Genomic DNA, 570,659 nt, shown 5'->3' with positions numbered 1-570,659 from the left:
GTGGCCCTCCAGGCTCCTCTGTCCATGGGATTCTCCAGGCAAGAATACTGGAGTGGGCTGCCATTTTCTTCTTCAGGGGATCTTGCCGACCCAGGAATCGAGTCCATGCCTCTGGTGTCTCCTGCACTGGCAGGCGGATTCTTTATCACGGTGCCATCCGGGAGGCCTGCTTTGTAACTAACCAGTCCAAACGACAACAGTCCTCTATTTCGCTTGTGAATGCGCAATGTGGTCAGGGCTCTGTAGAGACACCTCATCCTGCTCCACGCATCACCGACTGGCTCAGCGGGGACCCTCCTCCAGGACGGCTTATCCACGTGGCCGGCAAAGCTGCTTGGGGGTGCCTCTTGCCTGAGTCTCTCCACAGCATGGCGTAGGTCTCCTCACAGTGCAGTGGTGAGGTTTGAAGAGTAGGTGTCCCAAGAGACAGGAAGTGAAAGCTGTCAATTTATTAAGTCTTGGACCTGGCACTATCACAGTGCCACTTCTGTATATTCTGTTAGCCAAGCCCTCCTAGAGTCCAGATTCGAGGGGGAGTAACACAGAATCCAAGCATATGCGAGTCTCAGGATGTTCTAAAAACAACCCCGCCACAGTCTGTCCTCGGGCCACAAATCATGTATATGTATTCCAAGTACAAACTATACCCAGCACCTCCTAATACACCTGAAAAGTCTCCTCTCATTACGGTGTTGGGTTCAGGCTCCTGTCATTTAATCAGGTCGAGGTGTCAGTGAGGCTCCTTGAGTACCGACCTGAGCTACAGCTCCTTCTTGATCAGAAGTGCTGTCAGCTAAAGAGACAAGACATCTACTTCCTCATACAACACTGAGACAGGGCATCAGACCATCAGAGCTCAGCAGAGGCCAGGCTGCTGGGTCAGAATCTAGGGGGGACCTTTCTGTAGCAGCCTGGTGCCGAGCACAGGCGTGATCACAGGCAACCTGGGTTCAAATCCAGACTCTACTTCTGATCTGATGGTCAGTATTGAACGTGTTATCCATTGCTCGGAGGCGTCATTCCCTCTTCCCTCTTCTTCAAGATGGGAAGAATAATCTCTACTTCATAGAGAATTTCTGAGATTTAAATGAGGTCCAGAAAAAGTCCAGCGAAGGTCCTAACATATATTAGGCCTTCAGTAAAGGAGAGTTGAATTTGAAACTGGAGATATGCAAATAAACTGGGCATCATGATATTTATTTCACAGAGTGAATGCAGGACTCAAAGTATATAAAAGGGAAGTTGAGAGCTGTAACATTTTATGAAAGGAAAATGTGTGTGTGTTTCCTTTGTTAAACCCCCACTGGCTGCTCCCTAGTCAAATCCCCAACATCAGCAGGGTGCGGTCCCCTCTATCCTGGGGCTGGTGACAGTTTGATCTCTAGGCAGAGGGGACAGAAGGGAGCTGCTACTTGGATGTTAGCTAAAAGTCATTCGACTTTTTTCTTTTGTGCTTGCCTCTGCCCTGAAGTTACCAGATTTCATTCACATGGGATCACACTTGAATCTTATAATCCAGTTCTTTTTTTTTTTTTTTTTTTTGGTGCTAAGGGAGATTTCTGGAGCAAATGAGCCCCAGTCTAGACTGGGGCACAAGGTCAGAGTAGCAAGATGGGTGCATGGTCTCTGCTTCTGATAAATAATCCTGGAACAGCTGAATATGGATTTAGAAGCCTGATGATCAAGGTTCAAATCCTGGCACTGCCTCTTCTTGACTGTGTGCTGTGGGCAAGTCTCTTTATCCTCAGGATGTCTAGCTTTCTTATCTGACAAATGGGGAAATAATCACTCTAGCTGACAGGGTTGTGTGAGAAGGTGCGTGGGGAGGGGGCAATGCATGTAATGGGCTCACTTCAGTGCCTGGTATGGAGGCAATGCTGACAGATGTTGCTTTATTATTATTATTAGAACATGGGCTAATAATATCCATCTAATCAACTGGCAGGAGTATTAAATAAATTACATGCAAAACACCTCCACGGAGCCAGGCAAGTAGAAAGTGCCCAGGAAATGGTAGTTGCCATTGCTGCTGCCGTTAATAATTTTAATTTTTAGCAATAACAGTGTTGATCACACTTGACTAAATTCCTAATATTCCTTGAAAGTTTCTATAAGCTTGGAGACAAGGTTTAAATTATGTATACACTGAAATATCTTTTGAAAGATTTCTCCTGCAAAAGCCAGGTATAGAAGGCATATATTGGCACAAAGTGAGAAAATAAAATACAAACAGAAAGGGAACATACTGAGGCAGTGTTGAGAATTTCACTGATGGCCCAGGTGACAGAGGGCACAGTGAGATTTCCGTGTTGAAAGTGACACTGTATTTTTGAGGCAGAGTGAAGTACCAGGTGGAGCAGATTTATTGCATAATTACAACGAGGGGTATAAACCGGATACAATTTTACTTCTTTTCCAGTCATGGCCTTCCGCTAAGCTCCCTTGAAATCGGCTTTCTCATATTTTGTTTGTAAATCTAGTTTTTTGGTTGCTCTCTGGAATCAGGGTAGACTGAACCCAGTATTTTAACTTCCTTGTCCCAGGGAAGTTAAGAACAACTTCCTTGTTCTATTCCTTGGTTCCTACTCAGCAAGTCTTGTGTTCATAAAGCTGGAGGAGCCCTTGCATTTTCTTAAATTCCTACACTCCAAGGCACTTCTCTCAAGAACTTTCTTTACTCCCCTTCATTTCAGGGTGGTTCTGAGTGGAGACATCAAGTTCAGAAGCTCAGCTGACAGTAGACTAGGGAATAACATAGTACATGGGTTAGCTATTGTCACATAGAGCTGCATAACAAGCCATGCCCAAACTCAGTGGCTTAAACCACATTCCTTCCTCACAGATCTCACTATGGCCAGTTAAGCAGCTCTGCTTGAGGTGCGGCAGCTAGATTGAATCCGGATCTAACTGAGCAACTCTTCTTTCAAGCTGAAGGTCTGCACGCTTTTTGAGTTTTTCTGTTTCGTGTGTCTTTTTCCTCTGGGACTAGAGGGCTACCCAGAGCACATTCTTCTTATGGTGATAGCAGAGGCTTAAAAGGCATCTCTAATTATCACACCAGGATATGTTGTTGTTGTTTAGTTAGTTAAGTCATGTCCAACACTTTTGTGAGCCCATGGATCGTAACCCACTTGGCTCCTCCATCCATGGGGTTCTCCAGGCAAGAATACTAGAATGAGTTGCCATTTCCTACTGCAGGAGATCTTCCTAACCCAGGGATCAAACCCATGTCTCTTGCATTGCAGATGGATTCTTTACCAGGGAAGCTCATGCCTGCACACAACTATGTCCAAAAGCAGGAAGAGAAACGAGGATTCTCCTTGCATAACTTTTTCATCAGGGTGGAATGCCTTCCTCAACAGATTTCTCTGTACAGCTCATCTGCCAGAACTGGGCTCCCTGTCCATCTCCAAATGAATCTCTGGAAAAGGGAAAAGATACCACAATGGCCTTAGACAGATGTTTGTTCAGTGAATGGGTTCTTAGAGAAAGAAGTAATCCTCATTTAGGGTATGACATCACTTTTAGGAATAAGCAAAATGCTCCCCAAATTAGGGGATGTATGCAAAAAGACATGAGTAGGGGAAAAGATGAAATAAGTATTCAATTTCGTGTTTTCTTGCTGATGCAGGTCCTCAAACACAGTCACGTTGTTTCAGTAGCGCAGTGACTACTATGCTCAGACTAAGAGGGATACACTAGAGGGTCCCTAGCGTGGGGGCTCTTATTTCACTGCCATTGTATAGTTGCTAAGTCGTGTCAGACTCTTTTGCAACCCCAAGGACTGTAGCCCACCAGGCTCCTCTGTCCCTCCAATTTTCCAGGCAAGAATATTGGAGCAGATTGCCATTTTCTACTCCAGGGCATCTTCCCCACACAGGGATTGAACCTGCATCTCTTGCATCTCCTGCATTGGCAGGCAGATTCTTTACCACTGAGCCATCTGGGAAGTCTTCTTATTTCATAGTCAATAAAATAAAGACAACTGCAGTGACTAAGTCACTTAGAGTAATTAGATATTAATACTAAACAGCTATTACCCACGCTGAAATAGTGTAAACAAAGTGTCAGGCCCATTTCTAACCACTTTACACACATAAATTCATTATTATGTGCTGCTTGTGAAGATTGATGGGACCAATAGGTCTCTATGAACCAAATGTCCTGATATTCACACCCTGTGTGGTCTCCTCCCGCAGTGATCCTGGGTTTAGTAATTCAACTTGCTTTGCCAATTGGACATTAGCAAGCATGCTATAAGCAGAGCATTCTCTCTTGGAAGTCAGTTGCTCTGCTGGAAAGAAACCTCGGCTAGACTACTGCATGATGAGAGGACTTGTAGAGAAAAATCCAGAAGCCAGAGAGGCCACTACGGGTATTCCAGCTCTAGGTGAGCTCTCAGCTGAATGCAGTCCCATCAGTGACCTTCCACAGAATCCCATGAAATAATAAGTCAATGTTGTTTCCAGCCATTGAACTGTGGGATAGTTTGTTATACAACAATAGAAATGGAAAAATTGGAGGAAAAAAAGGTGTATAAATTCCTTAGACAATTTCTGTGAAGCACTTTCTATATGTGATCAGCCAGAAAAACTAAAGGGGTGACTATGAGCCTCATGGGGTTCATTCATTTGTTCAACAAATGTTTACTGAGTGTCTGCTCTATCCCAGGCAGTGTTCTGGGTATGGGGGCATCGTGATGAACACAGTCACTGCCTGCCTGACGCTTATAGTTTATGACATAGGTACATCCTCCTAGATTCCCTGGGAAAAGATTAGTAGTTCTCTACCAAACACAACCTTTGTTTTCTTCATAACCTACTATGGATTTCCCAGGTGGCACTAGTGGTAAAGAACCTGACTGCCAATGCAGGAGACACAGAGGTGCGTCTGGGTCAGGAAGATCCCTGTAGGAAGGCATGGCAACCCATTCCAGTATTCTTGCCTGGAGAATTCAATGGACAGAAGAACCTGGTGGGCTACAGTCCATAGGGTCACAAAGAATTGGACATGATTGAAGTGACTTACCGCACACTATATATCTGTCTCACATCTAAATCTGACTTTCATCTGCTTGGAATTCCAAAGACAGTGAGTGGAGATAGACTTTAATGTCAGACTGACTAATGTGGTCTCAAATCCTATCTCCCTCTCTGGTCTGTTTCTCCATCTTTGGACTGGGCATAAGAATTCTCATCTAAAGCTGTCATAAAGATCCCAAGAAGAACACAATTATTCAGTAAACACATTATTCAGTAAATGTTACTACTCTTCTTCTTGTAGATTGAAAACCTACATCCATTTGCTGGGCAATTTCAGTCAGAGGGCAGTTCATGGGGCATCAGGTTTGCTCTCCTCCTGTTTTCTAGGATTCTGATGCTGATGAGGATGTTGAACCTCACACTCCCACATGCTCTATGCCTACATTGACTCCCCCATCCTTTGCACAGGAAAGCTGAGCCTGTGATCCTCAATGCTGGCCCCTCGCCCACAAAGCTTTACCAAAGGCTCTCATGTCCATTACCTCAATTACCCTTTTCAGCAGGCCTGCGAGGCAGGTGTTCTCAGACTCATTTTACAGTTGAGATACCCGAGGCTCAGGGAACTGAAGTGACTTTTGCAAGGTTACAAAGAAAATTAGTGGCTGAGCTTGCCTTGAAAGCCAGGTGCCGCAGCTCCTGCCTGAGGCTCTTTCGAATGTCTTTGCACTGTCTCCCTGCCCCCTCACACACCCCTGCCCCACGCTGTGTCACAGAGATCTTTGAGAAGCGAAACCCACAGCATCTCAAGAAGGAGAGGCACACGTGATCATTTTCTTGCAACCTCGTACGTAGGAGGCATTAACATTCACCCAGGAGCTGCTGAAATCTGCTCAACTGGAACGGAGGCTGGCGAGAAGGGGACTGACCAAATTTGTTTACAGTGGGTTAATCCGGCTTCAGCAACCGTGCCGCACGCCTGGCTATACGAGTGGGGAGAGTCTAATTACAGACTGACAGCCCCGAGTGTCTCCCAGGAAGACAGGTCCAGAATAAAAGTATTAAGAGAGACTTGACGGGTTTGGAAATAGATAGAGATTTGTTTCCTAGTCCTGTAGTCTAAGGGGAAGGTCTCAGATCAGCATCGCAGAAGCCTAAGATTTCAGACCAGAGGAGGTTGTAGAGAAGAGCCAGCCCTCAGGTGTGGATACTGAGGTGAAGGTCCCAAGGTCATGCAATGTCACTTTGCAGAGGTCAGTATGTGCATTCTGAGGCCTGACTCCCAGGCTTCTGAGTTCCAAGTATCCTCTCTTGCCACCCGCAAGCATTTCCTCTTGTGTGTCAGGTAAGTGGGGTTCCACTCCCCCACCCCAGGGGTCTGTCTCTAAGCTGGTTCCTCTGCCTCGGTTTCAGCACAAGTCCCCAGAGTGCAAAGGACTGTGATCATGGGGCTCTGCTGCATCAATTTATGCAGTAGCCCCTCCATGCACTGAGGGGTAAAATCTACATCTAAGTCTTGGCAAAACAAAGGAGCCCTTTGATGCGGTCTTTACCTGTGTGTCTGCCTGTCCCACCAGGTAGCTGTTGGTCCCCAAACGGGTCATGGCCCTTTGCATCTTCAGGATTTTCTCATGCTGTTTCTTCCATCTGGAATGCCATTCGTCCCCCCTCTGTCTAAAGAAACTTCTCCCTGCCACCCGCCCCCACTGCCTTCTTCAAAGCCCGAACCACATATGAGCAGCTGTTCATGATGCTCCCAGCTTGGCCCCTGCAGCTCCCCACGGCACAGTGAATCTGGGCAGGGCGCTGTGATGGCAGGGACTGTGCTCCCTTCACCCACACCTGAGTGTTTAGTGCCCGCCATAGTTCTGAGTGCCAGCCTCTGACAGAATGAAGGTAATGGGCTGATTGGTGATAACCCGCAACTACTTGGTGGTACAACAAGGAACAAAACATGCCTGAGCAGTCCTCCCAGAGCTTGTGGTCTGACCGATCAAACCCCTGGGTTACTGTTGGCTGGAGTTTTAAAGGTGCTACTGTCTTTAAGAAGCCTCATTTAAGCAGTAAATACCTATGGCCTGATAACAGAGATGCCTAACATAGAGAAAAATGACACCCACATAGGTCCACTCTATCAGTTTCTCGGTGACCCTCACTGCATCACTGAGTCCTCAGATGACATGTGAACACCTGCTGCTCAGGTGAGGGCAGGCCCCCACCTGAGTGTCACAGGAGGGTGTTTCTGCAGCAGAGGGTCATGACAGAGAAGGCAGGAAGCAAGAGGATTGCAAAGAAAAACAGGCTCCATCTGATTTTGCCTGGAAATACCTGTTAATTTAGGTCAAGTCAACAAATATTTATGAGGTGGTGGTGGTGATGGTTTACTTGCTAAGTCGTGTCTGACTCCTGCGACCCCATGAACTGTAGCCCGTCAGGCTCCTCTGTTCATGGGATTTTCCAGGCAAGAATACTGGAGTGGGCTGCCATTTCCTTCTCCAGGGATTTATGAGGTACTGTGTGCATATATGTGCCACAGATGAACTTACACGTATATTGGTCAGCTGTCTCCTTTTCTGTGATGCCTTCACTCATAGCAAGATGTTATCAAACCCATTACACAGGAGGGACAGTTAAGGCATAGGGGCAAAACATCTTGTCCAAATCTGCAGAGTTGGTTCATGATGGTGCTGGGCTTCAATCTGGGTGTATTGGACTTGAAAACTGCAGTCTTCCTACTGGGCTGCATGCTATGGAGCACCTACTCTGTGCCAGAGCTGGGGACACAAAGGTGATTGAATCTTGGCCTCTGCCCTCAAGAAGACCCCAGTGTCCTGGGGGGTGTGGAAAGAAACCAGCTCTCTCAGGGTCATGCTGGCAGGGAACAGAGGATGGAAGGCTATGGGGAAGGAAATTTCATCTCAGACATAGTTTAGAATTGCCTATATATGGTGAGGTTCCAAAAGCCGGACTGACTTCTGGTGGGCTTTATTATTGTTCTTAATACCTGTGCATACACTGTGGTCCCTTATTGTCTACTGTCTACTCATGGGGGACAGGAAATGAGTCTGGCTGTAGAAAGGCTAGCTGCATTCCTGAACTCTCACAAATCTGGTTCATGGAGACCGTGGGTCAGCATGGCCTTGCCTTCCTAGAGTCGCAGAATCATAAGTCCACTGTCTTTCAGAGAAGGGGATGAGGCCAGGGTGTGGTGGGAGGAGGGGAGAAGGATGCCGCACAGCGTGCTGTGAGGGAAGGTATCACACAGGAGACAATTAACTGATGCTGCAAAATGTACTCTGCTTATTGCAGCCAAAGTCCAAGAGGAACTTCCCAAAGGACCACCCTGATTTGGCCACAGCTGCTTAAGTGCTCTGTGCCTTCTTTGAGGAAAGGTCTTTAATTTCTATGCCAATGAGCCAGGCACTGACTCCCTCCCATCCTAACCCTTAAATGCAAAGGCAAAGCTTCACCAGGAAGTGAGAGCATGGGAGCAGTAGGCATGCATCAGCCCTCCCACTGTAAAGCCTCTGAGACCAATTACTCAAACCAGCCCCACTTCATTTCCAGCCGAAAACCCTCCACTGAAATCTGTTGGCTGCAACCCCAGGCTGATGAAGTAATCAGAAGGAAAAACAGATATCAGAGACACACAGTCTTACAAAGGATTGAGAAAGGAGGAGGGGAAAGGCAATGCAGTGGACATGGACTGTAGACTGTGTGCAGAGCTTGTGCCAGGTTTTGGAATATTTTGGTGGTTTCTGCATGGGGTAGGAGGTCATCACCCAGACCTGACACACATAAACACACACCCCCTCACCTACACCCCCATAGACACCCAGGAGAAAGATGCCAGACAAACTAATACAATTGTTTTGGCACCTGTGTGGCCTGCCAACCGGTAAACTGCTTGGAGAAGCTTCATTAGCTTCTAATCATCGTGGGATTGGCCTTATCCCACCTGAAGTTGCTGCTTTGAATTGTTCCCCAAGTTTTCAACATTTGAGATGCTGGAATGGTCCTGGAAACCGGACAGTGATGGGGAAACTCTGCCACTTGGTCACCTAGGCCCCAGAGCTGAAATCACTCTATCCACTTCTGCCGGTAGCAGTCTCCCTCCAGAAGGCTCAAAGTCAGCCTGAGACAGGAGAGAAAGGGGCAGTGTACAACCCGTAGAGAATGACAGAGACAGTGGACAAAAACTAGTTAGAATCAACAACGTCAAAGATGGTGGCAGATTTGACTTCCAGTGGACCTGGAGCCTCATTGCATGCTCATTGTAGTATATTAGCATATTCTAGATGACACAGCCACCAGTGCCGTGACAGTTCCGAGACTGACCATTTGTTGTTGTTCAGTCACTCAGTCAATTCTGACTCTTTGTGACCCCATGACTGCAGCACACATGGCTTCCCTGTCCTTCACTATCTCCCGGAATTTGTTCAAGCTCATGTCCACTGTGTCAGTGATGCCATCCAAACATCTTGGCCTCTGTCGTCCCCTTCTCCTCCTGCCTTCAATCTCTCCCAGCATCAGGGTCTTTTCCAATGAGTCAATTCTTTGCATCAGGTGGCCAAAGTACTGAAGCTTCAGCTTCAGCATCAGTCCTCCCAATGAATATTCAGGATTGATTTCCATTAGGATTGACTGGTTTTATCTCCTTGCATCCAAGGGACTCTCCAGTCTTCTCCAACACCACAGTTCAAAAGCATCAATTCTTTGGCACTCAGCTTTCTTTATGGTCCAACTCTCACATCCATACATGACAACTGGAAAAACCATACCTTTAGCTACAGGGAACTTGTCAGCAATGTCTCTGCTTTTTTATTATGCTGCCTAGGTTCGTCATTGTTTTTCTTCCAAGAAGCAAGCATCTTTTAATTTCATGGGTGCAGTCACCATCTGCAGCGATTTTGGAGCCCAAGAAAATAAAGTCTGTCACGGCTTCCAGTCACTGCATTCCAGTCCATCTATTTGCCATGAAGTGATGGGACTGGATGCCATGATCTTCATTTTTTGAATGTTGAGTTTTAAGCCAGGTTTTTCACTCTCCTCTTTCACTTTCATCAAGAGGCTCTTTAGTTCCTCTTTGCTTTCTGCCCTAAGAGTGTTGTCATCTGCATATCTGAGGTCATTGATATCTTTCCCAGCAATCTTGATTCCAGCTTGTATTTCATCCAGCCCGGCCTTTTGCATGATATACTCTGCATATAAGTTAAATAGGTAGTGTGACAATATACAGCCTTGATGTACTCCTTTCCCAATTTGGAACCAGTTCCTTTTTCCATGTCCGGTTCTAACTGTTGCTTCTTGACCTACATACAGGCTTCTTAGGAGGCAGGTCAGGTGGTCTGGTATTCCCATCTCTTGAAGAATTTTCCACAGTTTGTTGTGATCCACACAGTCAAATGCTTTAGCATAGTCAATGAAGCAGAAGTAGGAGTTTTTCTGAAATTCTCTCCCTTTTCCTATATTCCAACAGATGTTGGCAGTTTGATCTCTGGTTCCTCTGCCTTTTCTAAATTCAGCTTGAACATCTGGAATTCAGCTCACATCTCAGTTCACATACTGTTGAAGACTACCTTGGAGGATTTTGAGATTATTTTGTTAGCGTGTGAAATGAGTGCAATTGTGCAGTAGTTGGAACATTCTTTGGCATTTCCTTTCTTTGGGATTGAAATAAAAACTGACCTTTTCCGGTCCTGGGGCCACTGCTGAGTTTTCCAAATTTGCTGGCATATTGAGTGCAGCACTTTCATAGCATCATCTTTTAGGATTTGAAGTATCTTAGCTGGAGGGCTTCCCTGATAGTTCAGTTGGTAAAGAATCCACCAGCAATGCAGGAGACTCCAGTTCAATTCCTGCTTTGGGAAGACCCACTGGAGGAGGGATAGGCTACCCACTCCAGTATTCTTGGGATTTACTCATGGCTCAGCTGGTAAAGAATCCACCTGCAAGGTGGGAGACCTGGGTTTGATCCCTGGGTTGGGAAGATCCCTTGGAGAAGGGAAAGGCTATGCACTCCAGTATTCTGGCCTAGAGAATTCCATGGACAGTATAGGCCATGGGTTCACAAAGAGTCAGACAAGTCTGAGTCACTTTCACTTTCAGCTGGAATTCCATCACCTCCACTAGCTTTGTTTGTAGTAATGCTTCCTAAGGCCCACTTGACTTTGCACTCCAAGATTGGTTCTAGGTGAGAGATCACACCATCGTGGTCATCTGGGTCATTAAGATCTTTTTTGCATAGTTCTTCTATGTATTCTTGCCACCTCTTCTTAATATCTTCTGCTTCTGTTAGGTCCATACCATTTCTTTCCTTTATTGTTCCCATCTTTGCATAAAATGTTCCCTTGGTATCTCTAATTGTCTTGAAGAGATCTCTAGTCAGTCCCATTCTATTGTTTTCCTCTATTTCTTTGCACTGTTCACTTAGGAAGGCTTTCTTATCTCTCCTTGCTATTCTTTGGAACTCTGCATTCAGATGGGTATATCTTTCCTTTTATCCTTTGTCTTTTGCTTCTCTTCTTTTCACAGCTATTTGTAAGACCTCAGACAACCATTTTGCTGTTTTGCATTTCTTTTTTCTTGGGTATGGTTTTGATCACCACCTCCTGTACAATGTTATGAACTTCTGTCCATAGTTCTTCAGGCACTCTGTCTATCAGATCTAATCTCGAATCTATTTGTCACTTCCACTGTACAATTGTAAGGGATTTGATTTAGCTCATACATGAATGGTCTAGAGGTTTTCCCTACTTTCTTCCATCTAAGTCTGAATTTTGCAATAAGGAGCTTATGATTTGAGCCACAGTCAGCTCCTGGTCTTGTTTTTTGCTGACCGTATAGAGCTTCTCCATCTTTAGCTGCAAATAATATAATCAGTCTGATTTCCATACTGACCACCTGTTGATGTCCATATGTAAAGTTGTCTCTTGTGTTGTTGGAAGAGGATGTTTGCTATGACCAGTTTGTTCTCTTGGCAAAACTCTTAGACTTTGTCTTGCTTCAATTTGTACTCCAAAGCCAAACTTGCCTGTTATTCCAGGTATCTCTTGACTTCCTACTTTTGCATTCCAGTCCCCTATAATGAAAAGGATATCTTTTTTTTGGTGTTAGTTCTAGAAGGTCTGTAGGTCTTCATAGAACTGTTCAACTTCAGTTTCTTCGGCTTTAGGTTTGGGGCATATACTTGGATTATTGTGATATTAAATTGTTTGCCTTGGAAACGAACAGAGATCATTCTATTGTTTTTGAGATTGCATGCAAGTACTGCATTTCGGACCCTTTTATTGACTATGTGGGCTACTCCATTTCTTCTAATGGATTCTTGCCCACTGTAGTAGATATAATGGTCATCTGAATTAAATTCACCCATTCTGGTCCATTTAGTTCACTGATTCCTAAAATGTAGATATTCACTCTTGCCATCTCCTGTTTGACCACTTCCAATTTACCTTGATTTGTGGACCTAACATTCCAGGTTCCTATACAATATTGTTCTTTACAGCATCAGGTTTTACTTCCATCATCAGTTGCATCCACAACTGGGTGTTGTTTCCACTTTGGTTCAGACTCTTCATTCCCTCTGGAGCTAACTCTCCACTCTTCTCTAGTAGCATGTTGGGCAACTACCAGCCTGGGGAGTTCATCTTTCCATGTTATATATTTCTGCCTTTTCATACTGTTCATGGGGTTTTCAAGGCAAGAATACTGAAGTGATTTGCCATTCCCTACTCCAGTGAACCACGTTTTGTCAGAACTCTCCACCATGACCCGTCCATCTTCAGAGGCCCTACGTGGCATGACTCATAGTTTCACCGAGTTAGACAAGCCTGTGATCCAGGTGATCAGTGTGGTTAGTTTTCTGTGATTATGGTTTTCTTTCTGTCTGCCTTCTGATGGATGAGGACAAGAGCTTTGTGGAAGCTTCCTGATGGGAGGAACAGGCTGTGGGGAAAACTAGGTCTTGCTCTGGTGGGCAAGGCCGTGTTTAGTAAATCTTTAATCCAATTTTCTGCTGATGAGTGGGGCTGTGTTCCCTCCCTGTAGTTTGGTTTGAGGCCAAACTATGGTAGGGGTAATGGTGGTAATGGCGACCTCCTTCAAAAGGACTTATACCAGAGGCTCACAGGACTGTTGTAGTCAGTGCCTCAACCCAACACGAGACCACCGTTGACCACGCCTCCTCAGGAGACTCCTGGACACTCACAGGCAAGTCTGGCTCAGTCTCTTGTGGGGTCACTGCTCCTTTCTCCAGGGTCCTGGTGTGCAAAAGGTTTGTTTGTGCCCTCCAAGAGTCTGTTTCCTCAGCGCAGTGGAACTTCTGTAATCAAATCCCTCTGGCCTTCAATGCCAAATTCCCTGGGGGTTCTCAGTGCCTTGCCAGATCCCCAGGTTGAGAAGTCTGTTGTGGGCCCGAGAACTTCTTTGGTATAACTGTTCTCCAGTTTGTGGATCATCTGCTCAGTGGTTCTATGATGGGGCTAAGGGTAACCTCCTCCAAGAGGACTTATGTGCCATGCCACGCCTCCCAGGTCTGCTGCAGTCAGAGCCCCTGTCCCCATGGCAGGCCACTGCTGACCCGTGCCTCTGCAGGAGACACTCAAAGACTCAAAGGCAGGTCTGGCTCAGTCTCTTGTGGGGGTCTCTGCTCCTTTTCCTTGGTTCCGGTGTGCACGAGGTTTCATTTGTGCCCTCTGAGCATCTCTGGCAGGTAAGAGATTTGATATTAAACATGATTGTGCCCCTCCTACCGTCTTCTTGGGGCTTCTCCTTTGCCTTAAAAGGTCAAAAAGTGGATGGCCCAACTTTTGGAAATCACTGCCCCTTCCTGAAAATAGTTTGAAAAATGGCTCCCATTCATTAACCTATAAAATTACCCAGACGATAAAAATTAACTTCCCAATATTTCGGGCCACTATCACTTTCCAAGATGACTCTAAGCCCTTGGGTTGCTCTTGCCTTCTGAGACAGACCTCATTCTGCCTATGGAATGTGTATCTCAGTAAACTGGCTTTCAGTTTCCCATGACCCATTCTTGAATTATTTCCTGCGAGAAGTTAAAAACCCTCATTGGCAGCCCATCCCAGGGACTCACCGAAGAGCTGAGACATGACCACTCTCTCATGCTCCATTTTCCTGCAACAAGCCCAGGATACCGGGAGACATGAACCTCCCACACTTAGTTCATTCTCCTTCATCACTCTCTTTTCCAGGCCTCACCTTTCTTCCACGTCCCCTCTTCCTTGGTTCTTAAATGAAAGCTTCCACACTATGAAAGAGACAAACCGGTATTGGGAAGAAGGAGCAAAAAGAAGGGGAAGGATTGTTTTAATAAACAAGTTACTAATGTTCAGAATTCCCAGTTGAGGATATTTTCTAATTGCCTCTACAATTCCTCAATCCTATTCTGATAGTTATTATTTTACCCATCTTACAGACAAAGAAACTGAGGTTAGGAAACAATTACGGGTTAATGTTGTCTTCTGACCTACAGCTGCACTCTTTGCATTCTAGCAAATTGCCTCTATCTGCATTCACTTTGCAGGATTTTGACGTGTCTGCACTGAGCACCCTGCAGGCCCAGCACCGGGGAATGGGCCTAGGGCTTCTGCAGCTTTTCAAAGAGCACAGGCCTGGCTGTTACCCTGCAGTGAAAGTCTAGGCTGACACAGGACATCTTCCATTCTGAGGCCATAACTCACAAGCTGATTTAGATAGTGGAGAGTGCTTCCCCGAGACAAGCTATGTGTTTTCAAAATGAACTGCCATCTTGCTGTCTACTCTGCGTGATGCTTTATAACTATCTATCTCTGATAACAGAATGCTACAATTAAGGTGAAATCCGCATATGCAAAGTTAACAATTTTTTGGCATTTCCCATTCATCTTAGAAGATTTTGGCTGAAAACAGATGTGTACCCTGCCCCCATTCCAACACACGCACACACACACACACACACACACGCACACACACACACACACACGCACTCATACACTTAGTCACCGAGGCAGGGAATGATCCCATCTGATTTAGCTTCTCTCTTGATACTATCCTGTGAGCCTCTCTCCATTCACTTTATTTTGCTCTTTTGCTTTTGAAAATGGTATTCATTCTCTGAGCTAAGGCATAATAAACAGAGAACTGGACTTGGAGCTAGAAGACCCAGGTGTTAGCCCTGAGACATTGCTTTAGTCATTATGTGACCAGACCAAAAACTATCTGAGTTTTTACAGCTGGACAAATAAACCCATGACTCTGAGACTCACCAGCAGTGCAACTGCAGACAAAGTACTTAACTACTCTGAAATTCAATGTCCTCATTTGCAAAACAACACTGTTATTAGTGGTCTTGCAAGATCATGTAAAGATTAAATACATTAAAGGAGATTTATAAAACACACAAAAAGTGGTACTCTGTATCTCTTACTTCTGTTTTCTACCTTAATCACTATATTGTTGACTCTCAGGATTCTCTTCAGAGTAATGACATTTATATATAACATTATATTAAGGATTAAATGAGAAAATATACCTGAAACTACCATGCAATTATAAAGTATTTTTAGTCCTTTGGTCAATCACTCAATATTTCTCAGGAAGGATTCAGTGGTCAATGATAAGGGTGACAACAAAGGAGAATCAGACAGAATTACCCTCGAGAAAACGTCATTCTCAAGATATACAGCACTCTGTTGGAAGAACATAACATATGGGAAAAATGAAAAGTGCTGGTGATGTATTGTAAGGTTCAAAGATAACAAGGAGACGCCTTCCAGATGGGGCCATCAGCCAAGGCTCTATGATGGACCTGCTGTTTGAGAAAATACTTGGCCGAAGAGTAGCAGATAATGGACAAAAGTTGTCCAGGCCCAGCATGAGCAAGATCATGGCAGTGAGAAAGTGTGGGAAAGGTGAGGGGAACCTAGACCATACTGTGCAGGATAATTAGAGGGTTGCGGCTGATAAGGTTGCAAAGATGGATTGGGCTTTTATGGAGGAATTTGGACTTCTAAGCTCACGGAAAATGGAGGGTCCACAGAAGGTCTTTGAGCAGGAGAGTGATGTTTTCAGATCGAGCTTTCCTGAAGGTGAATCCAGCTGTAATGCATATGGAGGGTTGAAGTGATGTGAAACAGAGGCGCCCTAGGAGTCTGTTAGACAAGTTCAGGAGAGAGCCGAGGCCCTGAAATGGATCAAAGGGAAAGTGAAGGAGAGAAGCTTGGAGGGAAAATATTATAGGATTTAAGGGAGCAAGTTGGAGGTGTGGAAGGTGAGAGAGGTTACCTGAAGTTAAGGAGGAGTCCTGAGTGCCACTGAAGTCCTGGTTGAGGGGACTTGCACAGAAAAATGCCAAGAAGGAACTGAACTAATAAAAAAGGCAACATTACCTGCATGCAAAAAGAAGAAGAAACTTAATTCACCAGGACTCCAGGGGTCAGGGAAGGGCAGACCAGCCTTTTGGTGGTGTTTCCCAACCTTGGCGCTACTGACATCTGGGGCTAGAAAATTCCGTGTTGGGGGACCTGCCCTCTTCACTGTAGGATGTTTAGCACACACTCGATGCCAGCAACACAACCTCCAAAGTTGACCCCAAAAACGTCCCTGGAAATTTCCAAATATCCCCCGAGAGGCAAAGCCGTTCCCACTGAGACCCCTGCTGTAGGGACAAGTCTGCTCCTCATGAGAATCGCTGCAGAACTGCGGAAGGAAAATCTGAGCCGCACGCCCCAGGGGGTCGATGACCTGGTTCGGACCCTGGAGGGAAGACGGAGGCACCTAGGGAGTTGGTGGAAAGAAGTGGGTTCCAGGTGAGCCTCCCAGAGCTGCCCCTAGGGTGTCCAGATGTAACACCTCCCATCACATCCAGATGTCAGTAAAAGCATTATGAGGTATTAGTCATGGCTACATTACTTGAGGAAAAAGTAAAAGAACAAAGTTTTCCAAATAGGTCAGAAGCATTGTAAAATTGCTGCCAAGAGGACTCAGGAGTCAAAACAAAAACAGGGAGGAAGAGAGACACAGAAATCAGAGACGGGGCAGGAAGGAGGGGGGGGTGCAGTTTCCAGGGCCTGGAATAATTGGTATTCACCTCTGTCAAACTGCACCTTAATCTCTGAAGAAATAGAGATAATAACAACTGAGGACCTTGTTTAAATCTCCACAATTACAAATTGTGCAAATTTCTTAGGCAAGCAAGTTATTCAGTACATTTTTTAAAAATAATTTTGAGATGAATAATGTGAGTACTGGCAAATCCTGCTAATGATAGAATCTAATGATTGCTGAGGATATCAAGACAGTTGTCTATTCCTGAGCAGCTTAACTTCTCTGGATCTTCATTTCTTCAACTGCAAAATGAAATGAATCATTTCCATCTCATAAACTTGGTGTGATGATTAAGTAAAATAAGACAAATGAAATGCCTGACACACATTCAATTATTATCTTTGTATCTATCCATCTCTATGCAATTGATTTATGACTATGTCTGGATGAGTAAGAGAAGGTATGTAGACATGGCGTCATCAGTCCAGTGTACGGTTGTTGTTACAATTCTAGAGGATGCTTCTGGAGATGTCCATTTAAGGCATCTGGTTCCCTGAAGACACAAATATGCTAGAAATATTGTATGACATCTCTTATATGTAGACTCTAAAAAAGGAATGATCCAAATGAACTTATTTACAAAACAGAAACAGACTCACAGACTTAGAGAATAAATTTATGGTTGCCAAGGGGGAAGAATAGGGAGAAGGGAGAATTAGAGAGTTTGAGATGAATATGTACACATTGCTATATGTAAAATGGATAACCAACAAGGACCTACTGTATAGCAAGGGGAACTCTGCTCAATGTTATGTGGCAGCCTGTATGGGAGGGGAGTTTGGGGAAGAGTGGATACATGTGTATATACGGCTGAATCCCTTCGCTGTCTACCTGAAACTATCACAACATTGTTAACTGGCTATACTCCAATATAAAAAAAGGTGGGGGGGGTAAAAAATAAAAACAAGATGGTAATGATACCCAATGTCTGGATGAGAGGTGGAAAGCCCATTCAATTATCCACATTTCTCAGACCCCAGATGTTTGGCAATACATTGGAGAACTTCCCCATGTAACCGGTAGCATTTCCTGTATTTTGCTGGCTGTTTCCAGCTGAGTTGAAATGCCAGTGTTAGCCTTATTTCAGTCTTACAAAACAAATTGATCTGACCTCAGAAATTCCAGGAGCTACTCAAAAAGATCATGAATTCTGGAGCTATATCTTGGTTTGGTTTTTGCCTCATTCTGAAAATAAGATCCCTCTGCTCAGTTGATACTGGTTATTATAAATATCCTCCTTTCCTCAACCATATGTATATTGTTTTTCCAAAGATCTGAAGGGCAGTGGCCTTTGGTGTCTAGGATTTTAGGGCATTTGGCTAATCATTAGCTAGATCCCAGACTGTAGATGTCTTTTGTTCCAACTCCCTGAGTAGTTCTATTCCTCTCTAGGTAATACAGGTTGGTAGCTCCTGGATAAGATGTTTGCTGCTGCTTTTTTCCTCTTATTTGTGATGACTTATCAGCCTGGGGTAACCATACAGGAGAAGGTGAACTGGTGAGTTGGCCGAGAGTTTCTGCAAAATTTGCAGTTTAAAGGGTCACCTAGCCGGGAAATAAGCTGCTGTCAGCTTTGCAACAGGCTGTTATAGGATGGAACGTGACTTTTTTCCATGCTGTTACTAATTCAGTGAAGGACTCCAGGTCAGTAAAAAGCATTCAGTTGGTGTCATATAGGCCTGTGTGCAAATCAAATCCAAGACTTAGGAGCTGGGTCATCTGGACTAAATCACCTAATCTCTTTGCACTTGTTTCTCGATTGGTCAAATGAACATGATAATACCTCTTCTGTAAGAGCCTTGCCAAGTTGCTTCAGTCATGTCCGAGTCTTTGCGACCCCACCAGACTCTACTGTCCATGGAATTCTCCAGGCAAGAATACTGGTGTGGGTTGCCATTTTCTTCTGCAGGGGGTCTTTCCAACCCAGGGATCGAACCTGAATCTCTTATGTTTCCTGCATTGTCAGGTCGGTTCTACCACTAGTGCCACCTGGGTAGCCTTAATGAACATGAAATAAGATCCTGGATATAAAATATATTCAACTTAATAAATGATAATTCTCTTGAATGATATTGGACAATTTAACCTCTGCTTGTCCATTTGTGAATTATAAGAATACACATCTCATAGTGTTTGGGGGAGGATAAAATTAGATAAAGTATATAAAATTATCTTGGGAAACACAAGAGACTATAAAGATACTGAGTCATTTCATTCCAGAAAGTCAACCTTTTGCTATGGAGTAATGAATGGAAGAGATATTTATCTATGTATGCTGCATTTTATGCATTCCTTTTTCTTGAATATCCCAAACTTGCTTCATGTGTTGTTTTTTTCTTTTTAATCTTAACATCAAGTATTTTGTAATGCTTAAATAGCCTCTTATTTTGCCTGTGGGATAGTTTTAAAGGAGTCCTTGTCTCCTAAACATTGAAAATTTCAGGTAGAGCTATTTTATTAAAATTCTTGTTGGATGATTCAATTTTGAATCATTATTGCTTTTAAATGCTAAGCCAGAGATTTCCTTTAACTAACAACAGTTCAGAAGGGGGAAAGGCATTTTTACAAGCAGTTAATTTGCAACTTGTGTTTCAAGCAAATACCATTTCGAAAAATCAGAAAATTCATCTCTAATAATTAGAAGATAAAGGCCAGAGAACTGTGGTAAAGGAAATCTCTGCTGAGATACCCTTAATTATAAAAGCTTATCATTATAATCCTTTTTGAAAATGAACAAAGAGTCTTGATGTTTGATGAACTTATCAAATAAGACAGACCAGTGAAGAGGCAAATTTGAAGTCAAGGCAAAAGAGAACCGATTAAATATGTTGCAAAGTGCTGAAGTAGGAAATCACAAGTTCTTGTGTCAAATGCCAGAGTGTCTGACCCTGGCTTTGCAAATGCAAAACTGCATGGTGAAATAACTTGACTGGGTTCAAATTCTGGCACCAGCATGTACTATTTGTGTGATCTGAGGCAAGTTATTTAAGTTTTCTGAGCTGTAAAGTGGGAGCAAGTAAGAGGAACAATTAAGTGCATAAAAGTACTTAAATCGACATTTGGTACTTAATAAGCATTCAATGACAGCTGTTACCAGTGGTGCTATGTCACTGTTATTGTCATTTTTCTCGGTATTTTTCTTCTCTCCAATGGTTGATAAAAATGAGAATAAATTTGTAATGTGCCAATTAGTATGCATCTTTTGGATTAGTCTGTGATTTCAAACTTTAAGAAAATTTAACAATGGCAAAATAAATAACTATTTTTCTCAAATAAAATCTTATATAAACACTAACATTGAAAACAGATGGTATATGTTTACATTTTTAATGGCATACATTCACTTTTATAAGCTCATATTTACCATTATTATAAACTATACTGCCCGTGTGTTATTACACCATTACTATAAATTCTTAGAAAAATGGAATTGTTTGAGAAAAAATATTTTAAGATAATGTTGATGAAAAGACATTATAATATTCAGCTCAAAAATCATGACTCTCTTTTATGTGTTTTATACAAAAAATACACTTCAGCATGTGTGCTGCTTTAAAAAGTTAAAAGATTTTTTCCATCCTTTTAATTTATTGAGATTTGTTTTACAACAAAGAATATGCTCTTAGTGAATATTTCACGCGTACTTCAAAGTGTGCCCTTATCTATTGTTGGGTGCAGTTTTAAGTCATTAAGTTGGTTGTTAAAGCTGCTCAAGTTTCACCTCCTTGTCTAACAATTGCTGAGGGAAAGATGCTGCAATCCTCAACTGTATTTTGCATTTATTTGTTTCTCCTTTTAGTTCTATCAGGGTTTGCTTCATATATTTTGAAGCTCTCTTATTATCTATCTATAAACAGGTTTATACATGATTTGCCCCTTTATCATTACAAAAGGCTTTCATATCCCTGGGTTGTGCATGGTGACTTTTTCCCCCAATATTTTGTTTTAACTTATCTGACTCTTTATGTTTTGCCGTATGACTCATGCAGATAACATATAGGTGGGTCTTACTTTATTATCTAGTCTAACAATCTCTGTCTTTTAATCATAGTATTTATACCACTTATGTAAGATGTAATTACTGATACTCATGGGTTTGGGTTTACCAACTTTCTGTTTGTTTTCTACTTGTACCATCTGCTCTTTGTTTCTGTTTTTCTCCTTTTTTGTCATCTTTTGGGTTTATTTATTTTTTCTAATTCCAAATCACTCATTAGCAATTCTATTTTATTTATTTATTTTGGCTGCTACTCTAAGCTTTGCAACATTCATCATTAACTTAAAACAGCTTACCTTCAAATAATATCATATCACTTCTGATATCATTATTATTTTTCCTGAATAACTTCTTTTGACCTTTCTTATGGTCAGAATGAATTTTGGTGAGAGAATGATCCATTTTTATTAGTCAGAAGAGCTCTTTATTTTGCCTTTATGTTGAAGGATATCTTTGATGAATATGAAATTCTACATGAAAAGTTTCCTCTTTCTCTTCCACATTACTTTGAAGATACCATTCCATTATCTTTGGCCTGTATAGTCTTTGAGGAAAAGTCTACTTTGTTATTCTTTGTGTGTCAAACTGTTTTAAAAAATGGACTCAAATATTTCATCATTGATTTCCAGCAGTTTATGATGTGCCTTGGTGTGATTCTGTGGATTTATAGTTCTCATCAAATTTGGGGGGAAATTTGCCTTTATTAATTCAAATATGTTTTCTGCCCCATACCCTCTCCTCTCCTTCTGACTGTAGATATAGTCAACTACTTCATACTATCTTACAGGTCCCTGAGGCTCTCTTCTTTTTTTAAAAATTGTTTTTGGCAGTATTTTTTTCTCTGTTTCATTTTGGAAATACTATCATATCTTCAAGTTTACTGATTCTTTCTTCTGCAATATTTAATCTTTTTTTTAGCCCATCCAATGAACCTTTCATTTTGGTTATTATAATTTTTCAGCTTTAAAAGTTTCATTTGGTACCTTTTTGACATCTTTCACTTCTCATAATGTTTATGATTCCCTTTAATATACTTAAAATAACTCTCTTAAAATTGTTGTTTGCGACTTCCATCACTTTTATTTCATGGGTCTTTAGAATTAGGAAGGACTTTGACATCAAATTGAATCCACTTATGTTATAGATAAGGAAACTGAGTCCCAGAAAGAGAAGTGGAATATTAAATAAGAACCAGACTGTTTTCTCTAGGCGTTTTATGAGTATAGACAAATCCAATCCTTATTATTTTCCTCTGAGATTGTTGTAATTATTATCCCCAGCAGTTGACAGCCAGAGAGGAAACAAAGCAATTTCATATGTAAGTCACACAGCTTCCTAGTGGCACAGTCAGACCTTCTAATTCCTAGATTGGTATTATTACACCATTATTGTTACCCTTACCCATCAGAAAAAAAAAAAAGTCTTTTCAAAACTGAGCACCCATTTTGACAAGCACTATTTACAACACCTAGGACATGGAAGCAATCTAAATGTCCATCGACAGAGGAATGGCTAAAGAAGATGTGGTACATATATACAATGGAACATTATTCAGACATAAAAAGAATGAAATAATGCCATTTGCAGCAACACGGATGGACCTAGAGATTGTTATAGTGAGTGAAATAAATCAGACAGAAATATAAACATCATATTATACCACTTACCTAGATGGGTGAGATGGGGTGTGGGTGGGAGGCGGATCCAAGAGGGAGGGAATATATATACATATAGCTGATTCACTTTGTTGTATAGCAGAAACTGATACAATATAGTAAAGCAACAATACCCAAATTTAAAACAAATAGCACAAATGAACTTGTTTACAAAACAGAAATAGAGTCATAGATGTAAGAAAACAAACTTAGAGTTATCAGAGGGGATAAGTGGGGGAGGATAAATTGAAAGATTGGGATTGACATATACTTACTACTATATATACAATAGATAACTAATATGGATCTGTAGTATAGCACAAGGAAACCTACTCAATATACTATAATAACCTATTGAGAAAGGAATCTAAAAAAGAGTGGATATATGTATGTGTATAACTGACTTAATTTGCTATACACCAGAAACTAACACAATATTATAAACCAAGTATACTCCAATAAATTTTTTAAAAAGTAATATAAATATTTAATTTGGAATTAAGATACCCAAAGGCTTTTATACCATTTCCAATCCAACATTTCCACCGATGAAGAATGAACTTAAGTCCCTTGGGGCGGGGGGTTAAAGAAATACAAGTGAAGATCTCAAACATACAGAATAACAACAAGGGTCTGTTTATTTCTCTAAACAGATGAAATAGGCAGTGGAGCCTAATGAAATTTAAATCACTCTCCTCTTTTTTATTTTATTTCATGGGCATCAGAGTGTTTACCAAAGTATCCTGGGCCAGGGCCATGTGAATATTTTCTGCAGTTGTCCAGATGACTGGAAATCAATATGTATTCAGGCTACATGAAATTTCAGCTAATATAAACAACTGCAGTAGTCGATGTGACTCAAAATGAGTCTCATTACTATGGACACTTTTTTTCCTTCGAGGTAACTAATCCCTAGCTGTACTTCAAGCAGCATTGGGTGTGGGCTTTGATGTGCAATCAACCTGGTTTTAAATCCTGGCTTCACCTCTTAGTGGCTATGGAACTTGGGTAAGTTGCTTAAACTCTTCAAGGCTAACTTTCTCATCTATAGAGATAATACATATTTCATGAGTGCTTGTCAAGAGTTAAAAGAGTTCACATAAAGCACTGATCATAGAAGCTGGCACATGGCAAGCTTTTAGAAAATTACTTTTATTACTTTATTTCCCTTTTGTCAGCAATCCTTCACAGTAAAAATTGAAATGTTTTCTAAAAATCTTCCAATACATATTGGAATATATGTTGGAATGTTTTCCAATATGGAATTTTTTCTAGTATATATTGGAATGTTTTCTAAATATGTATAGTTGAGTGTGGAATTCTATGTGTACCTGAAACACAGTAGATACTTTTTTAAATTCATTCATTCATTTTCATTCAAAGGAGTCAAAAAAAGTCTTGGTTTGAATTCTTGCTTCACCACTTACTATCAATATATTATAACTTTAAGCACATTATTTCATCTTCCCCTGAATCTGTTTTACTTATCTATAAAATAGATATAATATTCCACAGGAGTCTGATAAAATTTAAACTATATAAGATTGAATGAGATGATATATTCATACAAAAGTTTTTATTGAATTCCCACTGTATGCCAGGTACTGTGCTCAGCACTAGGGGACCACAGTGATCAACAGAGTCATGATCTCCTGCCTTGCAGAATTTGCAGTATAGCGGTGGACATAAAGTGTGGGAGGTTCTACATATGTGGGATTATGTTAGCAGAGGGTAGGTGGGCTTTTCTGGTGGCTCAGCAGTAAAGAATCCACCTGCTCTGCAAGAGTGACAGGAGACCCAGGTTCGATCCTTGGGTTGGGAAGATCCCCTGGAAGAGGGCATGAAAACGCACTTCAGTATTCTTGCCTGGAGAATCCCCATGGACAGAGGAGGTTGGTGGGCTACAGTCCACAGGGTTGCAAAGAGTCAGACATGACTGATGAGACTTAATATGCATGGTGGGGCACAGAAAACCATCTGGAGGAAATGAGACCTAACTGAACTCAGACAGTCTGGGCAGATGGATGGGGTGTGATTACTCCATGTGGAAGAAAGAGTATTATGCATATATTGCAGGAGAGCCTGGAAAAGGGTCAGAACTAGAAGTTCTGTGGAATTCTATGTGTACCTGGGACACAGTAGATACTGCTCATTCATTCATTCATTTCTTTTCATTCATTCATTTAATACATATTCCAGGTATGCTTATGGGCTTTCCAGGTGGCTCAGTGGTAAAGAATCTGCCCACAATGAGGGAGATCTGGGTTCCATCCCTGGATTGGGAAGATCCCCTAGAGAAGGAAATGGCAACCCTCTCCAGTATTCTTGCCTGAAAAATCCCATGGACAGAGGAGCCTCGTGGGCTACCGTCCTTGGGGTCGCAAGAGTCCAACATGACTTAGTGACTAAACAAACAAAAAAAGAGGTATGGTACATAGCAAACAAAACAGATAATGTCCTTACTCTCATGGAATTTACAGTGTAGCAATGGAATCAGTCAATAAACATGTAAACTGAACATTTCAGTAAAAATTGTGGTAAATACTATGAAGGAAACAAAAAGGGTCCTTGAATAGAGGATATCAGAGCAAAAGATTGTTGCTGAGCTGTGAAAGACGCTGGGATTCTTGACCTCCAGAGGACAGGCATTCAATCCAGGGCCACTGACAAATCTTGATCGCTCAGAGCTTTTGTGTAATAAATTTTTATTAAAGTATAAAAGAGATAGAGAAACCCTCTGACATAGACATCAGAAGGGGGCAAAAAGAGTGCCCCCCTGCTAGCCTTTAGCAGTATATTATATACCTATTAGCAAGCTGTGAATTAGAGAAAGGAGATGTCTCAAAATTCGGAGTGGCACCAGACCCCTCACCCACAACATGCATTTTGAGATAACATTGGCACAAGGTGAGTCATCCCAGGCCATAAAATGATTGCCATGAATCTTGAAGAAAGGCAGGTTTCCAAGCAAATGTATGGTTTCATTAACTTAGATTAAGAGAACTATTGTATGAGTAAACCATACTGGTTTGTCAAGTGGGTTCTGAGTCTTAGGCGGAACCAACTTAAAGACAAGAATCTAGCGTAAATACACTCATCTAGAGCCAGACATCCTGGAATGTGAAGTCAGGTGGGCCTTAGAAAGCATCACTACGAACAAAGCTAGTGGAGGTGATGGAATTTCAGTTGAGCTATTTCAAATCCTAAAGGATGATGCTGTGAAAGTAATGCACACAATGTGCCAGCAAATTTGGAAAACTCAGCAGTGGCCACAGGACTGGAAAAGGTCCATTTTCATTCCAATTCCAAAGAAAGGCAATCTCAAAGAATGTTCACACTACCGCACAATTGCACTCATCTCACACGCTAGTAAAGTAATGCTCAAAAGTCTCCAAGCCAGGCTTCAGCAATATGTGAACCATGAACTTCCAGATATTCAAGCTGGTTTTAGAAAAGGCAGAGGAACCAGAGATCAAATTGCCAACATTCTCTGGATCATCGAAAAAGCAAGAGAGTTCCAGAAAAATGTATATTTCTGCTTTATTGACTATGCCAAAGCCTTTGACTGTGTGGATCACAATAAACTGTGGAAAATTCTGAAAGAGATCGGAATACCAGACCATCTGACCTGCCTCTTGAGAAACCTATATGCAGGTCAGGAAGCAACAGTTAGAACTGGACATGGAACAACAGACTGGTTCCAAATAGGAAAAGGAGTACGTCAAGGCTGCATATTGTCACCCTGCTTATTTAACTTATATGCAGAGTACATCATGAGAAATGCTGGGCTAAATGAAGCACAAGCTGGAATCAAGATTGCTGGGAGAAATATCAATAATCTCAGATATGCAGATGACACCACCCTTATGGCAGAAAGTGAAGAGGAAATAAAAAGCCTCTTGATGAAAATGAAAGAGGAGAGTGAAAAAATTGGCTTAAAGCTCAACGTTCAGAAAACTAAGATCATGGCATCTGGTCCCATCACTTCCTGGGAAATAGATGGGGAAACAGTGGAAACAGTGTCAGACTTTATTTTTTTGGGCTCCAAAATCACTGCAGATAGTGATTGCAGCCATGAAATTAAAAGACGCATACTCCTTGGAAGGAAAGTTATGACCAACCTAGATAGCATATTAAAAAGCAGAGACATTACTTTGCCAACAAAGGTCTTTCTAGTCAAGGCTATGGTTTTTCCAGTGGTCATGTATGGATGTGAGAGTTGGACTGTGAAGAAAGCTGAGCGCCGAAGAATTGATGCTTTTGAACTGTGGTGTTGGAGAAGACTCTTGAGAGTCCCTTGGACTATAAGGAGATCCACCCAGTCAATCCTAAAGGAGATCAGTCCTGGGTGTTCATTGGAAGCACTGATGCTGAAGCTGAAACTCCAATACCTTGGCCACCTCATGCGAAGAGTTGACTCACTGGAAAAGACCCTGATGCTAGGAGGGATTGGGGGCAGGAGGAGAAGGGGATGACAGAGAATGAGATGGCTGGACGGCATCACCGACTCGATGGACATGAGTTTGAGTAAACTCCGGGAGTTTGTGATGGACAGGGAGGCCTGGCGTGCTACAATTCATGGGGTTGCAAAAAGTCGGACTCGACTGAGCGACTGAACTGAACTGAACTGAACTGAGGGTAAATACATAGTTCATCAACATAGCTTAAGAAAAACATTTCCATAAGAAAAACACATTGGTTAGCTCAATGTTTGAGAAAAGTTAAGTTCAGGTAGAACCAGGTAGGTGTTATGGCAACATAGAATTTTAAAAGAGACCTTTTAAAATTTGTATAGAGAAGGGGGAAAAAAATCTAACACTTGTAGCTTGTTTCCTCCTGCCACTTGAGAGAGAGATAAAACAGTGTCTAACACTTGCAGCCTATTTCCTCTGTTTGGAGACCCCTGGCCTTCCTGCCGGTTACCTTCTATAGAGCAATCTAAAAATAAGCAAGTGGGGGGTTCTCTGTGGAGGTGGTTAAGGTTTAAGCTGAAGGATGAAGGATGGTGAGGAGGGAGAAACCATGTGAAGAGCAAGGAGAGTGGAGAAGTTAGTACATGCTAGGAACCCCGGGGGAAATGGCTTGTCAGGTTCAAGGACCTGCAGAATGGGAACAGTATGAGATCAGGGGATTGTGTCCTGAGAAGATGTCAGAAAGGTAGACAGGGGCCGGATCACAGAGGTCCTTTGGCACCTTCATGAGGAATTTGGATTTTAGTCTATGTGTAGTGAAAAACAAACAAAAATCACATGGAGTGTATTCTATAAGGTGGGTATTATCTGATTTCCCATTTAAAAATGTGTCTGTGCAGAGCAAAGATTGGAGGAAACTGAGTGGACCATCTCAGATTATAGGAGGCCAAGCAATGATCTGGGTGAGAGATAATGGTGTCTAAAATTAGGACGAGGCAGTCTAGGTAGGCAGAGGGGAAGATATTTGAGATACATCTTGAAAACAAAACCAACAGAAATTTCCAAAGGACTGGATATGGGTGTGAGGGGATGGAAGGAATTAAAGACCAGTGCTCTAGGTACCTGGCTTGAGCAACCGTGTGTTAGGGTGGTTCCAATTACTGATGTGGGTAAAACTGAGAAAGAAACAGGTTAAAAGAAGAAAATTAAGAGTTTAAACTTGGAGCCATTAAGTTCACTATGCCTGAGAGGCACTAGTGGAGATATAAAATGGGACAATTGGGTAAACAAGACAAGATTTCCAAGCTTGAAGATCTCAATCTAGAGGCATTACCACAGATGTATGAGAAGCCCAGGAAATGGATCCCACTTTCTCAAAAATGAGAAAAGCAAAAAGGCAAGACTGTACCCTGAAGGAGTCTAGTGTTCAGAGACATCAAAGAGAACTGGGAGCAAGGAAGTTTGGTGCTGGAGAAGTCCAAGAGAAGAAATATTTCAAGAAGGAAATGCTGGTTAACACAGGGCAATTAAGACCAAGCCAGAAAGCTTTCCACTGGATTTAGCAACATGGAGGTCACTGGAGACTCAGCACTTTGAAAGTCAAATTTTCAATACTTGTTTCATGAGGTAAATTTCCATGTAACTGAATGGGAGTGTCTCAAGGTTGTATAATTAGTGATAATCAGCCCTGAATATAAGCAGAGCCAATTTATTAGGATGACCCACTGGAACTAATCGGTGTTGGGCTTTCTGATCTTCTCACCTGGGATGGGTAGCTAATTAATTATTCTGTGATCTACATTGCTGAGATGGCCACATTCAATTTCAGGTTTCAGGCCTTTTGCCCAATATGTCACCCTATCTAAAAAGGCAGGCAGGGAGCATATCACTAGTCTCTGGCACTCCACAGAGTGGGCATTCAATATGTTTTTGATGAAGATGAAGAGGTTTGATGAGCATGTCTGGGGTTGAGACGGTTATAGAGAAGAAACTAGCATGTATGTCAGGCTGATGCTTAGGGCTTTGCATATGTAATCTGATTCCCATATGCAAAACAGTCTCACAAGTTTTTACGATCTCTGATTTTCAGCTTTAAATAGCAGAATCTGGATTATATACATCTTTGGTATACTCTAAACCCCTTTCTGTTACATCAGTGTTTCTTCAACTGTGCTGTATGGTCTTATTACATGGAAAAAAAAAAATTGCCCTATGGTCAAAAATTGGGTAACTGCTGGATTAAGTAAATTAAAATGCAGAACTTCTCAGAGCCTTTAAAGTACTACTGGACATTTAAATCTCCAAGAGCAGTATGTTGTATGCAATTTATCCAAATCTATCTGACCAGGTAACTTTGCTTCTTTTCCTTTTCCACCTCTCGTGCATAATTCAGGAAGCGGTACTCCACAGAGCACCCTGTGCAGAGTGGAAGGAACCCTGCACAGACCACTGTATTTCCTTGTGCTGATTCTACAGGTGAAAAACTTAAAAGCCTCTGTGGGTTCTGCTCAGCGTGGCACAGCAAGGTAGATGCCAACCAAAGACTAGAATCAAAGACTCCATTTTCAGTAGCTTGGAGATGCTTTCAAACTATTTGCCAAGATTTACTAGGCCACAGATTTATTAAATGTTCCTTAAGTAATTGAAAAATTGATACAGCTCTTTTGGAAAGCCATTTGGCCATATGTGTCATAAACTTTAAAACCATTTGTATCCTTCAATTTAGCCATCCTATTCTACAGGATGTATCTTCAGTAAATAACTTAGAATACAGAAAAACTGGGTGCTCAATACTCTAATTGTTTAATGTTAGTGGAATGGAACAATGTGCAGTCATCATAAAAATTTATGTTTCTCTTATAATATTAAATGGAAAGATCAACATATAAAAATGTAGTAGTATGACCTCAACTATTTTATGGAAATAAAGAAGGAAAGGAAACAGAATTAATGGTGGTGGAAAGTTGGACAATTTCTTTCTTTTATAATCTTTTCTATGTTATCTTAAGGAGAATGCATGACTTTCAAAATCTATAAAAAATAAACTACATTAAAAAATTCATTGGCATGATAAGAGAAAACGCCAGTCATATTGATATTGGCTAAAAGGTTGGAGCCCTGTAACGACTTAATGAATGGTCCTTGTATACCTTTTGTAGCCTTGCTTCAGTGATAGCATGACTGTGTGTGCCTCTGTCTAGACATCATGTCACAAAGCTTTTAAAACTACAGCAACATAGCACTGCTCTGTCTAAGCTTTTGCTTCCATCCATTAATACTGTTTCCTTCCATTTTGACATCATAATGCAGTCTCTGTGGGCTTACAATGACATTATCTTGACAATTCTACAGTGAGACGCAGAACTAATGCTGTAGTTATTTTCTGCTCCCAAACCTCTGCCCTTGTAACTACTCTCCCATCTTTTGGTGATTAGAACCCTTGCTTTTCTCCATGTTTCTATGCTTCAAACTTTTAATGTTAGGACAATCTATCAGAAAAATAACATATGGACCAAACCTTGAGCCATCTGAATGTCTAGACACCAGGATTATTTAATTAGATTCTAACTGGAAATTAGGTTCAAATAAATTTCTAAACAATGTCCTTCTATTTTCCATAAACTGGTTTCATTCTTTCCATCCCCTTTAATTCTCCTTCCTTCCCTCCCTCCCTCCCTTCTCCTCTCCCTCCCTCCCCTTCTCTCTTTCTCCCTTTCTTCATTTCTTTACTTTCCTAAATATTTACTGAGCAACTTCCCTGGGTCTGGCACCATGATAAGTGCTGGGAGTTCAGTAGCAAACACGTGAACAGTACAAGTACCCGCATTCATACAGTTTATGATCTGGTGGAGATGGCAGAAACTATACAAATATTATAAGTGTGCTAAGTTTTGAGACAAAAATGTGCAGAGATTGACCAAATCATGTGAAGAGAGATATCTCATCAGTCAGAGTATTGAGGAATGTTTTCCTAAGGAACTGATGTTTATGATGAGGCTGAAGATACCTAGGAATTAACCAGCAGAAAGATACTTGGATTCTTTCAAGACTGGGTTTCATGGGTAGGTGTGATCAATGGAACAGTGAGGTCCAGGAATTTAGGACATAATTACAATTTTAAAATGATGGATCATGAAATCAAAACTGATTGTGAAGGGAAATGAAACTAGGGGAGGTCTTATTGCTAGAGAGAAAGCTTAGGAGTCAATGGAGGCCCCAATGAGGTCCAAGAAAAGTTCATGGGAATCCTTGAGTATACAGAGATAGAAGGAAAAGAGCCTGTGGAGTGCCAGATAACTTCACAGGTGACCCATGAATTAGTTATTTGGAAGGGAATCTGTCTCAGAGAGCAAAAGTCCAGGATGAAATCATGGAAGATAATGGAACAAAGAGTCACTCAAGAGGAAGAGAAGGAACAACTGAGAGCAGAGAGCATTGAGTGGTTCATTCATAGTGATGCTGAGGTCTCCCAGGGTTATGAGAGGAACCCGAATAGAGAGGAAGATGATAGGCTGAACACTAAAGTTTTCTTTGAAGGGATGATAGAGCTGGTGTTCTATACTAACATCATTTTATAAATCGGAGTTTCTCAAAGTGTGGTCTGTAGACTGTAGGCAGTCCCCAAGATCTTATGAGGGCAGTATCTGGGAATTCAAAACAATTTCACAATAATACTAAGGCATTATTTTCTCTTTTCACTGTGTTCATGTTTGCCCTGATGGTGTAAAATTAATGTTGACTAAAGCTACTATGGCCTTGACACAAGTCAAGGCGGTGAGGTCAAACTTATAGGAAAGAAGTTTTTCACTTAGAAAATTTCTTAAAACAGTTAAAATTGTTAATTTTATTAAAACTCAATCTTTGAAAACTTGTTATTTAACTATTATTTGTGGCCAAATGGAAAGGATGCATATAGAACTTCTACTGTACTTGAGTATGACGATTGTCTTGAGAAAAAGCAACTGTTTGAGTTAAGTCAATGTTGATGTCTTTTTCCTGGAACATTGTTTTTACTTGACAAAATCACTGCTAGACAAACTACTGTTATTAGGCTAAGATAATTGGGAGACATCGTCTCAAAAGTGAGCAGAGGGCCTATTACTTCCAGGAAAACAGATAGCATTATTTGTTACCAATGACAAAATTTGGGCTTTCAAATGAAAATTAAAACTTGGGAAAACATGTTCACTACTATGAGCTTCAGATCACTGTTAATATTAATAAATTTGACTTTTAAATATTTTATATTGAAATATGTGAATATTCTTAAGATACATACACTCGGGGAGCCATTATTTTCTCAATTTCCAAGGTTTACTGTTATAAAAATTATGTATGGATGTTGTTGTTGTTTACTTGCTAAGTCATCTCTGACTCTTTTGAGACTCAACGGACTGTAGCCCACCCGGCTCCCCTGTTCATGGGATTTCCCAGGCAAGAATACTGGAGTGGGTTGCCATTTCCTTCTTCAGGGGATCTTCCCCACCCAGGGACTGAACACGTATTTCCTGCACTGGCAGGTGAACTCTTTACCACTGAACCACCAGGGAAGCTTCTGACATAGATATCAGAAGCATACACAGACCAATGAGTTTTAATGTAACAGAGAATTTAAAAATTCACCAATAGGCTTTCAGATTATAACTACAACTAACATCTAAGAAATTACTGCTTTTAAAGTGTTGGTGTAACATCAAAGAACATCCACAATTATCTGAGAAGACTATTAAAACACTCCTCAACTACATTACTTTTTCAACTACATAACTGTATGATGCTGGAGTTTCTTCATAGATTTCAATTAAAGCAACATATTCAATGAAGAAGCAGAGGTGAGAGCCTAGCTGCTTCCTATAAACCAGACATCAAAGGGATTTGCAAAAACATAAAACATAACACTTTTCAATAATTATTTTTCTTGGAAATGGATTTTTAAGTAAACATACATGGTAACATGTAATAATTTCACAGTGATTTTTAAATGGGAAAATAAACACTTCAAAATGTCTCAGTTTTTATTTTATTTTATTTTTCAGTTTTGATTTTTAATTCTGTGACTATCAGTAGATCTAGTCTCCTTAAATAAAAGCATTTCAGAGTCCTCATAGTATGTTAGTGTATAAAGTATTCCTAGGATCAAAGTTTGAGAACCAATGATAAATGTGAACACTACTTTCCTGAGGATCCTAGGGCTTCTTGTCTTGGGTTGCAGCCTAGGGGGCATCATTCATTACAAGGACCAGCTCATGGCATAATCAGACTGAGTTTTTAAGCACTACAGCATCATCCTTGCATACGGTAGAGGCACAATATATTTTTAGTCTTTATTTCTTAAAACTCTGATTGAATGAAGGGAAAACATGCACAGATATTTTTTTTTATTTGCTTAAAATTTACATCTCAAAATTGATGCATGGAAATGAAAAGAGTTCTGGGGATGGAAGTTGGTGATGGTTGTACAACAATATGAATGTACTCAATGCCACTGAACTATACACTTAAAAATGATTATGGTAAAGTATAAGTTTTATGTTATGTACATTTTACCACAATAAAATATTGGGATAAAAAGAGCAATAGGCCATATATCTTTTGTTTTAAAAACAGCATATGAAATTTTTAAGAAGGATGATAGAATTAATCAAGTATTGGAAATACTCCTGCATCCCATGGTTCCAAGTAAGAAAAACTGTGCCTTTATGAATGTTCCTCTCATTTTCTTGCTCTATCCCCACTCTTACTTCCGGATAATTTGAAGGTTAAGGGAATATATATTGTGATATTGTTTCATGTTCTATGGCTACAAGTACCCAGATGCCCAAATCAATGGGCAACCTGTACAAATTAAAATAAAATTAAGCATCTGTTCAGCCATAAAAAAGGGGAAAATCCTGCCATTTGTGACAACATAAATGAACCTGGAGTACATTATGCTAAGTGAAATAAGCCAGGCAGAAAAAAGGCAATACTGCATGATCTCAGGTATATGTGGGAATCTAAAGAAAAGTCTAACTCATAGAATCAGAGATAGAATAGAGGGGCTTGGGGCAAGAACAACATGGGCAGAGATTTGGTCACAGGATATAAACTTTCTGTCGTAATGATAGCTTATGGTGAACGATGTCAGATTCATGATCTCCAAAGAAGATTTAGCTTTGGGATCAGGGACCAGGCTTGATCACTCAAGAGCTTTTGTGTAGCTGCGTTTTATTAAAGTGAAAAAGGAACAGCAAAAGCTTCTGACATAGATATCAGAAGGGGGAAGAAAGTGCCCCCCTCACTAGTCTAAGCAAGGGAGTTATATACTTTTTAATTAGTTATTACAGTAAATCAAAAGAAAGTCTCAAGGTTGTAAAGATCTTACTAGACCCACTCTCACAGTTTACATCTTAAGATGAGAGGATTAGCCAGAAGCTTTTCAGGAAGGAGAAACTATCCTCAAGCAGGATACACATTGTTGTTATATAATCCTTAGTAGAGTTTAAACTGAGTTGTTTGTTATGTAATCATCAGAAAAAAACTCTGTGACTAAGACTAAGAAATGTAGAGAGGAAAAAAAAAGATGTTTGTCCTTTCCTCCTCCTTGAGAATTTCAGACCCCTATCTCCACTTCGAGAGCCCCAGACCACTTTCTCCTGCTCAGGGACCCCAGACTTCTTATCAGCCTGCCTAGGAATTGACTCTCTCAATAGGATGAGAAGTTCCGGGATTCTAGTGTGCAGCATGGTGACGAGAGTGAGTAATAGCATAGTGTACACTTGGAATTTGCCAAGAGAATAAGTCTGAAATGTCTTAGCACACAACAGAAGGAAGAAAGGTCATTATGGGAGATGAGGTGTGTGTTTCCCTTCATTGTGATAATCATGTCACAATATATATGCATACCAAACTATCACGTCAGTCATCTTAAATACACCATACAATTTTTTCTTATCAATTATGCCTCAATAAAGCTGGGGGAAAATTCAGCATCTGTTTTCATATTATTAAGATGCCATCATATTAAAACAGCTTTTCACATTTATAATTACAGAAATTAAAATGATCATGATAAAAAGTTAAAAACTGAATCGAGGTCTTTTGTCTCTAGGAGAGTCAGTCGGGCTGTTGAGAGTTTCACCCCCACAGCTGTTTCCTGCCAGTTGGACAGCTGGGCAGAGTGGACAGACTGCTTTCCATGCCAGGACAAAAAGGTGAGACAGTAATGCCCAATTCTGGAGCATTTAGCATTTGGATTGTGCAGTTTGCATTCAAATGGGGGTAAGCAGTTGGCACTGTAAATCTAGAAGTCTGGGGAGAAAATGGGTCTAGAAATAGGTATTCAGAAGCCATACACACATGACGGTGAAACATATTTCTGCTTCTTCTGATTTTGTTTGTAAGGCATTTGGATGAGGCTTCACAGACATGCATGTTATGGCTTAGAAGGAAAAAAGTAGCCTTCCAGACATGGGCACACTGATCCCCACTGGCCTCTCTGGGTCCTGGCCAACCTACTGCCCTCCAGTGAGAGTCATCTGGAGGGACCAATGACTTGAGAACAAAATGCCAAGCTGTCCATGACCTAGGGAAAACTGAGATAAACCAAAGCATGCCACACAGGGTGTTTCTGAGGATTTCACGTTCGTGCACTGAAAAAGGCTGACATGCCCAATGAACAGATGTATATCTATCTTGCCCACATAAGTGGTTTTAATTGGTCCAAAATGATTGCTAAACTCAGTAGCATAAGGGGAATGTTGGGAGCACTCTGCTCAGGCAGGGAGAAGTATTACAGCTCTGTCTTCGTTCAGAATCACTGGCCTATCATGATAATAAGAAGACTAACTTCTATTCTGTTTTCTTAGTATTTTAAAATCTCTGCAGATAACACACACCTTCACTGGGTGCAGCCCCTTACATGCTACACCACTGCCTGAGCCTTGCCTACTAGCCTATTGCTGTCAAGCCTGTGTTTCAGCTTTGACTGAACAGCTTAGATTCTGGTTTGCACCTTATTTGCTGTGTTACTTTGGACATATCTTTTACCTTCTCTGTGCCTCTGACTCCTAATCTATAAGTGAAAGTAGGAACAGTATGTACATCACAGAGTTTTTGAGAACATTAAATGAATAATGCATACAAAAGCGCTTTTCATGGCATCCGGCACACAGTAAAAGTGAAAGTCGCTCAGTTGTGTCTGATGCTTTGTGACCCTAAGGATTAAACAGTCCATGGAATTCTCCAGGCCAGAATACTGGAGTGGGTAGCCGTTCTCTTCTCCAGAGGATCTCCCAACCCAGGGATCAACCCCAGGTCTCCCACATTGCAGAAGGGTTCTTTACTGGCTGAGTCACCAGGGCAAAGAGTAAGTGTTCACTAAATGTGAGCGGTTTCACTTCCTTTCTGTGCCCTCCTCTCTACCCCTCCTCCTTCTGCCTTGAATCAAGCCCTCCTTTTTTCTCATCTGACCTCTCACAGAGTCTGCTGATGATTCCCCTGCCTACAACCCCCTCCTCAGTGAGACAGGAAAGTGCTCTGGGAAGACTTGATGACACTGGTGGAAACACCATTTGGACCTAGTTTGTTCAATTCTGAAGGCTTAAATTTATGATCTTGCCTCTCCCACCTCTGGGATATGCCAAAGAATTCTAGGCATTTCAGTTTAAAAATATCTGGCCCCCAATTCTTATTCTGCTTTGACGTTCTGGATTAATATTCTGAATCTGCTGTGATAAATGCCACAAACTGGGTGGCTTAGAACAACAGAAATGTATTCTCTCACAGTTCTGGAGGCCAGAAGCCTGCAGTCGAGGGGTCAGTAGAGTCAGTCTCTCTCTGGAAGCTCCAGAGGAGAAGTTGTTCTTTGCTTCTTCCAGTTTCTGGGGGCTGCTCGCTCCAATCTCTGCTTCTCTGTCTGCATCACTCCCTTCCCTCTGTGCGTTTCCCTCACGTGTATAAGTGATACCCCCGCTCTGCCTTCCTCTTACAAGGACACTGTGATGGCATTCACAATAATCCAGAGTAATTTCTCCGAATTAATGATGTCTGCAAAGATCCTTTTCCCAAATAAGGTAACATTTACAACTTTCAAGGATTAGGACTTGATTTCTTTGCATGGCCATTATTCAACCTATTATACATTGAAATAACATCCTAAAGCTACATTTTTCTCTTGTGTTACAGTTTAGATAGCAGATAGCACAAGTGAATGACTTATAGTTTACATCAGCATTGATTACTTTCTTAGGGATTCAAAAAGTTGTGTCTTTAAGGTAATTCTTAAAATGATTCTGTTAACTATTTAATTGAAAGGCCATCTGAGTTTCTTTTTATTAAGATGTTTCTTCCTCTCAAAATCTCCCAAAGATGTGCATTTCTGAAAAGAAACATTGTCTACTAGGTAGAAAAGAAAATCATGTCTTAATGATACCAACCATGGGCAATGGCACGGAGAAGTCCCTGGGGGAGTATCCTTATCAACCTGTCTGCAATACAATGTCTTCATTATTTGATAACAACCTAGAAACTAGGGAGTGGGTGGGAATGAACCTGATGCCTGCACCATCATTCCAAGTATAGAAACCACAGGAAGGATGTTAATGACAATAATAGTGGCCATTTATTAAATAATTTCTGTAGACCAAGGACTGTCCTAATGCTTTAAATAAATCATCTTCTTATTTGACTTTGGCAGCCAGTAGTGGGTGATAAGACAGATAGACACCGTCCTCCCCTTTGCTTAGGTTGCCCATTAAGAATGCAGCAGAGCCTCAATTTAAAGTCTGGCCAGTCTGATTTCAAAATGCCCATGAATCTGAACTGTATGCCTCTCCTAGAGCTATATGGAGAGTAGTGAGTGATATTAGTGGTATATTATATATACCACTATATATATTATATATAATATATATGGTATATATCATATATATAATATATGGTACATATATTAGTGATATTACCTAATCCAATACCTTCTCAGTCATAATCATTCCAGAGTAGTCCAGCAGCTACAAGGATGATGACAAAATTGATAGCTCTTATTACTGGGCACACACCAGAATGGAACAGAGAGCGGATGTCTTTACCTGTGTGATCACTGATTTTTAGAACACTCTCAGATCTCTCTCATCTTACAGATGAGAACACCGAGGATCAGAGGAATTAAGGACTTTATCCAGTGACATCCACTGGATGTACCTCCACATACACTGTGAGTTGCAGAACTGGAATTCTAACCCAGTTTAAGATGGGATCATTAATAGAATGTAACCTCCTAGACTTGTGAGAATTAAGTGAGACAAATAATGTAGAGGGATTTCCCTGGTGGTCCAGTGGCTAAGATTCCACACTCCCAGTGCATGGGGCCCAGGTTTGAATTCCTGGTCCGGGAATGAGAGGGCTTCCCAGGTGGTGCTAGAACTTGCCTGCCAATGTAGGAAACATAAGAGATGTAGGTTCAACCCTTGGGTGAAGAAGATCCCCTGGAGGAGGCATGGCAACCCACTTCAGTATTCTTGCCTGGAGAATCCTATGGACAGAGGAGACTGGTGGGCTATAATCCACAGGGCCACAAAGAGTCGGTCATGACTGAAGTGACTTAGCCCTCACGCATGCACACAGGGAACTAGATCCCACATGCCACAAACTGAGAGCTTGCATGCCTCAACTAAAGATCTCATATGCTGCAACTGAGACCAGGAACAGGCAAACAAATAAATAGTAATATTTTTAAAAAGAATGTATAGTGTTTAGTCAATAGTAAGCACTTAATAACTGGTAGCCACCATCATCACCATCAATACATTAGTAACTGCAGGTCTCATAACTGATGAATGTTTTTTGAGGGCAAGAAAGAGAAGAAAACTGGATCTATATTGGTATGACAAGCTCTCTTGTATTTACTGTGTTGTGGAACAAGAATGTGGGTAGACACTGAAAATATCTTCATATTCCCACACTGACCATTAATTATACTCTCTTCCCACCAAGTTTACAAATCTGCCATCGCTGTTATTAACTGACAGGCATGAAAGGCAGATGGACTGGTTGGAGCCTCACTTCTTTTTGCTACAACTCCCTCTTTGCTAAGGAGCAGTCATGTAGGCAGAAGTGAGCAAGGTGAAAGAGAGGGGAAGTCACATTGCTTTGCACTCATCCCTGGAAGCATCTGGAAAAGGCTGCATTGATAATGATAATGATGTAGAAACCATTTCTGCTTATTAAGCACCAATGATATGCCAGGCACAAGGCTACATGGTTTCAGACCTATCGCTTAGCTCTCACAAAACCCTTTTGAGCTAAGGTATCATCACAAGCACTTTACATATTAGACAACAGATGCTCAGAAAAGATAAGTGACTTGCTCATGGGCAGTTGGTAAGTGAATCTGGGGTTTTAACCCAAGTAGGTCTGCTGCTGCTGCTGCTGCTAAGTCGCATCAGTTGTGTCCCACTCTGTGTGGCTCCATAGACGGCAGCCCACCAGACTCCTCTGTCTAATTTGGGGCTAATTTCATGACTATGCTCTTCCAACTATAGGACACAGGTGGAGGAATCATTAGGGATTATGATTAGTGAAGTAAACTAGGTCAACCACCTCATCTTACAGATTTGGAAACTGACGCAGAAAGTTCCAGGCACTGATACTGTACACAGTGAGTAAGAGATAGATTCAGGTCAGGAACTCAATTCTGTTGTTTTTCAAGTCATTGCCTTCCTATTTACTTACTTACAATCTTGAAGGCAGGGCCTGTGGGCTGAGCCAGTGCCTTCCTATTTACTTACTTACAGTCTTAAAGGCAGGGCCTGTGGGCTGAGCCAGTATAAGAGGCAGCAGAAAATACGGTGCTGACTGACACTCTGTATGAAGCTTTCTATACCCCCATGTTCTGTGTTGTTATATTTTTTACCTCGTCAACTAGACTCTGAGCTTCTCAAAGACAGGGATGGAACTTCAATTTCTTGGAATATCTTACTGTTCAGCCTCCTCCTTATACACTTGTACCTCACACTGCACACCCTATAGAAAACAGTAACATAAAAACATCGAGCCCAAGATTGGTATGCATTTTATTCTTTCTGTCCTTCCTTCAGTAAGTACTTATTCATCTGAAGTCAAAGCTGGACACAGAGGCTCAGATGGTGTCTTCAGAGCTCTCTTTGTCTCTTAACGCCTTGCATGGGCTCTTTCTACCTCGTAGGCAACATGATCACTTGATACCCAGCAACTTTAGCTAAAAAGGAACTGTCTTTTCCAAAAGTTCTGAAAGAAAATTCCCAGAGAGGACTATGATTGCCATAAGGCTGAGTCATGAACCAATCACTGTGACTTGCAGATATGGGGCCCTGGTTTCCCTGCCTCATTCATATCCACACAACCCTATAACTAAGGGGGTGACATCACCCCTACCTGAATCATATGAGGTATGTCACAAGAAAAGGGGAGATGCCATGACCAGAAGAAATTTTACAAAGGAGAAGCAATAAACATCTTCTAAAAGTGCCTCCTATGCAATCCATCATAGATCAAATGCCAAGTACATGAAGCCAAATAAGACACGGTCCTCCCTTTGGTAGCCCTAACCCCATATGAAAATTGTTCCTAAAATAAGGAGATAGATAAAGAAGTAGACAATAACAACCTTATATGACAAGCACTAGGAGAGAGGGTTCATAGGGAACTGAGAATATATTATTGAGTTATAGAAGTTTTTTCCCAAGAAGGTAAACCATGAGTCTTGAAAGATAAATAGGTACTAACTGGCTTCAGAAAGGGAAGATGGAGGTCCTTCCTGGCAAGGAGGAAGACCCTAGAAATACCTAGTCCAAACTTCTCATTTGATGTTTGGAGGCCCTAATTCAATATTCCAGCTGATGACAACCTCTGGTTGAACATCACCATTTATGATTACTCATCCCCTCAAAAGACAGCTTTGCAGGGAGCTCTCAATCATTAAGACAGTCATTCCTTATGTTGAGCTGAGACCTGCCTGCACCAATCTTGGTTGATTGATAAGACAATGAATGTGTCTGCTTCCAAATCTGATTTAGTACAGATACCGGAGCCTCTTGCAGCCAAACAAGTTTGGGGGAACCATCTGCAGTGGGAATGTCTGGGACCAAGCCAGCTGTCGCAGTCCCACAGCTTGTCTGAGTCAAGCACAGTGTGGACAGGATTTCCAGTGTAAGGAGACAGGTGAGTAGCATCTCAGCAGGATAACAGCTGTGCCTGTCAAACTTAATGTACAAAACAGTTCTCCAGGAGCTTGTTAGAATGCAGAACTCCAGAGCCCCGGAAGTTATCATTCTGAAAGTTTCGGATGGGACCTAGGAACCTGAATTTGAAGTAAAGCCAGCAATCCAAGTAATCTTGATGCAAGTTTTTGGGAACATACGTTGATTTTAAAAAGGTACAATTCACACATCCATCCATTCATTGAATAAATATTAATTGAGTGCATATGATGACCAGGTAATGTGCTACTTGCTGGTGATGCAGAGATAAAAAAAAATTCATGCGCTTGATCTTCAGTACTCCTAGACTCTTTGGGAGACAGATCAATAAGGCATCAATGACAATATCCTATGATAGCCAGTGTAATGGGTGTATGTATAGGTTGTACAGATTCTCTGGCAGGGGGTGCCTAAATCTGCTTTGGAGAGTCAGGGCAGGATTCAACACGGTACTTGAACTGAGACTTAGAAAATGAACAAGTGTGCTAAGAGACAAAATGTGCAAAATGCACGGGTTTAGAGACTTGCAATCAGCCCAAAATAAGTGCTTTGGGAAGAGAGGCAGGGGATGGGCCAGGTTTCTAACTGGGGACCAGATGGTGGCATTTGGAGACAGAGGAATGGAGAGGCTCTGGAGGGTGCAGAGCATTTTAGATCCCTGGGGCTGTGATGTGGAGACTGAATAGAGAGGAGGAGCCTGGGGCAGGGTCTGAGCTGAGGGCCTGCAGGTGGGAGCACCAAGGCTGGGAGGAGGGTGGAGGCAGTGAGGATGAAAGGAGGATGGGACAGCACTGAGGACTGAAGGGCTGTTTCAGAGATGGAACAGATCCAGTGGTCATATACGGATGTGAGAGTTGGACTATAAGGAAAGCTGAGCGCCAGAGAATTGATGCTTTTAAATTATGGTGTTGGAGAAGACTCTTGAGAGTCCCTTCGACTTCAAGGAGATCCAGCCAGTCTATCCTAAAGGAAATCAGTCCTGAATATTCATTGGAAGGACTGATGTTGAAGCTGAAACTGTAATACTTTGGCCATCTGATGCAAGCAGCTGACTCGTTTGAAAAGACCCTGATGTTGGGAAAAATTGAGGGCAGGAGGAGAAGGGGATGACAGAGGATGAGATGGTTGGATGGCATCACTGACATGAGTTTGAGTAAACTCCGGGAGTTGGTGATGGACAAGGAGGCCTGGCATGCTGCAGTCCATGGGGTCAGAAAGAGTCAGACATGACTGAGCTCTTCCCTGACTTATTTTGGGCTGATTGCAAGTCTCTAAACCCGTGTGTTTTGCACATTTTGTCTCTTAGCACACTTGTTCATTTTCTAAGTCTCAGTTCAAGTACCGTGTTGAATCCTGCCCTGACTCTCCAAAGCAGATTTAGGCACCTCCTGCCAGACATGACTGAACTGAACTGAACTGAACTGATACAGGTCATGAGGGAGGGGGAGTAGTCCTGGAGGTCTAGAAGCATCCACTACCTCTCCTTGCTCAGGTCGCTGCCTGAAACGCCACCTGGTGTGTAATGGAGACAAGGACTGCCTGGATGGCTCTGACGAGGATGACTGTGAAGATGTCAGGATCTCGGAAAATGACTGCAGCCAGTATGACCCAATTCCAGGATCAGAGAGGGCGGCCTTGGGGTGAGTCACTGCCTGCTGGCTCTGTGAGTCCCGGGCATGATCTCTCATCAATCATGAGTATTGGTTTCAGGGAAACAAGAGGGTCTTTGGAAGGAATTCCTCTAGAGTGCATCCTGAGAGGCCACCATCCCTCCAGTGTTTTAGTTCATTCAGGCTGCTCTAACAAGATACCACACACTGGGTGGCCTATAAACAACAGAAACTTATTTCTCAGACTTCTGCAGCCGGAAGTCTGAGACCAGGGTGTCAGCCTGGTCAGGTGATGGTGTTCCTTCAGTTAGCAGTCTTCTTGCTGTGTCCTCCCATGGTGGAAGGGATCAGGGTGCCCTGTGGGTTTCCTCTGTGAGAGCAGTGGCTCCGTTCATGAGGGGTCCACCCTGATGACCAAAGCACCTCCCAACGGTCTCCCTCTACATACCACCACATGGGGGTTAGACTTTTAGCATATGAATTGGGGGGGGCACAGAATTCAGTTCATAACAGGTGATTTGCTCAGTCCTGCTTACATGACATAGCTCCTGTTTTCCCCTCTCTGTCTCTATCCATATATCCTTATTTCACCCTTTCCCACTCTGCTGCTCATTCCTCTTGCCACAGTTCTGTTTCCAAGGCCCTTTTATGAAGCTGTCTCTTCTACGAAGGCTTCCAATATTCCCCCAAATAACTCTCCTCTGACTAAGTGCACTTTTCAGCAGCCCTATTCATACCCTGCTTTGCACTGCAGTTGCTGATACAACCAAGGCTGACATAGGGACAACACAGCAAAGGAAATGGACTTTAAGGTGAGACACAGTGGAGCTTGCACCTCCACTCTGTGACTGCTGACTTACACCTCTCAGGACACATTTTTTTTTTTTTTTAATCTGTTGAGATCCAATCAGCCTTGATTCTAACTTTACTTCATTGTATACCTTAGGTTTAGGTTCAAACCCACACATACAACACTCACTTTTCTTCTGAGATTTCATAGTTAGTTCCATCTTTCTGGAATATCCTTCCCTATATTCCTATCTGGTTACCTTTTTACCTAATGTTATGCACTGAATTGCATCCCCCTAAAATTCATGTGTGGAAGCCCTAACACATATGTGATTGTATTTAGAGATAGGGCCTTTACAGAGGTAATTAAGGTCAAATGAGGTCATAAGGGTGGGGCCCTAATCTAATGGGACTGGTATACTTATATGAGGAGGAAGAGACACCAGAGAGCTCTCTTTCACTACATGCACAGAGAAGGTGCCATGTGAGGACATGGCAAGAAAGTGGCTATCTGCAACCCAGGAAGAGAGGCCTTATCAGAAGCCAACCCTGATGGTACCTTTCTCCTAGACTTCCCTCTTCCAGAACTGAGAGAACATAAATTTGTCAAAATTCTTGGAGTCACCCAGACTTGGGTATTGTATCGGGTGTATTTTGCTATGACAGCCCAGTTAAGACACCCAGACCTCATCTCCAGCTGGTCTTTTTGACACCCCCTCTCCTCCTCTCAATGTTGTTTAGGCTGGCTTAGTCCCCTCCCACTGCTCCTAGCATCCCTGTGTGTCCTCCTCTCCCAGCACGTAGCCAACAGGACAGAGACATCTGTTTCCCAGGCTGAGGGATCCCTCATCATCTCTGCTTCTCCAGCACCCAGCACAGGCATGAGCTTGTTGTGACACATGGTGTTGCTAGTCTTTGCTTTGGGCCATGTCCCCTAACTTGAACATAAACTCTTTGAGGGCAGAGGCTGCTCTGATTCATGTTTTTCATCTCCTCAGCCTCTATATCAGAGCTTTTCCTAGAACAGTCTGTCATTGAGTATTGACTGCAGTGAAACAAATCAATAGGAGCAGCTGGATCTTTACAGATGAGGAAACAGAGAGAGGTAGTAATCATCTCACAGCAGCTGGGCCATGTGGCAGCCCACTCCCAGTCACGTGTGGGTTCCGTGACATGCAGTGCTCATTCACTGTGCTTTAATTACCTTCAGATCACAGCCCGCCTACCAGTTAGGGCAGAATCCTGTCAGTGCATGTGGACACATACACATGAAAAGATGATCAAGTATTTGTTTCTTCCAGACCACTAATATTAGTTTTCTGGGACTGCCATAACAAAGTGCCAAACACTAGGTGGCTTAAGCAATAGAGAATTTATTTTCTCAGGAGGCTAGAAACCTGAGATGAAGGTAGGATTGCTTTTTCTGAGGCCTCTCTCCTTGGCTGCTGAATGGGTGTCTTCTCCCTGTGTCCTCACAGGGTCTTCTCTCTGTCCATCCTGTGTCCTAACTTCCTCTTCTTGTAAGGACACCAGTCATACTGGATTAGGGCCTTCCCTAATAAGCTCATTCTACCTCAATTGCCATTTTAAGGATCCTATCACCAAAATACTGTAAAATGCTGAGATTTTGGGAGTCAGGACTTCAACATATGAATATTGGGAGGGCATATTTCAGGTTCTACCACCAAAATCTTGATTTTAAAAGTGACTATGGGATGAAAAGGGTATTAGCATGAAATACTGAGGTGTTGACTTGGGAAATGATTGCCTTCTTATTGACAAAAAGATCTCAGACCATGACCCTGATCTCATGTGATTCAATCAGAAGAATTTCAAATATGTTAATATTTGTTGGGTTGAGTACTTTGCTCACACTGAACACTGAAACCAGCGGAAAGGGGCCACCTCCACTCCCAACAGCTGACATTATAGCGGTTTTTCCATTCATTTATAAGCTCTCAGAGGCCCTTCCTGATATTTTATTTTTTTCTTATTTAGGCACTTCCCAGTTTTTAATTTTTATTTATTGTTACAAAAGTAATAACTATTTGAGGTTAAAAACTGAGCTTTTTCCTTCACCATCCTTAACCTTGTCCCACCCACTTACCCTCTCTCTCTTCCTTCCCTGGAGCTGACCCCTGTTAAAAGTTGGGACTTCCCAGTCATGTAAAAATGCACTGCCAACGTACACTGTATGGAAATAATTCAATTAAATGTATTGTGCATTATAGACATAAGTATATTTTATATAAATATTATTAGACTATACATACTGCCCACAACTTGTTTTCACTCAATATTTTGAAGATTTCCCACCATATCATCTACTGTCTTTTTCTAAGCAACAATGTAGTGTTCCATAACAAGGGTCAGCAAACCGTGGCCTAGGTGCAAAATTCTGTTTTTAAATAAAGTTTTATTGAAACACAGCTTTTGCCCTATAGTGGAAGAGGTGAGTAGTTGCAGCAGAAATCTACACAACCTGCAAAGCCTAAATTATTTACTATATGGACCTTTGTAAAAAATTAAAAAAAAAAAACAATTTCCCAATTTTTCTATAGTGTAAGTGTATGATAATTAAATTACCTCCTATGGAACTGAAAGATAATTAGATTATTTCCCCCTTTTTCCTTTCATAAACAGTGCTACAATGAACATTCTCATATATATAATTTTGTACACATGTGTGAATATTTCTCCAGAACAAATTTCTAAAAAGTGGAATTTCTCTCTTTTTATTTTCACTAGGGCTTCTGCAATCAGATTTTCCAACTATACATAGGTTTTACTTATGGTTAAAGATGGCAGTACAATCTTAGAGCTTATGGTTCTCTTGAGTTTTTCTTTGGTCCATTAGAGAGCCTGTATTTATCAGCTATAGGTAGCAACATGTTCCATAGGTGGAAAGATAGAAATTGCAGGGTAAAGAGTAAGAACCTAGATTGTAATGTCCAAAAAATCTAGGGAAAAATTCCCAGTACTGACTATAGGCAAGTTACTTAATTTTTCTGAGCTTCAATTTTCACATGTGCAAAATTGTCATGTGGTTGAAAGCTAATGTACGCTAAATATCTGGTAAAATGTGTATTCAATTCATAACAGCTATTATTACATCACTTCCACTAATAGGAAGAAAGAGATGGAGAAAGGAAGAGAAGAAGGAAGTTCACGTATATTGAACTTCTACTATATGCCAAGAGCTCTATAATTATCCATTTATTCTTTAGAAGCAGGTTTTATTCATAATTCTTCCCCTGCTAATTTGCCTTTGTGCCTTTCACAAAGGAAATAAACATGACATATGCTATGCCAGAGGCAATCACCGAATGCCGTGGGAACACAGAGGAGGGACAATTGTCTGTCCAAGATAATCAAAGAAGGTGATACAGAGGAGGCAATGTTCGAGTTGGGTCTTAAAGGCTGAACAGAAGTTTGAGATGCAAAGAAAAGCAATCATTTTATTGTCTACAATATAAGAGGCTTAGATTGTAAGGTCTTCGAACTCTTAGTCAACTTTCATGCTTTTGTTCAGTTAACTTTCTCTTTTTAAGAAATTAAAGCTGTCTTTCACCTGTTTCACATTATTTTTACCTAAATATGGTTAAACCATCCATGACGTAAAACAGAGGACTTAGGCAGATAGACGTGAGGTATTGGGCCAGGGGAAAAGAAGTATTTCTATCAAGTGTACTTCTTTTACCCTAATGCTCTCATTTAGACGTCACCAAATGAGATTTTTACTATTTTGCTCTTCAAATGAGGAAAATGATCTTCAGGAAGTTTGTGGAAACTTTCTACAAAGTCATACAGCTAGTAAATGACAGAGCTGGAAATTAAGCAGGTGTCTCCCTGACTTCTGGAGAAGGAGATGGCAACCCACTCCAGCATTCTTGCCTAGAGAATCCCATGGACAGAGGAGCCTGGGGGGCAATACAGTCCATGGCGTCACAAAGAGTCAGACATGACTTAGTGACTCAACTCCCTAAATTCACACTGTGTTTCTCCATGCTGCCTAGAAGGCTACAGCCTTTCTAAGGATTAGATCATCAGCTTACCACTATGAACTATATCAATATTTCAAAGTTAGTTTTTAGCAGCAGAACTTCTTCTGAAATAATACTAACAAAAACCAACAACAGCAACATTTTCTTAATATTTCACATGAGTACCATTATGATTCCTTTACTTGTTTTAACTCATGTTTAACTCTGCGAGGGCAGTAGTATTAGCTGTTTTTTTTTGTTTTTTTTTTTAGAAATGACTAAACTGAAACACAGAGAGATTAAATGATCTGCCCAAGGTCAATCACACAGCTTGATGTGGCAGAGACAGGAAACAGATCTGGACTGTCTAGTTCCTGGGCTCAGAATTTTGATAATCATGCATATTCTTCTTCAGTTTACTCAACAAATATTTAGGAGTGCCTCCTGTGTGGGAGCCCTGTCGAAGATGCTGAATGATGTTGTCTGGCTGGTCTGGTTTAAGGGAAGGTGGGAGGCTCACACCCAGCCCACTCAGTTTCCCACTGTTTCCCAAAATGGGCCTTAAGGTACTCCACGGAAACCTAGTGCCTCACATAACCCAGTGTGAGAAACACCACTCAGCCTACCAGCCACATCAACCTGCAGAGCATATTTTGTGTTATTCTTTGCTTTTCCAGTGCTCTCTCCTAGAAGCTGCTTTCTTTTTCAATTTAGGTATAATATCCTGACCCAGGAAGAAACTCAGAATGTGTATGATGCCAGGTACTACGGGGGCCAGTGTGAGACTGTCTACAATGGGGAATGGAGGGAGCTTCGGTATGATCCCACCTGTGAGCGTCTCTACTATGGAGATGATGAGAAGTACTTCCGGAGACCCTATAATTTCCTGAAATATCACTTTGAAGTAAGTCTGAATGGGGTGCTCACAGGCCACTGTGGCAGGAAGGCATGGAGGGGAAGTCTACTGGTGAAGATAGGATGACTCGCTTTGGAAGATTTTACTTCCTATAGGGCTTGCTGGTGGCTGAAGCTCCCAATGCGCCTGCTCCCACACATGCTCAGGGCTGAAGAGTCAAGGTAAGGGCCAGGGAGCCTCTGTAAACGGGACTGTACTGAAAATGGGACCACCTCCGCTAGATCTTGGTTCTGGTCCTAAAGCAGTGAAATAGACTGGGGCCCTCTATTCTGGGCTGCTAGTCAGAAGCCCTATTTCCAGGTTTTGACACTATTAGAACAGATGTATATCAGACATTCAGCAACTCACTGTCCCTCCCCAGGCTCAGGTTCCTAAGATGTCAATTGGGGGCAAGATAGGAGGTGGCTGGGGTTCCTGAGACCTGCGCCCCTGCTTCCCCAAGGGCAGGTCCTCACAGATGACCTTCATCTCTTGGCTTTCTGGACATCATTTTGTTGGAAGAAAGGGTTCTGCTATTGAAAAGTGCTTGCAAACTGCTAAGGTTCCCTAAGATTCTCCACATCTTTAAAATTCTGCAGTCTTCTGGTCACCATGGATCTCACAGTCAGCTCCAGGGCCTGCTCCTGACCATTCATTTCTCTACCCCTCAACCCTGTGGGTGAGCCATCTACACAGCACATCTCACTGGAGGCTTACCAAGTTTCAGCTCTTATGCTTTCACACAAATTCTCCCACTGAATCTTCATTACAAGACAATGGAACAGATATTACCATTGGCCCATTTTAGATATTAAAAATCCCAGAGACTTAGAGGGATAAATGTCAGGCCCAACAGGTAGCAGAGACAAGATTTAAATCCAGATCTATCTGAACTAAGCCTGGCTATACAGCATTTAGAAGGGAGGCTAGATGATGCAAATTCTCTCTGTATCATATACATTCTATCTACAGAGAGAGATGATAGGATGCCAGGACCCTGAACAACTATCTAGTCACATCCCTCATCCCCCCAAGTTTCTCAAAAGAAAAATATTGACAGAGGATAAGGCTAGGCTTATGGATTCTGTTTTAAGAAGTCAATTCTCACTGTCCACAATAGCTAAGATGTAGAAGCAAATGTCCATCCACAGAGGAATGGATGAGGAAGATGTGGTACATATATACAATAGAATATTACTTGGCCATAAAAAAGGATGACAATGCCATTTGCAATAACATGGTTGGACCTAGACATTATCACCCTAAATAAGCCAGGCAAAGATAAACATTATACAATCAATCACTTGTATGTGGAATCTAAAGTATTAATACAAATCAACTTAAGCACAAAATAATAATAGACTCACATACATATAAAAAAAACTTAGGGCTACCAAAGGGGAAAGGGGAAGGGGAGAGATAAATCAGGAATATGGGAGTAATGGATGCAAACTACTACATATAAAATAAACAATGAGGATTTACGGCATAGCACAGAGAACTATATTCAATGTCCTGTAATAAACTATAACAGAAATGAATCTGAAGCTACTTACCTGAAACTAACACAATGCTGTAAATCAACTGTAGTTAAGTTTAAAAAAAAAAGAAACTGGCTCTCTCCAGCCCACTTCCACCTCTGCCATCAGGTCTAAGTAAGCCAAGCTGGAAGACATAGGCAATGCCGTTTTCCTAACCGGAGGACGGTCTAGGGCCTATGTGTCAGACAAAATAGACTAGGCTATGCTGTGGCAACAAAAGATTCTTCAATCTCAGTGCTTTAAAGCAGTAATGCCCTTCTTCTGCTATTCATTCATCCTAAGGTGGAAAGGAAACTCATCATCACGAACACTCAGGACCCAAATTAATGGCGCCTCCATCTCAACACATGCTCTTACGATTACAGAGTGAACCACCCATGGGCTCCTAACCCTCACTTCCTTAGCTCAAACAAAGCACATGACCACACCTCAGGTCAAGCTGGCTGAGAAATGCAGTCCTGGAATGAAATAACCAAACACTTCTGGGTGGTCCCTAAACATACCTCTGCTTAGAACTGTCACCACCTGCCTGCCTTTGCCGTTTGTCCATGCTTAGATATGGCTTTCCGTATTTCCCCACTACAGAGGCAAGCAGGAAGGAAGGGTATCTATTTTCCTATCTTCTACAAAGGAAGGACAAGCCCTCTGGAAAGAAATAAATGCACAGAACATTACAACATTTTATCAGAATCATGTGTGTACATTTAAGTAAATATTTTACTAGTACCATTAATTACGAAGCACTGCTGAATTTTCTGCATTTTAGTATCAATTTGGAATAGTCTTTTAAAGGAGTATTTATAATAATCTGAAACACTGGTTATTTTACAGAGAAAATATTTAAATATTACCTATGAACTGGATTATAACTTTATGTGTACAAAGCTAACATTTATGTGTTTCCTTTCAGGCCCTGGCAGATACTAAAATCTCTTCAGAGATATATAATGATGCAAATGATCTTCTTACTAAAGTAAAAAATGACAATTCTGCATCATTTGGACTGACCATTGGTGTGAGCCTTACAGGCAGCCCAGTCATGGTGACTGCAGGTGTATCCGCGTCACAAAATGCTTCCTTCTTAGAAAAGTTAAGCAAGTATAATGAGAAGGTATTAAAACATAATGCCCATGTTGCACAGTATTACATAATCTATGCCGAACACATACTACCTTAACAGCATTAAAAAGTACAGTAGTAATTGAACCTTCATTTGCTTGTGTAATTGGAAATGTCTGATCAGTGGTAACCATGTTCGTTTTCTTATTACACTTTCACATACAGAATCATCACAAAGGGAGTAACATTGCATGATAAGACTAGTACTCTTATCACTTCCCCATCCTTTTTCATGGTTACCTGGAGCATACAGGGAAATACTTAGAAACGTAATGTCTTAAAGAGAAACAGCCAAGCCCTCTAAACTAGACTTGGAAGAATTCTACAGCAATCCTGGCTTTTCCAAACAGATTGGATGGCTGGCCTGCTCAATGAATCTTTCTTCATCATTTCTTCATCAACCATTTACTACTAATTGGCTATTATCCTGTCTATTATCAGGCAATGCTTCCTTGAGGAAGTCAGGGAGTCTGCCTTAACTGATATCTAAAGACTAGTACCAGTTGTCTGGATGAAGTGAGGCAGAAGCTAACAGAAGGCTGTTCTCAGCCTGGGGAATGAGCATGTGCAAAGGCCTGGAGATAAGAGACTGCCTCACACAGATGTGGACTGAAAGGACTTCCACTGTCTGAAGTCCAGGTGTGAAGGGAAAACAGGGAGTGATAAGGATGGAGAGGTAATCAGGAGCCAGAACAATATTGATTGATCAGAAATTTACCTGAAAGCCTCAAAACATTGATACCAGAACTTGGGATTTACAGAGGGCTCAAAACATTATTTTACATGATGCTGCTGCTGCTAAGTCGCTTCAGTCGTGTCCGACTCTGTGCGACCCCACAGACAGCAGCCCACCAGGCTCCACCGTCCCTGGGATTCTCCAGGGAAGAACGCTGGAGTGGCTTGCCATTTCCTTCTCCAATGCATGAAAGTGAAAAGTGAAAGTGAAGTCGCTCAGTCGTGTCCGACTCTTCGCGACCCCATGGACTGCAGCCTACCAGGCTCCTCCGTCCATGGGATTTTCCAGGCAAGAGTACTGGAGTGGGTTGCCATTGCCTTCTCCGATTTTATATAATGAAAATATAATTATAAAAATTAACTTTGTTAACGTATATAAATTGCATTTTGGAGCTTTGTCACAATAAGCTATTGATCTGAAGGGAAGTATTGTTCTGAGATATGACTCTCACAGAGTCGTGTGGACTCTTCAAAAACCAGGTAGTTTCCTTCAACTTTCACTATCACTTTGGAACAAGGTTTACATTCTCTGCAAGGAAAGCTCATGCATAACCCACTTCCTTTTAAACCAATCCAACCTCACCCTGGTCCTCTTTTTTTTTTTTTTTTTTTTTATTATGATATCAGGATCCTGCATTTCTTGATTATTGAATGGTATAAGATTACCACTAAAATATAAGCTTTATGAGGGCAGGGACTATCTCATTCAAGATCATGTTCCCTGCACTTAGCATAAAGCATGTGATGATAGGCACTGATAGGTATTTGTTCAACAAATTAAATGATATTAGCATTTCACAATGTCATCGAAATATTCCTAAGCATAATTTTTAATGGATGCCTAATACTTATGTTGGAAGTTGCATAATGCAATGCTTTAATTAGAGAAAGATGTGGAGGTAAGAGTTGGTTGAGGGCAGGATAGAGGCAAGGAACACAATGAAACACACCATAATAATGAACTCAGTGAGGGATGAAGAACTTGATCTGGATGGCATAGTGGGAACAGAGATGAAGGTACAGGAGAAGCCAGGTACACACTGGTGTCTAATATATGCTTGCAAAATGTAATAATACTCCATTATGTATATTTATATACATACATATGTAAATATATCTATACATTTACATATAATTCCCATAGTTATATGTAGGTGTATATATATATATATTACATATATATAATATAGGTATACCACAGGTACTAAATGCTGACCTTTTACGTGATCTCATGTGGTAAAATATATACTCTTTTTGTTCTTTTCCCTCATTTAATGGTGGTCATTGTTGTTGGCAGAAATACATCTTTATGAGAATTTTCACAAAGGTGCGGACTGCTCATTTTAAGATGAGGAGGGAAAACATCATGCTGGATGAAAGTATGCTGCAGTCACTAATGGAGCTTCCAGAGCGATACCATTATGGCATGTATGCCAAGTTCATCAATGACTATGGCACCCATTACATAACGTCTGGATCGATGGGTGGTGTTTATGAGTATATCCTGGTGCTTAACAGAGAAAAAATGGCAACAGCTGGTAAGTAGAATGGGTGTGCGATGCACATAGTGTTCAATGTGTACGCCAGACATGGTGAGCAGTTTTCTAGTCACTGACTCTCAGCCATGCATGATCTCATTTAGTCTCCATGACAACCCTCTAAGGTAGCATTAGTATTATTATTTATAGGAACTTGAGGTTCAACAGGGTGAAGTGGCTTGCTCGGAAGCACCACAAATAGAATTTGAATGCAGACTTGTCTGGCTGTCCAAAATCGTGCATCTTCTATGGCACCATAGTTATTTCTTTATCAAAGGGTCTCTGGGGTCTTCCTATTTAAAATGTTAAAACATTTTAAATGTAGATTCTTGGTGGGTAGAATGGCCATCCAAGCAGTCAGTGATGGCAGAAACCTATAGTCATCCCAGACCCTCCTTCCCCTCCACCCCTGTAGATCTCTAAGACCCTTCAGTTCTCTCTCCTGAGCAGCTCTCCTCCATCCTTTCTTATACATCCCCTCCTGCAATGGGAGGCTGGGTTTACATCTTTCACTTATTACTGCAGCAACTCCTAAATGGTCTGCAAAGGAAGACTCACCTCTTCCAATCCATTCTCAACACTGCTACCAGAAGGATCTTTCTGCCTCACAGATCTTAGGATGTCACCTCCTTGCCTAAGATCCTGCGTTTCTAATACTAAAGCTCTAAAATCTTTAGCAAGACATCAACAATCTCCATGGTCTCACTCCAAACTGCTAGAATAGTGGTTCTAAAATGTGTGGGCTCCCACCAACAGTATAAGCATCACCTGGGAATGTGTTAAAACGCAAATTCTCAGGTTCTCATCCCAAACCTGCTAAATGGGAAACTCTGGGAGTGGGTCCAGCAGTGTGTGTTTCGACAATCACCCTCCAGGTTATTTTGATACCTAGTATAGTTTGAGAACCAGTGAATGAGTAGAAGGGTGAAAGGTGTATTCATTTTTCAAGCCCAAGTTCAACCTCCAAGTTTCAAGAAGTTTCTCTGACTGCACCAGTTCAGGCTGGTCACTTTCTTCCTTCAATACATTCATATAAATTCCACAGTTTAGTCTTTAAAGCAATTTTCCAAATGTTAATTATTTCTCTTCTCATCTAGACAGCAAGATCCTTAAAAGCAAGCATCGTGTCTGACACTTTCCCACCTCTTTAGCGCTCAACACAGGGCTTAGTACACAGTGAGCAAGCAAAGCAAGACATTGAGTTTGAAGAGGGTGTTAACTTAGATTCCTGACTAGGGCCATTCATAAACTCATCCATCTACCTGTGTATCCACTCTTTTATAATTCAAATTTCTATTCAGTATCTTCTATGTGTTTGTGCTAGGGATACAAAGGCAAGCAAATCTAAATACAGTCCCTACCTTCCTGCAGCATAACTTAACAAACTGCAGGTTGAAACCCAATAGTAGGTCCTGAAATCATTGTATAGATCACAAACATTTTGAACAACATGGAAGAGAAAATATCATAATGGATTGTAGGCAGTGAGGATAAGTTATTGCTTCAAGAAACTTCTTTTGGTTAAAGACATGTATATGTACAGAGTCATGACAAATGAAATAGTTCAGGATAGATCAGTATAAAAAAAGAGTTTGAAAAACTTAATGCAAGTGGATCTTTTTAAGAGTCACTCAAAACCATGAGGAAGGACAAAGAGCTAACATTTATTGAGTACTAACTAAGTTCCAGGGCTGTTGTATATATTCTTATTTAATATTCTTGACAAGATTTGGAGGTTGGTGTTACTCTAGTTTTAGCCCCAGAAATGCTGAGGCTCCTTAGGGAAGTTAATTACTTCCCTATGTTTGGCCCAGGGCTGCAGGAAACTGGCGTCAGACCCCTGGACCTGTCTCTTTTCACCATGTGTTTCTGGTACAGCCTTTCATTTGGGCTCTGTCTTTGGTACTGGATTACTAATTAATTGCCTGGGGTATCTCAAGCCCCCTCTGCTTTAAAATCTGTGAGGCAGAAATGGGATTCCAATGTGGTTAATATTCAAAAGGAGCCCACCAACGAATTGTCCCAGGGATAATTACCTCAGCTCTGTTTATAGAAAACCATATGTCGATAATAGCACAATTTGCTATTTGTGAAGAGCTGATTTTCTATAAATCCGGAAAGTTAGTGTTGCTTTTCTATAAATATGGAAATGTGCTAATCATCACCTCATCTGCTGGAGCCCGCTAATAAATCAGAATGTCATTTACATATTAACCTACAAAGAATAAAAACATCTACCTTCTTTCCCTTTGACAAACAGAATCACGCATACTCACTCCATGTTTGATGTTTGTCTAATTTTCTCTTTGTCTCTTTCTCATCCTCTCTCTCACTCTTTCCCTCACTCTCTTCTTTTTCAGTGTCTTTTTTCTCTCTGGGTGTCTTTGATCTATATGACTTTAATAATACTTATATTCTATTAAGTGCTTGTTTCTAAGAAACACTGTGTGGTATACATCACCTCCCTCAAAGAGCTGAGCTTGGAATGGAGTGATTTAAATGAACACGGGCTGGTTTGCTTTGGGGGGGACTCATCCGTCCTTGGGTTTGCCTCAGATCCTCTATGGGTTCATCCCAGAGGATGCACAAGGCTGTTTTCTTCTAATGTGTCATTTAGATTAAATGCTTCTCCCCTAAAGACAGTATGAAACCGTGCATCAAAAATCAAGGGATGTCTTGGATGTTGGGGAGGTGACGTTAGACTTCAGTGGGACCCCAGACTTTCCTCAAGGGCTGCTGCTGACAGCTTTCTACCTTCTACAGGGATCAGTATGGCTTTGGGCTGGAATTTCTGGATTTAGATTTTTTTTTTCTCCTTCATCCCTTCTTTGGAGCTCCTATTATTTGTCTTTATATAAAAATATGACCAGGAGAATAGTACATTCACCATCTGGCCTCTCTGGAGTCTGGCCCCATTACCGAGCTGATAATTTACCTAGGGCAGGTCAAGTATTTCAGTGACACTGTTCTGTTTATGTATGTTTCCTGACTCCTTTTGTGTGCATGCTGTCAGCCTCCAAAATGCTTCCCTGTCTTGCCAACCTGACAGATTTCAACTTATTCTTTGGAATCTTGTACAGGTATCCCCACCTCTGTGAAACCTGCCCTGACGTCCCTCTGCCCATTCTTTCATAGTTTTGTTCATACAGATATCCATTCATCAATGATGTTTGTATTATGTGCCAGGTAAACAAAATAGATATCGTTCCTGTTCTTGCAAAGCTTACAATCAAGTGGAAGAAACTAAATAAACACCTTAAAATCCAGATGTCATTCTTGGTTCCTCCTTTACTTTCTGCCCCTCATCAGTGAGATCTGTCACCTTTTATTTCTAAAGCATACATGGCACCTGACCACATCTCTATTACCATCTAACTGGTCCAAATCACTCTGATCTCTTATCTGGCCACTGCTAGAGTATGATAGCTTTTGTTTTGTCTTTCTTTACTTTTCTCCTCTTTCCTTTTACTTTTTCTTTCATTTCTTTCTATTCTTGTTGTTATCACTGTTGTTCTGCAAACACTCTAACATAGCAAGTTTATTTTAGCCTACAGCCTCGGTACTAGCAGTTCTCTCCGTCTGGGCTACCCTTCCCTCTGATGTTTGCATAGCTGTATTCTAACCATTCAAATCTCATCTTAAAAGCCCCCCTTTCCAAAAGGCCTTTTATGACCATGTAGCAAGTCCCTCTTTGGTATAGCATCCTATTTTAATTCTCAGGCCATCACTATATATTCAGTAATTACCATGTTCACATGCTTATTTGTTTATTGTCAACCTCTTCTTCCTAGTATGCATGTTCCATGAGAGCAGGGACTTCACATGTTTTGTTTGCTATTATATATTCATTTCCTATAACAGTGTTTGGCCTTAATAGCTTCTGTTGAGTGAGCTAATGAATAGATACATGAAGTGAAGTGAAATGAAAGTCACTCAGTAGTGTCCGACTTTTTGAGACCCCATGGACTATACAGTCCATGGAATTCTCCAGGCCAGAATCCTGGAGTGGGTAGCCTTTCCCTTCTCCAGGGGATCTTCCCAACTCAGGGATCAAACCCAGGTCTTCCTCATTGCAGGTGGATTCCTTACCAGCTGAGCCAATTGCAAATTGTGATATGAGCTATGTAGAAAATGAACAGGTTGTAGAAATAGAGACTAACTGTGGAAGGAGAGGGAGAAGACAGTCAGTTTAGGATTATCTGGGAAAGTCTCTTGAGGAAATAGAATAAGGTCCAAAAAGATACTCAGAAGGAGACTCCCAAGACAAGAGGGAAGGTGCCCTGGGCAGAGTGGACAGCCTGGAGTGTTTGAGAACTGAAATAAGAATGTGTGGCTGAAGCCTGCAGATAAGGCGGGGGATGGAGGGAGCTGAGGTTGGAAGTAGCTGCAGATGGTCTTGCTGGTCGTGGTAAGAAGTATAGGCCGGGTCTGCAGTGAAAAGGAAATCCCTAAAAGGTTACCCAGCAGTGCTGTGGTCTGATTTCTGTGTCAGTAGGTCATTCCACTGTCTGGAGAGCACAGATTAGAGGGGGTGAGAGCAGACTCAGGGAGCATGGTGAGAAGACTCTTGTTGGTATCCAGGTAAGGAATCAAGAATGGAGATGAAAGAATACGATCGATTCGAGACGTATTTTGAAACAGAGTTTAGGTAATTTGCAGATGACCTGGGTGTGAATTGTGAAGTGTAAACACTCCTTCTATGTTATATTTCAACCCCCTCCCCCCCCACACACACACACATTAGGGCGAGAAGAACATGATGAGTGTTCCTGGGAGGGCCACCTTCCTAGGAGAGGTACCTCTAGGCATTTGGGAATATGGCAGGGATGCTCGAGCCAAGAAAATAATCCAGAATATATATGTATGTATATATAAATTCATACACTATACTAATTGTAATTATCTATATGTGTCTTTTCTACTAGACAATGAACTGGACTTTCCCTTTATGGCCAATGTAGGTAGGTCTTGCACGTGCGTGCTCAGTTGTGTCCGACTCTTTGTGACCCTATGGACTGTAGCTGCCAGGCTCCTCTGTTCATGGAATTTTTCAGGCAAGAATACTGGAGTGGGTTGCCATTTCCTTCTCCAAGGTATCTTCCCAGCCCAGGAATTGAACCCTTGTCTCCTATATCTCCTGCATTGCAGGTGGATTCTTTACCTCTTGAGGCATTCAGGCTTCCTTGACACATTTGGCTTAGCTTCTGTGACCTTTGTCTCTCAAATGCCACATGAAACAGATTTTCTTATAAGTTAAGGAATCTAAGTAAGTCAGATAGGATACCTTCATCTGGAATGATGTGAGGGAAACTACACATGGAATAGAAAGCAAACTAATAGCCCTTAAAACTCTAAAGTTTCAAGATTCTATTGCTCTTGCTTAGACACTCAGTTGTGTCCAACTCTTCTGCGGCACCGTGGACAGCAGTCCACCAAGCTTCTCTGTTTATGGGATTTTTCAGGCAAGATTACTGGAGTGAGTTGCCATTTCCTCTTCCAGGGAATCTTCCTGACCCAGGGATTGAATCTATGTCTCTGAGTCTCCTGCATTACAGGTGGATTCTTCACTGTTGAGCCACCAGGGAAGTCTCTTGATTCTGAAATTTGGAATATTGACAAGGTCTGCAAAGATCTTAAAGAGAACAACTTCTGTTGATGCTCCGGTTGTGAAGGAAGCCAATAGCATTTTATGGCCCCGTGAAAGCCATCAGGCAATGTGGTATCTTTTTACAAAGATATCTTTGCTTTTGGTTCTTCCATTTAAAAACTAAACTTTGTATCTCTGAGTTTCAGTTTTCCCACAACTAATGTAAGTATAATAAACTACTTTTAAAAACCATTACAAGAATTAATGAAGATATTTCTAAAAAGCATCATGATAAAGAAAATACTGTGTGAGCAGTGATTATTATTATAGATTACAGTTTTAGGTGGGGAGACTAAGTAGCAGAATCATTTGATCAAGGTCTGTGGAATGAAGAAATACGCTGGCAGATGGTACTGAGGGATCTAAACTTGGGAGTCAGACACATCTGGGTGGAGATCTTGGTTCTACCATTTAGTATTGCATGACCTCCGTCAGGGAACTTAATTTCTCTGAACCTCAGTTGCTTTCAAGACCCAAATAGGAATGATAATAAAGGCTTGTTTGAAAATAATTCCAAGTATCAATATATTTTGGATGGTAAGTGTTTAAAGAGATTTGTTTTCCCTTGAATGCAGGATGTTAGTATAGCTTAGTGTTTGAAAATATAAGTTCTGTCACGTTACTAACTGTGTGATTACCGGCAGATTACTTAATCATTTTAAGTATTAATTTCTTCATCCCTTAAGCTGGAGGTATTAATGGCATTTAACTCATATTAATTGTGAGGAATCAGAAAAGTTATCCACAGAAAATATTTAGAGTAATGCTAATGATAATGAGTATTCATTAAGCATCAATTGCTGAAAAAGATTCTAATTTAGATTCTTTATGTTCATATCTCATCTCTACCACTGACTGACCATGTGACCCTCAGGCAAATGCCTCCCTCCTCCTGCCTGGTTCCTGTTCCCCTAAATGAGACAATGACAGAAGACACTTCATAGGACTGTTATGAATATGAAATGAAACAGTCTATGTGATCAGGGCTTCCCTCATAGCTCAGTCGGTAAAGAATCTGCCTGCAATGCAGGAGACCTGGATTTGATTCCTGGGTCAGGAAGATCCCCTGGAGAAGGAAATGGCAACCCACTCCAGTATTCTTGCCTGGAGAATCCCATGGACAGAGGAGCCTGGCTGGCTACAGTCCATGGGGTTGCAAGAGATGGACACAACTTAGTGACTAAGAGAGAGAAAGAGGTGTGATCAGGTGGCCCAGGGCCTGACATATAGTAAGAGCTTAAAAATGGCACTTATGGCTGCACTATGTTGGTGTAGTAACACTATGATGGAAATGGGTGAATTTAATTCAGATGACTGTTATATCTACTACCGTGGCAAGAATCCCTTAGAAGAAATGGAGTAGCCCTCATAGTCAAAAGAGCTTGAAATGCAGTGGTTGGGTGCAATCTCAAAAAATGATAGAATGAACTTGGTTTGTTTTCAAGACAAACCATTCAACATCACAGTGATTCAAGTCTATGCTCCAACCACTAAAGCTGAAGAAGAAGAAGTTAAATGGTTCTATGAAGACCTATAAGACTTTATAGAACTAACAGGAAAAAGAAGAAGAAGTCCTTTTCATCATAGGGGACTGAAATGCAAAAGTAGGAAGTCAAGAGATACCTGGAGAAACAGGCAAGTTTGGCCTTGGAGTACAAAATGAAGCAGGGCAAAGGCTAACAGAGTTTGCCAAGAGAATGCACTGATCATAGCAAACATCCTCTTCCAGCAACACAAGAGAAGACTCTACACGTGGACATCACCAGATGATCAATACCGAGATCAAACTGATTATATTCTTTGCAGCTGAAGATGTAGAAGCTTTTTTACAGTCAGCAAAAACAAACCCAGGAGCTGACTGTGGCTCAGATCATGAGCTCCCTATTGCAAAATTCAGACTTAAATTGATGAAAGTAAGGAAAACCACTAGGCCATTCAGGAATGACCTAAAACAAATCACTTATGATTACACAGTGGAAGTGACAAATAGATTTAAGGGATTAAATCTGATAGACAAAATTGCCTGAAGAACCATGGACAGAGGTTTGTAACATTGTACAGGCGGCGGTGACCAAAACCATCCCCAAGAAAAAGAAATGCAATAATGCAAAATGGTGTCTGAGGAGGCCTTACAAATAGCTGAGTAAAGAAGAGAAGTGAAAGGCAAAGGAGAAAGGGAAAGATACACCCATCTGAATGCAGAGTTCCAAAGAGTAGAAAGGAGAGATAAGAAAGCCTTAAGTGAACAATGCAAAGAAATAGAAGAAAACAATAGAACGGGACAGACTAGAAATGTCTTCAAGAAAACTGGAGATACCAAGGGAATATTTCATGAAAAGATAGACACAATGAAAGATAGAAATGGTATGAACTTAAAAGAAGTAGAAGATATTAAGAAGAGGTGGCAAGAATACACAGAAGAACTCTACAAAAAAGGTCTTAATGACCTGGATAACCACAACGGTGTGATCACTCATCTAGAGCCAGACATCCTGGAATGTGAAATCAAGTGTGTCTTAGAAAGCAATACTACTGACAAAGCTAATGGAGATGATGGAATTCCAGCCTGTTATTTCAAATCCTGAAAGATGATGCTGTCAAAGTGCTGCAGTCAATCTGCCAGCACATTTGGAAAACTCAGCATTGCCCACAAGACTGGAAAAGGTCAGTTTTCATTCCAATCCCAAAGAAAGGCAATGCCAAAGAATGTTCAAACTACCACACAATTGTGCTCATGTCACATGCTAGCAAGATAATGCTCAAAATCCTTCAAGCTAGTACTTGAACTGAGAACTTCCAGATGTACAAGTTGGATTTAGAAAAGGCAGAAGAACCAGAGATCAAAATGCCAATATCTGTTGGATCATAGGAAAAGCAAGGGAATTCCAGAAAAACATCTAATTCTGCTTTACTGACTATGCTAAAGCCTTTGACTGTGTGTACCACAACAAACTGTGGAAAATTTTTAAAGAGATGGGAATACCAGATCACTGTACCTGACTCCTGAGAAATCTGTATGCAGGTCAAAAAGCAACAGTTAGAACCAGAAATGGAGCAACAGACTGGTTCCAAATTGGGAAAAGAGTATGTCAAGGCTGTATATTGTCCCCTTGCTTATTTAACTTATATGCAGAGCACATCATGAGAAATGCCAGGCTGGAGGAAGCACAAACCGGAATCAAGATGATTGTGGGGAGAAATATCAATGACCTCAGATATGCAGATGACACCACCCTTATGGCAGAAAATGAAGAGGAACTACAGAGCCTCTGGATGAAGGTGAAAGAGGAGAGTGAAAAAGCTGGCTTAAAACTCAACATTCAAAAAACTTTGATCATGTCATCCAGTTCCATCACTTCATGGCAAATTGAATGGGAAACAATGAAAATAGTGACAGACTTTATTTTCTTGCACTACAAAATCACTGAAGATGGTGACTGCAGCCATGAAATTAAAAGACTCTTGCTCCTTGGCAGAAAGGCTATGACAAACCTAGACAGCATATTACAAAGCAGAGACATCACTTTGTCAACAAAGGTCTGTCTAGTCAAAGTTGTGGTTTTTCCAGTAGTCATGTATGGATGCGAGAGCTGGACAATAAAAAAGGCTGAGCACCAAAGAATCGATGCTTTTGAACTGTGGTGCTGGAGAAGACTCTTGAGAGTCCCTTGGACAGCAAGGAGATCAAACCAGTCGATCCTAAAGGAAATCAACCTTGAATATTCATTGGAAGGACTGATACTGAAACTCCAATACTTTGGCCACTTGATGCAAAGAGCCAACTCATTGGAAAAGATCCTGATGCTGGGAAAGATTGAGGGCAGGAGAAGGGGATGACAGAGGATGAGATAGTTGGATGGCATCACTGAATCAATGGACATGAGTTTGGGCAAACTCAAGGAAATAGTGAAGGTCAGGGAAGCCTGGCATGCTGCAGTCCATGGAGTCACAAAGAGTTAGGCATAACTGAGCAACTGAACAACAATGTTGGTGTTACTATTACCACATTCATTACTCCCAGCTTTCCAGTTGTTAATTCTACAATGTTAACTATCCTCACATCTTTAATGTGGGGAAAATAAGGCAACCTATCTCATAGGTCTCTGCAATTGGTCAGCTTTGAAACATTGCTCAAATGGAAGAAACATCATTATGCCCGGCCTGCAGTGGCCAACACTTCTGCTATAAGACTTGGAGTCTTAGCATTCATGCCTCCATCCCTTACCTGGCCATTGTTTAAAATCAAGGTCATTCATTTCTGTCCCTAGAGCTTCATCCCATTTTGGAGGGACTGCTCCTCCCATTGATCAAGGTCACTTTGAATTCTTATCACTATCTTTCAAAGCCTTAACAAGCTCAATCAGTGCCTGTGTTCCACCATGCCTCCCTTTGATGGATGCCAGATAACAGTGACCCTGGAAATGACCCTTTCAGTGAAAATGCAGTACATTCAGCCCATCACTGATCATCACTCTCCAGCTATGGTCCTTGGGCCAACTGCTCTACTACCTAACACACTGGGTAGAAAAAGTCATAGGGACATGACAAAAATCTCACTAAAGTTGATGTCAATCACAGTTTTACATTCTTTTCCTTTATCTTCTTTCCTTCTCTTCATTTATTCAATAGCTTTTCATTCAACAAACATATATTAAACACACAAAATACAGTTAGCACTATCTAGACACCAACTTGGATCCTATTATCTCATATAGCAGGTAACAGGGTTTCTCTGTTATTATCATGTGATTATAGTCAGGGATGATTTATTATAGGGACAACCAGATTGGTTACCACCTATAGTGAATTAACAATTTATTTTTGTATTCACTGTACTTAGAAATAACTGTAATATTTGGTTCTAACAATATATATTTAAAATATTTGATTCTAATTAATATATTAACTCCTAAGGTTGGTAAAATACAGTCATTCACATCTGGTACTGAAGATGATCTTCATAATCGCTTATAAGGAATTTATTAATATTTTTCTCCCCAATTTTATACCTAAGAGAAAGCTTAGGTATAAAGAGCCCAAGTAATTGGCTCAACATGATTCAGTTAGTATTGAATTAAGGTCTTCTGATGTAGAGTTTATATCTTGTCCAGTATTAATCTCCCATCAGCCCCTCCCCATTTCTTCACACTCTGTCGTTCATTCTGATACTATATTCCACGGGCTTAGACTCTAGCAGCAGTGGTAAAATGGCTAACACACTGAGCATTTCATCACATGGCAGACACTGAATTAGGCATTTAAATGCACTAACTCATTTTATCCTCAGGAAAGACCTGGGAAGAGCATACTATAACACTCAAGTTACAAATGAAGAACTGAAGCTCAGCAATGTTAAATATCTTGTGCAAGGTCAAGTTTGCCTTGTTATTACAGGTGGAGTACAAGTTCAATGTAAGAACTGTGATATTAACAAACATTCTATAATGCCTCAGAGATGTTTTACCTAAGGTTTTTCAAACTATAGGCTACAGCCCACTAGCAGATTGTAAGAGAAATTTAGTGAGCCATGACTAGCATTTAATAAAATGAAACAGAACACAGTAGGAAGGAAAGCCTCAGAGAGCATCACAGTAAGTATGGTTAAGAGCTGCAGCTTATTTTAGCTGGCTGTGAGTGGGCTGGATCATGATATAAACTGCATTGCTTACTTTTGGGGGTAGTCACACTGTCTTAACCCAGTGTGCTCCGCTGACTGTAGCCATGCATCTAATCACTTTAAATAAAGGAAAAATCATCACTAGCCATAACAAAGGCACTAGGAAGTATATTAGTTAGTGTTCTCCAATACATACTTTACTTATATAAGTAAAGAGAGTTCTTATAAAATATTGGCCCACACAACGATAGAGCCTGACAAGTCCCAAGATCCATATTTGGCAAGCTGTGGACTTAGGGGAGTTGATGATTTAGTTCCAGTTTGAGTTCAAAGGCCTAGGAATCAGGGGAGCTGATGGTGTAGTCTCAATTTGAAGGTTGGAGGCTTGAGACCCAGAAGGAGCTGATGTTTTAATTTGAGTCCAAAGGCAAGAAAAAAGCCAATTTTCCAGTTCAAGGCAATTAGGCAGGAAGAATCCTCCCTTTAAAAAAGAGTTTACTTAATTATAATTGGAGGATAATTACTTTACAATAATGTGTTGGTTTCTGCCATACATCAACATGAGTCAGCCATAAGTATACATATGTCCCGCTTGAACTTCCCTCCCACCTTCCACCCCATCCCACTCCTCTAGGTTGTCACAGAGCACGAGATTAGAGCTTCTTGCATCATAGAGCAAATTCCCACTGGCAATCTATTTTAAATATGGTAATGCATATGATTCAATGCTACTCTCTCAATTTGTCCCACCCCTCCTTCCCTGACTGTATCCACAAGTCTGTTCCTTATGATTGTGTCTCCTTTATTGCCCTACAAATAGGTTCATCAATGCCCTCTTTCTAGATCCCATATGTATGTATTAATATACAATATTTGTTTTCTGACTTACTTCACTCTGTATAACAGGCTCTAGGTTCATGTACCTCATGAGAACTGACTCAAATGTATTCCTTTTTATAGATGAGTAATAGTCCATTGTATATATGTACCACAACTTCTTTATCCATTCATCTGTCGATGGACATCTAGGTTGCTTCCATTTCCTAGCTATTGTAAATAGTGCTGTGATGACCACTGGGATACATCTGTCTTTTTCAATTATGGTTTCCTCAGGGTATACGCCCAGTAAGTAATGAGATTGTTGGCTCGTAAGGTAGTTTTACTCCTAGTTTTTTTTTTTTTTAAAGGAATCCATACTGTTTTCCATAGTAGCTGTATCAGTTTACACTTCCAAAAACAGTAAAAGAAGGTTCCCTTTTCTCCACACCCCCTCCAGCATTTATTGTTTGTAGATTTTTTTGTTGATGCCCATTCTGATCCTTGTGAGGTAATACCTCACTGCAGTTTTGATCTGCATTTATCTAATAATGAGCGATGTTAAGCATCTTTTCATGTGTTTATTAGCCATCTGTATGTCTTCTTTGGAAAAATGCCTATGTAGGTCTTCTGCCCACTTTTTGACTGGGTTGTTCCTTTCTCTGGTATTGAGCTTCATGAGCTGCTTGTATATTTTGGAGATTAATCCTTTGTCAGTTGTTTCATCTACTATTATTTTCTCCCATTCTGAGGGTTGTCTTTTCACCTAGTTTATAGTTTTCTTCCCTGTGCAAAAGCTTTTAAGTTTAATTAGGTCCCATTTGTTTACTTTTGCTTTTATTTCCATTACTTTAGGAGATGGGTCATAGAGGATCTTGCTGTGATTTATGCCAAGGAATGTTAGGCAGGAAGAATCCTCTCTTTTTGTCTATTCAGGACTTCCAATTGAATGAGGCCCACCCACTTTAGGGAGAGCAATCTGCTTTACTCAAGCTACTGATTTAAATGTTGATCTCATCCCAAAACACCCTCACAGAAACACCCAGAATAACGTTTGACCAAATATCTGGACACCCTGGCCCAGTCAAATTGATCCATGCAATTAACCATCACAGGAAGGTAGTCAAAGGGGAAATCTAGAGGCAGATGTTAGTATTAACTGCTGAGACAGGTGTGTGAAGTCTCATGTAATCAAACAGCTCATCCAAATGAAAATGAAAAAACAGGTAATCACTGAGTTCTAACTCTGTGGCAGGCAGCATACTGAGTGCTTACATGCATTTCATCCCATTTAAACTTCCTGGCAATGCTTTCAGCTGTATTTTATGGCTGTAGCCATTTTACAAATGATGAAAACAAGGTACTGAAAGATAAATGACACATCCAAGGTGACACCACCGATTAGAAGCAAAGTAAGCTTAGAAATGAGGATTTCTAATTCCTGGTTCAGTGCTTCTGTGATATCTCTGGATATTTATTTTGCTTATCTTCTTTTTTTAAAACTATTAAACTGCTTGCGACAACTTTGAAAGTGGTTAAGTGAGGTTTTAAAAATACCCAAGGGAGTATCATCGGCTTCCCAGGTGGCACTAGTGGTAAAGAACCAGCCTGCCAATGCAGGAGATGTAAGAAACACGGGTTCTATCCTTGAGTTGGGAAGATCCCCTGGAGGAGGGCATGGCAACCTACTCCAGGATTTTTGCCTGGAGAATCCCATGGACAGAGGAGCCTGGTGGGCTCCAGTCCACGGGGTCACAGAAGAGTTGAACACAACTGAAGCCACTTAGCATGCATGCACACAAAGTTGTATTGTACTCGATATTCACTCCTAAGGGCAGTATTAGGTCAGTTTGAATCTTGACTGGGAATTCTAACAGAGAATTGTTAACAGTTAAACTGACCAGCTACTAATAGGTCTGTTCTGAAGCTTAGGTACGTTTACAGAGCTAGGAACAAGCATGGTGCGCTGGCACCCACGGCATGCAAAGAAGTGAACCTTAAAGACCTGTAGGCCAGTGGCAGGGAGTTTTAATAGCAAATGCTCCTGGGACTGTTGAGTCGAGGACTGTGACACCAGATAAGGGCTCAGCCAGCAAGTACTGTGGTCCAATCAGTGATGTCTGTCAGGGTTAGAGGCTGACCCATGGTAGAGCTTCAGTCTTTCTGGCTGGGGTAATTCAGTATCCAATCCCACCAATCCTGGACATCCTCCAGAGCTTTCCTTACACTCTGGAGAGTCAGGGGTGGATTCCTAAAGGGTCTGAGCAGGGACTGAGAACCTCTGAGCTATGTATTTTCTGTTCCTTTACTAGAATGGGACAAAGGCAGCCCAGATGGTTAAGCTGTATATGAGGAATAATTGGGGAAGATGGACGTGTAATCTAAGTTTCTCAAATTTTTCATACATTCCATCACATTTATATATTATTGCTATTTTTTTGCTTATAATTCCCTTTCAGGGAGGTTCTGAGCAGAGCATTTTTCCCTTCTTAAGAGGCAGGAAACAATCTCCAAGGAAAACTCTTCTCATAATCCAATCTCCATCCATTCAGCAATCTGTCTACTCATCTAGTAAATATTCAGAGAGAACCCATGATTTCCAGAGATATGGGGTAAAACACATAGATCTCCACCCTGGAGAAATATGTAGTCAGTCGGGGGGCTAAGAGTAATACACTATGATAAGTGCTTGAATAGAAATAAGTTCAGTAGAAGTACAAAGGAGGGAGCAACCCACCCTTTCTTCCCCTCCCATCTTCTAGACTCCAGAGACACTCAAACCTGATCTTCTGAAGTTAGTTGGAGTAGGAGCATGCCTGGTGGAGCATGTAGCTGGATCTTTCTTTTTTTTGTTTGTTTATTTTTATTAGTTGGAGGCTAATTACTTTACAGTATTGTAGTGGGTTTTGCCATACATTGACATGAATCAGCCATGGATTTACATGTGTTCCGCATCCTGATCCCCCCTCCCACCTCCCTCCCCATCCCATACGCTAGCTGGATCTTTCTAAGAGGAGAGAGCTGCATGGGAGTGGCTGAAGCAGCAAGGGGTAAGAATGAGCAACAGGAGACAAGTGACTCACCCCAAGGCCAGACTCTTTGTGGAGAGCTTGCCCCTGAGGCCAGTGCAAACAGGAGAACAATACAGTGTTTAGGTTATTGCAGGAGGAGTGATGATGTATCAGTAACCTGGAAATGTAGTCAATGTTGGCCTCCAGGGAGCCAGAGAGGATGACAAGTTACAGAATAGCAAGCTGCTGGAGCCATGCAAAGGTGAACATTGAGACAGGAGGGTCCCTGCCCTGGACAAGGGAGCATGCACTCAGCCCTCCAGCCCACAGCTCACTCTGGATCTATGTTGTACTGAGCTACTTGCTGGTCCCTTGACTTAATCACACTTTCTCCTTGGTGCTGTTCTTTCCACCTGGGACTCTGTTTCCCTCCCCTCCTTCAGTCTTCATCGCCTGGCTAATGCTTACTCACCCTTAGTCTCTGCTCACACAGGATTTTCCAGGTAGTCCTTCCATCTCCCAGCACTGGGTTGGGAGCCTGTCTTAGGTACTTCAATGCACCCAGGACATAGCTCTATGTATATCACACTATTACAATCACCTGCTTTCATAGTGCATCTTGTGAATGATGTGTCCCTGGAATTTTGCCCAGAGGCTGAGGCTGATTCACATTAGAGACTCAGTGTCTTTCTAGCAGGGCTGGTTCAGAATCGAAAGGCATAGATGCTGGGCACCCTCTGGAGCTTCTCTTATACTCTGAAGAGTCAGAGGTGAATCCCTACAGAGACCAAGTGGGATTGAACAGTGAGGATGGTGAGCTAGGCAGGAACCTGATCACAAAGGCTCTTGTACTTATGGCTAAGTAATCTGGGTTGGCCCAAAAGGTCTTTCACTGTGTTTGCTAACCAAGCAATCATCCTGAACAGAGAGGCACTAGATTCTAACAAGCTCCAGGCTTTATCCTCAGTTACCATGACAACCAGGCTTCACAGTGATGGATGGTATTGATTGACTGACAGACTCTTGGTGTCTTGGCTCTGTCCCCACCCCTCTAAAGTCATTTACATACACATGGAATTGAGATCCTTAGCACCATCTTCCTGAATTTATCCTGATTTTGACTTTCCACCTCTATCACTGAAACCAGTCTCAGACCAAAAGGAAGGTGATGATGATGTCAAAATTACACCCAGGGCCACCCTCAGCTCTCTCTCCCCCAAATGATGTGGCAAGGAGAAAATGGGCTTTGGACACAGACCTTGGTTCAATCCCTGATCTACTATTTACTTATTGTATCATTTTGGGCAAGTGGCTGAAACCATCTAAGCCTTGAATTGCTCATCTCTAAAATGGGAAAAACTGTACCTGCTGTGGAATGATCTGTGCATATTAAACGAGATAACAAAAAATAAATAAATAAATAAATAAAATGAGATAACGCCTGGAAAATTTTTGCCCAGCCCATAATGTGGATGTTCCATCTTCTTCATTCATTCCATCTCAGTTTATAGTACAGCTAACACCACAGAGAAGTTGATTAAGAGTTCATAAACTCTTCAGCCTCCCTTAGTCTGATTTTTCCAGTTCAGAATCAGGAACCAACAGCACAGCCTGTGTATGGTGTGGCATTTCTGGCAGCAGCAATAATAGTAATTCTTGACCATTTTGGCTACTTTCAAGCCAGGAACTATCTGAAGCATTGTACGTGGCATGGATTAACTCATTTAACCCTTAGAGCAACCCTGTGAGACAGACAGTGTTCTAATCTCCATGCTATAGATAACTATGACATGGAGAGGTTCAGATAGTCAGTGTGCATGGACATTTCCAGCTCGATCAGTCTCCACTTCAGTGCCTGGTCCTCAGCTATCCTCCAGCCTCTTGTCATAACCACAGTCATCTAGTGGGTCAGAGTTTCTGAGGGTAGCCTCTTATCAGGCAGGGGAGTATAAGAGATCGCAGCCCCCAGATTAGCCATTGGAAGCACGGATTCCTTTTCTGAGCTGCTTTGAGGAATGAGGGGGTCATGGAATGAAAGTCTTGGTGAGGCCACTGCTACTCATGCCCCATGATGAATGTTTCCTGCAGAGTAAGATGGCCTTGATGAGATGATGGAGCGGGCCCCGAGTTTGGGTATAGCACACCTTGCATCAAACCCTGATTCTTGGGCTTGTTAGTTGGGATACAAGTCATAAACTTGTATCCATAGTTTAATGGATAAACAGAAGCGCAGAAGGGGCAAGTAAGTTAGCCAACACTTCCCAGCTCACCCAGCCACACACTAAACAATCATCTTTTCCAAGGCAAGTTACCTAACAACCACAGCAAAAAATAACAAAATTTGTTGAACACTTAATTGTACCAGACACTGCTTTTAGAGACTCACGTAAAGAATCCATTTTCATCTCCATTTTCAAATGGACAACATGAGGCACAGAGAGGTTCAGTCATTCACCCAAAGCCACACTCCCAGTGATAGGTAGAACTCTGCTTCCTGAGTTCACACGCGTAACCCCACAGTTACTGCCTTTTCCAACCCTAGTTTGCCTGTAAAAAGAGCAAAGCCTCCTGGTCCCATAAGATTGTTTTGAGGCTCTGATAAGATAATGCTGATGAAAGAGCTTTATAAAATACCAACTCAATCAAACAGGAGATATTACAAAAGATGCAATTTGTATCATCAACCAAAAGAAGATCAGTGACTCTCAAAGAAACATTTTAGAGGTATTGTCTAGATAGGTTGGAATTAGCGCAGGCCTGGGCACTTCTGGGGCCTGTCACATGCTAAGTCTTGAAAACCCAAGAGATGACATTGTAAGTTTGCAGAATAATTGGAAAAACAGATCAAGGAATTGACAATTACCATAGTGTGCTAAATACTATGCTATAGGGAGGCATGGGGATACCATGACGGATACATAGGGATGCTGTGAGGACATAGACACAGGGCCTTTGGGAGTAAGGGAAAGCGTCCTCGAGCTGAGTGGGAGGAACTCAGTGAAGGAAGTAAGGGGACTTTTACAGGGAACAGCACACGCCAGGGCATAGTTACTGGTACTCTTATTCTCAGGTAGTTGGGAAGAAGCATGCATTTTAATGGATACACAGAAGCGCAGAAGGGGCAAGCAAGTTAGCCAACACTTCCTGGCTCACCCAGCCACACACTAAACAATCATCTTTTCCAATGTTACGGCATGAAATAGACTATACGATTCTTCCTTTCCTTTCTGAGGCTGTCTTTGGGTGCAACCAATGTAGCAAAGCAACACAGCACGTAAATCACAGCCACCTGAGTGGCATTTGTTTGTTGCATAGAAATAAATAATGCATCACACCTGCTGTTTTCCACCCGATGCTTTTCATCTTAGGAATGACAGAGACTTGCTGCTTCTGGCACCTCAGAAGTCAGGCTGCCTGGTTCTGCCTCGGGGCCGTGTGGATGCAGCATCTCCACCGACGTGTGAGGAGAGCTCTCACACCTGCACACGGCCCAGACCAGGTGGAAAACGAGGAGCAGGCATGGGGGCTGGAGATGCGTCTCCCGGGCTCCTGGCCTCCCTGGGGGGCACAGCAGCTCCTCTGGGGACCAGATGGGAGTGTGGAGGACCCCATCGGTCTCCCAGGACTTCCTGGACTGATCTGCATCTCCCTTTCTTCCACTCTTGAGTTTAGACCATCTTGGCCTCTCTGAGCCAAATCTTGCTGCTGGGGTCCCCAGGCCTCCTCGTGCCCACCCTGTGCTCTCAACGTCCTCCTCACAATTTGGTTAATCCCTACTCATCCTTTCACACTTGCCTCTGGTACCCTTCCTTTTATACCTATGCATGTGTTGCCTTCTTTCAAAGTCCTCACCACACAGTACAAGAACTGTCAGCTTACCTGTCCATGTCTCTACATCTGGCTATAAGCGTCCTGCGAGCAAACACTCCCCTTAACCTTCTTTATTTCCCAGATGCCTGGCACAATAAGAAATTATTAAGGACATATCGAAGTTATCCCAAGTGTTCCTCAAGTGTTCTGGTATGTTCTTAAAGTTTCAGAATCTTGGCTTTAGAGGAGCTCTTAAAAGACCACTCGTCTATACTTCAAACCCTTCTACTCACAAGCACACAGCCAGCTTCTGCTTCAGACCCTCCAGATGTGGGGAGCTCACTGCCTCACAAAGCAACGATCTCCTTGGCCTCTGAGCACTGCAGCGATATATGTTGAGTCTCAACCTCTCTCTCTGTAGCATCTGCCCTTTTGGTCCTAGTTCTTGCCCTTTAGCCCCACCAACAAGCCATTAATTCCTTTTCCTTAAGACAACCCTCTGGGAAGTTGAGTCTAGTCCTCTGAGAGAGAAATCTCTCCTTCTTTGTTCCGATAAACATCCCACATCACCTTAACCATTCCCAAAAGGATCTGGCTTTGAATTTCTTCTTACCCAATCATTCCCCATCTTCTTCTTTTTTTTTTTATCTTATTGTGGTAAGAACACTTAACATGATATTTACTCTTGTAACAAATGCTTTAGCATACAATACAGAATTCTTCACTCCAAGGACAGGGTAGTACAACAGGAACTCCAGAACTTATTCATCTAGGATAACTGAGAGTTTCTGCCTCATCACCCCCTCCCCCTGTCTCCCGCAAACACAATTCTGTGCTCTGCTTCTGTGAGTTTGACCACTTTACGTACTTCACATTAAGTAGAATCACGCAGTCCTGGTCTTTCTGTGACCAGCTTCTTAGCAGTAACAACCTCAGGGTTCAGCCCTGTTGTTGCATACAGCAGGACTTCCTTTTTTTCAAAGGCTGCGTGGTGTCCAGTGAATGTCTCATTTTCTTATTTCTTTTGAAAAGTATGGCTCCCAGAACTTGGCTCCAGGTTCTGGGTTTCTCTAACCTGTGCAGAAGGAGTGAGGATATCCCTGTCTTTCCTGTATTGATTACAATTTTCATTTGGCGTCACTGCCCTGCTGAGCTGGAAGTCATCTAAAACGCTTGGGCCTTTTCCCTGGTTCTCCTGCTAAGCTGATTCTATCCCCTACTGTGCTCATGCACTTGGTATTTTATCTCCAGGACAGGATCATGTAACTTTCCAATCTGAATCTCATTTCTCGTGCTTGGTCTGTCTGCTCATCAGCCTTTTGAGGGCTTTTTGGATCCTGGTTCATTCTCTAGTTTCTTCCGCCTGGGTAGATAAAATGAGCCTAGCTGCTAGGTCCTTATTTAAGGCATTAACTAGGACAGGGTGGATGCCAGCTCACTGTGACAGATCACCGGAGGTTCTCTGTAAGACAAGGGTACTTAATATCCAATCCCAGATGCACTGCATAGGTTTCATCCGAGATACTTGTTTAAAATATCATTTGCTGATTACTCTGAAATACAGAATCCGAATCGAGAGAAGTGGGGGCCTGGAACCTGTTTTTAATAAGCACTCCAGAAGATCACACTATGTAGCCAGGTTCAGCAAACATCAACGCCAATTCACTGAGTTCAAAAGCCTAAAGCAAATGCCAGTTTGATCTGGTCCAGAGCTGACATCTGAGGAGTCAGGCTGCTGAGATGGGGTGGAGCCCTGGCAGAGCACTGCCTGGTCCTATAGTCTGTCCACACATGCCATGCGCCCATCTGGGCGAGCGTTACTCGATCGCGCTGGACATGTTTCTGCTCTTCCCCTCACCCCCCTCCTCTGCTCTTTGCATCTGTCACTCTGGCTTTGTGTCTTAGCTTCTATACCAACTTCAAGTCCTGGATTTTGGCATCACATTTGACCTCCCCCGGCCCCTACCCCAGCTTACTGGTCTTGGTTTTCCACGGGTGCTCTGTAGACAGCTCTGACTTGGCAGTCCCCATGACTTCTGGCAAGAGACTCCTCTTCTGGTCCTGGTGTATCGAAATGAGCAACTCTCAGATCCAAGTGAGTCTTCACTGACTATATGGCCCACACCTGCTAGCTTCTCAAGGCCAGGACCTTACTTGTTCAGATTGGCATCATATTTATATCAGTTTTATCCTCACAGTGTCTACCTTGTCCAACATACAGTATGCCTGGGATGGTAATAGTAGATGCTTACTAAAATTTTCAGAAGAATTTATTCTGATGAAATAACTGGAATTAGTGAAAGGACCACTAATTCTTCTAAGCACGACAGACGTGTTTGAATCTTAGTTCCACTGTTCTTTTTAACTATATGGTCTTAGGAAAGACAATTAATTTTTATGAACCAAGCATGTCACAGCTAAACGTGAGATGTGTCAGGTAGATGACTAAGGATACTTTTAGTCCTCATGCTGCGTGGTTCTTAAGTCACAGACCTCCCCTTGCTGGCTGGTACCCTCCTTCAGGGTCCTCAGGAGGCAATTCTTTGCAATCAAGCCTCACTGTAGAATTCACTTCTCCCAACAGCGCCTGGCAAGCTTTCGGCAGGCCCTTCATGAGCATAATCACTCCACAGGCATCCTCCAGCCCCCACTAATCAGCCCGTCCTGTCACTTTAATTCGGCAGCACTCCACCACTCACCTAAGTAATCACTCTGGCTTCTGCCCATGAATTCCTTTCATCCACTTTTGTTTATCACTGTTGAAGCAATTTTTAATCAAAACAATTAAATATGCTAAATCTTCCTCAATTAGTAGTGCATTAAAAATTAAAAGTACTTGAACGGAAATGGCAGAAGAAGCCATTTGCTTGGTGCTGAGTGCTAATGCTTAAAGGATCACTTCTCCCAGAAACTCTCAGCTCAGAGTTATTCAGAAACCACTGTGCAGAGGATCAGAGGGCCCCAGCCAAGAGGGGCCTGGGGATGAGCAAGTCTAACTCCTTCTCTCCATAAATGGGAAACTGAGACCCCGGGAGACTGGGGACCTTTTCTAAGTTCATACAGGGTGTCAGGGACTGGGATGTGTTTTGTTTCACCTTTTTAAAAAAATAAAATTTGTATATATTTAAAGTATACAGTATGATGATTTTATATATGTATATATATATATAATGACATGATTATTACAGTCAAGCTAATTAACGTATATTCTCCTCGCTAGTCAGGTGTGTGTGTGATAAGAGTACTTGCAATCTACTCCCTTTGCAAATTTCCAGTTTTCAATACAGTATTATCAGCTAGAGTCGCCAGGCTGTATATTAGCTCTCTAGGTTTATTTCTCCAACACAACTGCAACCTTGTGCAGCATCTCCCCTTTTCCCAACCACCTCCTTGGCCTGGGAAACCACCATTCTACTCTCTGCTTCTATATATGTGACTTTTGCAGAGTTCATGTATAAGCACGATCGTAAAGTTTTTTTTCTTTTTGTGTACGACTCATTTCATTTAGTATAATGTCCTCCAGTTTCATCCACATTGTCCCAAATGGCAGGATTTCTTTGCATTTTAAGGTAGGATCTCTTTATATGGGATATATCTATAGGGTGTGTGTATACACACACATATATATGGGCTATATAGAGTGTATACATATGTATATATTTTTTAATATATAATAATTACATATAGTATATAATTATATACACTATTTAATATATATAATTATGTATCATACATTATTTATATGTAAGTATATAACTTATAATTTATAGAATTGTAATTATTATATATATGTTGTAATTATTATAACTATTTGATCATTATTAATTATATAATATGTATATAATTATTCTATATATAGTAATTTCTTTGTCCATTCATCTAAGTGACTGGGATTTCAATTCATGATTCCTGACTTCTAAGATTCTTTCCATCAGAAGCTGTTACCAAACAACTCTTGGCATTCATTTTCATTCATCAATCATTTATCCTAAGAGTATTTACTGAGATCCTCCTCCATAGCAGACCGACAGAGTGGTAAATAAGATGTCAGTGCTTGACCTCATAGAGTTTAGTTTCATGGGAATGCCAGCAAGTAAACTTGCTGCCCAAAACTCCCTTGAAAATATTGAATCTAATTTTAGCTTAACTGAATTACAACCTAAATGATTTTTCCTTTGTGGTTGTCAGGATAATACACTGACTGGTTGTAATTATTTATAGTTTCAGTGAAAAGCAATGATGTGCTGAAAATACAAACTCCAGTTCACAGCCTTCAGAAGACTTTAGCTACAGAGGAAGTTGAACTCTGTAGCAATGGTCAATATTTTGCTCCAGTCTGCTCTTCTAGCCTTACCTTGCCAGTTGACCAAGGGTTGGAAACCCCCATCTGTTCACCTACAGGCTGTGGGATTTGGGGCAAAATGACATCATTCCTTTGAGAATTATGTTCTTCATTTGCAAAATGCAGATTCCTCAGCAGCTCCTCAGATATAGATGGAGACAGCTAATGTGGGCCTCATGGTTCTCATGGGGTCAGAAGTCAGGCAGCCTCCCCATGGAGATCTATCAAACTTCTGACAACACCTAGCCTCTCTGAGGTGCAAATAGGACCTGGGCAAAAAGAATTGGGACACCAATGATCATTCAGGCCCAAACAAGGCACATGGCTATCTCTGAAGAAAGGGGGAAGTGTTCTGAATCAAAAGTGCTTCACAGAAGAAATAGTAGTTGAATTGGAGCTTGTGTGGACTTCAGAATGACAGTGAAAAAGGAGAGAGGAAGGGGCAACATATGCAAGATTGGTGCCAATCATGGGCCAGGCACTGCACCAGGTGCAGGGGTAAAGGAGATGGATCAGACAGAATCACCATCTCCAGGAGGCCCCGTGGAGCATGTGCAAAGGAAAAAGAAAAGTGCTTTTGACCAACTAGCGTGTGCAATCCATATTCCTTCTTATTTCAAGAATATCTGCATTGGGACCATAGAGAAGAAAACCCTGAAACTGAGTTAAAGAACAGGGATTTCAACCCAGATCTCTTAGACTCTAAAATAGAAGCTAGTTTTTACTGCTGTGAGCTGGTGAGCTATGAACTACTATTATGAGCTGGTTGTACATATTCAGTGTCTTTCATGTCTCAGCATTCTGTGTTTCTCTGCTTCCTGCTGCAGGTGTTACCCGCAGTGAAATCGAGAGGTGCTTTGGAGTCTCTTTGGGCACTGAGTATGAGCATACAGAGGGGGCACAAATTGGAGGACGTTTATCAGTAGCACCCTGTGAAAAATCTGGAGATGGCAAACTAAGCAAGTATTAATAATGGGCTTCCCCCAAAAGAAGCCAGAGTCACCCTTGCACACATAATCGGGGCATATATGTTCTCCTTCCCAATTGATTCCATTTCAGTCGATGGTCACACTGTGTATCTGCTGAATATCCCAAACCAATGACCTGTAGTGACCCTATTTTGAATCCCAACATGGGCTGAGATCATCTTAGAAATGCCTGACTTCCTATTTATACAACCTCCTAGATTTCAAGCACCAGACAAAGATCTGAGTAAGAGCTGGGAGGAAAGGCATGTGCAGACAGGATCTGGAAAGTTAACGGTTGAGATCAAGTCTCATCAGGTACAGCTCAGAGGAAGGACACAAGTTTGCTGAGAGAGGAAAAATGTGGTCACCAAGTCCAAGTTCAAAGAATAAGTATTAGAGAAAAATTGTGCAAGAATATTTTATAACATCTGCACAGGTCACTATACATGCTCATGTATTCATTCATTCATTCAACATGTATTGAGTCATTTTTTCCAGGTGGAAGATACACGAGATGCAAGGATGCTGAAATAGTTTATAATAGATGGATGAGTAGATGAGGTTCAAGTTACTTCCACTGCACTGGGCTACTCAAGTCTCAGGGTCTTAAGTTAAATGTTTCTCTCAGTTGTCTTTCCCTCCTCCCTCCATTTACCTAGCAAGATTTATCCATTCGTCTAGGTAACTGACTTTTTTACCTGACCACCTCCCCACTCCTACTGTAGATCTGACCACATCTTTCTCTGAACCCCTTCTGAGAAATCAGTTATAGCACCTATAATATTTGGTTGAAGCTATTTGGCATATAGCAAGCACCAAGCCAACATCTGACATGTAAACAAATACATGAATGAATCGATCATTATCCATTTTTCCATCTTCTCCCTCCTCCATGTTGGGTTGAGCTATCTTCCCAGGGCCTGCTCTAATCCAAAGGATGAGTCAATTTCCAAGTGTTGGTGCTTCTTTTCTGCCTTGTCCTGCTAGTTAACTGAGCAAGGTAGAAGACTGGGAGACGGCTCTAGGGAGAGCACTTAAACTCTGTTCCAAATCTCATTTAGTGCAGCTTGCCAACTGGTCCTTTGGCATCTAAGGAAATGGGCTAACGTGACTATTCTCTCGATGGTAGCTGACAACGAGAAGGCCATGGGGGTGGAAGAACTCATTTCTCGGGTGCGCGGTGGCAGCTCTGGCTGGGGAGGTGGCTTGACGCAAGACAGCAGCATCATTACGTATCGTTCCTGGGGAAGGTCATTAAAGTATAATCCTGCTGTTATTGATTTTGAGGTAAGTCTTTTCGCAGTTGAAGAAACTCTAGGTCCACAAGGAATGAAAGTGAAGCAGACCAGATCATTTTATATTTCTTATTATGAGTCCATCAAAAAACAAGATTAAATGTAACGGCACGCTGAACTGGTGGCCTTACCCAAGCCTGACTACAGGGATGCGTGACTCTATGTGCAAGCCACAGGAGAGCTGGGGTCACAAGCTTACTATCTGGTTATGGTCTAGTGATATACTAGTAGTCCTAGAATTTCTTCAGGAGCAGGCCACCTTATAAAATAAAGCACTATTCACATTTATACATAAAAGACTTTAAAAATCACATCTGCTAAGTCGGAGGTTGGCAAACTTTTTTCTGTAAAGAGCAGATAGTAAATACTTTAGGTTTCTAGGCTATATACAGTCTCTTTCATACAAGTTCTTATTTTTCTCCAATCTTGTAAAAATGTTAAAGTCATTCTTAGCTCAAAGGCCATACAAAAACAAGCTGTGAGCTTAGTGTGATTTCAAGCTATAGACTGCTGCCCCTGCTCTAAATGATCTAATCACAATGACCTCTGGCACAGATAGGATTCCCCCCATTGAAAAGATTAGGAAGCTGAGGTTCCAAGTCATCAAGGGAATCATTTAGGGTCACAGAGCCCATACGTGGAAGTACCTGGATCCAAGACCTTTGGATTTTATGTCCAGTTCTCTCTTCCCTCTATTCTAGCACCTTCCATAAAGCCATGGTTCTCAGCCACTAGGGTCAATTTTTCTCCCCCAGGAGACATTGGGCAATATCTGAAGACATTTTTGATTGTAACAACTGAGAAGATGCTATTGGCATCTAGGGGCCAGAAGCCAGGGAGGCTGCTAAACTCCCCCCCAATGCACAGGGCAGCCCCCACAGCAAGGACACAGCTGGCTGCTGGTGCTAACAGTGCCAAAATTGAGAAAGCTTGCCTTAAATCTCCAACCCCACAAAGGAAGTAAAGTTGTATTCAAACTGTAAAGCAAGTGAATTGTTCTACCAGTATCATCACACTATTCAATTCATATGCGAGAAAACCCAATACTGTCTTTTGGGAGAGAGAACTTGAGTTTAGGGTGAAGAAGATGTAGGCCATTAGAAAATGAGAGTTGCATTTTGGGTTTTTAAGTAAAATATTATTGCTTTCTTGCCCATTTTTCCTGACCTTTGCTCATTTTCTATATATAGTTAAAAATTCCAAGTGTGGACACATTCCTTCTCTTTATAATATATACAGACAGTTAAACCTAAAAATCTATTACAACAACCTCTTTTCTATGAAGAAAGAGGTCAGATGGATTAACCTTGATTTCTTCTCCAATAAGTAAGGGACCATTTTCACGCACCTGTAATTCACCTAGGGCCTGAAAATTGCTATCATCAAGCCATTAGTGATTTGGGCAAAACTGTAAAATTGATATCAGGAGTAACATATCAACTTTCATGGGCAAGAGGTAATCTCTTTGTTTGCTTTGAGCAAAACTTCCAAGGGGAAGACTGACGTGCATGATTTGGAGAAGACCCAATACTGTCTTTTGGGAGAGAGAGCTTGGGTTTGGAATGAAAAAGATGTAGTTTGGCTCACGGATCAGCCACCTTTTTGATGTGTGTGTGTGACCTTGGATGAGTTACTTCATTTTCGGAGGCTCAGGGTTCTGCTCTGTAACATGGGGATAGTAAAATGTTACATCTCAAGGTTAGGGAGAGAGACGTCAGTATTTAGTGAAGTCAGATGAGGAGGCAGGTTTGTGGAGGTTAAGGAAGCTGGCCAAATCTCAGAACTAGAAAATAGCACAGCCCAACTGGAGCCAAGACTGACTGATTCTAATGCTCAGGATCTCTTCACAACCCATGATGACCCCTAGAAGATTGGATTCGATGCATGAGGCTGTTGGCAGGTCATAGAGCAGGGGACTGATGCAACTAAAACTGTGCTTGAAAATGAAAATGCTCAGAGACAGACAGACAGATAGACAATCAGACTACAGACATGGAGGGGAGGCCAGTTAGAGAGTTATTTGGAACTTGATGCTCAGAGTGGAAACAGTCTTACTCAATTGCATATTCACAGAGCTTAGCAGTGTCTATTTAGGGCAGGTGCTTAGATTGAGTGAACACAGGAATCATGCCATGTGATGATGTTGTTACAGTATGCATTATTATATGCTAAATGTTATTTTATAGTGTGTTGATATCATACTACTTTCCTTCTCTGAATTTTTTTTTTCATTTGTAAATTGGGAACGAGACTGTTGCCAACAGCTTTCAAGCTCTAACATTTTAAGAATCATTTCCCCATCCTTCTTCCCTCTTTAAGTCCCACCAGCCCTTCCATACCCTCTTCTTGAGGATTCAGTGAATAGAAAGGAGAGATGGGGGTCTGAGTCCTGGGCTCCCCTGGAAGGTCAAGGGAAGCTGCCCAATGGTCCTGGATTTCTCTGGAACTAAGAGTCATATTTATCCAGGGCAGTCCATTTTGCACCAATTTCCTAACAGTGGGGCCAATTCCCTGCACTTCCAGTAATGGTCTTCTGCCCTTGGCTGGGGGCCCAGCCAGTACCAACATGATCAGCCTGGTGACCTCAGCCACAGCCCCTGGTCACAGGACAAGGTTTGTTTGCCACAGGTCTTTCTGTACACATTTCCAGGAACCCACTCAAAACATGGCTAGTGCCCTTACTGACCTCTGATTCTTGAGAAGTAAGTTTGCTCCACTGGGGTTCAGTCCCATCTCAGAATGGCTCTGTGACCTTGGCAAATCCTTCCTCTCTCAGCTCCTCAGGTTCCTCTCCTGTAAAATGAGAGACCTGGGAAAGAGTTTTCATTTTATGCTTATGTGTTTAAAAAATAGTGTTATAAGCATATTGAAGATAACCATATATACATGCAATTTAAAAAAAAATTTTTTTTACTATCATCACATCTAACTAATAAAAATGGTGCTTTATTTTATACTGTTCTCCCTCTTTGCAATGGTATCTCAGATTCATTATTTCCTTAGATCCTCATGTGAATTTTAAGGAGGTTATTATTCCCATTTTATAGATAATGGGGCTCAGGCTTAGGAGGGGCAGTTCCGGGCCACACGGCTGAGAAGTGAGCAGCATTCATTTAGCTGTGACTCTGTGGCAGTCCTTCCCTGTCTTTCAGCTTTAATCCTCTTAATAAACCAGGAGTGTAGGACTACTGCTCTCATTCTACAGATGAGGAAGGAAGGCTCCATGTGTAACGGGACAGAGATCACACAGCTAGAAGTGGCAGAGCTGAGGTTTGAAGCCAGATTTTCTAGCCCCAGATTCAATGCTTTCTGCTCTATCTACTACTTTCCAAGCAGGGGTTGACCACCCTTTCCCCACTAGGGGATATCTAGCAATGTCAGACGGAGAAGGCAATGGCAACCCACTCCAGTACTCTTGCCTGGAGAATCCCATGGACGGGGGAGCCTGGTAGGCTACAGTCCATGGGGTCGCTAAGAGTCGGACATGACTGAGGGACTTTACTTTCACTTTTCACTTTCATGCACTGGAGAAGGAAATGGCAACCTACTCCAGTATTCTTGCCTGGAGAATCCCAGGGACAGGGGAGCCTGGTGGGCTGCCGTCTATGGGGTAGCACAGAGTTGGACATGACTGACGTGACTTAGAAGCAGCGGCAATGTCAGAAAACAGTTTTGGTTCTCGTGGCTAGAAGATGCTATTGACATCTGGTGGGTAGAAGCCAGCAATGCTGCATACAATGCACAGGCCGGGCTGTCCCTGCCAATAAAGAATTATTCAGCTGGAAATGCAACAGTGCTGAGGCTGAGAAACCCTGGACTACATTCCTGTCTAGAATGGGCTGCTGCAAATATAAAACAACCCCAGCATACACACAGGCAAACCTCACACTCACACCATTAGGGGTTGTGCTCAGCAGTGGCAACACAACTGCCTATCAAGAACTTATTAATCCCTGCACTGAAGGCTGACAATAAAACACACACACAGACATGTAAGTCTTTTATACTCTTCCTGACTCCTAAGAATGCTGGAGGGGGCGTATGAGTTGGCACAGATAGCTTTTGGGTTCTTGTCTTCCTCTGGGATCTGGAGACCACAGGTTTCAAAGTTATGTAGCTCCATGTTCAGCATTGTCCATGGTGTGTGGTCCTGAGCTGGTCACCCAAACGCTCTCAGACTCTGCTTCTTCATCCGTGGCCTGGGAAACCTAATACCCGCTTTACAGAGCAGCTGCTTGGATCTAATGCAGCAGGATAATCTGGCTCTGTGCCTGGCATGCAGCAGGCCTTCCCGAGGCTTGATGACCAGTTCTTGGGCTCTGGGAAGCTGTACAGAGCCCAGGGCGCAGCCCTCTGGTCTTTCTGTGCCCACAGATGAGGCCGATCCACGAGATCCTGCGGCACACGAACCTGGGGTCCCTGGAGACGAAGCGCCAGAACCTGCGGCGGGCCCTGGACCAGTACCTGATGGAGTTCAACGCCTGCCGCTGTGGGCCCTGCTTCAACAACGGGGAGCCCATCCTCGAGGGGACCAGCTGCAAGTGTCAGTGCCCTGTGGGTCGCCAGGGCCTTGCCTGTGAGCAAGTGCAGTCAGAGGGTAAGGCCATGTATCCTCACTCAGCTTCTAGCTTACTCCAGCTCAGAGGGTTCTTGGGGCTCCCAGCCTCTCTGCCCTGTGCCCTCTTGCCCACTGCTCTAGGAACCCACATTCTGAGCTCTGTGACTGACCCCCTGCATTTACCAGTTCTTATGCTCTCTCCCTGCCGTCAGGACCCTCTCTCAGATGAGAACAGTTTTAGACCGAGGCGTATATGGACAACAGAACTCATTTCTGGAGGGATGTATTCATTTCCGAAGGCTGCCATAACAGAGTATCAAAAACTGAGTGGCTTATAGCAATGGAAATTTATTGTTTCAGACTTTTAGAAGTTAGAAATCCCATTCTGGGTATACTGGCCAGGCTGCTTTCTTCTGGAGGCTCCTTGGGGGAATGTGTTCTTTCTCCTAGCCTCAGACGCTTGTCAGCAACACTAAGCATTCTTGGCTTGTAGCTACACCCTTCCAGTCTGCCTCTGTCTTCACAAAGTGTCCTCCATTTTACATCTCTGTTTTCTTATAGAAACACTAGTCATTGGACTAGGACCTACCCTAATCCAACATGACATCATATTAACTTGATTTTATCTTCAAAGACCCTATATCCAAATACGGTAACATTTGCAGGTTGAACATCAATTTATCTTTTGAGGGACATTATTCAATCCACTACAAGGGATAAATAGGTTCTCATGACTAAAAACAAGCGTGGGGCAAGTAATATAATGCTTAAGGTTTCAAAGTTAAACATATTAAGCTGCAATACAAAGCAACTGCATCAGAAAAGAAGTTTTTCAAATGAGGGTCGAAGTCCCTTAAAGATGAAGTCTAGAGACCTGAGTGTGAATCTCAGCTATTTCACTAACTTAGTGATATGCTGATAATAATTTCTTCTTTCTGGGACCCATCTTTCTCATCTATGTTTCCATTTGAGCTCCAAGAAGCTCTATGCATGTTTTAATCCCTAAGCTTCCAATTTTTCCATGTATACTTGGTACACAGAATGATGGCAAAAATACGGGCTACCAGATCAATGTATAAATCAGTCTCATTTGACAACTGCAATGATGAAAACATAAAGAAAAATAATTCTGGGAGGGTCTAAGTTTATCTGTAAAACAAACTATTGAAGCACAGGGTAGATGGGATAAGGAGCCTGGTTTTAGAGTGAGATGATGGTGGATAACAATTTTATCACTGGGAGAGTTGTTCTAAATGGGAGGCAAGATAACACAGCTGTGGTGTCAAATAGGCCTTCACATCCCAGTGGTGCTAATTTTCATGCTGGGTAGGCATCCCCTGTAATGTGGGGATGATGTTGGTACCTGCATCACAGGTTGTGCTGAGGATTAAACTAGCTAATCTGTGTAGCAAGCTCAGTTCTAGTAAGAAAAAAGAAGAGAGAACTCTACTGGTAGAAGATCTGTCCTGAGTTGGAGTTGTATCTAAATCCCTCCTTTGTGGGCTAAAGGGAATATTAATGGGGTCCCAACAACCTGCCTGATATCCTGTAGGAAGAATTCCAAGAAGGGTAAGCCAAGATGTGAGTCAATTCCAGAGTCCTTATGAGGACTTATGGAATTATGGAAGTCCTTATGGAAGATGCAGAGAACAAAACCCAAGCAGAACAATTACATGGGCCAAGCCTGGTACAGTTTCCTCATGGGAACTGAAAGAAAAGAAACCTCCTGTTAGGTGTGTAAGTTGGGAGATACATGGAAAATTGTGCAGGGTTGATACTGCCCAACTCCAAGGCCCAGGGATTTCTTAACTTTTCAAGCAGTTTGGACTGCGTTTCAACCCCCATTTGCCTCATTGGCCAGGCAACTTTCCAGAGGAACCAAAGGTCAGTGAACAGAAAGAATAACAAATTCTGCACCAGGCACTATCGCAACACTTCATGTGCCTGAACTCCTTTATCCCTCCAAGAAGGGTATGTTGTCGTTCTTCAGTCCCTAAATTCTGTCTGAATCTTTGCAACTCCAGGGACTGCAGCACGCCAGGCTTCCCTGTCCATCACTATCTCCTGGAGTTTGCTCAAATTCATATCCATTGAGTCAGTTTTGCTTTATCACCCCAGTTCACAGATGAGGACACAGGGACAGAAGGAAGATGAAATAACTTGTTGGTCATCTGTTTGGGGAGAGTCAGAGCCAGCGTTTGGACCCACATGATCTGATGTTAGGACCCAAGCTCTTAATTGTTACATTCTATTAATTGACATTCTAAGACAAGTGTCCCCAACCTTCGGGCTGCACACCTGTAGATGGCATTAGGTTAGAAATAAAAGTGCACAATAAGCGCAATGTGCTCAAATCATCCTGAAACCATCTCCCTTGCCCCCCGGTCTATGAAAAAACTATCTTCTGTGAAACTGGTCCCTGGTGCCCAAAAGGCTGGGCACTACTGTCCTAAGAATCAGGACATGTGGGGAATGAGGGCAGAGAGTCTGAGATGAGTGCACTGACCATCACCTTGGGGAGTGGACAGGGAGGATGTGGTCTAAGTGCTGGTTATAAGGTGACCGGGTCTAACAGAACAAATGTCGGCTCTATCTGGATAATTAGAGTCAGAGCATGTCAAGGGCCCCTAGAGCCGGGACTTGTTTGGATTCCTGTCCACACAGCATAGTGCAAAGGGAACAGGGGGTGTGGACTACCCAGAGATGCCTCACCAATGATCCAGCGCTGGGCTTGGTGGTGACCACGCTGAGTCACATGAACCATGGTGGGCACTGGAGAAGGGGGACATGATAACAATGACCTAGGGGATGGCAGGGCACAGAGCGCTGAGTCCTCCTCACAGCCCTGTTTTTCCTGCAAGATTACATCCAGTCAGTTGCATTCAGCTCATGGGGGTTCCATTAACCTTATTCTAAGCAGGGTATGGACCTCGGGTGGCCGTGAGGCTATCAGACTGAACTTTCAGCCAGAGAGAGATCAATCTGGCAAGGAAATCTAAGGCTGGGGAATCAGCCACCATGGAGACCCACTGATGGAGGGCCTGAGGGATTTTCCCAGCAAATCTTTGCCTATAGGGACCAAGCTGCAGGGGTGGGAGGAATAGAGAACCCTGCTGTGGCTACCCCACCAGGGAGTATAATTACAGAGCTGGAAGGGACTTGAAGATAATCTAACCCAATGATATTCACATTGGGATCTGACGAAGCCTGGGGTCTCCTAGGGGCTGCCCCAGGGGAGCAGGGCAAACCTAATAGACACCCCAGCTTCAAATAGGACAGCTTCACTTTCATCTGACTTCCATGTCAGGTCCCATCCAAGGTATCATTTAAGAAAGAAAAAAAACATAGTAATGAAAAAAGTTATGATGGAAAAACCCCACTGGATGAATCCATCCTTTTCCTTTACAGAGTTGAAAACTCAGGCTAAGAGAGGAGATGGGCTGGTCCAGAGGCATACAGGCAGTGGAAGGCAGCAGTCCCAGGCTGGAGGATTGTGTAAGCTGGGTTTCCAGAGACAGTGCATGTTCAGCACACGGGTTCTGATGCTCTGTGCAGAGAATCTATCAACCACTGGGGTTCCATTGTCAGGGACCAAGGGGGTTGGTTTTTGAACCCTCATTTAAAAGCCCAGTAATCCTTTCCCTAGGGATGTCTGGCTGGCCTTTGTCTGTGAAGCCCCAGCTGGGACGAGCTCCCTCTCTGCACACACTTCACTGGCTTGGAGTCATTCTTCCAGAGGCACACGCCTCCATGCCTCTCTCTGCTATCCATCTTCCATGGAACCACAGGTTCCAATTTCATGAGATGGGCTCCCAGTGGCCTCTTCTCACTCCACCCAGAGTTTCAAATTAAGTGCGAGGCAGCAAGCACAGAGGTCTTGGTTGGCTATACCCAGGCATTTCCCCAAGGAGAGCTTATAGACCACTCTAGGACCGTGGGATGGGCTTCACTCTTCACCATCCGAGCTGCTGCTGGTATTCTAACCTTGTTCCCTGGGAAATCATCCATGCAGGAGCCAAGACGGATGGTCGTTGGAGCTGCTGGAGCTCCTGGTCGGCTTGCAGATCGGGCACCCAGGAAAGGAGGAGAGAGTGTAACAATCCTGCACCCCAGAATGGAGGTGCCTCGTGTCCAGGCCACAGGGTGCAGACCCAGGCATGCTGAGTGCCTCTGGGCACAAGCTGGAGTGAGGACAGGGGATGAAACTGCTTGCGCTGACCAATGGATACAGACCTCACTCAGCTGACAGAAGATACCCATCAGCATGGACTTTTTCTTTGTCCTGGACGAGACTGTGCCGTCAACAACCAACTGTTCTATCACCCACATAACTCAGTCAAAACTGGGTGTTAAGAGTTAATTAGAGGGTTAGCTGCTCATGGCACTTTGGATCATCCAAAAAGAGAAGAAAAGGAACTATCTCCATCCATGTCTTAGAGGAACTTTTAGGATGGTGGAGGGACAAGGCAGGCAGATACTTTTGAAACCATCAATTACCAATAAAACAAAGTACCATGAGAATGATCTCAGTTCTTTGATAACGTTTGTTCATTTGTAGAACCATTATCAGTTTGCAAGATAAGAAGACATACTGAAACAAAGAGAAAAATTAAAGACTGACTCAAGTTCCTTCAATTTTCCTTCACTGGGACTCAACATATTCTAGTATTCCTTCAATTAATCTTTCGTGTTTGCTTGAGTTCTTACCACAAATATCACCTTTCTCCCACTTTATTTTCTCACAGCACGCTAGTCTTTTCCTTCATTGCCTTTTTTCACAATTAGTAATTATAAATTGGATCCCACATTTCCTGTGACTATTTATGACCTCTCTCCCCATGGATGGTAATCTTGAACGCAGGGATCAGCTTTGTCTCATTCAGCACTGTGTCCCCAGAGGTCAGGGCTGCGCCTTGAATTGGAGGGAATTAACGAGCATCTGTGGGTGAAGTGAGGGACTGAACTAAAGTCACTTCAAAAATGTGGCCTCTCCTCCACTCCCAGAGTGGAGTGTGAAATCCATGCATCTGCCAGGCACCTCGGGCTTCCCTTTGGATTCCGCTGGTAAAGAATCCACCTGCAATGCAGGAGACCTGGGTTTGATCCCTGGGTTGGGAAGATCCCCCAGAGAAGGGAACGGCTACCCACTCCAGTATTCTGGCCTGGAGAATTCCATGGACCGTATAGTCCATGGGGTCGCAGAGTCAGACGTGACTGAGTGACTTTCACTGTGCTGTGACCTTGCCCGCCTGTGGAAGAGCCAGTCACATCAGCCTGCCTCACTGTCCCCACAGTATTCCAGTCAGTCCTCAAAGAGAGAACATGGGTGTTACACTGACTTTTCTGTTGACCCAAAGATTGTGAGCTCCTTCAAGGTAAAACCTGCCCTCTCAGTTGGTACAAAAACCGTGTATTGACTGATATATATATATATATATATATATAATCTCCCTATCCTTCCGGAATCCTCAATCATGCATGCTGTCACTTCAGTCATGTCCAATGTTTTGCGACCCTATGGACTGTAGACTGGCAGGCAGGTTCTGTTACCAGTTGGGGAGCCCTCTCAACCATTCATATATATACAAAAAAAAAAAATCAGAAGTTACGGTCACAGGAAGTTAACTGCTGAAATAATGCCAAAATATAGGGCACAAAAAATAAGTGCCAAAGGAGACCAGGTAAAAGAGAGATTTACCTTTCCTTGTGTATATTAAATATATGGGATGGGCCTTGACCTAGACCTTGAGGGATTTTTGAACTAGGTAGAGAGGGAGAAGAACTTTAAGATAGAAATATAGCATGTGAGAAAGTTTGAACCCGAGAGAGTATATTAGGGGTATGTGTGGGTGCGTATGTGTTGGAATGGGTAGTGTGAAATAAGTTATATAAAATACTTGGCACAATGCCAGTCATATGTGAAATTATTAGCATCACTCTTACTATTATGAACTAAAGGTTATAGTTTAGAAGTTTATTTCTGTATTCTAGACTGATCTGAAAGGGAAAAAAAAGACCCTCATATTGTTTTTCATCCTGTCATTAACTTACTTCCTACTTTTTAAATTTAATTTATCATAATAAGTAATTTCCATTTATTATTTATTGGGGGCTTCCCAGGTGGCGCTAGTGGTAAAGAACCTGCCTGCCAAAGCAGGAGACATATGAGACATGGCTTTGATCCCTGTGACAAGTAGATCCCCCAGAGAAGGAAATGGCAACCAGTATTCTAGCCTGGGAAATCCCACAGACAGAGGAACCTGGCGGGCTATAGTGCATGGGGTCGCAAGAGAGTCAGACACAACTCTGCGGCTAAACAATGACAACAAATATATATATAAAATATGCATGTATGTATATGTATATATATATCTGAATCACTTTGCTATACACTTTAAAGTAACACAATGTTGTAAATCAACTATACTTCAATTAAAAATAAATCAATGAAAGCTTCCCAGGCAATTCCAACACAGTCAAGGCTGAGCATTCCTGAGAGTGGAGGAGTCACTACATGTTTGTGAAACGTGTGACAAAAGGTTTACCTGTGTACTTTATCTAGTCTTAATGAAGACCTCTTAGGTGTGTTTTACGAGTCCCATTTTACAGATAATGAAACTGAGTCTCAGTGAGGCTGCACCTGGCAGGTCACAGAGCCGCCAGGCTGGTGAGGGTGTGCATGCAGTCCATCAGGCATGCGTTCCCCCACCTTTGCTCTGGGCTCTCCGCCAGTGGAGAGATGTGGTGTGTGGGGTGCAGGGGCAGGGGAGAAACAGAGGCCAGGGAGCTCATTAAGAAGTATAGTCCTTTAGACACAAGACGAGAACATTGGGATTAAACAATTGCCTGCTCACCTGTAAGCCAAAACGACCAGCTGAGCAATGTGATCTTCCTGTCGTCTGAACCACGGGAGCAAGGCCAGGGCCTGCCCTGCCCCTCTGAGGATGCTGAATCCCCAGAGCTTCAGAAATGAAAATACAGCAGCAGCAGCAGCCACCCTTTACCAGCTCAGCATCTCTCCCTCTCCAAGAATGTCTGGCTCTCATCACGCAAAAGGCATAAAACCCGTCAAATGTATTCTCCCTCAGGTCTTTTCAGAAGATCTATAATCTACAGTTTTATAGGTAGTGGATGTAAAAACACGGTTTAAAGATATAATCTTCAGCTTGACAAGGTGTCTTTTGAAAAGTAAATTAATGACAGAATGAAAAGCAATAAGGAGAGGCTTTTTTCTTTTTTTCTGCTTTGAGATAGAGGAAGATCTAAAGAGTGCAGCACTCAATGAATCTCTTCTGAACTAGATGCCTTTAGGGTGAAGAAAATGGACAGAGAGAAAGGGGAGGCTTCAAAAACCATGGTGCAGAAATGAGAGACAGCAGAGGAAGCCGCCGGGTGCCATTTGAGGAAGGGCAAGTGATACAGCTTGGCAGAAAGAGGCTTATCCTCTGTGAAGAAAATCAGGGCAGCTACCCCCTTGCTTGGGGTAAGGGCGAGCACTCTGGGGACCCCTGTACCAGGCCCTAGGCTGGATGCTGGGGAACAGAAGTGAATCAGACACAGTCCAGCACTGGAAGAACATCTGGTCTGACGGAGGAGGCCTGTGAACGGGGCCTCAGGCCCCAAATCATCAGGAAGCCCAACCTGGGGAGCGGTAAGACAGCTTGAATAGGACAGAAGACGATGGCCAGCAAAGGCTAAGAAATGTGTGGGAGTTGACTCAGATGGTAAAGAATCTGCTTGCAATGAAGGAGACCCAGGTTTGATCCCTGAGGCAGGAAGATGCCCTGGAGATGGGAATGGCTACCCACTCCAGTATTCTTGCCTGGAGAATTCCATGGACAGAGAAGCTTGGTGAGCTACAGTCCATGGGGTCGCAGAGAGTTGGACACGATTGAGCGACTAACACTAGAAAAGCAAAGAAAGATGAAGAAGGGGTTGGACATCGCAGGAGAAATAGTGTGTGCAGAGCTGAGAGGTGGCCAATTTCACAGGGGGGTGGAAAATAGTTACTGCTCAGCTCCTGGGGGTGGTCACTGGTCCTCCTCAGGCTGGGGAGAGCAGAGTTTGACATTTTGGTTTGGTCATGGGGCCTTTCCTGAGGGCAGCAGCGTGTGGTCCTGGAGAGATTTCCACAGAGGGCCACTTTCCAGTCACGACCCTCCCCTCCTTGAGAGGTCCTGGAGCTTCAACACTCCACAGACATCATATTAAAGCATAAGAATCTAAAGCTGGATTCACAAGGTTTTCTCTGGTCTGACCACAGACCACTCCATCTTCTCTCCCTTTGCAGACTTTGTGAGCCAATAGACCAAAAATCTGTCATCCCTAAGAGGACAGCAGAGCCCTGAATGCTGAGCCCTCACCACTCTCTGATGTCATTTCTTTCCACTCACTCCACAGTCCTGCTGTTCCAGTCATGGGAGCCTTTTTGCTGTTCCTCATATGTGTCCAGCTCTCTCAGACCTCAGGACCTTTGCACCTGCTTTCTCCTGCACCTGAAATGCTCATTCCCTGAAGGAGTTCATCCAAGACTCACTCTCTTGTTTCACTCACCTCTCTGCTCAAACAATTCCCCTCCAAACACCTTACCCTCTTTTTTCTTGTATGGTACTCATCACTACCTGAGATTATAGATATTTTTCTTGGTGTTCCTCCCCCCATTAATATGAAAGCTTTTTCATGGCTGGATCCCCAGTATCTAGAATAGTATTTCTCCTTAGGAGACGACTCCTTAGGAGGGGACTAAATAAATATTTGTTGTCTGAATGAACTACTGAAATGGCCAAAAAGTTTGTTCAGGTTTCTCCGTAAGAGCTGATGGAAAATGCTGAACAAACTTTTTGGCCAACCTAATATTTCCAATTTAATCCCCTATATAGGCTTTGTGTCCCCTCCAGGTTTTTGTACATACTGCCTGAGAAGCACTGCTGCTTACTGGCCCCCACCTTCTCCCAGCTCTTAACCAGCACTCTGCCGGGTAAGACTTAGCTGTCTGTTTACCCAGAAAGCCAACCCTGACCTCTTCTGCTCCCCTACACTTCATCAGACCCTACTCCCTCACATAGCTCTGGAGTTCAGAACTTTCCATACCCTATCACTGTAGCCAAGTTACCCAGTGACACCTTGCAGGGCAGATGGGGACTGAGATTTACTTTTGAAGCCCCAGTACCTAGCGTAGCTCTTGAACACCTAGGAGCTTCCCAGTAAAAACTGGGATGCTGTTCTCTCTCTGGTCCCTCCGTGCTAGAAGCAGAGGCTCTATAACAGCCTCTGCACATAGCATGTAGGAACTGGTGAGAGACAGCCCCGTGGAAGACGTTTTCATAGGACTCTCAGGTCCTACAACCTTCCTGGCACATCAGAGGGGAGCCCACACCATACATTTAAGAGAGACCCCCACCTTTTCCATCTTCAAACCATCAAACTGAATTAAAAATTGTGCATTTGTAGCTTAGGGACTCCCCCCTCCTCTGGGAGAAATAAAGGAAAATATGTTTCCCTCCTATATTAACAGCTTAAAATGTGAGATAAATCCTCCCATCCTGTTTTTCACAAATGGACTTTGCTGTCCAATGGCATGATACATGTCTGACGGATCTATTTATCCATTCTATTTCTTTAGAGATAGCAGCTAAGAAGTTTTATCTATTATTTGTCTCTCTCCCCCCACCATTCCCATTTTCCTAACCAAGCATGTGGAGCAGGCAGTTGATGGATGGATGGTGTTTGGGATAAAAGGGACCAGAATCAGATAGTTTTCAGGATCTGAGCAAACTGGCTTATTAACAAGGAGGCCCCTTTGGCGGGAGTTGGTGGAGGAAGGAGGACTGGGTACCAGACAATGGCCAGTGATGGATGAAGGAGCTCCTGGGGTTACAAGGTGTAGACACAAGATAACTGCGGGGCGCAGCCTCCAATAATGGGAGTGTCCAGGCTCCAATGCAGCCTCCTGCACAGAGGTGAATGTCAGACCAGCCACTTGCTTTCCTTTGACAGTCCTCCAAGAATTCCCTGCTGTAAAGGCAAGTCCCATTTCCTCTCCTCTTCCTTTCTGTAAAATGCAATCTCCATGCTCAACCAGGGAGAGCCGCTAGGCAGAGTGCAAACGGGCAGATGTCAGGCAGGGTTGGTTTCACAACCCAGCAGGGGAAGGCAGTTGAGCATCGCTGTGGCCCCAGAGTCTTCTATTAATAAGTGACTCTGCTTCTCTAGTGGGGGAATACCAGACGAGGGGCCTCTCTATCTCTTCTTTGAAAGCGGGCAGGCGGGTAGGCACCCACCCTACAGTGAAACTGGACCTGCTCCTGTTGCAGCAGCAAGCTGGGGAGCCCTGTGGCAGCCACCCATGGACTGAGGCAGTTGCACCACTTTCAAGCTGTGTGGTCTTGGGCAAATCACTCAGACTCTCCGAGGCTCTGTCTCATCACCTGTCAAAGGCAGATAATAAATCCTTCCTCTTGCAGGCATTGAGAGGATTAAGCTGGATTAGGTATGTGAAAGTTCTTTGTAACTGGTAATGCCCTCTGCAAATATTAGTTATTATGCTGTTACATTTTCCCTTAATAACCCAGAGCTTGGGATATAAAAGCCTTCCATGTCCTTTATTAAGATATCTCCTAGGAGCTAAGCTATTTTATGTCTTTCTTGTTCTTGTGTGTTACAGTGGGTTTAGTACCGAAATATACTAAACCAGTTTAAAGCAGTCTGAAATGACTTTTTAAAAAAAAAACCAAACACACAAACCATAGTTCTTGCTGATATTTTTGAAAATCCCCAGAAGCAGTGATGTCAAGGATACTATGGAGTGCTGACGGTCCCAGGTACTCTCCTGAGTATGGTTAATTCACATCCTCCTGAACCCCAGGAGGACATTGCTGTGACTATCTCCATCATCTAGACGAGCAAACGAGGCACAGAGGGGCCCGGAACTTGTGTAAGGCCACAGAGCTAGGAAATCACAGAGCCAGGCAAGGATACAAAACCCGCAGCGTGGCACCAGGGCGCTCACGTCTCAGCACAGCCTCACTCCGTCTCTGTTCGCCTGCTTCCAGCTCTGCCCCTTGGTTGCGGTGCTCCCCCCACCCCCCGCCAAGGACTCACAGCACACTCACCCTTGAGTTTCTGAATCCCTCATCCCTCCGTATTGGAATTAACATTCCAGAAAGACAACTCAAAGAGAAAGACACCAAAGAGAAACATCTGATTTCATGACAGCACCCAGTAAACAGGTTCTCATAGGTGTAAAGTGTACCATCCGGCGTGCTGCCGTTAGGGTTTCGGTGGTCATACCAGGTTTAATACTAACCCACAAAGGAGAAAACGAGGTGAACACAGGATGTTGGAAGATTTTTTCCCTAAGTTTTTCTTTATTCATCTCCTACCTCTGCTGTACCCTGGGCAGGCTTTTTGACTCTCGTGAGTTTTGGTTCCTTCCTCAACATATCCACGTGCTTCTCAGGTTTACCTCACCACTGATGACAGTTTTCAGCTCTCTTCTTCTGTCAAGTTTCCCTGGAGGTTTCTGGTGGTCCCCAGTATGTGTCCCGAAGTCCCCGAACAAGGATTGCACTTTCAGCCCTCCTGACATCAACAATGTTTCGGCCTCTTTTGTTTTCCTCTCCCTCTGTAGTGCTGTCCACCCAGCTGACTGAATGCTGTCAGCGCTGTATCGTTGCCACTATCTCGAGGTTGCTGTACCCCAAATTTTATGATGCCCCCATCAGGTACCACTGATCAAGAGTCTGTCTGGCCTGGGATGGTTCTGCCCTTGGCCCCACTCACCTTCCTTTTCATTAATTCATGCAACAATGACTTATTGTTGCCTGTTGTGCCAGGCCCTGTACTGGGTACTTGGGACACGTGAGTGCAATAGATAGACACTATCTCTGCTTCAGGGACATGATATTTCAGAAAGAATAGGAGACAGCAAACAAACTATAATACAGTTTCTGCAGAGCCTGGAAACACTGGCAAACAGACATCTGACAGGACATTGTCAACCTGTAACACAAAATATGTCCAACAAGATGCTAATTACAAAGGTCCCCAGGGAAACCTGGCCAAGTGTCCCGAGGGCTTTCCGCTCCAGCCCCGCTCTTTCCAGTGGGATTTTTGTATAAGTGCTCGGGAGCAGACCAGAGCTCTCTCCTTTAAAACAAAGATGCCATTTTCCTCTGGATTCTCTGCCAGCAGAGGCTCTTCTCCTGGCCTCAGCAACTATGTTGATTTTCATAGTCAGCCCGTCCATGGCAAGGATCATGTTTCCCTTTGAAGCTTCCCCTACATGTCACCTGCTGACTGCATTAATATCTACCCCATCAAATTCAAATAAAGATTAAATGAGATGATGCAGGTTAAAAGATTTCATAAACAGAGACGTGCTCTATAATTGGCAGCTATTATTATTACTACTATTGTGAAAATAATTATAACACTTATTATTCCCACAGAAGTTATATTATTACCCCAAGGTCACAGAGGAAGTGTAGACACAGAACTCCCTGTCTTGACATCAAGCACATGGCCAAGCCCCCAGCATTTCAGAGATTCATACTCTGAGATGCAAAACCCTCCCACCCCCAGGTATCCTGGGCTGTGATCAAGCATCCAGGACCACTGCCAGGCTACACACTGCCTGGCCTCGGGCCCCACAGATGCTGCAGCTCCTTCACGGGGATGCTGGTGTGAGCTATAGTTGCCAAGGTTTTCCAAAAGCACAGTCTGCATTTATTTTGTTTAATTCTTACATTCTGTTTCAGCCTCCTCCTAAATGCATTTGTTTGCAAAAAGAGCCACGAGGGGAAGTTCAGCCCACAAATAAGAATATAATTATTACACAGTTTAGCTGTGCCTGGGCGTCACCCGGGTATTCACCGGTGCTCGACAATTCAATTGTCTCTCCTTCAAGACTGTATTTAATAGGATAAACAATTTCTGCTAAATGCAATAAATGTGAACCTGCGCTGTCATCTCCATAATCAACTCAAATTTCCCATTAGAAGCGGTGGCTGTGATTGAGATTCAGAATTTAATTTGGCAGTGCTGCCTTCCACGTGCCTGTATCAGCTTCATGGGAGCCTGCCATCAACCCAAGACAGAACCTCTCTTCCCCGTCTCTGGGGAATCTTAAAAGAAGATAGATTATAACACAAGAAAATTATACAGCCTTGGTGTAATGAAAGAGATAAAACATTATTGGATTAGCCTGTTGAAATAACAGCAGACGGCAAAGCAATAATATTAAGCCAAACAAGGGCCTGGACCCGTGAGTTCAATTGCAGGGGCCACGAGGATGCAGAAGGCAGACAGGATGGACATGCTTGCTGCAGCAAGCCCTGAGCACTGAAGGATCGGTTCCTTCTACATTGTTCTATACTGACTCAATTCCAGAGAGCCAGGCAGCACGATGGGTGGGTCAAGTTGCGGACCTGTGCAATGGTGTCATGGACGTGTTATGGTCTTGGGTTCAAATACCTAGCCCAGCGGCAAACTTACAGCAGATCATGTGGCTGAAAACAAATCGATTGAAAATACACAGGATGAACCAATTCACCTTCAATCAACTGTTTTTCCTTCCCCCACCCATTTGATTTCAACAAATTCACACGATGTTATGCAATCCAACAGGAAGTTCCTGAGAGCAAAGAAAATATTAACGGATGTTCTAATGAGACGGAATGAAAGAGAACAACAAAGCTTAAATGATCACTTGACTCTGTCTAAAAAATAAAAATATTTTGGTGCTTAGTAACCTAAAGATCAACTGTATGCTTATTCTCATCTGTAAGGACTTCCCTCCCCAAATGAGATTTTCACAAAAGCATGAGTGAGCAGAGGACAGCATACAGAGGCACAGAAGGTTTACATTGCCCATCACTCCACCAGCTTGAACATCTCCTGATGTGTTTCCTCTTCCAACCACCACAGCCTCTCTTTTTTTCTTTCTTTTTAAACTCTGATTCAGTGATGAATTTCCTCTGTTCTTGCCTCTTTTTCAGCATCTTCTTTGGGTACTCACTCATGTCACAACAACTTAGCTCTGCCCCAGAACAAACTTCACGTGCTCGGCATCAAAAGGAGCTGAGGAACCTGGATCCATGCTCTTTGGGATGCAGCGGGTGGGGATTTGTCAATCACTCACACACACACACACAGAGCACCTTCTTCTACATTGTATTTCATAAAAATTCTTTGTTAATCCAATGTCCAATATGGAAAGGAGGGGAACATCACTGTTAAGAGTTTAAAGCTCCGAAGCCTGAGGGCCCAGGTTTGCAGTCCAGCTCCCCCACTTCCTAACTGTATAAGCCGGGACAGGTAAGTAACTGAACTCTTCTAAGCTGGTATTTCTGCTGTTTAATAGGGCTAATAGAATATCCACCTTATAAGGTGATCTTGAGGATGGAATGAATGAATGAATGCATTGAGCACCATGGCTGACACATACTAATCATTCAATAAACCTAAACTGCCAACTGACATGATGAATGAGACAGTATGTCCTCAGGATAGGAACAGTTTAATATCTATTCAAGGATCCATATTGCGAACCTACTCTTTGCAGGTCACTGGTGGATAGTGGGACTTTCACATGGACAACTTCCAACACAATCCCCAGCTGGTAGTAAGTGTGAGTAAAATAAAACTGCTGAGATGAGCAAAGTGAAGATTACCAGGATGGTTAAGCCCTTCAGGAGACCCTAATTACTGTTTAACTTACTATTTGTTCAAACCAATGTGCACTTGACAAATAATATATTTATTTTAAACATTCTGAATGGCACAGCCCTCCACCCTTGGGCCAGCTCCAGATGGGAGCAGGCGTGGGGCTGAGCTGGCTTGATTTCTAAGGGCTCAGCACTTATGCTGTGTGCAGACCACAGGAGCATCACCTGCTAAATTCTTTCCCTTCCTTAACAGTTAAGTGTTTCTGAAGCAGGGCCCAAGCAGGGGTTGCCCCCATTTCCAGGAGGTGGATTGGTGCACTGCCTTTGTCTTGTTTTATGTCCTCCAGAACACGGAGACCAGTTTGACCAGCAATTCCACTTCCCATCGATGGGGACATCTATAAGAAAGAAGGTCAATGAATGTTAATTAGCCTTTATTATACCCTAATGCCCATGGCAACCCACTCCAGTGTTTTTGCCTGGAGAATCCCAGGGACGGGGGAGCCTGGTGGGCTGCCGTCTATGGGGTCGCACAGAGTCGGACACGACTGAAGCGACTTAGCAGCAGCAGCAGCAGCAGCAGCAGCGCCCTACAGGAAGGGTAAGGTGTATAAACCCTAGGGCACTGGGAATCTGAATCTCTGATCTCCCCACTCCAGTCCACTGTCCTTCTTTCAGGCTACTGACTCACTATGCTCCCTTTAACCACAGGGCCTTTGCACATGCTGTTCTCCTGGTCCCAAATACCCTTCTCTCCTCTGTTCCTCTGGTCAATCCTATTCATCCTTCAGATCTCAGTTTAAGTGTTATTTCTGCAGGGAAACCTTTCCTGATTCCTAATTCCCCATCAATATTTCATATGTTAAGCTCTCCAAGCATTTTGTAGCACTTACAGTTGAAACAAACAATTCAAATGATGTTGGTCTTTCTTTCTAAAGCACAATCTCCATGGTGAGAGGAATTATATCTGATTTTCCCACCACTGAATGAATTCCAGCACCTAAACTGGCACATAGGAATCCCTGAGTCCATATTAGTGGAATAAATGGTTTCTAGCTTAGACAATTCCAACGTATACAATGCTAGATAGTTAACATCTTCTCAACGTATCAAATGGGAGCTCTGTTATCCACAGTGGTCGTTGTGTGCTTTAAAAGAAGTGATAACACTGCTCACCCCTCCCTGACCCTTGCCTTTCCCTTTAGGATTTCTGGTTGTTGATGAGACTGGAAAATAGTCAATTACATTCACCATGATGGATATGCACATGGCTGAGCCTCTAACTTGCAGTGCCATTCTGGGTATATTATTTAACACCTCTGGGCTTCACCATTGGTAACATGAGATACCAGGAGAAGGAGATTTCCAAGGTCTCCTCCAACCAGTGGAAACCCTGTGATCTTTGTCATTACACTCTTACTGGACAGATCACTGTCAGGGGTCTGGTTGAGATGCAGCAGGAGAGGGGCTGAAGAAACCCCTGAACCCTTTACTGGGGAGCAGGGCAGAGCAGGCACCACAAGCAAAGGCAACAGAGACAGACTCGACCTGATACTGGGTCCCTATATCTACTACGTGACCAGGGGCAAGTTAGTTAGGCACCTACTGAACCTCAGATTTTTCATCTGTAAAATGGGGGTATCGGCAGTATCTACTTCATGAGGTTATTGAGAGGATGAAAGGATTTCATATACATTAGATAAAGATTAACTATATATTTTGCTCTAAAACAAATATTTATTTTGCTCTTTCGATGGGTTAGGCATCCTTCCAAGTACTTTTTATGTCTCAAGAGAGACTCAAGACAACTCTTTGAGGTAGTTAACACATTATTGACCCGGGATTTTTGCAGAAACTAACACATGTGGCATTAATATTGCATATGTGTACATGCATGCATGCTCAGTCGTTCAGTCATGTCCGACCTGATGGACTGGAGCCGCCCAGGCTCCTCTGTCCAAGGGATTATCCAGGCAAGAATACTGGAGTAGGTTGCCATTTCCTCCTTCAGGGGAGCTTCCTGACCCAGGGATCAAACCCATGTCTCTTGTGTCTCCTGCACTGCAGGCAGATTCTTTACCACTGAGCCATCAGGGAAGCATTAATACTGTGTTGACCAAATTATGGTCAAATTATGGTTCAGATTGTTCCATAAGATCTTATAGAAAAATGTGAAAGAACTTTGTGGTCAACCCAATACATCTCTGGTCAATGATGTGCTAATATCATCATCTCCATTTTAAAAAGGAGGAAATTAAGGCCCAAAGAGTTCAAGTAATTTGCTATTAAATGATAAGATGGAATTTGAATCCATGCTGAGTCAAAGCCCTCACCAAATTATCTGCTACCAAATGGTGTGTGTGTGTGTGTGTATGCTTAGTTGCTCTGTCATATTTGACTCTTAGCGACCCTGTGGACTAGGCAAGAATACTGGAGTGCGTTGCCATTTCCTCTTCCAGGAGATCTTCCTAGTGGAGTATTTAATACATGTTTGGTGTTTTTATTGGATATGCCATATGCCATTTCCTTTTTTAATGGTATCACCAAAAATCCACAGAAAGGAAAAGAAAGGGGCGGGGGTGGGGGATAGGCGAAAAGAATTCTTAGATAATAAACTGGCTAAAGAATCTAACTCGAGGAGATCATTATGGTAATCTAGTCTTTCAGTTGTTAATTCAACAGCAGTAACTGTTTGTGGGAACCTGAGGACTCAGAGATATAAACTGGACATGATCCCTACTCACAGACAGGGGAGGGAGACACAACCCAAAATAGAATGTGCTAAGAGCTATAATAAACACATGTTCAAAGTTTTATGGGATCCCACAGTAGAAATTAACTAATTCTACATGGGTTCGAATAATTTTTACAGAAGAAAGGGCATCTGTGTTGGATTTTGAGGGTTGAATAGGAGTTCACTAAATAAGAAAAAAAAAAAAAAGATAAACATTCCAGAATGATTTAAAGAGATGACTTGCAGCTGCCATGCATTAGCAGTCCTGTAACATGGAGTACTCTCAGTTGTGAAAATATAAAATCAGGAGTCAATATGGATCTCAAGGGCTTCCCTGGGGGTCAGTGATTCAGAATCCACCTGCCAGTGCAGGGAACATGGGTTCAAGCCTTGGTTGGTCCAATAAGATCCCACATGCAGCAAGGCAAGTAAGCCCAGGCGCCACAACTGCTGAGCCTGAGTTCTAGAGCCCAAGTGCCCAACTACATAGCCTGGATGTTGCAACTACTGAAGCCCGCTATTTGCTAGAGCCCATGCTCCACAATAAAAGAAGACATCACAACGAGAAGCCCGCACACTGCCATGAGGAACAAGCCCAGCTCCTTGCAACTAGAGAAAGCTTGCACTCACATCAGTGAAGACCTAGCGCAGCCAAAACAACAAACAAATAAAGTTTTAAAAATACAAAGATGGATTTCGAGTTTCAAAGTGTCCAGTTCCCTAGCCCATGCCCTGACTTTGCTCTTACTCTTTGGAATTATTCTCTGGACTTCCCTAGACTTCCCTTTCCCAACCCATTCTCACAGACTCCTTACTTTTCCGATGCGTGACCTCACAGGCCGAGCCTTGGAATCCAGAAGGACAGATGCACTCACAGTGTGTTCCTGAGAAGACAATGCAGAGAAAACATGAAATCACCATGTGAAACAAAGAGCTCCTGGAGTTCAACCCTTCCTCCACTTCACAGCTTTTCCATGAGGTTAACATAGGACAAACGTTTAACTGAATGGTTTGAAATAAGAAGGTTCAGTGCCAAGAATACCCACTCCTTTCTTAAAGGTCCTTTGCTCATGAAAGGGTTTTTATTCCACCACAGAAAATGATGTACAGCTACTGAGAAAAATTACCCATTAGCTGACCTTTGACCTAGACTTATGGATTTTGGGGGTCAGAAGATACATTACTGAGGTGATTGGGGCCAGTGGTCATTGGTGCTCAATTTCACATCAAGTAATTGCCTAGTCTTTGCTTGAACACCTCTAGTGATGGGGAACTCACTACTCTTGGACGTCTCATGCTACCTTGGGCTTCCCTTGTGGCTCAGCTGGTAAAGAATCCGCCTGCAATGTGGGAGACCTGGGTTCAATCCCTGGGTTGGGAAGATCCCCTGGAGAAGGGAAAGGCTACCCACTCCAGTATTCTGGCCTAGAGAATTCCATGGACTGTATAGTCCATGGGTTCACAAAGAGTCGGACATGACTGAGCGACTTTCACTTTCTTTCACTTTTCACTTTCATGCTACTTTTGGCTGGTTCTGACACTTTAGAAATTATTCTTTATGTTAATCTGTCACATGTCACCCTGGAGCTTCTCTCACATCAACCACATGAATTCTCTTTACAGGACTGTCCTTTACAGGCCAGGCCCTTCCAGCCTCTGGCTTCCTTTTCTCCCTTACCTCCAAAGTAGAGCCTCCATGGAATCCCAGTCTCTAGGTCCACATTACACACAAGGCAAGGGGGATTTCAGCAACCCTAGATCAAAATCTGGAGCAGGTGAATGGATCCTACGTCCTGCTGAGCTGACCCTCACTTACAGGTCCTGTTCCTGAAGGAGAACTCCCCATCCTCGGGCTGTCATGTATGCTTACTTTGCTTGTCTCCATCCCCTCTGAGAAGCCAGACACACATTCATCTGTCTCAGCTGAGCAGGTGGGATCTTTCTCCCCGAGGACAGATCTCCTCTCGTGTCCCCTCTGTTGAGCTCACTCTATCCACATGAGTTCTGCTGGCTAGCTCCCCGGGCTGGAATCTGCTGTACCCAGGTGCTCTTGGCACCCTGTTTCAGCATTATGCTGGACTGGACCCCTCCTCAGCCCATCAAAACAAGAGCAGAAGACCCCAGGTCCCAGCTCTGCCCACGTTTGCTCTGCCCACTGCAGTGACCCCGGACATGACCCTCAAGTTAGCAATGAAGTTCTTGTGGCCCATCCACGCTGCCACCTCCCCATCCTCCAATTGTCTCACCACGCGTTGGCCAGGATATGCAGGAGGGGTTTCCCCTGCTTGGCCCAGGGAGGGCCTTTTGTCTGACCAGGACAGAGTCCCAGAGTCCCTCCCCACTCCCTGTTACAGGCCATAGCATCTCAGCCCATCCCTGCCTTCAGTTTAATGCTTTCTCTTGTGGCTAGAACCTAGGTATCCTGACAGCCCAAGCAGCTTCTTCTAGCTGCCTGCATTCTGACTTCCTGGTCCTAACACTGGTACATTTCAACCCAACCTATGGGTTAAGTCTAACTCTCCTGCTAGTTTAAAAGCTCAGCAAAATCATGGATTCTGTCTGCCAGTGAATTCAGCTGTGGAACTGCTGCCCAACTCTCACTGTACACTGAATTATCTGGTAGGCTTTTTAAAAGGCCAATCCCAGTGATTTGCTTTAACTGTTTTGGGCTGAGGCCCAGGGCTTTGTGTTTGTGAAAAGCTCCCTGGGTGATTCTCACGTGCACCTTGACAGGAGCATCGTGCACCTTGCCATCAGTCCCACCTGAGTACAGGCGCCTCCTTAGTCCAACTTCTTGTGCTCCAAGAAGGTGGGGACTTTAGCAATGGTGGGTCACACCCCAGCCACAAATTAGAACTACCAGAAGAGGAGAGGGTTTAACCATCCTGATGAGGGTCTCTTCCCTAGAGTTTTATGTGATGATCACATTTGGGGCCCTAGCGTCAGTAGTTCTAAAGATCCCCAGTGGTTCTAATGCCCAACCAGGGTGGAGAGACTCAGCTTTTAAAAGGCTCCAAATGGTCAGGGGCTCATATTTTTTTCCTCTGAGACAAAGAAGGGAGCTTTATGACAGTCCCTGGGGCTTGAGGCAGAGGACTGAGAAATAACCTAGAAATTACCCTGGAGATCCACATCAAACCTTGACCTAGAAACACACCTCTGGAGGGTGTGTGGATCTGATGTGATCTGGCCCCAGAACCAGCCCATCCAGATGGTAGCTTCCACAAACGACACTGGAAACGGTACCTTTCAGGACAGGGACTCCGTTCCCCTGGCAGGGGGCACACTGGCAGGAGCTCACTTCCTTCTGGAACTCCTCCAAGGCCTTCTTCATGTTCTGCTTCACTGTGCTGGAATAGGCGAAGTCCGAGGCTGTCACCAGTTCGTACAGAGGCATTACCTGGGAAAGGAGCAAAGGCGCTGATTTCAACAGAATACATTGGTCATATAGTAACAAAAGCCCAAAGTAAGGCTCCATAGGAATGGGCAGGTTTGGTGCATGCAGATCACAGTGGATTCATATGGAACTGGATGGACGGTACAGCACGTAGATGGACACCCCATCCTTTATCTTTCCCATCCCACCCAATAGCCACAAACAAGCCTGTTCAAGTTCAGGTCAACAAACACTTGCTGAATACCTTCCAAGTGCCAGGCATGAAGCATAGTAAGGAATAAGATAAAATCCCCACTTCATTCCCCCAGAACTCAGAATCTAGAGATACAGTCGTACTAATGGATACTTACAGAACAGCGGTTACAGGCAAAAGTGGTAACTCGTCATGGGTAGAGAGGAAAATGAAGTTACTCACTCGTGTCCGGCTCTTTGCAACCCCATGGACTGTAGACTGCCAGACTCCTCAGTCCATGGGGTTTTCCAGGCAAGGATACTGGAGTGGGTTGCCATTTCCTTCTCCAATTGCAGGACAGCAACCAGGGTAGAGAGGAGCAGCTGGTTAATCTCTCTTTGGTGGGAGAGGGGAGGCAATTTGCAAGCCGCTCTTTGGAAGTATTATAGGAGCCCTGTTTCAGCAATACCCCCCACCACAAACCTGTGAAAATCCTTCATGTCATGCAAAAGTCACCATTAGGGAAACTTCCCCCGAGCTCTGAAGCTTCCAGAACACCTTCCTACTATGAAATGCTCAGCATACTGTCTACACTACTCATCCAATGCAAATTCTACCTCCTTTCTCCCTCGTGGTCAATGTTTGGGGCTGAAGTCCCTTTTTTTTTTTTTTTTATTTTTTAAAATATGGAACGCTTCACGAATTCGCGTGTCATCCTTGCGCAGGGGCCATGCTAATCTTCTCTGTATCGTTCCAATTTTAGTATATGTGCTGCCGAAGCGAGCACTGAAGGCCCTTTTCCTTCGTCTCTAATTAGATTGTAAGCTCCTGAAGATCAGACCTATATACTGCTCAGCTGTGTCTCCAAGGTCCAGCCCCAAGCTTAGTGAGAGCAGCTAATAAGAATGGGTAGAAGGATGAAAAGGGAAGGGGAGGCCTCGTTAGGGTAACAGCAGCTGGCGTGGAGGCCACGGTGTGGCAAGCAGAGAGAAAGATGCTCTCAGTGGGCATGGCAGTGTCTGAGAGCAGGAGACCACAGATGGATGTGGGGGTGTTTGCGGCCTTGGCAGACAGAGGCAAAGTCCAAAGAGGTAGCTAAACATGTTCAGAGTCTCTTGGCTCAGAGTTTCAGCTCCAGGGTCAGGTTCCTCACCAGATTTTGCTTGTGATCCTGCCCTAATCTGGTCCTGGAGAGTTTGGGGTCTGTCTAAACACAGGCAATCATGCCTAATAGAAGCCTCCAGTGGGAAGAAAATTGCTTCCATTTCTTAATGTATCTGATGCTGACCTTCACTCCAGTGGGCAAAGCAAGGCCCCTTGGTGGTCCCATTGTCTCACCGTTTTGTGGTCAATGAATTGATCCAGAGGCTGTTTGCAGAATGGTCTAGCTTCTGGCCACACATGGTGGGTAGGCGGGGGTACATAGGGGGTTGCCGTACACCCACAATGAGCTCCTCCAACAGCCTGCTCTCCCTGCCAGAGCACCTCGAAAGGCTGCTTTTAACCTGCTTTTGACCTACCAGGCATTTTCCTACTAGTTCTGAGATCTGCTTCAGGAGATAAAGTCAGTGGCACTTCCACATATACTGTGTGCCAGGGCCTGTGCTATGATCCTCCTTCACCTTGGCTCGGGAGCAATTACCAGCGCATTTCACGTGAGGTTAAGTTGAAGAACGCATTGAATAGCACTGCCAGGATTCTAATCCCAAATCTGTGCTTCTCCTACTAGCTCATGAAAATTGGTGATAAAAATGGTGATTATTCTCCTTTCCAACCTCTATTCCAGGGTTCTCCAGGACAGTTTGCCTTGGAACTTGGCAGCAATTCCTCAAGATTCCCTCCACAGTTTCCTTTTTAACTTCATGTGGCTCACTTGTCTTTTTTTTGGTTTGCTGGTTCCTTTTTCCCGTCTTTTTCTCTTTTGTCCTCTCCTTCTTTCCTCCCTTCCTCCCTCTTTCTTCTACATTTCTCCCCCAGACACCCAATCCTAACTGCTCACATTGATCGCTGGGTCCTCAGCACACCTGCACTTGTGAAAACTGTTGATTATGTTGGTGGTTGTTCAGTCGCTAAGTTGTGTCTGACTCTTTGCAACCCCCTGAAGTGCAGCATGACAGGCAGGCGCGGTCTATAAAACTCCATGCAGTTCCCCATAATGGACCCTGGTGATTGGCATTCTTGATTATTGTCATAGCTAGCATTCATTAGCTGCCGAACTAAAAATATACCTTATCCATCCTAACCTTCACAACAATCTTAGGAGTCAGGTAGACCTCTGTATCCCCAGTTTACATAGACTTCTGTATCCCCATTTTATAGATGGCAAAGTGGAGGCACAGAAAACTTAAATTTACCAGAGTAACACTCAGTAAGCAGCAGAAGATATGAATTGCTACCATTGTGGTTTGTGCCCTTTCAGAATATATTTTTGGAAGGGTAGATGGACAGATACTTATACCAAATTGATGGCATAAGAAAAGCACATGTTTACATTCCACTTTTTTCACTTAATATCATATTATGAACATTTTCCTATGCTATTCAACAATCCTTGATAAAATGATTTTCATGACTACAAGGTATCCTATTGTACTGGTGAACTACGATGTATTCAACTATACCCTGTTATTGAATCTTGAGGTTGTTTCCACTTTTCTTTTTCCCTTTTGCTATTACAAATATGGTTGTCCTCCCTTATTAGTCAGGATACATTCCAAGACCTTTGATGATTGCCCAAAACCATGAAGAGTACCAAACTCAACACATACTGTTGTTTCCTATACCCATATACTATGATTAATTTATTAATTAAGCATGATAAGAGATTAGCAATGGGAACTAATAATAAAATAGAATAATTATAACAATACACCGTAATAAAAGATGTGAATGTGCTCTCTCTGTCTCTCAAAATATCTGATTATACTGTACTTACCCTTCTTCTACTTGTGATGACATGAGATCATAAAGCCCTAACATGATCAGATGAAATGAGTACATGACAGAGGAGGCATTATGACATAGCATCAGGCTACTGTTGATGTGTCATCAGAAAGTTCATCTGCTTCAGGTGGTCCTGGATTACTGAACCATGATCATGTCAGGGGTTGGATGTCAGGAGCAGATGGTGTTGATGGCTGGGGATCCCAGGTGGGGGTGCAGTGGGACAGTGCAAGATTTCATCACACTAGTCAGAATGGCTTGCAATTAAAAACTTTAAAATTGTTTCTTTCTAGAGTTTTCCATTTAATATTTTCAGACCACAGTTGATGATGAGTAACTGAACCTCAGAAAGCAAAACTTCAGATAAAGTGAGATTACAGCAGCATAAAATGAGGCGGGTCTTTATAGATAACATCTTTATCAACTTTTAAAATGATTTCTATAGTCGATTTTTGCATTTAGGGTTATTGGATCAAACACTGTAAACATTTTTAATGTCTTGGATATATACAGTTAAATTCTTTTCCTAAAGGGTCGTACCATTTTATAGTCCTATTTCATAATATGAAAGTTTCCATCTCATTGCTACTAGTAAGGTTGAGTATTAAAGATTTTTAATCATCATTAATCTGATAGGCAAAAGATACTTTGTAGTGTTACTTTTTCATTTTTATTTCTGAGAAGTTAAAATTTTGCTTATTTATCATCTGAATTCTTCTGAGAGTTTTCTATTTCTTTGAGATATTTTTCTTATAAATAGTATCATTCCTTACACATGAAAGATTTCACGTGTGGCAAATTATTTTGTTGTGTTACCTTCCACTTAATAATATTTGTGGGTTTCCTTATTTGAAATTCAGAATTTATTATTTCAAGTGAGATCTGACAGTCTAAGTCCAAAATATCTTACTGATTCATGCTACCACGGCATCTACATTTTAAACCTTCTGTTGATCAGAGTAACTTGCTTTTAGAGAATCTTTGAATAAGTTGCTTCAGTAAAGTGTAATGGTCATAATCACTGTTTACCAAACGTATCAGCTTCTTTTCCTTCTGGGCACTTGGCAGGATTGCTTTTCCCTGAACCATCCTTAAAGGAAGGTTTGCAACGTGACTTTTTCTGAGCTGTGAGAGGTAAGCAGAGGGAGCATCCCTTCCAGGTTGAAGCTCTGGCAGCAGAGTGTGCTGAATTTTCCCATTCCTTTACCATTGCTGTGATGATATTGGGAGCACATGACAAGATAAAACCTCCACTGCCCAGATCCCAGAGTGATATTCAGAAAAGCCCCTTTACCAGTACACTTCGGACATGACATGTGACTGAGCAATAAACTTTTGCTGGATTAAGTTGTTGAAAGTTGAGGCTGTTTCACGGTGGCATAACCAAGGCTCTCCTGACGCCTCACTGAACCAGTCACCACTGTATTTTCCCTTCTACTCTTGGTCATGCCACGTTCTGTACCACGGACTCTCCGTAGCCTGAACCCTAGACCACAACCTAGCCACACCGACCACAGTGGATATGCACACGGATGACAGACTTTGTGACTAAGGTTGCCAATCAAATATAGAATTCTGAGTTAAAACTGAATTTCAGATCAGTAACAAATGAAATTTTAGTATGAAGTGAAAAAGTGGTAGTCACTGAGTCATGTCTGACTCTTTGTCATGGACTGTAGCCCGCCAAGATCCTCTGTCCATGGGATTTCCCAAGCAAGAATACTGGAGTGGGTTGCCATTTCCTTCTCCAGGGGATCTTCCCAACTCAGGGATCAAACCCAGGTCTCCCGCATTGCAGGTAGATTCTTTACCATTTGAGCCACCAAATATGTCCCATGAAATATTTGAAAGATGCTTATCCTAAGAAAAATATTCCTTATTGGTCTGAAGTTCAGAATTAATTGGACATCCTCTAATGCCAGGCTCCTCGGAATGTCTTGGGGAATTTTTTCATCCCTTAAAGACCATTCGTTGGGACACAAGCTTTCTCCTTCATGGCTGTCACTCCACAATCTTTAGGCATTTAGCACTATGAAGAATTCTAAGATCAGTATGACTTCTGTTTTTGTAGGATCTATTTGTTCCTCAAAGTAAAAAATTTCACCATGCTGTGTTTCAGTATTGTTTTATCTTCAGTACTTTTGCCTGCTTTTCAATGAGCTGTTCATTTTGCATTATCAGCTCAGGGAAGTTTCCCTTATTATGTGCTTGATTAATGCATCTTCACATTTAATCCTGTATCTTTCTCAGGAAGAATGCTCTGGGTTTTAGATTTCCACTTCTGTACACTCTGTCCATCATATTTCTTTTATATCATTGTTTTAATCTCTTTGTCTTTTGCTTCTGCATTATAGGAACATTTTTACAGCACCTTCCACATCACTGACTCAATTTTCTGCAGTGTCAATTCTGTTCTTTATAGTTTCCAATGTAGGTTTTGAGTCTACTATTGTGCTTTTGGCTTCCTATGTTCAGCCATTTCCCTTTTCATCTGATTAGTGTCTAAACATCTCGGCTTCTATTTTTTAGTTCATAAATTCTTTATTTTCTTATAATCACAAAGCAAATATATTGTAAAATTTACTTCTATGCTTAGATGTATGCTTGTCTATTTTATCTTGGATATAATTTCAATCTTTTGTGTTCAAAATTGTCCTTATATATGTCCAATGATTTCTCTACCTCTTCTTTGAACAAAGCGCCATCTCTCTATATCTAACGTTCACCAGTAAACAATGGGAACGGGCTCTTCTCTGGTCTTCTTTCCTGCCTGCCAGGCTCCTATAGGAACTGTGTTTTCAGATATTGATCTTTAAGACTGGTCTATGTACTTGAGCCTTGGCCAATACTCTTGTGTCTAGGAATTCCTTATCGAGTGGCCTCTGCTCTCTTGGAAAGCAACTGCTGCTCCAACTATCTGGTAAGCCGCTTCTGCAGAGAATTATTTTGAGATAATATGAAGTCATACACAGTTTTTTCTTGCCAGAAAGAATCTATGACTACAACAGATGTTTCCAACTCAAGTTAGGGATATTTAGGAGAAATGCATAAAAGACGTCAACAATTTCACCTCTGCCACTACTGGAAACATCTCTGATTTTCTAATCTCTCCCCTTTCAGTCTCCACCACCCTTCACAGCACTACACTGATGGTAGATACGATACTTTCCAGGGCATCACATATATGCTGGGAAGCCTCTGTGCCGTTGGTAAAGTGCCACATCTCTCAGGATGGTGGCAGGTCTGAGATGCTTAGAATGCTAACACGTGCTCTCTCTCTTTCTCACAAACACACACCACACACATCCCATTATCATATCCCATGCTGCTGGATACTTGACATTCCCAATGCCCATGATGGTACTTCCAACCTAAATGGGTAGGTAACCAGAGCAATCCATTAATTCTAAGTTTAAAACAAAACTCAGGTAAGATATCAGTAAAAAGTAAAGACCAAAAAAAAAAAAAAAAGTAAAGACCAGGGGTCTATTCTTCCATGAACTCTCTTCTGTCCCATGCTTGTTTGTGATACCAACCAATGTCACCATGTCATCAGCCCATCCCAGATTTCTCTAGAGTCTCCAGCAAGCCGTGGCTCACTTTCCTTTCTCGATGCTTGCCAGCAACTAAGCCCTAAGTGTCACTACTGAATAAGTGGCAGAGGAAAGGATTTGAATGGCAGCCTTCTTGTTCTGCAGCAACCATGCAATTGACATATAAATAAAGACACTGGAAAATTGCCAAGTTGGGGAACTGCACAGCCTCTCATCAGAGCTCCAGCCCCTTAACTCCTCTCCTTGGCTGCAAGAGTAAATCTCCGGAGGGTGGACGCCAGACCATCAATAATTGTACAGACAATGGCAAGAAGAGGGCAGTGTAAGATGTGACATGGACACCGTGCTGAAGTACCCACAGGCAAGGACCAACCCCGCTGACGTGTCTGACAGCGCTGCTCTAGCAAACGTCTTTTTAGTTTAAGGTTGTAAAACTGCCATTGTGTGGGTGACAGGTGGTTGGGATCATTATTTTCTATTTACAAAACCCGCAGGAAAATCTGGACGGGAGGGAAGAGGTCAACTTTTCAGGTCTGGACTCTTGAGCAGTCACAGACGGATGAAACCTCTGTGACCTTGATTTTTTATCAGCCATAAAATGGAGATAAGCATACTAAATTTGCAGGCTCATGAGAATTAGATGAAATAACATTCCCAAAGTCCTTGGCAGAGTATCATGAACATGGTAGGAGCCCAAAACGTGTTAGTGATCACCATTATGTATTATGCTGTCCTGTAAGACAATGATGCACACATGTATCTTACTCTTCAGCATAGACTGCGTTTTTCATCCTTGCACCCTCCTCTGTTTTCCTCCAGTGCCTTAGTTCCCATCACATCGCAGGAACTTAGCAACGACTTGCTGGTTGCAGGAATGAATGTTTAAATGAACAAAGACCTAAATGAGGGATTCCCCAATAAATTGCAAACAATATTGATTTAAGAAGCCTGGAAGTAGAAGCCAATGGTTAACTTACTTGGGAGACTTGGGAGCCCAAGTGAGAGGCAGTGAGGGGTCTCTAGCTGGTGTTGAGCAGTGTATCACAATCAGTTCACTCTGGATACATTTTCTACTATAAGGTATCTATCTCAAGGTGAGGGTTTGTGTCTTATTGAGCTCTGTATTCTATACCCTGGCTCAGGGAACCCCTTCAGAAGCTGTTTTCTGAATAGAGGAAAGGATGGTAGGGTGGGTGTGCGTACCTTCACTTTGATGATGTCCGGATTGTATTGCACTGCATCTCCCCATTCCTGCATCAGGTCCGCTGTTGGCAGCTCTCGATATGCCAGGGCTGTGACATACTCACTCGCTCCTCCTCGTACAAGGACCACCAAGTCTTCCACCATGCTGTCCTTCTTGTTTCTGTCTGGAATGGATACAGAGCCCTGGCATGTCAGGGGATCCATTTTCACACCTTGAAATTTGCTGCAACCCACCTGACAACCTGGTAACTAGAATGTTCAGGGAGGTTGCCCTGGAGATGTAAGTGGGACAATACGCATCCCTGCCAGCAAGGGAGTCACAGTGTAAGCACAAATGGGCAGTGCACTCGATCGTATATGACACAAGCTGGAGACAGGACAAGAAAGGGACATTTATTTTTAGCATCTGTAAGTGATAGTCGCTAAGTGAGTCTATGGAAAATAGCTGCTAGATACATACATACATACATAGGGACAGATGCTATATAGGTAAATAGACAAAGATTATTCATCACTTATGTATCATTCACTAATTTAATGTTGTACATGTATTAACTCACCTAATCTTCAGTGTGAAATAGGAAGTATATAATCCTTCCTTTGCAGATACGAAATCTTAGGCACTAGAGGGAAAGAATTTACTCACAGTACCATGCCCAACTTTTGAGCTATACCACTTCTTTGTCTCATATGACAAAACTGGGAAAATCTATAAGGTGTAAGCATGAATGTAATAGATACACACCAAATAATGTCTACTGTTTTTTTTTTTCAATGTCTACTCATTATTTTGACTTCTCAAGCAGTTTCCCAGAAAGCCCTCAATTATATCAGTAAGTCATTCCTATTCTAATCTTTCTTGTGCCTGATGCCAAAGAAACTGGTATAAAGTGACTATTCCACTCTGAGCTTGCAGCACTTGAGCATCATACAAAAGGAGTCTTGTATACTACTGGTCAGACTGTAAATTGATACAGCCATTTCAGAAAAATCTCAGTATTACCTAGTGTAGAATAAGTGCATATTCTACAACCCAACAATTTCACTCCTGGGTACATTCCCCATAGAATCCCTTGCACATGTGTGTCAGAAGAGTGTGTAAGAATGTTCACAGCGGCTCTGAATATGATGGCTTGGCACAGGAAATAATCCAAATTTAACAACAGAATGAACAAAGTGATATATTCATACAATAAAATACTATGCAACTATAGTTTTACACAAAAACATGATATCAAAGAAAAAATAAAAAAAAACCCAGAACTGGAAGATTACATTTCATCCATATAAAGTTCAAAAACAAGCAACTCTAAGTCATTGTTTTTATTTAGTTGCTAAATCCTGTCCAACTCTTTTGCAACCCCATGGATTATAGCCTACCAGGCTCCTCTGCCCGGGATTTCCTAGGCAAGAACTCAGGAGTGGGTTGCCATTTCCTTCTTCAGGGGATCTTCCCAACCCAGGGATTGAACTCACATCTCCTGCATTGGCAAGCGAATTCTTTACCACTGAGTTACCAGGGAAGCCCAACTCTAAATTATAGATGTTAGCAATACATGTAGGTGGTAAAACTATCATGAAAGGAAGGACATGTTTAACAGAGACTTCAGGATGGTGTTATCTCCAAAGGGAGGGAGGAGTTGTAACTGACAAGAGTCCTGGGGTACTAGGTAATGCTCTATTCAGTAACTTGGATGGGGGGTTGCTTTACAAGTTTTCTTTGAAAAGCAGGTATGTTTCCCTACGTAGGATGCATGTTCCAACCCAGCCCCACCAAAATAAACAAACAGTATCCACTGCACATCAGTCCCAAGAAACTCTTCTAGACCAGCAGTTCATTTTGTTGTTGTTTTATTTTATTCTGCTTTGGCTGTGGACCTCTTCATTCACATATGATCATAGAAATAGGGACAAGCTTAGTCTGTAGAGCAGATGAAGGAGAGTAACTCAGGGTGCAGAAGAGTTCAGAACTAGAGCCCTGCTGATCAGCCTCCCTCTCCTACTCTACTTTCAGTGTTGATTCCCAGCTCCCCTATGTGGCCGCCAAGATCTCTGCTCCCAGATTGGCTCTAGCATTCACTCCTAGTCTCACCTGCCATGTGGACTCTGCTCCATGACTCGTGGCTTTGCCTGATTTTCTAGTTTCCATCTTGCCCATTGCTTCAGGTGAGGACTAGCTGCCTCAACTGTATCCCCCACTGCCTCCATCTGGCTCCTACCTCTCCAGCCTAGAGCATCCTACCTCTAGCCAGGCCCACTTCTGGCCCTCAGAGCAAATTTTCATTGTTAGATTATTTTTTTTTTCTTGCCTAAAGGCAACCTTGATACCTTATTCCTCAAGTTGCCATTCAAATGATTCCTGTTCCAGGAAGCCAGACTGAGTTTGGTGCTTATCACTGCCCTGTCCTTGATTTTTTAATTCTTTGCCTATTCATGTGAATATCATGAAGATAGGAAGACCATCTAATTCATTTCTGCATACCAATACATAGTAGGAGCTAGGTAGATTTTTATTGAACGAATTACTATTTTAATTGAAATGCCTTGGAATATTCAATCTTTAGCTTAAAGAGTGACAGGTCTGGGCTGCTGGAGAAGGAAGAATGATAAGCAGAGAAGTCACATGCCCTTGCCACTCACCTTTTATCTCATTGAGAATGTCACTGCACTTGGCAACTGACACACCCAGCCTCAAATAGACTTCTTTTATGGCGGCTCCGATTTTAAAATCATGTTTAGCACAGGTCTGGACATCCTTAAGAGAGTAATCTGAAGGAAGCAAGAAAAGAGGCTCATGACCTAAAATAGCAACTTGTCCTGGGCCTTTTCCTGCAGTTGATCCCTGATGCCAAACCCTTCCTGGAGGCTCACAGGGACTAAGGTGTAAATTAACGGGTGGCCAGACTAGGGACAAGAAACGCAGCAGGCAGCTCCTGGCACCAGGGCAAAGACCCCATTCGAGATCAGCATCAACTTCCCCTTTCAGCCTCTACAAATACTCAGAGGGTTTTTTGCTGCTCTCCAAAGACAGGACGAGCTCGGAGTCACTTTCTAAGAATATGGCTTCTTATCAAGTCTCTAGGCACTGATGCAGTGAATAGAGGCTGCTGTGAGCTGTCCTCCCTTCTCTAATCTTTGATGTAGTACAAACAGTTACTTGATCAGTTGAGATAATGTTTCTGAAATGTCTGGTATAGTCCCTGGCAAAGAGAAGAACCAATTTCCCTTATTTCATCTTCATTTCTGGACTATTTTCCATCCATTCCTCTCCAGTTCTCCCCAAGGCATCTTCCCAACCTGGGCTTGCCGAAGTCTTCCATATGACATATGAACACCTTTCTAGAGCATTTGAGGTCAGGGAAGGGAGAGGAGAAAGCTTTAACACCTGGGATTACTATAAACATGGGTGTGGATCAGTTTTCCCCAAAGCATGTTCCTTGAAACATGAATCCCATGATGATATCTCTTATATATCTTTTAAGAGCAAGAATGACAAGAAACCAGGCTTCTGCAGTCAAGTCAGTGTGATAAATATGGTATCAAAAGTGATGGAGAGGTCACTTGATTTCAGTATGCCTGTGAAACTCTCAAAGTGGGATCTATTATGTTTCCACAACTTGATCATAGAACCTTTCTGTAGAAAGCAATCAGAGGAATTATGACAAGTACTTTTGAAACCTCTGGTACAGAGGACAGTACCCTTAATCTTGGCAAGACTGAGGGAGGCCACACCGACCTTAATTTACCTTATATGCCTTCTGTCCTCTCGCAAGTTCACTGGACCTATAACCGAAACCTGGCTCTGCCATTGTAACCTGGGTGGCCTGGGGCAGGTCACTTAACCTGACAAATGCCATACTGCAGGAAACAGTACAGGATTGGGAGGAAGAAATCATAGTTTAGATTTGAAATTGATTACAACTAGAAAGACCCGTAATATCTGTATGGAGAATGGATTGTGGAAGGAAAATGGGAGTTGAATATTAGTTTGGAAGCTCAGATAATCTAAGACATTGCTGCTGAAAGTGTGGTTTAGGAACCAGCAGCACTGGTATCACCTCAAAGCTGATTGAATGGTGGAGTCATTCTGAGATGCGAATGACTACAGAAGAAACATGTGAAAGTTCTCCTTGGGGGCACGTTAAGCTTCTGATAGTCAGTAGACATTCAAATGGAGATCTCAAAGAGGCATTTCTACATGAGCTCTTCAGTACACAGAAGAGATCCAGGACAGACATATACATCTGCATGTATAAAGCATTTAGAGCCAGGAGATTAGATGTTATTGTCTAGAGGGAGTTATGTAGAAAACAGGACTGTCCAGAGAGAGGGCTGGCAGAGGAGGACCACCATCAACACATCAACAAAGGTTGAGGAATCTGCAAATGAAACTGTGAAAGGAAAACCAGGGAGGGAGAAGGAAAATGGGAGCATAACTTATAACCCCTCCCCCAACAAGGAATAGAAGCCTCTCTCCCTGTTAATTCGTAGTTTCATGTGCCCCATCAGTAAAGACATGGTCCTCGGGAGTCGTACCTCCTCTCTCCATCGCCTCTTTGTTCATGATGAGTGTGTATTCATAAATGCCCCCAAGCACAGCCTCTGTGATGTAGTGGGTTCCAAAATCACGGTAGAGATCTCTGTACTCCCCGTAGCTGTATTCCAAGGGCAGCTGCTTGACTCGCTGAAGGAATTCGTGATGCAGCATGAGGTTTCTGGGTTTCAGCTTGTAATGCGCTACTTCAAGGTCAGAGCGCGCATGCAGGAATTTGCTTTTCTAAATGAAAGACCAACAAGGGAAAAGCAGACCTTTAAAGTTAGGAATCTGGAATGAGAAGATGAACTTTGCAAATATCATCCGATGTTCTGGCCAGGGGTCATCACTCATGATTCCTTTAGGAGACCTGAGGGAAGATGGCCCCTTTGACAAGCCTTCATTTTCCAGAAATATTCTGATGTCCTTTTTGGCTTGGAAGAGCTTGCTCTTTGCTCATTTCCTTACAGTGGCAGATAAGAAAGGAGAAGGAAGGGAAGCAGCAGCAGACAGGGCAGGCAGCAGCAGGTGCCTGTGCACCATTCTAAGGGGAGACGGGGTGTGCTGACCGGCAAAGGCAACTTCTTGGATGATGCTTCTTTTTTTAAAGAAAAGAAGAAGTGTTAGTTGCTCAGTGGTGTCCAACTCATTGAAACCCCATGGACTGTATATAGCCTGCCAGGCTCCTCTGTCCATGGAATTCTCCAGGCACAATTCTGGAGTCAATAGCTATTCCATTTTCCGGGGGAGAAGAGGATCTTCCGGACCCAGGGATTGAACCCAAGTCTCCTGCATTGCAGGCAGATTCTTTACCATCTGAGCCACCAGGTAAGCCTCTTTTAAAGAGAAAAAATGTTTATTCAGGGAGCTATACACTGCACAGCCGAGTGTGGGCCATCTTGGAAGGCAAGAGAAGCCATGCGAAAAACACACTCCACAGACAAAGGATGGACCATCTCAGAAGGTGAGAGGGGGCAGTTGATGCTTTTTAAACTCTGAAGAAAAGGTACTCAAGAAAGAGTAAAAGCGATGCTTTAGGAAGGCTGGACGCTGCAGTGCATGCCAAGGGTCAGCAGACCACAGCCTGCACACAGGATCTCGTATTTGGATTTGCAATCCAGTTTCATTGCAATGCAGTCATGCCCACATATCTCTTCATTGTTCATCACTGCTGTCACCCTACGATGGCAGAGCTCTGTGGTTGCTACAGAGACCCTGCAGCCTTGCGAAGCCTGAAATATTTACTCTTTGGCCATTTACAGAACAAGTTTGGTGACCCCTGGTGTGTGGAAGAGACTGAAAGATGGAGATGCTAGATGAAGGGCAAACATCCAGGGATGTTAATGTAACCCGAGGTGAGGCATTCCTACACTGCGGTGAAGGCTGGGGAAAAGGTGAATAATTAGGAAATGCACCTTCCTCCTGCATCTTAAAACTCTCAGCCAGCTTGACCTGTCAGCTCTATAAGTCATGCCACCTCTGCTCCCTGCCCTGCTCCCCCATCCTAGTCTTCCTCATCTTTCCAACTTTGCAGTCGCTAGATGCTCTGTTCATGGTCTTTCTAAATATTTTAGGTTTCCTCTTCTGCTTGGGTTATGACAAAAGCTTTCCCACTGATCTCCTTTCTCCCTTTAGCTGCCCTCAGTGCTCCAATCAGAGTTGATGTCCTAAAAACTGTTAATACCATTAAATGCCACTCTGGGTTTAAAACAAAATCCAGCATTGGCCTCTACATTGCCCAAGAATAAAATCAACTCCATTACTCTGAATGTAAGAATGTCATGCTCTGTCCCCCAATAGCCTCCTGGCTTCAACTTTTACAACCATGACATCCACCCTCCACCATACTGTACTTTTCTCTACCACCTACATCGAACCTCAATATCCATCTAACATCTTACTCTTCCCCACATCTGTCATTCTCTCATAATATAATTTTGCACATGTTCCTTCTGCCAGACATGCTTTTCCCTCCCTTTTCTGCCTGGCACACACCTTCTCATATTTAAAATTTCTGCTTAGCTGTGCTTTCTATGTGATGGCACTCTTGAATTTCCCTGACACTCCACCTCCCAGGACTGCACTGATGTTGCTTATATTTTCTTTATAGAATAAACCATGCTGTATTGGGCTTTCCCAGTGGCTCAACAGTAAAGAATCCACCTGCAACACGGGAGCCACAGGAGACATGGTTTCAAACCCTGGGTTGGGAAGATCCCCTGAAGGAGGGCATGGCAACCCACTCCAGTATTCTTGCCTGGAGAACATCATGGACAGAGGAGCCTAGTGGGCAAAGAGTCAGACACAACTGAAGTGACTTAGCACATACACATGCATGCTATATTACAACTGATGTCAAAATCAGGACTGTTATCTGCATACATGTTTGCTGCTCCTACTAGACAGTGAACTTGAAGGCAAGAATTGTGTTATACTTGTCTCTAGGTTCCAGGTATCTAGTTCAGTACCTAGCATGAGGTAACATTATGTAACTGGCTATTTAAATCAGGGAGCTGGGAGGGAAGGGGCGAGGGATGGAAAGAGAAAAGGAGACAAGGATGGTACCCCTCTCTTTCCCTCCTAACAAGACAAGTTCCTTTTTAATCAGTCCTGTCCTTCACCACTATATTTTAGTCTTGAGCACTTACCAAGTGCCATCCTGAACCTAAAGATGAAAGAAACAGCCTCTGTGCCTGAGGAGCTCACAGCTGAGAAGATGAAGAAAAGCAAGCAGAGACGATTGCAGTCTAATTCATGTTTATGGCTCATTTTCTACTGGTTGGTAATTTGGCAGAAGAACTTAAGCCCCTCACCATTCCTTTTTTCTCACATAAATCACTGTAGACTTTTAATTTCCTCCATGTTCCTCTCAGATTAGTTTTCTACTACATCACGCCCATGCAGCAAACTCTCAGTGACCAGGGAATAAATACACCTGGTCCGTTCTGGAATCCAAGGTTTTCCAAGCCCTCCTGTCACCTTACATCCCATTCCAACTGCTCCCCTTCCACTAAGTCATGGGCTTTGACCTTCACCATATGGGCAATAGGGAACAGGTGATACAATCAGGTTAGTATCAGAAAAGCATTTTTCTGGCAGCATATATATTTGAAGGAGCAAACTGAAAGACAGGAGTCTTATTAGGAGGGCTGAAACCAGAAGTGAAAGGGCCTAGGCTAGCAAAGATGTAATCAGAGTTTGATTAAGAAATATTGGATAGCCATAACTCAGTCAGTAAAGAATCCACCCACAAGGCAGAAGACCTGGGTTCGATTCCTGGGTCCGAATGATCCCCTGGAGAAGGAAACGGCAACCCACCTCAGTATTCTTGCCTGGAAAATCCTATGGACAGAGGAGCCTGGTGGGCTACAGTCCATGGGGTTACAAGAGTCTCTGACATGACTTAGCGACTAACCATCACCACCAAGACATGGAAACAACTTAATGTCCATCAACAGATAAATGGACAGAGAAGATGGGGTACATACATACAATGGAATGCTACTCAGCCATAAAGAGAACAAAATAATGCCATTTGCAACAACATGGATGAACCTAGAGACTATCATACTAAGTGAAGTAAGTCAAACAGAGAAAGACAAATAACCATATAATACCACTTATATGTGAAATTGAATATATATATGTATATATATATATACCTGAACCACTTTTTTATAGAGCAGAAATTAATACAACATTGTAAATCAACTAGACTTCAATTAAAAAAAAAAAAAAAGAAATATTGATGAGTGAAAGATCTGGTGGCCAACACAGATGGGCTTCCCAGGTGGCGCTAGTGGTAAAGAACCTGCCGGTCAATGCAGGAGACATAGAGACATGTGTTCAATCCCTGGATCGGAAAGATCTCCTGGAGGAGGTCATGGCAACCCATTCTTGCCTGGAGAATCCCACAGACAGAGAAGCCTGGCGGGCTACGGTCCATAGGGTTGCAAAGAGTCAGATACCACCAAAGTGACTTAGCATAAGCCACAAGCCATATGTGGGAATAAAGAGAAAAGAAAACCAAATATGACTCAGATATTCTTAGCCTGGAAGGGCAGAAGGAAAAGAATGCTATTTAACACAGAGAGCTTGGGAGGAGGAACTTGCTTTGGAGTGTCCACAAGGTATCTGGATAATGATACCCAGAAGAGTGGGTGAAGCAGGTCTGAGCTTCCCAGAAAGGGCAGAAGTGGTGGTGGAGGCTCATGCTTGCCCTGATAGAGGAGCAGGGTGAGTAGAAAAGGACACTTGGGGTGGGTGGCTATAGAGGAAGAGGAAAGGATGACCAAAAATTAAATAGAGAACAAGTGGGGCTGTTAGAAACCAGGAAGAAAACTAACTGATAAGGAGCAGAAAGCAACCAAGAGAAACAGGAATGTGACTCCATCAACAACTCCAAGAAGTTGGAGATGAGGTCTTGGATAACATTCCAGAGGGGAATTTCAGCTGAAGGTTTAGAACAGAAGTCAAGTTGCCGGGAGTTGAAAAGTCTTCAGAAATAATTTAGTTTTGGCAAAATTATGCTCCTTAGTTTAATAAAAACCAAGTGAAAAGCTTATTAGTAAATAAGAGTACAAAAAGAAATAAGAAAATGAGAGTACAGAGAGAACTATATTCGATATCCTATGATAAACCACAATGGAAAAGAAGGTATATATATGTATAACTGAATCACTTTGCTGCAACAGAAATTAGCACATTGTGAATCAACTATACTTCAATAAAAATATTAAAACTGAAAAAATAACACAATACTGTAAATCAACTATACTCCAATAAAATTAAAACAATTTAAAAATAAACAAAAACAACGCCATACTAAAAAAGTAGAGTAAATAATTATAGAAGGCCACCACTGGCTGGTCTTTCTGAAAAGTAAAGTTAATGTAAGACCAAGGTATTTTTTGTGAAGCTTTTCAATGTAACAAATATAATTGGTTGTCAGGACTAATAGCAATACAGTATACAGACATCCGTGGATATGAAAATTCAAAAGAATACATAGGAGTGGAAAAGCAAACAAAGGGTACCTACCGTGTGAGAGAATCGTTTGATCCTGCTAATAAAATGTTGGCCAATATTACTTGTGCTGCTATAGCCAAGTTCAAATATTCCACTAAGTTTCAAACCCAAGCTGAAACTAGACATGCTAATTGCCGTCCCTGTGACGTTACGTTCGAAATCTGAGTACGATTCATATTCTGTCAGCGTAAATTCATATTTGCCTTGGGTCTGAAGGAAGAAGAAAACAAATGTTCCATATGTCATTTGACTCACATCAGTTCAATTCAAATCAACAGACACACACTGTACTCTCACTATGTTTCAGGTACTAGACTAAGTACACTGGATGCAAAAATCTCAGAGGCCCCCATATCTCCACCCCCAGAGCTCTTGATCCAGCAGGAGAAACAGATGTGCCCAGCATGGTGAGCTGACACTCAGAGGTGGGTGCTTGATTTGGGTTTCAATGGGCAGAAATGTAGGAGAACACTCTAGGCTGTGGACTTGGGTTCAGGCAGAAACGTGAGAGGGCAGGGTGGGGCCAGAAACTGCAGGGGTTGAAAATGCGAGTATGGCTGTATCAGAAGATTAAGAGTGAGGAGAAGACAGGGGGTCCGTGAGAGAGGGGGCTGGCATCCAGATATTGGGGCTTTGGGATGACTTGCTGAAATGTGGACTTAGTCCAAAGATGAGAGGAAGAAAGCCAACAGAGGAAATTGGCTGAGCACCAGGAAATCCATGACAGAACAGAAGAGCGGCTGGGTTGGAAGGGATGGATCTGGGGTCAGAGAGACAAACCGGTGCAGAGGAGGAGCTCAGTGACAGCTCACGAGGGGCTGGTGAAAGGTCTTGGGATGGGGTATGGGGGTGGGAAGACGCAGGGACAGAACAGCAGAAAGCCTTTGCGAACTTAGAGGAGCTGTTTGCTCGAAAATTGGTGCTCATGGTGCTGTGCAGAGGGAAATATCTAGGGCACTGCCTCGGTGGCCCCCAAGTAACCAGCCCCAAATTGTCTTCACTCCATCCCACTGGCTTCTGGATGCTTGCAGTCCCCCATAACACTTCAGTTTCTGAGGAAGAAAAGCAGATGTGATTCCGAACGTGGCCTGGAGTGAGAGGCCTGAGGTGGGGTGCACCATTTTCTCACTGTGTAACCCTGGACATTGGGCTTAACCCCACTGTGCCTCAGTTTCTTCCTGTATAAAATGGAGACAGTAACAGTTCCTGCCAGTGGGGCTTGTTCTGAGGGTTGAGTTTATGTGGGTAAAACACTGTACAATGCCTGCCACAGTGCTCCAAAAACAGCTACAGAGAGAGGAGACTCCGAGATACATATCCTGCCTGGGTTACCAGGAGGAGAAGAAATGTCTGCTCTGAGATTCTCCTTTGAAAGTGGAGGCCATGTATGGCAAAACCACTACAATATTGTAAAGTAATTAGCCTCCAATTAAAATAAATAAATTTATATTAAAAAAATAGAGATACAAAAAAAAAAAGAAAGTGGAGGCCAGAGGGATGGTGCTGGTCAACACGGGCGAGGGTGTATTTGTCCCAAGACTCATTTTGTAATTTTTAGCCAATAACTGTGTGGGGGTGTGGAGGGGACCAGGAAGGAAGAGAAAGGAGAGGTAGCAGCTTAACATTCAGGACTATACCATTTTATTTTATCTTGTTTTTAAATTTTTATTTATTTATTTATGTATTTATTTGGCTGTACCAGCTCTTAGTTGCAGCTTATGGGGTCTAGTTCCCTGACCAGGGATTGAACCCAGGCCTCCTACATTGGAAATGCAGTCTTAGGCATTGGACCACTAGGGAAATCCTAGGACTGCACAATTTTAGACATGAAAACAACCAACCTGGTTGTCCAGTCCAGTCCTCTCATTTTACAGATGAGGAAACAGGTCCAAAACAGAGCAAGAATTTAGCCTAAAGTACAATGGGGTCTGGGGTACAGCCAGGCCTGGCACCCAGATCTTCCCCATCTGTCTTATGTGTGCATTATGCAGTGACATAGTCTACTCTGAACCCCACTCCCTGTGAGATTGCTTTTAAGTCTCTGTGTTAATAACACAGGCTTATCTTGGTAGAACATTTTTTTGGGGGGGTGGTTCTTTTTTTTTCTTTTTCATTTACTTTTATTAGTTGGAGGCTAATTACTTTACAATATTGTAGTGGTTTTTGCCATCAAGAAAAAAGTCAAATAAATAAACCTAACTCTACACCTAAAGCAACTAGAGAAGGAAGAAATGAAGAACCCCAGGGTTAGTAGAAGGAAAAAAAAAACTTAAAAATTAGGGCAGAAATAAATGCAAAAGAAACAAAAGAGACCATTACAGAAATCAATGAAGCTAAAAGCTGGTTTTTTGAAAAGGTAAATAAAATTGACAAACCGTTAGCCAGACTCATCAAGAAACAAAGGGAGAGGAGCCAAATCAACAAAATTAGAAATGAAAATGGAGAGATCACAACAGGTAGACTATTTTATAACTTACAGAAATGCTTAGAACAATGCCTGGTTCTAATAGGCAAGGACTTGATAATAACAGAAGTTGATTCCTATTGTCTGGCTGTCTCTGGATGCTAGAATTCTTGCATGTCTGCCGTGATGTCTCTATCATCACCAGGCATCTGGGGTATCTGTATCTTTGCCACTCAACTGACGACATTCATTCAAATCACTGACTGACCAGTGATTCCAGTCACAAGCTTAAGTTGCTTGGGTCACTTCCTACCCCACTGATAGAATTCTTCGGGGCTTCCCTCGTGGTTCAGACGGTAACGGATCCACCTGCAATGCAGGGGACCCAGGTTCGATCCCTGGGTCAGAAGTTCCCCTGAAGAAGGGCATGGCAACCCACTCCAGTATTCTTGCCTGGAGAATTCCATGGACAGAGGAGTCTGGTAGGGCACAACTGAGCGACTAACACACGCGCACGCACACACACACACAGACACACACGTCTGCATGAACTCTGGAAGTCTAGCTAGCAAGTCCCAGCTGTGATACCAATGTTTATATATGAAAGTCTATGAAATCTTTCAAAGGCAAAATAAAGGACCTACAGTGTCTGTATTTGCTTTTGATCCAAACGTGAAACTGAAGCTACCAGTTATAAATAAGAAAGCAAAAATAGCTTTTTTTCATTAAAAAAAAAAAGAGTTAACACTTCCTGAGACTCACAATTAAACCAGGTATTGTGTGTGTGCCAAGCATTTATACTCACTTATCCCCTCTGTGCAGGTAGAACCTTTAAAATCCCAATTTGAAGATAGGAAAATGGAGGCTCAGAGTATATAAGATGATATAGATGGTAAGTTGCAAAGACATCTATGAGACTCTAAATCCTAAGCTGTGCTTGTCTCTTTATGGCAGTTTTTGCTATTGTCATTGGTATAATTATGCTACTACATATCTGCACTGCCTCTCCTATACATAGCAGATGGGCCTCACCACTGTGTCTGGAGGAAACAACCACCCATTTTACATACAAAGAACTGAAGCTCAGAGAGAAAATGTGATGCATTTGAGCTGGCCCAGCAGGGGGCTGCTGACCAGTCCGGACCCATGCTTCTGGCTCCTCTGCCAGGGTCCCTGCCACGGCCCTGAGGTGGCTTCCTGACTGGCACATACCTTTGGAGTGAAGTTTTCCACGTTGTATGGCTTCCGAAACCTTGTGTTGAGTATGTAATGGGGGGAACACACACCGGCGTAATACCTGTGATCTAGAACCGGGCCCTCCAAATTGTTTGTGAACAAATTAATCCTGCAGGGAAGAGGTGGAAAAGGGGGTGAGGTGAGGATATAATCCCAACTGGTGAACCTACTCAAGGACACCCAAATTCCTGGGCACAGCACACGTGGCCCTCAACATCTGTTGAGGCTTTATCCCCTGCCACTCCCAGCCACAACCACAAAGCCAGTCCCTCACGACCTGGAGGGGTTCTCCCTCCAGTCCGTCTTGCTCCTTCTCTTCTTGGCAAGGGCTATTCCCTCTGCCTAAATACCCTTCCAGCCACTCATCACTTGCTTAAGTTGCTCAGTTGTGTCTGACTCTTTGTGGCCCCATGAACTGTAGACCACCAGCCTCCTCTGACCATGGGATTTATTGGGCAAGAATACTGGATTGGGTTGCCATGCCCTCCTCCAGGAGATCTTCCTGACCCAGGGATCGAACCTGAGTCTCCCTGCATTGGTAGGAGGATTCTTTACTGCTGAGCCACCAGGGAAACCATATTCCCTGCTTTATCTCTTACTTATCTTTCTAGACTAAGTTCTTTTGTTGCCTGTGGTGGGAAGCCTTTGCTGACACTTGTACTAAGCTGCATTAGAGGCCCTTATTAGATCCCATGCTCACCCCATTCGGGCATTTATTGTTCTGCACCTTCTGTAGTTACCTTACAAGAATGGTCTACGTGGGAGGTGAGAACACAGACTCTAGAGCCAATGCGCTGGCATTCACAAGTTATGTAACCTCAGGCATACCAGTTAGCCTCTGTACCTAGGTCTGCCTATCTATAAAATGAGAACAAAGAAAATCCCATCTCTTGGAGTGCCTGTGAGGATTACATGTATCCATATTTACTAAGTGCTTAGAACATGGCTTGGTCTGCGATAAAGGCTTATTATTATTTACGTGTCTGTCAGCCCCCCAAGATTCTGTGCTCCTTAGAGATGGTGGTTTTCCTTTTAATTTCTGTATACCTCCCATCACAAGACACTAAATTAATTCCAATTTACTGAGTTTCTAACTGGAAACAGGCACAGTCACGGATGGCTCAGGACATCACCTTATGTAGTGTGCCCAAAGCCCTGGGTAGTAGATGTCATTATGTCCATTTAGAAAGGATGAAAATCTCATCTCTACCTCAACCGTTGTTATTTCTCACCACCTCCTAAGGCAAGCCTCCATTTCCTGACCTGCTTTTACTGTGACTGACAGCTCTGTTTCTTTTGTTAAAAGGAGATCTGTCTCCTTTCAGTTTCTGCCTATTGGTCTGCTCTGCTCCTACCAGAATCATTTCAGGCTGTCTTTCCTCTGATAGGGTTTCATGTAGCATAATAATGCATATTCATTTATTTTCTTTAATACCATAATAATCAATTACACATGTTGGTTCAATGAATCCATAGGTATTATTACTATACCCATTTAACAGATGAAGAAAGTAAGACATAGAGAGGGTAACTGACCTGCCCAGCAGCTGGTGGGGCCAGGACTCAAAGTCTGAGCATCCCAGTCTAGTCAAGAGCAGAGTCTGCTTTCTTCCCACCACATATTGTGCCTCTCATGTGTTAGCTTATTACCATGGCATTAGCTTATTTATCCCTCACAGACCTGAAAAGAAGGCATGACTGACTTCTGTCTACAAATGACAAAACTAAAGCCCCAGAGCCATCCTTCTGCCCCTCTTGCAGGCTCCAGTTGGCTTCTGCTGCTGGCTCTGTATGTCCACTCTGTCACCCCCTTTGACCTGTGACCCGCCCAGGAGCTCTGACTTCCCAGACCTCAGCTTCCTCATCAAGGAGATGGGGCTTATCATCACTAGTGTCTCAGGTGGTCCTGGGAGGAGGTCCTCCCCACATGAGGAGTCTGTGTCTCTAACAGCATCCTTTCAGGATGGAGACCTGATGTGTGGTTAGGAAGAAGGAGAATGCCGTCCAGGGCCTCTCTGCTTCCCACACTGCGTCGCATACACTGATTTGTGAGGGGAGGCCCTGACTTTTCCCCTGGAGTCTGAGAGGCTGCATGGTGCGGCAGGAAAGGAGGCTGAGTGCCAGGCCAGTCAGCCCCTCGTGATCCCTCACCTCCCCAGAGGATTTAACCAGACTAGCCGCACACACACTGCCTGCAGAGCCATGCTGGAAATGCACTCCTGCCCTGGCCAGTCACGTAGTGGCCTCTGCTCTGGGCCAGCCTCTCTGCTGAGGCCTCGGAATAGAGAAGCAGATAAACCTCCCTGGCAGTTGTCAACAGCCTTCAAATGTAATGCTTAGAAAGTGCCTGACACGGTCACAGAGCAGGCATCAGATAACCCTTCCCCCAGCCCTCGTGTGGAGCCGCCACGGCCCCCCACATGGCTCTCTCCTCAGTGCTCCCTCCCTGCAGTCACATCTGGTCCATCTGGCCGTGGCACGTGCTCCCAGAGCACCCGGGTCTGTCGTCAGGAAGCAGCTGCGAGCATCCACTAACACACCAACCTTTTTCAGAAAGGCACAGAGGAGCCGCTCTGTCTGCCGTTCCCTCCCTCTCTCTTCTCCAGATCACAATTACTTGTATCTTCTTCCCGCTCCACAACAGAGAGAAGGTAACTTACCCACTGGCCAGGTTGCCAATGGCCCAGTATTGCTCCATTTCCTGCTGACATTTTTTATAAATCTTTCTACAGTTTGCCTCATCCGACTGGTCTCCACAGTCATTGTCCCCGTTGCAAAGAAGTCTTCGGTTTATGCACCTCCCTGGGAAGGAGAAATGAGGTTACCCACAGGTCGAGGCCAGGAAGGAGGGTTCACATGGCTTGAGACCCACCATGACCCAGATTCTTGGCTGCTCTGTTTGCATTGGTGTTCATGTATCGGGGGTGAGTGGTCAATGGAATTCACCGTTTATTCCCTGCCAGAAGCCAGTGTTGTGTTTCTGAATGTTCTCGAGGGCAGATTTGCTAGGCAGACAGGAAGGAAGGCTGGACTCCTCTGCTTGGGACTGGAGAGAGGAGGTCAGTTCGGAGAGTCCTGCAGTAGTACCAGTTGTGGCACCTTCCATGTGTTACCCGACTCCCTGTCTCAATATCCTCATCTGTAAAGTAGAGACACCATCATATCTACCCCCAAAGGTCGCTGGGGATTCAAACAAATAAATGAAACAGTGCTGACTCAGGGTAAGAGCTGGATATATGTTGTTATTACTATTATTAGTGCTTTGATGGTCTAAATGCACACTGCTGGTAAATACTGGCAGGAGGATTGGAACCTATAGCTTCCTTATCACTAACTCACCCCATTAAATGGCACTGCCTTCAACATCAGAGCCACTCAGACTAGTAGATATTAAAAATATTTAGACTGTATATTTAAAGTTATTTGAGGCACCTCCACTTCCTTGAAACTCTTTTCCCCATTGACTTGACTTTGTTTCTTATATGCATATCTTTTGGGAGTAAAGTCCATAAAACAGGTGGCCATTTTCACTTAAGCATGTCTGTTCATTTTAAACCAATGTTCTTTGGGTATTAAAGGCAGAAGACTAACAATCTGGTCTTCAAATGTTTGTTACAAGGCATTTAAACTAAAGCTGGCCTGAATAACCATTATTGGCTTTGGTCAGAATCATGGAACACCAGTCATAATGAGTCCATGGACACACGTAAACATCTTTCAGATTTACTGTATGGAGCTCTGCGTTTGCAATAATGCCTAGAAATTGCTCTAAGAATCCCTAGTTCTTTCTGAAAAGATACTAAAGCACAGTTCACAAAGTTGTGGCAAATGTAGAGAGTTGCAACTTGCACCTAGGTAATCTGGGTCAAAATACTCTCATTTTTGCTGGAGTCTTCAAGAAAAAGAGTCAGGTTTCCCTGAATTAGTTAAAGGAATTAACTGGAAAAAAAAAAGTGAAGTCACTCAGTCATATGCAACTCTTTGTGACCCCATGGACTGTAGCCTACCAGGCTCCTCCATCTATGGGATTTTCCAGGCAAGAGTACTGGAGTGGGTTGCCATTTCCTTCTCCAGGGGATCTTCCTGACCCAGGGATCGAACCTGGGTCTCCCGCGTTGTAGGCAGACACTTTACCATCTGAGCCACCAGGGAATGTAATTTGAGTTTCCAAATTCCTAATTGTATCTCCTCCACTTACCTCCTAAGTGATTGTGGGTGAGTAACTTCTCCAAGTCTCAATTTCTCAATTAGTAAAATGGGGGTAATATTAACACCTACATGGTAGGTTTTTTTTTTTTTTTTATGAAATAATATGTGTAAAAAGAGGTCAAGGAGGACAAAGAGGCCTCCTGGCCTGACACATGACTTTGATATTGAGCACTAGACAATAGCCAGTGCTCCCATCATCACATGCCATCGCCTCACTTGATACCCATCCCCTCCCACTCCTGTGTCCCTTTATACCTGTCTGCGCACATACAAAGCCTTCACATCGCACTTGACTTCTGCATGGTCTGTTGGAAACACAGTCTTCAACTTCCTTGTCGGAGAAGTTGCATGGTTCCCCATAGAACTGAGAGGGCCGGATCAAGTAGGCATGTCTGTACTATAGTAGAGAGGAGCAAGGTGAGACAAAGCCAGAGCCTTGGGGACATGGGGAGCGGAGTGTACACTTGAGGATCTATATTGCCACTGGCTGTTTGTCTATTTCAAATAGCCTGGGAACTCTCTGAGGGCAGGGACCTTATCTTCAGTCTCTGTACCACAGTGATCAATACAGGTTTGTTGAATGTGGGGAAAGCATGGACTTTCGAATCAAAGGCAGTAAGTGAATTGATGGAGCCAGTTCAGTCTTTCAGCTTGATTAATCCAATGGGTTGATTAAAGTATTATCATTTACTAAGTAGCTTAAAATGCAGAAGTATTCACTTTGGAGCCACTGACTCTGTTACTTTCTAGTTATGTGATACTGCGTAAGTTACTTAAGCACTGTGATCTCAACTTACTAATCTGTAAAACAGGGATAATTATGTGCAGCTATGTAGTTTCAATTATATATGAAATCTCATTATGTTGTCTGGTACAGAGTGGGCGTTCAATTTCTTCTGCTTACTTTTCTTTTGAATTATTAATAATTTTAGCAGTAAATATTTCTCTGTCTCTACTTTCCTGTTTGCTTATTCCAGAAATATTGACTGGATTTCCAAAATAGTGATTCAGCTACACAATGCTGAAAAAACATAGGTGCTTTATATGCTTGTTTGTATTTGATCATAGTTATGGCCTCTGGCCTGTCCTCACGGAGGTCACAGCTGGTGTGGTGGTCATGATGATAAACACAAGGCATGACAACACATTGAGAGAGGTGCCACGGCAGGGACAGAACAGAGTGCTCCGTAAACACAGAGGGGAGTCCTCAGTGCAGACTTAGGAGATGGTGAAGCGACATCTAAGCTGGGCCCCAAAGGCTGAGCAGACACGTCAGGCAAACATGGAATGCTGGCATGAGGAGGGGAGAGAAGGGCAATCCGGATGGAGGGAATTGCTGTGCCAAACCTGAGAGGCTAGAGAGTATGTGCCTTATTCCAGAAAACAAGAAATCCATCATGGCTGGAGAGAAGAGTTAAAGAGGGAGAGTGATAAGAGATGGAGGGACACGGAGCCAGGAGCAACTAAGGCAGACCCTTCTGGGCCTTAATAGGTTGGATTTAGTACTTCTTCACAGTAAAATGAGAAACCACTGCAGGGGAAGGAAATTATCAGATTTGGGTGACTGCCCAATGCTAGCTGCAGTCAAGATTTTGGTGCTACCCGAGGGGGCAGACCTGACAGCAGTCCCTCTGAACACTGACGCGTTAACCAGCCACAGTTATTATGTGCATGGTATCTGGAAATCTAGAAAAGAAATATAGACAACCATCCACCTCTGCTCCTTTGCATTTCTAAAATGTCTTTCTTCCTAGAAGGCAGAAGCTGGCAGGACAGGGATAAGGTCTGCAAGGAAGATACTAGAAGACTAGCACCAGGCACCAGAGACAAAATGGGTTTGAGGGCTGTGGAGATGATACAGGAAAGACATCTCTCAATCCCTGTTGAAAGAAATGATGATGAACTCCCAGCCACTGACCCTGCAGACATGATGTCCAACTGAGGGAACATGCATAGCAAAGTCTGAGTGCAGAGCTCTGACTGGATGAGTGGATGGATGAATGGCTCACATTGGGTCTTCCTGGTTTATGGTGCAGAGGAAGCAATTATCCAAATAATTGGATCAATGTTAATCACGTCAGCAATAAAGCCTACTTTGGGAACTGAATGTATCTGCTTGGCTCTCAACATTGATCCAATTAAGTGTGTAATTGTCCTGGGCCTATTCCACAGCCTCTTTAGGGTCTTAGCTCATGGCTGCTTTGGTTTCCCAAGGAGCTGGGGGAAGTGAGAACCGTTCTCTATTCTCTGACAAATGTGCTGTTCTTAGACCTGGATCCTGCATCATCCTTCCTGTGACAAGAAAGCTCGAAGAACAAATACTGCAGAGACTGTGTGTTTTGACTGGTTGAACTGGCTAGACAAGAAGCCAATGGCCCAAGTTCAAGATCTGTCTTTACTACTAAGTGAACCCAAGAATTCACTTACCTGCTCTGGGTCTCTGTTGATCTATCTGCCTAACAGAAAGGGTAACAATTATTCTCCCTTATAGAGATTTCAGAAAATGTAACGAGATCAAACACATATTTATGGAGCAGCTCAAACATGTTAAACATTGGCCTATACACCAAAGACACAGAATTGAATAAGTTTTTAAGCGCTTGCAGTTTAATGGAAAGGCAAATAATAAAAGAAAAGTAAATGATGAGTGCTAGGACACAGCAGGAATAAGGAGCTGTTGCAGTTCATAAAGGAGTGTCTGGCTAAAGGCAAGGGGTGCTGAGAACTCAAGGAAGGCTTCTCAAAAGAGGCGGCCCCAGAGCAAAGTTTCAAATCATGAGTAGATGTTAGTCAGTGAAGGAAGTGGGAAGGACATTTCAGCCTGAGAACAGAGTGTGAAATGGTCAAAAAAATACATGTTCTATGTGCTGGTGTGGGGGATGTTCTGTGAAGATGTGGCCCAGGTCTATCTAAGGTGTGGGGGGCCTTGAAGACCCTGAGTCTGGACTTGATCCTAAAGGCCATACATAGACTTTGGATGTTCAAGCTGGGGAAAGACTAGCCAGACTTTCATTTTCAATGGCTCCCCTGGGTGCCCCATGAAAGATGGATTGAAAGAATAAGGCTGGAGACAGGAAGTCTAATTAGGAAGCTGCTAATGGGAGAAAGGACAGATATGCTTCAAAACAAGCCTGAAGGATCAAAGGCAGGATCTGACTGCTCCTTGGAAGCTCAGAGGAATAAAATTCATTCATTAAATCAGCCAACATTTATCAAACTCCTACTATGATCCAGCTACTGTCAGTAGTGCATTAACTGATCTTGCTGAGGGGTAGGGCTCCTGGAAGCTTAGAGGTCTCCCAAGATCTGGGTACCTACCCTTTTCTTCTGACAGGGATCACACGTGGTCCAGAAGGACCAGCTGGACAGCTCACAATCAATAGGCAATGGCGTGACATCCACACTCCGCGTCTGTCTAGTCTTGGCAAGGCTCTCATTGATTGCGTTTGACCCAAGAGAGGGTGGCCTTTCACCTCTAAAGGTCATCACAGAGAAGAGAGTCCAGTATCAGAAGGTAATTAAGTCTACATTCCACTGCCTATCCATCCATTCAATAAATATATATTTGCTCATTTATTTATTTATGCGAGGCTGGCTTCCCTGGTGGCTCAGATGGTAAAAAATCTGCCTGCAATGCGGGAGACCTGGGTTCAATCCCTGGGTTGGGAAGATCCCCTGGAGGAGGGCATGGCAACCTATTCCAATATTCTTGCCTGGAGAACTCCATGGACAGAGGAGCCTGGCGCAGTCCACGGGGTCACAAAGAGTCATACACGACTGAGCGACTAAGCACAGAACATTAGTTTATCAGTCAAGTATCAGTTAACTCATTCAGCAATATTTATGGAACCCTCGGTTATTGCCTCAGATTACAGCTAGCTACAGTCAAAAGAATACTGAACTCTGATCAGAAGATCGTCCATCAACAGCTGGGTGATCTTGGTCTGGTTTTTCGGCCCCTGAGCACTTCACTTTTCTCACCTATATAATGTGAGAACATACCTCATAAGGCTATTTGAAGGATTAAATGAGAAAGTATATGTGAAAGCACGTTATAAGGTCTAAAGTGCTTGAGATATGCAGGGCTTACAACGGCAGCTAGATGGATGACCTCAAGCAGTACCCTCCCCATCTCGGAGCCTCTGTTTTATCCCCTGGAAAATGAGACGTTTGGACTAGGTGGTCTTTAAGTCACCCTTTCATGTTGTGAGTCTATGAAACTTTTTCGGAGAACAAATCATATTCAGGATACTGTGCGCAAGAGGACACAGAAATACAACACACAGCTTCTGCTCTGGAACTCACAGTTTGTCTCAGGATAAGAGAAGACAAACATGTCTCCTTCCTTAGCTCTTCCGGACTTTACCAAGGAGGCAGGGTTTTTAAGCATGCAGGATGGATGGTCTGAGTTGAGCTTTAGGACATCACTGTGGCTGCAGTGTGGAGGTTAGATGGAGGTGGGGAAAGCCCAGAGGCAGGAAAAGCAGGTAGGAGGCTCAAGCAATGGTACCAGTGAGTGATGTGAGCCTGAACCACTCCAGCATCCAGGGGATAGAGAGTGGGGGAGACAGACACATGAGATGTTTTTCAGGGGGAATGGACAGAGTGATGGGTAACAGGATGCGGTGTGGATTAGAGAGAGAAAGGGGCTTAGGATGATGCTGCTTTCTAGTTTGGATGTGTGGTTATGTGGGTGGGGAAATCAGGAGCAAAGGAATTTGTTGAGAAAGATGGAGTTAGGGCATGTTGAGTTCCAGGTGCCTGTGGAGTCACTCAATAAATAGTTCCTATGTAGATCTGGAACTCAGGAGAGAGATTTGTACTAGAGATACAGATCTGATCAGGAAAAGCCATGGGAGAGGATAGAAATATTCCTGAGAGACACCAGCCAAGAATAAGCCCTGGAGAGACTAGTGTCTGCCAGGCTAGAGTGAAGATGGTACATAGAGGTGAGCGGGGGATGGGAGAGGAAGGAGGTGCTACACTGCAGAACAGTCAAACAACAGGAAACCTGAAATCTGTCTAGAAAATTAGGTAACACTTTTTGTTGAGTCCCTAGGGGCACTCATGGGACATTGAGTAAAAGAGGCAAAGAAAGGGCATGTTCTTTCATCTGTTTGTGCCCCCAGTTTCCCCATGTGTAATATGATGGGTATATTATAATATCTATTTTTCTTCCATCTGAAAAAATGTATAGCAGTGTAAAATTCTTTGTAATTTGTGTTTCTTTTCAAGGCAAAAACAGAGAAAAGAAAAAGAATTAAGATTTGTTGAGCATCCAGGACCTGTCAGGTCCTGCATGAGATGTTTCACCCTTGCCATCTCATCTAATCCTGACAGCAATGCTAGAAGGCAGCAACCTCCTAGACAGATGGGGGAAATGGTCAAGAGCCACACGGTGGTCACGCTGGGGTCCAGGCTGAGCTCTGCTCGCCTCTAGTTTCTGTGCTGCGTTCATTTCCCTCTGCTACCCAGAAAGAACCAGGTCAGCATTCCCTCTACCAGTCCCCCCCGTCTCCAGGCAAGGCCTCTCTCCTCTCCTTGTCCAAGACTCAGTCCTTAGGCAGAGCACCACATAATCTCCACTAGCACATCACTGCAGACAAGGTCATTAACAATATATTCTCACTTGGCAAAAGTCCTAAAAGAGGATAATATTAACTACAGTGAAATCCATCTCCATGACCACCCCAGAGGCCAGCAAAAATCAATTGCCTCGTAAAGTTGAATCTTTAATGAAAGGTCAAAGACTACTGGAAACCACAGGTGGGTTCTTTAAAATGGTTACTTGAGGCGGGATGCTGCATAGCAGTGGCGAGGGTGGGGGTGGGACTTTAGAATGTGCTCGTATCTCCCAATTTGCCCAGGTTTGACAAAACAATATTGTCTGTGATTTGGCTTCACCTTAAGTATGTATTTGACTGCGCTGCAGGGTATCCTCTTCCTGTTTCCACTAAGAAACTGCAACACTGTGTTTTCAGCCACTATCCACCCAATTCAGGCCAAGGTGGAGACTGAGTAGATAAGTAATGTGCATACATGCTATTAAGAGTCACAATCACTTTCCTCTCTGAGATTCGAAAGCCTGTTAATGGGCAAGATGATCACTTACAGAAGGAACTTGGTAAAAGGTAGTTATAACCACCAGATCTCTCATTTTTGCACCCAATTTTCATTACAGAGGTGGCAATATAATGAGGTAATCAGCTGAATAAATAGTCTGTTTGTAAATTACACTGGATAAGATGTGTGTGGTTTATTAGTACTACAAAATGCAAATCTGAAAGCAAGTGTGTGCATGCTAAGTCGCTTCGGTTGTGTCCCACTCTTTGTTACCCTATGGACTGTAGCCCGCCAGGCTCCTCTGTCCATGGGATTCTCCAGGCAAGAATACTGGAGTGGATTGCCATGCCCTCCTCCAGGGGATCTTCCCGACCCAGGGATCAAACCCACATCTCTGAAGTCTCCTGCATTGGTAGCTGGGTTCTTTACCACTGGCACCACTTGGAAGCCCTCTGCAAGCAAGGCTAGCATTCCATTGCATCTTTAATTCCTGGGACTAGCATGGACCCAACAGAAGACAGGGGCAGTCAGGACCTCTGTGTATGGCTATTGTAACACGTGCCTTCACACTATGAATTTACAGAGGTTAATCAGATGGATGTTCTGACCATTGACTTGACTCTGTCATTCCAAATTCTCTGTATGCTTCTAATGTTGAAAAATTAAACATGCCCAGAGAACTACAGAAAACAAATAATAAACACTCAGGTACTCACAACCCAGGATTGGCAATTGTTAACATTTTGGTATACTTCCTTCTTTTTTTTTTTAAATAAAAAATAACCTTATAAATTTGACATCTGTGGTTGACACCAGCTCCAGATCCATTTTCCTCTCATATTCTTCAGAGGATACTACAGTCATCAATTTGGTGTATATCCTTCCCGTCTTTCAAATGTTTACATATACACACGTAGACACAAGAGACAGCCCTGCTTTTGTGAGCTGCACTCATACTAGGCATAGTATTCTATAACTTGCTTGTGTCAGTCAGCATTGTGTTTCTGGGGACTGCCCTGGCGGCCTGGTGGCTAAGGCTCTGTGATCCCAATGCAGGGGGCCCAGGTTCAATCCCCAATTAGGGAACTAGATCCCATATACTATCCCATGACAAAAAGATGCTACATGCCACAGTGAAGACGGAAGATCCCACGTGCCACAACTAAGACCCAGTGCAGCCAAACAAAGAAATTTTAAAAATAAATATTAAAAAAGCACTGCATTTCTGGCCCATATATGTTGATTCATAAAGATATCTTGTTCATTCCTTTTATCTAAATGTTCCATAATAAGACAGGCATTTAACGTTTTCTTCTTGAAGGACATTTATAGTTTTTCATTGTTTTGCAATTGCAAACAATGCAACAGCAAACACCCTTCTACAAGGTGTTTGAATGTATCCCCATGTAAAGTCTGACAAGAATGAACCTGCCTTTCCTCGAGGTGTGTGGAATGCTGAGGACATATTTCACTCAGTTCTTGTTTCCTACTCTTTCTAACAGGAGTCTCTGATCAAAATAGAGATGGATCCATCATGCACGGCAGGATTAGGTCAGCAGTAAATTGCAAGCCATCAGCTTATATAGATGGGGTATGTCAATATATTTTGGCTTTCTGTAGAAATGCCCTGACACAACAACTTTCTTGTCACACACAATTTGTTAGGCAGCTGCATCTCCTTTGCAAATAAAATCCTTCCTCTTGGCTGGAAGGGGCAGCTTCTGGGTGGCAGATTTTCAATTTCTCTTCTCTGTGTCATTTGCTGTTGTAGACATGGAATTTAAAGCCACATCTCAAGGCAACACATGTGTGGTCCAGAGATAGAGAAATGGCCTTGGAGTCCAGCAAGTCAGATCCACAATACAGGTGGAGAAGGGATAATGTATTAGCAAGAGGCAGAAAAATACAGGGGCTCTGGAACCAGAAAAAAAAAAAAAAGATTTGAATCCATATTTTGTTACTTATTAAGTGAGGAATCCTGAAATAGTTACCTTCTCTCTCCAAACCTCAGTTTCCTTCTCTGTAAACTGTAAATGATAGCACTTAGCTCAAAGAGCTTTGAGGATTAGACCTAATACATCTAAATGCCTTACACAGAGCAGCAATAAACAAACATAGGTCTGTCTTATGAAGATGGAATGAGTATTTCATCTGACTTGATTATAAGAGTAACTAAAATTGGTAGCCTTTCTTAGCTAATATGAAGGTCTCAGCATTTTCTGTTGCAGAACTGAAGGCTATTCTTCCATTTCATCTAAGGGATTCAAACATATGTCATGTTCCATGGCTCCATGGGAATCACAGGTCGAGGCCAGTGCACCAAATCTGGATTCAGTTAAGGGTTTGAGACTCATGAGATGTGAATGAATCTCTTCTCCTTTCTGAGGACCCACTTGCTCCTCTACATAGGGTGAATAGGGACCAGCCATCTCATGACATCACTGGAGGGTTCAGCAAGGTTTCCCAGCCTGTCAGCTACACTCATCTTACCCCTTCACTTCCTGCATCTGAGTGAACTTCCTAATATGGAAGCCTGACTGCGTCAATCATCCTTCCATGGCTTCCCACTACTGAGGATGAAGTTCAAGGTCCTTAGCCGGAGTCCTGGTGCCCTCTCTGAGCTCTTTCTAGGACTCCTGCCGACTCCCGACTTGGTCCTATCTTTGGCAACTCCTCACCTTAGCCTGATCCCTGGTAGCTCAAATGGTAGTCTGCCTGCAATACGGAAGACCTGAGTTCAATCCCTGGGTTGGGTTGGGAAGATTCCCTGGAGAAGGGCATGGCAACCCACTCCAGTATTCTGGCCTGGAGAATCCCATAGACAGAGGAGCCTGGTGGGCTAGAGTCCATGAAGTCACAGTCAGACACGACTAACACTCCTACTACACCTTAGCCTTGACATGCAGCTGCAGGAACAAGCCAGGCTCTCCCATCTCCACGCCCTTGTCCAGGCTGCTGCTTCTTCCTGGAATGCTCTTCACCCTCTCCCATTTGGCAAACACCTACTCCTATAGAAATATTCAGCTCAACCGTTCTATCTTCTAGAAGCCTCTCCACACTATCTTCGGTAAAGCCAATCCCTTCTTCTCTTGTTTTCCACTTGCTCCTGTACTATCTCTCGCAACAGTACACACAGTATGTGCTCCCATGTTGGTTTTCTCCATGAGAACATGACCCCTTTGTGTCCTATTCATCTCAGTATCCTCAGAGCCCTGAGAGGTCCCACATAGGGGCCCACATATGGGTAGGGTTGCCATGACCCCTTGAAACCCCCCATTCCAGGTACATTTCCTTGGATCCTGATAGACACATAGTATACACAAGGAAGGCCTTGGCTGCTTCATTCTTCTCAGGACCAGGTTGAGGTTCTTGGTATCATAATAGCTAATAGTCATTGAGTGCCCAATGGGCAGAGAAAACTCATCGCCCTGGTCTTGGGTGGCGCCCAGTAGGGGCTGAGTGCTCAGCAGAGCTGACCCCAGGGGCCATCCAATGGGTACCAGGTGCTCCTCCCACGAGAGGCTGGGCGGGCACAGCATTTGTGGGATGAGTGACAGGGACGACAGTAACCATCCTTTCCTCCCATGGGATGGCTCACAAGGAGCCTGGGACACAAGAGAGCTTCAGCCTATCACTGTAAGGGCAGCTTCTCCTGCACCAGGAGGATCCCCCGTTGATACATCACTGGGGCTTCTTTCACTGGATCCCACCTTGAATTTTCTCTCAGATTAAGTTTGAGCTTTCAACTCAGATAGTTTCTTTAGCCTGTTTTGCACCCAATTAAAAATAACCCTAAAAGATGAAATAAATCAGTTAGCACATAATTGCTGTGAATATCTGGAGTATGTATGTGTGTGTGGGGGGGGCATGGTTTGAGAGCAAAAAATTTAGCTTGATGAACAGGTAGAGTAGGTGACTCTCGTATTAAAATAATTGCTGTAAGTTGGCTTTTTTTCCTCCATACATAATAGACCTTTTGCTTAAAGATGTATGCTGAGGCTTTGTTCAGAATACAAAGCAAGGATCCTATTCTTCTTAGCATGATAAAATACCTTTAAACATGTCAGTTTCCTACGAGAACTTTTGTTGAAGTCGGTGGCTGGGTTCCACAATAATCTGAAGAGTTGTTGATATGGTGTTATCAGATGCATGTAAATTGCTTCAGGAGACGTTCCTGATTCAGTAGGCATGTGAGAAGGAGAGGGTCAGCATGATGCAGCTTTATATTCCCCATGATATTACTGATTAGGAAGTCATTTGGAACGATCGCTTACCTGGAGCTGGGCACACTGAGGGATCCCAGGGCGGCACAGAGAAGAAACAGCTCTGCCGGTGCCCTCCAAGCCCACGTCCTGGAGGTCTTCATTTTCCCTCTGCGACAGGAAGTCTGACTGCAGCTCCCGGTTCCATGAAGAGTCTACCCAGGGAGTTCTGCCGTCAGCTTCTGTTTCCGGAGAGTAAACAGCTGGGCAAAGTAAACAGAAAGCCACCAGTGACCAGAAACACCTAGACTTTGCACAGACAGAAGACTTATCTGGGACTCCAGACACCAATGAGAATGGTGGGAAGCTCTGCCACAGCTTAGATTTTATTCATGTGTAACAGATTCTGGGGTAAACTGCTGAGAGGACAGGCAGTCAGTGGGGCAATAAGGACTCTGTGCTCTCAGTCCAGACTGCCTGGGTTCAAATCCTTTCTCTGTAACTTACCAGCTTTGGGACCTTGGGCAAGTCACTTCATTTCGGTTTCCTCACTTGGAAAGTGGGGAGGATCAAATATGTACATACAAGTCAAGAGCTTAGAACAGGCCCATATTGAGCACTCAGACATGTGAGTTTTTATTATGAAGTAGAATACAGGGTCTGGAGTCAGGCTTTGAATTCTGGTTTGCCCCTTTCTAGCTAAATGATTCTAAGAGGCTACAGAGCTTTAGAGCTTGTCTAGGTTCAAATTCTTGCTGTATCTTTTACCAGCTGTGAGACCCTGGGCAAATGATTAACCTCTCTGGGCCCAAATTTCTTCCTCTACAAAACAGGGATCATAACAGTGCCCACCTCCCAAGACTGTCATGAAAATTAGATAGATCTAAATATTTAAAGCACTTTGAACAGTGCCTGGCACACACTGTGTAATCTGTGAGTGAGCTGATACTTTTTTTCAGTTTCTGCTTCTGTTTCCTCACATGTAAAATTGGGAGGGCTTTGCCTACCCATCCCTAAGAGTTGGGAGGGGCAGATGAGACACTGAATATGAAAATGTCTCACAAACAGGAATTATAAAAATAGCTGTAATAGACTAATTAACCAAATACACATTGTTATTACATAGATAATGTAGGACTTCATTATATTTAGGGATAAAGAGATGGTTGCCCTCACCTTGTTGCAAAGTGATGGATAGTAGAGTATTAGTAACAGATTAAACATTTGTCTCCAGCATTTACTGATAACCCTGAGAGCCACAGTGATAGCAGCACATGAAAAAGTTCAATAAACACCTTTTACTTATCACCTGCACCCTTCACCTATCACCTCTCCCATGTTAAAGGTAAGAGGACTCGATGGTTCAGCACAGCAAAAGCAGATGTCACTCACGTAGGGTAATTCAGACTTGTTTTCTTTGAGCCTGGAAAAGTACTTCCCCTTTGTCTTTTCATTATTCTGAATGGCATTCTGTGCCTTGTCATTTCTATGTCGCTTCACCATTAAACAGGATGAAAACAAAATGTGATTCTCAGGGTCTCCTGTTTTCATTTTTGGCCATTCCACGAGGCATGTAGGATCTTAGTTCCCCAATCAGGGACCAAACCCGTGCCCCTTGCATTGGAAGAACAGAGTCTTATCCACTGGACCACTAGGAATGTGCTCTAAGGGTCTCCTGAAATGGCATAATCCAAGCAAATGTTCACTTTGATACCTGTAGAAATGACTCCTAGAAACGACTGCCTGTGGCCAGATGTGAGGTGTGTGTCTTTACCTTTTCAGGTCCATTGCAGCCAAAGCGTTAGCCCTGACTCCCAACCTGGAGGTGGTACCCACCCTGCCTGTGGCAAGGAGCACAGAAGTATGGTGTGAAAGAGGCATAGTGCAAACTCAAAGGTCATATACAAATGGCCCCAGCTCGCAAATGTACCCCTACCACTGACCTCTCAGAATCAACAAGTTAAAGTCCAAACTTCACTGACTAGGCATTTACGAAACCAGTCTTCAGATCATAGAGAGCTGAAGGAACGTGGCTGACAACCATCCTATCTCTGTTGATCAAGCGCGTGTAGGTGAGGGTCCCAAGAGGGGATAGGCAGCAGGCAACTTGAGGGTGGTCTGGTAGAAAGAACACAGACTGGATTTGACTTCCTTGAACAAGCTACCCAATTTCTCTGAGACTATTTTTTTTCATCTGGAAAATGGGGATGATAATTCCTTAATACTTAGCTCGTAAGGTTGTTTTGAGGCTTAACTATATAAAACATTAAACCCTTGACTTATTTCCTGACACAGGTTGGAAGCACCAGCCTGCTCCCTGTCCTGCCCTGTCTGCTGAAACAGCTAGGCTGGGGTTTGGGAGTGCAAATAAGGAAGAGTGGCAAGGGGATGGATGGAAAGCCACAGAGGGCAAAGGCCCTTCACATTAATTGTGCCCAGAACACAGAACAGAAGCTCTGCTCTCAGACCATCCAGTGTGCATTCCACTTGTCATTATCCCAAGCTCAAGGCACCATCTCATCGCTGTCCCAAAGGATGCAGTGACCTGAACTTTGACACAATTGATTGTGGTAGTTAATCATTTGTAAACAAGCAGAAAATTGCATTTCAAGAAAGATCCATGTCCTTTCTCATGTCTGCCTGCCTTTAAGAGGAGCCACATCTTTACATGATGGGGTTCTTATTCAACCTCCTAAACTTGAAGGACTCATGGAGAAAGCCACACGTTTTAGAGAGAACAGTTACATGAATGAATCAGGTGCTCACTCACCTCTCGATTTTTTATACATGCTGTTCCTTCTGCTCAGAATATGTGCCATGTAGCTAAATATGAGTCATTCCTTATGTTTCATATTAACGTCACTTTCTCAAGGAAGTCTTCCCGATGGACTTTGCTGGGCTTGATTCCAGGCGCCAATGGATCTCCTGGCATTCCAACCTCATAGCGCCCCCTTGTGGCGTTAGGTGCTACCCAGCTTCAGGCTATGGTGATAATTCAGGTATTTTTCATGGATAGTTAGCAATTTAACAGTTTTCCGCATATATCATCTTGTTTGATCTTGACAAAAAAACGAAGTATCATCTTACATGCCTCTGAGATAAGGTTCTTCAATTGGTTCTATAGTTGCTAAGAGATAAATCTATGACTAGATTCAAGTTTTTTTTTTTTTTCTTCCTGATTCCTAACATCTTCTTTTTATAATTCCTAGGCTTTACAAATGTCCTCTTAGGAATTTCCAGGACTGATGAATGTCTAGTACAATTATCACACTTCCCTCTCCATTTTCTGGCCATAGCTCTCTTCTTTGGCCAGGAAAGAGGTTTTTAAAACAATCATGTGCCTTTGGGCTTTTAAATTATATCAAGTAATTCATAGCTCCAGGTCTATGGATCTACTGACAGTGTTGTTTTTCCCCACTTTGATAATTAATTTTCTAGCCTCCAGTTCCACAATCAATGCTACACGTTTTAGGTTTTTGTTACAGCAACATTCCACTCCTGGTACCCATTTTTTTTTGTAGTAGTTAGCTTCTGCTGTATAACAAATACTCCCCAAACTTGCTAGCTTAAAAGAATGGCCATTTATAAGCTCAAAATTCTTTGGGTCATGAAGTAATTCTGGGCTAAGCTGGGTGGTTCTGCTAGTCTTGCCTGGGTTCACTCGTGCAGCCTCAGCCAGTTAAGAGGGTTGGCAGGGGGCAGGTTGCTACAGAATGGCCTTACTCACCGGCCTGAGGATCCATCCTTTCGGTCTATACATGTTGGTTGTTGGCTGATGTGAGGGGATAACTGAGCAGCATGTCTCCAAAAAAGACTAACTAACCAAGGCTTTTTCACAGTGATCTTCATGGTTCCAAAGAGCAGCAGGAAAGCATAGGCTCCAATGCACAAGTGCTTTTAAAGCCTCTGACTGCAGTGTGTGTCTTAAGACATGGCCAAATCCACATTCAAGAGTTGGAGACATAGATAATACCTGTTGATAGGAGGAAAAGCAGAGTCACTTTGCAAAGGGGTATGCACCAGGGCTTAGTGGAGAGAATTTGTGGACATTCTGCAATCCACCTCAAACATGCTACTTTCACGCTGCAGCAGTTAAGAGCCAGCATGCCTTCTCCATTTCTCTCTTCTTCTGTGCTGGTGACTTCAAAGCATGTGCTAAGGTAACAGTGTCTGATGATGGAGGGAGCCTACAGCCCTGACACTGGTTGAACAGAGTGCCTGCTGATCCATTAGGAACTTCCTATTGAGTGAGATTTAAACTTTAATTGTGCTATTTCATTGAGATTTTGTGGTCTATATGTTACTACGGCAACAGCTACCCTACCCTGGCTAATACACTCTTCTGTTACATACAAAATTCAGTGCGTATGTGTGCTTTTCTATAGGAAAAAGTCTATAGCCTTCCTCAGATTCCAGAAGGATATGAGATTCAAAAGAAGTAAAAATAAAATGAAACAAGAAGCAAGAATTCCCTCAAGAGCTAGAACTTCTTCAGCTCACAGAATTATCTGTGGTCTCTTTGAAGGCAGTGCAAAGTAGTCTGAAGTGTTTGGGACATCAGACAGACCTAGATTGGCATTTCATTTCTCTCATTTATTAGTTTATATCCTGAACAAATCCCTTAAGCCCTCTGAGCACCGGTTTCTCTAGTTTCCAGTGTAGGCCTGTTGAAAAAATGTTTCAATAATCATTTACTGAGAGCTACTAGATGCCAGGCACAATCCTAGGTGCCTAGATATACAAATGAATATGTAACAGACCTTCCTGTAAGAGCTGGCACCATGGTGAGAGGGAGAGACACAGTCATATATCAGGGCAGTGCAGTGTGATGAGTGTAGTGATGGGGACACGCAGAATATGGTTTGGATTTAGCTGAGTGTGTGTGTGCATGTGGTCACTGGGAAATGTTTCTCAGAAGTGAGGCTTGAGTTGGCCCCTACGGGGTCAGGAGGAGTTAACAAACCAAACACCAAAGGGAGGGTGTGTGGCAGTTCAGGGAAAGGTCAGAAAAATAAAGATGCAAAGGTAAGAAATTACACAGCATGTGCATGGAACCTAAGACATTCAGTGTTACTAGAGTCTGGAGTTCAGCTTGAGCAGCGGAAAGGAATGAAACTAGAGAGGTAGGTGGGAGTCAGATCCCGTGGGGCTCGATGGGCAGGGCTAATGATATGGATTTTATCCTCAGTGCAAGGGGGAGCTCTTGATGGGTTTCGGGAGGGAAGGAAGGGGGCCGCTTTCTTTGTGAGAGAGATTGCTAGGCTGCGGTGTAGAGAATGGATTAGAGGGAGGCAAATTGGAGCAGTGAGACCAGTTAGCAGACTGTTATAATAGTCCTCTGAAAGATGATGAGGGCCTGAATTAGGGCAGTGGTGGTGCCAAAGGAAAAGAGGGCATAAACATAGTATCCGTCTCCTGTCGTTGAAAAAAGCAAATAACATACTTTGTGAATGGCTTTGTAAACAATGCAGCTGTGCACAAAGGTGGGATTATTATGACCAAGATTATGGTTCTCTGTTAGGAAGGGTGTATTAAGTACCCAGGGCTGAGCGTAGCAGCTGTTTCAAGCAGCCCCCCTCCACACAGCTCATGCTTTCTTCTTGGTCACCTGGACCTGTGGATTAATGTGCCCAGGCTTGTCTATCTTAAGTCAAGTTCCTTGTATTCCAGCTTCACCTTCCAGAATTCTCAAGGAAAAGCTTTATGCCCCTCCTGTTGTTTCAGAGTCCTCATCAGTGTCTGGGAGTCCCTCATCTCCAAGGTTCCACTGTAGATTTTTCCATGAGTCCTGGGGAACCTGATTTAAAACAGCCCTTGGCATCCCGCTGTGATAACTGCATCACCAGTGGTGGTGACTCAAGTTGGGACTCATCCATGGCAGGGGTGTTATCACCACGGTGGTGCAAAATGGGGCCAGACAGAAGTATGAATGGGCTGAGAGGGCAGCAGGCTCTTTGGAGGACTAATTGGCAAAACAATAACCCACAGGAGAAAAGGAAATGTTCTCTATTCTGAAACAGAAGCATGAGAAGGGAAAAAAATAGCCGGTAAAATGAATGAAGAGTCCAATCTTTTCATGAAAAGAGAACAGCCATTCATGGATCCCAGCCCTTTCCTCTGAGGCAGTACACTACATTCCTGGCACCCCCACAATTCTACCTGGGCTTATGACTAAAGTCATGTGGAATAAAGGGAGAAGTGTGAATGCCACTTTACCCTCCCTTGTGCCATTCAACTGTCAACTACAAATTGGCACTTGCCATCTACCTCTGCAAGGATTAAATCAGGTGCTGCTACAGCTGCTGACCTTCAGCACTGAAGAAGCGCTGAAGGAGTCCTGAAGGAGTTCATAACGGAGAGCAGAAATGAGACACTCTGTGCTCTGGAAAAACTGGCAGAATAGACCTTCAGAGAGTTACATATTTTCAGGAGCTGATTTTATGAGCCCAATTCTTGCATTCCCTCATATTTAGAAAAGTACTTAATTCCTTCATGGTCACATCTGCTCCTCAGGACTGGCAGAAAATCTTTTGCAAAAAAAAGAAAAAATGTGCTTGATTGCATGTACTTCCCCTTTACCAAAATCACATATATCCTGAGCCTCCCCACTACCTCTTTGGAGCAGTTTCTCAAGAGCTACCTAGGATGCTGTCTCCCAGGATATAGTTCTCATTTTATCCCAAATAAAACCTAACTCACAACTTTAACATTGTGCTTTTTTTCTTTAAAGTTAATACCACTCTCTCTCTTTTCCTTCAACCGTCTGCCAAATGTGGATACCTGGGGTGACCTTAGAAGTCAGTATTAGAGAGGGTGGAACCTCTGGCAGGCTTGATTCTTGTATGACTGCATGGAGCAGAAACTCTCCCCATTCCCTGCTGAATAGTCTATGCCTGAGCAATAAAGTAACTTCTACTGTGTTGAGCTGCTAAGAGTATATACAATGAAATACTGCTGCTGCTGCTGCTGAGTCTCTTCAGTCATGCCCGACTCTGTGAGACCCCACAGATAGCAGCCCACCAGGCTCCCCTGTCCCTGGGATTCTCCAGGCAAGAACACTGGAGTGGGTGGCCATTTCCTTCTCCAATGCATGAAAGTGAAAAGTGAAAGTGAAGTCGCTCAGTCATGTCTGACTCTTCCCGACCCCATGGACTGCAGCCTACCAGGCTCCTCCGTCCATGGGATTTTCCAGGCAAGAGTACTGGAGTGGGGTGCCATTGCCTTCTCCAACAATGAAATACTACTCAGCCAAAAAAGAACAAAATTTTGCCGTTTGCAACAATATAGATGAACTTGGAGGGCATGATGCTAAGTGAAAGAAGTCAGATGGAGAAAGACAAATACTCTGTGATGTCACTTAACTGTGGAATCTAAAAAGTAAAACAACATAGTGACTATAACAAAAAAGAAGCAGACTCACAGATACAGAGAACAAACTAGTGTTTACCAGTGGAGAGAAGAGGGAAGGGACAAAAGGGGCCAGGGAGTGGGAGGTACAAACTATTGGATGTAATGTAAGTTCAAGGATGTGTTGTACAACACAAAAAAATATAGCCAATATTTTGCAATAACTATGAATAGAGTGTAATCTTAAAATTGTATAAAGATTAAGGAAAAAATTTAATTAAAAACAAAAGAAAAGAAAGTGAAAGTTAAGTCGCTCAGTCGTGTCTGACTCTTTGCAACCTGTGGACTGTAGCTTACCAGGCTCCTCCATCCATACGATTCTCCAGGAAAGAATACTGGAGTGGGTTGCCATTTCCTTCTCTAGGGGATCTTCCCGAACCAGGTATCGAACCTGGGTCTCCTGCATTACAGGCAGATGCTTTACCCTCTGAGCCACCAGGGAAGCCCCAAAACATAAGAATTGCCAATAAAAAGGAAATAAATGTCTATTGTGCTGAGCTGCAGAGATTTCAGGGTTTTCCTGTTATGGCATATTACCTAAACTAATACACTCTCTTTCCCACAGTTCTCATTCTCACCCCCGTGGAATTGGCAAATATCCCTTGGAAAGGAGTCATGGGTTCTAAACAGCCATCTAAGTAGACAATATCTTCGACACAGTGCTGGTGGTGGCAGAAAAGCAGCAAAGGAGGCTCCCTGTCTATGCCAGGGTTTGGTCTGTCCTTTCTGTTGATGGGTATGGGATTCTGTTTCCCTATTATATGTTTATCTCTGCAAAGAAATACAGATATGTGTTTCTCTCTGGATATACACATGCCCTGTTTCTTCTATTGTCGATGGTTGATAAAGGGTAGATACATATTTCTTTCTGGCTGCAAGTAGAGAGGAACAGACATAGGACACTGTACATAAGCAGGACAGTTCAGGAAAACAGGAAGTGCGTCAGGAACAGAGGACCAGCTCTGATGGGGTGGTCAGCACTGTGAAGGCCAGCTAGATGGGAAAGGTCAGTGGTGGGCTCCGAAGGGAGGGCTGGCCAGAATGCTGAGAGGAGGGGCAGCTGTGCAGGCTCTGCTTCCTTCATCTGGGAAGTACTTATCAAACGCAACTGGAAAGATCGGGGAGAGCCCTCCTAGGTACAATTAGATTTGATGCTAGTGATTCCGCGCTGGAAAGGGCATGCTGCTGGCTCCTTGTCATTGACAAGAGCGCTGATCAGAGAGATTCTACAGTATATGTGAGAAGAAGGGGTAAAGAAGAAACATTAGCAGACAGATGGGTCCTGACAGTGATGAAAACTATGCTTTTATTTATTTTTTCTTTTTTTCCCCCATTTATTTTTATTAGTTGGAGGCTAATTACTTTACAATATTGTAGTGGTTTTTGCCATACATTGACATGAATCAGCCATGGATTTACATGTGTTCCCCATCCCGATCCCCCCCTCCTGCCTCCCTCTCCATCCCATCCCTCTGGGTCTTCCCAGGGCACCAGCCCTGAGCACTTGTCTCATGCATCCAACCTGGACTGGTGATCTGTTTCACCCTTGATAGTATACTTGTTTCAATGCTATTCTCTCAGAACATCCTACCCTCGCCTTTTCCCACAGAGTCTAAAAGTCTGTTTTGTACATCTGTGTCTCTTTTTGTTTTGCATATAGTGTTATCGTTACCATCTTTTTAATTTTATATATGGAATTTGAAAACTATGCTTTTAATGTGGTTCTCAAACTGGGGAAAACTTCAAGGAATATCATTAAGTAGCAGTGTTTCTGGGATTCACACATGGGGAAAGTGGATGATTCATAGGTTACCTAGTGGTTCTCAGAATCTATACATAATTGCATGTTTCATATTAGAGCACAGTACATCATATTTTCTATGAAACACTCTTCTGGTTCCCAGAGTCTAAGGATATTTCACTGACCCCATAAAGTCCATTGATGTTATTGGCATAGGTAATGAAATGTCTGGAGTTCAACACAGAGTAACACGCTTTTGTAAATGTTTTTAGATTAAAGTACAGGCAATTATTTAAAAATAAAACATTGAATACTCATTTTCTATTTCAGATTATTTCCGGGAATGCTAGAAATGTGTGAGGAGGGGAAATAGGATTCCGCCTGGCAATATGCCAGGAAACTAATTACCTGGGGGACTTGAAATGACTCAATGGATTATGTAGTTGCATTGATTTTGTGGATTAACTGTGGCAAATGGTGAAATTTAAGCCAGCTTTTCATCTGTTCATTCACTCACTAGTGGATCAAGTTCAAACTTCTTAGCCTGGCAAATGAATATTTCTCAGTCTATGCTTTAGTTCCTCTGAACTTCATACCAGTGTATTTATTCACTCAAATATCTAGATATTTTTGATGTCTACTGTGCAGGGAGCCTTGTGTTAAAGTGGGGGGTGCATCAGTAAATAAAACCCATGTTTCTTGCCCACATGGAGCTCCCAGGTTCCTAGAGGAAATAAACTTGAATAATCATACATATCTATAATGATGACCTGAGTAACTATAAGTAAAATCATATACTTGCCTGATATTATTAGGGTGATGGTTTGGGGAAGGGAAGGAACTCTGGAAAAACTTACCTGCACTTGGAAACCCAAACCGAACAGTATAGTGGTTAAGTGATCAGACTTTGAATTACTGATGCAACTAATGATGTTACATTCTGTCACACAGAGTTTCTGTTATCCAGTGTTGCCATAAAGAATCATCTCAAAGAACCTCCTATACCATTGGTATAGCCACTATGGAGGTCTTCAAAAAACTAAAAACAGAGTTGTCAAAAAGTCCTGTAATCCCACTCATGGGCATATATCTGGAGAAAAGTATAATTTAAAAAGATACATGTACCCCACTGTTCTCTGCAGCACTATTTACAAAAGCCAAGACATAGAAACAAGCCAAATGTCCACTGACAGACGAATGGACAAAGAAAATGTGGTACATATATACAATGGAGTATTACCTACCCGTTAAAAATAATAAAATAATCCCATTTGCAGCGACATGGGTGGACCTAGAAACGATCATACTAAGTGAAATAAGTTAGAGAAAAACAAATACCACATGATATCACTTATATGTGGAATCTAAAATATGACACAAACGAAGTTATCTACAAAATAGAAACAGACCCATAGACACATAGAGCAGACTTCTGATTGCCAAGGGGGAGGGAAGGATTAGGAATTTGGAATTAGCAGATGCAAACTATTATACAGGATGGACAAGGTCCTACTATATAGCACAGGGAGCTATATTCAATATCTTGTGAAAAACTCTAATGGGAAAGAATATGAAAAAGAAGGTACACATACACAAACACACACACACATATAAAAGTATATATATATGTGTATAACTAAATCACTTTACTGTATAGTAGAAATTAACACATTGTAAATCAACTATATTTCAAAAAAAAAAAAAAACATTTTAAAAAAGGATCAGACTTTTGAACTCTGTGGGAGAAGGCGAGGGTGGGATGTTTCGAGAGGAATCGGGTGGAGAGGGAGGTGGGAGCGGGGATTGGGATGGGGAAGACGTGTAAATCCATGGCTGATTCATATCAATGTATGACAAAACCCACTGAAAAAAAAAAAAAAAAGTTCTGGCCACAGCAATCAGAGCAGAAAAAGAAGTAAAAGGAATCCAGATAGGAAAAGAAGAAGTGAAACTCTCGCTGTTTGCAGATGACATGATCCTCTACATAGAAAACCCTAAAGACTCTTCCAGAAAATTACTAGAGCTAATCAATGAATATAGTAAAGTTGCAGGATATAAAATTAACACACAGAAATCCCTTGCATTCCTATATACTAACAATGAAAAAAACAGAAAGAGAAATTAAGGAAAAAATACCATTCACCATTGCAACAAAAAGAATAAAATACTTAGGAGTATATCTACCTAAAGAAACAAAAGACCTATACATAGAAAACTATAAAACACTGATGAAAGAAATCAAAGAGGACACAAACAGATGGAGAAACATACCGTGTTCATGGATTGGAAGAATCAATATTGTCAAAATGGCTATTCTACCCAAAGCAGTCTATAGATTCAATGCAATCCCTATCAAGCTACCAACGGTATTTTTCACAGAACTAGACCAAAGAATTTCACAATTTGTATGGAAATACAAAAAACCTCGAATAGACAAAGTAATCTTGAGAAAGAAGAATGGAACTGGAGGAATCAACCTGCCTGACTTCAGACTCTACTACAAAGCCACAGTCATCAAGACAGTATGGTACTGGCACAAAGACAGAAATATAGATCAATGGAACAGAATAGAAAGCCCAGAGATAAATCCACGAACCTATGGACACCTTATCTTTGACAAAGGAGGCAAGGATATACAATGGAAAAAAGACAACCTCTTTAACAAGTGGTGCTGGGAAAACTGGTCAGCCACTTGTAAAAGAATGAAACTAGAACACTTTCTAACACCATACACAAAAATAAACTCAAAATGGATTAAAGATCTAAATGTAAGACCAGAAACTATAAAACTCCTAGAGGAGAACATAGACAAAACACTCTCCGACATAAATCACAGCAAGATCCTCTATGACCCACCTCCCAGAATATTGGAAATAAAAGCAAAACTAAACAAATGGGACCTAATGAAACTTAAAAGCTTTTGCACTACAAAGGAAACTATAAGTAAGGTGAAAAGACAGCCCTCAGATTGGGAGAAAATAATAGCAAATGAAGAAACAGACAAAGGATTAATCTCAAAAATATACAAGCAACTCCTGCAGCTCAATTCCAGAAAAATAAATGACCCAATCAAAAAATGGGCCAAAGAACTAAACAGACATTTCTCCAAAGAAGACATACAGATGGCTAACAAACACATGAAAAGATGCTCAACATCACTCATTATTAGAGAAATGCAAATCAAAACCACAATGAGGTACCATTACACGCCAGTCAGGATGGCTGCTCTCCAAAAGTCTACAAGCAATAAATGCTGGAGAGGGTGTGGAGAAAAGGGAACCCTCTTACACTGTTGGTGGGAATGCAAACTAGTACAGCCGCTATGGAAAACAGTGTGGAGATTTCTTAAAAAACTGGAAATAGAACTGCCATATGACCCAGCAATCCCACTTCTGGGCATACACACTGAGGAAACCAGATCTGAAAGAGACACGTGCACCCCAATGTTCATCGCAGCACTGTTTATAATAGCCAGGACATGGAAGCAACCTAGATGCCCATCAGCAGATGACTGGATAAGGAAGCTGTGGTACATATACACCATGGAATATTACTCAGCCATTAAAAAGAATTCATTTGAACCAGTCCTAATGAGATGGATGAAGCTGGAGCCCCTTATACAGAGTGAAGTAAGCCAGAAAGATAAAGAACATTACAGCATACTAACACATATATATGGAATTTAGAAAGATGATAATGATAACCCTATATGCAAAACAGAAAAAGAGACACAGAAATACAGAACAGACTTTTGAACTCTGTGGGAGAAGGCGAGGGTGGGATGTTTCGAGAGCAATCGGTGGAGAGGGAGGTGGGAGCGGGGATTGGGATGGCAAAGACGTGTAAATCCATGGCTGATTCATATCAATGTATGACAAAACCCACTGGAAAAAAAAAAAAAAAAAGGATCATCCCCAAACTTGGTGACTTAAAACATCAATTATTTTACTATTACTCACAATTCTGGAGGTCAAGAATTTGAACAGGGGCCAGCAGCAGTGGTCATCTCTGTTCTATATGATGTCTACTGGTTCTGGAACATTCCAGATGGCTTCTCCACTCATATGCCTGTTGACTCGGCTGGGCAGCTTTCCGGGGCCTCTGTTATCAAGGCCTTTTCTTTAGGTGACCACTCCACTTGGGGCTTCTTACATGCCAGTTCAGAGTGCCAAGAAGCTGCCAGACCAAAGCTCTAGTCTGGAGCTGGTGCTACTTTCCTTCTATCTCATTCAATTGGCTACCGTGAGTCACAGGGCCAGCCCTTGTGTAAGGAAGAGACACACAGGGGTGAATATAGGGAGGTGTGGGTCACTGGGAACCATCTTTGGAGACCAGCGACCTCATTCAAGAAGTGGCATCATTTAATAACATTGTTGTTTTTAAATATGTCTTAAGCAGGAGAGCCTCTTACTCCTCCAAAGAGTCTGCAAATACCTTTCTTTAAGCACTGCTTCTAGAAACTACGGCTTACAGAGGGAGGCAGGGGTTTTTGATTAGAGAGCTGGGCATGCCACTGTCCCACCACCATGGGAAAACATCATCTCCAGACTCACAGGTAAAGCAGCAATTCTCTGATCAAGACAAGACTCACACCAACTTTGAGAACTGGCAGGTGTTAAGACCAAGGTCTTCCTTCAAAGGATTTGAAGACTCCTGACACATGGAAATGACACAATGCAGAGACAGAGCACCAGAAAGAGGAGCTGGGACACTCAGAAGAGAATCAACAGACCTGACAAGCAAAACAAAGCAGGAGGCATAGTCCAACCTGGCCTGCGGCTGCACCCTTAGCTGACGAAGACGTCAACGTCAGGACCCCAGTCTAGCATCTCCTTAGCATGTTCTACATTATTTCAGCTTTACTGGGTCATAACAGACATATGACACTAGGCCTGCCTTGCATACACATTAAGAGAACTGGCTTTGCAGTCAGAATGTCTGGTTGTAAATAAAGCCTGCCTCTTGCTGGATGAGTGGACTTGTGTCAAGTTACCAACTTTTTTGTTTAGGTTGGTGAGGGTGTTTAGCACAGTGTCATGTATAGCAGGATTTCAAAAAATTTTAACAATTAATATTATTGCCATTGTCCTGATGGTTAATTGCATAAATTTCAATGTTTACGTCCCTCTGGCAGGATACAAGATTTGGATGGGCTCCTGTATCTGTCTACTGGTGAGAGAATTTTAGCACCCAGAGTGGACAAGACTAGAATGACAGCCCTCTTGGCAGAGGGAACATTCATGTCTCTCTAGTGCAGCCAGTACCCACCGTGCAGCTTGTGCTGGGGAGGAAGGCTGTGGCCTTGGCTCCTACACAGCGCTGACAAACAGCAGAGTCAATGGCAAGGCTGAATCACCTGGGCACCTAAATCATACTGACTCACCAGCTGAGCTATTTCAAGTCCTAAAAGATGATGCTGCCCTCAATATGCCAGCAAATTTGGAAAACTCAGCAGTGGCCACAGGACTGGAAAAGGCCAGTTTTCTTTCCAATCCTGAAGAAAGGCAATGCCAAAGAATGTTCAAACTACCACACAATTGCACTCATCTCACATGTTAGCAAAGTAATGCTAAAAATCCTTCAAGCTGGGGTTCAACAGTATGTGAACTGAGAACTTCCAGATGTACAAGCTGGATTTAGAAAAGGTAGGGGAAGCAGAGATCAAATTGCCAACATCGGTTGGATCATAGAAAAAACTAAAGAATTCCAGAAAAACATTTACTTCTTCTTCATTGACTACACTAAAGCCTTTGACTGTGTGGATCACAACAAACTGTGGGAAATTCTTCAGGAGATGGGAATACCAGACACCTTACTGGCTTCCTGCGAAACCTCTATGCAGGTCAAGAAGCAACAGTTAGAACTGGACATGGAACAACAGACTGGTTTCAAATTGGGAAAGGAGTACATCAAGTCTGTATATTGCCACCCTGCTTATTTGACTTACATGTAGAGTGCATCATGTGAAATGCCTGGATGGATGAAGCACAAGCTGGAATCAAGATTGTCAGAAGTACCAATGACCTCAGATATACAGATGATAGTACCTTTATGGCAGAAAGCTAAGAGGAATTAAAGAGCCTCTTGATAAAGATGAAAGAGGAGAATGAAAAAGCTGACTTAAAACTCAACATTCAAAAAACAAAGATCATGGTTTTCAAGTCCCATCACATCATGGCAAATAGATGGGGGAACAATAGAAACAGTGACAGAGTTTATTTTCTTGGGCTCCAAAATCACTGTGGACGGTGACTGCAGCCATGAAATTAAAAGATGCTGGCTCCTTGGAAGTAGTTCAGTTCAGTTCAGTCACTCAGTTGTGTCCAACTCTTTGCGACTCTATGAACTGCAGCACCTCAGGCTTCCCTGTCCATCACCAACTCCCGAAGCTTGCTCAAACTCATGTCCATCAAGTCAGTGCTGCCATCCAACCATCTCATCCTGAAAAGCTATGACAAACCTAGACACGGTATTAAAAAGCAGAGACATTACTTTCCCTACAAAGGTCTGTATAGTCAAAGCTACATAGTCATGTACGGATGTGAGAGTTGGACAACAAAAAAGGCTGAGTGCCAAAAAATTGATGCCTTTGATTGTGGTGTTGGAGAAGACTCTTGAGAGTCCCTTGGACTGCAAAGAGATCAAACCAGTCAATCCTAAAGGAAATCAGTCCTGAATATTCACTGGAAGGACTGATGCTGAACCTGAAGCTGAAGCTCCAATAAATATTTTGGCCAGCTGATGCGAAGAACTGATTCATGGGAAAAGACCCTGATGCTGGGAAAGGTTGAAGGCAGGAGGAGAAGGGGACAACAGAGGATGCATAGCTGGATGGCATCACTGACTCAATGGATAGGAGTTTGAGCAAACTCCGGGAGATCGTGAATGTAGCACACCAGGGAAGCCTCGTGTGCTGCAGTCCATGGGGTGGCAAAGAGTCAGACACAACAGACACAACTGAACGAAGATGACACCAGCCCAAGAAAGGTTTTTTTTAAAAAAACTGCTTGATGTACAAATGAATTATTTTAGAAGTCTTACGTGAATTTTAATACAATTTTGATTTTTATGCACAATATTACTTCGATAGTTTCTATTTGTCCTGAATGTACTAGTCGAATGACCCTGGACCCATGTTTGAATGACTGCATTTGCCTAGTTGTGTCTCTGCTCTTTCTCAGAGGCTCTCTTGATCCTGGAAACTGACACCGCAGTCTTTGTGCATGAGCCAGACAAGACGGAATCCTCGGTCTCCTGAGAGGGCAATGTGGGCGGCGGATATGCACAGACTCTGTAGCCCTGCTGCAGGGTGCAAATGTGAGTGTCTCAGTCCATTCGGGTTGCTATCACAAAACACCAGAATGGGTAGCTAATAAACAACAGAAGCTTATTTCTCACAGTTCTGGAGGTTGGGAGTCCAAGATCATGGTGCCAGCGATTTGGTGTCTGGTGAGACTCCCTTCTTGGTTCATTAGCTGTTTTCCAACTTGCTGTATCCTTACCTAAGTAGAAGGGATGAGGGAGCTCTATCATACTATCTTAAGGCACCTTAGGGCCAGGTTTTAATCTTAACTTTAGCCAAATCTTAGACTTTTGACCAAAAGCAGACCACAACACTCACCAGAACTCTATCTTCCTCTGACATCTCCAGGCATCCCTTCCTGGGTGGGCAGGAAGAAGAAACCCTCCAAGGAGAACGCACTACTTTGAGTTTTCAGCCTTGGCCCCAATCACACAGGTGTCCAGCAACAGAGTTGGCATCCTCTAAATACTGAATAAGAACCACAGTGCTAATGACCATCATAGGGTAAGGATAATCACAGCAGGTTTTATAAAAATGGGCTTTCATACTGGCCACAGATAAGTGTAATCACATGCTCCCCACGGTGCTGTTTAGGCTATCATTTTTCCCAGGCAGCTCTGACCCAAATGCAGAAACATAAATTTTACAGAATTGTGAGATGGAAAAGGGCCCCTCTTCTTAGTCCACTCACTGCTCCATGTCTCCGAAAGTGAGTCTCCGTTTTCCAGGAGGATGCTAGAGTGAGGGGAGGCAGCAGCCGAGCCTCGGCCAAGGCTGCCTTGCCAGGTTTCTTGTCGATACCTGTTGACATTTCCTTGAGTAATCGTTCCGGGTGCCTCGGGTATATTTCTTCATAACGTCGGATGGATTACGGGGGGCTTTATTGATTTTGTGGTTTCATGTGTGAAAGATCTAATCTTAATCCTCCATTGTTCATTTTCCTTAACCTTTTAATAACATGATAGGGAGGCAACCCATCAGAATGAAAATTGTTTCTGAGTCATGTTGTCATAAATATATGCCATAGACTACTTTATGGGAACAACCAGATTTGGGGGAATAATAATACTGATAAAATTTGTATGGTGTATTGCAGTTTACAAAGCACTTTCCCCTATCAACTCATTTAATCCTGATGGCAATCCTGATAGGTAGCAGTTATTTTATTTATTTTGATTTATTTATTCTATGAGTCTTTCCACAACATGAATTTTTATTATTATTTGCTGTGTCACAGATGAGGAACTCGCATTGCTCAAGGTCACACAATTCTTAAAAATAAGGTTTGGAGTCAGGGTGATCTGAAGTCAAATCCTGAGGCTGCCAAAGTTGTCAACGTGTAACCTTGGATGAGGGCTTTAAACTCTCTATGGTTTCTTTATCAACAAAATGGGAATGCTGAAGCCATTCTGGGATTTTGTCAGGGTTAAAGATGATGTGGACACACCACTTGCATAGTACCTGGAACCAAAGTAAAGTCCAATAAATGTTCTCTATTATAATTTAAATAACATTATTACTTAATAAAGGTAAAGTCTGAGTCAAAGACTGTTAGGTCAAACCTTAGTTCTCCTTTGCTGGAGAGAAATTGGAATCTGGTTTCTCTTGCTCTCCTTCCCTCCTTCTCACCTCTTTTCTTAACTCTTATGGTCCCCAGGGAATGACAATAATCAAAGGCTCTTCAGATGGATCCCTGGAAGTCCCTGGAGAAGAAAGAGCTAGCTCATAGGCACCAACACACTTGAGTCTTTTTCTCTGGAGCAGAATTCACTGGCGAATCCTGAAGTTGCCACATGGGTTGGTCCTGGACCCTGGAGCATCCTGCCAGTACTTGTGTCCTGCATCAAGGAAGGATGAAGGGGCAAGCAGAGGTTCTTAGTGTAGGCTGGAGACGTTATGAGGATCACAGACTTGAGTTAAGAAAGGAGGGATGGGGGCTTTACTTCCAGCCTTGGCATTCAGTAGTTCTGAGGTCTTTTGAAAGTAACCTTCTGTACTCTGACCCCAACTTTCTCATTTTTAAAATGAAAGTGCTTACCTGTCATTTTTTTCCCAGCCTAAATTCTGCTAGAAACCAAAAAAATAATTTAAATTCCACCCCTGTCCCATTTCCAACCTCAGAAATTAGAGAAGGGAAGAAGTAGGCAGGAGAAGGATGCATAAAAGAAAGAAAAAAATGTTCATGTTAGGAAACTTCATCTTGAATGACTTCTAATTTTCCCCTGGAACTCACTTTCCATGGCTTCAGTGCTCCAGAACTGAAATTCATTTTCATACTTTCTATTTCATAGCTTTCTGTATTACCTCTTGGATATTACACAAAAGGTAGGTAAGACAGAAAAAAATGTATCTCTAATGTGGAATGGCATTTTCTCTCTTTTCCCTCATTGCTTTCCCTCTCCTACTTTCTTTTTCTTTCCCTCTTTTCTACAAGAAAATGCATGATATTTTGGGTCAAATCCTGGATCTCCTTTGATAAATTCTAAACGTTGTGACTTCTGCTACTTGGTACCTATCATTTCCTCTGTCTGGATGGGCTTTCCTCTTGGATCCCCATCCTCCATCCTGAGAACTCATGTTCATCTTTTCGAGATCCATCTTAAATGTCACCTCCTTTGCAAAGCCTTCCTTGGCTATCCCAAGGAAAGGAACTACTTCCTCTTTTGGCTCCGTAGCATTATCTCTAGGATACTGTTTGTGACACTTGAGCTGCCTCACTCCCTTGACTCAGAGCCCTTCACTCTATCCTCTGGCTTTGACAGGTGTCTCTACCCATATTCTGCCCCCTGCTCACCTGCTTGGAGACTGGCTCTTCTCATGTTTTATCCTCAGGCTCTCTTTCACAATCTTGAGGCTCTTCTCAATCTGGCTGTTGCGTCCTTGACATAGATTCCCCTCTCTAGTTCCCAGCCCTACAGAATGCCACTGACATCCTCCTCACTATTCCTCAGGTGAGTCCCAGCATCCACAGTGAAATTAACTCGACTCTGGCACCATTACAGAGATACTTCCTTGGCCAACTTTCCTTGTGCCTCTGGCATGCTGGTTTCCTTTCAGTGAAGAACAAATCTGCTAAAGCACATCTTCCTTGAGGTGACAGCTTCCAGTGCTGCCCGTGGCTTGCAAATTATAGAACCACTTGCAAAAATTCAATCCTCACTCCACCAGAACTTCATCAGCACAAAGCATGGGCAGCTTTGAAGAACATTATTTTTTGAGTAAGCCCATGTGGAGCTTGATAAATCCTTCTCCTCATGATCTGTAAACCAGACGTTTCCACTAAGAGAACATGGCATTATTAGTGGCAAACCGCATGCATTAATGTAACAGATGTTACCTAAGCTCCTTCCATCTTTGGTTCAGGTAAATATACAGAAAGCTAGAGAAAGGTATCATAGCCAACCATGATCAGTAGTTTCCTGAAGTCTAGGTGTATCCCAAGCAGAAGTGGGAAGGTAGTTACCCACTCATTGTCCCCAGGAAGCATAGAGCAGTCAAAGAAAGAGGGGTCTGTCCCCATCTAATTCTGGCCACACCATTTATCTGGAGAGCATATTTCCTGACCTGAATTTCAGTTCCTTTTCTTTTTTTTCTAAAATGCAAGTTAAAACACTCATCTCATGGACTGTTGTGAGAAGAAAACCAAAAATATAGATGTTTCATCTCAAATACCATCCTCTATAAAAAAAAAAGGGGGGGGGGTGCTGAGGAGGAGGTGGGGAAAGAAGGGCCTGGTGAAAAGGCGGCGGGGGGCGAAACTTGAAAGTGGAATTCAGTAGTGAGCTGCTAAGGGACAGAATCCTGGACTAGCTGTTTGGGGGTAAGAAGGCAGAAGGGACTGGGGGGGTCACAGGTCAGCCCCGTCTAAGGGAAGTGGACCACTGGGTTTGGGCCAGTTCAGCAATGAGGCAGAGGGAGACTCTAGGAGACTGAGGAGGGACTTAAAGCAGCAGTCCAGTCTGATGAGACAGGAAGTGATCCCACCTCCCAGGGAGAATCAGGGGCTTGGCTCAAGAAAGGGTCAGACCTGTGGCCACTCTGGGGGTACTCCTCTCTCCCACTCTGATGGGGACAGCAAAGTCAACTCCAAACCCCACCTGCTGGTGGTGTTCACCAACTCCCTCCACGGTCAGAACTGGCTCAGTGCTGAGCAGGGTGGGGCTGCCATCAAAGCTTCTGGGGGATTCAGGGAGGAGAGGTAACAACTGCTTAGGGTGCAAATTTACGATGGAATTCCAGAAACCTGCTACATGTTATTTTAATTTTTCCTTGTCTCTTGGAAAGCCTGGGTGGAAATATTAAACTCACCCAGATTTAAGTCTACAGGAATTAAAAACAAGGAGCCATGGAAGTTCTTAAAACAGAGTCAATAGGCAGAGAAATGCTTAGGAATATTTTGCAAACATTGTTTCAGAGGAAAGACAAGGTGACCATCTTATGGGGCTTGTCCTGCAGTAGTAGTGGGATGTAGAAGGGGGTACAGATGGACATGCGTGATCAAGGTGGAACTGTAGGAATTCTTATATAAAGGCAAGGGAAAGAGGTGTGGATGGTGGTGAGTCAGGTAGCACTTCTTTGCTGGCCTCTTCAGGGTACTCTGTCTCTGGAGGAGAAAGGCTGGATGCTTCACCTACCACACTGTGCCTTGCAATGGAGAAGCTCAGAAAGTGAGAAAGGGTGAGGCTGAGAGTCTAACCATGTGGAGTGGCCCAGGTAGAGCCTTGAAAGTAGGAAGATGAGGGTCACAGTAGCTCACTCTATGGTTGAATGTCAAGCCACTTCTCTGCTGGGTCTCTACTTCCAATTGGAATTGTGGGAGTTGGTGTTCACCCCTTCTTCCCAGAGAGGATCATGACGGAGTATATGCTGCACCAGCAGCCACACGGGCCTGCGAGACCAGATCTACGTCCATTCTTCACCCTTTGTGGACCTCACTGTATGCATGTCTAACAGACATGAGCCTAGGGTTTAGGTGTGTCAGGCACTTTATAAATGCCAGCTCATTTATGCCTCATTATTAATACAATGATAATCTCATCTCCATTTTACGATGAGGATATGGTAGCTCAGAGAAGTTAATTCAGCCAACATCACAGAGTTATTGTGTGACAGGGCTGGGCAGCTGGAATTTGAATTGTACAATGAAGATTTGTATACCTTATGGTAAGAATATTGTTCATCAGTATTTAATACACACACATTCATACGTATTGATTTATGCATACCTGAGACATAATATTCCAAACTCATGGTTCCATGAAGAAAAACATGTTCTATGCATAGCATACTACTTACATATTAAAAAACCAAACTCCTATAAGGTTAAACTATGTGTTTCTACAGTAAACATTTGTGAGTGGAAATACTTAGAAGAATCTAGAACAGACAATTGATAACTGGTTTTCTCTGGGAAGAATGGTCTAAGAGTTCATTTTTTATGTAATATTAAAATTATTGTTAATATTAAGAATATATTTATGATTTCTACATAATTAAAACATAAAGAATTTAAATTTAACATTAAGTACAAATGAAAGTAATTAGCCTCCAATTAAAATAGATAATTTTTTAAAAAAGAAATTAAAAAAGCTAAAAAAAAAATTAATGGCAAAATAAGTTGGCAGAGAGAGCAGAGTTAGGAGCAAACTTATGAGAGCTTTATGTCTTATACTTTCACTATATTTTTATTTTTTTAAATACACATTAAAATAAATATGTATTTATATAAAATTTATTTTATTAATAATCTTTATTAAAACAGATAAAAATGCAGGCTGAATAAAACAACACTACTGTAAGTTGTAAATGATAAACAAGGGGTTTCATAGATGGACTTGGATTGTTGTCTTCTGATCATGGCATGATGTTTTGAAGTGAGGGGAGGTGGGGGCATGTTGGTGCTGTGACCCCAGTGAGAAGAAAGGCAGATTGCAGGGCTTGAAAACAGGAATCTGTGCTCTCTCCTTATTCCAACTTACCGATCGCCATGATCTCTAACACATCTTTGGTTCTGGAGTGAAATTTTGTTGTTTGCTGTGTTAGCAGAGTCACTGTCTATGCAAGATATACAACTGGCCAGCCCTCCCCATGCCATTCTCACCTCTTTTGAAGAACGCATGCTGGGCAGGATACTTGGTCTTTCCTATGGTCCCCTTGAACCTGTTTAGAGGATGATAGTGAGTCACTTAAACCTTGGCCAAAGATCAGCTTATTTTTGAGAAGGGGACTGATGGATCTCTATCAGCTGCTTCATTAGCAGGGTTTGAAGCTTACAGTGAGAAATCACTTATGTGTGAAACTGGAAAACAAACCCAAAAAATTCAGCACAAGAAACAAAATGGAAGTTATATGAATCCTACTACCAAAGTTTTTATAAGCTTTTTCTATGAATGTATGTATATTTATACAACCAAAATTGGATCATAATGTGCATATGATTTTATCCTCTGCCATACTGAATTATTAATGAAAAATGGCATGGGGAACGCTGAGACAAAATATAGGTTCTACCACATTATCTTAGTGACTGCATACTCATATGCATAAATATATACTTACTGACGCTAAAGATAAATGAAAAAGACGTGGCCCCTGTCTTCAAGGAGCTTATCACTGATAATAAAGGCATAGCCTCCCATTCTACAGATATAACATTTAGGTAGTCTCACAGTATTAGAAATTTAATTTCTAATATTTCACTGTTGTACATAATGAATGAAGAACATCTTAATATCTATTTGTTCATTTTCATGGGAATTTCCATCTTTTAAATTTGTCTTATACATGGAATTACCATGTTGAAACTTATGCAACTTTTTAAGATTTTGATTTAAAAATTCCTTTGAATCAATCAAAGTGTTTGAGGGTGCCTGTTTCCTCATATCTTCATCAACACAGAAATAATCATTGCTAATCTGATAGGAAAACATTGTCTTGATGAATTTCTTTGATTATAAAATTTTATACAGCCAAAGAAATACTTCTTGGCCCATAATAATATTGGAAACATAAGGTTTGTAGCAATATAAAATTTCAACAAGCACAATGAAGTGAGAAGTTTGTTTTCTCCCTTTTGAGGTCCCCCTCTCTAAGGTTACTCACTGCAGAGTTAGCACAAGCCTCATATTGCCCCATGAAAACAATACTCCTGGCATATAGGAGGCACTCAATAGATACTTACTAAATGAATGAGCAGTTTCATGAATAACATAATAAAAATCTTCTGTTGATACATAAATACCTACATACATGTTTTTATACTATTAATAGAAATGGGAACTTACCAAACCCACTCTTATATATCGTTGACACTATTTCATATAGGCTTATTTAGACTTATTTCATTTTGAAGAAAGGCTGCAAAGTACTGTAATTTAATGTGCTCCCTATTGATAAAATATTTTGCTGTTTTCTACCTCTAGCTATTATTTATGGGCTTTTGGCATTTCTTCTTTGGGTTCTCTTTGTTCATATTCTTTACTTTTCTATAAATATTTTTCTGTAAGCTTTTAGGAGCTTTCTGTGTATTCAGGATAATAAAGTTTTAAAAATAATACTTCCCTAATTTTTCCATGAATTTTTACTGTTGTTTATGGCCTTTTTAAACATAAATTTTCATGAAGTCAAATCTCTACACATTTATATAAATATATATCTTCTGCATTTGGTATTAGACTTATGAGATTGTTTTCTATCCGTATATGAATATTCATTTTTTCTCATATGCTTTGATGGATACATATGATACATTTGATATTTAATTTCTGTGGATTTTAATTAACTATATGATGTGAAGTAAGAATCTTTTTTCTAAGTGTTTATTATCCCATTTTTATTTATTGAATAGTCTTAAACCCCACTACTCTGAATACATTCAACTATCCATTGATTAATTATACACTAATTTCTTGAGATAGTTTCTACAGTTTACGTTGTTTCATAGGTCATTTTATTCTTTGTCATATACCAAAAACTGTAAATGATTTTAGCTTTATGTTTTGAGATCTGATAGACTGTTTATCATCATTACCTTATTTTTTCTTGCATATTCTCACATGATTTTCTCTTCAGATATGCTTTAGAACATTACTGAATATAAATATGTGGTTGAAGATGGAGAACTGAGATTATGATTGAAACTGAACTGTGGCAAATTAAGAACCGACATTTTTATAATCTTGAAACTTCCTCCCTGAATTTGTTGTTTCTCTGTGCCATGTTACAGGGTTTTATAATGAAAAAAATATCTAGCTCTTATGACCTTACATCAGTATTAAATTTACTTTTGCCTATTTTATTCTTGTAATTTTTATGGAATGTATTTTTCCATTAAAAACAGTATTTTAAAGGTTATTTATAATAATATAGAAAACTGATTTTTATATATTTATTTAAAAAATAACCACCTTGATTCATTTATTAGTTCTTACAGCTTCTGGTAGATATTTCCCATTAGAAAATATTATCTGCAAACACTGATAACTTTCCCATTTTAAATGCCTTAAATTCAGAATACTGCTAGGTGATAGAGGTAATGGTTGACAGCCTTGACCTCCACCTCATTTTAGTGGGTACCTTTAAGTCTTACTGCTATGTTCCTATTGGTTTGAGATTGACGTTCTTTATCAAGTGAAGGAAATTCTACCATTTTAGCTTCTAATGTTTTTCTCAAAGAGGATAATGAATTTTACCAGATGCCTTTCTGGCAGACACTAAGATGAGACAGTCTCTCTTGACCTATTAATTGCATTCCAAGAATTAACTTAATTTGGTCACGGTTTACAGCTGTGTTTCATTTGCTACTACTTAGGAATTTCTGATTATACATTAGAAAGATCAGGCTATAATTGGTACTATTTTTGATGTTTTATTATTTTAGCTTTGAAATATGAATTGAGAAACTGGTTTTTCTGTGTTATTCAAGAGCTTAAATAGTGCATCATGTTCTCCCTTCACTTACTCCGGGCACATCATGCTCACTGGATGTGCCGGTTCAGCTGCAGCTTTGGCCTCCACTGCTACTGCTTCACCAGGAACTCCTACTCATTTTTAAAGACACAACTCAACCATCAGAGCTTCTGTATAGCCTCTCCCACCATTCCCACAGAATTAGCTCGTGCCTTTCTTCCAGCACTCTTCCTACTCCACTCACCTAGTAGTCTTTTTTCCCCGACTAGACTCTGAACTTCTTAAAGTGGGAACAGTCATACAGACATCTTAAAAAATAATTCTGAATCTCCACTGCTTATCACAGATCCTTGTCTATAGCGTGTGCTTCATCACTCTTTGTTACATGAATAAATCCATGATATATTTTTGCTTTAAAGTTTGCCAGTGAAAAAGATTTCAGAGAGATATATGTACGCTTCTTTGCTTTTCTCTGACAATAAAATAGAGTTAATAATCATCCATTGCCATTCTGGGATAATAAATGTGAAAGGACAAAGTAAAAGAATTAAATACAAAAATATACAATAGCTATCACTTTCTTTATTGTACTCTAACATGTACTGAGCATGGGTGTGGGCTTCCTTGGTGGCTCAGTGGTAAAGAACCCACCTGCCAATGCAGGAAACGCAGGTTCCATCCCTCGGTCACACAGATTCCCCTGGAGAAGGAAATGGCAACCTGCTTTAGTGTTCTTGCTTGGGAAATCCTTTGGAGAGAGGAGCCTGGCTGGCTACAGTCCATGGGATCGTAAAAGAGTTGGGCAGGACTAAACACCTACAACTTAAGGATTTACTATATCCGCGTATGAAATTTTCAAATTTATGTCTCATAGCAGCCTTACAAGGAAGACATTTCATATCAACATTATGTTCAGTGACCTGAGGTCAAACGACTAGAAAGTTGTGGAGACTTCCTGGTAAGACTGGGTAAGTTCAGGGTGGTACAGCTATAGACTAGCAAGCCTTTCTGAATTCAGAGTCTACCCTCTGTAAACTACATTAACTCACCAGTAAAGGCAGTACGTTCCACTTTTGGGAGAAGAGAGGCAAATGCGAAGCAAAGCATGATCTGGTCAAATACTCAACTTTCCCGGTTCTGCCTAAGGTTAGTACATAATAGCAAGAAAGAAAACTATTGACTACCTACCTGCTTTCCTTTTGCATCACTTCTCTTCTGATGAAAGAGGACTAACCATCAACTATGGGTTCCTTTTAGTTTATGATATGATGTTGCTTTATTTAAAAGAATGAACATGGACTGTGTGGTCACTGACCACCTTTCTTTTACCACCTATGAAGGTTTGAAAGGGCACAGACAGGTAAGAGGAAATAATTTCCCTTTAAGAACTAAGTTCCTAGGTTCTTGAGCTCATGGCAGTGAACTATGGGTAACTAGCTTCTATCATCTGAAACAAGAGAGATTTCAGGGTGCCTCCCCAAGAGGCAGGGTAGAGTTTCTTACAATAGGAAAAAGGACAGCTGAGCATTTTACTGTTGACAAGATGTCAGCCCCGATCACTGCCTGTTCCCTCGTCTACCTTCCCTGCTGGTTCCCTATCCAGGCTGTGGTCCCTGTGTGAGCGACAGAGTGGCAAGAGGTTGTTCTGAAGATTAAGGACCCAAGTCATCAGAGGCTGCCATGTTGCAAGAAGATTTGGACATTTTCCACTTGGCAGTCATTAATATTCTTCAGCAAACGATGAACCTGTTCAAAAAGACTCCCTCTTCAGACCCCTGTATCTTAGATGAGAAAATGAATGCTAGTGTTTTGTTTTGCAATTATATATTCATTAGATTGGGTTAGAGTTATCACTGTTTTTAAAAATAAAACTGAATGTTTCCATTTTAAAAAATATCTACAGTCGTTTTACTGGAGAATCCATTTCTGCACTAAGTCAGCCCAGGTAAGGCTGGGTGTGATTTTTCTAACAGACACCACTTTTAGTGGGATAAAGATAGACTTTAAAAGTATCTTACAGAGGGTGCGTGAGCCATGTGACATCTCAGAAACCCTGCAGACAGAAGCAAACATGGAAGACAGGAAAGAGACTTTGGAGGTCAGACCCTGGGAGCCTCAACAGCCTCTGGGAGAGCTCGCTGGCTGTTAATTAACAGCTGTTTCATAACATCTCTAAGTTTCAGTTTCCTAAGTTGTAAAATGGGGAGCCTGTTTCTTTTCTTCTCAGGGCTTGTGTAAAAATTTGGAAATGATAGCTAGAAAATGAGTGACACATATACAGTAGGAGCAGCCTGAGAGTAGCAGCTATTATTAAGATTTTAACATAAATACTGAGAACTGGCTACTAAATGGCTTGAAAGCCATTTACATGTGTTCATTAAAAAAAAAAAAAAAAGTCTTTCAGGCACTGTTGCTCCAATTCCCTTGCATTTAAACATCTTTTTAAAAGGTTTCAAAGCTTTGAAGGTTGATTTCAATGAAACCTGTTTTTATTCTAGGCATTTCTCCTACTGTCATTCTGAGTAAAACAAAAACCATTTACTGTCAAAACAACAAGGGTTTGTCTCAAGCACAAAATGAAAACAGATATGTCTGCCTGATTTATTTTGGCATCCGCCTAACAGTTAAATAGGACACCTTTTAATTTGTCACTTCTTAAAGATGCATTTAGGTTGGGAAAGTAAATCACCAGTTCTTGGTTTCAGCTAAACTTGAACCAGCTGGGCAGAAAGGTGTATTTTTTTTTTTTTTTTTTAAATCCCTCTGACACATACCCTTTCAAAGTGCTAATTAAAAAAAGAAATTATAAAGTTAGCAACATATTAAAGATACTAAGATCTCATGTTTTTTAAATTTTCAACTGGAGGAACTTAGAAATCTAACTTATTTACCAAAGATCAACTAGAGTTCTGGGAAGAGGCATAGGCGATCAGGCTTTTCAACAAGACTATTTAGAACTATTAAAAAGGGTGAATATCCAGCTTTCTAAAAAAATTAAAATCAACTGTGAGTAAAGAAACTTCTTAACTTTACCATTGGCTAGCTGAAGAAGTTATTTGATCTCTCCAAGTCTCCGTTTCTTTATAAACTGAGGATAATGTCTAATACTTGGAAGATTAACTAAGGCAATGGCCACCTAGCATGGAGTATCTTTGAGGTACCTAATAGCTGTTCAACAAGTATGAGGCACTATTATTCAGAAAGCCTTCTATAACATCTTCTAACAACTCAGTCCATTTCTTACTGTATGAAGGCTGTTCCCTCTATCTGGCCCAAATTTATTTTGCTAGAATCCTTTCTCTCATTTTCTCCAAGTTGGTGGTAACATCTGTTTAATACTTTCTATTTAATGACACCAGACTGAAGGCATATGTTTATACAACCATTAACATAACCAGTCCTAACAGAGGTGTTTTTTGGCATCCCAAAGACCTAATCATAATCTGTAATCTGGCTGATTACTGGATCAACAAACTGATTTAATTACAAGAGAAAATAAAAATGATACACACATATACATATACACATAAATACACACACACTTTTTTCTTTCTTTTCTTCAATACCTAAAATAAGAGTCAAGGTCCAGCTCCAGACTTCTTTTCCTTTCATGTTTTTTTTGGTGTGGATTGTGTGTGGAATGTGAAGGAAGATAAATGCTTCATTCTTTGGGTCTCTTAGAGTAGATGATCTTGAACTATGGGGCAAATTCTTTGACAGTCTAGGTTAAGCTTGGTCTTCTAACCAACAGTTTAGTATGTTTTTTGTTTTATTTTTAAAATTTTTTAGAAGAAAATACAAGTCCATAGAGTAAGTCCTGGGGTCTTTCCCAACTTCTAAAGTCCCACGCTAAGTGTGGTCCGAACACCGTATCTACCCAGGGTGTGCTTTTTCTGACAACAGCCTCCTCATTCCTCACTGTGATTTTCCAAGTGGAGCCAGTACCTGAATTGAACTGAAGACAAACTGACCTAACTCCTCAATGGAGCTTTCTTTTTCTGCTCCTGCACCAGGAAAACAGGCCTTCACCTGGTCCAATGGAAGTTTCGAGAGAAGCAGTTTCTTCTTCCAATTCCTCAACCTGAATAGCCAGTAGAAGCTTATGGAATAAAACCAGGCTAAGGTGTTGTTCTCAAACATGTTTATTTGTAACAGTTTTACATGGTGTGTTACAGAAATTAATGGAAAATTTCTAAAAATTTTGCTGTTCTGTTGAATGCATTGTACATAAAGTTAAAAATAATGTGTCCATATATGTTAACAAACTGTCATCTGAGGTAAAGTTAAAGTAGGTCTAGAAATGTACTGCAAGAGTCATTTTCTCTTTCTCATCTTTATTAAAAAAATATGTGTCAGAACGCAGAAATTGGAATGAACCAAACCCACAGAGTAAACTTTTTTTTTTTTTTTTAAAGAAGGTGCCCGGTACATTACATGATGGGGAATCAGTAGACACAGGGATGAGTACGAATTATCAAAAAAGTCTCGCGGCATGTAAAGAGAGCTATGGGGAATGGGAACAGAATGACAGGTGGTGTTTCCCTGGTTTCAAAATTTAAAGTGACAAATTTCGTGCTAGTGAAGGATGAGGAATTAACAGTTGTACACGTGGATTTTCTATCAGTCTAACTGGAACTGTGCATACTCCCCATGGCCTTTTGGTATCTGCACCTCAGCTCTTACTTGGGAATTTCACTGTTTTCCTGGGATAGGATACGGTGGTTCCGAGTTCCCCAAACAGTGCTTATTAGACAGCAGAATTCAGCCAATGATAACATGGATGGCAGTTTAAAATCTTGACTTTATTTCCCTCACTTTAATGCATTACAGGGGCCATCTTCTTTAAGTTCAGAGCCAGCTACGTTTTCACCCACACTCAATGAATGATGACAAATCCCCTGGGCTGTCACTTTCCGCTATGAAATGAGCTCCAGATGGTGTACCTGAAACAGCCACATCAGCCAGAGTTCACTTTGAATATGTGAGAAGCAACCCGCAGAATCAGTGGAAGGGTGTGATACTGCAAGACAAACTCAAGACAACCATGTTGAGGGAGAAGATAGCACCACTGGTTTAGAATCAGAATCACGGACAACAGAGCAATTTAAGTTACTTCCCCGTGGGAACTGCCTATCTCATCAAATCCCCAGAAAACGCAATTGAACTGGTCTCAGGGCAACTTGCACGGTTATCACACCTTTCCCATTTTCCCCTTCACAAGGAAGGATCAGCTCATCCAAAGTATGCACATTCCTAAAGAAATCATGTCAACCAAAATGTGACAGCTACAGAGGAAGGTAATGGCTCTTTTCAGCTCTCGAGTTCTTCAGACCTTCCATGTTAGGGTGACACATCTATTCTGCAATGGACATTTGCCAATTAACTGGAAAACACTTAGATTCCAGTGACCTGACAGTGTAAAACATGGGCTTCAAACAGTAACAATTACCTTGACTTCTCAATTTTTTCCTTGGTCACCAAGGATACCTTCTTCCAAATCATTTTAGTTTCTGTTGATACAAAGTATCAAAGTACACAGGCCGATGGCAGTCAATCATATCAAGGTAAATTCTACTTTTCAAATTTTAAAACCAAGTAAGGATAATCACCCCCACGCCCAATCCAATTCACCCCATGATTCTTTAAAGGTTTCTTCTTAGTGTTAAACCATTCAATTCAACATACTGTAACTGCATAGGAACATCAGGAAAACACAGTTGACCTGTAGAACAATATTCTCTGTAGGGCAAAAATATATAGATTCTTTATGAAAATCATGTGCTAAACATACGAACCAAACACTGCACTTTTTGTCTCATAAATGTAAAAAAAGGAAGCTTAAATTCTTCTGTTTCACATACAAACAGTCCAGTGATGTCTACAGGGTCAGTGGGAGTGGAGAGGTGGGAGGGAGTTTCAGAATCTGAAGGACAGGCCTTCAGAGCATGAACTGTCTCTTTCTTGTTTTACAGAGAGGGCTGTACTCTCACAGAAAGACTTAGATGAGAGGCTGGAGCCACGTGCTCCCTTCCTGATCACTAGCTGCTGATTGGCTGACCGATCCTGCCAGATGTCCCTGAACTCCAAATTCCTACCAGAGCTCCACAGTAGTCTCCGGAAAGTGAGCCCCACCCATCACGTTTGTCACATTCTGCACTCAATCTGCTACCTTCTCTACAGTGTAATGGCATTATTTAAAAAAAACATTTTCATTAACATTTATATTTACAAAAAAAAACACAAACGGGCAATTTTTTTTTTTCATTAGAACTCCTTAAAGCCATTTCCCTTAAATATTTAAAGAGTTTAATGGTAAGGTTTTTTGTTTTTTTTTTAAGTTATAAAATAAAAATCCCATTTGAATTTTCTGATGTACAAAAAGAGATAGAGATGAACCATCGTGACCACAGAATCAGTTTGTTACTCTGAATATTCATGTCACCACTGTTCCATTAGCAAGTCGATTTTTTAAAATCCCAAACCACATTACCAGGATTGTACCAGAAGTATTTGGCAAATGACTTTTCTTTGAAAATGGCACATGGAGAAGACACTTGTCTGCATAGCATCACAGCAGCAAGATATCGGAAAAATAAAAAAATCTCATTTTATTGAACTTAAAGAGTTTAGAGCTTCTGAGGAAATCAGATGTACTTTTCATCTTTCTCATCAATGGGATTCGATGTCCTTTCCTACTCACTGAGTGAAGGTTAAACTGAAATCTGTCTTTCTTCACCAGGATGCAGAAGAGCTTAAAGGGTTGTTTTGGCAACATTCTTAATCAAAAAGAATCATCAGCCACTTATTTGTCTTGTGATGATTTCAAGTGAATTCATTTCATATGGGGTTTTTTTCTTTTTTCCCAATTGAATTTCTTCATCAATATCTTAAAAAAAAAGTCAAAGCAATACAAAAATTTGTACACTCATTAATTTCAAACATGACTAATAAAGGAAAGGGGAAAAAACGGCAGACCAGGCCTTGTGGAGCGTTGTAATTATACCATCCTATGTGGAAAGGCATACGAATGAGCATCTTGCGGTGACACAGACCTTACATTCGCCTAAATGACGTCAGTGCCAACCCTGATGTACCTCTCTGAGGCCTGTCACTCCAAATTAGATGTCTTTACAGTGGTCAACAGGTTGAGAAATAAAAAGAGAATTCGGGTTTCACAAACTGGGTCATCTTAAACCCATGCTAAGAGAGCCTGGAAAATGTGTTGGGTGCGCACTTGCTTGATTTGTGATTTGATGCTGGGGATGGTTTTTTTATATTTCTGTGTGTTTGTTTTTGTGCTGCCATAGACCTCTGCCAGCGGTTGCCAAAACCTCTTAGTTCCCTCTTCCAAAGGAGTTCCATTGGGCGATCGTGAATTTCTTCGTGGGATGACGAGAGGTGAAAGAATACAAGAGAGCCTGTCGCGATCTGATTTCCATGCCAGTCTTGAAGCACCCGCCACAAGCCCGCATCGACGCTATTTCTTACATCTGTTGATCTGCGCATAGAGAGGCTCCGGCTCCTATGGACAGATGGACAAAGTGAGACCCGCTCTTTTCCCGATAAGGTTTTCTGAGACAGTTTGGGAAGAAGGGTTTGGAATGAGAACAGAAAGATGACAATTTATGATGAATGACCTTGGGTTATTTTGGGATTATTCAGTCATGGTGCATATCATTTTGGCATCCTTTTTTATCCTTAAGAACAACAACTCACCCAGTCATGCCCTTGGTTTTCAAGCTGAGCCTGACTGCCTGTTAGGGAAATCACAGGGCCTACCAGACAGAGCTGGACTAGCTGTGTGATGTGGACAAGATACTTTTACTTTCCAAACCTCAGTTTCCCCAACCATGAAATGGGAATAATACCATTTACCCTACAGGGTTCTTGTGAGGATTAGAGAGAATACATATAAAGCCTCTAGCATAGTGTTTGGCAGGAACATGGTCTTCAGAACATGGTAACAATGACCATACATCAAGTGAACATTTTTCCAAGACAGGTTTATGAACATCCACTTGAGATTGCTGAAATTCTGTCTCAAACCACTCTTTGGTTTCTGCAAGCAGTGATGACTGGGCATGCTTTAGAGCAAGAGAACAGTAATCATGCCATTAGCTCTTAGTTAATAGCTTCTAGGGCTTGTTTCCACCCACTCCCGCTGCAGTTTCAGGTTTGGTCAATCACTTGCCTGCAGCCCTGGGGCTGTCCTGAGATACACACAAGGTTTTCACCAATATATGACACAGCAAAAATCCAATCCAAATGTAGATGGGAAATGGTGTTTGGCCTTGTTGAAGTCACTTCAGACTTCAGTTCATACTGAAATGGCCCAGGCTGCACTGGCAAGCAGATCAGGTCAATATATTGGTCTGAAGCATGCACAGGCCCTTCTGTTAAAGTTGACTTTCATGCGGTCACTCTCAGATATTTTTACCAGAATTAAATGGACAAAAGGACATCTTAATTCCACCATATTTTGTACATTAGCCTGCCTCCTGCTATGTGGGTATAGATCCTTTCCAACTGCTTGTTTTCTTGAACCAACAGATGGAACTGGCATTCTATAGCTCTGCCATGTGTCTGACACCATGCTAGATATTTTCAAGTACATTGTCTTTTGAATGTAGTGATTAAGGCAGTGATTTATTTCTTTTGCAAATGAGAAACCGTGCACAAAGAAGTTAGGTAATTTGACCATGGTCACAAGGCTAGTAAGTCACATGGCACTTGAGCCTTAAAAGTAAGTTCCAGTGCTTTTTCTCATTTATTACAGTAGCTGCCATTAAACAACAACAATAAACCCCATAACAAACAAGCAAAAAGTCTTCCAGCTATGGCGTTGTAGAGTGTTTTGGAATTTATATAAAACACCTTTATGTCTTATGGGGTTGGCCAAAAAGTTCATCTGTAACATCTTATGAGAAACTAGAGAGAACTTTTTGGCCATCCCAGTTATATCTGCCTAACCATCCTGGGAGTGGCTTTTATTCTTTCCCTCTTCATTTTGCAGGTAGAAACTGATAATCAAAGAGGTTGTGTGAACTCAAAGTCACTGTGCTGCCTCTCATAGATTTAATATGTCGTATTGCTTGCTTTTATTGTAAAGTGGGGATGGGCAAGAAGATGGAATGTGAAGCCCAATGAAGAGAGCTTTTGCTTCCCCAGAGTCCCAAGGTTACTTAGTAAGCAGGCTGTAAATAGAATCCAGGACTCCTGAGATCAAGTCCAGCATATTTTCTTCTAGAGCTCATCATCTCTGTATTCTTCCAGGAAGAAGGAGCTTCCTACTCTTTGAGGCACCCAATTGTGTAATAAAACAGTTTGCCAATTGGAAACCTGAATGTTTTCTAACCATGGAAAGGTAAAAATACATATATAGGTATATATTACTTCTGTCTTGGAAAGGTTAAAAAAAAAGTATAATACTTCTGTCTTGGAAAGGTAAACAAAAAGTATAATGCTTCTTCCAAATATCTGATGACATAAAGTAGGAAAGCTTATTCTTCCACACCCGACTTCTGAGTTACCACCTGTGCATTTTGTCTGCCATTTTACATGTAGAATTAGCATAGTAGGTGCTCAATGAAAGTTTGCTGAATGAATGTGAATGTCTAGGATACAGTTTCTACTTTTTTCACCTTTCTGATCCCTTTGTCCTAAACACACACTCCCTTGGCTTTATTCTCTCAGCATCAAATTTTGAGCAAAAGCTACAACAAGATGATGTATTCAGCACCTAATCTATTCTCTGCCAATGTCTTGAAATGTTTCAGATACTTGTGATAAGGCTAAACATGCAAGTTTTCTGTGTGTTTGTATTCTGGGGGTGGGGTGAGTGGAGCAAAGGTAGGTAAAGTAGTGAAGTACCACTAGTGGGAAACATCTCCTTGTGTTATGCTGGGCTACAAGAACGCAGCTTCCTCTTTCCTGGGTAGACTTTCTCAGCTCACTCGGCTTTTTGGACGCCCTAAGAAGTCAGGGTGCCTTGATCTCACCCTACCATTTGCTTTATTCTAATTTTGGAAACTAATTTATTCAACTGAGAATGACACCTAAAAACAGAAGAAGACAGCAGGCTCAGACAGGGTAATTAATGCCACACTGCATTAACTTTCTGCAGCTGAGATAAATATTCACACGTCTCCTGCTTGCCGGAATTTAGCTTCAAATATCCATCACAACAGCGGTAACGACTGCAGTCAACTCTCAATTATCCCCACTAATGAAGGAGAGCACTGGTGTGGAAAACCCCAAGCAGCAGATAATCCCAAAGTCTGACACTCTGATGCATTATACGTTTTGGAAATAGCTTTACCTTCCTTGTTACAGAATCTTAAGACTGTCAAGAGCTAGAGGGGAACTAAGAAATCATTTGATCCAGAAATTTCTGACCTGACTTCTGGCAAGGTCACCATGGGATCTTTAGGCTATTTTTGACATTCCAAAAGGCCGAAATGGAATCACACATTAACGCAGCACATTTTTGATATCTGTTGTTTTCTTTTGTCAGATCTGACCATATCTCTGCCCTGCTTCAAATCCTTCAAAGTCTCCTCATTACCCACAGGGTAAGGTCAAATCTCCTTTACTGGGCACATAAGACCTATTAGTCTCATAGTACATTAGAGCTAATAAATGCCCCTTTCCAGACCATGAATCAAAAGTCACCCTTCTGGTCACATCTATCATGCTTTAAAAAAAAAAATTCTTCATGCTTCTGTCAGAATGATCTTTCTGCAACTGATCATACCAGTTTCCTGACTGAAACAACCCTCCAGGTTCCTTAAGTCCCCAGGGATGATGCAGATAGCCCCTCAGAACGACCTATGAGGCCCTTCCAACGTGGCTCCCTTTCCCAATGGCTTCATCTACTGCCAGTCTTTGAGGCCACACTTCTGCTCTGTTCTTCTGGTCCCCTTGAAAGTCAAAGTGTTAGTTGCTCAGTTGTATCCAACTCTTTGCCACCCCATGCACTGCAGCCTGCCAGGCTCCTCTGTGCATGGAATTTTCCAAGGAAGAATACCGGAGTGGGTTGCCATTCCCTTCTCCAGGGGATCTTCCCGACCCAGGGACCAAACCTGGGTCTCCTGCATTGTTGGCAGATTCTTTACCCATCTGAGCCACCAGGGAAGCCCCTGGTCCCCCTGACATGGTAAGATTCCCCACCCCTGAGACTGCTTAGACAGTTTCTTCCACCTTTGGGAGCTCTCCTTGTCCTGCACTTACAGGTTCATACTTTCAGAGCCAGCCCAAATAGAAGGGCTTCTTGGACTGCGCAGGTGATGCAGACCACTCTGTGCCCTGCAGAGACCCATGTCTACACTGTCATCACATTACCTCCTGGTGCTGTCTACACAGTGAGCACCGCTGTACCTTTCACGTCAATGTCCCATATTCTGAGCACAAGCTTGGAACCTGGCCGGCACACCTACTGTTGTAACATAGAGCATGAGCATGTAAATGAGTGAATGAAAAGTTGCTTCTCTTACTAGGAGTTGGCAAATACTTATGAACTTTAATAAGCTCATTTGTGAATCTGGCATATTAATAACCTTTGTTTCTAGAGGACAACAAAGTAGATAGAAACCATGCAGTAAAGATGAAAACAAATCAACTCTCTAGGCTTTGATATAAGTTGAACACCCTGTGTTCGGGGAGATGCAGTGCAAGAGTACAAGCACACGGATGTGAAATCAGGCAGATCCAGGCCACTAACAGCCTGCAGACCGCTGGGAACACACTTGCACTTGAGCAAGTTTGATTTATTGCTCATTGCAATGAAGGGAACCAGGGGCAAGTCTGGAAAAAGTGATTAGAAAGGGCTTCTTATGGGATTAAGCTTATATTAGATGTTTAGCGGGAGGGTCCAGAAAGTAAGGTTTCTCTCTGGGTTAGGTACTTTCAGGAAGCATGAGGATGATTATCTTAATAATTCTTACCTGGGAGGCAGGAAGCACAGAGTAAGACTAAGGCCAGGAGGGAAAAATGTTTGGTCATTTTTGGAGCTTGGATGATGTTCATGGCAGCCATGGCTACTGAGTGGTCTTGAACGGGCCTTGACCCATCACGGTGCCTTGTCTGATGCTCATGCTCTGTGAAACTGTCTACATGCAACAGAAGACCAAGGGCCCAGCTGTGAGGGCTGGGCTGGCTCCTGGCTGTCATGCTGATGTTCTCTTTCCACTGTCACCTACTCAGTAACCTTACAACTCCGTGCAGGTTACTTAACCCTTCTGGGTGTTGGTTTTCTCATCTGTAAAATGAGGCTAGAAGTCCTCACTGAGGATTGAAGGAGAAAACACACATTGAGCACACAGTCTGGCACAGAGAAATTACTCCCAAAACAGTAAGGTTTCTTCTGTCTGGGTGAGTGGTTCTAGCCTTCCTTTATACAAGGTGGTTTTCAACCTAAAAGTCACCGGTAGGTGGCTTTACAAATTCCATCTCCTTCACTGACACTTCTTCATAGTGTAACTGGGCTGTTAAGAAACCTAAGAATAGCACAGGATCTGTCCTGGGAAACTATGTGGAAAGAATGCACAGTACATTTAAAGGGCTTGGTTGCAGGGCCCTGTGGAGAGCAGAGACTTCCATGTGTCTGCAGATGACTTTAAGTATGAGGTGTGAGCTCACGCCGAAAAACCAAGTAGAATCACAGAATGAAGAGTATTAACAGACTATATATTTACAGAAACCAAATTAGAGTCTATAGAGGGCTTTCCTTGATCACAGCCATGGTCTCGTTTGGGCATCAGAGTCTGTACCCTGGGTATTCCTAGCTCCTTTTACAGGGAAGAAGCAGGGCTCCCTAGAGTCTGGTGACTGGCCCAAGGTCACAGCCAGCACAGGGCAGAACTGGGATATAATCACATTTGTTACATTTTTTGTTTTTTTTTTTTTATTGCAGTAAAATATTTAGAGCAAAGCATTTGCCATTCTGGTCATTTTTAAGCATATAATTAACGGACATTCATCAGTAAATCTCTTTCTTTACCCCAAATAGACTCTGTACCCATTAAGCAGTGGCTTCCTAGTTCCCTTGACCCCTAACTCCTAGTAACTAGTCTCTCATCTACTTTTCCATCTCTGTGAATTTACCTATTTCTTATTTTTAAATCAACTTCACTGAGGTATAATTTGCATGCAATGAAAGGTTCCCATTTTAAGTGTACAGTTTCATAAGCTGTGACAAATACATACACTTATCTGGGCCTCCCCAGAGCCATCAAGCTATAGAGCATTTCCTCACCCTACAAACTTCCCCCAAGTCCTGCTCAGTCAGACCCTCATTCCATTGTGGCCACGCTGATCTGCTTTTGACCACTGTAGATTAGATTTATTTTCTCGAGCGTTTCATGTAAACACACCCAGGTCTTTCCTAAGCCCACCGTCCTCTCCTCTGCCATGTGAGTCCTTCTGTAAAATGTCAAAGAAAGAAGGGCTCTCAGTCTGACAGTTCCTTTCCGGCAGGAAGAAATGAAGGCCTCCAGATGTGAGAGGTGTTTTACCAGATGTCCACGGGAAACAGTGGAGAGCCAGGAGGGCAGCCCAGGGTCTGGACTCCCCTTTTCGTACATATTCCCTCACTCTCCCTACCTCTTCCCAGCCATTTGGCTCAAAGGACAAAGGCACATAGTCTTCAATCCCACATTTTCATGAGCACCTTTGGAAAGCCACCTCAATTGTGCTTATGACTTCACATCCCTTTAAACTGACTGTGTTTGTTTTGGGGAAGCTTGGCCACATTAAGCAAAGGTTGGTCCAAAACAGATGATGAGTGGGGAGAAGACGCGGCATGCTGAGAAAGGTGGTCTTGGACGTGAGATCACGCGCCATGCAATCTGGTTACTGAGCAAGCCCGTTTCTGCCCCATCCTGGGTGCCTGGGGGGTGAGAGCCACGCCGAGCCAAGCCGGGGGTCAGACTGCAGCTGGGAGGTGAGCCAAAGCTTGAGGCCCTCAGCATCGCCCTGCCTAGGCAGCAATTTCAGCCTCAGGATCTTTAAAGCCCCAACACTGGGCCTACCTCAGCAGGGTCTTACATTTCCTGGCTTGGCAAAATGAAAAAGGGGATGGTAACCATGGAGTAAAACCAAGGTGGAAAGAACTCAAAGTTCCATCTAAATCCATGAAAAATGTTTAAAGCCACAAAGACTCCAGCAATCTTCCTAACTACCTGTATGAACTGAAGCAGGCATTTCACCTGGGTTTTTTCATCTCTATAGTGGGGCTTGTAACACCAACATCATGTTACAAGCCCCTCTATAGTGGGGCTTGTAACATGTAATAAGTGAGCTCATATGACATAAAGAATTTTAACAAGTGGGCAGGAGTCTTCCTTTCTTTTTTTATTCAAAGGAAAGGGAAAATGACAAAGCTTTCTGACTACTTTCAGCCTGAAAATCTGGCTTTTAGGATAGGAAAACCTTCAAAACAAAGGATGGATATAAGGGTAATACCTTAGAGACTGAAGTTGCTGCCAAATGCACTCACTTCCAGGGGCCTCACGGTGCCAAAACCCACTTGGTGAACACAGGTGCACAATCTGAGCTCCCAGGAGGTCCACACTCATTCTGATCAGCTCTGCACTTCCCCAATAAGACAAATGATGGGCAGCAGTAATCTGCTTTGCATGTTTACATCACTTTTTTTTAACTTGTCATATAGCAGATGAGGGCATTGCGGTTGTTGATGCCTGTTCTCTGCCAAAAGCATAGGCTCCTGGTGGTCAGGAGAGGGTCCTACATCTCACATGCAGAGTCTCCGGAACCCCTAAAGTAGTCACCACATCTCAGGGACTTCTGGCCTTTCCTTCATTAGGTGGGAGTAAGGACAACCTAGGAGAAGGGTACTAGGATTGGGTCTTCCATGCGCTAGCTGGGTGACACTGGACAAGTTAGAAGTCCTAGAATGTAAAAGCTAGAAGGGCCTGAGGAACTGCTTTTCTGAAGAGAAGACCAAAGGTCAGAAATGAAGCCATCTGCCTCACATCACAAGCAATTAAGTCAAACAGAGGCTGCTAAAACCCAGGTGTCCTGGTCTTGGCTGAGTGCTCTTAAGTTCTCTAATCAGGGTCTAGAGTCAAATCCTAGCCTCCTTACATGTGATTCTTGTGATTTCAATGGGTTATTAACCTCTCTACCTTACCTGCCATATTTGTGAAATAGGAATAATAAAAATACTTAAGAGTGTCTCCTTGAGGATTGACCTAGGTGATGTTTAATGAAAGCACTATAAACACGCTGCTGATTTTTAAAGTTATCTCATTAGTAGTAGTGAGTGCAAGGCTACTTGCATTACCTTCTGCAGGGTGATTCTAGAAACAATGAGCATGAACTAACTCAGCTCAGCAAAGGACAGCCCATCAGCCCATTTTAGTGACTGCCAGTTCTTCTGTAAACAAAGCCTCACTGGAACTCCCTACATCCAGTCCTTATGCGCTGTCTTTTGCTGTTTTCTTGCTACAACAGTAGAACAGATTAGCTGTTACAGAGGCCCGGATGGCCCACAAAGCATACATAGTTCCCAGAGTGTTTGCTGAACTCAGGTCTAAGTGATCAGCGGATTCTAGCTCTGCCCACTACTTTAGAGGCTGAAAATCATGCTGAAATCTCCATCTCTGGGCCTTTGTCCTCCAGAGGCTCAAGTTCAGCAGTCTACCAGCATCTGAACTTAGAAGTTCAAAGGAACCTCAAGAACACCTGGTCCCAAAGGAAACCTGCCTTTTTCTCTGCTTAAGCCTGCTGCTCTGTGTTCCTTGGCATAGTTCCTGGCCCCACCTAGATCCCCAACAGGCAGGCAGGAACCCGGGGAGTCATCCTACTGCACACCCTCTTCGTCCTCTCCTCACTTCCCTTCAGCCTTAACCTCCTCCTGATTCCATCTTTTCATATCCCTGGGCATCAAGCCTACCTCTCTAACCTGGCTAATGCTGCCCTCAGCCAGGCTTTCCCATCTCCTCCTGGACCAGGCTGACTTCAACTAGCTTCAGAGCACCACTATGCTCATGTAAAGAAGTGGTTATTTTCCATTTCTGTGGTTCTCTGTTTTAAGGCTTTTTACCATGTGATTCTATTTAAAAGCAAAATAGTAATAATAATGCCAAATATGTGCTATTTTACTTTCAAAGCTTATAAAGCACTTTCATACTCATGATATCCTCTGATTCTAGGAGAGCCTGAGGAGGGAGCTATTGTCATGATTAATTTTCATTTATGTGTGATGAGTGGGGTTTCAGGGGTTAGCTAAAGTCCTGCCTAAGATCACGTGCTTAGGAACTGTAATTTAGACCCAAGTCCCCTGACTCTGGGTATCTGTTTTCACTCTCTCTCTTTTATTTTTTTTTCCAAATCTCTCTCCCAAAGCATCTAAAGTTCTGCTTTTCTTTCCCTTGAACACTAAAAATCCATCAGGTAATATTTTACATGTCTTGGGTTCCCACTATGAAGATTGGTCTTTAAAAAAAAAATGACAGTGACTTATTATTTATGGCAATATCTATTGTTACTAAGGGAGACAGACCAAACAATTCTCCATTGTTACAGATGCTACTTTGACGTGACAGCTGGGGAAGTCTGATAGGCAGTTTATTTACTTTAGCTATTTAACCAAATAAATGTTTTCATTTTTCTTTCATCTCCTCAAAAGCTAACATTTCGCCCTTAAAATTGCTCCAGCAACACATCAGTGGAGTATAAATTACCTGCCATTCCCACACCAGCCATTATAATATTATTTGGGTTCTTTTTTTGTGCCCTTGTTGACCCAGTCTTTCACAGACACGTGATTCTCCCAGATGGGAGGGTAGGGGAAAACATGAAATAATTGAAGATATTCTCCCTTATTGCTAAAACAGAAATGCTGTTTGAGATTGGCCCCAAAGCGTCCACCTGCGAGGATTAAGGCCGTCTGTTTCCCCTTACGAGGGTGAGATATGGTTTTAACTTATCAACAGACGTCACCCCTACCTACTCAGAATTGTGCGGGCATTTCCAATAAAAAGCAGCTGGTGATAATGGTTGCAACGGTGATAAGAAGGCTGAGACTCCTGCTTTCCAGTTGCATGGAGGCAGAGGGGAAAATAGAGCTATGGACCTAAGTTGCCCTGCATGGTGTATCCCTTATCCAAATGCCTGGAAAGGCGCTAAGAAACTGCAGTCAGTAAATTTACGGTTGGGTGGATGGGTGAATGGAATGGAGACAGAAAGATCAAATGTGGCTTGTGCTATATTGAAGGAGGGGCCCAGAAGCCCCATTTGGACCTCTGTCGTGGGTGTCTGGGGAGATTCCCTTGTAGCTCAGTTGGTAAAGAATCTGCCTGCAATGCAGGAGACCTGGGTTCGATCCCTGGGTTGGGAAGATCCCCTGGAGAAGGAAATGGCAACCCACTCCAGTATTCTTGCCTGGAGAATCCCATGAACAGAGGAACCTAGCAGGCTACAGTCCATGGGGTCGCAAGAGTCGGACACGACTTAGCGACTAAACCACCACCGCCACCACGTGGGTGTCTTATGGGACGTGTCAGCAAGGCTGGCAGCAGCCTCTTGGCATGTGATCCCTGATAGGCCACTGTGAAATTGCCAGACTAAGCTTTCAAAGGGAGAAAACTGCTTCACTGAAGATTATAGCCCAAGCCCGCCTTTGGAGCTGGGAACTACTTATTATGATTTACATGTGAATATAAGATAAGGCTGCTCTGTTTGGAGAAGTGAGTTGGCCCATGAGGCCCTAAAAGGGGTCATTCTGGTTATGGGGCAGGGTGAGCCAGAGAACTAAGAAATAGGGTTTTTCATTTTCTTTTTTCCCCCAAAGCTCTTTTAAGGCATACTGAAAATTAATTACCTGCAAATAGAAAGTACAAAACAAAACCTCCCAGGCAGTGGCCTGGGTCCTTATGGTGGAATTTATTCAACATAAGGACATAAGGGCCAAATGTATAAAATCCAAGGAGTGGTAAGCCATGTTTATTGGGCACATGTGATGATGGTCTGGGGTGGTAGTGTTGCTGATGGCAAGTAACAGCTTGGCTACCTTCTGTGTGTCAGACGCGGTGTTAAGAATTCCAGACATATCACTTAGTCCACACAATAACCTCATGAGGAAGACTATTTTTATCCTTATCTTTCTAAATAAGATAGAGAATTATTATGACATCTCATCAGGGTCACATAGCTCATAAGTGTTAGTACCAGACTCTGAATTCACTCCAGTTCCAGAACCCAGATTTTTAAGCTGAGTACTGAGTGTCTGCTCTACGTGCCATCTCAGTTAAGGTAATGGATACACCAGGCCCTGCCAGCAGATAAGCATACCAAGACTCAACAGCAAGGATGGTTCTTGCCCAAGATTTCCTGCTATTAGGTAGCTGAGCTAGAATTTGAACTCAAGTTCCAAATTCTGAGCTCTTCCCACAAGACGGTGCCACATCCATTCACAACTCGGCCCTGGCCTGGGGTTCTAGACAGAGCATCAAACACAACACAGAACAGGCTGAAGCCCCACAAAACAGCTTGCACAACTATCTAAAGCAGAACAGACTCGTAAAGATGAGGGTGTGAGGCATTGATTTGCAAATGCTGTCCGTCATCTCTGTGCTATAGAAGAAGTTCAATTTTAGGATTAGATGTTGGCTGTTACGCTGATGATTGGCTCTTGTCACCCCTACTTCATCACATTTTTCAAGGCAAGGGTGAGCATGTGAAACAAAACATATGAAAGGGGTAGAAAAACCTGTTGGGGCATCTTCCCAAGGTGTCCACCAATCATCTCCAATTTCTGCCTTTCCTGGAACATCGACTCTGTCTATTATCACAAGCTCCCCAAATAGCTTTGTAAGATTACATTTTTAGATGGGTGTTTGCATGGCACAAAGGTATTCTCGTGTGTTACATATTGTACTGAGGTGAAATGTGGCAGAATGTATGTATGTGAGATTCTCTAATCATAAAATCTATGAACAAAACGCACTTTGAAAACACTCTATGAGCTTTCAATAACCATCAAAATAACTTACACACAAATGGCAACTGATTCCAAGGTAGCCTCAGAATCCATTTATGAACAGTGAAAACAATTTACCATTTTAATGGTTGTGACCATACTGCTCAGGCCTAAAAACAGAGCTCTGCTGGTTAGGGCCTTGCAGTCCTAGGTATTTATGGAAAACTAGAAAAGCACCTGAAAATTGAAGACATTTGTTAAGGAGTGACCTTAGAAATCATGTCTGGGTAACAAGGGGGTACTTCTGTCTCCTGGGAAAGTTGGCTTCATCAGCTCCTCTTTCTTTCCATCAAATCAGATGTATTGAAATTCAAGTGCCTAAACCCACTTCTAGTAAATGTAAGTACACCTCTCTCGAAGTCACTGCTGATGGAGTCTGAAGTGGTTTGGTGGCAAACCTCTGGCTGTCACACAGGTGCAAACAGCAGAGCCTCAGAAGCGAATGCCACACGTCTTTGAATTCCACTTTCACAGGTCTGAATTCCACTTTCACGCCAGAAAGGGTGCAGGGCCCCTTTTGGCCAAACAAAACAGGCTACCATGATCTCACATCTCTATCAATTTTATCTCAAGAACTGCTTGTTTTGTTTCTTAGTCTGCCTTCTCAGTCTGTTTCGTTGGTGATTTTTTTTTTTTCTTTCTTTTTTTAGATCTGTGGAGTGTAGGCAAATTCTGTGACACACGGCTGATGGGAGTCTAAGCATCTGGACCACATCTCACTGAGAAAGAATGTGTCCATCTCAGAATGTTGGTGCTTTCAGACACTGAATCCACATTAAGCAGCTCTGACCATGCCTCACCACCCCCCAACTCAGAACATATCGGTAATAAAATAGTATGACCATTCCCCACTCCTCACCTTTACCCCTACTCCCAATACATGTCAAAGGTCATGCATCCATGAGGATAAACGAGGTGGAAGACAGACACCAGGCAAGGGGAGATGATGCAGACATCAGGGATATGCTCAGGCCAGGAAGATGGTGGGAACATCAAGGATGTGACTTCAGAGGCAATGAGCAAGCAAAAGGGAGAGCGGATGGCTTAAGGGTGGGAGATCAAAAGGACAGATACCTACCCAGACCTGTGCTATCTAGCTACCGGCCTGTGGACTTATATTATCACCACTGGGCTCCCCACTGGGCTCACCAAAGGGATCACTGTTGGATGAGGCCTGTGACCCATCAGGCTAGAACACAAGAAGATAACACTTTTTTTTTCTTTTCAGTAATTTAAAATATAAGACAGCTGGGTACATTTTCATGCACACATATCATCCATTATTTTAAAGAAGGCGGCACTCTGTTGAGAGGATGCCACTTCTGCAAATGTGAGAACTTGCAACAATGTAATGAAAGGATACCAGTTTTCAGCTGCTCATTTGAACATAAAAGAAAATCCCTTTAGTCACCCCTTTAGAACCTAAGAGTCTGAGTCAGCATTCTTTTCTACATAGGCTTCCTCATGTATTGTTCATTTTAGATACAGAAGTTTTACATGGAAAAAAAACAAGAAACAAAACAATTCAGAAATAACAAACCAGTCACTTACAGCTTCTTGCTCTTCACTTTTGCTGGGACTCTCAAAGCCCTCTTCAAAGATGTCATCGGCGGTCGGATCACTGGCATGGGATGCAGATGATTTGGATGGAGAGCTCTGTCTAGGGGCTGGGGTTGGAGCTACATGGAGACCATGCAAAAAGAGAAAACATCCTAAGTGTCCAGGGCAACTCTTTCTACCCCACAGAAACCCCAGGGATCTGGTCATGTTTGAGTCAAATCCCAGGACACCTCTTCCCATCACAAGTCAAATCAGTTGAATAGTTTAATCTCTCTTCTGTATCTATTTATCCTGTCCTCTCACATACTTGGCAGTCAGGAGGAGCTGGTCCACAGGGATGGGTGAGGTAATGGTCCTTAAGGGATGTTCCCTGGACTGGTAGCATCAGTCACATTTGGGGACTTGTTGGTAATACACATTTTTGGACCCTACCCTAGATACATCTGCTGAATCAGAAACTCCATGTTTCCGCAGACTCATGTTGAGACCCGCTGGACTATAGTTTTCTTTCTCTTTCTTAATTTCATACAATTATTTCAATAAGAATAAATAGAGACGAGGCTAGTGCGATGCATTTACTGGATACCTTCCATGTATCAGAGGCCATCAAATTTCATAGGCAATATCTGTGATCCTCAGAAAGCTGTTTTGAGGTAGGGGTTCTCCAATTTTACAGATAAGGACAGTGAAGGTTGCTAAATTGTTCAAGGTCTCAGACTTGGCAAGAGGTGAAAGCAGGCTTTGCATCCTGGCATGTAGTAGGTGTCTGATAAACCTGTGTGAATGAAGAGTGTCTCAGTGATCTGGGGAAATGGACATGGCTGAAGGCAACTTCACAGCTGATGCTTTTTCCCTCAATCCATAAGGATCTGTATTTTCTGTCCTGACCTTCCCACAATTTCCTTGTCTCCTTTATTCCAGAGGTTTATAATAAATATGCCACTGGAAACCACTTTCCTTCCCATAATTTCTAACTTGGCATGGAAAATACTCCTCACTGGCTCAGCCCCAAGGTAGGGGGAGGAGGATAAGACTTGATTTAATAGTTGAACTTCAAAAGGCATTGATAAGGTCTCCCTGCCATTACTTCCCAGAATTTACAAAATCTGGCTGCTCATCAGACAGTGAGTGATTATAAAACTTAGTGAGTTGCTTTTGCAACTCTAATGTCTTTAGAAAGCTGTTATTTACTGCGTGTCAGTAAGCTAGACACAGCGCTGGGCACTTTGCATTCATCACGCCCTCTAATATAAACACTGCAGGTGCTATTGTACCTGCTATCTTTTTCTGATGAAGAAACTGCCACTCAAAGAGATGAAGTGCCTTTCTCAGAGTTAACACAACTATGAAGAAGCAGGAGCCCTGGGAGTTAGCACAAATCTGATATTGCTCAGCCCCACTGTGCTTTTCTATTTCTATCTGAGGATCACTTTTGGTTCTGCTCCACCCAAAACATTTGAAAGGTGATGCTGATGGACAGAGGATATAAAGACAGGCTGTACTCATTTTCTTTAAAACATACGATTTTTCTTTTAATTAAAAAGAAGTAGGTTTAAAGAGATAATCTATGTGAAAAACCTTGATATGCAGCACATGCTTAATATTTATTAGTGAAATTGGATTCCAAAGTGAGTTTGATGTGATTTCTTACTAAAGGCTGGGAATCCTGACCAAGCCGCCAATACTGAGAGGTATACTTACTGGATGTAATCAGTGGGATGCAAAACTGTTTATTTATGCAAGTGTTTAACCTTTAGAAGGTTTTATAGAATACCTCTATACTCTAAAACAGTAGTTCTCAATCTGGGATAGTTTTACTCCCAAAGGGACATCTGGCATTATCAAGAGTCATTTTGCGTCATCACGGCTAGGGGAAGAGGATGTGACTACTGGGCATCCAGTGGGTAGATGCCAAGGATGCTGCTAAACATCTGCAATCCACAGGATGACCACCCACGATGAAGAATTATCTAGCCCCAAATCTCAACAGTGCCAAGGATACAAAGCCTTGCTCTGAAACATAAGAGTTACTAAGTGGCTTTTGTTTTGTTCCTTTTCCTTCATTCTCTACAATCTTCCAAAATACCTCCCATGTGCCAGATACCACAGGAGCATCAAAAAAAGTGCAGCAACAGGAGGATGACTAAGACCTATTCCCTGTCCTCAAAGAACTTACACTTCCCTTTTTTATATGTAGCTGGCACACCAGCCCCTTGAAAGAGAGACATTTGTTTTCAAAAGATGTTTGCTTATTTTTGCATGGCTGTCATTTCTTCAGCGTTTCATTTTTTTAAATTCATGATTCTTCATTGAAACCCTATGAGTTGGAGTAAAGAGATGCCCCCACCATGCAGATGATATGGCCCGAGAAGTAGGCTCTTTATACCCATAGAAGAGGTTCATTTTCAGAACAGCATCCCAGACCTGGCTGAAGTGTCATTATCTAATTGTGCTAACATTTTAGATTCTTTTAACAATTCACGGTATTGGCTAAGCAGTGATCCGTATCATCTGACAGTAATGAAAATGCCAACCTCACTGTGGCGTGAGCCTTTTCCTTCCCCTTATCAACTGTTAAGGCACAGGCTGGACCACCCGGCAGCTTCCCGGGTCACTGTCGAGCTGGGCATCGGCATACCCCAGTGTACCTGGATTGTTTGGCTGCATGGTACTGGTTTGCCAGAGGCTGGCAGTAGAAAAGTGAGTTGGGGGAGAATCCCTGAATGCCACAAACAGGACAAGGCACAAAGCTAAAAAAGCCAGCTCACTTATCCTACCCAAGACATAACGGGGGTTACGAGAAGTCACACACTTGCCCAAAGATACAGCTTGGGGTAGAGAAGGCAGGACTAGAACCTCAGTCCAGGACTCTGCATAAATCCACTTGGTGTGCCATAATGATGATGATAAAAAATACTTCCAACTCTGTGAGGGTTGTGATGTTTTAGTACCTGTACCACTGAATGCTTTTTATGACCCTTAGCCTGAGCTAGTTGAGGAAACTGAGGCACAAAGAAATAAAATGAATTGCTCATTGGCACAAAACTAAGAAGTAATCAAGCTGCTCTCTGGATTCCTAGTTCAGAGTGTTCTGCTACAAGAACTTATTTTTTTTTTTCTCTTTGACTATCCGAAGCTTTGAGCCAAATTCTGGCTGCTACTCTACCTGCTGTAGGAGGCTTTATGACTGCTCTATCTCTGGCCTGCATTTCTCCTGAACTTAATTTTCTAATTTTTTATCCTCGTTCCTAACAATTTTTAAATGCACATACTCCATTCAGTTTTAGTTCAATAAGCCATACCCAAAACTATGTGTCAGAGCTGGGATATACATACATGAATACACGAAGGAGCGAATGAACAAAAACAGAAAACAGGGCGACATGCTAGAAAAATAACAGGCTTGTATTCAATTCTACCCTTTTGTCTATTTTCTTTGTCTTTGAATCTCACTTTCATTATCTGTCAAACAGGTCTAACAAAACTTGCCATAAGCATTGTCAGGAGTATGGAAATAACACATATAAAGCCCACGGAGAAGGTACATACAATTGGCATCTAATAATGGGAGGCTACTGTTAGTAGTAGCAGTGATATAAACAAGAGGCCTGTTGAATGCAGCTGAGGTGGTTTCTCTGACACCAGAAACAAGGCATCAGTTGCTCTCAGGGGTTTATGTCTCCAGAGGACACTCACGTGAGTTGGTGGATGGCGTGGTAGAAGTCACAGGTGTCAAGTTCAACTGGGAGATGTCAAAGTCATCACAGTCGTCCGTATCCTGTGCCACCCCGACTTTGTTGAAGTAACTGGAGAAGGCCTCTGAGGTGCAGGTGAGGGAGGGCTGGTCGGGTTTGCGGGAGGGCACAGGTGGAGGCTGGGCCATCTGGAAATCCTTAAACATTTCTTTTCCCATTTTCTGCCTGGGCTTGTCGGTCTGTGGACTTGACCTGGCGGAGTCACCCGTGGCTGGGACGGTTGCAAGGGGGGTGAGGGGACCTTGGAACATGGCAGCTGGCAAAGGCATAACAGTTTGTGTGGGCATGAAGGCGGCTGGCGGAAACTGCCCGGCCACGGCGGGCCAGGGCTGCTGAGTGGCAGGGAAGAGACCCGGCTGGCCCCATGCGATGGGCTGAGCCCCCGGCATCACCTGAGCGACTGGCGGCTGAGCACCCATGGCAATCTGCTGTTGGACAAGGGGCTGCTGGCCCCAGAAGGATGGGAGGACGGCGCCCATAGCGACATAACCTGCAGACGTGAAAAAGAAGAGTCAGGAGCCCTGGGCAAGAAGCATTCAAGGAGTCAAGGGATTGGCAGAAAGGCATCAAGTGACTACTCAGTGTCAGGCTGTGTGCTAGGATGCAAAGGTGAGTATGACAGAAGTCCCTGCTCTCCTGGAATCTGCCTTCTACAGTTGTGGTAAGGAAAAACTGCTCTAAGGAGATGACTTGTAAGTAGAAACTAGAATGCAGGGAGGGAGCAAGCCAAGCAGGCATTTGGGGGTAATGATAATAATGGCATAGTTCTTAAAGTAGTTATAGTCTTATAATTCTTAAAGGTTTCTGACATCATACAGCTCAGGAACCAGTGTGCTCAGTGGGAAGGGCAGAGTGCTGGAAGCAGGCACATCTCGGTTTGAATCTTGCTTCCCCTTCTTGCTAGACTGAGGGCATCCTCATTGCTTCTGCTAAGAGTCAAGCTCTTTGTTGTAAAATCGGGCTACAACATCTTCCTTCTCCGCATCAAAACCGTGTGCAAGATGATTGAGACCAAGGTTAAAATTCAGACTGCCACTTCTTATCTATGGAATCTGGGGAGAGCTTAAGGTCTCTAAGCCTCTCCTTATCCGTAAAATGGGCAGAAAATACCTTCTGCCTCGTTGGGTTAAAGACTGAGATTATACATTTCAGATATAGAGAACTGTGGCTGACATATAATGAATATTGAGTAAATGTTAACCATTAGTATGATTTGAATCACAGCCTATAAAATTACTTAATACCTTCCTTGATATGTAACAAACATGCAATAAAAGGTAGCTCTATGCATTATTATGTATTATTGTTATGCCAATCTTAGAGATTAAAAAATGCAGCTTAGTAATCTATTTAGGAATACCACATACAGTGGCACAGATGGGTCACTTTAAAACTCTAGGGGGTGTACTCACTTACATTATCATAATTTTTTGCTACAGTGAGATATATTCATCTTAAAAGGAGTACAAGTGATACTCTATACCATAATAACAGAATCAACATAATTTTCACATATTAAGTGCATACAATGTGTTAGGTATAGTATTAGGTGCTTCACATCTTCACAAAATCCCTGCAGGGTCAGTATCGTTATCTCCATTTTAGGTATAAGGTAATTGGTGCTCAGAGAGGAAAAGTAACTCGCACAGGGCCACACAGCGGACATTAAGCTGAAATCAGGGTCTGAACTGAGGTTATTGGCTGTCCCCAAAGCCAGCATTCTCTCCATTGCCCCCTACTACCTCACCCAGATGGCCAAGACTGACTTCTGATCTTAGCACAGTCCATAAAGTTGGTCCAACCGTCAGATGTTTCAGCTTAGTGTGGGCCTGGAGGAGACTCCCATGTCCTTCCAGGGGTTCCCACCCTTCTCAGGGTGCAATCAAGCCCAGGAGACAGACGGCCAGTCTAGGCAGAGTAGAGGATGAAGACTGACCTCTCAAAATAAGCATTTTTAGGGCTGCCACAAGGAATTTGCAGGTACAGAACGGTGAGACCAGGAAAAAAAGAGGGTGGATGTATGGTATCCTAGGCAGCTTCCAAAATGACCTGGGTTGTGTTGATGACTCTGGTGAACCCAGAGAAATGACACATGGGCTGCCTCACCCATGTGCTAGCCTCAGATCTACCTGTCCTTCAACTGATTCATAAGAGATGGAGCCAACTTTCAAAGCCAGTCCATTTCCTTACAAGGTGAGAGGAGGCTCCAGGAGGGGTGGACACAGAAACACAGGCTTCCTGCTAATTAATTGTGTTCAGTACTTTTATGGAATGAGGCAGGAGTGGCAACAAACAAAACAGACAATATCCTTATCAGATCACCTTGGTCTTAGTGCAAGGAAATGAGAACACATACTAACACTCTACTTTTCCTCTCTGAGCACCAATCACCTTATCCCTAAAATGGAGATAATGATACTGACACTGCAGGGATTTTGTGAAACACCTAACACTATACCTAACATGCTGTAAGCACTTAATAAGTGGAAATTATATTGTTTCTGTTATTATGGTATAAAGTATCACTTGTGCTCCTTTTAAAATGATTATATCTCTTGGTAGCAAAAAGTGAAGAGGCATTGCTTGCTTATGTTGTCTATCATAGAATAATACAATGATTAAAGGTAACAACAAAGAATTCTGCAACTTTGTTTTTCTTATTTTCCTATTGACTTTGATGGGGTTCAGTGGTTCTTGGTGGGAGTTCTACTGCCTCCTAGGGGATGATTAGGAAATTCTTGGGGTGTGTTTTGAATGTCAGGAAAACTTGGTGGGGTGGGGGGCAGTACTGACATTTAAGGGTCAAGAGTACTGACACTAGACCTCCTATAATATGGGAGATGACATGCATGATAAAGAATTTGTGATTATTTGGGTGTACTTTGAATCACGTGGGAATTTAAAGTTTCTTTGCACAGTTTTAATGCACTTAATTTTTCAGAAATGCATACACTGGGGAGGATTATATTTTGTTTCTCTGGAACACAGTCAAGAGTTGATCAACAACTTGGAAAATCGTGGTCCCTGTTGATGGCATTGGAGACAGCGTTAACACTCCTATTCTGGTTGGTCTATGCTATTGTTGGTTTTAGGTACACACATCTGACCACTGAATATGTATTCTCGTGTGGTGGTGGTGGTGTAGTCGCCAAGTTGTGTCCAACTCTTGTGACCCCATGGACTGTAGCCTGCCAGCATCCTCTGTCCATGGGAATTCTCTAGGCAAGAATACTAGAGTGGGTTGCCATTTCCTTCTCCAGGAGATCTTCCCAACTCAGGAATCAAAGCCAGGTCTCCTGCATTGCAGGCAGATTCTTTAACAACTGAGCTATGGGGGAAGCCAGTGTGGTGGCACCTGGGGGTTTCCTAGTGGAAATACTTATCTTGTTATTATAAATTTGCTTTTATTTCTTCTTTCTACTACTAATGTAACAACAATGTCAATGACAATGTTAATGTCAATGACAACAATGTTCTATACTAGGACACTATATTGATTTTTGAACACCTGTGTAGGTAGTTTATATTCTTGATGAATTTCATCTCACAATATTAAAGGAGATGTCATAAACCCTCATTATAAAAAGGGGCAATGAGTCTCACATGGTGAAGACTTGCCCATGGATCTTCCTACCATGCCACCCCTGATGCCCATTTTGGTAAATGGATGGAAGGCTTCAGTCTCCAGTCAGACTTTCATGCTTGGCTTCCATCCCACCCTCCTCACTGCCACCATATTCTAAAATGCAAATATGGTTGTCCCTTGAATAATGCTCAGGTTAAGGGGACTGAGACCTGAGCAATGGAAAATCCACGTGTAACTTATAGTTGACCCTCCATGTACCTGGTTCTGCACCCATGGAATCAACCAACCTGGGATCATACATAGTACTCCTGTAGTATTCATTGAAAAATATCCACATATAAGTAGACCTGTGCAATTCAGGCCTTTATTGTTCAAGGGTCAGTGGTACAGTGCTTCATCACATAGAAAATGATGCCCAGAGACCTTAGCTTATCTTTGGGGCTATGGGGCCAGCCTCTTTCCACCTCATCACCCCTATTTCCCATTTGCTCTCTAATTGGCACCCTTCCCTGCAGCAGCTGCAAACAACACAACCTGCTCCCTCATCTCTGCTGGTCTACCTGCATGGAAACCCATCCTTACTTCTTCACGTGACTGTCCCTCCTCTGCTCTTGGGAGACTCAGTTCAGCATCACCTCTGCCCTCTACACTTAGCTGGCCCTCCTCTCATCACGCACAGTTCCTTATGTTCATCTCTATCATGGTGCACATCACAGTAAAAAGTTACTGTGTTGTTACTGCACAATGATTTTATCTTCCCTCATTAGACTAGAGAGCCCCTGTGAGTAGGAACCTTTTCTTTCTTTCTGCCTCCCCCATCTGTGTCTAACACAGTTGTGGGCACACACCCACTGCTCCATAAATGCTTAAGGCTGGAGAAAGGCTCTAGACAGAGGTGACTAAGTCACAGTGGAATAAATACCTGCACCGCATCTTGCTAAGTGTCCAATTCAACTCCAGTAACCATAAGGGCTATGATCTCTGATAAGTCAGTCTACTGTTGGTAGCAGGCTTTTCCCCCCTCTATCTTTTTTTCCCTTTTTGCCACAAGGAACCAACAGATGGGCTGTATACACTTTTCTGAAGAGAGCTGTTAGCATATCTCCCTGGCTTTATGCCATCTGCTTCAGACCAAAGTACAATATTCAAAAGAAAAAAAAAAGACAGCAAAGGTAATTAGGTGTCAGGTTTGGGAACTTGCAGGTCTCACTTGCTTTTCCTGAGGGCGGTCCCAGCAGTGGGGGCTTTCCCCAGACCTGTGAGCTAAGGCTCTCTGGCCACATGGTATCGTGTGTCCCTGATGGGACATCTCGGTGGCAGGGCTGTGCTAGCATTAGACCTGGGAAGCCGCTGCAAAGCTGCCGCTGCAGCCACTTAACAACTTAGTAACTGTTTACTCGCTAACGTTCAACAGCAGAGGGAGGAGGTGCCAATGAGTGTCTGTTTATGCCACGAAGTTCAGATCAATCATAAATCTCTCTCTGCAATGAAAGGAACCACCTGCATTACTGCCTTGCAGTTAGATTTTTAAGTGTTGAAAACTGCAATTTATAACCAGATGCTGCACCTGGGAATACCCTCATTATCTGGGGGGGGAAAAACAGACTAAAAGGTAAGAAAACACTGAAAACTGAAGGATTTCTCTAACATATACAGAACTTGTGTAGTACCTCTCATCTACATTATGTCATTTGATGCATTTATTCAAAAGTAGTCCTCCTGGGTGGCAAACACTGTTTCTGGTGATTCAGTGAAGAACAAGACAGTATTAAAAATAAATAAATAAATAAAATAAATCCTTACCCTAGTGGAGCTCACATTTTTAGTGAAGCTGATGCTTCAACAAGTCTCTGGGGTGGCTGTTATCAATAGCTCTTTAATTGGAACTTCCTGGTGGTCCAGTGGCTAAGACTCTATGCTCTCAATGCAGGGAACCTGGGTTCAATCCCTAATCAGGGAACTAAATCCCAGCTGCCACAACTAAGATCTGGCACTGCCAAATAAATAAATAAATATTGAAAAATATCTCTTCAATCTGCATACCAGGAACTGACAGCTTCCAGAGTGGAAGGTTTGGCGTGGCTACCCAGAGTATGGGTAGAAGAGTCAGGATCCCTGGTGAGTAGGGCAGAGAACTTTTACTGAGTGCTTACTTATGTAAAAACTGCCAGGTACTGTTTTAAATGTTTTACTACATGTGATTAACTCAGGAATAGCTCATGAGGTAGAATCATCATCCCCATTTTACAGATAAGTTCCCTGAGGCTCTGAAGTGATATAGCTGAGTGTCACACAGCTGGTTAGTAGAAGGGTCTGTATTTATAGAGTACACTCTCCAGCCCTTCAGGCCAGCTCTGCCACGTGCTCAGAAGGTCAAAGACCTAAACTTTATTACATGCATTTTTTTTTTTTAAGGGAACATCCCAAGAAGGAAAAGGAAAAAAAAAATAGGTAAAAAAAGATATATTTTCTTCTACTTTAGATGTCAGAGTAAAAATAATACTAGCATTTTCTACACAAAGCATTTACCACATGCCAGCATTTTTCAGAAGCACTTGATTTTATTTCCTCATTTAATTCTCATGATATTGTTGCAAGGTAAGTATTATTTTAAATTCAGTTATAAAAATGAAGAAACTCTGGCTCTGACAGGTTAAGTAATTTGCCCAGGTGTCTAAAGCTTATAGATAAATGGCTGAGCCAGGGCTCAAACTCAGCCTGTTCACTGCACTACACACCCCAGGTCATTTCCCACCTCCCTGTCGCTGGCAGGGCAATTAGGGGCAGCGAGATGGAGATTCAACAGCTGCAGAGATTTTTAAGGCCAGTTAAAGGAAGCAGGCAGACAGTTTAACACCACCTGAAGCCCAGTTTTGTTTCTCGGCAGAGCTTAAGTAGAGTAAGAAAGCAAAAATATGCTAACTGAAATTAATTTTAGACTTATATTGTAAAAACTGAAATCTTGGAGGTAATCTATCATTTTTTTAAGCAGCTAAAGAAACAGAACCTGAATGGGTGGAATGGTTTGTCCACAGTGTGCAACATGGCTGATCAAGTGGTAAGATTGTAAAACAGAGTTCTTTAAAGCCATAACCTGGCCCTGGCTGGGCAGAGGGCCCGGAGCAGTACAGGCAGGTTCTCAGACATTTTAGTCAAGTGTAAGGGCCAGAACTGATTCCAGCCCCTCTTGCTTAGAGAGAAAGGGGGTGGAGGCTGGGAAGGGCCACTGAGAGTACTCTTGACCCTGACACCTTCCTGGCTCATATCACAGGTTTGCATGAGCCCCTCCTTCTGACCATCACCCCCATTCACACCTGCCCTGCTCCACATTTTCTTCTGTTTGTACCACTCATCCACCATTCCTAACAGATTATGTTAAGTTACTCATTTTCACGTTGTTGTCCGTCTCCCCACTTGAAAGCTCTCTGTGGCCAGGGGCCTGTGTCTGTTGCAGTCACTGACACACCTGACACTTTGAATAGACCTGGCCCATAGTGCATACTCAGTGAACATTTATGGCATGAACATGCTTGAAAATGAGTAAATTTGGTGCCTAGAGGTACCATCCTCTGTCCCAGTATATCTTCATGAATTAAATAATGGGGACAAAGCATGGTTATTCTGAATGCAAGGCTGACAGCACAAGAAGATTGCCCATCTCCAACAGAAAACTATTATTCTTACTTAAAATGACAGATTCCATTACACTATTCCCAAGGACATTTTAATACCCAGTTTAGGTAAGGAAAACTATTGCCACTGTTCCATTTTAGGTTTGGGTAAAACAGATTTGATTGGGAAGCTTAGCAATTAAAGACATTTCTAGGCTACCTATAGATTCTCAACTGTAAGTTAGACATATTCGCTACCAACCTCTGCTGCTTCTAGAAGTGATCCTTCAGCTCAGGAGGAATAACTATTTCAGAACAGAGTATGAAATTTTAATCTCACTTTAAGTAACAACAAGGTTTATATCTGGTGGCAAGAATTTGTTTCTAACATTATATAATTAAAAGTAGCTATTTATAGAAAAATGCAAGAAATTGGTATTTTAAAGCATACCAACTCCACCATTTATATAAATAAAGTAGTAAAAGAAAGATAAAGCCACATATTTCAAATATATAGTTAAGGGAAGAAAAAGTCTTTAAGAATCCCTGTATGCAAACAGCATACACCTAATACCACCTATTTCTGACTCAATGGACATGAATTTGAGCAAATTCTGGGAGGCAGTGAAGGACAGGGAAGCCTGGCATGCTGCAGTCCATGGGGTCACAAAGAGTCACACACGACTTAGCGATTGAACAAAACCAACAGCAAAATATCACCTTTGGTCATGTCCAGGTAGAATGGGCTGGCTTCATGGATTGCCTAATGCCATGGAAACAAGATGCCTCAGACCGCACCAATGTGCACCTGCAACACTGCTACTATATGTATTTTTACCCTGTTGTAAAAGAATATTTGGAAAATGGAACAAACACTCTCTAAGTCACTAAGCCCCATTGCAATTCACTGTTCACTGTCAGCAGAACTCCTAGGTGTTCCCCTTTGCATGGGGAACCTCCCCTTCCTTAAGCCTCCATCCCTTCTATCAGTCAGGTCTCAAGAGGTCGGTGAAGCGCAACTGCCCCTTCCCCACCCCTACCTTCCCCGCATCCGGCTGAGCTGGCCAATCAGGATTTGCGCTGATTCACACGGCTGTGTGTGCACTGAGCTCCCCAAAGCTATACCTTTGGAATCTTGACCTTTCAGGTTCAAGATATGACTGGTTTCCAGCCTCCCGCATACCAGAGCTTGGTAAGCATACTACTCCCTGCCCATGGCAGCTTCTCTGTGTCACCTGAAGAGTCACAGGGAGAGAATGGTCATCCCACAGGTGTCTGGCATAACCTGGCAGCTGGCTCAGCCAGCCTTTTCTTTTTCTTGGTGGACGGAGGTGGGAGGAAGGTGGAAGAGGGCTTACCTGAGGGTACAGCAGCAGTGCCAAAAGGTACAGAACCAAACATGTCTGCACTCGCCGGAAGTGTCTGAGATGAAGACGGGATAAAGGCATCACCTGGAGTTGCAGGAGTCTGTCAGACAGAGAGGGGCAGACGGGTGTGAGGCTCCCGGGAGCCTTATTGCTGACCATGATGGGAGGCAGCAGGCCCAGGAGTTAAGCAGGGAGATGCTGCAGAAGCAAGCCCTGGTCCTGGCCACTTTTTGTGAACTGCAGACCATGTGCTGCTATCTATGCAGAGCATAAAGTGAGAAAATCAATACCTATCTCCAGAGCTGCTGAGAGGCTTCAATGAGATAATGCATATAAATCACTTAGTACTATGCTGAGGCATAGAACAGGTGCTCAGCTAACACTGGCCAGCATCACGACTATTTAGCTTGAGCCCATGCCCTCTGGGGGTGTCGTCAGGCCCTCATATTATCCCATAATATCTGGCTTTCGTCTTTTAGAAGTTAATTCAAACTGACATACACTCACTTAGGACCTACTGTGCACCCAGCTCAAGGCTGTCACTGAATACATGGTCAACAAACAGGTATTGACTAAATAAATAAAGATTGGCAAGTGGAACAGAGACCCTTGGGTCCTCATGCCTCCCAGAAGAATCCTGCCTGAACCTTCACTTGCAAAAAGAAGCAAATGTTCTCAAGAAGATGATAAAAATGATGCTAGAGCAGCTGCCAACTCTAGATCCTGGCCCATGCTGGAATTTCAGAAATGTCTGCTCCATGACGTGGTGGGTAAGGTGAGGGCTACTAAGATCAAAACTTGAGTACTTGTTTAAAGGTTCATGCCTTTCCAGAAAACTTTTGCCTAGAGAGTATGCATATTTGATGACATAATATCTTTATTTCTTTCCCCTTGGAATAGATTGGGGCAAGCAATTAATCCTGAAACCATGGCAATTAGACAAGGCCATTTTTAGATTAGCAGCTTGCAGGAGGCATGGCATTGTTCTGAGGATTATTAAATAGCCATTTGGATGGCACTCAGGTTTAGGGCCAGAAACACAGCCATGAGCTGCTGCATCAAGCACGTTAGACCATAATCAATGCCGTTTGCTTTCCTCCAGTGTGACCTTGGGCGAGTCACATGCCCTCTCTGGAACTCAGCGTGCTCATCTGTAAAATGAAGGTGCTAAATAAGGCTAGAAGATCACTCCAGACCTTTCTAGCTCCATGGCCCCACGGTTCAGAGATGCAGCTGCCTTCCCTGGAAGTGGGGAGAGAAAGCCTCACTAGAACCAACCAGCCTCCCTGGAGATAGGAGCTGCTGGCCCCTCCTTCGCGGCTGCTCTGGGTACCAGGTGTTGGAAGCAGGGCAACTGTGTTCAGATTCCCTGGCGGCAGCTGTGGGCAGCAGGCTCTCCTGCCATCTGTCCTCAGTGAGGTTACAGCCTTTTCTCTGGGAGGCGCAGCTTGCCAATGAACCATAGCACCATCCCTGGGTTTGTGCTAAACATGTGCTCCCCAGAGGAGCCGCCCCCTCCCAGCAGCTTCAGCTGGTGCAGCTGTGGCTGACTGCTCTCTGCCCACCTCCTGGGAGTGGGCTGGGCAGGAGCTAGAGGGGCTAGCTTGGCTCTTTGCCATGGCTGCAGGGCTGCCTCTGAATGCCTCCCATTCTCAAAGCACTGGGATTCTGTTTTGCTTCGGCTCCCTGCGAACTCTGCCCCAGTGCAAGCAATGACTGAGATAGCATGGCTGAAACTAGAGCTGGGAATCCAAAGCTTCCTGAGAAGCTCAGAGAAGCCGGCAAGCAAGTGGGAAGGGAGGAGGAAATGAAAAGAGGAAGAAAGGAAGGACAGAAGGGAACAAGGCAGGAGAGAACTGAAAGGTCCGGGGGAGAAGATGCTTCCTTTACTGGGCTGACCACCCGGCTGTGCGGTTCTGGGTAGGAGATGACAAATGTCTCATCTCATCTGCTGTCCCGGGGAGCTTCTCACCCATATTCCCAGGTGGACCTTGTGCTCCTATCAGGCAGGGACCACATCTTGCTCCTGTCTCTTTCCACTTCCCAGCATAACGGCAAGCACCCCAGTGATAGTCTGTAATCGCTGATGCATGATCGCATTTATTTCTCAAAACAGAGCATGCATCATAATTCCTTTTTTAAAAAATAAGCAGAGGAAATTGACATTTAGAATTGCTAGTTAATATGCCCAAATCAGACAGCTGGAAGAGTCCGAGTTGAAATTCACCAGCAGTTTCTTTTACCCAAAACCCAAATATTTGTCACCATGCAACTGGAGAAGGAAAGGAAAGAGATGCAGGGCTCCAAGCACATTGCATACTTACAGGGGGAGAAGTTATATCAGGAGGGGTGGACATGTCCCCAAAAAGTTCTAATTGGGTCACAGCCTGAAAAGACAAAAAGATAATGATGTAACCACAACGGGAGCTGATGCTGCTGGGCAATGCTTTAAAAACAGTATGATTTGAGGACACGCATTTCCCTTTTTCATCATGACTATATAAACAATAAACCCAGTTGGTCATTATGATACTTCTTGATCCCAAAGACAGCATCTCAGATGCAGCCAGAATCAATTATTGTTTCCATGTGTCTGGCTGTTTATCTGGGCTTAGTCAAGCAGATCTGGGCTTAGCCACCTTGAATAAGCAATAATAATACCATTTTACACATATTTACCATCCAATGCCAGCACTGTCCCTCTTCTCCAGGAGACAAAGGCAAGAGGTAATTTTATCATTCGCTTCTCTTTCCTGAGTATGTCCACATGTTACAAAATGCTTTTCCTGCACCGAGTATAGCAAGTCACCACTTCACGGCCACTTCTCAGTAAATTCTCTGATGTCACACTGACCCTGAAAGGTATGAACTGTCACCCCCATTTTTACAGATGAATAAACCGAGTTTCACAGAGGTCACCTCAAGACCACCTAGGCCAGGACTTGAATTTTCTGCATGTAGAGCAGGCAGTCAAATGACAGTCCTTGAAAGAATCCATCTTCAAGATAAAAAAATACAGTTGGAGGAGGAGAAAATGTATCATTTAATACCAGGAAGGGTATCAAAAACAACCCAGTATATACACGATTAATCACTCCGAGGAGCTCCATCACTGTGGATACTGTATCAACTATATTCCCATCCATCATCCCTCAGTGTCTGAGCAAGGCCAGCCAGAGCAGTGGGAGAAGCCCTTTAAGATACACTTAGGAATTAATCAGTATACACTTCCAGCTTCAGAGTCTGCAGGAGGTCTACGGCCGAGAATCAAATAGCTTGACTTAAAGTATATAATCATGTGTTTTGTACAAATTTGCCCACTGCAAAAAAACAAAACAAAAAAACCCAACTTTCTGCTCATCTTCAGATATTTAAGTGATAGTTTCTAATCAGGGGACTGAAAAACACCACTGGGAGAGTCTGTCCTGGCAGACAGGACTCCTGCCCTAGAAATCTGTTTTAACCAGGCAAAGCGGGGTGACCAAGATTCATAAAAAGAAAGGAATATTCTCTGCTACTGACAAACTTGTGAGCTCTAGGCCCAGGAAGAGTCCCATCCCTGGGGTGGCATCTGAGTTCTACCACTGACAATCTCTGCAGCTCCGCAGGGCCACTTTTCTCTCACCTGGACATTAGAGATAGTAATATCTCCTTTGGAGATTTATTGATTATATTACTAGAAGGACTCTGAAGTTTGGGTAAGCCTGGTAAAAAAGACACAAGAGATTCTTTTTTTTTTTTGCTGAAAAGCAAGCACCTTAGCCTGATAAACTCACTTTTAATTCTTCCTCTTCAGGTTTCAGATCAAATAAATGGTTCCTGGCACACAGTAGGGCCCTATACATATGAATTTCTTTCCCAACTACATAATTTTTGGGGGCTCCAAAATCACTGCAGATAGTGACTGCAGCCGTGAAATTAAAAGATGCTTACTCCTTGGGAGAAAAGTTATGACCAACCTAGACAGCATATTCAAAAGCAGAGACATTACTTTGCCAACAAAGGTCCATCTTTCAAGGCTATGGTTTTTCCAGCAGTCACGTATGGATATGAGAGATGGACTATAAAGAAAGCTGAGCGCCGAAGAATTGATGCTTTTGAACTGTGGTGTTGGAGAAGACTCTTGAGAGTCCCTTGGACTGCAAGGAGATCCAACCAGTCCATCCTAAAGGAAATCAGTCCTGAATATTCATTGGAAGGACTGATGTTAAAGCTGAAGCTCCAATACTTTGGCCACCTGATGCGAAAAGCTGACTCATTTGAAAAGACCCTGATGCTGGGAAAGACTGAAGGTGGGAGGAGAAGGGGACGACAGAGGGCAACATGGTTAGATGGCATCACAGACTCAATAGACATGAATTTGAGTAAACTCCGGGAGTTGGTGACGGACAGGGAGGCCTGGCGTGCTGCAGTCCACGGGGTCACAAAGAGTCGGACACGACTGAGTGACTGAACTGAACTGAACTATATAATGTGCTGGTACACACTGGACAACTGTAAGGTGTTAGGCCCTATGCTGGGTGCTAGGAACATAATTAGGAGGAATGTCAATTTTTGGCCTTCAGGGAGCTTACAGTCTAGGGGGGACAATCCACAGATATAATAATAAACGTTTGCTTGTCTTTGAGAAGGCTTATTTAGCATGTGAACAATATTTCATATTATTTGGTGAAACAGTGCCAATCCTTAGGCTCTCTCCCAAACCCACAGAAGGCATAATTCTATTGAATGTGTTCAAAGGAGGTTTCTGGGCTTCTTAGCCCTTGGAGCTCAATGCTTTACAAATGGCCCATGACTGTTTTCAGTGGTAGGAAAATATTAAAATGAAGTTAATAATTAAGTTGCACAATTTACATTTCAAATGTGGTGAACTCATGGCACACTTTTACTAACATCATAAATACAATTTATTGGCTAATTTTCTCCTTAAGCACAATTTTTAAAATAACCTTCATTCTTGAGCTACAGACTCTCCTCTTGCCAGATGATTTCCATTCAAGGATTAAACGAGAAAAAAACATGCAGAGGCATAAAACATAGATTGTTATTTCATTCCATTGGATTTGCTGCTTAAATAGAACCTTGAGTTAATTAAATTTTATAGAAAAAAGGGATTCTTAGGCCATAAAATTAAAAATAATTCTAATAACAGTATATGATTGAGGAGCTCGAATAATATCTATTTTCACAGCCCCCTCTCCCTCTTGTTAACCCTGGTTCTTTCATTTGTAACTTAAGAAGCCATGTTCCATCTGATAATATTGTCGTAATTAATCATTTTAACAGCCTCATGAGAATAGAACTGACCACTTACATTTGTAGAGCACTTTATAGTTTACAACGTGTTTTCCAACACATTACTGTAACACTGGATGCTCCCTGAACCCTGTGAAGTTGGCAGCATAAGAATCTCTCCCACTGTCTCTAGTTTACAGATGAGCTAATAGAGGCCTGAAGGTAAGGTGACTTGCGTCTGATCGGTCAGCTAAAAAAAGCTGGGTTTGCCCCAAAGATGAAGCAGCACCTTGTTTATCCATGTGTCCCTCTACCCAGCCCTACTTAGCCCTCCTTCATGGTGGAAGCCCAGCCCCACAATATTCTCTAACCAGAAGCCAGGGTTCTTACAAGTCCTGCTATAAGCCACATCCCTCTGAAGAAGTCATCTCCAAGGTCAACCCAAGATTCCTCCTTGCCCTCCCGTTCCTGGCCCTTCAGACATCTTCAGGTAAAGATGTGGTTGTTGATGGCAGATTCTGCCCCTTCTCTAGGTCCTGGGCATCCCCCAAGGTAAACAGAGTGACCCTGGAAGCTGCCAAGGCCAGTGAAAAGGATGAGGAGATGCTTGGCTAGTGGAGCTCCTCAGTATCTCGATCAGGCTTGTCCTCTCCCAAGCTACTCTTTGTTATGAGTCAGCTGTGGTTTTCCAATAACCTCTGGAATGCCCTATAGCTGCTGTTTCATAATTAGTCCCTTGGTCCTTCTTTCCACTAAACCTTTGCAAGCAGACCCCTAGACCCCTCCTGCAGAGCAGCTCTGACAGCGCCATTGACGAAGGCAGAGGTGTCCACGACGGACCACCAGTACACATTCACATGGACCCACTCCCTCAGCTTTGGCATCAGGTGCTCCTTCATTTAGGGCAAGCATGCAGTTCCTATTGTGCATCAGCTGCTGTGCCGAAAACAGGGGACACAGGGCTGCATAAGGCATCTTCCTGCACTGAGTCTCCTGAGCTGCCTGTTCTGTGAGAAGACAGACCTATAGACACAGTGAGGACCATGTTCCAGAGGAGCACCAGGGCCCACGAAAGGAGGGGCCGCCTCAGGGCCTTGGCACGTGCTCCTCCTCTGAGCAGAACACTCAAACCTTCCCCCACTGCCTTTCTTACGGATCTTTCCAGACACAGACGAGAGGGCTTTATTTCTTCCTGGGAGGTGTTTTCTGACTCAATTTGTACCCCATCCCACTGCCCCAAACAGCTTATGTGAGACCCTTAGATGGACCATCAGCCGTGGATACTCTGGTGGGTCAGTTGGTAAAGAATCTACCTGCAATGCGAGAGACCTGGGTTCGATCCCTGGGTTGGGAAAATCCCCTGGAGGAGGGCATGGCAACCCACTCCAGTATTCTTGCCTGGAGAATCCCCAAGGACAGAGGAACCTGGCATGTCTCAGTCCATGGGGTCGCAAAGAGTCGGACACGACTGAGCGACTAAGCACACACGCTCAAGGGAAAAATATGGATGCCTGATCCCCACCCCTTGAGGTTCTTAATTAGTTGGTTTGAGGTAGTTTAGTGACTCAAATGGAGAAGGCAATAGCAACCCACTCCAGTACTCTCACCTGGAAAATCCCATGGATGGAGGAGCCTGGTGGGCTGCACAGAGTCGGACATGACTGAAGCGACTTAGCAGCAGCAGCAGGAGCAGTGACTCAAAGTTTAAAAACTTTCTTGATGATTCTAATTGCAGCCCAGGTTGAGAACTCCTGTCCTACAGGCTTCCCAAACACATGTGCTCAGGAGTGACAACATTTGCTGGCCTATGTATTAACCAATCTGAATAAACACTGGCTGCAAACCAGCACCTCTATTTCAGGTGATGTGGACCAAATAGCAGTCTCATCTCCACAGGTGCTGCTGCTGCTAAGTCGCTTCAGTTGTGTCTGACTCTGTGTGACCCCAGAGACAGCAGACCACCAGGCTCCCTGTCCCTGGGATTCTCCAGGCAAGAACACTGGAGTGGGTTGCCATTTCCTTCTTCAGTGCATGAAAGTGAAGAGTGAAAGTGAAGTCACTTAGTCATGTCCGACTCTTCGCGACCCCATGGACTGCAGCCTACCAGGCTCCTCTGTCCATGGGATTTTCCAGGCAAGAGTACTGGAGTGGGGTGCCATTGCCTTCCCCCAGCCTTCCCCCCACCCCCCGCACTGGTTTTCGTCTCCATTGGTGCACTGAGCAGCACCTGCTGAGTGTTTGAATCTCCACTATACTATGTCACACTCCACTACACGAGGCAATCCTACCCCACCCTTCTCTACCAACCCCACCTGCCCTCTCCTATGCTACGTGACACCACACTGTGTTACACTTTGAGCTCCCTGAGGATAGGGGCTGTGTCCTCCTCTCTACTGATCTCTAGCATCTATCAGAATGCCTGGGACACATTAGGAGATTGAAAAATATTTGCTGAATGAAATGAAGGGGTGTCAGTTCCTCTCCAACATACACTGTTTCTCTCTCTCTCTCTCTCTCTCTCTCTCACACACACACACACACACGTACACACATGCTCCTACTTTTTGCCCTCCCCGCAGGGCCCACCAAGAGTCTCTGAACATCAGCAAAGGCTGGCATCAGAGCGGAGCACTGAGGAGAGTGCGGCCGCACAGAACGGGTAAGAATGACCAGAGCAACCCTCACTTCACAAGACCGTGGAGGCCTTACCTTTGTTGCCTCAAAAATCTCATCAAAGTCCATCGGCAGGTTTCTGTTCTGTAACCACAAGGCATGATTTATGAGCATGAAATGAGTGATGGGACAATGACGCGACACCGTTAACCAGGCTGGGCCATTCTCGCGCTTACCGGGGTGGCTGCGGCAAACCGCTCTTCAAAATCCTCAAACGCACGGCCGTTCTGAAAGCGTAAGGGATGATGAATGAGGATGAAGTGAATGACATACAAATGACATGGATTTATGAGTTTAATGATGACATTATCTATGGTTTACACTCTCGTGGTCACAGGAGGCGGGAGCGGTTGCCAATGTGCTGTGAAAACCCTGGAATATGTTCCCAGAATAAACTGATGATAAAACACGCACCTGGCTAGGAAATACAAGTCATAGGGAGTTTGTAAGTTTAAAGTCCATCTTCCTGAAATTACAGACCTGACCTGGCCAGTCTCAATGGTGACAGCAGATAAGAGCATGATGTTTACCCTTGAGATTTTTGTTTTACAAGGAAAAAGTATTATCATGTGCTTTAGCCAAGCTTAACCTTTGCAGCAGCCTGTGAAGAGCTGGTTTTGTAAGTGCCTAGGTACACGCAGCCTTTTCTGCCTGAAATGCTCCTGTCAGCCTGGCAAGCTCAAAGCTCACCCAATTCCTTAAACCTAGCTGAAAGGCCATCTCTTCTGTGAAGCTTTCTTTGGTCCCCTGAGCTGAAATCCATCCTCTGCGAGCAACAGCAGATCACCTGTGCCCATTACACAGTGAACTTCCGGAAGCAGGGACCACGATGCGTTTGTTCCTGTATCCCCAGTAGGTCATAGGGGATCTGTCCCGCGGCAGTGCTCGAAAAAAATACATATGAATGAATATGTGATTTTAAAAAGAGGCAGCAGCTGACCAAATCTAATCATTTTGTTAATTTTTTACTTGGTTGTTTATGACTGCTGAGAGCTTTGCTACACCACTCCATAATACTGCTGCCTCAGCATCCCCTTTGTGTGGCCAAGCGGCCTGCAGGGGCCTTGAATTGACACCAGCTTCTCCAGTGAAGTAGGTCCTGGACAACAGCCCACAGAGTCACGAGTAAATGTCAGTTCCGGATCTGACCATCCTAACAGCTCTTATGGCTAGAGTCTCCCCAGCCTCCCAGGGCCTTGCCTTATGTACCCTTAGATACGATTCCTTACACACTTACCAAAACCCTGCTCTTTTTGGTTTGAAATGACCGATCTGGCCTCAGACCAGGAACGCTAAAGCACTCTACCTGGGGCCCTAACAAAGGCAAGTGCCCCAGACACAGCCTGCCTTGCTCTCGGCCTGCTTCCTGCCTTTACCTCCCCATATGGCCCTTCCTCCAGGACCTGCAGTAATAAACTCCTCTATTTCAACTCGCTGGTGGTCTTCTGTTGAACCCTGGCTTACCATCCAATATTCCGGACCTTTATTTAAAGAATATTAATTGAACAAAGTCACAACATTAATACATATTGTAGGTAATATGCATAGTATCTCCATATGTGCACATTTTTTCTAATGGCCATGTTTTTGGTCTATATGTCCAAACTAATTATGCTTGGGATGAATTCCAAGCAGTGTAACAGTAGTATAAGTCTGATAATATTGACAATAACTTGGAATGATTAAGCTTGAACAGAAATACTTGCATTGTTCCCTAATTTTCAGGAGAGCTTCCTGCTGGCCATGGAGGAGTGGAGGAACCATCAGCCATGACCACTTCCACTCTGTCTGTAGTAAATGTGACTGTACGACAGTCAGCCCCAGTTGCAGGGTGGCAGAGAAGGGCGATGCACATACCCGTGCCCACCACAGCAGAGCCTTCAAGCCAAACACCAGCAAGTTCTGTCATCAACCACCCACTCCCACTAGGCGCTGGCTCACCAGGATTCAACAGTGGCTGAGCGAAGAGGAGGAAGGATCACGTCGGATAATGGCAGAAATAATAATAATAACAATTATTATTATTTGGCCAGAGATGGGGAGACAGTATCATCCTGTAACCTCTGGTGTGGCCTGAAAGGTTAAGGTTATGTTGCTACATCCTTTATAAATTCCCACACTTCTACGGATTTATGGCGTAGCCCCTACCAGCTAGCTCTGGGTCATAACTTTTAATAAAAACATTTTTTAGTGTCCAAAACCTCATTACATCTGTCCAATATAAAAAAGCAAATGGCTTCAGAGCATGATGGATGAATTAAATAAATCTGAAAAACAGCCGGTGGTAGAGTCTCATAAAACCCCCACCACATAATGAAAACATGTGAGGACAGCCAGCACTGGTGTGAGACTGTCACTTTGCCGGTGACAGAAGAGGGGGTCTCTCATGGGGGGGGGGGGCAGGGTGTGAGGAGGCAATTTCCGTAAATCCAGACAGAGACTGGTCCAGATGTGAGAGTAAATGGATCTCTTTGGAGTCACACAGATAACGGACTGAATCCCGACTGTGCCCCATGCTGGCTGTGTGGCCCTGGACCAGTCACAGAGCCTCGGTTTTCTCAGTGGGATGACAGTGATAACATCATCTCAGGGTTAAGGAGAGGATTAACTGAGATGTGTGTGCAGTGCTTTGTTTGCTGTTTGGCACACAGAGATGCTTAATAAATCGTAGCTATTATTAGGATCTTCTCAAGCAATTTCTTTTAGCTCACTTCTGCAATGCACAGGCACACATCTTTTAATATTAAGAAACTATTACTATATGATATTGGGAAAAAGGAGAAGTAAAAATATCTTGTGGAAAGTCCCACTTTAAACACCACCCCCACTTCAGAACACGGACTGGGTCCTGTGTAAAAGGATGCCAAACACTTCCTGCTCTTAGTTCTGAACGTCCAGTCCACTCTTGACCCCATCTTTTTCCTCTTATCTCTCTTATTGACACAGTCTTGCTGGGAGCATCTTCCCATCCATACCCTTTGTACCTGGCATATGTGGTTACCTTCCTGTTTTGCTACTAGCTCAGTCATTTCTTGGACTTCCTTCCTCCTGCCTGGGACAGCCTTGAGGAGTACTCAGGGCACTTCATCCAGCCATCAGAAGACTCTTCCAGCCCCTGCATTCTTCTCTCAGTTGACTCTCATGGGGAGAACCTGGAATCCATTCCCTAGTCTCCCTGTATTCCCCAGGTCCTGCTTTACCCACATTTACTATTAGAGCTTTTGTTCAATTATCTTCAAGTCTCGTTCTCCCCTTGTTAGATATATTCCTCACACTTACTATGATAGCATGCATGCCGTTTTGTATTCTGCTCTCAAAATCTCAAAATGACAATCTAGTTTACTCACAACTTCCATTTCTAGTGAAGGTTTAAAAGAAGAGATTCTCTTCTGTTGTTTCAATACAGTTCTAGGCCAAAGCATCATTAAGACACTGAAATAAAGCTTGCACATGAAGTTTATTTTCCCACAATCTATCTCAAGCAGTGGGACACTACTGTCCCATAACTGAGTAGGGTAACTCTCAAGAAGATCAGATTCATGTTACTCTTGCAGCAAAAGTGAATGGATAAAGAAGTTGTGGTACATACACACAATGGAATATTACTTAGTCATAAAAAGGAATGACATTGAGTCATTTGTAGAGATGTGAATGAACCTACAGACTGCCATACAGAGTAAAGTAAGTCAGAAGGAGAAAAACAAATATTGTATTATTAATGCACATACGTGGAATCTAGAAAAATGGTAGAGATGATCTTACGTGCAAAGCAGCACTAGAGACAGATGCAGAGAACAAATGTATGTACACCAAGGGGGAAAGGGGATGGAGGGAGGAATTGGGAGACTGGGACTGATATATTTATACTACTATATATAAAACAGGTAACTAATGAAAACCTACTGTATAGTACAGGGAACTCTACTCAATGTTCTATGGTAACATAAATGGAAAGGAAATCCATAAATGAGGGGATATACATATACATAGAGTTGGTTCACTTTGTTGTACAATAGAAACTAACGTAAGATTGTAAAGCAACTGTATTCCAATAAAAATTATTTTTTAAAGACGGTCTTACCAATTAAAAAAATCTGAGTGAATGAGATGGGACTTGGGGCGAACACACCAAAAAGAATGACAACTTATTTATAGCTGCCAAATCAGAAATCTGCAGTGGTTCTCACCCCTGGCTGCACAATGTAATCTTCTGGGGGAGATTTTCCACAGCTACACATACCTGAGCCTTGCCAGCTGAGATTTGGATTCTGCTGGTCTGGGGTGAGGTCCTGGCATCAGTAGGTTCTAAAAGCTCCCCAGGCGAGTCTAATAGGAAGCCAGACTTGTGAAGCACTGTGCTGGGGAATGAACTCTCTGTAGGAATAATTAGTGAAAGTCCCACTGGGAAAAATGAAGCCATCTTGATTGATTACATAGTTGATTAATGAATTTCTTCAGCAAACATTCACTGGGTGCTTTCCACACGCTGTGTTCTGACTAGGCGTTAGAGATACAAAGATGACTGATACATGGGCCATGCTCTCTTAAAGTTCAGAGCAGAGCCAGGATATATAATCATTCTAGCGTGGAGGGTGGGACAGGAGTGGGACAGAGAGCTCACAACGCATCAAGATCTCAATTCAGACAGAACCTAAGCCAGCGCTGCAAAAGAATGAATTCAATTATCCATTTAGAAGGCTCAGGAGAAATGGATTAACTTAAGTGATCTGTAAGTGCACCAAGGTGGGTACTATTAATGCACCTAGTGATTCCAAGCATTTGAATTGTGTGCCTTTCCCTGGTGAGTGATTTAACCATGAAGATAACATGCTAATGAAGACTAATTCCCTCTGGGGTATCTAGGAGTTTCTGCTCTCTATCACCTTTAGCCAAGAGTAAACAGTCACTTTCCCACTTCTTGGCAGAGAAAACAGCAGAAACTCTGGCAAACTGACGAACAAAGTAGCAGGTGAAGCTGAGATGGGGAGTAGAAAATGTGATGTTAATAAATGATTTCTCTCATGAGCACCCCTGTCTGACAGAACTTTCTGTGATGATGGAAAGTCCTACACCTATATTTCCAATTTGGTAGCCAGTGGCTGCACATGGCTATTGAGCACTTCAACTATGGTTTGTATGACTAATAAGTTGCACTTTTATTTACTTTTAATTAGCTTCATTGTAAATAGCCACATGTGACCAGTGGCTACTGTATTGGACAGCAAAGCTCTAGATAATAGACATTAAAACAAACAAAAAACTTCAGCTGCCTGATTTAGATGCTTTCTAAATACCAGACATATTCCTTCCTTATATAGTCTCTTCTATTCTTTTAAAGAATATCCTACCTTTGTGTTGATGAGAAAGGTTCTATGGGAGCATTGAATTCTTTGCTATGTCTAGATAGCCATGAATCAAATTCAGTTTGCAAAAACCACAGCCTTCTTCTGGATGTAAGTTTTGTCATTACCTGGGCTAAGCCAGAGCCAAATATTGGTGTTTTTTTTTTTTTTTTTTTTTTTTTAATAGGAGGTTAACAATCCTTTAATGAACTTCAGGTGGAAATCCATGGAGCCTTATCATCATTCCAACAGAAAGGAACTCCCAAAATGTCCCAGCCTACTGAGATCTGGGGCTCAGTGATTTTGTGGGACTCAATGCCTTGATCTAATAGAGGATATGGCTTTGTGGCTCTGTCCCTGTAGTGACTGAGAAGTTGGCTCTACTCAAAGCTGGGCTGTATTTCAGCAGTTAACGGCTCTCCTTCTGCCAATTAACATTTTAGGAGGGCCCCAAGGTTGTCTAGACAGCTAGAGGGTGGAGGGAAACACTTAGATCTAATAATGAGTTACATCTTCCCTTGAAGTGCACCCCAAGTGTAATATGTCTGCTAATCCCTGGGACAATGAAATATTTATATCCAACTTTCTAAAAATGAAGTTGGTTTAAGACAGCCCCCATTTCTTTCCATTTTTTAATTGTGGTAAGAACACAACATGAGATCAATCTTTTTAACAAATTTTCAAGTGTACAATACAGTATTATTAGGGGCACAATCTCTAGGCGTTAATCTTCTTGCACAACAAACTTAATACCAACTAAATAGCATCTCCCCATTTCCCTTCCCCAGCCTCTGGCAACTACCATTCTATTCTCTGCTTATATGTGTTTGACTACTTTATGGACCTCATATAAGCAGTATCCTGCACTATCTGTCTCTCTGTGTTTGGTTTATTTCATGCAGCATGATGTCCTCAAGGTTCAGCCAAGATGTTACGTAAACAAGGACAGGCTTCTTTTTCAGGACTATATAATATTCCATTGTGTGTATATACCACTATTCTTTATCCATTCATGTGTCAGTAGATATTGATGTTGAAATGGCCTTTCTTAACATGCAAGAAGAGAGTCAGGACGCTGACTAGAGGTAGGAGGAACTTGCTTGTGCTTTATTCAGGGGCGTGTAAGAGAAAGGTAGACTCCTTGCATGAAGATTAGGGGACTAAGTTGACCAAACTGGGCTAATGTGAATGAACAGGGGCACCTGCAGCTAAGGACCCTAAATATGGAGTCTTCAACTTCCCAACTTTAACCTCAGGCCAAGGAAACCAATGTGCATGCTTTTAAAGTGAGAAACTTGATGATTTTAGGAGGGACAGGCCAGGGGCACTGGGAAGACAAATGTTAGAAACAGTGGTTTTCACAAGACATGGGAGTAAATGTCCACTGACAGATGAGTGGGTAAAGAAGGTGTGGTAAATTTATATAATGGAATATTACTCAGCCATAAAAGAATAATGCCATTTTCAGCAACATGGATGAACCTAGAGATTATCATACTGATATAAGTTAGACAAAGACAAGTATCATATGATATCACTTACACATGCAATCTAAAAAAGTACACAAATGAACTTATTTACCAAATGGAAACTGACTCATAGACTTTGAAAACAAACTTTTGGTTACCAAAGGGGAAAGGGGAGGTAAGGGATAAACTAGGACTTTGCGATTAGTACACGCTATTATATATAAAACAATCCCAACAAAGACCTACTGCATAGAGGGGAAACGCTACTCAATATTCTGTAATAACTTAAATGGGAAAAGAATCTGAAAAGAGTGGACACATGCATACGTATAACTGATTCACTTTGTTGTACACCTGAAACTAACCCAAAATTGTAAATAGACTATACTCCAAAAACAGCTTTCAGTTTGAACTTCCACTTCATCACTGGTATATCCTTGGATGAATTCCTTCCTTACTCTGAGCCTCAGTTTTCTTCTCAGAAAAAATAGGGAAAATAATGCTTATAACATGCAATTGCTGAGAAGTGGTGAGAAGGTTTATACACATGAAAAGAATTAGCACAGCAGCACCTGATAGAGTAACATCTCAAAGGATGTCAGTTCCCTTTCCAAAAGTACAGAAAGGAAAGGAAGGCAGGGAGGGAGGAAGAGAGAAGATGGGGGGAAGGAGGGAGGAGGAAGAGATAGCAGGGGAAGAGGAGAAAGAGGGGGAGGAGAGAGGAAAGGAAGAGAGAGAAGAGGAGGAAAGAAAGTAAGGGAAGAAGAAAGGAAAGCCATGGGATTATATGCTTGGTACGTGAATGTAGGCAGGTTCCAGGCTATGGCAAAATTTGGGAAACACTAGGCCAGGGAAGGAACAAAGTCACTCGGAAGAGAAGCTGAAGGTGTGACATGATCTTCACAGGGCGGACACTGGTCATGGCAGGTTCCTGCTCCTGCACATTTTACCCAAAGCTTAACACTAGCAAGGCTGGACCACTGTGAAGTCCATCAGCCACATCATCCATGGCATCTACCCCATACCCTTCTTTTCTCCACTGCCTTCCTTACATCAATTTCAGACCTCCAGTGGGCGACTCTATGCTTTCAGGCCCATATCTTCTAAAACACATCCCTTATTTTCTTGAAAAATACACTTAAAGATGGGATTGGAGGTGCACTTTGCAGGCTGTGAGTTGCGCTAAGATACTAAGCGCTAAGTAAGTTTGATCTCAGGAAATGAAAGCACCCAGAGCTTGGGGTGGTGGCAGTGGGAACACCCCCACTTAGGACAGATGGTTGTCCTAAGGCTGTCCTAACCTGTCGCTCAGTCCCTCCATATCTATTCACTGAGCAATTATGCTAAGATACAATCCTTGCCCTTAGAAGAAGCCAGGCAATGATCATACGATCGGTGTCATAAATGAGACGATTCACATGAAGTTGGCAATACACAGTTCAGGGTAACGACATGATTCACACCAGTGGTTACTACCAGTGGTAACTGACCCCATCCTGGTGGGTCAGACATTTTCAGACAGTGGCATCTGTAATGCTGGGGATTTTGATAGTTTCAATACTATTGTCATGAGGCAGTGATTATAAAGAGATGATGATATAGTTGTTAATATGGTGATAGCTCCAGATGTGGCAGTGTTGGGAATTGAGGGTAAATGCTGAAAACACCAGCCTACCACGGAGCTTCTCTAGAAGCCCTGGAGATGACTTTATGCTCTGATACTCATGGAAGCTTCCTGGGCTCTAGATCCTGGTCCCAACCCATGACCTCATTCCAAAGCTCTGACGTGTGGCCATGAGGATTTTAGAATATAGGGCCCCTTCCTTGCTGTGGCTTCTCTGTGGGGTGAGGGGCAGGCTGCAAGATGGCTTGGCTACTTTGCTGGTTGTCAACAGAATAAACACACCTGCCCAGGTCTAAACATACAGTGACAACGAGAAGCCACAGGGAAATCATCTGAAGCCTATAATTATTTGTTTTTCACTCTCTCTTTCTTGATCTCATCTCCTTAAAAAAAATCTATTATTCTAGTTCCACATTAGCAAAAACTCAAAGGATTTTTCAAAAACTCCTAACAAGATTTGGCACTAGTTCAGTACTCTGAAAAGGGGTGAATGAGAATCACAGGCAAGTGAAATCGGCTCCTGTCAGCAGGATGACAGGCTCTCAGCACACTCCTGGGGAGGAGGGCAGGGGGATGCTCAGACAGGCAGTCAGCTCCTTCTCTGTGGCTGTGTCTCTCTTAGAGAGGCTACTCCCGCGGTCCAGATGGCACCCAAACGGTAACAAGAAATACTGGATGGAGCTGAAATCAAGCAAGAGCAGCAGAGGCTCAGGCTGAAGGCAGAGCAAATCAGAGGAAATCACAAATGGAGAGATGTCACAGCAAAAGAAAAAATAGTCACGGAGGGCTTTGCCTGCTGCTCCGACAGCCGTTCCCTGCTCAATGTTTTTTCCTTTTCTTCTCTGGAAGAATGCAGATTTTACATCTTAGGCATTCATTTCATAATTAATAAACCTTTCCTGAATGCGTACTCAGAGAAAGGCACTGGGCCAATATTGTGAAGACTGGAATGCTGTCCCTTCTCTGAGCTGCAACCATCAAGTGAGAGAAGTGGGAGGAAGCCCATTCGGGTGAGAGCATGAGGACAGTGATGGCAGGGGCACGGCGCTGAGCATTTTCACAGCCCACGGACCATTTTCGCTGCTGCAGGACTGAAGCCAACTCCTCTGTAAGTGACCAAAACAAGAATTCTGTTTCCATGCAGCTGGAATTTGACTAGTTTACCCATCTCTTGAATTTTCTCTATCATAGAATTAAGGAACGATCTACCTTCTAAGACAGGACTTCCCTAAATAAGATTCGAGGTAATAGCTTAGTGAGCAAAGTGCCTGAGACACAGTCAGGTCTCCACTGTGCTGTGCTGGGCTTAGTCGCTCAGCCATGTTCGACTCTTTGTGACCCCGTGGACTGCAGCCCACCAGGCTCCTCTGTCCATGGGGATTCTCCAGGCGAGAATACTGGAGTGGGTTTCCATGCCTTCCTCCAGGGGATCTTCCCTACCCAGGGATTGAACCCACGTCTTCCGCATTGCAGGTGGATTCTTTACTGACTAAGCCACCAGGGAAGCTCAAGATCTCTATTAGTGGGTTAAATATTAAGTCAATAATACAGTGAAGTATCCTTTCAGAGTATGATGGTATTTTATGATGCTTTGGGCAGTTTTATGAATTGCAGGATGGCAGGGAAGTAGAACTAGAAGAGCTATAAACATCTCTAACCCAACTCAACCCTATATATTGTTCAGATGAAGAAACTGAGGTCTTTAAGATTTTCAAAATCATGATAATGTTAGCAGCAGAGCTGGGATGAAATCCCAAGTTCCCAACTCCTAGTCTAGTTCCTTTATTTCCATCACAACTCCCCTCATGGCTGAACAAACTAAGAGGAGACAAGAAGTCAGAGCAGAGAAACCTGGCTCACAATTTACAACAGGAAACTAAGGCCCTAAGGAGCTTGTTCATACGTAAGACACTGAGGAAAACGACTCCTTCATAAAGCTCTGAGTATCAAGGGAGGTGATGTTCACCAATAAACTAGACTTTGAAGGCAGCCTACAGGTTGGAGTCAGAGGAAATTTGCAAGAGCATTATATATAATTGTCTCAGATTGATTGTCCAACCTATAAATAGTTTGTAACTCTGTGTCATGAGTTCACTTGCTCTCTTAACAGGTCTCTCAGTATATTATATTTCTTACTCTCTTAGGCATTGGTATAAGCCACTCCTCATGACTGGCTGCCCTTCCCATCCTTGTTCATCAGGAGAGCCTGGAGACTTGGGTCTAGTCATCTGTCCCAAGCCGTTAGAAAGGGTTAGATGATCCTCCTCTGGGCATCACATATGCTGTAATGGTTGATTATTTTCTCTCTTCTCTACTACAGACTATCCCCTCGTGACACTAAGCTCCTTGCATGGGAAGCTGTACCTTATTCTTCATATTCCTAATGTCTAAATGCCCCAGTTGGCTAGCACACAAAAGGAAACTCACCGAATTGACAGATTTAAAAAAAAGAAAAAAACAGAATGAGTAAGTGGAGGCACTTGTTTATACAAGAGAATAGAAAACTGAACAGAAAGAAACTTGGTGATAGTATGATTTACAAGGCAGAGGGTATGGTGGTCCATATGGTGTTTTCAAATGCTCAGCATGTTCGGGTGTGCACGCACACACGCACACACACACACACACACACACACACTAACTCACTGAGACATGGCGTTTGCTATTGTAAACTCCAGAAAGGATGTCATATCCACTGTCATTTGACTGAATGAGACTTTGCAATCAGAGTAAATAACTCCGGTTCTAATGTCAAAGAAATACTAGGGAGATGTTCCAGAAGAAGTCATAAGAACAGGAATATGCTCTTCTTCTAGCTCTTCTAATACCTGGATGGCATTTTCTTCTGAATTCAAGACCATTCCATTAGTGACATCCATCAGTGGCTCAAGGGTAGCAGTCAATCTCTGACATTCCTCACCACTCGAAGTCCAGCCAGTGCCTGGGCTTACCCTCCTTCCCAGCAAGTGATGAAATGATTGTATCCCATACTGTTCAGACTCTCAAACTTAACTTGTTTGAAGAATTTTTGGTCTCCTAAAGTCTGTCCATTCCTTGTCTTCTGATTTCTACAAAGGCTACCAATTCAGGCCTGGATGCTCAAATCCTCAAAGGTAAAAGTTATCCTCTACCCCCCTCTCTTCCACACCCTGACATCCAATCATTCTTTAAGAAATGCTGACTCCGTTTCCAGGACATACCCCACCTCTGCCTGCCCCTCCCTCTTCTTGGTGGCATCCTCTTTTGCCTGGACTGTTGCTTTTAACACTTTCTCCCTTAAGTTCATCTCCTACATAGCAGCCAGAGTGATATTTTTAAAATGTCAGATCAAGTTCACTTCCTGATGAACACCCTCCACTGACTTCCATTACACCTGCAATAAAATTCAAACTGCTTACCGCTGTCTATACCACTGTCCATACCATTGTCCACTGCCTCTGAGTCTGAACCCATCTTCCACCACTCTCCCCTTCCCACCAAGCTCTGGCCAACATCAGCCTTCTCTCTGTTCTCCCTGGACCCCTAGAACATTTCTGTGCCAGGCCTTTGACCCTGCCTTTCTCTGTCCTGATCCCCCTCTCCATCAGGCTAGTTTCTTCTCATAACTCAGACTTGGCTCAGGTGTCACGTCCCTACAGACCTCCTCTGACTATTTACTTAAATACAATCCTAGCTCCCGGCTCTTGTCACGTTTTCTGTTTGGTTTGCTGGCTAGCACTCATGCACTGTTTGGAGAAGGAAATGGCAACCCACTCCAGTATTCTTGCCTAGAGAATCCCGTGGACAGAGGGGCCTGGTGGGCTGCTGTCCATAGGGTTGTACAGAGTCGGACATGACTGAAGTGACTTAGCATGCATGCACTGGAGAAGGAAATGGCAACCCACTCCAGTATTCCTGCCTGGAGGATGCCAGGGACAGAAGAGCCTGGTGGACTGTCCTCTACGGGGCTGCACAGAGTCGGGCATGACTGAAGTGACTTAGCAGCAGCGGCAGCAGCAGCAGGCACTGTAAGTCTGTCTACTAGATCATTGGCAGCCTTCTCCTGAGAAACGTGAGCTGGGCAAGGGACGGGACCTGGTCTGACTTATACAGCACCCGTGTCTGTGTGTGATACATGATGGACACTAGACTGTATTTGTAGAAGGAGGATGGAAAGAATGCTTGAATAGAAAAATGCCTAGTGACCAGTGGCTAGTTCTAGGAGGTACCTTCCAGTACTGCAGAAACTATAATATTAAAACAAAAGGGACACTGTACGTATCTCTACAGGGACGAGGGAACACTATGTTTGTCACTTTGATGTCTGTGCTCTGGTCTCTTTTCCTCCTGTTCTCTGATGCTGGGCGGCCCATCTCTGAAGACCATGGAGCCAGGGACAGAGGATGGCAAATTCGGTGAGATTCCATACAGATCCCACAAGCAGAAACCCTCTTTAGCTACATCCTTGCTACAGCTGTTCTATGAAAGACCTTTTTGATTTAATCGATATTTCTGGTTCAGTCACAAGTGATTGACATCATTATTCCTTGTTTTGATAGATCCATAAAGTTCCTAAATATACAAGCTCCTCTTGACCCCTCTTTCTTCCACACCTTGACATCCAGGCATTATAAGAAATACTGACTCTATCTATAGAACACACCCCCAAACAGTCCATTCTGGTCTAAAGAAGGAAGGGGCTAAATAGTAATATCAAGACCGCATGCATTCTTGGCCAAGCAGGGGTCAAGCATGATGATAATCATAATAGCTGATGCTTGGATGAAAGTTCCTCTCCACGAACCAGACACCACTCTAAGGTGTGTTCATATAATAACTCACTTAATTACCACGGCAAATGTAGGTGCTATTGTTGTCCTCACTTTCAGAGGAGGGAACTGAGGCACAGAAGGGTCAATGACCTTGCCCAAGGTCACACAGCTAGTAAATGGCAGAGCTAGGATGTTTGCCAAAGTGGGTGAGCTTTAAGTACATGTTCTTAACCAGTACTCTAGGACAAGGAGAACAAATGGGTAAGACAACATGTGTTTTACGATGAGGGTCAAAGTAAAGGGTTTGGAAGGAGCAGCCACTGGGGAGAGGGGCATTTCAGAAGCCCACCCTGCCAGGTCCACCGCATCCTCTCTGGAGGACCATGGCCTGATCACACGGCAAGTGTTATCTCTAAAATCATGATGGGGTAAGAAGCTAGGACTTTCAAGGTGACCGTGTAAACAACAACCTAAAGACAAAGAGACGAAGCTATGAGATTACAAATACAGGAAAAGAGGAAAAACCAGACTATTGGGTTGACGGCATGGGATGGTGGGAAAGAGGAGTAATACAGAAGATAAGGCAGCAGCTAAGCTGCTGGAAAGAAATGTGATGACATACTGACAGATCTCTGTGACAGATAGAAAAATGAGAGGTGGAGACGGGAGAAGGTGGGGTAAAAAGTGACAGTGAATGTTCCCTTAACACGAGCCATTCCTTATGCACAAGTGGAGATGCAAGAGACTCCTGCATCATCAGACTTTACTTCCCTCTCCCTTTAGCAACTAAACCTCACTCTTCTCATCCACAAAATAGAGAAAATAATAGTTGGCATGTTAATTAAACTAGATAAATGTGAAGCGTTGGAATCCATTGGGGAAACTTTATCAATCTCTCTTTATATATAAACACATGCAACCCTTACAAAAGCACATCTATAGGGGTGTTGAGGGCCCAGAAAGTTCTGTTTTCAAAAAAGTGTCACCAGGGACTTCCCGGGCAACTCAGCAGTTAAGACTTCACCTTCTAATTCAGGGGGCAGGGCACGGGTTCGATCCCTGGTCAGAGAACTAAGCTCCCACATGCCACACGGCCAAAAAAAAAAAGGTGTCACCAATGACTGTTTGGCAATGTGGTATTCGGGAATCACTGATCTGGATGCAGCTTGCCAAGTGCTGTATGTACTCCCTGGCCCCCAGTAAATATTCTGCAAATACTTGTTTCTTGCCTCCTTTCTAAGTCATTGCAAAAACAGGCTTCACACAGTTTGGGTTGGGACTGTCACTGGTCTATATTTTCTTATTCTCTGTGACCATTTATTCATCTCTTTCCCCTTTTTTACAACTAGAATTCATTCATTATTCTTCTGCAACCACTAATAACAGCATTTAGGGAGAAAGAAAGAGCCTTAGCATGATGATTTATCCAGAAACACACTGAATTACTGTACTGGGAGAGAATGAGTGTCAGCCTCAATGGATATTTATGGGGAAACTGTATATCACAGCTCTGCTCATTAGAGATGCTGTAGTTAAGGTCCTATGGATGTTAATGATCTATATTAGAGGGATAAGGAAAGGCTTGCAGCAGCAGCAGCAGTTAACAGATACCCTGGAATCCCATTTTCTTCCCACATCAGAGAGCTCCAAGGAATCGGATTTATGCCCACTGAAGGAGCAGGCATGCATTGGGGCACCTGTATCTTGGGGGCAGTACTGTCTTTGTTTTAGAATAGGTAGTATGACTGGCAAAGAGTTTCAAGAACAAAGCGGATAGAGAGCTCCTACTTTCTGTTTGAAATCTCACTGTGGTCTGGTTTAAGCGACAGCTGGACCCAGTGGGAAGAGCATTTCCTGTATGTGGGTAGGGCGGACCTGCACCCTGGACCACCTAAGATCACTCCCGTTCCTACCTATTGTCCTGACATAATTATTAATAGCAATCCCCCTTTCCCTTTAAAAGTGACCCAGTTTGGATGATAAACTAGGTCACCCTACCTTCAGGGTCAGAGAGAGCTGGATTAGATCCTTAGTGAGGCCTCTTCTAGCTGTGCTGGTTTAACTTCTCTGATCCCCAGTAGCCTTTATGTAGAGAAGAGATGTACGTCTCAGGGTAATTTGAGAATGCCTTGACATAGTATGTTGTGCCTTCTACAGTCCCTTGCTTGGTAAGGGTGCTCAACATTTGGTATCACAACTGTTTGTAATCTTCACCCCACAGCCCTGGCACTCCTCTGCAGGCTCAGCCCCACCCCATTTAAGCTTGGTCTTGTTAGCATTATTGCTTGAGCAAGGAGAACTGAAAACGTTCCAGCCTCTTATCCTTCCCCCCAGTGCTCTCAGGACCCTAAAAGCACCCTAGTGGTTAAGCCAGGTCTTACTCATCATCATATTTCTTGAAATATTTGATACAGCCCTTTGTTCATAGAACAACTCATAATAACAACTATGGCTAACATTTATTGAGTAGAACTTTCTATATGCCAGGTACTGTTCTAAATGCTTCACATGCATTACCTTATTCAAGTTCTCAGAAGGTAGGTACTGCAATCATTATTCTCATAAGCAAATACACTGAGGCTCAGAGAAGGTTAAATAACCCACCCAAGGTCACACAGCTGGAATAGAGGTAGAAAATTTTCAAGCATTAAGGAGTCCGTCTGCAAGGCTCACCTTTTTAAGTGTACTCCCATGCTGTCTACCAAGTACTGAATACCTACTCTGGGCAAACACAACAGAGATCACATCTGTTTTCTAATTTAATCCTTACAGGGACCCAGGGAGGTATCTCTCCCCACATTGTTAACTGGTCACTAAAAGAATCTGAAAGATACAGTACTTTGCCTAGATTCACACAGTTAAGAAGAATAAAGCTCTGAATTGCTTCAAACTTCAATGCATACATGTGGAATCTAGAAAAATGGTACAGAGGGACCAGTTTCCAGGGCAGGAATAGAGATGCAGACATAGAGAATGGACACGTGCACACAGGGGAAAAAGGGAAGGGTAGGACAAACTGGGAAATTAAGATTGACATATACACCCTATCATGTGTGAAACGGTAGTGGGGATCTGCTGGATGGCGCAGGGAGCTCGGCTCGGTGCTCTGGGATGAACCTGATGGGTAGGAAATGGGGGTGGGGGTGTGAGGGAGGCCCAAGAGGGAGGAGATACCTGTGTACATATGGCTGACTCACTTCATTGTATAGCAGAAACTAGGTTCAATCCTTGGGTCAGGAAGACCCCCTGGAGAAGGGAATGGCAACCCACTCCAGTATTCTTGCCTGGAGAATTCCATGGGCAGAGGACCTGGCAGCATGGAGTCCATGGGGTTGCAAAGAGTTGGACATAACGGAGCGACTAACACTCAGTTTCAACAACGTTGTAAAGCAATTATACTCCAATTAAAAAATTTCATGCTCTTTCTGCAGTTTTACTGCTTCTTAAAGACTACAGTCCTGGTCTGCACTCAGAATTTGATTGTCCAATAACAAAGCCTTGATGGGAAAAGATATGAGGGCTTTCTCCATCTGACCGCCCAACTTCTCCCACCCATGGAATAACTGTGGGATTCTTTGACAGTACCTTCTCTGCACCTCTTCCCTTCTAGAACCTCTGTTCTTCAGAGAGAGGAAGTTAGAGGGTTTCCAACTGGGTGGGCCTTAGGGCTCAACATGGGTCTAACCACGTTCTCCTCTTTCATCTGTTTGTACAGAAGGCTACTGGGCATGTTTCATTCGAAAAAGAATTCTGAGTTTTATAAAAAGTTTAAAGACCATTCCTCCAGGAGACCAGGGGCAGAGGAATGAAGTGATCACTGTTTTATACAAATGTGATTTTTGCCAATACACAACTGAGCAAGCAAGGAACCAGGAACCGCTGACACACCCATTTATCCCCTCTACATTGGCTTCTATGGAAAACAAGTTTTGGGGATGACTTAACATTGAGCCATCTACAACTCTGTTTGATTCCCTTCATGAGAACCTTGATTGTTAATGCTGGGAGAAAGAGCCATATATCATTCAAGGTGGCAACATGACTGGGCCCTGATGTGAGTCATGGATTGAAAACAGAGAGAGAGATGAAAGGGATTACTACTATCTTTGACAAGAACTTGAAAACAGCAAATGGAAAGGCTGATGAATAAACCCTCCTAGAAGTCAGAGTTATAAAAAAGCATGTCTGCAAATGACAGAGCTATAGGAGAGGAGACACGGCATTTGGCTCAGACCACCCAGTGATTTGATGTCCCAAAGTTTTCCACCTTGGAGAGGGCTTGTATTTGTCTCACCATCCACATCTGCAAGAACTTCGAGGTCTAGCCCTGCCATCCACTCAAACGTACACACAGCCCTACCTGCTTTCTCTCGTCAGCAGGGTCTCACCCTCAGTCTAGACCCACAGTGGTCCTCACTTGCCTACCCCTCAACATGTGGCCCTCAGAACCATCCTTGCCCGTCCTTGCTCTGTGCTGAATGACAGTGACTAATCCCAGTAAACCACATTGCTCAGGCTCCCATGCCATCCATTTCCACTTAAATTTGACCAAAAGGAGGTCAGGACCAGAAGTTGGATGGTGGGAGGGAAGGAAAACTGTGAATTTCTCCCCTCCTCTCTCTGGGCAGTATTCTTGCAGTGGGTGAGTTTCTCCATGGTTTCTACCAGACAAACCTCTCCATGAGGTCTCACCTCCTGCTGGGCAGCTCCCTCTGTGGTCCCAGTGCTTGCCGGTGACCCCAACTCCTGGGCTCTGCCAACACCACTGCCTTCCTTTGTCCGTTGAGCTCAAGGGGTAACTCTAGTAGCAACTTCCAGCCAAGACTCATCTGGGTTGCCCCACTATTGCCTATTTGTTTTTTTTTTTAACACCTTTATCAATAACCTCAGATATGCAGATGACACCATCCTTATGGCAGAAAGTGAAGAAGAACTAAAGAGCCTCTTGATGAAAGTAAAAGAGGAGAGTGAAAAAATTGATGTAAAGCTCAACATTCAGGAAACAAAGATCATGGCATCCAGTCCCATCACTTCATTGCAAATAGATGGAGAAACTGTGGTAGACTTTATTTTTCTGGACTCCAAAATCACTGCAGATGGTGACTACAGCCATGAAATTAAAAGACGCTTGATCCTTGAAAGAAAAGCTATGACCAACATAGAAAGCATATTAAAAAGCAGAGACGTTACTTTGCCAACAAAGATCCATCTAGTCAAGGCTATGGTTTTTCCAGTAGTCATGTGTGGTTGTGAGTTGGACTATAAAGAAAGCTGAGCGCCAAAGAATTGATGCTTTTGAACTGTGGTGTTGGAGAAGACACTTGAGAGTCCCTTGGACTGCAAGGAGATCCAACCAGTCCATGCTAAAGGAAATCAGTCCTGACTTTTCATTGGAAGGACTGATGTTGAAGCTGAAACTCCAATACTTTGGCCACCTGTTGCGAAGAGCTGACTCATTTGAAAAGACCCTGATGCTGGGGAAGATTGAAGGTGAGAAGAGAAGGGGACGACAGAGGATGATGGTTTGATGGCATCACTGACTCAATGGACATGAGTCTGAGTAAACTTCGGGAGTTGGTGATGGACAGGGAGGCCTGGCGTGCTGCAGTCCATGGGGTTGCAAAGAGTCGGACATGCCTGAGCGACTGCACTGAACTGAACTGAACACCTTTGTGACTAGTTCCCCATGTTCATGTCTCTTTATTAAACTGCCTGGTATGGACTCTGTGTCCCTGATTCCATCCTGATGTAGATGCATAGATACCTCCATTAGCTACGTAACAACCTCCCCACCTGCCGAGCCACCTGCCAAACGCCAGAGTGATGCTGAAAAATGCCTCCAATGGTGTCACTCCATCACCTGAAAGTGATCCAAATTCCCAGGTTCTCGGCGTCACCTCAGACCCTTTCCTTCCCTCCCCTTGGTATCCCTGTCTCCTTTCCCAAGAGGGCATGCTGTGGTCCTGTCATCCCAGACTGCTCATCAGCCCCTGGGATACGTGAGGCTTCTCCACATTTCAGGGCCTTTAAACACTCAATTTCCTCTTCCTGTATAGTGTTCCACACTTTTTCCAGTGCCAAATTCCCATAGTCTTTAAGAGACTATCCAAACTCTATCCCACAGGTAAAGACCTCATGAAAGTCCCTCAGGCAAAGTTTATTGCCCCTCCACTGCCCCCAAGGCCTCTTGTACACAGCTTCTTACAGCCTTGATTATATTGATTGGGATTACTTTTATATGTTTATCTTCATTTTGAGACCATTAACTTTCTTAAGCTGCTGGTCTTATTCATCTTTATATCTCTATGGAATAAAATGCTGTATGGCAGTTAGGAGATTCTTAGTAACTATTTGCCAAATGGATGAATGAAACAATAGGATGAATAGAAAAGAATGAAGTGAAATAAAGTAGAATGAAATAAAAATAGAATGAAATGAATAGAAGTTGTAAGGGAACTCCAAGGAGAGAAGGGTTTTGTAGCAATCAGAGGTCTGGGATTACAAAAGAAATGAATGTCTGTCACTGCAGGTATGTGAGCTGAAGCCCAAGAGTCAGGAATGCTTATTTGCACTTAGCACAAGCCTTGGAGGATTTCTGCTTTGGTGGGCAGGTTAAATGAGACAGCATCTTTTAATATTCCTATTAACTTTATGATTATAGAAATTTAGGATTTTATCCCAGGAAAAAGTTTATGTACAGCTAAAAGAAAGTCTACTCAAGAAACGTCAGAAGAGGCAAGCTTCTGTTTCATTTGTGGGAATATGCAGATTCAGATCCCTTTTTCTCACTTTGAGATGATCTCCTTTCTTGTGACACCTATGTTCACTGTGTTGTGATCATTATAATTTCTCTACAACATGGTGCTTAATGAGGAAGTGAAACTGACAAATGCTCAGACTAGACTTAATCAAATTATGCAACATCTTGATTCAGATTTCAAACTAAAGGAAAAACCAACTGCTAAATTGTGAATGAAAATTTATTTGGTGTGAATTATGGGAACTGGGGGTGCAGGAAACAATTGTCCAGAGAACTCTTGCAATTCTTCCCATGAATGGATTGCCTCTTCCAACATCTGCAACAGGAAAATGGAAATGCATCTGGGGCAAGGAAAGCCATCCAGAGGCTGACTGCTGGGGGACAGGGGTCTCATAGAAAAACACCAAGGAGTTTGGAGTGTAGGAGGTAGGGGCAGTAAAACAAGCAGGTTTCTGAATTTCAGAGGTAGGCTGCTTACATTAAGATTTGTTCTCTGGGATTTGAAAATTTCTTTTCAACAGCAGGATGTGGAAAGCAGTGTGCCAGGCAGAGTGAGGGTCTAGGGAAGGAGAGAGGTGTTCACAGCCAGGCACAGAGCCTCAGGACTCCTGAGCTCTGAGTGTTCATAAAAACTCAAAAGCAATGAGGAGTCAAGAGCTGGGAACTGAGTTCCAAGTACTGATCCTGACAGGTTGAGGATTAGGAGGTGGAGGACTTTGCATTTTCTGGAAACTTGACGGCAGCATGTTTTAGTGGAATTGTGTGGGTACCTGAATCAGAACAACACAGGGTTCAAATTCTGGCTTTGTGAGTTTTGTGACCTCTTAAAGCCTCAGGCTCCTTATATGTAAATGGCACCCACCTAGCAGGTTTGTGGTTACTAAAGATCAGCCAAGACCAGAGCCTAGGCTGTCTGGGGCAGAGACGCTCAGTGGGGTCTTTCTGCTTTCACACAGCTATGATAGCCCTAGATCCGGTACATATGGCTACTGTCCCAGTATCATAAAAGAAACCGAATGGAACCCTGGACTTCAAATCTGATCGTTGAGATGTTTATCAGTTTCATCCAGCCTGATAAACTGGATACAGGATACAGACTGGTCTAGAGCCTTGAGGATACACACTGGTCTAGAGCCTTGATTTCAAGTTCTATAGGAAGAAATTAAGGAGGAACAGATTTCTAAGCACCTACTCTGGGCCAGTGCTTGCTTAGTGAGGTGATCTGATTACAATACGTGGTAAACTTCTTTGTATCCAGAGCACTAACTTCACTGGCAAGGCTACAACTTATTGATGGGCATTTCAGAGTAGACCATTCTCTTAATCAGGTGAAAGGGCTGGTCACTCAATCATGTCCAACATTTTGTGACCCCACAGACTGTATCCTGCCAAGCTCCTCTGTCCACAGAATTCTCCAGTTAAGAATACTGGAGTGGGTAGCCATTCCCTTCTCCAGGGGATCTTCCCAACCCAGGGACTGAACCTGGTCTCCCACATTCCAGGCTGAGTTTTCACTGTCTGAGTCACCAGGGAAGACCCTCTCTTAATCATGCAACAGCACATAAAATCAGTAGAGGTAACAAATACATACCATCCTTCAATCTTAACTTCCCCAGCATCTCATAAAAGTGACCCCTGAGCATCACAGATAATGCTTCATGTTGATGTGTGAGTCTCATGAAAGCCCTGAAGTATCACTAGCAGATGGTCATCCTTTCCACTTTGCAGCCCAAGAAAAGGAGTCTCAGAAAGTCAGAGGCTGACAAAGGGAAGAGAGAATCTCAAGGAGGTCTTATCATTCCTTTCAATTTCTGAATCCATGTTACACCAAAAGGAAATTAATGTCGAGACCAAAGCATCCATTTGACAACCTATGTCCTTCCTATTTACCACTACACCAAACTTCCCAGAATTTCTTTTGAAGGCCAAAAAAAGTTCAGCTAGTAATCACTGACTCATTATTACTAATAATTAGAAAGTATTTTATGTCTAATACAACTACATAAAAAGCTTTTAAACTGGGCAATTATAAGGTGAAGGATAAAAGATCTTATTCAGCTGTAAGAATATTACATGAGACGGTGAGCGTAGGGGAGAAGAGTATGGAATATTTCCTGTCGTTGAAACTGTTGACCTTCATGGCGAATCTCAACCAAGTTCAGTGCTGTGGGGCATAAAAGGGTCTGGAATGGGCCCTTCAGCAGCCGGTGAATGCCTCGCTGTGAAACTAGACCATGTCCAAAGGCTAACAGAGTGCAAAAGGCACTAAATAATGAATGCAGACACTTTCCTCCCCATTTAGGAATGTACATTTTTGACATCTCCAAAGAGGCCAGAGTATTTGTCTAAAGAACATGACAGCACCATCAGCTGGCAGAAGGGGAGACTACCTGTCTAGCCCACCTCTTTGAGAAGGAAACCGATGAGAAATTAACCAGGTCTGAGTGTTGCTACTTAGAGGCAATTTGGACTCAGGAACCAGGACCCCAGTGATTTGCCCAGAGGTGCTTCCATGTCGCTTTTGCCTGCTCAAACCCTGCTCATCCTTCAGGACTTTGCCCAAGTTGTACCTTCTTTCCTGAAACCCTCCTAACTCTCTAGCCATCTAACATTTCCTGGCAGCAAGCATTTATGCCACCAGGTTTCAGAGACCTTGACATAGAAACAGACCCACCTGTTTAAGATACAGAGATCAGACCTTGTACAAAGCTTCCGACTTCCTTGACCAGGAAGGGATGGAATGTATATTTCTAGGAGTGAGTGGGATTAATCCTTATCTGGGCTCAGATTCCCAGGAAATGATGGAGAGAGGCAAAGCATGACCTCAAGAATAAATCTGCTGGAAGAAGGTGACCTTAGAGTTGCAAAGTAAAATAAGCAAACAAAAGCATCCTAACGTGTTATTTACGAGAGCAGAACAGGAACAGGGCCAGTACAGCTGAGCACCCTAAGTTTATGGGACAAGGAGGGTGTTCAACTAGGACAGGGATGAGCAAATGTGAAAGTGGAAGTGTTAGTCACTCAGTTGTGTCTGACTCTTTGCAACCCCATGGACTGTAGACCGTAAGGCTCTTCTGTCCATGGGATTTTCCAGGCAGGAATACTGGTGGCCATTTCCTACTCCAAAGGATCTTCCAGATCCAGGGGTTGAACCCCAGTCTCCCGCATTTCAGGCATATTCTTTACCATCTGAGCCACCAGGGAAGGTGAATGTGAGGGAGTAAAAACACAGAATTGGCTTTCTGTCTGAACCTGCATGCATATGTGCATGCTAAGTCACTTCAGTCCTGCCCGACTCTTTGTGACCCTATGGACTGCCAGGTTCTTCTGTCCATGGGATTCTCTAGGCAAAAATAACTGGAGCTATTGCTATGCCCATCTCCAGGGGATCGTTCCAACCCAAGGACTGAACCAGCATCTCTTACATCTCCTGTACTGGCAGGCAGGTTCTTTACCACTAATGCTACCTGGGAACAATGTAACAAACACAATGAATTCCGACTTCTGCTTCCTTAAACCTCTGAAATCTCTAATATGTCAAATTTGCCACTTACTGAGTGTCTCTCTGACCATGAAAGAGTGATGATGAGCCACTGACTGAGGCTTTAGAACAGAGGTTCTAGAACTGAGATCAAGGGATCTCGGTGGCTTCAAGGCCTACAAAAACTTAAATGTGGACCCATGTTTCTTTCTGGGGAATGAGTCTACCAGCAAAATTTCAAGGAGAACAGAAATCCCAAGAAAGGTTTCCTTATGGATAGTGATGAATTTTTGGGGTGGGGGGTTGGATAGTGATGATTAAAAGTAATTCTTGTCCTCAAGGAGTTCACAGAAAAGAACGGGAAACAAATAGCATAATAACAGGTCACAGCTACTGAATCCTCACTGTGCACCAAATCCTGTGCTTCTTCACATATTTAAGCTCATTTAGCCGCTAGCAAAAACTCTAAGGTAGGTGCTATCATTAACCCCAAGGTTAGGCTTTTAAGGAACCCAAGGTCCAACGGCTCAGTGGATACATTAAGAGAAAATAATCCCTTATGATCATCACAAAGAGAAGGACAGAGGTATCCCAGAGAGGCTGATTACTCTGGGGTAAGGAAGGCTTCCTGGTGGGGGTGGCTGTCACTTAGAATACTTGGCAATCCTCAGCTCTGTGAAAACTGTTGGCTGGTGCATTGCTTGTTTCAGCAACAAGTGGAAATGTTCTCATTAATCGACTCCATGTCTGCTATTAAAGGTTTTACATAAATCTTTCCTTTGATCTGCCAAACAAAGCTACAAGAAAGACATTACTTTCTTTGTACAGATGATGACATTGAAGCTTAGAGATGCAAAAAGCTATTCAAGGACCCTTAATAAGTGGCCAGATGAGAGTCATACCCAGATCTGACTCTGAAGATCAGGTGGTTGTATATGTCTGGTCTGGTTGGTGGTTTTCCTCAACAACAGCCCCAAGCTGAGTCCTTTATTAGGATTCTGTACAGATCTGTCCCAAGGAAGAGGAAACCAGGTGGTCCCCAGACTAACAGACCACTGGGCAGTCTCCCTTCTTGTGGGAAACTTGTAGGAGCCCCCAGACTCCCTTGGAAGATGCCTGGTTGTCTTTGGTTTGTGTTTCTGGGTCAGGAGCAGGTGGTGAAGGTGTTAACAGCGACAGTATGGTAGGGATTCTCAGAGCATAGATATATCCTGGGGAAAGGCACTTGGCAGAGAGGAAGGGCTTTGGGGGAAAGCCTGGAGCAGGGGAAGATGTCAGAGCAAGTGGGACACAGGGTACATAAGACATCTCTGGGAGGTTTAGGCAAGTGGGAACAACTTCCCAATACACAGACTATTTTATCCTCAAAATCACCTTGCAAGTTAGCATCGGTAACTCCTCTTGGAAGATGAGAACACTGTGCCTCAGAGGCAGTGAGACCTATCAGAAGCCTTATGGACAGTAAGGATAGACAGGAGTTGAGATTCCAGGTGCATCCATCTGCCTCTAACTTGAGACTATGCTTTCCACTTTCTCCTGCTCTCAGAGTTTTAGAAATACTGAGATAGTTCATGGAAAAGCCATGATCACCATCCGATGCTTCTGAGAGTCTGTGGTAACAATGGATTGGAAGACACTGCATTCAGGCAGCCCCGACATTTTCTAAGCAAAACCAGAGCATACGTCCTCAGTGACTATTGTTAATCAGAGAAACAGGAAACTCCCATTTAAAAAATAGCAAGAATTCTCATAAATCCCTTCTACAAGGAAGAAGCATTCATATATTTATTAACTATCCCTCGCGCAGCTGTGTTGTGTCTGGCTGCTAGGAACCAGGCCCTGGGCTTGCTTCTGGTAACACAAGGACCTCGGGAAGCTCATAGAAGCTCCTGAGGAAGAAGGATTCCAACACCGTGTGGTCTGCTCCTGGAGGAATGACAGGTGTGGAGGCACAAATGCAGGAGTGACGTGCTGATACTGTTGGAAAATTTAAAAAAGACTCCCCGAAACACAAGGCCGGATGTTGTGGGAGGGCTGCAGGGAGGTTGGGGAAGGGTAGGACTGCTACCGGAAACTGTGGAGTCCAGTGGAGCTGGACCAGGATGAGGCAGGTCAAAGATACAGCAGAGGCTGGGACCCGAGTGCTGTGCATGTCAGGTTGAGAAGTCTGGAGTTTCTTTTTTCTTTTTTTGGAGCTACTAAGCATGGAGGTGGTGTGGCCAGACTGGTTAATAATTTCACAAAAACCAAGGCAGCAAATGGAGCATGTTTCCTCACATATCTAAGCCTGTTAGGGGCAAGTAAGGCAATTTAGGCACAAATTGAATTGGAGGGCGCTGTGTGATGGGGGCTGGACCAAATTGAAACACGAAGAGCAGACTGGTGTCTTGGTGACAAGCAGGCTTGATTAAATGCAAAGGCCTCTGAGAGAAAAACTGCTTTTTTCCGAGTGGCACTACACTGCCTGCCTTCTACTTTGTTTCTACACTCAGTGTTTTTAAAGGGGCTGGTGTTCAGATATGTCTTCTCACTAAAACTAACATGCATTGAGTTTTGGAAGCCATATTTAGGTGGGATAGGATGGCTTCGAGATACTGCAGAGTGGGTAGAGAAATGGAAATGAATCAGAAAGAAAGTTCACTAGGAGAAAGGGGAGTGGAGCCAGGGGAGGGAAAGAAGGGACCAGAAGGACTCCTGGTTGGAGGAATCCAGAAACTCAGGTTTGGAAAGGGTATCAAAGGCTTGCCCCTCTGGCCATTCAATGTCTAAATCCCCACCCCTCCCCCCACTTTCATCCCATCACCTTTCTGACAGGTGATCTTCAAGGCTCTGCTTGTACAACTCCAGAGATGGGGAGCTTACTTACCCTCTGAGGTGCCAGAGTTCCACCCTTGAGCAGTTCTGACCATCAGCAGATCACCCTTAGTTGGAGTTAGAACTGACTTTCTTGTAGTGCCATCCCCTTGTCTCAGTTCCAAGAGTTGGCAGATACAGAACAGTATAATCCCTCTTCCTTTTAATGGCCCTAGGGATGCCCACCTCCATAGTCATCATTTCATTTCTCCAGGTCAAAGGTTTTCAGGTCCTTCTGCTACTCATTCACCAAATTGGGTTTGAAACCCCATGATGAATCTTACCTTGAAACATACAGGACTGTCTCTATGTCTCTCATGGTGTGGGGTCCAGGACTGATAACAGTGTTCCAGATAAGGTCATTTAGCCTCACAACAGCTCCGTTAGGACAAGAGCTAGGTTCTTGAGGTTCAGTATGACTTCAAAACCGGTGCTCCCTCCACCCATGGTTGAATGAGGTCAATAGAGACTAAACACCCCAGCTCTTTCTACACAAGGTGAGGCAAAGTCACAGGTCCCCCCACGCAAAGCCTGCACTGGCTCCCCAGGGCTGCCTGGGTTAGGTAGAGGGTGCCTTTGGAGTGCAACTGAAGGTCTCAAACATGGTTCTGAGCCTAGCAGTGACACAACTGAGCATTTTCCTCTGTATCTCAGATTTCCAGGAGTCCCCCTAGCAGATGGGGTCCAGGTGCAGTGGGCCCCCTGGGTTCTCTGCAAGCCTACAACACATGGCCTTTTCTATAGTGTGCTGATCACTGACTGGACTCTTAACACACTCCAAAGGCTCTGGCCAGCCCTTGTTCTGTCTCTCTGAAGCTTCTTGACCACTTTCAAATTGAGTGAACAACTCTCTTCCCAGAACCAAGAACTGCCTCTGCTTAACCAGGCATCATGGAATCTTTGGCTGGAGACTTTTTCCATAAAATACCTGAGACTCTGAATCCCTTGGACATAGGAGTTTTCATGATTCAGCAGATTACCACTCAGGGAGCCAGAACTTCAAGCAGACTCAGCCCCATCATTTCCACCTCTAACCCCCTTCCCCTGACCCACTGAGGAGTCCCCAGCACGCTTTCCCCAGCAAAGCCATACAGGTGGTGATCTGTATCCATAAGAGCGAATTATGGACTCCCTTCCTTGGATTGCAGACCAAACCTCAGTATAAAGCCAGGTTGTGAGGATCCAGCAGAAGAGAGGAGATATACTTACACTTACAGGTTGACTTTTTGGCACATCATAAACACCTTCCTTCTTTTGGCTGGTGGGAACCTACGAAAAAATCAAATTCAATACAGTCAAAACACTCCGGTACTCTGATTTTGAAGAACAAAGCAACCAGGCTCTCCTTCCACTGGCTAAGTGTGTGTGAACTCAGCCCTGAGGCCTGAGGGGCCAACTTCCAGCAGAAGAAGGAGCTGCTGGTATCATAAAAGTGTCAGGCCACGCTCCTTCTCTCAGGCAAGCTGGAGGAGGAGAGGGGGTGTGAATCACTCCACAAAGGTTTGCAGGATGTCTCTGCCACTGGACTCCTCACAGTACCACAGCAGAGGAAGCAAAAGGCAGAGACCTCAGAGATCATGTGGTGAAAAAAATAATCATCTCACCAAAGACAAAAATGATGGCAGCGAGGTGCTAGGAGTTGCCTAAAGTTGTTAAAAACAGTTTGCAGCTGAGCTTGAAGTACTCCATGTTGATTTGAGATCCAGATTATTTAAAATACAACAAATATCAAGGTTCTAAGACAAAATACAGCTTCTGTTGGGATCACTCACATACTATCTGATAATCACCAAAGGTTTTTCTTTAAGGAAAGGGTCCATCCATGGCAGGAAAAACATGCGACTAGAAGCCAAAACCTCTCTGATGGTTTTCTAACACTTCTCTGTAACTTCTTTGCTCCCTCTCTTCTCTTCCTCATCCATCTAGCCTTACTGGGCCACATGATAACTGTCAAGCTCTAAGCAAGTCACTTAGCTCCTCTGAGCCTCACTGAAATGGGAACTTCAGCTCTGCTTCTTGCTTAAAGAGAAAGGAGAGTAAATAATAAAAGTCTACTTCGCACCATCATACTGTAAAGTGTTAGAATGATAACGTCTTTTGCCATTGATACATTATGTAAATATGTACGCAAATACATATGAATAACAATGGACTTGTGGAATACTTTTCAAATGAGTCTATCAGGGGCCTTGCTCTGAAACATTCCAGTTTCTGTCACTAGTTCATCCTCAGCAAGTAGCAAAGCTTAATTCAAACCCTCCATGGGAGGGATCAGCCAGTAGTGGTTTTCTGTCTGATAACTGGTCTATCTTTGATCAGACAGGGAGCCCCTTAAAAGCAGGCACGGCCCACAAGAGCCAGTAGTCATTCAGTAGGGGTCTGTTATGTAAGTAATCATTGAGGAGCATGGAGAATAGTTAAGAAAAAGTATCTTTTAAGCTTGGACCAGTTTAGAGAAGAATTTGAGCTTATTCCTTGAGTCCCTTCGCCATTTCACTCTCGCTTACCTTAAAATCTTTACACCAACCCTGAGAAGTTGGTATTAAAATCTCCACTTTAAGTAGTAGACAGTGAGGCTCAGAGGTGTTAGGGAAATTTGCCCAAAGTTTCATAGCTAGTTAAGTGATCAGAGTCAAAGGTAGCTCATTCTGGCTATGGAACAAGACATTTATCACTAACGGTATAAGCTAACACTGCCAGAGCATTTTCTACGTGCCAGGCATTATTCTAAACATTTATGTTCACACACATCCTCATTTAATCTCTGTGAGTGGGAAGCCAGGAGCGTCAGCCTGCACGGTCTGCCTTGAACTACTGCATCATACAGACAGCTGCAGCTCCCCCCCGTTTCCACCATTCCCACAGTAGCTTTGGGTGCTTCTTGTCCTCTGACATCCGTTCTATACTCCTGGAAGCTCGTGCACATCCTTGCAAAACAACAGGACTCTGAGTGAGCATGGCTGTGCAGAAGATGCACTTTCAGAATTACTCCTGCAAACTTTAGTTTGCAGGCAGCCCATGAAGAATGTAATTTCTTTGCTCCTGATAAGTAAGCTTCCTCCAAAAGGAACCCTCTAAGAATGCCTACAGAGTCCTTGTTAACAAGGGCCAATAAATTACAAGCCCTCACTTTCATTTTTACTAGCAGCTCACCCTTGCCTGAGCAAAATGAACAGTGTTTTCCTGTTCCCTGCAATTCACTGCTCACTATGGGCACTTAGCAAGTTGAACCGCAGCTGACTCTCAATTATGCCTGCAAATGGAGGAGAAGCAGTAGGATGGAGAAACCCAAACTGTGCATAATTGAAAAAGCTTTTCTGCTTGGCTGTCCCATGGGTGAGATATCAACCTGCCTGTTTGTGTTTTAAGAATTATTTCAGCTAAGACATCATGTTGGGAGCACCACCAGAGTACTGGTGGAGCATTCCTCTGTACTCATAACATCTGGTGCATCCTTTCATTAAGAAATAAAAGTTACCAAGAGCCTATTAAGTGTTGTGACTGTGCTTTCCCTAGGACAATGTGGTGAACAAGACGAACGTGGCCCCTGACTTATCAGTGCTCCTTGTCTCGCTGGGGGAAATGGAAAAGTCATCAGGCTATTGAAGGAGGGTGTAAAAGGAGCTTTATCTTACAAAGTGGTTGTCAAACCACACTGCAGCTTCCTAGTCACTCTGAATTCCGACTGATCTATAAGCCTGCTGAGGGCTCAGTAGATGTTTTATTACCTTTGTTTCCCCATCTGTAAATACTGGTTAAATAAGAAACTTCTAAGCATCACACATTTACCACATATGTGCTAAAGACAGAAAAACCAGCAGAAACACTAAAAGGATGAAGGCCAGACAGTGCCTTGGTCTTGGCTCTCATCTTCCCCTAACTGGTATGTCCCATCTGTGGACCATTTAGTAATATGATGTTGTAAAAAGTGATAACAGTCCTGGACTAAAATGAGGTGGAAGGTTTGGTTCCTAATCCTGGCTCTGCCACAGGCTGGATGACCCTGGATAAGTCACTGTTCTCTGAACCTGCTTCCTCATCTGGTTGTCATGAGTATCGAAGGAGTGCCATACAAACGCCTTGTAGGTGGGGACCAGGCTGTATGTCACTATTATGTCCCGATGCACCCAGCACAGGCTGATGCTCCATACGTAACTATTTATTGAATAAATGAAATTACTCTAAAAACTATACATTAAGGACCATCCATACAGAAGACACTTTCAGTGCAGTGATATATTAATAGTGTGGAAGGGCAGGTTGACGGCTGGGTGACATAGGACTAGAGACATGTCATTTTAAAATAACAATGTGTAACAAATCTTGGGTAATTAAAAATGATTTTTGAATGAACAAACTGGAGAATGTGCCCTTGGCAAGCTGCGATCCCGCTGATGCTAGAAGCTTGCTAAAGTCTGAAGGAACACTAGGTTTTAAAATCAGAGGCTCTGGCCGTGGGCCCATCACTTAAGTATGAAGGACTTAAATATCTTACATTTAAAATGGTAGTTATTACAACTGTACTCATCTCACCGAGATGTTGGAAGGGTCAGAATTAAGTGGTGGGTAAAAATACATTGTACTGTGGGGTTCTGTGCTGTTTTAAAAAAGACAACTAATAATTTTTTTCTGAGGCATGCAAATAGAAAGACAATTATTATTATTATTAATCCAGTTTTGAAAATAAGACTACTGATCCTCAAAGAGAGGTGACATTTACTCAAGAGTCTCTCCCTCCCTTGTGCTGGAGTCATAAATAGCAAAGTCAAGTGACGCTGCTGCTTTCCACTGGGCTCTCTGACAAGATAAGGTGAGCAAGTCATGTTCTACTTCACTTAATACATCATCGTAAGACGTCTCAAGCAGCGTCTGATATTGATGGCATTAGCAAGTGAAAGGAACTAACATTTACACAAAACCTACTATGTACCAAAGTCCTGTCCTGGTTGTTTTACATCTCCATACCACTTTTAGAAGCAGAGACTATAGTATCTATATTCTGTAGCCCAGGAAATTGAGACACAAAAGTTAGGTACTTCACCTGAGGTCGCAAAACAGTTAAAACCTTAGGCCCTCATTCCAGAAAACAAAGGGTAAATAAAATAAAATAAAATTGGAGGCTACCATGACCAAGCCAAAGTATAAGAAACACTGAAGTCTACTCAGGAAGAATAAATATGGGACACTTGTAGGCCCTAAAAAAATGTTGAGGCTCCCAATAGCAGCTCCCTAAAAGCACAGCCTATCTTCAGGCCCAAGAGTTTATTTCTTGTTAAGCGAAATGAGACCCAGGGGACTGGCAAGACAAGAGAGAAAGATGACCAGAGGCCCTTCCGACAGGGAGCAACAAAACAGTCATTCCTTTAAATGGTTCTTCCTATTAATTATGGACAGAGGGGAAGATCCTGGATGTCAGAACTGTTAACACAAGGGTAATTTTAGATACTGACTTGAAACCTATATAGAATCTACTGTTAAAACTTATCATCAAGGATATTCTGAACTGAAAAGAGCCCTTGGATTTATTTATTTATGTACAGAAGTCAGCAAGTGGGAGGTTCTACCTCTTGCTAGCTCTGTAAGCCTGGACAACATACATTATGTCTGTGACACTCTCTTTCCTCATCTGTAAAGTGGAAATTATGACTCGAGCTACTTGGGGTAGCTATGAGACATAAGAAGATACTGTATGTAAGCCCCCATTCACAGAGACCTTGCTTGAGAAATGTTACCAAAACTATACACACATACACACACATATGCACGCACAGCACTCCTAAGTCTTATTGCTCTGTAAAGCGAGGTAGCATGCTTCTCTAACAGTCCTGTGCTGAGGCACTAGTTGCAAAGAACAGAAAAGGGCCATGCCCACGAGAAACTTTGATCTTATTTGCTCATTTCATAGATAAGTAAACTGAGGCTCAGAGAAGGAAAGGGATTGACAAGGTGGCTTAATGGCTGTGGATGCAGTGTGTGACCTGGGATGAAACCTCTTCTTTACAGTCTCCTTGTGATCTTGTTTCATTCTCATGCCTACACATGATTTAGGGAGAACTTATTCTCCTACTTTATCAACTGGGGAAACTGAGTCTCAAAGAGGGCAAGTGCCTCTAAGCTCGCTACCCCTTAGCTAAAGGTAGCTGGTGACAGAGTCAGAACTATATCCCAGTTCCCTGCTTCCCAAAGCCAGTTCTTCCTAGTACACTAGACTGCCCCCTAGAGATCCCGACAGGGCACAAAAGAAGCCCTGCTAACTACAGATATGTCTGCATTCAAGAACCTCTTATATTGAAAAGTCCAGTTTTATTTTAAAAGGTTCTCTCTCTTCATCAGATGACTGGTTAGTGGGTTCCTCTGGCGTCACATTGTAACTGAGCAGGATCCTGTGGGGCCTTCCCAGAACAGGCTCCTGCCTCATATCTTCTGGAAGTACCTAGATAATAGGATCTGATACACATTTCCTGAGCTGTTCTGCAGATGCTAAAACCCCCAACAAATTGAAGAAATTAACTACTTGATGCCCATGAGCATGTAGCGCCCAGACCTACTGATGCCTAAGGAATGATACTGTGACACCATCCTGTTACCAAATGATTAACCAGAGAGCTGTGTACAAGCTGATCACATACCCTGTAATTCCCTTCCCTCACCTGACCTTTAAAACGCCTTCCTGAAACCCACTGGGGAGTTTGGGTGTTTTGAGTACTAGCAGCCCTGGGCTCCTTGCTTGGCGCCCTGCAATAAACTCTCCTCTTTCCTTCACCACAGCCTGGTGTCAGTAGGACTCAAGTTTGGTTCAGTAACAATACTGAGACACTGCAACCTCAGACTTTAAAATTTGACACTGAGGACAGGTATGCAACTTTTCTGTTTAAAGACAGAAACTTTGTAAGTGATGATTTTAGACAAATTCTCAAAGAGCAAGCTCGCACTTGAACCCAGATGGAGCCAGTGGATAGAAATAGATTATCACCCCCTAGGGCTGGTTAAACCGAGGTGCTGGTAGAACTAACATACTTTGGTCATTTAGAATTCTGTGCATTTGATGAAAACGGAAAATATGTTTTACTTTTATTACACAAGTAATGCATGCCCAAGGCAGAATAACAGACCACACAACTGAGTAAATTAAGAAAATTAAAATCACTTATTTAAATACATTAAAATTTTTCCTGCTTCCATAATGTTTATATTTCAAATTAGGGCTAAAATTCTAATTAATGAAAAACTGGAGGTCGTCATATTTGTTTGATGTGTGGCTGTGCTGTAATTACACAGATTCTTTGGTGGAAAAGCACAGGGGAAGCAGTGTGGGTTTGGTCCCAGCTCTTAACAGCGGTACAGTGTTGAGGAAGCTACTCAACCTCTCAAAGCCTCAGTCTCCCCTTGAAAAAGTGGGATTAAAATACCTACTTTACAGCATATTTAGGAGAATTAATGAGTTTAAAAGTGTACAGCAGACTTGTGGTTGCCAAGGGAGGGGGGTGGGGGTAAGGATTGGGAGTTTGGGATTAACAGGTACAAACTGTTATCTATAGAAAAGATAAACAGCAAGGTCCTACTGTATAATGCACAAGGAACTATGTTCAACATCCTGTGATAAACCACAACAGAAAAGTATGAGAAAGAAGGCATATACATGTATAAATGAACCATCATACTGTATAGCAGAAATTAACACAACACTGTAAATCAATTATACTTTAGTAAAATAAACTAAAAAAAAATGTGTGTTTAGGCTTCTTCACATAAGCAGACATTTTTAAGAATATTAATTTAACTTCCCTTCAGAAGGGGCAAAACCTTTAGCTCGACTTTCTTTTATTCAGTTAATATTCCCAGTGTTGTCTCCAAAGAGCATTTTTGAGTTTGGCCTTCATTTTCAGTGGTGCAGTTGACTTTTTAAAGAAATTCAACAGCACGTTCTTTTGAGAAATGAAGGACCCTCATATTCTGAACAACAACCCTCCAAAGGATTAATTTAGTAAAACGGAATGTTTGATTTCTGTGTCAACTGAAAATAGTTAAGATCCATTAAAAATTAAAATATTCTACCCAGTTGGCCATTAAACATGTCAGTGATCAAGCATGAAAACTACTGGTAAACGGCAGGGAACTAGGAGCCAATTCACACAGAGGTATTTTAACAAGCCCAGACTGACCAGCAGAGCAAGGGAGAGGCTGGGAGTGAGAAAAGAGCCCGTGGGGACTCAGCCCCTTCTGTGCGTTCACTGGTGGCGGTGCGAAGGAAGGAGAGGAAAGGGATTTATACCTGATAAATGTTTTCTTCCGTTTCGGGATCACGGATTGGCTCATGTCCAGCCTCAAACACAATGTACTATGACAGCAGCAGCCAGAGAGGAAAAGTTAAGGGGAAAATGAAAGAGGAAAGAAAAAAAAAAGCATTTGGAATTCATGATACAAACTGTAGCAAGCATTAAAGTCACAGGCACAAGAGAAAACAGCCTGAAGAGACATTACTGACATTCCGCGTGGCCTGGCACACTCCTGCCTCTTCTAAGGAAAACTGCCATGGTCCGATGGTCAGCCTTTCAGTCAGGACTGCATAGGCGCTGCAGAACTTTCTGGAGATATAACCCCTTCCTTCAGTGGTACTGATCTCAGCAGTGTCTGCCTGTGCGGGAACTGCTGTGTGGGGATGATGTCTCCTGGGACCCCAACTTTGCCAACTCTGGGTTACAGGGGTCTCTCCCCTTTGCTCCCTAAGGCCCACGGCCCTAAGCCAATTCTGATGTGCTCAGAAGCCCCAAACGCCTTCATCTCATACACATCACCTTACTTTACATTCTCAGTTTTAAATACTGAAGTCAAATTTTCCATATACATGTTTCAGACTCTAAAAGACTGGGCCATTTCAAAAAGGGCTATGTTCTTTACTCTCCGAGCCCATGAGCCAGGGGCTGAGCTCATACTATATACGAATCCACACCCCTGGTATTCTAAAGCAAAGCCTGACATCAAATGCACCTTTGACTTTTGTTTACGTCCATGTTAGACGCTTCTTCTCTTTCAAATCATTCAGATTCTATTCATTTCTTATCCATATTATTTTCTTTTCATCACAGCAGTGGCAGCTTTCGTGTGAAACTATATGCATTCTGTGAAACTACAGAATGCATGTGTGACATATACATATAGAACCCATGTGTGTCCCAGGTAGAAATGTACATTTCAGATTGTCTTTTATGTCCCATAAGTCAAATGTTTGGCTGCTCTCTCTCCTTGGGAATAAGCACAGTGTGGAAGAGGCCTCCTCTCTCCTCTGCATCTGTTAAAACAGAGCATATACTTGAACCCAAGAGAAGCCATCTCTACCCACACTTAGGCTGCAACCTTGAAGAAAGTGCAGAGAAAGCTACGGGCAGGCACGTCTGTGGGATCTCCCTTCCCCCCACTCACAACAGCCCCTCTGGCATGGGCCAAGGGGTCAGGGGGCAGCCTGAACAATCAGGGGCCAGAGAGACTTCTCCTCACAGTCCTTTTCCCAGCTCACAAACCATCCTTTGGATGTGTGTTCAAATGTTGCCAAAATGTCAGTCCCCATCTCTGGTTCTTAACTCACTGAAACCACCTCATTATTCAGTGTCTATAATGAACTCAGAATATTCAAGGGACTCTTGCAAACATTCAGCTCTGGGATCAAACTTATACAGATTGCTAAGAAGGCTGAAGCAGGGGCAAGAAGGGAGAAGCCTATTTCTAAATCCTATGCTACTGATGCCGGCCAAACTTCTGTTAGTTTTTATGGAAATTTGCTCCTGGAGGGGTTGGCAGACCTCATCCTCAGAAATAATCTTGGTCCCTCTCCAGGCTCTGCAGCCAGTGGACATAAAATGCCTACACCACAGGCCTAGGCCTTTCCTGACCCTCAACCCCGACTAGTTTCCAAAATTACCTGGTAAACAGGATCTTCAACGTCCTCTTCCAGAATTGTCTACAGCAGAGTGAGGGAAGGGAGGATGAAAAGCAGAGGATATAAAGCGAGAGATGTGAGACTGTACTCAGAAATTACAGGACAGTGAAGAAACCAGCTCTGGGTAGGAGAGGCTGGTGGGTCATTAAGGCAGAAAACTGGCAGAAAGAAAAATGAAAACCCTTGTAGCCGCCCCACCCCCACTGTTAACAAGAAGCAAATGCAATTGACTTTCCTTAGATCTCCTCCCCTGAAATCTTCCCCAGTTTTAAGATTTCACTTTCTCTCATATGTCTAGAATCTCAGAGAATAGGGATCATTTCTAATGGTATGCTTTCGGTGCCTGTAATTTACACAGGAACCTTTCATCTTTGTTTATTTCTACTTGGCAGCAGGAGGAGAAGCCTTGACTGTCAGTTTTCATATCTGTTTATTTTAAGCCCCTGCTGTCTCCGGTACCAGGATAAATTCACAGGTATACCTGATACACAGCTTGTTCACACTGCTTATCCTTTTGTGCCTTTTTTTCCAATTCTTCTCTTTGCTTCAATTCATAAATAAGTTGAAAGAGATCTCTCAAGTCCAGAATAACAGGTTCAGCCTGGAGTAAAAGGTAGAAAAGCACATAAATAAGGGGATGGTTACTGAGCTGTAGAGACCAATTTTTATTTTTGCTGGCTACAACCCACAGCCCTTCCTTTTTCTATTAAACTGAAAGCATTCCATCTTTAATTAATTCTACCTTGTTATATTGGTTTAGCAAATTGCATCTAGGCTAAAGTTCATTTCTTCAACTAATTATATTTGCAAATTCATAATAATCATGAGCATAAAAGGCACTGCTTTTATTTATTAGTAATTTCGAATACAATAAAATTAGGGTAGGCCTTATGCAAAACAGCTATTTATTTTCTCTTATTTTCTTTTTAAATGAGGCTAGCAACACAAGGAAACTTACTTGTATAGTGTGCCTCCATCCAACTTAATCAGAAAGGAAAATAATGAGTCATTACGAAATACCCATTAGAAAAAGCAACACCACCACAACTGGCTGGGCGTGAGCCTGTTTCTATGCTCCGAGGCTGTTTATCTTTTCTAGATGGGAAGCTGAGTGTCAGCATCGCTGAGTCACATGTCACAATGGGCCCCTGAAGACCAATGGTGTGACTGTGCTATCCCAGAAAAGGTATAAGAAAAAGCTTCCTCCTTGGAAGGGGGCTACTCACCGCCTGGGCTGTCTTTATGGCCACAAATCTGTGGTTCCCTTCCTTCCCGCAAACGTATCCGAAGGCCCGGTGATCTGTGATGTCCTTTGCGATGTAGGAAATTTCGTGCACAGCATGATGATGCTGAAGGGCCTGTGAGAGACAAAAAGAAGAGCCTATTTCAGCGGACTTTCCCTCCGAGCTGTTGATCAATAAGAGATGTGTTTCCGCTACGTGTGAACAAGCCCAGAGGGCTTTGGAAAAGCTGCTTGGTCCAGATGGAAGGAAAAAAAGAGCTGTGTCTGCCCTTGAGAAATGGAGGCTTCCTTCCATGGTCTTGATGCTGTGACCAGAGAGATAAACAGGACTGTTCAGATGCTCAGTGGGCATCTGTGATGGGGGCTCTTGCCTCTGCTTGCCGGGGCCAGTCAGCCTCACTTGGTGGTACAAGCTCCTTCTACGTCTTTCCTCAGGACAATCCCAGTCTATGTTCTGCATTGATATTTAGTACACTCACATAACCCGGGCCTCTGCTTGTCCTGCTGGACGGTGTATACTGTACTATGACCAGGGGCACCCTTTGCATTCAGAGGACCACAGATGTGCATGGTCATGACAGTCTTCCAACAGGTGGTGGTGATAAGACTGACTTGAGGCTCAAACACCTTTTTTGTTTTGTCCCAGGTCACCACACCTCTGAGGGTTTTTGTGTGTTGGTCCCCTTGTCTGCAAGGCCTGTCCTTTTACCCACCTGCGTGAATTCTATTCCTCGTGAAAAGCCTATTTGAAATCACATCACCTTGTGAAATCCTCTAAACAAGACATGCTCTTCCTTGCCCTGCAGAGGAGATTCCTCCCTCTTCTGTGTTCCCCAGAACTTCAGTCTAGCGATCCTGGAACTCCCAAAGGATTCCAAAGGATCCTGGGCTCCCTGGGCTCCTGGCTTTCATAGATCTCCCTTCTCTGTTGTATTTTCCTAAATCCTGGTCTTCCCCTCCTGACTCTGTCTTCATTTTTGTCATCCAAGTACCTAGTGCTGTGCCTGACCCATAGCTGTTGAACTAAGTTGGGACTGCTGATCAGTAATTCAAACATCATTTGAAACTGACCTTCCTGCCCTTGTTAACTAAACTTCAACAAGCAATATCCACCATCCTGTTAACCGATGGTGTTCTTTATGGTCATTTTCCTAGATTAAATGTACCTAAAAGAATCCTCATTAAACAGTACTCTGTAAAGGTTTATGTATGTATCTAAGCATTATATGATGTGTTTCAAGTCCTTACAAAGGACCTTTTCATTATACTGGGTGCTAAGAAGCTTGAATTCTAGCCCCTATATGTGAACACAAGACACTCACTGTATCTCTCTGGATCCCTCTTTATTCCTCTATTAAAGGAGAACTTCGAACCAGATCAATGGCTCCTAACCCAAAGTCCTGGATCTATAGGGATCATTAAAAATAATGAAAAGAGGTCTCAGGCAATTTTCAACGTTTCAAAAAGCTAAACAGAAATTTATAATTATTCCTAATAAGATGACTTCTTTTACCGTGCACACAAATAAAAATGCTGAGTTTATTTAGAATTATATCTGGTTACTGGTGTACCCCTTAGCTCACCTTGGAGCAGATTCTCTTTGGCAATCAGTGATGGATTCAAATAATCCAAATAGAAAAGTAAATGAGTATAAATGCATTTTACTGAACAAAGTCTCCTATGTTACTGAATCTGTGAAGGGAAGGAGAAATTTAACACAAGGAGAATTTGGTTATGAAAATATTGAGAACCACTGAAGTAGATTTTCTCCCAGGGCTCCTTCCATCTTTCCAGATCCTTTAACCATCTAGATCTCACATCACACAGCCAGCCTCTCAGGACAGTGGCGCCTGCCTCTTATGATGACCATTACTTAGTTCTGGATTGCTGACCCTGACCTTCAAAAATGTCCATTCCCGGCCTGTTGCCATCTTTTCAGGCTTCTGACCTTAGGAATCATTTCTGCAGTAGAATTTGCTGCTACAGCTTTACCTTCCAGAATCCAGCCATTCACTCACCTCTTTCTTACTCTTAAGATGCTCTCTGTGGGGTTTCATGCCCGTCCAGGTTGCCCAGTGTCAACTAGACATAATGCATGGAGGGTGGTCACCCTAGCCCCTTAAGTGGCCATAAGACAACTTTATAATTTTAGTGGATTTTGACACAAAGTTGGGGAAGAAAGAAGTGTTTTTTAGTAAAATGACCAGGATCCATTTGTTCTTGCCTTATTAAGAGCGCATATTTATCTAGCAGAGAAAAACTGCTCAGAGAGCAGTAGCTTTTCCATGGTGTTAATGATGTAAAATTGATGAGATTTATATTCACGAAACAAGGCAGTATTGATTTAGAGGCTTTTGTGAGCTTGAATGGGATACAGCAGAGAAACGTGAGAGACAAATTTATCCTCCTTCTCTTTCTTTCCTGCAAGTATTTCTTTCTCTGCATAATACAGTGAATGTTATCCACGTATCCTATTAAATCAAAGTTTGACGACAGCACTTTATTGATTGCCAAGTGGAATATTGCTCTAAAATTAAACTGCGATTAGAAGTCTTCCTGGTGGAATTAGATTCAGAGATGATTGTGCAATGGTAAAATATCACCTACTATGCAAGATAGCAGATGGAGATGTTTTAATTTATCTGTGAATCCTCATTAAGTGTTTTAAAGTCAAAACATTTTTAATGCCTGATGATACCTAATATTTCCTCACAAAGTGTAGCTGTGTGTGCGCATGAAGGGCTTAAAAATATTGTACATTATCTTTTCCCATAGTTAATTTTATGATGTGTTAAAAAGGATTGCTCTGAAATTGGCTCATTCATTTGGAAACGAAGAGTCAGATAGGGATTATGTCTCCACATTCTCCAACCTTAACCATGCAAACGTCATAAAGATCCTTGGAAATACAAATATATTAGAATCCTTCTAATCCTACATTATCACATTCATCTTGGCAACTCAGAGGACATTGCAAATACTTGCTCACTGAGCCTCCAAATTGCTCCAGGTCTTCAAGTAGGTTTTATCAGCACAAATCAAAGGCAGGCGGAGCCAGAGGAAATGTAAACATCATATAGTTCAACTGTGAGTTTATTCATGAAAGGACTGCGGGCCAGAAGGTGTTCTGGCTGGACCAATACTTAATCCAGGCCCCACTCTCCCCACTCATAATGGAAAAGCATTGAATAAAGGAAACAAGGTTATTTAGAATCAAGGTCTCCTTTCCTTAGGCTCTTGACTCCCTAGATCAACAACAAAACCATGATCCCTGATAAGCTAGGATGAGGAAGGGAAACTAAGGAAGGAGGTCAAACTGAGGATGTTCTGGATTCCAGCAGATTACTAAGGTCAGAAAGGGTCACCAATCAGAAGGTCTGGGGTCAAGGCCAGCTATCAGGGTCTCAAAGAAAAAGGTCAAGACCACCTGGTCTGGAAGGGCACTCTCAGGGATTTGCCACTGCAGTATCTGCTGAGCAGCCAAGGCCAGAAAGGGGAGGTGAAGTCCTTGTAACAGAAAAAACAAAAGACCATTTTATCCCAAGAGTGTTTCTGTGGGGAGTTTCGAGGCATCACGTGTTGTTCTGAAGATGCAGAGAATCCTGGGCCAGAGGGAGAGGGAGAGAGTGGAGGAAAGGCAGGTTCTGGTTGCCCTTTTTCCACCCTTCCTTTGGAAATGAGTTTCTGTCTTGGAAAAACATAATCTAGGTATTAGTGACTCAGTCATGTCCAACTATTTGCAACCCCATGGACTGTAGCCCGCCAGGCTCCTCTGTCCATGGGATTCTCCAGGCAAGATTACTGGAGTGGGTAGCCATTTCCTTTCTCCAGGGGATCTTCCCAACCCCGGTATCAAACAAGGGCCTCCTGCATTGCAGGCAGATTCTTCACCATCTGAGCCATCAGGGAAGCCCAATCTAGGTATTAAAGCACCACCAGAAAATCAAAGCAGATAATTTGGTTTTAAAAAGAGAGTCTTCCAGAACACCTGGTTCTTCTGCCACTGTTTCATTTACTCCTCCTATTCTGAACCCTCTCACTGTGGATGAAACTGCTGCCACAGAATTCCAAGGCCAATTCTGAGATCAGCCTCGCCAACCCAGTCTGACTTTCCTCCCAGGAGTAAAAATAATCTGAGGGGGTCATCATCCCCCTTTGGGTTCTGGACTTTCCCACCTCTGTGCCATTATGTATGTTGTTTTCTCTGCTGACTGCCTCTTCTTACCCTAAACATGTTTCATCAACTCTACCTAACTATATTATACCTATGCTTCAAGGCCTAGCTCCAACATCATGCTCATCTAGGGACATTCCTCAACTCCCCTATTCCCTGTAATAATAATTCCCAACTCTGGAATTCATTGCATTGTATTTTTTTCTCTTCTATCTGGGATGCTCCAACTGTCTTAGTTTTGTTACACATTTGTCCATGCATATAGTTATTCACACTGTATAACTCTATTACTGAGTGCCTAATCCGTTCTAGGTCTCATTCTAAGTGCTACATCTGCCCAAATGATTAAAACATGGTCCCTTCCTCAAGACCCTTACAGTCTCAAAGAACAGGCAGGCAAAGAACCTAACCACCACAATATAATAAGACAAGCATGATATTAAAGGTGCTGTATAGGAGCAGAGGAGAAATGGGGACGAGCATCAGGGAAGTCTTGACAAAGCAGCTGACCTTGGACTCAGTCTCCAAGGATAAAGGGGAAATCCTCAGAAAATCAGAGAAAGGGCATTCTAGGCAGAAAGAATGAAGCAAGCAGACGCCTCTAGGTCCTGAAAATAAAACATCTGGAGAACATTTGTGCACATGCTTTCTCTCCACTTTGGGATGTAAACTCTTAAAAAAAAAAAAATGTCAGGTTCTCCTCAGCCTTGTCCTAGTTCCTAAGACTATTCCTTTTGAACCACAAGTGCTAAGTAAGGTTTCATGAATTCTGGCAGCTCAGTGAATAAGAATCTGCTTGCCAATGCATGGGACATGGGTTCGATTCCTGATCTGGGAAGATTCCACGTGCCTGTGCCCCAGAACTGCTGAGTCAGCACTCTAGGGCCCGTGAGCTGCATCTACTGAAGCGCGTGTGCCTACAGCCTGCATTTGGCAACAGAAGCCACTGCCCGCACACCACAGCAGAGAAGTCCCCGCTGGGTGCAACTAGAGAAAGCCTGCGCAAAAAAGCAATGACGACCCAACGCAGCCAAAAATAAATAAATAAATAATTTTAAAACAAAGAGAGAAAGGGGGAACCAAGCTATCCAAAGACGTACAGTGCCCAAGGTAGTCACTCAATAAATGCTCAATGACTGACTAAATCAGGTTAAACTCATGATATTTCACATAGGATTTATTCTGTAAACAGAGGGTTCCTTCTCTGATTCCCATTTTTTTTCTTAGCATTTCCATGAGCCATTTACCAATGTTTAAATGAAGTATCAAATTGTTTGCAGGGTTATTGTCTGACAGAATAAATTACAGAGAAGACTTAATTTGTAGTATGGTTCAATACAGCCAATTAAATACAGTATGGATTAGAAAGTCATCTGCTCAGACTTTACCATTAGCTTTTTTTAAAGAATAAATTCTAGCCTATTTAGCCTTCATATTATTATTGTGTGTGGGTATATGTGTGTATGAGAGGGTGTGGTTTCCCGAGGCTATACTATTCACAGGAAAAATACCCACCAGGATTCAAGTGAGTTAACAAAAAAGCAAAACAAAAAAACAGATATGCAGATAGACACAGATTAAAAATAGATGCATGAAAAATACACTACTTCACACTACAGGCAATTACAGTAGTTAAAATCTCACTAGACAAAGAGAGGCCCAGGCTCATTATAAAGGCCTTTCTCTTTTCCAACATATTTTTGGATGCATTTGCTGCATGGCAGTGCCAGCAAGGCTGGGACGCAACCTCTGTACCAGCCCCCAGGCACCCCATCATGTGAGGCTCAATGGAGCAGGTCAGAGTGAATTTTTCTCTAAGTTCCCATCCTGAAATCTTCTAGGATGTTTTACTCAAGGACAAGACCAGATTTCCAAAGATCCCAGACTCTAGCTAAAGAGAAGCATGCTAAGAGAGGAAAAAATGTTAACACTGGAACCAGAGAGAACATAATTCAAATCAAGCTGTATCATTGACTGCATAGCTTTGGGAATGTATCTCTAACTTTCTGAGCCTTCTCTTTTTATAATATACAAAGAATGATACAGAACCCAACAAGCTGTTGAAAATATTACATTGATTCATATAAAATATACCAGATACAAGTGAGATGCCACTTTTCTCCACCAGAATGAAAAAAAATAATAATAATACTCAGTGTTAACAAAAGTGTGGGGAAACAGATACTTTCTTGGGCTATTGGATTTCTCTAATGGGCATGGGTTTGGGTAGACTCCGGGAGTTGGTGATGGACAGGGAGGCCTGGTGTGCTGCGATTCATGGGGTCGCAAAGAGTCGGACACAACTGAGCGACTGAACTGAACTGAATATACACATTAATACAATGGGACAAAGAGTGCCTCTCTCATGGTCCTGTTAGAAAGACTGATGAGTTAGTCTGGTATATGGAAACTGCTTGGAGCAGCGCAAGGCACATATTGTAAGGGCTTTGTAAATTTTGGTCATTATGGTTATTTTTGTTACTTGTGGGAGTGTGATTTGGTGCAACTTTTCTGAAGGGCAGACTGGCTATCTCAAAGCATTAAAGATATGCATAAATTTTGACCTTATGATTCTTCTTGTAGGGATTCAAGTATCTATAAATAATGTAAGATGTGGTAAAAGACTTAGATATTCCCTGCATTGTTTAGAATAGTGAAAAATTAGGAATGTCTGAAGTGTTGAGCATTAACTGACTGGCTGAAGTAACTGCATTTTGCTATAAGATAAAATAATACGCAGCTAGCCAAAAATCATCTCGGGAATGTATGTACTTTTTGCTGTGGAAATATATTTAAAACATCCTAATGAATGAAAAATAGCATATCACAAAATAGTATGCTCAATATAATTCTGTTTCTGAAAAAATGTATGATTCTCCATATATGTATATGTAGAAAAAGTCTGGAAGTACATCCAACAAAATCTTAATAGGAGTTTTTCCCTTGAATGGTGAATTTACTAGTGATTTTAAAAACTGGACTTTTGATATATATGAGAAGATGGCGGAGGAGTAGGACGGGGAGACCACTTTCTCTCCTACAAATTCATCAAAAGAATAACTGAACGCAGAGCAAACTTTGCAAAACAACTTCTGATCGCTAGCTGAGGTCATCAGGCGCCGAGAAAAGCAGCCCATTGTCTTCGAAAGGAGGTAGGACAAAATATAAAAGATAAAAAGTGAGACAAAAGAGCTAAGGACGGAGATCCGTCCCGGGAAGTCTTAGGCGGCATTGCTTGGGGTAGGGTCCGGGCCTGAGTGCCCTGAGGACAATCGGAGGGAGCTTCTGTGAGTTGCCAACTTGAACTGTGGGAGACCAAAAGAGAGAGTAAATTAACCGGCCGGAACACACTGCCGGCCGTTCGCAGAACAAAGAGACCGAGAGGGTCCAGAGAGGAGCTCGCAGGCTGTGGACCGGCCCAGCCCCGCCGGAGGCAGGAGGCAGGGGGGAGGGGAAGGTCGCGGCGAGACCCAGGGCGCAGGCACCCGACCGGCGCGGGCGGGGACTGGGGCTGGGGACGCGGAGGGCAGAGGGCGCAGGCATCCGACTGGCGCCAGCGGAAACTGAGACTGGGTCCGCGGAAGGGAGGGGGCGCGCCACACCTGGGGAGAGTGCGCCCACCAAGCCCCTGGCTGCCTGGACCGCTCTGACGGGGAAAGCACTGAGAGCAGGCGCAGCTTTTCGTTCCGCGCTTTTGTGGAACACCCGAGGGCTGGAACCTCGCGCAGCGCGGGGCGCGCTCCATATAGAACAGCCGGGAGCCTGAGCAGCGCAGACGGAGAGGGCAGCGTCGGCCCCTCCCGGCAGCCCCAGCCTATCCCCGCGGCGCAAGCCCGTCCCCACAGCGACAGCCCCTCCCCGCAGCGCCAGCCCCTCCCCGCAGTGCCAGCCCCTCCCCGCAGAGCGACGGAACTAGCTGCCTGAATAAGAGTCCACCTCCGCCCGCCTGTGTCAGGGCGGAAATGAGGCTCTGAAGAGACCGGCAAACAGAAGCCAAATAAACAAAGGGAACCGCTTCAGAAGGGACTGGTGCAACAGATTAAAATCCCTCTAGGAAACATTGACTACACCGGAAGGGGCCTGTAGATATCGAGAAGCGTAAGCTGGAACGAGGAGCTATCTGAAACTGAGCCGAACCCACACTGACCGCAACAGCTCCAGAGAAACTCCTAGATATAATTTTACTTTTTTCTCTCTTTTTTTTTTTCTTTTTTCTCTTTTATTTTCCTTTAAAATCCCCTATTACTCCCCCATTACTCCTTAACTTTCATTTCCATAGACTTTTACGATTTTTTAATTAGGGAAAAAAAAATTTTTTTTTCTTTTTCTTTTTTCTTCTTTTTTTTCTTTCCTTTTTCTCTTCTATTTTCTATTTTTCTTTTTCTCTTATTTCTTTTAAAGTCCTCTAGTACTCCTCTACTACTTCTTAATTTTCATTTTCAATACACTATAACCTTACAAAAAAAAAAAAAAAGGAAGAGAAGCCCTATTTTTAAACCGAAGATTATTCTCTCCCAATCTTGACTCTCTGTTTTCTACCTCAGAACACCTCTATTTCCTCCTTTCCCCTTCTCTTCCCAATCCAATTCTGTGAATCTTTGTAGGTGACTGGGCTATGGAGAACACTCTGGGAACAGACAGCTGCATAGATCTGTCTCTCTCCTCTTGAGTCCCCCTTTTTCTCCTCCTGCTCATCTCTATCTCCCTCCTCCCTCTCCTCTTCTCCATGTAACTCTGTGAACCTTTCTGGGTGTCCCTAACGGGGGAGAATCTTTTAGCCATTAACCTAGAAGTTTTCTTATCAGGGCTGTATAGTTGGAGAAGTCCTGAGACTACAGGAAGAATAAAACCAAAATCCAGAGGCAGGAGACTTAAGCCCAAAACCTGAGAACACCAGAAAACTCCTGACTACATGGAACTTTAAGTAATAAGTGACTGTCCAAAAGCCTTCATACCTACACTGAAACCAACCACCACCCAAGAGCCAATAAGTTTTAGAGCAAGACATACCACGCAAATTCTCCAGCAACGCAGGAACATAGCCCTGAACATCAACATACAGGCTGCCCAAGGTCACACGTAACACATAGACCCATCTCAAAACTCATTACTGGGCACTCCATTGCTCTCCAAAGAGAAGAAATCAAGTTCCACGCACCAGAACACTGACGCAAGCTTCCCTAACCAGGAAATCTTGACAAGCCAATCGTCTAACCCCACCCACTGGGTTAATCCTCCACAACAAAAAGGAACCACAGACCTCCAGAATACAGAAAGCCCACTCCAGATACAGCAATCTAAACAAGATGAAAAGGCAAAGAAATACCCAACAGGTAAAGGAACATGAAAAATGCCCACCAAGTCAAACAAAAGAGGAGGAGATAGGGAATCTACCTGAAAAAGAATTTAGAATAATGATAATAAAAATGATCCAAAGTCTTGAAAACAAAATGGAGTTACAGATAAATAGCCTGGAGACAAAGATTGAAAAGATGCAAGAACTGTTTAATAAATATCTAGAAGAAATAAAAAAGAGTCAATTAAAAATGAATAATGCAATGAATCAGATCAAAAACACTTTGGAGGGAACCAAGAGTAGAATAACGGAGGCAGAAGATAGGATAAGTGAGGTAGAAGATAAAATGGTGGAAATAAATGAAGCAGAGAGGAAAAAAGAAAAAAGGATCAAAAGAAATGAGGACAACCTCAGGGACCTCTGGGACACTGTGAAACGCCCCAACATTCGAATCATAGGAGTTCCAGAAGAAGAAGACAAAAAGAAAGGCCATGAGAAAATACTCGAGGAGATAATAGCTGAAAACTTCCCTAAAATGGGGAAGGAAATAGCCACCCAAGTCCAAGAAACCCAGAGAGTCCCAAACAGGATAAACCCAAGGCGAAACACCCCAAGACACATATTAATCAAATTAACAAAGATCAAACACAAAGAACAAATATTAAAAGCAGCAAGGGAGAAACAACAAATAACACACAAAGGGATTCCCATAAGGATAACAGCTGATCTATCAATAGAAACCCTCCAGGCCAGAAGGGAATGGCAGGACGTACTGAAAGTAATGAAAGAGAATAACCTACAACCTAGATTACTGTATCCAGCAAGGATCTCATTCAGATATGAAGGAGAATTCAAAAGCTTTACCGATAAGCAAAAGCTGAGAGAATTCAGCACCACCAAACCAGCTCTTCAACAAATGCTAAAGGATCTTCTCTAGACAGGAAATGCAGAAAGGTTGTATAAACGTGAACCCAAAACAACAAAGTAAATGGCAACGGGACCACACCTATCAATAACTACCCTAAATGTAAATGGGTTGAATGCCCCAACCAAAAGACAAAGATTGGCTGAATGGATACAAAAACAAGACCCTTATATATGCTGTCTACAAGAGACCCACCTCAAAACAAGAGACACATACAGACTAAAAGTGAAGGGCTGGAAAAAAATATTTCATGCAAACGGAGACCAAAAGAAAGCAGGAGTCGCAATACTCATATCAGATAAAATAGACTTTCAAATAAAGGATGTGAAAAGAGACAAAGAAGGACACTACATAATGATCAAAGGATCAATCAAAGAAGAAGATATAACAATTATAAATATATATGCACCCAACATAGGAGCACCGCAATATGTGCGGCAAACACTAACGGAGTATGAAAGAGGAAATTAATAGTAACACAATAATAGTGGGAGACCTTAATACCCCACTCACAACTATGGATAGATCAACGAAACAGAAAATTAACAAGGAAACACAAACCTTAAATGACACAATGGACCAGCTAGACCTGATTGATATCTATAGGACATTTCACCCCAAAACAATCAACTTCACCTTTTTCTCAAGTGCACACGGAACATTCTCCAGAATAGATCACATTCTGGGCCATAAATCTGGTCTTGGAAAATTCAAAAAAATTGAAATCATTCCAGTCATCTTTTCTGACCACAGTGCAGTAAGATTAGATCTCAATCACAGGAAAAAAATTGTTAAAACTTCAAACATATGGAGGCTAAATAACACGCTTCTGAATAACCAACAAATCATAGAAGAAATCAAAAAAGAAATAAAAATATGTATAGAAATGAATGAAAATGAAAACACAACAACCCAAAACCTATGGAACACTGTAAAAGCAGTGCTAAGGGGAAGGTTCATAGCATTACAGGCTTACATCAAGAAACAAGAAAAAAACCAAATAAATAACCTAACTCTACACCTAAAGCAATTAGAGAAGGAAGAAATGAAGAACCCCAGAGTTAGCAGAAGGAAAGAAATCTTAAAAATCAGGGCAGAAATAAATGCAAAAGAAACTAAAGAGACCATAGCAAAAATCAACAAAGCTAAAAGCTGGTTTTTTGAAAAAATAAACAAAATTGACAAACCATTAGCAAGACTCATTAAGAAACAGAGAAGAACCAAATTAACAAAATTAGAAATGAAAATGGAGAGATCACAACAGACAACACTGAAATACAAAGGATCATAAGAGACTACTACCAGCAGCTCTATGCCAATAAAATGGACAACTTGGATGAAATGGACAAATTCTTAGAAAAGTATAACTTTCCAAAACTGAACCAGGAAGAAACAGAAGATCTTAACAGACCCATCACAAGCAAGGAAATCGAAACTGTAATCAAAAATCTTCCAGCAAACAAAAGCCCAGGACCAGATGGCTTCACAGCTGAATTCTACCTACAATTTAGAGAAGAGCTAACACCTATCTTACTCAAACTCTTCTAGAAAATTGCAGATGAAGGTAAGCTTCCAAACTCATTCTATGAGGCCACCACCACCCTAATTCCAAAACCAGACAAAGATGCCACAAAAAAAGAAAACTACAGGCCAATATCACTGATGAACATAGATGCAAAAATCCTTAACAAAATTCTAGCAAACAGAATCCAACAACATATTAAAAATATCATACACCATGACCAAGTGGGCTTTATCCCAGGAATGCAAGGATTCTTTAATATCCGCAAATCAATCAATGTAATACACCACATTAACAAATTGAAAGATAAAAACCATATGATTATCTCAATAGATGCAGAGAAAGCCTTTGACAAAATTCAACACTCATTTATGATTAAAACTCTCCAAAAAGCAGGAATAGAAGGAACATACCTCAACATAATAAAAGCTATATATGACAAACCCACAGCAAGCATCACCCTCAATGGTGAAAAATTGAAGGCATTTCCCCTGAAATCAGGAACAAGACAAGGGTGCCCACTCTCACCACTACTATTCAACATAGTGTTGGAAGTTCTGGCCACAGCAATCAGAGCAGAAAAAGAAGTAAAAGGAATCCAGATAAGAAAAGAAGAAGTAAAACTCTCACTGTTTGCAGATTACATGATCCACTATATCGAAAACCCTAAAGACTCTTCCAGAAAATTACTAGAGCTAATCAATGAATATAGTAAAGTTGCAGGATATAAAATTAACACACAGAAATCCCTTGCATTCCTATATACTAACAATGAAAAAACAGAAAGAGAAATTAAGGAAACAATACCATTCACCATTGCAACAAAAAGAATAAAATACTTAGGAGTATATCTACCTAAAGAAACAAAAGACCTATACATAGAAAACTATAAAACACTGATGAAAGAAATCAAAGAGGACACAAACAGATGGAGAAACATACCGTGTTCATGGATTGGAAGAATCAATATTGTCAAAATGGCTATTCTACCCAAAGCAGTCTATAGATTCAATGCAATCCCTATCAAGCTACCAACGGTATTTTTCACAGAACTAGACCAAAGAATTTCACAATTTGTATGGAAATACAAAAAACCTCGAATAGACAAAGTAATCTTGAGAAAGAAGAATGGAACTGGAGGAATCAACCTGCCTGACTTCAGACTCTACTACAAAGCCACAGTCATCAAGACAGTATGGTACTGGCACAAAGACAGAAATATAGATCAATGGAACAGAATAGAAAGCCCAGAGATAAATCCACGAACCTATGGACACCTTATCTTTGACAAAGGAGGCAAGGATATACAATGGGAAAAAGACAACCTCTTTAACAAGTGGTGCTGGGAAAACTGGTCAACCACTTGTAAAAGAATGAAACTAGAACACTTTCTAACACCATACACAAAAATAAACTCAAAATGGATTAAAGATCTAAACGTAAGACCAGAAACTATAAAACTCCTAGAGGAGAACATAGGCAAAACACTCTCCGACATAAATCACAGCAAGATCCTCTATGACCCACCTCCCAGAATATTGGAAAGAAAAGCAAAACTAAACAAATGGGACCTAATGAAACTTAAAAGCTTTTGCACTACAAAGGAAACTATAAGTAAGGTGAAAAGACAGCCCTCAGATTGGGAGAAAATAATAGCAAATGAAGAAACGGACAAAGGATTAATCTCAAAAATATACAAGCAACTCCTGCAGCTCAATTCCAGAAAAATAAATGACCCAATCAAAAAATGGGCCAAAGAACTAAACAGACATTTCTCCAAAGAAGACATACAGATGGCTAACAAACACATGAAAAGATGCTCAACATCACTCATTATTAGAGAAATGCAAATCAAAACCACAATGAGGTACCATTACACGCCAGTCAGGATGGCTGCTATCCAAAAGTCTACAAGCAATAAATGCTGGAGAGGGTGTGGAGAAAAGGGAACCCTCTTACACTGTTGGTGGGAATGCAAACTAGTACGGCCGCTATGGAAAACAGTGTGGAGATTTCTTAAAAAACTGGAAATAGAACTGCCATATGACCCAGCAATCCCACTTCTGGGCATACACACTGAGGAAACCAGATCTGAAAGAGACACGTGCACCCCAATGTTCATCGCAGCACTGTTTATAATAGCCAGGACATGGAAGCAACCTAGATGCCCATCAGCAGACGAATGGATAAGGAAGCTGTGGTACATATACACCATGGAATATTACTCAGCCATTAAAAAGAATTCATTTGAACCAGTCCTAATGAGATGGATGAAGCTGGAGCCCCTTATACAGAGTGAAGTAAGCCAGAAAGATAAAGAACATTACAGCATACTAACACATATATATGGAATTTAGAAAGGTGATAACGATAACCCTATATGCAAAACAGAAAAAGAGACACAGAAATACAGAACAGACTTTTGAACTCTGTGGGAGAATGCAAGGGTGGGATATTTCAAAAGAACAGCATGTATACTATCTTTGGTGAAACAGATCACCAGCCCAGGTGGGATGCATGAGACAAGTGCTCAGGCCTGGTGCACTGGGAAGACCCAGAGGAATCGGGTGGAGAGGGAGGTGGGAGGGGGGATCGGGATTGGGAATACATGTAAATCCATGGCTGATTCATATCAATGTATGACAAAACCCACTGGAAAATAAATAAATAAATAATTTAAAAAAAAATAAAAATAAATAAAAACTGGACTTTTGTTCACTGATACTAATTTTTTTGCAAATAAATTATTCTAATTTATACAAGTTACATAAAAATACTAAGCTTCCTGGGCTTTAGCACATGGTAAAATTCTTTAGTTTGCCATGATGTATGTATGGATATAAAGTCTCCTTGGTGGCTCAGTGATAAGGAATCCACTTGCACTGCAGGAGGCTCGGGTTTGATCCTTGGGTGGGGAAGCTCCCCTGGAGTAGGTAATGGCAACCCACTCCAGTATTCTTGAGGAAATCCCATGGAGAGAGGAGCCTAGTGGGCTACAGTCTATGCGGTTGCAAAAAGAGTCAAACAAGACTGAGCAACTAAACAACAATATAAAGATATATATTTTCAGCTCCAGAGTGTTAGCAACAATATTTTTCTCATCTTTATCCCCCAAATCAGGTAAAGTACCTGATATATAGTAAGGATTTAGTACTTACATATTTTTATCATAGAAAAACATACACAACTTTAATTTACATTTTAACCATTATTAAGTGCATGGTTCTCTGACATTAAGTACATTCACACTGCTCTGCAACTATCACCACCATCCATTTCCCAAAGTGACCATCTGTATCATGAAACACGAACTTCTCATTCTCCTCCTTACAACCAACCTGGAAACCATGTTCTACTTTCTGTCACTATGGCTTTGTCAGTACCTATTTTTAAACAAATAATTTGAATGAATGAATCTGTCAGCAAAATCCTGAGTCGAGTTTGTCCCTGAACCCCACCCCCCCACACAACCCTACTGGCTCTATTTCTGTTTCTCTAACACTTTATTTTCTCAGCTGTTAAAATAAGGAGGTCGAATTCAATAAATACTCATGTCCTTTTCTGCTCTTGACACTTCTTCTGAAACTTTATAACAAGACAACAGTTATAAAAGACAGCTTCTTCTCAGTAACTCTCTGAACATATGTTATGAAAACAGAGCTCTGCAACCATGTGAGTAAAGTTCTTGCCTAAAAATAGGGAGATGAACTAGTTAACTAGCTAAAAGCGTTCCCGACCTATGATTTAGGCTTAAATTTGTCTAACAGCCAAAGTGGAGCCAGGTGTGCTGAATCAATTAGCAATCACCACAGTGACAAGGAAGCAGATTTCTGCTCAGGAGAAATAAAAACCACCTTCCACAGGAAACCAGCTTCTGCGTGAAGTACTAGTTTCCTAACACTGGGGGTTCAATCAAAATCCAACATCCCATAACCTAGGATGTGCTATCGCATAATCACAGTTGGTGGAAAGGTGGACTAGCTATCCTCTCATATTCAGTTCACACCCATGTCTAAAAGCCCATCGGTACTAGGATACACTGGGCCCTGGAAATACGGAGATAAAGAAGACACAGTCTGTGCTCTCAAAAGCTGGCAGTAAGTGTGCATGTGTAAGTCAGGGTGCTCCCCTTCTGCTTCACTCTCAGAGTACTCTGCATACTGTGTTGCCCTTCCCCGTTTCGAAAAAAGCATGTCGTGTGATGAAAGGACTTGGATCTCATCTATGTGGCCATGGGCAAGTCACCTTACCTCACTGAGCCTCAGTTGCTTCATCTGTACAATGGGAATGATCCCTTCCTCAAAGGAATGTGTAATATGTCTAGCAGGGTGTCTGGTAGACAGTAGGGTTTTCATACTTTGGATCTTCCCCCAGACAACTGAGCTTAAGATCTAACAGCTATGTGACATAGTGTTCAGTCACCAAGCATGGTTCCCACAGGTTAGGCCTTCCTCAGAGCTCCCCGGATAATAGGCTTGGAGTAACAAGAGGATGGTGAGAAAATCTGCTGGGAAATCAGGTCATCAGGAAGGAGAGAAGAGCTGAGAGAGAGAGCTTCACACTTCATGATGCCATCTAACAGGCTGGATCCTACTATCCTGGGAAATTTAACTCTGCAGTTTCCAGTTACATAATCAGTGAATTCCTTTCATTGCTTGAGACTGAGGTGAGTTTCATATTACTTGCAATGAAAAGATTGCTGAATCAGTGATCATCATTATCTCTATCTTAGACCAAAGGAAACAGGCTCAGCAAGAAGTGACTTGCCCAGGGAATATCAAGCTAAAAGGAGATTTTAGCAAATCTCATTGTCACTCAAATCTATGCCTGGTTTATTGCTAGTAATAAATTCATGTTGTAATGAATTCAGTAATAATTCAGTAATTCAGTAATAAATTCAGTAATTCTTGTTGGAATTCCAATTTTGAAAGTGCTTTGGTTATATTTTAGGATAAATATATATACAAATACATTGTTATTAGAAAGCAAGCTTTTCAGTGGAAGAAAAGTGAGATCTACACATAGACTTTAAGAAATAAGCCAATAATTGTAATCTGAATTGGAAATATCAATGTGAGCTCATCATTTAAAAACTATATTCTTGGGACTGTCTTCAGAAAGGGACTAGAAGCAATGAGACCCCAGGAGCAATGAGCACACCGAATGCAGCTGTTTATTAGTTAGAAATCCATTTATCTATTGATCTCCTAACCTATCTAAAGAGAAGGAGAATCAGGGAAAGCAAATATGGCAAAAGGTGAAATTTTCTGTGTGTTTGAACATTTTCATGATAATACATTAGGAAAAACAAATAAATCTCAACGTGCTCCTTTCTCCATCTCCCATTCCCTTTTCCTCTCTCTGAGAACAGGAGAAATCAAGGCACTGAACACTTCAATGACTTAATTGAAAGTAGGCTGCAGACAAAAGGCCTTTATCAAGTCCACCTCAGGCAGCCATTGGTCCAAAACACCAGGGGTCGTTCGTGCATTCAGAAGAGCTCAGTACAGAGCCTCCAGCTTTCTTTGTTCCTTTGTGATTTCCCAAGGCCAGCGTAAATAAACATCAGCCAGTTGTGGTTCTATTTGAAACAATATTTTTAAAAGTTCAGGATGAATAAATTATGGGGACAATTTATACATTCAAAACTTTGATGGGAAAACATCCCAAACTTCAGAAGATTCTCCAAATATTCATATAGATTCAGATTTAATTCTCATTATATATTTTAAATATATAATGGCACAGACACTCCCTCTCAGTAGTCATCCAGAGAATGACTACTATGTGTTGGGCATCATGCCAGGTACTCTACGTATGTAATCCTCGTTTATTTCACTCAACCAGCAGCTTTACGTACTATTTCCCCTCCTTTTACTGTTGAGGTAAGTGAGACCCAGAGAGGCTGAGGAACTCACTTCAGGCCACACTGCTGAGAAGGCAGACCCTGGACGGATGCCAGGTATGGCTGGTAGCCTCTGTGCACTTGAATACAGTAGCCAATGTATTTTAACTGCCTCTACTCGTTCTCCTAAAATTCGTGTTTTTATTTCTGTCTCTTTCTGCATGAAGGATCCTAATAACCATTGTAGGTGTTTAGTAATGTAACCAATGATTTCAACATTTCAGCTTATGGTGTAAAATTATTGTAGCAAGTAGGCAAACGAGTGTGAAAGAATAGAAATGAAACAGCATGTTTTGCCACAAGTCACTGCAGAAACGAGGTCATTATATTTAATGGAAAATTACTTTTTGTGTTGTAACCAGCCTGAAATTAACCTCTGTCTTGGTCACAAAGAAGTCTTGCGTGCCAGACAGAAACTTACAAGGAAGTGATGTGACTAAAACGCAGCCAATGGAAAGAATGCTGGATTAGGAGTGAGCAGGCTGGTGGTTTCATTTATATTAACAGATTGAGGTGAACAACAGGTGGTGGTGGTGGTGAATATGGCTTCTAAGATCCATTTTAGTTAGATACTTGCATGGTGAAGAAACATGTGACTTTGGACAGACACAGGCCAGTAAGTGAAATTCAAATCTATTCTGTACCACTTATGCCACCTTGGGCTAATTACCTAGCTTCTCTGAACTTTAGTATCTTCACCTGTAAGTCCATTTGTTTGGGGGGAAACTAAGTAAGATCCTGGTACCCTGCCTGGCATGCTTAATAAATGGTAGTTCAAAGACTCTATTCTGTGAATTGTCTGTCATCATTACATGTTTAATTTAGCCTCCCCAAACCCTTTAAGTTGAAGTCCTAAACTTCAGGACTTCAGAATATGACCTTATCTGGAAATATAGTAGACCCTTAAACAACAGGGGGATCAGGGACACTACTCCCCACTCTTCCCCACCCTGTGTGGTAGAAAGTCCATGTATAACTTTACAGTCAGCCCCCTGTATACGCAGTTCTGCATCCAGCCATAGACTCTGTGTGCTGGAAATCAATCTATTGCATAAGTCTGCATATAAGCGGACCTGTGCAGTTCAAACCCATGTTATTAAAGGGTCAACTGAAGAGTGACATGACTGAAGTGACTTAGCACAGAATAATGGTGGTGTTGGTGGTTTAGTTGCTAAGTCATGTCTGACTCTTTGCGACCCTATGGACTGCAGGCCACCAGCCTCCTCTGTCCATGGGATTTCCCAAGCAAGAATGCTGGAGTGGGTTGTCATTTCCTTCTCCAGGGGATCTTCCCGACCCAGGATTGAACTCTTGTCTCTTGCGTCTCCTGCTTGGCAGGCAGATTCTTTACCACTGTGCCATGTGCTAGAATAGGGTATGTCTCTAATCCAATATGACTAAGGCCCTTATAACAAAACAAAACAAGAAAAGACAAGGAGAAATGTAAACAAGGACACATGGACTGATTGCCTTTCAAACATGAAGGCACAGATCCATATGTGTCTAAAACCACCAGAAACCAGAAGACTGGTGCAGACCCTCCCTCACAGTGGTCAGAAGGACTCATCCTTGCCTAAACTTGATCTCGGACTTTTAGCCTCTACAACTATGAGGCAGTAGACTTCTGTTTAAACCCCTGGATTGTCGTACTTTGTTACGGCAGCCTCAGGAGAGAAACACAGCAATCGCCTTAATTTTATCTCCAGATCCCTTTGCTTGATGAGTTTACCAAAAGAATACCATAGTGAAACAATAAAATCTTTGGAATCTAGCCCCATCTCTGCTCCCTCAGTGAGATTCAATTTTCCCATCTGTAAAATGAGGGGCAAGATGGGCCCCTACCAGCTTTGCTCGCTTGTCAATGCAGGACAGCAAAGCCTCTAGTTTTCCTATTTCTGTCAGACCTGGCGACTTGAATCAGAAGCTGAGCGTGGTGCAGTGCCATGCAATTTATAATGGTGTCTATCCAATTAGTTTCCATTTAGTGCCGTGTAGCACTTCCCTGAATAAACACCACCAAACCACTGAGGTGGTGGGCTGAGCTGAGTACCAGCATCAATTGTTTCTTTTATACTAATTGGCCCCATGATTTGTGAGGCTGCTACCTTGGAAAATGAACTGTCAGGAAAAGAAATTAGCACAAAATCGCCCCTTTCGTTGAAAAAGCACCAAACACCATCCTGCAGCCATATCCTCCAACTCACCTTAGGGTCTCAGGGGCAAAATTGACATGCAGTAATACCTTCTAACCCTCGGCTCTATCATTTTCTGGTTAGAGATGAGAAAACTGAGGCTCACAGGGGCCCAGGGGTCCCCAACCTCCGGGATCTAATGCCTGATGATCTGGGGTGGAGCTGATGTAATGATGTAAGAAATAAAATGCACAATAAATGTAATGTGTTTGAATCATACCAAAACCATCCCCCTACCCCCTGGTCCATGGAAAAATTGTCTTGCATGAAACTGGACCCTGGTGCCAAAAAGGTCAGGGACTGCTCACTGGTAAGCAACTTGTACAGTCAATGTTCAGTCAATGGCGAAATTCAGAGCTGGTGTTGCAAGTAGGTGTGATGGCAGCAAACTTCATGCCCATTTTATCACATCAGGGGGCCTCCTGTAGGTCAGCAATCCTCAGGTTCTGCCTAGCTCTCTACTCTCTCATCCCCACATCTCCTCCTTCTGGCCTCTGTCTCTAAGGGACTCAGAGAGAGTGGCACTCAAGTGAGGAAGCTATCAGGAGGCTTGGCTTGGTCACTCCGCACTTCCTGCACCAAATACCACAGCCTGCTGGGCCAGCTCTGACCTATTTCCACAATGCAGCTCCAGTAACGGAGCATCTCCCTTGACTCTGTGGCAGGCACTGTGCTGGGAGTACAGGGCAGAATCCTGGCCCTGGGGGAATCACACTCTCTTTCTTCCTAATACCTAGCACAGTCTGCAGCTATCCCTTCATGGGCATGATCACTTGGTTACTATCTGTATCTTTCATCAGTCTGTGAAGACTAGGAAAGCAGTCCTTGGGTCAGGCTCTGGTCATTTCTGCATCCCCAACACAGTGACTGACACTTAGTAGGTGCCCGGTCACAGTTTTCTGAGTAAGAGAATATTGTGTTCATGCCATAGTAAAGGTATGAACAGGGTGGGAATGGAGGCCAGACTGGACTAGATTAGTAGGAGTTGACTAGGTAAAAATTAGTGCTTCTGGGGGTGGTAGGGATGGATTAAGATGTTCCATCCAGACTCCTAATGTATCCCCCCCCACCCTTCCCCTTTCATAATCATAAATTTATTTCTGAAGGCTGTGAATCTGTTTCTATTTTGTAAATAAGTTCATTTGTATCAGTTTTTTAGATTCCACATATAAATCTAAAGGCTATCTTTCCTTGGAGTTTGGGGTTGACATATACACATTGGTATATATAAGGTACATTACTATACATAAAGTAGATACTCAACAAGGACCTACTGTATAGCATAGGGAACTCTACTCAATACCCTAATAACCTATATGGGAAAAGAATCTGAAGAAGAATGGATATGTGTATATACATGTAACTGAATCATGCTGTTGTACACCTGAAACTAACAGAGCACTGTAAACCAACCAAACTCCAATATGAAATAAAAAGTTAAAAAAAAAAAAAAGGAAAGATGTTCCATTCAAAGGGATACCAAAGAGACCTGATGGCATCAAACATCATGTTACAGATAGGGAACTACAATCAGTTTGGGATGATTAATCCATAAGGCTAGCAGAGAGTGGAGTGTGCTAAGAAAGGCTGAGGCCAGGGAATGCAGGCTTTTGAAGGCCAGGTCAAAAAACTTATAAAAAGTGAAAATGAAGTCGCTCAGTCATGCCCGGTTCTTTGCAACCCCGTTGACTATAGCCTACCAGGCTCCTCCGTCCATGGGATTCTCCAGGCAAGAGTACTGGAGTGGGTTGCCATTTCCTTCTACAGGGGATCTTCCCCACCCAGGGATCCAACCCGGGTCTTTACCCTCTGAGCCACCAGGGAAGCCCCTTAAAAAACTCGGGTGGTTGAAACTGTCAGTGGCTTTCTATTTGACTCTGTTGCTCCTGCTGTTTATTCGCAAAGTCATGTCCAACTCTTTGCGACCCTATGGACTGGAGCCTGCCAGGATCTTCCGTCTATGGGATTTCCCAGGCAAGAATACTGGGGTGAGTTGCCATTTCCTTCTCCAGAGGATTTTCCTGACCCAGGGATCATGTCTCATGTCTCCTGCTTGAAAGGCAGACTCTTTACCACTGAGCTACCTGGAAAACCCCACTCAACTCTGTAATTGGCCCTTTCAGGAGGCTGCAAAGGGAGTCTATACTCAGGCTAGAGAAGAACAGGGAAAAGAGCAGCCCCTCCCTGCTGGGGGCCATCAGCACGGGAGCCAAGGGGATGCACAGCTGAGGCGTCCGAGGTGGAGGCTCACAGGTGGACAGATGGCTTCAAGTGAACTGGGCTGTTCTGCGGAGAGGAGGCCCTGAGGGCGCTGGTCAGACTGCAGACTGGGCTTCTAAAAGCCGGATGCTCTCTGGTCTGGTGACAACATGGCAAAAACGTTTGCGAGCTGGAGACATATCCCACCTTCATCCACCTCTAACCCCTGCTCCCTGTCCACCATGCAATATGACAGGAGTTCTGTCTTAGGAAAACGTGGATGGCGGTGCTGCTGGAGGCAGTGTTAAGGGCAGGGTGCCTCTTTGTTTCACTGGCTGCACTGGTAGTTTCTGAAGATAACTGGAAATGCTCCCAACCTCACAGCACGAGGCTCTGCATGCTAGGGTCAGATGGGTCTGGAACATTCCTTGGCCCCACCATTTTCTTTGTAACAGGCCTCCACATGCCCTTTTGGTAGATGCTGGCTCAGAAGGCCACTGGAAGGACTGCACGGTCTGCTGTGAGGTGCTGGTGAACTGAAGTGATGGGGGGTCTGGGAGGGCCAGGAAGCACAGCAGGCAGAGATGAACAACCTGGGTTTTTACATCAGGCCTCAGCCGAAGGCGTGCTATGAGGTAACATGTGGTGGCACACGGCACATGAAAGGCATGTGGCTGGAGGTGGTCTTTGCCCTCCCGAGCACAGTCTGAAGGACACAGCTGGGGCAAGACAATCACAGCCAGGACTGGTGCCTACTCACAGATGCCAAGAACTACCAACAGGGGCAGTTAACCCTGCTGGGCAGGCTGCTTGGAAGAGGAGGCATTTGGGCTGACTCGCAAAAAGATAAGGAGCTAGCAAGGCAAGAAAGGGGAGCAGCACGTGCAAAAGCCAAAGGAGAATAGTTGACCTGAAATAATTTTGAGGGGTTCTGGGATTGAGGGGTCAAGGGATACAGATATGAGGTTATCTGCCTGACCATTCTGTGTATTCTTTACAGAACTACCTGCTAGTGTAATCTGAACGAGAGAGAGGCTGGCGGGGCCACATTGCAGAGGCCTGTCATGTGGCTCTGAGGAATCTACCAAGATCCCAGGGATGAACCACTGAGGAAGGTGATGGGACTTCTGACAGGTTTCTATTACCAAGCACTGAAGAATTGATGCTTTCGAATTCTGGTGCTGGAGAAGACTCTTGAGAGTCCCTTGGACAGAAAGGAGATCAAACCAGTCAGTCCTAAAGCCAATCAACCCTGAATATTCACTGAAAGGACTGATGCTGAAGCTGAGCTCCAGTACTTTGGCCACTTGATGAGAAAAGATGCCTCATTGGAAAAGACCCTGATGCTGGGAAAGAGTGAAGACAGGAGGAGAAGGGGGTGACAGACGATGAGACGGTTGGATGGCATCACTGACTCAATGGACATGAGTTTGAGAAAACTCCAGGAGATAGTGAAAGACAGGGAAGCATGGCATGCTGCAGTCCATGGGGTAACAAAGAGTTGTACCCTAAGCCTCTTGTCTGCTGTCCTCATGCTCAAAACACTGGCTCTTCTGTCACCTGATGACCTGCTATCTGTGCACCTTTCTGTAATTTGTCTGGCTGTCCATTCAGGAATCTGCATGAGAATAAGAACAGTAGTGGCTCGCCCAGAGCCAAGCTGGTGCAAGGATCACGGAGACCAGCAATGGAAAGCAGGATGAACTAGTGATAAAGACTCTCCTTGTCCAAACTCCAGCCAGACTCCTCTGCTGGACTCCTCCTCTTGTCCGGCCCTCTGCAGGATGAGACCTCCACCTTGGCCTCTGAAGACTTGAATAAAACACTAACGTCATTTCTGACAGCTCAAGGTCATATTCCTAATGGCCCTAGCACCCATGAAAGTCCCTGCCTAAGAAAATTCAAGGCTGCCAAAAGAATTATATTGATTGTTGCAGCCACACTTGGAGATAGAACTGGTCTCCCAACCTCTGTGAGAGGCTAGACCCTAAGCTTGGATGAGGGCCAGATATCAAACCCAGGTGAGTTTCCACGTGGACTAAACCCCTATTTCCTGCTTTCTGTCATATTTTGCTCCCTGACACTACACAGTCCCCACTCACCATCCCCACCCACCCGCCCGCCATCCCCACATTCTCCCCTCAAACCCCAGTCACCTCTGCACAAATTGGAAAGAAGTTCAGTTCTTTTCCCTACTGGGAGGAGTTCCTAAATAAAATCTGTTCTACTATGGTCACATCCAGCTGTGTTTATCTTTGACACCATACAAGTGATGACAATCTGCAACCACAGTGCAAAGCCCAAGCCCTGGGCTAAGTGGGTTATCCATGACCTCATTTATTATGTGCCTGGAGTGGAAGGCAGTCTGCACAGAGAAAAGGGAGGGGATGACTCAGTGGTTAAGGTTAAGAGCCCAGGCTCTGGAGCCAGAGGTCAAGGCCTGGCCTCTCTATTCATGGGCTCTGACCCCTGGGTTGGGCACAAACCCTTTCTGTGACTCAGCTTTCTCATCCAGATCCTGGGTATAACTGTCTCCATCTCTCAGAGTTGTTATGAGAACTATATGAATCACACACACACAGCATGTTGAGCCCAGAACACAGTAAGGGCTTAATAAATGTGCCATTGTTATTTCAGTCATTTAAAACACATCCCGTGAGGGAAGATCTTCTCTGTTTCTGCAAAATATGTGCCCTCACCAGCACAAATTCTTATGTACAGTCAGTGCTTAATAAGTGTTTGCTGAGTAAATGACTCAATATTGAAATGCTCATCCTTGCTCTGTTATTCCCTCCTACATGATTTTTCAGTCTGGTCCCAGAATTGCGCGGCCACTCCTGGCTAGTGTCTGCACAGGATCATGCGTGGGACCCTTGAGTGCATCTACACACAGCATCTAATTGCACATCTTATAATACAAGGCAGATAAGGATGGGAATGCACATCTGTGACTCCCACCTGACTCCCAGAGCTAGTCCAGGAGTGGATGCGGCCAGAGGAAACTCTTACATCTCTGGTCCCCACTGAGCAGAAGCAAAACTTAGCTTGAGGCTGCTACATTTCATTCTTCCTTTGTGTATGAGAATGGAACGAGGGGACAAAGTGATAGGAGTTGTCAAGTTTTGAAATGAATAATAAGATGTTTTTCGAGTGAGGCGTATAAAATAGATGAGCTAAAAATACAGCTCCAAGAGCATCTGGGAAGAAGAAGGATTAGCAAGGTACCTTAATTGCTGCAGAACAAAGACCCCTCCTGAAGGGAGTTTCCCCTACCAGTTGCACCTGCAGCAGGTAAGCAAAAGGATGAAATACACAGTGTTTATTCTGAAGGCTGTCTCCCCACTTTAGGAAATTTAATTCCAAAAAAATAGGGCTCTAGAAATTTCACATCATGTAGATGCAAGGGGAAAAGGGGCTCAGTGCGTGGGAAAGAGAAGGACATTTTGGAGCACCTCCTACTAGCCTGATGTTCTTCTTACAGGATCAACTTAATTCTCATAAGTCAATGAGAAAGATTTTATTATCACTTATTTGACAGAAAAGGATACTGAGGCTCAGAGAGGTGACGCTGCAGGTTTAGGCTCAAAGAGCTAGAAGGTAGAAGTCCTGGGATTGGACATCCAGCCCACCCCACCCACTGCAACTGCCTAATCCCCAAATCCAAAGCCAGGATAATATGCTGTTTCTTATACATTTCCTTTGTTCAGTGTCCTCTACTTGAAGTATGTCTTCTAAAATACTGATCAATTCTCTCTCCATCCATCCACATACTCTCCCTCCTTACCTCCATCCTGCCCTATCTTGGAAAAAAAAAAAAAATCCCTATTGTTTTTGCAAGCCCAAGGCATGCATATAAGGCAAGTACCTCATCTTATCATTCAAGGCTCTTTGACACCTAACAATTAATATCCACTTCATACTTAGAGATGCTGAGTTTTACAGCTTTTAAAGCTCTATCTAATGTATTATCTCATTCACTATCTTGTTTTCTTCCTCTTATGATAAGATGAGGAACTTACATAGCCCAGAGTGGCTAAGTAATCTGCCCAAAGTCATATGTAGCAGCAGATGGGAAATCAGCACGCATGAAGACCTTCTGAGTCTGACATCCCAGCTCCTTCTGTGTCATCTTGATAGAAACAATAAATGCAGGGGTTGAGAATATGGGCACTGGGAATAAGGCTGCTGGGTTCAAATCTTGGCTCTGCCACTCACTAGCTGTGGGACCTTGGGTAACCATGTATGCTCTCTGTGTCTGAGTTTGCTGGTCTGTAAAATGAGCCTCAGGTTAGAAAGTTCCTACACCACGAGGAACTGTGATGATTGTTGTTGTTCAGTCACGGAGTTGTGTCCGACTCTTTGTGACCCCATGGACTGCAGCACGCCAGGCCTCCCTGTCTCTCACTTATCTCCCAGAGTTTGCCCACATGCAGGTCCACTGAAACAGTGATGATTAAGTAGATTATAATATTCAATACACTTAAAATAGTGTCTTACATCTAGTAAATATCATTCAAGTATTAGGTTTTTGTTTATTTTCTTCGGTTCTTGTTTCTTTTTGAATATGTACATTTCTCCTATCATGGGAAGTCCTTCCCCCCTCCCCCCAACCCCATTTGAGACATCCTGTAACTGGCCCAACACTCCCCAGTTAGGAAGTGGTAGAGTTAGGATTTGAACTGAGGCTTGCCTGACACTTTCAGGTGTATCCTGAAGACTCATTTGCATGCCTCTCCTTCTGGAACATGGGGTTAGATGTAGAAAAAGACTGAAGATGAGCCTCTCTATCCTGGACCAGAAAAAGGAAATGTGCCTCCTGGGAGAACCACACCATTGTAAGGACACATTCTCAGGGTGACATGAGTCATCTCCACTGTATACATGTCTTTGTTCACTCAACAGAATTATTTATTGAGCAATTGCTGTTTTAAGCACTGCACTGGAACTAGGGACAGGATAATGGAACATACATGGTCCCTGCCCCCAACCCCACCCCCCAAATTCAAGGTCTAGTGGGAAGCCATGCAGGAGAAATAGCAGTGTGATGTGCTAGGTGCCCTGAGAGAGGAAGGACAGGGTGATTGACGAAGAATCCATGGGAGATGCCTTTAACCAGTATAGGGATGGGGTAAGCCCTAAGTACTTGCATTCTGAGACTAAACACAAGCATTTAGAAATCATACAATTTCTTTTCCTAACTTAAAAAAAATTTTTTTCTGAGGTCTCACCTCCATAGACACAAAATGTAGTCACCTGTCTCTGGTTCAGGAAAGGAGTGACAAATGACTGAGAGGGGATGGAAGGAGCTTCACTCATGTCATTCCCACAAAGAGAAGAAAAACAGGTAAAAGGCCTGATGAGCCAATGCAAAAGCGAGACAGTGCTGGGTGCTCACAGCTACTCTGCCAGTGCATGGCTGAGTCCAGACTGTTCTTTCTGATTTTGGAGCTGATGAGCAGCACAGATAGAAGAAGTGAGACGGAGGTTCAGGGAGAGGTAGGTGGCTCCCCATCACCTCCTTCTTGGCATAATGGAGGCATGACAAAAATTTGGGAGTTTGAGCACCTTGTGCTGCTGAAAAGCTGTTGTCCTTTGCTGGCTTGGAGGCTTCTTAGCACAGAAACAACATACAGCTAAGTTGGACTATAAAGAAAGCTGAGTGCTGAAGAATTGATGCTTTTGAACTGTGGTGTTAGAGAAGACCCTTGAAAGTCCCTTGGACTGCAAGGAGATCCAACCAGTCCATCCTAAAGGAAATCAGTCCTAGGTGTTCATTGGAAGGGCTGATGTTGAAGCAGAAACTCCAATATTTTGGCCACCTGATGCAAAGAGCTGACTCATTTGAAAAGACCCTGATGCTGGGAAAGACTGAAGGCAGGAGGAGAAGGGGACAGCAGAGGATGAGAAGGTTGGATGGCATCACCGACTCAATGGACACGAATTTGTGTAAAGTCCAGGAGTTGGTGATGGACAGGGAGGCCTGGCGTGCTGCGGTTCTTGGGGTCACAAAGAGTCGGACACGACTGAGCGACTGAACTGAACTGAATGCCCTGTGAACCCATTTCCAGACTCATGCCTGGAAGCCAGACATTGAAGCAGCACTGGAGGGCTCTCTCTTCATCTAACATGCAATGGGAGACCTTGCCTTAGTTTCCTCATCTACAAAATGGGGATAGTAACAACAGCTTCCATGCAGGGTGACTATGAGGAACAAAATGGATATTGCATATACCACACATGATCAGGCTCATAACAAGCTTCCAGTCAATGGTGGTGATGAGTTAATCCCAGTCTTCCCACAACCTGTTTGGCCGTAGGCAATAATTTTACTTCTAGGTGCCTCAGTTTCCTGACCTGTAAAATGGGGACTAATAAACCTCACATCATAAACTTGTGAATTAAATGAGATGATTTCTGTAGGAACCTAGGAGAGGGCTCAGAATGGCCCTGGGATCAACTGCCAAGAATCTAGGAGCTGACATCTTCACATCTTTTATTTTTCCTTTTTCTCCCATTTGAACATAGCTTTTTTTACTTGTTCACTATTTTTTCCCTCCTTCAGTAATGTTTGTGGAGTGTGTGCTCTCAGGCAGACACACTGCAGGACAGCTTTGGTTGCGTCTCCTTTACTACAGCCACTCTCAAAGAAGAAATAGCCTGATGTCGCCTTGCAAACCTTTACATCGTTCTCCCTTCCTGACGAGCCTGAGCAATTCTAGCAGCAACATCCAAACGTTTGTTCCTTTCATCTACATATATGGAGATTTGGTTTCTAGATGCAGTTTCTCAGTCACCTGTCTATAAAGGTTAGAGGGTCTGAGGTCAGAGTGGTTACAGATAGGAGAAGAAAGGGGAACTTTGGGTGCAGTCATGCTGGAATCAGCCAGTCCCATCCTAGACTTCCATGACATACTAGGTTTCTTAGGATGAGTAGGGTTTCCTTCTGACCACTTTATGTCTCCTAAAGTTATTTGGAATTGGTACCAGAGAGCGTCTCCTGTGGGGAGCTCTCTGTGGTCAGGTCCTGAAGGACCTCATCGCTGCCTATGCGCCATCCCTTGTCTCTTGTGCCTGAATCACACCAGGATCATTGGAGGCTAATTCCCAGGAGGCCAGGCTGGGTGGAAGTCAGGAGGCAGGGCTTTGCAGATTTGGTTTCTGGGAAAGTAGCCCTGCCTTCCTTCTATTACACAGAAAAGCACCTTCCAATCACCCTGGTTGATACTGTTGACAACACTACATCTTCATCACTTGCCTTGCATCCTCACCCACCCGATTCCCCTCAATTTTACCAACTGATGGCTTCCTGTTAAAAGCCTTTCTTTGGACACAGCTTTCTACGACTGACCTATAATTTCTCCATCAACTAAAATTCACACTCTCCCTCATGCTGAGCTGACTCACTTGACTCTTTTTTTTTAATCAATGTATTTATTTTTGGCTGTGCTGGGTCTTCGTTGCTGTGCACCAACTTTCTCTACTTGCTGGGAGCAGGGGCTACTCTCTAGTTGCAGCGTGCAGGCTTCTCACTGCGGTGGCTTCTTTTGTTGTGGAGCACAAGCTCCAGGCACATGGGCTTCGGTAGGAATGGGATCTTCTTGAACCCATGTCCCCTGCTCTGGCAGGTGGATTCCTAACCACTGGACCACCAGGGAAGATTTGCAACTCGCCATGCTAACTTTTATGTACTATCTTATTTCAGCCTCATAACTAGCCTGTACAAAAGACACTATTATTATCACCAGTTAATTGATGAGGAAACTGAAGCAGAGAGAGATCGTCCTTCGCCCAACATCAGCCAGCTGGAAAGGCAGTGGGGCTAGGCTTCACACCCAGGCCTTTCTAACAACAGAACCTGTGGATTCTCCAAATGCACAAAGCACATTGATTGCCTAGCTCAACTTCTTTGCTTAAACACTTACTGCTCATACTTTCCTGGCTCTTCTCAGAATACTGCTTTCTGAAGTGCCTAAAGCAAACACACGTAAGTCCAATAATAGATACCACCACTGCATGAGGAGAAGGAAATGGCAACCCACTCCAGTATTCTTGTCTAGAGAATCCTGTGGACTGAGGACCCTGGTGGGCTGCTGTCCATAGGGTCACACAGAGTTGGACACAACTGAAGTGACTTAGCATGCATGCCACTGCATGAAATAGATTTAAACTCCCCATTTCAAGCAAAGGAATTGAAAAAAAACACTCAGCAAAAGAAAAATGAAGTGCCCCAGCCATATCTGACATAGCATTAAGTTTGTTAAGATTCTGCTCCACATCCCTGTATACCCTGAGGGCTGCATTTTTCATGTCTCCTTGGGGCCTTGAAGCCCCTTGGCCCTGGTAAACTCAGTTCATAGGTCATTTCCTCACAAGAGCCTCCCTGTTGACCCCAATTAAAGTTGCCCCCTTCAGCTCATCCCTAAGACATCACCCTTTTCTGTGGGCTTCATAATATTACTCTGAAATTAATTTGTTCCCTTATTTATGTCTTTATATATTGTCTCGCCTGCTTTGTTTGTTACTATATCCACAGTGCCTAGAACCGAGAATATAGTAGCTGACAGATAAACATTTGCAGAACCAATAAAAAGCTCCTGCTTATCCACCAACACCCAGTTCAATTTCCTCCCAAAACTGGGATCAGTGTCCCTCTTTCTGGATTCCCATAACACTTCTCTTATTTATTAGCTCTTATCAATTATAATTCTAGATTTTTCTTGCCTGTTTCTCCAGCTAGATCCCAGCTCCAAGAAGGTAGGATGATGGGGCCTCTAAGTATTACACTCTTAGTACCTGGACTAGAGGGGCTTTCCAAGTGGCGCTAGTGATAAAGAACTCGTCTGCCAATGCAGAAGGCATAAGAGATGCAGGTTCAATCCCTGGGTTGGGAAGATACCCTGGAGGAGGACATGGCAACCCATTCCTGTATTCTTACCTGGAGAACCCCATGGACAGAGAAGCCTGGTGCTTTACAGTCCACAGGATCGCCAAGAGTCAGACATGACTGAACTGACTTAACATGCATACACGCACTGAGATAAGAATGAAGCAATGAGTAAGTGGTAGAAAAATGTCTGTTGAATATATAGGCTGATTTATGCATAGATGGATACAATAAAGGAAGTAAAGAAAGAACGGACAATAATTTTTTTCAGTTGTAAAAATTAAAATTTACAAATATTGCCTGAAATACTGTACCCTTGAAGGTCTATGATTTACTATATTAAATATATGGTAGGTTAACCATGAAAACTAAATGGCTTGTTACAACTAAAGTTCATACTGGATTGCAGCTACATGGGTTGGCAGGGGCTCTGATGTACAGTCTCACTGGGCTCAGGTTAATGGATGCCTTTAAGTCACATCCCATGGCCCTATGGTTGTTAAGGTAGGAGAAGAAGTAACCAGAGGGTTGCATCTGATGCTTATGAGCTGGGCCAAAAAGTGATGTGTGTCACTTCAGTTCATAGTCAGATATACTCCTGTGGCTCCAGCAGGAGCTGAAAATGTGGAGGAGCCATGGGTATGAGGTGGGGAGCAAGTCTCTTCCCTACTTGGGCATTACGTAACTCCTAAAAGACACACTAGGGCGTACATGAGTTCCAGGTTTTGGGACATGTCACCCAATACTTTAGTGGGACATGTCACTAATACAAAGTATTAGTTCATCACTGTCTAACTTTTATTTATTTATTAAAGACATGGTTAACTACCAACTGGAGCTTTATTTTTCTTGAATAGGCTATAGAGTATGACTTCACAGAGTTGATATAACTTCAACCAAAGGCAGGAAAAAATTCCATTTTGATTATTGTTGACAACTTTATTAAAGGTATATATATATATATATATATATATATATATATATATATATATATAGCCTCTTTCTTTTTAAAATAATAGCTCACATTTATTTACTGTCTACTTGGTGCCATTGTGGTTGGTCTTTTATTTATATAGTAACTAATCCTCCTGATACCCATATAAAATAATATTATAACTCCAGTTTTAAAAATGAGGAGACTAAGGGTCAGAAGGATTAAGATTCTTGACAAAAGTCAGACAAATCATAAGGATCCAACTGGAATTTGAACTCAAGTTTATGTGACAACAGCTCTTAGAACCCATAATTATCTAACTGGGGCCCAGTGTATGTGGAGGACAGAAGAAATGGAGGACAGAGGAAATAAACTGCTGGGACTGTTTCTTTCTACTATCCCTTTGAACCCTAACATCCTGTGAAAGCATTCTATAAGCCACAGTGGAAAAAATATAAATGTCACTGACTTATCATGAATAAGTTATGGCGTATTCCTTGTTTAAAGTTGTGAAGGGAACAATGGAAGATTACAACTTAAGGGCTGATGTTCTATCAGACTATGAGCAATCATGGGGCCCCATTTAGGAAACCAAAATAATAGTCAACAACAATTGAGGAAACTGTTAGGATTATACACTAAATATACCTACTGTTGACATCCCTGTGGATCATATTATTTGAGCGTTGCAAGCTCCGGAGCAAGACCACCTGGGTTCAAATACCAGCTTCATCATCACTAAGCTATAGGATCTTGGGCATGCTGCTGTCTAGGAGGAAGAAACATTTTCTCTACCCTTCTGCATTCTTCTGGCTAGTCTAAGAATTAAATTTCCATGAGACAGATTAACAGGAGAAAACATCTAACAAAAGTCTGTAACATGTATACATGGGAAAGACTCAGGAAATCTACGTAACTTGCAATAACAGCTGAAGCCATCACCTTAAAAATCATCTTTAGCTAAAGATAAAAGTGGATGTTGGCGGTACTTGTTTGGGGCTTCAAATGGGAGGAAGGCAATTCACATGGAGTTAGAAAAGCAAAGGTTTGGTAAATGTTCTGGGCCATGCAGAGACAATGGGAAACGAATGGACTCTGACCTTTAGGCCCTACCTAGCTCATGTTCTTTGAAGGTATCTTTGGTGACAGCTCTATTCTGGAAATAGGTCCTCTATCTAAATTTTTTTAGGGAGTTAGGGGAAAGGTGAAAGTTTCTTCCTGAGTCTCTTGAACCTTGACTGTTTTAGCTTGAGCTAATTCACATGCCAAAGAGACATTTTGGAGTGGCAATTTTAGCTCCACTACATTGCATAACCTTTCTGAACCTGTTTCCTTATCTATGAAACAAAGATTAAAATAGAATCTACCTCATCAGGTTATCACAAAGAAGAAGTAAGTAAACAGTTTATATATGTTAGTGCTTTAAATATTGCCTGGAACATAGTAAGTGATACCTAGCTGCTGCTATTATTTTTCAGATGGTAGCATACATCCAAAAAGATTGTGCTATCCAACAAAATCAGACTCCTAGTCATATTGTATGTCAATTTATTTTCCTATTTGTTTAACAGCCCTGGCTGTGTGCTTTGTCCAGGCACTAGGGAATACAAAGACAATACATCCTCAGGTGGCTCAGACACAAACAGTGATACTAGACACAGAACAAACTATAGTGCATTGACTGCAAGGTACTACAGACTGTAAGCTAAAGCCTTACTGCAGAAACATTAAACTGGGAGAGAAAAAAACATCTTAAAATCACTGAAACATAATATGTTCAAGATATAAAGTAGCGGAAGGGGAGGAGTGCCCAATTCTGCCTGGAAGAAACAGGGCTGCTTCAAGGAAGAAGGTTTAGTTAGATTAAGAACTGCAGATTATACGAAGTTCCAGGGCTGGATGGCTTCACTGGGAAATTCTACTAAACATACAATGAAGAACTTATACTGATCTTTCCCATACTCTTCTAAAAGATTAAAGAAGAGGGCATACTGCCCAAGTCATTCTATGAAAGCACCATCACCCATATGTCAAAACCAAGACACTACAAACAAAAACAAAGAAAATCACAGGCCAATACCTTTGATGAATATATACGCAAAAATTCTCAACAAAATGTTAGCAAGCAAAATCCACTAACGCAAAAAAGGATCATAGACTATGATCAAGGTGGATTAATTCCAGGATCATAACATATACAAATCAATGAATGTGATATACCACATCAACAAAAAACAAAAACCATATGACTATGTCAATAGATGCAGAAAAAGCATTTGATAAAAGTCAACATCTATTCATGGTAAAAAAAACTCTTGCCAAAGTGGGTATAGAGGGAACATACCTCTATATAATAACAGCCATTTATGAAAAACCCACAGCCAACATAATACTAAACAGAAAAGCTGAAAGCCTTCCTGCTAAATTCTGGAACAAGACACAATGCCCACTCTCACCACTTCTATTCAACATAGTATTGGAAGCCCTAGCCACAGTGATCAGACAAGGAAAAGAAATAAAAGTATCCAAATTGGAAGGGAAGAGGTAAAATTATTATTATATGCAGATGACATAATATTCTATACAGAAAACTCTACAGAATCTATAGACATAAAAACTACTGGAAGTGGTAACTTAATTCAGCAAGGTAGCAGGATACAAGATTCATATACAGAAATCTGTTGCATTTCTTTACACTAACAATGAAATATCAGAAAGAGAAAGCAAAAAAATAATCCCATGGAGAATCACATATAAAAATAATAAAGTACCTAGGAATAAACCTAACCAAGGAAGTTTAAAACTTACACACTGAGTACTACAAAACACTGATAAAGGAAATTGAAGGTGATTCAAAGAAATGGAAAGATATTCTATGCTCTTGGATTAGAAGAATTATTATAGTTAAAATGGCCATACTACCCAAAGCAATCTACAGATTAAATGTAATTCCTCTCAAATTACCCAAGATATTTTTCACAGAACTAGAACAAATGACTCTAAAATTTATATGGAACCACAAAAAACCCAAATTGCCAAAGCAGTCAATCCTGAGGAAAAAGAACAAAGCTGGAGGAATAACTCTTCCAGACTTCAGACAATACTGCAAAGCTACAGTAATCAAACCAGCATGACATTGACACAAAAACAAACATAGATCAATGGAATAGAATAGAGGACTCAGAAATAAACTCACACAACTATAGCTAACTAATGTTTGACAAAGGGGGCAAGGATGTACAAAGAAGAAAGGACAGTCTTTTCAACAAGTAGTGAGGGGAAAGCCAGACAGCTGCATGTAAATCAATGAAGTTAGAACACTCTCTCATGCCACACACAAAAATAAACTCAAAATGGCTAAAAGACTTAAAAATAAGATATGAGACCATAAAACTCTTAGGAAAAATATAGGCACAACATTCTTTGAATTACAATATTTTCTTAGGTCAGTCTCCCAAAGCAAAAGAAACTTAAAATGGATTAAAGATGTAAATGTAAGACTGGAAACCATAAAACCCCTAGAAGAAAACATAGGTGGAACACTCTTTGACATAAACCGTAGCAATATTTTTTGGGATATGTGTCCTAGTGCAAAGGAAACAAAAGCAAAAATAAACAAGTGGAATCTAATTAAATGTAAAAGTTTTTTTCACACCAAAAGATTGCTGACAAAATTAAAAGAACACCTACTGAACAGGAGAAAATATTTGCAAATGATGCAACTGACAAGGGCTTAATTTCCAAATAGCTCATATAGTTCAATATCAAAACAATCAATTGGACAGAAGACCTAGATAGACATTTCTCCAAAGACATACTGATGGCCACCAGGCACATGAAAAGACACTCAACATCATTAATTATTAGAGAAATGCAAATCAAAACTACAGTGAAGTATCACTACATACCAGTTAGAATGGCCATCATCAAAAACTCTACAAATAATAAATGTTAGAGAAAGTGCAAGAAGAGGGAAACTTCATACACTGCTGGCGGGAGTATAAACTGGTACAGTCCCTGTGGAGAACAGTATGAAAGTTACTTACAAAACTAAAAATAGTTATCATATGATCCAGAAATTCCACTCCCAGGAACATATCTAGAAAAGATGAAAACTCTAATTCGAAAAGATACATGCACCCCAATGTTCGCAGCAACACTATTTACAACTGTCAAGACATAGAAGTAACCTAAGTATTTAGGTGAAATGTAAATGATGTGCTAAACATGCATGCATGCACATGCATCTCACACACACACACAGAGGAATACTACTCAGTCATAAAAAAGAACAAAATAACACCAACATAGATAGACCTAGAGATTATCATACTAACTGAAGTAAATCAGATAAAGAGAAATATTCTATTGTATGATCGCACATATATGTGGAATCTAAAAAATTAGTACAAATGAATTTATTTACAAAATAGAGACATTCATAGATACAGAAAACAAACTTACAATTACCAAAGAGGAGACAAGGGAAAGGATAAATTAGGATTATGGGATTAACAGATACACACTATCATATATAAAAACAGATAATAAGGATTTATTGTTTAGTACAGGGAACTATGTTCAATGTCTTGTAATAACCTATAATGGAAAAGAATTGAAATAAAAAAATACATATACATCTCAATTGCTTTGCTGTACACCTAAAACAATTACAGTATCATAAGTCAACATATACTTCAATCTATGGTACATATACACAGTGGAATATTACTCAGCCATTAAAAAGAATCCATTGGAATCAGTTCTAATGAGATGGATGAAACTGGAGCCCATTATACAGAGTGAAGTAAGCCAGAAAGATAAAGACCAATACAGTATACTAACTCATATATATGGAATTTAAAAAGATTATAATGATAACCCTATATGCAAAACAGAAAAAGAGACACAGATGTACAGAATAGACTTTTGGACTCTGTGGGAGAAGGCAAGGGTGGGATGTTCTGAGAGAATAGCATTGAAACAAGTATACTATCAAGGGTGAAACAGATCACCAGCCCAGGTTGGATGCATGAGACAAATGCTCAGGGCTGGTGCACTGGGAAGACCCAGAGGGATGGGATGGAGAGGGAGGCGGGAGGGGGGATCGGGATGGGGAACACATGTAAATTCATGGCTGATTCATATCAATGTATGGCAAAAACCACTACAATATTGTAAGGTAATTAGCCTCCAACTAATAAAAATAAATGAAAAAAAATAAGAAAAATTAAAAATTGAAAAAAAGAATGCAGGTTAAATAGGAGCTTGCCAAGCTGGAAGAGGGGTGCGGACAGTAGAAGTAGCAACAGGAAACTGAAGCAGTGAGTACCAGGGAGCGGTGTAAGTAGGACTCACTGTGGAGGGCAGGGAAATGAGAAATAAGATCCACAGGGGAGAAGGCTAGAGATGAAGCTGGAGAGAAAAAGCAGAAGATAGATCATAAACAATTCTGTTCTCTTCAGTTGCTAAGTTGTGTCCGACTCTTTGCAACCCCATGGATTGCAGCATGCCAGGCTTCCCTGTCCTTCACCATTTCCTGGAGTTTGCTCAGATTCATGTCGGTTGAGTCAGTGATGCTATCTAACCATCTCATCCTCTGCTAACTCCTTCTCCTTTTGCCTTCAATCTTGCCCAGCATCAGGGCCTTTTCCGATGTGTCATCTCTTTGCACCAGATTTATCAGATCATAAATAATAACATCAAATATAATTTTCAGCCCTTATAAGGCAGACACTGTTTAAGCGCTGCAATCCTTCCAACTAAGGGAGATACTCTCAGTAGCACCATTTCCAGAGGTGGGCGCTGGAAACACTCTAGGTCCACAGCAGGGGCAGAATCTGAACCCAGTGAGCCTGACTCCAAAGCTCTTCCACATCCACTCACCACGCCCTGTTCCTTGAGTCTCACCCTTGCCAGGGCACAGGGTTTGACTTCTGCTCAGGGCCTTGAAAACTGCTACTGAGTCAGACACAACACAGAGCTCTGCCCAAATAGAACTCAGAATCAACAGTCAACCCCCTTTCCATCTCTTTTGTACACCGACTTTCTAACAACTGTCTTCCCTTAGTGATGTGATTACTTTGGTATTTGAAAACCAGTAACAAATTAAGGGAGCTACATAATCAACTGTTACAGTAATTAGTCACCCTTTGTTGAAGGGCAAACATCCTGTTAAACGTGTGAGTTAATAACAACCTCCGCATCAGTTCCCAGTTTTGCACATTTGCAAAGGCTCAACTTCAGTCCTTAATGTGCAAACTTCTTTGCCTCTCCGCTAGCTATCTAAACCAAGTCCAGTCATCTCCGGGCAGCCTCAAGTTTCAACAAAGAGGCCTGGATTCTGGCAGAGCCACTGAAATACAAAGAACGCTATAGATGCAAACAAGCAGTGTATGCTCTGGACTCGAGCGATGCTGTTTATTCACCCAACCATCCATTTATCCTCCCACCCTTCATATACAATGATTCATCATTGACTCTATACCAGTCACTGTTCAGGGCACTAGGAGTAGAGAGATAAAGATTACAGTTGATATTCAGTGAGCATTTTCGATGTGCCAGGCATCTTTCTAGGGTCCTACTTATTTAATTCCCATAACCACTCTATGAGTCAGGCCACTGAGGCATAGAGAACAGAACTACCTACACAAAGCCGCCAAGCTCATAGGTTGGTGGACTGAGAACTGAATGCAGGCTATCTGGCTCCAGAGTCACTGCTTTTATCACTATATCACACTGCCTACTATTTCGGGGGTAAACAAACACGGCTCCATGCTCTCAGTGAGCCAGAGGACCTTCCCTTCTGCATTCATTCATTTTCTCTCTCTCCCTTCCCCACGCTCTCTCGGCCCACACTGCCCACCCCCATCCCTCCCTCTCTCTGCGGAATCACAAACAATTAACATAGACGTTGCTAATAGCAAAATCCAAGCCATTTCAGAAACAAAGCTTAAAGGATGTTAAGATGGATTGAGATAAGCTTAAAAGCTTGAGAAGAGCTACAGCCACCACCCTATGGTGATGTTTTAACGACACCACACTGAAATAGACTACGCTGCCGTCTTCATTATATTAATGCACTGTAATGATTCCAGTCTGTAAATAGTGTTTGAAATTGACTGACATGATACCAAATTTGCACTTGCATGCATAATTCTAGTATTTTATTATTAAACCGAGCTCACAGATTGAGCACCAGGATTTAAAACAAACAAAAATCTATAATTACGGCATATGAATTTTTCCCATTGCCAGTGCCTGTTCAACTATTTTCATCGAGAAAGCTTTTATTCTCCGCTCTTTTCAGAGCTTTTCTCGCTTTCCAGTGGAGGCCCATGACACAAAGTATAGGATATCATGAAGTTGCAAAGTTCAGGGGATTCTCTTTCTCATATTTTAAATGGAAAAAAAAAGAACATTTTTCATCTCCTGAATAGTTCATTTATTCATGTAAATGGATTTTAAACTGTATATTCACATGTGCGAAGAGGCCAGAATACGCTGAGGCCTCCTGGAAATTGTCAGCTCAGAAGCTTTCTGTCTGGTGCCCAAGGAAGCTCCAGATGAGAAGCTGAAAATGGCCAAGTCCTGGAACTGAGTCAGACAGCTCGCTCCTCAAACTGGCAGAGTTGGATAGGGGAGAGGAAGGTCCTCGAATTTAAAACCTGGTCTTAGAAGTACACAAACCCAGGCCTCTCCAGAGAAAATGGACAAAGTGGGGATATTTTAAGTCATTCCTCAGTGTCTGCCTAATACTGAATCCCTGGGTGCTAACAGCTGGGTGCTAATATTATCTAGAAAGTGAGATGAGAAGCTAAAAGGAAAGTAGGGTCAGCTCTGGTGGGGAGGATGGTGGTAAAAAGCTGTGGCGGGGGGAGGGGGGTGGCGGGCAGACAGGAAGACAGTAAGATTCCCTAATCTCAGCACACGGAGGCCCTCTAAAACCCAGAACTAGGTGAGGGCTCTAGAGAGGCCCCAGGATCTCCCAGGCTGGGTGTGGATCTCACTAATAAGCTGTTCATTCTATCCCAGGCAAGCTCAGATGGTGAAAGAATCTGCCTGCAATGCAGAAGACCCAGGTTTGATCCCTGGATCAGGAAGATCCTCCAGAGAAGGGAATGGCTACCTGCTCCAGTATTCTTGGGGCTTCCCTGGTGGCTTGGATGGTAAATAATCTGCCTGCAATGCAGGAGACTCAGGTTTGATCTCTGGGTTGGGAAGATCCCCTGGAGAAGGGGATGGTAATCCACTCCAGTATTCTTGCCTGGAGAATTCCATGGACAGAGGAGCCTGGCAGGCTACCGTCCATGGGGTTGCAAAGAATCAGACACGACTCAGTGACTAACACAGGCAAGCTATTTAACCTCTCTGAGCTTCAGGTTTCTCAATTTAAAAATAAGATTAATCACACCGTGTGGATGTAAGGATTAAGTGTGATCCCTCTTTACAAAGTACCTAGGTACAGAGCCCTAGCGTAGAGGAGCTATATGTACTGGGTTTGTGCGGAGAACAGCAGGAGCAAAGACCTTGGGTCGGTTTTGTGTGGGAAGGCAGAGGACTTACAAAGAACTGAGAGAAGGCCAGGTTTGCTGGGGAGGAGGCAGTGGGGACAGGGTGACTCGGGGAGGCAGACAGGGATGAAGCACCTCACAGGCCATGTTAAGTGCTGTGATCTTTAGCAAAGGAAGCCACCAAAGAGTTTTAAGCAGAAGAGAAATCTGCTCTGTGTATATATTAACGAGGTTGCTGGGGCTTGATTTTGTAGAATGGAGAGAACTGGGTCCAGAGACTTTGTAAGAAAGACCAACCAAGGAGGAGGCCCAGCATCCAGGTGAGATGGTGGTGCTGTGATTACAGTGACGGACAGTGAGATGAGGCAGGTGGGTGGCTCTAAGATGGGTAAGAGGCAAATTCAACAAGACTTAACACAGTCAGAGTGTGGGGATCAAGGGTATGGCTCGTGTGAATGGATGAACAACGGTGCCAGAGACAGGAGGTCCTGGGAGGAATGGGTCTCTTCCACCTGAGAACACCACGTGCCATGGGGAATGAGAAGGGAAGAATATCCGGAATCACATTTTGCGGTCTGCAGACCGGAGTGGCCTGTGAATTACTACTGATGTGTGACAAGGTAAGTAGAAAGACATTGTCCAGAAACTTCTAAGGCAATGTTACTGCACCATCCAGGTGAGTGCTCAGCGGTCCCATCTTACTGAGAGGTTTGGTGGTGAGTTTAGTTACCATGGCACTCACATGGTAAGTCACGAGTGGCACAGGGCATTCATTGCAAGACCACCTCCTGGTCCTCAATGAATTAGAAAATTAAGTGACCCATCCTTCACCACAACTAGCTTAAAGAGGAACATCATGGTAATCTATACCTGACAATTTACATTTTTTTTTTTTGCAATTAACATTTGCTGATTTTTAACACTAAAGCAAGTTGACCTTAAGAGAAGATGTGCTGGGAATGAAGGTAGGAAGGGCTTAAACTGGTTTCAATCACAGCCTCTTATTTGAATCTATGCTCTATGGTTGAGAAAAGCTGTATATTTCCAGGGAATTGTATGTTTCAGGCATAAACTATGGGAAAAGATGAAGTGAGTAGAAACAGATCTGATGTGTTGCCAGCAGCCAGTGTACCTGTAGGATAAAGCAGGATGGGGCCAACAACATTGACATCAAGACAACCTGGACTCCATGGCATCTGGTTGAGATATATGTTAATAAATGGAAGGAGGAGAGGCTTGAGAAATGAGACATGAACGTGTGTTATAGAAAAAGCTGGAAGAGGGCTGACGGAGTGGGCTATCTGGATTGGTCATAACCAAATCCTATCACAGTGCAAATTCTGTCAAGAGAGGTAGGTGTGCTGGGACTTCGAGAAGCTGTGTCAGAGAGAAACCTGGCGGTCCACCTCCAGTATTAGGTCACTTCACTGCCTGCCCTCATGAACATCTATGCCTGAACACTAAAGCCCATCTCCCAGGGCTAACTCTAGGTCAAGTATCTTTGCAATAAACGTCAATATCTAGGTACACTTGAAAATGATCACAGCCATGCAGCGACAGAAGGGAAACCTCAGGGGGACCTAAGATCCCATCCAACTCCTCAGTTTAGTTCAGGCTATCAACAGATTCGGGATTCTTGCAGACAAATCTGGATATTTTACAAATTCTTTTGCTTCTACCCAGCATACAACAAACACCCTAATTGATGCAAAATACCTCTACAGGAAGCACATGCTGGGAATGGGGGTGGGGTGGTGTGGATTAATTGGACCCTGGAGTGAATGAGGAAAAAAAAAATGCAGTTTTCAAAAAGCCAACCTCAAAAGAGCCTGGAAAAGAACAAAGCCCTTTCAAGTGCTCTCAGTGTGTATTTTTTTTTCCATCCTCCTGTTGTTTGCTGCTCCAGGGAGAGGTGGGAGCAGCCGCAGTCCTCCACAGTAGGTGCCTGTCACATTGTGTTATTACAATTCTATATTTCAATTAAAGCAATGTAGCCAATTTAAAAGTTCTACCGTGCACCACTCACGAAGCAGAGATCTAAGGATTCAACTCACATATTTTAATAACCCACTTTTTTCCCTTCTTCTCATTTTCATGTAAATCAGGTTGAACACTGTCTTTTTTCTTCTTCCTCTAATCTAACCCTCAAAATACAACGCCAATTAAACAGTCTCTGCAAAGACAGCCTCCACAACCCAGCTTGATTGTACTGTGCCACTTTGATTTTCCTTAAAGTTTTCTTTCTGTCCTTTTCCTTTTTTCTATTTTCCTATTCTAATTTGATAATTGACATGATTTTCTTCTAGGGCGTACATGGGATTTAGAGCCCTATTCCTAATGCCCCTGTTTGATGGGTTTGGGGAGAAAAACATGAGTGTGGGGCTGGGAGCAAAGTCTGAATCCAGGCTCCGTTGCTTCCTATTTGGGATGACTTCAGGCAGATCACTTACCCTCGGTAGACTCAGCATCCTTATCCGTCAAACACAAAGACTAAAACCTGCCTTGCTGCCTCATCTGTCTTATGTGGTAGATGCTCAGTTCCTGTTAATTTCTTTCTCCTTTTCTTAAGCAACCATGATCACATCGGGTTAACCTTTTCTAAAACAGAAATAAGATCTGAAAGGACACATAAAGCCTCTGCTATTTTATTTGATGTTTTGAAATCTCTCTTTCTGTTCATTTATTTTCTCCCAGTATCATTTCTTTGCACCAAACCTTGGGGGGGGAATTTTTAGTTCCTTTAATCTCAACAAGACACAGGCTCATTAAGACCATCTCCACACAGTGGGTGGGAGGAGCGAGTGTTCTGTTTGCCCAACTTAACTGCTTCATCACAAATTTTAGGTCATTTTCCACATTCCATGGGGTGTGCGGCTCTTTTATAAACAACGAGCATAACCCATCTTTGATGTATGTGGGTCTGGATCAGTCCCAAAGAGATCCAGTTGGAAGGGTGGAGCTTCCTCTCTGTTTCTTGTCCAAGGAGAGCCATGAAGGATCAGAGATCATAAAAACGTGAATTTTCACTTAGACAGTATGAGGCCTTCAAAGACAGAAAAGTGTTTGAGACATATAGAGTGGCTTCCTTTTGACTGAATGGTAGAAAGAAATGAGGTCCCTTTAAAGGCATAAAGTTGATAAAGGACTAAAGGAGTAGAACACACACATCTTTCACTTTCTGAGCAACTTCTGTTGTTAAACTTGGGGGAAACCAAGATGGATAAGAACCTACTCTTGTCCTCAAGACTGACAGTTTGACAGAGGGCAGACTCAGAGGGCATATTATAACAAAATAAACAAAAGCAGACACAAAGGAAGAGATGGGGGAGTGGGAGAATGATCAGGATTATCAGGGTCTCAGGGAAGCAGGGCTGTATCAATACAGAAGGGGGTCAGGGTGTCATGAGAATGGAGAGGATTTCGGGCACCATCTTGCCTGATATCCTTGATTTATAGGTAAGGTGATTTAATGAGAAGGTGAATTAAAAAAATAAGGAAGATTCCGTTATACATACATATACATTTTAAAAAATATTCTTTTCCATTATGGTTGATCATAGGATATTTATTTAATTGGAGGATAACTGCTTTACGGTGTTCTATAGTTTCTGTTGTACAACAATGTGAATCAGCTGTAAGTATGTACATATATATTCCCTCCCCTTCTTCTTGACCCTCACTGAATGTCTTTGCTTACAATAGGAGTTAATAACACTGGGAATCAACTATACTTCAAAAAAAATAAATAGGAAAAAAGTAAGGAAGAAAGCAGCTTCGCAGCGTGCAAATTCTAAGTATTCTGTGGTCACTTTCTACATCACTGCAGTCACTGTCACAATCTTCTGAATATACGTACTTCAGAAATGCCAGCTATATTCTGAGGAATTATTGTGTGCTGGGCATTGTGTTCAGTCCTCTACATGCTCTGTCTCACTTATCCCTCCTTGCAGCAGCCTTGTGAGGGAGATATGATTATTTTTCCCATATTTCTAATGAAGAAAAGGAAAAGGGCCTTGCACACAGTAGGTGTTCCTCTGTATTTGCTGAATGATTACATGAATCCAAACCCCTTAAATGATTTCTAAAGACAATCTGCTGTGCTTCAAAAATCAATATCCCAGCTGTCATTTAAAGGCTCACAAGCTGTCAAATCATGGATGGATCAATGCATATTACTTCCCAGGGAGGAGGAAATTTCCAGGGAGACATTTCTCTTATCAGACGGGCCATGGGGACAGGGCAAGGCCTGAGATTATGAAAGTTACTCTGTGACATAGGAAGCATAATTCAACAAACGCTTTGTTTTGGTCAAACCTAGAGATGAGTTTGCATGTAAGCACTTTTACATTAATGAGCTGTAAGTAAGGTAGCCATATGTTTCCATTCGTTTATTGTATGTAGACAGAGCATCTGTTCTGTCCAAGGGTTTGTGCTCTACTGAGAAGGAAAAGATGAATGAGACCAGCCTCTGTCACCATGTCTAGAACAGTGTGGAGATTCCTTAAAAAGCTGAAAATAGAACTGCCATATGACTCAGCAATCCCATTGCCGGGCATACACACTGAGGAAATCAGTATTGAAAGAGACACGTGCACCCCAGTGTTCATTGCAGCAGCGTTTACAATAGCCAGGACATGGAAGCAACATAGATGTCCACCGGCAGATGAATGCATAAGAAAGTTGTGGTACATATACACAATGGAATATTAGTCAGCTGTTAAAAAGAACACATTTGAATCAGTTCTAATGAGGTGGATGAAACTGGAGCCTATTATACAGAATGAAGTAAGTCAGAAAGAAAAACACCAATACAGTGTATTAACACATATATATGGAATTTATAAAGATGGTAATAACAACCCTATATGCGAGACAGCCAAAGAGACAAAGATATAAAGAACAGATTTTTGGTTTCTGTGGGAGAAGGCAAGGGTGGGATGATTTGAGAGAATAGCACTGAAACATGTACATTACCATATGTGAAACAGATCACCAGTTCAAGTTCAATGCATGAAACAGGGCACTCAAAGCTGGGGCACTGGGACAACCCAGAGGGATGGGATGGGGAGGGAGGTGGGAAGTGGGTTCGGGATGGGGGGCACATGTGCACCAGTGGCTGATTCATGTCAATGTATGGCAAAAACAACCACAATATTGTTAAGTAATTAGCCTCCAATTAAAATAAATTAATTAATTAAAAAAAGAAAAAACTAGGCCATATGTTCAAGAGAAACAAGTGTTCTAATGGGACAAAATATTCTAAATTGGGGCTCACCTTGGAGAACTGGAGCTCTGTTACCCTCAGAGCTATCAATAACCTACTTCTATGTACAATGCTGTTCTGAGAGGGACTAAACATTGCTTTCAGATCTACCTCCAATAGGTTTTGTAATGTTGGGCTTAACTCTTTAATCTCTGTTGGCCTTCATTTCCTCTTAACAACTAAAGGTTCCTTCTAGTTCTGAAATCCTAGAATGTTTCAGTGTTTACATCTACAGAGAAAAGGAAGATTTCACTCATTTACTCAAAATATTTACTATGCACTGTTTATGTTCTAACTCTAAGAAAAGAAAATTATGACCAACCTAGACAGCATATTAAAAAGCAGAGACATCACTTTGTCAACAAAGGTCCGTCTAGTCAGGCTATGGTTTTTCCAGTGGTCATGTATGGATGTGAGAGTTGGACTATAAAGAAAGCTGAGCGCTGAAGAATTGATGCTTTTGAACTGTGGTGTTGGAGAAGACTCTTGAGAGTCCCTTGGACTGCAAGGAGATCCAACCATTCCATTCTAAAGGAGATCAGTCCTGGGTGTTCACTGGAAGGACTGATACTGAAGCTGAAACTCCAATACTTTGGCCATCTCATGCGAAGAACTGACTCATTTGAAAAGACCCTGATGCTGGCAAAGATTGAGAGCAGGAGGAGAAGGGGACAACAGAGGATGAGATGGCTGGATGGCATCACCGACTGGATGGACATGGGTTTGGGTGGACTCCAGGAGTTGGTGATGGACAGGGAGGCCTGGCATGCTGTGGGTCATGGGGTCACAAAGAGTCGGACACGACTGAGCGACTGAACTGAACTGATGGTAGTTCTATTTTTAGTTTTTTAAGGAACCTTTATATTGTTCTCCATAGTGGCTGTATCAATTTACATTCCCACAAACACTGTAAGAGGGTTCAATACATATGGTAGCCAGGCATGGAAGTATCCTAAATGTCCATCAACAGAGAAACAGATAAAGAAGATGTGACACATTTATACAATGGAATATTACTCAGCCATAAAGAGGAACAACATTATGCCATTTGCAGAGACGTGGATGGAGCTAGAGACTGTCATACATAGCGAAATAAGTCAGAAAGAGGAAAAAACAAATATCATATATTAATGCATATATGTAGAATCTAGTTTCACAAACTCTGGGAGTTAGTGATGGATGGGGAGGCCTTGTGTACTGCGGTCCATGTGGTCTCAAAGAGTCAGACACAACTGAGCAACTGAACTGACCTGAACTGATATACAACACGGGAGAGAATGTGTTAGAATTTAAAAAAAAAAAAAAAAAAAAGAGGAGTACAGATAAAGGGTTTAAGCAAAGGAGACTACTTACTGCTGGTGAAACCTGGGAAAGTTTCTGAGAAAGGAGCTGAAGGAAGAGTGGGTCTTGGATGGGAAAAAAGGGGAGAAATGGAATTGTCAACAAGAGGATGTAAGGTTGACCAATCTGCACGTTCAGCCCCTCTCCAACTGGTGACATAGTCCTTGGTGCACCATCAAAGCTGGGATGTATCAGTTTCCACTTGTGAGCACAAGTGCCTGCTGGTACCCATCTCCCCACAGCACTCTTCCCTCATCCCATGCTCTCATTCATTCATTCTGATCCAATTCAAGCTATAGCTTGTGTCCCCTATTCAAAGATATCTTCCCTCATTCCTCTTATCTAATTTTGCCAGTCACTCCCTATCATTTTACCCTGAATTAAAAAAAAAATCACAATACTTATTGCTACCTGAAATTATTTATTTACTTATGTGGTTACTGTCAGACTCCTCCAATAAAATAGAATGCAAAAAGGATCATGGACTCATCTGTTTTGTTCCCTGAGTGCTGAATCCGCCAGGCTTATTATAGGTGATCAATAAATAGTTGTTGCAAGGTAAATGAGTAAATAATCTCTGTCTCAAATTTAGGGTGGATTTGTTGGTAAGGTTCAGGAGTCAAAAAACTTAAATTCTGCTCCAGGCTCTGAAATATTCTATTAGTAGAATCTCAGTTTCAGCATCTGTCAACTAAGGTAATATTCCTCCCATTAAGCACTTATGGATAAATTGAGTTTCCAACACCTAAAAGTCTGTGATATCATTATGACATTCTTGCTGTCACACTTTCTTTTACTCTAGGGTCTAACGGGGAAAGTCAAATTGTCTGCTTAATTTCAAGATCCTTTCCACCTATCTAGAAACTTGCTTCCAGTCTGGGAGGCTAAGAGTATAGAACAGCCTCAGGGACCTGTGTTCTGACAACCAAAGATGGGCTTCAGGGTAGGGGCTGTGGGCATCCACTGTGAATCTCCAGGCCAGACCATCCTGAGTCAGTGGACATCAACACAGCTGCTTAGCAAGTTCTCATCACACCCATGAATGTCTTCTGTTTTAGCCAAGTGGGTGAATCAATGTGGGGGTGGCCCACTTCCTGGCCTCGCAGACCCTCATGCTATCTTCTGTCCGAGAAATCCTGCTGGATTTCCAAGGAGCAAAGATGGAGGGTACTGCCAAGCCATGGTTGTATGCAAGCAGCCGTGCAATACATGTAAACCAATGAGAGTACCTGTATTGCAATGAACTTTTATTTATGGACAATGATATTTAAATTTCATATACTTTTCACACATCATGAAATATTCTACTTTCATTTTTTTCCAACCATGAACAAACATAAAAGGCGTTCTTAATTTGTGACTGTACAAACACAGGTGGTAGACTCCATTTAGGCTACAGGCTGACTCTGACTCCAGATCCAGGATGTAAATCCATTCAGGTTGATGTTAGAGGCTGTTCTCTTCACTAGGACATGCCCTCAAATCCAAACTTCTGTCATTCCAATGCACGTGCTCGTTCTCATAAATGCCCCTATTCCTGAAGAGTATTTGACAAGGATGGCCAAGGAATACAGAATGTACATGCTCTCAGAGCGGAATTCAACCTGGGGCTGGAACACTTTCCTGCTGCTTTTGGTGATGCCTTAGAGTCACTGTAAGAAGCAGTTTCTATGGCAACTGACCTGGTCCCTATGCCTCGGTGATCCTTGTTTAAATTTTCTTCCCTGACCAAAATATGAATGCAGAGGTGGGGACCACATGCTATGTTTGCATCTATCCTCCCCAGCCATCTTGTATTTAGGACTTCAGATACACCAACTTCATATTAGAATTTATTAGTTAACAGACCACTCCAGATACATGAGAAGACGGAATGAATAAACACCGTTCATGAAGGTTCACCTTTTTTATTAGGCTCAGAGTTCTTAATGAATGAAAATGGAATGCAGGTGGTGCTATTTTCTTCTTTGCTGTATCTTTAAGTTCAGTTACTGTAATTGAACAGATTAACTTAAAAGGGGCTGGCAAAGAAACCTCCTTGGACATGTATCGGAATCAACCGGAAAAGCTTTTGCTCAAGAAATTCCATTTATGTTTGGGAAAAAAAGCAAACCAGTACTGCAGGTCTGTAATCAGTTTTCAAATTACAGAAGATGTTGTCCATTGTTGCGAAATGGGGCTCTGACAAGAAGTCAATCAGCTGTATTTGCTGCATCGATTGACACTTCAGTGGCCGAGGGAGAAGGCCAGCCTTTGCACAAGGCCAGCTCTCCAGGGACTAGATAAGTTCCTGTGCTCAGAAGCATCCACTGCACTCAGACACCTGGCTCTGTTTACTCTCTCAAAGCAAGCAGAAGATGCACCAAGGTCCTCCACATTTCAAAAGAGGTGGAAAAGCCTTCTGTGGGTAGTAAGACTGAAATCAGACTAAAGAGGGTCAAAGTAACAAGACCCAGCAGACACGACAGGGGCTTCTGCATTCAGAACACCTGGGTCTCAACCTCTGTCACATACCAACCACCATGATTATTTAACTTTTAAGCTGTGATGTTTTTCATCTGCAGGGGGAAGATAATAATTGTATCTACACGATGGAGTTATTAGGAGAGTTAAATATGGTACGTGCATGGACAGTACTTAGCCTGCTAAGTTCCTAACAAAGGAACACATGCAAAATGGATGGCCAAGCCATCCTCAGCACCCCTAGTGCTAGCATCAGCCTAGCCCCAGTCTCAGCCCACCCACATCCCACCGGCTCTGAGAAGATGTTATGCAGGAACTAACAGAGGCGATGACTGCATCTACTGCAGGATACAGATGCCAACAGCCAGTGCAGAAGAGTGGTTCAGACAGTGAGTTTCAGAGCAGAGAGACCCAGTATCCAGTCCCACTTCACCTTCTTCCCAGCCATGTATCCTCAGGCAGGTTGACACCACTAAGCCTCAGGCTGTTCATGTGTTAAGCACACTTAGTTCTAAAAATGTTCAGGGGATTATAAAGTATTTAGCACGGAGTTGGCACAGTGTGAGATGGGCAATTCCATCACAGGGGAGTGTGAAACCAACTCTTTAGAACAGTCCTGTCTGAATGAACTTTCTATAATGAAGGAAATATTATATATGCACACTTTCCAATATGGTAGTTTTTAGGGGCAAAAAAAAGAAAAACACCTCCTCCTATATGTTTTTCCTTTACATGCTTACTATACTTCTGACAGCAAACGTATGTGGTTCTCCCCACATACAACAAGCAACGCTCTGAGACAACAGCTGGATGAGCTACAATGTAACAACTCTGACAGGACCTGGCCATAGGGTTAGATACAACAGGTAAGGGTTGGTTTCCATAAAACTTTCCCCTCCTTCAGACGACATTCACAGGTCCATGCTGTTACCTGAGCGTCTCACCAACGGGTTACAGGTCAGAAGTGCCCATGACTCCCTTCTCAGGTTTGATTAACCAGCTGGAACAGCTCCCAGAACTCAGGAAAACCATTTCCTTACTAGAATGCTGGTTTAGTATAAAAGGATAAGACAGTAACGGACAGACGGAAGAGCTGCACAGGGTGAGGTCTGTGGAAGGAGGGGGCATAGAGCTCTGTGCTCTCCCCAAGGGAGCTACTCTCCCAGGACTTCAGTGGGCACCAACCTGGAAGCTCTCCGACCCCACATTTCTGGTCAATTTGTGGAGGCTTTGTCACGTAGGCTTGATTGATCAGTACCTCAATCTTCAGCCCATTTTCCCATTCTCAGGAGAAGGGGGTCATGCTGAAAACTGCGAGCTTCTTATCCTGGCTTGATCTTCCTGTTGTGTCCAGCCCCCACATGAGCCATCCGGAAGCCCACTCAGAGTTGCTTCATTAGAACAGATGTCACTGCAACACCTAGGAAATTCTGAGGGATTTAGGAGCTCTGTGCAAAGAACTGGAGGCAGAGACCAATATGTATATATTTCCTATAATTTGGGGCTTCCCAGGTGACTCAGTGTTAAAAGAATTCATCTGCCAATACCAGAGACGCAGGAGATACAGATTTGATCTCTGGGTCAGGAAGATCCCCTGGGGAAGGAAATGGGAATTCACTCCAGTATTCTTGCCTGGTAAATCCCATGGACAGAGGAGCATGGCAGGCTACAGTCTAAGGGGTCACAAGTGTTGGAAATAACTGAGCGACTGAGCATGTTTGTGTGTGTGTGTGTGTGTGTGCACGCGCACACACACACACACACTCTCTCTCTCCCCTCCTCCTATTATTTCACAGGTAGCCACCAGCCACATGTGGTTTTTGAGCACTTGAAGTGTGCCTGGGGTGACTGAGAAACTGTGTTCTCAAATTTTATCAAAATTTAACTACATTAAACCCACGCAGCTAGAGGCTACTATTCTGGACAACACCAGTTCTAGAAGGATGAGCTAAAGTCTCTTGGGTCTTTAGAAAGCAAAAGCAGGGTTTTCAAATGGGCAGACAAGGCAAGGCCATATGGGCTTGGGTTTTTTCCTGAGCTGGCCTCCTAAAGAACAGAGTCTGACCTGTAGAAGGCTGGTCCTCACTTTGAGTGGCAGGAAAGGGGCCATTTCTTAAAAGAAAAGGATGTGAAGCTGAGCTGGGTTGGAGCCTCTCTTGGAAGGGTCTGACTACCAACATGATGTGAGTGCTCAGTTGCTCAGTTGTGTCCGACTCTTTTGGGACCCCATGGACTGTAGTCCCCAGGCTTCTCTGTCCATGCAATTCTCTAGGCAAGAATACTGGTGTGGGTTGCTATTTCCTGCTCCAGGGGATCCTCCCACCCCAGAGGTTGAGCCCTCATCTTACATCTACTACACTGGCAAGTCGATTTTTTTTACCACTGTGCCACCTGGGAAGCCCTACCAAGCTAGTGAGGGATCCTCAATAGGCCATGTGGAACACTGTTCCGCAGAGAGCAGATGAGATGAAACAGTAGTTCCTGCCTCTACTGCGAGCTGTTACGTGGGGATGCTAGCCCATCTCTCCTCACCCATCCAGGAGCTAACGCATCACACATACATGTCAACAACATGTGTAAATACTCTTTCCACAGCTTAGTGTCTAGGGACATGGTTCTTATCTCAGAGTGCCTTTGCCTTTGTACACAGATTAGCTCAGAAGGCAGGCGGAGGTCTTCACAGGGTCCCTCAGCCATACTGCCTGCATGAGCCACACTTCCTTAGAAGCTGTTCCAACAATTGTCCTCATTTTACAAGTGGCCAAACAGATCCCAGCAGGAGCAAAGAGGACAACTCAGGGACTCATCTGCTCATACAAGGATAAAGGGAGCACAAGGATAAAAATGGTTCTTGGAGTTTCTTTTCTCTTTCACTGACTCAGCTGATGGTTACAAGACAGGAGAAAGAAAGAAGATTATAGCCCAATGGCTTTAATACTAGACTTACCTTGAACTACTAAGATACTTGCCATCTTTGAAATATACACAGGAAGAAGAAGTAATTAGGTGGCTTTTTACAGCTCTCTATAACTGCTATGAATTAATAGGAGCACCATGGAGAGAATTCTTTTTACGTCCTGGCATATATCTTTGGCTACAAAGCAGAACTAGCATTTATCCTGAATAGAGATCTCAGTGACTTCATCCCACCCCTGTACAAACATCGTCCGGCAGACAGCAAAATGAGAGGCCAAGACAGTCACAGCTCTTCTAATTCACACCTACGTGGAAAAGCCCAATGATTCCTGGCTTTGATTTCTGTTTCCTCTCTATACTTTCTCTAGTGAAGGTTATGAACTAGATGAGAAGAGTCATTTGGCTGAGAAAGCTGGAAATTGTCTTGTAGTAAACAGTAAGGGGTTCTCAATGGGAAAATTAACTGTATTTACAGAGATGCCCTTTGGATTTGCAACGACAGAGTCACTCCACGGCCTGCCCATCCCTATAATAAACCTGCTAATGTTTGTATAACTCTAGAGTACAAGTCTGAAACAAACACTTTCATTTACATTGTACTGGAGCCTGACAACCACTCTAGGAAAGACGTGTGGGGTATGTAGATTATTTTGACCATTTTACAGAAAAACAAAATGAGGCTCAATGGAGGTTAAATGTCCAAGATCACACAGCTGGTCAGCTGGAGAGCTGCTCTTTGACCTTCTATCTCAGTCCTTAAATGCCACCCTCTTTCCACTTTTGTAGCAATTAACATTTTGCATGGTATTTTTCAGTTTTCAAGGCATTTCTGACACACATAGTATAGTTCAAAGTGCAATATAGATCATTACCTATAATGGAAGAAACTGAGTTTCCAGAGCATTTGTATCACCTGCCAAGACAATACAGCTCACAAGTATAACTAGGATGGACCCTGTATGTTCCCTTCTGATTCTGTATTGGTACCAAGCATTCGTTCTGTTCCTAAGCTATTTTATCTGCACTGTCACATTGAAAAATCTCCCTAGAATGTTGTAGTCTATTTCCTTTCCAGCCCTGGTTATAAACATCTCATGAAAAGGGTGGGATTTTCAACACAATGTATGGAAAGGGGTGTGAAGAGTCAGTCCTCACGTGTCCTCAGCATGTACTCTGTGACCCGCAGCTCTGCTGGTCGGTACATCTACAGAAAGAGTTGAGGATATAGCCTGGCACATCTAGGGAAGCTGTAGCCCAGTGACTTTCAAGGATACACAGCCTGTCAGAGGAAGAGCTGGCATTTATTATGTCTTTTGATACTGGACATTTAGATAAGGTATATGAGGTGGCCCAATCCTGTAACTGACCCCTTCTCTAGTACTTTTTCTAGCTCATAAAACCAGTATAATTACAAACAGTTGGAGAAGAAAAACATTTGGCCAAAGTCAACAATGGTTTGTCATCATTCAAACAGATTTTCTAGTTAAGAGTATAGAGCTGTCATGACAACTGCCAATGGATTTTCATGGTGGGGTGGTAAGGAAGTGTAGCCAGATCATGCTGGAAAAAGAGTGAAAATAAAATAGATATCCAACAAGAATTTGCTGTATGGCTCAGTTCAGTTGAGTTGCTCAGTCTTGTCCGACTTTGTGACCCCGTGAACTGCAGCATGCCAGGCCTCCCTGTCCATCACAAACTCCCGGAGTCCACCCAAACCCATGTCCATCCAGTCGGTGATGCCATCCAACCATCTCATCCTCTGTTGTACCCTTCTCCTCCTGCCCTCCATCTTTCCCAGCATCAGGGTCTTTTCAAATGAGTCAGCTCTTCGCATTAGGTGGCCAAAGTATTGGAGTTTCAGCTTCAACATCAGTCCTACAAATGAACACCCAGGACTGATCTCCTTTAGGATGGACTGGCTGGATCTCCTTCAAGCCCAAGGGACTCTCAAGAGTCTTCTCCAACACCACAGTTTAAAAGCATCAATTCTTTGGTGCTCAGCTTTCTTTATAGTCCAACTCTCACATCCATACAAACCACTGGAAAAACCATAGCCTTGACCATACGGACCTTTGTTGGCAAAGTAATGTCTCTGCTTTTTAATATTCTGTCTAGGTTGGTCATAACTTTCCTTCCAAGGAGTAAGCGTCTTTTAATTTCATGGCTGCAATCACCATCTGCAGTGATTTTGGAACCCCCAAAAAATGAAGTCAGCCACTGTTTCCCCATCTATTTGCCATGAAGTGATGGAATTGGATGCCATGATCTTAGTTTTCTGAATGTTAAGCTTTAAGCCAACTTTTTCACTCTCCTCTTTCACTTTCATCAAGAGGCTCTTAAGTTCTTCCTCACTTTCTGCCATAAGGGTGGAGTCATCTGCATATCTGAGGTTATTCATATTTCTCCCGGCAATCTTGATTCTAGCTTGTGCTTCCTCCAGCCCAGTGTTCCTCATGATGTACTCTGCATATAAGTTAAATTAGCAGGGTGACAATATACAGCCTTGACGTACTCCTTTTCCTATTTGGAACCAGTCTGTTGTTCCATGTCCAGTTCTAACTGTTGCTTCCTGACCTGCATACAGGTTTCTCAAGAGGCAGGTCAGGTGGTCTGGTATGCCCATCTCTTTCAGAATTTTCCACAGTTTATTGTGATCCACGTAGTCAAAGGCTTTGGCATAGTCAATAAAGCAGAAATAGATGTTTTTCTGGAACTCTCTTACTTTTTTGATGATCCAGGGGATGTTGGCAATTTGATCTCTGGTTCCTCTGCCTTTCTAAAACCAGCATAAACATCTGGAAGTTCACGGTTCATGTATTGCTGAAGCCTGGCTTGGAGAATTTTGAGCATTACTTTACTAGCGTGTGAGATGAGTGCAATTGTGCGGTAGTTTGAGCATTCTTTGGCATTGCCTTTCTTAGGGACTGAAATGAAAACTGACCTTTTCCAGTCCTGTGGCCACTGCTGAGTTTCCCAAATTTGCTGGCACATTGAGTGCAGCACTTTCACAGCATCATCTTTCAGGATTTTAAATAGCTCAACTGGAATTATATCACCTCCACTAGCTTTGTTCATAGTGATGCTTCCTAAGGCCCACTTGACTTCACATTCCAGGATGTCTGGCTCTAGGTGAGGGATCACACCATCATGATTTCTGGGTCATGAAGATCTTTCTTGAACAGTTCTTCCATGTATTCTTGCCACCTCTTAATATCTTCTGCTTCTGTTAGGTCCCTACCATTTCTGTACTTTATTGAGCCCATCTTTGCATGAAATGTTCCCTTGCTATCTCTAATTTTCTTGAAGAGATCTCTGGTCTTTCCCACTCTATTTTTTCCTCTATTTCTTTGCATTGATCGCTGAGGAAGGCTTTCTTCTCTCTCCTGGCTATTCTTTGGAACTCTGCATTCACATGGGTATATCCTTCCTTTTCGCTTATCTTCTTTTCACGGCTATTTGTAAGGCCTCCTCAGACAGCCATTTTGCTTTTTTGCATTTCTTTTTCTTGGGAATGGTCTTGATTCCTGTCTCCTGTACAATGTCACGAACCTCCATACATAGTTCATCAGGCACTCTGTCTATCAGATCTAGTCCCTTAAATCTATTTCTTACTTCCACTGTATAGTCATAAGCAATTTGATTTAGGTCATACCTGAATGGTCTAGTGGTTTTCTCCACTTTCTTCAGTATCAGTCTGTATTTGGCAATGAGGTTCATGATCCGAGCCACAGTCAGCTCCCAGTCTTGTTTTTGCTGACTGTATACTCAGGAATTCTGAGTATACTGTATGGCTCAGGAAACTCAAACACGGGCTCCGTATCAACCTAGAGGAGTGGGATGGGGATGGAGATGGGAGGGAGGTTCAAAAGGGAGGGGATATATGGATACCTATGGTTGATTCACGTTGAGGTTTGACAGAAAACAACAAAATTCTGTAAAGCAGTTATTCTTCAGAAAAGAAACAAAAAAGAACAAAAGTCTAAATGTGTGCTCAATCGCATCTGACTCTTTGGGACCCTATGATTGTAGCCTGCTAGACTTGTCTGTCCATGGCATTTTCCAAGCAAGAAGACTGGAGTGGGTTGCCATTTCCTACTCCAGGGGATCTTGAACTCACATTTCTTAAATCTCCCACATTGGCAAGGTGGATTCTTTACCAATGCACCACCTGAGAGGCCACATTAATTCACATTTGGACAAGGCACAGGCTGTAGTAAGGTACTAGCAGGTATCAGATCAGCTCAGTCACTCAGTCTTGTCCGACTTTTTGCCACCCCATGGACTGCAGTATGGCAGGCACCTCATGGACTGTAGCATGCCAGCAGGTATCAGTTGAAAACAAAAGATTCTACCAAGGAATCTTGCTCCATCACCTTCCTCAGCTTTGACAGGCTGTGAGACCAACATGGATGAAGGGAAGACAAAGCTACTACATCCCAGGCTCAAAAGTCAGGACAAAGACCAAAGCATGATGTTAACACAGAAAACATGTAGCAGCAAGTGTGGCATGAATTTAGATTCTGGAATGAAAAAGACCCAAGTTCATATTTTCCAAGTAGGCAAGTTTCAGAACCTCTCTATGACTTTCTCATCTTTAAAGTGAAAATGATACTGCCAGCTCCTACTTTTTGAGCACTTACTGTTCCAGGCACAATATGTTCATTGACCTCATTGAATCCTTTCAACAATCCTGTGACATTTGTGAGGGTTGTTGTAATCATTTTCCACTTCCAAATGAATAATCTGGGTTACCGACAAATTAGATAGCATGCTCCAGATAACCCAACTGATAATACTTCCCATATAGGGCTGTCTTGAGGATAAAATGCTAATATATGTAGGTAGCAGACATGAGGAGGAAGCCCAATAATTGATAGTGCCAGCTAGTATTATTATTCATATTATTATAAAGGCCTGCTACCATTCACTACCAGGATAAAGTACTGAGCCTCTCACATCTTTGGAAGTTTAAACAGGCTGGAAGCCTGCTGGTAGACCGTTTATCTTAACTGCATCTACATCTTTTCCAGCCATTTGATTTTCTTAAACTATTTACACACAGGAGCAGCCTCCTCCTAGACTTCTCCCAGCATCAACATGTGCTTAATCCAAACAATGCAAGATTTATAGCATTCCTTTATTTGAGTTGATTCCAATGTGTCAGCAGATATGAATTGCAACATAAAATAATTACACTTGAAAGTGAAATGCAGGCCTAAGGTTTCTGGCTGGCTTTTTTTTTAAATGCCAGCAATTTCTGAAAGACTGGATTTATTTAGTGCCTTTCCCCCTCCCTCCTCTTCAGCACTTAGAGATCTCAGCATTAGGAATGCCATTCTAGTTACCTTTATTACAGACTACTTTATCAATTACCTTGACAGTTACTCATACTATACGTGAATGTACTTTATAGTTGTCACATGTGCTCCACAGACAAGGTAATAAAATATATAATACGTCTTTCTTATCAGTAAATCCTAATGGGTGATGCAAGCCACAGACTCCTGAATGGGAGCCTCTTAGAAGTGTAACAGAACCGAAGTGGCTTGAATTTATATACAAACAAATTAATGGAGTCTTTAATGCAGCACAAGAAGGGGCTTCCCACAAGGAAGATTAGCAATTAGGGCAGGAAGAGGCCTATTAAATCATCTTGTCCATTCCCAAACATGTAGGCTGTTCCCTATAGCAAAACCCCCTTCCAGGTTAAATTACCTAAGAGACTGGGATTCCGTTACAGCCCTTGGGAAACAGCTGATTGCCCAATCAATCTCCCCATTTCAATTCTTTTGGTTAAATGGCAAGAGATTGGAAAAAGAACAAAAAGCAAATGAAAAGTGACTATATCACAGGGAAAGTCTTACATCAGCCTCTTTATCCCCCCTTTCTTTTCCACCCTCTTTTCAGTCTTCCGAAATCATTTTTAATTTAAGATATGGCACTTTACGTTCATTTATCTGCTTCACCTCCTCTGGTTCTATTGAGCTGTATGTGGAAAGTGATGGCACATAAAGGCTGGCGTGATGAAAAGAGTATTTCTAGATTGGAGTTGACAGCACCTGAGTTTCAATCCTGACTCAGACACTGACTACTTGCGCGATTCAGTATGGGCACTTTTCCTTTCATAGTTGGAGTTTCCTTTATAAAATTAGGATGTATTAGCTTGATATTGTCATAATAGATAATTTCTACATTTATTCTGTTACTCAACTGTTTTTTTTTTTAATTGAGTACCTACTATCTGCAAGATGTGTGCTAGCACTGAGGATACACTGATGAAAATTCATGGTTCCTGCTTCCAAGGGCACATAGGTGTTGGAAAACATGCTGTCATGACATACTCAATTAAAACACATTTTAAACAACTGTGATAAAACATACGTAACAGAGAAACTACCATCCTAATCATTTTAAGTATACAGTTCAATGGCATTGAGCATATTTATACTGTTGTGCCAACATCACCGCCAGCAATTTCCACCACCTTTTTTTATCATCCCCAACTGAAACACTATAACTGTCAAACAGGTACCTCCATTTTTCCCCAACTCCAACCCCTGGAAAACACCCTTCTACTCTCTGTGTCCATGAACTTGACCACCCTAGGAACCTAACGTAAGTGGAATCCTATAATATTTGGTTTTTTTGTGTGACTGACTTATTTCACTTAGCACAATGTCTTCAAGATTTACTCATGTTATCGCATGTGTCAGAATTCCCTTCTTGGTAGGGCTGAATACTATCCTACTGTCTGTATATACCACATTTAGGTTATCCATTCACCCACTGATGGACACTTAGGTTGCTTCTACCTTTGGTACAATATAGTTTAATAATTACTATAATCGAAGTGGCTGGTGTATGAAACTATAGACAACCATACCTAGATTGGTAGGTTAGGGAAGAATTTCTAAACAAATGGTACCCAAGCTGAGAAGACTTCAAGAGCAACTGGAGTCAGCCAGATAAAGAAAGGAGCACAGAGAGCGTGAGTGGAAAGAAGGCAGGGGGAAAAAGGTCCAGGCAGAAAAATAAAATCAAACCACACCAATCCATGTGCAAAGGTTGAGAAAGACAGGCACATTTAGAACTGACAGTGGTTCTCTTTGATCATGGGGGTCAGCTGGGGATGACGCTGAGAGGATTTTTGAAATGATCTGAGATGATAATTTTGGTGATTCAGTTCTCTACACAGCATCTGTATTAGACGTCTACTTCACCAACATTCCCCGTACAGATCAATTAAGTATCATCTGCTGGTTTAATTAGAACAACTCTGTTTGCTTTCCTTTTCAGGTCATTAATACAGAAGCACACACGTATGAACCTGAAGTGAGGCGGTCACCCCATGATCCTGCTTATCACATAGTCATATAATTGACTGTTTACTTAGCTGCTGGATCATGAGTCCTGGGGAGAAAGGGGGTTTTTCCGACACATCTTCATATCTCTGGGACTGGGACATAGGGCACACTAGGTAAATGTTTGATAGAAGAATTTAATTTTTACAGATGAGAGTATCAGAGAAAGAAAAACAAATGACTTCACCAAGGTGCTGATGGGAGCTCTGGTTTTTTAAGGGTGGAATTTTACTCTCTATAAAATAATTAACCCTAACTCTCCCAATGATATTTATATACTGGTCTCACAAAGAGAAATATAAACAAAGGCAGATATGTGCAGAAAGTAACTCTGAGGCTAGAGAAATAGCCTCAAGAGGTGTAAGGTACATTCAATTCTCTTGAAGACCTTATCTAGGTGGCTGGAATATAGGCACTGGGGGCAGAACACCAACATGATGAGTGCCCTGAGGATACCAGAGCTGTCCTGAAGGAGGCTACAGTCAAATCTCGTTTTAGATCCTACTAATTCTGAATGTAGGCACCTAGGCACCATCTCTTGCTCAATAAAACTGTTCTGTATAAATTAGACAAAGTTCTTAGAAAGAATGTCAAAGGAGGAATTTATTCATTCCTAAACATCTGGTAAGTGCCAGCTTCCTTCTTCTGACAAAAATAATGTATGAATACGTCAACAAGGAGCATTTATTTGGAAAAGAACTTCTGAACGCACTCTGTCCCCTGGAATTTCTGCAACAGACTTCTGCAGAAGGCCAAAGTCATCCCCATCTCCATCTTATAATTGTGAAAACAGGCTCTGAGTGATAAAAGGTCTTGGCCAAGATTGTACAGCTTTATGTGTAGGAATGAATATACAAAAAAATGTTATTCTGCCTGAAAGTTGAAGATCATAAATCTTAAATTATAATAGTAAAGATTGTCAAGTTTTCTCTTCTTGGTGACATTTATTTAGACATGGAGAATCAATAATAATGCCCTAAATATTGCTCAGAGAAAGTATATGACTAAGGGCAAAATAGATAGTGGATAGTTAACACCTTGAGAACCGATAAGCCAAGCCCTATGAGAAATTCATTTTCAGCCAATTCTCAATGCCCTTTGACATCATTCAGATCTGCAGGTAAAACTAATGGACCATTAGTCTCAGCCAAAGACAGACTCTGTCATTATTATGCTGCTGCCTTATAATGACTATTATGAACAGATAAGGAAATTAAGATAGAGGCATTAAAACTAAAGTTTAATATCATACAGTTTAAAAATTTATACTTTAAAATAAATGGTAATATTCCATGCTGACAAATATACAGTGAAAGAGACAGTATTTGTACCTCTGGTGGTACAACTTTCTAGAACATAATATCAACTTCCCTGGGAAAAAAAAGACCAAAGCATTAAAAGTGTACATACTTGCAGACCCAGGAATTCTGGAAATTAACTAAAAGAAGTACATATAGATGTGTATAAAAATATGTGCCCACAGATACAGACACTAACAATATGGTACTTATTAAAAAACATTACACTCATATACTAGAATGCCTTACAGTAGATAAAAATGATGCTATAGAAACATTTTTTTTCTTTTTCTTTTTTTTTTTTATTAGTTGGAAGCTAATTACTTCACAACATTTCAGTGGGTTTTGTCATACATTGATATGAATCAGCCATAGAGTTACACGTATTCCCCATCCGGATCCCCCCTCCCACCTCCCTGTCCACCCGATTCCTCTGGGTCTTCCCAGTGCACCAGGCCCGAGCACTTGTCTCATGCATCCCACCTGGGCTGGTGATCTGTTTCACCATAGATAATATACATGCTGTTCTTTCGAAACATCCCACCCTCACCTTCTCCCACAGAGTTCAAAAGTCTGTTCTGTACTTCTGTGTCTCTTTTTCTGTTTTGCATATAGGGTTATGGTTACCATCTTTCTAAATTCCATATATATGTGTTAGTATGCTGTAATGTTCTTTATCTTTCTGGCTTACTTCACTCTGTATAATGGGCTCCAGTTTCATCCATCTCATTAGAACTGATTTAAATGAAGTCTTTTTAACGGCTGAGTAATATTCCATGGTGTATATGTACCACAGCTTCCTTATCCATTCATCTGCTGATGGGCATCTAGGTTGCTTCCATGTCCTGGCTATTATAAACAGTGCTGCGATGAACATTGGGGTGCACGTGTCTCTTTCAGATCTGGTTTCCTCAGTGTGTATGCCCAGAAGTGGGATTGCTGGGTCATATGGCGGTTCTATTTCCAGTTTTTTAAAAGGAAATATTTCATTTTAATTTTTATTTAAATTTTATTTTTAATTTAAATTTTATTTAATTATATGTAATTAAATTGTAAAAATAAATTTTTAATATTTTAAAATATTTAATAAAAGAAAAAATGTGTATAAGTAATAAAGTAGATCACAAAGCAGTATTATAGTATAATTTCAATTTTAAAAAATATATACTCACATAAAGAAGACTATTGGTATATATACCAAAATGACTGGGTTTCTGTTTCAGTGGTAGGATTTCAGGTAACTTGTATTTTCTTCCTTATGGCTTTTCTATATTTTATACATTTCCTACAATAAATATATGCTAATTTTATATTATAAATAGAAAAGGCATAAAATATAAATAATGATTATTCTCTGTCCATTATCACTGTGTGACATTGGGCTGGCAATTAGACTCTCTGGGTTCCAGGTTTACCACCAATAAAACTGCATGTGTAATACACATTGTTAGTGCTCAGTCACTAAGTCGTGTCTGACTCTCTGTGACCCCATGGACTGCAGCCCACCAGGCTCCTCCGTCCATGGGATTCTCCAGGCAAGAGTACTGGAGTGGGGTGCCATTGCCTCAGTGCCTGGAGTACCTCTATTCTCTGCCACCCGCCATGATCCAGATTCCCACCTACAATGGGGTTGTTGATACCTATGGTTATAGTGTGACCTAAAGGAATGAAGTGGACTTCCCTGGTGGCTTAGACGGTAAAGCATCTGCCTACAATGTGGGAGACCTGGGTTCATTCCCTGAGTCGGGAAGATGCCCTGGAGAAGGAAATGGCAACCCACTGCAGTATTCTTGCCTGGAAAATCCCATGGACAGAGGAGCCTGGTAGGCTACAGTCTATGGGGTTGCAGAGAGTTGGACATGACTGAGTGTTCAGTGAGTGACTTCACTCAGTGAAAGGAATGAAGGAGACCATGCATGTAACTCACTCAGCACAATAGATCAATAGGTATAACACTCCTAGGTCACCCCCTCACCACCTCACCATCTCTCCCAGGCTAACCTCCTCTCTGTCATCCTTTGCATCAAAGCATATCTGCACATGTTCCAGGCTGCAGGGAGCCCAGGTATCAAAATTCTGAGGCACAGATCCCAGGACCCTGAAGGGACTCCCATCCCTGGGGGAAGCTCCCCCTATTGGCAGGGTACAGGAAGAGTGGGAGAAAGCAAGGGTTTTTTTTTTCTCCAGGAACTTATATTGTAATATTTAGTTTAGAGTTGGGGCTTCCCAGGTGGCGCTAGTGGCAAAGAATCTGCTTGCCAACACAGGAGACGAAAGAGACGCAGGTTTGATCCCTGGGTCAGGAAGGTTCCCTGGAGGATGAAATGGCAACCCACTCCAGTATTCTTGTCTGGAGAATCCCATGGACAGAGGAGCCTGGTGGGCTACAGCCAAAGGGATTGCAAAGAGTCGGACATGACTGGTGGTCTGAGAACACACAGCATAGTGTTCAACAGACAGTAGATGGTCAAAATGTTAAAGTCTTTCCTTCCCCTAAATTAGATACTACCTTTCCATTATTTGCATAATAGGCTATATTTATTTAACAGCTGGCTATACTTTCTATGTTAAATACATAGTAGGTATTTAGTAATGTCTTTGGAAAACAAAATAGCAATAGGGAAAAAGTGACTATATCTACATGCATATGAGAGCCGAGAAAAGGGATGAAGAAGACAAAGGTAAATTAGATGGATGGGGAAAAGGAAAATGAGGGAAAACAAGTTACATATACATAAAAGTCATTAATAACTGTAAGTTGAGACTGAATACATTATATGCAAACTTTAAGGCATTTTATAGAACCTTCTATTCAGCTGGAAGTTAAAGGAACTCTAGGAAGAGCAGATGTGACTTCCCATGGCAGAGGGAACAGAGCTGCTATTTATTGTTCTCAGGGAGATAATCGTTCTTAAAATTCAGATGCCACCCACAATGCTCAAAGGTTTCAGGTGGACACAGATAGACAAGAAGGTAGATCAGAGGGCTGCCTGACTTCTACAATGAAGGCATTCAGCTCCTCTCCTGGGAGCTTACTATGTGCCAGAAGGTGGTAGATATAAAAGTGACCGAATAGTGGACCCAACCTTCCAGTTACTCACAGTGTAGTATTTTTGTTTCTTTGTTTAAAATTCTTTCTACTTTTCATGCTTGGAAGTTATCAGGGAGTGCAACTGCTTTAACAGCTTAGCACAGTTATTTCTCATCTATAGAAAAGCAGGAAAAGGTATAAGAAAGAAGTAGTGACCAACAGCATAAGACATAAAATGGGAGGGCATTAGATTCTTCTCATTGATGATGCTAGATTTTTTAAAAATATGTATTTTTTAATTTTAGCCTCAACATATAAATATTTATACTCAAATAAATAAGTAGTCTGTAACTATAGAGCAAAAACAGCAAACAATGAAAAAGTTAGCCAGGATATCACTGAAGTGTTTTATTCCAGGTAATACCTAACCACCCACATGAGATACAACCACACATTAGCTTCCCTGTTGCGGTCAGCAAACGAGTGTGGTACAAAATAGTGTGGTGGACAGGGCAGTCCTCATTAACCAAGATATCCTGGCAGCTCATTACATCTCTCTGAAACTCAGTGCCATCCTGTATACACCAGAGATAATGCCTCATTTGGTAAGACTGCTATAAAGTGTGGTTAGTTTATGCCTTCATACTCTAGAGGAGAATATGGAGCCACTAAGAGGTTCAGTGATTCATAAAAGTATGAGATGTGCATCAAGCACTTACAACAAGATCTGGGACATTAGTAAGGGCTATCATTATCATCACTATTGTTGTCACTGTTGTGTTTATCATCACAGCTCAGGTGACAATACAAATTCAGGCTCTCTGAAAACAAGTCCAGACACGGGTCATCCAGACCCCAGGTTCCACCACGAACATCTCCCCAGACAGAGTTTCTCCTCTGAGAGGTGGATTTTACCAGCTCTCACTTTGACTTGGGACTTGCCTGGTGGCTCAGATGGTAAATAATCTGCCTGTAATGCAGGAGGCTGGGGTTCGATCCCTGAGAAGATCCCCTGGAGAAGGAAAGGGCAACCCACTCCAATATTCTTGCCTGGGAATCCCATGGACAGAAGAGCCTGGTGGGTTATAGTCAGGGGTCACAAAGAGTCGGACATGACTGAGTGACTAACACTTTCACTTTTACCTTGACCTGGGGTCTCACTTTCTGTGACATGCATTTCTCTACTGTTCCCAGAATTATTAATGCTGCTCCACCTCTGGCTGCCACCGAGAAGTACTTGACCAAGCACAGAGAACCATCTGATGAGGGCTGGGCCTAATCACAGCATCACCATTTCGATACAAACAGCTTCTGAAAGGAGTGTCTTCATTAAATTAGAAGTATCTATTAAATAAACGAGGAACAGTCTTGGAAAATGAGTTCTAAATTAAAATTTAAAATAAGCATGTAAGATAGAAAAACAATAAATAGCAGACCCCATATAAAGCAATCAGCCATCTACAAAAACGCAGAGACAGCCAAATGGACAGCTCTGATTTATCAAGTATAACGGCCTCTGGAATTTGGATGAGAATTTTCAGAAGTATCTTTTTCCATTACTCAGCTGACCCTCAAAACTAAAGGAAGCTCCCAGAGCACATCCATATCTGTGATTTACAAGGCACGTATGTCATAGGCCTCTTTGCAAGGACAAAGGAGGTACAGTGGGGAAATGCCATAACCTCCCTGTACTTCAATCATTTTTCATAGCACTCATTACTTTCTAACAAAGCATATTATTTATGTGCATCTATTGTTTCCTGTATGTCTCCCTGCATTAAAACGTAAACACAAGAGAGATAACCTCCTTTTATTCATCAATGTATGCACACCCCTGAGAATACTACTTTGCATATAGTACATACTCAATGAACATTTGCTGAATCCATAAATGGATAAAAATTTAAGGGTAGTCAGTCACCTCCTCTGTAAAATGGGAATGATAACAAGTAACTAACCCTTGGACTGTAAGAATTACATGAGAAAAATATATATGAAGCACTTAGCACAGAGTCTGGCAATTTTTACTTCACAAATGGTAGAAGTAACTAACGCGATTCCTAGAGCTGAATATTTATCTTCAGTGTCATCCCCAAAGTAAGCCACCAGAGAAAGAGCAAGGGCCCAGAGATGAGAAACCAGAGATCTCCAGCTGGTGCTCACCCCGAGCTCCTGTAAGGCTTGTCATGGGGTGAGAACGAGGAAATTAGAAGACTCCACAGTAACCATCAAGCACAGAGCCAGCAGCTTATGGCTCGTGGGCCAGCTACTCATTTTCACAAAGCAAGTTTTATGGGAACTCGCCAGGCTCATTTGTCTACATACCATCTGTGGGGGCCTTCAAATGACAGCGGCCAAAGAAAATGGTTAGGAGGCCACAAGGCTGTGAAGTTTACTACCTGGTCCTTAAAGAAGAAGTCTGAGGAATGACCTCGGTCTTCAGATGAGGAATGAGTACCAAAGAGTGGGCAGAGGAGTCACCCAAGGTCATACTGCACATCTAGGAACTTGCCACTTTGAGACCAGCACCTCACACACCTCTCAGAGGCCCAAATGGTAGTTGATAAACTCTTAGTCACAGGGAGGGTCTGCACAACAACAGTCCTAAGGGCAGGTAGAGCTCTCCCCTGGAGAACAAACGAATGGTGGCTTGCTTGCCAGAGGCTCTAACTACACCCACGGAAAGAAGAGAGTGCTTCCATGTTCTAACGACTGTAAATACTTTTGCAATGAACATTGGGGTACATGTATCTTTCACAAGTATGGTTTTCACTGGGTATATACCCAGGAGTAGGATTTCTGAGCCATATGGTCTGGAAGTGAAGTGAAGTGAAGTCACTCAGTCGTGTCCAACTCTTTGTGACTCTGTGGATTGTAGCTCACCAGGCTCCTCCATCCATGGGGTTTTCCAGGCAAGAATAGTAGAGTGGGTTGCCATTTCCTTCTCCAGGATAGGAGTAACAGGCAAATTTGGCCTTGGAGTACAGAATGAAGCAGAGCAAAGGCTAATGGAGTTTTGCCAAGAGAACCCACTGATCATAGCAAACACCCTCTTTCAACAAAAAAAGAGAAGACTACACATGGACATCACCAGTTGGTCAATACTGAAATCAGATTGATTATATTCTTTGCAGCCAAAGATGGAGAAACTCTATACAGTCAGCAAAAAAAAAAAAAAAAAAAAAAAAAATACTGGGAGCTGACTGTAGCAAAAACCATGAACTCCTTATTGCCAAATTCAGACTTAAATTGAAGAAAGTACAGAAAACCACTAGACCATTCATGTATGACCTAAATCAAATCCCATACAATTATACAGTGGAAGTGAGAAACAGATATAAAGGACTAGATCTGACAGACAGAGAGCCTGATGAACTATGGATGGAGGTTTGTGACATTGTACAGGAGACAGGGAACAAGATCATCCCCAAGAAAAAGAAACGCAAAAAAGCAAACTGGCTGTCTGAGGAGGCCTTACAAATAGCCGTGAAAAGAAGACAAGTGAAAAGCAAAGGAGAAAAGGAAAGATATTCCCATGTGAATGCAGAGTTACAAAGAATAGCAAGGAGAGATAAGAAAGCCTTCCTCAGTGATCAATGCAAAGAAATAGAGGAAAACAATAGAAAGGGAAAGACTAGAGATCTCTTCATGAAAATTAGATATAGCAAGGGAACATTTCATGCAAAGATGGGCTCAATAAAGGACAGAAATGGTATGGACCTAACAGAAGAAGTTATTAAAAAGAGGTGGCAAGAATACACAGAAGAACAGTACAAAATAGATCTTCACGACCCAGATAACCATGATGGTGTGATCACTCATTTAGAGCGAGACATCCTGGTATGTGAAGTCAAGTGGGCCTTAGGAAGCATCACTACGAACAAAGCTAGTGGAGGTGATGGAATTCCAGTTGAGCTATTTCAAATCCTAAAAGACTGATGCTGTGAAAGTGCTGCACTCAATATGCCAGCATATTTGGAAAACTCAGCAGTGGCCACAGGACTGGAAAAGGTCAGTTTTCACTCCAATCCCAAAGAAAGGCAATGCCAAAGAATGCTCAAACTACCACAAAATTGCACTCATCTCACACACTAGTAAAGGAATGCTCAAAATTCTCCAAGCCAGGCTTCAACAATATGTGAACTGTGAACTTCCAGATATTCAAGCTGGTTTTAGAAAAGGCAGAGGAACCAGAGATGAAATTGCCAATATTCGCTGGATCATCCAAAAAGCAAGAGTTCCAGAAAAACACCTATTTCTGCTTTATTGACTATACCAAAGCCTTTGACTACGTGGATCACAATAAACTGTGGAAAATTCTGAAAGAGATGGGCATACCAGACCATCTGACCTGCCTCTTGAGATATCTGTATGCAGGTCAGGAAGCAACAGTTAGAACTGGACATGGACCAACAGACTGGTTCCAAATAGGAAAAGGAGTATGTCAAGGCTGTATCTTGTCACCCTGCTTATTTAACTTATATGCAGAGTACATCATGAGAAACATTGGGCTGGATGAAGCACAAGCTGGAATCAAGATTGCTGGGAGAAATATCAATAACCTCAGATATGCAGATGACACCACCCTTATGGCATAAAGCGAAGAAGAACTAAAGAACCTTTTGATGAAAGTGAAAGAGGAGAGTGAAAAAGTTGGCTTAAACTCAACATTCAGAAAACTAAGGCATCTGGTCCCATCACTTCATGGCAAATAGATGGGGAAACAGTGGAAACGGTGGCAGATTTTATTCTGGGGGGACTCCGAAATCACTGAAGATGGTGACTTCAGGCATGAAATTAAAAGATGCTTGCTCCTTGGAAGAAAAGTTATGACCATCCTAGACAGCATATTAGAAAGCAGAGATGTTACTTTGTCAACAAAGGTCCATTTGGTCAAGACTATGGTTTTTCCAGTAATCATGCATGGATGTGAGAGTTGAACTATCTGTGAAAGGTGAGCACCGAAGAATTGATGCTTTTGAACTGTGGTATTGGAAAAGATTCTTGAGAGTCCCTTGGACTGCAAGGAGATCTAACCAGTCCATCCTAAAGGAAATTAGTCCTCAATATTCATTGGAAGGACTGATGCTGAAACTGAAACTCCAATAAGTCTGGCCACCTGATGGGAAGAAATGACTCATTTGAAAAGACCCTGAAGCTGGCAAAGATTGAAGGTGGAAGAAGACAATATAGGATGAGATGGTTGGACGGCATCACCGACGCGATGGACATGAGTTTGAGTAAACTCGGGGAGTTGGTGATGGACAGGAAGGCCTGGCGTGCTGCAGTCCATGGGGTCACAAAGAGTCGGACATGACTGGGCAACTGAACCGAACTGAACTGATGGCAGTTCTATTTTTAGTTTTTTAAGGAACCTTGGTATTGTTCTCTATAGTGGCTGTATCAATTTACATTCCCATCAACACTGTAAGAAGGTTCAATACACACAAGAGCCAGGTGTAGAAGCACCTAAATGTCCATCAACAGAGAAACAGATAAAGAAGATGTGGCACATTTTTACAACAGAATATTACTCAGCCATAAAGAGGAACAACATTATGCCATTTGCAGAGACGTGGATGGAGCTAGGGACTGTCATACATAGCAAAATAACTTAGAAAGAGGAAAAAAACAAATATTGTATATTAATACATATATGTGGAATCTAGAAAAATGGTACAGATGAACGTATGTGAAAAGCAGAAATAGAGACACAAACATAAAGAACAAACGTATGGACACCAATGGGAGAAAGGGCAAGTGGAATGAATTCGGAGACTGGGATTCACATACATACACTACTACACCACACATATACTACACATACATACACTACCACATTCACATACATACACATACACATACATACAGTACTATGTAAAAAGCAGGTAACTAATGAGATCCCACTGTATAGCACAGGGAGCTCTACTCAATGTGGTGACAAAGAGGAGATTTACATCTATGTAGTTGATTCACTTTACGGCACAGGAGAGACCAATACCATACTGTAAGATAACTTAACTCCAGTTTAATTTAAAAAAAGGGAGAGAGACCCCACTGCTGGGGACTGACAAGAACATGGGCCTGCCCACCGTGCCAGGCTAGAGTTAGTGCCCGGCTCTCTAGTTTCTTGGTCACTTGGCCTTGTGTAAGTTCCTTAACTTCTCTATCTCAGTTTCCCCATCTGTTTAATGGGAAAAATAACATGTAGCTGAGTTCTTAGGGGGTTGAATTCAATGAGACCAAACATGTAAAAGCAGCTAGCCCAGAAAATATGATCTCTTTATCTCCTTAAAGACCAAAATTCATAAAAAATGATTCATTAAGGGAAAGACAGTACATTTCTGAGTTTACCGAATCTGCTTGACAACATTCATGGTCTCACTTTCCAGAGTAATGTGAGCATCCTTTCTCCTCTGTCTTGAATTATCCTGTCTAAATTATCTAACAGTGGCAGCTTCCTGACAGGGCCAATTTCTAAAAATATGTTGGTTTTGAGCTATAAATTGATTTCTTATTGTGATAAATTAAAATCCAATATCATCCAACAAGACACTGAACATACAGAGGCCCAATTTTTCGCCTTGAATGTTCATTCTCTTTGATATTAAAATGGATCTGGGGCAGCTGTCAGGCTGTGGGAGCCGGAACATTGAAGCAAATGAGCAAAGTGTATAGAGATGGTAGAGACAGAAAGAGAAAAAAGCAAAGAGGAAGGAAGGTAAAGTGAGGAAGAGGAGGGAGGGGAGAGAATGCTTTCCACTTTCTGTTTTGTGAGCATCAGGGAGTGACTCAGATCTGACATCCTAGGACTGAGGAGCCCTGAACCACGTACATTTTTCTTTCCATGCTCACTGCTTGCATGGCAAAACTAGCATCTTTGGCATGCAGCATCTTGGGCTCCAATATCTAGCCCAGACAATCAGTGTTTTGTTATAAGTTTACTTATTCACTACTTTCTCTTCCTTCCTTTCCTCTTTCATTCCATCTGTCTCTGACTGCCTCCCCCCTCCCTTCCTTCAATGTGCTGTTCGCATCTCTGTCACTTGCCAGGACCTGTGGTAAACCCTGCAGATACAGCAATGAATGAGACCAGGTACCTCATGGAGCCTGCAATCTGAGGGAAGCATGAGTCAGCTCATTCTGATACAGACCACCATGCGCTATCATAAAGGTGAGCAGAGGATGATGCAGGATGAATATGAGAGGATTTCTTAATTCTAAGGGGAGGACATAAGAAAGCCCATATCAGAGAGAGGACAATAGATTGTTATTATTATTCTATTATTAATAGAACTAATAATATAATTTAATAACAAGAGCTTTTTACTGTAATAGGCACAATTCTAAGTCTTAAATGATTAAATTAAATCACAATTTAAATGACTAAATTAAATTAAAAGTGATTAAATTTAATCTTGCACCAAGCCTAAAACATAGGTGCTTTGATTATCCCCATCTTACAGATGAGCAAAAGAGGTACAAAGTCATTCATAAAAGCATCGCTTTATAACGACATAGCTGGGCATGAGCAGATCCAAGGCAGCTCCTCCCACTCTGTCCACTCTCTGCTGCCAGTAGCACAGTGGTGAGGAGTGTGGGCTGTAGATTCAGACAGAGCCAGTACGGATCCTGCTCAGAGAATGAAATGCATAAAGCACTTAGTTTAATAAAGTGCCTGGCCCAGGAAAGGTCTTGATAAGTGGTCACTGTTGTCCTGCGTTGCTGTTGTTAGCGCTGTTGACATTACTGGACCTTGAGGTATTCGCTGAGTGATGAAGGGCGAGGGGATGTTCAGAGTGGAGGGGTCTCCTCGAGCTAGTCCTGAAAGCTGGGCAGTGCATGGTGGGTACAAGAAATGGCAAGATGGGACCCCCAGCTTTCTGCTCATATGCTCAGATGATACTCCCAGATCTGCTACCTGCTGCTGAGCAGGGGGTGCGCTGCACGGCTCTATGGGGAGCTAGTCATCATACAGTCATCAAAAACATGTATAATTATTATAATCATTTCTCAGCAAAAGTCATCCCGGGCAGTGAGCATTAAAGAAAGGGATTTTCTCCTGATTTGCACAAAGGCAACTCACAGGTCAAGGATGACCTTACAGTCATGTACTTACCTCTCTGTAATAACTAGTGCAGCTTCAGGGCCATAGAATACACTGAATAATAACTGCGCTGTAATGGACCTGATTCAGCCAAAGCTCTTTGGTCTTACATTCCAGGTCTCACAACTGGGCCCTGCCTACCTTCTCAGTTTTATCTCATTGATAGCAAACTCACATCCTCCAATCCAGAATATCTGGCCATCTCTCTTCTCCACACCTGGCCTCCTTCATTGCTTTCTCATTCTAGGGTCTCAGTAAACACTTCTCATAATTCCCTTTGTCTGGTCACTCACTGGTCCTCCTGTGTTTCCAACTTCAAACTCTGCCCATTCTTCAAGGGTCAACCCTCTGGTCCTAAATCATTCGGTATCTTTTTTTTTTTTTTTTTCAGATGGAAGAAATAATTTCTTCTTTTGAACTCTCATGATCACTTTGCATTTTTCTCTTGTTATTCTTGCTTTGAGTTTTTAATTATATATGTCTTACCTCCCAGGTTGTAGGTTTCTTGAAGAAAAGGTTTCAGGCTAGTTCATCCCCACCCAGCATGGAGAATGTCCCTTTCCCTTAATAAGTATTTGTGGAATGAATAAATGAATGAACCAAAGAAAATGGCAGCATGATCTATACACGGATTCTTAACCTTATCTGATGAAAAACCTCCTTTTTATATAAAAGTATTTTGTATCTTACTGTATTGTCTGGAAATGATTATATAATCTAACTACACACATAAAGTTTAAGCAAATCAAAATGTCCTAATTAAAACACAAAGGATAAATAAAATAAGATGATTTCTGATTAAAAAATAATGTGAGTTTCTATATATAAAAGCTTAGTTACAACTACAGATGAAGAACATAATGACACTGAGCCTTCTTATAATTAATGAATAACTTTTGGTTTAAGAAAGCATTCAACCATCACTGACTCAAAGGACATGAGTTTGACCAGACTCTGAGAGAGAGTGAAGGGCAGGGAAGCTTGGTATGCTGCAGTCCATGGGGGTCACAAAGAATTAAGACACAACTTAGCAACTGAACAGTAACTTTCCTTTATATTTGAAATTTTTAAGAAGAATCAAATAAGTCCAGATAAAAGGTCAGTTTTCATTCCAATCCCAAAGAAAGGCAATGCCAAAGAATGCTCAAACTACCACAAAATTGCACTCATCTCACACGCTAGCAAAGTAATGCTCAAAATTCTCCAACCTAGGCTTCAGCAATACATAAACCGTGAACTTCCAGATGTTCAAGCTGGTTTTAGAAAAGGCAGAGGAACCACATATCAAATTGCCAACATCTGCTGGAGCACTGAAAAAGCAATAGAGTTCCAGAAAAACATCTACTTCTGCTTTGTTGACTATGCCAAAGCCTTTGACTGTGTGGATCACAATAAACTATGGAAAATTCTGAAAGAGATGGGCATACCAGACCACCTGACCTGCCTCTTGAGAAACCTGTATGCAGGTCAGGAAGCAACAGTTAGAACTGGACATGGACCAACAGACTGGTTCTAAATAGGAAAAGGAGTACGTCAAGGCTGTATATTGTCACCCTGCTTATTTAACTTATATGCAGAGTACATCATGAGAAACGCTGGACTGGAGGAAGCACAAGTTGGAATCAAGATTGCTGGGAGAAATATCAATAACCTCAGACATGCAGATGACACCACCCTTATGGCAGAAAGTGAAGAGCAACTAAACAGCCTCTTGATGAAAGTAAAAGTGGAGAGTGAAAAAGTTGGCTTAAAGCTCAACATTCAGAAAACTAAGATCATGGCATCAGGTCCCATCACTTCATGGCAAATAGATGGTGAAATAGTGGAAACAGTGGCTGACTTCATTTTTGGGGGGTTCCAAAATCACTGCAAATGGTGACTGTGGCCATGAAATTAAAAGACGCTTACTCCTTGGAAGGAAAATTATGACCAACCTAGACAGCATATTAGAAAGTAGAGACAGTACTTTGCCAACAAAGGCCCATCTAGTCAAGGTTATGGTTTTTCCAGTGGTCATGTATGGATGTGAGAGTCGGACTGTAAAGAAAGCTGAGCACTGAAGAATTGATGCTTCTGAAATGTGGTGTTGGAGAAGACTCTTGAGAGTCCCTTGGACTGCAAGGAGATCTAACCAGTCCATCCTAAAGGAGATCAGTCCTGGGTGTTCATTGGAAAGACTGATATTGAAGCTGAAACTCCAATACTCTGGCCACCTGATGCGAAGAGCTGACTCATTGGAAAAGACCCTGATGCTGGGAAAGATTGAGGGCAGGAGGAGAAGAGGACAACAGAGGATGAGATGGCTGGATGGCATCATCAACTTGATGGACATGAGTTTGAGTAAACTCCGGGAGTTGGTGATAGACAGGGAGACCTGGTGTGCTGCGGTCCATGAGGTTGTAAAGAGTCGGACATGACTGAGTGATTGAACTGAACTGAACTGTGACCATGATAGCTAGACATGGAACTGATAGAGGTGTGCCCTACTGTAGACTTAATATGAAGAGCAATCACAGGGGAGTGGATTTCCAAAGTGACGACCAAGTCTTGATGAGTTTCCAACAAAACAAAGCACATCTTTCTGTTTAGTTGCACTCTGGAAAATGCACTATTATGAATATGAAATTACATTTTTATTTGTAGAGTTGGGTTTTACATTCAGATAATTATAAATAATTTTTTCACGTACATGAAAGTGTGGTAAAACATTTAAAGTCATATAGCCAGGAAATGTTTGTATTGTGTGTGAATGTCTTGCACATTGTGGAATGTCTAGCACCCTTGCCTCTAGTGAATTCTTGTATCAGCAACCCCTTCCCCAAAAGTTGTGAACACCCGAAATGCCTACATTAAGCTCCAAAACAGCCCTTATGGCTATGGAACCAGTCGAGTGGAGAATCTCTGGGGTAAAAGAAACAGAACAAGCTTAGGAGTTACAAATGTGAATCTGAACTCAATTTCTGCTACTCAGTGTAGCCTCAGGCAAGCCACACACTCTACTTATATTTTAGATGACTCATCTGTAAACGATTTAGTCACTCAGTCATGTCCAGCTCTATGGACTGTAGCCTGCCAGGCTCCTCTGTCCATGGAATTCTCCTCCAGGTAAGAATACTGGAGTAGGTAGCCATTATCTTCTCCAGGGAATGTTCTCAACCCAGGGATTGAACCTGGGTCTTCTTCATTGCAGGCAGATTCTTTACTGTCTGAGCCACAGGGAAGCTCCATCTGTAAAAGGAGGGTAATAAAACCTCCAAGAATTGTTGGGTACCAAATGAGACAGGACCATGAAAGCCTGTCTACAGACCTGCTATAGACCATACGGTCTTGCTTAGAGGCTAATATTCATATCCAGTCCCTGAGAGTCCTGTGTACTGCTTCAACAGTTCTCAGGGTGACAGGGGTATCCCAGGTCCCAGGATCCTGCTTTGTAGCCCCTTCATCCTCCTCCCTGTCTCCTTCCCTAGGACCACTTTCCTTTGCTCCACCTCAGCTGTTCTCCCCAAATCCATTCCAAATATTCTGTTAGAAATAAAGGCAGAACAGTCCTGCTTTTGATGAGATACAAACAAGGGTAATATCTGGTTTTCACTGAAGAATAAGTAACTAAATCAGTCCTGAAATGTAAGGGCAGCCATTGCATTTAAAACATCATTACCCCTTTATTATGAGGGATAATATTCAATCCTGGGCCACTCTCCACCTCTCCCGTTATGCCCTAGTTGTTCTGTGTACACTTATTGATTCATAATCATTAAGTCATTTTATTTTCTGTGCAATAGGTACTACTGAGCACCTACTATGTGGACTTCAAGTGCTAACCAGATATATAAGTGTGATGAACAAAAATACACAGCCTTGTTAACCTGTGTGTTGACATAAGTGTTCAATAAATATTTCCTGAAGGAAAGAACGAACACATGTGTGTGCGCATACACACCTTTCTCCTTTAGACATCTGTGCATTTAGAAATATGTTTTTCTCTTCCCTCACTTGCTTATCTGGTCCTCGCCAACTCACTCCTCCATGGCTAAATCAGTGTGCCGTTTTCTGTGAAAACTTTCCTGATTATTTCAAGCAAAGCTCTATCTCCATCCCCTGAGTACTGACAACTCCATTCACAGCTGTGTCTCAGCACGTGTCAGTTCATTCCATGAGTCTGGTTTTACCACCAGACTGTGAACACCTCAGGGACAAGGACACATCTTCTTTATCTTTGAATCCTCAGGAAACAGAACATCATGCAGCACAGAACAAGCATCCACTGCAGTCTTTCCTAACCACGTGGTAACCAGTGGTTACCCTGCCAACATTCTACCCACGAGACAGTCCTAGTGGTAACGCCACCCCTAGTATCTTCACTCAGGAAAGCTCATTGAAATGAAAATGAATAATGATGACAGTAAAACAGGGATAATACTGAGTCTGCTCTAATACATACGAAAAGAAATCATTTATAAATTTCGAGATTGCTATGGTCTGTTTATGTGCACTCAAATTTCATATGCTGAAATTCTGATGGCATTAATATTAGGAGGTGGGACTTTCGGAAGGTGATTAGGTCATGAGGGTGGAGCCCTGATACATGGGATTAGTGCCCTTATAAAAGAGGCCTAGAAAACATCCTCCCCCTCTCCCTCTTCCACCATGAGAGGACACAGCAAAAAGGCACTATCTATGAGAAAGTGGGCTCTCACCAGATACCAAATCCTGGGGCCAGGATCCTGGACTTTCCTGCCTCTAGAACTGTGAAATAAATGTTTGTTGTTTATAAGCCACCAAGTTTATAATGTTTCTGTTTTAGGAGTCCAAATACTAAGAAAACTATGTAATTATTAGTTGTATCTTACTAGCACCAAGGACTTTGGACAAGACTACCTGGGTTTGAATCTCAGCTCTGCCATTTGAGAACTGTATAATTAAATTGTTTGGGCCTCAGTGTTCTCATCTGTAAAATGGTGCTAATAATAGCACTTCACAGAATTGCTGTAATGTACATAATATGCATAAAATGGTGCATATAATAGTGACAAATCAGTGCCAGCTAAACTAAGTGAACAAGCAAAATCCATTTGTGACTGGCAACAGAATGTGGTATTATCTTGAAAAGCTGAATCAGACCACTGCTCTCTATCCCAAGAAACAGACTTAACTTTAGGCTCCCGCAATATTTATGATTTTTAATGGCACACATAATAATAATATGGTAGAACAAAACTGTAAATGAGGAGAGAAGAAAGCTAGTGAGTTTCCTTGGAAAGAGATAGGATTTGGGATTGGAAGGTCTGATTTGAGTTTCCAGTCAAATCAGGAATAATCCCAGAATTTCAGTTTTCTTATTTGTGAAATGAAGATCACATCATTCCTGCATTGGTTTCCACTGGTCTGCTTTGAGGACCTAGTAACATAGTGACATGAAACCATTTCTGCTCCTAATTTGCTATTGTTCCTACTATTACTAGAAACTGAGCTCATTTATGACATTTTCTGCATTCTCACTGATACTTTTGATATATTAGCAATACCTACATATCTGAACATATGGACAGCTTTTGATATTGATTTATTTCCTGCAACATACTAATAATAAAATTTATTCACATAAGGATTGGGATCAAGAACCCCTTTGAAATTCAAGACAAGGTGTAAATTGCTGCAAAGGGTCTCCTTAATTGGGATCAAAACATTTTTGACAGCTTTTGGATTTTTAAAATTCTAGCTATTGTCACGTTCTGCTAATGTTTCTTTTCTTGATTTTGAAAAAATAGCACAGCCAAGCTTGAACAGGAATAGTTCTGACATGATAAACAACTAAAATTTGTCATTCCAAATGAAAAAGACCCAGTTTTCCACTTCTTTGATAAGTAGGACAAAACACCACTGAGACTCTTATTCTGCAAAATTCAGTTGAGTCCCTGCTGGGCAATGACAACAGTTTAGTAAACTGTTCATGCTCATAACCTCCAATGGAGGTTTTGAAAAAACCTCCAGTTATCTGAAGATAAGTTACATCCAATAGGGATGGATTTAACGGAGAAACAGACTATCAAAACTAGTCTGGGGAATCAACCAAGATGTAGCTTTGGTCAACACCTCATCTTCTACTTGACTTCCTTCCACAATATCTCCATCATATGACTGTTGCTTGAATCCTCTGAGGGATGGTGTAGTCACTTGCACAGAAGGTGGTCCATCTCAAGGCTGAAGAGCTCTGACTTGTGGGAGACTCTTCTTCCTCATAAACTGAAACTGCTTCCTAGAAACTTCTATCACCAAGTCTTCGCTCTGTTCCCTGAGTCACACAAAACACTGAACAAGTCTTTGGAGAGATCAACACTACTAATACAGAGTGCCTTGCCCCACACTCATCTCTACTTCAGGCCTAAACGTTCAGCCCTCTCTACCAGTCTTCCCTAGACTTGTGTTAAGACAAATTAACAAGCTATGGTTGCAAAAGCCCTAAGGTAAGAGCCTAAGGTAAGTCAGCAGACTAAGTCAGGCAGATAACATTTAATTCTGCCTTCATCCTGAATCTCCACCAGGATACGACATTTTTTTTCCCCACAAAGCCAAATGGCTTTGAGCCGAAATGATGATTTTTCAGGTATTTTTTGTGTGTGTCCAAAGAAAGAATCAAAAATCACATTTCAAGGTTTGGTGGTATCTTTCTTTGGGGCCAGCTTAGCCACCCTTGAGTGAGGATTTAGATAAAAGTAAAGAATATAAATTACCTCTACTCATTAGCTAAAGTTTGGTGATGAGGACTATTTGATGGTGGGGTACATGATGGAATAGCAGGACCCCAAAATACAAGAATAAAAAGTAAGATAGACAAGATAAAGTATCTGATACTCTATCCCTGTCATTCCTGTCCCTTTGGTGATGCCAGTGTCATGGTGATGGGCAGGTGTGGACTTGGGAAGAGACTAGAGATGATGACATATATTGGGGAATATGAATCCTTGTGAAAGTATCTCTCAGTTAGGCATGATCCACATTACTTGGTTCCCTCCCACGAAGGATGATAAAGGATGAATAATAGCCTCCAAGTTTCTACAATTCCAAAGCTCTCTGGCCCCCATGTGTCACCCAGGATCCCACGAGGCCATAATGTGTCTGTGCTATTACTAATCAGGAATGACTTTTCTTCAAGAAAATATTTTACTATTAAATTATCATCCTACTAACCATATGGTCTCTTAATATGAGTCAGAACAAAGGGGGAAATTTTGTAATGCAAAATGACAAGGTTAAGTAGCTTGGTTAATTGAGTATTGTTTCTACATTGCTTGATAAACTACCTGTGAAGTTCATAGGAGGTGATATAAGTGGAAGTATGTTAGAAGCTATAAAGCACTGAGTGAATAAAAGAAAATCGTGTCCATCTGACTCTTGCTCTCTGGATAAAACAGATCATAAAAAGCTTTTCTCTTTTTCCCATACCATCAACGAACAGGGTCAACAATGCTAGGCAAGTCCTGGGGATAAACCTGGGAGTTAACTGCTGCCAGGAGGTGGACGAAAATACAAACCACATCTTCAGTGGGTTCAACACATAGATCAGCCCTTACATTTCCTCATCATGCAGTGATGGATTTTTTTTTTTAACATTGAAAACTCCATTTATTCTTTTTGATGACAGCAATTGCAAGGTGCCACAGGTTCAATTCAAGAGAGTCTGGATGCTTTGACCAAGTCAAAAGACCCCCGTACATCTCCCTCTAGGACGCATGTCATTAAAGTTGCCAACACACAAGGAAATTTAACTTAAACTGTCACATTACCCACTGCTCTTCAAAGCACATCAATCTCCCATTGCATTACCAGGACTGTGTGACACTTTTATCCCAATTACCCTGTAAGAAACACGGCGCAGTCATACTGTGGCCAAGTCAGGGAAGAGCCTCCCTTTGATGAACGATCACAGTTGATCAAGTTTGTCAGTTGCTTTATGTGTTTTTATGCTTGTTTGATATTCCTGCTCAGAAGAGTAGAGGCTTTTAAGGGCACATCTGTCAATGGATTCAATTTCACCATGCCATGTGATTCTTTTACTTACCCCTGTCTTCTCATCAAAGATTTTGATTCCTCCAAAGGAGATGGTTAAAAAGATTTTCTGTTTGTGTTCTCCTTTGGAACGAGCGCCAGCAACAACGCCCTGTTGAAAGGAAGGATGTGGTTTTTATTTTAGCGTTTTCATTTGAAAATTCCCTCTGGTCCCAAAGGCATGTCAGATACCATGAACCAATGCCACCAATCACGCACACTCTTTTCCCTCCCCACTTTCATACTATCTTTCCCAGTGGGCTTGCATCCTCTTGATGTTTTAGGGTAACACTCATCCACACTGCTCAAAAACTGTGTAAACAAATATCTGAACTTACATTCGTTGGGCAAACCAAGATTTACAGAGTGTCTACTTTGTGCCTAGACAGTCGGCTCAGAATTTGAGATCCCAGGATAAACACAATATGGTTCTCTTGTTAAGATCTTTTCTGGGTTTTGTATTAGATATGGTTTTAACCTTTTAAATAAAGATGAGTCATGGGATGTGTTCCTAAATGTGATTTTAATTTCATACTTCTGGAAAAACTTTTCATATGAATTAATTATAGAGATTAAAAAGAAAAGAAAAAATATTGCCAGACTGCATGTCTCAAGTCTGTTTAGAAAAATGTGATCGTCATCTGCCTATGGCTTGAGTTTTCACCCACACATTTTGTATGTTCTTCTACCATTTTCCCAATCATTCTTGTGCTTTCAAGAAAAGCAACTACCAAGAGCTTTTGTTTCTCAAAAACCTGTTTCCCCACTTTTCCAATCTTTTTTTTTTTAACATACTGAAGATATGTGTATGAGTCAATTAGAAGGCAAATGTCACAAAAGGTGGGTATGTTACTCTGCTCGCTACTCTCTCTCTAGTACCTAGGACAGTCCCTGGAGGGTGGGAGGCACTCAAGAAATTATTATGACAAGAATGTGCTATCAAGAGTTCCCTCCAAAAAAGTTGATATGATGCAAGTTAAGACTAAAAACACTTGCTTCTTAAATTAGCCTCTGTGGTGGCCAATTATAGGCAAGCATGGGCTTCCCTTGTGGCTCAGCTGGTAAAGACTCTCCCAACTGCAATGCAGGAGACCTGGGTTTGATCCCTGGGTTGGGAAGATCCCCTGGAGAAGGGAAAGGCTACCCACTCCAGTATTCTGGCCTGGAGAATTCCACGGACTGTATAGTCCGAAGGGTTGCAAAGTCAGACACGACTGAGAGGCTTTCACTTTCACTTTACTTTTCATGGGCATCATACCAGGGTACAACTGAGAGGATGAGGACATTCAAGGGCATTATGCTCTAGGACTGTTGCAGACTCTGCATTAGGTGTTCTGAGGCTTCCAACCCCTTCATCCCCACGAGCTTCCACAGAGGGAGAGTAATTCACCAGTAATCATTCTGGGCTTTTTTCAGAGTAGAAAAGTCTAAAATAATGATGATTTCATATTCCCAAGAGAAAAAAGTCCTTTGTGTTGTTCTCAGCACAGCATGTTCTGGAATAGAGTCAGAGGTATGACCAGCACAAGGAAGGGACATTCTCTTAAGGTTGTATGATTATCCTCACTTTGGGTACTGGAAATATTCTATGGAATTGAAACATCTGGATTATACTTCTGGCTGTGATCTTGGACAAATGACTTAATTCCTTGCTCTACTTCTTTGAGTGTAAATACTTCTCTGGCATGTTTGAGAGAATGAAATGAAAACGTATAGAAAGTATCTAGTACAATGCGTGGTACACTGTAGGATGTCATAACCAACCCCTAGCATTTGTGGTCCAGTTCCTGTTTGGGAACTAGTAACAGGAAATGCACTCCCTCAGGAGTCACCCATTCATCCTCAGACACCTCTGACATACAGATGCACAGAATGTTAGAGTCACAGGAAACCTTCAAAGTAATCAGTCTAAATTTCTCAACTGACAGTTGAGGAAAATGATGTTTGATAAGCTGGGTAGACAATTCCAAGATGGTACAAAGAACTGGTTAGAAAGTTGAGACCACACATCCACTTTCAAGACTTTTGGTGCAAGAGTCATTACTTCTTTACATATCTCTTCTTTCTAATAAGCCCAGATTTCTTTCCTGTAATCCTACCTGGTGTTCCTCTTTTGACCATTAAGGATGTACCCACTGACATAGGATCCCTCCTCCAATGACTGTCCTTTACATAGTTACAGGGTGATTTACTCCCAAAGCGAAGCCTTCTGTGTCTTTAACCCCTCCTCCTATTCAAAGGTCTTTAGATTCCTCAATATGCTGCTTGCTTTCCCATAAATTCACTGAGAGATGGTTTTATGGACATGGGAGAAGGCTCAGAGTATGTCTTTGCAATCCCAGGGGTAGTTCTTATTTCTCTTCAGTGTCACCCAAGCAAAGATACTGTCTCTGACCCCTCCACCCTCCACTTCAAACTGCATCTGATCTTTCTCCCTGCATCTTTTTCCCTTATGGTATCCTCTGGCATACTGTATATTCATTTGTTGACTGTCTGCCTTTGCCCAATAGGACAAAAGCTCAACGGGCACAATGGGAACTTTGTTTTATTCATTCTGCATGTCCAAAGTCAAGAATGGAGACTGGAATAAAAAAGGCACTCAAACAAGTGAAGTGACTTTCCCCTCACTCGAGTAATGGACAATCTAGGTTTTGAATCTATGAAAACCTTGACTTTGAAATCTGTGTTCCTAGTTTGATTTGGAGAAAAGTAACTGATGCTGCCATCCCTCTGCAGCCTGACCTTCAACTTCAGGATCCAGACACATGGAAAAGAGAGAACAAGAAGTAGTCCTGTTATAAATGGAGGCATGGGAAGGACTGTGGCAATGGGTAGGGAGCCTCTCTTTCTTGCTTGAGTCCTTCCAACATGAAGACATCACAGTTCCTTTGGTCAAAAAGAGTAGCTTCAACGACCCCATCTCCAAAACAGTCATAACAACCCCCAGCTCTTGGAATTACCTAACATCAAACAGCACTAATTCCCAACACACAGTGATACTGACTAGCTAATGCTCCCCTTCACTTCCTGTTCCAAATGGTTCCAAGAATTCCCTGGCAGAATGTGGCTGCAGATAAAGAGGGATGGAAACAGCATGTTTGAGAGCATTTCTGCTTGGGACTGCTGGTGATACAGCTTCCCAAATACAAGGACAAATACAAGAGAGAAGGATGATGCACATGGTACAATCTTTGGGAAAAATAAACTCCAATTTTACCAAGCACATTTCTCCTGTGAGACACAACCCTGAGTCAAGCCCTGAAAAACTACTCGAAGTCCAGGCGAACCTGCCACCAGACAGCCTGCCACAGGGTCACACTTCCCCATGGTGTTTTGCAGAACCAACAGAAGATCAGGTGACAGGGATGGTTGGAGAATTAGAAGATACACATATAGGTATCTTTTGGGGGTTTAATATTAGCAACCTGGCCTACAAAGTCATTGCTGGGAACCTGAAAATGAGAGGTTTTTCCAACGAGAGTGTTTTTCCAAAACACTCTCCAGGTGTTTTCCAGGTACCTACCAAATGGAAGGAGTTCTCTTACATGTTATATAATTTAGCTCATCCCACAATCCTAGGAAGGAAGAATTACCTCCTTTATTTTACATATGACAAAATATAAGCTCAGGGGGTCAAGTGACTGCCTTAAACCTCATAGAACTAAGACATAGAAGGAATTTCAACAGTGATCTTTTGAATTTCAATGTTAGGGTTCCTTCCTATGGAAGGGTTCTATGGGGCAGCATTGATTAAAAAAGATGGAACCCCCGGTTTCCAGACGCAGTAGTGAAGGAGAACTCTAAATGAGACTAACTCATACTTTTAACAAGAGCAAACCATGCACGTACTGCACATGGCAGAGGGCGCAGCATGCAGGGAGAGCTCAGCAAACTTGACTGACCATCACCACTGGTACCAATCCTGAGACTGTGAAGCAACGTCATGCGCTGGGCACTGTGTGGAATGATTGATGCAGGCATCTCTGAGGGAGTCACACCGAGGCAGCATCTTATTGGAGGAACGTATACACACAGATGGGGTCAGGCACACCCGGCAGGATTGCCATGAGGGTCCAATAAGATGCTGCACTGGAAGGAACTGAGACCTCAAGCAGCAGGGTGCATGCCCATGATGGGATAACTGTTCCTCTCCAGGGAACAGGTCAAGCAGGTGAGCCCACATAACAGGCTGCAGGCCTAGCATAAATCTAGAATGCTATTCTAGAAAGCTCCATGAACAGCGCTAGGAATTAAATCAGCTGTACAGTATCTGGGGGAAAACTGATCATAAGTTTCACTTTTTCCCAGTTAAGAAGGGGATAGAGATATCTTCCTCGCTTTAACCCAGAGACTGGCCCCTAAGCTCTGCACTTTCAGGTCCTCTGAGCATCCCGTCCCTTGGATACCACCAAGGAAGGCACAGACAGGAGGTCAGAGTGGGGGAAAGAAAGAGGTCCAGGTATTTCTTTCTGTTTTCTTCCCATCCCTGTTCTACAATCTCCAGCAGCAGCTATATTTTTGCATGGCGAGGAGACTTCCTCCTCAACCCCACCCTCCCTGGGTTCCAGTTAATATATCTCTCCTTGGGGTGGGAACAGCTTCCCACTGTTTCTAGTTTTTGCTAACTTAACCTGGCCTACCCTGCACGAGTCTCTCTTTCATTAAAGTGTCCTCATCTGACCTAGCCGGGGTGACTATTTCCTACAGGACCTTGACTAATAGATTCACCTTGGGCTCTGCAATCAGTCCTCCAGGCACTGTCTTTATGAGACACCATTTTGCCCAATACCTCTGAGAGGTGAATACTTTGTAAGTTAATGATGTGGGGTTACTGAATAGTAGCTTACGTGTAGGGGTTTAAAAATCTAGCTGGGCAACCAAGATAGATTTCAGTGCAGATACAAAACCAAATAGAAGGAAGCACTTAACAATATCCTATCAAACACGAGACATCTGGAGATCTTGGTTTGAATTCTGGGCTTAATCCAGATTAAAATGAAGGCTCTGGGGCAAATCCTATAACTTCCGTGAGCCTCAGATTTCTTACTTACAAACAAGAAGGCTAAAAGCTACCTCACAAGATCAAAAGAGATAACATATATAAAAGTGCTGTTGACTAAACTAAAATACAATGACAATGAGGCTTCACTGGTGGACAGGCAATGGCTCACGCAAACTCACATTTACGAATCCCCTCTTAAATCTCTATAACCCAAGAGAAAAACCTCTACAACAGGAACCAGCGTCAGAGAGTCTAGCAAAGAAAAACAGAATTTTTTTTTTTTTTTTTTTTTAATTTCTCATATGGCCTGACATGAACAAGTGGGCCTTTTTGCAAGGCTAACAGACATTTTTTACTTCTTTGTCTTTCTTTCCTGGGCAGGAGGCCAAATGGAGAATCGATCATTTATGTTTCTGTGCTTCCTAAAGAAACACCACGGGGAGCGGAAATGTCAACATTCTTCTCTGCAACTTGCAAATAATAAGAGACAGTTGTCTGGAAACCAAGAACCCTCTACAAGTTCAGAGCATCTGCCAGGAGTGTGTCATGGTCAGACCAAGCCTCAGGGGTTTGGGGACCACTTGGTTACAAGGGGTGACAGGTGGGGCACTTTACTGCAGGTAACCAAGACAGACAGACAGACAGACAGACAGACAGACAGACACACACACACACACACACACACACAGGAGCTTAGCAATCATCAACAGGCTGGTGATTGTTAACCAGCCTGTGTGAATGTTAATCTTTAGGGAGAATTTCAGGGCACACAAGCCAACTCCTGCCTCACGCCCGCTGATACGTCTATGCTTCTATGAAGGCAGATGGCCGATGGGGTGCTCTGTGACCCGTGCCTGGTGAATGCTATCTATCAGGATGCTGCGTGAGGATGCATTAGCCTTTTTCTTGTCCTCAGCAGACTTGAGATCTGGATGGGAACTAGTCACTGGAGATTATCTTGATGTCTTTTAATTCATATTTGTCAAAAGCACATCTCCACCTGCCCGGCCTCATACTCAGTAAGGACCAACTTCACCAAGAATTAAGGTGCTGGCCTTTATCCCCATCCTTGATTAGAGTCTCCATGGGGAGGCAGGCATGGCACTGTCTCCTCTGGGTTCTCTCTCTGAAATCCACCTGCTGGTAGAGAGGGTGAGTTCTGAAGTGATCTCATTCATGCGTCACAGGGCTGCTTTAGGACAGTGGGGCTGAACAGGGAAGGCTGCAATTAGCCAACTGTCCCACAGACACACTGGAACAGCCTGTCTCCTTCAAGGATGCCTTGTGGCTGTGTACCTGTATCATGTCTTCCAGACCAGCATTTATCAGTCATAAAGCTGAAATTTAGAATTCTTCCTGTTGGACTCCTTTGTCTACTTATCACCCAGATTTGAATTTGGCAGAAGAAGGGGGCTCATTATTAGACTGTCCTAAAATCTCATAACATCGTTTAATTATTCTTTTCATAAAAAGATATATTAACCTCTTCCAAGGAGGCAATCTGTGAACTTGTGATTTTAACATCTTTTATACATTTTCTGGTATGCCTTCTGGTAGATTTATAACTATTAAAATAAAATTTGCTATGTAACAGCTTAAAAAAAATGAAAAGAAAGTAATGGATACACAGTTTAGAAAATTAAGAGTTTTTAAAAAGAATGATTCTTATAGCTAGACTACAAGGAGTCTTAAAATCTGATACACATGTTAAAATAAACCATTGAGAAAATGTGTACAATATAAACAAAAATAATAACTGTGCCTTATTAAGCATTTATCAAAGAAAAGGAGAAGAAGTTGTTTTATAGACACTGTCCTATATAATATTACTAGGAACTTGGCCAGCCTTTTTTTTCCTTCCCTTTTTCTTACATTAAAAAAGTTATATTGACCAAGTTGTATCCTCAAGGACTATTAGAAAATATGAAAAAAATGTACATGATGTATATTATTAGGTAAGGAAGAAAACAAGATATGAAGCTATAAATGGTCATTCCAATTACACTACATATATGCATATGATTCACATATATATACAAAAATGTATATAAAAATACATAGATTGTTAATAACACAAAAATGTTGATACTGATTTTCTCTGTGTAGTGCGATTGTAAGTTAATTTCCCATCTTACACTTTTCTGTATTTTCAAACTTTTTACAGAGTATTTTTTTAAATTCTATAATAAAAAATTAAATTATAGATCTTAAATGTATATGATACTTAGAGATTTCTTGTTAAATAATTTTTCTAATATTTTATATTACTTTTAAAAAAATAAGCATACACTACATGGAGACTGGAATCTGGGAACAGACAATACATGATTTTGTATGTTTTTAAAGGCTACTTAATAATATAATTTTCTTATTTTGTATATTAAAATTTTTCCCAATTTCTTAGATTTCTCAAAGAAAAAGCTTCTTTAAAGCATTTAAAATCAGAAATCTCTTTGTGCTATCTCCAAATACCAATATCTAGTTACACATCACTTAAAAAATATTTTCCCTTTATTATAAGGTATGTGGGGAATATTAATAAAAATTACAAGGAGACCCACCTCCAAGAATAATGGAAATAAAAGCAAAAATAAACAAATGGGACCTAATTAAACTTAAAAGCTTCTGCACAACGAAGGAAACTACAAGCAAGGGGAAAAGACAGGCTTCAGAATGGGAGAAAATAATAGAAAATGAAGCAACTGACAAAGAATTAATCTCAAAAATATACAAGCAGCTCAGGCAGCTCAATACCAGAAAAATAAACGACCCAATAAAAAAATGGGTCAAAGAACTAAACAGACATTTCTCCAAAGAAGACATACAGATGGCTAACAAACACATGAAAAGATGCTCAACATCACTCATTATCAGAGAAATGCAAATTAAAACCACAATGAGATATCATCTCACGCTGGTCAGAATGGCTGCTAACAAAAAGTCTACAAACAATAAATGCTGGAGAGGGTGCAGAGGAAAGGGAACCTTCTTATACTGTTTGTGGGAATGCAAACTAGTACAGCCACTATGGAGAACAGTGTGGAAATTCCTTAAAAAAACTGGAAACAGAACTGCCATATGACCCAGCAATCCCACTTCTGGGCATACACACTGAGGAAACCAGAATTGAAAGAGACACATGTACCCCAATGTTCATCGCAGCACTGTTCACAATAGCCGGGACATGAAAGCAACCTAGATGTCTATTGGCAGACAAATGGATAAGAAAGCTATGGTACATATACACAATGGAATATTACTCAGCTATTGAAAAGACTGCATTTGAATCAGTTCTAATGAGGTAACTGAAACTGGAATCTGTTATACAGAGTGAAGTAAGTCAGAAAGAAAAACACCAATATAGTATATTAATGCATATATATGGAATTTAGAAAGATGGTAACGATGACCCTATATGTGAGACAGCAAAAGAGACACAGAGGTAAAGAACAGACTTTTGGACTCTGTGGGAGAAGGTGAGGGTGGGATGATTTGAGAGAACAGCACTGAAACATGTATATTATCATATGTGAAACAGATCGCCAGTCCAGGTTTGATGTGTGAGACAGGGCGCTCAGGGCTGGTGCACTGGGATGACCCTGAGGGATGGGATGGGGAGGGAGGTGGGAGGGGGCTTCAGGATGGGGAACACATGTACACCTGTGGCTGATTCATGTCAGCGTATGGCAAAAAGCACTACAACATTATAAAGTAATTAGCCACCAATTAAAATTTTAAAAAATTAAAAAAAAATTACAAGGATGAATAAAATCATTTTATTAACATAAATCTTTTACTGTATTCATCATATGGTAAAATATAGAAAAGATATTAAAAATAAAGTGGAAAAATCTACATAATCTCAGTGACTGTAGGATTTGATGATTTTGTACTTTTATTTTTGTTGAAGCCACACAATGAAGATACAATTGAATAAAATGTGATATGTTTTTATCATATCAATAACTGCAAAACAGGGAGTAGTGAAACACATCCATATAGGAGATGCTTAATAAATATTTGCTAAATGAGTGACATATCCTCCCAATATATAAATGCAGTGAGTCATCAGTATACTAAGTAGTATACCAGTATGTGAATAAATAAAAATACGTTTACCAGAGTAATTGTAATCATTTTTCCCTCTCGGTCATATCAAATGTACACTGTTTAAAATAAAATGTTGGCACAGTACCTTGAGCTTCATCATCGAGTCTTGGCATAACTTGTCTCCCCGAGCTGCGGAAACCTCATCAATTCCAATCAGTTTGGCCTTGTACCGGACCCCTTCACCTTTAAACCTCTTTATCAAAGTGGCTTCGCTGCGATCCTGACCTAAAAAGAAAGAAAAGCAGGATTCGGATATGTAGGTATTCAGGTCCCACTGACTTTAAATATCCACAGTTCCAAGACTGGTTCTCTGGTTTACCTAAATTCAAGGAAAGTCAAATCACTGGATCACGTACAAAAGAATGATGACACTCCTGGATGCAAATTCTGGCTCTATCCTTCCAAGTCCTCAGGCAGATTACATAATTTTCTCTAAAATTGTGTTTTCTCAGACAGAAACAAAGAAAACTATTAAAAGTAACCAACCACAAAGTGGCATTAAGATAAAAAAAGCCAGATAATACATGTAAAATACCCAATATGGAGTCTGATGCACACTAGATTGTCAACAAATGATCATTACACACTACAAGTTTACGTCTGACACTCCTGTTAGAATAGTATTAGCCCTGAGTCTCTCTGGTATTTCCAGCATTTAAAATGACTTTGGCCGGGGTCCAAGACCCTCCTTACACCCAATTCTATGGGCCGTTTTATAACGAGGCTCCAGAGTAATTGTTTTGTATCAAGTAATGACTCAGGGTCAATTATCAAAGAATGGTTTTACAATATCTCTTCTGCTAACTCATGTGTGTACAGAAATAAGCTTCCACACTCCTTGGTACGGTGCCCCCATACCTTGCAGTGGGATTTCCCAGTAATTAGTAGCATAATATTTTGCTAAGACACATCAACCAGAAGTTCAAACACATCCACATAAAATAAAGACAGTAAAGTTATTGTGAACAGAGTATGTGTTTCTTGTAAGATGTTTTATAAACTTTATTCCCACTCTTCACAACTCAACCATATCCAGCTCCCAGATGAAGGTCACGGAATTCAAATAGCTTGTCCATATTCACACAGTCAGAAGAAACAGAATATATAGGAATTCAAATCTCTAACTTCATCAAATGTCCATCAGAGGAGTCATAGGTTGGGGCATTGCTCATGTGGTTCTTTTTTCTTTTATTTTGGGGGGGGGGTCACATATGGGATCTTAGTTCCCTGATCAGGGATCAAATCTGTGCCCCCTGCACAGAGTCTCAACCACTGGACCACTAGGGAAGTCCCGATCATGCAGTCCTTAAGCCTGGAATGCCATAGACTTCTGATATTCATCTCCTGGAACATCATAAACTACAGCTTCTGATACCTCCTCCATCATGCCTTCTTTTATCAGCTGGAAATTTAGAACTGAGGATATCAGAGATAATTCAGCCCATTTCTTTCTACCTACATGATGCACATATTGAGGCCCTTCCATTAAGTGGAGCTGAGAATTATTTGAGGACATACTTAAAACAGAAAAAAACAAAAAAACAGTAATAGCTAACCACTGTGTGATGCTCTTCCATTGACAGAACATGGCATGCATTTCATTCATTTATTCATTCATCCCTTACTGAGCATCATCTCTGTGCCAGATGCTATTACTCACTGGCAATAGATGAATGAGACAAAGTCTATGCCCCTAGAGGCTCAAGTTTTTGATGACTGCAAACAAAAATGTGTAGTGTGTTATGCTAGGTATATACGAAGGCAGAAGCTTTACAGCCAGACATCCTCATGTCAAATCATGGCTCTCACTTACAAGTCAACTACATTGTCTGCTGAGCCTCCATCTCCTAACTATTGAATGAAGATTAAATATTCACTTTCAGAGTTATTATGAACAGTAACTTACATGAGATAGCACGTGAATAGCATGGATTCATATGGTAAGTTCTCTATACACGGTAGCTGACGCCCCTGTTATCAGCTCAGTAAAAGAAGCACCTAGAAGATACAATTCTGAGAGCAGGAGAGCACAGAGAAGGGGTATCCGCAGAGTTAGTCCTGCACCTGTCGTCCACAAATCCCACTTGATATTTTTTCCACCGCACTCTTGCTGACTCCTGGTATATTGACGTCTCTGAATTAATTCCATTAAGCAAATATAACACATAGATGATTTGTCTGAATGTGTAATCAATGTAAAAATTAAGCCTCTGGGATCAGTAAGGGCAGATGTCAGAGACTAAAGCTAAGAACAAAAAGAATAACATTTGCCATGATACACCCTTTACTGACATCTAGCTGTGGGCATTGCAGATTACCTTTCCCCGCACTGTTAAACAATATTCAGTAGGTGTGACCTATGCTTTGATCTATTTCTTGGGAAGTTTTTCTTACTCTTTCTTCAATTCCTGACACTGTTTCAATCACTAATGACATCTCTTTGACTATCTGGAACTTCCTCTAATGTGTAAATATAATGGCAATACCAGGTAGTATTTATTATGTTATGTATAGCACATTATATGCATCAATTTGTTTAGTCCTTAAAATAATCCTAGAGATAGGTACTGTTACTCAGATCTTATAGACGAGGATCTAAATTGAAGGTCTGAGAGGCCAAGTAACTTGTACAAACTCACTGAGTGGGACCTGCACCCAGATCTGTCTGATGCCAAAGCCCATGCTTGTGGTTTGCTTATGTTCTGTGTCTTCAAGCTTGTTCCCTTAATTATAATGATTAATTGTTTCTCATCTATCCGACTTCCCTATAAAAGTGTCAGTCACTCAGTCATGTCCAACTCTTTGTGACCCTATGGACTGTAGCCTGCCAGGCTCCTCTGTCCATGGAATTCTCCAAGCAAGAATACTGGAGTGCGTAGCCATTCCCTTCTCCAGGGGATCTTCCCCAACCAGGGATCAAATCTGGGTCTCCCACACTGCAGACAGATTCTTTACCATCTGAGTCACCATGGGAAGCCCTTGAGATTATACTTATACAAAAACTCACCTCGCCCAAATCTGTTGATCTTTAATATACTGGCAGCATTAAAATGCTACTGGAAAGATGGCTTGAAAATGGAACATACACATTCCAGACTCCAGGTCATTTCCCAAAAATGTCCATAAGTCAGATACAAAGACAGCCTTAAGAAATATTTGTCAGGGCACAGAGCTCTGCTGAGGAGCACACTTTGTAAAAGGAGGCAGAGCGAGATCAGGTGAACGAGGGCAGAGATTAATAAGAAAATATTAGGCCATTTAGAGGAAAGTAGAGAGTCCAATTTAGATTAGGACCCAGGGCCAAGCTAATTTGTATGAAGGGCACTTATGCAGTAGATAATCCAGTTTCTCATTAAATGCTCCACCATTAAAAGGGTAATTTTTCATGAGCACATCTTGAGCGAGGTCTCAGATATATAAGTTAAGAAATAAATAACAGATATCAGAGCACCATAAGGCTATTCCTTCAGAGGCACATATGACTTGAAGGTGTTGAAGGAAGGGTCAGTCTTCACACATTCGAAGTCATCGTGAATCCCCAGCCTAGTCTGCTGAAAGTAGCACTGACCCTCTGTTTTAGGATGGACAAGAGAAAGCTCATGTGTTTAATGAAAATCACCTATTATCAAGCATTTATGATATCAGTCACTGTGCCAGAAGTTTTACATGCAATCTTTTATTTAATCTTCACATCTGCTCTTTGAATTTGTCTCTGTCATGAGCCCTATTTTATAGATGACACCAATGCCCAAAGCCAAGGGCACTGCCAGAATTTTTTTAGGTAACAGCTTTGTTGGCATTTAATTCCCATACCATTCAATTCACCATTTTAAAGTATACAGTTCAGTGGTTTTAGTACATTCATAATTAGACAACCATCACTGGTAGCTAATTTCATAACATTTTCATCAACCCAGAAGGAAACCTTGTGCTTGTTAGCAGTTATACCCTATCTTCCCCAAACTCATCAGCCCTAGGAAATCATTAATCTACTTTCTGTCTCTACGGACTTGCCTGTTCTGGAGGCAATTACATTTCACACAAACGGGATCATATAATATGTGGTCTTTTGTGACTGGCTTCCTTCACTTAGCATCACATTTTCAAGATCATTCCACCTAATAGCATGTATCATTATTTTGTCTCTTTCTTTCTGAATAATATTCCATTGTAAGGATATACCACAACAGTTGGTGGACATTTGGCTTCTATTTCTTTGGTATTATGAATAATATGAAAATGAACTATTTTTGTACCAGTTTTCATATAGTCATATTTTTCAATTCTCTTAGGATTATACCTAGGAGAGAAATTGCTGGGTCATATAGTAACTCTGTTAAACTTTTTGAAGAATTATCAAACTGTTTTTCCAAAGTGGTTCTACCAGTTAAAAATCTCACAAAGTATGAGGGTTCCAATTTCTCCACCAGCTGTTCTTGCCGACATCTCTTTTTGTCACTGCTTTTTAGTCATCCCAGTAGGGGTTTAATGATATCTCACCATGGTTGTGTTTTGCACTGTCTGCAGGACTAGTGATGTTGAGCATCTTTCCATGTGTTCATTGCCCATTTGCCTATCCACTTTGGTGAAATGCCTATTCAAACATGATAGGCTGAATTTGATCCCAGGTTTTATGCAAAATGTCATGCTTTTAACCATTAGGCTATGGGGCCTCCTGTGACCTGTCACAGCACTAACTACTTCTCACTTTGTGCCACAGTTACTTGAGTAGATGTCATATGGGGCCTGTTGTAAATTGCAAGATAGCTTACTGCTAAGACAAGCACAAGTACATACACCTGGCCTGATATCCTCGTATCTTGTCCTATTTAATCTTCTAAGGTTACTGGAAGGAGGTGCCATCATCATTCAAGAGGAAGAAACTAAATCCAGAAAGGTAACTAAAGTTATTTCAGTTAGGGCTCAGAACAGAGCCTCATCCTGTTGTACTCTGAGGCCTGAGCTCCTCCATGGGGAGCTCGAGCTCTGGATTCAGATAACCTGAGTTCAAGTCCCAGCTCTCCCACCCCTGCCGTAATTGCATTACCTTAGGTAAGCTCCTTTGCATGACTTCCATAGCATCTTTCTCTGTTCAGTGTAGAAAAGAACAGTTGCTCCCATAGAGGGTCACTGTGTAGGTCAATGAAATGCCACACAGACAGTATGCAGGAGAGTGAGGGGCAAACAGTAAGAGCTAATCAGTGTTGGCTGCTGCTCTCTAGGTGCCCATATTTCCAATGTGTCTGGGACAGTCCCTGTTTATACCTTATGTCCTGACACTGTTATTACTGGCATCCCTTATTATTCTCAGAAGTAGCCCAGTTTGGATGATGAATTGTGTGGTCACCCTAATTATATTACCACCATCTGTACACTGCACTGCCTCAGCATGTTCTTTGAGCAAGGCACTGTGCAGATTCCTGTGGTACCTAGGTGAGTGAAACGTGTCTCTTTCCTGGTCTGGAAGCCACATTTCAGAAAGAGACACACATAGCTTTACAAAATGTTGAGATGATCAGGATTGTGAATGTCACATAGAGCTGAAGGGAGGAGAAATTGTTTCTGCTTGACGTGGAGAGGATGAGCAACCGCTGCAGAGGTGAGATGACATTTGAGAAAGGATGGTAAGAAGCAGAGATTCAACAAATAGAAAAGTAAGGAAGAAGTTTTCTAGAGGAATCAAGATTATGGTAGTATTCAAAGACATGGAGTACTCACGTTAGACTGAGTGATTCTCAACCCTAGTTATGTTTTCTTTGTTTGCTTGGATTTGTTTATTTAAACTTTTATTGGAGTATAGTTGATTAATAACACTGTGATACTATCAAGTATACCGCAAAGTAACTCAGTTATACACATACATGTATCTATTCTTTTTCAAATTTTTTTCCCATTTAGGTTGTTAAATAATGTTGAGCAGCGTTTCCTGTAGGTCCTTGTTGGCTAACCATTTTAAATACAGCAGTATTTAAAAGTCAATCCCAAACTGCCTATTCCTTCCTCCCATCTCTCCTTTCTGATACCATGTTACCAAGTTCGTTCAATGGTTTCTGCTTGGTAAAAAAGTTCATTTGTATCATTTCTTTTTAGAGTCTGCATATCAGTTCAGTTCAGTTCAGTTGCTCAGTCGTGTCTGACTCTTTGCGACCCCATGAACCGCAGCACGCCAGGCCCCCCTGTCCATCACCAACTCCCGGAGTTTACTCAAACTCATGCCCATCGAGTTGGCGATGCCATCCAGCCATCTCATCTGCTGTCGTCCCCTTCTCCTCCTGCCCCCAATCCCTCCTAGCATCAGGGTCTTTTCCAATGAGTTGACTCTTCGCATCAGGTGGCCAAAGTACTGGAGTTTCAGCTTCAGCATCAGTCCTTCCAATGAATACCCCGGACTGATCTCCTTTAGGATGGACTGGTTGGATTTCCTTGCAGTCCAAGGGACTCTCAAGAGTCTTCTCCAACACCACAGTTCAAAAGCATCGATTTTTCAGCACTCAGCTTTCTTCACAGTCCAACTCTCACATCCATACATGACCACTGGAAAAGCCATAGCTTTGACCAGACGGACATTTGTTGGCAAAGTAATATCTCTGCTTTTTAATATGCTATCTAGGTTGGTCATAACTTTCCTTCCAAGGAGTCTGCATATAAGGGATATCATATGGTATTTCTCTTTCTCTGACCAACTTACTTCCCTCAGTATTATAATTTCTAGGTTCATCCATGTTCCTGCAAATGGCATTATTTCATTTTTAATGGCTAATATCCCATTGTATATATGCACATCTTTTAACCATGTTTTAGAATTATCTTGGCAACTTTTTCAAATAATACTCCATAGATTTTTAGTGTATTGATCTGGGATAAGCCTGAGCCAATCAATATGCTTGCAAAGTACTGTGTTTAAGCACACAGCTCAAGTGATGCTAACAAAGGCTGGAGGGGCTTAATCAAGAAGAGTTTTGGAAGTCAAGTTGAAGTTTTTGGGCTTTTTCTTTAGACCACAGGAGCTATTAATGCTATGGTCTGTTATGAGGATTAGATTAAAACAGTAACAATAGTGTAGCAATATCTGGAGAAGTATAAAACTCTCATTGATTCTTTATTGGTTGATAGATTATTCACATTCAAAAAATATATGTGTGTGTGTGTGTGTGTGTGTGTATAGTGACTGCTCACTATAAGTTCTAAGGTGCCAGAGATATAGTAGTGACCAAAATATAGAAATATCCCTGTACTTATAGAGCTTACATTCTGGTGGAAAATTCAATAGATTATTGCAGTCATTTTCTAAGTATAGTTTAATTAAGAACTGCCCATTTAAAACACACACACCCCCCACATATACACAAAAAACAGGGATTCTTAAATCCCACCCATTCAGATACTGAACCTAGTGGCTGAGACCCAGTAGACTGAGTTGATTCAGACACTAGTCATCCTGGAAGTTCGCCAGGAACAGAAAGGGGTCAAACAGCAACCTTATGTAGAAAATTTCCTGAGAGGTGCTATTTCTCAAACTGGGCCCTCAGAGTGACAATTTCAAAACAAAGTTTTGCCATTTAGAACTAACACTTAGAGACTCTAACCATGGCCAGAACTGTATGGTTGCACTTTGTAGAGCTCAGTTTATTATTTCACATCAAATGTGACGCTGTCCACATATTTTGAATCCAGAGCCAGAAATCCAGAGAGGTCACGTTGCTTAAACTGACTCATCTCGATAAGTTCTACAGCAAAGATTTAAACTCAGGTCTGCTTAAATCCACAGAGACAGGGTCTCCGGGGATGTTTTTAGTTTTTAAAATCACATCTCTATCAGTGACATATTTTTGAGCATACAGCTCTAAGATAGGTATATATCACTATACATAAAATTAATGTCCTTAATATATCCTACAAAGCCCCTACAAATCTGGTCCCTGTTGAATGCATCTCCTCATTTTTGGACCACCCTCCCCTTTACTTCTCACGTTCTCGCCACAATGGCCTTCATCCTGTCTCTTCAAAGAGCCATATTCTGAGCAAATGCATGCTGGTCTCTGCAGTTTTGCACCTGCTGTTCTTCGGACCTTGAAGCCACCACACCCCCATCCTCATCCTCCCTCCGCCCCCAGCCCCTCCCCACTTCCCTTTGATACCTGCGGTCTCAGCACAAGGCCACGTGCCCAGCATTCTCTATCCCAGAGGTCTATCTGGGAGGCCCCCTCTGAGATGTGGCCACAGTACTCTCCTGATAAGCCCCCTGCATTCTTGCAACAAATTAATCTCATTTGTAATCATCTGTTTAAATTCCTCCTTCTCACTCCTCTGAAAGCTCCAGAAAGCCCAGGACTGTGTTACATTTGTTAGCCAAGGTATCCCTGGAGTCTGGCGTTTTCCTAACAGACAGACACATTTTCACTCAATTCCCTCACAGCATCTGTCACAGCACTGTGGCACCTCAATGACTGTCTTCAAGCCTGTTTCCTTCTCTGCACTTTCGATCCCTGAGGATGGGGATGTGCTCTCTGAATGTAGCATGGTGCCTGGCATAGAATGACCCCACAGTTCCCAGCTCTACTGAATAATTGAACACACGAATACAGTTTTTTATTTATTCAAAAGAGGCCACTGTTTCCCAGAATCTGGATCACTCTGGGGAAGTGTACAGGGTCACTATAAACCCCTTCCAAACAGACTTTATCTCAAATCCATTCCATGAGTGTGGATCACTAAATCTTCAAGGAATAAAATTCCTAATGGGAGGAAGCAAATGTCACACCTGCAGTTAAGTTCACTGTCGCCTTCACCTCATGCCACTAGGGGAAGAGCATTTCTCAACCTCATCACAACCTGCTCACCTCATAACCAGGAAATGACTCTCTGAATTTAGATGGAGACAGTGCCAAGGACACCCAGTAAGCTCCCTGTTTTGAGCAGGCCTCAAGGATGCTGTCAGGAAGAAGACCACATCCCTGTGTTGGAGCAGAAGGCACTCCCAGTGTGGAAGTCCCGCACTGGGAGTGACCTTGTAGAAACATCAATAAAAACAAGCCCCTTGGCCAGAAGCCTAGATCCCAAAGAAGCAGGCAATTAGCATTTCCTGTGACACTGAGGCAGAGCCCACAGAATTCACTGGAGTCATAATCGGTCTCCCACTCCAGGCTGTTCACTCAGGACGGCTAATGGCCAAATAAACGAGATTTCACACCCAAGATTGTTCTCTCTCTTCCTCCCCCACACATCCTAGATTATAATGATCATGGCCACAGAAACCCACGCAAGAGCCAAGATTGTTTTTTCTACTGTGGGCAGTCTGGCTGTGAATTCTTCTAACTTTTGACAGTTTACCGTATTTCTTTGTCTAGCAGAGGTCAACACCAACATATTTCTTATGTTAAGTGGAATATTCAATTCTCTTTTTTAGATACTTAAAACACCTAAGGAGCTGTCTTAGCTCAGGCTGCTATAACAAAATACCACATACAGGGTGACTTAAATGGCAGACATCGATTTCTCACTGTTCTGATGTCTGTGAAGTCTAAGAGCAAGGTGCTGGCATACTTGACCCTGGGGAGGGTCCCCCTTCTTGGCTGGCAGATGGCTACCCTCTTGCTGCATCCTCACACAGTGGAAAGAAAGAGCAAGGGAGAGAGTTCTGATTCTGTCTTCCTCTTCTTCTGAAGGCATGAATCCCACCAATGGGGCCCCACACTCACGACCTAATCAAAACCTAATTATCTCCGAAAGGCCCCACTTTGAATGTCATCTCATCAGAGGTTAAGGCTTCAATACATAATATTTTGGAGGGTGTGGGGGGAGGAGACACAAACATTCATTCTGTAACAAGAGGCAGGAATGAGGAAGGAAGAGGGAGAAGCTGGATGACATCTGAAAGCAGATGTGTCTGCTCCATAATCATAAACTATTTAGTTGAAAATTCAGAACCATCTTGGAGGCAGACTACATCCCACTGAGAGATAGGGGGCAGAAGGGAATGGAGGTCAATGGTATTGAATACAGGGCCACACTGCTAGTGAGGGGCATGGTTACCTGACTCTGGGGTCAGAAGGCATTATAGGAACTCTGTGCCTACCTGTGTATGTGGGATTCTGGGGTCATCATTTAACTTTTGAGTGTTAGTTTCCATCTATAGAACGCTACAGTTATTTGTACTCCTCTCTAGGATACTCCTTATTGCCAAATTCAGACTTCAATTGACGAAAGTAGGGAAAACCACTAGACCACTCAGATATGACCTAAATCGAATCCCTAACAATTATACAGTGGAAGTGAGAAATAGACTCAAGGGATTAGGTCTGATAGACAGAGTGCCTAAAGAACTATGGACAGAGGTTCGTGACATTGTACAAGTGGCAGGGATCAAGACCATCCCCAAGGAAAAGAAATGCAAAAAGGCAAAATGGTTGTCCGAGTAGGCCCTACAAATAGCTGTGAAAAGAAGTGAGAGGCAAAGGAGAAAAGGAAAGATATACCAATTTGAATGCAGAGTTACAAAGAATAACAAGGAGAGATAAGAAAGCCTTCCTCAGTGATCAATGCAAAGAAATAGAGGAAAACAACAGAATGGGAAAGACTAGAGATCTCTTCAAGAAAATTAGAGATACCAAGGGAACATTTCATGCAAAGATGGGCTCAATAAAGGAGAGAAATGGTATGGACCTAACAGAAGCAGAAGATATTGAGAAGAGGTGGCAAGAATACACAGAAGAACTATACAAAAAAGACCTTCATGACCCACATAACCACAATGGTGTGTTCACTCACCTAGAGCCAGACATCCTGGAATGCGAACTCAAGAGGGCCTTAGGAAGCATCACTACCAACAAAGCTAGTGGAGGTGATGGAATTCCAGTTGAGCTACTTCAAAACCTAAAAGATGATGCTGTGAAAGTGCTGCACTCAATATGCCAGCACATTTGGAAAACTGAGAAGTGGCCATAGGACTGGAAAAGGTCAGTTTTCATTCCAATCCCAAAGAAAGGCAATACTAAAGAATGTTCAAGCTATTGCACAATTGTACTCATCTCACACGCTAGTAAAGTAATACTCAAAATTCTCCAAGCCAGGCTTCAACAGTACGTGAACCATGAAATTCCAGATGTTCAAGCTGGATTTAGAAAAGGCAGAGAAACCAGAGATCAAATTGCCAACATCTGCTGGATCATTGAAAAAGCAAGAGCATTCCAGAAAAACATCTACTTCTGCTTTATTGACTATACCAAAGCCTTTGACTGTCTTGAAAATTCTGAAAGAGATGGGCATACCAGACCATCTGACCTGCCTCTTGAGAAATCTGTATGCAGGTCAGGAAGCAACAGTTAGAACTGGACATGGACCAACAGACTGGTTCCAAATAGGAAAAGGAGTACATCAAGGCTGTATCTTGTCACCCTGCTAATTTAACTTACATGCAGAGTACATCATGAGACATGCTGGGCTAGATGAAGCACAAGCTGGAATCAAGATTTCTGGGAGAAATATCAATAACCTCAGATATGCAGATGACACCACCCTTATGGCAGAAAGTGGAGAAGTACTAAGGAGTCTCTTGACGAAAGTGAAAGAGGAGAGTGAAAAAGTTGGCTTAAACTCAACATTCAGAAAACTAAGATCACGGCATCTGGTTCCATCATTTCATGGCACATAGATGGGGAAACAGTAAAAACAGTGGCAGACTTTATTTTTTTGTCTCCAAAATCACTGCAGGTGGTGACTGCAGCCATGAAATTAAAAGATGCTTCCTCCTTGGAAGAAAAGTTATGACCAACCTAGACAGCATATTAGAAAGCAGAGACATTACTTTGCCAACAAAGGTCCATCTAGTCAAGGCTATGGTTTTTCCGGTAGTCATGTATGGATGTGAGAGTTGGACTATAAAGAAAGCTGAGTGCAGAAGAATTGATGCTTTTGAACTGTGGTGTTGGAGAAGACTCTTAAGAGTCTCTTGGACTGCAAGGAGATCCAAACAGTCCATCCTAAAGGAAATCAGTCCTGAATATTCAATGGAAGGACTGATGTTGAAGCTGAAACTCCAATACTTTGGCCACCTGATGCAAAGAACTGACTCATTTGAAAAGACCCTGATGCTGGGAAAGATTGAAGGGCGGAGGAGAAGGGGACAACAGAGGATGAGGTGGTTGGATGGCATCACTGACTCAATGAACATGAATCTGAGTAAACTCCGGGAGTTGGTGATGGACAGGGAGGCCTGGCTTGGGGTCAGAAGGAGTTGGACACAACTGAGCAACTGAACTTAACTGAACTATCGTAGTTGCTTCCCTGGTGGCTCAGTGGTCAAAAATCTGCCCGCCAATGCAGGAGACAAGGGTTTGATCCCCGGGTCAGGAACATCTTCTGGAGAAGGAAATAGCAACACACCCCAGTATTCCTGCATGGAGAATTCAATTCTATGGACAGAAGAGCCTGGCAGGTTACAGCCCAAAGGGTTGCAAAAGAGCTGGACGTGACTTAGTGACTAAACAACAATTAGAACATTTAGAAGGATTTGATGAGATAATACACATTTTGCTCTTAGCACACATCCAGGCACATGGCAGTCTTTTAGTAAATATTTATTGTCTTTCTCCTTCCCAAATAATATATTTCACATTAAGCACCAGTAGCCCAAAGCTAACCATAGCAGTCATACCACTTTAGAAGCAATGGTCCCAGCTATTTTGGATTTTTTTTTTTTGGTTTCCTGGGAATAAGGTCGCAATCAGGAACAGGAAGTTCCTTCCTGAAGGCTACAGGGAGACCACCTTATGAATTATTAACACAGTATCCAAACAGAGCCATTCTACCTCCATATCTCCCTGAATTACTAGGCCATCCATCTTGATGATAAGAAAATTTCCAAGTTCCCCACCCCCAGCCTACCAACATCATTCTGTCCATTGCTGAGAAAGCTCTATTGTTTGTTAGGTTGTCCAATTTAAGAACAGATTGTGGGGAGACTCTCAGGGCCCAGGAGCAGAGACAACTTATTTTATTTAGAATTCTGTCTTGCAGTTATCCAGGTATTGATTTGCAATGGACAAAAAATTATGTATGCTGACTGTGTAGGGGAGAATGCTGATTTTTTTCTGTAATTAACTAGCTGGGCAGAATAAGGGGAACAACACACTTAAGGGGCTGTTAAAAGGCACTTTGATGAACATGGTTGCTGTCATCACTGCCAAAAGGTAAACTAATTAAAGAACTAAAATAAATATTCAACCTATAACTCCTACAGGCATTTCCTTTAAAAATTCTCCTCTCTGGTATTTTTGGAAAGACCTCCGTATAAAGGGCATCTGGAGAATAGAGTACTAAGATTTCTACAGATTCTAATGTGAGGGGCTGGCAATCTGCATTGTCAAAGCTTGGCCAATGATTGCTAGGCAAAGTCAGACTAGGAACCACACACGAATAAGGCAGGTCCTTTAGTGAAATGCATGTGAGCCAATTCTTACGCTCAGATAATTGGCCCTTCTTTCATTTTCCTGACAAAGGTCTACTAGTGCTTGTTTTTTTTCTGCCAGGTGTTCATTTAACAAATCTATTACAAACATTGTATGACATCATCAACAAGCTCAGGAACAGAAGAAAACAATCATTGGGCAGGTCATGCCACTCCGACAGATCCTTAAACCAACAATTTCCTGCCAGCACTCTTTCAAACCCCATTTTCAAGTTTCCATGAAGGGCAACTGCAGAGAACATCATGCTAAGTCTGAGTAGGGTGTGAATCGTACTGCTTGTGGTGGCTCCTGGTGCTGGAGGGCATGTTGTGGCAGGAAGAATCTGGGCCCAGGAATCCCCCTTACTGGACTGACAGCTAGCTTCCAGAGGGCTCACGTGGCCATCTGCTGTCCTCTGTGCATCCCAGACAACTAGGACAGTCCTGACATTGAGTGGGTGCTCCATAAATACTTGCTGAATAAAGATATACTCAGTAAGGGAACTTGCTCTCACTAATCCAGAGTTTTCAATATTCTCTCCCAAACACACAGACATAGCATTTTATAACTTTGGAAAGTCAAGTGTAAGTTCCCATCATGATGCCCAAAGTCTCAGATGCTATTAATCAGGCTTGTGACACTGCAAGCCCAGCATCGTTTCCCAATCAGAAGTCAGGCATAATGTCAATCATATCTCCATGTAAGAAGGCTGCAGTGAGAAGGAAAAAAAAAAAAAGAGAGAGATCTTCTGGTTTAAGATTAAAGACATCTATTAAAAAAAAAAAAAGACATCTAAAATCCTCCATTACTGAGTCCTGAAGTCCTGACTCCATTGCTGAGTCATGAAGGCGTACCAGCTTGGTAGATCCTAACTTGAGCCTGTTTCAAGGATGAACCATCCTGGCCTCTAATCTGCAGCTATCTTTGTTCTCACTTGCTTACCAAGAGCCTGAGGATGGCACACACCATTCACTTCTTAGGTCTTCGGATAGCTGGGCGTGTGTCTTTTTCTTAGTGGCCGTGGGGCAGAGAGGGTAAAGCCAGTTTGTGCTGCCACCACGTGTAAGGGAAAGCACCAGGTGTGCAATATTTTATCTCATGCTGATGCCACAGTGCGAGGCATAGAATGTGCTTTATACAATTTGTATGCTCCCCTTCACTGTTCTCTTACTCCTCACAGCAACCTAGCATGGCATGCATTCTTAGTCCCTTCTTACAGATGAGTAAATAGAGGCTCCAAGAGGTAAAGATTGGCCTAAGACCACAGAGGTCAGAAAAGGCAGAGCCAGAAGTGATGGGAAATCAATGGAGTTAAATTCAAAGTTTTAAGGCAAACAGGTAGATACAGAGAACAGAGTAGTGGTTGCTAGAGGGGAAGGGGCTAGAGGGAGGGTAAAATGGGTAAATGGAATCGACTATATGGTGATGGATAGAAACTCTTAGTGGTAAGCATGTTGTAGAGAATATAGAAATGGAACTATAAGGTTTAGCACATGAAAAAGTTATATATTGTTACAAACCAATGTTACACCAATAAAAAAAACTACCAAAAAAAAGCACTTAACAACAACAACAAAAATACAAAAGCAAGAAAGAAACAAAAGGCAGGGGAAGGGCAGGTCTGAATCCATAGTCATGGAATTAATTTTTGACTCTGTTATTTGCAAAAGAAAGGGTCCTGTTACGGTTGCAGGGCTGCAGGGATGAAGGCAGGTCAGGATGATGCACATAAGGGTGGGGAGGGGCAGGATGATGAAAGGGAAAGAACAGAGTTCAGGGGGGACTTGTCTTTCAAAGTCTCCTGGCCTGGAGCAAGTCATTTCATCTCTCCACAGAAGACAGTTAACAATGTTCCTTCTGCAGGAGGACTGGAAGAACTGTTCGCAGTCGTATGGGTGAAGCAGCTAACAGAGTGTACACCTCCAGGCTCACATCATATGTTGATAATATTTTCACTTCCTTTCCTGTGAACTGCAGGCTGCATGTGGTGTGTCTTCCAGACCTAGTTTCTGGTCTGAAGACTCCTCCCCCAGGTGACATGCTGACCCAGGAAGGCTCTTGGGTAAGCTACTCTCAGAGAACTGAGGGCACAGAGTCCCTCACCCAAGGCCAGGTTCCCCTCATCTCATTCCCTCGCCCCCCTAAAGCTTGCATCCAATCAATAACTGGCTGATTAGATGGGGTTGAATATAAAGGCCCACAGCCCAACCCTCAACTGGGGATGCCACTGAAGGCAGCTCAAGAGCTCCCTGTGGAACGGTGGGGATCAGCTGGGGCCTCTGTTGCAGCTGCATTAGGGTCAGCTCCTCCCTCTGCCCAGCCCTGCCACCCACACTCCTCATCAGCACTGCCTCTGAAGGCACTTCCCCAATAAGCTTCCTAAGGAAATCTCCATCTCCACCACTGGTTTCCTGGGAACACGATGGAGGACAGTACAAAATCAGTGCATTTGAGAGAAAGCGTTCTGATAGATGATACAGAGGGGGTCTTGACATGGAGATGCAAGTCAGCAAGTGTCTGTAATAACCCAAGAGTAACAGGAAGAGGGCTTGGGGTGGGGGTGAGGGGAGCAGCACTGAATGTCCAATAAGGTAACCAGGTTTGATACTCCATGAGGCTAAGCCTAATCAAAAGGGCAAATCCAGAGCTAACACTCTCACCAAATGCAACTCAAAGGCCCCTGGCAAAGCTGTTGTGGGCAGCTGAGTCTGCAGGGGTCAGCTGGGTGATCACCCATCCAAGGGCATCCTCGCCACCACCAGAGCTGGGAGGTCCACTGGGGTTTGCTTTTCTAAAGTTCACAACTTGTCTACCTTTGGCAAATGCACATGATAGCAGATACTAGGCACCTACAAAGCCCTGGGAGCTGATGACAAGTGAAGGCTACCTTGTTTTCCAATGAAAAATAACAGATATATTTTCAAACTTTTTCTATTTCCATTCTTTAAAAAAAATTTTTTTTTTTCTTTACAATTTCAAAGACAAACATGCTCAAATCTTAAAACTTAGAAAATCCAAGAGAGGAAATAGAGGGCAAGATTATCCAGAATTCCTTCCAGGGATATCTATGGTTGCATTTGAAGATATGCCCTTCCAAAATTTCCTAAGTGTACACACACAAATGTACATTTCTCAAAAATGTTTTCATACTGTACATCTTGCAGCTTGCTTCTTTCATTTGGCAGGGCAGTACATCTTTTCTTCCATATTGATATTTTTTTGTAACATGATTCTTAGTGGCTGCCTAATATCCCCATCCTATAGATGTGGCGTAATTTATCTAACCAACTCCCTATCATTGGACAGTTAAGATCTTTCCAATTAAAACAGTGTGAAGAGATACAATATTGAGAATTTCTGCTGAAGACAGGAGGAAGATGGATTTTCCCTGTGAGAATGCCTTCATGGAATCTTTCAACATGTATCAGAGATGGCGTTTCATTATTTCCCCCTACTTCTCTGCTCCAGAGAAGTGTGGTCTCAAACAGACAAGTGCAAATGTGAAAACAAAAGCAAAAATTTACCTCTCGCAGAGTTTTTGAGCGGGAGAAACAATGAGGGCGAAGGAAGGAAGTCTATGATTTGGATCACACACGAATCCCTTGTAAGCTCTGAACATGCTGCCCATGGGAAGCCCAATGACTAAGATCTGAGAGAGAAGCAGTGTAGTCAGCTTTAGTCAGTAAGCTGAGGTCACAGCGCAGCACAGAACAGCTGAACTCCCAGTTTTAAGTTGTCACCCCACATGCACGAACACCCAACATTTTGAAAGTCTGTTTTTGGACCCAGACACTGGTTAATTAAATCACAAATGAACAAGGGTTTCTATTTTCATATGCAGCCCACAATTGGCCAAGAACTTTCTTTTGCAGTAGTCACAACTTTCACAGGGTCATCTCCATTAGGAGAGAGAGAAAAAAAAAGAGGGTTTAATTGAGTCTCTCTGCTGCCAACTTGCCCACAGACTATTTTTTAAGGGAGATTATTTTGGTCCTAAAAGATTCTGGTGGGAGCAAGACTCACGCTTTATCTTCCATCTGCCTTCTAAACAAGAGGGCTGTGTATGCTATCGACTGATTAAATGATTTCTTTAGAGTACAAAGAAGTATTTGTGATGAAGACAACAGAGAGGGCAAATCAATTATTTACTGAGGAGGCTGCGATATAAATTACATTTGATTAAACTCAGAGATAAATCACAGTGATGGAGGGTTTAAGTGGAATGTGCTGGAACAGACAGTGACTAAGTGCCCCCCGACATTGCCAGTAATGAATGCAAGGGCACAGGCCCAGCCCTGACACCCCCGGATTTCTAACACAGGCAGCCTAATATTCATCCATTCACGCCACAAACATGTGTTGAATGCCCACCACACAGCACCTGCCCAGGTCCCAGACAACAGTCATGGACAAGAGAAAAAAAGCCCCTGCTCTCCTAGAGCTTCAGAACTGAAGAGGAAAGAAAGTGAATAAGCTTATAAATAAATAATGAACGAGATCATTCCAGAGAGCGGTAAGTGTTATGAAGATGATAAAATAGTTTGATGAGATGAAGAGTGACTGGGGCAGGGTGGGGAACAATTAATTTCGACAGGCTGGTCCAGGAAGACATTTCTGGAGAAATGACATTTGAAGGGAGATGTGAACATCAAGAAAAGGGCAGTCATGCCAGGAGGGAATGCACTTGGCTTGTTTACAAAACAGAAAGACACTAGTGTGATGGAAGCAGATCCAAGGAGGAGAGGCAGGAGCTGCAGGGAAGAGGGAGGCAGGACTCCTGCATATGTCGCTTTAGGAGGTCAGGTAAGGGGTGTGGATTTGTTTCTAAGCCCATCTAAAAGCCATGGGGTTGAGGGGGGAAGGCGTTATGCAGGTACATGACGGCATTTATAACCATTTCTCCAAGTGCTCTTCGGTAAAAGGGGGTGAAGTCAAAGCGGGAGGTACGGTAGTGATCCAAGTGAGAGAAGAGATCAGGAACATGGATTAACACACAGAAAAAAATGGGCTGAATCAAAACAGACACTGCAGGAAGGCAGACAGGACTCATTCATAGATTGTCTGTGGGAGAGACAGGAAAAGGGAGGAGTCCGGTATGATTCTTGATTATGGCTTAGGGACCCAAGTGGAAGGCAGACTCCCTTCCTGAGACAAAGCCATCCTAATCAGTGATGGAGACAGAGCCAAGGGATCCAGGTGACTTCAGGTTCCCTTTAAGACCTTTCAGATTCCATCTCTGTGGAGTGTGTGTGGAATTCAGAAGCAGACGGATGCAACCCCCAAATGCTGGTTCTGTCATGAGGGCCCCAGGCCCCACTAAGTCTTGGGAAGTTCCTTATTTATAGTATGGAATAGACAAGACCTACCTGGATGTGTGAGCATGAAACTAGGATGTGGGAGAGTAGTCCATCTGGCAGAGAGGTGCTCCATAAGTATGAGGTCTTTTCCCTCCAGTTTAAATGTAGCCCCAGAGTACAGACTGAGCTATGTCGATGCTGAAAAACCATCATATCATCATCTAAAAACACTTTTTTTTTTTTTTTCTATCTCACTGACTGTGTGAGAACTGGGACTTGGCCTCATTCATCAAGACTAGACAACTTTAAAGATATCTGTCCAATCTTAGTGACTGAACCTCCAGCTGACTGCCCCCTCCCACACAGCAGTATCCTCACAGTGACCTTGTTTATATAACATGACCTGACCCTCTGGCCCCTGCTGATCAGACCTGATGCTGACACCTGGTCCAAGCTGTGTTGATCAGAGGCCCAGCCTTGGGAATTGAGAACCAAAGCAGAGAGGAGTCAATCTTTCCTTGTGGCTAGATTATAGAATTCTGGATGGCTAACTTTTCCTGCCATTGGCTTGTGTAATAGAAAGGCAATCTTATTAAAAGCCAAGGGAAAAGATGCTCTGGAAGATGTGATCACAGAGAAAAAACACTGTAAAAAAAAAAATGAAAAGAAGAAAGAGAGAGAGAAAGAAACAAAGATCAGAAAGTAGAGTATTCTTGCTTGTGCTCCTGCTCACTCTTTTGCAACCCCGTGAACTATATAGCCCACCAGGCTCCTCTGTCCATGGGATTTCCAAGCAAGAATTCTGGAGTGGGTTGCCATTTCCTTCTCCAAGGGGTCTTCCAAACCCAGGAATCAAACTCATGTCTCCTGTGTTTCCTGCATTGGCAAGTGGATTCTTTATCACTGAGCCACCTGGGAAGCCCCGGAGTATCCTTACTGATTCCCAATTCTTGATTCATCTTCCAGAGGCTCAGTTCACACACGCCCTTCCTTAAGTCTGTGAGACAACTCTCAGTACTAATAATGTGTCCCTTTGTTATATTTAAGTCCATTCAAGTTGACTTTCATTACTTGCAACTACAAAGCTGTCATTAACAATGGATATGAATTTCTGTACATCTGGCCCCTGGCCCATCTCTGCGTGGTCAGGAGACAGTCAGTAAATGCTTGTTGAATGGAAGGGATGTAGACGGTGGTACTCAGGGCACTGCCCCAGGGAATCTGCTTTATCTTTGAGTCTTTCTACCTAGCTTCATACCTGCTAATAAAGCCACGAAAAGAGAAAGAATTTGAATTTTGATGATCTTCCCGTCACTGTCATCACCAAGATCTCAGGTCACAAATTGTTTAATTTTGCAGTTTATTTCCTTGGAGATTAACTTTAGCTTTCAGTTAATTTTATGTATAAGAGCCAATTATCTTTTAAGCAACTTCTTTGTCTCCTTTCTGCTAACAAGGAAAAATAGACAAGTCTATTTGATCGGATAACAAAACCTTGAATGCCTACACGGCCTTGCTGATTTCAACAAAGCACCTCCTTTCCAAAGAGCTCAACATAGGATTGCAAGCACAATCCTAATGCTTCTTAAACCACTGTAGTAAAGTGCCAGGGAGAAAATGTGACAAATGTTGATAATCAGCAATAGTAGGATATAACAGATCAATGGAAAATAAATAAGTATTAAATCCCTTTTAGTTTAATTCAGCCAACATTTTGTGAGCATCTTTCATGTAACTGATACCATGCCTGGAGCTAGAGCTGCCATGTATTAAACACCTACTGGGTTCCAGGTACAGTGATGAACATTTTTACGTACATTACTTTTCATTTATCTCATACAACAGCCCTCATGGGTGCTATGACCTTCCTATGTGCAGATGAAGCCTTCTGAAATCAAGAAACCTGCCCAGAGTTCACATGGCCAATAAGGAGATTTGATTCACAGGATTCACTCCAGCTATGCTGTTTCCATGTCTGTATAAGTTTCTGCTCTGCCTAAGCTTTCTCCCTGAGAAAGTGAGTAAATGAAATTACTCCCTTTAAGAAGATCCCAGTCTAATGGAAGAAGTCCAGTTTCATCAAAGGTGGTGTTTCATCAAATGAAGGTGCCACCAATGTGAAAAGGGAAGGCAGGGAAGAATCTCACATTCTGATGGATAAGACACAGACTGGCTATATGGAAGAGGTGGCATTTTAGTGGGGGACTGTGGGAGGCATAGGCTTCCAGAGCAAATCCTTTAGGGAATCCTGAGAAAACAGACATATTCAGTAAAGCACATCTTAGTAAGACCCAGGGAAGTGGTGAAAACATCATAACTGAGGGCCAATTATGCAGCGTTCAGGCCATTAGTGACATTGTGAGGGAGGTATCCTTCTTTTTTCAATTTTACAGATGAAGAAAGTTGTGTTCCCAGTGGGAGGGTAATTTCTCCCATGTCACATAATCTTCATTTAGCTGCTAATTATTTCCAGTTCAGGCATTTTTGATTCTAAATAATATATTTTACCCTGCTAGGTCATGTCTTCCAAAGAATGGAAAGATAAAGAAGAAAAAAAAATAGCTACAAATTATAGGTGCACTAAATTATAAGGCCTCTTTCTACCCTCAGGGAATTTACAGTCAAGTCAGGGAAGTTAACATACACTCTGAAAACTGAAACAAGAAATCAAGGTAGAAAAACAAGTTGAGAACAAAAAACGTCATGACCCAGGTCAGCCCAGCAATAACTAGCATGTATGTTATACTGAGCAGTGTCCTAGGGGGTTTGGAGAAAAGACACAGGAGTGTGAAGCAAGGTCTTTGGAGAAAGTTTCAGGAAGAGGTGAGACTGAAGAAGCCAGGTCTCAAATGATGCACAATTTACATCAAGTGGGGGATAGAGGTCCAACCTCTGCTATGGTTAAAGGCAAAAGCAAGATGAGAAAAGCTGCAAGGGAGCCTTTACCTAACTCTGCACAGTAATAACTGCTCCACATTATTGGGCATCCTTCCTGAGCCAAGAATGATACCAAGCACATGGTAAATGATGCTCACGTACAGAAAATATACTGGTCTTCAGAGAGGGACATTAGTTGGCCAAGAAAGACAGCCAGCTGCATTCAATGGTGCCCATTTGACTTCAAAGTTCACTCTTTCCACTAGGATCCATCACCTGTGGTCAGATTTTGGAGGGTCGTGAAGGCCATCTCTTCTCTGTGGGTGTTTAGGGTGTCTTCGCTCAGTAACATTATTATGACATGGTCCCCATTATGGAGAAAGTGTCTAAGTCTGGGTGAAGTAAGGGGAATTAAGGTGGAAATTCAGTCTTTTACTTCTAATTTTAGGCTAGGACTCAAATGAGAAGTGAAGCATCTTAAAGGCAACCAGGATCTGCAAACCATAATCTACAAACAGACTTATCTGGTTCCAGATTCTCTAAAAATGACACAGCAACAGACCACTATGGAGTTGATGACATACAATGTGTTCTCATGAAGGTAAACTCATCAAGGAATTATTATTTCAACAGTCATCTCACCACGCTCACTCTTCTTGACCCCTGCATACAACTGGACATCTCACTGTCTCCACTTTCCTAAAGGTATCACCCCTCTTATGCTTCTGTGACTAGTATCTTGGTTTCTTTTTCTTTCCTAACTCCTGTATCTTTTCTTGCCAGATCTTTAACAGAGGTTTTCCCTAACATTCTGTCCATGCTCTTCATTTTGCACTTGACAATCTCACCTCTCCGAGATGACATCCTAGTTAATATATTTAGCTTTAATGCCTCTCCTGAGCTCCATGCTCACTTTTTTGACTCCTTTCTACATGCCGCCATCTGAATTTATTACAATGAGCAAAATTCAATATGTATAGAACTAAGATGACTAATTTCTCCTTTACTTAAACCAGCTCTTCCATCTCAATGCCCAATACCATTGCCAACTCCCCATCACCACCCCCCACGAAGCCTCACCAGGCCGAGTTTAAGTGCAGTCACCACAACCTAACTGTTTATGGCAATATCAGCAAAAGCACCGAGCGCATTGTGCAATGACTCGCAGATGTGATGTACCACTTGTGATTCTCATTCATCATTGAATCCTCAGTGTCTAGGACAGTGCCCAATGTAATACAAGTAACGTGTCAGATAACTGTCACAAGCAGTCTACCCTTTATTCAGGTAGAAACCTTGGAAAGACTTTTATTTCCCATTTACCTTACCATAGCTTTCACACGGAGAAGGCAATGGCACCCCACTCTTGCCTGGAAAATTCCATGGACAGAGGAGTCTGGTGGGCTGCAGTCCATGGGGTCGCACAGAGTTGGACACGACTGAGCGACTTCACTTTCACTTTTCACTTTCATGCATTGGAGAAGGAAATGGCAACCCACTCCAGTGTTCTTGCCTGGAGAATCCCAGGGACGGGGATTCTCTGGTGGGCTGCCGTCTGTGGGGTCGCACAGAGTCGGACACGACTGAAGAGACTTAGCAGCAGCAGCTTTCACACACATTGTAAGAATTGTAAATAATATTTCCAAAATATCCTCACTGTCACCACATTTATTCAGGTCCTCAGTCTTCCCTAGATAATTTCATGGTATACTGGCTTATCTGTTAATATTTCTCCCTCTTCAAGTCCATTTGATAGAGAACTAAAAGATGCTCTTCAGACAGTATATTCTTATAAATGCAATTCCATTATTCACAAGTCTTCAATGGTTCCACTTCCCTCCAAACCAAATGAAACAGAAATTTCTCAGAAAATGATTCAGTATTTCATTAAATATTTACTGTATGCCTACATGCTAAACATTGGGGAGCTAGAGGAGAACCTTATGGATAAAATCCCTGCCCTTGTGAAGACCATAGCCTTTTCAAATAGGAAAAAAAAAAAAATCATTTCTTCTTCCTCACTCCAATTTTCCCCAACATAAGATCTTTGCTTCAGCCAAGCAAAGCCCACTGGAAGCCAGGTCCCCAAATGCATTCTCCATGTTTGCACACCCACGCATTTTCCCGCACATATTCTGGCACAAGCAAGAGTCTGCCTTACCCCACCTGCCAGTCACCTTCCTGTTCCCACCTCTGTCCACCAGTTCAAGGTGTTTAGAGTCTTGCTTCCTAGTTTTCTCTTATGTGATGAATTGAGTTCCTTCCAAAATACAATTTTTCCCTTGATCTCTCTCCCTCAATCTATGAATTCCATTCTCAGACATTCCCAAATGTTCCTTTCTCTTTAATTCATACTGAAAAGTTTCTTATGAACAAAAGAAATACAGATAAACTGAAATGGGCACACATACATATTAAGCCAAAGAACTCAAGTGATTTACAAAACACATTTTCTAACACAGCTAAAATCTAGACACAGACAGAGGTACCTGACAACCTGATAGGTATGTGTATCCCTTCAGCAGTTAGAGAGAAACTCACTCTTCAACGAGTTCTTTTTGTTTTTACTAACATTTACTTTGGCCACCTGATGCAAAGAGCTGACTCATTTGAAAAGACCCTGATGCTGGGAAAGATTGAGGGCAGGAGGAGAAGGGGACGACAGAGGATGAGATGGTTGGATGGCATCGCCAACTCAATGGACATGGGTTTGGATAGACTCTGGCAGTTGGTGATGGACAGGGAGGCCTGGTGTGCTGCAGTTCATGGGGTCACAAAGAGTCGGACACAACTGAGCGACTGAACTGAACTGAACTGAGCACTTACTGTGTGCCCAGGCTTTGTGCATATATTTTGCAAACTCCGTCTCATTGATTTCTCACAAAAATCCCTTAATGTGCACACTGTTATTCTCTCCACCACACAGACTGAGGAAACCAAGGCTTGCATGTGTACATGCTAAGTTGCTTCAGTCATATCTGACTCTTTACAACCCTACGGATTGTACCCTGCCAGGCTCCTCTGTCTATGGCATTTTCCAGGCAAGAAGATTGGAGTGGGTTGCCATGCCCACCTCCAGGGGATCTTTCTGACCCAGGGATCAAATCTGTGTCTCTTAAGTCTCCTGCATTGTCAGGCAGGTTCTTTACCACTAGCACCACCTGGGAAGCCCAAACCAAGGCTCACAGAGGTAAAAAGGGCTTGGCCAAGGTCACAAGGCAGCTGGAATTCATTTGAACTTAAGTAGTGTGATTTTTAACTATTAACAACACTCTGCCTCCTTTAAGTATGTAACTGATGAATATGATATACTTAGCAAAGTGCCTGACATAAAGTAATCATTCAGTAAATGTGACAGATGATAGATGGGGGAGAGAAAACAGGTTGACAGATACATACAAAAGTGTAAGGTGCGTTCATGTACAATGCAACACAAAATCCTGGCGACAGACCTGCCAGGTACTTATTATGAACTGACTTTACAAATAAAGATACTGTGATGCTAGCAGCTACCGGGGATTTGAAAAGCTTCCCCACGTGGTAACTTGCCAAGTGCAGAATTGGAACGCACAGCTCTGAGTCCAGCTCCAGTGCCCTCTGAGACGGCCCCATTGTCTCTTTTCTCTCCCTAATCTATATACACTTCATCTTTATATTCCTGCAATGTCTGGGAAAACAAAAGGGATGGTTCTGTTCCTCAAAGGGCTGGAATAGATGTGAGTTTTGGAGAGGTCATGGGTTGGCTACTCTTGCTCTCAGTCTCTGCATGGAAATCACCCACAGGTGGGGAGCTTTTGATACTTCAAAAATCCTCTCTCTGCTGGAATTTTGCAGCCTGCAGGCGGCTCGCTCTGCAGGAGCCCTGGCTCCCTCACTGCCACCTGAACACTTGAAGGAGCTAAAATCCTAGGTTCTCAGATCAAGGCAAAGGGTTCAATATGGCTCGGGAGAAAAGAGAAAATGTTTTGCGTTGTGGCTGGAAAACTCCTCTCAGTCAGGGGATCAGGGTTGCCGGTTCCCAGAGTCTGAGTTTCTTTATGAGAAAGCTGCTGAGAGTGGTGACAAGTACGCAAACATCCAGTCTGGTGGAGATTTTTCCATGTAGCATCAACTTGAAAGGGAAGCTGTACCAAATAAAGACAATATCAAGGAAATGTCCAGAGATGCACTGGGGCATGGCCTTGACTATAAGCGCAGAAGGAACTCCCTTTTACATTTAAAAATGGCTCAATAAATATGAATGGCAAAGTGAAGTGTTCTGTGTTCTCTTTGTATAATGCAAATCACTAAGGATGGTTTCAGGGAAGCCCTCTCCTTGGTCCCTCCAGCCGCCTCTGCAAACATGTAAATATCTTTTCCTGCCAATGGAGAAACAGGAGGCCTAGAAGAATTTCTCTCTTTCCCCAGCTCTCTGAGATGCCTTAAAAATGTTGTTTCAAGATGACAAAAACAGTAACGTGTTTCTCTCTGCTGTTCCTTTTCAGGCTGGTATCATAAGTCTGTTCTTATTGTCAAATCTCCTGCAGCAGGAGATGTGTGCTGAAGATGACTGCACACACGACCCAGGGGATTAAAAAATACACAGTACACATCTGAGAAGAGATGACCCCTCTTCTCTGTGCTCTTAGGAAGAGCAGAAATGTCGTGTTCAGCACACCCAGAGGTATGTCCCCGAGAAGGGTCCTGCAGCACACTTACATGGATACATTTAAAGGAAGCCACAGGAGGAGAAAGAGTTTTCCCAGGTGGCTCAGTGATAAAGAATCCACCAGCCAAGCAGCAAGCGTGGGTTCGATCCCTGGTTCAGGAAGGTCCCCTGGAGAAGAAAATGGCAACCCACTCCAGTATTCTTGCCTGGGAAATCCCATGGACAGAGGAGCCTGGCAGCTGTAGCCCATGGGGTCACAAGGAGTTGGACACAACTGAGCGCCCAAACAACAAGAGGAGGAGGAGGAACAGATGGAAGAAAGGTCAGGAACTAAGATGGACTGACATGTGCATTAGTGTCCCAGGGATGCTGGAACAAAGTACCACAAACTGAGCAGCTTTAAACAGAAATAGAGCCTCACAGTTCTGGAGGCTAGAAGTCCAAGGTCAAGGTGTCGACAGGGCTGGTTCCCTGTGAGGACTGTGGTAAGAGACTCTTCCGGGCTCCTGCCTAGCTTTTATTGCCCGTCTTTGGCACTGCTTGGCGAACAGATGCATCACTCCAGTCCCTGCCATCATCTTCACACAGCATTCTCCCTGTGTGTCTGTCTTTGTGCACTAATTTCCCCTTTTTGTGAGGACAGCAGCCATACCGGACTAGGACCCGCCCTAATGGTATCATGCTAATTAATTACATCTGCAACAACCTTATTTTTCAAGAAAGGCCACATTCTGAGGTGCCAAGAGTTAGGACTTCAACACATGAAACCTGGAGAGGATGCTGGGTACACAACTCAATTCATAACACAGGTGCTTTAGCCATGTTAGCTCATTTCATCTTTAAAACAATTTCATGGAAAAGAAAAGATATAATGCTTTCCTGTCTACTGATGAAGAGGTGCAGGCTCAGTAAGGTGAAGTGATCTGGTCAAACTGCAGAGGCAGGAATTCATGGAGCTGAATTGTGAACCTGAACCTAATGATCCCATCTGTGCCCTTTCTGCTATATAACCTCTGACCATAATGAAACTTTGGTTACTTGGTCTGCCTGCTGCCACTGATGACTGGTCCCAAGGAGTGGTCCTTCATATTGAGTGTCGACATCAGAAAAACAGTGCTGTATGTGACAGGCACAGTGATCAGAGGCACCTGGCCCTTGCTATCAGCCACTTACCCCTTATACTATGCAGATTCCAAATCATGGATTATTAAAGCCAGAAACAGCCCCCAGGTGGAGAGAGAGACTAACTGCCAGAAAGAAAAGCAGGTGGAGAGAGACTAAGCGCCAGAGAGAAAAGTGAGAGAGAGGGGACTGCATTCTGTGACTCGACCAAGAGAGCTTCCTCAAATTAAAGCAAGCTAACACAGAAAGGGTCTTCCTCTCCACATTTCATAAAGGCCATTTCACTTCTTTTCTTTGTAACTTGGCATAGGGGCCAAGAAACAGTTTATTGTTTAGACATGGCTTTAATAAAGAGGGTTTGATTCTTATTAACAGAGTTGCCAACAACTGGAAAGTGTATTTTTTTCCCCAGGAAGGAAGCATCACAGTAAGTTCAGTACATGCAGGGGACTGTGAGGCTTTTGACTGTTGAAAGTCTGGAAACTCATGGAAATTCCAATTTGTCTTTTTAAGGAGACAGACCTAAAAATGAGTAAGATACGGTCACTGCTCTTAAGAAGTTTCTAGGATTGGAATTATGTTTGGTTCCTTTTGCAAGAATCCTCTTGTCTGGTGGCAAACCTCTCCATAAAAATTTTGATAAAATGATCTTACCTGGCAGCAGGCTAGACTGAAATACACAAAGGAAGAAGCTCCCCAGAAGGGCACTTGGGAAAATCAGGCTGACTTGGGACTTTGTGGTCCCGCCAACCCCATTAGGATCAAGTCATGGGCGTTACAGACTTGGTACCTGTGATGGCATCTTTATACTTACCCCCTCACCTGTCCACATGCCAATCCCTAGCATTTACTCTTGGCATCCCCACCCCAGACACAGGCCCTTTGGCCAGAATTCTCCGGCTCTTCCCCCTAAGAGTAATCCCTACCCTTGTCCAAGTGCAAAAGTTAAAACACATATTCAGGTGGCTTACTAGATGCTAAGCAATAGAATGGAGAGAAAGTAAATGACTCTGGCATGTCCTTTATCCCTACCGGCTCATAGGCTAGTAGAAAAACTAAATATTGAAACCAATGATAACCATCCAATGAGAATTACAGTGACTGAACTGATGGGTGTGAGAAAAGATGAAAAAATTAAGCTATGGTTTTCTGAGATCCTACTATGTACTCATCACTTTTTTATGCTAGTCTGTTTATATGCCTTACTATACATCATATTCACAGAATAACTCTACAGCAGACGTACAGTGAAAAAAAAAATCTCTTAAGCTAACCAATGCGATGTATTTGACCCTTCCGTATTTGACTGTGTATTTGACCCTTCTGTATTTGACTGTGTATTTGACCCAATGTATTTGACTATCTGATGCTGCCTTCCTCAAACTGTTAGGTAGACTACTTGATTTCTGTTTGATTCCGTTAAGTTAGATGTTTACCAAGAATCTCATACATTTATTCCCATACCTGCTTGTGAGAATTATACTTTTTGAAAGTATAAAATCATTAAATATTACATGTATTAGTGAACATGAATACAAAAAGAAAGGGGAGGTGCTATTTCTATGAAGTTCAACAACTGGAAACAATCAAAATGGGCAAGTTGTGAAAAGAAAGTGTTATAAAAAAAAATAGGTGAAAAAGCACACAAACCCAGAAGGATTCTCCTCTCTGGTTACTTTGGAAGTGTCTTTAAATCCTCATGCCGCTTATAAGAAACCAAAACTGGTAATCATAGAAGATATGTTTTACAGGCATGGATTTTATTAAGAGCATACAGCACTGCAATTAGCAAATCTGTATCCCAAGAAAAGTCCTTATACTGACATCAAAAGGTCAATGAACTTATGTACAATTATTATATATCTTCAGTTGAAATAAAATGTAAAGGGAAACGTGAGTCATTTCTTAAATGACTTCCTAGTTTAAATAAATTTTTTTTTTGGATTACCTGACCAACTTCAGATTCCAATCTTCTCTGCTAAGTGCTATTAGCAGGAAGATTTCTCTGTTGGGTTAATGTACTATTAGCTAAGGAACTCTGGGGGAGTCTTCCTGCAAAGTAGGTCAATTCCTTGCTCTATAATTCTGATTATGTCAAAGCATTTATTCATGAGTTTTCTAATTCAACCCACTTCAAATAGAGTCGTATTTATATCACCACAAAAAATTACATCCAAATTACAACTAAAGCCTTTGCATTTAGCTCTGTGGTGAACATGAGGAAAACTTAACCATTTGCATGGCATATCTGCACTGAAATAGTAGGGCCTCAGCGTAGCATCACAATGGCCCATCCTGGACAATTTCTCAGAAAAACTGCAGTGTTCCTTGCAAATTCCAGATGGTGCTTGCTCTCTGCTAACAGCATTCTTGTAAATACTACTGGATAATGCAGACAGTATCAAATACTGAACCCTCAATGCAAAACCTAGCAGAATGACAGCCCCTGTAAAGCCTCCTTTTCAGGAAAGCTGGCTTCCAGGCTGACATTCTTAATGGGCTAGATTTTCCTCCTTGAATTTTTCTTCCTTATCTGGAGCATTATTGTATAGCAGTTAAGCGCAACATAGATGGACCTGGATTCAAATGCAGATTCTGTCACATTGAAGCTACGTGACTTGGAGCAAGAGACTTAACCTTTCTAAAGAACAGTTTCCCCATCAACAATATGGTTATGGTTGTATCTACTTCATGGGATGATTGTGAGGGTCAAAGAAGAGGATGCATGTTAGGGTAGGAATATTCTTGGCTTCCCTTGGATGACTGGCATTTTCGTTTCATCATTAACCAATACTACAGAGGTGTGTCCCTCTATGTTTAAATATAAACCCTCTATTTAAATATAAACATATACACATCCTCCAACCTAGCAGTCCCATTTCATCTGAATGTAAGCTAATGTAAATAAGAATATATGCTTTAAAAAATGGTTCTAGGAGCTCCAAGCACAGGTGTTTTAGGATGAATTTTTTTAACTGTGGCATATTCATACAATGGAATACTATATGCCAATAAAAACAGATGAACTAAAAAATATTTTATTACCTGCAGCAATGCGGATGCATTATAGAGTTGTGCAAAACAAGATAATCCTGATAGAATATACACTGTGTGCTCACATTTATATGAAATTCAAAATCTGAAAAATAAAACTATGGATTGTTTTATTTATGGATCAACTATGGTACTCAGATGGTAAAGAATCCGCCTGTAATGCAGGAGACGTGGGTTTGATCCCTGGGTTGGGAAGATTCCCTGGAGAAGGCAATGGCGAACCGCTCCAGTATTCTTGCCTGGAGAATCCCCACGGACAGAGGAGCCAAGCAGGCCACAATCCACAGCGTCACAAAGAGCTGGACACGACTAAGTGACTAAGCACAGTAGCACATGAAGAAAAGCAAGGAAGAAAGTGTCATAAAAAACAGGAGTGTTTCTGTTAGAGGAAAGGAGGGGACTATGCCTAAGAAGGGACATGGGAAAATTCTAAGGATGCTGGTTATGTTATAATGTCTTGATTTGGATATGAGCTTTATAAGCATTCATTTTATAATCATTCATTAGGCTGTCCATTTATATCTTATTAATGTTTCTGCACTTTTTTATTTTTATCATGTTACATAATACAAAACTGAAAACAACTCAAAGATACCCAATCACACAGATACCTAATAAAGTATGTGGCATCTATTAGGTGAAATAAAAGGGTAGCTGTCCCCCAACCCCTTCTGTACCTCCTAGAGATTAAAGGCTCACTGAGGATGAGACACAAAATATTATATTACATTTTAAAGGTTTTCTTTAACTGAAAGCAGTAAACTCAGGTTACTTTTAATGGAGGAGGAATGAATTTTTCATTTGGGGAGAAGAGTGTCATCAGATTTCAACCTCACATAGCAATCCTGAAATTCCATATTCAGACTCTGCCACATAGCCTAAGGGCACCTGGGGATTTGGGGTGGATTAGAAGGGAAGCTTCAGCACCCTGTTTAATGACATGAGGCTGCTCTTCCAGGCTGTGGTGCTCAGAGACCCCTGCTGCTTTTATTTAAAGGAGATTGCAGCGCAGCAGCAGCCTAGGTGGATGATGGATCAAGGCCTAAAATGCAGCAATCTGCTGAACATCTCAGGGACAGGGGGACTCCCAAAGGCTACATCCCAACCATTGTACCTGGAGTCACTTAATGGCTTCCAGAAGCAGAGCTCAGGAAGGGGCAACAACAGGTGAGATATCAATTTCACTGCCTGCCTGCCACGCTCCTAATGGGAGCCTAGGAGAATTTATGTCAGATGCAAAGTGTGTATTTGTCCCTGATTCAAATGGCAGGTCTAGTCTCCATTTCAGATTCATCCTTAGGCCTTTAGCTGCTTTTTATGAAAAGTGGTTGTATTCAGTATGAACCAATTTTCCCCTTGAGTTTTATTATTGAAATCATCCAAATAAATCACCTCTAATCCTCAATCCTACCTGCTTTAAAAGCCGGGGGAAAGCAGTGAAATCCTCTTTAGAAAATACATACATGAAACATCTTTGTGCACTTGAGACAATGAATAGCTATTAAGTTGAATTTTCTCCTGGTGTGTATATGTGTTTGCAGGGTGTGTGTGCACGTGTGTGCGTGTGTGGGCATGTGTGCTGGAGACAGAGGCAGTATGAAGTTTTAGTTTCCTGTAAGTTTGTAGTAGTATATCTAATGGCTTGTTTTGTTGTTGTTGTTTTTCCCCAAGGGCTTGTTTTTATATGTAATAAGGAAAAGTACTATTTAAACAAGAAAAGCATAAGGACAGATGGTGAACATGGACCCTAGGATATTAATCTGTCATCCAGAGGATGACAGCAGCATGCCGATTTTCACCAACCAGTTCTGGTGTTTTTGAATTAGTCTTTCTGTTTTCTTTTTGTCCTAGTTGAGGGAGGGAAAGGGAAAGAAAAATGAAAAAGTGGCAGCCGTGCAAGAACCCCTTCCTTAGCACACACTCTTCACAGCCCGGCTAAAGTGTTAATCCTCCCGCCAAGCTATAAATCTTCACTTCCTTCTTCTACAGACTCTAAGAACAATTTGGTTTACAAACTATGGAAATGACCAGCCAGCCTTAGGTAACAGAGCATGGCAAAGGGGACCAAGGGATCCCTGTCTTGTCCTCTTTCCTCTGGTCTCCACCATCCCCCTTCCCCAACCAAGACCATCTCACTCAATTTTCACAAGTAGTTTTAACCCAAACTTTATTTTGTAGAATAACAATTTTTACCTGCACCCTCAGTTCTGCTATGGTCCTAGGGGCATATGCTGTAAAGATTAGAACAGTTGTGCTGTTATTAATATTTAACATTTTCATGTGTCAGCCACCCAAGACTTTTTATTTTCCAGCTGCAAGCAAAAGTAAGCCAAAAAGCAAAGCTGGCGAGAGATTTCAGGGTTTGTGGACATATGGGCAAGGATTTTCAGAAGCAGTTTTGTGAAGGCTCTGATATCATTCCACATAGGAAAAGATTGGTGTTGTTTAGTCGGCCAGTCATGTCTGACTCTCTTTGAACCCCATGAACTGCAGCACACATTTCACTCTAATTTTGGTCCTGGGTAACATGACATTCTTGTCACTAAGCTCCTTACATACACTTACACTGAAGAGGAAGTAATAGAGGTGTCTCTGTCCCTGTTTCTCTCTCCTGAGAGTCCATAACTTTCCAGGCACAATCCAGATTTATTCCCACAGAGGAAATCAAGCTAACCACTGTTCGTCTTTCAATAAATACCCAGTTTAAATGCCAGCTCTCCTTAACACCTGCTCTCTCCTCACTTCACAATTCTGCAGAAGAGTTAGCTCTTTTGCCCCTTTCCTGTTTGCCTATTTCTGTTCACCTCAAACTTTAAAATCTTCATCACAGATGTGAGATAACTAGGCAATATTTAATCTAAACCCTGGAGCACATGCCCCATGCATCACTAATTGGATGGCATTTGCAAGTCCCTGATTATACAATGCCTTCTCTATAACTTGTTGATTCTTGTCTCAGATTAAAGAAGTAGGAATGAAAAATAAGTCATCAACAGATAACTGCATCTCTTCCCCAGCTTCCCCTTCAGTAACACTGTAAGCAAACCGTGTGAACAGGATAGCATCTAAAGAACGATCACAGTGAGTCAGCAAATCTGCATGCAATGGAAAATGAGGAGGAATCTGATCCCCGACCTCAAAGATTAACTAAGATCATTTCCCTCTTTTCCCTTTAAAAACTTTCATGGCCAAGCAGAATCTATTGAGTTGACTGTGGGACATAAGTTCACCTTTTCCCTAGGTTGCTAGCCTCCTGAATAAAGTACTCTTTTCTAACCAACACTTGCCTCTTGAGTATTGTCTTTGTTTTACTCCTTCATTTGCACTGTCACAGCACTTGATGTATTCTTTTCTCATGGTAGTGATGCCCAAATCTGGCTGTCCATATAAATCAAATTGGAGGTATTTTTTAATTTGCGCCCTCTCTTAGGGATTCAGACTCAGTAAACCTATGTGATCCATTTCAGTGGTCTTTACTAATAAGCTTTTAATACATGGGTAATCCTGTGATGTAGACTATTTTGGGAACCAGTCTTAACCACTAATACCATCTGACCTCATATTGTAATCATCTATGTAATCATCTTTCCGTGACAATGGAAAGTAAATACAGCACTATAAGTGTAAGCAAAGCCTCTAAAGCTGGACTCCCTAGGTTCAAATCCTAGCGCTAACCTTACTGGCTGTGTGATCTTTGGCAAGTTATGCAATGTGTGTCTGTTTTCCCAGTTATAAAATGGGAAAGGACAGTATCTAAAACACAGGATTGTGGTAGGGATTAAATGGATTGCTCTGGGTAAGGCTCTTGGGTGTGGTGGGTGCTTCTTACCACAGGTGCTCACTAACATCACATGTGGGCCTTTTATCTTGGTGCCGTCTATTCAAATGTCAATGTTGAGCTCTATCTCAGTGACAGGTGCCTTTCTAGGGCAGGTTGACCCAGTGCCTATAAAACCTAGTGCCTTTATATAGTAAGATACTCCATAAAAGCGGCAGAGAAGGGAACTGATGTTCAGAAAACAAAAAGCAACTGAAGGGGAAGCAAGTCAGTGGTGTCAATAAAGGGGCCAGCATCTTGGCTCCAGTTGAGTCTCTTCAAAAGCAAAGCTTATTGTACAGATGAAGAAAGTGAGGGCCTGACTTGAAGCTCCTATGAAGTACCTTCAAACTCTCAAGTTTGAGTCCTCCAAGGATCAGATAGTAGCAGTCTTTCTGCTTTACACAGACCTGATAATCAATGAGACTCCTGGGAATGCAGCTGATCAATGCACTTCACAACACTATCATCGAACACTTATCTTGAAAATGCTCATGACAATCTATTACACAGTCTAATTGAGAGGATGGATTAAATGTTTCCTTATCTCTTTACCTAAAAATTGCAAGCAGGGAATGGAAACTCTGTACAAAGAATGCAACTGCAGTCTCCCAAATCTACTTGTTCTACTTATTCTGTTGGCTGTGTTAAAATGATCTCCCCCATGATTTGCTTTAATTGAATATGTGCATCATTACCTGGAATTAAGTACAAATCTATGTGAGAGTGGTCTTGGGGAAGTCTAGCACGGGCTTTGCATTCAAACAAACTTGGGTTTGCACCCCAGTGAAGCCACTTCCTAGCTGTGGAGTATGACTTCAACCATCAAATGTGATAGTCATAACTGCCTTATTAGGGTTGTCGTACAAAGTGAATCCTAATTAACTGGTTAACACACTGATTAGCACTCAAGTACCTGAGGAATTGCAGAGGGAAAGGCTCAAACATGTACAGAACATCTAATAAAAGTAGCTATCAATTACCAAGGGTGCATATGTCCCAGGGACTTGATGTACTTCATCAGTAATCCTCATAATCACTTGAACAATGAAGGAATCATAATGCTCCACTGACAGGCAAAAAAAATTAAGGCTCAGGGAGGTGGACTTGGCCAAAACTGCAGAATTGTTAAGTAGCAGAAAGGGGGCCAGAATGCAGAACTGTCTGTCCACTTACCCTGTATCACAAGGCTCCTTGCTGTGCTGGGGGCAGCCAGTACTGTGCAATATCCTTGGGATACCATGGGGGAGAGATTTAGCCCCTACTCTGGAGGCAGCTGGTTCCCAGGAGGCATTAGTGGTAAAGAACCCGCCTGCCAATGCAGGAGACATGGGTTTGATCCCTGGGTCAGGAAGATCGCCTAGAGGAGGGCATGGCAACCCACTCCAGTATTCTTGCCTGAAGAATCCCATGGACAGAGGAGCCTGGTGAGCTACAGTCCATGGGTCTGCATAGAGCTGGACATGACAGAAGCGACTGCAGCATTCACATGCCGGAGGTAGCCACTGTTCAATGGAGGAGATGGAAGGAAAAAGACAGAAGCAAGAGACTGTATAATGTAAAAGTAAAATACATGGTGAGCTTCATGGTGAGGGTGAGGACAAGGCTGAAGCAGCACCAAATTCAGTCTCATGTTCAAGAAAGGTTTTATTTAGCAGTAATGAAGGGAGAGTAGCAGGATTCTTACAGACCAGTACGAGTTTTCTTGGAAAGGATTCAGGGAAGAGCATTCTGGAAAGACAGCAAACCTGATCCAAGGTACAGAGGTAAAGGATACTTTAGTATAAAGAGTCTAGAACAGTGCTGTCCAATATGGTTGTTGTTTAGTCGCTAAGTTATGTCTGACTCTTTTGTGACCCCAGGGACTCTAGCCTGCCAGGCCTCTCTGTCCATGGGATTTCCCAGGCAAGAATACTGGAGCAGGTTGCTATTTCCTTCTCCAATGGAATCTTCCTGACCCATGTCTCCTGCAATGGTACATGGATTGGAGACATTCAGTTCAGTTCAGTTGCTCTGTTGAGTCCGACTCTTTGTGACCCCATGAACTGCAGCACGCCAGACCTCCCTATCCATCGCCAACTCCCAGAGTTTACTCAAACTCATGTCCATCGAGTCGGTGATGCCATCCAGCCATCTCATCTTCTGTCGTCCCCTTCTCCTCCTGCCCCCAATCCATCCCAGCATCAGGGTCTTTTCCAATGAGTCAGCTCTTCACATGAGGTGGCCAGACTACTGGAGTTTCAGCTTTAGCATCAGTCCTTCCAATGAACACCCAGGATTGGTCTCCTTTAGGATGGACGGTTGGATCTCCTTGTAATCCAAGGGACTCTCAAGAGTCTGCTCCAACACCACAGTTCAAAATCATCAATACTTCAGCACTCAGCTTTCTTCACAGTCCAACTCTCACATCCATACATGACCACTGGAGACACTAGTATATAGCTATTCACATTTAAATTAACTACAATTAAAAAAAATTTAAAATTCGATTCTTCCGTCACATCAACCGTATTTCAAGTACTCAACAGGCCTATGTCGCTAATGGCGACCATACTGGAGAGCACAGATGTAGACTATTTCTATCATCACAAAAAATTCAGTGCAACAGCAAGGGAGGACGAGATTTTAGATGATAAAATACAAAGCATTATAGCACAAACAGAAGAGGCTGGAGGGGGAAGTACAGAGCTGATCACGAGGAGGCAAAGATAATGGTTAGCTGTTGAGAATTCTAAACAGAAAACTTAGGTAACATGTCTGGATGTTAGAAAGGTCATTCCAGCTGCAGGTGCAGACAAGGCATAGATACCGTGAGAAGCGCAGTTAAACCTGGGCTTAAACTTGTAGAGATGGAGAGACAGGAACATATGGAGAAATATACGCAGGAGATGAAGCCAGAGAATCAATATTGGGTGTATTGAAAGGGGAAGAATAAAGAATTCCCAGGATCATGGGCTGAGAAAACTTATTTGTATAACGTTACTATTACTTGGGGCATGAAACAGGGAAAGGAGATTGGAAAGGGGCTGAGAGAGTTGATACATTCCTTTCTGGGCATGTTTACCTCTTGCCTTTGGCACATTCTGATGGAGATGCCCACCAGGCAATTGGATGCAGAAACCCCATTTCATCATCAAGGGCCATTTCATCAAACTACAGTTGTTTCCTAATAACTTGTGAACCATAAACCAGCTCACCTGGAGCAATAAAGCCTTCTGTGCACCAAGCATTTGACTGTGGAGGAAAATAATTAGAAAAAATGAGTAACTAATCCCTCTCCTCAGGGGATTCATGATTTCCAGGGGAGACAGGCAGTGCTCTCATGAAACAGACGCTATTAGGGAGACAAGAAGTCAGCAAAAGGATGGGAGAATGGAGATAAGGATAAGCAAAAGAGAATGTGGGAGGTTTCATGAAGGAGATGCAGTTGTCTTAAAGCCTGAAAGGACATCATTAGGCAAGACTGATGGTAGGAAGGGAGTTTATCTAAGAATGGACCAATTCTCCCTGCTGCACTCTACTTTTTCTTACCATCATTTCTTTTTTTAAATCAAGACTTTCCTAAAAAGAGTTAAGGGCCCATCACATAACAGGAATGTGAAAAGAGTCAGAACTCCTGCTTCTCTATATCCAGGCACCTCACTTCTTCTTACATTGACACGGGGCTCAGGGCTAGAGAAGACTCTCCCCTCCCATCCAGGGAAGGAGAATGTGGGTGAAAGCCCTCTGTGAGTAATAGGTGTTTCAGGACCTGGCAAATAACAACAGTTTGATTCAGGTAGAAACTTGTAACATACTTTGGAGGGAAAGGATTCTCTAATTTGATGAGCAAGAATGCGTTAGAGATTATACTGCCTCCATCCCTGCCCTTCTCTGATTCGTTCTCCTCTCTTAGTTTCCTGACCAGGGATCGAACCCATGCCCCCTGCATTGGAAGCTCAAAGTCTTAACCACTGGATCACCAGGGACATCCTTGTCAATGGTACTTTTAACTGTTCTACTTAAGTGTAAGATGCAATCAAGTGGTCAGAATCACCAGACTAAATCAAACCTCCTGAGTGATTACACTAGAATACAAACTCTCTCTAACATATATCAGCATTTCTACAAAAACAGCCCTGACTCAAAGTTCAGGATTACAATAGGAGGAGCAAGCTCATGAAAACACGCGCATGGGGCCTAGCTGGCCACCACTGACAGGAGTGCTTCCCCAATCCACCGGTGCGAAGGGTACTTTATGTATTCTCATTTCCCTGGCGGGTAAGGGTTATAAGGATAAAAAGGAGTGCCCTGCAAAACATTATTTATTAGTGGACCCCTAGCTGTTCATGTGAATCAGGTTTTACAAATTTCATTTTCCACTGAAACAATGGAATGTTACACAGCTAATAATAAGGTACAGGTCTTGATTAAATACCCAATCCATAATTCAATAGAGGTTGTGCTGACATAATCAGCAAAGAGGGACCTTATGAATATCCAAATAAGCCACCACCTGAATTGTACGAGTCAGCATTCACCCCCACAGAGGCATATTATTTGTAAAGTGTGCAAAACATTCTTCTTTCAGGGCTGAACTTCAAGAATTTTAGCATTAGCGAAGTTCCATTAGTGATGTAAAGACATCTGTATTCCAAGTGAAGTCTTGCCAGCAGTCTCAGGATGCTTTGCTGGAAAATTACTCTGTTTCAACTACATAAGAAATAATATATGTCCTGTAATTGAATAACAAGCTATTTGTCTAGTAAAGGGGGCTAGAAAATTCCTAAATTGTCAGTTCAAGGCTGTTTGATTTCCATTTTATATTGGAATGACAAATTTTGTTGGCTATTGTCATTTCCCCACCCACCCACCCAGAAAGGGACAATCTGAAAAGATCCCAGGACACATGTTTTCCAATTTTTAAGTCAGTAGTATAAAAATTTCCCTGGAAGACGGCATGGCAACCCACTCCAATAATTTTGCCTGGAGAATCCCATAGACAGAGGAGTCTGGCAGGCTACAATCCAAAGAGTCACAAAGAGTTGGGACACAACTGAAGCGACTTAGCAAGCACATGGTATAAAAATTTCTTACTGCATGTTGAATTTGAAAATGTGCACCCACATTAAATGAAGCACATACCTTCTGTGATTCCCCTGACCAACTCTGCTTTGACCTGACACTGTAAATTTTAAAACTGGTTGTGTCTGCCTTTTTCCTTTGACCACTAGGAAGCTCAGAACCAAAACTGTAGCTCAAACCAAACAACCGGACCTTACTGCATGATTTTTATCTACCATCTCTTTTCTTGTTTTCATCCTAGTTATGTAACTAATATGCCTTATAATGTAGGTATCACTATAAACCTGCTCACATCATCTTTGTAGTGAGGTAGAATGTAAAGAAACCCGCAGGATCTTATGATAAGGCATCATAGCAAATTGCATGTGGTTCTGGAAAGTGCACGTACCAAAGGTGTCAATGGACTTGGCTTTTGCAACAGCAGACTGAAAACCAGGAACTTCCCAGGAAATCTGGCCACGTGGCCACTGCTCACACAGCACCCCTCCCTCAGGGCTGACAATCCCCCGACAGTTGCTGTCCTGTCCTTTGAGATTGCCAAGTGAAGGCCGGAGAGTGCCCCAGAAATACCCACAAGGAACATCTGAGTCAAGAATAAAAGCATTAATTCCTGAATAAAGTTTGGGAGCTGAGGATAGAAGTCCAAAGCTAACTATGGAAAGGAAGATGTTTTCCTCCATTTTTAACCCTGGCGCATCAGTGATCAACTTCTAAAACAACTGACCAAAGTTATCAAAATGATTGTGCTTATCTCTAAAGAAAGAGGTGGGTCTCCGATCTTTAAATCCTTAGGTTGAGCAAGCTTTCCCACACCAGATGTAGAATGTCATCTTCTTTCAGGCAAGCAATACAGAAGTGGCAAAGAGTACAGGCAGGAAAAGTGATGGAGATACATCTAAGAGCAAACCCTGAGACAGAGAGGAATTAGGAGAGGGAGCACAGGGTCCAAAGAACAAGCGCTGGGGAGTCATGGCAGCTCTTCAACTGACCTGGCTTCATACCTGTGATGATAGAGACCAGGCGCCTGTCTGCTGAGCTCCACTCTGCCCCCTTCAGCTGCACAAGCCCTGTACCCCCAGGGATGCCCCAGACACAAAAGGGCTGTGGGAACAATGAAGCGGTCAATGGATTCAAAGGACAAAGAATCTTGTCATGGTCGCCTCCTGATATTGAAGATGACTAAGGGGCACACGAAAGGGGCAGGACAAAGCAATTTCTCAAGGACACACTATTCAATTCAACTCAGGCAGTATTTACTGAGCAGCTGCTATATTCTGCACACTCAGGATGAAGCTGGGGACACAGCGATATACAACACAGACATCTAATGGTGACAGATATTTGGATAATTCTAAGTGAACAAGCAAAAGCCCATGACAAGGAAGGTCTAGAGTGTTGTGGGAACACAGCAGAGAGACATATAACCCAGGCTTGGAAATCAGGGAAGACTTTGCAAATATAAGACACATATGTATGTTCTTATCCCCACTGTATGGCAGACAAAAGTAAGGCTAACAAAGAGGTTAAGTAAATTGCCAAAAATTACTTGCCCAATAAGTGGTTGAGCTGGGATTTCACCCAAAGTCTGTCTGGCTCTTTAGCAAACAGAGTGAAAAGGGAAAGGCCATGCCCTATGGCCCTATGCTGTGCCTGAGTACAGTGCAGAGACCTCTCAGGCAAACCATTTCACTGAGAATCCACCTCAGAATTAGTTTAGAATGCCTATTCAATTAAGCGCATTGACCATGTACACTCTGAAATGGAATTTCATCATAAGTCACTACCATACGATAATGGTTCAATGTGTGTGATCTGTAAGAGAAGGTACGAAGAAAGAAAGAAATTATAAATGGGGCTCTACAGAGAAAAAAGTGTCCCAGACTAATGAAAAAAAAAATAAGATCAGAATTTGGCTCATAGCTAATTGGAGACTGTTTCATAATGACCCAGAGAAGAGGCACTGGGAGCCGTCATTTAGATATTCTCACACCTCATTTGTCTGATGTCATCATCAAAGTGTGTGTGTGTGTGTGTGTGTGTGTGTGTGCGTGTGTGTGTGTGTGAGAGAGAGAGAGACAGAGACAGAGACAGAGAGACAGAGAGAGAGAGAGACTCAGTCAAAGTCCCAGCACTTTTATTCACATCTACCTTGTTTCTCCTTGCTACTTTCTGGTCTTTGGCTTGACTTCCACCTTGCTTCTCTCATTATCACAAACTGTTTCATTTACCAGTGATCCCAAGACTCCTGGGGTACAGTCCTAGACATTTCTCTCTGCCTCACTCACCACACTAATTCATGACCACTATTCCTGTAAGAATAACTAGAGCTCGCCTTTGTTGAGTCTTTACTATGTACCAGATCCTTTGCTAAAATAAATTCATCTTAAAAAGTTTTTCACTTAATCTTCATAGTAATACCACAGTGTTATTTATTTTCTCTCAGTTGAGAAATCAGCAAACAGAGACTCTTTCTTAATTTGCCCAAGGTCTCAAAGTTCAGAGGAGAGGGGAGAGTGAGGGGACAGAAATTCAAGTCTAGGCCTGTTGGACTTCACTTGACCACTCCACCCCATGGCCTTAATCAGGGGATGATTACCACTTATCTGGATGATCCCAGTCACCTCCTAATCATTAGTCTTCTTCCCTCTTCTCCTGCTCCTTGTCACCTACTGAGAATTTTGCTGCTGATACCACAGCATCAGTATCCTCCAAGTGGTTCAACCACAAGATACAATAGCTGACATTTGGCAAATCATACAAAGGTAGCCCTGTATCCACATTTATCAGAGAAAAAATAAGAGCACGGTTTCCTTTCAATCAAAATGCTGAAGCCTTGATCTCACAGATCCTTCTTTCCTCTGGGGAACGTAGCAACCTAGTTATCTACTCAAACTATTCTGACCTCCCAAGGCCAAGTCCTGTTAGCCCTTCCTAATCCAAAAATAATTAGTGGATAACAGACCCTGGCTTGTTGAGACAGAGTTATTTGTAAGCAATCTCTTGTCTGGAGCAAATGGTTTTGCAGCAATCACTAACCCTAATAGATTCTCCGAAGCACTTGCCACCTGCTTTCCTGAGACCCCTGTCATCTCCGACAGCGAGAGGGCAGGCAGGTCATGATGTCGAGCCTGGAGCTACAAAGATGCCACCGCACTGTCACTGATGAGGAGAATGAGGCCCATCCACCCACCTTCTGCGGAGGAGCCCGGATGGATGGGCACAGCCATTCCAAGGAGACACACAGGAGAGCAATTAAGAAGACAAGGAGACTTGTCTAAAACCAGAATATTTGGCCGGCTCTCAGAAGTGTTCAACATTTGTTGGCAGAGAATAGCACAGGGAAAAATAAATTAAACAAAACCACCATAATGGCCCATCATGCCCGAGGGACCGTGCAGGATATCCAGGAGAGCAGAGCAGCTCACGCGAGGGCTGAACAGAAACTGGTGTCGGGGGAGGGCCCAGAGCCCGAGGCATCATGTTCAAATCAGTGTTCATTCCCACTCAGAAGCTAGAAACAGGAGCAGAATCCCAAAGGGAGGTGACTTGAGAAAAATGGTTCTCAAATATGAGTGAGCATCGCATCACCTGGAGGGCTTGTTAAGGAACAGATTACCGACCCGGTCCCCAGAGTAGGTGCCTAAAATCTGAGTTTCTGCTGAGCATACTGGTGAGGTTAATATGGTCTGGGGAACAAACATTGAGAATCACTGCTTCTGAGAAGGGAAGGGAAAGCAATGACTGTTAGCTCAGCTTCAACTATAACCAACAGGTGCAAAAGTGCTTCCCACTCCATAAGGATGCTCTCACTCAATTTTTTTAAACACAAAAGCAGACTTTCTAAACCACATTCTGCAGATGAGGAAGTTAAGGCACAAAGAGGTGAAGTGAGCTGGTCATGGTCACACAGCTAAGAAAGGAGCAGATCCAGGATGAGAATCAGGGTCCTCAAGACCTTAAAATAGCCACGCTTGTTCTCAAGAAAAAGTTCCAGTTTCTGATGAACCTCAGAAAGACCTCTTAGCTCCTGAGACTACTCTGTCTTTTGTAAAATGCCTATTCAGAGCTTTCCCCCAATATATAACAACTCAGTCCACTCTGTGAGACTTTATTGCCCAAGTCCAACAGACCCAAGATGAAATGCACAGGGAAGGTACACGCACCACCCAGAGACTACCACAAAAGAAGTACAGAGAAACAGAACCATGTGCAATTCAAAGTTGGATTCGGTTGGGGGTCTGGAAGAGTGGAATGCTACAGTACCATCTAAGAGGCTCCACAACTCATTGCCTAAGTGCAAAATTGGAGATCCTTCAGAATTACAAGTTGTTTGGTACCAAGGACTGTGCATCTGGTCTAAAGATGAGACTTCATATCTCATTTGTCAGTTAAGTACCTTAACTCCACTGAGTTTTAGCTTCTTCGCCTGAAAATAGGAGCTGCTATCATGAGCCACACACTACTTCACAGGACACAGGACAGCAGGAGTGAAATAATGTGATGGTATATATATTTGGTGAATTGTCAGCTGCCATAACAACAAAACTCAATAGGAATCATGAGTGATGGGGAATGTGTGCTCATGAGAAAGGAACTTGAAAATAGGAGCGCTTCAAGGAGAACTTGACTTTGACTTCTTTACTTTGGGATTTTGCATTTTTATCAAAAAGCTATTACCTTCCTGGCCTGGCTTTCCTCAACTAAGACATGGAGATGCCTCCACTTCAAGACCTCACAGAATGGTGCAATGATCTAGCTTTTCGTATTCAAGGCACACTTTCAGATCTGAGAATTTTTAGGGGATGTCTGAACGGATTTAAAGACTCAAAACAACAACTCAGCATTACCTATAGCCCAGTCACTGTCCAGTCTGTACTTGGGTCTGGCTGTCCATTAGCCCTTCCTCTACCACTGACTCATTTCTTGAGGGTCACCCTGACTGTGCCCTCTTACACGCTCCTGAGGCAAAGCTCTGAGAACCATGTCCTCCTCCCTCCTTGAGAGCTTCCCATCATCCTCCCCTGCCTATCTCCTGCTGATAGAAAGTTAAACGGAGCTTTACAATCACCATTCCACTCAAAGTTCGGAACATGGAGACTTCCATAACAGTGAGGGGAAACTTCTATTTTGATCATGTCGACGTAAACCTGTGCAAGGTTTAGAGTGTACAGCCAGTCCTGGACCACTTGTGCAGAGCTGAGGCAAACATCCTGGTGTGCAAGGGGGCCGTGACTCTGTTTGGGTCACTGAGTTGCAAACTGCCTAATCTGTAACAAGTAGGTGATGATGCCCACTCCTGCTGATCTCCCAGGGTTGTGGTGAAAATCAAAAGACAGGATGGATGTAAGATTGAACAGAGGACCATGCTGTAACAATAGTGCATCACTGCAATAGATGAAACCACAGGAACTGCTGTGAGTGTCAGAAACACAACACAGGACAGCAGCCGAGTGCAGGACTTACAATACGGACTCTGGACCCACACGCGTGCGTGCATGCTAAGTTACATCTGACTCTTTGTTACCCCGTGAACTGTAGCCCACCAGGCTCCTCTGTCTATGGGATTTTCCAGGCAAGAATACTGGAGTGGGTTGCCTTCTCCAGGGGATCTTCCTGACCTGAGGATCAAATCCACGTCTCCTGCATTGCAGGTGGATTCACACCCATTAGCATCAGGGTTTTTTTCAAATGAGTCAGTTCTTTGCATTAGGTGGCCAAAGTACTAGAGTTTCCGCTTCAGCATCAGTTCTTCCAATAAATAATCAGAACTGATTTCCTTTAGGATGGACCGGTTGGATCTCCTTGCAGTCCAAGGGACTCTCAAGAGTCTTCTCCAACCCCATAGTTCAAAAGCATCAATTCTTCGACGGTCAACTTTCTTTATAGTCCAACTCTCATATCCATACATGACTACTGGGAAAATCATAGCTTTGACTAGATAGACCTTTGTTGGCAAAGTAATGTCTCTGCTTTTTAATGTGCTATGTTGGTCATAACTTTTTTTCCAAGGAGCAAGTGTGTTTTAATTTCATGGCTGCAGTCACCATCTACAGTGATTTTGTAGCCCCCCAAGATAAAGTCTGTCACTGTTTCCACTGTTTCCCCATTTGTTTGCCATGAAGTGATGGGATCAGATACCATGATCTTAATTTACCGAATGTTGAGTTTTAAGCCAACTTTTTCACTCTCCTCTTTCACTTTCATCAAGAGGCTCTTTAGTTCTTCTTCTCTTTCTGCCATAAGGGTGGTGTCATCTGCATATCTGAGGTTATTGATATTTCTCCTGGCAATCTTGATTCCAGCTCGTGCTTCATCCAATCCAGCATTTCTCATGATGCACTCTGCATATAAGTTAAATCCCAGCTCTTCCACTAACTATAGCTGTGCCTTTGGCTTAGTGATTTAATCTATCTTGGCCTTGGGTTACTCACCTGTGAAAGAGGACTGAGTGAGTTAAAACAGGCAAAGCCTTGAGAACCATGCCCTTCACTCAGCAAGGGTGAACTGCTGTTACCAGCACCATCTGTATCATCCTTCCTCTGCTTTGGCCCCTTGTCTTTCTTATTATATCACTGCCATCCCTGCGTTCCATGTTCTCCACCTGCAGCTGGCAGAGCCCTTCCGGGTACCTTCCTATCCCTTCTCCATGAAGGGGCACGGCAGTGTTGATGATATGTGCAGAGAGGGTGCAGTTTAGCCCTCCCTTATTTAAAAAAAAAAAAAAAAAAAAACCTTACAATTCCACTATCATGCCTATTCTTTAAAAGCCATTAAGTTGTGCTTTTATCACATCCTGCATTTTTATAAATTGTGGTAAAACACACATAGCATAAAATTTACTATTTTAATCATTTTTAAGTATACTGCTCAGTAGTGTTAAATATATTCACACTGATGTCCAACCAATCTCCACAACTCTTTCCATCTTTCAAAACTGAGACACTGTACACATTAAATAACAGCTTTCCATTTGTCTTCCCCACTCCAGCCCCTGGCAACTACCAACCTATTTGACTCCATGAATTTAACACCTCTAGGTAGCTCATATAAGTGAAATGATTCACCATTTGTCCTTTTGTGACCGGACCATTTTAATAATTCTTGGTCTTCACCCAACACTGATCTAAGCAGAAGTAACAATTCTGTTTAATGAAGATAATTTTTGAACTCCGAGTTATTGGGCATCTTTCAATGGCATAAACCAAACTGGGGAGACTCCAGAATACTACAGTTACCACAACACAGACAATCATTCAGATAAATCAGAAACTGAAAATACTCCTAGCTTCCAGGCATATCACATTAAGTGAAGTATCAATAATGTCTGATACAGTCCCTTTTGCTTGTTCAAAACTTAGCCTTTATGTAATCTGGAAATTCACTTTTATTTGGCATTTGAAAGTAAGAAGCAACCATACATGATGATAACTGATATTAGTGATAAGAGAAGTTAACATTCATCAAAGATTTACCATATGCCAAGCACTTCCTAAACACTTGATCACGTGATCCACTTAATACACCTATTACCCCCCATTTTAGAGAAAAAGATATGGAAGTACCAAAGTTCACTAACTGGATTAAAACCCCATGGCAAGAAGCAAGGTTTTAACTATAAATGACAACAACTGCTGTTTCTTTAGTACTTGCTATGGTTAGAACTCTTCTTAGCACTTTATACATTTTCTTTTCAAACACTGATGTTAAAACCACAACATGAACTAGTTACTTAACTTACAAATGGGGACACTGGAGCTTTCAGGTATTAGGTGATTTGTTCAAGATCTCACACTGCTAATTATCAGTAGAGCCTGATTTTAGAACCAGATTCGGCTCACTCCATATCCAGAGACTACTCATTAGAGAACATGGTTTCACATCCCCTTTGAGTAACACCGTCTCAAGACGGCAAATTCCATCACTCAGCTATGAGAGACGGGCACGCAGACACCAAAAGGCTGAAGAGTTCAAACACCTGTTCAGCTTCACTTGTCAGTTATTATTTTTGAGAGTCAGTTATTATTTTCTTAATACCCAGGGAATGTAATGTTAGAAGAAGTGCTTTGGAAAGCAATCCAGTGGATTAGACTATGGTTTGAAGGTGATGATTTAGCAAACTGCAGAGGTGTTAGTAAAAATGAAAGAGAAGACCTCTTTGCATATTATCTCCCCAAAGAGTATTGCTAAAGAAACATTCTTTGCACATAAAATAATGAGGCTACAGTACACATAATAAACGTCAATTACAATCAATGAAAACTTGCTTTTCTTACAAAGTTTGTCTGCTGAACTTATACCAATAGGGTTCTAAGATATTAAAACATGAGCTGGGAGAAATGAGAAGGGCTCTCAATAACTTCTAGCATCTTTAGGTTCATTACCTCAGCCTTCCCTCCTTTGTGTCTATTTTACTAAACACTGAACTTTTACTAACACCTACCACATAGAGTACGAGATGGCAGGGGGGTGGGGAGGGGACAAGGGAGGTGCTGAAGGCATGATGCTATCCTCAAGAAATTCAGTCTAGAAGGGAAGACAGACATAGTCCTAAAGCAAAATATAACATAACCTCTCATAATCTCTGTACCACATCCAGAGTAAAATCCAAACTCCTAAGCATAGTCCCAAAGCCCTAAGTTTAGAGACTCATTTCCCACTACTCTCCCTTCACGCCAGGAATATAAGCCTTCCTCAGTCCCTCAGTGCCCCAGACTCTTTCTCCTTTGCATTTTCTTTTTCCTTTCCTGGAAGTGCCCCCTTCATCCATATCCTTGCCCAACACACACACAGCCACCAAATTCTTTCTCCCCTGGATTCTCTGTTTCCTTTCCCGGAAATTACCTCTCCATCCACATCCTGGCCCAACACACACACACACACACACACACACACACACACACACACACACATGGCAGTGGCATGTCAGCAGGAATCTAAAGGAGGAGACGGGGTATTTCAAATGGGACAGAGAAGAAAGGCAGAGATCTGCTGAGTAGAGGTGCTGACCCCCGAGAAAGCAGGCAGACTCAGCGAATGGAAGGCTGAAAGTGAACATAGAAATCGCTCAGTCGGGTTCGACTCTTTGCGACCCCATGGACTATACAGTCCAGGGAATTCTGCAGGCCAGAACACTGGAGTGGGTAGCCTTTCCTGTCTCCAGGGGATCTTCCCAAACCAGGGGTAGAACCCAGGTCTCCCGCATTGCAGGCGGATTCTTAACCAGCTGAGCCATAAGGGAAGCCCAAGAACACTGCAGTGGGTAGCCTATCCCTTCTCCAGGGGATCTTCCCGACCCAGGAATCAAACCGGGGTCTCCTGCATTGCAGGCGTATTCTTTACCAACTGAGCTCTCAGAGAAGCCCTAGAATGGAAGGATGGGTTGAGGGCAAATAAGACAAGAATGAATCTAGCTCCCAAAGGTCTGCCTGTCAAGGTCAGTACCCTGAAGTGAGCATTGTGTACTATGCGGGGCCCCAGAAGGGAATGAAGGAAGGTGGTGTTAGAAACACTTGTTTTGAAAGAAAAAGCCTGTGGCAGCTGTGTGGAGGAGAAACTAAGCTTGACCAGATGAGAAACCTGGGGCTGGGGAAGGGAAACACTTTCTAAGGTTACAATTAGAGAGGGTGGTGCATGGACCAAAAACCACCATTATACCTGAGTCCCAACCCACCTATCATAGGAACCCTCTAGGTAGCTTCCTTGCTACCTTGCCAAGAAGCTGTTAAGAAGCCCCCTCCGAAATGGAATCAAAAGAACTGGGCTCAAAAATAATGTATACAGATATATAACTAAATCTCTTTATTGTATAGCAGAAATTAACACAACATTGTAAATCAACTATACTTCAATAAAAATTTTTTTAAAAGAACAGTGCTCCAGTTTTATCCATCTCATTAGAACTGATTCAAATGTATTCTTTTTAATGGCTGAGTAATATTCCATGGTGTATATGTACCACAGCTTTCTTATCCACTCATTTGCTGATGGGCACTGTGATGACCCAGAGGGATGGGATGGGGAGGGAGGTGGGAGGGGGGTTCAGGATGGGGAACACATGTAAATCCATGGCTGATTCATGTCAATGTATGGCAAAAAACACTACAATATTTAAAATAATTAGCCTCCAACTAATAAAAATAAATGAAAAAAATAATAATAAAAGAACAGTGCTCCTAAAGCTTTGAATAACTTCTTTTGCAAAGTAAAAATTCTAACTACCGAAGCTTTTGAAAAGGGGGATGACCTAGTGGCTATCTTTTAAGACATCCACATAAAGGATACTTCAGCCAGGAACAGGGTATCATTAAGTGCCTAGTGTAGCTCACAGAGGCCTCACAAGGGCTGTTCCAGACAGATGTGCCCAACATCTGGGCACTTTGTCATTTTCACTTAATAACTTGGAGGGAAGCGACCCCTGGCTTGTCTCCTAATGGCCTGGTGGCCATCATTACGTGAAACTGTCACACTGGGGGGGAAATGTGACCACAGCCATGACAGTCGTGAGTAAGCAAGTGGTGGTTCTGGTTTCGTCGCTAAGTTGTGTCTGACTGTTGTGACCCCATGGACTGTAGCCTGCTAGGCTCCTCTGTCCATAGGATTCTCCAGGCAAGAATACTGGAGTGAGTTTCCATTTCCTTCTCCAGGGAATCTTCCTGACCCAGGGATCGAACCCAAGTCTCCTGCATTTCAGGCAGATTCTTTACTGACTGAGCTATGAGGGAAGACCCTGAGTAAGCAAGAGGAAGGATCATTTCTTCCACATCTTCTCGGTGCAAGAACAACTATGACTATAGTGATATCATGGAAGTCATTGGTAGGGCAACTGTGGATGCCTAGGGAATAAGATCATTGTTACCAAAGACAGGGACATGTGAAAAGAAGAGATGATGGGATCTGGAGTCAGAAGTCCTAGGCCCAATGGCAGCTCTATGACCAGCTATGTGACTGAGTCAAGAGTCCCCCATGTCTGAGCCCACGCGTCATTGTCCATTAAATGAGAAGAATGACCCGTCCATCGCAGGATGGTCTAGCCTAGTGCCAAATAGAGCTAACACGCAGCAGAAACTGAGGGGTCCAAATTAGTCCAAGAGGCAATACATAGTCTCACACACCTTTTCGAGGAGAGTCCAGAGTCTTTTGGGGGTGGTGGAAGGTCTGGCCAGGTTGAACATCCAGGCTCACTTGAGTGAAAAAGGTACAGGAGATTCAGGGAAAAAGCACAAAATAAAAGAGTTCCCAAGATAGGTGAAAGAGAGCTGAGGCCCAGCCAACGTGATTTGCCACTTAGGAGAATAATTAATTGGTTACTTACCTGTTTGAACAAATATGTATTATGTATTTACTGTGTGCCATATACTGAAATCAACTCTGATTTCACAGAATAATCCAGAATAAGCCTTCTCTAAAAAATTTCACAGCAGCTAGTACCCCCAGGCAAGCACCAGATGGTAGGAGAGGAAAGGGGACTGGCCATAAAAGCTTGGGAAGGGGAACTCAAGGATGGCTTCCTGGAGGAGGTGATGTCTCTGCTGAGTTTAATAATCTGAGCAGGAGGTGAGTAGGGCTGAAAGCTGGAGGAAAGGAAGCAAGAGCACAGATATGGTGGAGGGGTGCCCTGAGGTCAGGAGGGTGCTACGAGCAGGGCAAGGCAGCAACGAGGCAGGTGTCAGACCCTGCCGCATCCACCTGTAAAGTGAACACGGGAATCTCCCTGTAGTTTGTGAGCAGGCAACGAGAGGGTTTAAAGCAGGGGAATATCATGATCGCTTCAGTTCACCAAGAAGGGGAATAACAAATGCGGACCGGAATGAGAAGCCCTGGGGCTGTGTCCTGCTCTCCTGTCAAACCCCATGTTAATTACCTACCTGACCTCCAAATCAGTCAAAGTCTCGAAATTCGGAAAACATGGGACACGATCTAAAAGAGCAGTCCCAGAACTATGGGTATATCAGATCATCACTTTATTTCCTGAGCCAAAACCCTGGTTCTGGTCCTACCTCTGCCATCGACAAGCTGTGTGGCCAAGGACAGGTCCCCAAGCTCCTAAACTGTGAGCAGTCCTGAAGCGTGAGCAGTCCTGAAGCCTATGGGCTTGGGACCAAGACATCTTGGTCTCTAAGATATCAAACCTGTCAATGCTGTAGTCCTCACAGGACTATGTAAAGCAAACCAATATTCATTTAATCAAGTCCCTATATTTCAGATGAGATCATTAGAACAACTTTAGGCAAAACTGAATACTGCCCCCTAGTGGATACAAAATTGTTGGTGACCATGAAGCTGAGTGCCGAAAAATTGATGCTTTTGAACTGTGGTGTTGGAGAAGACTCTTGAGAGTCCCTTGCACTGCGAGGAGATCCAACCAGTCCATCCTAAAGGAGATCAGTCCTGGGTGTCCATTGGAAGGACTGATGCTGAAGCTGAAACTCCAGTACTTTGGCCACCTCATGCAAAGAGTTGACTCATTGGAAAAGACCCTGATGCTGGGAGGGATTGAGGGCAGGAGGAGAAGGGGACGACAGAGGATGAGATGGCTGGATGGCATCACCGACTCAATGGGCATGAGTTTGAGTAAATTCCAGGAGTTTGTGATGGACAGGGAGGCCTGGCATAATGCGATTCATGGGGTTGCAAAGAGTCGGACACGACTTAGCGACTGAACTGAACTGATGAAGCAGCCACAAACTTCCCTGGTAGCTCAACTGGTAAAGAATCCGCCTGCAATGCAGGAGATGCCCGTTCAACTCCTGGGTTGGGAAGTTCCCCTGTGGAAGGGACAGGCTACCCTCTTCAGTATTCCTGGGCTTCCCTGTTGGCTCAGACAGTAAAGAATCCACCTACAAAGTGGGAGACTTGGGTTCGATCCCTGGGTTGGGAAGACCCCTGGAGGAAGGCAGGGCAACTCACTCCAGTATTCTTACACAGAGAATTCCGCGGACAGAGGAGCCTGGTGGGCTAGAGTCCACGGGATCGCAAAGAGTCCACGGGATCGCAAAGAGTTGGACATGACTGGGCAGTAAGCACCTGCACATGAAGCTGCCACCTACGAACTGCAGGAGACATAAGAGACGTGAGTTGGATCCCTGGGTCGGGGAAGATCCCCTGGAGAAGGAAATGGCAACCCATTCCAGGATTCTTGCCTGGAAAATCCCATGGACAGAGAAGGTAAGCAGGCTACAGTCCCCAGGGTCACAAAGAATAGGACATGGCTGAAGGGAGTGAGCGTGCAGACACATCTGTCCGCCTTTCACCTTGACCATCTCTAGCTGCTGCACAGCTGTAGTTCAGCGACACTCTAGCCTGAGATCAACCGGTTTGCCTCAAATAATGTGTTTAAGTTGCTAGAAAGGATGCATCCAGCATATGTTTATTGAACACGTACTATGCACCAGGTACTGTTCTAGGCATAGTGGGTAAACATCTCCATGGTCCCAGCCCTCATGGAACATGCAGTTCAGTCTGTGACACGGAGGGGAGGCATTAAGCCAGGATTAACCTGACAATGAAATAAAAATCTAATCTTGGTACAACATGTTATATACTGGTGACACAGTGTGTGATCTGGAGGCAGTTCAGTCTGGGTACAAATTCCAGTCTACCGCTTGCCATGGTACACTCTGGGCCAAGTGTTTTTATCCTTCTGGGCCTCAGTTTCTGCATAGAGATGTGACAAGGACTCAATGAGTTAATATACATAAAGCCCTTAAGACAGTACCTAGAACTTAATAAGAACATAAATGCTAGTGAAAATTTTAATAATTACATTTGACCAACCCCACAAGTTATTGCTTGAAGGTGATGATCAATAAACAGGCAAGGTTACAGAATAAAAAAACAACTCATGTTTATACATGACGTCCCAATTTACAAAACCTCTTCATACATATTTTCACTTGATAATCAAAACAAAGCTACCTGCAATAGGTAGGCAAGGCAAGACATTTTTCTTTATGTCTTAATTCTTCACAGGGTCCTCAGCACTTAGGCCCAGAGTGAGAGACATACTAGGTGTGCGAAAGATGTTTCTTGAATGAACAAAAGATGAGAGAATTGAGGCATCATGAGACTGCCACTATGCTTGATGCATCACATACATTAAATTCAGAGAGCTTAGTGATTCTCTTGGAGAAGGCAATGGCAACCCACTCCAGTACTCTTGCCTGGAAAATCCCATGGACGGAGGAGCCTGGTAGGCTGCAGTCCATGGGGTCGCGAAGAGTCGGTCACGACTGAAGTGACTTAGCAGCAGCAGCAGCAGTGATTCCCTCACGGCCAAACAGCTAAGCAACACTAGGGGCTAAGTCTGACATCAGAAGCCACTACTACTTCGGCAAAGCCATCAGAAAAAGTGCAAAGACAATTCCCCTGGTGGTCCAGTGGTTAGGAGTCTGCCTGCCAGTACAGGGGAGCATGGGTTCAATCCCTGGTCTGGGAAGATTCCACATGCTGCAGGGCAACTAAGCTCATGTGCCCCATGAGCTGCGATGACTGAGCCCACACACCAGAACTACTGAAGCTGCACCTTCTAGAGCCCGTGTTCCACAACGAGAGTCACCCCTGCTCGCCGCAACTAGAGAAAGTCCATGCACAGCAACAAAGACACAGAGCAGCCAAAAATAAATAAAACTGAAAAAGAAGAAGTGCAAAGAAGCTCCCTTGCCATTGAGTTTCTGTACCTTTGTCAATAAAAGCGGCTTATTGCGTGGCACACAGCAGGCACTCCTGGTGGGTATGAGTAGCACTCATTCATTCACTGTTAGTCAAAAAACACTCACTCTGTGTCTACCCTACCCCCCTGGAACTTAGCTGTGTGTCTACAGCCTTGGCCAAAAGACGGAATCCATCAGCTTCCAAATCTTTCCCACGAACCAGCCCCGTAAGACCCAGTGCGCATGATGCCACCACCTTGCCGTTTTCTGGATTCCACCAGCAGGACTAGCCCAGATCAGGACCCTTTTAAGCACTTCTTCCACATGTTGGTTTTCACCTTCAACAACCCACATGACCCAGGTCCTGCTTTTGTCTATGGACTTGCTCATCAAGGGCACTCAGCTCAGTCTCCCTGGAAGGCCTTCTCACAAACGCTTCCCTCCCTCAGTACTCCCCACTCCCTATCTGAACCCATTCTTAACCAGCCAATCCCCAGTCACTCTTCAGGTCTCAGCTTAAATGTCACATCCTGAGAAGAGTCCACTTTCCTGGGCTTCACTGTCCATGTCAGCCCTCTCATCTGTACTCTGAAAGTACACTCTGTGTTTCTAAATTCATGCAGAAAGGTATGTTAGGACAGTTGCAGGACCTGAGAATTCAGCAGGAACACAACAGACAAACTCACTGCTCTCATTAAAATTTCCTTTCTCCGCAGAGGTAGCATTTTCTCCCAGAGCTCTTATCACGATTGTAAAGAATTCTTTGAATGATCAATAGCTGGCTGTAATTCACACTCTTGTGGAAGATGGATAAGAACAGGGGTTTGGCTTTGTGTCCACCAATAAATCCACAGAGCCTAGTACAGAGCCTGAAACTGGCAGGTACTTAATAGATGACCTCTATGGAAGTTCCAATGAAAGATGACTGCATACACGAATGAGTGAGTGAGCAGTTTAAATTCCAAAAACATCTTACATAGATTGTTTTTAAAAATAGGTCAAGGAAAAGAACTTCCCAGGTGGTAAAGGATCTGCCTGCCAATGCAAGAGACGCAAGAGACACAAGAGTCACGGGTGCGATCCCTGGGTCAGGAAGAACCCCAGGAGAAGGAAATGGCAACCCACTCCAGTATTCTTGGCTGGAAAATTCCATGGACAGAGGAGCCTGGTGGGCTATAGTCCATGGGGTCATAAAGAGTCAGACACAGGCACGACTGACCATGTGCACACACACACAAGGAAAAAGAAGGCATTCAAATTGCTACTGTCACAAATTCAAGTAATCCACCATCTTTAAGGATTCCTGTCAATCTCTGAGTGTGGTATACATATTTCTGCCAAGCAGAGGTATTTGAGAACAAGCTGCAAGGTGGTAATTATCTCTCCCAATATTCCTATAAATAGATTTAGGCAGCCCTCCACCCCATTCTTGTTTCATTGCTGGGTTTCTGGACTGAATTTGAAAAGCAGATTTTTTTTTTTTTTAAGCCCTGGCAATTTGGAGGCTATAGTTGGTTTACAGAGTCTGTGCTTGCAGGTGCAAAAAAATACATTTCACATACACAAAGAAATACAAGGGGGTCAAGCTGAATCCTTTGAAAATGTGGCCTTACATCTTTTTATTTTATTTTCCTGAATTTTTGATGAGGACAGATTTTTGCTGGTGTGCTGCTCATTTTAATAGCATTTTGGAATTTGGCAGTTCCATGTGGTAGCGTATTGAGATGCAAAGAGAGGCCACTAGGATCCCTTTACCTGCATTCACTCAGGAAGAAGAGAAAATGGAATGTGGAATTAATCATTGAATTAACAGTTGAATCAAGATTAGAAACTGGAAGATGATGGAGAGGATTCATTCTCTGACATACTAATTCTGAACAGCAGGTGTCAAAAAAACATATAGTGGCTATTCCCTCCATTTGGATAAGCACTTTACAGTTTAGAAGAGCATTAAAAAAAAAAAAAGTACACACCTATTCATTATTTCATTTGATCCTCATTGAAAAGCTATGGTTAAGTTATCACATAGGCACCAATTACTTTTTCTGTACAAATCAGATCATGTAGCTCCCACTTCAGTAAATTCAGAGGAGCCCTACTGCTTTCAAGTTGAAGTCCAAAGTCAAGGCTTGCTGTAACTGGATTTAACCCACATTCCCAGGTATGTCTTCCACTATTCATTCCCCAGTGATGAGCATGCAGGCACAAGCCTTGTTTGCCAAGATCTTTCAGTACAAGCAGGGAAGACAGACAGACAACCAATTTGAGCAAATGAATGTTAGGAAGTCCCATCACAGGGACTTCTGCAGGAAAGGGGATTTAAGTTGACACGTGTTAGTGGGGACCTGTGTTACATAGATGAAATGTTTGAGGTAGTCATGCAGAGATGGTTTCAGGCAGAGGAAACTGGCTACAAAACAGTATGAGAAAGAATGTCACCTGCCCCCAACTCCAAACATAACCACACAGATTAAATGCCGGCCACTGGTCACACATCCAAGTTTCAGACAATCTGACAGAAAGATCCCTCATTCTCTCTCCACTAGATAAACTCTTACTAATCCTTCAAGTCCCCTCTTGTCATCTCCCTGTCTGTCTCTTTGACTTCTCCATTAACCTTTGCTTATACATGTATCCGTTTCTGCTAGACTATAAGCTCCCTGAGGGAAAGGAGAATGAAGTGTGGGACTTCACATACAAGTGTGTGGATGAGCTGAGCGAGGACCCTCTGGGACAGTGAGAAAGGGGACTTTGGTGGGATAGGAATCAGTCACCCCTGAGACCGGCTGTCACCCTGCATCTGCAGTGGCAGCTAGAAAACCAACCAAGCCAGCCTTCAAACTAAACTGCCCAAGAACAAATTGGCCAGTGGGGTCCTTACACAGCCCCACCACGTGACAGCTGAGAAAAGCCTCATGAGGGACTGTTAATGGTAAAGTTTACTGCGTTCTGTGGCCTTTGCATCAGATACACTGTCTCCATTCCAACCCAAGCCCACATCTGTACGTCTTTCATCTTTTAAGACTCTCAAGGCTTCTTTCCTTGAAGGACATAACACAACCTATTCTAGTTCTAGAAAACTGGTGAAGACAAAGAGGCAGAACTTGTGGGCTGGGCTCAAACTCTTCTTAGAGCAGTGCTTTAAAAAAAAAAAATAAGAGCAGACTCTTTCCAAATTGAATAGTATTTAGAAACCCCTAAATCTAAAAAAATAATAAGACAGTTCTTTTGAAATGGGAGTGGGGGGACAATGGGTAGCATTTATTCAGACTCACCCTTGCTTCCACTCCTGATGTACCTCCACAGATCTAAGGATCCACAGAACAAGAAACGGAAATAGCAGTCTAGAGAAATGCTAAAGGTCACTCCAATGGGTCTAGGAGGTTAGCAATTAGTCCATACCCGAAACTTCAAGGAACGCGGTCTCTGATGGGGTCAGCAGAGTTTGATTCCAGACCTGGGCACTTTGATGACATGATCTCAGAAAATCATTTTAGGCTCCTTCTAGGCACAGCAGGGATGGGGACCCTAACAAAGGCTTTGCTGGGATTGTCAGGAGGGTTAGAGAAGTTTGTCAAGTACTTCATAGAGTAGGGAAGCAGCAAATATAAGTTGAATTAGCATATGTAAGTAAGGCTGGTGTGCTGTTTATTCTTGCCATTGTCTTTTACCAAAGTTGTCTTTTATTCATTGTGATCAGATATATGCCTAGGAGGCTCTGAAAAATGGCAACTGATCTTCAACTGCCCTCCCCCATTAAAATACAAATAGCAACACTAATTTTAAGGAGATTTCAATACAGAGAAAAAAAGATAGTTGCAGCAGTTTCCCAAAGGAATCTGTCACCTTTGGAAAACAAAGCTGCTCTGTGGGAAATTCAAGACCACCCATTGAAGGGTGTTAATGGAATTCCAGAAAAAAAAATGGGGCTCCTCTGAAGGCACAGGGTCTCTTCCTGTATTCTCTCATTATTAAAGAGTTCCTTGGTTATCTTAAAGTATGAGGGGAGAGTCCCTTTTCACCCAACACAAAAGAGAATTTGTGAGACCGTCTAATAAGAGGCAGGGTACCTCATGAGTCCTGAAAACCAAAACCTCTCACAAAATAGGGTTTCCCGGCAGTTCTGCCTCCACTGCGATGTGCTGGTTCAGCTGATGTCACCCATTATTCTTTCTAATAAATATTTATTATTCACCTTCCAGGTGCTAGGCAGTAAACAAAAAAGGTAGGTCTAGCCCTTTCTGAACTTAATCAAGAGGCAAGTAGGGGGCTCAGAAGGGAGGGGACATGTGTTTAATTGTAGCCAATTCATGTTCTTGTATAGCAAAAACCAACGCAACATTGTAAAGCAATTATACTCTAATTAAAATTTTTAAAAAAGAGGCAATAGGGGATCAGGTGTCAAAGTTCCCCCCACTAGAGCCCCCAAAGTCAGAGACTTTACTTACCTAGAAAGAGAACTGAGTAACTGACCACCTACTATGCACCAGAGATCAGGATGTGTCAATACGTCATCTCATCCAGTTTTCTAATAACCAAAGCTTAAGTGCATTAGTTGTCCAGTCGTGTCTGACTCTTTGTGACCCCATGGACTAGGCCCACCAGGCTCCTCTGTCCGTGGAATTCTCCAGGCGAGAACACTGGAGTGGGTGGCCATTCTCTTCTCCAGGGGCTCTTCCTGACCCAGGGATCAAATCTGGGCCTCCTGCGTTGCAGGCACATTCTTCACCGTCTGAACCACCTTCAATACATCATCTCATCCAGATTTTCTAAAAATCAAAACTGAACCTCAAAAAGGCAAAACTTCCTTGTTCAGGTCAGGCACCTAACTAAGCAGCCACCTGAAACTGTTTAGTCTCAAAGGTAATGCTATTTCAACTTGGATCTCCAGCACACAAGCTTAACAAACCTAATTTCATTAATATGTACAACATCTCCAAGTACATTCACACAGGGCAACCAAATAAGGGCTGCAAAGAAAAATTAGTGCATCTGCATTTAGAAACCACACGCCTTTATTGGCTCTTCTCTTTGTTACTCTCTTTTTTAATGCTCTCTCCAGTATCAATTCACTTTATCCTTTTCAATGAGCATTTATCCAATTTAAAGTCAATGAAAAATAATGTATATTTTTCAACAAATTTACATTAAGCACTGCAAAAGTGCTTATGTGCTATTTAGGGTTGATGGTGCTGGAGCATGCAACACATTTAAATATGCCTTTAATTGAAGTCCAAAGGGGTTATCAGGAAGCTGGGTTTGTTCTGTAATTTAGGTAAGAGGGAGCTTGTTAGAAAGGCTTTGGGGAAGAGGTGGGGATAGGAGGTGGGCAGGGAGGCAGGGACAGAGAGGAGAGAGAAGGAAAGGAAGGAAGGAATGCTCAGCAAACAGAACTAAAGACCTCAGGATGGACCAGATGATCTCTTTCATCACCACCCTCCTCCCCACCTTGAAGAAATGGGGACTCCATCTACCAGAGAGCGCTCCACTGGGCATTCTCATTCTAAGGATCCAGGCTCTAGTTACCCAAATGCCTAACTCTGACTGCCTTATTGGTAAGATGTGTCCCCAGTGGCTCAGCTAGTAAAAAATCTTCCTGCCAGTGTGAAGACACAAGAGATGCAGGTTCGATCCCTGGGTCGGGAAGATTCCCTGGAGAAGGAAATGGCAACCCACTCCAGTATTCTTGCCTGGAAAATTCCATGGACTAGAGGAGCCTGGCAGGCTACAGTCCATGGGGTCACAAAGAGTCAGACATGACTATGCACACACGCATAGCGGTAATGTGGGAATAGTCTAAGTTTCTACAAAAAACCGTCGAGCCTTCAACACCACTCGGGTTATTTTCACCTCTCCTTTGTATTTCGGTGAACATTTCAGGGCCCAGGTCTGTCTCCTCCACGTGCTGTTTCTCTCACTAGACGAGACAAAGGAGCACCATCATGTGCCAGGCTGCGGCTGGTGGCTTTCTTTTCCTCAAAGGACGGTGCTGCAGCTCAGATCTGGCTCTCACACAGTTTCTCTTGCCTCTAAAGACACATGTAAAAGTCCGCGATCCTTTTGGTTCTGCTGCAGGCCTGTGTCTACAGATTAGAGCTGAGTTCCAAGCATGGGGCTCCATCAAGAGGCAGTGTGTAGACAAAGGGAAACATGAGGGAGCTTTGAGGTCAGGAAGACCTGAGCTTAATTATGTGCTCCTTCAGCCCCTCTGAAGTTCGTGTGTCAGATATGGCATCACAAGAAGCATGTGCCATGATGTGTGTACGATGTCTGACTTGTGTAGAATACTCCAAAGAAAGTCACACTTATTTTTATTGCTAACAAATACCATTTGCGCCAGGTATCATGAGAATATAGATGGTGACACTTTCTTCAGTTCATGATTTTCCCCAAAAGAAGAGCAAAAAAAAAAAAAAAGTGTGTATTCTTTTACAGAAATAATTTAATGAATTAAATTTCTAACCTCTCTCTTTTCAAAAGGAGCTTAAGCTGCCTTTGTGAAAGTGTGAAAGTCGCTCAGTCGAGTCTGACTCTTTGCAACCCCATGGACTATACAGGTCGTGGAATTCTCCAGGCCAGAATACTGGAGTATCCTGGAGCCCTTCTCTTCTCCAGGAGATCTTCTCAACCCAGGAATCAAACTGGAGTCTCCTGCATTGCAGGCGGATTCTTTACCAACTGAGCTATGAGGGAAGCTTTGCTAGATATTTATTTCCTCCAGCCATGCTCCAAGTCTTGGGATGGACTAGGTATTTATATCTTAAAGGGCTTAGTTCTTAAAAGTTTAATAAAGCCACAGCTCAAGACAAATTGATGGCTGATTTGTCAGGTCATGTGCAAAGTGTTCACAAAGGTCAAAGACCTTGAAATAGCATATGACCTTCTGGGACACCAAGCTGGGAAAATACTTTCTTGTCTTACTTTGAGATGCCCTAAAGCAGGCCCTGAAATAAGGATTCCAGTGCAGGTAACTGACTCAGGAGAGGAAAGAAACACTGGCAGGGGAAGAAAAGGTGATTCAGGGAAGGAAGACAGCCAGTAGAAAGTCCATTATTAAACCAGAAGCCAGAAAAGTCTAGAAAACAGCAAAACACACAACCTCGATTATTCCACCTAAAGGTGAAGGAGCTGGGGTATTTATATACTAATGGCCAGAGTAATTGGTTAAGGGCTGCAAGAGATGTTAACAATCCTGATTAGTAGAATGGCTATCCTCAGTTCCAGAAAAGCTGGCACAGAAATGCAGCTATGGAAGGTGCTGGAATGGCAGGGGACAGTGGATTTGGATACGGAAGGGCCCTGGAGCATCTGCTCCCCTTCCTAACCAGGTTTCTCATCTAAATGCCACAGATCATAACGTTTTCTTAGATAAGACAAACTCCCTCCTGAGAGAGTCAATTCCTAGGCAGGTTGACAAGAAGTCCAGGGTCCCTGAGGAGGAGATAGGGGTCTGAAATTCTCAAAGAGGAAAAGGAACAAACATCTTTCTTCTCTATGTTCCTTAGTCCTAAGTCACATGAAATGGTTTTTTCTTTAAGCCCGGAACTGATGATTACACAACAAACAACTCAGTTTAAACTGTATACTAAGGATTATGTAACAACAATGTATCCTGCTTGAGGACAGTTTCTCCTTCCTGAAAAACCTTCTGGCTAATCCTGTTATCTTAAAATGTAAATTATGGGAGTGGGTCTAGTAAGATCTTTACAACCTTGAGACATTCTTTTGATTTACTGTAATAACCAATTGAAAAAGTATAACTCCCTTGCTAACACTAGCAAAGGGGGCACTCCCCGTCCCCTTTCTGATGTCTGCGTCAGAAGCTTTCTCTTCCCTTTTTCACTTTAATAAAACTCTGCTACACAAAAGCTCTTGAGTGATTAAGCCTGGTTCCTGGTCCTGAAGCTACATCTTCTTCTTCAGAGATCACGAATCCAACACTGTTCACGGTAAGCTATCACTCTGACCTTCTCACCTGACCACCCCCTCTTATCCTCCCACAGCCATCTCCTTAGGCTTCTCATCTTCATGCATCTCCTTAGGCCCATTTCTGTCATACCACCTATGTTCAGCATCATATGAAAACCACCTGTATCTTGATCACCTCTGTAGGTGAAATACCCAGAAAAGAATCTAGAACATGATCAGTGCCCAGCACACATTTGTTATGATAAAAAGTCTACTTTTTCCTTGGTGCTTTTTAAGGCCATGTACTCCAACAAGTGATTTCACTGTATATTGTCTGTCTGGTTTTCATGACATCCCCATTTATTGATTCCCATTTATAGATGGGAATCCCCATTTATAGATGAGGAAATTGAGGTCTGGAGGGGTTAAGAGTTCAAGACTGAGAGCTCAAATGAGGCAAGATTGAGATTCACATCTAAGGTTGCTTGATTCCAATGCTATGACCTTACCCTTGAGCATTATGGAAGGACTGTACAGGCAAGGTTACAAGGAATTTCCCGTCCACTGCAGGCTTTGGAGACAAATGCACAGAGTCACAAGGTGTTGCTGGGGCCATGAGGTGGACACAATTCAACTGGTATTTCCTCCTTGAGAAGTTGAGCCCAGCGGGCAGCATCCTTTCAGAATCACCCTCTGGTGTCCAGCACATCACACAAGGCCTAGCACAGACTGAGTGTCCTGTGGGGGCTAAGTGGACAGAGCAAGCTGAGTAAGAATAATAACAAGGGGGTAAAGGGCATAATGAATATAAGGGATGTGGTAGAATGAATTGAAAGGATTAACAGGATGAAAGAGGCCATGAGGGATGCTGACTCAGGCATTATTGCCCTGGTGTCTCTGGATTGACATTTTCCAAATATCACTATCTTTAAGCAAACTTTGGAAAGCCTAAACCATATGCTTTAAATACATCGTTTTTTCTGCTGCAAAGAGAGTTTAATTAATCAGAGGAAGTTCATACTGCAAATTGGGTATTTACCATAGTGAAATCATGGACCAAAAACTGTGCCTCTGTTGTGGCATGTGCTCGCTGCCATCAATAATGTCTTTTACCTAATCGCAAGGAAGGAGCGAATGCCTAGCAGTCATCTTCCATTCCTTGCCACACCTTTGTTTTTCAAGCTAAGGGGACCACCCTGTAATATAACTCACATCTCCCATCATTGAGCTGAACAGATCTGACAGCTAACGTTTGGCTGCTTTATTTGACCTTAATCTGCTCTTGAACTTTGACTACTGCTACTGGATAACCAGCAACTGCAAAGTGGGAGAAAGCAAGGGGCATAATGCCTGGTTCACAACGCACTGCCCTCTTACTGTTGTTTAATTCAATGGCTCACCATTGTTCCCCTCCTCTGGTCCCAATACCTGCATCCTCAATCTTTCCCTCATACACACTAGGCACTCCCTCTGTATACCTCGTCTACTGTGATGTAAACACAACACAATTTCGTAGAAAAAGGTCTTTATATGATTACAGAAGTCACATAGCTTGGAATAAAAAGCCCAAAACTAAAATGTCAGTTTAGCTTCTTACAAATGGTGTGACCTTAGCCGAATAAATTAACCTCTTTAAGCCTCGGTTTCCTCATTAAGAAAACTGAGATAATAATGTCTAACTCCTAGGATTATGGTGAAGATTAAATGGGAAGACAGAAAAGAAAAATCTGAATGAGTGCTTAAAAACTTGACCTGTGGAAGCTACTCTCATTAGCACTGATATTAATATTAATAAGCATCATGTTGCTGGAGTCATCATTATTGTGTGATTTAAAGACATATGATTTCCATTAATATTTTTGGGGAAAATGTCTATTGCTATAATTTGAAAACATAACCAAAATCATACTTGAGAAAGATGGTAAGATAAGACAGTCGTTTAAAATTTTCTTGCCATTAAACTCTTGAAAATAAACTGTTCTGCTGAATAAAGATAAAACTCAAAAATAATAAATAAAACATTGGAGCCTGTTTCCTGGGAGGTAAAGTCAGCAGGAGCTAGCCTACTCAGCTTGTTGGGGGACATGGATATTGAGGGATAGTGGTTTCTAGGTAAATGTTATAAGAGCCTCATGTCTTGTAGACCACTGCGCCTCATCAGCAGTATACCAAAGGCCTCATTCATCAACTTGCCATCTCAAAAAATAATCTACATTTTGAGAAACACAACAAGATACCAGACCTAAATACACATACCCATATACACACGCAGATAAAAGTTCACCGCAAACCAATAGACTTATCAGTGAATTTGATGGAAACACCATGTGGTTGCAATCAAATTCACTGGGTTTCAAAAAGAGAGCATTTACCTTTTAACAAGCATCCAGTCTAATTACCAATAGAACACACTTAAAATGTAAAAGGAGGGACAAATGAACTGGTTTTCACCACGTGTGCATAAATACACAAATGGCACATTTTACTACCCACCCATTAAAGTGAAAACATCCATCTTCATCATATCCATTTCACAATATTAGACACTGCCATTCTAATCTGGTATCGATAAGAAGGAACAAGGCCTGGAATTTTACACCTGGGCGCATTTCATTTTGTCTCTTTTCAGTGACAGAATTCAATATGACACAGTTCAGTGTGACAGCATCAGGCTGAGACTGTCACCTTAGGGGCTTATACATCTTTAAAATTCTTAGGAAAGTGAAATTGACTGACAGCGAAGCAAAATGATGCTTTTAACTTGAGTTGGAAGATCAGAAAAGTCAATGAAAACACTGAGGGCTCGTTTAGGCTCTTCAGTGAGGAAGCTTTTGGAGGAAAGAACTGGAGTCTCTAAAATGCTTCACCACTGGCAATAGGTGGAACCCCACAGGTGGTCAGGAGGGGAACATCTGCACCGAGGCCGTACTGGGAAGAGGGGTGGGACTTATGCTGAACTATAAAGGAAGACTTTTCTCTATATTTTATCAGATACAACATGATGCATAGCAAGGAATATGAGGTACCCACTCAAACCCTCCTTCCCATTTTACAGATGAATGACCTAGGAGGCATCACTTAACTACTGGGTGTCTCCATTAAATCAACTGCAAACTAGGGCTACAGAAGAAGAATTTCAAAGTGTTGTGGAAACATCCAATCAACCTCAAGGTCCATCAACAAAGGAATGGTAAAAGAAGATGGGGTACATGTGTACAATGGACTACTTACTCAGCCATAAAAAGGATGAAATAATGCCATGTGCAGCAACATTGATGTACCTAGAGATACTAAGTGAATTAAACTAGAGAAAAACAAATACCATACGGTAATTTTTATATGTGAAATCTGATTTTTAAAAAGTGATACAAATGAACTTACAAAACAGAAACCGACTCATAGATTTTGAAATCAAATTTATGGTTTTCAAAGGGGAAATGTGGGTGGAGGAGTGACAAATTAGGAGATTGGAATTAACAAATGCACACTACTATGTATGAAATAGATTACAAAACCCTAGGTTTTTGTAGCTACTGTATAGCACAGGGAACTCAACTCAATATTCTATAATAATCTAAATGGGAAAAGAATCTGAAAAAGAATGGGTAGAAGTTTAGTAACAATCTCTCACTATTTATACCTGAAACAACTACTGTATGTCAACTATACTTCTATTTTAAAAGATAAACGATTGTGGTCATTAAATGAATAAGCCCCAAAATGGACACACACACACACAGATGTATAACTGACACTTTGCTATACACCTGAAACTAACACAACATTGTAAGTCAAATATACTCCAGTAAAATTTTTTAAAAATGTATGTGACCCTCTCTCCTTCCCTCTTTGACTATTGGGCAGGGCACATCCCTCACTACACTTAGCCCTTGGCCTGGAAACCCCAGGGGCAGGGTCCTGCAGTAGCAGTTACTTCGGGATGGGAGCCAACACTTTTGAGAGACTGGGCTTCCTGATCATGAGGATCAAAGGGCTGCAGGCACCAGAGGGCGTGCTGGCTGAGCACTGCCATGATCTGCAGAGGAAGCCCCACTAACCAGCCTTGATCAGCTACCTGAGCTCCAGTCCCAAAGAAGCCATGGTCTGGGAAAGTCCCAATGTGTTTCTACATCTCAAGGGCCATAATACAACACCAACCAGGATGAAGGTGCTCCCAGCACCACTGGAGAGACTATAGTGTTCACACTAGCACAAACACCACCCACTTCAGCCACTCTGCGGAGGGGGCCCAGAAAGAGAGACCCAACTATGGTTCCAGAGCAGGGAGCTAGTAGTTTTCAAACTCCTGTTCTCTATGTCATAGCATCCTGCATCCTACCAAAAGTCATGGAGCTGGAGGAATACCTAGCCTACCCTTTTATGTTTCAAATGGCCACAAAGGAACTTAGAGGCAGGAGTTAAATAATGGCCATAAGGATTATGAATTTAAAAATTAAAACATCACCAGTGGTAATATTACATGTGCATGTCACTTTGTACTGGTTTGGCTAAAAAGTTCGTTCAGGTTTTTCTGTAACATCCCATGGAAAAACCCAAATGAACTTTTTGGCCAACCCAATAATTTACAAAGCATGTTCATATGGGCTAATTCTTTTTGATTCTTATCTTGACAGCACCCTATGAGACAGGCAGGGTAATACTGTTACTCCTATTTTAAACAAGGGAGAATCCAGCATTCAAAATGGTGCATTGACCTTTCCAAGATTAACTGGCTAATCAGTGGCAGAATGTGGACTGAAGGCTGGATCTGACCTCAATTTCTACCATCCTAAACTCAGCTACAGAAAAGGCAGCACTGCGAACCTGAGGACCTAGTCTGGCCAGTGAAAAGTGGCAGGAATAGGGATGGGTAGGGGCTGGCCACAACACAGAGAACAGGAGGGTACAGAGTCAGCAGGGGGGAGATGAGTCCAAGCGCTGGGTGAACTGTGTGGCTGAAAGCCCAGCATATTAATAGAAGATCTAGAACACTGAGGTTCAAAAGGAATTACATGTGTGTTACAGATGCAATCGAACATTTTCTCCTAGTCATATTGAAAAAGGTAAAAAGAAACAGGTGGATTTCACAAATATATCTTATTCAACCCATCCAAAATATTATTATTTCAACATACACTCAATGCAAAAATCGCAAATGAGGTATTCCATACTCCTTTCTTACGTACCAAGGCAGTAAAATCTGGGGTGTATTTTTTGCTTCCAGTACATCCCACTTTTGACTAACCACACAATCAGGCCTGCCATGGCCACCATCCTGGACAGTGCAGGTCTAGAGTTCAGGTAGTGGGTAGGGGACCAGGCCCTGATCTCTGGGTCCTGGACAGACCCAAAGGGAGGAGGAGAAAGACAGTACTTTTCCTACAATTCATCTGAGTCTACCATCACACAACACGCAGTCTCCACCCAGAACACAAAAAGGAAGCTCATCACATTGGCCTGGGCTTCCTCCTTTCTCTCCCTGGGAAAAGAATGAGAGGAAGCAGAAGCTACCAAAACTGCAGAACAAAGCTTGGGTTGCAGTGTGTTACAGGCAGCTGACCTCTTTTAGACCCTGTGGCTTTACCTATAAAATGAGATGATTTGACTAACCCAGGATCCTTGCAATATTTCACCAGTCTTTTTTTCATTCTTGGGTGACTGTGACTGTTAATTTTATGTGTTGATTTGCCTGGGCCATGAGATAACCAGCTATCTGAGTAAACATTATTTCTGGGTGTGTCTGGAAGGATATTTCTGAAAGAGATTAGAGTTTATGTCAGTAGGCTGGGTAAAGCTAACTGCCCTCCCTGATATGGATGCAGGCATCCCCTCATCCACTGACAGCCCAAATAGAAGACAGAATTTGCTCTCTGCCTGACTCCTTGATCTGGAACACCTGTCTTTTCCTGTCCCTGAACTGAGACTTACACCTTCAAGGCTCTTAGGACTAGATTGAAACTATACTCCCAGCTTTCCTGGGTCTTCAGCTCACAGATGGCAGATCATGGAATGTCATAGCCTCCATAATCATGTCAGCTAATGTCTTATATTAATAAATCTCTATATATATCTGTCTTTATAATCATTCACATATCACATATACAGATATGATACATATTCATATATATACACCCACACATACATAAATATTTCCATATGTCTATATCATGTGGGTTCTGGAGAATCTAGACTAACACACTTGTTAATTTGCCTTCTCTCCCAATCTCCTTCTCCCTACCTGCCTCCATTTCTCTCTGGTCCTCCTTCTGAATAAACTTTCATCATCCACTGAGCATGTGCTATGGGCAAGCCCTGTGCTAGTCGCTGGGGGCTTAGAGTTGAGCAACATAGTCCCTGCCCTCAGAAGTTAGGTGTGGTGGGAAATAGATGAACAAAAAGGTATTTTAGAGGGATGCAAAGTATAATGGGGTCACCAGGGACAGAGAATGTGACTATCCTTTGGTTTGAGGGGGATCATAAACAGCCTCAAAGAGGGGAGGTTTTATCTGTCATCCTCAGTTACTAAGTCATCATTTCTTTTTCCAGTTTTCTTCCCCAGTGTAACCAAGAGCCTTCCAGTATGGTCACAATAAGTTGATAAATCCAAATCCAAAGCAAAGAAACTTGACATTGATGTTTGCCAATCCAGCCTTAGAGGACGAAGGCATGGCTTCTGTTTTAGATTAGAAAAACAAAATGAAACAAAACACAGAGTGAAAAATCATGAGGATTCGTGAGATCTGAACATCAGGGGCCATGTGGAATTCCAGACTGGGGAATGATCACTTGCCTTAAGGCAAGTGAGGCACTTGTAAGGCAATGATCGCTTGCCTTACAATTTCTCTCCTTCTCTGCTTGAGATGGTGAAGGTCCACTTATCCCCTGGAGACTGTTAGCACTAGGGTTTGAGCCTAAGCTGTGATCTCACAGTTTTCCATGCTACGATGGATGCATAATATTAGCTTGATATGAAACATGTAGGGGAAAAATCAGTTTTCCAAGTCAGATGGAGACGAAGCATTCGGGAAGAATCTGCAAGTAGAAACTTAATAAAAACAGAAAACATTTGTTCCCAGGAGGACTTGCTAGAACAAACCAACTGTTCCACGTTTGACACTGCACTTGGAATGTGAGAGAAGAGGAAATCAAATCAAAGCACCACCAGGAAAGCCAGCCCCACCCTTGATCGCTTCACCTGAAAACTCTGCACTGTGAATTAGGACTGAGCGCGCGCGTGCGCACGCACGCACACACACATATATATTAGCCTCCTAAAGCCAAAAGCTTCTGAGCACGCAGTCTTTGAGGTTTGAAAATATGTCTTTGTGTTGGCCCATGAATTTTGCGTTCAAGCACTCTTTATAGAAACTTACCAAATTGCCATTAATCCAGTGTCTACTCAGCTCTGACGATCTCTAATAACAATCCTATAACCTTTCTGAGAAGGTCATCCTGCTCCTAATGGAAACACAGTGATCACTGAAAGTAAAAAATTGCCTCCTTCCATCAACCTTATTCTTCCACGACTAGACCTAGGCAGATCTGCACCTCCTATCTTCCTTCTGCACAAATTCAGGTTCTGGGGAACGTCCAGAGGTTTAAGAAAGTCCCTTTTTGGACCAGCCCAGACTAGTAAGTGTGTGTGGAAAGGGTGAGTGGCACTGAAACACCTGTTAGTGACCAGCATGCCTGCAAAGGGCTCTAAGCACAACCCTCCAGGATCTGACGTGGAAGGCCAAACTAACTGGCCTCCTCAGACTGCCACAGGTAATTCTACTGGAAGACTGCTTAAGAAAAGAAACTAGTCTTCATAAAGCAGGCTATCACTTGTAATTTCCCCCCTAAATACCTCTTATTTCCTTCACAATACTTAAAGGACTTGGTATCTTAATTGCCTTCTTATGCCACTCTAAGATAGGAATATTTAAATTAAAGACTATGTGTTTTAGGTTCTACACTAAAGTGCATTAAGGAAATTGATTTTAACTCTAGTATAGCTTGGCCAGCCTCCTGAGGGCTGTGGGGAGGTCAGCCTGCTACAATGGACCAGGAAGAGCTGGGCTCTCTGTCGGCGGCAGATACAGGTCCTGAGAAACACTTCCCATCTGGTGCAGAAACAAAATCCTGTTAACTTCAACTTATGTCACTATATTCCTTGGCCATAAGAATTCAAAAAGAAACCCTTTGAAAACACAGAAGCAGAGCAGAGACACAAAACAGGCCAGGTACGTAGAGCAAGATGGCAGAGAGAGAGTTCAGAAGATATCTGGCAAATCTCTAGGTTGATGGAATCACAGGGCCAGGGAAGGGGAAGGCTGGGAATTGTTTTTTACCCTACTGATAAAATGATTACCCTAAGTCACGGTTCTGACAGTGTCACTGTCCTGTTCAGAGACAACAACCCCCTAATCTGAGGAATAAATGATTGCAATTACATTAAAACTCTTCCAAGATCTGATCCCATGCACCAGTGCCCTCCCCGGCTCCACCCACTGATATCCAGATATGCCTCCTTATAGAGCTCACATTCACACTGCCTTAGCCAAATCACCATACCATCATTATTCACTCATCCAAAGATGGAGACACTGTCTCCAGGCACTGGGGATATAACACAAATAATAATCCTTGGCCTCTAAGAGCTCACAGTCTAGAAAGGAGGCCCATAATTACAGAAGGTTGACAAGTACCCTAGTATGGTACCATACCATGCTACAGGAAAGCAGAAAAAGGGTTTCTCAAACAGCTGAGCCATGTTGTGAAAGTCAATAATGGTATGCACAAATGGGATAAGGCTGGGGAAAGGCACTGAAGGGGAAGACACAGCATATGCACAGGCACTGGGGAGAGAAAAAGCATCTCCTGCTTTTGTGTCTTCTGGCATAAAAGCCTTTCTGGATGTGTGCATGCTAAGCCACCTCAGTTGTGTCTGACTCTTTGTGATCCTATGGACTATAGCCCATGGCTCCTCTGTCCATTGGATTCTTCAGGCAAGAATACTGGAGTGGGTTGTCTTCCCGACCCAGGGATTGAACCTGTGTCTCTTAATGTCTCCTACACTGGCAGGTGTGTTCTTTACCACTAGCACCACCTAAGCCGTTATCTACTTACAATATCTTCACTCCATCTACTTCTTAAAATCTTACCTATTTTGTTCAGTTCAGTTCAGTCACTCAGTCATGTCCGACTCTTTGCGACTCCATGAATTGCAGCACGCCAGGCCTCCCCATCCATCATCAACTCCCGGAATTTACTCAAACTCATGTCCATCGAGTCGGTGATGCCATCCAGCCATCTCGTCCTCTGTCGTCCCCTTCTCCTCCTGCTCCCAATCCCTCCCAGCATCAGGGTCTTTTCCAATGAGTCAACTCTTTGCATGAGGTGGCCAAAGTATTGGAGTTTCAGCTTTAGCATCAGTCCTTCCAATGAACACCCAGGACTGATCTCCTTTAGGATGGACTGGTTGAATCTCCTTGCAGTGCAAGGGACTCTCAAGAGTCTTCTCCAACACCACAGTTCAAAAGCATCACTTTTTCGGCGCTCAGCTTTCTTCACAGTCCAACTCTCACATACATACATGACCCCTGGAAAAACCATAGCCTTGACTAGACAGACCTTTGTTGGCAAAGTAATGTCTCTGCTTTTTAATATGCTATCTAGGTTGGTCATAACTTTCCCTCCAAGGAGTAAGCGTCTTAATTTCATGGCTGCAATCACCATCTGCAGTGATTTTGGAGCCCAAAAAAATAAAGTCTGACACTGTTTCCACTGTCTCCCTACCTATTTCCCATGAGGTGATGGGACCAGATGCCATGATCTTAGTTTTCTGAATGTTTAGGACCTAGCTTAAAGGATTCTAAGTCATCTTCTTTGTTTACTATTAAAGACAAAGTTCCTCTTCCTTCCTTTTTGCTCCCATAACCCACAGTTTAGCACCTTGCACAGTCTGCTCTGTGTTCACAGAGACAAGGAAACAGAGTAACAGTGTCAAGAAGAAAGCTGGGCTCAGGAGTAGGTGACAGAAGTACTGCTTTCACAAAGCAGCTTGAACCAAGTCAAAGGATGCTGGGGTCTTAGTCCCCATTCCTCTCCCTCAGGATGATGGCAGCACAGGTGTGGGTGAGTGGCTTACAGAGCCAGATCAGCGCGCTCTGCTCTCTGATCAGGGTATTATTCAGGGTAAAGGTAAAGCTTTGCAGGGGAAGGCACTGACAAAACTATGCTTAGCCCATAAATAACCTAAGTGAAACATGTCAACTTTCTTTCTATTACATTGATATAAGATCACCTAGGTCCCTCAAGTGGTCAGTAATCAGGTGCTAATGTGTTACATGAGGAGTTGAACCATTACAGTGTTGCTATCTTCATATTTAACCCACCAAGAATTTTTAAAAAATATATGTACTATAACTGCTGTTTCATCAAAAAAGGCATTTAAACACGAAAATATAGAAAATATGTCTCAAAATAATCAATATGGCTTTATGAAAAATACACAAGACTGTTATTTTTCTTACTAAAAATTAGACCAGTTCAGATTAGGCAAGTCAGCGCTTTAAAATTTCTTTATTTATAGACCCCACCTGACACTATATGGGACTGACCCACCCAAAGGAGACCCACACCTCTGTATAGTTTTCTGCCTTTGAGTGCTGGTAGTCCTGTCACGTGTTTATTCTCAGCAGAATACAGCACAGTGAGAGGTCAGTCACTGACTCCTGTGATCACAGAAACTCTGTAAGACTCTATCGTGGTAGGCTTCTCTGGCTGCTCAGATGGTAAAGAATCTGCCTGCTATGTGGGAGACCCAGGTTCAATCCCGGGGTGGGGCAGAACCCCTGGAGAAGGGAATGGCTACCCACGTCAGTATTTTCGCCTGGAGAATTCCATGGACAGAGGAGCCTGGTTGGCTACACTCCGTGGGATTGCAAGGAGTCAGACAGGACTGAGCAACTAAACTTTTCACCAGCTTATTGAGAAAAGATTTCACAGGGCCAAAAATGGTTCTGCGCATAAATGCTAGGGAATAAGTGCTCCAGATTGAGCTGGAGTAGCCCTGGTTTAAGGCTGTCAGGAACAGTTGCCTCTGCTTTTCAGGTTGCCAAAGCACTGGAAACCATGCAATTGTAGCGACGACATGGGGGTCTCCTTGGTTCCCAAATCCTTTGACAGATCCCTCTGGGCTGTAGTCATATTGCTAGAATCCTTCTGGAAACCCAAGAGGATCTTCCCAAGGACACTAGTAGATGAGTATTGGTAGACTGTGTGTTCTGAGCTGTAAATCAGACATTCAACTGCACTGTTTCACCCTGAGGTCTAGACAAAAATTCCCAAGAAGGTTGGATGGGGTGAGGCCTGAATTGTGGACATGTTTGGTAGCAACCATAACCCTGACTGACCTCCGTATATCATGCAGATTTCACAAAAGACTGCTTACCCATCATCACATGTGATCCTTTTGGCAATCTTCTGACATCAGATATTATAAGCAGTATATTCATTGTACAACTAAGGTTTAGAGGAGCTACATGACCAAGGTCACCTAATCAGTAATAATATAAACAATCTCTTTTTCCCAAATCTAGTGATATTTTCACAAAGCTATGATGCTCTGGAATCAGACTGTCCGGCACATATGGGGCTTGAATCCACAATTTATGAGAATCCTAATCTCCACATCCTTCCCTCCTGAACTAGTAAGTGTGAGCTAAGACCTTGGAGAATGGTAGCATGAGGATACTTAACCCATGCTTTCAGTAGAATCACACCCTCCCTACTTTAGCCTTGAGAAAGCAAGACAAAGTTTGTGGTGAGTGTCCTGGTTAGATGGCATCACCAACTCAATGGGCATGAGTCTGAGTAAACTCTGGGAGTTGGCAATGGACAGGGAGGCCTGGTGTGCTGCAGTCCATGGGGTTGCAAAGAGTCGGACACGACTGAGCGACTGAACTGTTAACTGAACTGTTCTAAGAAAAAGGTTAAAAATACACACATCGTTTCAGTCTCTGCCACACAATATCCCAAGATGTCATTTCCTCTCTGCAACACTAGCCTCTGCATCATAAAGAACAGAATTTTTTTTTTTACCCTAAAATGGGCAGTAGTTAATAGTTGATTGTGAGGGGGGGTAGTTTTATAGATTATTTTTCCCAGTTCCTTTCAAAAGAATTCCTTTTTATTTTTCTTTGCCCAAAGTGACCACTTGGGCAGGAAACTGGCATTTAGTCTTGCTTTTCAAGGGCCAGGGACTGTTAGGTCTTTTACAAATGTTTTCTCATTAATCTTTCTAATACTTCAGTGAGGATAGTATTATTTTTGTTATTCCTTTTTTTTTTCCCAGGTGAAGAAACAAAACCTTAAGAGTTGAGGAGATCTGCTTAAGATGACACAAAAAAACTCTGAAAGGTACCCAAGCACATAAGACTCTCCAGCCTATCTGTCCTTCATCTTTCTTTCTTTCCTTCCTTCCTCCCTCCCTTTTACCCACTTCCAAATACATGAACAAATTCTGCCACTAGGGGTACAAAGTTCTGGTTCTAGCCTAAGGAATGTCAATGTAGTGTATAATAGAAAAGTCTGAAATGCTGTGATGGGGAATACACAGGGGCAGTGGAAGCTGGAGAAGGTCAGTGCCTGAGCTGTGGGTAAAGCCCAGCTGAGTCCTCCATGGGATGGGAGAGGGGGCATGAGCTTCAGGTGACACAGTGCAGGTGGACATAAGCTGAGGAGGCTTGGCACCAGCAGATCAGTGGTTAGCAAACCTGGGATACAGAATGTGAATAACGGGTGGCAGAGATACAGCTGGACAGGGCAACCCAGGCTAGGGCCTTTTATGCAACACTAAGGAATCTAGAGTTACTCCACCACAGCCCAGGCTCACATGTTTTGATTTCCTTTAGACTCACAAGTCACAAAACATTCACATAGTTGACCCATTCTCATAGGTGTAAATATAATGATGTTCAATTTCACGCATGCGAGTAGAAAATCTGTCCCCATTTTTCTCCCATTGGGAAATGAAAGGATTAAGCATCATGGAAATTAATGACAGGAACAATCCTATATCCAATCTAACTGTTCTTTTAACAAGTACATATTGGCAATTGTTTGTATTTTATTATTAATGACTTGTAAAGCCTTTCACGCCTGAGTCTGGGCACAGCTGCCCCACACCAGATGCATCATCGGGGCAAGAAGATTCCAGCATGGCTTCTGGTGGAGCCTGGCAGTGGTACTGGTAGCAGTATAAAATCTCCCCATCCTTCCTCTGGATGCCCTGGCAGGAGAAGGTCTCCAACAGTTCCCCTGTGTAGGGCTCAGCGCATAGCTCACCTTTGCACAGAAACCTCTCCACTGTTTCAGCTCGTCAGAAACCAAAGGCGAGTGCTATTCAGAGTACGATCAATGTAGTCATTTGTTAGAGAAGCAAAAGGGAGAAGGGACCAAGAGGCGGAGGAGAATAACCACCACCCTGGACAGTGGCAGTTTCCAAAAGCACTTTCAGGGATGACTTCGGGAATCAATTTTAAAGGAGAGAAGAAAATAGATAAAATGAGAGATTTCAAAACAAGAGGTGTTACAGAGGAGGATGCTTTGTGTGGTAACGGCAAGGCTTTTGTCCACAAGTATAGGATCTGCCTGGGCCTTATGGCCCAAGTCTCCCCCTGCCAGAAACTGGAAATTAGCCTTGCTGGCTTAGAAACTGACAGCAGGCCTCTGCAGTTCCCGATCTGTCACTCCGTCTTTGAGCTACAAGTGACCGGACTGGGGCCCTGTCTCTGGTTCTCATGCTCAGCAGAGCTATCCATTCATTAAGTAAAAAGAAGAAGCGGTCTCTCACACCATCCACCTCCTAGTGAGCAGCGTGGATGGAAGCCAAGCCCATCCCAGAATGTGCTGCCTCAGCAGACTCTGGACAGAGGCAGGCGGACGCTGTAGAACACCTAGGGCTCTGCGGCGGATCTGTAATAAACAGAGAACCATCCCCAGTGGATCCCCAGTGGGGCGGTCCTACTTGGCAGTCAGCACAGACGCTCTTCAGTGGGCACCCCCAGCTTCACTCGGTCCCCGTGGCAATCACCACACACCTGTGGGCGCGGCTGCACTGGGTCCCGGGGCCACAGTCCCCGGGGCTGGGAGCCACGGTGCGTAGCCGTTCTTCCCACCACCATGCCTCTTCAGGTTAGACCGTGACACTGTGGAGAGACGAGCTGCGGAGTCAGAAAAACCTGCGTTCAGTTCCTCGCGCCACCACTCGTTAGCTAGGTGCCTGCAAGTTACCCTCTCTCTGATTCTTAGAACATTACCTTCTCTTTATGCATTTCCCAAGCATCTTGCTTTATGCTCGACACATTTTACTGTTCTTGCCAGTTTGTAGGTATCCTCACTAGACAGACAAGTAACTAAAGTGTCAGTTGTTCAGTCATATCCAACTCTGAGATCCACGGACTGTAGCCTGCCAGGCTCCTTTGTCCATGGAATTCTCCAGGCAAGAATACAGAGGAGGTAGCCAGTCCCTTCTCCAGGTGATCTTCCCGACCCACGATCAAACCCGGGTCTCCCACATTATAGGCAGATTCTTTACTGTTTGGACTAATTCTTATCACCTTCTTTCTATGCATTTATCAAGCATCCTGCATTGTGCGTAACACATTTTACTGTTCTTGCCAGTTTGTAACTATCCTCAACTAGATTTCAAGTTCCTCAAGTAGACACCACCTCAGGCTTATTCACAGTCTTGTCCCCAGTGACAACTACAGTGCCTGAGACATAACATAACTCAACAAACCTATGTAGATGAACACTGAATCTCTACCTAAAAGGCAAAGAACCTGGCACAGTGGGCCATCATCGGAGCCCTCAATAACTGCTGTTTCTCTTAATCTTGTCCCTTCCCTTCCCCGATTACTACTTGGGTTCTGCTGGGATTATGGCCAACCTCAATTATTACCCACCAGATATATCCTAGCTAATAACCCACTGGCTGGAGAACAGGATCTTAGTTAACCCATTGTCTGAGAATAGGATCAATCTATCTTCTGCCTCCCTTCTGGCAATGATAGAACATTGTTTCAAAAGGATGAACCATTCTTGAGCCAAGATGCTGCCAGCTAACTAACTGGTCTGACTGCCATGTCCTACCCAAACCACCCAAAAGCCAGGCCTTCCTTGGTCATCAGTGCCAACCTGAGTCACACTGGAGTCCTTCCTCTGCCTTTCTTTGGACAGCATCTCACTTTCAGCATCTTCCTTTGAGGCAGATCTGGAGCTCAATTGATCCTCCAGTCCTCTTTAAGATAATCACTGTAGTCTAATAAAAAATATATATCCCCAGTTCCTGAAAGAGAATTCAAAAATCCCTTGCTTGTAAGGTGACTTCTGGAAGGGCCCTGAGATAGATTCAGGACAAGGGCTGATCACTAGAAAGGCAAACCACGTGATTAGAGGGGTGGAACTTTCAGCTTGGTCCCCTGCCCTTTGTGGGCATTGAATTTAATCACGTGACCAATGATGCACTTTATAATGCTTACATAGTGAAACCTCAATAAAATTTCTGAACAGTGAGGCTCAGGGAAGTTCCTGATGATGAATATACTGGTGTACTGGAGAGCACCCTGACTCCACAGGGATGAATGCTCTTACACCCTCCCCTCCCCCATTTTGCTGCTCTATGTATCTCCTCATTTGGTTATTCATCTGGATCTTCTATAATAAAAGGGTAATCACAAGTGTACTGCTTTCTTGAGTTCTGGAAGGTATTCTAACAAATTTCTGAACCTGAAGAGGCCATACAAACCCCTCAGCTTGTAGACAGCCAGAGAGAAATGTAGGTTTATTCGGTTGTTGTTCAGTTGCTCTGTCGTGTTTGACTCTTTGCGGGCCCATGGACTGCAGGACACCAGGCTTCCCTGTCCTTCACTATCTCCCAGAGTTTGCTCTAACTCATGTCCATTGAGTCAGTGATGCCATCCAATCATCTCATCCTCTGTCACCCACTTCTCCTCCTGCCCTCAATCTTTCCCAGTATCAGGGTCTCTTCCAGTGAGTCGTCTCTTCTCATCAGGTGGCCAAAGTACCCAAGTTTCAGCATCAGCCCTTCCAATGAATATTCAGGATTGAAATACTTTAGGATTGTTTGGTTTGATCTCCTTTCTGTCCAAGGGACTGTCAAGAGTCTTCTCCAGCAACAGAGTTTGAAAGCATCAATTCTTTGGTGATCAACCTTCTTTATGACCTAACTCTCACATTGGTACATGATTATTGGGAAAACCATAGCTCTGGCTATATGGACCTTTGTCAGCAAAGTGATGTCTCTGCTCTAAGTTTGTCACGGCTTTTCTTCCAAGGAGCAAATATCTTTTAATTTCATGGCTGCAGTCACGGTTCACAGTGATTTTGGAGCCCAAGAAAATAAAGTCCATCACTGCTTCCATTTGTTTCCTCATCTATTTGCCATGAAGTTATGGGACCGGATGCCATGATCTTAGTTTTCTGAAAGTTGAGTTTTAAGCCAGCTTTTTCACTCTTCTCTTTCACCTTCATCAAGAGGCTCTTTAGTTACTCTTTGCTTTCTGCCATTAGGGTATTGTCATCTGTGTGTCTGAGGTTATTAATATTTCTCTCAGCAATCTTGATTCCAGCTTGTGATTCATCTAACCTGGCATTTTGCATGATGTGCTCTGCATATAAGTTAAATAAGCAGGCTGACAATATACAGTCTTGACATACTCCTTTCCCAATTTTGAACCAGCCCATTGTTCCATGTCTGGTTCTAACTGTTGCTTCTTGGCCTGCGTACAGGTTTCTCAGGAAGCAGGTAAGTTCGTCTGGTATTCCCATCTCTTTAAGAATTTTCTACAGTTTGTTGTGATTTACACAAAGGTTTTACTCTAGTCAATGAAGCAGAAGCAAATGTTTCTCTGGAATTTCCATTCTTTATATGATCCAATGGATGTTAGCAATTTGATCTCTGGTTACTCTGCCTTTTCTAAATCCAGCTTGTACATCTTGAAGTTCTCTCTTCATGTACTCTTGAAGTCTAGCTTAAGGATTTTGAGCAAGACATTGCTAGCACGTGAAATGAGTGCAATTGTGTGGTAGTTTGAACATTCTTTGGCATTTCCCTTATTTGAGATTGGAGTGAAAACTGACCTTTTCCAGTCCTGTGGCCACTGCTGAGTTTTCCAAATTTGCTGGCATATTGAGTGCAACACTTTAACAGCATCCTCTTTTAGGATTCAAAATAGCTCAGCTGGAATCCCATCACCTCCACTAGCCTTTATTCATAGCAATACTTCCTAAGGCCCACTTGACTTCACACTCCAAGATGTCTGGCTCTAGGTGAGTCACACACCATTGTGGTTGTCTGGCTCATTAAGACCCTTTTTTTAAAAAATAGTTCTTCTGGGTATTTTTGTGGCTGGGGTCTGATGTGGGGAGAGGTAGTTTGCCCTAACGGTAGAAACCAATTCAACACTGTAAAGCAATCATACTCCAATTAAAAAAGTGAAATATTAAAATAAAAAATGGTCCAGGAGCTTAACAGACATCTCGCTAAAAAAGATACACAAATGACAAATAAGCATGTGAAAAATTATACAGTCTACCTTACATATCATGAGGAAGTGAAAATTAAAGCAACAATGAGATACCATTATGCACCTACTAGAATGGCAAAATCTGAAACATTGATAACACCAAGAGCTGGCAAGGATGTGCGGCAACAGGAACTCTTATTCATTGCTGGTGGAAATCTAAAATAGTAAAGATACTATGGAAGACAGTGTAGAGGTTTCTAACATAACTAAGCACACTCTTACCATCTGATCCAGCAATTGTGTTCCTTGGCACTTAATGAAAGGAGCTGAAAACTTATGTCCACATAAAAACCTGCATTCATATGTTTATAGTCATTTTGCTCGTAATTGCCAAAGCCTGGAAGCAAACAAGATGTCCTTCAGTAGGTGAATGGGCAAATAAACCATGGTACATTTAGACAATGAATATTAGTCAATTAAAAAGAAATGAACCTTAAATGCACATTATTAAGTGAAAGAAACCAACCTAAAAAAGGTGAATATGATTCCAACCATATGTTAATCTACAAAAGGCAAGACTACAGAGGCAATAAAAAGATCAGTGTTTGCCAGTGGTGCATGCGGAGGGAAGAGGGGAGACATGAACAGGCAGAGCACAAAAGATTTTAGGGGAGTGAAAACACTCTGTATGTATTATAATGATGGATATGTGTCATCATTCTTTTGTCCAAACCCATAAAATGCACACTACCAAGAGTGAACACCAAGGTAAGCTATGGACTTTGGGTGATTATGATGTATCAATGTAAGTTCATCCTTTGTGAAAGTTGTACCACTTTAGTTTTTTGATAATGAGAACAGAGGAGGTTATGTTTGTGTGCGGGGAGGAGAGATACAGGAAATTCTATACCTTCTTCTCAACTTTGTTGTAAACCTAAAAATTTTCTTTAAAAGTCTTTAGAATAAATAACACAATTAAATGATGGCTAATTCAAGTGCACCCAGCTGTAAATCAATGGTTTCTGAAAAGCATAATTCACGAACATTTTAAAGAGATCAATTATGGAGGAAATTTTTTTTTGTCTGTTTTTTTTTTATAAAAGAGATTTTCAGAAGTTTCCTGGGTCAAACTCCACCATACCATTTACCTTTAAGATAAGGTACAAAACTATTTACATTTAACTTAATATGGATCAATTCTTAGTCCTCATCTTACTTGACAGACCAGCAGTACTGGGCATAGTTGACCCCTCCTGCCTCCAGGAAACACCTCTTCTCTTGGCTGTTACTCTCCTGGATTTTCTCCTTCCTCACTGGCAACTTTTACTCGGTTTTCTTCACTGGCTTCTTCTTATCTCCTCAACCTCTAAATGTTGAGAGAGAGCATGACTCAGACCACAAAACTCTTGGCTTCTCTCCCCAAACTCATTGCTTCTATACTTTTACATGTGCTAATGGTTTCTAATTGCATTTATATCTTTCCTGACCTCTAGATTCCTTTACCCAGCTGTCTACTCCACAACTACACATGGGCATCCAAACCACATCTCAAACTTAAATGTCCATAGTAACACTCCCCCAACCTCTTCTTCCTTCAACATTTCCCAGTTTAGTAAATGGCAACTCCAACCTTCCCAGTTTCTCAGCCCCAAATTTTTGGAGACAGTCTCAATTGCTCTTTTGCAAGCAAAACTCTTTCAATAAACTCTGCAGGCTCTATCCTCAAAATTCATGGGGAAGTTAGCTGTTTCTCAATCCCTCCATCATTTCCTTTCTGAGCCGAGTATGCTCATCAACCCTATTTGTCTACATCCCCTCATTATCTCCTTGTTTTCACATGCATTCCCTTACCACTCCCTTACCCCACTGCAGTCACCACAGCAAGTCTTTGAAAAAGCAAGTCAGAGCTTGTTACTCAAGAGTGCTACAATTATGTCAACATTTACAAGGGGGGAGACAGTCTTAGGTTAAATAAACAATCATACCACCAATAATTGGTAGAAAAAGAATGATTAAAACCCAACTCCTTCTGAATCCAAAGCCCACACTCACAATCATAAGTCCCTACTGTCAGGAAGCCACTGGCACATTAAATGCAAAATACATTTATACCCTAAGCCTTGGTGGAACTGAAATATATAGACAAGATTTTGAGGTATCGAATAGACTCATTCATTCATTCGACAAGCACTATTTGAAAATCAGTCAATACTCTAGACCTGTTGGTTCAGCAATGAATACAGGAAACTGTCCTCAGAGAACTTATAGTCTAAAAAGGAAGATGTACAATAAGACAAAACAGATAACAACTCAATGAAAATGAATTTGAGCAAACTCTGGGACACAGTGGAAGACAGAAGAGCCTGGTGTGCTACAGTCTGCGGGATTGCAAAGAATAGGATACAACTTAGTGACTGAACAACAACAACAAAATAAACAGAGTGATAAAGCTGGGTAAAGAAGACAGAGCAACAGAGAATGACTACTGCAAAGCAGCAGAGACAGGGATGCTCTTAATGCACTGAAGCAACAGCAAGAGGCCAGCTATTCTTCAGCAGAGTAACTGCCAGGTGAAAAGTAGGAAGAAATATTACATCTGATGGTGAAGAGTGAGGAGAGAAGCATTAGTTATTGCCTGCCTCATCACCTGAAAACGAAGCAGGAGAAATTCTTTTGGTTCCTGAAGAACTAAAGGGAATACTTCTAATCTTCCATTCTATTAACAGAGTAAGTGTCCATAATAATACCTGGCATGTAATATATGCTCAATAAGACCAATATCCAGAAGTATTATATCTGCCACTTCATTCTTTTTCAAAATAGTCTTCACTATTCTTAGACATCTGCATTCTGATATATAAATTTTAGAAGCTATCAAATAACACACAAACACACCCATACATGTTAGAATTTTGAGCTGGACTGCACTGACTTTATTGTATCATCTGCAAAAACAACACCATAACAATATTTATAAAGGCACCAGGAAAAAATCTGTAGATAGAACACACAAGATCTACATATCAATAAGAAAAAGGAAACTCACTCCAGATAAAAACAGGGCAAGGGATATGAACATGAAACCTAGAAGACAAAACCTGAATAGCCAATAAACAGATGAAAATAGCCTAACCTCAAATGTATTTCTGGCAAATGCAAATTAAAGCAAAGATGAGGAATCATACTACACCCATAAGATTGGCAAAAACTAAAAGTCTAACAGTAACAAATGATTTAATTATTGCTTTTTATATGGAGCACAGGGTACTCTTATAAACCCTGCTTCTGTATATATAAATTGGGAAACCCACTTTAAAATATAATTTGGAAATATCCACTAAAACTGAAAATGCATATATAGGAAGAGCCAACAATCTGGTCCTAGACATTCTGCTTTACAATATCGTCTCGCTTGAGGCCAAAGGGATAGATAAAAGTTGTTATTAAAGATTGTTTATAGCCCCACATTGTTAACTACCTAAGCGCTCATCATCAGAAGATATGGTAAATAAATATTTTTATATTCATTTAACTAAATACTAAGTAGCAGTTAAAATGAGTGAATCAGAACTACTTATATATCAACAGGGAAAAATCTCAAAATTGATGCTAAGCCCAAACAGTAAAGAGATAAGTTCATATTAAGTATGAATGCATTTTTGCAAAGTTTTAAAATACATAGCATCTAAAGCACATTTTGTTTTAGATATGTCATATGCAGTAAAATTTTAAACTCTTGAAGAAACGTCAAACATCATACTCAAAATACTGATTTCCACTTGAGGAAAGATGGAATAGGTTCAAGAGGCTATGTGTTCACAGAGGCTTTATGTGCATCTATAATATTTTAATTCTTAAAGAAAAAAAACTGAAGCTTTGTCCAAACCATGCTGATATCTATAATAATAGCCTCTGTATTTATCTGTATGTTTAAAATCTGCATAATTTTAAAAAGCAACAATGAAACATCAGAATGGTTTTTTGGGTGCAAGTGAGACTTTTTCAACATTTTGGTGGCCATCTGTAGAACTATATGGCCATATGCATCTTCCCAAAATTATGTTTCTGCTTCCAAGCAAAAGCAAATACCCTGTGTTACATTCATTGTCAAAAGAGTTGAATTTGCCTTTTTTTCTATGGGGGTCACTTTGAGTTGAGTAAGTGTCTTTCAATTGAACTCTATCTGAGATGAGCGTCCCTGATTTGTTGCCCCAAACATCAGAGGGAAATTTGTAAGAGCCTAAAATTTGAGTTATGCACAGTTCCCGTCTTCCTTATTTGGTCTTTATCATCAAGACTCGTTTATTGAAGCATACATTTCTCCTTCCCAACACATGAAAAATATGTGACTATTTCAGGGACTTCTATATTTGAGCTCTGAACTCAATGAACACCCAAGTAATCTCTCTCATGATTACAGATGATTTCTCTAGCAACCCAAAATTGAGCTCTTTAACTCTCATTCTGACAGTGTCTACATTATCTTTTTTTATGCAAGCTAAGAACTACTCTGAAAATGTGTCAGCTATGACTCAGAGATTGGTTTAACCATTTGCTTTGTTTTTCAATATTGAAGATGTATAAGAAAAAGCAAAAATTTTCCCTAAAGATTACAATTACCAACACCTCGGGGGGGTGGGGGGGAAGAACAGCTGCTCCAGATGTTAAGTGAATTAAATGACAACAAAGATATCAAATGTACTCATCAGATCGTCCAAAAGAATGTCATCCTGATAAGGAAATAGGATCATTAAAATTAAATGATTATATAGAAATGAACAAACATCATTTCCAATATTCTAATTTGGATTTGTAGTTAAACTCAACCATGCTATTTCTCTTTTCTAAATAAAGAGATTTCTGGAAGCAGCATGTTCTCTTATAAAGCATGAGTTTTGAAAAAAAACAAAACTGGGTTCAAGTCACAATTTTGCAAATTATTAACTGGTGACCTTGCAGAAATCACTTAACTTCTGTAAACTCCACTTTCCTCCCTTGTAAAATGGGGATAACAAAAGTGTTATGGGATAATCAAATGTATATTATGGGAATCTGTGAAGAATTAATTGAGATGATGAATGAAAGGGCTTCGAAAAATGCTTGTCACATAATAAAGATGAATTAGTAATTATTAGTCATATTCTTAATTGCAATAAATACTAGCTATTATTATTATCACTTGCCACACATAATTGACATGTGTGAGACATTGCTATTTTCAACAGATCATCAAAAACGTGTTCCTGATTCCTACAACTCAAAAAAAGAATTAAAACCTTTAAAATGAAAAGCCCATACAACAACATTCAAGATATGAGAGAACATTTTCTTTCCCCAAATTGGGGATCTTTGTAGGCATATTCAAAATACCTGACCTGGAGTAAAATGGATAACTTCCCTGACTCCTCAAAACAGAACTGAGCATTTCTTTTTCTTGATACTCCCAGTTCATACTTCTGTATTTCTAGTATACTCACTGTTTTTACTGCTCCTTCCCCTCGGCCGTGAGCTACAGGGGAGAGGAGACTGTTTCCATATCTGTATCACCTGTATCAAGCACAGAGCTTACCAAACACTGGGTGCTCAATGAATAATTAATGACTGACTAGGAATGAGAAAGAGAAAACAAAACAAGCATTTACCAAGTACTTGCTGTGTGCCAGACACAGAGTTAGGTGCTTTACATACCTGTCACCTGACCCAGTCCTCACAGTAACACTGGCAAGTAGGCACTGCTACTAACCACATACTAAAGATGGAGAAACCAAGATTCAGAGAAAGAAGCCATTCCAGAGTATGAAAGTAGTAAATGATCGCACCAACTTTCAAATTCGCTTTGGTCTAATGCTTAAACTCTTATTCTCTCCCTTCATCTAGATCACCCACCTTACAGAACAAACTCTCTGGGAAAAATGGAGGCACATAGGAACTTTTAGAATGACGACCCTCGCGTGTGGGGCCCTAGAATGAAGACCCTCACGTGTGGGGCCCTAGAATGAAACATCTGTTGCTGACTCATCCAGTCTTCACTCTGATATCAGATATCAAGCTTCCTATTCCTTGACTGTTTCTCCTAAGTTTCTCACTCACTGCGTCTGTATACCATCTCCCTTAACCTACGGATTACTTGTAGGGCATGTGCTAAGACACTTCAGTCGTGTCCTACTCTTTGTGACCACATGGGCTGTAGCCTGCCAGCCTTCCCTGTCCATGGGATTTTCCAGACATGAATCCTGGAGTGGGTTGCCATTTCCTTCTCCAGGGGATCTTCCCAACCTAGGGATCAAACTAGCCATCTCCTACATCTCCTGCATTAGCAGATGGGTTCTTTACCACTAGCGCCACCTGGGAAGCCCAGGTTAAGCCACCCAGGTTAAGCTCTTAACCTGTAATGTTTCTCTATTTTGTCTAAGCTGACTTTCTTAGATTTCAGCCCTTGGCAGCTTAAGCCTGAGGTCTAAGGGAAAACTCTGAATTCTGAGTTCTCTCACTCACCGCCCTTGGTGGCCACTGCCAACCATACCCCATCAGGGCATTTAATTCAGACTGGTACACTCGAAGTTTTCCTAAAACACCCAAGACCAATAAAAAGACTAACTGTCCAAGGGTTTGATGAGTCAAGAGCAACAAATCTATCATTGCTCTCATACCATCACAGCTAATACACTTGTCAAAGGCACTATATAAGCTGCCGTTTTTTTCCCTTTTCCTGTTTTTTTTTTCTTTTTCATAAATCCCATTAAAGTGAGCATAAAAGACAATAATACATGCCATTACTTTGACATTAGTTTATTCATCCATTCAGTCAGTCAGGCATTATTCAACAAGTATTTTAGTCTACAACTGCTACCTGCTGGTCACCATGCCAGACAATGGGAATACGAAATGAACAAGACAGATGGCCACCCCTCATGAAGCTTAATTCCATCCTTAATATATTGCTTGAGCTCTGGTAGACGAAATGCACCTTAAAGATTGTCTAAACACTCATTCCCCGTTTTAGAGAGGAAACTCAGACCCAGAAGTCTTGTAAATGCCCGTTTCTCTGCCATTTCCAATTGAAATCTCTGTCCAATACACCAGACGGCGCCCATCTGATGAGCAACATGTGAGTTGGCATTTATTAGGCACCATGTAAGCAGGGATATTTCAAAAGGCCTGGCATTCAGTTCCCCCAGAAGCACTAGAAACTAATTTGACAGCAGAGTGTGGTTTCTTTGGAAAGACAGTGGGAGCCGTATAAGTTTTTTAGAACGGGACTGTCATCATCACGACCATGTCCAGTCAAACATTCAGCAGGCAACCAACGCCTCTGAGGAGCTGGAGTGGCCTTCCTTTGTCTCCGTGAAGGTGTTCACTGCATGATTTATTACTAACAGGACTGTGTGGGCTGTCTGGAGAAAAGGGAACTGTTTTAAAGGTAAAACTGAGTAGGAAAAACCGAAAGACACTGGCACCTGCTTTTGAGACTGAAATGAACAACCTAGCACCAGTACTCCAGGCTGGGCTCCCTCTCGGGGTTATCCTGCTCCGGCTCCACGCTGCCTTTTCACTGCCTTTCTCCAACAGCTCTGCCCACGTGAGAAGGCTTTGCCCATCGCAACAATACAGTTGCAGGCTTCTGCTCCTGTTTTTCAACTTATTTAAACCTGCTGCTGTCAGATGAGTGGCAAGGCCTCCTCCATGCACTAAGAAAAAAAAAAACTATAGACATGGATATAAATGTGGAGGTAGGGCCCAAGGAGGCTTACCCATAAGGGCTGAGAGTTGTCAGATACAATAAATGTTGGGCTCATGCTAGTCACCAAGATGGGGCGATTCAGGAGAAAGGTAGGGAAGCATTTTCACCCACAACCACTACAAGGTCAATGGGACCTTAGTTGAAACAGTAAAGTCCCAGCAATCAATTGGAAGGATAATATGTAGCATATATATTCACGTTTTTACAAGTCCAGGTCCTTTTGTGATTATGATGATTAAAAATGCCCCTAACCACGTATGGAGGAAAGAAAACCCTTCTTCATTGTTGATGGCAATGTAAATTGGTACACCACTACGGATAACAGTATGAAGGCTCCTTAAAAAACTAAAAAGAATTACCATATGATCCTGAAAACTCTCTGGGCATGTATCTGGAAAAGACAAAAACTAATTTGAAAAGATACATGCACCTCTATGTTCACAGCACTGCTATTTACAATAGCCAGGACATGAACACAACCTAAATGTCCATCCACAGATGAACGGATAGAGAAGATGTGGTGTATTTGTGCCATGGACTGTTAGCCACAAAAAAGGAATGAAATAATGCCATCTGCAGCAACAGGGACGGGCCCAGAGATTATCACGCTAAGCAATGTAAGTCAGACAGACAAATATTATCTATCACTTATATATAGAATCTTTATAAAAATACAAATGAACTTATCTACAAACTAGAAACACACTCATAACACAGAAAACAAACTTATGATTACCCAAGCAGAAAGGATTAACAAAGGGATAAATTAGGAGTCTGGGATTAAGAGATACATACCACTATATATAAAATAAAGATCAAGGACCTACTGTATAGCACAGGAAATTATATTCAATATCTTATAGTAATCTATAGTGGAAAAGAATCTGAAACACACACACACACATATATAGATATGCATCACTTTTCTGTGTACCTGAAACTAACACAATGATGTAAATAAACTATACTTCAATTAAAAAAAAACAAACAGATCCCTAACTCAAGAAGCTCATAGTCTAGGGCAATAACTCTACAGGTGTATACATTAAAAGTGTTCACGAAGCTTTTTATTACAAAAGAGAGCTACCCAAGATCACCCAAGACCTTGAATCATAATAACTAATCAGGATATAAGAATTGGTATTTTAGCAAGTTCTGCCAATAATTCCAACATGCATTTCTGGTTAAAAATCACTGGTCTATGGACAAAGAGCACAGTTTTAGAAGAGGCAGCCCTTCTTGCAGATTCTCACCATCACTCCCACCAGTTCTATAATCTCAGTTTCCCAATCTGTAAAATCAGTTCAATGGTAAAAGGAAGAACAATTTTTAAGTTCTTCCTAAATGTCAAGAAACTGGCTCGTGGGAAAACACTCTGATGCTGGGCAAGACTGAAGGCAAAAGGAGAAGGGGGTGACAGAGGATGAGATGGTTGAATAGCATCACCAACTCAATGGACATGAACTTGAGAAAACTCTAGGAGATAGTGGAGGACACAGGAGCCTGGCATGCTACCGTCACAGGGCCACAAAAGAGTCGGACACGACTTATCAACTGAATAACAACAATAACAGAATGTTAAGAATAGTGCTAAGTGCTTTGTACTTTTTTTTTCACCTCATAACCCCATCATGCTATTAACGAATACATGCTATTAACTAATAGAAATTAATCTAAAGCATCTGTATTAGTTTCCTATTGCTGAGTAACAAGTTATCGCAAATTTGGCAGCCTAACCTCACACCTGTTTATGAGTTCACAGTTCAGGCAGGCTCAATGGGCTCCTTGGCTCAGGGTCTGGCCAGGCCAAAATCAAGGTGCTGCCCTGAGGTGTTCTCATCTGGGGCTCTGGAGAAGAACCCACCTCCGAACACATTCAGGTTGTTGGCAGAAATTGGTTCTCTGTAGCTACAGCTGTGAGCTAGTGACACTCACGGCTCTTCAAGTCCATCCCAATACCTTTAAGGGACCCTTCTCCATCTCTAAGACAGCAGCAGCACAGTAAATTGCCCTTGTGATTTGAATCTCTCTGACTCCTTTTCTAAAGCAGAAATCTTAAAATCTTACCATAAAAGCAGAAATCTCTCTGCTTTTAAGGGCTTAAGTGATTAGATTATGCCCACCTGGGAAATCTTCCTTCTTAATGTAAACTATGCACATAACATAATGCAATCACTAGACTGCATCTCATCATAGTCACAGATTTCAGAGATTAGGGCATAATATTTGGGCATAATATTAGAAATGCTGCCTTGCACACAACTATAGCCCACTAAGTGAGTGGGGAAAGTCTCAGTTGTAGTTGTAATGTTGGGTTAGACTTCCACTCTGCCATTTAGTCTCTGCCTCTAGACAAGATACTTAATTTCTCTGAACGTCTCTCTCATCACAGTTTTGCTGTTCAGTCACTAAGCAACTCTGGGACCCCATGGACTGCAGCACTCCAGGCTTCCCTGTCCTTCACTATCTCCTGGAGTTTGCTCAAACTCACGTCCATTGAGTCGGTGATGCCACGCAACCATCTCATCCTCTGCCGCCCCCTTCTTCTTTTGCCTTCAATCCTTCTCAGCATGAATGTCTTTTCGAGTGAGTCTGCTCATCATAATTAAGTGGGGGATATTATGAACTAGTTTACCTAGTATGAGGATTTACTGAAGTTTCACCTGGGAAATTAACTAATGTCTGACAGAAGTCAGAAATGGAGAAGATGGTCTAAGACAGGAGACATCATTTTGTGGTAATGATCACACTACATTTTGAGGATTGTGATGGGGATTAACCATGAAATGGCATCTAGTATAGGGCCTGGGTCATAGAAGGTGCCTGATATACAATAGTTCCTTTCCTCCTGGAGTCTGTGTTGTACACAGCGGTGTCATCTCATGTAGGTTTCACAAATCCACGTCAGATGTTGAGCTATTATTACCTGTGTTTTACAGGTAAGAAAGGGTCAAGTAATTTATTCAGTGCCCCTCATTAAATGAGAGCAGAACCAGCCCAAACTCAAACCTAGACCTGTCTTAGTCCTTAGCACTGTGCTTTCCATCTGAAACTTTCAAAACACAATTGCCTAGTGTATTACTGAATCATGTCTGCTGCACCTACCACAGTAAGCACAAAATTTGTGGCTTGCATTTTAATCCCCTTAGTGCTAAGCTCACAGAATCGTGCAGACTCATCACAATGCCAGCGTCCCCCCTTGCTGCGGTATGCACAGTGCAGAATTGATAGTCCACTTCATTAGGAGGACACACAGGGCCTGTTAGCAACATCTGTCTCAACAGAAGCCAGCATGCTTCCTTATCTCCTGACCTATATTTTTCCTAGTATGATTAGCTCATTTTGGGGGGTAGTGCCCTAGTATTTGGGTTAACACCCTTAGTTCAAAGGTATTTGGCTCTGGACACTGAGAGATCATCTAGAATTCGATAGGCAAGAAAAGACCAGAATTGGTCTGGGGATCCAAAAGCTTTAACAAAGCTCTTTGATTCTCATTTGGCCTGGTAAGGCCCACGTGTACTCTTTCGCTCACCCGTTTGCATCACAGTTCATTCATTCATGTGGGAACCCATTCATTCAAACTGTCACTTTTGACTTTGTCTTTTATGGGAAGCATGGGCTTCAAAGGTGACTAAGTGAGGTCTTGCTCACAAGGAGCTCTCGTCAAGGAGGAACAGGGACATATTAAAGGTTCATTACAGCAGGACATGAGAAATGCTACAGCAAAGCTCTAAAGCACAATGAAGGAAGAGACCAACTGTCAGCAGGCATTTTTTTTGAAAGTCAGTTTATTTTTTTATTTGGCTGCATCGAGTCTTAGCTGCGGTGCACAGGCTCTCTAACTGCAGTACACAGACTCTCCAGTAGCACATGGTTTACTTGTTCCACGGTATGTAAGATCTTAGTTCCTCAACCAGGGACTGAACCTGCATCCCCTGCATCGCAAGATGGGCTCTTAGCCACTGGACCACCAGGGAAGTCCCTGTCAGTAGACATTTAACAGGTGCCGTGAACGACACACACAAAGAATGTGGATAAGAGGGAAGGGGTAAGAGGTAGGCAAAGAGCTTGGAGAATGAAACTACAAGGTGTGACTGAAAACTGGTGAATTCAATACAGCAATAGCACCCATGGGGCATGGGACAGGGAGGGCACAGGGAAGAATCCCAAGGATGCTCTTTTTCTGTCATGCTGAACACTTCCTCTTTTCTTCTCACTGCATGGGAAGTTATGGACTGATTTTCTTCTACATGAGAAATCTTGCCATTTGAGAGTGGAACATATCACTCTGATCCCAGGGTAGGTCAAGATGAAGGGACAGAAAGCTAGTGAAAACTGGTGCCATGGATCCCACCAGGTCTTTGGGCCCCTAGAGAAGGCACAGGAGCTGGATTCCGGGAGCTTCCCCACCATACCCTCTAACACGACGGAAAAATTCTGTGCTGTCTGATAGGGTAGCTGTGGGCCACATGAAGCTTTGAAGCATTTGACATGTGGCTAGTAGTGCAACTGATGAATTGAATTTTTCAAGTAAATACATTTAAATTAATTGACTTTTAAACTTGCCACGTGTGGCAAGTGACAGCTTTATAGGAGAACACTGAATTAGAATTCTTTGGGTGTTTCCATCTCCACTCCCTCTTCTCAAGGGACCCAGCCTCCCCAGTACATGTGGATGAGAGACACTATCCCATGGTGGTGGGTGGGGACATTTCTGACACCTGTCATCACTGGATTTGAATTCCTTGAGGGCAGAAATTGTCTCTCTTCTATGGGAGTATATCCAAAGTGCCCAGCTTAGGACCTGACACGAGGAACGTATGTTGAGCGGAACAGGTACTGCCCAGATGAAAGGCAATATTTCCCCATGAGGAGACGGCTTATCTTCTCTTAGGGAAGCTTTACAATTCAACACAAACCACCTCTGAGACTTATTTTTAATAGTCCAGAAGTAAGCTAAGTTGTAAAATAAATTATCTATGCTTAACCTTTATCATCCAACCAAAATAATTTCTTTCCTTCTTTTAAGCATCAGGGCTCTATACAAAGAAACAGGAAGATTTCCTTTCTTTCTCATAAAGTCACTCCTATTTCCTACTGCTAATGAGCTAAGCAAAAATGTTCATTATAATTTTCCTAATAGTCTTGAAGATATAGGACAGAGTCTAAGAAAAAATAATAGCCCAAATAACTAGTGTTAAGTAGCACTTCACCGTTTATGAAACATTTGCCCATGCACTGATGAGTTTGATCCCAACAATAGCCTTGAAAGTTTCTAATCATCATTTTCATTTTACAGAAAAAGTAAAGGCTCAGAGCAATTTTCCAAATTATTCGAAGATTCAAAGCTTTATGAGTTAGAGTTAAAACTGAAAACCAGGTTGATCTAAGAAGCTCCTACCACATGTAAGGAAAACACTTTGAGTTAACTCAAATGAATTATATGTAGATCTTGAAGACTGGATTAGATTTCAACATAAGACAATTAAAGACAAGTTTTGCCTGTTCTGTTTTCCCTGTCTGGAGAGATATCCCCTTTTTTCTTTTTATTTACCCAAAGGATTATTTCATCCTGAAAAAACCAAAACAGACTAATTAGGTTCCTCTTCAGAAAACAAAACAAAACTCCATTAATAAATTCTCTGCCTTCTGATTCTCAAAGACTTTTGCTGTTTGTCAAGTCACTTGTCAGTTAACTAATTAATTTATCCATTCATCCAACTGGCAAACTTTTAAGGAGCCCCTGTTGTGAACCAGTCCTTCCACCCGGAATTCATAGATGAGAAAGGAAACAGCCTGTATCTTCTAGAAGCTTAAGCTTTCTTGTCTCTTGACCCTGATTATTTTGAATTGAACTATTATTCATTTTTTTATTCATTTGTCTAAGGCACACGGCAAACCTCACCCACCACCAAACACGCTAGGCATGCTAGCAGTGTCATCACTCATACTGGTGACAAATATGTATTAATCGGTGGTAGAAAAGAAATTAGAAACACTATATTACTATTTACTGAGCATTTCTTAAATCTCTACGCTGTAATATGACCTGGGAGCAGGGAGAAAGAGGGACAAAAAAAATAAAAGGAAAAGGCACTTCCCTAAGGAGTAGAGAATCTGATTAGGGAGACAAAACATTTATAAAAAGTTGAAATGTAATAAATCAAAGAAGAATACACTCAAAAAGGCAAATTTGAATCTCATACAGGACATATGACAAATAATGGTTTTACTGCACACATTTATCGATTGTCTACAAAGTGCCATACACAGTGTAAGGTGTCTGGGAAAAACAGCTGAACTCTTAAGCAATTTTCACACATCACCTGATTGTACCCACCAACCCTAAAATGCCAGAATCATTACAGATGAGGAAAACTCAGGCTCAGAAGATGGTAGCCAGACCAGTGAAAGTGAGAGTGTTAGTGGCTCAGTCGTGGCTGATTTTTTGTGACCCATGATCTTAAGCCCACCAGGTTCCTCTGTCCATGGAATTCTCCAGGCAAGAATACTAGAGTGGGCAGCCATTCCCTTCTATAGGACATCCTCCTAACGCAGGGATCAAACCCGGTCTCCCCCACTGTGGACAGATTCATCACTGTCTAAGCCATCAGAAAGCCTGGACCAAAATCACAAATAATACAGGCACCAAGACGCAAACTCAGGTTTTCTGACTGCATATCCACTATTTCTTCCACTAGACAACATTGCCTCTAGTGTCACAAATTAACTAATGAAAGGTAAGCAGAGACATTACTTTGCTAACAAAGGTCCGCCTGGTCAAGGCTATGGTTTTTCCAGTGGTCATGTATGGATGTGAGAGTTGGACTGTGAAGAAAGCTGAGTGCCTAAAAATTGATGCTTTTGAACTGTGGTGTTGGAGAAGACTCTTGAGAGTCCCTTGGACTGCAAGGATATCCAACCAGTCCACCCTGAAGGAGATCAGTCCTGGGTGTTCATTGGAAGGACTGATGCTGAAGCTGAAACTCCAATACTTTGGCCACCTCATGCGAAGATTTGACTCATTGGAAAAGACCCTGATGCTGGGAGGGATTGGGGGCAGGAGGAGAAGGGGAGTTTGGGATCAAACTCATCAGTGCATGGGCAAAGAGGATGAGATGGCTGAATGGCATCACCGACTAAATGTGCATGAGTCTGAGTAAACTCCGGGAGTTTGTGATGAACAGGGAGGCCTGGCGTGCTGCGATTCATGGGGTCGCAAAGAGTTGGACACGACTGAGCGACTGAACTGAACTGAACTGAAGTGAAGAATGATGAACATAGGCTAGAATGAGCTGAGGAGGATGGGCTTAGAAAATGAAGGATGGATACGATAGTACTATGGAAATTAAAATTTCAGTCATTACATGGAGTTTACCATTGCAGATTCAATGTATGTGATTAAACTACAGAGATTACTATTGCTATCAATGTTTGGTTAATTATATCAACCTTCCCTCTGGGATTGACCGTTGTTCTGGGGAAGGTCTTATTTAAGATAAATGCAGACCTTGTATCTTCTTGTACCTCCTGGTAGGGTTATCTGAGCTGTGCACATCCAAATATATTAAATAATGGACAACAGTTACATGTGCATATATCTTTTCTATGTATGTAACCACTAGCACAGTAGGTATACTAAGAAAGAAAACTGAGGGTGCAATACAGAAATCTGGCAGATATGCTCTCATTCACCATTGTATCTCCTGACCCAGACTGGGTGCTCATAAAAGTGTACTGTACTCATGAATTTAACTGCTTTGTGTTTCTTGCCAACTATCAATCAACACGGTATGTGTTGCACAACAGCCACAAGGAATGCACAAATATTCCATGTAACAAGGGGAAGGAGGAAGAAGAACAGGAATAAAGCCCTGAGAAATATACTGTTCTATATGGCTATGACCTTTGTCAGCCTTCTCCTGCCTTCTTCAGTCCTTCTCTAATCGAGAAATAAGACATGCATATGAAACATCCCAGGTTCCAGCCTATCAAGTCTCAAGTCTATCACCCAGAGCAGAAAATAGATCATCAGTCTCACTAGAATCTAGGGCCTGGAATTGGTCATCTGGCCACAGACCTAATTAATAGCCACCGGGTTTAGAACAGGGCCTGGACATCCAGAGAATAACTGAGTTACTCTCTGTCTATGAACCTGGCCCTGAGGATGGGTCTGTATTGCTAACCTGCTCGGCAGCTGCACAGTGTTTCTGGAAATGGGAATGCCACCATTTACATAGAGGGTCCTTCCGAGTCCACCTAGCCCTTGTCAGATCCTATCCTGGGAATTAGGGCCTTACTCTTCTTACTATGACTTCCCTCTGGCTCAGCCGGTAAGGAGTCTGCCTGCAATGCAGGAGACCTGGGCTCGATCCCTGGGTTGGGAAGATCCTCTGGAGAAGGAAAGGGCAACCTACTCCAGTATTCTCGCCTGGAAAATCCCATGGACAGAGAAACCTGGCAGGCTACAGTCCTTGGGACTGCAAGGAGCCGGACACGAATGAGCAACTTCACTTTTCACTTCTCTTCTCTCCATACTGTGAGCTCTTGGCTGGGTTCTGCCATGGAAAGGAAGCCAAGGGGCTGTTCCTCTAACTTGCAGAGCTTCAAACAGCCAGTGTTTATCCCTTCTGCAGCAAGGCCCCAGCTACCTTATTAATCCCCCTGCATTCTAAGACCAGCTGAGCCCGTATTTTCAAGAGCTATCTACAGCTTGTTAATGCCTTCAGTCTCAGTCAAGTAATTTCCCCTAATTCCTATTTCTCAATCTTACAGTTACAAAATCTCATAGAAGAGTCTGCTTGAGTTATGACAGCCATATAGTCTGAGGTTTGTGGGAGTTAGTTTCACTTGTATGATCTTTTCACATATATATATATATATGTATATATATATATATATACACACACACATCATTTCATATACCTTTTTCTATGTACTATATGTGAAAAAGATATCACAAGTAAATGGTTATAGATTTATGGTTGAAATTATTAAAGCCCAACTCCAAGGTCTTAGGAAAAAGCAACCTTCAAACTTTCCCTAAACTTTTTCTAAGAGTTAAAAGCATCTTTACAGTTTTCCCCCTTCAGGGATTCAGAGCATCTTGGAGACAAAAGCATTTTCTGGTGCTTCCCTTTTGCCTTTAATCTTCTAACTCTGGGCAAAGGGGTCATAAAGGACTTTGCTTGGGCAAAGGCAGAGAGACAGAAAGGGATTCCTCTGGAGTGGAAAAAGGGCCAAGGCTCTTTCCTAGGGTGGGGGTGGAGGGAGATATACACCAGGGAGCTACAGGAGGTGACTGCATTTCTAAAGATGCTCAGAACACGTACCATCTCAGAACCTATTGGCCCTTACAATTTCCTTATTCTTACTTCTTAAGAAAAAAGTAAAAACAGAAGGAAGAAAAATACAAGGACATTCACAATGACAAGAGCAACATGCATGTAACTCCTCAGGTCTTACATACAACCCCTTGCTGGCTGCTTCATCATGCTTAAATACTCATCTATGTAACTTAATTTTTCCCAAACCATTTAAAATTTTTGGAGTCACTTATTATGATTCCTAATTTCTACCAAATATTTTAACACTAAAGGTGATAACCTTCCAGCCATTCTTCAAGCAAATTTTAACCTGCTTTTCATTATAAAAGAGCCAAAAGTCTCACAAAGCATTTCAAAACACATCTAAACAGAACTATGTTCTTAGACTATCTCCAATTGTCATCCCCTAGAGCCACAATTCTAAACATAATTAACCAACTGGAAAAAACTTCAAGGCGAATTTCATTCAGATCAGTATTCTTTGATCACTGTTATTCTGGCAGCACAATTCATGTGCTTAGTAGATACTCAATAAATACTTACTGAATTGACTTGAAATTGGGTTGTCACTGTGAGAGTGGGTTGTCAGCTGTGAGTTGAAATGGGTTCAAATGGGTTGTCAGCTGTGAGAGTCCTAAAGTGGGTGCTCTGAGGTTCCTTAGATTGAGCTACTCTAGTTTATGTTTGAGCCATCCCACCTGTTAACAGTGCTAATTATCTACCCGCTAAATGAAAAAGATATGCCTGATCAGCCATGATGCATCAATACCTTCATGTTTATTGTTATTATTATTTTAATCATTCTTAAAGACAGCCTTACTTGGTGTAATTATGAGTGGCCCCTGAAATCACTGTGAATGAATATAACAGCTGAGACATACTTGGAAAACCTCCAGAGGATTAGCGGTTAATAGCGCGTCTCTCCCACGCATCCTGACATGCACAGTAGTTTTTCCAACACTTTTTGGCCCCCCAAGTCTGTGTTTTCTTCCTTATGACTAAGCTAATAAAATTCTAAGCTCTCAATGGGTAGAAGAACCACAATCCATGTGTGTGCACATACACGTTTTGGGGAAGGAGGAAGAATGCCAGGAAAGGGGGTGGTCAACCAAGCTCATACCCAAAGCCCTGGCTCCCCACCTCCCTTGTCCCTTCTCTGCTGCTGTCTCCTTGGATCCTGCATCTGTCCAATGTTTGACGTCGCAGAATCATTCTGCATGTGAGGCTTGCCTGCTGGACAAGGCAATTCCAGCTTTTGATGCACTGGAAATTTACACCTCGCACAGGTCATGTCTTCTTTCAGACTCTAGAGAAGTCCACTGGGGCAGATGGACCCTGGCACTGCCTATTATGTGACATAAACAGTGGTAGTGGTGGTGAAATCCTCCACACCAAGGGTACAGACCAACCTTGACAACCACCTGGACCCCAACTCATCACTGAAACAGATGAACATTCTTAACATTCAGATCCAACCCATGCACATCTCCCGCTACTCCCTACAGTCATTTACCTCATGGCTTTTGTTTTTTAAACCAATCTTGAACATACCTCATTTTCACATGCCTCTTTTCCTTTATCTGTACCATTTCCTCTACCTGGGATGTTCTGCCTGTTGCTTCTTTAATTTGGGAAAACTCTCCATTTCCCCAAATCTATGTATGCCTTTTTTGTGCATCCTCTCTTTTGGACTCCTTTTTGGAAGAATCAGCTTTCCCTTCTCTCAGTCCAGTTGCATTTTCTGCCCCATGTCCTTTTCAAAATCTTACATTTTAATTATTGTTTTCTATGTCTGACTGCCTGACTACAGAGTGAACTTGTCAAAGGCAAGGCTTTTGACCACACTTTTCCTTTGTATTCCAAATACCTAACATAGTGCTAAGTGCATTCAATGCACACAGTAAATATTAGATATGTTTGGTAAAAGAAAAATGAACAAATGGACCAATGAAGGAAAGGTGGGTAGATGGGCAAACAAGTGAATGACTCTCTGTTCCATGCCTTTGAGGAGTGTTATCACATGTCACCAAAATGTGCTAATGGTGAACCTGGGCAGATGATCTCCAGCTGAAAACTCTGTATTGAGAGGTACAGAATAGTATTCATTGCCTTGTCACCCCGACCAGTGAAAATATTTGCCCTGCAAATCATAGACACAGGGACTGCATCAAATCTTCCTTTCATTCTCCACCTGTAGCTTCAAATAAACACCATCAAAAGTCACTTAAAATGCTCCACATCTCCACTTCTTCTTTTGTAAAAGAACTTTAATATACAGTTTGAAGTTATTTGGAGGACAACATGCTGTAATTCATGGGGCAGTGTAAAGCGAGGGGCTTATCACCCAGTAGCCAATAAATGCACACGGTCCTCCTTTCTCTTATATTACCATGGGTTCTGAATCTAACTTATCTTCTCACGTAGTCTGCTATGGTAGAGACTACAACCTGCACCCCTCCACTGGGCCACGTTTACCAGCCTCCCTTGCAGCTAGGTGTGGGCTTCTGACTGGTTCTAGCCCATGGACCAAAAGTATCAGTAGAAATGAAAAGTGCCACTTTCAGGTCTTGTTCTTAAAGACCACTTATGGACATGCTTCCCTTGGCCTTTTTTTTACTTTTCTGGAATGGAAACCAGCCCCAGGAAGGCCTTGGACTTATTTACAGGAAATGGTGGGACTTTCCTTAGCCTATATTCCTGAACAACTCATGGAAAAGAGATGCCCAGCAACCAGCTCAACTGCCCAGGGCTACTACAGGAGAAAGAAGTTGACTCTGCTTTCTCTTGAATTATGCATTTTGGCTGAGTGGCTGCAATTCTCCTAACTAACACCACGGTATGCTCCTTGACACCCAGATCCATAGCACTGAACATACCATAGAACTAGAACAGTGCTTGGCCAATGGTATATGCTCATCTAGCGCTTCTAAAAGAAATGAGGGGGGAAAAAAAGAAGAAACCCACACCTGCATCAGCTAACAAGCGTCAGGGCTAAAAATGTGTCCTTGAGTTTGACTTCATGGACTTTGTCAAAATTGACTATAAAAACAGTGTTCAAAGTATTACAGTTTCTGGCTTTCCTGCCGTGTAATTCTCAGCACATATTGATTTTGAAGCTCAAATCTTTGCAATTCCCTGATAATGCTATTCCTCAGAATAATGAAGCAGGAAGGTCCCCGACGCCCACAACTGTGCTGGGAGGGTAGGAGCTGTGATTTTCTTTAACCACAGGTATCTGCCTTTGCTCAGGCCCTCATTATAGGGTATGGGATGTTATTTAATCTTCAATGAATTTTTCCCTAACACTTTTTCTCCTCCTTAGGAAACCCAGTCAAGTCTCTTGCAGATACTGTGTTGCCTTCACTAACAGGCTTCCCAGGACAATCATGAGAATTGACCCTCTTGATCTGTGATGCGCCTCAACAAGGGAGGCATGTTAAGCTCAGGATCCCTAGATATGGGCAGTGCCAAGTCAGACCTTCTCTAAAGGTTTTAAGCAGTGATTCAGACTTGAACTGATTATTCAACTGTCATGGGTTTACTGAAGGCCTTCCAAGTGCTTTTTGCTGGTGAGGGATGAATGTTTTACTTGTGAAATGTGACAAACAGTTGAACACAGGAACAGAATTTTGATATGGTCCTTGGACATATAGAGAAAGACATCCATTTTCTGTATTATGCTGATTTACCTACTCCATCATTTTTTAGTTTATTGAGTATCATGTCCCAGACCTTATTCTAGGAACTGGAGCTATATCTCTGTATAAAACAATGTCCCCCACTCTCATGAAGCTCTCGACAAAACAGTCCTGCTTATAATGTGATCTTAAAACACCATACCTCTTCTGATTTTGTACATGTTATCTCTCTACCCAGAATGCCTGCTGCTCTTTCCATTACTCCACTCCATCTGTCTAACTTCCTGTGTCTGACAACTCTCTCCATTCAAAATTCTGCCTGGGCATTTTCTCCTCTATTATACTGCTCTGATTATTTTTTTTAGACTAAAACCTGTCCTACTCTGTGTGCTGCAATAATTTTCTTTTTGCATTTGGCACATTCAGGCTTCCCTGGTGACTCAGATAGTAAACAATCTGCCTGCAATGCAGGAGACCCAGGTTTGAATCTGGGTTGGAAAGATCCCCTGAAGAAGAGAATGGCTACCCACTCCAGGATTCCTACCTGGAAAATTCCATGGACAGAGGAGCCTGGTGGGCTACAGTGCATGGGATCACAAAGAATCAGACACAACTGAGCAACTAACACAATCAGGGATGGACAGGTCTATCTCTTCTCCAGAGGTGGCAATCAAAGGCAAGGCCTGAGTCTCTTCTACCTTTAGGTCCCAGTGCCTAGAATCAGCTGGCCCACAAAACTTCAGCCAACCTTTGCTGTCCTCAACTCAACTGCAAAGAAGGAAATCAAATCCCACTGAAATGGAAGTGCCTGCCCAAGACAACAGAACTAGTTGGTAGAAGGGCTGAAACCGATTCATGCCCTTCCTTAGATGAATCAAATACATCGCCATGGACTTTGTGGTTTGCAGTTTTGTCTGGAGACAAATGTTAGTTCCTCACTTCAATTGGAAGAATATAGTGCATCCATCTGTCTAGGTTTTGTACAATATTTATGTCAGTAATCTTTCAATCTTTTATATTCAGGTTATACTTACTAAGGAATAAAAATATGTAAAACTAAGGTAGTGCCTACACAAGGGGGTCATAACCTAGGGAGACGGCAAATATACTAAAAACTAGAACATTTAGCTTCCTCTTTCTACCCCACTATAAAATCCTCTAAGGACAAATTCAGAGAGTTCTTTAATGGGACTTTCCTATTGCCTAGCACAGAAAGCTAGGTTCCAATAAAGTCTATAAAAAAGACTCACCCCAAAAATCTTTTTAAGATTTTCCAGTTCCTGACATTACAACAAAAATCTATAGCCTTTCATAATTTGTATATGCCTATCAATGCAGAATAATGGGCCCACAGCAAAATTCATTCACCAGCCAACAGCTTTTCATTAATTCATTATTTTGGTAAATACACATATTTAGGTTTTTTTTACATCAGTAAATTACTAATGCTTTATATGCATAATTTCATGTATTTCTTTTAAGGGAAATGCTTCTATTCCTTATTTTACAGAAGAGAAATCTGATATCCATAAAGGTGAACTAACTTGACTAAAGTCATCCAGACAGCATTTTTCCGACCCAAGATTTAAACTTGTGTTCAAAAGTTGTGTGTGTGGGGCAGCGCCATGGGGGTGGGGGTGGGGAAGGGGTAGTATTAATTGGCTGGAAAAAACAAAATGTGGTATTACTGAATTCATAGAAAAAATCATATATTATTTTTAAAAATTTTTAGCAAATAATACATATTTTAAAAACTTTTCAAATAAATTTTTTTGCAGCATGTGGCATCTTAGCTCCCCGACCAAGTATCAAACCCACGCCTCCTGCATGGAAGCATGGAGCCTTAACCTAACCACTGGATCACCAGGGAAGTCCCCATATATTATTTTAAATGAAGGCCTTGATATGTTTAGTTGTCCACATGTCACCCTGGGCTACCAAAAAAGTCAACACATCTTACCAATGTGCATGGTAGTCCCTTAAATATGTATGCTAGTTTAAACAGTCAACTGTCTGTGTAAATGTGAAACATTTTTTTCAAGTGGAAAGTCTTGCTGTAAAGCAGAAAAACAATGGCACTGGGCTGCCAGCTTCCAGGGCCATTTCTGAAAACCCAGTCATCATAGCGCCTGTTATCACTGTTATTAACACCAGTGTCCTTAGCACCTACTGAAATGCTGAAATGCTGAGATTTATGGAATATTTTGTAAGGATGTACACAGCTTCATCTTCTACCCAGACGGCTCCTTAAGAGGCCAACCTTTTAAAACTGCCTAGCCTGCTGGAGATGAATAATTTTGTAAATGAAGTATTTAAAAGGTTTAGTGTGTGATACCAGCCAGTAACCCCGAGAACACTGAAATGGCCAGTAAGAAGCTTAAACTCGCTCTTGAGGAGACAGAAAAAGACATCATTAGACAAGTGCTTATAACTGCTGCCCCCCTGATTTTCTCATTTTAGGACTTTTATCAGCTCAGCCTTAACAGAAAATAAAGCAAAGCAAAAAAAAAAAAAAAAAAAAAAAAATCCTTTCTTTTAACTTGCTTATGGAAACAGAAAGGAACTTTTTTTTTCCTTCCTGGTCCCTGAAACCCTTTTCTTCCAAACAAAACCTGCTGGGAGAAGTTTTCTTTCTTTCTTTGGAGACTGTGATTCTGGAAACAGAAATGGTGGCCTTTCTATGTGATCAGAGGGTGTGGGAAGGGCCCGTGTTCACTGACGCGAGGCACTAATAGGGAATGACCTTTGTCACTGTGAGCCCTCCAGCAGCCACGCTCCATAGAAACCTCGGGGACCACAAGCCTGAACACTGAGCAGAGACTCCCTGGGCAGGATGAAAGTGAAACACACCTGCGGCTGGCTTCCTTTTCCTTCAAGTCCTTAAGAATAAATCACAGCCATTGTTACCCCAATATTAGTGAGTCAGAGACTTCAAAGAAGGGCTCTCTGTAACTGAAGAGAATACATTTAATAATGGGGGGAAATTCCTATTACAGCCAATACAAAGATACATTCATTTGTCCTTCTCTTATATTTAAAAAAAAAAAAAAAAACTTTCATCCATTGCTAATTATCAGTACAAACCTGGCCCACAGCCCATTTGATTCTGCAGCAAAGAAGATAAAATGTCATGCAAGTAAAACCAGTCCCTGCAACCTAAGTACTGGATGAAGAACTCATGCAGCTTATTACAAAGGAGCCAAGATGAGGTGAAGGCTCTTATTCTGATTCCAGTGATCATAATAACAAACCTCAGGGCTATTTTAAGGGTATCTTTAAAACAATGAAGAACTGCATTAGGAACTATTTATTTCCGTGAAAACAAAAGAGGAAAACACAACAAGAAATCAGTTTGACAACCTCCTTTCAGGTGGATTCGATGTAAGGCTAGTTGCTCTTTTTTTTCCCAAATGTGCATTCATTTACGTACTCAACTATAAGTTAATGAGCCTCTACTGTGTACCAAACATGACATCTCACAAGTCTAGTTAGAGATATGGAAAAGTATACTGCCAGTGAAAACACGCTGTGATAAGAAATACAATGGATGTAAAATAAATGCAGATGCCTGGCTCTCTGAGATGAAGGGCACCCACCCCCAGGAGAACTGGGGCATGAATTAGAGCAAAGGTTCAGGGCTGAGCGCATGGGCTCTAAGGTCCTACCAACAAATAGCTGTGCATGGCCGGAGTATAGCTAGGAATCAGGGGGAGCAGATGGCAGGCACATCATGAATGGGCTTAAAACCATGCCAACCTGAAAGACTAGAAAGCAGAAGAGTAGCAGGACCAGCTCTGTGTTTTAGACAGATGATTTCAGACATCCAAGGGCCAGGTAGACTGGATGTATGGATCAAGCTAAAGCCCCTCACCCTTTTTCAAAGGACAGAAAGGTAGCATTAGCTCTTTCATCCCTCTCTATTGCCATTTCCAGCAAGAGAAGGGGCACGTGATCTGATCCTCGGGACTGGGAATGATGTGGGTAGTGGAGTGCAGCCCATCTGCGGTTCTGTTTCAGGATCTGCGTAATGAGAGTGAGCGTGTTGGTGTTCGGGCCAACCGGGGCAAGGCCTGCCTCTGCCCCTGTTTGGGTGGGGGAAGAAGCAAGCGGAGGATATTAGTAGAACACTGTCTTCACCCCTCCCTGACCAGCTGAGTAACTGTGACTTTGACTCCAGGAGGTCTCCAGATACAGACTTGGAGGGCAAGGAGGATGGAAGACTGATTCCAACCTTAGATCTAAGCCACATACTCCGGGCCCAGCTTTGCCAGCAACATGTTAGGTATTTTCTATTTCTGGTTCCCCATGTCGCGTTCGCAGTTAGCTCAAAATGCAGAGGGAGAGGGACACAGAAGTAAGTAACTGTTATGAAGATTCCCCAAGAAGAACCCAAATCACACAAATGGCAGTGGGGCTGAAAAGGACAAAAAGAGATGTCAGAGATACTGAAGGCTGGATTTGGGATCTGGATCAGCAGTACATCAGTGAATGACCTTCAAAATCACCACAAAACAAAACCACTGAAACACCTCTCAACTGCCAAGAGGAAACCCTGGAATTTAGCACTTATATTTCTGTATTGCTTGATATTGTTGGTATATATTTACTTTTCATATAAAACTTCTTTGTGTCAAAAAAAGACATGTTAAGACCATCTTCTACGTCCCAAGTATTTCAGTCTCTCTGATGAAAAATAATTGCTTTGAAGGGGGAGGGGCGGATGTTGTTTGGACATCCTTAATCAGCGCATTACCCGATAGGACATTTATTAAGGATAAAACATTTCTTTTATCCCAATTGCTGCCTCAGCAGTTGTTCAGATGAGAAGGGGGAGGGGAAAGAAAGCCTTATCATTTCCTGATCTCTCTAGCAAATTGCCAATTTATGCACAGAATATTACAAATACTGCTGAATTATTTGAGCCTGGAATTAATTTAGAGAATCTTCTCCTTTTTTGAGTGCCCAGGGATTTGGCTTATCTTTATTTGCTGAAGGAACCATGTCACTGAAAGCAGTCTCAGGATTATTTCAAGTGAATGAATAATGAAATTGCCCGGCTCTCTAATGGTTTCCAAATTCCATGACTAGCTCTGGAAGCTCTTGTGGGCTAGTTCATCAGCTGGGTCCCCTCACTGGGGGTGAAGCACACCCAGACTTGAAACAGGAGCTTCTGCATGGAGTAATTAAAGGCAGTGAGAAAAACCCAGTGTCACCAGGGGTTACTGAAGGCTGCTTTGGCAAATGCAGAAAAGATATTTCATCCTTCAGACAGTATCATTAAGGTAACACACACACAATAATCAATTACCAAAAGCGGCTAGTTTTTAACAATCCTTCACTAATGTGAAATCCCTTAATCATGTCAGAAATCATTGCTCTTGTCAGTGATAAGAATGTGCCAAAGGGAGAGGACTTCTTGACTTTAAAACACGATAAACAAAGGATCCAAATAAATTACTGTTTTACACAAAGTTTCCTCTGTACCCTAGCTAGCCTCCTAAAAATCCTCTACTCATCCATGCTGGTCAGTTATGCAGCCAATAATCATTCTGGATACCCATTTCTTTTTCTCGTCTTGCTAAGCCATGAATATTTACTGTGGAAGACAATACAAATACAAAAATGAAAACAAAATGCACACTTAATCTACAAAATCAGAGTATACACATTCACTATCTGGAGTGTTTCACTCTAATAATTAATTCCTCTACTCCTACCCACATACATACACACAGAGAGATAAAACTGAAGATTAAAATTGAAGCAGACATTCATTCTGCTTTTGCACTGAGATCTTAAGAATCTTGTCAAGTCCTTAACCATTTTAAAAAACTTATGGCATATGATACTCTATCTTAAGACCATAACACAGAATTTAAGAGACTACTGATTCTTTTTTAATTACTGAATCCTCAACATTCAAAAGAGTGCTAAACATCTGATGAAAGGATAAATTAAATAGCATAAAAGAACAAACAATGAATGAATGAATGGCTTTTACCCTGAAAACAGTGACATAATTCAGCTGTACAATCCCACTGCTTCTCCTAGAAACCATTAGGTCAGAAGCAGGCACCATCATGATAAAAGTCTGGAGTTAATATAGTATGTGTCAAAGCTGGTTATGAAATTGTCTTAACTCACTTTATTATATGCTTTATGTATCAATATATTCTCTGAAATCCAAACAACACATCTCTTCCAGGATGACAAGAAAAATCCAGGCCCTCTGTTCTGTTTAGAAAAAAGAAAAATAAAAATACTGTGTCTTTTCTTTAAGAGTATCTGGTCTCTTTTCCAGTCTACTGTCTAAATCAGAATACTATCCCAGCATACTAAAAAGCCTCTCTTATAATAGTTCCGATAATTCTATTGAACTGGGACTTCAAGGCATTAAAATAAACAGTTGTAAATATCTACTGATTAAGCATTAAACATACGATATCATCAAATTGCTAAGTTCAAGGGGCTGCCATTTCCCGACTATTCAGCTCTTTTGGTGCAATTTTGATACATTTGCCTTAATGTGCCATTTGTGAAATGTATATCTTAAATCAGCAGTGAAATGAAACCAACATCATTAATTCTACAAAAATCAGGGAACTGCCACACGTATTATCCTGCCCTATGCAATGTTATCAGCATGGTACTTCCCAGGCTGGATATTACAATTGCTCAATATTATCCCTATTACTTTAAAGGCAATTTTACATTTCACATCCAAATTAATGGCTAATCTCAACAGACTTATTATGTTTAATTACTTTTTATTCCTGAATCCTCCCTTTCTCCCTGCTCATTCTTTCTTCAAATGATGGTCAAAAACTTGAGGTGTAATCAGAGAGTACAAAAGTTGTTAAACGGTGAATGCTGATTAGAACAGAGGCAGGATCTGCAACTGAAGCTCTGTAAATGCAAGAGCAAAGAGTCTCTGAGACCTACAAAAAGGTCATATTTGATCAGCTGAAAAATTTGGCCAAGGACAAAATGTCTAGGTCCAGCTCTGCTTCTAACATGCCACATCCTTAAGCAAGGTGCTAAATCCCTCCGGTCTTCAGGTTCCATACTTATCCATCAGAGCCTCCCTGTATCAGAGCCAACATCACACCCACACACACCTAGGGTCCCTCAGGCCCTACCTTCATCCACAGTTTTAGCTAGAACAGCTAGCTTGCACCCATCTGGCACCCAGCTTTCTAGACATGGCTGATCTTTTCAGATCCTGACCTTGTGCCTCACTTCCTGTGCCTCACTTGCTTTGTCCTTCAGACTCAAATCTTTGAAGACTGTGGCCAGCTCTGTATTCTGGTTTTCGTTCTTGATCAAGGTGTGAACTGATCAGCTTGGCTGTTTCCTGAAGTGGTACAAACTCTGGCCCTCTCTAGAAGCATCTAAGTCCAGCTCAGACTTCCTTAACCAGGTGGTGTCATTTTTCAAAGCAGCTTCAGTGACCCCAATAGTCTGGCAGTCATTGTTCCTGGACCAGACCTGTATCAGTTCCTGGGCCCATTCTGATGAAAGCAGGATTTATATCATTCACATCTTAGGGCCTGGCATTATTTGTCCTTAGAAACCTAGGCTCTGGGCCCAGCAGGCTTACCTGAGGTTCTTCAGCTGGCAGTCAGACCTGGGATCAAGAAGCCCCAGAATGACTTCCCTGTGGAAATCCTGTTTCTAACCTGAGGTACCCCTTCTCTTGATCATGGTGTCAGCTCTTGGGTTCTGCTGGATTGCTCTTCCTACCACCCTAACCTTCTCTAGGACAGGAGCCAGACTTGAGCCCCTTTCTGGTTCCATGGTCTTGCTTCCTACAAATACACTGCCCAGGTGCTATGAACACTGCCGGCAGCCTCCACAGTGCTGACTCTTACCTCCATCCTCCAAAACTGTGCCCTGTTAGCTTCTCTGGAACTCTTGAGTACTGGCTAAATACCGCCTGATGTAAAACTCAAAACTAAGCATAGCAATTGTTTTTAAAGTGTCTACAGTGATAAGGTACTTGCATTATTTCTTTTATGTATTCCCAACAATCCACATATGGAAAATGCTATTATCCCATTTTAAAGACGAAGAAAATTAGATGATCCAGAGTGCCACTGAAGTGAAAATTAGAGACTGGACTTAATCCAGATCTTTTCTGTGCTGGTTGGATTCTCTTTCTATTTATATTAACTTCTTATGGTGGCTGTAAAAAATTGTCCCAAACATGGTGTCTTAATGCAACAGTTATTTATTCTCTCAGAGTTATAGAAGCTAGAAGTCTACAATCAGTTTCACTGGGCTGAAATCAAAGTCCTGGAAACACTGTGCTCCCTCCAGAGGCCCTGGGAGAGAATCCTATTCTTGTCCCTGCCAACTTCTGATGGTTGCTGGCATTCCTTGGCTTATGGCCTCATCACTCCTATCTCTGCCTTTGTGGTTATGTTACATTCTTCTATGTCAACCTCCCTTAGTCTCCCTCTTTAAAAAAAACACTTGTGATTGCATTTAATCTATACCTGGATAATGCAGGAAAATCTCCCTAATGCCAGATCTGTAATTTAATCACATCTACAAAGTCCCATAAATGTTAACATTCACAGGCTCTTAGGATTAGGACATGGATACTTTAGGGGGTCATTGTTCAGCCTATCATATTAGTAAACAATCCATTCCCAACTTCCATTCATTGAAAGCACCGGATTCTTCTTTTGGGATTGTGAATATAGTATTAATATTCATAAAAGTGAACTTCCTCAGTTTCCAGAACAATGTGCATGTATTTCTCACATCCGAGATCTCATATATTCTTCAAAGCATCAGGAAAGCAGGTGTTAGTCTATTCATGCTACTGCATGGGAAATCGAAGCTCAGGGGGACACAGATTTTCACTGAGGGTCACAAGTTAAGACAGAAGCAGGTAAGGTGTGCACCCAATAAGGTAAGCATGAATGCTCTTCTGCCTGATCAATCACCATCCCTTCTCCCAGACCCTTCTCCACCCCATCCATTCCCTTCCTAGCCTCAGGAAATGTCCTCTCTCCTGCATTCCAAGCAGGTGGCGATTCACCAGGGCACTCTGTCTCTATTACCCAGAGCGGTGCTGTTTGCCCTTCATTTCTAACACATCGAGATAATGATTTCAATGAGTTTTTCTCCCAAATCACTTCCCTCATCTATAAACTGCGTTACTTTTTCCCCTTGTAATTATTCTACATTTTTGTACTTTGAACTACATTTACCATCTGGCTAGCCCAATTACGCAAATGATCCAAATCTTTTTGATTCTGGTTAAACTGCTGGCTTTCCACTTCTAAAATCATCTGTGAACCTGGATACGACACAGCAAGTCATAAATGGATGGCAGTGGGAAGGTGGGCGGTGGGATGAGGTGGGGAAGACATGTCAGGATGATGTCAGAGAAAGAATGGGAGGTGCAGGCTTGGGGTGGGGAGTGAATTCTGGACCCACTCCCCCAGGAGCTGGGGAGTTAACTGTATGAATATCCAAATGCAGCCGGTTCGGCACCTTTGATGTCTCATTTCCTCATGCTACAAAGAAATGAATTCTACATTCTCGCCTCCTTGGAAGATTTTTGAGGATTAATGAGATGGGTTTGATTAAGCACCTTGGAGAGCAACACTACGCAGTTAATTGACAACTAGCTGATGTTGCACAGTAGCTGTTGCGAAAAGTGGGAAGTCCCTGTGTCTACAGCAGATCCTCTGGTCTCTGCCTTCCCTGTGCAGGGTGTTCATGGCACCCAGGCCCCTGTTTGATCTCTTCCTGTTCATGAACCATTCAGCCAACAAAATATACTAAGAACCAGCTGAGGATATAATGACCACAGAACTTGCTCTTGTCCTTGGGAGACTCACAGTTTAGATGAGAGGCAGGCGAGTAAAGAAGTGATTGAAACAGTGAAGTGAGGCCTGGAGGAGGGAAGCAGGATATCCTAGAAGCGTAGAGAAGAAAGTTACCCAATTCAAACTGGGGCCAGCCCATGAGGGCATCTGATTCCAGAATGAGGGATATCTGAACTAATTCTTAACCAGCAGGCAGGAGTTGGCCCTGAGAGAGGGAGAGGAGCACCCCAGGCTGAGAAGAGGGCACGTGCAAAGACCTAAAGGAGGAGAGGGCAGGGAAGGTTCCAGGAGGTTTGAGGCCCTGCTAGTTCCTGGTGGGCAAAGGCAAAGCAAAGCAATGGTGAGAAACTGCAGAAAACAGAGTAAATAACACACACGTGAAGGCACTGTCATTTGTAATTTACTTGGGTCACAAGGCAATTAGTGTTCTGCTGCTATGTAGTCACTAAGTCTTGTCCAACTCTTTTCAACCCCATGGACTGTAGCCTGCCAGGTTCCTCTGTCCATGGGATCTTCCCAGGCAAGAATACTGGAGTGGGTTGCCATTTCTCTTTTCAGGGGATCTTCCCTACCTAGGGATCAAACCCATGTCTCCTGCTTGGCAGGTGGATTCTCTACCACTGAGCCACCTGGGAAGCCCAACTAGTGCACAAAAAGTAGTAAAAAGATTATGATTAAGTTTTAAGAGAAATTTATCACTTTGCCAACTGCTGCCAATGATTTTGTAGGTTTATGCAATCCTGCGTGGCATCTGAATGATTAAAAACAGACCGGGACATCAAAAACTAACTGAGATGGCTCACAGCTTCAAGAAAATCAGGTTTGGGTTTCGGTTGCTGTAGTTGTGGTTTTACATTATCCTGCATTTATTCTTGTTTGCTATGATACTGAGCAAGAAAGGAGTGACGTGATTTTTAAAAAATGACACAAGTTTGCAAACGTCAAGGCTGTTCTTCATTGTCTAATCAACAGGGAAAGCATGCTTAAAGACTCGGAACTCTACGATATATGCAGCACTGACTCAGGTACACTAAGAACACTGCCAAGAAGCAGCCTTACTGCCCAGTTCTATGGGCAGAGAGATAGAAATACAAAGACTCCATCGCTTCACCCACACTCAACAAGGCTGGCTCCATACCAGGTGTCGTCCTCGGGTCCAGAGCAGAGAGAAAAGGAGAACAGGGTCCCTGCCTTCCTTCAAAGTGACCATACCGTAGGGTGGGTGATCCGGACAATTCTCACCATATTACAGTTAGAGGAATCCGCCAGCACTTGGATGCTTACTGAATGTCAGAGAGAACAGCAAACTCACTGCATGCATGATCTCATTTAAACTTCATAAGAACCTTATGGGATGGGATCCTTTGGCATATCCATTTAACAGACCATAAAACTGAGTCTCAAGTTACCCAATTTAAGCTATTTTTCCAAGCCACCTCACTACCCTCAGGAAAACAGAGAATCACAATTCAAACTTAAATCAGGTTGAATTCCAAACCTGGAACCTTTGCCACTGACAACTTGACTGTCAAGAGCCAATGCAAAGATCCTGAGGCTACAGAGCACAGAAAAGGGTCTTTATAAGATCCTCTAACCCAACAACCCCCCAGGGTATGAATCAGAAAACAGAGGCACACAGCAGTCAGGGGATCCACCAAAGGTCAAAGCAACTTCAAGGTGTCCAGCGCTCTTGGTTCCTCACACTCAGAGTGATTTTGCTATACATTTGCCCCTATCACTCTGCGGCCCATGTCAGCAGGACTTGGGCTGTTTTCAGGCCACACAGTGCCAGCTCTTTTAATCAGAGGGGGTTGGTTTCTACTCTGCGGCTAGGTAGCACGGTTAAAAGAGCTCATTCTGGAGACAGTCAGCCTGGGTTCCCCGTCTAGATCTGTTGTGTGAACTTGAGCAAGTTATTAACCTCTCTGTGCTAGTTTCCCATTGCATGAAATGAGGCCCAACAGCTATCAGTCAGGTTTGTTCTCAGGATTAAATGAGTCACTATGTGTAAAGGACTCAGATATCTAAGATACCCTCCTAATCTGTTGGGATACACTGGCACTCTGGTTCTCTGATACCCTCCTGCAACCCCCACCACCACCCAGCCTTTGAAAGAAAACATGGACTGTCTGGATTGAATTCTTACATTTGGCAGTGAATCTCCTTGGGATCTGGCATATATTTTCTCAAAATGCAGATCAGTATCAAAGAAAATTTGTTTCATAACCAGAGATGTTAGAGGCTAAAGAGTCCTTTCAGAGATATCAGAGCCCTTAACCATCTTTTTCCTATATCTGGTATCACCTTCTAATGTTCTTGACAACTTACTCATTTAACAAATGAAAGTTAGTCGCCCAGTTATATCCAACTCTTTGCAACCCCGTGAACTATAGCCCACCATGCTCCTCCATCCATGGGATTTTCCAGGCAAGAATATTGGAGTGGGTTGCCATTTCCTTCTCCAGGGGATCTTCCTGACCCAGGGATTGAACCCGGGTCTCCTGCACTGCAGGCAGACTCTTTACAGTCTGAGTCACCAGGGAAGCCCAGAATGTGCTGCTTATCCCTGCACTGTTCCCACTAACTGAAAGCAAGCTCTATGAAGGCAGTGACCCATGTTTATTTTGGCTCATCTCAAGCAGCTAGAAATGTTCACTGAAGAGTTGGGTCTCAGCAGGAATCAAATCTGCTTCCCATGGGAACCTCCAAAGGCACTCCTTGCTCTGCAGACACACAGGAAGTGCTCCATGCACACTTGCTAACAAGTGAATGAAGCGTGAGACAGGCCACATATCAGCAGGCTGACCTTGGGCAAGTCACTGCAACTTGCAAGTCACTTGCAAGTCACTGTAAAATGATAATAATATATCCCATCTCACAGATCACTAAGCAGACTAAACAATAAGTAAATAGTAAAATTACTTTTCCAAACTGAAGTGCAGTACAGAAATGTCATTGTTGCTCTTATGTATGGAATGACAGGGATGTCATTTACTCATCATCCATCTAGGACGTGCATTGAGCAAACTCAAATGAACACGGCACAGCCACTGTCCTCAAGGAGTTTACTGGTGCGGGGGAAGAAAGAACGGAGGCTTTGGGGGAGGGGGTGTTTTCCAGCCAGTCCACAGAGGAAATGACTGCCAAAAAAGTGGAATCTAGGAATGCAAGGCAGAGAGAGGAAGAAGGGATGCACCCAGTGAGGTACAAAGCTATTCAACATGCCAGGGAGCTTGTACCTGTTAATATTCAGAACCACTCCTGTGACTGGGCGTTGCCATTCCCATGGCACCAATGAGGAAACCAAGGCTCAGAGAGGTTCAGTAACTTACCCAAGATCACACAGCTGTATATGACAGAAGCCACATTTGAACCAGGCCCGCTGGACTGCAATCACATCATATAACCATCATTAGACAAAACAGTCTTAGAGAAGTTTAGTTTCTCCGGAGAGCTGTGAACAACACTGGTGCCATGTGATTTGGAACTTCAGGGCCCAAGATGTGTGCTCTGGCCCTGGGGGTTTCTCCCCAGGGCTGCCCACAAGGATGACGACTTAGCACCAGACCCACAGGTTAACCCTTGTCTACAGGCCAACCACCAAGCAGGGCCAGCAGCACTGCTAATGAGCTGGCCAGTCCCTGAGGGAAGTTTGCCTCCTTTTTTTCAGCAGTCAGTGGTTTAAGTCACTCAGCCTTTCAGCTCACACCCAGAGCTCTTTTCCTCTTTGTAGGAAAGTCATTTGCATCTCTAAGAGGCTCATTTGCATCATGCCAGGCCATTGGGGCTGCGCTTCCTTTTTGTAAGGTACTGAGCCCATCATGTGAAGTGGGATCCAAAGCATCTCAGAGGGTGCGTGGGCAGAGGCTCAGCATCCTCACATCTCTGCCCCCAGCCCAAGGCTAAGACAGAAGGTCCCTTGGCAGTAGTCTCTGACCCAGGAAATATGGGTCCCACACTCCAAGAATACCAGGCTCTTTGCCATATAACAGAACACAGTGGGCAAATTGGAGACATCAGGAATACAGACTCCTATTCTGGCCTGGGAGAATACCTTCTTTCACGCTCCCCAACTTCCTATATATATTCACTATAAATATTGATACATCTGTATTCACTTCTTACTTTCTCTCTATATATCTCTGAATGTGTTTATTGGGATGGGTAAAAGCTTCCTTTCAGTTTTTCTATAAGATGTTATGGAAAAATCCTGAATTTTTTTGTCAACCCCAAATATCTTAACATTTATTTATATACATATAATAAGCAATATTATATGTATACAGTGTATGTGTGTGTGCTGTGCTGTGCTTAGTCATTCAGTTGTGTCCAACACTTTGCGACCCCGTGGACTGTAGTCTGCCAGGCTCTTCTGTCCATGGGATTCTCCAGGCAAGAATAATGGAGTGGGTTGCCATGCCCTCCTCTAGGGGATCTTCCCAACCCAGGGATCGAACCCAGGTCTTCCATATTGCAGGAAGATTCTTTACCAGCTGAGCTACCAGGGAAGCCCAAACAGTGTATATATCTTCTGTATATATCATATTGCTCTTAACATTTTGCTTTAGACTCATCTGTTCATATGTCTCCCCTACACTAGTCCCTCAACGAAATGATGAACTCTTTGAAGGACAACAGTCTTTTCTGTACCCAAGCACCTGCCTGAATCCTAATATCTAACATGTGACAAACTTAACTCATGAAAAATCTACTGTTCATCTACCAGATCATGGGGACCCTTCTTGGCACTTGGGAAACTTCAGTGAACAATAAACACAAAAATATTCCCGCTTTTGTGGAACTTAACATTCAACCAACACAGGAAACATAATAAATAAATAGATGCTTATTTAATGAGGTTAACGAATGAATGAATGACAGAAGGTGAGTGCTTGACCTGCCTCTGATCCCTTTCCAATTTGATTATGAACCTATTTTCAACCAGAAAGTTTATATTGGCATTATAATTTGCAACACATATCTGGGATTTTACCTGATTTCACATAGATCCTGTGGAGAAGGGAAGCACAGAACCATGTGCCCTATTTTGTGGAGAGGAAGACTGACCCCTAGAGCATGAAGACCCCTGAGCATGCAGCCTAAACATTGAAAGCTGGTCTCCTAATCTCCCAATCCTGTCCCCCAGCCTCCCAGGCTCTCACCCATATGGGTGTGGCTGAATTTCCTGTTTTCAAATTTCCTGTTCCTCTCAAAGGTGAGGCAAATTTCAGGGTAACTCTGGCATTTCTCTTTGATCCTCTGATGTCTTGGTCTAAACACCTTTCTGATCATCTACCCGATCTCTTCCTGGTATATATGTCAATATCTCATCCGTCAATATTAACAAGTTAGTAATAATAAATCAATGGTTTATGTATGTACAGTCTTCCCAAGTTTCCAAGGAGTTCTCTAACCTCATTTGATCTGACAACACTTAGAAGTAGGGGATGGGAATGGTAGAGGTGGTTACTGCCAATTTCATTTTGCACATGGGGAAATAAACCTACAACAGGAAAGATGAGACCAGCCAGGGTTTGCGTGGGTGCTACATGGAAGAGCCAGAAAGGGCTTCTCTGACACACCCTTCTTCAACATCAGTGGGCTCCCCACCTCCCACCAGCCCCACACCCAGCCCCCAGGCACAGTGAATTTGCTCTGAATGTCTCATTCAGCATCTCCCAAACCCTGCTCCCTTCCCGTGAGTCAGCGAGTCAGGGGAGGCTGCCATCCACGCTCATCTTTATGCGGATAAGAAGAGCAGGATGTGTGTTCTTGTGTGGAAGCCTATAAAATCTATTTATGGACCTAATTGTCAGTTTTCATGAGTGACAGGCATACAGTGCTTTGACTACCCAGCCTAATGTGTCTGTATCTGACATTTTAAATAGAACTCTCTCTTCCCCTCCCTGTTCTTTTAGGAAGTAATTTGAAAGAGCAGGTATTTTTAAATTCATATATCTTTAATTATATCTACACAACTGTCAGAGATTAATGATTTCCTCAATCTGCTTCTTCTTAAAGGAGAATTCAGAACTTGGGAAATGCTGAAAAGAGCTCCAATGGATATGCTGTCAGTAACAAAGACATTCGCAAGCAAGGGCTTCAGCTTCAGTCAAGTTCAAGTTCTTGTTGTAGATTAATTTTGCGCGACGTTTCCATGAATTATTGAGACAGCAGCACTCGTGGACGGCAAACATAAATAGATCTATCCTTGTAAACCAATAAAAAAAGCATGTGACAGACGGGGAGTAGGCTCTGCAGGGAAAAAATACTCCCCTGCTACCCCAGAGAAATAAGTAACAACAGGCCCCAGATGGTATCCATGTCTTCTGACCCCCAAAGAAAATCTCACCTTCCCACATAAGCAAACTCAATCTAGAAGTTCGAGGTCAGGGAGGACTTAAGAGAGAATCACATCGAGCTCTCCTGCTTGATACCAGAATTTCAACTGCAATGAAACTCATTTAACAAAGATCTGCTTGAGGCTGAATGGGTGCCAGGCACAAGACAGGCCAGGGGTGCATGCCGGTCACAAGACATGGCCCCTAGCATCACAGGGACCACAATAGAGAGAGATTAAGAAAACCTTGCAGAGAATCCTGGCAGACAGAGGAAGAAGGGCATTCAGGTATGCTCATCTTATGAGAAAGGAGAAGCAGACAGCTGAGCACAAGTCCTCTTGCTAACCAGGCATCTGATGCTGGGCAAGTCCATTTCTCTTTCTCCCCCAGTAAAATGAGATCAATACTACTTTTACTTTGTGAGCATCACATAAAATCTGGCTTTTGTTTCCTATGGCCGTCTCATCTCCCCTGCATAAACCTTGTGCCCCCACACCCTGACTCTGTCACCATCCCTCAAAAACGCTATGATTTCTTATGCCTCAATACATGCAGCATTCCAAGTGGCTCATGCATGTCTTCCTTTTGTTTAGTCAACTCCTAACCAACTTTCATAAGTGAGCTTGAAGGCCACCTCTTCTGTGAAGCCTTCTCCAATCCCTGGTAAATACCTACATGAAGATAGCCCACTGAGCTAAAAGTCACTGTCTGTTCTTACATAGGGCTTGTATCTCAAGAAAGAAACTGTGTTTTATATTTTATATCTTCAGGGCCTGCCTAGTGACTGGTCCATGGTAGACAGGTACTCCACCAACTGCTATTTAAATGAATACAGAGTGAGTGAATGAATAAAAAATCGAATGAAGGACGAATAATACATGCGAAGACCTTGTAAACTGCAACAAAAGATACTACTGTTTAATAAATGCTTACTATGCCCCAGGCACATAGGTACATGCATATAATTTCAATCAACCACAAGATCTCCATAAAGTAGGCTTGTTACAGGTAAATTCATGGCATGGGTACTGGGCAATCAGAACTGATGTCAGAGATATACAACACCAACCCTTTAGAAAGAAATCAAACCAGTCAATCTTAAAGGAAATCAACCCAGAATATTCCCTGGAGGGACTGATGTTAAAGTTGAAGCTCCACTACTTTGGCCACCTGATGTGAAGAGCTGACTCACTGGAAAATACCCTGATGATTGGAAAGACTGAAGGAGGAGGAGAAGGGGCTGACAGAGGATGAGACAGTTGCATGGCATTACTGACTCAACAGACATGAATGAGTTTGAGCAAATTCCAGGAGATAGTGAAGGACAAAGTAGCCCGGCCTGCTGCAGTCAATGGGGTTGCAAAGAGCTGGACACGACTTAGCAACTGAACAACAATGGGCTAAATGGCAACCCCTAAATGATCTTTTTCGTGTCCTAATTCAGGGACCCTGTGTATGTATATAAGCTTATTTGGTATAAAGGTCTTTACAGACATATTTAAGTACTTCAAGATAAAGAGATCATTCTAGATTATTTGGGTGGGTACTAAATCCAAGGACAAATATCCTTATAAGAGACATAGAGAAGGGGACTAAGAGCATAAAGAGATGCGGCCACACACCAAGGGATTTCAGCCAACACCAGAAGTGGCAAGGGACAGACTCTCCTCTAAAACCTTCACATGGACACTTTGATCTTGGATTTCTAGCCTCTAAAACTGTGAAAGAATACATTCCTGTTTTTTTTTTTTATTATTATTAATTAATTTATTTATTTGGCTGCATTGAGTCTTAGTTGCAGTGCGTGGGCTTAGCTGTCTCATGGCATGTGGAATCTTGCCAGACCAGGGAATGAACTCATGTCCCTGGTGTTACAAGGCAGATTCTTTGCCCCTGGGCCACCGAGTAAGTCCCTGTTGGTTTTTTAAGCCTTTAAGCTTATGGCAATTTTTTTTACAGCAGCCTTGGGAAACTAGTACAGAGAGTTACCTTTATCTCTGTTATCAAGACGAGGAAATTGAAGTTGAGAGAGGAAGAGTTTTTTCCAAGGGACATAGCTATCCATCAGCAGAGATGAGATTCAGATCTGGGCCTGATTATTCTGAAGACTTTGTCTTCTCTGTGACGTCAGGACCCTCCCAGGGGCTCCACAGAGAGACACCCCCTCAGGTTCTCAGCGCAAGCTTGGACGCATACAGATGCTCAGCCCCTCCCTGTGGGGATGCCCACTCACTGGATCTGAGGAAGGGCTGTGGCACCTGCGTTTCTGGATAAACATCCAGGAGGTCTGTGTTACAGTGTGGTTGTGAAGGATGGCACCGAAGGGTGGAGTTTTTACCCTCACAGTCCTGCATGAATGCCCACTCTGAAAACACAGACCATGCAGCACAGAAGGCAAAAACAAAGGAATGAACCCAACCTCCAAATTAAAAGCTGAGCTCTCCATCTTTTTCATGGGCATCTCCCCAGTGCTGCTATGTCATAAAAGAGTGACTAGGGGCCAGGGAGACAAATATATGGGCTGGTTCTAAACCAAAGCCATTCCAACTCCCCAGAGGGTTTGTTAAATCATTTCTAATTCCAAGGAGCTGAAGTAAATATTTAACATTGGATTCCTAATCCATAAATATTTACATGTAGGGATTTCCCCATGTTTGACAAGTCCACTGGAGGTTGTACAGTTTTAGCAAGTGTGACTAAGGAAATCTTACAACCCCCCACCCCAAACCAGGGAACATCTGCCCACTCCTGCAAGAGTCCTGATGCAAGGAACAATGTGTGTGCACCTGGGGTGCAGCCATGATCGCTGAGAACTGCTAAGGGATTCAGCTTTGAACGGCGAGTTTAGGGAAGAAGAAACAGTGACACCTCCCTCCATAAAAAAGGGAAACTGACAATGTTGCTATAGTAAGTACCTTCCAAAGGATCCTGTGGTATTTTCCAATTGTTAACTTTATGGTGATTAACATTTAAAATGGGCTTCCAAAGTGAAAACAGTGATATAATTTCACCAGAGAATTCACCAAGAAATTTAAGAATCCCAGAATAGGACTTTCCTGGTGGTACAGTAGACAAGAATCTGCCTGCCAATGCAGGGGACACGGGTTCGATTCCTGGTCCAGAAGGATCCCACATGTCACACAGCGACTAAGCCCATACACCACACCTACAGAGCCCACAGTCTAGGGCCTCTGAGGCACAACTGCTGAGCTCGCATGCTGCAACTACTGAAGCCTGCATGCCTAGAGCCCATGCTCTGCAACAAGCGAAGCCACCTCAGTAAGCACGTGCACCACAGGGGCGAGTAGCCCCTGCTTGCTGCAACTAGAGAAAGCTCATGTGTAGCAAGGAAGACCCAGCACAGCCAAAAATAAATAATTTTTTTAAAATGTGGTGCTATATGGTACATAAAAAAAGACATTTAGACCAACATAAAACAACAGAGAGACAAAAATAGACTCTCACATAGATGGTCAATTAATTAAGAAAAAAATAATCCTGGAATAACTGGAATGACGTTGGCAGAGTCTCTCAATCCATCCAACCCTTTCATTTGAGACATGTCTGCATGTGTGTCTGTGTGGGTGTATATAAATATATGTATGTATATATAACTTTATTAAGTTTATTTTCTTTATTAAATGTGAGGCATCCTGCAAGGAATTGAAAAATAAAAAGACCAGGTTCCTTTCTTGAGAAGTGCTGACTCTCCCTAAATGATTAGCAAAAAAAAAAATACTAAGAGTTGTCACTTCTTAAATACCTACTATGTCCCAAGCCCTCTGTTAGGTTCTATATATACATATCTCATCTCTAATTCTAAAATCCTCATTTTCTGAGTGAGTAAAGAGGTTCTGCAGGTTAACTAGCTTGTCCAAAGTTTTCTCATATAGTGTGGAGCCCGGTTTGAAACAAAGGATCAGTCAGGGGCCAATCAGACAAGCAGAGTCCTTGCCAACTTTTCAAAGAGAAAATTTTATGTGGGGAGCCCTTACAATGGTGTTAGAAAAGCTGAAAAGCCAGGGGGAAAGGAAGTGATCCAGGGATTAGCGAGAGCAGGAAGCTGTGAGCAGTCCTGGGATTAGACCAACAAAAAAAGGAGATGCTGTGATCAGGATGCAAGACAAGGGACTGGAACTATGGCTGTGTGGTCCAGAAGCGGTTAAGGCATCAAGAGCGGTGTCACCGTCCAGCAGGACCCAGATCCACAGAGCACAAGCAGTGACTGCCAAAGCCACAAGTGGAAGAAGAGGCAGAGGGAAAAGTGTCCAACCTCTCCCTTTGTCCCACTCTCCAATCTCCCTCCATGACCTCCTACTCTCTGAGCCCAGCTGGAAGACCCAATGTCTGCAGAGCTTAAGGGAATGGAGTTTGCAATGTCCGCTCCCTGGGATACACAGGATACCCTGCCATGCACAGGTAGAGGATGAATCTGAGAGCAAACAAGCAAGTAATCAGGAGACCCAGACCTGTGTTACTTCTCAGCCCTTGATCTTGCCGACAGAAAAACACTACATCATGAGAAGAAGCTGAGATCTGGTCTTGAAGATGCCACCGTTCACCACGTGACCACATGCAAGCTGCACAGATCCTGGGACTGTTTTGGAAAAGCATCACGTACTTGTTATGCCTGGCACTGCCAATTCCTGGAGCTGATGATCTGAGGGCCAGGCAGGATGGCCTGGACACTGGGGCTTTGTCGACTGTGAGGCCCTGGTGTGTTCCTGAACCACACAGCAGATTTTCTTTCGCTTAGCAATACTGTCTGTCTATCCAGACTCAACCTCTACTCCCACCACCGGGATATTCCCATCAGCCACTCACCCTGAGATGCCCTTTGCTCTAACCCAGCTACCTTGCTCAGCTCTGGCTCTTCCCAAGGATATTTTCCAGGGACTGGAGACAGGAGAAGGATTTCACATCAGGAAATGACTGGCTGGTGGGGGGAGAAGAAGGTTAAGGCTGGACTGAGGCTGCTGCCTGGTAATCCCCTCTAACTCCTGTATGGCAAGAAGTAACAGACAATCATTTCTTGTGACTGAGACAAGATCAAAGGATTAAGGGGTTTTCGGTAAAGAAGGGATGGTGCTCAGTCATGAGAACTGTTAACAGTCGGGCTGCTGAAAAGAACAGCTTGCCAGATGAAAGTCTGATAATACAGTCTCGGATGCCTGTGAAAAGCCTCAGTTCTTTCAGGGAGAAAGGCCAAGGAGAGGGCAGAGCTTGTGTGCCTGCCCAGGAAAGCTGCCATCACATTCCAGACAGGCCTGGCAGCAAACAGGCCTGCTGTTCCGGGAGGTGAGGGGTCACTGGCTGAGCCTTCGAGGTCGTCTACTAAAGGTGATGGTGTCTCATCCACCGTTTATCAAGCACTGATCCCAGGCACATATACTAGTCCTCACCCTGTACAGCAGACAGAGCATTTTCACTCGATAAATGAATAGACCGAGACATGTTATCAAGTGCTGTTATTTACAGTTACTCCATTAACAACAGAAGTTACGGAGCTGGGGGCGGGGGTCGGGAAATAAAAAAAAAAAAGAAAAAGGGAAAAAAAAAAAAACAACAACAACAGAAGTTACTAAAAACAGCTATATGTGTTAGAATACTTACTCTTGTCTGGAGACTCCCCATGGTCAGAGGAGGCTGGCGGGCTACAGTCCATGGGGTTGCAAGAACTGGACATGACTGAGCGACTAAGCACAGCACAGCAGAGCACCTAAGAGACACCACGCTAAGTGCTTCACGGTTAAGCCAGGCCATGAGGAAAACGAAGTGAAAGTGTTAGTCCTTCAGTCATGTCTGACTCTTTGTGACCCTGTGGACTAGAGCCCATCAGGCTCCTTTGTCCATGGAATTCTCCAGGCAAGAAAACTGGAATGGGTGGCTAGTCCCTTTTTCAGGGGATTTTCCCAACCCAGGGATCAAACCCGGGTCTCCCGCACTACAGGTAGATTCCTTACCATCTGAGCCACCAGGGAAGCCCCACTACATACCAGATACCAGACAATACCAGACACCAAGCTAAGTGTTTCATAGTTAAGCCCGAAACCATAAGATACTGGTCTTCTCAATGAACAACGAAGGACCAGGATCTGAAAGAGCCTGAGTAAAAGACTTGTGTTAACTACATTCAGAAGTAGGAGAAGTAAGATTCAAATCGAAGTCTCTCTCCTACAAGAGTTCTTAATCACTATTCATCATTGCTTCATTTGTTTACTCAGCAAATATTTACCAGGCACCTGCTATGTGTTGGGCATTGGTGGAGGTGCTGGACACACTGCAGTGGACATAGCAGTGTCTTTGGGAAGGAGACACTCTCATCTGTGACACTGCAGGGTGTCGGGGACAATCCTTCCATCAATAGGTACGGAGCATCTTGGCACCGTGTGAAAGGTAAAGGGGGAAAGGAATGATATACCCACCTAATGCAGAGTTCCAAGGAACAACAAGGAGAGATAAGAAAGCCTTCCTAAGTGAACAATGCAAAGAAATAGAGGAAAAGAATAGAATGGGAAAGACTAGAGATTTCTTCGGGAAAAATCAGATACCAAGGGAACATTTCATGCAAAGATGGGCACAGTAAAGGACAGAAATAATAAGGACCTAACAGAAGCATAAGATATAAAGAAGAGGTGGCAAGAATACACAGAAGAACTACACAAAAAAGATCTTAATGAGCCACATAACCACGATAGTGTGATTATTCCCTCGGGCCAGGTATCATGGAGTATGAAGTCAAGTGGGCCTTAGGAAGTATCACTACAAACAAAGCTAGTGGGGGTGACGGAATTCCAGCTGAGCTATTTCAAATCCTAAAAGATGATGCTATTAAAGTGCTGCACTCAATATACCAGCATATTTGGAAAACTCAGCAGTGGCCACAGGACTGGAAATCCCAAAGAAGGGCAATGCCAAAGAATATTCAAACTATCATACCATTGCACTCATTTCACATGCTAGCAAAGTAATGCTCAAAATCCTTCAAGTCAGGCTTCAACAGTACTTGAACTGAGAACTTCCAGATATATAAGCCAGATTTAGAAAAGGCAGAGGAACTAGAGATGAAATTGCCAAGATCCTTTGGATCACAGAAAAAGCTAGGGAATTCCAGAAAAATATCTACTTCTGCTTCATTGACTACACCAGAGCCCCTGACTTTGTAGATCAAACAAACTGTGGAAAATTCTTAAAGAGATGGGAATACCAGACCACCTGACCTGCCTCCTGAGAAAGCTGTATGCAGGTCAAGAAGCAACAGTTAGAACTGGACATGGAACAACAGACTGGTTCCAAATTGGGAAAGGAGTATGTCAAGGCTGTATACTGTCACCCTGCTTATTTAACTTATATGCAGAGTACATCATGAGAAATGCTGGGCTGGATGAAGTGCAAGCTGGAATCAAGATTGCCGGGAGAAATACCAATAACTTCAGACATGCAGATAACACCACCCTTATGGCAGAAAGAGAAGAGGAATTAAAGATCCTCTTGGTAAAGGTGAAAGAGGAGAGTGAAAAAGCTGGCTTAAAACTCAACATTCAAAAAACAAAGACCATGGCATCTGGTCCCATCACTTCATGGCAAACAGACAGGGAAACAATGGAAACAGTGACAGATTTTATTTTCTTGGGCTCCAAAATCACTGTGGATGGTGACTGCAGCCATGAAATTAAAAGATGCCTGCTCCTTGGAAGAAAAGCAATACAATCCTAGACAGCCTATTAAAAAGCAGTGACATTTCTTTGACAACAAAGGTCTGTAAAGTCAAAGCTATGGTTTTTGCCAGTAGTCATGTACAGATGTGAGAGGTGGATCATAAAGAAGGCTGATTGCCAAAGAACTGATGCCTTCGAACTGTGGTGCTGAAGATGATTCTTGACAATCCCTTGGACTGCAAGGAGATCAAACCAGTCAATCCTAAAGAAAAGCAACCCTGAATATTCATCGGAAGAACTGATGCCGAAGCTGAAACTCCAATACTTTGGCTACCTGATGCGAAGAGCCAACTCATTGGAAAAGACCCTGATGCTGGGAAAGATTGAAGGCAAAAGGAGAAGGGGATTACAGAGGATGAGATGGTTGGATGGCATCACCGACTAAATGGAATGAGTTTGAGGAAACTCGGGGAGATGGTAAAGGACAGGGAAGCCTGGTGTGCTGCAGTCCATGGAGTTGTAAAGAGTCAGACACAACTCAGCAACTGAATAACAAGAACCTTGGCACCAGGCACCACACTTGGCCCTGTTGCACTTCTAATAAGTGGCCAGGCCAGTGGGAAGGTCACACCTTTCTGTGTCCAGCACTAACATTCTGCCTTGTTCTCAGTGCCTCAGCTCTCATGGGCAGTGTCTGGGATGAGTATTTGTTTATGGGTATGGCTTGAGCCCTGGGTTTGTAAGATTTTTCACTTTAAGACCTTTAGGTCAGTCACCCAAAATAAAATGAGGGTTGGAAAAAGCTATAGCAAAAGTGCCTTTGTAAGCCCTTCCTCAGAAAGGTTAAGCCTGACAACTTCCAGCGCTTTAATCAGCTCAAGAGATGCTGAGTGAACAAGTGCCAACTCAGCTCATTATGAACCCCAACTTTTCATCTTCTGCTGGCTAACTGGCACTAATGGGTGGGGCACAGGATGGCTATCAAGTGAGGAGCTGCAGCAGGCTATTTAACATTAAAAACCTAAAGAGTTTGGGACGAAAGACACAGAACGTAACTATAAATGGAAAAATAGCCATCCTGTCTGCACTCTGCTGCTGTCCATGGATGCTGATGGCACCTTGGGTGGGAGAAGGCTGGGGACAACTGTTTTTTTGCCCAAGGGACCATTTCGTGTTGTCACGAGGAAGTATTTCTCATTCCACATTGCAATTACATGTCTGTATCCCCATTGGTGCTCAACTTTATTAACACTTACAGAGTACCTACTATGCAGCAGGCACTGGGCAACTGGAAGGGTTTGCAAAGAGGAACTATATCCTGTCCTTGCTCGCAGGAGGCAGGATGTGGTATGAAGACAGACACAGGGTTGAGGAAAGCGCATTAGCACAACTTGAGATCTAATGTAACAGAGGCCAGATCCCCAAATTCAAGTGGCACACAGGAGGGTCTAAACCATCCTTGCACCTTGTTTAGCTTGGTCCAGGAAGGTTTCTTGGAAGAAGTGACATCTAAACTGAACCTTTTCAGTAGTTGTATGTATTCAGCCTGTGCCTCCTTACTTTGCATAGTGATCCCCTCCCATCACCTATAAGGTGGGCTATAACACCTGGCTCGTATTACATATCCCTAACTCTTGAAGACCAGGAGTGACCACTGTCAGAACTGGGCTGAGATTTACAGACTTTCTTTCCCTAGAACTGGGATTTTGTGACTCAAGTCTTACTTGGGATCTTGAAGGAACAAATCAATAAAGCTGGCCACGAGCAGTGACCAAGGAAAGCCTGCTGCAGGGAGGGAGAAGCAGGAAATAGAGCTGAAAAAGGCAAGAGCAGCTCTGGAGAAATGGAAAGGGGACATGTCAGTGTCTGGCTTCTGAGGGTGGGGCTTGAACCCTCAGGATGCCCAGCCTTCCAGGTTGCTTCTTTTGTGAATAGGTTCTGTTCCAAGCAACAGTGATTCTGCGGGAGGCCAAGGTGAAGGCTGAGCAGGGAGCTGTGAAGTAGCACGGTGAGCTTGGCGTTTGGAGACCAACAGGTGACACTGGAATGCTCAGCTGTGACTTCCTCGGAGGCAGGCAGGGTGCAGACGGTATCTCTGCCACCAGCAGCACCTCCAGCACAGAGCCAGGCAGCAATGGACACACACACACATACACACACACACACACACACACACACACGTACACACACACACACACACACGCACACACGGCCGTGCACAGCCTACCCCTCAAACCCTTATGGTCCCAACAATCAGCCATGATACATGGGCTTCAGTTTTCTCATGGTCAGAAGAGCAGCAAACTAGAGTGTGTGTATGTGTGTGCACGCATTGTGTGTGCACAATGTATGTGCTGACATTTACATATATGATTTCATTTGGTCTGAATTATCTCCCCCAGAGATGAGTCCTATCACTCCCCTTTTACATATGAATAGTGAGGCTTAAAGGATTTAGAAGTTGCCCAAGGTCACATAGGATTTCCTGGTAACTCAGCTGGTAAAGAATCCGCCTGCAATGCAGGAGACATGGGGTTCAATTCCTGGATTGGGAAAATCCCCTGGAGAAGGGAACAGCTACCCATTCCAGTATTCTGGTCTGGAGAATTCCATGGACTATACAGTCCATGGGGTCACAAAGAGTCAGATGCAACTGAGTGACTTTCACTTTCAAGGTCACATAACTTAACAAATAGAAAGAGGTGGGACTAGTCACTTTGTAATTCTGAAGACATTAACACAATCACTGGGCTATATGCTAAAGAACACATGCCTCACAGGTTGTGAAGGCCGATGGAGCTGACTTAAGTAAGGCCCTGAGCACACCAGCCGTCAGCAAGATGTTCAAGAAATGTGACCTCCAGGCCTTCGTGGCCAGGGGGAACAGTGCGGGATGGGACAGCCACTCTCCTTTTATGTGCAGGAAGAATGCTAGGTACTGAGGCTTTCTTCTCAGGTTGTTAACCAAATAGCTGCTATAGCTCCCCTCTTATTTGGTCCTTGCAGGCTGTGAAAGGACAGAATGTTCTGCAACTTGTTGGACTAACTGGCCAGAGAATCTAGGACCCTGATCTCATTGAGCTTCACCTGCGACCCCACAGTTGCCCACCTCTATCTGAGAATAGTGTGACCTGGGGAGAGGACTCTGAATGGCTGGTTTGCACCAAATGGCAGCAAGTTGAAGAAGTCAGAGGGAACGTCTGATAACAACGTATCATATTTAGGCTTTATGAGTATCAGTTTGGTGCCAAGAGGGGGCCATGAGGACGCATCTTGCAGACCACCAGTAGCAGGGAAGAAAATAACCTGGTGCCCCAGTTGCTGCACTCAGAAATTCACTATGGAGAATAGTATGGAGGTTCCTTTAAAAACTAAAACTAGAGCTGCTCTATTAACCAAGAATCCCACTCCTGGACGTATAACCAGAGAAAAATCATACTTTGAAAAGATCTAGGCACCCCAATGTTCACTGCAGGATTATTCACAATAGCCAAGACATGGAAGCAACCATCAGCAGATGAATGGATAAAGATATGGTACATGTATACAATGGAATATTACTCAGTCATAACATAAAGAATGAAATGATTCCATTTGCAGCAACAGAGATGGACCTAGAGATTATCATACTAAGTGAAGTAATTCAGACAAAGACAAACATGATGTAATATCACTTATATGTGTAAACTAAAAAAGATATAAATTAACTTATTTATAAAACAGAAATAGACTCACAGACATGAAAAAATAAACCATACTTACCAAAAGGGAAAGGTGGCGGGGGAATAAATTAGGAGGATGGGATCAACATATACACACTACTATATATAAGATAGATGATCCTTGGAAGAAAAGCTATGACCAACCTAGATAGCATATAAAAAGCAGAGACATTACTTTGCTGACAAAGGCCCATCAAGTCAAAGCTATGGCTTTTTCAGTCATATATGGATGTGAGAGTTGGACCATAAAGAAAGCTGAGCACCAAAGAATTGATGCTTTTGAACTGTGGTGTTGGAGAAGACTTTTGAGAGTCCCTTGGACTGCAAGGAGATTAAACCAGTCAATCCTAAAGGAAATCAGTCCTGAATATTCATTGGAAGGACTGATGCTGAAGCTGAAACTCCAATTCTTTGGCCACCTGACGCAAAGAACTGACTCACTTGAAAAGAACCTGATGCTTGGAAAGACTGAAGGCAGGATGAGAAGGAGATGACAGAGGATGAGACAGTTGGGTGGCATCACTGACTTGATGGACATGAGTTTGAGCAAGCTCTGGGAGTTGGTGATGGACAGGGAAGCCTGGCGTCCTGCAATCCATGGGGTCACAAAGAATTAGACACGACTAAGAGACTGAACTGAATCAACAAGGACCTACTGTACAGCACAAGGAACTCTACTCAATGTTCTGCAATAACCTATATGGGAAAATAATCTGACAAATAGATAAACGCATATGTATAACTGGATCACTTTGCTAAATGCCTTAAACCTACATGACACTGCAAATCAACTATAGTGCAATATAAAATAAAAATCAGATACAGAAAGAAATCCATCTGCACCAAGATTATGCTTCCCACAAGCTCTTCCCAGCCAAAAAATAGATCACAGCAGGATTACTCTGGCCAACCCATTCCTAGGAGATACAGGATTCCTCTGATGAGTGACTTTGGCTCAATTACTCTACAAAGACCTTGTTGATGTCTAAGATGCTTCCACCCATCCTATCTTCCTTCCTTTCCTCTTTGTTTCATTTAGGGTCAAACCTGCATTTATGGTCTTATGGCTCCCTTAGCCTCTTCTGGCTCCCTCTCTCTTTTTTTGTTCCCCAGGCACAAGGAAATCTCCTCATGGCCCCATATCCTCACCTCCCATGTCTGACTGGAATCCTACAAGCTCTTGACTCCACCAGCTGCTGCTGACACTGTAGCCTGGTGGTGAGCTGAGGCTGCAAGGAGGAACTTCAGGCTCCTGCTGCAAATGGAAATGCCTGACACAACAGATGCCCTGGGACCATTTGTTAAAGGTGGGCCCTCCCGATGTAAATCTTACTCCACGGATTCCCATCACTGAAGTTCCTGGGTACCACAGGTTATTTTCTGAAATGTACCAACCTCTGCAGCTGGCTTTAGAAGGATTTTAGAGATGATTTGCCCCATCAAGACAGATAATCCTTCAACTCTGAAATGGAAGATCATAATGCTTTTGCCAATCTACTCTGATCCCAGAGAAAATGGACCGATAAAAGAAGATGATTTCAAGGTTTAAAGCTACCCCATCGAAGGCAACCTGCTCAAAATTAAAACTCAGCAAGGCATAGTGAGATGACTTTTCAGCCTGTCATTCTTAGAAAATAGAGATACTAAATAGGCCCCCAATTTTCTTAGTGAAATAAAATTTTCTTTACTGAAAATAAAAATAGAAATTAGTATGGTAGGCAGAGTTCTAACTGGAAGCGGGAGTTGCATCACTCACTCAGCTTTGGGCCTTGAGCAATTTGCCTCCCATGAAATGTCAGTTTCCCCCTTCAGAAAGCAATCTATTATTATTTAGAATGAGTTACAGTAAGTAAAAGATACAACAATCCTTAGTACAGAGTAAGTGTTCAATAAATATTAGCTATCACAATATCAATAACAGTGTCATGATCATTGGTTTATCATAAAGATTAACTGAGATTAAGAGTATTTGGCATATTTCAGGCCCTGGGCAAATGTTTACTTTCTCTGAATCTAAACCGTGAGTTTCAATACTTAAAAAAAAGAAAAGTGACTAATGGAAGTTTCTTCTTTAAGAGGCAGAGGAGGAGAGGGAGGAGGAAAAGAGCTAATATTTAAGATCTGGTATTAGGGTGTTTGTCTTCATTTCCTTTCAAGATCTTTATTGCCTTTTTTGTTTGATTGCAAGCAGTTCTGATTCTCCTGATAGATATGTGTGCTGTGCTCTCAAGAAGATAAAAAGGGAGAACATAAAACTATGTACACACAAACAATGATGGATGCCAAGGACAGAAAATTTCCAGTAGACCTGGTCTATAAATTGTCATTTAAATTTGCAATTTAAAAACACTGTCTGACTTTTTGATTTAGCTGACTGTATATGAGAGACAAATAATGGAATCCTAATAAGCAAGGTTTAAATGACATCTCCAGTCTCCCAGACAGAGAGGGCAATGGGAGAATTCTAAGAAGAGAAAATAAATCTACCAAGAATAGGAAAGACGACCAGAACTAAATAGTTGCACTAATCACTTGATGATAGATACCAGGAAAATGTATTTTTGACTGTTTAAAATTCGAATCTTTAACAGATGAAAGCTAGGCTATCAGCTGAAAAACTCTAAAGTCATTGTGAGGGGACAAGGCTGTGCTTGGTTTTTACATTTCATCACATTAAAATAGATGAACCAAAAAATCAAGGCACCAGGACAATGTATTAAAGTTGATAAGCTGAGGTTAAAAGATTTGAACGGCAAAAGCACTAGAGCTCAGAGGCTTCCATTGGCAAAGCTCAATGCCAAGGTTGTACCAGAATAGCGGCCCATACTGGTGGCCCTCCTACAAAGGGAAGCCCACCCCAAAATCTCTCATTTTCTTCTCACTGTAGGAAATGAATTACCATCTTCCCTAGGCCACAAAATAAAGAAGACAAACACTGCATCAGCTAAGGAGGAAAAGCAAAATGAATCACTGGCTACTGAATACAGATCTCTATATGCCCCAACTTCAGCAAGATTTGGCAAAGTTGGGAATGGACCACTGAAGAACGGCAACAGTGACAGAAGGCTTGGGAGAGAGATTTCCTGAGTAAAAGCTAAAGAAAACGAGATCACTTGGGATTTTTGTAAATGCCGATTGTCAAAAGTTTATAACATGACATGAAACAGCTTAAAATGTAAGGTTTAGTGAAAAGGCATGGAATTAAATACGCAGGAGCATCAAACTAGAAGGTATGTGCTTGCAGGCTTGTGTGTACACACTTTTATGCAGAAAAACTAAAAAAATAAAAAGGCTGAAAAGATATACACCTGAGTGTTAACTGCTTTTACTCAATGCTAGGATACAACTTCAGAATCCTCTACACAGTGCTCCAAGCAGCCATTAAAATTGACTGGCATTGGCGAATTACACAAAATCTATTTGCAATCTATAACTCTGATAGCAGAAGGAGAAGCTACAGGAATCATTATTTTAAAACATCAAAGGAAAACTAATGGAATATAAATTACTGATTCTAGTAAAATGTAGGCCAAAGGCCAAAGAATTACCTCTAATATAGGCTGCTCTATTGTTCAACACACACTTAATGAGCACATACTATGTACCTGGTCCTACGCATAATAGGAAATGAATAAAATATGTGTGTCTCTTGAAGGAGATTTTACTCAAGAAGAAGGGGGAGCAAGTTGCTGCCCAGTGAGATATCTGATCCGCTGGCCTTCTTTTCACTGGAAGACAGAGTAGGATTTATTTTTTGCAATTGGAGACTTAAATCTAATAGATAGATAATGTCTGTAATAATAGGAGATATTTCACAAAGCATTCATTGAATAAAAAAAAGAAATCTGAGCTCCAAGAATCTTTATTTAAATCTCACAAACCCTGGGAAGTCCTTGGAAACCTGGTTATCTCTGTTTTGGGATTTTAACTTAACTCCAGTGAACTATAATTGCTTCTCAGTTGTCTGTCTTTCATATTAGATTCTAGGTTATTTAAGCCAGGGACTTGTTGACAATCTTCTTCTGTGGCCAGCACTCTGCCTGGCTTTAGAAAAAGCGCACAAATGGAACGAAGGGAAGAAGGTAGGAAAGAGAGAGGGGAGGGAAAAATAAAGGAAGGAACTCAAAGACCTCCCATCCCACCCCTGTAGGTCATCACAGAGCATCAACCTGAGCTCTCTGTGCTGAATCGAAAGTCTTGACCTAACTAGCGTGTCCTGAACATCTGCTCTGTACTAAAGATGACAGTAGGCACCTTCTCATACACACCTCATTTAGCTGCTTCTCCCACTATTTTGAACTCCAGCCAGAACGTTACAAAGCACATAGAATTGGCAATCAGACTGCTCAGGTTCAAATCCTCACTTTGCTGGCTTCCAGCCTTGGACAGGCTACCGAATCTCTATGACTCCTGGTTTCTACATATGCATGTGAAATGTGAAAATAAAATGAGATTAAATATTTAACATGCTGGGCACACCATTTTCTTCCCCCTATAAAAGTAGCTTTATTTCCTACAAACTTATATCCCTTCTACTATTTAATCAGAGCCTCAGCCTGATCAAAAGTCACTGGATACTCAACTAAGACAGCAGGCACACGTCTTGCAGAGCTTAGGAAGCAAGGGCTAAAAGCGACCTGAGAGTTACACATTTCCCATGTGCCACTGAGCATCAAACTACCTTTCCTAAGTCCAGCCTGACTCCAGCACTCATGGCTATCCATCACAGCATCATTGCCATGTCCATCGTCTTTAGCACACGCTTCCATATCACTGTTAATAAAGGATGTGGGGATAATCATTTCCCCAATGATAGGGGTCTTGATCCTTTTTTAGGATCACATAATAAGAACATTTTTCATTGTTGGAGATAATTCCCCTTCCCGGGCACATTTGTCAAAGGCAGTTTCCAACAGTCCCGTACATCATCCTGAAATACATGATAAGATTCAGGTCTGCTATTCATCATCCGCTGGGCTTCTTCCAATGTGAGTTCCTGCGTGGCTTTTCTTGCCTCTGGTTTAACAATTGGAATGCATGTTCTTCCTAGAGCAGCAGTGCCAGCCAGGGAAGGTTGAAAGACTGAAGTGACCATGCTTCCCAGGTAGAAGGAAGTGAAATCTCTAATGTTGGTATAGAAACTCTTTATAAAAGTAAACTGCATATGTTGCCACTGCTTTGCAAGAGCAACCAGACCCCTAGGAAATGAGCTTGCACTGAGGTTCTATTCAATGACCACTGTGGAGAAAACAAAGAATATATCAAAAAGGTCCTGTGCTCTGGATCATTTAGACCTGAGTTTAAAATTCCCACTCTTCCATTCACATGAGTGATGCTGAACAAACTTTGAACTTATCTGAGTATGTTTATTCACCTGAAAAATGGGAGCGCTACTGACTTCATAAATCTTTTGGATTCTCATTGCATTCTCTGCCTGTATTGAGTAGTCAACTAATTAATGCCATTTCCCATTTCGCTCACTGGGAATTCTTTAATAATTCTCTTCCTCTCAACTTTGAGAGGATAAAATGATGCACAAGACACAGTCCCCTCTATCAATCCAGCAAGGAAGAGAAGTCTGTAAGTGAAATCTTAATAGATGGAAGAAAGGAAGGAGAGCTACATCTAAATTAAAAATGTTCTAAAATGGTATGCTGAGAATCATGGAGAAAGGAAGGTTGAATTACATGGGAGGAGGGGGATGCCATCTAGCTGGGTCTCGGAGGATCAGATGAACCTTGAAAGCAGACAAGAGAAGGGGATTTTTTCCAGATTGAAAGGAGAGCTGCTGCAGCAAACTCAAGCGTGTTTAGGAGGTTCAAGCAGGTCACTCTGTTCAGAATATGCCAGGTACATGTAAGGCACATATAATACTTGCTAAATGGATGCGTGAGACAGAACCACAGGGCCCTTCAGAGCATCGATTCTGAGATTACAGCATTCACTCTGTCTCCCGTCTCCTATTTCTGTTTTCTCCCCTGTAAACATGAGATTTCAAATAAGGAGCTACCTCAAGGGGTTATTCTGCAAGAGAAAATATATATAAAGGCTTGAATACCTTGCCTGTTATTCTGTAATTGTGGGCAGAGAGTATTTACCTTCATCACCATCATCCTCATTAGTATTTCTGATGTGGGGCTGCCCACTGGGAGGTAAACTGAGCCAACAATACTATTCACAGAACTGGGGCATCTGCAAAATCAGAGCGCCTGTTTCAATTCAGATCTTAAACTGTATTTTGATTTATATGCAGTCAAAATCCTTCAAGTGCACCTCATCTTCAACTCTGTGAAAACTGGAAAACATCTGGGAAGCCTGGACTCTCTGGCATCCTCCTAAAGAAAGCAAAATGTTTCCTTCTCAGCTTCTAGAGTCCTTATAGGTAGCAACCTTTCACACACCACAGTCACAAGGGGTAAAGTGCCAGGGCTTCTACGCTTTGCTAACTCCCTTTCTGCCTCCACCACATGGTCTACCATCACTCCTTTCTGCCGCCGAGGCCGTCTCAGCCCAATGGTGTGGCTGCTGGAATCTGTAGGAAGATGTCTTTCAGTGTAAGTAACACTTGGACATTAACAAGAGGACACTCATTCAGTAGGGAGAAGTTCAGTCCACTGTTCAGCACAGGGGCAGGCTCTGGGGTTAGAGAGATCAAGGTGCAAATGTGTCCCTAACTTGTCACATGCTGTGTGATCTCAAGCAAGTTGTTCACCAATCTGAGCCTGAGCTGCTTCTCATGAAATAAGGGGATGCTTGTTTTCAAGCTTAAATGAGACATCTGCACTCCACCCTCACCTCTCCCTTTGACCTACGGGTGCTCTCTTGATGGACTGGGCAGAAACATGCAATCCTGCAACATGCCGTACTCTGACCACCCCAGAAACTGTCACCATAGGATGGGGCTGCTCACATCCTGATACACCTGGGACCTTCTCTGTCTGCTCAGAATCCACACAGATGATAACACCCATGCTCTGGGCCACTTACTGATTACCTGCGAAGATGAAGGCTCTCAGACACTGGGCAGGACTGTAACCTTACCTGACTCATAGAAATCGGAGGGCTAATATGAAGGGCTTTGTTCTTCCAAACATCAAAATTCAAGCCCAGCCACTGCCAGAGGCAGCACACTGAGCTTAATGAAGCAGTGGGATGAACTAATATGGCAAATCTTATAGCTCTTACTACCAATACGGCCCACATCACGCTGAATTATAGCACCAGACATGATTGGACACACACTGCAAAAGGGAGAGGTGTAGTTCACTGAATGGGAGGAATTTTCAATGCCACATAATAAGAATCTCTAGAGCAAGCTCTTCAGGGAGATGTTTATGGTTTTAAATTTTCTTTCTGCTTGTGCAAATCATTCTCCCCCACGCTTTATGATAATTAATTCAACAAACATCTAATGAATACCTACCAAGTTCCAAATGCTGTGCTGGGAACTCCTAGTTAGTGGCAGAGGCAGAGAAATAAACAAAAAAGTATAAGAAAAATGTGGTAGATGTGATGATTTGAATAAATGAAGCATGCTATAAGAGCCTTCACAAATCGAAGCATGTGAGGCTTTTTTAGTCCTATGTTCATTCATTCACTTATTCATTCAACAAAGCTGCATACCTACATCTTCCGACACTGTGCTTAGTGGTAAAAGTGAAGTTAGGAGCTTGCCTGATGGCTCAGTGGTAAAGAATCTGCCTGCCAACGCAGGAGAAATGGGTTTGATCCCTGGTAAGAGAAGATCCCATGTGCCATGGAGCAACTAAGCCCAGTCACCACAGCTATTGAGCATGTGCTCTAGAGCCTGGGAAACACAGCTACGGCAGCCCGAGTACCCTAGAGACCATGCTCTACAACAAGAGAAGCCTCCACAATGAAAGCTTGAGCACTGCAACTAGAGTAGCTCCCTACTGCTCACAACTAGAGAAAAGCCTGCTGCAACAAAGACCCAGTACATCCAAAAATAAATAAAATTTTAAAATTATTATTATTCTTTTTAAACTGAAGCCAGATATAGTCCCTGCACTCAAGAACTCCCAGCCTAGTAAGGGATAAAGAGGAACTAAAAAATGATTAAAACAATGTATTAAGATGGGCGAAATGAAGTGCTTTGTGAGCACACAGACTGGTCATGATTACAACTGGGGATCGCATTGGGTGGGTTGCAATGGGCCCCCCGAACATTTCTGGGGATGTAATAGCTAACGTGAAGCTAAAGCAGAAGTGGAGTTGCTTTGAAGAGAACTATTTTTAAGTACTATTCCTGGAAGAAGAAAAAACATTTGCAAAATTCCAAATGTGAAATATACCATGGTACGATCAGGAGACTGAAATGAATTCAGTTAAGCTAGGGAGTGGAGTATCATTCTGGAAGAGTGGTGAGGGATGTGACTGGAAAGATAAGAAGGGGACAGGCCAGGCAGGCCTTCCCTGAAGCCCCAATAAACCTCGTGGACTTTATCCTGAGGGCAGTGGGGACCGTTTGCAGAAGGGTCTGAAGCAAAGGTCAGAACTGATCAGATCTTCCCATTAGTGAGCAGTGTCAGGAAGAGCTTGGAGATGGATGATTCTGAAAACCCAAGGACTGCTCAGGAGGGTGATGGGATGGTCTGGATGACAGATGAAGGCAGCCCAAACTATCCTGAGGAGAGGGGCAGTGTGGGGAGAGAGGAGTGGACTTGAGAGATATTTAGGAGGTTGCAGGAACTAATATCATTGATTAATTCATCGAGGGCACTTGGAAGCTCCAAGTGTCAAGGACGATGGATCTGTCAAATGGTTGCCGGGTTCTGAAGGATGACCAAGAGTCAGTCCAGAGAACATGGTGAGAAAGATGATCCAAGTAAGGGAGCAGCATGCATGAAAGTCGCAGAAGTGTGTCCTGAGACCAGGGCTCATGATGGTGCAGGATGGGGAGAGAAGAGGGACAGAGAGACACGGACCAGGCCTCAGAAGGCTGGCTTGCTGCTCTGCCTGCTGCAGCTTGCTCTGCTGGGGTTGCAAAATATGTTCACGGAGGAGAGCAGGTGTGCAGCGGGATTTGAAAAAAACCGACTTTCTAAAGAAACCAGTCAGAACAAAGTCACCAATGAAGCCAGAAACGAATTTGTCTTCAGGGAATGGCCACAGTGAGTGAGGTGTCCTGTAATAAGTTCAAGGCCATGTGCTTGTGGGGAAGACAGAAGTCTCTGCCTACCACATGTAACGTGATGCAGCAGTCTTTCCATAAAAACTAGACTTCCAGACCCAAAATGGTGTTTCCTCCCTCTCAAACTCTTTAGCCCAAGAACTTCATGGACCAACCCCAGAGAAATGTATGTTGTCTTGCTACTAAATCCTTGATGCTGAATCTTCAAAGCCTGTAAATCACACCACCAGTAGACAGTGATGAGCTCACCCTGAGAAAACAGAATGGCACCATAAATTGACTTGAGGTGGCTAACCTGTTTCTATGTCCATCCCTCCAAAAGAATGTAGCCCTTTTTCACATTTCCCACCTTCCACATCAAAGCACAGGGCCAACACGTGCATTCAGAGGGCACCAACTTACACATCAAACTTTTTAGTGCATTCCAGCCAGTGGAGACAAGCTGTATGACCTCGGGCAAGTCCCATGATCTCTCTGAATATTATTTTCTTATGTGTTCCATGGGGCAATGTAAGGTCTGGGCTCATAGGGGACAATTTATCTAAAAAGGCTAGCATGCAGGAAGCGCATGAGAAATGATGGTTATTAATGAATGTAGCTTGACAACACGGTCCATTTTCCTTTGTATTTCCTGTCTGACTTCCCAGTTATTCTTGGAAAAAGCATCCTTTTGAAGACAGACCAGTATGTTTTTTTCACTGCCTGATTACCCCCATGCACCTCTGGAGAAAAGGGTACCTTCCACCTCTTTTTATATCCTGCAGCACTAAGAAGAAGGTCACCTTTCAGATAGGCAGCTGGGGGTCCGAGGGGAAAGGGAAAATTCCCTTTTCTTGAGTCTGTATACAGACAGTTGTGTTAAGTGTTCTCTATATTTTTGACTCATAAAATATTCATTACAACACTTTGAGACAGGTATTTGAGACCTCTATTTTAAGATGAAGGAACTGAGTCTTGAAACAATTAAGCAGTTAGCCTGAGATATACCTATAGTAAAGGTGCTGAGCCTTGATGCATATTCCAGTCTATCTGATTCTAAAGCATGAGCTCTTCCAGGAGGCTTCAAAACAAAAGAAGGAGCAAACACACCAAGAGCTTAATCCTAAGAAGGGAAGCTGTTGAGAATCTGTAAACACAAGCAACACCATCCAGGGAGTTATTCCTGGCTTCCAGCTCTGTCTCCACCACTAACCAACTGAGGAATGACGGGCAAGTAAGTCATTCTTCTCTTGAGAAGACATCTTGAAAGAAGGCTCTTCTGGCCCCCGAACACTAATTCCTTCTAAACTTTCATGTACTTTTAGAGAAGTTATTCATGTTTTAATGTACATAGACATTTGGAGTATCATGTTACTTGTATTAAGCTGAAATCCACTTGCTTTGGGTCAGGAAAGCAGTGAAAAAAGTTTTCACAAAAATTTTCTTTAGTATGATAAAAATGCAGTATTTTAATTGGTAAATATAAATTGGAGTTAAAAATGAAACATAAAATTTATCAATAGTAACAGATGGAGATGAAGAAAAGTGGCAACATGGAAAAAAATGCATGTGTGTGTGTGTGTGTGTATATATATATATATATATATATATTTTTTTTTTTTTTCCCCCCTTCTGAAGGATACATGCATGTGTGCATGCTCAGTTAGGTCCTATTCTTTGTGACCCCATGGACTGTAGCCTGCCAGGCTCCTCTGTCCATGAGATTTCCCAGGCAAGAATACCGGAGTGGGTTGCCATTTCCTCCTCTAGGGGATCTTCCTGACACAGGGATCAAAACTGCATCTTCTGCACTGCAGGCGGATTCTTTACCACTGAGCCACAAGGATGAGGCCCACAGAAGTCAGAAGGGCCTCCTCTCAGGTAGAAGTTCTTGGACTACATGTACTGGCTGGAGTCCGAATCTCCTTATCCAGTATTTCTGTCCCCCCAGCTCCACCTCCAGAACACCAAGCTCCTACTGGGCTCATGGCTAGGGCTGGATAAACATTTGCAGACAAAGTAATTAATCAAATATGCCTCTTCTACATGTCACACGTGGCAAATATAAGTTCTGCACCCACTGAGTGCGTGTGGAAAGTAAGGCTCAAAGTGTGGAAGTGACTTGCCTGGAGGTGAACAACTAGAGAGCGGGAGGCCTGGGGTACAAGCACAAATTCAAGGTCTTGATGACCCCAAGTCTGCCTCCCTGCAGGATAAAAGCAGCAGATAGAAGCAATGAAATAGCAGCTCTCCCTGCACCAAACGGCTGGTAAAATGATTTTCCAAATTTACTCTCCCAAGGTCCTAAGGACCAGTGGGATAATAAGTACGAAAGTTTATGAGTTCCTAAGTGGTAAGCCAGTTATTATTAACAGAGTTCTTTCCCAGGACTCACCAATCAGTGGAGGGATTAGGACCCTGAGCATGCTGTTCCTGAAACCATTCCTTCACCTCAACTGACAGAAATCTTCTAAGAAACCTCCCAAAAGTCTACACAGCTACTGAGGCACGCAGCTAGGGTTCAAAGACAGTTTGGGAGGAAATAATGCTGTGTTGTTGTTGTTCAGTAATTATCCTTGAGTGAAAGTGAAAGTGAAGTCGCTCAGTTGTATCCGACTCTTTGTGACCCCATGGACTGTAGCCTACCTGGCTCCTCCATCCATGGGATTTTCCAGGCAAGAATACTGGAGTGGGTTGCCATTTATCCTTGAGTAGAGCTCCACAATAAATATAAGGAAAGTGATTAAGTTTATGTCCAAGTATTTCTAGAAAATAAGGAGAGAATACTAAACTGTGATCTCAGAAGGAAGAGGACAAAAAAGCTAACCCTGATCATATTCAGATCCCAAGCTGGCCCTTTATCCAAGATAATTTCACTCACCTTTCTGATAACAAGCAGAGTAGTAATACCCAACCACCTCCCCCTACACACACACTGGAATCACACACTTAAAGAAAAGGGTCAATGGGGCTAAATTCTGGTTACACAACAGATAAGAACAAGAGTTATAGAGGAAAAACCAGGTCTGCTGAACTCCACAGTTAGTGCTCTTCCACGACAGTAAGCTGCCAGATGGTGTTGACTAAAATCGCCCCCAGATATGTCTGTTAATGCTGGGACCCACTCCTCTACCACAGGCTTCCACTGGGTGTCCTAAGGCCAGGATCACCACAAACGGTGTCAGCTGATGCTCTCCCTCTGACGGCAGATAATGAACCGGAAAATACACATTCTTTCTCTTTGGTCCTCCATCAAATTCCACTCCCAGAATAGGCACCTTTGACAAGCTGTTTGTGTAGTGACACAATCCAATAAAAATGAAATGAAGGAAACAACTTTATTTCTCACTACTTTCATCCCCTCCTTATTTGAACTATGAATACTCTAGTTGCATCTCATACATGGCCTGTCTAGAAACTCATTTTGTGGTGAAATATGCTCCAGTGTGACTTGTTTGGGAATCTGTCTGACTTACTCTCAACAGCCTGGGTCAAAGAACCAGGGTGATAGGTTTTTGAAGAATTATGAATGGCCTCTTAACATTCTTTACGCCGCTCTTTGTCATGATAGATGCCTCACATTGTCAGGTGTTTTGTTGTTTTTTTTTAGAAAGCAAAATGTCTGCCCCACCAACCACCTAAATCTTGCCAAGAAAAGAAAAACGTTTCTATTCTGTAATACCAAGCAGTAAAACGAGAAATATACTTATGACAGAATATCAAATGACAAAGCAGGATGTAAAATCATATGAACAGCATAATCTCAAGTACATGTATTACCTAGGAAAGTCAGTTCAGACGGAAGTAACTTAGAATGTTAATTAGTTATTTTTAATTTTTAGGATAATGCATGCCTATCTTTTCTAGCTTTCAGTAGTAGGCATCTATAACTTTTAAAATGTCTAATGAAACTATTAAAAAAGAAAAAATATTTATTGTTCATAAAGAAGTCTAAAATTATTGTGTTTCCTTACCACCAATATCATTATGTAAGGTTATTAACTTTGACCTATGTCAGGCACAAAGATTGTTCAAGAAAAGAAAAATATGTACCAACCTTGCTGATGAATATAAATAACAAAATATTAAGTAAAATATCAAACTAAAACCACAGGGTACATAAAATATCATAAACAGAAATGAAGATTAGAAAATCTATCAGTGAGATCCATGAGTTATTGCTGATTTTAAACTAAAAGAAAAAAATACATGTATAATCATTGAAATAAATATAGAAAAAGCATCATAAAATTCAACATGAAAATTCAAGATTTAAAAAATAATTCCTAGAAATGATAAATGAAGGGGAACTAACAATGAATACTAAAAAAAACTTAAATATCACACTTACAGGTAATTTAAGGCATTTCCATTAATTTAAGAAAAAGTTAAGGATATCTACTGTCTACTAAATATCATATTAATGATTCTTTACAACCCCCCCAGACTGTAGCCCACCAGGCTCCTTTGATGGAATTCTCCAGGCAAGAATAATAGAGTGGGTTGCCAATCCCTCCTCCAGAGGATCTTCCCAACCCAAGAACTGAACCCAGGTCTCCTGCATTGCAGGCAAATTCCTTATCATCTGAGTCACCAGGAAAGTCTATTGTATTAACAGGCTGAGACAATGTAATAAAATAAGAAAAAGAACAAATATTTAAAGATTGGGAAGAAGCCTGAAACTTACTTATAAGGTTATATATTACTTCTTTAGAAAATCAAAGAGGAGTCATAGAAAAATATTAGTAAAAGAGTTAAGTAACACTATTATATTCAAGATTCAAGACCAATGAATAAATAAACTACTTACTTCCTTTTAAAGTTCTACTTATTTTGGTCCAGCTAGCAACATTTGTTTAATGGAATACTTATACAATCCCATAGCCGAAACTAAAGAACAGGAAATGAATTAATCCTATTACCAGCACATTCTTGTTCTCTCTTTTAATGTATATGTGTGCTTTCCTTGTGCCTTGGTCCAGACAAGGGTATCGAGAATAAAAACTGCTTAACACTGGTTGCATAATTACAGACAAATCAGCTATATACTTTTTAAGATCCCCTTGGGGAAGCGAAAACAATGTGATGATTCTGATAAAGATGAGAAAGAAGAGGAGGATGGAATGGGAAAGGCAGAAGAGTAATAGGAAAAAGAAAGGAGAGGTGGGAAAGATGGAGAAAGATGACAGGGAAAGAAGAGGATGAGAAGAAGGAAGGAGAAGAGGAGGGGGAAATGGGAAGAAGAGAAGAAGATTACAGATAAACTTCTTTGAGTTTTTAACATATGCCAAGTTCTATATTAAGTGTTTTATTTGCCTTATTTCAATTAATCTTCCTAGTGAGCCTTTGAGCTTTGTAATACTACATCTTCATTTTAAGGGAAAGGAAACTGAGTCTCAGAGAGGTGAAGTCACATGCTAAGGTCACACAGTTTGGAAGTAATATAGCAGAATCTGGATCCAGCTCTGCCTGCCCAGACTTCACAGTATTAGCCACTCACTAGAGGACACTCCTTGTATAGGTACTCTGTTGATTTTAGAGCTACTAAAGATGTGAAGATAAGGAGGAGTTCAAAAGGTCACCTTCACAGTCCCATTCCAAATCTTCAACTAAGCCAATGTTCTGAAAAACCTGAATCCTCTCTTTAGAATGCTGCAGGTTTTGTGTATTTAAATTAAGAATGAAAAGATATGCATTAAGTACAATTCTAATGCATTAAGCATTCAAGAGCATAAGTTTAGTGGAAAGGTTAAATTTGAAGCAAAAATATAACTTGTCAGTTTCCAGTGAGAAAGCATTTGAATTCTAGTACATACCGGGCTCTGCAATAATTTTTTTTCCATGTGGCAGTTCTCCTAAGACCTGTTCTCTCACTTGCTTTCCTTCTATTATTCTTATACTCTCATGCATAAAAAGCAAGGCTTATATTAGGTTTTAAAGGATAAAATAGACTTCTTCCAAAATACTTGTGTTTCAAATAAACATCTAAAGCAAAATTTATAGTCCTTCTTAGGGTTCTGACTGTCCAAGACCTGCATATGTATTACATTTATGTCCTTTGCTTCCTACAGAGCATCAGACAACGCCATCAGAAAACATGACTGGGCAGGCATGGCTATGCCTCAGACAAATCACTGCCTATACAAAGCAACCAACGACAGCTTGTTTGCAGTCCCATGCTGTCAGATTTTAAGACTTGAGAGAGAGTTCTATTAATCCTCTTCCACACAGTCTTAAAGACAAGGGAGGAAGAGAGATGGCACAGACAGAAAACACACACCACACCACAGACACACACATGTATACACCGGGCAACAAGTTGCTTACACCTAATTATAACAAGGAGATATGGTCATAAAGTCATAGGAACAAATCCTCCAAAAATCATGAACAGCAATAGAATTATTTTATTATCACACTATGCATGCCAGTCTTCTCTACCAGATACCTGTGTGCCTCCTCTATGTCAGACACTTTCTAATTGTCGGGAGTTAAAAGGGTGAACGAGAGATCCAGCTCTGAGGAGTGTATAGTACGGCTGTCCAGTGAAAATACAGGGTGTTTTTAAGCAAGTGAGATACTAATAAAGTGCTAGTGAAACAAAGAAAGGAAGTAACCCAAGTTGGGGAGTAAGGAAAGACCCTCCAGGAGCCCTACTAAGGTCAACCCTGAAAAGTTAGGAGAAGGTCAGTCTAAGAAAAAGTGGAGAGCAACAAAAGGGTTTGGGGCTTAACTGGTAGTCCAGGTGCTCTCAAAATCTGGTCTCTGAACTCCCAGCATCTACATCATCTGAGAACTTGTTATAAATGCATCTTGGGCCCCACCCTAGACCTAGTGAACCAAAGATTCCAGGAACGAGACTCAGCAATCTGTGGTTTAACAAATCTTCTAGGTTATGCCTGCATGCCTGAAGTTCGAGAATCACTGGTATTGGGCTGGTCAAAAAGTTTGTTCATTCCATAAGATTTACAGAAAAATCTGAAAAAACTTTTTGACAAACCTAATATATTCCAAGGTGAACTACAAGACACAGAATGCCTGGAATGCAAACAGGGTTGGGTGGGGATGTGGCGCAGATTTAGGCAGTGATATTGCTAGAGGGATGGAGAGAGAGGTAGAAGCCAGGTTAAGAACGGCCTTGCATATTATGAAGATTTTTTTTTTTTTGGATTTTACCCAGAAAAGGATGAGCAATTAAAACATGATACGGTGAACACAAAAGACAACAAATAATGTTGGTGACTGTAAAACTATATGCAATCACAAAGACAGTACCAAACACTATTCCAAAGACCGAAAACCCACTCCTGCACAATAAGTAGCCACTGGGAAAGGAAGAGATTGAGCCCTACCTTTCTTTTTGGAGTCTTTCTTGGCGCTGGTTTTCACAGCTACTTGAAGTTCTGTCTCAGTTGACATCCTACTAAATCCTTAGTCCACTTCACACAGATCCCGGGCCTTGGCCAGGCTCATTGAGGACTCCTCTTCAAGAAAATGACTCCTCCTTTCAGAAACGACACCCCGAGTTGCACATTTCATTCACTCCTTCTGAGCGCTGCAAATCAAAAGAAGAGAACACTCAGAATAACCACCCTGGTGAAGTCAGAAATTAGAAGGGCAAAAAGGAACTGTCAAACATGCAAAAACAGGAAAACCTTGGTCTCCATGTATAAACTGCCCACGTGGTTTCATTAAGTCATTGACAGGGCTCATATGCTCTCAAGCAAAGAGCTTGAGAGGCCTTATTTGCAAAAACTCAAAACTAGAAAACACATAGCAGATCTTTAAAACACTGGACTTTCAAGAAAAGCAAAACTCAATGCTTTATTTTCCGTGTTTCTTATTGTCAAGCCTGGAAAACCACTCAGAAAACGCAGCACAGGCATATTTCCTGAGCAGCCCCGTGGAGGCATTTCCAAGAATAAGGCACCCATCCATCAGGCAAGCTTGACCAGAGCCTTGGCAGCTGAAGCAGATCATAGGGAAGTGACCTGTGGTCTGTCCGTCACGAGCAGGCATCAGAGGGGACATGCAGTTGACATACAATTGGGCTTCAAGGGTAAGGTGACAAATGGGGCTGAGAAACTTTCCAGCAAGCCAATTTTTATGTCAGCTTTTCCCCCCAGCTATATGAGCAGACAAGCATTTAATGTGGGGAGGAAGAGAAGAGGAAAAGGAGTAGGCAGACACACATTTCATCCTTCTTTCTGTAATAAATATGCATTGCACACTACTAGGTACTATTAAGTTCAGACACTGTGCTGGGAAGAGATAATAATGATAATAATACCACTTCAATTACGGCCAGTATTTACTATACATTTACTATATACTGTGCCCTCAGCTCCCGCTGCACATACATTATCTCATTTGATTTCATTTAAATTGAATGAATGTATTCCCGGTGTCAAGTCAACAATCTTTCCCAGTGACTCTCTATCTCTGATAGTTACATGTGAGAGTTCAGTTGAAAATAAACATTCAGGAGTTATCCATTTTAAAAGAATATTAAGATAAAGCTACTGGAAATGGATCTTCAAACTATGCAGCCAATTCTTAGCTCCTGCAATAGATCTAGAACGGTTTAATCTGAAAAGGGTGACCCAGAATGCCAGTTTCCGCTGAATAAGAATAATAATCCAAGCCCCTTAATCATGCCAATTAAAGATGGCTTAACTAGAAAATGTGTAATGTAAAAGGCACACAGAAATTTAATAAGGCTTAAATATGGGGAAATTCACACCTTTATCCAAAGATATCTTATTTGCTTGTTGTTAACAAACTATTTTTTAATAAGGACAGTAGCCCTGAAAAGTATAGGACCTAAGACTGCAACTAAAGAAAATGGAATATTACTTTCTTAGAAAGGGGTACATGGAAAACGATGTTGAAAATGAGCCCTTTTCCCACCGCTTTTGTGCCATCTATCTGTATGCCACTAAAGCGCTCATCTCCTTCCTAACCTCTTGCCCCCAAAATAAGAGATGACAGAGTCACAAAATTTGGTCCTATAAGGGAATAAATAATTTTATTAATGATTTTACTAATTAATTTTATTAATACAGTCCCTTCAGTGTAACAGATATCTACTAAGAACATAAGAAGGGCCAGGTGCAAGTGCTGGCTCATTCATGTCAACAGATGTGTACTGCACAACCATGCAACCCAAGAGTACAGAGTCAAAGCCTGGCCTCTTGTCCTCAAGGAAGCTCAGTCAAGCAGAGGCGTTAGCCGCGTAAGAGAATGAAATACACGTGATCAGAACAAAAACAGACTGGGGCACAAAGGAGTAAGTTTTTACCTTTGTTTGAAAGAGTCAATAAAGCTTCACAGACATGAAGCTCTGCACTGTGTGATCTTGAAGGATGATGCTTTCGTCAGGTGGGTGGCAAGGGAAAGGACCGATGGGTACTCATGCATGTGTAATAAGTGAATAAATGGTTGTCTCAGGCAGAAGCATCAGCATGTCCAGGGAGGCTTGAAGTTAACAACCAAAATAACAAAACGAAGCAGAAGTCTAGTAGGGAGGTGATACACTTTCCTAACTTCCCAATTTTCAATTGTGCTATTAGCTTTCTGTGGAATTTTTCAAGTCTGCCTTGACATTCTCAAGGTTCAGTTCAAAGAGGTATCTTAGGCAGAAGGATTTTCTGATCTGTCTGTTAAATGGAACTGTAATAGGGAAGAACAAATCTGGCTCCATATTGAATCTGTTTCTTTTAACCTTTGTACTCTACTGTTTTTGCTATAAGGTAAGAATGTTGTCTATAGCCTGAAATATACAGGATAGCCCATTCACAAGGCTCTGACCTTTAAAGATGTAACATTTTCCCATTCATACAGAGATAAAAAGTTGCAAGGCAGAAAGAAACATTTGTCTTGTTGAAGGTTTAGAGGAACATTGTGACCTGACCTACATGGACAGCTCCAAGAACAAAGGATTAAAACACCCAGAGGTTTGCAACAACCAACCACACACCCTCACCTTTTAGTATAAAAGAAGCCTGAATTCTAACTCAGTTAAGATGGTTCTTCCAGAAACTAGTCCACTATCTTTTTGCTCTGCTGGCTTTCTAAATAAAGTCACTATTCCCTGCCTCAATAACTTATCTCTTGATTTATTGGGGCCTGTTGTGCAGCAGCAGAATGAGCTTTCACTGGTAACAGTGTATCTCCCTTCTTATGATCTGATTCTTGGCCATCTTCATAGCCTGAGCCACTTACAAGCAATGTGATATTAAGGAAATTACTGAACCCCTCTTTGCCTAGTTTCTCTACCTTTATAATGGAGTAACAGTATCAACTTCATGGAGTGGCTGAGGAAATTGATCACACCTCTAACATGCTTGGAAGAGTGTCTGACACATCTCCCGGCAGGTACTCAATAAAGATTGCTACTGCTGCTAAGTCACTTCAGTCGTGTCCGACTCTGTGCGATCCCATAGACAGCAGCCCATCAGGCTCCCCCATCCCTGGGATTCTCCAGGAAAGAACACTGGAGTGGGTTGCCATTTCCTTCTCCAATGCATGAAAGTGAAAAGTGAAAGGGAAGTCTCTCAGTCCTGTCCAACTCTTAGCGACCCCATGGACTGCAGCCTACCAGGCTCCTCCGTCCATGGGATTTTCCAGGCAAGAGTACTGGAGTGGGTGCCATTGCCTTCTCTGCAATAAAGATTAGGCACTAATAGTTTCCTGTGTTATGAACACAGGAATACAAGGTCACAACACAGACTCAGGGTCATATTGCTATCCTCCTTTTACAGAGGAGGAAACCATGGCAAGTTAAGTTTGCTTTCTAAAGACAAACAGCAGGAAATGGTAGGAGCTAAGATATTTCCATCATGCTGGCCTTGCACACAGTAGGTACCTGATCCATAAACACTGACATGGACTGAAATATGTGGGTTTTAAACCATTTCAAGCACTCCTGAAAGTCAGTGTAAAAAACTGGATTAGATTTGCACCATTTTCTCTCCTTTGACTTTGTAAACCATAATTCAGCACCTCTGTCTATTCTGTGGGCATCTCCAGTGTCCCACTTGATTAACAAAATGAGATTGTGTTCAAGTGTTATAAGCATTACTTGTGAATTCCTGAAGTACATCCCCATATCAATAAAGAAAGGAATCTAGCATCATCTCAAATAAAAACATGCATAAGGAAGCTTCAGTAAGAAGAGAACATTCCACGGCCAGGGCCCTGGCATTCCCTTTAATTTTCCAAAAGCCAGAGGTTGAGCAAATGCTGTGAAGTAGCTCCAAATTATTTAGGAAATTCGTTTCTTTGTAATTAAAGAGATTAAAGTCCTCTAGGGCCAGAAACCATGTGACAACTCAAATCATTTTTCCCCAGTAAAAGCTGTGAAACCCTATCAGTTAAATTCAGGCTCGCCTAGAATTTTGAAATGCTTCAATAATGTTTCTTTGCTCCACACAATCTGCAGTAATTTAATATTCCTGAAGTGTGTCAGGTTTTTTATAATGAGCTCTTCAAATCTAAATGTGAATTATGTAACATTCCACTACAGACATTCTGTCTACTGAACTGCTTCTAAATGTAAAATCCCATGTTCAGTGATGGGGGGATAGGGAGGGGTGGGGTGCAAAAACACCAAACCACAAAGCAGAGAAAACAGATAGGCCTTTTTTAATAAAACAAAGCACAAAGGTTTGAGCAGCTACAACAGAACACACACACACTAAAACACCTACTATAATACACGTTTATGTTCACTCTCCTTCCCTCCCACCCTCATACAATCCAAAGGTGAAAAAGCTAATTTTATGAGGAGCCACTATTTGCCATGGAGAAGGTAATGGCAATCCACTCCAGTATTCTCGCCTGGAGAATCCCATGGACAGAGGAGCCTGGCGGGCTACAGTCCATGGGGTCGCAAAGAGTCGGACGCAACTGAGTGACTAACACTTACTACTGCTGCTACTACTGTTGGCCAGGTTCTCTTCTATGAACGTCTCATATATTGTCTTACCCGATCCTTCAGTCACTTGAAGTTATGTTCACTTGGCAAATGAGAAAAGGCAGGCACAAGTTTAGTAGCTTATTCACAGTCACGTGGATAGTAGGCTGCAGAGCACAAGGCAGGGAACAAGCCACTCTTCTCCCCAGTTTCACTCAAAACCCCCTGGGAGGTCCATCAGCTGGAGAATGAATTAAAAAAATAGTCTGTCCATACAATGGAATATTACCCAACCCATAAAACAAAATGAAAACTTTAAAGAGAAATGAAGTGCCGATACAGGCTGCAAGGTGGAAGAGCTCAGCAAACAACATGCCAAGTGTAAGAAGTTAAGACGAAAGGTCGCTTACTGTGAAAATGGAAAATGATTCCATTTTCCTCCAGACTATCCAAAACAAATAATCCAGAGAGAGATGGAAAGCAGAGCAGGGGCTGCCAGGTGCTCGGGGAAGCAGGGGATGGGGACTGACCCCTTCACGGTTACAGGGTCTCCTGTGGTGGAGATGAGGTGTTTTGGAAGTAGACAGCAGTAATGGTTGAACAGCACTATGAGTGAAGTGACACTGAATTTTATGCAATGGTTAATTTCACGTTATGTGAATTTCATCTCAATTTTAAAAAGGAAAAACAGAAAGCCAAAATCAACTCTCCCAGCTAGGTGCCACATCGTTATTTAAGCATTGTATGAGATGCCAGGACACTGAAAATTCCAGTCTAAAGGGACATCCAGCTTTAAAAACCAGATGAAGAGGTAGACTTCCAAGAAGTAGGACTTTGGGTGGCAGCAATTTGATGGATTAAAAACTGTATGTACTACTACCTGATGCCTCATGATTTGGCACATCTTAATCACTTTCATCTAAAGTATAAAGCACTGAGAACAGGCTATTTATCAACAAGGCACAAAGGTTTGCAATAGTACAGACAAGGAGTCTCAGTTTCCACATCAGTATAATGGGAAGACCACCACCAAGAGTGCAAGATTTGGAAGATCAATGAGATTTGGGCACTTATAAAGCCTAGCTCAATATACAGCATGCCAGTCTTTATGTAAGAAAGGAGGATACATAAATCTGCTTATCTTTACAAAAAGAAACAGGACAAATAAACCAGAAAACAATGAAGCTGTTTCTCCTCATGGGGAGATCCTAGATGTTAAAATGACAGGATGACCAGGTAGAAAGTCATGGCAAAGGATCATACTTATCAGAGTAGATTTTTACTTAATTTCTACATGTGGGAGCATATTAATGCTTCACGCCTCAGATAAAAAATAAAATTAACAGCAATGGAAAGTGGGGGAAGGGCTAAAACTGGAAGTGAACTGAAACAAATTCAATTGTATTTCAAAGGAGCATCATAAACACAGTCACTGAAGGGGTGGGAGAGAAATAATTAATATGAAAAACTTACAAACACAGAATTTAACTGTTTACAACCTGTCATTAACAGGACCAGGGCAGGGAGCACCGCAAACAAACCTTAAACTCTTTTTAGTAGGCTTTTTTTGGTAGTGTTATGGCAACAGCAATTAGGAAACTATTCTAAATGTATTATAGGATTGGGCAAAGAAATAAATTCTTTAATGTTCTTAGGAGCCAAGACTCTCACTGTTCAAGAATAACCATTAAAATATGCAAAGGGGGAAGCCAGGAAAGAGCACCGTGGGGACAGTTTGGAAACTGGAGATTTCAGGGTTTAAACTCATGGTTTATAAAATAAACATGCATCTGCATGTAGGTGTGTGTACACGTGTTTATATGCATATATTTCCTAGTCCTGTCCACTGAATAGGTCTAGAAGCAAAGATTCCCCAGTGACAAGGTGATACCTTAATACTCAGATTTTAGTTTCTACTACAACTCTTAGTAAAAAGACTGAGAGTTTCTAGAAGTGGCTTATTCCAGAGCCGTGAAGGGCAGGTACAAGATGAGCCCAACATATCTTGTTGTCCCAGAAAGTCAGTAAATGCTAAATCCAGGAAGCCAACCATAGGTCTTAAAGTATGCTCTCATTTGTTGTCTGTAGTTGCAAGCAGAAAACCTGTGATCATATAATGGAGACAATGAACAACACCTCAATCAGGTTATCAAAATTAACATTAACAGAGATGAGCAGAGGGATATCAAGTGATATCCTGAGACGACCACAAAGAACACGCATACAAAAATGTGGAGAAAAGTCTAGAATTCTTCAAAAATGGCAAACCAAAGACAAAGGTAGGCTGTGGAAATATTTCAGATTAAAACAACCTAAAGAGGTACAACAACTAAATGAAATATTAGATCCTCTTTTTGGAGAGAAAATAAATGCTACAGAGGAAATCAGAGAGCCAATCGACAAATTTGAATATGGATGGCAAATTAGGTAAAAATATTGTATCAATGTTAAATTTATTTTACTTGATAAGTTTCCTATGGCTGTATAAGAGAATATACCTATTCTTAGAGAAAGTGCGAGTGCATATTCAGTTGCTTCAGTCATATCCGACCCTTTGCGACCCTATGAACTGTAGCCTGCCAGGCTCCTCGGTAGATGGGAATCTCCAGGCAAGAATACTAGAGTGGGTTGCCATGCCCTCATTCAGGGGATCTTCCTGACCTGGAGATCGAACTCACTTCTGCCTGCGTCTCCTACATTGCAGGTAGATGCTTTACCCACTGAACCACCTGGGAAGCCCATTCTTAGAGAATACACATCAAATATTTAGGTATAAAGGGCTAAGCTACATGAACCATTCAAATGATTCAAGAAAAACAAATCTCAGACATGTAAATATGTATATGCAGCATATATCTATGGATATGCACACAGAGAGAATACACAAATGCTAAAGCAAATGTGATAAAAATATTAGCAGGTGAACCTAAGTAAAGGGTGTAGGGTGTTTCTTTGTATATTCTTACACTTTTTTTCTGTAATTCTGAAATTATCTTCAAATTAAAAAAAAAAAAAAAAAGCCTAGTTCAGACAGTAACACACCCAAGTATGTAACAAAGCCAATTCTGGCAACACCTTTCTTTTTTTTAAAAAAAAAAAAAAAAGCTCAGACCCCATCCCAGCTCCCTAGATGGACTGCTTTCTAATTCCCAAGGCTAGTTGAGTTTAAAATTAGTTTATGGCTGTCAGTTCTTATTATAGATTCCAACTTCATCCTGTATCTGCCTGGAATGCTTGACTTGATACAAGTCTCTTGACCAAGGTTGTTTCAAGCAGGTCTCTCTCTTCCTGAGCCCTGGACCTCCCCTCCAGACTTGCCTCCATGCCAGAATTGCCCCCTAAGACTTTTTATCTATTAACCCCGGAGATCACCACAAGCTCCTTTTGAGACAGGCCTGAGAACCGGGACCCTTTGCTTCAGTGCTGCAATGCCTGCAACTGAACATACCTCTCCTGGAGCAATAACATACAAAGAAACTGTGTGGAACTAAAAATAATTACATGCATGTGCAGTTGGGGCAAATTCTGAACCCCAAAGATACAAGGAGACCAAAAACCCAATCACTACTTTTGAGGAGCTGGGAGCAAAAAGCAGTGTACTGTGCATGCCCCCTGCATGCAACACCACCTAAGGGGTGGGCAAAACACCTAAGCCATCTACCCAGCCTGACCCCTGGACACACCCCCATCCTCACTCCACGTAAGGAACAAGCTTGCCCCTCTCTGGGAGCCAGCCAGCAAGGGAACGTATTGTTTGCTCTCATTCACCCCTGCTGCAGCAGGTGCCCCAATAAAGGATTTCTTGTCTGGCCTCTGATCAATTTCTATTGATTAAAGAGGCCAAGAACCCTGGTTGGTAGCACTAATTATGTAGCCAGAGTCAGCCTTTGTTGGACCATCTCCCTCTCCATCTCTAGCACTATGACTTTAAACTGTCAACCCTTTTTCTATATTTTTGAATATGTTAAGGGCTAACTGATCTGATATAGTCCATTTGGAAACTGCCCGAAATTTGCTCCTTCTCTATAGATTCTTTTCAGGGTCAAAAGAATAGGAAAGAACAAAGTTTTGTGGAGCCCAATGGCAGTGCTTATTTAATTCTGCCAGGGATGTCAGAAGTACAAAGACTATAAAAACTGTAGTAGGATATCTGAAGGTAGTACATCTCTCTCTACTGATAAAATACCACCATCCTCACAGCCATCATTTGCTTAGACCAAACACTTCCAGAAGATACCTACATTGATAGAACATATCCTGGGTTTAAAACTCTGACAGCCACAAAGTTGATAAATTAACAACCTCACAGCAGACCTGTTTTGCCACAACTGTATATGTCAGAAAAGGATGGAAAAATCACAGAAGTAGGAGATTCTCTTGGCCTGAGACATCGTGTTCACTGTGTTGCTTGTTGGTTATGTTCACCTGACATTATGAAAAGAAATAAAAAGGAGTCAGGCAGCTTATATCAAGTTTTATATACAATAATTCTCCAGAAAAGGATAAAATTAATGAATGAAGAAAACTGTAGTGAAGGGGAACAATGAATTGAAAATGAAGGTAGAGGCAGAAAAAAGAATAGGACACAAAAATAATCCTGAGGTTGCAGAAAATAAGCTGTAAATTTATGAGAGTCCTAGAGGCCAGAGCAAAAAAGAATATATGGTCAGTTAGAGGTTCCACAAAGGCCAAGCTCAAATAACCTGAAGCCAGAAACAAAATGAAAAGGGTCTATAGGCTTTTATAAAATCAACAGTGTATGATCCCATGGACATTAACATCAGCACTGTCTTTCTCTTAAAAATAAAAAAATCCAACAGGGAATTTTCAGTACTCCTTAACTTACGTGAAGAGTATAATACTAAAGCAAAATGTGCTCAGTGGCTCAGTCATGTCCGACTCTTTGCGACCCCATGGACTGTAGCTCGCCAGGCAAGAATACTGGAGTGGGTTGCCGTGCCCTCCTCCAAGGGATCTTCCCAACCCAGGGATCAAACCGAGGTCTCCCGCATTGCAGGCAGATTCTTTACTGTCTGAGCCCACCAGGGAAGCCCAAGAATACTGGAGTGGGTAGCCTATCCCTTTCTCCAAGGGATCTTCCCAACCCAGGAATTAAACTGGGATCTCCTGCCTTGCAGGCAGATTCTTTACCAGCTGAGCTACCAGGGAAGCTCCTAAAGCATAAAAGTGGTAGTATTTTTAAATACAGTCAAAACAATCTGACTCAAATTGTTTTAAACTCTCTCTGAACAAAGTATGCTTTCTTTTAACTTTTAACTTGAAAAATAAACCATTGGGATCTTGCTAGACAGTTATCTGGTGGTCTGACATTTCTAGGGAAGATTTAGAATGAAAAAAACTAAATGGTCCATCAGTTTATTCATCTGTAAAATGGGATAATTCTGGCTATAATTCATGGGATTAAATAAACAGGAATAAATGAAAGTTACGTGAAAGTACTTTGGGGAAAATAAAATGCTCCACTCCAGAAGGCAGGTACTGTTATTACTCAGGTGTCTGACATCTTTCAGTAAGGAGATGACAGGAGGAACAGAAGGTGTTTCTTTAATCAAACTCAAAGCTCACAAAAGTCAGAACCAGATTTCAGCAATATTAAACGAATTTATATGACAGCAACACGGCATACTTAGGAACATTTCATTTAACTAATGGATCATACAGTTTCATTGAGTATTTACTGCACCATGAAAATTCATTACATAAACTAATAGAGGATCAGAAAAAAAATGTATAAGCTTAAAATAATTCCATTAGTGTTTTCAATACTTGGGGCCTGACTTCTAACCAACCTTCTAAAATCTTTACCTATGATTTTACAAAAAATGTTATCAGTAAGTGGCAGAACCTAAAGCAATAGCTGAGGGCTGGGCTGGACTCCTGCCTGACTCTCCCACTGACTGCTTATGTAATTTTAGGCACTTAAGCTATCAAACTAGTCTGAGCCTCAAGTTATTCATCTGTATAATGGGCAATCTGGAGACCCCACAGTCTTCAAACTAGGGAGTAGGCAGCCCAGGCAGGATTGAAAAAAATCCACTGGCGTGAAGACATCAATCTCTGTAATAGCTACTTATAGTTATTTTAATATGAAAAATAGGAGACAGTTTATTCCTTTAACATGAAGATTCACAGTAGCATATGTATATAAATTTTTGTATCTAAAAATTCATGTGCTGCTTGCCAGGTGCAAACTTCAAATTGATTCACTAGTGGGCGAAAGAAGAAGTGATTCAAGAAACACCTACTAACAGACAACAGACTTCCCTGGTGGCTCAGTTAGTAAAGAATCCGCCTCCAATGCAGGAGACCCTGGTTTGATCCCTGGGTTGGGAAGATCCCCTGGAGAAGGGAAAGGCTACCCATTCCAGTATTCTGGTCTGGAGAATTCCATGAACTGTATAGTCCACGAGGTCGAAAAGAGTCGGATATGACTGAGTGACTTTCACTTCACCAGCAGGTGACAGAGGGCTACCACAGTGATTGAAGAGGGGAGTGGCTGACCCAGCTCAATTCGTTCAAGATGACGCTAACCTAGGAATAGCCCTGGGGCTGGAGACCAACGATGGTGGGGACAAGGGGACCAACTGGGAGACTTCTTGCATCAGCAGAGCTACTGAGTTTAAAAGCTTATGCTCTTTAATTTTTCTTCCCAAACATAGTCCAGATAAATGAATTCTCAGGAAGAAACAGTAAAAAAGCAAATATCTCTAACTCCTTCAGCACGTAGCCGGCAAGTTACTGGTTCTGTAAACCAAATCAGTTCTACATAAGTTTCTAAGCACCTACTCTGTACATAGAAAACTACATGGGCGAGTTACAGACAGAGATGAAGCAAAGCCTGGTGACTGCTACTCCATCCCAGGGATAGGGACTGGCCTCAGGGGGCCTTCATACCTGTTCCCCAGCACCAGCCCTAAAACTCCACCTCCCTCATCACCTAGCTTTTTAGCCAATGCCTGTCCTCATTTTAACCCCACTAGCCACCTGCCATTGCGGGGCACACTGTCTGTTTGCTCTTGGAGACTGAATGCCCTCTACTATCATCCCCACTTCCTCCATGATGTGTCTGAGTAGCTTGGAACTATGGCCATTCCCTGGGGTCTTGCAGAAAGAAAGAAAAGACAAGTATTTAATGAGGCCCTCCCAGTGAAGCAGATTTTAAATAAGCAAGCGTTGCATTTGGCAGCTTCACCTACTGATGTATCTAAAATATATACCGCCGTTATTGACTCTCCTTTGCTCAAGCTGCATTTCATTATCTTCAAAGTTGACAGTGGGGAAGAGAACCACACAGGCCAACATCTGCCGGTGGTGAGCTGGATGAGAAAGAGACAGATATCCCCAAGCTGCATGGTACCCAGGGTGGCCCTGGGCATGGGCTCATCCCTAGACAGTCTACATCCCAGTGACTGTTCTGACCACAGGGGCACCTTCCCACTGGCTGCACTCAAGGGATATCTCAGCACAGAGATGCCACCCTCTCATTAACCAGAGAGCCAAGCGATGGGCATGTTCCCTCCCACCACTGACACCCCATTTTAATTCTTCTCTCTCTTCTCAAACATCAATTTTTTCTACCTTCCTTTGGAAAAAAAAACTAAAGAGCCCATCATTTTCCTTTGCTTCGCTAATGACTTCCTAGTCCAATCTCAATTACTGTAAAATGGAATACATGGATAGCTCAAATTTTCTCTACAAAAGGATTCGCTCTTGATGGGAAACAAATGAATTTCCACAATTATATCGCTCACAAAACGTATCCACAACAGTGATAACCGTGGGGCTGTGTTTTGCTCAAGCTACAAATGAGGACGGATGCTCTGACAAAGGAGCTCGTGTTTCCCGTTGTTTCCTGATTTGTGAATGTACTTATGTGAACCTTCTCACGGGAACTTAAAAAACTTCCATCACATGCAGCAAATACCGAGCAAATCGCAAACACGGATTCTTTACCAACTGAGCTATCAGGGAAGCCTGTCATCTGCTAGTAGATGTCTCCTATCCACACAACGCCCTCTTCACTGTCACACCCAGTAGATGCCTTCGACTGTCAGCTAAAGTTCCCCTCCGTGGGGAAGACTTCCTTACCTTGTGCGCCCTTCCCCTGGAGCACTGGCCTCTAGTGATGAGTAAAGTAACGCAGGGCAGAGGCTCCCAAGCTTTGTTGTGCGTTGAAATCATCTGAGGCAGTGGAAAGACTATTTACTCTTGGCTTCCCAGGAGGCTCAGTGATAAAGAATCTTCCTGCCAATGCAGGAGACCCAGGTTCCACCCCTGGATTGGGAAGATCCCCTGGAGGAGGAAATGGCAACCCACTCTAGTACTGGTGCCTGGGAAATCCCATGGACAGAAGAGCCTGGCAGGCTAGAGTCCATGGAGTTGCAAAGAGTCAGATGCAATTTAGCAACTGAGCACACATGCCCATTTCAGGGTTCTCATTTAACTTCTCTGAGGTTCCACCTGGGCATTGGGATGCTTAAAAATCTCCCCATGTAATCTGAATATGTGGCAACATAGTAGGGAAACGCAGGCACAATGGTAAAGAGAATTCCCAAGTTTCCAGGCCTTTGTGACCCACTCCCTGGTCCCACATGACTGGGCCTGTTCTTGGATTCCCCTGACTCTGAACACTGCAAAATATAATGGCTCTGAGAATATTCACCAGATGTGGTGAGTGTATTAAATGACATAATTTATTTAAGATGCTTAACATACAGTGGTAAGTGTTGGGGTTAGGTAGGAAAATACCCTATCTCCCAAAGATATCCATGCCCTAGTCACTGGAATATGACTTAGATAATTTAGATAATGCGAATCTGGACTTCTGAACTGATGAGGTCATAGAGAGGCCTTGCCCGTATTCTGCATTTGGACTGGATATGGATTTTGGGGGCCAGAAAGTGGACCAGAATAGTTAAAATAATGTCCCCTCCTAGAGATGTCCACTCCCTAATCTGAGTCCCAGCTTAGCAACCATTAGGGGTAAGGTACAAACTTATCAGCTTCACAGAGTCCATTCTTCATTGTTGTTCAGTCACTAAACAGTGCCCGACTCAGCATGCCAGATTCCTGTGCCTTTCACTATCTCCGGGAGTTTGCTCAGATTCATGTCCATTGATCTGGTGATGCTATCTAACCATCTCATCCTCCGCCATCCCCTTTTGCCTTCAGTCCTACCCAGCATCAGGGTCTTTTCCAATGAGTTAGCTCTTCGCATCAGGTGGCCAAAGTGTTGGAGCTTCAGGTTCAGCATCCGTCCTTCCAATGAACATTCAGGACTGATCTCCTCTAGGATTGACTGGTTTGGTCCTCGCAGTCCAAGGGACTCTCAAGAGTCTTCTCCAGCACCACAATTTGAAAGCATCAATTCTTCAGCATTCAGCCTTCTTTATGGTCCAACTCTCACATCCATACATGACTACAGGAAAAACCACAGCTGTGGATAAGTCCCTCCCTTACCCAAGGACAATTCACTGGATGATCAGAGTCACAATTTGGCTTTGCAGGAAGATTGGACATATGAAAAGATGGGTATATTCTCTCTCCTAAGAATGTGAACTCATTAATACAGATTCTGTCCAGAAGTAACAGGACCAGAAGTGAAAAGATGCACATGAAGAGGCTCTGAGGAAGCAAGGGGAGACTAAGCAGAAGTAATGAATTAGCAGAAGTGGAGAAGCCACCAGGCAGAGAAATACATGTACAATTAGGGGAGAGACAAAGATCACTTTCAGTAGAAGTAGAAACAGGGTACCCAATGGAAGGAAATGAATGATGTCCTGTGCAATTGGAATGAGTTGACCTAGTCCCCGAGAGATAGCCAGGATCCTTCCTGCTATGAAATCACACCCCAATGCCTGGGATGCCAGGCTGTGTGACTACTCTGAGATTATAGAGGAACTCCTTCTGCATAGAATACTCTTGCAGAAACTCCTGTTGTGCATGGCCTTACAATGTCACACTCCTTCCTGGGGTGGGGCTGTAACAAACAGCCCAAGACTCACACTCTGCTGTTCTTACCAGTACCTCTCATTTGAACCCTTAATTACATCACTCTTCCTATCTTGCAGCTGACAATGTTGGAAATTCATGAACATCACCATTTCAGAGATTGGCCTTGGGCTTTCAAATTATGGCTCCACTAAGTCCCAGTTCTGTGACCTTTGTCAACTCCACTGAAGTTTGTACCTTACCCCTAATGGCTGCTGAGCAGAATAAATAAGATGATATATGCAAATTGCCTGGTACTACAGGAGAGAGTCATTCCATATTGTTCACGTTCCCTTCCCTCTAGTTCATTTGCATATCATTATTTGGAAGGAAAGGGGAGAAATTTCTGATATCTATTTCCTACACCATATACCTATTAATTTTTCAATAGACACCTGTCAAAATGAATCAGGAAACAATTACCAAGAACCATCTCTGCTATGATGTGAAGTCTGAAACGTTAACCAGACCTTCAGGCTCTAGTGCAGCACATCTCAGCAGACTTACAGTCCAGTCCATCCTTCCTGAAGGAAACACACACTGTGGCCACACTCTATCAGTCATAGACCCCAGAGCACACCTTGGTTACCCAGTGCATACCTCCTCACCTAATCAGCTCTTTGAGGTCCCATCCTGAAACAGATAACAAACTAAAGATAGGATTATTGCAAAGAGTTAGTACAAAGATTATGTGCCCAAGGGTGGGCTGAGTTGAAGGTTAACCTTGAAGGACAGGCCAGGATCCCAGGGCTAGAATAGCAGAACTTGTCACTTCTCTTAGGCTTGAAGGGGTAAGAGGAGGGAAGGGTAACCATAATAGGGAGCAAACTCAGTAGAAAACATTGCCATAAATGGAGTGGTGACACTCAGTCTAGGATACAGCAAGTCCAAGGCAACCCAGATAAGAGAAAGCCTAAAAGCTAAGCAAAGCACACAGACTTTTTCACTCTCCTTCCTGCCCACCCTTCAGCCTCCCGCTAGAACTCAGCATTGGCTATTTCCAAGAAGAGGCCAAGAGACCAGGAAGCCCATGGATGCAGTCCACGCAGAGGGAGGAAGGGAAGAGGGAGAGCAGAGTGCATCCTGGAAGAGCTGGCAGAAGACAGCCAGTTCAAGGTCCAAGGGCAGCTCCTCCTCCATGAAACCTAGTCACAGCCTTCAGCATTCCTAAGGAACATCAAGCCTATATGTCTCTTGTGACAAAGCATGAAAATGAAGGGAGAAACAAAGAAAGGAAAATATAATTACAGTTGTGATTACACTACTACATGCCATGTTCTGTGATAAGCATTCTACATGCCTTGTCTCATTCATCTTTACAACCTAGGAAGATTTATTATCTTTGTTTTGAATAAGCAGAAACTGAGGCATCGAACTGATGAAACATCAAGCCCCAGGTGGATCCAGATCTAGAACCCAGGTGCACCTATCTCCCAACATCACAGTGTTTCCATACATTCACCCTGCGTTGCATACACTGCCACTTTCTGATCTACCTACAACTTGTCCTTGATGAGCATGAAGGCTACCTGAGGTGATGGACAGTCTTCCATTCCTTTTACATCTCAGTTTGCCCCTGTGTTAATGAGATGTTAGAAAGTCCCACCTATAGATGAACAAATAAAATCACAAAAATGTTTGAAATCCCCACAATCCTATTTTTCTTCAGTTTAAAAATAACCTGTTTTGCCAAACAGTCAGAAACTTCTTTTTCCTCTTTAAACAGACATTTTTTTTTTTTTACACACATCTCATATTGGGATTCACAACTCATCACTCCTGCAAGAAATACCCCCAGGCTCCTTGTCTATTCAGGAAAGCACTTGGTAAATTTGGAAAACAGTTTAGATGAATTTCTGCCTGCCAAGTACAAGGATTCTGGGTAGACTTCTCTTAAACAAAGTTTTAAAAGAAATATTTTGCTAGTTTCCTCAAGCACACCCAACAATAGTTTCTTTATTTTAATGGGCTCTGGTTCAAGACTTTAATACTAATTTGAAAACACATACACACACACACACACACACACACACACAATATGATTAATAAATAATACAACCATGCAGCTCTGAATAGCTGACATTACATGGTTACATGTGTGTAATGTTACCTGGTTGAGTGTTTCTAAAATCCCTCAAGTGCCTTTCTGATATTTTATCATTAACTCCTTTAGCCCTCTCTGCAGGGAAACAAAGGTGAGCTGGCCTGAGCTCCATGTGGAGGTTGAGGTCTGAGGCCCAAACAGCTCTATTCCACACTTCCATCTTCATTTGGTAGTTAGACAACACACCCTTGTCAGAAGACAGCAACAGGGAGAGGAAAAGATCTCCAGCTTCTCTTTGGAGGGTGCCCTCTGGTCTCCCCTTCATCTCTGCACTCATTTGACATTTCCTTTCTAAAGACTGGCAACCTTTTGCCAACTACTTTCCTGTTCACACACTCATTTCATCTACTTGACATCACAGTAGGGATGTCAAGTAGGACAAGTAGGACAGCTTTGCTGTCCCTATTTTGCCAGGTTCTGACAAGAAGAGATGGGCCAGTAGTTTGCCAGCTGGGTAGTGTTGAAAATAGGACTGGAATTCACGTCTTCTGGATTCCAAGATCTTTTTTTCATACCTGGACACCTAGCTCTGTCTTATGTTTTCCTGTAGATCATCTAGAGTTAAAATTAATACTCTGGGGATAAGGGCGGGATGAGAGTAAGAGGGTAGGACCCTTTGGCCAGGATGGCTGGTATGTTAGCTGGGCCCAACCCTCCTCTCTCACTCCCAGTTGCCAAGACCACACCTCCCTTATCTGCTGACTCCAGGCCACACCTCCTCCGGTCTGATGGAGCTCTGTACCTTTGCCCGGCCACCTGGGTCAAGCCAGTGGGGTCACTGGCCCCAGTAAAATGATGCCTTTTCCCTCCCTGGAGGGAACTTCAGCCTCTGGTCATTCAAATTTACAGTCTTAATTAAGAATATTCATCATTTCAAATGTATAGTCTACATCAGGAATATTCATTATATTAGAAATAATATCCATGCTAACTCTATTGTTATAGAGATAACAATATTAATACTAAATGACTTCCAAGAGCCAAACTGGTAAATGAATGACTCCAGATTTTTAATTAGGCTTATCTTTAAAATATGAGTCTGTGTCCAGAAAATAGCAAAATTCTGTAAAGCAATTATCCTTCAATAAAATATAAATTAATAATTAAAAAAAAAAAAAAACACTGAGTCAGTGTCAATCAGGTGCCCATCAATAGGAAGTTTCCAGAAAGCAGCCAGCAGGTCCTACAGAGTCATTCGCATGGCATTTGTGATTTTATAGGTATTACCTGCTAATATCCATCCACAGGGGAAGGGATACATGATCAGAAGAAGCATGAAAAAATCTCTTTCCCCAGGAATTCCAGGGAGAAACATCCACAAAAAATTCAGTGGTTAAAAACGGGGACATGAAATACTCCTTTGAAAATACTCCTTTGAAAATGAAAGCTATGTCTGAAACCTTTCCCCAAGCTCAAGTCAAGAACTTAAGATGGGGATTAAAAAAAAAAGAAAAATCAAAAGTGAATCAGAACATCCATATATTTTTAAAGTACCATTTAAAAACTGTCAATCTGATATGTAATGACTTTTCATCTCCTTTTAGCCAACCATTCTGTTGGCACAGTGCCATGAAATCACAATAAAGTAAGAAGTTGCTTCTAATGAAAACAGGATTCAACAGCTAAAAAGTATGCTCATCTTTGTGTGTCCAAATAAAATTCTCTTAATGCCCTTGGAAAAAACACAAACTCTCCTTGTCTCTTTTTGAAGACTGAGAAGCTAGAGCTCCGAGAAAGAAGCTGACTTACCCAGAGGCCCAGTACTAGTAACCAGCTATATCCAAGTTAAAACTGAAGTTGTTAGGCTTCCAGTCAGGAGCTCTAAAGCTAGAAAGGATCTTGGATGGCATTAAGACCATGGCCTAGAGACTTCACTTTTCAAATAAGAACTGTACCTTAGAGAGACTGAATGGTTTGCCCAGAGTCACCCAAATAATAAGCTACATAAAACAATTAGCCAGGTCATCTGATTCCTAGTCCTTTTCTGACACCACCATGGTCCAACATATACACCATTTGTAACATAAGCCATAGGAAACACTTCTATTCAGTTTTATTTTATTAGACAATTTCTAACGTATCATTTGCTTTTATAAAATTACTGCCCCAGGAACAAGCTGTTTTTTTAAACATTTCAAAAAGCATAAAAGAAACCTTTAAAAAAGAGAGAGAGAGTTAGACTTCTGCTCACGATATAGATAGAAGGTGCCCCCTGCTCAGAACATAAATTACAAAACCTGAGCCGCACAGGGTGACATTCTAGAAAGCATTTCCCTAGAACTTCAGGCAGAGGACAGAAAGAGCTCCTACCAGGGGAAACACTTCAGGACACTAGAAGTAAACAACACCCGAGAACCTGAGCAAATTAATTTCTAATAAAGAGTTCTACTCAGAGATTTTTAAAAAGTAAATGTTACATTACCCATGTGATCAGACTGCAAAGAACAGCTCCTGAAGAGACAACTGCCCAGCCCAGAGCCACCCCACAAAGAAGGAAGGGCAAAGTTCACAGCTGGGAATCACAATTAGGAGTTTCAGTGACTGCCAGAGAAGGGGTTTGGCAAGGTGTGATCACGTGGGGAGAAGCATACGTGATCTGCCATGAACACCATCAGAGCAAGGAAGTGCAAGCAGAGCACCCCCCCCTCCCAACTCCAAATATATTTCTTTATTCATTCAGTCAAAAGAGTTTAATTTACTGATTGCAGGCTGTTTGCCATGCATTGTTCAGTTGTGGGAACGTGGCTTACGTCCTAGTGAAAGAAGACAGACAAAACAAATGAAAAAGTCAAGTGCAGGCAGACCTCAGAGATATTGTGGGTTCCAGACTCTCTGTGATTAAGCAAAAAGAGCAATAAAACAAGTCACGTGAGCTTTTTGGTTTCCCAGTGCATATAAAAGTTAAGATTACCCTATACTGCAGTTGATTAAGTGTGTATTAGCATTAGGTCTAAAAAAACAATATACATACCTTAATTTTAAAACCCTTTATTACTTAAAAAAATGCTCACCATCATCTTGCTAATGCTAACTCACCTTCAGTGAGTCATAATCTTTTTGCTAGTGGAGCATTTGAAATAACTGCAAGAATTATCAAAATGTAACACAGAAATATGAAGTAACTAAATGCTGTAGGAAAAATGGTGAGGATAGACTTGCTCAACACAGGGTTTCCCCATACTTTCAATCTGTTAACACATTACTGACCGGAGATATATTAATACATCTTTCGTTATTATTGTTTAGTCGCTGTCACATCCGATTCTTTTGTGACCCCATGGACTGTGGCCCTCCAGGCTCTTTCTGTCCATGGGATTTCTCAGGCAAGAATACTGGAGTGGGTTGCCATTTCCTCTTCCAAGGGATCTTCCTGACCCAGAGACTGAACCCATGACTTCTGCACTGGCAGGCGAATTCTTTACCACTGAGCCCCAGGGAAGCCATTAGGTCTTTTGTTACCTGGATATTATTGACTGAAGAGATTTTTAGAGAGTGTTAGTGCTTTAGAGAGTGTTTTTAGAGGGTGATATAATTAATATCACCATGCAAAATTGTTAGAGCTTAAAATTCATGAAGGGTTCATTACACAACTTACGATTGTCATTATCATTCACATTTTGCTCTGTTAGGTTTTTGTTCCAGCCTGGTGTATATTACAAATGCAACATTTTGAAAAATGACGCATCACAAAATTTTTGAATGAAGGAGAATTTTTCAGTGAGTTTTAAGCAGATACTTTCTGATAGTCCAAGCAACATATATATTAGTGTCTCAGGGGAAGACAGTTCTTCAGAATATAGTTATGATTCAGATGATGTGAATATTAGACCAACAAAAAGACAAACAACCTCAGCAATTGACTGTGATACGTAAAGGGAAAATGAAATTCATGGTGCTGGAGTATGCACCTTTGCTTCTGCAGAAGAATGGACTGAAGACAACGTTACACAAAAATTAGAAGATTTTACAGGTGTGTCAGTTATAACCGTTAAACGTGACAACCTGCAAAGTGTTAGGGAAATAACAGAATTAACTTTTGGCTAGCCAAAATAAAAATTGTTGGCCACAGGCATTAGTTTCTACAAAAATCTCCCAGTTAATAAAAAGCTAAAAAGCAGTATCTGTGAAGAGCAATAATGCAAGGTACAGTTAAATAAAGTACGCCTGTGTGTATGCAATATATCAGACAGCTGGCAAGTGCTGAGGAGGAAAATAAGCGTGGAAGAGGGAAGAAGTGCTAGGAAGGGGAACATTTCCCAACGAGTAGTCAGGGCAGGCCCCACTGAGATATCACTTAGAGAAGCTTTGAAGAAGGTAAAGGTGATACCAATGCAGACTTGAGGGATGAACATTTCAGAGAGAATGGACAGCAAGCCCCAAAAGCCGATCATTTTGAAAGATCAGTGAGGATGCTCTGCAACCAAGCAGGACCCTAGGAGGCCTTCTCAGAATAGACCCCACCTATGTCTTCTGCCTGCCTCTTGCCTGTAGGAAAATTTTACTCAAGGAATAAATTTAATCAGAGAAGTGAAAAAATACAGAATGGTAGGAAAACAGTCAAGCAAGACAAAAGGATAATAATTTAGCCATGAAACAAAGTCAAAGACCTTTAGTTCCTCCTCAAGGACTATAGATAATATTCTGAGCCATGTCCTTTGAGATGCTTCACAAGTACTGAAACTCCCACCAGCTGGAAGAAGTTAACTAAGGTGCCCACAGCACACAGACCCCAGACTGGTTGGAACCAGGTTAATGATGCTGACTCCCAATTACCTCACCACTAGCCAGTCAGAAGAATGTTCCTAAGTTGAACACATCCTCACCATCTCCTCCAGGGTGGGGACACCCAGTTTTGAGGGCATTAGCCTGCTGTGGCCCCCTCTGCCTGGCAAAGCAATAAAGCTATTTCTCCCTGCTTCACCCAAAACAGCCTCCAAGATCTAATCAAGCACCGGTATACTGAGGCTGCTTTTCAGCTGCAGCTGGTGTGGACCAGAGGGGAGAGGGAGAAGAAGCAAAGTGTGAGGCCAAGACAGAGGCCAGAGCCAGGCCCCAGGGCACACAGGATGGGCTCCTCACCCTTCACAGCTGCCATGCTACCAAAGAGCAACGCTCCCCACCAGGCTGGGTTTTTCAGAGCTGGCTTCACTATTCACTCACCATGCAACCCTGGGAAAGGAAAACCTTTATGAATTAAGAACAATCATAACCTCATCTCATTTATCCTGCTAATCCAGCTCCTACCACTGGAGTGAGATGATTTCAAAACATTAGACTCCCATGTGTCACCTCTCTTCCCCTGCAGAGCAGCCATATGGGTTTAATATTTTCACCTCTATGTCACAGATAAGAAACTAAGACACAGAGAGTTCAGCTATTACTCAAAAAAAAATACAGGTAGTGTCAGAACCAGGATCTGAACATGGGTGTTTGTGATGCTAAGGGCCACAGCTATGAGCTTCATGTATGACAGGGCCAGAAAAATGATGTCTGGAAATGATTTAATGACACGCAATGCGGAAAGAGTCACACGGCCTCGTGGTGGTTGTGGTCGTCCTAGTGACTCAGTTTGTTACATAGGATGAGAGCTGGGTAGTCCCACATGGGAGCCCCCATCCCATAGGTAGAAGACTAAACCTGCCTGGCTTCTGTTGGTAAGTCTGGCTTCCAGAAGCCTGATCACATTGGGAACCAGATGCAGCTACCTATCTCTCTGAGGCTTAGGGGAGCTAAACTTGAAAAGAGAGAGACAGACATCAAATTCCCTGTAGCTATCTTAGGACGATAGGGTTTAGTCCTCTCTAAAAGGAAGACTTCCTGCCCCCAGTCCATCTGAAGGAGAGGAAAGAAAATCAGTCATGCAGATTAGCACGTGTTTATTGCACTGGACTTTGCTCCCAATATATCAAGATTCAGCTTAACTCACAGGAGAAATGAACATGCTCTGGTTGCTTTTCTCCCTGGAATGTTCCACACCTTTTATTTCCAACAGAATCTGTATCCAGACAAAGGTCACCTGTGAACAACTGAACTTGAGCCAATTTAACATGCTATGATTGTTAGTGTGCTGTCTTTATGTACACAGCTTTCTTCTCAAAGGACTGTGAAACGTAAGTAACATATAGCATGAGGATAATGATGATGAATATAGAAGCAGCCATGAGGTGAGAGGTGAAGTCAATCTTAGACTCAACTGCTCGTTCTGAACTTTAATGTGTCCTAACCTCTCTAAGCCTGAACTCCTCATCTCTGAAATACAAACACTAAGGTTTATCTCACAATTTTATTATTATGGGGAACAACAAGCATGTAAAAAACAAGTATGTATGTAAAATTCTTTGGCCACTCTAATTCCCTAGTAACTGAGAGTTGTTATTCTGCATTAAAACAAAGGTGAGTAAGATTTACATGGCATTTTTCCATCCATAATCTCAGATGATCCCCAGCCCTTCATTTAGGGTCTTTCACTTAGTAGTAGCTCAAAAAATAAAATTGAGCTCGAAAAGAGTTTAGAAATCATCCCATCCTTTCATTTTACAAACGGGGAAATTGAGGTTCAAAGAGGGACCATACCAGATCTGAAAGAGACACATGTACCCCAATGTTCATCGCAGCACTGTTTATAATAGCCAGGACATGGAAGCAACCTAGATGCCCATCAGCAGACAAATGAATAAGGAAGCTGTGGTACACATACACCATGGGATATTACTCAGCCATTAAAAAGAATTCATTTGAATCAGTTCTAATGAGATGGATGAAACTGGAGCCCATTATACAGAGTGAAGTAAGCCAGAAAGATAAAGATCAATAGAGTATACTATCGCATATGTATGGAATTTTAAAAGATGGTAACGATAACCCTATATGCAAAACAGAAAAGAGACGCAGATGTACAGAACAGACTTTTAGACTCTGAGGGAGAAGGTGAGGGTGGGATGTTCAGAGAGAACAGCATTGAAACAAGTATACTATCAAGGGTGAAACAGATCACCAGCCCAGGTTGGATGCATGAGACAAGTGCTCAGGGCTGGTGCACTGGGAAGACCCAGAGGGATGGGGTGGGGAGGGAGGTGGGAGGGGGGATCAGGATGGGGAATACATGTAAATCCATAGCTGATTCATGTCAATGTATGGCAAAAACCACTACAATATTGTAAAGTAATTAGCCTCCAACTAATACAAATAAATGGGAAAAAAAAAAACAAAGAGGGACCATGTTATACTTTTACTAAAGCAACTCTCTTCTGTAACAATTCAGAGACTTGTTCTTAATGATAAACTCAGTCAAAGGACAGCATGGCCTCAGAAGCTAAGTGCCATGAGAAACATCCCAGGGCATGGACGAACACACCCAGGATCAAATGCAATCATTGTGAAATCCAGAATCATCTGAAGGCTTTTAGTAAAACTCCATTTTACACAAGATATTGGAGGAAAGGGCCTTGTGCTTTGAATGCAAATTGGCCCCCACTGACATTGGACTTGCTCAGGAAAACAAAGGCCAAATTTTTCAAAGGTTCTAATTGGCAAAATAGTGGCTGATGGGCAGTGGCGCTGTGTGTAAACCTCAACACTGTTGCTTTCCACCTGTTTTTCCACTTACTCATCATCCAAGGGCTCCAGAAGAAGAATTCCACACTCAGTCTAACTTCAGTGAGACTGAACTGTCTGCTTGAACAGGGCAGGGCCAGCAGAATCCGACTATCAACTCTCCTCGCTCTCATCAAGACCCTGGGATAGTGCCAGGAATCCTGGGAGGAAGCCCTCTGCATAAAAGTTCTATGCCTCTTGTTCTCCCAGACCAGACGGGGTGCTGAAATTAAGAATACAGAGCCCCAGTTTTCAAGCATTGTTTCTGTGAAAGGATGCTTAGACTAAAAAAAAAAATGGCAGGTAAAAGCGTCCTTGGTGGCTCAGACAGTAAAGAATCTGCCTGCAATGTAGGAGACCCGGGTTCAACCCCTGGTTCGGGAAGACCCCTGAGAAGGGAATGGCTACCCACCCCAGTATCCTTGCCTGGAGTATACCATGGACAGAGGAGCCTGGAAGGCTACAGTCCATGGAGTCACAAAGAGTTGGACATGACTGAGCAACTAACACAACACCAAAGCAATTGAGAATAGGGCCTCGGGATGGGAGGGAAAGAACGCAGGGTTGGGATTGTGTCTATCTGTGTGTCCCCACAAGGCTCTAAAAAAAGTATCAATTTTCCTGTGCCCTCCTCTAGTCCCCACATGGTGACTTTCAGAAGCCCCATTTATTTCATTAAAAATATATATATTAAAGTTCCATTCTGTAACAGTGTTGGTCTAGCAACAAATGTAATCTTCGACCCTAAATGTTCCTTTCCTTCTTCTGATTTTAAAAAATTAAAACAATTGTCCTGGGCTCCTAAAAATACAGTAGGGCTTGAGGGCTGGTGCTGTTGCTCTAATGGCTACATTGGCCATGGTTTTCTTTACCGAAAAATGGAATTAATGGCAGCTTCCGCCAAAAACTTCGTGAGCATTATTGGTTTAATCTATAATTTCACCCAGCACCACGCCTAGGATCTAGCAGATGCTCAGTTCAGTTCAGTCACTCAGTCGTGTCCAACTCTTTGCGACGCCATGGACTGCAGCACGCCAGTCCTCCCTGTCCATCACCAACTCCCAGAGTTTACCCAAACTCATGTCCATTGAGTCAGTGATGCCATCCAACCATCTCATCCTCTGTCGTCCCCTTCTCCTCCCACCTTCAATCTTTCCCAGCATCAGTTTCATTTCAGCATCATTTTCAAATGAGTCAGTTCTTCAACATCATGTGGCCAAAGTATTGGAGTTTCAGCTTCAACATCAGTCCCTTAACACTCAGGACTGATCTCCTTTAAGATGGACTGGTTGGATCTCCTTGCAGTCCAAGGGACTCTCAAAAGTCTTCTCCAACACCACAGTTCAAAAGCATCAATTCTTCAATGCTCAGCTTTCTTTATAGTCCAACTCTCACATCCATACATGACCCCTGGAAAAACCACAGCCTTGACTAGACGGACCTTTGTTGACAAAGTAATGTCTCTGCTTTTTAATATGCTGTCTAGGTTGATCATAATTTTCCTTCCAAGGAGTAAGCGTCTTGTCATTTCATGGCTGCAGTCACCATCTGCAGTGATTTTTGGAGCCCAGAAAAATAAAGTCAGCCACTGTTTTCACTGTTTCCCCATCTATTTGCCATGAAGTGATGGGACCGGATGCCATGATCTTAGTTTTCTGAATGTTGAGTTTTAAGCCAACTTTTTCACTCTCCTCTTTCACTTTCATCAAGAGGCACTTCAGTTCTTCTTCACTTTCTGCCATAAGAGTGGTGTCATCTGCATATCTGAGGTTATTGATATTTTTCCTGGCAATCTTGATTCCAGCTTGTGCTTCCTCCAACCCAGAATTTCTCATGATATACTCTGCATATAAGTTAAATAAATCAGGGTGAAAATATACAGCCTTGTCGTACTCCTTTTTCTATTTGGAACCAGTCTGTTGTTCCATGTCCAGTTCTAACTGTTGCTTCCTCACCTGCATACAGATTTCTCAACAGGCAGGTCAGGTGGTCTGGTATTTCCATCTACTGAAGCATTTTCCACAGTTAATTGTGATCCACACAGTCAAAGACTTTGGCATAGTAAATAAAGCAGAAACAGATGTTTTTCTGAAACTCTCATGCTTTTTGATGATCCAGTGGATGTCAGCAATTTGATCTCTGGTTCCTCTGCCTTTTCTAAAACCAGCTTATCTGGAAGTTCACAATTCACGTGTTGTTGAAGCCTGACTTGGAGAATTTTGAGCATTACTTTACTAGTGTATGAGATGAGTGCAATTGTGTGGTAGTTTGAGCATTCTTTGGCATTGCCTTTCTTTGGGACTGGAATGAAAATTGACCTTTTCCAGCCTTGTGGCCACTGCTGAGTTTTCCACATTTGCTGGCATATTGAGTACAGCACTTTCACAGCATTACCTTTTAGGATTTGAAATAGCTCAACTTGAATTCCATCACCTCCACTAGCTTTGTTTGTAGTGATGCTTCCTAAGGCCCACTTGTCGTCACATTCCAGGATGTCTGGCACTAAGGGAGTAATCACACCATTGTGATTACCTGGGTCATGAACATCTTTTTCATACAGTTCTTCTGTGTATTCTTCTCACTTCTTCTTAATATCTTCTGCTTCTGTTAGGTCCATACCATTTCTGTCCTTTAATTGAGCCCATCTTTGCATGAAATGTTCCCTCGGTATCTCTAATTTTCTTGAAGAGATCTCTAGTCTTTCCCTTTCTGTTTTCCTCAATTTCTTTGCACTGATCACTGAGGAAGGCTTTCTTGTCTCTCCTTGCTATTCTTTGGAACTCTGCCTTCACATGGTTATATCTTTCCTTTTCTCCTTTGCTTTTCGCTTCTCTTCTTTTCACAGCTATTTGTAAGGCCTCCTCAGACAACCATTTTACCTTTTTGCATTTCTTTTTCTTGGGAATGGTCTTGCTCCCTGTCTCCTGTACAATGTCACAAACCTCCATCCATAGTTCATCAGGCACTCTGTCTATCAGATCTAGTACCTTAAATCTATTTCCCAATTCCACTGTATAATCGTAAGGGATTTGATTCAGGTCATACCTGAACAGTCTAGTGGTTTTCCCTACTTTCTTCAACTGAAGTCTGAATTTGACAATAAGGAGTTCATGATCTGAGCCACAGTCAGCTCCCAGTCTCTTTTTTTGTTTTGCTGACTATATAGAGTTTTTCCATCTTTGGCTGCAAAGAATATAATCAATCTGATTTTGCTGTTGACCATCTTGTGATGTCCATGTGTAGAGTCTTCTCTTGGCAAAACTCTATGAGCCTTTGCCCTGCTTCATTCTGTACTCCAAGGTCAAATTTGCCTGTTACTCTAGGTATTTCTTGACTTCCCAACTTTGCATCCCAGTCCCCTATCATGAAAAGGATATCTCTTTGGGGTGTTAGTTCTAAAGGTCTTGTAGGTCTTCAAAGAACCATTCAACTTCAGCTTCTTCAGTGTTACTGGTCGGGTCATAGACTTGGATTACCGTGACACTCAATGGTTTTCCTTCGAAATGAACACAGGCCATTCTGTCGTTTTTTAGACTGCATCCAAGTACTGCATTTCAGACTCTTTTGTTGACTATGATGGCTACTCCATTTCTTCTAAGGGATTCTTGCCCACAGTAGTAGATGTAATGGTCATCTGAGTTAAATTCACCCATTCCAGTCCATTTTAGTTTGCCGATTCCTAGTATGTCGACATTCACTCTTGCCATCTCCTGTTTGACCACTTCCAATTTGCCTTGATTCATGGACCTTGGTTCTTAATATTACATTATTGTTACTCCTAAGAAAATGTAACTTAGCCATTCTTCAAAGACTGTGAGCCTTTTTGGAAGGAGAGAGACATGAATTTGTTCCTTATGTGATTTACTCATTTATCAACTCCTCTGAATCTCCCTATAGCTGTGGGAATGTGGCCATTACTCAATACAGGCGCCTACTGAATAATGACAATGAACTTGAAAGGAAACATTTTCCCTCCAAAAAGAAATGTCACCACAATTTTCTTTATAGGGTATTAACTGAAACAAATATATATATATATATATATATATATATATATATATAATACATATCAGAGCACTTGGAAGAAAAATCAATATCCCAGGTTCTGTGGCTGAAACTGAAGCCGAGGACTGGAAGCCCCCGGGGTTTCCCATAGAACTCTATTTTTTTAGGATGCTCTTTAAAAGTAAGAAATGGGCACATCCAAAAAGAATATATTTACATGTTTGTGTGTGTGCACGCACACATGTGTCCAACTCTTCATGACCCCAATGTCTGTAGCCTGCCAAGCTCCTCAGTCCATTGCATTTTCCAGGCAAGAATACTGGAGTGGGCTGCCATTCCCTTCTCCAGAGAATCTTCCCAACCCAGGGATCTAACCTGAGTTGCCTACGTTGGCAGGAGGAGTCTTTACCACAAAGCCACCTCAAAAGCTCGTATATATATGCTATGTTACTTTCTGGTGTATAGCAAAGTGGTTCAGTACATATATACAGTGTAATTTATTTACTGATTTCATATGTTTCATAAATATATTATGAACATATATATATATATGTGTGTGTGTGTATATATATATATATATATATATATATATATATATATCTGAGTCATTTTGCTGTACACCAGAAAATAACACAACATAGTAAACCTACTATACCTCAACAACAAAAAAGAAAATGAAAAAAGAAACAGATGGAAGCAGGGAGAGATGGATGGAAGAAAGGGAAGAGGAAAGGAACGCTACCATGGTTAAAAACTTGTGGAAAGACTTCATTATATATTTGTCCCCAATCTCTTGAAAAATCAAAATGAATGAGTATATTAAAAAAATGTTGAAAGATCCTTTGTTAAAGAAACCCACTTTACCTTTAAGACCAAAATTTCACAATGTTGTTTAAGTAAGTGTTTTTCTGGGCATGACTATAGATGTCCCATCTGATCCGGGAAGTGCCCACCACCCAAGCCATCTTCCTGTTCTCTCCCATCAAGGTCCTTGGTTGCTATTCCTTCCTTGGTTCCTTCTTATCTTACATGTCTCCCTTCAGATGCCATTCTTAAAGCGGCCTCTCCCAGATCCCTAACCTCCTTGTGTCCCTCCAACCAGTAACTCTCTATCATTTCAATCCCTATTTATTTACAGTATTTATTTCATTTACAATCTATCAGTAATGTGTTTGTTCATCGAATATCAAATCCCTTGAGGGCAGGCAGTTTTCCTGACTTCCTCACAGCTTTATAGGCACTGCAATGAGAATAGCATTGTCAGAGAGTACACCTCAATAAATACTGAATAGGTGGGTGGCTGGGTGGGTATGATTAGATGGTTGAGTGAATGACTGGATGTATGGATGGGTTGGTGGGTGGAATACAACTATTATATAATCTGTAGGGCTTCCCTCGAGGCTCAGATGGTAAAGAATCCACCTGCAATGTGGGAGACCAGGGTAAAATCCCTGGGTTGGGAAGATCCCCTGGAGGAGGGCATGGCAACCCACTCCAGTATTCTTGCCTGGAGAATCCCCACCAACAGAGGATCCTGGTGGGCTACAGTCCACGGGGTCACAAAGAGTTGGACAGAGTGACTAAGCACAGCACAGCACAGGAAATGCCTTTAGCCTTCTGGGCCTTAGTTTCCCATCTATAATGGAGGACTTCACATTTAAAGTTCCTCCTAGTATTGTTACTGTAAGTACAGCATCGATAAAGATAGCATCTAATATATCTACTCTGTGGCTAGGAGCTTCCCCTAGTGTTAACTTCATGAAATGGCTAAAAAAGCATGTGAAAATATGCTCAACATCTTTTCTAATTATTCTCTAATTGTTAGAGAAATGCAAATGGAAACTACAATGAGGTATCATCTCACACCAGTCAGAATGGTCATCCTTAAAATTCTACAAACAGTAAATGCTAAAGAGGGTGTGAGGAAAAGGGAACCTTCTTATACTATTGGTGGGCATGTAAATTGGTATAGCAACTATGGGGTCTCTGACAGCTCAGTGAGTAAAGAATCTGCCTGCAATGCAGGAGACTCCAGTTCAACTCCCGGGTCAGGAAGATCCGCTGGAGAAGGGATAGGCTACCCACTCCAGTATTCTTGGGCTTCCCTTATGGCTCAGATGGTAAAGAATCTGCTTGCAATGCGGGAGACCTAGGCTCGATCCCTGGGTTGGGAAGATCCCCTGGAGAAGGGAAATGCTACCCACTCCAGTATTCTGGCCTGGAGAATTCCATGGACTGTATGGTCCATGGGGTCTCAGAGTTGGACACGACTGAGTGACTTTCACTTTCAACTATGGGGACCAGTATGGTAGTTCCCTAGTAAACTAAAAACAGAACTTCTATATGACCCAGCAATCCCATTCCAGGGCATAAACCCAGAGAAAACCACAATTCAAGAAGACACATGTCTCCCAATGTTCACTGCAGCACTATTTACGACAGCCAGGACAGGGAAACATCCTAAAAGTCCATCAAGAGAGTAGTAGGTAAAGAAGATGTGGTAAATATACACAATGGGATAATACTCAGCCATAAAAAAAGAATGAAATAATGCTATCTGCAGCAATATAAAGACCTAAAAACTGTCACATTGTGAAGTCAGACACAGAAAGACAAATATCATATGATATTGCTTTTATGTGTAATCTTAAAAAAAAAAAGGTAAATATAAACTTATTCACAAAAAGAAGTGGAGTCACAAATATAGAAAACAAGCTTCTGGTTACCGGGGGATCCGGGGGAGAAGAAATCAGGAGGGAGGGACTGACATATACACATTATTACATTTAAAATAACTAATAAGAACCTGCTGTACTGCATAGAGAACAGTACTCAATACTCTGTACTGGCCTATATGGGAAAAGAATCTAAAAAAGGCAGGGGTTGGTTATCTGTATAACTGATCCACTTTGCTGTACATCTGAAGCTTAGACAACGCTGCAAATCAACTATACTTCAATAAAAATTAAAAATGAATAAAAATAAAGAAAACAGCTTTATGAGGGAAGTGTTTACTATCCCAGCTTAAAGATAACAAACCTGAGGATGAAACCTGTATCTCTGACAGGTCGAACCTATCACCCAAGACTACTTACTGCCAGTCCTAAGCCAGTGTTTTTCTTCTACATTATGAATCTATAAGCCAGAAGGAAATAGTGGTACTCTCTATTGCAAAAGAAATTTGACTGCAAAAGAAGTATGACTGCAAACGGAACAAGAGTCAGGGGACAGGTCAGGCATTCTGCATGTAATTCAGTTCACTGTGTATTAGTCTATGCTTGGAAAACAAGAAGCATTTCCTGAGTCAGTAGATTTTTAAAAAGCCTAACTTTAGCTCCAAACAAATATCTTCTATTTTTTAATAAAATCTTTGGCACTTTACTTGTAGCACTTGTTCTTAATTATCTCTCTACTTGACAATCAGTCACCATCCACCTTCCCTCTCACGTGAAGAGTTTATTTTCTCTTGGAGAGCAATTACCAGACAAATGCCAGGCTACAGAAGGTGTTTCTCCAGCAGCAGCATCTGTCTCCTTGGCAGGCTCCTCAGGCAATTTTATTGGCAGCACTAAAATGGCCAGGGGGTCAGTCAGAGCTCAGCTGCCCACAAGCACACAGGTGGCCTACGAGGCTCTGCCCTAATGTCTCAAAAAAGAAGCAGGTTTGGACCCACCTCCAGAGTTGAAGATCGGCCAAAGCCAACTCTATCTAGCTTGATCAGAACCATTTGAGCCAATCCTGGTTTCTGTTGGGAGCCAAGAATTTCCCATGATCCTCTTTGCTAAACAAACTGGCAATAACAACGATCTGTTTTAGGCCGTAGGTACCCAAGTTTTTGACAGGATCTGCAAATACACACTGCAGTAGGCAGCCTCTAAAATAGCCTCCAGAGAGTCCTGACTCATGGTACTCAAGTCTCTGGTGACTCCCTCCCCTCTGAGTAAGAGCTGGACCTGGTGGCCCATTTCTAATAATTAGAATATAGCAAAAGTAATGAGACGTCAGTTGATAAATTAGGTTACAGAAAGGCTCTGGCTTCCTTCTTGCTGGCCACCCTTTGTAAACTCCCCACCTGCCCCCCCCACCCCCCATTTTCATACTCCGATGGAAGTCTGCTGCCATATTTGAGATTGGCCCTATGGGGAGATCCACATGGCAAAAACTAAAGGAGGTGCTGGCCACCAGTCTGTGAGGAACAGAGGCCTGCCAACAGCCACAGGAGCAAGCTTGGGAACAGATCCATGCCATGCCAGCCTTGAAATGGATGCAGCAGCCCTGGCCAACACCTTGATTGTAGTCTTATTAGAGATCCTGAGAAAGAACAACTAGCTAAGGCCACCTACCATAACTGAGGAATCTAAATGCTTCTTGGTCTAAGATGCAAAGTTTGACGGTAAAGCAGCAATAGCTAACTAATAGGTGTTTTAAAACAGAAAATTATAAATATGTGTGTGTGTGTGTGTGTATAAAACTTTAATTTTAGTCATGTTGATACAGTTATCTTTCAGGTCTATTCAGATGTCACCTTCATGAGCCTATCCTAATCACTCTACTAAAAAATTACAACTCAAGTCTACCTGTGTTCCCATGCTACCATATAATACACCAGCTTTTCAAATTTCCTCAATTCTTAAGCATCATCTTTGAACACTTTGCTGCTCAAAGTGAGGTCTCTGAACTAGAAGCATCAATATCAACATAGGAGCTTGTTAGAAATGCAAATCCTAAGGACGAGTCCAGATCTACCAAGTCAAAATCTGTGTGATAGGAAATTCTCTAGCTGATTTACAGCATATCAATGTTTGAAAAACACTATCCTAACATTCTACAAGACTGTTTTATTTCTAAAATTTTACTGGTTTTTTTAATGTCTCTCACATTTCACCCGACCCCAGTGAGAAGTGAGATACAGAAGTCACTGCTGATCCTGGTTTCCACCGTTTGGAAGAACCCAGTCTGCTTTTGCAAAGGTAAACACAGAAATGAAAGAGACAAAGGGACTACGCTTATGAGATTTTACAACCAATGCCACTTTGATCTAGGTTTGTGGTCTCTGCATCAGGAGTGGCTCCAAGTGACAGGGTCAGAGCCCTCAACAAATCCCATACCCTGCTCTCAGTTTGTCCCGAGTGATGAGCTGACTGAAGTATCTCTCCCATATGCAGCTTAAAAGACCCCAGGAATGATTCTGATTGGTCCTAAAACATCATTGACCTCCAGTTCAATGAAATGTATCTACAGAGCTAGAACTGAATACTCGCTCCAATCCAACCACACAGTTGAGGTGGTAAAGAAGCATCTCCAGGAGGAGAAAAGCAGATTTTCTTTTTCTGAAGAGGCGGAGAAAGTGCCTAGTTAATAGAATATCAAATGCTCATTGAATTTTACAATTTTTTTCCCTTTAGGTGCTATTTCTCCACCTAAAATACCTACACAAAAGCCCTGATAACACCCACAACCTCCATAAACTAGCAGGTTGCTACTAAGCCTTCCTGAATCAGTTCAAGAGTTACATTTTCTTTGAGATACTCCCTAGCTCCCAGGGGAGATATACAAATTCTTTACTGATCTTATTGTACTCACCCACTCTATTTGAGAAAATAATTATTACAGTAATTTAGTGTATTTGATTCAGTATGACAAATGCATTATTAAATACTCAAACTTTTATTTACCAATAAATACACACAAAAATGAATGTTCATCCAACTCCTGAGCCTCTGGATTAAGCAGTGAGGAGACGGAGCAATGTTTGTGCTTTGCATAGTATTTTCACATTTTGCATGTTTATTTTGACATGATTGCACCATCACAGTTCAGTGGATTCTCTGCCCTTTAGAGCAGCACAATTTGTCAAGGTCATGTATAAAAATAGGTTCTTCCATCAACAACCATTATGCAGACTCCATGTCCACGTGGTTTCCATCTGCCCCACATCTCCCATCCCTTGCCCTCTAACAACTGCAGGTTAAAGGCCTCCCTGTCATTAGCATTGGGGATCCCCACCTGTTTCTCCATCTGGGAGACTCTCAGGGGTAGTGACAGATCTTACTGAATCACCTCATCTTCTTTAGAAGTGTTGTAAGGCCCCGGGGTGGCTGCTAATTACTAGACCTGTTACTACTGTAGGTGCCACTCCCCTTCCCTAGGAACAGCTTATCTGGAGAGCAGTGGGGGGAGCTATGGAGATGGGCATCTGCATCCTGGCAGAGCTCACGGACCGGCTCCCAGGAGGTAGGATCAGCTGCTGAGGACTGGTGGAGGGCAAATGTGGGGCAGCAGCAGCAGCTGCAAACAAGAGCGGCTGGCTGACTCTTCCATGACAGCTTTTCTACTCGTATATTTGGAATCCACGCACTTCCTCTACATTACTCACTGAGGAATGATGCCTGCTTAGGGTAAAGCACCTTGAAGCCATTGAAAGCCCTGCCTGTTTCCCCTGCTTCTTTCTCTAGACACTGTCTGTCTCTTACAAACTGTCCCTCCCCTCAACATGCAAATACTTGGCATGACCTCTGTGTGGCACATGAGCTCACAAGTTTTCTTTGGTGCACGGATGTTAGAAAGCTCTTTAACCCACACTGCCTCTTCTGCTTGCCCACCTCCCTGAGAGACGCTGAAAAAGCCAAACACATGCTTTCTTGGCCTCCCTTCTGGCTGGAAGTGGTGATACGAATCCATTCCAGCACATAAAGAATAAATAGGGATGGAGGTCTCTTGCTTTTAGAGAGTTCTTCCTGGGGAATTTCTGGTGGTTTTTGTGTCTTTTATTTTAAACCTATGATAAAAGAAAGGAGACAAATAATGAAAGCTCTACCATACCATCCTGGCTGTCATGGCTTCTTTCTGTTTTCAGTGATGTCATGTGAGGATGTTGGAGAAGGCAATGGCACCCCACTCCAGTATTCTTGCCTGGAAAATACCATGAATGGTAGACTGCAGTCCATGGGGTCGCTAAGAATCAGACACGACTGAGTGCCTTCACTTTCACTTTTCACTTTTATGCATTGAAGAAGGAAATGGCAACCCACTCCAGTGTTCTTGCCTGGAGAATCCCAGGGACAGCGGAGCCTGGTGGGCTGCAGTCCATAGGATCGCACAGAGTTGGACAAGTCTGAAGCAACTTAGCAGCAGCAGCAGCATATGAGGATGTGGTACTTGTTTCTATGGTAGCTATTGTGGGACCACAAAGCGTTAATCTAAGTATGACACACAGTAGAAAGAACTTCAGCACCTGGTCACATCTTTGAACTACTACACTGATTTTGGGACCACCTATCTCTGAATCTCTGCTATATGAGATAACAAAATGACTTTTTTCCTGATGACTGTCAACCAGGGTTTCATTTTGCTCTCACTAACAGTTTCATGTTCCAATTCAAGTTGCTCATGCTAACACTTCTTCAACTTTATAAGTTCAAAGAGAATTGAATTAAGGCATAGATCTTCCCCATAAAAACACGCATACCCACAACTTTTGCCTACAATTTAAGGAGCATCACAGACCAGCTACAAGCCCACCCATGGATAATGCATTACTTTCTTACTCATAGAAAAACCTGTCTATAGATTATGTACATACACACACAGGATTATATAACCAATACTGATATATACAGAACCCCAAGAGCTCCAAGACATTTTAAATTTTTTTTGTCTTACAAGATATGTCATCATCTTCATCATTTGCTAAATGTTGACGGTACCTAAGCAACTTTCTAAGTACTCTATATATAATCTCATTTGATCTCTAAGCCCTGTGAGGTAGGTTTACTATTAGCTCCATCTTAGTTGACAGAAACTGAGGCTTAGACAGACTAAGTAAACTGCTCCAAGTCACAGGACTGGTAAACAGTAAAGTTAAAATCTAAACACAGGGAGTCTCATGACACATTCCTTCTTTTAACATCTATGTTGTGCTGTCTCAATTCTGTATGGTAGACTAGGTATTATAATGAGGAAGTATATTAATAGTTTAGAAATCACACAAAAAAAATAGATCAAATTATTTTTTAATCTTTTATTTATTTTTTTTTCCAGTGGGTTTTGTCATACATTGATATGAATCGGCCATAGATTTACACGTATTCCCCATCCCGATCCCCCCTCCCACCTCCCTCTCCACCCGATTCCTCTGGGTATTCCCAGTGCACCAGGCCCGAGCACTTGTATCATGCATCCCACCTGGGCTGGTGATCTGTTTCACCATAGACGATATACATGCTGTTCTTTCTAAACATCCCACCCTCACCTTCTCCCACAGAGTTCAAAAGTCTGTTCTGTACTTTTGTGTTTCTTTTTCTGTTTTGCATATAGAGTTATCATTACCATCTTTCTAAATTCCATATATATGTGTTAGTATGCTGTAATGTTCTTTATCTTTCTGGCTTACTTCACTCTGTATAATGGGCTCCAGTTTCATCCATCTCATTAGGACTGGTTCAAATGAATTCTTTTTAATGGCTGAGTAATATTCCATGGTGTATATGTACCACAGCTTCCTTATCCAGTCATCTGCTGATGGGCATCTAGGTTGCTTCCATGTCCTGGCTATTATAAACAGTGCTGCGATGAACATTGGGGTGCACGTGTCTCTTTCGGATCTGGTTTCCTCAGTGTGTATGCCCAGAAGTGGGATTGCTGGGTCATATGGCAGTTCTATTTCCAATTTTTTAAGAAATCTCCACACTGTTTTCCATAGCGGCTGTACTAGTTTGCATTCCCACCAACAGTGTAAGAGGGTTCCCTTTTCTCCACACCCTCTCCAGCATTTATTGCTTGTAGACTTTTGGATAGCAGCCATCCTGACTGGCGTGTAATGGTACCTCATTGTGGTTTTGATTTGCATTTCTCTGATAATGAGTGATGTTGAGCATCTTTTCATGTGTTTGTTAGCCATCGGTATGTCTTCTTTGGAGAAATGTCTGTTTAGTTCTTTGGCCCATTTTTTGATTGGGTCATTTATTTTTCTGGAATTGAGCTTCAAGAGTTGCTTGTATATTTTTGAGATTAATCCTTTGTCTGTTTCTTCATTTGCTATTATTTTCTCCCAATCTGAGGGCTGTCTTTTCACCTTACTTATAGTTTCCTTTGTTGTGCAAAAGCTTTTAAGTTTCATTAGGTCCCATTTGTTTAGTTTTGCTTTTATTTCCAATATTCTGGGAGGTGGGTCATAGAGGATCTTGCTGTGGTTTATGTCGGAGAGTGTTTTGCCTATGTTCTCCTCTAGGAGTTTTATAGTTTCTGGTCTTACATTTAGATCTTTAATCCATTTTGAGTTTATTTTTGTGTATGGTGTTAGAAAGTGTTCTAGTTTGATTCTTTTACAAGTGGTTGACCAACTTTCCCAGCACCACTTGTTAAAGAGGTTGTCTTTTTTCCATTGTATATCCTTGCCTCCTTTGTCAAAGATAAGGTGTCCACAAGTTCGTGGATTTATCTCTGGGCTTTCTATTCTGTTCCATTGATCTATATTTCTGTCTTTGTGCCAGTACCATACTGTCTTGATGACTGTGGCTTTGTAGTAGAGTCTGAAGTCAGGCAGGTTGATTCCTCCAGTTCCATTCTTCTTTCTCAAGATTACTTTGGCTATTCGAGGTTTTTTGTATTTCCATACAAATTGTGAAATTCTTTGGTTTAGTTCTGTGAAAAATACCGTTGGTAGCTTGATAGGGATTGCATTGAATCTATAGATTGCTTTGGGTAGAATAGCCATTTTGACAATATTGATTCTTCCAATCCATGAGCATGGTATGTTTCTCCATCTGTTTGTGTCCTCTTTGATTTCTTTCATCAGTGTTTTATAGTTTTCTATGTATAGGTCTTTTGTTTCTTTAGGTAGATATACTCCTAAGTATCTTATCCTTTTTGTTGCAATGGTGAATGGTATTGTTTCCTTAATTTCTCTTTCTGTTTTTTCATTGTTAGTATATAGGAATGCAAGGGATTTTTGTGTGTTAATTTTATATCCTGCAACTTTACTATATTCATTGATTAGCTCTAGTAATTTTCTGGAAGAGTCTTTAGGGTTTTCTATGTAGAGGATCATGTCATCTGCAAACAGCGAGAGTTTCACTTCTTCTTTTCCTATCTGGATTCCTTTTACTTCTTTTTCTGCTCTGACTGCTGTGGCCAAAACTTCCAACACTATGTTGAATAGTAGTGGTGACAGTGGGCACCCTTGTCTTGTTCCTGATTTCAGGGGAAATGCTTTCAATTTTTCACCATTGAGGGTGATACTTGCTGTGGGTTTGACATATATAGCTTTTATTATGTTGAGGTATGTTCCTTCTATTACTGCTTTCTGGAGAGTTTTAATCATAAATGGGTGTTGAATTTTGTCAAAGGCTTTCTCTGCATCTATTGAGATAATCATATGGTTTTTATCTTTCAATTTGTTAATATGGTGTATTACATTGATTGATTTGCAGATATTAAAGAATCCTTGCATTCCTGGGATAAAGCTCACTTGGTCATGGTGTATGATTTTTTTAATATCTTGTTGGATTCTGTTTGCTAGAATTTTGTTAAGGATTTTTGCATCTATGTTCATCAGTGATATTGGCCTGTAGTTTTCTTTTTTTGTGGCATCTTTGTCTGGTTTTGGAATTAGGATGATGGTGGCCTCATAGAATGAGTCTGGAAGTTTACCTTCCTCTGCAATTTTCTGGAAGAGTTTGAGTAAGATACGTGTTAGCTCTTCTCTAAATTTTTGGTAGAATTCAGCTGTGAAGCCGTCTGGTCCTGGGCTTTTGTTTGCTGGAAGATTTTTGATTACAGTTTCGACTTCCTTGCTTGTGATGGGTCTGTTAAGATCTTCTATTTCTTCCTGGTTCAGTTTTGGAAGGTTATCCTTTTCTAAGAATTTGTCCATTTCATCCAAGTTGTCCATTTTATTGGCATAGAGCTGCTGGTAGTAGTCTCTTATGATCCTTTGTATTTCAGTGTTGTCTGTTGTGATCTCTCCATTTTCATTTCTAATTTTGTTAATTTGGTTCTTCTCTGTTTCTTAATGAGTCTTGCTAATGGTTTGTCCATTTTGTTTATTTTTTCAAAAAACCAGCTTTTAGCTTTGTTGATTTTTGCTATGGTCTCTTTAGTTTCTTTTGCATTTATTTCTGCCCTGATTTTTAAGATTTCTTTCCTTCTGCTAACCCTGGGGTTCTTCATTTCTTCCTTCTCTAATTGCTTTAGGTGTAGAGCTAGGTTATTTATTTGGCTTTTTTCTTGTTTCTTGATGTAAGCCTGTAATGCTATGAACCTTCCCCTTAGCACTGCTTTTACAGTGTCCCATAGGTTTTGGAGATGACTGGAATGATTTCAATTTTTTTGAATTTTCCAAGACCAGATTTATGGCCCAGGATGTGATCTATTCTGGAGAAGGTTCCATGTGCACTTAAGAAAAAGGTGAAGTTGATTGTTTTGGGGTGAAATGTCCTATAGATATCAATTAGGTCTAGCTGGTCCATTGTGTCATTTAAGGTTTGTGTTTCCTTGTTAATTTTCTGTTTAGTTGATCTATCCTTAGTTGTGAGTGGGGTATTAAAGTCTCCCACTATTATTGTGTTACTATTAATTTCCTCTTTCATACTCGTTAGTGTTTGCCGCACATATTGCGGTGCTCCTATGTTGGGTGCATATATATTTATAATTGTTGTATCTTCTTCTTTGATTGATCCTTTGATCATTATGTAGTGTCCTTCTTTGTCTCTTTTCACATCCTTTATTTGAAAGTCTATTTTATCTGATATGAGTATTGCGACTCCTGCTTTCTTTTGGTCTCCGTTTGCGTGAAATATTTTTTTCCAGCCCTTCACTTTTAGTCTGTATGTGTCTCTTGCTTTGAGGTGGGTCTCTTGTAGACAGCATATATAGAGGTCTTGTTTTTGTATCCATTCAGCCAATCTTTGTCTTTTGGTTGGGGCATTCAACCCATTTACATTTAAGGTAATTATTGATAGGTGTGGTCCCGTTGCCATTTACTTTGTTGTTTTGGGTTCACGTTTATACAACCTTTCTGTGTTTCCTGTCTAGAGAAGATCCTTTAGCATTTGTTGAAGAGCTGGTTTGGTGGAGCTGAATTCTCTCAGCTTTTGCTTGTCTGTAAAGCTTTTGAATTCTCCTTCATATCTGATGAGATCCTTGCTGGGTACAGTAATCTAGGTTGTAGGTTATTTTCTTTCATTACTTTCAGTATGTCCTGCCATTCCCTTCTGGCCTGGAGGGTTTCTATTGATAGATCAGCTGTTATCCTTATGGGAATCCCTTTGTGTGTTATTTGTTGTTTCTCCCTTGCTGCTTTTAATATTTGTTCTTTGTGTTTGATCTTTGTTAATTTGATTAATATGTGTCTTGGGGTGTTTCACCTTGTGTTTATCCTGTTTGGGACTCTCTGGGTTTCTTGGACTTGGGTGGCTATTTCCTTCCCCATTTTAGGGAAGTTTTCAGCTATTATCTCCTCGAGTATTTTCTCATGGCCTTTCTTTTTGTCTTCTTCTTCTGGGACTCCTATGATTCGAATGTTGGGGCGTTTCACAGTGTCCCAGAGGTCCCTGAGGTTGTCCTCATTTCTTTTGATCCTTTTTTCTTTTTTCCTCTCTGCTTCATTTATTTCCACCATTTTATCTTCTACCTCACTTATCCTATCTTCTCTCTCTGTTATTCTACTCTTGGTTCCCTCCAGAGTGTTTTTTATCTCATTCATTGCATTATTCATTTTTAATTGACTCTTTTTTATTTCTTCTAGGTCTTTATTAAACATTTCTTGCATCTTTTCAATCTTTGTCTCCAGGCTATTTATCTGTAACTCCATTTTGTTTTCAAGATTTTGGATCATTTTTATTAGCATTATTCTAAATTCTTTTTCAGGTAGATTCCCTATCTCTTCCTCTTTTGTTTGACTTGGTGGGCATTTTTCATGTTCCTTTACCTGTTGCATATTTCTCTGCCTTTTCATCTTGTTTAGATTGCTGTGTTTGGACTGGGCTTTCTGTATTCTGGAGGTCTGTGGTTCCTTTTTATTCTGGAGGTTTTACCCAGTGGGTTAGGTTAGACGATTGGCTTGTCAAGGTTTCCTGGTTAGGGAAGTTTGCGTCAGTGTTCTGGTGCATGGAACTTGATTTCTTCTCTCTGGAGAGCAATGGAGTGCTCAGTAATGAGTTTTGAGATGGGTCTATGTGTTAGGTGTCACCTTGGGCAGCCTGTATGTTGACATTTAGGTCTATGTTCCTGCATTGCTGGAGAATTTGCATGGAATGTCTTGCTCTAAAACTTATTGGCTCTTGGGTGGTGGTTGGTTTCAGTGTAGGTATGAAGGCTTTTGGACGGTCACTTATTACTTAAAGTTCCATGTAGTCAGAAGTTTTCTGGTGTTCTCCGGTTTTGGGCTTAAGTCTCCTGCCTCTGGATTTTAGTTTTATTCTTCCTGTAGTCTCAGGACTTCTCCAACTATACAGCACTGATAATAAAACTTCTAGGTTAATGGCGAAAAGATTCTCCCCCGTTAGGGACACCCAGAGAGGTTCACAGAGTTACATGAAGAAGAGGAGAGGGAGGAGGGAGATAGTGATGAGCAGGAGGAGAAAAAGGGGGACTCAAGAGGAGAGAGACAGATCTATGCAGTTGTCTGTTCCCAGAGTGTTCTCCGCAGCCCAGACACCCACCAAGATTCACAGAATTGGATTTGGGAAGAGAAGGGGAAAGGAGGAAATAGAGGTGTTCTGAGGTGGAGAACGGAGAGTCAAGATTGGGAGAGAATAATCAACACACTCCTGAATAAAAACGGGAACTGAATATTGAATTCTTAAATGTTCACAATTTATATCATATACTGAATTAGATCGAATTTTAACCTAAAATGTTTGATTAACTAATGGTATTGGTTGAGGATTTAAATGTTTTAAAATATAGCTGAATTCATACTGTGTGGCTCAATCTGAATAAAGGAGATGACAGAATGTCTTAAGTAAACTATTACGTGTGTGTTACTTTAGGGTTTACTTAGATTTAATAACTAATCTCAATATAAACACCAAGTGCTTTCCATGTATCAGCCACTGTCAAGCATTTTATGTGCATTATTCTCCTTAAGCGTCCTAATAAACCTATAGAGTAACCTAAAGAGAATGTTACCATCCCCATTTTACAGATGATGAAACTGAGGCACAGGAAGGTAATGTGTGGAGGGACATACAGCTGAGAGAGGCAGAGTTCAGATTTCCAGTTGAATGGAAGCTTTACCATGAGTCACTATGTTATACTGACCCTAGTTTCACCACTTGACTTACATTGTCTTCGTCTAGAACATGAACATTTGTAGTTCATTTTACTTAGGTTAAAAATCAAGTTTCCAACGTGCAGTAACAATCCATTCCTTCCGATCTAGAAAGCAGGGCTCATGGCTTCTCCTGTGGCTTTGATTTCCAGCAAAGTGGAGTCAACCCACACTCTCTCTCTCCAGACCTCTCTCCAGCCCTTAGTCACCACCTTGGGAATCTTACCAATGCAATGGCATCAACCCTCATGTCTTGGCAGATCATGCTCAGGTCCACACCTGCCATCCTGACCACTCTCTCAACTCCCAAGCTTTCATGGCCAGCTCTCCAATGGACCTTTTCCACACAGATGCTTAAAGGTCACTTCAAATCTGGTGTCTAAATACACCTGAAATTCAGAATCTTACAGAGGGAAAGGACCACAAAAGGCAGATGATAAGATTATGATAAGATTATGGTTTAGAGGTCAGAAAGCACAGGGTTCAAATCCTAGCTCTGAGCCCATTTCTTCTGTTAAAGTGGAACAACTGTCACCTTTATTAAGGCTGTAGAAGGATTAAAGATGATAATGGATACAAACTTGCCTACCGCACAGTACCTGGCACATTTCACGGACACTCAGCACACAGCAGTCACATTTACTACTAGTAAAATGATCCACAAAATTCTATTCATACTCCGCATGCAAGCATCTTTCCACAATACCCACGACAGATGGCCATCCAGGCGCTGCTAGAACATTTCCAAAGATAGAGAGCTCGCTCATCGCACCATCTCCCCAGGCAGCTGCTTCTATTATTGGGATGGTTCTCACTGGCACCAAGTCTTCCCTATGTGGAGCCAAAATCTGCCTCCGTGAATTCCATTGGCCCTAGCTCTGCCCTGTGGAGTAGCACGGCACCATTCTGCTCTCACACAACAATCAATCCTTCTGAAAACAACAATCAGGTCCTCACCACACCCTCTCTTCTGAAAGCATTCATTCCCACACACCCCCTCCCTTGACATGATTTCTATATTATCCACTATGTCTGCTAGTTTCTCAAAGTGTGGTTGTTGTTTAGTCGCTAAGTCAAGTTCGACACTTTGCAACCCTATGGACTGCAGCACTCCAGGCTTTCTTGTCTTTAACTATCTCCTGGAGTTTGCTCAAACCCATGTACATTGAGTCGGTGATATCATCCAACCATCTCATCTTCTGTTGCCCTCTTCTCCTTCTGCCCTCAGTTTTTCCCAGCATTAGGATCTCTTCCAAAGCATTGGCCCTTCGCATCAGGTGGCCAAAATATTGGAGCTTCAGCATCAGTCCTTCCAATGAATATTCAGGGTGGATTTCCTTTAGGATTTATTGGTTTGATCTCCTTGCTGTCCAAGGGACTCTCAAGAGTCTTCTCCAACACCACAGTTCGAAAGCATCCATTCTTCACCACTCAGCCTTCTTTGTGGTCCAACTTTCACATTCGTACGTGACTACTGAAAAACCACAGCTTTGACTATATGGACCTTTGCCTGCAAAGTGATGTCTCTGCTGGTTTTTTTCATAAAGCATGGTATCCAGAGGAGAAACAGCCATTTAGTACCTTGTATGAGTGCATACTGTACTTCCATGAATGCATTTGAAAACTATATTGTGATTTTCTTAGTAGCCAGATAAATAATCACTGTTGCAGCATCGAGGGCATGAGGTTAACTAACTTAAACCTGGAAGTCTCCTCTTGTTAAGAGAGAATATACTGGGTCTTCCCCACCCAACCCTTTTCCCGTCAACTCTGAGCTCCCACAACTTGATACATCCTGTAGACTTTAACCAACTGAGAACATTCTGAATCATTTTTGTGCCATCTATATTAATAACCATGCCACAATTCTTCAACCAAGCTATTGACAGTACTTTTTAAAATAAGTTCTCCTAAATGTTGTCCGCTGGAAAAATGGCAACCCACTCCACTCCAATATTCTTGCCTGGAGAATTCCATGGACAGAGGAACCTGGTGGGCTACAGCCCATGGGGTTGCAAAGAGTTGGACATGACGGAGTGACTCATACACACACACACACACACACACACACAGAGTCGTCCTCAAATTCAGCACTCAAGGCCTCCACTCTGGTTCATTTCCATCCACTTTAAGAAACCAGTATTCAGTGAGAAATACTATGTAAGAGTCTCAGGATGTGTAAGAGAACCCTTGTCCTTGAGGGGCAGGGAAGACAGACCAACAAATGAAAATGACTATACAGCACAGCAAGTTCTATGATAGAAGACAGAAGTTAGGAAACAAGAGTCCAGAGGTGGCTTATGTATGTGGCCACATATTAGCATCACCTGGAGAGCTTCTAACTGCACACACCCCAACCAAGTATATCCAGAAGCTGTTTGGGTGGGACTCAACCATCAGTACTTTACAAAGACCTTCAGGTGATTCCAACACACAGCCAAGTTTGAGAAACAATAGCCTAGACCAACCCAAGTATTTCTCAAGCTTTAATGTACACATGAACCACTGAGGTATGCTAAAATTCAGGTGCTGAAATCTAAATGTCCATCAAAAGATGATGAATAAAGGAGATGTGGTATATATACACAATGGCATATTTCTCTGTCATTAAAAAGAATGAAATAATCCCATTTGCAGCAAGATGAACCTAGAGATTACCAAAGACAGACAATTATCATATGACCACTTATATGTGGAATCTAAAAAATGATACAAATGAACTTATTTATGAAACAGAAGCAGACTCAGAGACATAGAAAATAAACTTATGGTTACCAAAAAGGATAGTAGGGGTGTGTATATGTAGATAAATTAGGAGTTTGGAATTAGCATGTATAAAATAGGTAAACAAGGACCTAATGTATAGCACAGGGAACTATACTCATTATCTTCTCGTAAACTATAATGGAAAAGAACTTGAAAAAAAAAAATATATATATATACATGTAAAACTTAATCATTTTGCTGTATACTTGAAACTAATACAACACTGTAAAGTAACCATAACTCAGTAATAAAAAAAAAATTCAGATGCTGAGTCTGTAGGTCTGAGGTGGAGGGTGAGATTCTGTATTTTTAATTCACTGCCAGGAGATGCTAAAGCTGCTCGTCCATGGAACACACATTGAGGAATGCAGGCCTAAGATATACCATCTAATTCTCCCCTAATTCCATCTTCAGTCTTGCCTCCTTATTTATTGCACACTGAACCTTTCATTCCAGCTGACTGAAAGAGACAAGCAAATGGTAAGATAAATACAATGGCAGTTTGTTTATGACAGGAGCCGTGAGAGCCCAGAATAGGGCACCTAATGAGACAAGAGGGTGATGGTGGCTGAGGAAGGCTTCCCAGAAAAGGCTATGATTTCATTGAATTATACACAGGAAAGTTATTCCAAACCCATCAAAGCACAAGACATAGCTTTATAATCATGGGAGGAAAAACAAATCACAGAGCACATTCAGGAAACTTCAGTATTTCTTAGTTCCATGGATTCAATCACTCATTTAACTGTAGGTGTGGCCTGGGACTTTCCCTACAAAGTTGATTTGGACCATAACTGAGCTTTTATTACATGGAAGCAATATCTTCAGAACCAGACCATGATGTCTTCAAGGGCAGAATCAGGTGCAAACACATTGGACACCCTCAGTCCCCAGCAAAGTGTCCAGCCCCTAGAGATCTCAGAGTATGTTTGTAAAATAATTAAGAGCAACATTACTTTTTAAATCAGATTTTTCAGTTCCAGGCTTCTTCTTCTTCTTCTTTTTTTTTTTTTCCTGAAGCACAGACTGCTGTAAGGAGTTAAAAGTTATTTACCGATATTTCGAAAATGATGCAAACCAGTGAGATTAGGGTGGAGAAATGTTACCAAGGCTAATTAGAAAAGAGGAACACTTCTGAGAGAGGGGTCAAGAGGTGGAGTTGGTGTGAGGATGTGTACTTGTATTTGCAGATGGTGGGTGGATTTCTGTCTAATCTGAGAGCAACACAGCCCATCCCATTCAGATGACTGACATGGAGGAGAGAGAAGTTACCTGTGTCTGGGGCACATGAAACCACAAAGGGCTAAGGCAGAGGGAGAGTCAGCCTAATTCAAGCAGACATTATCGTCAGCCCTGGTTAATGGGAAACAATTAATACAATCTATTTTTATGCAGATTAAAACATTTCAAATTAACAGGTCAATCGCACTCATATGTTCTGAATTTGGGTTCCACCAGAGCCAGATGAACCGTTACGTGAACCAATCTAAACTTCATTACAGAGGAGGACGCCGACTCTCAGAAATTCACACGAAACTCAATTTGGAGTTAATCGCTCACATTTTTCTCTCATCTACCAGATATCCTAATTTAAAGACAGACCTGGGCTCTCTTTTATGACAAAAGACAAAGAGAACATGAATTATTCATTAGCAGTAAAGGTATCATTTTATCTGTTTATTTTCCAATTAGGTGAAGTCAGATAAAGAAGCAGTCAATAAAACCAAGAGATTTTTTCCCCCCATTGTACGGAATTAAAAGTAGACCATGTTAATGCGGGTCTTGGAGTCTATAAAAAAACATTTAATTAGCAGTGTATATTGGAGAGGAGACTAAGATGGGAATTGCTTATGGTCTAAATGCCTCCACGTGGCAGGTCTCTGAAGGTCTTCCAGGGTAGCCCTCACCTGCCTTTCCTGCTGCCTGTATCTCCAAGATACATCTCTAGCCAGCACCCCTGCCCCCAACATCCATCCTCCTCAGCTTCGAGGCCTTTGCTCAGGCCCTGCCCTGGTTTTGCCAACTCCTCTCTGCTTCCAGTAAGCTCCCAACTATTCTTTAAAGCACTGTTTTCCACTCTGTACTATGGGCTGTGCTTAACTGCTCAGTCGTGTCAGACTCTTTGCGACCTCATGGACTGTAGCCCACCAGGCTCCTCTGTCCACGGGGATTCTCCAGGCATGAATACTGGAGTGGGTTGCCATGCCCTCCTCCAGGGGATCTTCCCAACCCAGGGATCGAACACAGGTCTCCCACATTACAGGCGGATTCTTTACCATCTGAGCCACCAGGGAAGCCCAAAAGTACTGGAGTGGGTAGCCTATCCCTTCTCCAGGGGATCTTCCCAACCCAGGAATTGAACCGGGGTCTCCTGCATTGCAGGTGGATTCTTTACCAGCTGAGCTACCAGGGAAGCCCACTTTCCACTCTGCATCCGTTAAAAACAGTCTCGATCCCGTCTCGCCTCCCACCACCCTCCACACCAGCGCAGCACGGAGTGGCTCCCCTCCTCCATGCTCTGGTCACTCCATGTGTAGCTCTGTTTGGGTGGCAACTGACTCCTTCAGAACCACTCGAGATTCGGGGTTGAGGCTGTCTCCTTTCTGTATTGATATCTTGGTGTCCTGCCCAGAGTGGGGCTCTAGGAATGTTTGCGCGTTTCCAAATTAGCCTTGCTTGCTGGGCACACAGACTCTGGAGCCCACCCTCTGTTTTCTCCTTCCTCACCTTTTACCTCCCCTTTCCAGAGAAGCCACTAGACTTCCCTGAACTTCAATTTCAAGTTCCTCTCAGGCCAAGCTCAAGCTGAAGGCAGGCAGACAAGAGGCGGGAGAACAACTTACCTTCGCTGGCACCTAATATGCACCTTGCTGAATCCCTAGTACAAACTGCCCTGCCCCTCCTCTGGACTCTCAGACCCCCGTGTTTCTGTGGCAGCTAAAGGAGGTCAGTCTGCTTTCTAAGTGTAGGTTACACGATGAAGCAGAGTGGGAAGGAGGGCAAAGGTCAGAACTCAACCCTGCTGCCTGCCACAAACCACTTAACCTTCCTGAAGCTTGTTCTCACCCTCAAAAGGGTGATAACCATCACCTGCATGCAGGTTCAGTGTGAAGACTAAACGAAACATTATATGCATAGTGCCTGGTTCTATGGAGGTGCTGTGGCTACAACCAGATATTTACGTATTTTACTATCTATCAGGCTGTGAGCTTCGGAAGGATAGACCATGTCTTATTGCCCTTTTCCCTAAAGCTCTGGAGTCAAGTTGCTGTTTGTGTCCCCCTAAAATTCCCATGCTGAAATCCTAATCCCCAATGTGATGGTATTAGGAGGTGGGGCTCTGGGGAGGTGATTATATCATGGAGGGGAGGTGATTAGGTCATGAGGGTAGAGCCTTCACAAATGAAATTAGTGCTATTATATATATATATACACACACACATATATATATATATATGTATGTGTTAAGAAGCTCCAGAGAGCTCCCTCACCCCTTCTACTATGTGATAACACATAGAAGTCAGCAGTCTACAGTCCTCAAGAGGGCCCTCACCAGGATCTAACCATACTGGTACCCTGATCTAGACCTCCAGTCTCCAAACTTGTGAGAAATAAATTTCTATTCTTTATAAGTCGCATAGTTTCTATGGCACTTTATCACAGCAGCCCAAACTAAGACACAAGCCAATCAGCAGGACATCCATTCTCACGATCAAACAAAAAAGGCAATGCTCATGTTCTGTCTGATCCAGACACACAGATTCCCAAGCTGGAAGCAAAGGAGGGCAAATTATGACCTAGTCCAACTTTTCCAAAAGTGACCTCTGGAGAAAACTAGGAAATAGAAGTGTTTTGAAAATGGGTTCTATGTACAGGAGCATATGGAAAACACCCTCCTCTCCACTGCAGGATTTCTCGGAGCCTTTAGTGTTACCGTGAACGCTGTGATTCTCTGTTGGGAACGGCAGTCTCATGCAGGGAATCCCTCAACCTCTGTTCAGCCACAGAAGAACGGTCCCTGCTGCTGCTGCTAAGTCGCTTCAGTCGTGTCCGACTGTCGACTCTGTGCGACCCCACAGACGGCAGCCCACCAGGCTCCGCCGTCACTGGGATTCTCCAGGCAAGAACAGTGGAGTGGGTTGCCATTTCCTTCTCCCATGCATGAAAGAGAAAAGTGAAAGTGAAGTCACTCAGTCATGTCGGACTCTTCGTGACCCCATGGACCGCAGCCTACCAGGCTCCTCCATCCATGGGATCTTCCAGGCAAGAGAACTGGAGTGGGGTGCCATTGCCTTCTCCAAAGAATGGTCCCTGAGGGGCCTGGGATCCTCCTTTATCAAGTGCTAACAGTTGTGCCAGGCTTATTGTCTTTATGGAAATATTTTTTCCTGTTTCAGACTCACTGTGTTCTCCTCTGTTCCGTTTAAGGGTGTGCATCAATGGCCCTCAGGTACACTCCCAACTTTCAATATTTCAGACTCCATGGTCAGGGTGTGTAAGCCAATTGCCTTGCGTTTGCCTTGAGGGATCAGCACCCACTACTGGGGCTGATTTTGTTCTGTCTCTTCTCCACGTAAGAGCTGTTCCATCCAGTGCCTGACTGCACTGTTTCCTTAGCAACGCCGATACCAAGATGCAGAGTGCGGAGGTGCTTGGACTTATACTGCTGGTGGCTGGCACTGGGATGACCCTTGCTCCCCTTCATGGAGAAGGAGTCCCCCCAACCAGCTCCCCTTCACTGGTAAATGATGCATGATGTTCTGCTCAACACCAAGAAGATGGTGCAGGTAGCTTCCTAGTCAGCTCAGGCTGCCATAACAGAAGACCACAGGCTGGGGGCTTCAGTAATACACTTACTTCTTACACTTCTGCAGGCCAGCAAGTCCAAGATCAAGGTGCCAGCAGATTGTTTCTGGTGAGAGCTCTCTTCCTATCTTGCAGATGGTGGTTTCTTGCTGTATCTTCACATGGCAGGGACAGAGAGAAAGCTCTCTGGTATCACCTCTTACAGGGCACTAATCCCATCATGGGGGCACTACCCTCATGATCTCATCTAAACTAAGTATCTCTCCAAAGCCCCATCCATTAATATCATCACCTGTGAGTGCTCACACAGTCCTGTCTAACTCTTTGTGACCCCACAGACTGTAGTCTGCTAGGCTCCTCTGTCCATAGGATTCTCCAGGCGAGAATACTGGAGTGAGTTGCCATGTCCTCCTCTAGGAGATCTTCCTGACCTGGGGACTGAACTGCATCTCTTGCATCTCCTGCATTAACAGATAGATTTTGACCACTCACTAGCACCACCTGGTAAGCCAAATATCTTCACATCTGGGGGTTAGCGTTTCAGTATATGACTACTACTGAAACACAAACATTCAGTCCATAACAGGTGGCATTTCCCAAACTTTTCCCACACAGAACCCTCTTTACAAGAACTTTAGGTGGGACTACAAGCCCAAAATCACACTTGGGGATTTCCTGGGATAATCTAGAGTATAAACTGTTGGAGAAGAGAAAGAGCAACACTGATCTTCCAAGGGATTATCCCACGCATCACTGTTCTGCAGCACCAGGTGGCTTCCACAGAGGAGTTTGTTAGTAATTTTCCTGAGAGTATGAATGCATCTCTCCATGACCCGTGGGGAAACCGGCGTCCAGCCTTCCAGGGCTGCAGATGGGGCCTCTTTAGACCTGCTGCCAAATCTGGCAATCGAGTGTCCAAATGGTTCACTCTGCCATGGAAGATGTCAGGGGAATAAAGAAGGTTAAGAGATCACCAAAATGAGAGCATGTGTCAGAACACACCTCCTGTGCCTTGGCAGGAGAAGAGAAATGTACATGCTCGAGCTTGCCAGGGAACTGAACCAGAATGCAAAGGAAAGGATTTCCATTCCATGGGCTAGGTGGCTCCACCGTGGCCCCTAGAGATGTGAGTAGCCAAATCACTGACTTTGCCAAAGTTATCCTTCCCCAAAGCCAAAGAGATAAAAATGTTTTAAAAAACGAACATGGGAGCCTCTTCAATAAATGGCGCTGGGAAAACTGGGCTGCTACATGTAAAAGAATGAAATTAGAATACTTCCTAACAGCATGCACAAAGATAAACTCAAAATGGATTAAAGACCTAAATATAAGACCAGAGACTATAAAACTCTTAGAGGAAAACATAGGCAGAACACTCAATGACATAAATCACAGCAAGATCCTCTATGACCCACCTCTTAGGGAAATGGAAATAAAAACAAAAACAAACAAGTGGAACCTAATGAAACTTAAAAGCTTTTGCACAGCAAAGGAAACTATAAACAAGGTGAAGGGACAACCCTCAGAATGGAAGAAAATAATAGCAAATGAAACAACTGACAAAGGATTAATTTCCAAAATATACAAGCAGTTCATACAAATCAATACCAGAAAAATGAACAATCCAATCAAAAAGTGGGAAGAAGATCTAAATAGAGATTTCTCCAAAAAGACATACAGATGGTTAACAAACACATGAAAAGATGCTCAACATCACTCATTATTAGAGAAATGCAAATCAAAACTACAATGAGCTATCACTTCACACTGGTCAGAATGGCCATCATCAAAAAGTCTACTAACGATAAATGCTGGAGAGGCTGTGAAGAAAAGGGAACTCTCTTGCACTGTTGGTGGGAATGTAAATGGACAGTCACTATGGAAGACAGAATGGAGATTCCTTTAAAAACTAGGAATAAAACCACCATATGACACAGCAATCCCCCTAACTAGGCATATATCCTGAGAATATAAAAATCGAAAATGATACATGTACCGCAATGAACTTTGCAGCATTATCTACAATAGCTAGAACATGAAAGCAACCTAGATGCCCATTGACAGATGAATGGATAAAGAAGCTGTGGTACATATATACAATGAAACATTACTCAGCCATAAAAAGGAACACATTTGAGTCAGTTCTAATGAGGTGGATGAACCGAGAGCCTATTATACACAGTGAAGTAAGTCAGAAAAACAAATATCATATACTAACACATATATATGGAATCTAGAAAGATGGTACTGATGAAAATATTTGCAGGGCAGCAATGGAGACACAGACATAGAGAACAGACTTATGGACTTGGGAGAAGGAGGAAGGAAAGGGTGGGATCTATGGAGACAGTAGCATGGAAACTTACATTACTATCTGTAAAATAGATAACCAAAGGGAATTTGGAATGACTCAGAGAACTCAGGGCTCTGCAGAGGGGTGGGATGGGGAGGGAGATGGGAGGGAGGTTTAAGAGGGAGGGGACATATGTATACCTATGGCTGAGTATACATATATGGAGACGGTTAAAAGGCTGGCAGGGAATGGGCCTTAGAAAAAAATGTTCATGTTGACAACACTTCAAGGAACAAATTCCAAGCTAATCTGCCTGCATTTGAAAATGCATCCCAGTATCCTACCTTTCCACAATTCTACTGTTCCTATTCTGTATTCCTATCACAACCCTCACACAGAAGCCACGAAGCACCTGGAGTTCAGTGAAGGAGAGCTAGGCTCCAGTCAAGGGATGTGGCTTAGCGAACCAATGCATCCCACAGTCACCAAACTGATCAGTGTGTTCACAGCAGTCCCATCCCAACAGCCAAGACAGGGAAACAGCCTACATGTCCTTGGACAGAGGAATGGATAAGGAAGATGTGGTACATGTATACAATGGAATACTACTCAGCCATAAAAAGATCGAAATAATGCCATCTGTAGCAACATGGATGGACCTAGAGATTATCATACTAGTGAAGTAAGTCAGACGGAAAAAGACAAACATCATACATCACTTGTACATGGAATTTATTTACAAAAGAGAAACAGACTCTCAAAGAACAGACTTGTGGTTACCAAGGGGGACCAAGAAGGGGAGCGATGAAATCGGCGTTTGGGATTAGCAGATGCAAACTATTACATATAGAATGAATAAACAACGTCCTACTGTATAGCACAAGGAACTATATTCAGTACCCTATGATAAACCATAATGGAAAATAATATGAAAGAACATGTATATATATGTACAAGTGAATCACTTTGCTATACAGCAGAAATTAACACAACATTGAAAATCAACTATACTTCAATAAAATAAATGAAAAAAAACTATCCAGTGTCACGAGAGAAGCAGATGCCAGGCAACCTGCCTCCAGTCTCATCTTTCCTCCCCGCACAGTCCATAGGAATACATACTAAATCCCATAACACAAGCTAAATGGACATGATTCCCTATCTCTTTCCAGTTATCAGTTACAAAGTCAATGATAGAGATGCTTTTTATGGGCTACTTCTCACTGTTGGTAATGACACTAGTTTTGCCATGCTCTCTCCCTTTCCAGGGCTGCCTGTCTGCTTTTTGCATATTTAAATAGCAATTCTAATCATCTGGGTTTGATGATCTGCCTTGAAACCTTTCTCTAGTGTCATCTGCAGTTCCAGTCTTTGTTACATTTAGATTCAGTAAGCTTATTTATGCATCACATTCATTAATTCCAGAATGGTCTGCAATTTGTCTCTTCCAAAAAGAAAAAATATATGTATACACACACATACCTCTATATTCAGAGGACACTCATAATGGTGAAAGCAGGTGCCTGAGTGCTCAGCATTAAATCTTCTACAGAGTGAAAAATCTACTATTAAATAATCTGGAAGAGGTCAATCAATAAAAATAACTAAATAATTGATAGTGTTATATTAGGCTAAAGTATAACATATGATCTTCATTAACCCGTCAAGAAATATCGCTTGAGTTAAACCACCTCTCTCAAATGAGCATTTCTGGTGTTAATTCAAAAGGCAATAGCAGTCACCCAGGGGATGTTTTTAATGTTTTATGCTTTCACTGCAGTGGTGTTTATAGAGGGGTTAGCAGGGCAATAAGGATCATATTTAGGAAGGCGGCTCGGCGACAGCTAAGGCACTGAACTGCAATCAAGTGATCTGCCTTCACGTAAGCAACGTGGACAGTTCCACTCTGGCTACTCAGCCTGGCTGAGGAATAACTAACAAGCTGGTGGAAACTGTAGGACTAAAGGGCTTTCCTTTTTCTTAAAATAAAATATAAAATCTCAGCCCTTGGGGTGTTTTATACTGCATTTGGCTCTGAAGTGCCCTCGGTTATTGTTGCATTTTATCACCGAGGAGTGGGGAGGGTGGATGTGGACCACTACACAGGTTTCAGGAAACAGGGCAGGAAGCAGAGCGCACAGGTTCTGCAGTCATAGAAAACTGAGTCAGGATCCTTGCAGTTCCCTTGCCTGGGAAACTAAACTTAGTCTGGAAAACTAATTCACTTTTACTGGGTCTCAGTTCCTCACCTGTAAAAGGGAGAGAGTAATAACAACCGGGCTTCAGATGATAAAGAATCTGCCTGCAATGCAGGAGACCTGAGCTTGATCCCTGGGTTTGAAAGATCCCCTGGAGAAGGGAACGGGGCTACCCACTCCGGTATTCTGGCCTGGAGAATTCCATGGACAGAGGAGCCTGGCAGGCTCCAGTCCATGGGGTCGCACAGGGTCGGACACGGCTGAGTGCCTTTCACTTTACTAACGACATTGAAGTTCGGTGAGACAGTGTCCACAGAACATTTAACCTTTAATCTGGCACAGAGCAGATAGTTAATGACACGGAGGCTTCTTCCCCTTTTAGCAGATGAGACGATACAGTGCCAATAGGAGGTGCTTCTTGAGAGCAGGTGTGCCCCTCACTGCTCACCGTGTCCCTAGGGCTCGGGGAGCACCTGGCATAAAGAAGATCGCCCATGAACCTTGCCCACACCCACACTACTTTTTAGCCTGTTGGAAAGACTGGCTCTTCCCCCAGGAGGTGCTGCACTCTGACCCTTCTGTGGGTTTGCACCCTTTCAGCTTATGCTGTCCCCTCTGTCAGGAATAATCTTTTCTCTTTTTATTCTGATGAGCCCAGTTTTATCATTTTTTTATTTTTATTTTTTTGCCACCTAAAGAGCACCATCTCTATAAACAATCATCTTTTCATCCCTGACTTCCTCACCCCTTTGAGTGAGAGTGACAGTCGCTCAGTCGGGTCGAACTCTTCGCAACCTCATGGACTGTAGCCAGCCAGGCTCCTCTGTCACTGGAACTCTCCAGGCAAGAATACTGGAGTGGGTTGCCATTTCCTTCTCCAGGGGATCTTCCCGACCCTTTTTTGGTTGGCATTTCCACACCGGGAGTTGAACCTGGGCCACCTGGGTGATAACCAGGACTCCTAACCACTAGACCTCGTTTACGTCTTCCCATTTACCTCCGAGGAACCTCAATCTCCCCTTCACACCTGCTACTGCTGCCCCGCACTCCATCACTGAACTTAACCTTGTTATGCCATATTTTGTTTGATTCTGTTTCCATAAATGCTGAAATGGAAACTGAAATGTCTGCTAACAGTAAGGACAAAAACAATGTAATAGTAAAAATGGCTAATATGTACAGACATATCTCTGAGATATGAATTCAGTTCCAGACCACCAGAATAAAGCAAATATCACAATAAAGAGAGTTACACAATATTTTGGGTTTCTCAGTGCATATAAAAGTTGTGTCTGAGGATCTGTCTCCTCAGCCAAAGTAAACAAAAGCAAAAATAAACAAATGGGACCTAATAAAACTTTAAAACTTTTGCACAGTAAAGAAAGCCACAGACAAAAAAAACAAAAAGACAACCAACTGCATGAGATAAAATATTAGCAAATGATGTGTCTGATAAAGGGTTAATATACAAAATATATAAACTGCTCACACAACTCAATATCAAAACCAAAATAACCTGATTAAAAATGGGCAGAAGACCTGAATAGACATTTTTCAAGTGAAGACATACAGGTGGTCAACAAGACACAATAACATGGTCAACATCACTAATCACCAGGGGTATGTAAATAAAAATCACAATGAGATATCACCTCACACCTGTCTGGCTATCATCAAAAACACACAAATAACAGGGACTTACCTGGCAGTCCAGTGGTTAACTCCACACTTCCACTACAGGGGGTACGGGTTTCATCCCTCATCAGAGAACTAAGATTCTATGGGCCAGGTGACATGGCCAAAAAAAAAGTAGACTATAAATAACTATGGTCTATTATAACTATAGTCTATAATAGACTATAAATAATAGAGTAGAAATTCCACTCCTGGGTATATAGCCAAAGAAAACAAAAACACTAATTCAAAAAGATATATACACCCCAGTGTTCACAGCAGCATTATTTACAACAGAGGTAAGACATGGAAGTAACCTAACTGTCCATCAACAGATGAACAGATGAAGAAGATGTGGTATATAAACATAAATGGGATATTACTGAGCCATAAAAAGAATGATGTTTTGTCATTTGCAACAACATGGATGGACCCAGAGGATATTATGTTTCATGAAACAAGTCAGATAGAAAAAGACCAACACTGTACATAATCACTTATATGTGGAATCTAAAAAATTAGAAAACTGAGTGAATATAATAAAACAGATACAGATCTGGAGAACAAACTAATGGTTACCAGTGGGAAGATGGAAGGGAGGAGGGACAAGACAGGGGTAGGGGATTAAGAGGTACAAACTACTATACATGAACTAAATAAGATACAAAGATATACTGTATAGCAGAGAAAATACAGCCAATGTTTTATAATAACTTTAAATGGAATATAATCTATAAAAGTACTGAATCACTGTTGTACACCTGAACAAATGTACTGTAAATCAATTACACTTTAATTTAAAAGTTAGGTTTACACTATACTGGGTTAAGTATGCAAAAGCATTATGTCTAAAAAATAATGTACATACTTTAATTAAAAATACTTTATTAATAAAAATGCTAACCATCATCTGAGCCTCTAGTGAGTCAAAGTAGTCACAGTGAAGATCACAAATCACCATAACAAATATAATAATAATGAAAAAGTTTGAAATATTGCAGGAATTCATAAAACATGACAGAAATATGAAGTGGGCAAATGATCTTGGAAAACAGCACCAATCGACTTGCTCAACTAGGGTTGTCACAAAACTTCAATTTGTAAAAGACACAATATCTGCAATGTGTAATAAAGGCATGCCTTTACTTGGTGAGCACCAACTATATGCCAGACACTTTATGACTGTTTTATTCTTCCAATAACCCAATTGTTTAAATACTCTTATTACTCCCCTCATACAAATAAAAATATTGGCATAGAGAGGTTTAATAACTGGTCCAAGATTCCCAAGCCTCTCCCAGTAGGGTGACATCATGGCATTGTGGTAAAAGGTATGACTCCAAGAGCCTACATGACTTGGCTGAAAGGTGTTTCACCATTAACCAGCAGTGTGATTGCGTCTGACTCACCAACACCCTTTGTCACTTTGGCCTGCTCAGCTAAGAAGTGAAATTCCAGGATTCTGTTTCCCTTTAAGCTAAGGTTGGAGGCAAGGGAGATACAGATAAATGTATCCCTTCCCCCAAAAGGCAAAGCCTCCCAAGTCGAATGCTTTTACCCTTCCTGCAGTTGCTCTCCTTTCTCCTGACATGGTGCTGAGACAAGAAAACCGGAGCTACAGCAGCTACTCTGCTCTCAAGAGAAACAAAAACCACACAGCAGGGATGATGGGTCAGCAAAGCAAGAGATCTTGGGTTCTTGATGCTTTTCTTGAGCAGATTTCCCAGCATTAGTTTACTGTCACTCTTCTTTTCATATAATAATATAACAAAAATAAACATCTTCATTCTTCAGGCCACTTGTTGAGTTTTCTGTTATTTACAACCAAACACATGGAAATAGAAACAGCGTCACTGTGCCTCACCCCTCAACTGTCAAACGAAGATAATAACAGTATCGATGTCTTATACAGTGATGCTAGGAGTAAATAACAATATATTTAAAGATCAAAGCTTGGTTTCTGGCACACAGTAAGAGCCTACTGAATATTTATTCTTATTATCATCATCAGTATTACTTCTACTCCTAGTTAATGAGATACCTGGCACTCAGGAACTCCACTGCTCAGCTTTTTTTTTTTTTTTTTAAATAAATCAGTCCTCCCAAGACTCCTCTTTTTTACAGAGATAAATATATCTGGTAAATTAGCCATCTTTCTCTGTGGCTTTTGAAGAATGCTTCTAGATTTCCTTATCACTTGATGGTCAATCTCTGAGATATACATAGGAAAGGGATTATTACCCATATACAACAGATTAAAGACCTGCAGACTCAGAGATATAAAGGGATTGCTCAGGGTCACATGGCTAACTTTGTTCCAGGTTTTAAGGAAGTTGGCATAAATTCCCAGGTTCTTACCCTATTCCAGTAAGAGCTTCTCTGGTGGTTCAGGTGGTGAAGAATCTGCCTGCAATGCAAAAGACCTGGGTTTGATTCCTGGGTTGTGAAGAGTCCCTGGAGAAGGGAACAGCTATCCACCCCGATATTCTTGCCTGGAGAATTCCATGGACAGAGGAGCCTGTCCATGGGTCACAAAGAGTCAGACACAACTGAACAGTTTTCACTTTCACTTACCCTATTCCACAAAGCCCTGCTTGACCTGACCTCTGACTGCCTTCCACCAAATATCCTTCCTTCTTTTCTACATTTTAAAGGTTAATTGATTTACAATGCTGTGTTAATTTCTGCCATACAGCAAAGTGATTAATGATATATATACCACACACACACACATATATATATATACACATATACATTCTTTTTCACATTCTTCTCCATTATGGTCACATGATATTGAATATACTTCTCTGTGCTATACATTAGGACTTTGTTGTTTATTCCTTCTATATACAATAGTTTGCATCTTCTAACCCCAAACTCCCACTCTATCCCTTCACCACGTCCTCTCCCCCTTGGCAAACACAAGCCTGTTCTCCATGTCTGTGATTCTGTTTTTGCTTAATAGCTAGGTTCATCTGTGTCATATTTTAGATTCCACATATAAGTGACTTCATCAAACAGTGTCTGTTTCTTCATGGCTTTCTTCACTTAGTATGATAATCCCGAGTTTCACCCATGTTGCTGCAAATGACATTCTTTCTTTTTTATGACTGAGTAGTATTCTATTATATGTATGTATCACATCTTCCTTATCCTAGAGTGTAAGTCTCTTTAAGGCAGGCACATTGTCTATTTTGTTTACGCTGTAGTCTTAAAACTAGAGGGAGGAGAAAGTGAAGAACTCAAACCCCTGCAAAAGTCTGAGCTTCATGCAAAGAGAGATCTGGGCTCAAATCCTGACTTTGTCATGTAACAATGTGAGGAAAATAAACCACTGAACAGCTCCAGTTCACAGGAACCTCACACCTAACAGGAGAAAGAACATACCTATCTCACAGGATTGTTGTCAGCATGACGGATGATTACATGGGTAAAGAATGGAGTCCCATGCCCAGCATATGCCTGTTTAATAAACTCTAGCTCCTCGTCCTTCTATTTCTCCACTCATGTGCATCATCTGCAGGGCATGTTGCCAAGTGAATGGTGCTCAACCAACCAATTAACATCAAGAAAAAAAGATGAGTAGAAGAAAATGTTGAAGGCTCTGCTGGCTCTGCTCCAAACAGTAACCCACCTCCCGACAGACCATGGAGACTGCAGCTGGTATCAGTACCTATCACTTAAGATGCCCTGAAAATTAGATAAACAACTAAGGAACTAGTGCTTCAAACAGTTAAGTGCTTAGAATAGGTCTGGCACATAGTAAACTCTCAATAAATGTCTGCTAATATTATCACCTGTGTTTTTGTGAACAAATCCAAACACATTTGATATTTTCAATTATCACTCAATGTCTAAATCTGAAACAAACTAGAACCCATCACTGTCATCATCATTGTCCTTATACTTTTATTGACAAGAGGTACTGTATTGAGAATAACAGAGAGCAGATTGGAGGAGGGAATAAGGGGGAGAAGCAGATGCAATATGTATTTAGGGGAAAAAAGAAAACTGAAATAGGTTTTCAGCCTCAGACTCCTGTTCCTTCAGAGTGGAGACAACCAGGCCAAGTACAAGCTCCCATGGCAGGTGTGAGTGGGGCAGAGTGGTCCAACCCAGGTCACCATGATTAATAGCCAGGCCAAAGAAAGATGCACATCCCTGTGTGTGACAGAAGGGCCTGGAACAATGCTCACAGGACATGTGTCTGAGGGAGACTCCAAGCTCAGGACTGGGGCCTGAGCACAGGGCTGAAGAGACACAAAATGTGAAAGGGCACTCCTTGGGGTCAGACTGCACGCCCTCCAGGCCTGACGGCTGCTCACTCAGCCTGCTCCCCACCATGAGGGTGGGGGGGCTAACTTCTCAGAACCTTTTCCTCATCTGTAAAGTGATGTTAGTAACTCCTCCTCCCCACACATTGCTACAAGGATTCCTAACCTAATGCCTTACATCCAGTGAGCACTTAATAAATGGCAGCTAACTAAAAAATAAAAACAGTAGCCAATACTTGAGAGGACTCATTATGCATTAGGGTTTCTTTGAAGCACTTTGCAAATTGGAACTGATTTAGTCCACACAATAACCCTATGTGGAAATGCTATTCACAATAAGAATGATGATGATAATATAATAGCAGCAAACTTGGCACTTCCCACAAGTCAGGCATTGTTTACAGCTTTCCATATATTAACTCTGCCTCACAAAAACCCTGTGGAGTCAATACTATTAATGTGCCTATACAGATGAAGTTTCTATACAGATGAAGAAACTGAGGCAGGAGTTAGTGAGCCTACCTGAGGTCATCTGGTAGTAAAGGTTGAGGCTGGCATCTCTTTCAGCTTAGCTATAGTAACTCTCAAAGGATAAAAGCTCAGGAAAACCCTAAAGAAATGAAAGGACATTGTTGTCCTCCTTGTTTTTAAATAAGGAAACAACGGCTCAGAGAGGTGAGGTGTCACATAGCTGGAAACTGGAAAACTGTTTCTCTTTGGTAATGATCATCAAACCACAGGCTTTTGATCTGTGGTCCAGGACTACATCCCCTTCAGCACAGTCTTTTTAACAATCAGATAAGTTAGTTCTATTAGGTAAATGTGCTCTACCTATTCTTCAAAGCTGGGCTGACATCTGTAAATGCAGAAACAAAAATTTAGGAGCTCTCTGGCTTTCTTCCAGAGATAAGCTATCACGGCTATGTGGGACATGGACATCAGGGAAAAAAAGAAGCACAATGTTAAAAAAGCAACTTTATGTACTCTGATAATTAACAAGAACAAAATACATCTGACCCCAAATTGGATGTAGTTTGAACCAAACTAGGTCTTCAATCATTTGGAAATGCTAACAGGCCAACTGCTTGATTAAACACAATTTGTATTGTCAATAAAAAATGCAAATGACTATTTTATTGGCAAATACAGCATTAGACTTTGCTTGATATGAGGATTAAATTGCATTTCAAGAACAATTCAAGAGGTCAAATTATAAATGAACATCCCCTTCCATTGTCCTTAGGTTCTGGAGGCCAGAATAGGAAATACAATAACAAAAATAATTGCCTGCCACTGTGTGCCATTTCAGTTAAAATAAAATCCACGCCAGTTTTGTGTAGTAGAGAATAATATTTAAGCCCCCAAATGGGTCCTGTAATTTAGCACATAATTCCTTGAAATTTACATGGCACACTCCCACTCATCTGAATCAACTGATAAACTCTCTTTTATTTGTATTAAAGAAAATGGGGATTAAAAGGTCGGCAATCCACACAGTGTAGATACGGAGTGCATGGGCCCCATTTTAAAACCTTTTAGTCAATCTGGCCCAGAGCTAAATCAAGTACACAGGAATTATGTTTGACTACAAATATTCCCCGGTTACAGATAGGAATAAGACATGCATTCTGAATCCCATAGAAAAATATGGAATCACAGATGTTGCTTTTGAGCATCTTTATTTCTGAAATTACAAATAATCATTGTTGGCATCTGCGAGTGGAAAAACTAAAAAAAGCAAAGAAATACCTCATCAGAGCATTATGATGTGATAAAACCTCAGGATGGCAGGCAGCCGGCAAGGCATTAATGCAGTTGTGCATTTTACATTCAGAGATGCACATGTCATTCTGGTTAAACATCATTGCCCAATTTCCCAAATTTCCCCTTTTTATTTTTTTCCTCTACATTTTTCACATTAACTTCAAGCAAGACAAGTTTATACAGCCTCTAATACCTTGTTACCGCTATTGTTGTTTTCTTTCTGAAAGCTGGAACATATTTTTAGAGCTGTTGGTAAACATGACTAATCCAAGAAGAAATTAAAGAGACACTCTGATTGCATGGGACCAGCAAACACAGAACCAAATAGAAGGGTTTGGTTTCTTTGTGATTCTTTGACCACGGGGTAAAATCTGAATTCAGAAAACATGGAAATTAAAAAATGCCCTGGAAATAGGTACAATGCAGCTCAAATATGCTAATGATCTGAGGATATTCTGAACAACTTCCCTGGAACTCATAGCAACGCTAGGGACTAGTTTTGATCACTCTGTGTCAGGCATGTTCTACATGCTCACATATTAACCTAAATATTAAAGGTAGGCAGGTACCACCCTTTCCACTATACAAATGAGGCATGGAAAGATTAGTGATTTGTCAACAATTACATGGTTACAGAGGCTTCCCCAATATCTCAGCAGGTAAAGAATCCACCATCAATACAAGAGACCGAGGAGACAGGAACTCGAACCCTGAGTCAGGAAGATCCCCTGGAGAAGCAAATGGCAACCTCCTCCAGTATTCTTGCCTGGGAATTGGAGGAGGTCTGATTTCTGAGTGGCTCGTAAACATAACATTCTTCTTCAGCCACTTAAATGCCTCTAGATGTTACCTCTCTGTGTCTACCCTATTTATTAAGATGATTTCCCCTTTTTGTTCAGTCACTCAGTCCTGTTCGACTCTTTGTGACCCCATGAACTGCAACATGCCAGGCTTCCCTGTCCTTCACCAACTACCGGAGATTACTCAAACTCGTGTCCATGGAGTCGGTGATGCCACCCAACCATCTTGTCATCTGTAGTCCCCCTCTCCTCCTGCCTTCAATCTTTCCCAGCATCAGGGTCTTTTCTAATAAGTCAGTTCTTCGCATCAGGTGGCCAAAGTATTGGAACTTCAGCTTCAGCATCAGTCCTTCTAATAAATATTTCCCTAAGCAACCTGTATTTGTTATTTATATACATAGCAAGTGTACAAATAGATATGATTTCCCTAAGCAACCTGCATTTGTTACTTATATACATAGGAATTATACAAATAGATACCACCTTCCCGTTTTACAGATGAGAAAACAGGTTAAATGGTTGTTGCTCTGGGCCCCCTCCCAGCACATGGCAGGACAGAATGGGAGCCCTGAAGGTCAAGCTCCTTCACTCACACAGCACAGACTCTCTCCCCAGTATTAGTCTCTTTGGAGAACATCCGCAGAGCCTGTGTTACTCACTCGCTCCTGAAGGATGCTCTAACCTTTCAGGGCCCTGCAGCTCAGCACCTGGCAAGCAAGTGCAAGTATTAGTCTCTCAGTCATGTCCAACTCTTCATGAGCCCATGGACTGTAGCCCGCCAGGCTCCTCCATCTATGGGATTTTCCAAGCATGGGTTGCCATTTCCTTCTCCAGGGGATCTTCCCCACCCAGGGATCGAACCTGGGTCTCCCACAAGGCAGACAGAATCGGAGTCACCAGGGAAGCCCCCTAAGCACAAACCCAATAAGCCCTCGAAAGACTCCATCTAGAATACAAACTTCTCACCAATGGCTCAGCTAATACTCTGCTGCAAACTGCTGTTATCTCCCTTGTGGATTACTTACTGCTACAGCCTCCTAATCATGTTCTCTGCCCCTGCTTAGACTGCCCTACAGGAGTTTTCAAAACACATCAGATTCTTCCGTTGCTGCTGCTGTTCAGTCGCTCAGTCGTGTCCGACTCTGTGACACCATGGACGGCAGCACGCCAGGTTTCCTTGTCCTTCACTATCTCCTGGAGTCTGCTCAAACTCATGTCCATTGAATAGAGGATGCCATCCAACCATCTTATCCTCTGTTGCCCCCTTCTCCTCCTACCCTCAATCTTTTGCAGCATCAGAGACTTTTATACCAGGACAAAGCATTCTATGACCTCCCTGCCTCACCACCTTTATTCCTCTAACCTCCTTGGACACCATTCTCCCCTCCTTGCCCTGTTCCAGACACACTGGCCGCCTTGCCATTCTTCCCATAAGCATGGTGTGCTACCAGCTTGGCACCTGCAGCTCCATTGGTCTCAGCTAGCAAAGCAGCAGACCCTGCAACCTCCCTCAAGTCTCGGCTCAAATGTTAAAGTCTCAGCTCAAATGTTACTTTCTTAGGGAAGTCTGCCCGGATGTCTCTGTTTAAAATTACAAGCCCTACCCCTTGTGTACTCAATCTGCCTCCTCTGATACGTTTTTCCTCCAAAGCACATTCTAATATACTGTGTAACTTGCATGTGAGTTGTGTTTCTTGTGCAAATCTCCCAACTACCAAGTAAACCTCTCCATTGGCAGAGACTGTTTGACTTACCACTACATCTTTAGTACCTAGACAGGGCTTGTTTGCAGGAGCAGGTGCTAATGAACATGGGATAGATGGAGGGAGTGCAGAGAAAGAAGAGCATTCTCATTTCTTGGTCTTCCAGGAGTGTCCACAGAAGACTAATTCCCCCATGAATTCTGGAACCGCAAAGTCTTTTTTTTTTTTCAATTGACATATAGTTGATTGACAAAGTTGTGTTAGTTTCAGGTGTACAACAGTGATTCAGTTTATACACACACACATACACACACACACATTCCTTTTTAGATTCTTTTCCCTTAGAGGTTATTATGAAATACTGAGTATAGCTCTCTGTGCTTTACATTAGGTCCTTGTGGGTTATCTATTTTATGCATTGCAGTGACCAAGGTCTTTCTGTTCATGCTCTTTTCTCCTCTTTTCCCTCCCTCTCCATCCCCCTTCCTTATTCACATTCCTTGTGTCCCAATTGGGAAAGAAAGTTTTCCCTGAAAAATTTAAATCCTATAATATAAGGGACACATTTAGATGTGTCATTTTGCTCATTTTTGATGATGATTGTGGTATGTGCCCTTTGCCATTTCAATCTCCTCCTTGCACTGGCCATTCTCAATATTGAGCTGGCAGTCTGAATCCAAGCATCTGGATACAAGGCTCAGTTTTTGAAACATTTTTTCTAAAATCAGAAATAAGTAGACATCTAATATAACCTTAGAAAGCAAAGGGACCTAGTTAAACACATATATGGTATCTATTTCTGCTTACAATTGTATTGTGGAAGCCCGTCTATGCCTGTAATTCTTCACATAATGATTGCTCAGCATGCCATAGGCAGTATTATTCAAGCGCAGTTTTTGAGGTCCAGGGTCCCACGTACTAGTCACAGGCTCACCGCTGACAGGTTTAAGGGTCCTTGGACAAGTCATTCTAGCTCTGTTGTCTCAACCACAAAACTACCAAAAATTCCCACTTGATGAGTTTACTGAAAAGGGTGAATGAGATGTATATTTGCAAGTAGTTTATAAACTCTAAGTGTTTAGAAGCTATATTATCTTTTCAGCTTATAATTATAGCTTAATTTTTTCCTTCATTCTTAAAATGTTTTCTTTTCCTTGTCTTTTCATTATTCATTAGCTAGAGCCTTTAGCCTAGTAGTGATTGGAAGTATAAAATACTTTCTTTTCTGATTTCTAATATCAGAGACTTTTATTTTTCATAGAAGCTACATTATTTTGGCCAAGTTTATCTAAGCCTCAGTTCCTCACCTGGAAAACAGGGTGAGTGAACAGCTGGGTGCTGAGTGAAGATGAGATGAGAGATGATACACAGGAAACCCTGACACTGTCCCTACTCAGTACCTGTCCATCACCATGTTTCTGCTCATCTCCTCATTCTGGGCTTATGAAAACATAGCACTTCTTTTTAAAAAACCATTGCCAAAGCCTGTAGCAAAGCACTCTGTTATATTCTTATTACTAGACTGCCATTTCTAAAGGCACATTTAAGAAAGGTAAGTGGGAATGAGAAGTGATTACAGACCAATGATTTCAGGCTGACACATGAATTTAGCTGACACATTTAAGGTACTTATGGTCGCATTTTTTAAAAGCCACATTTTAATCAAAATCCAACATGTATTTGCTGAACCTACCCTAGGTGCAGACTATTAGGTTAGACATGGTAAGTGGTTACAAGGATTATAATTAGAAATACATGTTGAATTAAAATAAGATATGATCCTTTATAATCTAGTTATGACAAAATGACATGCAGCACCAAAAAGTTGTGTCAACAAAAGGTTTTCATGATTCAGCAATAGATATAGTTTTCTGAAGCAGCACTTAATATCCTAGTGAACTCCATACAGGCAGCACTCTGGGGCTCTGTAGAGATGGAGCAAGGTCTAAATACTTTTGGATTCTAAATACTTGTCCTGTGATGGAAATTTCTGAGGCTGGTCACTCAGAATTGTTTGGAAGATGCCAGAGAGCAGAGCAAAATCCTATTCCCTTCCAGCTACCCCAAGTAGAAGTGAATTTGCATAGTAAACAGTGCTGCACCCTATCCTCTTTGATTCATCTGAAAAGGGAAAGAAGAGGTAAGATATTAATTATATATCTTAAGCCCCTCTCCAGGAAGAGGAAAGCCCAAACTGAAACACACATCATAAAACTCTGGAAACCCTGATGCTGAACTAAATCAAATTAATGCTTGTACACGAGCTCATTCTTCTAGATTACATCTAAACGCATGGGTCTGTTGTCAATTTGCATGTGTTCTGTGTTGGAAAATAAGCACCCTGGGTCTAATGAGGAGCAAACGGTGAGAATCCATCCTGCTGCGGAGGCTCAGGAAAACCTCAGATCCTCTCTCTGCATCTGTGTGTCATGGTCCGTGAAGTCTATCAGATACACTGTACTGAAATTGATCAGGCAGCCATCTGTATTGATTCCTGCTGCCACTGTGGAGAGTCAGTCACCGTAACTATCCGCTGGCTACATGGAGACACAATCTACATCTGCTTCAGTCCCTTCGGAGGCTGCAGCATGCAGGCTGAATCTTGCCAGCCCGGCTCAGTACACAACAATAGGTAACACTGTGCTTCAGTCTCTGGCCTGGCCTTGTGCTAAATGCAGGCACTGCATGTTTGATCCCCCACAACCTCCCCAGGAGTGTGTGCTGAGGAAGCAGAAGCGAGAGGCTTCAGAGCCAGTAACCAGGTCCATCTGACACCAGCCCCTGAGCTCTGCACTGGAAGGACAGCCATATCCTGAGCACCCTCTCACCCTAACCTCTTTTTTCAACCTTCCAGCAGTTGCAGATGATGGGCATGATGATCACAGGAAACAAAGGCCCAGAGAAGCTAATTTGCTCCAGAAGAGAAGAATTCATGGCCCTCCTGACACCCCGGGGCTGGTCTAAGAATTTCACATGATAACACTCAGCAGCTCCATGAGGTAGCTACTGCTCTGTGCCCCCATTTTATAGATGGGGAAATCGAGGCCCATGGAAATCAGTGAGTTTCCTGAGGTTACACAACTGGTAAGCAGTAGACCACCCTGAGGTGGGTGGTCTGAGCTCAGTGTATGCTTTTAACCCCAAGGCTGAATCACTGATTGGGGGCTATGTCAACCTGCCCACCTTTCCCCTCCACCTCAGTTCCTCCCGACACTCAAATCCAGGGAGACTGCCTGGCTCATTCTCTGGTACATGGTGGGAAGAAGCACGGAGATCATCTGGCATCAAACCTTGGTTTTAGTGCTAAGCAAACAAATAAGCCAGAAGACATTTCTGCGCCCTATGGATTTTTCACTTGTCCACATAATGCCTTTGACACTTGCCCAATAACCCTATTAGCTTGACATGAATATCAGGAACACATTTAAATAAATAAAGGGTGATTCCTTCTAAACCTTCAGGTTCTATCGCCTCTGAATGTGTGTTTTTATTCCAAGTCTCCAATGCCAACACTCTTGTGTGTGTGTGTGTGCACGCACACGTGTATTAAACAGAGGTGCCTAAACAAAAAGAAATAAAAAATTCTTTTAATTTTCTCTTTTGAACTGTTTGAATCTCAACTAGGTAAATTTCTTTTAGAACAAGAACACAGATCTCGTCTGCTGCATCTAACCACAGTATCCCCCAATCTTAGAGCACAAAGGTCCTGAGAAAAGATTACCACCAAGAATTTACTCTAAAAAACTAAGCGTTCTCCATCCAACTAGTGGTCAAGCAGGCTTAGGAAATACCAAATATGCAAAACCCCTTCTGATAACAGAATGCACTGTGACATCATCAAAGTCCTCAGAAGCTCTTAGGTAATGACATCCATTAAACACGGTTCAACACAACTTAAGTAATTGAGAACATTCTCTGCTGCTTAGTGCCAAGGAGTATTCCAAGGATATTCCTTGACTTGCTTCATTTTATTCTGACAACAGCCCTACAATGCAGGGCCTATCACTATGACCTTTTACAGGTGAGAAAGTGGAGGCAGGCTAAGTTACTTACTCACATACAGTCTGCTTCAACCACAGGGAAGCACCCAGAAATTCCCTGAATGAACCTTACTCTTTCTCACCTCTCTGCCTCTGTCGTGGGTTATTTTCTTTCCCTGAAACTCTCCTTACCTCGCTGATTCTTATGTATCTTTTGAAACGATGCTGCTTCCCAAGGTTTTCTTTTTTTAATTTAATTGATTTACATTGATTTACAATCAATGCATTGATTTACAATGTTTTGTTAGTTTCAGATGTACAGCCCAGGAATTCAGTTTATAAAAAGAATACATGAGTAAATAAAGAGAATATAAATATATACATAAATTCTTTTTCAGATTTATTTCCCTTATAGGTTATGACAAAATACTGAGTATAATCCCCTGTGCTATACAGTATGTCCTTGTTGGTTATATATTTTCTATATAGTAGTATGTATATATCAATCCCAACTTCCCAATTAATCCCTCCCCACTTTCCCCCTTGGTAACCATAACTTTGCTTTCTATATCTGTGGATCTATTTGCTTTGTAAATAAGTTCATTTGTATCTTTTTTCCAACATAAACACTATCATATTATACTCATCTTTCTCTGGCTTACTTCAGTTAGTATGATAATCCCTAGGTCCAACCATGGCATTATTTCATTCATTTTTATGGCTGAGTAATATTCCACTGTATATATGTACCACAATTTCTTTATCCATTCTTCTGTCGATGGACATTTAGAGTGCGTCCATGTCCTGGCTATTGTGAATAGTGCTGTTATGAACATCAAATTAGTTTTCTCTGGATATATGTCCAGGAGTGCAATTGCAGGATAACTCGGGAACTCTGTTTTTAGTTTTTCAAGGAATCTTCATACTATCCTCCACAATGGCTGCACCAATCTACATTTCCACCAACAATGCAGAAGGGTTCCTTTTTCTCCACACCCTTTCCAGAATTTATTATTTGTAGACTTTTTTTATGATGGCCATTTTGACCAGTGTAAGATGATACTCCATTGAAGATTCCCTAAGGTTGTCTACAACCACTCCCCCCAAGGTGATCAGAAGCTGTTCTACACCCACACTGCACTTATCACGCTGTATCATAAGGCCGTTTTTATGTATCTGTCTCTGCACTGAGAGGTCCTTCATGGCAGGACTGTTTTGTTATCAACTTATCTCCAGTGCTGTGTATAGCACTTGGCACACAATAGATGTTCAATAAATGTTTCCTAAGGGAAAAAAATTCCAAGACAGCAAATATTTTTTGCAGGAAAAGTTCAAGATGAATCTAACAGCTCTAACTCACTGAGATTCCTCTGATGTCAGCTGCTATGCCAAGCTGACATACAGTGTAATCATTTTATCCTCACCAGAGCCTTTTGGATAATTGGAAATATTACCTCCATTTTACAATGAGACAAAGTGAAAGTCACTCAGTCGTGTTCTACTCTTTGCGACCCCATGGACTATACTGTCCATGGAATTCTCCAGGCCAGAACACTGGAGTGGGTTGCCTTTCCCTTCTCCAGGGGATCTTCCCAACCCAGGGATCGAACTGGGGTCTCCTGCATTGCAGGCAGATCCTTTACCAACTGAGCTATCAGGGAAGCCCCACAATGAGGTAAACTGAGGCTAAAGAATGGTAACTGCCCTGTCCAAATTCATACAACCAGTATGCAAGAATAAGATGCTGCAAAAAAAACAGTATGCAATTTAACTAAGATACCAAGACCATCCAATTCCGAAGTTCCTACTCTTCACACATGCTGTTCCAGACTGCCAACATGTAATTTGTGGATCTGATTCTTTTAGTAACCACAGCACTGAGATCTCTTCTAGAACATTCGTCTACTAAGAACAGTGCCCCTGGCCAGCCTCTTCTCTAACTGTTGAAGGAAATGAGCTAAGATAGCCTTCAGCAATGCCATCGTGACAGTAGTTGGGAAAAATGAATCCTGTGCCATTTTGCATTTGCTGCCTGTGAATCAAACTGTGAAAGCTAATTTAAAAACTTTCACACTTGGTTTGAATGAGGACTGTCAGCACTTTGCGAATGCTAAATTGTACACAATTAGCTCAAAAGGTGTGAGTTTAGGCATACCCAGCAGCTTCTCAAATGAGAAGGCTCCCATGGTCACCCCGATGAACCAAGGGGAAAACCAGAGAAGGTTCCAGAAAAAAAAAATGGAGGAGTGTCAGCGGTTTGTGAGGAAATTGGGCACTGACACATCTGCCCCTGTCTGCAATCCTATTAAAACGCAGTTCCCGTTCCCACCCCCACCCCCACCCCCTGAACACTAGTGCTTCGTGGGATCACAGACTCTGGGGCACACCTGCCTGGGCTGAGTTGTGTAAGACACAAAGCCTTTGTTTTGTCATCTGTAAAACAGGGATAACACTACAGTCATCAGAAAGCTTTGCTAGGATTTTACAGCATGCATGGAACACCCCTGGCATGGTGCCTCCCAGGTCAGAAGCCTGGTGCTACTTGAGGATGTTGTTAGGCTTGCCCTGTGCTGCCCTGACAGGATATGCACACCCTGAGGGCAGAAACACGGTCTTGTTTACTGTCATGATTCTGGCCCGTCTGTATTATCTTACAGCCCAATCTTTCTCAGGGTGATTAGCATTAGGAATATTACAGTTTGGCCCCTAAGTGGGTCCTAAGTCTTTGGCAGAGTGAAATGGAAGGAACCCTGAGGCTGAACCTGGGGATCTGTGTTCCCATCCTGGATCTGCCTTCCTCCTGGGCCAGGGACATCTGCACAGACTTTCTAATTCCCTGGCACAACACCTAACCCAGAGCACACCAGTGGTGAAGGATTTGGATGAACAAATAATAATGTATTTGAACATCTCTTTTCTCATTTTAATAATAATAATAACTGCCTCACAGAAAATGGACCAGAGGGCAGTCTGTGAAGGAGAAATAAAGCACTATATCAGGATAAAGATGAGCAACAGTGAGCAAGAACCAGCAGCGACAACAGAAAAGCTGCCTCCCCTCTGAGTTCCAGTGTTACCAGCAAGTCCAGGATCTGCAGCAGCAGCTTTTTGGACCTATTCCTGCATCTAAATAATAAGAGCTTCTGTCTGACTGCCGTCTCCTGCCCAGTTACCTGACTTAGAAATTCTACAATCCCTCATAACTACCAGGGTGTGCGGAGACTTAATAAAAGAATTTTAATAAGAGCAGTGCAATTTTAAGGCAAAAATAACTGTAATTACTTGGAGCCTTCATAACATCTAAAATCTGATTAAAATGTACCATAGTTTATGAGCTGACATGAGATGGTTATCATGTATCACAGCCCTGCAATTACTGCTGGTGCGTGTGCATAGAAAAGACTCTGGACTGTTTCTTTTTCACACTTGCATGGTACTCTAATCCCTCCACAACAGAGCAGTTTTAATGCAAAACAGACACACAAGGGAATGAGAAATTAATGTTTGCTGAGCTGCTATTGTAGGTCAGGAACTGGGAGGCATGTTAGAAAAAATGGCTAATGTAGAAATTAACATCATCATTGGAAGAATGAAAATCCTGGAAATGTGAAGGTCACAGGGCTGGAAAATGGAAGAGGTGAGGTTGGACCCGGATGCTGTTTGACTGCCATGGATATGTACTTTCGCTCACAAAAGGGCCTTACTGGGCTGAGCAACGTCTACATCACGGCTTCACCACGGTCAGCTCTCACGTGGCAGTTCTTACCCATTTCAGAGGAGGAGGGGAAAGCTGGAGGAGGAATCCACACAGGAGGTTAGACTTGAGATTCAACTTAATTTCACCGGTACTAGTCTGAAAGCATTCTATGCATTTTACCTGAAGAATGCTATCTCATGGGTATTTTGATGCAGAAACAATTGGGATTTTAAAACATTCATCCTTTCAACAAGTACTGATTTCATCTTCATTCATCAGACAGTGAAAAGTCAATTCTGAGACTTTCTTAGCCACATGTAGGATGGAACCTCCATACTTCTTATCTCCGGTTTGCTCATCTCCTCATATTTTAATTCTTATCCCACACATACAGTTGCAAAGTTATGTATTTATTTACAAATAAATAGACATACATGTATATATTTTATTTATAAATTTATAAATACATTTATTTATAAATTCTATTTCTTAAATTTATTATCATCTCCATGACTCATCATCCCTCAGAAAAGTGGAAGCTCTCCTGTGATAGGACTTTCTAATCTGTTTTGTCACTGTGGCTTCCAAACACCTGGAACATTGTCCAGAGCACAGGAAGCATATTTACTCTGAAATATTTGTTCAATGAATGAATGAAGAGCTGAGATTACAGAAGAGCAAATGGACAGGCTGATTTTCTGAACCATATATCAAGTTCTCAAAATATAGTGAGGCTTTTTCCTAAGTCTCTTTACCTCACACTATCTGAGTTTGCCATCTACCTCTTTAATTATTCATTCAATCATTTAACAAGCATTTATTGAGTAACTACATGTGGCAGGATCTATTTCAGGTGTTTGGATTCTAGCTGTGAACAAAATAAATAAAGCCTGTGAAGCTTATATTCTGATGGAGGGAACCAACAGATAAAAGAAAACCTACCTTCCATAACAAAAGGTGGTAATCAGACATCAAACAGGGCAAACAGTGAAGGTGCGAGGCCAGTTCAGTTCCAGGGCAGGGAAGGGTGACTGAGCAGGTCATGTGTCAACAAAGGCAGGTTACTTAAAGTCAGAGAGGACTCAGGAGCATCAGGACAGCAGCAGCAAAGTCCCACCCCACTGTGTCAACAAGACCTAGACATTTCTCATCTTCCACCCTTGTATTCTTCATCTGGTGCAGTGGGAATAATAAATTCGCCCTGCCTACCTTGCAAAACAGGCCTGCAAGGACCATCAAATGAAATATCCCAGTTCCCAGGACGTGGGGAAGTAAGGGCAAAATGAGTGAAGGTGGTCAAATAGTACAAATTTCCAGTTATAAGATAAGTCCTGGGATGTCACATACCACATGTCACTACCATTCACAAGACTATACTGTAAATGAGAAATGTTGCTTAAAGAGTTGATCTTAAAAGTTCTTACCATAAGAAAAACAGTTGGAATAGCGTGTGGTGATGGCCGTTAACTAAACTGATTGTAGTGATTAGTTCCCCAAATATACACATAACAAACCACTACATTGGACACCGAAAACTAATACAAAGTTATATATCAATGACACCTTAATTTAAAAAAAACGACTCCTGGCTGCTTTTTATTCTTCAATTTTTAGTGTTTAGATTTAAAATAGAAATGGCCAGGATCAAGACAATACTTACAAAACATTTGTAATAAAATTCAAAATACAAGAATATCCAAATAAAGTTGAAGTAATAGCAGCTCTGATTTTCCAGGCATTTTGAAGTGATTTTAAAGCAATGGAAATAAAATCCTATTTCCCCCACTCATGAGATAAAAGCGTTGCATTACAACATGATTTCTATGATCCCGTCCTGTCCTAATTTGCTAAGATTCTTTTGATATGAAAGAGGCTTATAAACTCTAGCTTACTGTACAAATGTGTGAGATAATGGTCATCACGATGCTTTTTATCATTACTCCAATGATCCACTTTGGTTCTGAGTTTGGAGCCCCCAGCATCATGGCGTTGATTAGACTCATGTTTAAGTGATTTCAAGATCTCATTAAGTAATTTGAACAGTAATTTCATTCCTAGAGATGTTTTGTTGTCTAAGCCATAATTTAAATGTCCATCCTTAACTCTGCTAATTATCAGCACTCATAATGAGAGACAAAATTGTCATGAGTATGCTAAGTCGCTTCAGTCATGTCTGATTCTTTGCGACCCTATGGACTGCAGCCCTCCAGGCCAAAATTCTGGAGTGGGTTGCCATTTCCTCCTCTAGGGGATCTTCCTGACCCAGGGATGATTCCCATGTCTCTTATGCCTCATGCACTGGCAGGCGGATTCTTTTACCACTAGTACCACTTGGAAAGCCAAAAAGCCTATTCTAATTTGGTTTTAGGCTGTATTTTAAGGTTTTGCTATGAAGTATCAGATGGGCCTTCCCAGTTCTATTGAGGCACAGACCACTAAGAAAAAAAGCAAATTCCAGGTACATAAGAGATGCAGGGGAAAATGAGGGTGCTACCACACTGCAGTCTGTGGATGAGCATGGGAGTGCAATCACTCCTCTGACACTGTAGCAAAACTTCTTTGTCTTCATTCTAAGCTCAAGAAAGTGAACTAAGTTCAACAACTTTCCAGGTTCCCTTCTAGATGGAGTAGGTGGAACAATTTGGGCCTTCCTTTGATCACAATTACCTGGAGCAATCAGTGAGAGCATTTGGGAAACACAAGACTATAAATTCACCTCAAATGACATATCAACACGAACCTGAAAAAAACAAACTGACAAATGATGTAGTACTTAAAACAATGTTTCCTCTGTTCCAGGCAAGCTGCTGAGAGATGGAAATACAGACATACCTCAGAGACAGACAGCCGGGATTCAGTTCCAGATCACCAAAAGAGAAATTTTTTGGTTTCCCAGTGCATATAAAAATTATGTTTACACTATATTATTGTCACTAACTGTATAATAGCATTACATCTACAAACACAATGTACATACCTCAATTAAAAAATATTTGACTGTGAAAAAATGCTAACGATTACCTGAGCCTTTCATTGGAAAGACTGAGGCTGAAGTTGAAGCTCCAATACTTTGGCCACCTAATGCGAAGAACTGACTCTTTGGAAAAGACCCTGATGGGCAGGATTGAAGGCAGGAGGAGAAGGGGATGACAGAGATGAGATGATTGGATGATATCACCAATGCGAAGGTCATGGGTTTGAGCAGGCTCCGGGAGTTGGTGACAGGGAAGTCCACGGGGTCACAAAGAGTCAGACACGACTGAGCGACTGAACTGACTGATCTGAGCCCTTAGCAGGTTGCAGTAAAATCAAAGATTACTGATCACAGGTCACCATAACAAACACAACAATAATGAAAAGGTTTGGAGCACTGCAAGAATTACCAAAATGTGACACAGATACATGAAGTGAGCAGATGCTGCTGGTAAAAACGTTAACAAGTGACTTGCTTGATGCAGGGTTGCCGTATACCTCCTATTTGTAAAAAACGCAGTATCTGAGAAGGCAGTAAAGTGAAGCACCATGAAACGAGGTCTGCATGTCCAGAGAAGAGTAGGTTTTCTCTGCCCCTCAGAAACTCACTGTCCACTGCAGGAAACAGACCACTGAGAAATTCCCAAGGCTGCTAAACTGTCACAGGGACTACAAAAGAAGAGGACATTGCAAAAGCCAAGGACAGGGGGCATCTGTGTCCAGGTTTAGAAACTATTCACGTAGGATGTGACCCTTATCTATGATTTGCAATATAAACAAATGGTTGCAAAATACTTGAAGGTAGCCAAGAAGCAGGAACTAATGAGTCAGGTCCAATGCTACATACATATACATGTGTATGTATACGTATCTTGTGATCATTGCCTCATTTAAGGTCTCAAGTACTGGTGATGCAGGTCTTATCACCCCATTGTACAGGTGAAGTAACTGAGGCACAAAGAAAGGCGACAGTCTCCCTGCCTCACTCTTCTTGCCAGAGTCAGGAATGAAAAACAGTCTGCCCTCCAAGAACCAACCAGGATGTGTTTCTCCTCCTGACAAGTATCTCCAAGATGCTGGCTCAGTATCCAACCAGCAGCCCACTCTTTCCTGCTTGACTACCAAAAGTCTGAGCCAAGTCACCTGGCTTTTCTCCTCTAGAAATGCCTCTAATTTACCCCTCAATCTGCAGTATGGGCTTTTTTCTTGCTCCAAGAAGACTCCAAAGTTTTCCAGGGGGAAAGCGACACTTACCCTTAGCCTAGCTCCTTCATTCTTCCCCAAAACACTGCTCCATCTACAGAGGTTAAGAGGTAGGTCCAGCCATCTGCAAGGGAGGCCATGACAGACAACACCCAGTTCAGACCCATTTCCTTCCTCTCAAGTTCTGGGCAGGTGATCCTGACCCTCTCCCACCATTCTAAAGAGAGTTAAATCTTCTTCCTCTGCAACCCCATATTGTTTGACACAGCCCTTCTTTGTTCCAGAGTTTTTTTGCTTTTATCTCTCTCTCCTGCTTTAAGTGGGATATTTTCTAACCCAAACCATCAGGCATTGGTAGAATTTTTGAGCACTTCTGTAACCCTAACATTGCTTTTGTAAAATCACCACCATACTCTGAGTAAAAGGTTTTGTGTTGTGTGTGTTTGTGTGTGTGTGGTGTGTTACAGGGCTCTGTGTAGCATCCAGACTGCCTGAGCATCACACATTTCACCTTTAATTTTCTGACATTAAGTTTCCTTCCCTAGACTTAAAGCCCTATTTCTAAATTGTGGAAAGCTGCGGTACCTTTTCTCTAAATGGGTAGTGAAAAAAAGGGAAGTTCCCTGAACAGAGTCTTCAGGGTTTTTAAGTGTTTGAAAATAATCTCTTTTCCATTAATGCACAGAGTAACATATTTCCCCTGCTGCTAAAAGACACCTTTCAGGACAGGATTAACATACAGCCCTACCACTTAGGCGCCTTCAAGGAAAAAGCAACACACATTAGTTCAGTGGCTATGGTGGAATTCCACATCGGGTCCTTTCACATGATTGGGGAGAATTTTCCCTACTAAGGGGAAAAGAATACACACACACACAAAAGCTATCGGCAAAACTGAATCATGTTCATGTGCAGTTTGTCCAAGAGTCATTATAAAAGAATATTGTTATATGACTAAAACAGTGATTGTAGTCTCTCTTCCTTAGCAATTGCACAACCTCACCATTGTGTAGCTATCCTGAGATGGATTCATTCATTCATGGGCAGGAAATGACAAGCATGGAAAACTTCATTTCAGCAGAAGAAAACCACTGCCAGTGACACAAACACTTTGAAATGGACCTGATTCCTTCAGTGGGAAAAGCCTAGTGCCCTTTCTCCTAGCCCATGTTGGCACATCATCCTGAACTGCTATCCTGATCAGCTACACTTTATTCAGAATTTATCAAGTGCTGAGCTCTGTGATAAGCTCATATCCATCAAATTAGTTGGCTTTCAGGTTTATGGGAAAAACACTATTTTTGTCCTATTTTTGTCTTTGATTTTTTTTATTGCAGTATAACACTTACAGTGTTGTGTTAATTTTTGGTATACAGCACTATGTGTGTGTGTGTGTTCAGATTCTTCTCCATTATAGGTTATTACAAGATATTCAATATTGTTCCCTGTGCTATACAGTAGGCCTTTGTTGATTATTTTTTATATAGCAGTACATATCTGTTAATCCCAAATTTATCCCTCCCCTGATTTCCCCTTTGGTAACCATAACTATGTCTTCTTTGTCTACAAATCTATTTCTCTTTTGTAAATAAATTCATTTGCATCATTTTTTACAGTCCACACATAAATGATATCATCTGATATTTGACTTTCTCTCTCTGACCCACTTCACTCAGTATGATAATCTCTAGGTCTATACATGTTGCTGCAAATGGCAACACTTCATTCTTTTTTAATGGCTGAGTAATATTCCACTATATATATGTACCACACCTTCTTTGTTCATTCATCTGTTGATGGACATTTAGGCTGTTTCCATGTCTTGGCTATGGTAAATAGTGCTGCAATCAACATTGGGGTGCATGAATTTTTTTCAAATTAGAGTTTTCATCTTTCCCAAGTAGATGCTTAAGAGTGGGATTATTGGATCATATAACTATTTTCAGGTTTTTAAGGAACTTCCATACTGTTCTCCACAGTGGAGGCATCAATTTATGTTTTAAAGATGACTCTGAGGCAGAGACAGCTTAAGGAACTGGTCTTTGCATCACCGCCCGCCCCCCACACCCCGACTCGCCTTTTAAATGGCACAGCCAGAATTTGAAAACAGATCTGCTTGATTTCATCACTCTCTACTATTTCCTTACTTACTACTATCATCCACAAATAGAAATGACCACATCTGTGTATTCAAAGCTGTATAATAACAAACCACATGCTATTGTTTGCTTATGTTAAATGCTTCATGAGAGGTGTGCAAGAAAAGGACAGCACAGCCTCCAATCGGCCCTGAGGCCTGAACCGAACAAGCTTGTCTGTGTACTCAGATCATCTTAGTAGAATGCTTCTCGGGGAGAGAAGCAGTAATTCTAAGTTCCTGCTTGGCTAAGTCAATCACAGGCATGCCTATACGTCTGGCTGGCACTAAAAGGGGACAATGACCTTGGGAATGAAAGAGAAGTAAATCCCAAAGTCCAGGTGACTCCACAAAAAATCAAAACTTCTGGCATTAGGTATCTTCAAAGAAAATAGCTGTTTCAGTCCCATGCCCAGACATGAAGATAAAATGAAAATCCCCTTAATGAATGATCATGATAAAGTTTGCAAACCACAGCCTATGGGTTTGTAAAATGATTCTATGGACTCAACTCACACATAATTTACTAGAGATTTACTGAGCATGCTGTGCTAGGAGCTAAAGATACAGAAATAAAGAGGATAAGGCTCCTGGCCTCAGACAGGCTCAGATGAAAACAAAAGGAAAAGGCGTACTGAGGTAGTCACACCAGTACCCCACCTCTTGGATGCTCACCATGGCATAGGCATTGCGCTTGCTGCTTCATGTTTATTACCTACTTAATATTGCAAAGAGATACACTATTATCTGCAGTCTGCAAATGAGAAAGCTGTGGCCCAAAAATGTTGAGTCACCTGTTCAAATTTCAAAAATCAGTAAAGAACAGATCTGGGACTCAAATCTAGGTTATTTCAGACTCTAAAGACTGTTAACTACAAAGAGGCACTAGATTCATGCTCAGAAATAATTAATCTGCAACATCATAAGGCCAACAGCAGAGGTAAACACAAGTCCAAGAGGAGCCACAAAAGAGAATGGAATTCATTGGGGGCCCAAAGAAAAGGCAGGGTATCCTTCAGAGGGCTGACATCTGAATGAGGTTTTGAAGCATACCTAGGAGTCCCTCAGGTGGATAAAGGAAGAAGCTGAACATTCCAGGCAGGAAGAACTCAGGAGTTTGGAGGCATAAAAGATCACAGCCCACTAAGGAGTTGTAAGGAGTCCTGTGAAGCAATTACATCAAATGATTCTAGGGAGAAGGATAATAAGGATAACAAGTTGCCTGCAAATACAAGTAAGGGAATAGGCTAGAGAGTCAGAGATACACATGTGTGAACACTCACATACATACACATCTTTTTATGTGATTTCCTCAAGCAGAGACAAACCTGAGTTTTACTGAACCCCAGATGGAAGTGAAAATAAGTGGAATTCAACTATAGCCATCACTGACTTTCACGGGGCCATTCAGCTGCAAAAAGCCCAGTCCAGTGACAGTGAACTTACCGCAAGCACTCACACATGTTTATTTGTCCTTTCTTCCTGTTCAGAAATAACTATTAGGCTACCTCGCATGTAAACGGGGTGTGTTTTGCACCTGTCATTTTCTAGCGATCCTGGTTACATAGTCAAAAAGGAAACGAAGCAAAGTGGAGAACCAAAAGCAAATGTAAAATGAGCACCAATGATCCCTTTACATGAAAAGGCAACTGTCCCATTTGAATCCCCCCAAATAATCTCATTTGTAGACTGCAGATAATAGTGTATATCTTCACAGCATTAAGGGGATAAGGAGACGATAAACATGGAATCGGGTTTTGAAGCATACATAGGCGTTCATGAGATGAAACTGCCAGATTCCATGACTACATGAGCCAATTCCTGAAAATAAACCTTTCTATATATACACACATCCTCTTGGTTCTGCTTCTCTGGAGGATGCTAATGCATAGAATTTTTTTAACCTTCTCATCCCATTTCTTACCTTTTCAACTCAACTTATTCAGCAGATATTTTCCGAGAGCTCCACATGAACTAGTTACGGCACTAGGCTGGATCACAAAGTCGAGATGACACTCTCAGCTCAGTCCTCTCCTACTCCTGGCTTCCCACTCCTCGTTAGTCCACCCAGCTCCTCTCTGGATTATGAGATCCTTGAGGTCTGGGATATCAAGGACAGAGCTTCAAATAGATAACAGAGTAAACACCCAACCATGCTGGCAAAATGAACACTACTGATGCTTGCCATTATGTTTTTCACCCTTCACTAAGTACATGCAAGGCCCTATGCTAGACACCCAGTATTCATTTCTACCTTGTTTTGTCCCAATTTTTAGGAATGGATAGGGAGATGTCAAGAGGCTAGGTTACCTGCCTGGGGTCACACAGAGTTGTTCACACTCAGATCTCTCTGAATCGAAATCCAGTGGATTTCTCATCATTGCTTCTGCTAAGGCTCCCTGGCCCTTCCCCTACCAAACAACAAATAAATGAGCCCTGGGATGAATAAGTACCCCCAGAGCTCCAGGGCCTTCAGCCAAACTTCACAAACATACAACTTCATAGGCTGCATGAGGCAACATATAAATATGAAGACAATAGGATGTTATCTATGAACAACTCAACGCTTCTCTTTCTTTCACTTAAAAATGCTCTCATAATTGATTTTACTGCAGTTACTCATAAAAATGAATCACCTCAAATTTTTGAAAGAAATTCTCCTTCAAAATATGTCAACTTTGTCCCATGAATTCATTTATTTTGAGACCACATGATGCCTCCAAGTACTGCACTTTATTTAAACGTGACATTTTTTCACTCTGTTTTGATTCCACAGCCGAAAATCGCTTCTATCAATCTTTCGCTAGAGCCAAACATAACTGTTCCGCTCACTGAAACATTAAATACAGACTCGGGGTCCTAGAATCAAATTAAAAAATAAAATAAGCTAGTATCTGACGGACATTCATAGCATCATATCCAGGGAGACCACAGATTTCAGAACTGCTGTGAACCTCCTTCCAAGATCAAAATCAATCAATCCTAATCCTTCTGGATCTTAAATCACCTCAAAAAGTCCAAAGACTTTAAGAGGGTTGATTTCTCTTTTTGAGATTCAATTTTAGAAATTGTTTACTACTCTGATTTTGAAAGGGGTATTACATCTTCAGTGAAATCGCAGACTCCGTTGGGGCATTGATGGTGATCAATGATTTTCCGCATCCGTTGCTCTTGGGTTGCAGGTGGGGGGTTGGGATGCTCGCAATGTACTTTTTCTTCACAAAGCATCATTCTCTTTCTCAACAGCAGCAGCAAACAGGCACACCCAATATTGTATTACTTCCTTCCTTCATGACCATGTCCCGCACAGGCCCTGACAGTCTGAAAAAAGAAGCATATCCTACATTCTAAGGACGAAGGGAACCCCGGACAATTTATCATGCTTTGTCTGTTAATGATAGACTCCTGCCTAAGAGCCACCATACCAGAGAGAGGCAGCAGGCATGAAAAAGAGTGAATCAACCGTCAACGGGTGGGGTCTGGAGGACAGCAAAGCTGTGATTGGAATTTTCAATCAGGACTTCTACGATTCATCCTGCTTCGGGAGAGGCAAGAGGAGTTTGCAGAGGCATATTCCCTCATCAGCCCTACCTTCCCTCCTTCTATCAGCAGAGTTCAGACCCAGGGGCCACAGAAAATTCAGTGTCTCATTGACTCAAAGAATGAAACTGCAAAAGAGCTGCCAAAGTGGGGCAGATGAGTGCCAGAATTAAACGACTTCCTCTCCATAATTAATCTCCAGACTCATGTCTTGAAAATACAATTCTGGTCTTGTGGTGTCTGACCAAAAACTCAGATTTCAGTGGGGGAGGGAAACATTGGAAGTTTGGGATTGGCAGATACAAACTATTATATACAGAATGGATAATAAATAAGGCCCTACAATACAGCACAGTGAGCTATATTCAATATCCTATGGTAAACCATAATGGAAAAGAATATGAAAAAGAATATACATAAGTGAGTCACTTTTCTGTTAAGCAGAATTAAACACAAGCTTGTAAACCAACTACACGTCAATAAAATTTTTAAAATTCTAATTTCTTCCTTTTCTTCTCCTCTTTTTTAATCCACTCACCCTTTCTTTCTCCCTTTTTTCTTTCTGTTCTTCCTAACTTCCTTCCTCCTTTAACTTTAATTTCCCTTCCTTTCAGGCTTATCTTCCTGTCCTTTTCCCCATTTCTCTTCCCTTCCTCCTGGTCTATCTACACCCCTTCCTTCTACATGGATTAAGCAAAGACAACCCCAATAGAGTGTAAGTCAGACACTGTGTGATGGAATGAAGTGGAACGAGAGGCGTGAGTGATGACCAGAAAAGCTTCCTCGGTGAAGTGAGAACATGTTGCCAGCAGAGGAAACGGCACACAAAAAGGCGGAGGACAAAAGGATGTGAGATGTTCAAGGAAAGGAAGATCTATCAGTGAGGCTGGAGCACAGTTTATGGTGGGGGGCGGGGGTAGGCTCTGTGACATGAGAGGTAGGCAAGGCCATGTTGTTAACGGCTTTGTACATAAGGACTTTTTCTTTTAATTGTATGTATTTATTTTTGGCTGCGCTGGGTCTTCGTTGCACACAGGCTTTCTCCAGTTGCAGTGAGTGGGGGCCACTCTTCCTTGTGGTGTGGGATTCTCATTGCAGTGGCTTGTCTTGCTGCAAAGCATAGGCTCTCCAGCACGCAGGCTTCAGTATTTGCAGCAGGAGGGCTCAGTAGCTGTGGCACACGGGCTTAGTTGTTCCGTGGCGTGTGGGACCTTCCCAGACCAGGGCTTGAACCTGTGTCTGTCCCCTGCACTGGCAGATGGACTCTTAACCACTGGACCACCAAGGAAGTCCATGTACATTAGGATTTTATGAAAGCAATGGAGAAAAATCATAGACCCTAAGCAGAAGTGGTGGTGGTGACTAGAATGTTTAAACTTCAATAAATACATATACACACAGAGGTCCTCTCTTAGCAGGTTACTTAAAACTGCAACTCACTCACTACTTGGGGATTCTCAGGTGGCACAGTGGTAAAGAATCTGCCTGCCAATGCAAGAGCCACAGGAGACACAGGTTCGATCTCTAGGTTTGGAAGAGGCCCTGGAGAAGGAAAGGCCAACCCACTGCAGTATTCTTACCTGGAAAATCCCATGGACAGAGAAGCCTGGCAGGCTACAGTCCATAGGGGTCACAGAGAGTCAGATATAAATGAGTGAGAATGGGCACAACAATGTTATTAACTCACTACTTATCCCCCTTCCCTTTTTTATTTCTTCCCATCACTCTTATCAGCATCTAGTATTAGATCTGCTTATTGCATTTATTCTCTGTCTGTTTCCACTAAAATGTTAGCTCCATTTTGAGAGCAGTATTTTGGTTTGATCCACTGCTATTTCCCTTGGACCTAGGATACTATTAATATTTAACATATAGTAGATATTCCATGAATATTGTTGAATAATATGATCTTTTCAGAGACAGTAAAACTCGGTCATCTCAACATTTTATTTTGAGGGAAGACTTTGCCTTTAAAGCAGACACATAGCTCAAACTCACTCATACTCAATTCCCAGCAGAATGCTGGTGAAACACCTATTCTTAAAGTAGTTATAATAAAAAATTGTGTAAAGAACTTAGAATGGTGACTGACCTATATAGTAAGTCCTCAATAAACTTCAACAACTATTTTCTGTTTTTATGGATACACAATTCCCTGGGAAGCTCTTCAGGGTCTTAATCAGCCACCACACAGGTGCTCAGTGAATGGCATCAGAGACAATCAACCTAAGGGATTCTTTTGTTTGTTTGTTTTTTTAGGTCAGAAGGTGAATCATTTCCCTAAAGTATTCTAAACATCACAACAAGCTCTTTTCAGAAAGAAAGAAGCCTTGGAAATGTAATGTGCTTTTCAGACAATGCAGTTTCAAGACAAAAACTCAGCGGTGGCCAAGAACAGTCCTAGAATCCTGTATCCATGCCTCCTGGGGGACTGATGATCTTCTTCCATAGCATCCTCATGACAGTAACCACAGTATAATATTGCTTTGAATTTCTGACTGCCTCCTGCAGGGGATCATATGCACCTTAATAGAAGGGTATGATATCACTGCTGGGGACGCACTAAGATGCAGAGCTAACAGCCTGGGATCTAGTGCCCAACTCTGGGGCTTGAATCTCAACTCTGCCACTTTCTAGCTGTGTGACCTTAAGAGAGTGACTTAATCTCTCTCTGCCTCAACTACGCATTAGGATGATAATAACCATACCTCACAGGGTAGGAACAACTGAGGATAACCTCAGGATCAACTGAGCCAGTCTTGTGAATCACTTAGAACAGCACCTGGCACATAATATGTGTTCAAAAAACGTATTTTCTCAGCAATATATTTTAGAGGGGCTTCCCTGATGGCTCAGACAGTAAAGAATCTGCCTGCAATATGGGAGACCTGGGTTCTATTCCTGGGTCGGGAAGATAGCCTGGATAAGGAAATGGCAACCCGCTCCAGTATGCTTGCCTGGAGAATCCCATGGACAGAGGAGCCTGGTGGGCTGCAGTCCATGGGGGTCACAAAGAGTCGGACATGACTGAGCAACTAATGTTTTCACTTTCACATCTTAGAACAGAACTGGTGCCCAAACACCACGAATAATTCCTCTTTGCTGCCCACTGAAAATGATCAGAAAGGGGCTTAGACACAACTCTGTTCCTATCCCTGCTCAGAGAAATATTTAAAAACGTGAATAATTCTAAAGGATCTGCCCCTTTCTGGTTGCAGACTTAAGAGGCATGACCTGATTTAACTGCAGAATGTCAGTATCTCCACCTGTGAGACTCACCTACAGTTGCTCTGTGACCTGATAAGGAAACATCTGGTGTTTTACAAGCACTATAAAATATGAAGTTGGTATCACAACCAGAGAAGCTCCAGTCACTCGGCAACGGAGGGAGTTAAGAAAAAAAGGCATGTCAAACTACTTCATCTTTTCACGTTTGTGCAAAATTAAAATGACTCTTTGCAGAATCCAATTTGGATAAGCCCATGTCAATACTACTAGTACAAGCCATCACTAATGACAAGATTGACAGCCCAGGAGGGTGAGCCATTTCATGTTCACTGTGCATCATGCTTAATTCGCCAAAAGGAGTTTGTGTGTATAATTAATGCACTTTTCTTCCTGGCTTCATTTAGAAACATATAAAGGGTCTCGTGGGACTTCTGTAAGTTAGAAACAATTAATAACATAAAACCACTTAATTAAAGAGAATAATTGGTGCCTGTTTTAGACCAGAAAATGGAGGGATAAAAATCACTCAACGTGGAAACACATCTAAAAACTGCCGAGTTTTAAAAGAAAGAACAATATGCAGCTGGAATACATGTAAGTCATGAGAGTGGACCGATTTCCTAGGCCTTTTGTTCTGAGATGATGTAAATACAACCTACTTGATGTAGACATGAACTTCAAGACAACTGACCCATGATGACAACTGTCATTCTTAGGTAGGAAAATTTCATCTATTTATTATCTCAAAGCAAATTTACAGCCCCTTCTCTGTACTGTTGTAGGGACTCACAGCTAAAAAGCAGCCCTTCTTTTGCCTTCCAGAAAATCTCAGCGTGGCTGAGGAAAGAGAGAAGTCCATGCACAACTAAAATGCAGAGACCCAGCACCAAGGAAAGAGAGGATACCAAAAAGAGTGAAGGAGCCCCCACCCCACCAAGTCTAGGAGAAACAAGTGATGCTTTCAGAGGCCCTGAGCATTCAGGGAAAGAATGAGCATTTACCAGGACAGAAAGAGGAAAATGCAATTACAGACAGAATGTTATACACCAAGTCACAGATTATGAATGTACACATTGCTTTGATTAAATTACATAAAACTCAGTGTGGCCCAAGAATAAAGTATACATTTCAGAGCAGAAAGAGATGACGTTGGAAACCAGATGGGGAGCGAGCATGCACATAGAATCAGCAAAACTTAACTCAAGTCACAGAATTCTGTAATTGAGCACATACATAGTATCTCCAGGCTTCAGTTTTCTCTTGAATAAAAGAGAGTTGTTCATCCAAGATCATTCAGATGGTAGTACACTGCGTGATGATCCCCAACTGCCTGTGCCCTTCTCAGTGAGGGGTTTATTCATCCATGCCCTTTGCCACATGACTGCCAGCACCTCAAGGTAGACAGAGGATGCCCCCTGCCCCAGTGGCAGATATGGCCACATTCCTAGTCTGACCAACGAGGATATGAGTAAACAGAACATGCACTCCAACTGAGCAGAAACCTTAAAGGCACGTAATGTTGGTCAATGCAGACTTCGGCATTTCTGCCTTTTGCCATGAGAACCTCAGAGTCTGGGTTTCTGGAATGACCAGGCTCTTGGGACTGAGCTGAGCACAGCTACGGCTGACCTGAATAACAAGTGAAATTTGTTAACTACAGCAAAAGGTCACCAACACAGAGATAAGTGAATAGCTCAGAGACTAAGAGAAAGTCAAACAGGTAAACCTACAACAACCAAAAAGTGCCATAATAAATATAGGCATGGAACAGTACTGAAGAGTCAATAACATACATAAAAACGCTTGTCCCCTGTTAGGTATTTAAGCAATGTTTGATTCCTTCATCTTAGACCTTTCAGGAAGAGGCAAAAGTCTCAGAGTTAAGGAATTATAACAAAGGTCATCCAAAGAATGACTATATTAACTTGCTCTGTATTAGATACCTGCCATCAGAGTTAACGAGACACATTCTTGCATGGTCTCAGATTTACCTTGGATAAATCCGTAAGCAGCTCTCTGCAACTCAATTTTCTTCTCCGTAAAATGAACAAAGTAGTTTGGTACCTACTTCAAACTGCAGTTCTGGTAATTATATCTGTTAATTCATGTAGAATCCTAAAAAGAGACCCAAATATAATATGTGCTCAATAAATGCAAACCATTGTCAGTATTGATTACTATTACTAATGAATAGTAAGAATATTAAGAAGAGGTGACAAGAATACACAGAAATTCTATACAAAAAAGATCTTAATGACCCAGAAAACCAAGATGGTGTGATACTCACCTAGAACCAGACATCCTGGAATGTGAAGTCAAGTGGGCCTTAAGAAGCATTACTATGAACAAAGCTAGTGTAGGTGATGAAATTCCAACTGAGCTATTTCAAATCCTAAAACATGATGTTATTAAAGTGCTGCACTCAACACGCCAGCAAATTTGGAAAACTCAGCAGTGGCCACAGGACTGGAAAAGGTCCATTTTCATTCCAATCCCAAAGAAAGGCAATGCCAAAAAGTGTTCAAACTATCGCACAGTTGCACTCATCTCACATGTTAACAAAGTAATGCTCAAAATTCTCCAAGCTAGGCCTCAACAGTATGTGACTTGAAAACTTACAGATGTTCAAGCTGGATTTAGAAAAGGCAGAGAAACCAGAGATCAAATTGCCAAAATCCAATGGATCATAGAAAAAAGAGAGTTCCAGAAAAACATCTATTTCTGCTTTGACTATGCCACAGCCTTTGACTGTATGGACCACAACAAACTGTGGAAAATTCTTAAAGAGATGGGAATACCAGACCACCTTATCTGCCTCCTGAGGAAGCTGTATGCAGGTCAAGAAGCAACAGTTAGAACTGGACATGGAACAATGGACTGGTTCCAAATTGGGGAAGGAGTAGATGAAGGCTGTATATTGTCACCCTGCTTATTTAACCTATATGCAGAGTACATCATGCAAAATGCTGGACTGGAAGAAGCACAAGCTGGAATCAACACTGACGGGAGATATATCAATAACCTCAGATATGCAGATGACACCACTCTTATGGCAGAAATTAAAGAGGAACAAAAGAGCCTCTTGATAAAAGTGAAAAAGGAGAGTGAAAAGGCTGGCTTAAATCTCAACATTCAAAAAACTAAGATCATGGCATCCAGTCCCATCACTTCATGGCAAATAGATGGAGAAACAACGTAAACAGTGACAGACTTTATTTTCTTGGGCTCCAAGATCACTGCAGATGGTAACGACAGCCATGAAATTAAAAGACGCTTGATCCTTGGAAGAAAAGCTATGACCAACATAGAAAGCATATTAAAAAGCAGAGACATTACTTGGCCAACAAAGGTCTGTCTAGTCAAAGTTATGGTTTCTCCAGTAGCTGTGTATGGATGTGAGAGTTGGGTCACAAAGAGAGCTGAGCGCTGAAGAATTGATGCTTTTGAACTGTGGTGTTGGAGAAGGCTCTTGAGAGTCCCTTGGACAGCAAGGAGATCAAACCAGTCCACTCTAAAGGAAATCAGTCCTGTATATTCATTGAAAGGACTGATGCTGAAGCTGAAGCTCCAGTACTTTGGGTCACCTGATGTGAAGAACTGATTCACTGGAAAAGACCCAGGTGGCTCAGTGGTAAAGAATCCACCTGCCAGTGCAGGAGGTATGGGAGACCTGGGTTCAATCCCTGGGTTGGCCAGATCCCCTGGAGGAGGAACTGGCAACTCACTCTAGTATTCTTACCTGGGAAATCCCATGGACAGAGGAGCCTGGTGGACTGCAGTGCATGGGCTGCAAAGAATTGGACGTGACTGTGCATACATAGTTTAACTCACAAAACAGGTTACTACTTTGAGTTTGAAGATACATTCCTTACAGTGAATTTCCATTGTGTTTATATGACTTCAAAATATTTGGTCAGATCATTAAAGAGTAATCAGTATAAGCCTTTGAAAATGTATTCATTCATAAGAAAAAACAAGTCCATTTCCTTGTCTTCAAATGGTTGACTGCAGTGGTTTGTTGTCTTAGTGACTTTCACATGAAGTCATTGATTTTCACACTTTCAGGGGTGACAGATCTCCATGAGAGGGAGACAGGAAACTTAGGCATTCTCTCCAAACAAATGCAAATCACGAACTCAGAATCCTAACCAAATTCTTTTCTGTGGTTCCACAGCTGACAGATAGATGGTGATGACCAGGTGTCAGATGTGAAGGGCCTTGTGGAAAGCGGGACACCTAGAACACACAACAGTTGCAGCTCAAAGTATGAGAGACAGGGAATTCCCTGGTGGTCCAGTGGTTAGGACTCCACACGCTAACTGCTGAGGGTCCAGGTTCAATCCCTGGTCAGGGAACTAAGATCTTGCAAGCCATGTGGCATGGCCAAAAAACAGACAGACAGCAAAAAAAAAAAAAGTCCAAAACAAGAATGAGGGACAGAGGCCCAAACAAATCTCTCCCAGGACAATTCCCCAATTTCCTGTTTCATTGGGATCGATGTGCTGAATGCAACCCAATTTTCTGTGCTCAATTTCGTCCGTATACAATAAACATAAAAGTTCTCGTCTGATAGTGTTATTGTGAAAACTACCTGAGGTGATCCACACAGAGTGCTTGGCGTGGTGCCTGGCACATGACAAGCTCTTAACACACACAGGCTACTCTTCCCACGACAGGATGCAGGATGCTGAAGCCCAGAAAGAGGCATCACTTGACCAAGGTAGCACAGTTTACGGGTAGCAAAGAGGGATGAGACGCTGAGGGGCTCCGAGAAGAGAGCTTACCAGTAAGTCAAATGCTGGAGTTAACAAACCAGGGCATCTTGAAATAAGAAGTGCTAAAATCAGCTGCTATTTGTTTGTGGCTCAGCTGTTCCACCGCACCAGCTGCTCAAACTTTCAGACGTGTCTCAGCACAGAATCACCCCATCCTATATTCATTCCATCAGCCTCCAATCTAATTTTGGTCCAAGAGAGTTTTTTTTTTAAAGGGGGCCTAAAATTGAATATCCATTCCTATTTATAGTAAAGGGACATTTCCTAAGAAAGTGCCTTGTAGGGAATCAGATCCCTCTTTCCTCAGCAGTTTTTCCCCCTGGCCATCTTGGGTCTATTTTGATTCCTTCCCTGATTGAAACATGTCTCAGGGGCTCTCATTGCTGAAGGGGTAGAAGCTTATGACAGGTCCATAGCCATGGGGTGTGCCCAAGGCCAGCATTAATGGGATAGAGGCCAGCACAGCCCCAACTTCAGAGATGGGGAGAAAAACCATCTCAACAGCAAATGCCAGCATATTTCTAGGAGAGTATTAAAGAGCTCTCCCAAATAAAACTTCCAAAATTATAATATCAAAAGTATGGGAAACTGCTTAAAATAAAAAGGCAAACTATCAGACATGGGGCTTTACCACAGCCATCAGCCAAACTGGAAAGAGACCTGGGTGATGGGCCCTGATGGCCATTCATTAGCTGTGGAACCTGGGGACTTGCCCTGTTCTCTTAGGCCTCAGCTATCTGATATGGAAAACAAGTAGGCAGAGTTAATATATAAGAATAAACTGTTTCAGGCCCGCCTGGTGGTCCAGTCATTAAGAATCCACCTGCCAATGCAGGGGATACTGGTTTGATCCCTGCTCTGGGAAGATCCAACATGCTGCAGGGCAACTAAGCCAGTGAGCCTCAACTACCGAAACCACTGCAATGAGAAGCCTGCACATTGCAACGAAGAATGGCCCCCACACGCTGCAACTAGAGAAAGCCTGCATACAGCAATGAAGATCCAGTGCAGCCATAAATAAGAAAGTGCAGCCTTTTTATTTTTTAAAAAGCTGTCTAGCTCTTTTTCATGGTGCCTCGGAGGTGGTTGGCTGCTTCAGGATGAAGCCGAACATCTCTTTCCCACACACTGGCCACCAGAAACTCATTGAAGTGCACGATGAATGAAAACATTGTACCTTTCGTGAGAAGTGTATAGCCACAGAAGTTGCTGCTGACGTTCCAGTGAAGAATGGAAGGTTTCTGTGGTCTGAATGAGTGGTGGAAACCACAAACAAGGTCTCCCAATGAAGCAGGGTGTCTTGACCCATGGCTGAGTCCACCTGCTACTGAGTAAGGGGCATTCCTGCTACAGACCAAGGAGGACTGGAGAAAGAAAGTTCAAGTCTATACGGGGTTGTACTCTGGGTGCCAATCTGAATGTTCTCAATTTGATCATCATTAAAAGGGGGAGAAGGGTATTTTTGGACTCACTGATACTACTATGCCTCATGGCCTGGGGCCCAAAGGAGCTAGCAAAATCTGCAGACTTTCTAATCTTTCTAAAGAAGATGAGGTCTGCCAGTATGCTGTGAGAAAGCCCCTAAACAAGAAGGTAAGGAACCTAGAACCAAAGCACCCGAGATTCAGCGTCTTGTACTAAACCTGTTTTGCAACACAAATGTTGGTCTATTGCTCTGAAGACACAGCATACTAAGAAAAACAAGGAAGAGGCTGCAGAATGTGCTAAATTTTGCACCAGAAGAATGAAGCAGGCCAAAGAAAAATACCAAGAACAGATTCCCAAGACATGCAAGCTGTCCTCTTTGAGAGCTTCTACCTGTAAGTCTGAGTCCAGTCAAAAACGCCATATTCTAAGAGTAACAAATAAGATGAGATATCAAAAAGCAACAAACCATCTGTAAGGACCTTTTCAGTTTCAAAATCAAAGGGATAGAATATTTATAACAACATATTTCATAACAGTAAAAATTGTAGAAACTAACCAAATGATTCCATTACTAGATGAGATAGAGAGATATCCTAGGAACAGAATACTATACAGCAGCAAAAATTAATGAACTATAGCTACATGCATCGATAGCAAGAAATTTTGAAAATACATGCAAACCAAAAGTGTTTTTCAATAAGATTACATTTAGGTAAAGTTCAAAAGCCAGAAAAATGAAATCAAAGACAAATTGTTTAGGGAGACCTGCAAAAATACACCAAAGAAATGACTGACATGAAATTCAAGCTAGAAGTTACCTGGGGAGTAGGCAGGGGGATGCTATCGAGGAGGAGATCTTAGGAAGTTTCAAATGATTTATGGAGTTCTCTTTCGTGGCCTGGGGAGTGGGTACCTGGGGTTTCATTCTATTTTTATTTGCTTATTGTTCATTAGTTGTCCACATATGAGGTAATAAACTTTTTTGCACATATTCTGCATTTCATGATAAAGACACAGGTCTAAGGGGGCCCAACATTTTAATTTAAATGGGCTACTACATTCCAACCAAACACATGATACACCATTAGACCTTGCAACAGCCTGGAGACACCACTAATATTGTGCTCAATTAGCAAAAAGAGAAAACTGGGTTTCTGAGCAGTGCAGTAAAGAGGAGCAGCCACGAGTCAGGTGGGGTCTCTTTGTCTGCAAAGACCATGTACTTCCCACTGTACCAGGTTTTGGATATCAGTTCAGTTCAGTCAGTCAGTCGTGTCCAACTCTTTGCAACCCCATGGACTGTAGCACGCCAGGCCTCCCTGTCCATCACCAACTCCCAGAGTTTACTCAAACTCATGTCCATTGAGTCAGTGATGCCATACAACCATTTCATCCTCTGTCATCCCCTTCTCCTCCCACCTTCAATCTTTCCCAGTATCAGGGTCTTTTCAAATGAGTCAGTTCTTCACATCATGTGGCCGAAGTATTGAAGTTGCAGCTTCAGCATTAGTCCTTCCAATGAATATTCAGGACTGATTTCCTTTAGGATGGACTGGTTGGATCTCCTTGCAGTCTAAGGGACTCTCAAGCGTCTTCTCCAACATCACAGTTCAAAAGCATCAATTCTTCGGCG

General features: G+C 42.4%; 3 protein-coding genes, 1 long non-coding RNA gene and 2 other non-coding genes across 20 annotated transcripts; 2 read left to right on the top strand and 4 right to left on the bottom strand.

Annotated features, from left to right (window-relative positions):
* The first annotated feature begins 18,508 nt into the window (after window positions 1-18,508).
* C8A (complement C8 alpha chain) lies at window positions 18,509-87,802 on the top strand. Its single transcript, XM_061120022.1, has 11 exons — window positions 18,509-18,585; window positions 35,241-35,343; window positions 41,182-41,326; window positions 42,857-43,004; window positions 48,461-48,650; window positions 51,093-51,293; window positions 53,334-53,574; window positions 77,645-77,776; window positions 78,915-79,072; window positions 83,455-83,677; window positions 87,651-87,802. Exons 1-11 carry the CDS (start codon window positions 18,509-18,511, stop codon window positions 87,800-87,802), a joined length of 1,770 nt encoding a protein of 589 aa, XP_060976005.1.
* Window positions 87,803-97,806: 10,004 nt separating this feature from the next.
* Window positions 97,807-157,310, bottom strand: C8B (complement C8 beta chain). 9 transcript variants are annotated; one of them, XM_061121773.1, is made up of 15 exons: window positions 156,753-157,310; window positions 143,711-143,956; window positions 142,754-143,041; window positions 140,056-140,246; window positions 133,037-133,193; window positions 129,974-130,115; window positions 128,170-128,311; window positions 125,486-125,618; window positions 121,882-122,079; window positions 116,844-117,084; window positions 114,948-115,076; window positions 112,308-112,471; window positions 104,285-104,438; window positions 101,854-101,922; window positions 97,807-98,702 (listed from the first exon to the last, which is right to left on the bottom strand). In XM_061121773.1, exons 4-15 carry the CDS (start codon window positions 140,145-140,147, stop codon window positions 98,551-98,553), a joined length of 1,773 nt encoding a protein of 590 aa, XP_060977756.1. In that variant the 5' UTR covers window positions 140,148-140,246; window positions 142,754-143,041; window positions 143,711-143,956; window positions 156,753-157,310; the 3' UTR covers window positions 97,807-98,550. The 9 variants fall into 9 exon arrangements, with proteins under 9 accessions (XP_060977756.1, XP_060977754.1, XP_060977757.1 ...); XM_061121771.1 differs by lacking the exon at window positions 156,753-157,310 and adding an exon at window positions 145,523-147,197; XM_061121774.1 differs by lacking the exon at window positions 156,753-157,310 and adding an exon at window positions 146,291-147,197.
* Window positions 105,288-105,394, bottom strand: LOC133041742 (U6 spliceosomal RNA). The gene has a single exon (XR_009689318.1). It is a non-coding gene; the product is annotated as a U6 spliceosomal RNA (small nuclear RNA).
* On the bottom strand, window positions 147,761-147,832 carry TRNAY-GUA (transfer RNA tyrosine (anticodon GUA)). Its single transcript has one exon. It is a non-coding gene; the product is annotated as a tRNA-Tyr (tRNA).
* Window positions 157,311-158,138: 828 nt separating the features above from the next.
* DAB1 (DAB adaptor protein 1) lies at window positions 158,139-496,408 on the bottom strand. Of its 7 annotated transcripts, none has more exons than XM_061121780.1 (15): window positions 496,340-496,408; window positions 477,238-477,440; window positions 333,153-333,292; window positions 323,969-324,067; window positions 243,569-243,700; window positions 242,824-242,943; window positions 233,618-233,677; window positions 206,305-206,355; window positions 206,165-206,212; window positions 200,545-200,607; window positions 198,212-198,320; window positions 189,598-190,146; window positions 185,893-186,020; window positions 162,535-162,593; window positions 158,139-158,272 (listed from the first exon to the last, which is right to left on the bottom strand). In XM_061121780.1, the coding sequence occupies exons 2-15, from the start codon at window positions 477,302-477,304 to the stop codon at window positions 158,158-158,160; spliced, it is 1,740 nt and encodes a 579-aa protein (XP_060977763.1). In that variant the 5' UTR covers window positions 477,305-477,440; window positions 496,340-496,408; the 3' UTR covers window positions 158,139-158,157. The 7 variants fall into 7 exon arrangements, with proteins under 7 accessions (XP_060977763.1, XP_060977764.1, XP_060977765.1 ...); XM_061121781.1 differs by lacking the exon at window positions 496,340-496,408 and adding an exon at window positions 481,875-481,894; XM_061121782.1 differs by lacking the exon at window positions 496,340-496,408 and adding an exon at window positions 479,187-479,315.
* On the top strand, window positions 394,874-398,266 carry LOC133040300 (uncharacterized). The gene is made up of 2 exons (XR_009688946.1): window positions 394,874-394,988; window positions 398,003-398,266. It is a non-coding gene; the product is annotated as an uncharacterized LOC133040300 (long non-coding RNA).
* Window positions 496,409-570,659: the final 74,251 nt, after the last annotated feature.

This window comes from Dama dama, chromosome 20, assembly GCF_033118175.1.
Source record: "Dama dama isolate Ldn47 chromosome 20, ASM3311817v1, whole genome shotgun sequence".
In the NCBI taxonomy this organism is placed as follows: Eukaryota; Metazoa; Chordata; class Mammalia; order Artiodactyla; family Cervidae; genus Dama; species Dama dama.
Note: the sequence above shows the minus strand (reverse complement) of the source record. Positions and strands in the feature narration are given on the sequence as shown.

Excerpts from the sequence above, each read along its gene's own strand:
- DAB1 (XM_061121780.1), bottom strand. The coding sequence starts at position 477,304 with ATGTCAACTGAGACAGAACTTCAAGTAGCTGTGAAAACCAGCGCCAAG. Across the intron at positions 333,293-477,237 it reads GAAAGACTCCAAAAAGAAAG|GTCAGGATCGCAGCGAAGCC; the intron begins GTAGGGCTCAAT and ends CTTTCTTTTTAG. Across the intron at positions 158,273-162,534 it reads GCATGCGTTCTTCAAAAGAG|GACACAAGTACTGGCAGGAT; the intron begins GTGAGAATGGCA and ends TCCTTGATGCAG.
- C8B (XM_061121773.1), bottom strand. The coding sequence starts at position 140,147 with ATGAAGACCTCCAGGACGTGGGCTTGGAGGGCACCGGCAGAGCTGTTT. Across the intron at positions 125,619-128,169 it reads ATTGGCAACCTGGCCAGTGG|GATTAATTTGTTCACAAACA; the intron begins GTAAGTTACCTT and ends TCTTCCCTGCAG. Across the intron at positions 115,077-116,843 it reads AGAGGCGATGGAGAGAGGAG|ATTACTCTCTTAAGGATGTC; the intron begins GTACGACTCCCG and ends TGCTTCCTTCAG.
- C8A (XM_061120022.1), top strand. The coding sequence starts at position 18,509 with ATGTTTGCTGCTGCTTTTTTCCTCTTATTTGTGATGACTTATCAGCCT. Across the intron at positions 18,586-35,240 it reads ATACAGGAGAAGGTGAACTG|GAGAGTCAGTCGGGCTGTTG; the intron begins GTGAGTTGGCCG and ends TTTTGTCTCTAG. Across the intron at positions 79,073-83,454 it reads CTGCTGTTATTGATTTTGAG|ATGAGGCCGATCCACGAGAT; the intron begins GTAAGTCTTTTC and ends CTGTGCCCACAG.